We start from the raw sequence: 554,361 nt of genomic DNA on the forward strand, positions 1-554,361 counted from the left end.
AGATGTGGTGCTAAAGGAGAAGTGATATGATGAGAGCCTAAGTGAGAGCTTTAGCTGTTTGGTTCAATAGAAAATATTTTCTTTAGAAAGACATCACACACAGAACCTGCAAGATTTAGACACAGCCTGGATGTGAGGCTCTAGACTGAGCTGAAAGAAAAGCAAGAGCTACATGTGGGGCAGACAGGATGGGGATGGTGACAGATGGGAAAGGAAAAACATACTGAGCCCAAGAGCACTCACTCTGGAGACTAGCGGCAGGGCTTTTCTTTGGCATGTCCATGGACACATCCCTACTCCCGAACAGACAAGGTGGCCTTCTGAAAATCTCTCTTACCTCTCCTGCCAGTTCTCCAGCTAAAGTGCAAAGTGCCTGTCTCTTCTTTTGTAAGAAAAGGCTAGTCCTGCTTATAGTCATGTCTCTGAGGCCATAATCCTTTAAAGGAAGGCTGATTACAGGGAAATTGAACTCTCTTTGAAGGCATGGCACAGGTCCCACTCCCCTTCTCAGCCCCTAGGTTATTTTGCTGGCTCCTCTGAACACCCAGCTTCTAGGGCATCTTAACAGAGCTGGGGCACTACTCCAGCTAGAGGTTAGACATCATGCAGCTTCCCACTGTGGATTTAGCCTTAGCTTTTAATCAGTTTCATCAAAATGTAAAATAATGGAATAAAAGTCTCATTTGAGTCAGCTGGACCAAAAGGTTGATCTGTTTTCTTTTTCCTCTCCTCAATTTTATTTTTACTGGTCTATTTCTTAAATTCATTCCTAAAACAAGCAGACCTTTTTTGTTTCCATTTGCAAAGGATGAAAAAAAAAAAAAAAAAAGAGAGAGACACACACAAAGCCAAAAAGAAACAGAGAATCCAAGTGGAGAGGTATGTGTTATTGGACAAGTGTTTAATTTATGGAACTTGGCCCGCAGAACAAGAGTTTGAATTGTACTTCAATAAGTGAAGCTCTTAGAATAAATGTGGCTTGTAAAGTTGTTTTACAGTCTGCTTTGCAGAGCAGCCAACACCTCATGGAAACCTTTGAAAAACATTCTGTTTAGAAGCGATGGTGTTTATATTTCATATTTTCTCTATTTGTTTTCCCCTCTGGTTTTATAAGTGAAACCATATGCAGAAAAACAGGATTTTTGAGTCTTAAAATATCTACCTGGGCTGACTACTTTTATTATTAAAAAAACAGTTCACATTTTGAAAATTCTTTATATATTAGGCACTTGGTTCAAACACTAACTTGCCCTTGTTTGATTCCCCAGCCACCTACAGATATCCTGAATGATCTTTGGATAGTCACTTAGCTGGGATTCATCTCCCCTCTCCCTAGGTATATGCAGTGCAGCTGTCTACATCTAAGCTAGCTGATTATTTTTCCCACACTATAGACAACAAATGCAACAGAGTTTAGGACATGATTCCTCTGCGCAGGATGAGATGGGATGAATCATGCTCTAGACCTGTCTATTGACCAGCTCTCCATTGACTATGGTGGGAGTCTGGATAAGTTGCTCAGATACAGACACCCAGACTGGAGATACCCTTGTTGTGTCAGATAGATCCCATCCGAGTCTCTCTGCGTAGCCAAAGGAACGGGACAGACACTTCTGGAAGGAAATTTATCCCACCTTGAGAACGACGACGGACATACCTGGGTGAACTGCCCCAGAGACAATACCCATCTCTCTACGCTGACCGTAGAGAGAGCCAAAACTGTAAGCCTTTAGATGGCTAATGAGAATTGAGAGGAAGCCCGCTCTACCAAGATCATTTAGGAGACCTGCGGTAAAGCAGGAAGTCAAACCCTCCTTCTCCACGGTCACACACACATATACATTTACGTACAATCCATACATAAACTCACCATCTCACCAAGAGGCTAGGACAATCCAGCCAATAGACTTTGTGCCTCCCTTTGTCAGACTGGGAGATACTGCTGCAACGGAGGGGACAGAAGAAGCAGTACAGAAAAGTATCTCCTTGGAGCTAAGCACAGTATTGCATTACATAGAATACAGATTGAAAAGGAAGATACGGAAAGGCTCCAAGACCACATCATAAAAGCCAAGTATCTAAATTAGGATGTAAGAGTCATATTTAGCCACGTAAGTTAAATTGCCCCGATTGCTAACTCTGTTGTGTGGTAGTTGTGTTTATACAGATATGACAGAACTGCCTTGGAACGTGGGTTCATTTAATGCCTGTGATAGGAAATAAGTTTATTTGGGTATTTTGTTTCTTTTGGGTGGATTTGGTTTTTTTTTTTAAAGTCTGTGGCTAAGCATTTATTTATTTTTTTTACCTGCTTTCTGCAACTGTATTACATTCAGCTTCGGTGACTATTTCGAAATGCCCTACTTCGTTCATTTATTTTCAGTGTCACGGGCTGATCCCTGGTAGAACCTTGCTCAGTAAAATCATTACGACTCAGCCAAGCATTCTATCACCATCCCAAAGTTTTGCCCTCTAGCTGTACACTATATTTCTTTACAGATTTCTTTTCTATTTCTTTATGGTCTGCTCTGAGAGCAACGTGCTTTTACAAAATGTTTCTTTTCAAGTCCCTATGAGGCCACATCCCTTGAAGTCAAAACTTTTTCTGATCACCTCTATGCTTTCAGCCTTCCCAGCTCCCCTGCTGATTTCTTTTAATCTCCATGTCCTGGAGTCAGGTGATACCATGGGACTCACATTAAAAAATAAGAACTGAAGTTTCTAGCCTGGGTGATTGCATGGGAAAGCTACCAAACACGACGACAAAAGACTCATATCCTGAAAATGAACATAGAAACCCAGGACTTGTTTAAATATCTTGTAATTTTAAAGCCAGGATTTTCACTCTGAGGAGGGAGGTTAATGCACAGGCTTGCAATACTGGGAAAGGAGTAAAGAACGATTGCCCAGGCTTGGCTTCAGATACCTTAGTTTAAGGCTAAGCTGCCTATACAAACAGTAGAGAGAGTATGAGTTTAGAGCCATAGCTCCAGGCACATTTTCTCTGGTGGAAAAGCTGGTTTAAGTTTCACACATCACCCACCTCCCTGGTCACACATCATCCCGCTGTCCATGGCCCACTCAGCTGTATTGTTATTTTTTGTGGGGCCGTACAATAAGCCAGATCGCTGCAGGAAGACAGGTGAAAGCTGTCCTCCAGCCTCCCTCCACAAAATTTAAAATAGAGTCATGGCCCAGCACTGCATTGGTCAACTGATGGAGGGTACAAACTGCAGGTCAGGGGAAGTGGGAACTGCAGAGTTTTCTACCATACAACGTTAACACAAGAGCTCCTCGGTCTCCCTAGGCTTCAAGCACTTCTTTAGGGTGTGTTACAAGGTTACCCAATGAACATTTTCTCTAGGAACACAAGCCAGAGTTAAGACCTCTAGGAGGCCTAAATTCAAATCTCTGTGCTATCATTATCCCGCATACTAGAGTGCTATACCAGTAGTCTATTTGGAAATGCATGGGCACAGGTGGGTCTACAGACGGGCCCAAACCACCAGGTATTACACTGCAGCCTGAGAAATGTTCATACGAAGCAGGATAGCTCATTACCACACTCATGAATCAGTGTTTGCTGACAAAACACCCTTTTCTCAAGAAATTCCCCATCAGTCCTAGGTGTGCCATAAGTGATTCAGGCTCTCATTAGCCCTAATTAGCTAATTGTTCCAATGATTTCTCTATTATTCGCAGCATATGAAGTCTGCGCCACAGAGCACAAGCCTATCAACTGGCAGGTGCTCACTGCAAAGAAACAGTGTCTTTCCAGGGTGACGTTCCTGCAGAGATCACTGTGCCCCTCAGAGCCCTGCTCCTCTGGCTGTTTGACCCCTTGAGCCTCTCTGCTGCAGGGCCCTATGATTCACCACCATGGTAGCACTGAGCATTTCAGCATCCCCATATCTCTTTTGCACGTTTTCTCTCTGTAAAAAGTTGGCAATTCTTCAGCCATCTCCTCTAGTTCCACCCCAGGTTGCTTTCCTGTCTGGGGTGGGTTAGCTTGCTCTCTTCTACACAGAGATTTTGTTCCCTTCTCATCTGTAGGGAGATAGCAAACAGGAATCATAGGAGAAGAGTATATTTTTTCTTAGCCCTAGAGCTTTGGTGCCCTTCTTGATGCAGATTACAGGCCTGTTACAGATGGCTCAATGATTTAAAGCACTAGCCTGGGACTCCAGATCCCTCTTCCATAAACTTCAAGGTTGACCTTGGCAAAATCTTTTAGGCTGGACTGTCTCTCACCTAAAAATAGCTATCTAAAAGCTCAGCAACCAGGCTCCCTCTATAGGCAGTGGAAAGAGAGAGGCACCCCCTCATTCATACCCAAGATAGGTGTATAAGAAAAAAAGAAAAAAAAAAAAAAAAAAAGACATGACTCACTCTCCAGAGGCGCTAACCTTTCTCTATACTGACTGTGAAGGGCTCTCATGCGACTACTTTGCACTGCACACCTAAAAGTTAAATTATGTGAGAAAGGGCCAGAATTTTAAAATTATATAGGTCCCACATCTCAGTTTCAGTGGGAATTAGGCAGTCTTGTAAATCTGGGCTTTAGAAGCTTTGCAGTGATGTTTCTGCTTTGACAGAACAGTAATTTTTCCTAGTGAGGATTAGAAGGACTGCAAGATGTTCAGATGCTATGAAGACACAGACACAACCATTCAGTATTTATTCTCCCTGTTGATTACAGCTGCACTGTGCTGCTGGTGGTGAATATTGTTCACAACAAAGGGGCCACTACCTTTCGTTGTGAATGTGTCCCCATGACTGGCAATCCCATGAGATGTCCCAGCCTCCTTTGTGTGGATCCCACAGCAGCTGTCCAAGCCCACCCTGCGTTATACCCTTAAACTCTTTGGAGAAGTGTCCTGGAAGAAGCATAAGCAAACAAACAAAACAGGCAATACTGAAGAAATATCTCTGATAACAGCAACATCAGTGAAACGTTACGTAGAGTAAGGGTTTTGGAGAGGAAACGACCCCTGTGACACCCTCTCCATGTGCTTGCCTGAGCCTTACTCTGGAGTCTCTTCCCTGCTCGTGCTGCTGACCTCCCATGCCTGTGTCCCTCCCAACAAACATGAGGTGTTTGCCTGATGCACCCAGGTTGAGTTTTTGCCCATTTTCCTCTACAGTCATCGGAAAGGATGGGAACTTCCAGAAGCAATTTGGGGCTGAGGTCGGTTGAATACCACCTGAAGGTGCCTAAATTCACACTGACTACCAGGAAGCCCAGGGCAATGGCACATCTTACACAGCCAAGTGTTTACAAGATGAATCCAGGCACAAATGCTCGATTCCCCAGTGGGACCTGGTCTCTTCCTATCTCACAGGGATGTAGACTCAGAATATTTGACCATGAGCAAATTCCCTCAGCCTAAAAGAGGCAGAGGAGGAGAAAGGAGACTCCTGCTCAGTATTCCCTACACTGATATCCTCCTGGCTGCAAAAGCAGCCTTTCAGAGCCACAAGCAGCTAGCCAGAAATGACAGTCACCAAGGCTGCTCTAAACTGACCAGTGATTTGACTCAGCCGCTGGCCAGAACCAGATTACAGATAGCAAAAAGAAGAAAAAGCCACCACCTTCCTCTTTTGCTCTTCTCTTGCTCCTGCACTAAGTGCAGCTGGGCAGAACCTGGGAACCTGCCTTGCTCAGGACCACACAAGACATCAGTAGCAGAAGAGGAGCTAAGTTTGGTGGTGTCTACTCCTTGTCTAACCACATTCATTATTTATTACAAATACAGAAGACTCATTGCCTTCTATAATCTGCCACCCCCTTAGGATCAAGTGAACTGAGCACAGGTTTGGTTGACTTTTTACAGGTACACCTAATTCCCTTGCTTGCCAGTACATCCAGCCCAAGGCTGATGCTTGTGCACAAGGTCATTACAAAGACTCTTGCTGCGGTAGGGACAAGCTGCCGGCAGAGAGAGCCAAAGCACTAGAGAACAAGAGCTGCGCGATGCATTTCCAGGGCTGCACTGAACACTGTGCTTCCAGCAGTGAACGGAAAACCTCTGGTGATGTTCAAGAGCCCTCTTATTTGGGCATCCAGAACCACAGATATTTTTACTACCTGTCTGCCAGTGTTCCTCCTCACAAAATATCCTTCCCTCCCGCCAGGCATCCCTCCTCACACTGCCCACCTGCTGCTACAGGCTTTACACTGACAGCCAGCCTGTCCGAGCTACCAGAAACCAGGCTCCCACCAGAAGGTGGTGCCCATATTACACGAAACACAGAGCAAGCTCTCTGCAACACAGTCCACTTTTGTTCAACACCTGGAAAGGGAGCCACACAGCTCTAAAACAATCAAAGTAAAACCACAAAGCAGCTGATGCCAGACTCCCCTGGCAAGTGCAATAGCCTTTTTGCAAAAAATAACCTGCAGCGTAGCTCATCGGGGTGCAGCGCAGTGTATTTCATCTTAAGGGTTTATGCCTTAATGAGCTTTTTAGTGAATAGAGCTCTGCAATTGCAATTAGGAATTTAATAATCCTGTGATGCTGCCTGGACATTCACCTGCTAATTAAAGAGCATACAGCCATGAATCCATTTGGATCATCTTTGTCCAGAGCCACATTTGGATGTGGATTTCAGCATAATACTTTGCTGCTACCACAGTTTGCTCTTGATGGTCAAAAGCAGATGCGAAACACGGAGCCAGGGGAGGCCATAGATTTGCTGTGATACACAAGAGCACTGACTCAGAATTAAGAGGAATGCAGGCTCTGGCCTCTCCTCTGGTATTTTCTCATCTCCTGCTGTCCGCTGCTGTACTGGCAACTTGTGTCATATCCCTCAGGCTCTCTCCTAGCTGAATCGCAGCAAGCCCCCTCCTCAGCATCGGCGATAGCAGCCGTACCTGGCCAAGCAGCACTGGTCAGCATGCAGGTACCAGTCAGCTGTGTGGCAGATATACATCTGGGTCATGTCCAGACCCTAATCTCCAAAAGCAGACACAATAGAAGCAGGCACACTGCTGCCATGGGCCGTAGCACACACGGCTCCTGGCAGTGGTTCAGGCAGGGTCATGGCCATGTGCACATCCCTTCTCTAGTGAATCGTCCCTTCCTTGACTAAGGACATCATCATGGGGCTCTAAACTACAGCAGAAACTAGTCAGGCATAACCAAAAAGGTTTTCTAATGCACAGGCTTCATGATTTACAGTTCCTGCTTCAGCCTGAAGAGATGGAGCTTGGAGAAATTGTTGTTGCTGAATGTCCTAGTGAGAGAAAGCTGTATGCGGAGAAGAAGCCAAGAGCCCAGGACCTGCTGCAGAGAAGTGGAAAGCAAATCCATCAACTTTTTGGATATCTCACAGGAGAAATGAAAGAGTGTGGAGACTGGATGAAAGGTAAGCACAGGGCTTGTGTTTGGGGCTCTCCAGGTAGGAACAGCCAGCAGGGATCATCTGTCAGCACTTTCTAACACAGCGAGCGGTACAGTCAGAGCTCACTGGGAACTTCTGCCTTCTCAGCCCAAATCATTTTATTCTCAGAAAGGGAATCCTACTGCATCCTCTTGCCCTTACCATGACCGCTCACATAGTTCAGCGGAGAGAAAAGAAATTTTTTACACTTAATCAATCATGTGTCATTAGCATCATGTTTCTTATAGCCGTGTCCTGCATTACACACCAGGGCTGGGGAATTGGTTTCATTTGTAAATGCTTTGGATCAATGAGTGTCCTCTCATCCATGTGTGGGCTGACAGCGGGGACTTGACTCCCGATTGTGCAGGGAAATGCTCTTGTATTACCAGCCTTGGGGGAACAATAAGCACTGTGGGTGTTATGTAGCTAAAAAATTCAAAGCAAGTACTGATCTCCAAGCTTTACTGTCCAGACAGGAACAATACATGACCAGATGGCCTGTGTTACCCAGCATTATTAGGGATATGGAGCTTTGAGAGGCTGTTTAAGACTGTGGGTCCTCTATCAAGACTGGGTGCATTAACAGTACAACTCCAACAACAGAAGAGAAATAAGAGACGGTTGCATACCACCTGCCTACGCAGTGGCTATCCCTGGCGAGGAGGCAGCCAAGATGTCCCCAGACAGGGAGCTTGGCCAGCCCGCAATGCAATCCCCAGCCACTGGAGGATTTCTCCTCCTGCTTTCTCTTTACTCCAGGTGTCCACAGTTGGTAGACAGCTTTTGCTACTCAATGTTCTGAGAAGTCTCCTGCCCCCCCCTACTAGTTATATTTGAATACTTATAGTTAATACTTGTGTCTGAAACCAATAGCGCTGCTGATACATTTCATAGCTCAACACCATACATCAGTAAAAATTACTTCAAATGAGCCCAGTCCTTTTTCCCCTTCTGAGGAACACATTCCTCCCTCATTGTACCCGTCCAGTTCCCCAACAACGCAGCACCTGGGGGAAGCTTGCTAAGCAGTCCCTTAGCTAGCACCCAGCCCTGGGTGATGCTGAGGAGGCCAGCTACCAGAATGGCACCCACCTCTTCAAACCTCCTCTATCCAGGCTAATTGTCCTCAGAAAACAAGACTGGAGACTCCAGTGCAAATACAACATAGAAAGGAAGTGGAAGAGAAGGGAGGGTTGTTATTAGAAATAAGAGGTTGCACAGATTAAGAAGTAGTCTGACACTTTGTGCCATGCCCAATTAATAATTTAGTCAACAATACATTATTAATGTAGCTGAGTAATTCAATTAATTTTAATATTTAAGAACATGAATGAAAGATGCACATATTGCATGAACAGGTGCTATATTACGTGCAAACAGAGCTTCTTTCTCATTCAAATATTCTTAGTGTGCATAATAACACACAGCGATACAAAAATGGTTACACGCTTCCCAGAAGCGTGGTGCTAAGAGACCTCAAGTCAATTTGCAATAGAAGAAACAGCAGTAAGGAGTTATTGCAGTGCTGCTGAGACCCTTCTCTGCACACTGAAATCATGAGGAACACCACAGCTAGATAACGTCCAACAGGCAGCCCCCAGCCCTGCATACTTCCCACCGCCCTTATGCACTCACCCGAGTACTCGAGTTCAGCACCCATTTGCCTCTGCTCTGTCCGGATTCAATGGTCTTCTCTGGAGAGCAATTCCCATCTCGTATAGGCCAAGCTGCCTCTTTCCATTGAGTACAGTCAGAACTGTAACTATTCTCTTAATTTAGGTTCTTCAGTTCCTGAAGTCCGTTTTTAGGGAAGGAAACACCTTTACCAGTCTGACCCCATCTCCTATACATGATGTGCCTCAATGTTCTGAGTCTCTAGCTTTCTCCCTAACAGTAGAAGTGTCTTCTTTTCATATTTCCCTATACATACACAAACTAGTTTCAGTCTTTGCCTAAGTCCCTCTCTGCAGCTGAATTATACACAGAAGTGGGTCTGCTTCCTCATTAAATTTATAGCAGAATCTTATGCAATCTACCAAGCAAGAAAGACTATTTTTGACCACCATAAATAAACCAATTTTTTTAATCCCTCCACAAACTTCAGAGCGGTGCCCCATCCATCCCTGTTAGCCTTTCAAGTGCCAGATGCAAAATATGTTCAGACAGTAATAAATCAGAGACCGGTTTTACAGTCCTGTTGATACACTGCCTCTATTCTGCAGCCAGCAAGTGACTGTAAAGCCGAGTGTGCTTTGAGTGCTGCAACGATGTCTTATCTCTAGGCTTTTTATTTGATCTCCTTCAGACAAACCCCTAATGGTTCAGCTCGTGGACTGGATCTTGCGAGGGACCTCTCAAGTGATGTTTGTTAACAACCCTCTCAGTGGGATCATCATTTTAGTGGGGCTTTTCATCCAGAATCCCTGGTGGACGATCACAGGCTGTACTGGGACGGCCGTTTCGACATTAACAGCCCTGACCCTCAGTCAGGACAGGTAGGTGGTACTTGGAACAGGGTGCTTAATAAAAATTGGTCATTACATTATCACAGACATATCAATGGGTTGCAGCCCCGTGTTTGTGTAGCTTTGCTCTCCAGGGGTCGGTGGGCAGATAGGCCAGGGTGGCTTGGCTGTGCACACAACAGCACCATGCAGCTCCCTTCCCGCCCCGCGGGTCTCTGACACGCGCAGGTCAGCTCTGTTTCTGAGTCCTTCCACAGCTGCACCTGGGGCATCCTCATCCAAGAGGAGACCTCACACAGGTTTGGGCAAACCCCCAAGTTAGCTGTGTTCCCACCCATCATGTCCACCCACTCACATGGTGAGTTAGGTAGGAGACTCCGCTTTGGGGGAAATGGTGGCGGTTTTAGTCATGAGCTAGGCACCCAGTGACCAAACACTGTCAGGGCCTAGGCTAGGGAACAGCCAGCTCAGATAAACAGGGGAAGCACTGAACTCAACACGTCTCCAGCACTGGGTCACACATCTCGCTCTGCCTCAACATGTCCTCTACTACCCCACTGCAGTACCTCAGGCCCCCACAGCATCCCTACTGCCCACCACACAATGCTTTCAGCACCCTACAATGTCCCTTACAGACTTCTAAATGTCCCCACATGCCCCACAGCATCTCCCCTATCCTTCACAACACCTCCAGCTCCTCAGATGTCCCCCACAACCCCATGCACATACAGGCACACACTCTGCTCCATGTTGCTCCAGCGAAGCCAACTGTGACTTCTTGGTTCCTCTTCTCTCTCAGTCATTGACTCTTGAAAGAGTTTTTGTTCCTAAAGAAGGGAGATTTGCAGGTGCAGACTTGAGAGGTTTTTTTTGATTTCTCTTTTCCTGCTTGTCTCCTGTTTTAAGACTCCATGGGTTATTCCAACTAATCCAAGCTAAGGAGGTCTTGCAATCCCCTCTGTTTAGTGTCCCTTCCCTTGGGCTGGAAGAGGCAGACAGTGGCACCTTCACAGTGTCAGGCACAGAAGTCCCCAAGTGCCATGTTCACAGCTAAAAGCCATCAGACCAGCTTATGGATGGCACGGAGGTAGTTAGGTGAGGACAGCACTGTGATTCCAGTCCTAGGGTCCCTGAGGAACTGGCATGTCACGATAGCTGACTGTAGCTGTGAGAGTAGACCGTTATACCTCTCTGGTTACCATTAGGATATGTTATCATTTCAATCCCACAGGTTCTCCGGGTCACTCCAGATACCCCATCACCATTCAACAGGCTCCAAATTATGCCTTTCACTCCCCAGTGTGGGTTGAGCATACAGCAGCTACCTCGCTGCTTTTCCACCCTTTCCCTATGGTCCCTTTACCAGGAGCAGGGCACTTGGAAATTGCATTTCAGCAAGTCCCTGGGACAGGTCACCTTCAGCAAAGCTTACTTCCTTGCACATATTCCTTTCAATCGCAGGTCAGCCATTGCAGCAGGGCTGTACGGCTATAACGGGCTCTTGGTGGGACTGCTCATGGCCGTCTACTCTGACAAAGGGAATTACTACTGGTGGCTTCTACCTCCTGTGGGGGTTATATCCATGGCCTGGTAAGTGTCACTTCTCTTTGCCCTGAGCACCAGTCACTGCTCCTCTAGTGACAATTTCTCAGAGAATGAGGAATCCCAATATACTCAGCTTACACATATTGCAGGTCCTCTCTGCCCAGTCCCCTACAACAGCACCACTGAAATGATCCCCTTCTGTGGGCTGCGGCACAGCTTCTGCTGCTCCACTGTGGAGCTGGAAAGAGCATTGGTCAATGCACAGAGCTTGAAGGGCTTCAGCACGAGGCTGAGCGAACACACAACACCGATTACAGCACATGGACAAAGCTGCCCTACTTCACTCTGCAGATGCCCCTCGTCAGTAGGCCATGTTCAGGGTGGCTGAAATTGTGCCCAACACAAATGGTTCTTACATATCCAGGTGCTGAACTGACCTGGTGCTTTCCCTCCAGCTGAACTGTATCTTCCCCATCTTAGATACGCAACTAGTCATGAGCCGAATGAATTCCTCCAACTAACCGAGTGCCAGACAAGGTCCTTTTAAGATCAAGTTGACCATTTACAAATACAGACCTTAACAGCACTGCAGAATCCACCTAACAGCCTTAATTGAAATTAATTCAAGGTTTACATTTTAACCATTGTTAGTGATAAGAAAAATCATTATTGCATTTCACCACTTCTAAAATAAGATTTCTTCGTATTTTATTTCTTCAGTCACTCTGAATGAAGGTCATTTTGCAACAGCCTCTCAAAACCCAGAACATGTTGCAAGAATGTTTAGTCTGTCTTGTCTGCCAAAATTCCTTGAGGCTTTTTTATTCAGACTTTTTTTTTAAGTTCGTAAAACTCAGGGGGAGAGCTGAAAGATTTTAAAATTAGACATTTCAGTGATTTTTTTTTCCAAATGATACTTTGAATTTCAAGTTTAAAAGCCAGCATTTTTGAAATTTTTTCTTTTTTTTTTTTCTCCTGACAAGATGTATAGCTGGCAGAAATTATGTATTTCAACAGAGAAAATAGGACACCACTTTCACAGAAGTGTTGACTTTTTTCTACAGCTAAAAGCAAGGAAATCTGTAAACTGATCTGGAAACTGAACTTGTCATAAAAGAATAGGCTTCATCTGAGATTATACAGGGAGAACAAAGCATTTTCTCACTGATAGTATCAACACAACAGGACACAAGATGTTGCTTTTGAAATGCCAAATAGTTTGTTTTTTTAATCAGAAACAGCTTACGACCTTCTAGGACTCAAACTCAGCTTCTTGAAAAATGTATTCAAGTCTAATTTTAAGTGTGCAATGTCCACTCCTACTTGGAGGTTGACCGTAAGAGCTGCACATCAGGGAAGCTCAGCTGAAATCAACAGAACATGGTCCACTTCCATCAAGGACAGGACCTGGCTTTTCATCCCGTCCCACATGCTTTCTGAGCCCCACAAGAACCAGATAATACCTTGTCAATATGCTCCCAGAAAGGCCATTCATGCAGGACACCCACTTCAACCAGAAACAGGGCAGTCTGGAAGTCTCCTGAGGAAAGCAGATCTTGTGAAATGTATATCCCAGTTTCTACAGCCGGGACCTTTGGGCAAAGCCATATACAGCATTTCAAATGCTTCTGAGCATTTCTTTGATCTCTAAATCATTTGAGGGTCACCCCAAGTACTTTACATACTAAATAGACTCGGTCATGTTTCTTAAGAAGGAAGCTCAGTTTACAGAAAATTCCATATTAATTTAGAAGTACTGTGCAGTGTACAGTAACATCATGAGCTTATGACCAATATCGTAGGATGCTTTGCCCCTGTAACCACTACAAACAACTCTTTTTCTTTTCAGTCCAGTCCTGTCCAGTGCTTTGGCATCAGTCTTCAGTAAATGGGACCTTCCTGTTTTCACTCTGCCTTTCAATATTGCAGTAACTTTGTATTTGGCAGCCACAGGACACTACAACCCCTTCTTTCCTACAACCCTCATCCAGCCTGTAACATCAGCACCCAACATCACCTGGTCTGCAATCAACGTGCCCCTGGTAAGCTTCCCTGCAACACCAAATTTACCTTATTTCATTAAAAAGGTGAGCGTGAAGGCATTCAGCTCTGGATATCAACTTTGCATGGGTCAGAGTGAGCATACGATATGCACAACCAGTAACAACTCACAGAAACAAACCAGGTCAGTCCTTAACAAATAACACTGCTGTAACAGACCCAGTGGCAGCCTTGGCCGATGCCCCAGAAAGGCTGATAGAGCCTGGCAGAGCAGAGATCTTGGACCTCTCACTCTACCTAGAGTTGGACTGTCCCAAAATAAGTCTCAAGTGATGTTGATACAGAAACACAGTACAAAAGCACATCTGGATACACGCTCCAGCTGTCCAGATGTGGTTAAAGGGACATCAGCAATACAGTCAGTGACAAAAAGAGGAAAGAAACACCATGGTCCCAGAGGGACTCATTTACACCCAGTCGCCTCAGTCCAGCTCTGGCACTGGAAGGGGCCTTGTTACAGAAGTAAAATACACACTCCCAAAGTAAATTCACACTCCCAAAGCAGCCTCAGGGGAACTTTAGTGAAGAAGAAAAACTATAACTTTTCTAGGCAGGAATTCTATGGTGGGGCTGGCTGATTTGAGTTAATTCGTACCACCATGACCTCCTTATGCTCTAGCCTTTAGCCAAAAGGGTTTGCAGCACCTCCTGTTTACATACTTCCTATATAGTAGTTTTTTCTTCCTATCCTTTATTTCTTGGCTGAACACACACTAGAATCACAAGCAAGGCTGCTCTCCAGCTTCATATTCAAAAGAACCATCTGTTAGCCCAGAAGTTATTCAGGTATGTTAGGAGCTATACTGGGGTTACCCACTTATCTCCTATGTCATTGTTAGATGATCACATACTTCACGTACTCAGCTGCACCTCCTCTCTGATAAAGCCATCTTGTTCAATAGCAACACAATAAAGCTTTTTTTTTTTTCCCCCTCCTGAGTCTTTTCAAGTCAGCCTGATCAGCTGCATTTATTTGAAACTTTGAGGAATCACTGTAATATATGCCAAATTCTAGGAGTATTGGACTAAAGTCCCTTCTAGAGCAAAACTATTCAGTCCCAGAAAGAGCTGAGACTGGAAAAATAGCGTACCACAATTCTGGTATCTTCTTCATACCATAACACACTCAGGACCAAGAGCCAGGAGAGACCATTAGAATCCCTAAGACGGACTTAATGAATAGTTTTTGCAGGCCTTCATTTTTACAGAGATATTTTCCTGAGCTGATCCCTTTCCTGCTTTCACTTTCTCAAAAAAAAACCATATTACCACATTCCAGAAGAAAGGTCAGTCTGTCTTGGACTGATGAAGTTCAGACCAAACAGTGCACTAACTCCGCTTTGAAGAACATGTGTGCCCACATTCACCTGACAGTCCCAGGTTTACTTCCTTCCTAACCGATAGCTTTGACAAAATAACGGCTGCGTCCTCTTGAGTACAGTGATACCCTAACGTGCCCTTTTCCACTGGATGCTGCAGCTCTTGCAATCCATTCCGGTCGGTGTTGGTCAAGTATACGGTTGTGAAAACCCTTGGACTGGAGGCATCTTCCTCGTTGCTTTACTTATCTCCTCTCCACTGATTTGCTTACATGCTGCAATTGGATCAACAGTAGGGATGCTGGCAGGTAAGAAAGAGTATTTACTAAAGGCATTTTTGTATCTAGAATATCTTCAGTCAAGTCATTATATAACTCTGTCCAGACTTCACACTTCCATAGCTTTCATACTTGGGTCTCCACTCCATCTTTGAAACTGCCTGTAAATTGGAAGCCTTAGTGAAGGTTACCCAACATGGTGAAGGCAAGAATCAAAGAAGTTTTTTTTTTTTAAGTTCCGAATTTGTTACTAGGCTTTGCAACTCATGCAGGTGGTTTCTTCCACCCTGCTTACTCCTACTATTAGGGGTGATGAATCCCACAGAGATAAAGAAACCTAGAAAAATAACTCCACTGATCTCTTGCCACCACAAGCATGCAGATGTCTGCCTCAGAGCTGATCAGTCAGATCAGCTTCTTCCAGGATGCATTTTGTCCTCTCCTGCTGTAGACATTAAAAAAAAAAAAAGTTAAATGAATACTATCCAAAAAGGTCTGTCTCTCCACTAATCAGAGAAACAACCTTAAGTTGAGAGAATCTGACCCTTGAAGTTAGGCAAGATTACTGCTATCTATTTGATCAATTATAATAAAAAATGTGATTGAATAAGCGTGGTCTTAGAACTTACTTAAAAAAAAAAAAAAAAAAGCACAGCCATCCACTAATAAGTTCTGATCTGGGTTCTGAAATGCTTTGTACAAGATGTGAGCTGCCTCGTGTCTGGGTTTTAAAACAAAACTATACACATTTTGTATGGCTAAGAGCATTTGGCAGGTTTTGCACAGGTCTGACATTTAATCTTGAAAAGAAAGATCAAAAGAAAGTATTTGGGGACAGGCATGGTGATGAGGAACAGAAAAGAAATGAGAACATCACAGTGGGAAATATATTAATCTTAAAGGTGACATGAACAGCTACACCCAGTTGAGAAAAGCTGGGAACACCTTACAGTGGCCTGTTCACTGTGTATTGTGCTATCATTTTTACCAGCGCTCATGAAGCCTGTGAGAAATCCTGTAGAAGCACTTATGAGGTCAGGTTTGGAGCAGACCCTCAGCTCCTATCCCACTGGAGAACTTCCACAGCAGTGATGGAGTGACCACATCCGAACATCTGGGGGACTAACTACAAAACACTTAAGGCATAGCCAGAAAGTCTTGCCTGAAAGAGTCCTTGAGACTGGGCCAAACTCCAGCTCCAGGGACACCATCACAGCTCCAAAATAACAAGCCCCATCTGACTTCATCCTTCCCCTGCATGTGGCAGTTACGCGAGTGTGAGCACAGTTAAATTTGCACAGGTGTCACAGGGAAGACACAACAGACTCCCAGCAAACGACAACTCCTGCAGATACATTTCGTACCTAACCTCACAGCCCTGTTTTTTTGTCTTGCAGCGCTGACCATTGCAACACCATTTGGCAGCATCTACCTCGGCTTACACAATTATAACTGTGCACTTGCTTGCATCGCGATTGGAGGCATGTTCTATGCCCTGACCTGGCAGGCTCATCTGCTGGCCCTTGCCTGTGGTACGTGTCTTATATGAAAAGGGATGCCAAAAAGATCTATGTAGCCAGGCAGTCTATGAACTGTGTAGGCTCAGAGCGAGGGCGACAGCTCTGCTGCAAAGCTAGGTACTACACAGGAGTTATTTCTGCGACGGCATTGGAGTTGAGCTTTGGACATCCAAGCAGCAAATGCAAGAAGAGAGGCTTTTAGGCACTCTTAACATAGAAATATCTAGAAAGGGCAGAAATGCAGTTTCTGTGAGAAGGCAGCTATGCCACAAGCAGGCCTTCAACAGATTAGCAACCCAGATTCACAGAAGCAGCCATTTCGTAACTATATATATCCTTAGAGGAAGCGTGTCAGAAGAACATCAGAGCTGTTGCACGTGGTCAGTTTAAGATCCATCTAGCCAAATACCTCGTGAGCAGCCAAAGACGGACACTATGGGAAGAGTTTAAGAACAGTGTAAGCATACATAATATCCCCATGAGGAGTCACCGAGCCTCCAATCATTTGCAATTTAGTAGCTTTCCTGAACCGAGTGTAGTTCCTGTGTACTCAGTATCACTCAGTAGCTTTCTCTTCCATGACTCTGTCCTTGGGTCCCCGACCTCAGCTCCTGCTTTTCCATCTATGAAATCCTGTGACTAGGAGTCCTACAACTAACTACTTGTGGTCTGAAGCCACAGGACAGACTGGTGGAGAGTGACCGTGATCCCCCACCGCACACAAGTCAAGTTGTGTCAATGGATAAAAGATATACCACTGTCATCTATTCTTGATGAAACAGAGTGCTTTGCATTCACCACCCATCTAAACAAAGCAAATTTGGGCCAAATTTAGTTCAGACAGGCAGATGTAGCACTTTAAAATTCAACAATTAGTGAAAATGCCAATGTTAATCTCACGACAGGCAGCTGGGAAGATACTTTACAGGGCATTTGGAAAGAATTACTATTTCTAGTAATTTCTTTGGAGGGATGAGCAAGATCTTCTCCATCTTGAGCTGTCTTTTGTCTTCTTTTCTCAGCATTATTTTGTGCCTACTCTGGAGCAGCTCTTACTAATATGCTATCTGTGGTAAGTTTGTTTTTTTTGGGAGGTTTTTATAACAACAAAAAAAAAGTATTCTGGCTTTGTTATGATATCAGGACATGGAGAATTTTGTGGCATTTCCTTGACAGTTTTGACAGTACTGAAGTGCGAATTCTGCAGCCAGTGGCAGGTTTTGTACAGAGTCTGTGTCAGTTGAATTGTGCACTTACAGACTCTGCAACCGATAATAAGATTTCAAAGACCTTCAAAGCGTCTTATCCACAGTAGGAGTATGCACGTACAGGTGAATTCCAGCAACAACTCAGTTTGAGATATAATATTCAGTTGCATGCAATGTTTTTGAGCAAATTCCAGTGGTATAAAGTTTTCCTTGTTTCTTCTGAGGTCTTTTTCTCCCCCACTCCCATTATTATTCAAGTTTGGTCTGAATATGAGAACCAGTTTAATGAGGAGGAAAATCATTTTTTCTGTCTTTTGAGCTGTCCAAGTGCACTGGTCTCAGAGAAAGCTGAAGCTAGTACTGTCAAGCTTTGTTTCTCTTTAAGGTCTCTGAGAGACCAAAGCAAAACCATATTTTAAGGAAATTGATTTGGCAACTTAAAAGAAAAAAAAAACATATTTAAAACAAGCAGCTTCACACATTAAATGCATTCACCTGGCATCCTCTCAATACAGTGTAGGTCCATGCAAAGGGTGGCTTTGTTAAGCACACCTGCTTTTAGGATGCCTTTGGGGGTTTTGTTTTGTGTTTTTTTTCCTAAAGATGAACGACCTGGAAAAAATCAGAGACCCAAAAGTTAAATTTTTGTAATCAACTTAATTTGCCCAACTGAACCTAACTAAACCTGCTGCTTTTTCCCACACACACCCCCCCTTAGGATCTTGGTTTTGGTAGATCCCTAGTCAACCCTAGAGGTGGGGTCACAGAGCAAGAGAGAGGGTTGGACTCAACACCAGTAATGCGTGGGTGTTGAGGACAGCGAGACAGTGAATCTGCGTGAATGGTACCTGCAGTACAGGGTATTTTGCAGGGCTGTGCAAGTGGGATTTGGTTTGTGGATCAGAGCACTTAAATGTCTGCCTGTGAGCTGGGTGTCTTGGCTGTCAGCAGAGCCAGCAGAGCTCTGGAGCTTGGTTCAATTGCTTGAATATTGGTGTCAAGTGCCATCCTGACCTACACTTGGACCCAGGTCTCCAATGTAGGATGCCTTACATTGCCCAACACATTTCGGATATCACTGGATACCGATGCTTGAGAAGCTGAATCAACATTTGGTCAGCAGAGTAACTTCCCAGACTGCATTGACTAGCTCTCCTCTGACTGTAGCAGGACCTTAGCCCACAGGTAGCCACCTCCACGTAGCTACCTGCTTCTGGGTATCCTCCTCTGGATCTGAACAGGGATCTGGTATGGGGGATTTGAGGAAGGCATGTCCTGTGTCAGAACTGTCCTCGGGGAAGCACAGACTCTCCCAGCTCCTCAGCTGCAAGAATTTAGGAACAGGCAGAAGTGAGCAAAGGGAACATGCAAAGAGAGATGCCAAAATGCACCTGTCTGTCCTTTCCTCTCCCAGCTGGGATTACCACTCTGCACCTGGCCTTTTTGCTTCTCCGCACTTCTCTTTTTGCTGCTCACTTCAGAGAACCCAGCCATCTACAAACTCCCGCTCTGCAAAGTCACCTACCCAGAGGCCAACCGGATCTATTACCTGAGGATGACGAGAAGAGCATCGGAGAGCAGAAGAGAGGAGCAGAAAGGAAAGCAGCCAAAACCCTCCGGCGATTCAAAAGCCCAAACTGGAGGCACCCCACTGTGCAGTCCCAAAACCAGCCATGCTTACTGATTTCCAGTGCCCACGAGTCAGCAGTTTCAGCAGTTTTTCAGATACTAGCAGAGCAGCAATACTTTGCAGTTACAAATACCACCTTCAGCAGCGTTCTGCAGGCTGGGGAACCTGCATAGCGCGCTTTAGAAGAAACACGATTTGCCCTTGAGCTAAGCTTTCTAAAAAGCACTCAGGTAACACAGTAATAGCTGTCTTATCAATCCACATGCTGTTAGCTTGAAAGCCAACTCTTATCAACAATAATTATAAGAATGGGCAGAAGAACATAAACGCTGACAAGAGGCTGTATTTAATTTTAGATGGGTAATTTAACAAAATAAATACTCTGGGGGGACTTTGTATGTAATAATAATAAATAAGAACTGCATCAAATGCTGCACTTTGAATTAAGAGCATGTACATCTGAAAGTGGAATAAACACACTGATCTCTTCCTTTCTTGTTTCCCATCGATGTCTAACCCTCTTTATCCCACTTCAACAGCTATAGTAAACACAGGTAATGGTTTTTCAGAGTTTATACTATTTTTAGTGTTGCCTCTTGACTCATCATTAAGCTCCAAGACAATGAACATATGAATATATGTGCTTTAATCAGACTGGAAAAGTGACTAGGTAGTAACAATTGCAAACATTTTTTTCCTTGCATCGTTTTCCCTGTCTTGCAAATAGAAGATCTGTCTCCTGCTGAATGCACAGGAGCAAGTCTGAATCCCTGCACACATCCAGTGGGAAACAGGGAGACTTCACATGAAGACTGAGACAAATGTTTGCAGATGGTAGCAATTACTGCAGTTCTTTCTCTCCCCTTCCTGCAAGAGGATTTCCTTTACATTACGTGATAAGTAATGAACTAGCAAAAAGCTCTTCTTGATGTTTGAGCGTTGGATTGGGATCCTCTCACCTGTCCTCGGTGTCTGGCCCGGCCCACCATATGCTCCCCAAGGCACCATCAGAGATGGTCATGGGAAACCATGTGGACCTTCTTACTGCTCTGCTCCCCATGAGTAGCTGTTTGTAACAGGCCCAAGGTGGGAGGAGAACGCTGCTGCTTTATGCTCCCTCCAAATCCTTACAACAGGGAAGGGCCAATTGCCCTAACAGGGACTTTTCTTAGGGACCTTTTCTAAAACCACCACAAAACAAGCCTAATAGAAAGGCTTCCTTGTTCTGAAGTCACTTAATTAGCGAGTAAACTCCTGGTTTCCTTCAACAGCAAAGATCCAAATCTATGCTGGCCTTCAACAGGCCCTTTTGCCAAAGGTGACTGATGGAAAAGGGCTTTCCCGCCCAAGAAAACATGGAACCAAAGGACTTGAAGGTTTAAAGTAAAAATTCAGAGAGACTACACAGCCACGCAATGCTCAGATTAGATGTTGTCCTTCCCTCCTCTTGATGTGGTTAAGAACAACCACGTGAGGAAGCTTGTTCCCCTTGGGCAGCTCAGTCCCACCCCTCCAGGTTCCTCACCTGGACCACACAGCAAATCCAGTGTTTGTGCGGCCCTATCTGAACTGAAGCAGCAGAAATCCGGAGAGAGGGCTCACAGGAGCACCTTGCCCAGGCATCAGTGCTGCACCCCACAGCAAGAATTGCCTGCAAAGACTCCCGTGCAAATCCCAGCAACCTCCTGGAGATGCCGAGCTCTGACGAGCAGCAGGAGGCTGAAGGCAGAGGCGTATTTCTTTAAAACAGGAGCAAGAGAGAGGAACGACTAATTTAGGCAAAACAGATTGTTTGCACAAGCAATTTATTATCAAGGCATTGGACAAAAGCAATTAAGCCTTTAAGCTATCACAGAGGGCAGCTGGAAATGGAGCAAGAACCTTGCCCAGTGTTAAAGAGCATTTGTAGGCTGCACATGCAGCTGCCTGTTTCTGCATGGTGACTCCAGAAAAAGCAACAGAGGTCAAAGACATCATCAGAAAAGATGTTAGCAGGCAGGGAAGAAAGCACAGGGCCATAGGAAAACAGTGAGGAAGCCCAAGCTGCCCTTTGAGCCATGATGCAAGCAAATCAACACTGGTAAAAAGCAGTCTCCTACGGTCACTGCAGACTGCAAGAGCAGGGATAAAGACACCCCAGTGTGACTTTTACTGCAGAAAAACAAAGAAAGGTGGAATAATACATGAAGTGATACACAGCTGTCTGAACACCTTCCCTTTATAACTGCCAATGAAATATTGGGCCCACCCAAAACAGCCAGACTTGTTCATCTGCCCTACACAATTTAGTTTAGCTCCTACATGCATCCAGCGTCAGAGAAACATTTGATTAGTAACAATGTTAAAAAAAAAAAACACTCTAATGAAGTCAGCTAGAATATTAGAATGAATACTACTGAAGAAAAACTCAACTGGGATTAATTACAGCATGCATATTATTTAGCTTTAAAAAAAGTCCAAGCACAATATGGATATTGGAATTTATGTCATGTAAAAGACACTACAAAAGCAATTCCTCAGTCACAAACAAATCCTGAAGTCAATTAGCAAAGCAATTGCTAGAGTTAAAGCCATCCATAAACAGCAGGGCACAAACAGAGCTGTTAAGTCTCCAGCTAATCAAAAGATTTGAATAACTACAGTCAGTACCTCTAATTCTTGAAAACAGAGCAAATATGAGGCATCTCCTAGAAGTGAGCAGTAGATGAGAGAAGTACTAACTACAGTTATCAGTGGTAGCCCCAGCAGTCTGCTGCCTATCAAATTCCGTAGGAAATACTCACTAAAAGAAAGAAAGAGTTTTCAGTTTTTAATGTGACTAATAAGTTTTAGCCAATTCCAATAGCCCCAGAGTTCTAATGTAAGTGTGTCAATTAAAAAGAGTAAAACTGTTCAGGAGAATAAAGCAAAAAACATCTTCCATAGCTACAGCTGCCACTCCAAGCAGCTAAACTCAACAGTGAATAAAATATTCTTGTACAAATACCTGCCCTAGTCATAGCATATATAAAAGCAACCCCCTGAAAATTTACCTTTAAAACTGAGCATCAGTGGCAAACAGAAGCAGACTGCAAGCAACATAGAGGAAACTGCAGCAGATGGGCATGGACATGACCATCTATGCTGTAATAACTGGAGCCCAAGGTAGAAACACTACATATATTGTACGGCTCTAAGAAAAATCCTTACTTTATTGTTCCAAAAGTCTCTTTTCTCACTCTTCTAACTGATCCTTAACACCTCCTCCCTAATCCTTTCCTTTTCAAGGCAATGTTCCCAGCTCTTCTCACATAGACACAAGTGTTCCTGTTATTAAAATCAGTGGCAGACCCTCTTACAGGAATAAGTGAGGAAAGGCCAGGCAACCTCTCAGCTCCAGATATTGATGACTCCCAAATGATCTCTCTGTTAATCACTCTTCATAACCAATTAGCACAGCTGCACTGATAAGAAAATGTGGAGGGAAGGGATTTGCCTTCTCATTGGCCTCTAGTTCTAACAGAGATTAGTACCATGGTGCCGTCCACCCCAGATGGGATATTTCCTAGCTGCTGGTGCAACATGTTTCCTATCTGGTTCCTTCCCTTTTCTTCTGATGGCCCTTTCCAAAGGGAGTTTGGGCTGCAAAACATTTGGGCCTCGGGGCAAGGCCCAGGCAATTAGATCTGCAATTTGATCTGCTATCACAGGTTAAGTGCACAAGCCCCAGCACTCCAGCCCTTCCTCAACACCCTGCAAAGCCCATATTCCAGCTGAGAATACCTATTTTTTGCTTTCTACTCATTTTCCTTTCCAACTTGCAGCAAGATGTAAGCTAAACATGAGCTCTTAAAACAGGGTGGCGCTCTGTGAAGCAGTTTATAGCTTGCAAGGGCTCAGGTTGGAAATGTTCGCTTCCTTTTTGTTTTCATCAGGAAGCTCAGCTGAAGCCAAGTCTCAGAGGTTCGTTAAGACTGAAATTGTTAACTAGCCTTAGGAAGAGTTTGACAAGTTAGAGGTGCTGGAGGTTTGCAAAGAGCTGACAGGGGAAAAAAAAATTCTAGACAAAGGCTATTAGAAAAGGTATGTTTAAAGATATATTTGCATCCTTCTGGATGCTGTAGGAAGTTCCTCTGAAGTTTGGGCAGCATCTTTTCCCTAGCTCACAGTGGCTGCAGCCCATGGTCAGCACCATCTCAGGTCCCTGTAGGGAAGGAAATTACCAACCAGCAGGGATTTTGACAGGAGTGAACAGCAGAAAGAGTAAAACAAACCACCTAAAATCTGCCAAAAGCCCGACTGGGGTGTGTTTCAGCTGTCTAACCCTCAGAAAGAAATTCTAGTAATGGAAGTTGTAACCCTTGGACAGGCCTAAAACTCACTCGGAGCTTGATCTGGAGCCGCAGAGTCCTTTAGATGCCCAAGCATAGAGACCTATGCATGCTCAAATCCACCCTGCTGACGTATAATAAAATGCATTTTATAAATCACTTCCTTCTTTGTGAATCTTGACACCAACAGCCTGAATATGGCTGAACCTCAGTCCAAGGCCAGAATTATTTCGGTCAAAGCCTAGCCTATCGTGGAGACATATCTACTGAGCACAGAGCAGCCTGACCTCAGCATTAGCTGAGAAATGGAGTGCTCTCTGCTGGGGTGTGAGGGCTTTAAAGGCCAAAAATAGCACTTTAAAACTTGAAAAATGCTCAGCTGGTGCTGGCCTGAGTAACTGAGGTTTGATTTGGGCCAGTGGCCAACACTGCAGCCATGTTTTCGCACCCAGACACAGAAGTTTTGAGTTCTACAAAGCTCCTCTAATAGCTGAGGGAAATCAGCACTTTTAAGGCAGTTTGCCAGACTTGCTTGAGGGTGCCATGAATAAAGGGAGCCAAATGTAGATATCTACATTTAGTCAGCCAAACGCCACCCAAACACGCAGCCTACTGCATTCAGAAGTGACTGAGAGGCACTCAGGAGAGAACAGCAGCACTTAAACATGGTTTCTATCCCAGGCTGCTCAAAACCATTCATTACAAGCTGGCAAGAACAGAGAATAATACAGCAACCTGCTGTGAATAGGAGTATGGAGACAGCAAATTAGTTTTCCAAGAGGAGAATCCCAGATAATTGCTTAATGGTGAAATGTAACAGCAGATGCACTCAGAGGAATTATCTGAAGAGAAGCAGAAAGATTTAACTGACCCTTGTTCAGCTAGGAAAATATGAAGGCTACAAAAGTAGGACTTACAATCTTCTGTCTCATCAAGAGACCAGCTCTAGACCGGGATGGGCTTTTTCTGCTTCAGAGGGGTTCAGCCCCAGAGTGCTTTTTCTGGGTACCCCAGTCATACAGGGGCTCAACACACTCTGAAAAAAAATCCCAAACTTTATATTTTGTCCAAGTAAGATAAGCTCCTAAAATTTCCACTTGCTGGAAAGTTGCTCTGTGCTTTCTCAAGGCCAGCTATCTCCAATCTGCAATGATATTCCCTAACACCTGAGGCTCACTTAGCCTTTTATAGATCGCATTTGCCGGGGTAAGAGAAATGTCACCATTTTAAGGGTGAGATTTGTGTGCTAAATACTGTACTCTCCCTCCCCTGTAAACAGAAGGGTGTATTTTACTTTGGAAGATGGAAAAAAGAGCTCAAACAGGAAACAAACACTTGGTTGCAGTTGATTCTGCAGTTCTCAGGGGGTCTTTTACAAACTCCTGCAGCTGTTGCCACAGCTGGAATTCACACATCCCAGCAGCCGGCTGAGAAAACCAGGAATAGCTCTGTGGGAAGCAAAGGTTTCTTCCACCACAGTGTGTCCCTAGGAATGAGCAGAGAGTTTGCATCTGGGCACCTCTGACCGCAGCTCAGCAGCTCCCGAGCGCCCCCGAGTCCATCAGTACGTTTAGCTGCTTACACTGCCATGGAGCCGCATCCTCACGTCCTTCTCCGGGGACAGTCTTTTCCCTAAAGAGCTGAGGCAGGCCAAAATCCGCGCTCCTGAAATCACAGCATAGGTGGGGGCTTGGAAGGGACCTGGTGCAGCTTCACATGGTGCAGCAGGGGGTGAAGCACCAAATACAAATGGGAGCCCTTATGAACACAACTATCTCAACCGCCCAAAACGCAGAGGCACAGGTGTGCGGGCTGCTCAGCACATTGCAGCAGCTGCAAATCAAATTATGCTGTGCACCGACTTGCAGAAGGCAGGGAGAGAGACACAGAGACACCCTTGAACTTTGCAACTAGAATAATCCGGAGTCTTTTTTCCCTCAGTTCAGGGCTCCCTAGTCCGCACCTGACCTTGCTTTTCTGCACTTCCCTCCTTTCAGGTAATTGCTGACAGCTTTGTTGCTCTGTCATCCACAAATTTCCGCTCTGCAAAACCACTTAGGCAGAAGCCAAGCAGCCTGCCTCCTGGCTGTGGAGAAACCCAGAAAGGCAAATATGAGGACAGACTATCAGCCCACTATAGTTTCTTACTGTAGCTGAGCGAGTGTATTTCACTTGTGTGAATTAAATCCCATTCAGGGCATTTTCCATTCCCAGGAAAAAAAATGAGCTATCCAGCAGACATGACTTTTTTTCTTTTCTCTATTACAAAATGTGAATCCTTCTTGCAAATGGATTTGCGGGTGCTTGCGTGCATGCATGAAAATGCTGCTCTGCAGTACTGCTCACAAAAATCCTTCAAGCATCTACAGCCAGCGTAACAACACCGCTACCCACTGCACTGATTATTATTTTCTATTGTTTCCACTGTCTGCTGGTTCATCTCTGGAAGCTACCGGTTGTCTTTGTCTTGTTTAGAGCTGCAACCCATGCTATGTACATCACCTTGCACTTCCACTAAGACCAACTTGGAAAGGCAATAGCAATCACTGGGATTTACATGCTGAAACAGTTTCTTTTAGGGATTATTGCAGTGTTCTCTTCTTTGCTGAAGCCTAACACATTTGTTTCCTACAACGTGCAGGTTTGTGAGAACGGTTTATTTCCTTGGAAGCTGTCACGTTCTGGGTGAGACTCAAGTCCCAACCATCAGGGCAGAGGAAGGGGGAAGAAAATAAAACTTTACTAAACTGAAATTAGATGGAGGGATAGTGCTGGCTGGAAAGAGGGAAAACAAATCCAAACAAGGGGACCCAGCCAGATGATTACACTCCGCTTTTCTTTGACCTGTATTTCACGACTCCCTGGTTTTTCTTCAGGCCTCAGAGACATCTGTGCTGGACACCACAGCTACATCCATACCAGTAAATGGGACAGTGCACATCATCTCCTAGGCTTGTGAGTCCCTAGCACCATCCTTGGCATGTGTTGGCCTTGGCCAACTAGCACACTCCCGAGCAATGCCCAGCTAGTGTCGCAGCGTTAGCCTGGGCCAAGAACCAGCCACACTAAGCAGTCTGGATGTGGCTGCCCTAGTTTCAAGGGCGAGAGAGTTTAATGCTAAACCTGGACACAGGCTCTTCCTTGCCAGTCGGCCTCAGGGCTAGAGACTGGTCCCAATGGCAAAGTAATTCCTGAGTACAGCCGTTGCCTAGATGCACTGAGGCGCAGCTCCCTGGAAAGCTGCCACCCACAAGCCATGGCTGGGACAGGGAGCAGGTTCAGGCCCTGGGTGCTGTCCCTGATGAGATTTAAAGATGCATCCCATCTGGCATATTGACTCCAGCAGGCATCCAACCAGTAGCCCTCAGGAGATCCAGTCTGTCCAAAGGCATATTACTCTTAAGAAGGTAACATATTCATGTTCTTCATTCTTGCTAGCAGCAATTTTAAATAAAAACCTTGAAAAATCTGCAACTAAGAGATGAGCTCTTTGCTAACCTGGTGCTCTAGCATTCAGAGCATCAACCTGCAAGAAAAGTGTTTGAATCTCTAGGTAATGTTGGCACCTAACTTCCGTGATGGCTTAAAGCTTATCTACACACTGCCTTGTGCCATAAACCATTTACATCCCCCTCTTCACACACGCCTGTCCCACTCCCACCCCAGGAGACAGAGACTATGGCTCTTACTCAAAAACTGGATTTCCAGATAGCAGCCGCAAGCTTTTGCGGCTGCACAGACTGAGAAGGTGTAGCCTGGAGCCCTCAGGCTGGTGAGAAGGGACAGTGGGTCTCCAGAGCCGGCGGGCAGGGGAGAGAAGTGACATGAGCACATTATGAGAATTAACTATTTGGGGAGTTTATGTCAGCAGCTGTATGCAGAACCTTACAAATGCCCAGAGCACAGGGAGATTTGACTGAGCCAGAACCAGGGAACTGGTGTTTGATGATACTGATAGTTGAATATTTGCTCTGATTTTCATACGTGGCTGTGCTGGAGATACACCACGAGAGGGAGACGGACACCAGAGAGGGCCGGCCAGCTCTCCTCTGCAGCCTTCCCAACAGCTGCTCGCTGGAGAAAATGTCACACGGTTGCTGTGCAGAGGAATGTCAAACAGCAGCTTTCTCTAGAGAATTTTTACAGGCCAAAATGAAGGGATAGAAGCACCCGCTCTCTTAAGTTTGGCTTTTGTTCCACTCTATATAAACCCAAAACTATTTCCCTCAACAAACAAGTGCGAGGTTGTGACAGACCTCTCGCATGCTCTGTGCTGAAACAGATTTTTCCACTCTGCTTTTGCTCATAAAAATGAGATGATGCAAAGCAACAAGATGCCGACAGACACAGCCTTGCTGATGTTGCTCTTCTAGGCACCCTGCATCTGGGACCATCCAGCCCTTATCCAAGCAGAGGAACTGCCTTGCCAGCTCCCGCAGGATCACTCACAGGCTGGGCACTAAGCTCAAGCTATTAAAAACATTTTATAATGATGACCTTTTGAAGCGAAAAAGAGTCTGTAAGAGTGCTGGTGAACAGGGATACGATAGGAGTGAAACTGTGTCTGAAGGAGTTTTCAGTCCCTCTTGTTCCAGACTTGGGCTGCAGGGCTGAAAGGAAAGGCTGGATGGGGCTATCTGAAAGCATATTAACTTTTCAATCCTTTGAGGAACAGAAAAGTGGTAACCGATTGCCACCACCTGGGAGACCGAGTGCTGCGGACAGATTTTGCCCACCAAGGAGCTCCTCGGAGCCGCTCACGGAGCTGCGGAGCTGTGATCCAACATACCTCGATTGCCATTGCAACCTCTCCACCCTCCTCCAGGAAACCGCAGCTTGGGAAAACTTCTGAAAGGGAAGCTGGACATTTAAGTTGACCCTGTGTGGAGCAGGAAGCTGCACAAGATGACTTCCAGGGTCCCTTCCAACCTGAATTATCCTGTGATCCTAAGTCACTGAAGCAATTTGGTTGGAGAAGTGAACAGTATCATTTGGTATGTAAATTCAGCTTCTGGGACTGAATTGCCCATGAACAAGGCATGATGAGGAACCCATTAATACTGGCTACATTTCACACATCCATGGCCCAGTCTAGCACAGACAGGCCAGGATCTGAGTTTTAGCAAGCTGCAGCACTCCATACGTGGATTTACGTCATTTTAAAGCACCTGTTGGAGTCCACGAGCTGGTGCAGCTCTCTGTGCAGACCTAATCCCTGCAGCGTAACCTGAGCCGAGGAACACAGCCAAATCCAGCAGTATAATGGCAACCTGCTGCTGAGTGATTTCCAATGCATCTCTTGAAGGCAACCGAGCCTGGAAAGAGGTGTGGAGAAAGAGCATGTGAGGCTGGATTAGGGCCATAAGAGTCCTTCCTGGAAGAGCTGACAAATTTGAGTGCTGTACCTGATTAACGCAGCTAGACAGCTTCTGCCTGGCAGGCTGACGTGCTCAGGGATTGTTCAGGCATTTCTCTGGGATAGTCCAGATGCTATGCTGCGTGGCTCAACAGTCCCTAACTATCTGCTACTCAGGCTGTTTGGACACTTAAATGCTTCCCTCTGTATGCCCAGAGCCACTAAAATATTGGCAAAACTGAGCCTCTCCAGATCTTCCTTGAGTCCAGTCGGAATCCACCCATCAACTCCTCTTGTGACCATGTCAACCACTAGGCTCAATCCAAGAGTCATTCTCAGAGCCACCTTCCTGCCGAGCACGGGAAGAGAGAGAAACGCATCACCAGCTTCACTGGCTGAGAGGTGATGAGTTAAGTCACAGATTCAGCCCTCCTAAATCACGCAGGATTTAGGTTCCAGACACCAACCCCAGTTGCCTTGTCCTCAGCAACAGGTGGTCTTCACAGGTGCCTAAAATCAATAGAGAACTCACCAGTCACTCATACATGTTACCTGTAGGCTCAATTCTCATCATTACATGATTTCCAGGCCTGGCACAGAGCTGGGGGACTGGGAGCCCAAACTAGTGGTACTCCAGCTGTCAGGCTATCAAGTAGTCAGCACATGAGCATGGTCCGCCTCGTCTGTTAAAACAGGAGCCAAACTGTGCAGGCAGAAATGCAATACTTGGGCAGAAAAGGAAAATGTAATAAAAAGCCTGTCTTTGGCCAGGGATGGGCCTTTTAAGCAGAAGTGAGGTGCTGTGGGTTCTGCTCTTTCCTCCACTGTTTAATCTGCAGTGCAAAACTCATCAGCTGGAAAGCTAGGACCCTGTAGGGATGTGGCAATGGAAGTTCAGTCCCTTCCGGATACAGGCAGACCTGGAGCTGAGGTGTCCCACTCCCCAGGGAGAAGGTAAACAACAGGCACATGACACCTCTTCCTCCTTTTTAAGAAGAGTGATCTCTGTCATTTTAGTCTTTCCACCTTGAATCCCAAACCCCAAAAGACAGGAATAGACACCTCAGCACTTGAGTCCTTCATACTTGTCCTGCATACAGCTGAAGGTTAGTGGTGGGCACCTAACTTGGACCGGACTGAATTATGCTAGGGAGGTTTTCCACGGCTCCCACCTTTCTACGTTGGTTGTATAGCAAATTTCAGTCCTTAACTTACGCAATCAGGATTATTTTGGCTGGGTAACGCACACAGCCATGGGCAGGCGTTCCAGCACCTGACTCCAGCACCCAAACTGGGATGCGGCCCAGACCTTTTGGGAAGATAGCAATCTTGTTTGAACCTCAGGGAATCCCTAAGGCAGTCGCTGCAGTAGTTAACTGTGCCAGGAGTTGGCTGCGTCTACAGTCGAGTGAATCCGTCACGTGGCAATGGATCTCATCACTCCTCTGCCTCTAGTTCGCACAGTAGCTGCTATCAGAGATCTCATTCCCACATAGGGATCAGCAGACTGTGATCCCGTTACTTATTAACCAGCTCTTTGATAAGCTAAACAAAGAGTCATTACAAGACATCCCACCCAGATGTCAAATCCCGTGGCTTTTTTGTGAATCCCCTCCAATATGTCAGCAACCTCTTTAAGGTGCCAGAATTGGACAGGGCAGTCCTGAACCCGGTTCCCTTAGGACAACTTTGACTGCTGGACACTCAGAGTCACCGCAGGCGCACTACAGTGGGAAGCAGAGAAGTCCAAGAGCTGTCTCTGCCTGTCTGCCGCTCCCTGAATCCCAGCCCTTTCCCAGACTGCAGAAAAGACGCTGTTTTAAATGACACCGAGGCCGGGCAGCCCCCTGAACATCCCTGAAACGTAGGAGACATAAAGTCTAAACCTTGATCCAAGCTCTCTCCCAGAGGCCCAAATTCTCCATGAGGATCTCCCATCTAAATTACCCACTGCGTTTCCCTTCTTTTGAGATGCAAGGATTCATTTTACCAGGAGGAAAGCAAAGGCAATCCAAGGAGAAATGAACAGTAAAGAAAAGGAATTGTACTGAATAGGAACGAAGCCGCTTCCCCTGCAACGTCTCCTTATCTCATGTAACATGTACTACTGGGCACAGAGTCAGTGGACGGCAGCATCTGGCTCACTCGCAAAGACTGCTGCCCGTGAGATTAGAGACGGACTTGCTCACGCAGCAATACTAAGCTGACAAGTGCTATCGGAAACCCTGCGCTGAGAAAAAATGAATGCAGTCTCCTGTTAAAAACATCTCCATCAAAAGCAAGGCACCCTGGGAATGAACAAAATGAGAATAACATCATTTCAGTTAACACAGACGCTGAGCTTGTATTTCCACGGAGCTGGAAGCAAAGCCATAAAGCTAGATGGGTTCTGGTTCAACAACAAACTATTCACTTCGGCACTTGGGTGAAATTTCAGGGTCGCTTCTCTAAGCGATCGCTCTTCTACAGTGGTTTAAATTAGCATAACAGATTCCTTAAATTCACAAGCTTTTTCTCTGCCCTTTCCCATATAGTTCGCTCTCTCAAGACTTCCCTCTCCAGGCTCATCTTTGCCTTTCATAGCTATTTCACAGCCTTATAAACCTCTCAGATATGCCACAGTTCTAATATTCCAGATTCCTCCAGCAAGCCAGGGAGGTCAGGTTAAAAAAAAAAGGAAAAAAAAAAAGAATTTCTCAAATTACTGGTAAAAAACAATTAAACAATGAAAGGTCACCAGGTACTCGCTGGCAGGTCACCACTCCGGTGTGTTAACATGATTGTACCTCCGAAAGCTACCCAGAAACAGAGCCAAATGGACACACTGCTACACGCACTCCCAGTTCAGGGGTGGGCTCAGGGCAAAGTTTCCATGTCCGGCTCCAAATTATTATCGTGGCTCTGAAGTCTCCACATTGGGGACACCTCAACCAATGCTTTTGCTCTTGGTTTCCCCCTCCGCTATAGAGCCAACAACAACATCCATGTGGGGACAGAAGGATGCTGAGTTGCCTTGGATAAGGAGATTAACACTGGTGAGGTCTAGCTCAGGTCCACTGCGAGTCTGCTTTGAAGCCTTAGAGGCAGAGTCCTTTTAAGCGGAAGAAGGAGGAGAAAAGACTGGGTTAAAAGAGACTTAGTCAAAAAAAAAAAAAAAAGGCAGCAGGAAAGAGGACATTTGGAGAGGCTGTTGGCAAGAGACCAAGGACAAAACAGAGGAAAGGTGGAGAATTCAAGCGGGAACCTTCTTGACACGTGTTTGGAGCTCGCAAAGTGGGAGGAGAAACAAGCTAATTAGTAATATCAGGACAGGAGCCATGCTAGCCTATATAAGCTGGTGGGGCATTTTCTTTTTCTATCGTAGCCCTTCTGCACTGCCCAGTGAAGCAACAGCTCTTCCTGAACTCATCGAGAAGGTAAGCATACTTTGTTTGTTTCTTTTAATGCACAGCAATAAACACGTACCACGTTACTGACTGACTGACTTATCTCTGAGTCTTTCTCCTCCACCAAGACACAAAAGAAACAGCCTTTGGACCATCCTCCTGAATGAAAGCAGTTAAGGCAGGCTCAGGAGGAACGTTGAGGTTCGGGAAAGTCGCAGGGATCTTAATTATCAAGAATTTTCTAGCAGGCTGAGGACTTACTAGTATTTCTTAGCCCAGTTGGCTGAAACTTTGAGAAAAACACTGGAAGTCTCTACCATCTCCTTTCATTGCCTTTCTATTTTGCACAATGAAAAATGCCCAGATAGTAATAATATGCAGTTAATGTGATAGTATCTCTGGATTTCTCTGTCACAGAGACGAATCTCTGAAAATCGAAATGGGAATGGGTGTAATGAATATTTGAATCTGAGATGAGCTTCCTTTTTGAACTAATGCCTTGAAATGTATCTTCTGTGGGAAACCCTGACCTTCTCTTTAGCAAGAGTCAAGTGCATTATAATGCTCTGCTTTGGGGAATGTGCTTGAGCATGCATGTGGTCGTATACCCGACACAACACTTTATACCTGTCCAGCTTTACTCATCCTCTAGTAATTGCACAGGCTGTGCTGAAATCAGAGTGGGAGAGAATCTGGCCCTTTCCTCCTATTGTACTTGGATGCAGGAATTCCTCTAAAAACACACTGCGCCCAGCGCCGGCTGGCTGCACGCTGCACAGGAACAATTCCGAGAATGCAAGGTACAATGCCTGCAATTGTGTGGCAGCAGCCACTCGGGCAAGCAAATACCACACGTTAATTCAAATCCTCTTGATTTACCGAGAATTACTTGAATTTTGTCAAAGAGGGAGGAAAATTCCAGCCAAGAGCAGAGAGCACCAGATAACTTTGCTGTATTTTCAGGGACAAAAGACCAATACTCAGTGACACCGGCACCAAGCTAGAAATAAGAATTACCCCTGAGAGTTAAAATAATAAGCCAGATAAAAGCCTCTCTTCCTATACCAGCCACAAGCAGACAATGAACGTGTCTGGGGCTTGTCCCAATTTCAACAAGTGGATAAAAAAGTATTTGCAGGCCAGATGCTGCAGGACTGCGGCACCAGCATGGAGTTTGCTAGGCTGCAGCTTTAATGAGGCATTACTGAGATGCCGGTTGGTATGGCGTGACATGGAAGAAATGTAGACAAGTGGAAGAGAAATTGATTTAGGGAGACACAAAGTTGCATAACATCAGTTCTTTGCTACGAGACATTTATTAACTCTGAAAAGACGAGAAAAAAATCAATAGATTGGCTTCTTGGCCCTGCAATGACTTCTTTTTCATTCATGAGAAACTTTTTTTTTCCTGTTCCATGTTCAGTGGTTCCATTACATAGCCAATACAAAAGTATTTAGATGCTTTTAGCTGAAAAACTTTCGGTCTTCCTTATGTGAGCATCCTTACTGAGGAAGGCAGTGAGATACTTATCCAGTGGCACAAAGTTTTCTAGGTAAGAGGGGCCGCAAACTTCTGGAATCACTGGGGAACAGCAGCAGTACCTCAAATCTAGCTCTCACTTACATGATACACCACCCTAAAATAGTTTGAAACGGTTACCTTGCATTTACCCCGCAGCACAAATCAGTACTTGAACCCCAGAGACCGGAATCACATCCTGACTGCTGTCCGCCTGGGTCATGCTGCTGCTCCTCAATCACGCTAAACTTCAACACCAGCACCAGGAATCCACGCTGGATCTCCTACCAACCGCACATCTGGAGCCTCTCTCCAGAGCTTATTCAAGATCATGTAGGGCACTTAAAGCAGCATATCTGAGCACAGAACTTACAGTCTTTAGTTAAGCAACTGAGATCAAAAAACACTTTTATAGAATGATGGAAATAAAAATATCCCTCCTCCCCTCCCCGCCCCCTGGAAATCAAACACTCTGTTCCAGCAGAATAGTTCTTTCACAGTTATTTCCATTTTCCTCTTCCCTGCATCAAGAAAAAAAGCCTACTTCTGGACACTGAAAACCAATGTTAATTTAGCTTTAATGGCAAGTCTTTAAAAGATCTGCTGTAGACTGCCTTCACGCAATGCCCATCAGAATACACACTTTTCAGCTTATCTTTAAATTCAGACACCACTGTCTTAAACTTCTCTGAGCATCTCCATTGTTCTGGAGTCAACAGCTGGGATGAGACACCATTTGAAGGACTAACTCCCTGTTTCTTACATTCTTTTTTAAATAGCTGCTATTGGCCACTCCATGAAACAAGATAATGTGTTAATGGACCTTTGGTCTGAGCATTTGTGTCAGTTACTGCTTCTTATAATGTCACAAGTCAATAAAAATGCCCCCCAAATCCTTTTCTACCTCTCCTGATGTTGGTTTCCAAATGACTCACTGCTCCTTTCTGCTTTCTTTTGTTCACTAAGTAGAGCTAGCTTAAGTCCTCCATGGTCTGTGTTTTCAGACAAATAGGAGCTTCTGGGGAAAAGGTAGATACACATTTTGATACTTTCTAATGTAGATGCTTGCAATTATCTAGGGCATTAAACCCATGAAGGGAAAATGCAAATCATCCAGGAATCTTGGGCAAAATGAGCTGATCCTGCTCACCCCTAGCCATGGCGAGAAAGTCCCCACTGCTGTGGTGGTAGCCGAACCACCCCACGCAGGAAGACAGCCCTCACTCAGAGCCTGGGATGCGATTCGGGGCGGCAGTGAAGCCAGCGGACTAGATCTGGCTCTTTACAGTGCCATGAAGACCCCACCTGAAACAAGCATGCTCTTAGCCTGACTGTTACATACCAGGCTGCTCTGCAGATGATGGGTATGTTTCACACTGATTTCCTTCCCCTTTAGCACATATAAACTAATAGGAATGGCGACCCGAAGTTCTCTGAGAAATATATGCGATCCCTCCAATAGCCCACTCTTGAAAGACACATCACTTGACGGACAGAGACATAACGAATGTGAGTTTAAGCTGCACTGCTGGCCAGAACGTGCCCATGATCTCCCACCAAGCACTTCACTATTGAATACTCTGGAAGAACAGGTACGCAGAGCTTTGACGCAGCCTTCATTGGGGGTGAAGTTCAGGCCAGGATGGTGGCAGTGACTCACTTGGTCACCTGGTCTTCCTGCGATACCAAGTGCATTGAGCTGATGCCCGTGAAAATCCAGAGCAAAGGAGTTCTCCAGACACAGACTTGCGCTGTGCAGTACTGACATTGGCTCTACACAATTTCCATCTTGGCAGCAAAGCCCAGGTCACTGCCAAATAGCATCTCAAACAGCAGATGAAAGGCTTCACATCTCACGGGAGCTTTTGTGCAATTACTATATATTCCAGGAAAAAAATTTGCATGAACAAGAAAGAAAAGAATCTCCACTCAGATGTTCACCACAGGAGAAGTCCTTTCCAGTTCATTTTGGCCCTGATTCAGTAAAGCCATGATTTCACATTGCTTCACTAGGAATTTAATTATGCACTAAGTGCCTTCCTGTGGCAAAGCAACAAGTATGTGTTTTGATGAATTAGGGCCTCTAACATGACCCATTTTCTTCTCCACTGTGCAAGTTGACCAGACAATGGCTCTGACATTTCTTTGCGTGCACATTATGTTCCAAGCTGCAGAACATCTCCAAATTCCCGCAGTGCAAACAGCTCCCACTCAGCATGCAGGGAAGCATACGAGGTATGCTAGCACTGGACACACAACTTTTCTTTGCAATTGCAAATGCAAATGCAGCATCCCTTGCTTTTATGAATTAGCAACACAAAAAGCATAAGTTAGGTAAAAGAGAGAGATTCTTTAAATTGAAAATGTAAATGTACTTTCACCAATGAACAGCATTTATCTTGGCTGGAAATTTTTGCTACTTGATTTAACTGAAAGTGCATCCAATTCACTTATTCCATTATTTCAGAATAAAATATGAGAAAAGCAAAGGTTAATGAATCAAGGTAATGAATTATAACTGAGCCAGAAAAAAGCCTTCCAGCACTGAGAAACTATCCCTAGCAACACTCTCATCTTTTCTTCTCTTCCTTCTCTATTTAAGCTCCTTATCTATTGTTTCCTATCCACAGCTAAATTCCACACCCTTCTACCTAGTGGTGCTGTCTTCAGGCATTTCCTTGTGGAACCTACGCTTGCAGTAACTGGGCTCTTCCAGAAACAACAAAATCTTTATTTATTATCTGTGCAAACATTTTCTACTTCATGAACTGTCACTATCAGCCCTCCAATAATATACAATAAGAAATTGGCCAGGAGGTACATTAACCAGCCATTCCCTCAACCAGACTCAAAACCGCTTAACCATGTGTCTTAGATCTGCATGACTAACACCCAAGGGTGAGGCTGCTTTAGCTTAAGTAATCAGTCCCTATATTTTTGAAGTATGAATTCTCCTCCCCAGCTGCCAAGAAGGCTTATACTGAAGTCGCAAGAGAATCAAAATCTAATTCCAACAGTTATGTGCTTATATCATCTGATTTAGACTATCATCTCACAACCTAAATTCTTTATTTCTCACATAAGCTGTTATTCACCAGTCAAAACTGATGCAGCTCTAGTTTTGTACTCATTCAACAATGCACTTTGTCTCATGTTTTCTTTGCCCTGCCAACTACCAAAAATCAATCTGATTCTGCAGGAAACAGAATATACTCCAGGGAAAGGTTTGGCCATTTTTAATTTGCTGGCTCAATATTGAGAATTGGTTCTTAAACATATGAGGAATTGGCTATGAGACATGTTTAAAAATCCAGTATTTAAAGTTGGATGTAAGGGTCCAATCCAGTGGTCTGAATGTAGTTGTCTAGAGCCGTATGAAATACCCAAGGGTATTCCAGCAGCTGTTAGTCCAAAGAGCACAGGTCTCCGAAAGGGACAACATCTCTGTCACCCTTGTGTGGATGCCTCAGATACCCTCAAGCACCCTAAATTAATGCTAAACACCTCTGTTCAGCCTACAGTGCTCCCCTACCTTACTTAAGGCTTAATATAGTGTCTGCTAAACTTAGTAAGACTTTTCATTAGTCCCTGAGGGTTACTTATTACAACTGCATAAATGTGGTCACCTATCTTGTCTTATGCTGAAGAAAAATAGGCAGCATAGGCCACCTAACATGCAAGTCTACTGGGCGACTGACAGAGAGAAGGCATCATGACTAAAGCAGAATGGAAAATAAGCACTCTAAATATGGCCTATAATCTCTTAAATCAGTGCCCGGCACTTCTGAAGACAAGGCAGCTAAAATATAATTAAAGGGAGCAAAAAAATGTATGTAAGTATGTAAGTAACAGAGTGAGGCACTGCAAACAAGCTTCAAGCTAAGCCCATGTTCATGAGAAAGGCTGAACTGACCTCAGTAGGTGACCATGTAGAGACCTATGAACACAATTTTAAGTATCTATTATTGATGGCTGCAAGAAGCACCTACATAAATTCAGACTGGAAATACGGCTTAAGCAGCAGGGGAAACTTAATCATTGAAATAACTTCCTAGATGTGGTGGAATCTCCATCACGATAAGTCTTGAGATTCCACTTCCAGGGAGGCAGTGTCTCCTAACGTAATCCTGCCCTTCTTGAAAACACCTTTTCACCAGGTGGCCCTAGTTTCCAGTATGCAGCAATAATGAGCGGTGGGGAGAATAAATAGAGGCATTGTAATGTAATGTCTTTTTTTTCCCATGAATTCTACCAAAGGCTCAGAACATCACCATGGAAAACAGCGTTGATGTTAAGATAGAAACCAAGGGGGAGAGAAAGCCAAGAAAGCAGAATCCATTGAGCAAAGGTGGAAAGAGAGTCTGCAAAGCTGTTGGCTACATCACTGGGGACATGAAGGAATTTGGAGGCTGGCTAAAAGGTAAACCTACTTCATTTTAACTAATTAGGGGATTCCAAAGAACTATATCAAAGGAATAATAAGTAACTTCTCAACCGTGTGATTCAAGTTGGAGTGGAACAGAAACGACTGCCTGGATCTATTTCATTTTTGTAGGAGAAACTCAGCTTTGTGCAGAGAGCCACATACTGCTTAAACCTTGAGGATGACTGAGATGACATTTACCTCCCAAGATGCTATGTATAACATGAATTTTGTCTGAGGGAACACAGCCCAGAATGCTTATTCTGTGTTCTGTCATTCCTTATAACATTCCCTCTCCTTTCAGCCGAGTAGTTTCTGTCAAGCCTAATGCCACTGTGAAGTTAAATTACACATAGGTAGGTGTGTTTGGTCCCCATAAAAAATCAGCAATGGGATACTCGCACAATTTGCCATCTGAGACACAGATGTCATAAATTAGCCAGTACATATGAAGCTGGTCCAGTGTACTTTATAACAGGGGACTCTGGCAACCACACTGTTCATCTCAGCTTTCCAGCTGCAAGACTTAATACAGACCATAATAAATCCTGGTCAGCTTTTACAGCCTTGTTGATCCATCGCTTCAGTCTTGCTGCCAAGTTCCACTGCCAAAACTCTTCTTGAGTTTCAAAAAAAACCATCCCAAATCAGTCTCATCTGTGCTTTTTTGTTTTTTTATTTAATTTGCTCTCTTCCAGATAAACCTCTCATGATCCAGTTTATTGACTGGGTGCTGCGCGGGATATCCCAGGTGATGTTTGTCAATAATCCCCTTAGTGGGCTTATCATAGTTGCTGGCTTCCTGGTGCAGAATCCTTGGTGGACACTCACAGGCTGTTTGGGAACAGTTGTCTCAACTTTAACAGCACTTATTCTGGGCCAGGACAGGTAAGTTCATCCTTTGCTCCTTGAAAACCAAACTGTCACTTCAATGCTGACATAGGTGTTAAACAAGCGACATGGATGAAAAGCATGTGTTTAGCCTTAGCTAAAACTGTTAGGAACAGACAGATCTTCCAACCAGCTTCATCTGGCATGTAGGGACACAGGGCACACAGCTGCAGGGCTATGCTAGGCTGCACAGATGCGTAAGGAGTAGTTGGGGCTGAGAGGACATGTAACTCAAGCATGTAAGATTGAAGGTCAGTGTATGAGATGTGGCAGGTCGTCATCATCGCACACAATCATGACTGCGCACGTGGAAGAATAGTGTGATGCGAGGGCAGCACTTGCAGGAGAGAAGAGTTCAAGATGGTTGGTTTTTGTTCCACACAGATCGGCCATAGCAGCAGGCCTGCATGGCTACAACGGGGTCTTGGTGGGATTGCTCATGGCTGTCTTCTCTGCTAAGGGAGACTACCACTGGTGGCTTCTACTTCCAGTGGCACTGGTGTCCATGACATGGTAAGTCACACATCTCTTTGGCTTCTTATTCCAGTCCCTGTGTCTCTGCACTGAGACTGAGCCATCGTATATTTATGTGCTGTGCTTTACAGGATCCAAATGAAAAAGAAACATAACTGGCATGCTTGTGCTTCTAAAACTATACCATTATCTGTACTTTTAAACTTGAATGTAAGCCCAAAACAAATGAAATACACACATAATCACAAATAAATCCAAAGTCCATGTGGAAAATTGATGGTTAACCATAGTTAATTCAATGCCTTAAATGTTAGCCATATTGCTGTGATGCATCAACTCATTTTTGTCTCAAGAGAAACATTATTTTCACCATTCTCTGCCACCATCAACCACAAGTGTTTCATCTATTTAAGCCACCATATAAAAATGTCATGAAAATTTACCACTCTGGGTACAGAGATACAAAAGCTGTTCAGTAGTTCTAAGATGATGACTGATGCTCATGAAAACGAACAACTAATAATACTTTACTCACATATGTGACACCATACTCTGTTGGGTAGTTGGACAGCAAAAATTTTGAAAATTGGTCTTTGAGCCCCAAATGTCTGGCTGGAGATTACTAAACCATCCATGCAGATCATTGGTCTGACTGAAGTTCATGTGGTTTTATACTCACTTTAACAAGCACACTTTCGATGCCAGTATTTACTTCTGATGACTCCAAACCATAAGCTTAAACGAGGATACTTCTTTGCAGTTCACTCAGACCTGATGTCTGAGTGTCCTAAATTCAATCCATTTCAAGTACTAAAAGAAAAATTAAGCACTGAGACTGAGCTGGGGAATAACTCCTCTGAATCACTGGAGCTTCACCAGTTCACACCAGTAGGATCTTGGCCCCTTCATGGTCACCAAATTAAACACAGTATCATATTGCAAAACACAACAGGAACTCACACACTGCTAACTGAAATGCCCGGGGAAGGGTATGAAATTTGCAGAGTGACCCTAACATATCTCTCACTGTCAGAAAGACTGACGAAATCAAACAGCTTCTAAGAAAAAAAAATGGACAAAATGAATTTCCCGCAGTTGTCCAAATACTTTTTTTTTTTTTTTTGCCTAGCAGAGTTACTGAGTCATTTGTGATCACAAGCTCCTAGTGAGATCATTATGTTCTTCTTTCAGCCCCATTTTCACCAGTGCTTTAGGCTCAGTCTTCAGTAAGTGGGATCTGCCTGTTTTCACCTTGCCTTTCAACTTGGCCTTGACTCTCTATCTGGCTGCCTCAGGACCCCATAACCTCTTCTTCCCTACAACTCACATTCAGCCTGCAACAACAACTCCCAACATCACCTGGACTGATGCTGAAGTGCCAATGGTAGGATTCCCTAAAAATACAGCCTTCTCCATTTACAAAGAAATCCACTAGAGAGCCATATTACCTTCCTTTACATTACTGCAATAGGGCCTGGCAATACAAGGTTGCATTTATAAAACAGCTATTATCCAATACATAAGGGTTGACTCTAGGAATTGACATTTTTGATAGCTTCAAAATGGGAATCTTTTTCGTATCTGGTATCTTTTGTTTACAATTGGACCTAAATGTATATATTATAATCTTCAAAGAGCCTCTAAAATCTAATTATCCATTACTATGGGTATACTGGTCACGGCTCCATAGCTCAGGTTACGCCGAGACTCCAGTTAACTCACAGGTTAATTTTAGCGTTCTATACATAAAGTGTTGTGTTTTCAAAAATGCATCAAAGTGCAATCCTTCTGTTAAGAAATGAGCAAGCAGATATTACTATGACAGAATTATTACAAACTTGGGTGCAGGCACATATCCGTATATTTTTAGCTAATATTCAAGTGGGACCTATCCAAAGCATTATTTTATTCTCCTGCATAACGCAGTAAACAACATGGATACTAGAGTAATAGCTTTACCCTAAGGCTCGGTGGACTATTTTAAGCAGTTTCCAGGGAGTGATTAAGAAAAGGAAGTTAATTGATGCTAAACAGCAATCCACATAGGTGACATTTCTAAAGGGATCTTTATCTATGATGGATAATTTTATGGGGACAATAAACGGACTATTCCACCTGGGTGGAACAGAACATTTTGAGGAAGAGTGTCTCAGAATCACCTCTGCGCTGTAACCAAGTAGGACTCTGTCCCACCAACTCTGTAGCTCTCACGCATTCATATTCCTAGTGAATCCCAAGGGCGTTTGAGGTATACAAACAGATATACCCTAACCTGGAAAAAGTCTTGTAATTCTGGCCAAGCCATACTGGTGTTCTCGTCCTCTGGTCTGACCACCCAGAGGTGAACGCCTTTTCGAAGATATCATCTACCCAAGCACTTCCGTCTCCTACATTCATTCTCATGTTCCATAACAACCTGTAGAAATGACCAAGACAAAGTCAACAGCACATGTAAAGTCAATAAAAAAACCCTTCTGAGCCCTTTAATGGAAGATATTTACCTTTGACATTATCAGAGACCAAAAATCTGGCTGAGAAACTCCCGATACCAGTTTAAGGAACAAGGCATTATTTATTTTCATTAAAGCCCTGTGGAAATGCCGTGCTGTCTCCCTAGAACTGTACAAACTTTCCACTTATAATCCGGAAAGCGAGACTGCATCCAGCAAATGCTGGATAAGAACCAGGCCTGTATTCTGTAGGCTGTCACAGTCTGTCCCAGTTTATTTTTTTCTTACTATCTTAGAGATAAAATAATTAGAGAGATCTACCTAATTAGAGAGGTGTGATGCAGTGGGCAATACTTGATACATAGGGTGAATTTCTATACTGACGCAGAAGGTAAATGTTCTCATTTCTTGTGACTGACAGCACACCAAGATCCCCATTACCTAGCTTGCTTTTGGGTTACCTATTAACACATCCTATTGCTAGGTTTACAGAGGAAAACAAAGAAGCAGCTCTGGGGGATAAGAAATGCATGAATACATGAGAGAGAGAGTCGCAATAACTACCAGCTTCATCACACCCTGAGTCAACTGCCCAGAATAACTGCTCTGTTGCTAAGTGAAAGGAGAGTCATCAGTGAATTTGACAGGACATCAGAAATTTCCCTTCTCATCTGTCCAAAGTAGGGGCAAATCCATTTTTCTGGCAGGGGTTTCTAGGCCATGAATCATTATAACAAGGAGTCCCCTCAAGAGCGCATTTGAAGCCAGATTTCCCTTGGTTTCAAGGCTGACGTACTGAGTTGGATTTTTTGATGCGTGGTAGCACAGGCTGCTGCTGTGGGCACTAAAAGTCTGTCTTTTTCTTCCATCCAGCCAGCTGCTTTTACAAAACCTCCAGAACTTAACAGAACTTCTATCATTCAGTCAAATTAGGTTGAAAGTGGCCAAGAAAACTAGGTTTTTCAAAAAAACAAATCAACAAAGCAGATAACAAATTGTCCTTTTTTTCATTCTTGCAGCTGCTCCAATCCATTCCGGTCGGAGTTAGTCAGGTATATGGCTGCGATAACCCCTGGACTGGGGGAATTTTCCTGGTTGCTCTATTTATCTCTTCTCCACTCATTTGTCTGCATGCGGCAATTGGATCAGCAGTGGGGATGCTGGCAGGTAAAGATTTGATTTCTGTCACAGATTTATACAGAAGCACAGCAAATAAAAGAGCTAAAGTGACTGGAACATTTACAGTCACAAATGTTTTTTCCATTGGAAAATGACGGCTTGAAAAACCATACAAACTTCTGTCTTAAAAATTCTTTTGATTGACTTCCCCATGTTCTTAACTCATTTAAGGCAGTGGAAATGTTGGGAAGAAAGAAATGCATTTTTGGTTGAAATGAATTTTTATCATGAAATACTTAATTTCTGGACACATTCTGATGCTTTTAGTTTAATAAAACTAAATTTAGTTTAATAAAAACCACAGCCATGAGTCTGAATGTGCAGGCCTCAGGGATGCATTTACAGTCCAAATGTATCCTCGTTCACCCATATATCTTCCACTGAAATCATAGGGCCAAATTCAGCTCAGCCTCACCAGGGAAGTCCAGAGTGGTTGCATTAGATTAAAGTGGCTTTAGTCTTAGATCGTAACAACGTGACTACAAATAGGAACTTGGTGTACATACACAAGCTTGAGCCCTGGAAAGCTTGGATTCACTCCATTTCTCAGCTGCTTTTATCTCTTTGGCCAAGGAATGACACATCTTTGACTTATTTTACAGCACTGAGCTTAGCAACACCTTTTAGCAAAATCTACTCTGGCTTGTGGAACTACAACAGTTCCCTCTCTTGCATCGCAATCGGAGGCATGTTCTACGCTTTCACCTGGCAGACACATTTGCTGGCAATTGCCTGTGGTACGTATCCTATGGATTTTCACTACTGCTGTATTTCCTTTTGAAGTGATACAAGATGCATTTATACTAAGGGTGGGCTGAAACCAGATGGTCACATCTAGACAGGCAGATGGACTTAGGCGAGATGGACAAGTGACTGAGCTGGATGTTAGAGCCATTGCTATAACATACCCTCACAAAATAAAAACAGCGCAATTGCCTTCAGCCAAGAATTACATTCAAAACAAAAGAAATGATCAATGGAAACTGATTAACTAAGGTCTTTGAAATCAGATGCTTTTCGAGGTATTAAATATGTTCATTTGGTGTTGCTGGATGCATCATGTTGGTCTTTCTCAATGAAAATACATTCTCAGATTCCTTCTTTGGAGATGGTCATATCACCCTTGAGAAAACTGGAGCTCAAGATCAGCCTGCACCTGAAATTAGACAGTACAGTTTCCTAACTCTATTGAAATGGATACCAGAGGCATGAGCTAGGCACCACAGAATGATTGAAGAATTATTTATAAGGCAATTCCATATGAAATTTCAATATCACGGAGAGCTGGGACTGAAACTATTGCTCATTCAGCGCGCATATAAAAAAGATTTAGCTTTGTATCTCATTGACCCACCTTCTAGCCCTGGAGGCAGGATAAATGTGGGTGGAAGGGTTATTTCCTTATTTAACTCCATCCATCAAGCTTACATACTTTCCACATCAGCACACGTTTCGAAAGCCTCTGTTTCCATAGTCACATTTTTCATTATTCTACCTCTTTTTCTGCTTTGCCCTTTCCGCGGGCTCCAGGTTGAAGGGGACACTCTGTGCAAAGGCAGGTTTTAAGAGGGGGCTACCCAGAGAGTTTTGTAAATACTTATTAAGCAGGAGGAGGGAGTTACCCGAGGCAGTGTGAGAGCTTGCTCAAGATGTTTGTCCTTTCCAGTCTCCTCAGTGCTATAAGCAACTGAACTCACCAGGAATTATCTTTCTTTTTACAGCGCTCTTTAGTGCCTATCTGGGAGCAACACTGGCTAATATGTTGGCTGCGGTAAGTAGTTTGTTAGCTTAGTACAACACAGTAGGAAGGTCTTGTTTCCGAGTACAGATTTGAACACTTTGTATGTTTTCCTAGCTCGTGAGGCAAAAGACTGAGACTCGGAGAACAATTTGGCCAAAGGCAGAACGGAGTTGGGAGAGGGGACACAGTCTGCCCAGGGGGTTGTTGTGGTCCCCACTGAAACAGGTCACTTTTACAATAATTATTTACCACTTTTCATCCTCGGAGCTTACATGAACTTCCACAGATCAGCCCTCAACACCCCCAAAATAATTACATGGCCATACTTTGTGCCTGAAGTAACTGAGAAAGGGACCCACCACATGTGTGAACAAACCCTGAGTTTGTTTCTAATTGCTTTGCCCAGGTGCCAAAAGGCAGTCAGTACAACAGCCCGGGGTAAAGCTGAGTGTTTCTGGTATCTACTCCTACTTCAGCTCCATCCAAAATCACAGAAGATACATAAAGAGAAGGCAGCCCTCTCACCAGAGCTGATAGATGCTATAGGTTAACACACAATGTCAAGGTCTCATTAAGAAATCCTGCCTCCCTGGGAAGATGCTCCACACAAAACCAATTCAAGGTTTCCTTGAGAAAGCTTATTCCAAGCTGCCTGGCTCTGAGTTTTGTTCAAGAGCTGAGGGATCAAATGAAAGAAAGTCTCATATTAAATAGGGCTTCTTTATTTTTTTCCAGTTTGGGTTGCCATCAGGAACCTGGTCTTTTTGTTTGTCTGCACTGACATTTCTGTTAATAACCACAAACAACTCTGCCATCTACAAGCTACCCCTCTCCAAGGTCACCTATCCAGAAGCCAACCGAGCGTATTATCTGAAGGTGAAGAGACATCAAAAGTCTTGCTGTGAGGTATAAAGGCCCAGGAAGAGAGATACTTTGCAGAGTGTAAGGCAAAAGCAGAAGGTATTTCCCCCCAAAAGTGATTTGTGTGCTACAAAGTCAAAAGACAAAAAAATCGCTGCCTTCTGAGTGAAAAGACTTTTTCCTCCACATTTGTTTGTTCCATCCTGTTTAGATAGATAGAATTGTGCTGTGTTGGAAGAACCCCTCCCAAGAGCAATCTGTAACGATTTAAGAGCATATATGCTTAAAAAGACACTTGAATTTTAAACAGCAGGGAAATGACTTAGAAGTTGAAAAGAAAACTTTGTTCACGAAATCCAGGTCACACCAATCAGATGTAAAGCAATGAAGAATAGAACATCTCTTGACATCTGATGGGACTCCTAACTTATGGCTAAAACCAGCTTACCACAGCAACAGGATATGTCTTAGAGAGCTTCATAGTAGCAGAGAACTGGAAAAAGAGTGTCTTTTGCTAAGTAGAAAATAGGTGATGGAGAATTCTACCTGGAGGCTCTCTCAAGCCTAGCAGAGAGGGCAGCTCATTAATAATCACTGCGCACAGGATGGACACAGATAAATTATGGGCAGTGTTGCTAACACATACAAGACTTGTGGTAAAAATCACAATAATTGGGGGGTTTGTAAAGCCCTAGCTTTTGGATGTTTTAGTTTGCACCACTCCCTAACATTTTGTAAAAAAATTTCAGGCCCACCCAGCTGCAGAAAAAAGTCTGTAAATCTGAGGCCAAGAAAGTAAATGTCAGTGAAAAGAATCTTTTTCTTAAAACAAAAACAAAAACATGATTTTATGTTAATCTCATGTTGCTGTTTAACAGATTTGGTCATAGGTTGCAAAAGGAGGGGACAGCAGCAAAGTCGTTGTTGTCCCAGCCCTATATAATGAAATGGCTCCTTTCAGTCTGTGCCATAAGTAGAATTAATTTGAACTGATCTTCTTGACCTCCCTTCCTAAGCTTTTCCCCAAGGACCTACAAATATCAAGCAGGAAAACAGTGTATGTCCCAGCCTGTTGCTGAAGTCACTGAAGGGGACAGGCGGTGGCATGGCGGATAGTAGCATAGATAACCAGCATCTCTTGCCAACTCCAGTCCTGGAGAATGTCATGGCAGGAGATGAGTGTAGGTGAGCTCTGCAGCAGACAAGTGGTGTGCTACCCTTGCATGGACTTCTAGGGTCTGGAGATAGTGAAGGAGGAAGTTGACTTTGCACCCACAAACAGACTCTGGTGACTACTTCAATGGGTGTTATCTCAGCCACCTTTCTGCTTGACTCATCAAGATGAGTCAAGCCCATGAGCCTGCTTTTCCTGGCCCATGAGGCTGCTTGGTCACCATCCTCCCTTCCCTAAATCACAAATAAATTTAAGATCGGCAATAAGGAAGCTGACCACTCCAGGTAATAAACTACCATAGCGCATGCAGTGGACTTCATGGAATAATTGTCAGTGAGCGTTCAGCTTCTAATCTGGGTTTCTATGAGATGCATAGTTGGTGTTGAAACTAAATACGCAGCAGAAACATAGAGGGGTCACCAACCAGAGAATACAAGACAGATGCTGACATCTTCACCACAAATACTTTCCTCCGTGCTCAGGTCCTTCAGTTGGCATTAGTCTACATGCAGTAATGTTGCTCATGGGAAAGTGGATCAAAATCTGTTCCTCTTGTGGCAGAGTAAATAAAAAGTAGATTGTGAATATGGCAGCTGATTTATGAGGCTGGGAAAGGAAAATGTCTTTTATAAACACCAAAAAGATCTGAGTGAAAAATACTTGGGATGAACTGCTGGCAATATCTTCTGGTGAAGTGTTAGGTTTTCAGATGTTTGACAGTATTTCTTTATGAATGCCACTTCAGAGATCGTTTGTAAGACGTACCATTTGCTATGTTTTCCTTGGTAAATATCTACATAATATTTTGTGGTGTTAAAAAAAATACTCATAGATCTTTGAGTTTGATATAAGTTTTCCTCTATTTTTCATCACTGAGCTCTTTCAAAGACAGTTCTGAAATTACATCAAATGGTCTAGAAGATATTGGAAAATAAAATTATGAAATTAGTGGTGCGAGGGAGAGGTTCCAGATATTTGGGAAACTTCCATGCGTTACATTTAAGGCATTTGACTGCATCAATAACTTCTTAAATATACAAGTGCAAAGTCTGTTTCTGTAACAGGAGGTAGAGTTAGCTGAAGGCATAGAGTTGTGCCTCTAGAAGTACAGTCAAGGCTGAAAAACTCATTGCAAGCAGGACATAAGGACTTGATCCAGTTCCTAGGGAAGTCCCTGGACCCCTAGATTGGGGTTAGATTAGGTCAGGGGATGCATCTATATTTCTGTCAAATTCTCACGGAAAGGGAGAGCTGTCGGTGTCCAAACCAAAATCTCCCTTGTCAGGGATACATGCCCCAGAGAGAGGGGCTGAGGTTAATGCAAGAGGCTAAAGGCAAAGGCTAGGTTTCATTCATAAGTCAAAATCTGCACTCTAGTATAGAGTGCACACTTTACGACCAGTGTAAATCAGCACAGTTTCTTTGACTGGTGCTATTTCAGGTTGCTGTTGCTGAGCAACAGGACCATTGCAGCAGTACTGTAGAGGAGCCACACGTACAGAAGAGAAAAACAACAAAAGAGCAAGGCCATGTCTCAGCCATTAGCACGACTTTGCACATCATTCAGAATTAATTCTTCATTCAAAGCTATCCAGAGAATTCAGAGTCTTCCCATAAACCTACACAGAGTAACATTTATTTGGTAACTTGTCACACGTATCACTCGGTCAGAATATGCATATCGTGCTTTTTCCCAATATCACTCCTAACAGTCTTTTCTTACATACTAATTTATCTTGTTATTGAAACTGTTCTGTAAGTTTTTTTCTTTATATCAAATAAATACTATTCAGAGTTCACAAACCACTGGTGTTTTCAAGCACTCTTTTTGCATCCTTGGTTTTGACACATAAATATAAGCAATATCAGAAATGTAAGAAACATTTCTGCAGGACAGGAGTTCTTTGGGCTCCTTTCTGGACTACTTCTTTCCCCATGCAAACATCACATCGTGAAAAAGATCTCACAGTATTAAACATCTTTTAAAAAGGAGCCACTTAAAACACTGACACCTGCTTGGAAAACAGCTTTCATCCAAAAGTCAAATTCAAATGAACTCTCTCACTGTAATTTCCCAAGCCAGTCTCATTGCTTCTACATCTAATGTATATTAGACTCCCAGCTCCACGTAAAACAACTCTGCCCCAACCTCCACTGTCAGACACTTGTGTGTCTCCTGCCACTCAACACTCACTGCTCTAGCTCAGTTGCCCACTAGCCCCAGCTGCAGCCAAACACCCTTGCATTGCAGGTCTGCATGGGGTCCTCTCCCCTCCACCCTAGTAGACCACGGGAAGTGGTGGCTTTTGAACCCCAGAGCCGTCCACTAAAGATTCGGCCTGCTTCTCCTGGTTGTGAAGGTTTCATGTCTTGGAGGGGTGTAGGGGGATCAGAGATGGAGGCGAGGGGAGGGGAGTTGCAAATGAAAGAAATTCAGACAAACATCAACAGGGTGCTGAGCAAGGATCAGCAGCTTGCTGTTGGCAGAACTGGTTCTTCTGCTCCTGCCAGAACAGTGTCACTTCCTCAGGGAGCCCAGCACACCCCAGCAGTGGCACCAAGAAGTGGGCTATAGCCTTCATTTCCTCACACCCTGGCAAACCAGTAGCTGGGCAAGTGCAGGAGAGGCAAAGATTTAGCAGTGCAGCAAACATGTTCATCTCCTTGGTGAGGCTGAACTGGAAGGAAAAGTTCAGCCTCCATGACCTGAAGACCAAACCCAAGAGTCAGTTGCCGAGGCAGGCCCAGAACCCAGGAGTTACAAGCGCCTGCTGCAGCACAACGCTATTTTAGATGCCCAAATCTGGGGACATGTAACAATACAATCTCCTCCATCTGATTCTCCTGGATTGAAGGTTTTGTTGTTTTGTGAGCTTTTTTACCATCCTGTACATGAAATACAACCCATATAAAGAACACTTGTGTTGATAATTATCTAGTCTTTTGAATCTTGACAGTCAGTATAAAGGATAAATTGATACAGAATTTGGCCATAACTAGGAATAATTCACTTACTAAGAAAGAGCCCAACAATGAGAAAGAGGACCTATGTATTCAGAGCAAATACTTGAATACTACCCCTTCCCTTAGAGTCCAAGCACAGTGAAGGCTAGTATGGCAAGAGAATTATTAGTCACAAATGAACATCTTTCTGATGCTTTCTTTTCGTAATTCTCAAATCCTTACCACGGAAATGTATCCTCAGTTGGTAAAGCCCTCTTTTCGTTACCAGTAGTTCAGTTTCCCTTGAGATTTTATACAAGATGGGGAAAGAGTATAACTTGCAAAGTGAAAACACCCCAAAGATTTAAGAACCTCACTCTTTGTTTATTCTCAAAGGCATAGATAGAACAAGGTAATTAGACTCCCATACAACAAATGGGAAGTGTTTAAGCAGCAGTTAGAAGCCTTAATAATTCATGGATCTGGGCCAAAAGACTTGGGTTAGGTCCCCAAAGACTAGTAAATATACCAGTAAATGGAAAAGATCAGGTGCTGGCACACACGCATCATCACTGCTTAACTGCTAACACAAGCCCTGGCACAGCCTCAGCTTTTGTCAACCAGCATCTCCCAGGCAATGCCTAGACATGGCTCAGCGGACAGCATGGACCTCTCTTATCTCCTCAGCACATCCTAAACCACCTAACATCCAAAACATTGCAAACGGGCCCTCGAGGTTAAATCTCTGAATGGGCTCTGGAGGTCAAATCTCTGGTTGAGACCTCCTGACTGACCATGAGGGCTTGCTATCCCATTTTAAGGAAGAGTAAAACAATTTTGCTTCATAGCATTCCTGCAGTTTTCATCAGCAAGAGCCCCTTCGTGCCTCTGTCAGCCATACAAGTCCTCATGGTGCCGTACAGGCTGAGGTTTAGATCCTGAGCTACCCGCGTTGCTGCCTACCCTGCCTCCAGCATCGGAGCCGAAAGATATCCTTGGCATACACCAGCTGATGGTGCCGTACACGCTGCACAGCCAGGAGAAGACCACAGGGGATGGCGGTGTTTGCCCATCACCTGGTACAGCATTCCTCACTTCGGGGTAGAAAGAGGAGCAGAACTAAGGAGGGAAAGGGAATATGAGTAACCAAAACCTGGTGGTTCTGGGTATCACCCAAAGACACTGCTGAAGAATGACACCAGCAAGAACCAGTGCCTACTTTTCACTTGCTGGGGGGAGCCTAAAAGGGCAAACATGTGACAGAGGCACTTGTTTTGCTTAACGTGCCACAGGAAGAGCATCCGATCCTGGGGCAATAAGATCCCATCTGAGACTGGATGAAATCCTGCACACAATCCCCGTATTTCAAACTACCCTAGGGAGAGATGCAGCTTGAAAGCTCTGCCTAAATGCAGAGCATATTTAACCACCATGAGGAGAAGTCCTTACAAGAAATTCAAAGGCTTACAAGTGAGCAATGAAATCAGTCCTGCAATCAAACAAAAGTACTTATGTAGGAAAAGATGACTCGGTTGTACTTGCAGCATCAGAGCAATTGTTTCTGCTTTTAGGTCCAGTGAAGTCACTGGGATTAATTTTGTGAGTAAAATAAAACCACATGTGCACATGATAGCAACAGTGGGACTTTAAATGCAAACACTTTCTATGAAAATCTGTATTTTCCTTTCTTTTGCCTCCAGTAAAAAATATATAGATTAGAAAAAGGATGTGAACCATGAGCTTGGAAAACTGGCAAACTACTACAAACCCTCTCACTTCAGATTAAGCATTCTTGGATCAGTCATCAGTTTAATCGGGTAAGTCCGAGATCAGCAGGAGTTTGAGGATCAGATTTGTTAATTAGTATAATTAAAGAAATAATACTAGAAAAAGTGTGCTCCTGGCATTGGTACTGGAAAAAAAAAAAGGAATTTTCTGGAGTGGAATTTTCCAGCAGACACTGCAAACAGTCCCAGTGTCTCAGCCATAAATGAAGCTGACAACTTGCTATAAAACACATTATAACGTATAGTTTTGGTGGAGGAGGATGTGATACTCCATAAAAAAATCAGCCACTCCGGACTCCATTGCTGCACAAAGGATTTGCTAGAGATGAAGGCACTATTCATATCGTTATACTGCACTGACAGCATAGCACATACCACAGTGTAGGACAACCCAGCATTGTGGTTTTCCTACTTTATAGAAAATCTTTTGATGGTCTCCTAACAAGATTTTTTTTTTTTTTAAAACAAATTAAATGAAAGTAAGTAAAGACACCTTCTCTTTATCTTTGGGCTTTCCTTCCTGGTAAAGGGGTGACTCTAAGAACCTTACGCTACCTTCTCTTTTCATATTAGCTGCTTATGAGACACACACAGAGTAGGATATTTGAAAAGATAACAAAACCTTAATACAGCTCCTAAGAAACAGAAAGGAAAATTACAAACTGATGCGAAAAAAATAACCTCATGGGCCCCTCCAGCACTAGCATTGCAAATTGTGCTGGAATTCACTCTCGTGCATTGGATGAGACCTTCTGCCACACTGACACAGTAACATTCTGCATTTTTATTGCAGAGACGGCAGTGTCTGTGAAAGACACTACACATGGCAATCAAATTTATATGGCAAGACAGTTATACACATCCACAAAAAAAAAAAAATGCAGAGGAGCAGATATAGCCCTAGACTCCAGAAAAAATGAGAAAATAGCTCAGAACACCAGTGAGCTACGAATTTAACAGCCTGACTGCTATTGAAGATCTGCACATAAATCTCTAGGGCTTATTCCTGAAAAAAATCAGGGCAGGACAGAAGCATGACTTGGTGTTGAATGTCCAGCACAAGAATCCAATATATGTGCCTCTGACTACACACTTCCTGGGCAAACTCTATGTGTTTGTCTTTCTTATGCCTAAAAAGAAGATATATCAATCTCTTTTTCAACATGCCTTGTTTATCTTTACCTTTTTGATTCTTCTGTGGTCCAGGCAATGTCTGTCTCCTACTGTGCTCTCTATCGCAACAGCACCTGGTACTCACCGAATGCTGCCCCACTAAGGCCTAGATAAACCCCATTTAACTTCAGAACCCCACACTGAAACGCCAAAGTTTGAAGTCTGGTTGCCCCAACCACTCCATATAATTTATGGAGAGTCAGTGGAGAGGGATAAGCACTTGAGTAAAACAATTTAATCCTTCCTAAAATAGATAGCTAAGAAAAGTAGGAGCAGCTTAACTCTCTCTACTGACTACAGAGGGGGCTGAGGGCAACTAGAAACAATTTTACTTACAACCAAGTTAGATGGGACAAATCTGGGCTTTAAGAGTAGATCCACAAATGGGCTACATCCACAGTGAGCTAGTTCCTAAGATGTACCACATGACTACAAGTTGGCTAACTACCAACTTAAGCCCTAATTCAAGGCTAGATTCTCAAAATTGCTGCCTAACTGTGCCTTGTACCCTAGATGCACACTGAGCCTTCACCCATAACATGTCCAAAGGTAGGAATAGGTCCACAGACTAAGAAAACTAAATTTAGATGTCTACATGTTGGTATCTGCATGCTTATTAAGTGTCTAAGTCCTTCTATAGGCAATGGAAATCCAAACAATGCAGCCTTTGGAGTCCAGGCAGCAATTCAGCTGGTCAAATGTAGGGGTCAATTTTAGGGTGAGCTGAATCACTCTCTAGACTGCATGGACAATATTCACTAGAACTGCACTGACCATAACAAGAGCATGGATACCTACTCACACGTAGACACCAGCAAGTAGGTTTATCAACCTGGGAGTGACCCCACCCCAGATGCACAACTCCTTGCTCTTGGACACCTCCAGACCCATCTGCATCTTGAGCCACTCGTGCCTAGCCCATAACCCTCAGGAACCATGTGATCCCCCATCTAGCTTGCCTGGAGGATCTAATCCAGCAGGAAGCCTGAGCATTTCAGAGCATGCTCACAGACCCCATGCACCCATATACACCAAGAGGAGGAGGAAGTGGTGTTCCTTTCTCTGTCTTGAACTGGTACCTGTATTCAGCGCTATACCATGTAGAAATATACTATCCTTACCTACATCGCTATATGCTCTAATTATCTCACATTATGTATTAATTTGAACAGAGACGGGAATCTCTACCCTACTGAGTCATGAATGTTGATAGTTTAATGAGAAAACACAAAACAGCTTAGTGGCCTAATTCTAGACTGTAGCCCAAGGAATGGACACAGACTCTGATGGACTTAACAGAAGTGACACTTACATCACAACTTCTCCAAAAGCCTTCCTAGTGGGTAGTCTAGGCAGCTCCCTGCCCACCACACTGGCTTTGGTGAATCTCACTGATATCTCACGATATTCTCCAAGCTTGGACATCTGCCTCTGGCTATGAACGTCACAGACAACATTACAACTCTGTAAACTTAATCCATTTACTTGACCTTAATATGCATTCATTAGCAAAAGATAACATTAGAAGTAGGTTAAATCAATATAGATAAAAGCTTAGTAAAAATTGAAAAGGCAGCATAAGTCTGATTTTAATGTTAGTTATATGAAGTTAAGCTAACAGGATAACAGGAGAGCATAAAAAGCAAGAGGCAACACATGATTTTTCACAAGCGAGGCTAACAAAATACAAGCTCAGCCCTCCAGAGTAGAACAGGTACATTTGTTTGTCTTATATAGCAAGAGTGTCACGGTAGATAATAGAAGAGCTGCTCTAAGACAGTGTCCTTTTCTACCCTTTGAGATGCAATTTAGACTCCCTAAGTATAAGAAACCTTTTCTCTCATCTTTGTTATCTGCAGCTTCATAGGCTTTGTACTGCAATCTTCCACTTCACCATGGATAATCTGTATTGCATAGTTCTTATTCACTGTGTTACATTTACATTTTTAGTAAAGTACTTAAAATATCCCGGGCATTTCTCTAGAGTGGTTCCTTGAACTCCCTTGTAAGTGCTTTGCTTATGAATCCCTGATGCAACCAGGGAACCGTAAGCAAAGCACTTACAGGCTAAGAGGTGGACCAGGGAACCACCCAGCATTTCTGTCCTTGCGTAGACTGAGCCTTCATGTGATAAATGCCACCACAATCTAGGAGGTTAGACGCTACAGAGAAGGAGAGCAGTATCCACCTAGCTTTGTTTCAGGTTGTGATTCTGAATTTGGGTTTCTTGTACAAGGAAAGAGAGATGGAGGTGGAAAGTTATATTTCTTTGGAGAAAGCAAAGAACACCATTTACAGGTGGAAAAGGCTTGTTCTCTAAATAAAATTGGGTGTGAAAATGAGCGGGTTGCTCTTCAAACAAGCAGAATGGAATTACACACTCATAAAATACAAGTGTGGGTTTAACTGGAGTTTAACTATTCATGGAGGAAACAAATACCACATCGATTTCTTTGTATTCAGATGCTAAAACACAAATGGGACTTTCAGGAGTCAAGAGGCATCTAAGGACTCTTCACTGCTAGTCTGTGAAAATGCCATCACCTCATTTGTCAGCCCTCGTGAACTGGCCATTCATCTCATTAGCCATCCTAACGCTGACGACCTTTTGTGTGGGTAAAATAGGTAGATGAGATCCTTCCAGTGCCTTCAAAGCCTCCTACCTAACTTTTGCAAAACTGCTGTATAACAAATAACCAGAGTCAAATGTTCTGGTAAGACATTTCATAATGATGAGTTTATTATTGTGTGCTGTAAAAAACCACATAACTGATTCTTCTTGCACTCCAGTCGTATTATGTGACTCCATGAGATCAAACCATTGCATATGGCCTCCCTTCCAGGTATCGCTCAAACAGTACAACATGCATCTTTCTTGTATGCATCAATTATTATTCTTCATTGTAGAAAGTAGGCAGGTTATTGCTTCTACTTTACCACTACTGATTTTGCTTCTGCTTTACTGCTACTGATTTTGAAGACACAGTTGCAATTCAATGTCTTACGCTTTCTTCTTTCTATGGAGCATGAAAGCCTGGCTCTAGAAGCATTTTGCACCCATTATGGAAGGTGACAGCTAAGATCTGGTAAGACTTAAAAAGCAGTATGAAACATTTTGCCACAGATACTTTAGAATCAAAAACTGGGGTTTGTCTAAGCATAAAATTAACTTGGTTTGTGACACTCAAACACTGAAGAATTCTACTGAAAATCAGAAGTCAAAAGAATTCAGAGCTGAAAGATCAGAGCTGAAGAACAGAAATAAGTTAGTTTCAGAACTTGAAATATTTACCATATTCTGGTTTTTGGTTATAATCTCCTGAAATCAATACCCAGTACAAGAGGTTGAGCATGGAAAAGTGAACTGTTTAATTTAGTCCCATCTCATCTTCCCAGCCCCAAGTTCTCATCATGGTTTCACTATTCATTTTTTGTGTATTTTCATTTAATTTTTTTCTGAGTACGTTTCCCTATGGAACGTCTTTTGTGGCTCTTTTTTTGTTAGCGGTGACAAACAGGCTACACAAGAAATAGCTTGTGTTACCTCTGTCTCCCCTGCCTCAAATCTTCTCTTGTCTGCAGGACAAGACAATAAGAAAACCTCCTGTATCTGGAATAACTTTTTTCACTATAAAGCCTTCATTATATGTTTTTCTTTATACATTCCCAGCTCCTCACCATCTTCCCTTTGCTCTCTTTTGTTTCTGTGAGCTCCCTCTTCTCCTAACTTCTGCTGTTTCCACACAGCTTCCTCTCAAGTCCATTTTCTACCCTTGCTCCGTAACCTTAAACTTCTTTTTTCTTTTTCCTTCCCTTTTTACCTCCTTTGGCTCCTCTCCCTCTAAACATCCTATCTTTGCTATCTGACTGTCCCTTGGGACACCTCTTCTATCCCTAGCAAAACTTTTTACTTCTTCACCCCCTTCATCACTTGACCATCGCTCCTCACCAAGACCTGCTCGTCCCAGCCCTGCTCCCACAGCCCTCTACCTGCTCTACCACAGGCACTGAGGTGAGCTGGAGGATGACTCCTGCATGCCTTCATTGGGGTCACACAGGTACTTGCAGGACAGCATCAGTAGCGATGTGCAGCACAGTCATAATTTTTGAATGCTGACCGCAGGGTACATTTATGCTTCCAAGTCCTGGGGTTGGAAATGTTACCATTCGTTCTTTTCCGTTTGCAATGATCACTGTGCTAAAACACACTTCCAACATGCTGGAGGTTTTCAGAGGAAGAGCAAAGGCAAGTCAGATTTGGTGTGTTTACATGAGAGGAAACAACACATTAAGCATGAGACTTAACTGTCCTGTCCAGCACAACCTCTGTGCGGACCACCCTGAGCAGAATAGAGCAAGAGGAAAATATAAGGAAAGAGTTTCAGCACCAAAAAGGAGGCAGAAATTTACAGTGGCACTTTAGCTATTTTCAGAACAGCTGATACTGTTTTTACTGTTAACAATACAGTACAGCAGTAAGGAGAGTATTAGTGTTACTACGCTGTGGGGCCAGGACTCCACTGTGCAAGCGACTGTGCAAGCACAGAATAAGATGGGAGACCTGTGCCTGCAAAAGTGCCCAGACAGGTCATACGGGACATCTTGTCACACAATGTATTTGATGTCTCACATGAAATAGACCCACACAGGCAAACATTCATTTTAGGTAATATATCATGCTTGCTATATATGTGCTTGAGCTTTTAAAAAATGTTTATGACTTTATGTTTGGTTTACAATTTTAATTGCAACAATACTGGATGCTAGCTTTGCAAAAGTTAACTGAAGTTTGGAAAGTGCTTGAAGTGTCTACAGACTGGAAATGCCAAAAGACAGAAGCACCAGATTAAAAATAGACGGATACACAATTGCATAAAAGATATATGCATAAGCACATACACTATACGTGAGTGTATTTGCATTATAGTTCTTCTTTACATGCTATACGAATTCTGTGCATTCTGGATTCTTTGGCAGAACTGGCAACTTGGGGAAAATCATGCCACTCCTGCATATGGCTATTTCTACCCTGAACAGTTGTGTGTGATGCTTTCCTCTACTCACAAAGCAGAACATCAACAGCAAGTGGCAGCATCCGACAGCAAATGCAGGATCTTCAGCCATCTCCTGCTCCCTGAAGTATTCTGCCTTCACTCTCAGGCAGAGGAAGATACAACCCTTCCTTACGGGAGGTTCACGCACTCCCTACATACAAAGCAGCATTTTTCATCTGAACAGGAGGATCCAGAACGATAATCCCCTAGACTCATCTCTCCAATTCACATAAGTATAACCCAACAGATCTCTTATCTTCTTCAACTTACCTATACAATTTAGATAAGGATGACTCAACCCTACCTACGCACAGAATATCTTTAAAATATACACCCGCCTCCCCTGGAGAGAGAAATCCCACTTATAGCAAGTGTTGTGCAGTGGTGGGGGGCTTAGCAACAAGTCACACTTCTGTAGGTAACCTTTTTGCCAGGCACTGTTGGCTGCACAGCAGCTAGCAAGCTTTCTGCATGCAATAAACACAAGTTTCATCCTAGGCAGAAGGAACACAGCAGTAATTTGGAAAAACTATGCAACAGTGAATCAGCAGCATGCAAACGGCAAGTCAAAAAAACCTATAAGGGGATATTGGGCTGCTGTCCTTTGCCCCAAACACCCCTTTCCTGTTTTGTGGATATTGCAGTGAAGGGCTCGTTGAGCCCTCACTCCCTCTTCCATTTCCCCATTCCTGGGGGTACTCTCAGCGTGTTGTTAGTGATATGCTTCGTCACCAATCCATCTGAGGAGGCTTCTCCAGCACCACTGACCACTTGGACTTCACTAATCCTTGAATCTCCTTAGCCACAACGTGTCTCTGAATGCCACTGTCACAGCGACACCGTTGCAGCTTCTCCGAAACAATGGTTGGGTCTGAAAGCACCTCCACGCAACATAGCCATTTTTATATCCATCAGATAAGAGGTCCCCAGCAGGAGTGTACGTAGCGCTGCTGCAGCGCTCAGCGCTTTCCACGGACAGGGTGTGCAAACCCCCCCGGTGCAGGACCAGACTTTGCTCTGTGGCTCACACATGCTCCAGCCACAACAGCATCCACCTGTAGGCACAAGCTGAAGCAGGACCCTCACTTGAGTTCACTCAGGCCTTGCTGCCCTCTGCAGCTCCGTGGAAAGTACATACTTTTCATTTCTCTCCTAAAACACCTGAAGGTATAGTTTCATCTCTACAGTGTGAACTCAGGTGAGCTCACAGCACCTTTGCCCAGGGACAAGAGCAGCATTCCCATAGGACTCGGAGAGCAACAAAACTCTTACTGAGGTATTCAATTAAGGTTTCATGAACTCCTCCCTCAAGGCAAATTACATACCATTTGGTTGCTCTTTATTCACACAATAAGTAAGACAAGGTCTGATTACCTTACCTGAACCAGAAAAGACAAAAAACAGATTCTGGAAAGAGAGGTTCCACACAGCATCCCACCTAAAACATAGCAAGGATTTCATGTAAGGAAGAATGGGATTACATTCAGTCAAACATGACTGATACAACTTTGGGATGAACTTGCTGTGTTATAATTTTTTTCCCCAGCCAAAGACGAAAGCTGATAAGATGCAGACTCAGAACTGGATTAGTTTCAGAAGGGCAAATGCTCACTAACATAGCAAATGATAGATGCTGTGAACTGAAAATCATGCTGGGAATTAAGAGGAGAAGAGACCAAAACAGAAATGGAGATCTATTCTTATCCCCAAGAACTTTGCACGTGTGCTGAAACAGGGGGTCACAGAAATAAGCTATATCAAATGTGCTTGGGAAAAGGGCTCAGTTAGATTGAGACATCCAGACTTTCTCCACTGACTATCAAAAGTGTATTTTTTTCAATAAAAATGTTTATCGCTTTATATTTTGCCTGAAAGTAAAATCCCCCCCAAAACCTTTCCCCTGACCGATATTTCTTGGAATCTGAAGTTCTTTCGCATCATCAGCAAACTGTTGTCAAGCACAAACAAGATTCAGGAGCAATAGGTGCCAAAGAAGAAATGACATTTTCAGGGGATTGCAATCTTCATAGCTCCAACTTAAATCCCTCTGAGATCTTGGGGAATGGTCCCTCACAGCAAGTCAAACCACCCATCAGCCGCTTTCCAGTATAGCTTTAAATCATAGCTGCAAGCATTTTGCTCCTTCCCAGGGTGGCAATTCTGCAAACAAGCAGGAATCCAAAAGACTCCCGTGGACCAACCAGGCAGAACCAGTGTCATCCTTCAGGCCACAGCACATGGCAGGCCAAAGACTTTGGAAGTCTATGATAACAGAGGAGGAATGTCAGCATGAAAGTCATGCAGGAAAGGCACATTGTCATTGTAACAATTCTCCCAGAGGAGGTCGCTAACATGTGTGTTGCAGATTTACGTAATAAAGCTAAGGAGGTAACAGAAGGCCTATTTGCGATGTAACCGATAATCACATTGGCAAGTTTTGCAAGTTCATTTGTTCCATTGTGCCTTCAAAGAATGATGGCTATTCATAAGACTTGCAAAAGCCTGTGCTTTTGGATGAAGCTGTGAACAAGCAATGAAAGAAATGCATCTAAACATCTCTGACTTCAGACATGTGGGACTGTCCATGTGCTCTTCAAATATACATAGCCAGATTTCTCCTGATCACGGGAGGGGGAACCAGCCACCAGTGATGGAGAAGACAGCTGGTTTCAGGCATGTGACAAAGCCATCCATGATGTAAATTCTTCTGGGAATCCATCCAAAAGCATTCAAAGGATAACTGAAAGGCATTTATACATTCAAAGAGAAAAAGGGCCAAAGGCTGGGAAACTAATATTTATTCAAAACAGTCAAGCCTGACAGGCAAGTAAGTGATTATACTACAGAGAATGCACATTTCTGTTCTGACTTCCCTTGCTATATCATGGGCTAATTTTTCTACAATATGATTACCTGCTACAGGGGGTAAGTAATGCCTTCTGCCTACAAGAACTTGGCTCTATTTCACCAATGTGGGCTAGACCAAAATCCCTCTGTATGACACAGTCACCTGCAGTCCACTCCTTCAAAGCCTGTCTGTGGATGGTGTTAGCCAGCTCCCCATCAGAAGTGGAAGCACTCCTTTCCCCTCTTACTGCCAGAAACTACAACATGGGGAATCTAGGGCCAGATACATATCACTATTTAGGTACTTAAGGACATGCTGTGACAAAGCACGGTGATTTTCAAACATATGCAGATAAGCTCACACCCAACCAATGGATTGTGGAAATCCCAGAAAGGGTTTACTTCTGCCTTTTTGGACTGCAGATCATTGCCACATCTTTGCCCAACCCCAAGTTCCACCTCTTTTTCATCCCACTTTCTAACTGCGCTTCCTCAGCTTCCCTCACTTCACCTCCTCTGGGGCAAGCAGCTTCCCTCCTCTGGTGCAATTTGACTTTCTAATCTTGCCTCAACAGGAACACGAAGCTTTCATCAAGGTCCCAGTGGTGATTCAACGGCCACTTGCACAGATGGTTGCGAGCAGGATGTACTAAGTGATGCAAATTGATGTATTGTTTGCTTCAGCCCCGTGTGTGGTGAGAACTGATATGAACAATGCACTCCCCCAAACACTTCTCCTCCACATTATCAGCCTCTGATCTTAATCCCAGGAGTCATTGGCATAAGTCACCACTCTAAATGAGTGCGAGCTCCCCTAGGCAGGGATCTTATCTCACTTTGTATCTAAAGAGCCATGCAAGTTTATGGCAATAGTGCAATTAAGTAAAGGTTACAGAGGCCTGAAAGTGTTAGCATGAGCTGTTTGGGAACACTTCTATTTTATTGGGGACCAGAAGAAGCAAAAGTAAGTGCTTTTATACGCTATAACTTACATGACTCTTCCCGGCATTTTCACCACTGGGACCTCCCAACCCAGAAGATTCTAGCACCAACACAGAAAGAGAAACTGCCAGCTTTGGGCACCTACCAACACACACGTGAGCAAGCGCAGTGATTTGAAAGCAGCGTTCAGCGCTCTGCAGAACAGTGACTCAATAACCTTGAAAGGAGTTTGCCATTTATTGCTACTAAAATCTTCCATTGGCTATCAGAAAGCTCTTGTGAGGCAATGGTAGATAAGAAATGAACACATGGGCAATAATATTTTAGCAACATGTTCTATTTAGCCCTGTAGTCTGCACCTATCAAAATATCACACCCTCTCTCAGCAAACAGAACTCCAAAATAACAACCCCAAATGAGATAAAAAGCAATACAATCCCATCTTAAAACCACCTCTTAGGAAACCCCTGCTACAGAAAGCAAAAACGATTCCTTCTCCTGGCTCCTCCAGGGGCAAATCACTCCATCAGGGCAAGCAAAGTTGCCACTGCACCACCTTCATCTAAGCTAATTCTTCTCCCAGCTAGAAAAGGAGCTGAGCTTGCAACCCCAGGCTTTCCTGAGAATTCAGCCAAAGGCCTCCTCTTTCGGCAGCACCTACACCGCCTGCCCTTCATGTAGGTCACGAACTACCTAAACAAACTATTGGCAGTAGTACCCTTTAAGGCAAAAATGTCTATAATACTCTAATAAGGGCACATCCTTAAAATATAATTGCTTCTGCCTATGACTCAATTGCAGATTTAACTGCAATGCAGACAATCCTAGGACAATCAGATCAAGGTTGTCAAAGAACATTGCTTCTGGATGCAGTTCACAGGAAAGAGTCATCACTCAATCTTGCCTCATTTATCACCTCAACAGCTTGGCTTCAAGAAGCCCATCTGCAACTCACCTTTCCTCCCACATTTTCCCTCTGTGGTGGGGAAGGGCCTGAGTGCATTGCCTCACTCCTTCCTCCCACATGTGGTAACTTGATACCTAGGTCAAATTCAAGCTTTGTAACTCAGTTCAGGAGCAAATGGATGAAAGCCATCTGTGTTATAATGGAAGTTATATACTAGGTCAGATTAGATGGTACAGTGGTCTTCTCTGCCCTTTCAACCTACCCTTGAAAGTCATCACTTTCAAACACATGTTGGGCTATATTTAAGTGTGAGCTCAATGGCTAGATGCCTACACAGAATGGAGAACCTCTTGCTGACACTAACAGGTGCATGAGCTGAGGAGTAGTCAAAGCACCTTTGGAGCAGTAAAGTGGCAGATTATGCCAAGAGAAGAATTTCAGCCAACAGCTGTAGATGAGCAATGGAAAAAAGCTGAATAGTCCAGGCCTTAATCACATTTCAGATATGTGCCAGCTTAGAGCAGTATGGTTAAAAACAAAAAAAAAAGTTACATTTTGCATTTGGGTTAATGAAATGCTATGAACTATTAGACACTACAAAAGACAAAGAACAAGAGAATAGTATATTTTCTTGCAGAAGATGCCACACTAAACATAACTTCAGTCTAGAGGGGTTGGGTAAGGGATCTCAGGCAAGGCAGAGTGCAAGTGAAAACAAGAGGTAGAGAGGTACTTTCCAGAGGTACTTCCTTGAGAGTGGGCTTTCCATCCAGTGCTGCAAATCTGCCTCTAAGGACTCAGATCATCAGGTGCTTCTGAATCTGCTCCGAGTCTACCCGTATGAAGGAGGTACCCGTACAAATGCTGTATCTTATGCAAAGTGCTCATCATTCAGCATTATTGTTTGCAACATAGCACTTCCACGGTAGGGAGGAAGGACAGTCAGTGGTTAACTAGACCCAAGCTCACTTGGATCTGAGGAGCACTGTTTTCAATCTTAAAACTCTCCATTGGTGTCCTTAAGCAGCAGTCCAGTCAAAGGTCTCTTTTAGGTTGTCAGTCTGGTAACCTGATGGTGACATCAGGCATTTCAAGTCAAAGCAGTGATTAAGGCAGGTGTATCTACATTGTTGGTTAAGCTTATGACCAAGCCCAATGCTGAGATTAGGTGACCCCACTAAACTCTGCAAGCCCATAATAAAAGGTTGCCTTATCCTGAGCCCTAGTGCTGCCTGGAGAAGGTGGACACAAGTGTTATCATGGCCCCAAGTTCATTCTCTCCTATGGTTCTGACCTGTCTTGGTACAGCCAAAGTTGAACATATCATGTCCCCATCTATCAGCAAGTGTCTCAAGATGCTTTGAACAGCCAGGCTAAACAGCCAGCAGTGGGGACAGAAAGTCTCATTTTAAAGAAAGCAGGCCCATTCTTCATTTCAGCATTTGGACATGACTGCAGAAGTCAAGAGATATGCAGACATCTTACTAGAGAGATGCTTCCTTATGCATTTGTTCTTTCATCCATGATCCTCTGACAGCAATCAGACACAAGCCTCCTTTTTCCTACAACAGTTGCGTGCTAGAGGAAAAACACCCAAATATGGGTTTAACTCCTTTTAGCTTACTTTCACTAAAGGCAACAAGGGCTCACCAGCATCTTTGTTGATGCCCCATCAATTCACCACTGCACCTTTGATGATGGAACAGCCCAAGGCACTGCAGGAACAACACGGCAGGCAGGAGAGTTTCCCAGGGCAGAAGCATTGGTAAGGGGCTAAAAAGAAACACAGGCCATAGGCGAACAACCGAGCCTGTTTTCACACTGGATCAGCAGGAGCTCGACACAGGGGTGACCATGTCCCGTAGCGGTGCTGAGTGCCAGTAAGCAGGCTCAACGTCACCTGGAGGAATGCTGCCTGGCTTAGGCACCCTCCATCCCTTATTCACCCCCCAACCCAATGTACTTTCCTTGCACTGTAGATACTTTTGTTTTTTCCTCCAGCTCTGTGAGGATCAAGTGGACACACAGGGGAATGTGGCAGTCCGTCCTGAGAACCGCAGCAGCTCCCTGAGAAGCTCAGCATGGCTCAGCTGGCAGAAAACAGTCGGAGGGAAAATTCCACTGGCCTCTTGGATTCACCTCCCAGCTACTTTGCAGGCCCAATCTCTTCAGGGAAGAGTGCCAGATTTGACAAAACATAAGGCTTTTGCATCAAACATGTGCAGACTGGCACTCTCAAAGGAATTGGAATTAAGACTCGGAGGGAGGGAGGGAGGGAACAAATAGCTGCAGTCTGGTCCTTGAATAAGGGGGTGCATTGTCAGCAAAGGCACAGATACACCTGCACGGAGGAAAATCTCGTTGTGTAGGTCCTGACATGAGTTCTAACATGCCCTTCTCCAGCGACACGTTGGAACTTGAGTGCACTTTGCTACCCTCTGGGACTGGACGGACGCTCAGATTGCAGCAGTTTAATACGGTGTTCAGCACAAAACAAATCCAGAGGGTTTACCTAACAAGCTGCTGTCTGCCAGCAGATGTGGTCCACGGGATATCACTGAATGGAAGGGCCCATCTGCTAAGAAGTCATTTTTGAGTGCTTTCTGGTCTCCCTGCAAAGACTGTCAACCGTCCCTTACAAAACGCTGCTGGAATCTCCCAGGAAGCTAGGAGACCTTACATGGAGCCAGTTCATCCTCACAGACAGCAGCAACACAGGCGGATACAGGAGACTCAACTTGTAGCACTGGTTAATACCAGCAGTAGGAGAATGACACTCAGTATCAGCCACATTTCCACATCTCCTCTCAAAGGCTAACCTCTACAAGAAATCAGCCAACTAGGAAAGGTTAGAAGAAATTAGGAAAAGCTGCAGGCCCAGTAAAATATTTGTATTAGCAAGATAAAGCCACAGACCACTTCATCAGCTTATTTGTACGTTATTCTCCTTTTCTTCTATGATTTCTCTATTGGATTGTCCTTTTAAATTGCAAGCTATGTGCAAGCAGGTAACTCCTTACAGCGCTACCAGCAGATAGTTACTACAGCCATAGCAACACCCAGACACAGACCTCCTGATGCCACACATCTCCCACCTTTCTCAGTGCCACCAGGACTAAGGGCAGACAGATGAGGCAAAGTCCAGGGAAGCAAAGGCTGATGATGGCACTTGCTAAAGGCAAGCTGACACCAAGTCTGAAGCATATCAATCAATGGAAGAAGACTAGGACCACCGTTCATCACTGCAGTTCAAGAAGTTGCATTAGCAAGATGCTGCTCTGAAAGAAAGCCTTGTAGTCAAGCTGGTCTCCATGAATTTGCACACATGCAATTGTCTGGAACATGGTAAATGAGCCTGCTGATACAGTGCAAGAAAAATGAAGTCAAGCTCCCTTGCTCCCAGCAAAACTGCCAGAACTAGTGTTTTACAGGACTGAAGAACAAGACACTAGCTTGCATTTTACCTCAGACTGGCACCTTTGCTGTGATTCAATGCCTCTGAGAAGTATAAATCACAGCCTGAGAGCAGAGACTATTGTTTGAAGAATTTTATTTGCAAAAAACATCTTTCTTCCACTTGTCTGGGTTGTCTAGCTAAGCTGTACACCCCTCAGCTAGGAGGAAGCAAAACGCTGGTTAGCGGAGGAGGTTTCTTGTTTGTATATACTGTGTTGTCAGGGCTTTTAATAAGCCTAAGAACACTGGTATGGCAAAAGGCAAATGCAATTTGTCTGCTGGAAAGGGGGGGTGAAAAGATCAAAGATTAACATACTTTTGGTATTTCCATTAGTGGCTAAAAACAGAGATACAGCAAGGCACTTAGATATACAAGACGTAACTCTTCAGAGTGCACGGCGCTCTGGAATGCACACCGAGCAAGGACGAGCAACGTATCGGTGCCTGAGCATCGGACAAATGCCTAGTAAAACCCATCCCAAATATCTTAAACTGGGCTACAAGTCTTCATTTACATCACAGGACGCAACACTTGCCTGCTAGAGACGTTGCACGATTCCAGCTGCCCAAAGCATTAACTCTTCCTAACCACCAGACATATTCCAAGACATGGTTTTAAACACACTGAATGAATGTGTAAGTCACAGTATGTTGTCAGCAAGCAGAGTATACAATTTTAGAACAAAACAGCCCTTTTTAAAGCAACTGCATGTGTGATGTGGGGGAAATCATTTTTCAAAAAGAGGTTTAAGCAAAAAGAGCTCTCTTCCCCCAAAATTTCTCTGGCTTTGTCACTGACACTTTTTTAAAAATGAAGTTTGTGGCTGTTTCAAGTATTTTGCAAACATTTTCAGTTAAAGATTTTCACCTCTATTTTCAAGTATGGGAAATATTTCACTACTAATAGCTATCTCCTGGTCCAAAAAGCAAATCAGTCTAAAAATCAGCAAAACTCAAAAGATTGATACTTCTGTACTACACTGGTGACCCCTGCTAGCAGGATGTGATAATTTTTACACCCAAGAGCTGAGAAACTTCTTGTCCACCATATCCTCCAGGCATCCTCCGTACCCCCAGCCTGACACCTGCTCAGCAAGGTGCTTCTTTGCCTTGGTCCAAGTATTTGTAAGCACTGGTGCAATCATTATGGGCTGTAATCCAAATGCTTTAGAAAGCAACAAGATTTTTTCCCGACCATTTCAGTAAGTACTGGATCAGGCCCTAAATTACTATAGTCACACCACTGTAAGGAAAATTCAGCTTGCAGTATACAATGGGCAAGATTTATTAGATATTAGTCTAGAAGATGCCAGAGTAAAACATTAGAGAGGGAAAGTTTCATATTAACTGTAAACTGCAGCTATTCTTTCCACTGATCATTTATGCCTCACCGTAGCAACACGCTTTACGCATAGACTTCACTTTAATCTTAAACCTGGTGAGACCCACGGTGCTAAGAATGGTGAAATGCTTTAGAGATGATCACGACCCCCAAAGGTTTGCAGCACAAATAGATAAAAATCAAACACAGCACACAAGGGAAAAGGGGGAAGCTAGACAGAAAAGGTGTATAACAGATGGGATAAGAGCACAGATCTCTTATCCATTGTTTCTACCACTCGGATGCCCAGATTACTCTGCTGACTGTGGCATGTGTTACTTCTCACAGATCTCCCAAAAGTTAGGGCACAAAGGGCAGCCCTGGCATCAGCGTTGGGGGAAGAAGCTGGCTCTCGGGCACAGAGAAAGCGGCACTCGTCACTAAGCAGCTTTTTCTTACATCGGCCATGGGAGCCCTCCAGTGGCTGTACACCTGCTGCTGTCCAGAAGAGGAATCACAGAGGTGCAGCTGCCCTGGTCTCCAGACTGGAGAGAGGCAGCACGAGCTCCTACAGTGGACTAGCTGCAAGGAGGAGAGGAAGGAATCACTCTTGCCTCAGGCCTGAAACGAAAGCAGCAAACTTCAAGCTAAGCCCAGACAGGGAATACAAGCTCCAAGACTAAACTTCATGTCACTGGATCACTAAATGGGAGAGGAGAGTGAGGGGGAGCATGGGCGGCATTTCATAAGCCCTGATCCCTGCAGGTTAGCAAACTGCGCAGCAAGTTTGCTGTGGCTAAACCCAAAGGAAAATACTGAGCATTTGCACATGGATTCTGAGCAAAAGCTGGAGCTCAGCTTATTTCAAATGCAGGGCAACAACAAGGAGGGAAATGATTCATCATCTGTCAGAGTCATGGGGATCTGGACAGAACACGGACCACGGGGCACTACCAAAGAGAGATCACAAATGAGGCTCTGTGCCTGCTCTGCATCCACAATATTCAAGATATTCATGATGCTGAATATATTCAAAACACATGCAATTCCTGCCATCAGCAAAAAGCCATCAGAGTTGGGGAAGACTGGTCAGTGATCTGTTCTACTTCGTGCCTCGTCGCAAGTGGGATTGCTGCCTTTCTACCAAAGTCTCTAGTGCTAATTTTCAGATTGTAAGCCAGAGAGGTCTTGTGTGTGATGCCCTGAGTGACATCCACCATCAAATTCATCTGGTGAGCCCTGTGGATGGTCAGAAACAGGTATTTTAGAAAGCGGTGGTAGACTGTACAGCCATTCTCACCCAGCCTTGCAGGCAGTAGATGATATCTTCTAGACAAGTGGCTGGAAGACTTGTTTGGAAATAGAAAATCCAAGGGCCAAAACCACTAGAATAAACACAGGAGAGTACAAAGCCTATGCACAGAGATATAGCCCAGCAGGGTTTATTCCTCCAAGTCAAAAATTATGTTGTGCTTTACAAGCCATCTTTCTCACTGATAGCAGGGAGAGATGCTCATGATGAGAAGTGGCCACATCATTTCCAAAACAATCTCAAACAACAACAGCTTGGGGCACAGTGGTCACCAAAGGCCACTGGAGGAGGTGGTGGTTTACACCGAGGGATGACAGCAACCAGGAAGCACAAGGGGTAGAGTACAGCCGACTTGCAGAGTCCAGATTCAAGACGACAAATTGCCTCAAGCAAGGAGAGTGAGGGTCTCACTCACTGAGCTCCTTTGGCAGGATTTCCTCCCGATCAGCAATTTCGTAGCACCTGAAAGCTGGTTCCTTTTGTCCCTTCACACACATGGAGTGGGAGTTCACAGCCCCAGTTTGCAGCTCCCCTCCCACTCTTCCCCTTCAGCTGGGAAGTGGTAACACTTTGATTCCCTCCCTTCTATTTTGCACATGACTGACCACGAAACTATTAATATCTGAATCCAGTCTCAGTTCAGCCAGACAACTCATTCCCTCCAAGGAGACAAAAACCACAGCTTCTTCCATTCCGGGAAAAACCTTTTGGGACTGTGAGACCAGTAGCTCAGACATAGCAGAGACAGCTCTGGTTTGCTGATACATCTCAGTGGGGCACGTCAAGCAGCATGAAAAGGTTTGGTTTGTTTCTTCTGTGCCTCCTTTGTATCTTCAAGAAGGGTGAGTTCTGAACTTGCTACAATTCCCTGTCTGATAAAGGCTTTTCTTCTCGCTCTAGTCAAAGTGCCAGTGGAATTGCCTGGTACAACTAGTTCTCTAAGAATTGTCCAATCCATCATGCTGCTTAAAAGGATCCTGACTCCAGTTGCTTGTGACAATACTGGAAAACCTGAAGTTTGACTCTTCAATTGTCAGAGATGTCTTTGGTTTGCTTCCTTTCTTTCTTACCTTGTGGAGGGAATTCATCTTCATCTAACTTTCCCCTACTCTGTCAGTTGAATGCAGTATTTTCACCATCATCCAGGAACACTGTTTGACCTTCCTAGGAGTTATTTTGCAATGCATGCAAATTTGCCCCAATTCAACTGAGCACTTAAGCTCATGTTTAAGTATGTGCTTAAGTTCCATTGAAATCAATGGGATTTGCTTAAGGGTACTGTCAAACAGTGTTTGCTAGAGTAGGGCTAGTTCTTAACAGTGTCTGTGGCAGCCTCCAGCTCTTGATCTTGTCATCATGGTTTGTGACCTCAAATCCTTTCTATCAACAACTAGCAGATGCACTTACCTGACAGCTCATTTCAGGAGTTACCTTGTGTGAACAACTATTTTCTGCTATTTGCCTGTGACCTTCTGTTTCTTATGAGGCCTTCAATCCCAGGAACAAATGGAGGCTGGATAAATAGCATGAGGAAGCCATGGAAGACCCACCATGTCAAAGCTTTAAGGATGTAACAAAAGCTTGACAAGGAAATTATACACCAGATGCTGACAATTCCCTCCACTCATAATCTGAGGTCTTCAGGCAGACATGTTTCTATAGAAATGGATGAAGCTGAAGACATCAGAAGCACTTATTTTTAACATTATTTCCCATGTGGCAGGCAAGGGGATGTTTATGTGCTAATAGAATGCTCTTTGCTTAAAATTAAAAAAAAAAATGCAGACCAGAAAGGTGACAGAGGAAAGCATATCACATACTGAAAGGTATGTGATTTGCAGTCCTCCAAAACTAATGGGTTACACTGACACACTCGAGAACTCAAATGAACCATTCAAGCCATGGTCAATCAGCCACTGTTAACCACATTTCACTGCCAAGAGTGGCAGGAATGGAAACAGCAAGACGTCAGCCCTGCATTCTCTGTACTCAGACAACTACTGTACTTTCAGAGTACTACAGTACTACTGTACTTTCTAATCAGAGAAACGGTCAGAGCAATGGTAGGATTTGGAAGATCCGAAAGAATCAGACAGCTGACCAATAGGGAAAAGGGCTAATTTTGTAGTGTCAAAATAAAGAACATGAAAGAAACTGGAAAGCAACAGCATTCTGTGTATTTACTGCCAGTTCCTAATGTTCAGAGTCCATGAGCTTCATGGAGTTTCCATGGCCATGTAGCCTGCTATATTAGACTGTCCAGGCTGCAAAAGGTAATTGTACTGTTATAGCAAATGACAAGGCAGCCCAACTCCAGATTTCAGTGATTAAAATACTGGCTCAGCACCAATTCCAGATAAATAACTTAGAGAATCAGTCCTATACTGGCCTTTGTCCATTGTGAAGCACACAGAAGATTAATACTGGCTGCAGAGTCATGGAGGAATTTGCCAAATACTATGGAAAATAGATATAAGAATGAGGAATAGCCCTTATCTTCAAATTTACTTGTACTGATTAACCTGACAGCTGAATGCCCACAAATCACAGTGAAGTCAGCTAGACCAGGGATCTGCAGCAATTATTTAGTGGAGGCCACTTCATTTTTCCCAAGTATTCTCATCTCAGCTAGGAGAACACTACCAATTTAATGAAGCCATCAAGGAAGCTTTATAAAACATAAATGTAGCCAAAGACATTCCTGATGCCACAGTCTGGGGTAATAGCTGTTGTAACTACCAGCACAGTCAGTAGATAGGCATATCTATGTAGAAAGGTGAGGGCTTCCTACAATTCCTGTTTGTTGATGCTTGTGGTTACTGGTGGATGGAAGTGGGATGAGACATCGAGTCTTCCCTAAATATGAATCAAAGATGGGGTGCGCTGATTCAGGTGAAGACTACTTTTATCATCAGGCAGAAATGACGAAATTGAGTCTGGTGGCAATAAGGTTCAACTCCTCCAACTGTGCTAGGATGCACTGTGGCCAGATTTGGCCAAGAGAGCAAAATTCCAACTCTTTACAACATCTCAGCTGGAAAACTCAAAGTTTCCCCTGTTGTGACAAAAGGGTAAGACCTGTCTGGGAAGTTACTGGCAGCTCAAGTCCATATGATGATAACCTGTTCTGGTAACAGAGGGCGTCCTTCCTCCTACAAATCACATGTGAGGAGATATAGGGAACTTGTGTATTCACACCAGCCTTCATAAGATGAGTATCTCTGAGTCGGTATTTAGATCTTCTCACATCTTACTCATGAATAAGATGTCACTGTGTGATGACAGCAGCATTAGCTGTTAGAAATATCAGACATTATAACCTTCTCCAGAAATACTGTAACAACCAACTGATTTGCGTAACAAATACTACAACACAGGAGTGGGGGGAAGGGGGGCACATTCAAATACAGGGCTGCTAACTTGCTGTATTTCAGTGTTGACAACCACTAAATTTCTGGATACGCTCAAAATTTTTTTTTGCTTTTCTCAAATTCCTTGCCTCCAAGCGCACAAAAGAAATGACTGATAACTGCAAAAGACTTAAGGTGCCATTGTTCACTTGAAAAGCAAGATGCCTGCTCAGACAGCAAACTACTTCCAACACGAGCTAGACAGACAGTCCCCTCAGTCCAGCTGAAGACCGGTAACTAAGTACATCACACTAACTGGGCTGCTCAATCATCTGCAAGCCCTCAGCAAGAACATCAGTGAGCACAGGGCCCACCAAGGGAACAGAGCACCCACTTTCTGACTAAAAACAGAGTAGACACAGAAGGGATTCCCAAATTCCCTCTCCCACAGGTGCAATGCTCCAGGTAAATCAGTCTCAGTTGTCTCTTTTTGCTTCTAGGTCTGCAGACCAGTGGCTGGTCCGTTCAGGTCCCATCCGATGTTACTGGTGAATTAGGGAAGATGGTTGCTCTGCCCTGTACTTTCACGCACCCCTACAAAACATTTGACCGGACCCTCACTGCCATTTGGAGGATCAGGGAACCTTACAATGGTACAGTCGTTTTCAAGTGTATTACTCAAGGTTCCAGTGAACTCTGCAAGACTATTGTCAGCCACAAAAACAAATACAAACTGCTTGGCAACCCACGGCACAAGGATCTTACCATTAGGATCGACAATCTGACCTGGAGTGACAGCGAGAGATATTTCTGCCGAGTGGAGTTCTCCGGAGATATTCATGACAAGTATGAAAGCAGGAATGGGATAAAGCTCCATTTGATCGGTAAGAGAACACGAGAGCCAAAAGAGGCAAAATCACCCCACGGCGAAGTGCGAAAGCCAAAAAGATGAGGAAATTGATGAGACCCACCATACCAGTGACAACAGATGTTCACCTGAGATGTTCTTCCAAAGGGCTGGCTTTTCTAACCCTGGTCAGCCCTGGGGAGAATTTATAGCAATTGGGCTAGGTATATTCTTTGCCTTCTAAAGTCTTCCAGTATGAGGCAATGTGAACAACGCAAGGAATGGAATAGGAACAAAACAGAGCAGAAACCGTGGCAAGGAAATAGCCAGCCTCTGGCTGCCAGGGGTAAGGGTCAGCCAAGTCCCGGGCATCCCACTTCTTCCCTGCAGCAGCAGATCTGTGCAGCCAACAGTCAGCAGCTCGTGGGGTAGGGTTAAAGATATCCTTTTTGTCAGGACTTAAATTGGAGAGCTCAGCTGGTGAGTATGCGTGAGGAAACAGGCCTGGATGATAACAGGGCCTCAGGAAGACAAGATATCTGGCACCCCTGTGCCAGGATTTGTAGGTCTAAACACCTTTGGAGCAGGAAAGGGTAAGTACCAACAGCTCTGACTGACAAATGGCAGATCCTAGGAGGTGGCATAACCTCTTCATAGCTATAGACACCTCTCTATCTTCCCCTCTCACAGCCACACTATATTCCCATCAAGCTCCCTCCTTACAGCGCCTTGTCCTCACCACACAGGAACACAACCAAGCCACAAGCTCCTTGGTCTCACTAGAGCATGGAGCTGCATCTGGATTAGAGGAAGCAAGGAGGAGCTTCACCTTCTCTTGAAGGTGTTTATGGTCTCCAGCTTGGATTGGGAATCCTGAGCAGAAAAACCCTAAGCTCATACTGATGCCTGTTACCCCTACCTGTCTGTGAAAGCAGCATCTCAAGCTACGTTAGCCGCATGTAGCTAAATGCACCTAATATTGTCCTGCTGGAGACAGCATGGTCCCAGGTCTCTCCAGACTGGGCCAGAGAGCCTTTAGAAACCACAGATGCAACAGGGATAAGGCAAAGCATCTTTGAGGGACTGCTAAACAACAGTCCCACATGGTGAAATACCTATCCACCCACTATCAGTGACAGAAAAAAGAGAAGAGGGACATCTGAATCCCTAAGTGAGTTCAGGACCCACTGCAATAGTTGTTAGATGGACATAATGGACGTGCGCAAGGAGTCACTCCTTCCTGAGGCATCTATAGTCTAAACAGACACAGGGCAGGAGGGAAATACAGACACAGAGGTGAATCACACAGCAGCTCAATGCCAAAACCTCCGTCTCAAAGTTTCACCCTACCCCTGCTAGGATCACGCTGCTCCTACTGAAATCCATAAGGTGTTCACAGTACAGAAATCCAGCATAAGAGCTCACTGCTGCAGCAGGATTTCTTGTTCTTTTTCAGCTGATAATCTGGCTGAAAAAATACCTTCTTTCAGGGCTGCTTAGCACGGCAGAAACACAGCAGAGTGAGCAGGAGGTGAATTTCCAGCACAGATCACACAACTCCATCTGCACTCCTCTGCTGTGTTCCCTCGCGGGCACGTCCAGGGCTAGCACGCCACATGTGGCAAACTCACCCCCAGGCTGCTCTGTGCTCAATTCACACCAAGCATTCAAATTTAAGGAGACTCAGTTCAGAAGAACTCTAATCCTATATCTGAGGATGTGCTTACAGATGTAGAGAGCACTAATAGACACATGTGGCCTCAGGAAGAGACTCAGACCTTAATCAAGAGCGCAGAGATACTGTGCGTTGCATGATTTTGCTTGTGAAGTGAAACTACCTTATGCCTGCTGTGCACTGCAGGTGTCCAGACAAGGTACAAGAACAAGTTAAGTTACTTCTTGGGAACTTCTAGGTATTCGAGGCTCTCATTTAAAGCAGCTCCTTGGCTTTCCTAAGTACCACTAACACAGAGCATGACCAGCGCAAAACGGCAGCAGGATTTGTGTCCCAGGGGCTGCCTGAATTTAAACACTAGAGGCATGATAATCAGCCTTACTCCTCTCCATGTCTCCAGCTCCCTGCACAGCTCCCTCTGCACCTTACCATGCTCAAGAGGGAACGTGGGCTCTAGCTGGTTGCAAGCTTTGTACATGCCTGACTGGCCAACCACACACACACACACACACATATTGTCTGACTAACTGGCCAGGAAAAACAGAAGAGAAATACTGAACTCCTACGGCAGCCTTTTCCTCCATGAGGACGCTCACTTAGTTCTGTTAGTCACTAGTTTTCACAACGCCTTTAGGAACCAAGTGTCTCTCAAGTATGCGCAAAATTGGCCAACATATCCAGCAGGAGAGGACCAATGGGCAAGACAAGCTTGGTCACATCAGCCACACTTCCTTGGGCTTCCTTTGGTCGAGTCCATGAGACTAGAGCAAGTATGACACGTTCAACAGTACCTCTCAACATTTTGCTTCCCTCGAGTGCTCTTTACCACTTTCATTCAGTCACACAATCCCATACCCTGCAAGTACAGGAGACACAATCAACAGCCCTGTCTTGGTATCAACATGCTACCCCAAAGCAACCAGGGAGCTAAACCAGCTGTTCAGTGCTCACTACAGGGCTGGAGTAAAACACCAAATATTGACTGTACCAGAGGGTGGAAGGAAGTTAAGTGTCCTGACAATAATTTGTCAAACCTGGCAAGCGTCAGGCACTGAGCAGAGGACTCGCACAAATGGATCCCTCCTTGTGGGCTCTGCAGGTCACAAACCAAGCAAACAGTCATGAGATACTTAGAGGAGAGTACCAGGGTCATCTGCTCTGTGACCCACTGCCATATGCAGCCGGCCTGTCTGAAAAGCTGACCAGCTGCACCTACTGCCTAAGTCACAGACAGCACTGGGCTGTAATTTATGGTAAAACCACAGAAAACTGCCAGTCTTCAAGGATGGCTGCCCTGCTGTAGCACAGTGACTCTGCCTTGTCCTATCACACCAGGGTGACATGGGCTGAAGTCAACCACAGCTTAGTAATCTGCATAAGAAATGACAAGGATAAAACACAGTTCACATCTCCACACTCAGTGAAAAAAGTGGGGGAAAAAGTGAAAGTGAAAAGTGAAAGAAAGTGAAATGCGATCCCAGTGTTACCCTCTTATAACACACAGGGTCCACTGCGACCAAACATTTTGTACGAGACCTAGCTTTGAAACTTAATGCACTTTCTCTCTTTTGCTGTGATTTCTGCAGCCGCCCCCAGGATCATCAACATCACCGTTAGCTCAAATAGAGATCACACCTTCAAAGCACGCTGTACAGCCGAAGGGGAGCCAGCACCTTCGCTAACGTGGACCGGCCCTCACTACAGCAACCTCACCTCCGTCACGAACATGAATCACCAGGTCACCAAAGAGCTCCAGTACCTGACACACGATGGAAAATACACATGTACAGCTGTCAACAGCCACGGGAGAGCAGAAGGGGCTGTGTACTTCTATAAATTCAAAGCGTCCAACAGCTCCCTTTTCCTGATCCTGATTTTTGTACCGTTGGGAATTAAAGTACTTGTTCTGCTGGCGATAGTGGGCTTTACTGTTTTCTGGAGAGGAGGTATGTATCACTCACTATTTCCTTTGGCAGTCTTCCTCCATCAGACCTGTAACAAGCAAAGTGACGCAGCAGATAAAATCAGGCAGGAGAGTTTTTTTACAATTATTTTCCACCTTAGGAAAATGACATTTATAATGGGAAACCCAAGAACCAGTAAAAGGAAACTCCTGGCTGGCTGGTCACAGCCTACAGAAGTGAGGTCTTATTCTGGAAGGAATCTTTAAAAAGACAGGGTGAACAGGAGTTTCCCTAGGCCTGAGGAGAAAGGTTAATAAACTAACAGATGTGCAATTAGTTGTGAAGCCGCTGACTACACAACCACTTTTTTTGTTTTCTTTCTTTTTTTTTTTTTTTTGAAGTAGACTAATTACTAACTCTTTCCATCTAGCCCTTGGGCTGGATTTACCTTCACTGCATCCCACAAAATAGTTTCATCTCCCCGGCTCAGCATCCTCATTTTACAGACTGCCCGTCTCAGTCCCCAGGGCCTCAATATCCGAGTGCTTCATGATCATTAGTGAAATCTCAACTTCCCAGTGTGCCAAGGCCAGGAGAGCAGGGAAACATCTAATTGTTAGAGATGAGAAACAGCTCACAGAGCGAACTAAGAGACTTCCCAAAGGTTATAACGGAAACCTACAGCCAAGAAACCCAAAAGCCCCTGGTTCCCACACCCAGCCTAGCACATCATCGCTGTTGTCACAGAGAGGATCAGGCTAGAAGGAGTTTCTGGGTCCGAGTCTCTGGCCAGAAGAAATATGATGCTAGCAGGTATAACAGTTTGATAGCAACAACTCGCAGAGATCCACTACTTGCCTTGAACTGTAGGTGGTGTAAGAACAGCCAGAAATACTTTGCTCCTTATATTCAGGTGCCTAATTCCTACCTTCCTGAAGGCCAACCACAGAACTAATAATATTTTTTCCTCCATTCACTGGCATTTTATAATCACCCTGTAGTGCAGTTTTCCCTAAAACTCTAAGTCAGTCATGGCTTCCCAGCTCACTCTGACCCCACCGCTAACTCACATCTTCCTTCTCGATTAACAGGTCCCTTCACTACCCCAACCAGCCTGGCCCGGTAAGAACATCCTGCCTTCTATTCATGTCACCCAGTAGGAAGTTGGAGATGACTAAGGACAGAAATGCAGCTTGGCCTTAGTCTTGGCAACAACCTTCTGGCCTGAGAGCAGGCTCCTGGGACAAGGACAAGGTTGGGCTGATGGCCAAGTGACCCCACGTGAGGGACCATGGCCTTGGCACTGCAGGGAGCAGGCTCTGGCTTGGGTATAGGTGAGAACAGACCCTACTGATTTGAAGACAAGCTGCTCTGAGAATGAGCAACTTGGGCAGCAGCTTGGAGAGACTGGATGCAGCAGCAGCAAGGGACTAGCAGAAGTTCAGGTGGGCCATGGGCCCAAAGTGTGGTAACTGCAATGAACTAGTGAAAGAACCATCCACCCCCAGGATGGGTGCAGGAACTGGTGGGATGGGGTCACATCCCACCTGCGTTACCCTGTGACCATTACTTGATGTCTCCCTCCCCCACACACATCCAAGAAATATGGCCTTTTGAGCAGGACGTGTGGGCATGCAGCATCAGGTCATACTAGCAGAGGGGACCTTAAGTTTACAGGTAATTAGTAAAAGTATTTAATTGTAGAAGCATAGCTTTGTTGATTTAACAATCTAAACAATACTGCAACCTTGACTACATGTATCATGTATTTCTATCATGACAAGAGATGAAAGCTTAAAAGCCAAGATGCTCCATGCTCTGCATATGTATTTGATGTTCTTTAACACTACTTCTAAAATGGGAGAGATGTGTCAACCATCCTCAGCCTCTGAAACAGCAGGACAGTCGCAGTAGCTAATGCTAATAGTGTTGGAGGTCATTCTGGATCCTTTAAGATGCAAAACATTAGATGCAAATCAGATACTGAAAAACTGTCTGCTATAGAATGGAGGATCCGTATCCGAGAGTATTAGGGTCACACATACTCTGGTGCTCCTTAACTATTAGCTGAAGCCACATACAAAGACTAGCGCAGCCAGAAATGTGCCTTTACTTTATTCACTTCTCTCATTGTCAGGCCCCAGCCGCAGGACTCCACCTATGAGAACCTGGACCGCAGGCACCGCGGCAGCCCCACTTTGCCAACAGAACAAACTTCAGTGCCACGCAGCTAAGGACCTGGTCTCTGACACTTGCACCTGCTTGCACGGTTTGATTTCCTGCTTGTCAGCTGCAAAACCAGGTTGTATTAGGGTGCTTATCTCCCCAAATATAAGACTGCTATTGACTGACACATGGAAGGTCAAACAGGCCTTTCAGGTGCACGTTCTCCCTCCTGGCTGTGACTTACAAGCAAGAGCAGTCGTCAAAGGGAAGATGGATAAAGAGAAAGATGCAAAAAGAAGATAAAGAGAAGGATGGAGCTGGAAGAGCAGAAGAGGATCTATCCAAGATGTCTAGTCAATCTGTAGTTTTCAGGCTACATCAGATAGTGTTTAGCAAGCAGATGGGAGTCTGCCATTTCCTCACGTCTTTTTGCTACAGACTTTTTTCAAAAGTTACTTCAAAACTAGTTTTTCCCCACTCCACTTTTCAAAATACATGCAGCGTATTAGCCAGCAACTGGACTATTCTGCTCTTTGAAACATCAGGTGGGAAGAAAAACGCTTGCAATTTCTGTAGGTTTTTCTTAAAGTCTTCTGGAAGCTAAGGAATTAATCTGAAACTTTAAAAGAAATCTTAACTTTCAAGAGCAGCCCAAGCAAAATGAAAACAGGAAAAAAGTTTTCAGAAAGCTGGGAGAGTTGAAAACAAGAAATTCAAAGGTGGTCTGCACTGCAAGTTTACTTGCAACTCTTGCTAGTAGTACCACAACTGGTACATAAGCACACGTGCACAGACAAGCATAATTTCAGGGCTTTGAGATAAATGTCATGACAATGTTGTAATAAAGCAAACTATATGGGATGGCTGTGTTACAAAATATAACCAGTCTTCCCCCAGGAAAACTCAAAATACTTTTCAACTAAATTCAACAATTTTTTTTTTTAATTAAAAGAAATTTATTTCTAAGTGGTTCATCTGTTACATGAAGAAATTCCTTTAAGCCCTGACTACATATCCCTTAAATTCTTCTGAGCTGAAGTCACTGACTAACACTTTCCACTAGCACACCACAGTGGTTACAGATGTGTTTGTGTGTGACCCTAGCAACAATTTGGGATGCAGGTGGTCTTTACAGCATAAATCACACAGGTGTTTGGTCAGTCCTCTCCCATCCACAAAAAAGTCTCTAGCTGAATCCCAACCGTGCTCCAAGATGAAGCAAGCCAACCTAAGACTCCGTCAGGGACCTGTGATCCAAGAGTCACAAACCAAGACAGGCTGTGGACACCAAAGGGTTGGTATGGAGGAGGAGAAAGAACAAAGTGGGGAAACCTCATCAAGCCTGTGATCCTGCTTGGAAAAATCATTCCCTCGCTTGAGGGCTCTTATTTTAACATTTACTTCTTCATAACATCTGTGCTGGGAAACCAGAGCACAAAGCTGTAAATGGGTAACAGGATAACAGTCCAGGATAACAAGGAAAATCAATGCAAGGAGATATTTTAACCTCAGCTTTTAAATCCTAGTTTGTAATCCTGGCAGTGGGGGAACCAGATTTAATGAAAATAGGAAGAGATGGAAAGAGGAAGAGTCACAAAACAGTCTGAGATGCACAAAACATGCCCTGAATATCTGCATGTTGTCAACGTCTTAATCACTCAGAAGCGCTGCCAGTGTGTCACATAACAGCTGCAGTAATTTAGATCGCTGAGGAAACTCATGGATCAACATTGTTCAACTTCTAGTTATATGGCTTCAAGTGCAGCCCACAATAGTGCAGCAAATGGAAAGAACTGGGATGCCCAAGAACAGGAGCCCACACCATCATCCACAGTGAGCTGGGGGGACAAGCAAGCCAACCTCAAGCGGGAAACAAGTGAGCTTGTCTGAATCCTGCCCTTTCCTTGTGAAGAAACCTACTTAATCCATACCCAGTCCCTGGGAGATTGCTCCTCAGTGGGATGAGCCTGTCCTCAGCATTTCTCTCAGCTGCCTCCTCATCCCTCAGCAGCGCCCCAAGCCTTTCCGCGGCTCTCGCACATAAAGGGTGACTCCTCTGCTCACCTTCCCAGCCTGGAAGCAGCTTCACATTCACAGGCCCTGGTCCTCATGGGGGATCTCAGCCACCCCAGTGTCTGCTGGAGGGACAACACAGCAGGAGACAAGCAATTCAGGAGGTTTCTACAGAAGAGGAGACTATTTCAGAAGAACAAGAAGGGAAAGAAGCTGACCTTCTAGTACTGACCTTGCTTTGCCTAACAGTTAAGTGTCCCAATTTCTCTTCCCCGCCCCCCCCCCCCAGTTTATCCATATATGTATGCGTATAAGCCATAGGCAGGGTTTGGGAGGATTTGGCTATTGCTCCATTGATCAGCATAGCTTCCAGAAAGGAGTACTATCTGGTCTCAGATGATACAAATTCCCATCACCACCACGCCGTGGTCCCTGTGGGATACTCTAGAGTATGCGTGCATATGAAGGACTAATGTATGTATTTCACGCTTCTTGATGTTCAGACGTCAGTTTTTCCACTCCACTGCATTATTTCAAGTTAATGCCACTTTCAATTGTTATGTCCATTGCCCTATTTGCCCTATTTTCCTAATAAAAATTTAAGCCGCACTCCTCAGGTAACAGTTCATTCCATTGCAGTTAGTACTGGCAGAGTCAAACATTGCAAAAACTGCATATATTCACTCTCTAAATTACACAAATTATTCAAAAGGTGTATCTGTTATTAAGTAGTTAACATTCAGATTTCATCCTTCTACTGTGAGCTACAATGATAAAAAAAACAACACGAAACTTAGCTTTCCTTCTGGGATTACCTGTTTACACTTAAGACATCAAAAAAGCAATGCTGCAGGTTGGAGGGGGTGAGGGGGGAGCAGCTGCAAGGACACTGTAGCACCAGAACTGAAAGCATAATTTTTTCCTTACTTCCCTCCATACTATCATCCTTCTCCTTATTCAGGCTAAATACAAAAGCCCCTGGTCTGGGTCGCCTGTGAAGGGTGAAAGAACAGAACCAATGTGTCGCCAGTCCCAGCAATGCCAGAAAACAGTGCTGGACCGGAACGCAGGGCCACGTCCATTTACTGCAAAGCCCTTTCATCATGCACGAGTAGACAGACCAAGATCTTAGCTTTAAGGGGCAGCAGCTGTATTTTGTCCAGCTTTTATGAAGTATTTAACATAATAGGGCCTAACCAAAGAGCAGCCCTAGACACCCTATTGAAACATGTATAGCAAGACCAAGTGTTATTAAAAAAAAGGGGGGGGGGGGAGAGGGACTTTCCATGCTTTTTTCCCCTCTCTGTTTAGAAATGCTGCTTTAAGATTTGATTTGGGGATGGAAACAAATGTATGGTGTAGTAAGCGGATTTGCATTCTTCCTTCCTACCAATGCTAAATGAGATCAGTTTAAGAGAAATGGAGACAGCACATGCAAGCTCTTTACTGCCATCAGGTATAACAGAGTAGCTTGAATGCAAACCACCTTCAGCCAGGGCTTCTGGCAAATCATTTCATTTGCAGCCCATAATGAACAGTTCTCTGAGGAAAAATTGCAACTGGCTGAGCTTCACCAGCAAGAGCAGCCTGAAAACGGGATCCCATCAATACCACGTCCTTTGAAAGGCTTTACACATCAGCCTCTGCAACAATTATGGAAAGGCAAGAATCACCGTGCTGTATAGAGGGCCATACAATAAACAGGTTTGCTTAGACTTGAAAACACTGTAGACGGACAAAGAGCAAGACTGCACCTAACATTAATGACCCAAAAGTCAGCATCTGGGTTTCGCTGTAGGCAGAGCGAGAAACAGGTACCGCCAGATGGTAATTCATTGCATCTTTTTCAGACAGCTTTCTTGGGATGGGATGCACGTGCACCTTCAGAGCTGTAACTACAGGAAACAGGAGGAAAGGAAAAGGTGACACTAAAAAGGCCCAAGAGGTTTGTGGAGTTTTGCTAGGACAGAGAAGCATCTTTTCTGCCATTTCATAGCTGAGCTTTCTCCTGGGCTCTGGGAACAAGCACACTGCTGTGTTACGTACGGGTTAGGATGTACAAAAGCAGAGTATGGATTTAATTCCTGCATTTCAAAGAGAAGACTCCCTAAACCTCCACCAACTGAGTAACTGAGTGGCATTCCCATGCACTTTCACCTCCAAGAACAAAGATGTATTACCTGGTTTGGACTCTTCCGTCAAGTTGAAAATATCGTGGTGTTGGTCAGGAATTACTTGATTTTTCATGTTTATTTTGCATGGTCTTTGCAGACAGAGCATGTTATAAATACATCATTTGTAAAAACTCAAAAGCTGAAACAATATCATTTTAAAAGTGCACGTCATACATATATTTCTGGCTTTTTCACATTTCTTACGCAACCGATCGATAACATCAAATCTAATAAAACCAGTGCTTTTCAGTCTTTGGGAAAAGAAAAAAGCAGCAAAACGTATTCTTCCAGTTGTGAATTTTCCAAAAGAGTCTGTTAAAAACCATGCTGCATTGATGTCTGGTTAATATACAGAGGGATGTACATAAATGTGTAGGCTCGCAGATAGAGCAAAGAACCGTAAGACCACGTGAAGGTGAAGGTGATCGAATGACCCAGCTGGCACAGTTAGCAGGATCTGTCGAGAAGACAGAGGTGGTTTGTTCTCCAGCACTGAAATCACAGGTAAGTGCAATCCTTCAAAGCGATGCGGTATGGAACGGACAGTAGGTAGCACATTTCCTTTCCTTAGCGACCAAAACTAAAGTTTAATGTGTAACCACGTTCTAAACATAAAGGCACAATGCAGAAAAGAAGCTGTCGCTGTTCCTTCGTAGAGGTGTACGGATTGGGACCTTGGGCCCCCTGGAATAGATCAAAGCTAAAATGGCCAAAGTTAGGCAAGCAACTTGGGGAACTCACCTTCTGCTTGCCCTAAAGAAAGGGGCAGCTTGCAATCAGACAAGGCAACAAAACCAGTGATCTTTCAGCCGAAATAACAGATTTGCAGGCTCATTGTTCATGCTTTGGTAATAGAATTTTAACGAGCGATCACCAAATTCAACACAAGATAAATAGCTTTTCACAGTGTCATGTAAAAACCTGTCACATCACGCCCAGCTAAGAATAAAAAAAATAAACTTCAAGCAATGTCCATTGGATAAATCACTATCTCCTAAACAATGAGACTTCCAGAATTAAGGACTCACTTATTTAACGTGAACACAAGTCACCTGTTCCCCTCCCAGACACTGAGGAATCTTGAAAATGAGCTTCTAGACTTTATCTGACTTAAAAGCAACATGGCCAGAAATTACTTGCGTTTAATTAAGCAATATGGAGGCGGACTCACTAGGTTTTAGAAAATAGGAAAAAAAAAAAACCATAGTTCTTTAGTTCAAATTTTAGCTTGTATTTAGAGAAGCGGGAGAAGACTGTAAACATGCCTTTCAACTACAGAGTTCTGTGGGAGAGCAAAATAATAATAATAATAATAATTTTTAATACTATCTTCCCAAATACAAGTTTGCAAGTCTCCAAACACACAATCACTTAAGATTTAGAGGCATCCTGGGTAAGACGGTCAAAACCTCTTTTAGACACAACCCTCCATCCAGTTTGCACTGGCTCAAGCGATGACACATTGGAAAAATGGAAAGGCACAAAGCAAAAACTTAAGACGCTACAGGAAACAAGGATGAGCTTTGCTGTCTAATGATTTGCGCATCTATTCTCAGGTACCCTCCTCGCAGATGTGCACCTCGCACAGGGGGATACTCAAGTCTTTTCAGCAGACAAAAACCTGAGCAATTCCACAGGCCTACGTATCATAAGGGCTTTAAAGAAAAGAAAGAAAAGGATAAAACTTGCCAGCGTGCAGTTCTCACTCGCACCTCTGACTTATTTAAAGTGGAACTCTGCAGGCAAAAATTACTTGTGCAACAGCTTCAAATGTAAACCAGAGCAATCCAACGTTGCGTGATGGTTTTGGAGCTCAGTGCTGCTACCGTATGCTGTCCAAATAATGCACTTCTGGGTACAGAGTGTTAACAAGGAGAGCCAAGAGATTATTGCCATCTCGAAGACAATGTTCTGGATGCTTGATGAACTGAGAAGCCTGGGAGAGCTGCTCTTGATAATCCATGTACTGTTTGTTTGATGCCATAGATTCAAGAGCATTCAGTGCCTATAGACACAAGGGAAAACGCTGTTAGCTACGTATACTTCGGTCCACATCTTTCGCAGGTGTAATAAACCAGCCGCTGAGCCACCATAAGCACGATTCCACTGGAAGATCCTTATCTGCTAGAGATCACGGACTATTCCGAATAAAGCATTTGTACAAATATGATCCCATGATACTGTTTCAAGTCACCTCATATCTTCCAAGTTGTTCCTTCCCCGAGATCAACACAACGGATATTCTATTTTAAGGCTTGCTGTGACTCCACAATATAAATATTGACATATATTTACATCATGCACTAAAGACATTGTCTTAGGGGAAATCAAAATACACATCAAAATATAAACTGCAACAACAACATCTTACGGACATCTTTGACTTTCATAAATATATTATTTTGCTCCCAGTAATAATATTACAGGGACAGCATCAGGTTAGAAATTGTATGTAAAAAAAAATCCTCACCTATGTTAGTGGTACCGCCTAGAATGAATGTTGGAATAATGTCTGAATAAATTTAATTTATTTCTCAGAACAGAAACAAGCTATACCAAATAAATTACTGCGCTTTCATTTCTAGTCATTTCCAGTCTATAGTTCTTCCTATTCTTATGCACCTACTTACTGAAATAACATGGATGGCGCACACACTGGAAAAGGAATATTCATTTATCATAGGGCTTTTAAGTCCAGTTTTCACATAAGCAAATGTTAGTACGAATATCGCCTTAGTGTGACTACAGCCTACACATTGTCCTGAAAAGTAGGACAATCATGACATTGTTTTTATTATTTTTTTTATTCCTTCTACCAGTTATGTTCCAAAGTTTCAGAACTCAAGGTTTATGGACATAAATTGATCTATACCTTTTATTTTTTAGTCTACATTTAGAAACCAGTACCTTCATATTCATATAGAAGACTGTGTGAACAGGTTTACTTGGAGTCAACTTACGGTCACTTTAGTTTAGTGCTCAGACACACAATCCTCCAACCACAGTCCAACAAGTTACCATCCATCAGCCGAAAACCAGTGTGCCAGCCCTCAAGTCCATGACAACGGCCATGTAAAGCACAGTAGTCCAGACTCCACTTAAAGATGTTTCATGCCATTACATTTTATCTTGCACGTGAGATGAACTGGTATGTACACACCATCGCTCACAGCAGCTCAGCTGGACCCCAGAACATGCCCAGGGGAGGTCCAAAAGCAAAGTCTACTAAAAACTCACACCATCACCAGGCCTACGCTGCACCTGCTCTCATGTCTGGCAAATTCCAAGACGGTGTTTTGAAGTATAGCAAATGTTGCATGAATTTGCGATACACCCTTTTCCCCTGAGGACACAAGTGACAGCAACAAACTATTTCTGAAATTCAGAGTTTGATGTAAAGCAGTAGCAAAAAAATAAAAACATACCCCCCCCAAAAAAAAAAAACAGAGGGTATTCAGCACTGAATAAAAATCAAGAAGTTCATATGAGGACTTAGCCTGAAGCTTCAATGCTTGCAGTGACCGTTATGAGCCTCACCTCACAACCCGAGATAGCACACAGACAGAGCACTCCAAGAAGCCGATGACCGGCACACAATACCTGCTGGGCCTTCTGCGACAGCTTCGGCTCTGAACCCGCTTTCAGGCGGACTTGGGTCTCTGCAGGAATCTGCACCAAGAGGAAGGCGGACAAACTGCGGGCGACCACCCGGAACCTTACACAGGGAAAAGGAGAGAGAAGGGGACATCAGATTTGAAAGTCCTCAACAGCACAAACTAAAAGTCCTATCCTGCGAGACATCTCTTAGAGATAGAAATTGAGCCAGAATCACACTCACTACAGTTACTACAACTCACTACAGCTTGGGTCCAAGTAACTTCATAGATTTGGGGACAGCCTTGATTCAGAACATCTTTCGGCATTGCTCTGTACAGTCTGGATCCAGGCTGCAGCTTTTTCAACGTGACAACTCACACTGACTCAACGAAATTCACTGCGCCTCCAATCCTTACCTGGGTGACAACGGAGACCTCCTGCCTAGCCCAATAGCACCAAGTATGCCAGAAGTCAGTCTCTCTTCAGCCAGCTGACACTGCCTGCCCTGTATCGAGAGCAGCGTCCGAATGACAGATTCGATCAGAATGGCATCATCTTGCTCCATCTGGATTAGGGATAACTGCATGGCTTTGTGCCACCAAAGAAACAGCTTTGCCTCTTCCTTTGCTGAGCTTTGGATAGATTAAAAAAAAGTCAGAAGTGTAGGTTAAGAATATTGCACGTCTCCTCAGTGGCCCTGTGAAGAGTTCAGGTGGAAAGTTAACGACAGCTAATCTTAGTTTATCAGGCCCAGTGTAACTGTATTACCCCACAAACTACTGTGCGGCTGAAGCTCTTATTGTTATGGACTTGATGCAGAAAACGGTCAGCAGGTTTTAACAGCCTGTAAGAGGACAAAGAACAACACTTCCTTTCAAGTTTTAAATCTAAGAATTAATGATATTGCAGCCATAAGTGCATTTAAGCCTGTCTAGAACTTGGTCTAAAAGGGATGAAGCTGGATCTCTACTATTTCCTTTACTTACCATTAAAACACCTTAGGAAGCACTAGCTGTTGTTTCCACAATAACTTAGGCTTTTGATATGATCTTTAGAAGAGGAAACACCGAAGGCTTTTGCTGAGCAAAGCACAACATGAAGTTCCCCCGTGATATTTTTAATTCTTCCCCAAACAGTTGCAGTTGAAGTTAATGAGCTCAGGTTTTCCACATACAGCACCACCACGAGCTTTCTGCATCAGACCATCCTCAGGCTGCTCTACCCAGTTGTTTCTCTCAGGCCAGGCACCCACAGTTTTGAGGGTTTAACTGGCTGTGTAAGGTGGCTTTGCTGTCTTCTCCCCACTTTGGCACTGAAATTACTACAACTATAAGCTACCTGCATCAGTCAAGGTACTCTTTGAATTCCAAAAACACAGTGTGAATGCACATTTTCCTAAAATGTTTTCTCTCAGCAAATATGAACATTACCAACATCAAAATACAAAGACATTCACCAAGTTTACTAAATTCAAGCAGCCTGTAAATACAGTTGTTACATATTGTAAATACAAAGTATTACCACTTTAACGTCAAAGCTATCTACAGCCATCCACCACGTTGTCCCACCAGAACCTTGTTATTTGATAAGATGTTTTACAGCAATACAGACCTCTAACTGTAGGCACCCGACCACATGCACTGGATTCAGATTTTGTTCAGAACTGCTGACATTCTGCCTTGCACAGCTATGAACACCAGACCTTTAAAGTATCACAGAGTATTTAGCATATAACCCATCCCACCTAGTGGACAATCTGGAAAGTGAATCCCACAGTGACTTAGAATTTGTTTATAGTAATTTTAATTGAGCATAAATCCAGGCTGCCATTGAAATCAAGTTCCTCTGATTGAAAACTGACCAAAAGAAAGTAAGAGAAGTGTTCAACCAGAAAAAATTCCCCCTTGTGTTTCATCACGTGGCTGTCAGTGTTGGCACTGGGGCACGGGCAGGAAGATGACATTTGTGATACTATGGAAGGATTGACTATTACATCCAGCAGCCAGATTATAGTGACTATACAACCACAGCCTTACTTAAAAGTCAGGGCACATTCAGAAGACTGGAGGTCTGTACCTTGGATATACTTGCTCCAGCCATTTGCTAATGGTTTGCAGGATTTTCATTTCATTGGTAAGAGTCTGGTCAGTGTTTAGACATTGCAGCAGGTAGACGTATAGGGTCAAGTAGCTTCCCAAAGACAGACACTCCTGCAGAAACTCCTCCATGGTTAGCTCAGGAACTTGGAGGGAGGCAAGTACAGGGCCCCAGCCTAAATCCTGGTGGTGAGGACTATCTAAAAAGAAAGCAAAAGGACAGCAGAAACAGAGTAAGCAAGCAGTGCTTGGTAAAACCCCAAGAACTAGAACTACCTTGCTGTGTTCCTTTAAATTGCAGAATTCAAACCGTTTTAGCTGTGTTCCAAATAATCAGTTTGTGACGCCACTGTGATGGCTAGAGATAAAAAAAAATCCACTATTGTAATGCATCTCCTTGAAGTCAAAGCGAGACGTTTTCCCAGGATTAACTCAGTATTAAAATTCCATTGCTAAAAATTTGAAATTTAACCATTTCTTTCAGGTGAACTTATAAGTCATCAAATAGAACGTGGGAGAAATCATTATGTAGATCTACACGGTTTATGTGGGAGGAAAAAAAAGGCCACAGAATTTGAGAGATTTCACAATAGTACTCCCCCCGCTCACCCAACCCAGTCCACAGAACCCTACAGGAGGGGACACAAATCTGTTTTGTCCTCTTGGATAATTTAAGAGCTATCCCACCTCTTTAGCAACAAAAAGGGCAACCATTACACAGAGCAAGTCAGTCTTAACAGAGACTAGACAGTTCCCAAGAAAACAATTTTAACAGTTAAAAACAAACCCCAGCCACATGACATAACTTCCCTTTAGCTACTTCTTACGGCACATACACATGTGAAAGTTGGGAGCCATCAAATACAGAGAAAGGAGCTCTGATTAGGAAAGTCAGACTAAAACCCAGTTCAAGCTACCATGCAGCATGAAGTTAAAAGGAGTCCCAGGTGATACATATTTAATGGACACCAAAAGACTGATCAACGCTCTTGACACAGTGGCAGAACATGACACTCTCCTACCTTCATTGAAGTAAGCTGTGATACAAGCTTCTGTTGTCTCGGCCATGTGTCGGACGGAGGCCAGACTCTGGCACGCCGCCGTGAGAAGGGGCATCGCCAGTAATCCATGCACTTTCCTGTCAACCCACGTCCGTAGGCTTCCCCGCAACGACTCAGCTGTCGTAACGCTAGAGTTGTTCATCATCATCAGGGTTTCTGTAAAGAGACTGCTGAGGGCCATGTGACGTGTTTGCAGATCCATATCTGAAAGTCAGGAATAAGGGAAATACAAACCATTTTAGTAAACAGAGGCTAGATCCTAGATGACCTAAATTCAGCTTCATCACTGAACATTTCTTTAGGTCCTGGGAAAAGTCACTTTCTCATTACATACCTGCAATAAGACACTCGCTCCTAACAGCCTACTTCCTTGATGACTTAATTCATAATTTACAAAACAGCCAGAGACAGCTGATAAGACTGTACAGCACCCAGTATATCTAAGCCTATTTTTCAGTTAGGGACTTTCAGCACTACTGCAGTGCAAATAAGTTGAATAGTAAAGCATGTTTACGGTCTCCATGAAAATGTAGGTATAAAACTACAACTTAAAGCACAGCTCAGAGCTAAATCACCAAGTTTTTAAAGATTCTGTTTGAAATATGCTCAGGTTGAGCCCTGAGATTTTGTAATCCTGTCCCGCATTTTAGACTACCTGCCAATCCCAGTGTTCAAACCCAGCATCTTTTTTTGAAGCCATCTCTTGCTATTGTCTAAACACATTAACATGGGCCACGTATAAGTGTCCTTGAAGCACACACATTTCCTGCGCTTAGCTCTTAAGTCTAATCACAGAGTAGAACTTGCCATGCACTAATGAAAAAGCAGCATTGCTATAAAAGAAAGCTTTCAAGCAATGTCAGATGGTAGCAAGGGAAAATTTCAACTACATATAAGGTGGGAGGGGGAGGAATGCACAAAGAGGGGCTAATTATTGGAAAAAAGTTGCCCAAAGTGGCTATGAAGTCTCCAAAGTGTCTCCAGCCCCTGTTGGGTCAAGCACAGAAGCTAAATCTGATGCACACCAGCACTCTCCTGCCACAACGCAGCAGGGCTCCTACTCCACTCCACAGCCTGGTCGCACTGGGTGAACAGCACGGAGCTTTCATCCATCCCTTTCAGCCCCTTAACACTTGCACGTACACGCACAGGCTCAGGAGACGGAGAGGTTCCTCTTATAATCGGAGCTCCTTTCTCCTCCAAATTCTCCCTGAACTTTCTCGGCTGTCAGGAGTGTCAGCAGCAATAGGCAAGCTCTCATTTCTATTTCAGCCACAAAGAATTCTTCCGAACAATTTTACGGCTGTCCTATAGAGCTATTTGTACAGCTGTTGCAATACAAATACTGAGAGACATTTAACAGTGTCACAAATTTGCAAACTGAAAATGACGGGAAGTCATCTCTATTCTGCTAGGGCTTGGGGAGAAATGGTAAGAGCGAGCTGTCTGCAGGCTCAGGAAGGTAAGTTGCTAGAATCACGGCAGGAATGTTATCTTGACAACACTAAAGCAAAAAAATAAAATAAAGTAAAATAAAAATCACATTCTAGTCCCAAAAGCTATAGTTTTCTAATATAGGGAACACCTCTGCTCACTTTTGCTAGTACACTTGTGCGGGTCATGGACAGGAAGAGATATGACTCCTAACAAGCACTTTGCTGTAATACAGCAAAATGACTGTTTTGACCCACACACTTATTCTGCTTGGAGGAAGGTCGGGGGGGGCACTAGTACCAAAAAACTAGGTCAATATAAAACCTGCGGGTACGGACACACCATACTACTAATGTACATCAATATAATTTCCCTACTTCAGTATTGTAAGTTTTCCTGATTACACAGTGTTTCAGAGTCCCTGTTTTAGAATCACTTGGGACTGAGAGTGTGTATTTGAAAGTGTCTTTCGGAGGAGAAAAAATAAATAAATAAAATAAAATAAATAAAAAGGCACTGACAGCAAAGAAACACCCCCCCCCCAAAAAAAAACTTTGTATTTTAAAGGTTCTTCATGTTCAAACCAATAATTTGGGGGAAAATCTGTCTCTAACAGATCTAACACTCTTGGACTAGGAACACTGTATGCTGGCCAGTTTTACTTGTAACATAAAAACATTTTGTTTCTGTTGGTCCTAGCCCCCTTAACAGCTCTCTGGAGGATCATATTTTTGTTTTGTGCTCATATATTACCTAAAGCAACATGCCCTACCCATAAGGGAGACATTATGGTAATGCAACTGCATAGTCAACAAAAGTTCAAAAAATCCATGTGCTAGAAAGAAGGATCTTGACAGCTTTAAAACAATTTGTCACCTCATTAATACAAACCTGGAGGATTAAAGATGATTATATCATCTAGCAGCTTGGACATTTCTTGCTCCAAAACCGCAAGAGTAATCTTTCCGCTTTGTTCTAAGGTGCTAAGAAATTGAACCACTTGGTGAATGTATGCTCGGCATTTCAGCGTTGCATCCTGTTAATTAAAATTAAAATTAATTTTAAAAAATCACGCCTAGTAATATTTTCATGGTCTATGTATGACACACAAAGGGCAGACCTTGCAAACGACCAAAACAGCTTAGAGACACTGCAAAAGCAATTCAACTTACAAGGTGGATGTGACTGTCTGAAGATGCGCCAAAGCCTGCTGAGATTTTTAGGAGCTTCACTATCAGTTCAGCTGCAGCATCCCTGGCAAGAATAACAGAAGGAGGATAGTGGCTGTTGCAGTAGCTGATGATGCTTTGGTAAGATGAGATGCCCACAAGTTGCCAAGGAAGGGAGCTTGTCTGTCCAAGGAGATTAATTACTGGTGATTCCTGAAGATTTAAAGACATGATTCTAAGTTCCACCTTCTTTGCTGTTTTAAATTAACATTTACAATACTTAATATTAGAAGCAAGTTCAGACTCCAAAATTTAAAGCAGGCAGAGCAGAAACCCCACAGAAATAGATGATTGCTGGGAGTCCAGCTGAAAAGCAACTCCTCATTTAAGCAGCAAGCCAACACATGTATTTCACCTCCAGTAGTCACATAACAGTATTCAGACTGCTGCAACAGACTTAACCAAGCACTGCAGCCAAAGTAAGAGACATTAATGTTTGACATCTAAATATATAAAGAAAGTTCAAAAGAAATGGAGAGCCTAAGAGGTAAAGCAGCTTGAGTAGAGGTTAAAAAAGAAAAGTAAAAAACAAAGTTCACAGCGGATCCAGGGACAGAAGCTAGGTCCCACAGTTTTTATGAATTATCTACCAACCTGGGGAACTCCTCAATTATACTTTCTCATAAATAACATCCTGAACAGTACCAATAGTAGCCTACAGCATCCACAACTCACACAGGCAGTGCAAGTATGCAGATGAAAGTTTCTCTGTCAAAAAGAAGCAGAGAGTCCAGCTTCAGCTACCACCATCCTCCTCTTGAGGGTTCTTCCAGAGACTTCCATACAGAAGGGCATCACCCGGATGCTGAGAAGTATCAAATTACTTCAAATTATAGAATGAACAAATACTGAAACTGTGTTGACAGCCAACAGAACCTAAATTCTTTAAGAATCCAGAATTAACCCAAATGAAATTATATCAGCAAGAACATTACACTGGTTACATCAAGTATTTCTTAAGTCGTGCGTGCACTGGAATACAGGGCTCAGAAATAAGAGACTGACATTTAGGTCAAGCTGCCACAGAAGCATCCTGGGAGGTAAAAGCAGAATAACAACATGCCAGTTGAAACACATTCCTGGAGGCTAGAAAGAAATTCCTAAGACTGACTCATACAATATACATATAGGCACCTTCTGAAGCTCAAGAAGCTTCTTATAAGCAAAAATATTCAAGGCAAAAACAGCCTGCTACCCACAAACTTCAGTAATTTTCCTAAGCTGGAATACAATGTTGACCAAAGGCTGCAGGTGACATCTTGACATAGTATCATGCAGTGCCTCACAGGAAATGGAAGACAGAAGACACTGCATATGGAAGAAAGCAGACGTGAAATAGGACTTCTTGGAGATTTCCCAGCCCCTCTGGAAGCAGTGCACTGAACCGGACTGTATCATGCAAGATTTACCTACATAGAGCTCTTAAGAAAAGCAGGGTTTGGAAAGCTCATCATAACACTCAGTGTTTCTCTTTCCTATTCCAACACGTCTTTTCTTTCTCAGGCAAATACTGAAATGCAACCATAAATGGGACAAGTGCTGAGGAATCATCAGAGATAATGAAATCTGTCTTCAGAACAAGGGAAGCAGAAAACTCAACCAGTTTCAAGAGATGCAGTAAACTTTCCCCAATAACTTGTCACAAGCAGACATCGACAGGCTTCTTAAAGATGTATTTGGTCTTCAAGACATTATATCACTGTGACATGTCATCACAATCTATATGTCACATTGAGTTAGAAGGGGTGCATTTTATGGTAAGAAATAAATGTTTGCAGAAGCAGTTCTGAGGCCTGAATGACAGTTATAAATAACTTCCCAGAAAACATGTTAAAGCAGATGAATGGATATTTTCCTCTTAGACAGCTATAAAAGTATAAAGCCTGTTTTCAACTATATCAAACCAGAGGAAAGACATTTCCAAGTTTATTGTTTTATAGTTCTGGGTGATTAGAGCTGGAAGCCTGCACCATATGGAGCCTGGCTTAGCTTTAGGTCCTGAACGAAAGGAACAGCTATCCTGACGCTGTAGGGGAAACAGATAAGGGCGGCATCAGACTAGTCGCCCCTAAAAACGTGGAGACAGAAATAATAAGAGATGCATGTTCCTGCAGAGAGGAAAAGGCTACCGCAGAACCTGGAACAACTCAGTTGATGAGTGGACACAAGACTCATTTGTGGAGCCTGGTAATATGTCTATGAAGGGTCCCATATTTAACTATAAAAGGAAAAGCAATTGCACAATAGCTTTACTTAATAACTATAATTTTTAAACACTAATGAAAGTAACCCTACGTATTTGTTCCTCTCCATACCCCGAGAGTCACTTTAACTCCTGGAAACTGTCAGTACTTATTTGCTTACTCTTTAGACACAGCTGGATCACAGCTCTTACAGAAACTTCTTAAAATGAATAGCATCTCTTCCTTTCTCACCCAGCTGATACAAAAAGGCCCACGTAAGGATTTAAGTCTTAACCATCTCAGGAACACTACTGTGCTCTACACTTACAGATAAAATACTTCTGTGTTAATCATCCTACAAGTGAGGAAGAAGTCAACAGCCTGTCTCCTTGCCAGCAAAGTCGTCGTCTTCTTCAAAGACAGACGGGTACGAAGCTTGGCAAAACTTACCTCTTTGCCTGTAAGCTGCTCCTCCTTTGCCAACAGGACCATCATATACAGCAAGCAGACGATCATGTTGTGAGTCTCAGGGTGGGGGTTGGGATTCCAGGCATCAGAGAGGACACTGACCCAGTTTATTTCACATAAAACATAACCCAAGAATAAGAAACAACTCTTGGGGCTGCCTCTTTCAACCTAGCAAGGAAAAAGAAAGAAAAAAAAAAGCATATAAAACAGTGTGAAATAAAAATAAATCCATACTTTTCAGCTCCTTAACCAAACATAAATCCGCAGCAGCATTCTAGGTCAACAGAGGAGTAGGCATACACCATCTCTCCATCACTTTTGCCCCGTCACCCATATAACCTTCTATCCCTCCCAAACAACTGGTACTACACGCCAAGCTACTGTAAACCAGAAAGAAATAATCTATTAAGTTTAGTTGCATGATTGCAAACCTTTTTTTTTTTTTTTTTAAAGGAAGACTAAGAAACTCTAAAACCTGCTTAGAACTGCATGAAGAATTCAATCCATCATGCCAGCATGATGGATACGATGATCACAGCAGGACCAAGCTGATAACAAGCGTAATTATTTCCAAGAGGTGTAAACACCCAATGACAACAGGCTGGAAGCAAGTATGTTGTGACCCGCTGCCCGCTATCCCCGACTCCTAGTATTATCTGTTGTTTTATCTCCCTCACTAATTAGCGCTGATCAAACTCTAGGCCTTTTATGGCAAGTTTACTGGGGGGTTGTTCTGGTTTTTCCCTCCCAAAGTCAAACACTGTGCAGAGACTGCAGTGTGAACGGTCAAGAACACCGAAGGAGCTTGTAGGGTTTAAACCAACAGCCCGGCCCCAGGGTAAAGGAGGTTTGTTTCTTCCTGCCACAGAAGCCATATGAGCCTGTACAAGTCTTTATGGGACCAAGGCCTCAATAATTAGTGTCAAATCTATGCACCAGCAGTACCAATTTACAGGCACGCAATTATCTGCCAAATTAGCCAGAGTACAAAATATGGAGCTAATGCTGCTTTTGAACTTACAAGTCAAATCTCTTCCAGTTGTGAGAAGATGGGTAGTATCTGATGCAGCATAATAGTCTGCTCATACAAAGTCAACTTACCAACGTTTTGTGAACAAATTTGAATCAGCCCCAAAAGGTGCCAAAGATAGATACGTTGCGTCACGCTATGAGAAACTTTTAATATAAAAGTCAGCAGCCTAAAATTTGATTCACTTCATCAGTTGAGACTTCTCGGCCTCAGTTCTCAAACTGTTACAGCATTTCCCTACCTTGTAGGGTGTTACGAGAATAACATGGTAATAATGAAATATGAACTCTAACTACGCACATATTAAATACATGTAATAAATGAGACATTCAGATACAGCAGTGACAGACTACGAAGTCTGCCTTACAGCTCCCCATAACTTTGTACAAGACCCAATAACATTCCTTCACAAATATAATGAATCACAAAAATGAGCAGCTTGAATTCTGCAATAAACTTTAAAAGCTTACTGGTTAAAGAACTGTCTCCAGCCCTCCATTACTTCCAAGGACAACAAAGATTACGAGCTTAATTCAACACATACTAGGTACTCACTTTAAAGAACTCTTCCATAAGCATCCGGTCTGGATGCATTTCTTTCCATGGAAGCCTTCTGAATTCGGTATGGAAAGTATAGAGAATAAACTCTGGCATTTTGGGGGCTGTGCAACATTCGCAGTAATGCATTAGATGTAACCAGAGAGCCCCATGGTGGCCTGGCAACAGCTTATCTAGATCAAAAGGAAATAGTCCAATTAACACCAGAAAAAAATCCAGGGAAGCTTGGTTACAGGAGGAAAAAACAGTTTTCAAGACAACAAATGATAATTGCAAGTTACAAAGTACATGAGCCAAGGGGAGATGGGGATGGGGGGCAAAAAAAACAAACAAAACCAAAGAAACACATCTTTAGGCTTTTAGATTTTTCTCCCTAAATCCACAAGCGTGGAAATTGTACAGCTTTCATGCCCTTCCTGATTCTTTCAGGAGAGTTGCTGGACAATAATCTGAAATTACAAAGCACTCCTTTCCAGTAGAACTTCACTGCTTTTACAGATTCTTTAAAAAGAATTAGTGAATCTTGAATCTTAGATGATAATGACATGTTGCATGGGGATATGTTATTTTTATTTATTTCTACAACATTAGTTTGAATCCTGTTCATCCCTAGAAGTTGTTGGCTGTTAAGCAGTATCCGCGAAATGAATTGGTGGGTATTTTCCATTCCTGTGTCTAGCTATGCATTAGACACAATAAGCAATGTTAAACACCAGGTCAAAATGACTGAACCTAGAGATTAAACTACACCTCCAGACCAGCTGCTGAGACGCATGCATCGGTCGCTGCTACATACCACTGCATATGTTTTATGGGCACTAACATGTGGAATGGAGTCATGTGCTTCTCATTAGAGCTGTGTTTTGCATTCCTTCATGTTAACTTTACCATCTGATATCCATCTATCAATCACCTTCTCTGCCCATACCACAAAAACAGTTGTCTTTTAAGGCTGAGATAAAGAAACATGCTGTTGGCACCACTGCAGTCATCATCCTAGCTAAAAGTTCATAACAAACAGAAGAATCCCCTCTTTTCCCAAATCTCAAAAAACATGTTTAGATGTGATAGAACAGAAAGTGCCACTAAACTGAAACAGTGTGGACTTCGCTCACCTTTAAAGCTCTCGTGCAAAAGCTCGATGCAGCCTGTAAACAAACAGACCACGCTGGATGCTACGGCAGTGTCACTCTCTAACCAAGGGTAGCAGGGCTGGTTGCTTGAGAAAACAGAGGAAGTGAAGCAATATAAATTTCAGTGCTGACTTACCAGCATAAACGCTTAGATAATTTAAATAGTGTAAATCATAGTAGACAAATATAGTACAGGGTATCAGCAGTCTTCAAACTCAACTCTTCAGGACCATCTTTTTCTTCCTTAAAATAGGAAGGTACTTTAATGTCACAGTGAAGGACCTCAGTACCATCGAGTAAGCAGAGATTGCTTGTTTGATATTTCATAATTGAATCACAGTTCAAAATGCAAGAATTTCTGAATGTCAGCACATATCACCAGTAGTAGTCAACCTTCTAATTAAATGCTGGAGATGCACTCACAGCTCAAAAGGCATTTGCCTTTGAAAGAAGGTTGAATTTAAATGTGTAACGTGAGAAATAACTCTTCTTGTGAAAACAGAGACAGGGAAGACGACCGCCAGTAGATCATCATAGGACTGATTTGGCCAGATGTCTCTTTACACACTACTGGCATTTGAGGCTGTACTTGTGTGGGTATTTGGGGAGGGTGTTTGGGGTTTTTTGTTTGTTTGTTTTTTAACTAGAGTTATCTGTATTGTGGAGGCTTAAAAAACAAACAAAAAAACCCCCCACTAAACTGTATTTTAATGAATTTCCAGAACTAATTGCAATCCATGTTTTTCTCACCTCCGCTTCTCAAGCAGTAATTGGTTATATTTCTTGTACCAGAAGCAATTATTCTACAACAAGTCATGAAAAGTTGACTTAAGCAACACATGATTTAGTTTCATAACCATTGAGGATATGACACAAGTAACAGCTATTTAAATGAAGGGTTACAATACAATCATGAGTTGGGGGGGGGGGGGGAGAACAGGTGACAAAAAGCCATTACTACAGGGCTAAAGTCCTTACTTTATCAAAAATTGATTTAATTTTTAAATGCATCAGTATATACCTTGCATCTTCCTTATCTAAGACCAGTATCCACGGTTTAAAGAGTCCAGCAATGACTGAATACAAGGACTGCAATGCTAGAAGAAAACAAAGCATAAAAGTTTGTCTGCAGTTAGCAACAGTATCCAAATCACACTTTTCCAAACTCAGATAAAATGACCTTTGCTTATTCCAACATTAAATCAGTTCTGCAGGACCAAATAAAAAAATGAAAGTGCAATATGATTGTTATTAACTTTAGTTAACAATTGTTTTAACTTTAGATAACAAAAATAAAGAGCATTTTGCATTGTTCACTTCAACACATCTTTCAGGTTGTAGAGGTTATCATTCACATTTTAAAGCTGCCTATACTAAAAGAAAGGGTGTTTAGGCTATTTTCTCCAAACCAAAATCAAACCCCAATAAAATTCAGTAGGCCCTTGTTCCCCAACTTATGCTCAGTGCAAAAGATCATATTTTTCTCGGAAGAAATTTGAAAGCATGTTCTGGATCAGAAAGTAAAAACAAGCATCCTCCAAGAAACAAAGATTAAAAAAAGGGAGGAAGTGTCACACAGCCATAAGGTAGCACCAACATATCCAGTCCGTATTTTAACGGATTCATCACTGTACAAATCCAGAGCAAGCAGAACTTTCTGCAGGCTGGCTAAGTACAGCAACTGCCCTTCCTAGCACTGCAGCTCCCAGGGTCTCCCAGTGCTGAGACGTTAGCAAACTCTTTAGGATGGCACTGACATCTTTGTAGAAACCCTCACAGTTAGGATTTTATTGTATATTTAAATGAAACTATCTTCAACAGAAGAAATTAAGAACAGGATGAGCTTCTCTAAGTCATTAGGTTTTAAGACACGTTACCTGCTAGAATTCTGTTACTGCCAACAGGCTCCTGGGCTAAACTGACAACTTCAGTGTCAATAAGCCGTTTAGTAAGATACTCCAAAAACGTATTCACTTCAGCCACGTAAGGACTCCACTTTGAGAACAGGCCAAAGGTCCTGAAATCCACTGAAGCCAGCCGGAGTTTGCAGAAAGAGGTAGAAAGCCATTCTATCGTCTCTCTAATCTGTGAAAAGCGGAAAGTTATTAATCAGCTAATGAAAGCCTGCACAGCAGTGTTATTTGTCCCTGGCGGGCATCTGTTTCAGCTGCAAAATGTAGTTAATCAACCAGAGAGGTGCCCACCTGTTCTTCAGAGAGCAGAGCTTCTGCAGCATCCTGCAATACAGGGCTTCTGGTAGAATCGCTCTTCTTGAAGCGTCCCTGTTCAGTCACCGAGGAGCCACAGCCCAAAGCTTTCAGCGATGCCTTCCAGCAGTCAGGACTCAGAAGCTGCTCCGAAGAGCCTTAGGAGAAAGAGAAAGCAATGTATTTATGAAAGTCATGATAAGGATATTAATTCTTTTCTCAGTATAAGTTAGAGAAGCCTGAAATAGGAGCTACCTGCTGCAAAAAAAAAATTAGGTATGGCAATAGTTTGAAAATCCCAAGTTTAACAGCAAGAGACATCTAATTCCCAAACACATGTAATGTAGATGCCAAAAAGAAGCATTAAATACTTTTTTCATTAAGAGTTTCCCAAGCACTTAATACATCCCTGGCTACAAAAGCATATTAAGAGATAGTTGCTGCTCATCATATAGTTTGACAGAAAGGAAGCATTGCTGTTCCCATTTTAGAGGCACAGAAGATTATAGGTAGAATCTAATGTCAAACAGAACGTGTACAGCAGGCTTCAGTATCAGTCCCAGGTCTTCATAATTCTTGGTTTGACAGTGAAGACTGCTCAAGAATAGGGGTGTTGTATTCAGATGGTGGCATAATTATCAAGTGCTTCCATTAATAGAAAGCTCTTCTTTGCCCTTCTCCTGTAACATGGGCTGAAAAAATCTGTCATCACCAAGGTGTGTACTTTGGTCTGCAGAAGAATGTTTCCTTCAAGTAAAGCTAAATTATGTCTAATAAAAAGGTATCACATAGCATGCACACAAAAGTGCATAAAGAAACCTAAGAAAAAAAAGGTAAATCATTCTGCGTTTGTTGCCATCTAACTTTTCTGGCCTAAAAATATGGACGGCATGCAATAACATTCTGTATGAAAGAGCTGGAACGCACTGATTCAGATACTCACTTTGCATGAACAGTCTTAAAAAGTCACTATAGTGATCAGGGAACTGATACTGGAGAAGCTTAGTCCAATGCTTGCAGAAGATATTAAATGGCATTAAAATATCTTCTTCAGGTTCCAGGCCACATGCATTGAGAGCCAAATGAATAGATTCCAGGAGCCTGGTACGTTCAGATAAAGGCGGCTTAGTAATGTTCAACCATTGCGTAAGGTCAAACTAAAACACAGAACAGGAAGCATCTGTAAGTAGAAGCTTTAGCATTTAAAATAACAGTCACAACATCTTTGGGAAGACAAAGAGGAAGAAATTGTTAGGGGAAAAATTCTTTTTTTTTTAATGTATATTCGAGACAGATCTGATATATTTGCATTTCATCATCTCTAGCTCAAAACCAAGGTAACCCTCTCTAAAGGGACATTTAGCATATATTTTCAGCCTATTACAGATGTTCCCGGCTTCATGAAACAACCCTTTATCTGTTCTCCAATTCAGAAAATGCATGCAAATTTGCACACTTTAGCACCACTGCCAAACCTTAACACTTGCAAGCCGGGCTAATCTGCATAGTCCATAAATTTAAGCAGCAAGGCAAGGCCTTTGGAGGCTCTAGGCTGCCTCTTCAGACCTAGGTCGGCAGTGACAATGTTGATTTTTGACACTAAGGACAGCTCAAAGGCATGAGCAAAGGGGATCACCTGCTACTCACAGCTGTCAAACCCTATCTGTATATAACCAAGGAAGAGAATCCGCACGGTATCAAAGTATATACTAACTTCACTGATAATACAGGGAGCCAGTATCATGCAGCCCTGAAACAAGAGACGCACAAATTACTTGCTCTTCTCTAACACTGGTATTTTTCAAAGATTGCATATGTGGCACCAACGTCCTTCCCACATAACAGAGGTGAGAGATTCAGCCATCATCCCCATTTATTTTTAACACAACTGGGATTGACTGGCTTTTGTGACGATTGCCTAGAAGAAGCCATCAAGAGCCTCCATACTCTCATATCAAGAGTAAGGGCACCCTGAAGAGGCAGCCCAAGGAAGCTCACCCTGCTGTTATCTGGGCTAGGAAAGGGTAGTTGAAGCTTCCTATTCGGCCTTGGCCCCAGCCCCTCTTCAGCTTAAACACAACAAGCACCATTCAGACGAGCAACACAGATACAAATCTGGTACTTTCAAAGGTTCTGTAGATCTTTCTTCCTCAGCATAAAGTCATAGTCTTTAGGCATACAACACCCACATAAGCAACCCACAGACCAGCAAAGCAGACTGCATTCATGAGTATTTTACCTTTGTCAGCAGCATGAAGACAACGTCACTGTTATCCTCGCTCAGAAAAGCCACCACTTTCTCATACAAAGTCACAAACTCACTGGGAGAGGCAACAGGAGTGAAGTATGGAGAGAGGAGAGTACAGAGCCTTCGATTCTGGAGGATCGTCTGGAGGAGACGCTTGCACTCTGATTTGGTCCCACTGATAAACACCTGAGAAATCAGGAACAGAGAGAAAAACGGCCCGGCATGAATCTACTGGAAAAACACCTCTTAAAGCTTTTTGTCAGGACAAACAATTTTTTCCCCCCAAAACAGCTTTCTCAAAAACAAAGACAAACCACATGTGATCAGCTTCAATTAAATACTTCTACTCCACAAAATCTAATTGTAAAAGAAATGTGTTTACCTAGCACACTTAAGAACAGCACTTGTGGCCACAGAAGCTGTATAAAAACACCTAGAGAGCCAAATTTTCTCATAGGTTAACAAAAGAAAATGAATCCATATTTCAGCAGCACTGGCTGACTTTAGTAAAAATTTAAACACAGCTATGACTACGGAGAGTTCTTCTGCACCTCAGCCGTCAGAGGCACATAAGGACAGTTGTACATGGAAACAAATAGCATCTAAGAAATCAAAACAACTATTTAGGCACAACGTAGAGGTTAATGTTTTGGGCTGTGGGGTTTTTTTTCCCCCCCAGAGCACTCATGCAACAAGTGCAAACGCAGCAACCACCAGGCACTTATGCTGTCTACCAGCCAGCTTCTGGCTAGCTCAGGACACAGAGAACATTGCAAGGCTTTAGAACGGAGGTGACTAAATCACACAGAGGCTGACAACACATACACCAGCTAGGAAATAATCAGTAACAGTAAACTACACGCCATAACTCTCTTTTAAGCACTGCAACTACCCAAAATTTAGGTACCACGCAGAGGATCCAGCCTGCTTCGGCATTAAATAACATACTGAGTATTTCATTGGCGCTAAGCAGGCATCTCAGAGCAACAGGTTTTATTTTGCTCATATGCAAGTTTAAACTCTTCTATCAGCTATGTATGTTATACAGTTAGCTGAGATAATGGAGGAGAAGCTCAAAAGTGAATTTTCAAGCTTCTGAAGGTTTTAGACCTTCAATATCAGCAGGTTATTGGTGTACACGTTAGGCATGCGAAACTAGAGAGAGAATAAACTCACCTGGCCTAGAATCTCGATGCAGGAAGAGAAGAACTGCCTCGTGGGAGGGTTGCGCTGGGTTTCATCACACACATACTCCACTAATGTAAAAAACAAACTAATTCCAACTTTCTGAATTGCAGGCAGGGGCTGCACCTTGTAGATATTTATTAAGGCCCTGTTTAAAAAAAAAAAAAAAAGCAGATTAAACTTAAGTATGGAAATCAATCTGTGATAAGAAAGAAAAGGTGTCTTATCAGTGTATAGCTATTAAGATGGTTACTTCTGCCTTACATGATAATCCAGTGGGGTTTATCTTAAGTAATTTCACTACCTTAAGTGGTACCTTCAAACCTCACAGAGTCTCCATAATCAGAGTCAGAAAGTGATCATTAAGACATTTAATACTATAGTTCAAAAAAAAAAAAAAGTACTCCCTCAAATAACATGTTCCTCATGTGCTTACGCTACATTTGTACTGCAAGAATGTTTACCTCATTTTACTTGCTAACTTAAAAGACTCAGTAATAAAAGAATATAAACAGAATCAATCTTTACTATCACATTGCCAATTGAATGTTTTATTGAGCTCAAATCAAGCCCGCTACGGTCTGAATCAGAGTAAGTTACATTAGAACAACATCAGAAGAACATGGAATTCCACAGTTGTGGATCCCAAAGACTAGACCGCATACAGAATTTTTCAGATTAATGATAAAGAAGAATAAGCAGAAATAGTTATTGTTTTACTTGTAGAGCGAGTACACCTTGTAGGAAATCAACCACTAAAAAATAATTTTCCAACACCTTTCTTCTTGATCTTCTAGACTTCAACTAGGATCTGGGATGAAGTCTTCAAGAGGCCTTCAAGAAGAGGAGGCCCTTAGGCTAATCTATTGAGTCACCCAAAAAGTCAGATTATATAGTCCTCTTCCACTGCAATATTTTGTTTCACATTTTACAAAGTTGCTATGATTGCTTCAGTTCATAACTCTCATCATCACAGAACTACCTTCTCCACTATTAAAGGGAATAGCCTACAGACACAGGTATTAAAAATGACTAGTTACAGTTCATGGCTGAGCTGTGGTACAAGTTTACTATTTCTTATAGTTTCACACAGCATCCCTGGCATTACAAACTTGCTTTTGCAAGGTTATAATGGCTATTCTAAGGCAGAGTACAATAAATTGAAGTATAATCCAGTATTATATGCCCTGTTGAGGCTGAATGACTAGGAGTTACCTCTTCTGATAATACGTGGAGTTGCTCCTTTAGAGGATTTTGCTACAAAAATACAGATTCAGACTCTGTTGTCCAGGCGGGCTGATATGCATTACCAGAAGCACACAAGCAAGTTCCACATTTTAACTCCAATACACAGAAAACCAAGTATAAAACAACACTGCCTAAAACAGTGTCTGAAGAACCTACGTTATAAAGTTTTCCACATGTACTGCTGCTTCCACAACACCCAGAGAAGGTGGCTTTGTAGCTTCTGCTTGCAGTTGTCTCACTTCTTTACGCAAAGCATGAAGCTGCTGGCTCACTGCTTCGTTTTTGTGCTTCCCTTCAAACTAAATGAGAAAAGGTATTCATTTCAAAATAATATCTTCTCCTAAAATTCTTCCAATGCTGCAACTAATTGCGAAAATGAGGCAGAGCCTGGCAAGCAGCTCAGAGTATAGACTGTTTTCCCCAAGAATTTTGATCAGATTTAGTACATGCTGCCCAAGCACACATTCTTGGTCACGTTCCTATTTAATTATCACATGATAATATGTTCCATGTCTTTTAAGTAATACTTTTAATTCGCAAGCACCGAAACTTAGAGAGGATCAAGAAATTCACATACCAAGCAACAGGCAAACACTTCTATAAACACTTTCATACTTTTGTTCCTATCAGTGAGCATATTCCTACATTCACACATCAGGAAGCAATTTAGACTGAAAGCTGAGAAATACAAACCTTATGCAAGGACTAATTCTTCAGCAGTTGATCTGCAACTCCTTTTGAGCAATACATATTAGGTATGCAAGGGTATAGGGCAGCACTACACCAAATAAATCGATTCTTGTAACCATCCAATCATTTCATTTTCATTATTTAAGTCCAATAGCCCAAAACCAGAAACAAAGCCATGTCTCTCACCTGGACCGTTAGAAGAGCTGCTCCCTGGCAGCCTTTATTTGAGCTTCCCCGGCACTCCAAATGGAGGGTGATCTGTTCTTCCCGGTTCACATACAGCTTGGGTACTGTGTCCAACATTTCACTGTTGAGAGCAACATGCTGGGATTCCCAAATGGCTGCAGTTCTGAAAACCATTTATTGCTAAAGTTACCAAAATCTTTAGTGAAAACAGGAATGCTAAGAATTTAAAAGCAAGAGATGGGACTTCAGCATCATGTGCTGTACAAAGACATGTGACACTTTTCTAGAAAATATAACAGGTTATTAAATGAAATTGAGTTAAGCTTCAAAGTAATAAATAGCTTTGTAGGAAAAACAAAGCTACTGAAGTCTGCATGAGATTTTTGCTTTAATTGTTCTACTACAAACTGGCAGAAAATTAAACAGATTGCCTACTGTAGAAGATATAATATTTTTCATCAGACAAAGCCAGACTGTGGGATGATTCAGTCAAAAGAAAAAAGCCCACTTAAAATTGCTGCTGGAAGCATTTAGATACAAACCCTTTTAGCCTTAACAAGCTTTTTTTTAAAAAAAAATATTGTTACTAACCAATTATATTGGGTGAGACTAGCTATACATTCATTAGCTCTGTTTGAAACTTTGAAAGAACGTTAAAAATGAAGTCTCCGCTCTTTCATACACAAAGCGAACAGCACCAGAAATCAGGTTTCTCTCTGGAGGGTTCCACTGCCTCAAACCACCATCACTGAGTTTGTTTAAAAAGAGTCAACTAAATGCATTGTCAAGAAAAATCTAGGCTAAGGGGAGGCTTTGTTTTATGAAGTGTTCCAAATAAGAAAAGAAACTGCAGATGTTAGATGTGAGCTGGTGTAATCTCAGTCATTAGATACAACTTGTGGAGTCGATTAGAGCAGTGGAATAATGATATGATAGCCAAGGAAGAAACACTGGGCCAAGAAGCAGAAATCAAGTACAGCTAGTCTTATGTTAACAGCACAAATAAGGCTGCTGTAAATGGCAACTGAAGACACAGCTAGATACACTAGCAAGGCAGGGAAAAAAATAAATAAAACAGCTAAGTCTTACTTGGCATGTTGCTGCAAGATGTTAAGGTCCATGCGCATAAGCTGAATTGCTTCTTTCTGACTTACTAGACTGGCAGAGGAAATAACTGGCACAGGAGTTTTCACTGGCTGGAGTGGAAGAGGGGGCTTGGGAGTATCAAACTTCTTCAAATTACTCATGATTCTCTCTTTGGCTAAAAAAGGAAATCAGAAGAACATTTTGTCAATGAAAAAAATTTAGGAAAAAATGGAACTAAAACATTACTTACAAGAATTATGATTTTTTTTTTTTGGAAAGAAGCATGTTTTTAAACAATGGACAAATATTTATACCCCCAGGATTCCTCACTTTTTATAATCAGTTAACTGATCTTTCTGTTTGCGTTTACCAAGCTCATTTTCATTCACTAGCTGCATTACACACCATAAGATCCCAGGCCCCCCTGCTTTTCTCAGTTTCCCCCAACTATTCCTACTTTCTGCTCTTCCAATTTTCTACTTCTTACCCCATTATTTTTTCCTCATCTGACAGAGGCTCCTGCGATGCCAAACACATCTTCCTTCCTCCGCAATTCGTCCTGGTCTCCAGTGCAGCCAGCTCCAGTTCTTTCTCAAAGCACAGCCTCTCTCCAGGTCAGTTCTCTCCTCCTGCTGGTTCCCATCCAGTTTCCTTGCCCAAACCATGCCAATTCGCCTATGATCCTGTTCCAGTATCCTTCTCTTCCCTCTCTCCCCTTCTTTAATCAGCCCCTCCCCCCCAAATCCAATCTTGCCTTATCCTTAATAACCTACCATGACTCTAATCCCCTTTGATGCTAGAACAACCCTTTCACTGTGCCATAATTCCAGGGAGCAGCAAGTAAAGGCACCGTGAGCAAAAACAAACAGAAAAAAGCTAACAAAAAAAAACCACAAAACAAAACAGAGACAATCTTTCTCTTTTCAGCGAGCGTTCTTCACCTTTGCTTGCAAGCTCCCTTTACCCAAATTGCAAGGAAAATTCAGCCAGTCTGGAGCGTATTCTGTATGGAGTAATCTTGGGGGAGTTCACCCTTAAGCTCTAGCCACTGCATTACCTACTATTTTGTGGTGTGGCTAATTTTGCACCAAAAAAATGCAGCCTCTTACATGGGCGTCTTAGCAAGAACACCACAAAAAACTTCATGTGAAATACTGTACCAACAGAAAGCAAACTGTATTAACAGCTTTATTCACAGCATCACTGTGTTCCTAAAGGAACCAGGACCTCCACACGTTAATAACTCTTTCCGCCCCAGTTTCATTAATGCTATACTTATCTCCTACCTGATAAAGGGTTGGTGAAATCCGTTTGCCCTGCAGAAGTAGTAGAGGCTGTATGCGATTCAAGCTGAACCTGGAGCCAAAGGTTTAGAGCTTCCTGAAACTCATGGTGTATGAGCTCAACGTTGACATATTCCATCCACAAATCCTACGGCACAAAAGAATCAAGTTATCATGACCATTTTGTTCATTATCACATATTGCAAACCCATCCCAGTAGCTGGGGCACTAAAATAATTAATAAAACTAGAGCCTGTGGTTTTAAGTCACAGCAATATATTGCTAGGGAAAAACAAAACCTAAAATACAGAGAAAAGCAGCAGAAGTCTTATCATATATACAGATAAGCCATGAAAAGCATTCATGACCCTTAGAGAAGTCTGACAAATGCACATGGTGTAAATTCTAACAGACTAGAAGAGAGAGGAAGGGTAGAGACAATTAAAACTTGGTTCTTTTTAAAAGGAACAGAGAAAACCAAATTGCCTGAGTAACTAAAAAAAAAAAAAAAAAAAAAAAATCAGACTAAAGCAGGCTGTATTTTCAATACTCACATATGCTGCAGGAACAAGAGCAAAGCAGAAATACACTAGGAGGCACAAGATGAGGCTCTTCCAAAGCCTCCCTCTCAAAGCCCTTTTAACTATTAATATCTCTTTAGGCTTAACAGACAGAATAATATACACTTCCCACTCGCTAACTTAAATTTGATCCAGACTTCTTACAAACTAGCAATGTGAGGAGATTTGTCCTTCCAGTCTTTTGTTATTTAAAGATCCAGTTTAGATAATTCTCTAAAGCTCTCTGAGAAAGCAAAAAATAAATAAATAAAATTATAGAACCATACAGAATAAGGACTGCGTTCTCATTAAGACATGCAAGAAGCCTGCACATGAATTCTGACTTAAATATAAAGTAAGCCAGTTTGGGATAGCATAGGATTTTTAGCAAAAAAAAGTTAGAGCTGTAAAGCTACCGTACTTGCCATATGCCACTTGGCATAACTGAAGACCAGTGACACCAAGTCTCTCATACTGCTTAAGAGCATCCTCTTTACCAAAAGAGGCGAATTTTGGGTTTCAGATTGCCAATGTTATAAGCACCTCACCTGTTGATTCTGCATGATTTTAGCAAGTCTGTAAGCATCATACTGCTTCGGTAAAGATGGAATGTACGTGTCTCCTTTCTGAAAACTCTCTTCTTCTAACCACAACACAAAAACATTACAGAGCCTGAGAAGAAAAAACAAAAAAAAGGAAAAAATAGATCAACATGAACTTTAACTGCATGCATGTGCAGAGCATATATTACACAGTAGTGTGATTCTGGGAGTTAAAGCTAAGGCAACCAATCATGCTATAAGGCGACATGGTTAAAACTTTAGATGTTTCAGATGCTCTGAGATTAGCTCACTAAGTGTCAGTTCAAAGACCAGCAGTGGAAAGATGCTATTTAGAAAACACAAAGGGCAATAACCAAGAGTAACACAATGATTTTTAAAAAAGAAAAATATTTATTCTAAATAGCACATGGGACCCAGAACAGGAAACGTCTCTTATGTCAGGGAACCACATCTATAATCCTATTCAAAAGGTCAATGAAGAAAAAACAATGTTTGAGCAAGTTTGGCTTCTTGCCCCACTGCTTCTCTAGAGAGCCTGCTCCAAAAGCTCACACCTGAAATGAGTTGCTACACCTTCTAACTGCTTTTCAGACTCGAATTCATGTCCAGTTTATTCCCATTTCTTCCTCTGCTAACACTGTACTTCAACATACACACACACACACACACACACACACTTTCTTCACTGGCAACACTGCATTTAGCACAAACAAATACATCCCTACTTTTGCGCAGCTGGCTAACAAGCCAAGTTTTTGGTCACGTTCCTCAACCGAAATAAGCTTTTTCCATTCCTTAAAACATTCTAGTAGCTTCTCTTTGCAGCTATTCTAGTTGGAATTTATCATTCCCTCACGCTGCTGTGCACCTTCATACACAGTATTGCAAACAGTATTTTGCCAGTGTCTAACTGATGAATACTATGCATTAATTAATTATATATGTAAGTTTTTACAGCAACTGGAACAACTTTGCCCAATACATACTAGAATCATATTTGTCTTTTCCACAAACGTCATCCTCAGTCATCCACACGAGTTCTTTCCCTGTCATTCCAACACGTGTTCCCAAATAGGCTGTAAGGTCTTGAACTTCATACTACTGATTAAATACAGAACTAGAACATTCTTAAATCTTCACATTGTGCTATTAAATATCACTAGCAAACTCATGTTTTCTATTCTCATCGATTGCATTCGTAAACAAAACTAGACTGGTCCCAAGATTCAGCCCTGACGAACTCTACCAAGATTTCCCCTTCTGTCCAGCTGGCCATGAAACTTCCTGAGCATAAGGTTTACTTGGCTGTGGAGCAGTCCAATTTGATGGAGTGGAGAAATCCTTTGAAATGAAAGGCTGACAAAATATTAAACAAGTTATAGCCAGTGAGCATGTCTGGATTATTTTTCACATAGGACTGAGAAGGATTTACAACTTCCCTTGTTTGTTTGTACAGTACTTATTGATTGCTGGGGAGGAAGCACTTAAAAGCTTAAATTCTGTACGCCCAAACCCCCAGAACAAGGGACTCCTTCCAAATAACCCTTTCAACTATAGTTTCTTGAAAAATCCAGATACCGTAATACTGCAAATATTTCTAAGGTAGGCTTCTCATTCCAGAAGTCTCCATGTAACAGAAACAAGAAACACGGACGCCAGAACAGCGTAGTTAAGGCTGCAGCGTGCACGAAGCACAAGGCACTGAGAAACAGTTACAACCACCCACAAAAATGAGCGTTCATCAGCTGAGCTGCAGTGGTCGACCACGCACATCCTCCTGGCCTCCTCCAGCGCCAGGAGACTCTCTCACAAAGCTCTTGGTTAAGCAAAGACGTTTCACTTTCCAGCTGGCATCTAATGCACCGACTGCTACCGCAGCTCAACTTCAGCGCAGCAGCTGGGTAAACTGCACTAACTGGATCATGCATTGAAGTCCCAAATTTACACCCTGCTGAAGCAATCTTGCTCGGACGTAAATTTGGGCCCTGGATTGTGACAAACAGACATACACCAAGTAGCACATTTACGGCGAGTGATGTACATACAGGTAGTGGCTATGTCTAAGCAAATATTTCACCAGTATGGGGATGACATTAATTAAAAAGCAAAGCTCTCCCAACAGGAGAGTGTCAACCGTATCAACGTCTTATTCCTAGTAGTAAAATCAACCCCTTGAAACAAAACAAGCTGCGGCAACAGAAGGGCAGACTTGACCATGACTCCACGTGTACAAGGACTGTCTGCAGTAAGCCTGGCTCAGGCAAGGGTCACATCCCTTCACACCTCCCACCGCTAAGACTATGCTTGAGTAATTGCCCAGGACGTTGTGCTGAATGAGACCGAACGGGAAAGGTTTTCTCTACCTGACAAGTTCCTTATGCAGTTCTGGGGACGTCAGGTAATCTGGTGAGCAGCTCCTCCCCTTCTCCGGTGATCTGTCACTGCCATCTGCAGGACTGTCCACTCTAAGTGCTTTGCTAGCAGCATGGTGGAAGTCTGCTACCTCTATTAAGCGCTGCTTCATTTCATTTAATAAGTTAAGATGAGCTGCACTCTGGAAAAACCTTCTTCCAATGCAGCCGTCTACAGGTAACCTAAAAAATGAACAAAAAAGGCATAGCAAAAGTGTCAAATCAGCATCTCTGCAAATAAATTGATCTTTGCTTTAAAGAAATTGCAGGCACCCACTGCTTTCAGACAAGCTCTTAGCACAAAGCATTTACTAATCTCACTTAAAATACAACATATATTAGTGCTTGCTATTCTGCTAGAGCCTTTACGATCAATGGACTCACCCATACTGTGGTCCTGGTCGGTGAAGGTAAAGGAGGAAGAATTTCTGCCAGATTAGTGGCATGAGAGGGTGATCGGCAGGAGTAGCAAGGGCTTGGTGAGCCCAGCGGTAAATCATTAGCCTCTGAAGGGAAGGCACAATGGGCAGCTTCAGCTGGGTCTGGGCTTTCTGCAAAAAGAACATTTTCAAACAAGTGTCCCACCGCAGTTCCCCGTAAGAGGCCGTTTTCCATGGAAATACGGATACACAAACCAAGGGACAAGTGTTCTCCAGACTAGTTCCCAAGGGCCTGATACATGTACCAGCCAGCCTAAACGTAAGCCCAAGAAAATCTATTTTCATAGAGTTCCCAGTTTAACTTCTTCATCAAAAGATGCTGAAACAGCTGAGATGAAGGACAGCCCAAAAGTTACACTTCCAGACTGGAGAGCTTTGGTTTCAACTTGCTTCACTCCAAACTTTCTAACTGAGTTTGGGCAGGAACATCGCAAACATGGCTTAAACACACCTGACTCTGTTGCCTTGTTAAGGGAGAGACCTAAACTGTTCTGAAAGTTTGTGAAAATAATTCAGACACACCTGCAAGCAACCAAATACAAAACACTAAAAGCCCAGACTTAGCTGAAATTCAGATAATCTGAAAAACGTTCTTTGACATATAAGACATCTTCCAACCTGTAAGATAAAGTATCTGCACTTCCCATCTCAGTGGTATAAAAATAAATCCACTGTAGATTGTAAGGTGTTCAGATGACCCCCAAAAAAAAAAATCATATAAAAGCACTAATTACTGAATTAAGTTTTCAGTAAACAATGATATATTAAGACCAGACATTTACATAGGAGTTTTTAAATGCGCCATTCAAAAATATAAAGGAAACCTTGCTCGAAGTATATATTCTCCTGGAAAGCTAAGCAGGAAAGGCCTTAAATAGTTATACTTTTGCTCTGGTAAGAAAAAGTGCATGAGGTAAAACTAAACAATCCAAGAGAATACTTTCCTACAGCAGTTTTCTATAAGAGAAGAAGGTAAACAGTTCTCTCACCTTCAAAGCTTGATCAGGAGTTAAAGCATTAATAACCAATTCCCCCTCCACAACTCTGCGAAGCTGTGAGTCTTCTTCAAATATTGACTCCATATTTAACACTACCCATGAAAACCAGACCTGTACAACACAGCAGTAAAGAAAATATTGATCACAAAACAGGGCAGAGGGAAGGGATTTTTGCTGTTTTCTTAACCGGAATGTCTTTTCCGGATCCTCATTACAAAGTTGCAAAAGCAGTATCACATGAAGACATGAAAACTGAGTAGTTTCCTCCCTGTCTACATTCTTCTACTCCCTTTTCTATTCTGTTCCAACTCGTGCAAAGAAGAGGAAAGCAGGTTTATGGAACCATATATAGAATTATCCAGAGAGTTCTAGATTAATTAACCTGCTCAAACATTGTAATAAGGTCTCCTCTTTCCCACCTGCACTACACATCTCCAGTTGGGATACTGCAGGGTTTTTTGGGGTCATTTGGTTGGGTTTTTTTGCTTTTTTTTTTTTTTTTTTTTGCTTGAAGAGGTACAGAGAAGGGAGAGAAAGTGCCTAACATTCAACATACTCATCATAAAAGAACTGATTTAATAGAAGAGTAAGTCTCTGCTTATTTTCCCCTCATTAAATGCGTCAGGAAGAAATGAAGAAGATTTAGTATTAATTTTTACTAATAAATCCGATTATATGAATTCTCAGACACGGATCAGGCTAAAGCTTGCTCAGTGCAAAATGTCCATCTTCCCTTTAGTGTAATAAAGTTGCAGAATTAGGCTAATGAGGATTTTATCACAAGAAAACATAAACACAGAGAGAGGGAGAAAGAAAGAACAAGCAAATATCTGCAAATAGTTGTGACAGCAGGAAAAAATATAACATCCATATATTGCTTATGCCGGGAGTGTTCCTACACCACCACCATACCACTTACCTGAGAGGAATTTGCATTGCCCTCGATGAAGGAAGGTGTCACATTGCCTGCCACAATCCAGCTAACAAGCGAGGACAGCAGACCTTTGTCACAGTGATAGCCTAAAGCATTCTGCAAGGAAACACAAAACACTGTTTTTTGTGAGGACCCAACAGATGATCTGCAACCTACAAAAATGTCACGCGCCTCAATCCAGGTTCCTTCCTACATTGTGTAGCTACTTCACAACCTTCATTTAGAAAATCATCACTGAAATGCCTGCTTATACTTCCTTTCCTGTTGGTGAAAAGATTCCATTTTATAGTTTGTCACTGTTTGCTTATGAAATCCAAAGACTGCAGAATAAATACTACGATAGAACACCTTCAAATGAAATCTGTGTTAAAAATAGGTTTCAGTTATTCAAATATCAGCTATGCCATTAATTTTGACCTGTTCCAAACCAGATCGGATAGCATAACCTCATTATCACTCATCATCATGACTGTTCTTGTAACGCTTTATGAAAATATATGCACATCAAAAATTAGAATGAGCAACATGTGAATTGACCACTGACTCAACAGCCACACCGACACACCACACCCACTTACCTTGTGTTGTTGGTAGAGCAGCTTTTGCACGCAGTCTTCTTGACTATATTGAAAAGCAGCTTTACATAAGTGATCCAGCAAGAAGAGTGTTGCCCTGTCCCTGTGCCACAGCTGCTGGCTGGTGAGGACCTGAACCCAGAACTCCAGTACTGCTGCTGACCCCACGCCATTCGGCTGGCTGCTTAGAAAAATGTGAGTCTGCCAAATTAAAGGGTAGAATTATCCAAGAGCTTGCAGCATGAGGAAAAGAATTTAATGAAGAACTGTTTAATTCACATGAAGCTGTGGGCCTATCCTTAAAAAAATATGTATTATTTTTACATGGGCATAAAGAGCATTGCTGTAAATTATTTGCCATTTCCAGCCTTCAAGAGAGTTGCTGCAGCCTAGAGATCTGTGAAGTTCATGCAATCAGCAAAAATAGACACAGAGGCCATACACAGGACCCTCTGCAACCTGCAGGTATAAACAGCACCTATTTCTGAAGTGTTGCCTGCTGTTCCTGCAAAGAGGACTTCCCAGAGCACGTGTGTTCCTCTTTAGCCCTCACTTCTCTACAGTGTTAGTAGGTCTTAGTTCATGACCTGTTTGCGCTAAGAAAATAATAGTATTTTATTCTTCAAGCCAATAATATTTTTCATACCTTCGCCATAAATCAAGGGTCAAAGGCAAGAATTTCAAATACTAGTAATCTGCTGCATTCCTCAAACACAAGCAAGAAAGTAGTGTTATATAACACATTCCTTTTTTAACAGAGCTTTGATCTGGCATTTGAAAATCTGTTTTCCAAGAAATCTGGATGGCACATCTTGTTGACATGCTCAGAGTCACAGAGATTGCCAGATTTAGGGTAAGGATAGAATTCCTTCCCTATCCCCCTCCCAGTATCAGACTGGTACAGATCTTAAGGGTTTTCCACTTCCCTCTGAAACATGGAAAGCGTTCTTCTGCTGAAATTATCTCAGACACTTAAGTAATCCCAGAAACTCAAGACATCACTTTTCCTGTTCTCAAGAACACAGTTTAAGCCAAAGCATTTCAGGAAAAACAAACCCAACTCTTTGAGCCTGATGCAGGATATTCCATGGCAGATTCAGTATCCATTCTGACCTTAAACTCTAACCCAGCCAAAAAACCCTACTGTTGGGGTGCACCCCAATTTCTTTCCAACCCTCACAGGTGCACATAGGCCACAGAGCTTTAAAAAGGGGAAAAAATAAATAAAAATAAAAATCTTACCTGCATCATACTACTGAGCAGCTTAACATTTTCTCCATAGCTCGCTCCTGTCAAGTGTTGTGTTACCTTATGGGTAACCTGCTGGGTCATGCCTTGAGGAACTCCACTATCCAGGTGAAGGAACAGCTGGACGTAAGATAAAAACCTGGGGATGTGAACAAATCCAATTCAATTAATTCCAAAATTTCTCCTACAACATAATATTCAGAAGAGCTGCTTCTAAGTAATTCAAAACTTATATAATATGCAGCACAGCTCAGCACTGCTGGCTGACCCCAATATACAGGATTTTGCTTCACAATCATGCTGCAGAGTATTAATTGCTCCACTAAACCGTATCATAGGCATAGTATGCGCAATTCAAGGCAGCTTGTAATTCAAGACAGCTTATCAAGACTTACAACATGCACACTTGCCCAAAAGTTAGGAAGAATTTACATGAGAAAGGAGTCTATGCATTGAAGATTATCTACACTGAAGTTACCTTGCATAGGAAATTATAGCTGCAGCACTGCCTGCTTTGGAAAAAAAGGGAAAAAAAGGAAAAAAAAAGGGGGGGAGAAGAGGAATGGGCAAATTCAAAACTACTCTGACATTAATGAAATAACTCAAAACTATCCCATAAGTATTTGAAAACATAGGGCATTCCCAAAACCCACAAGAACTGAACAGTGGCTGACACTGCAAAATAAACCTTGTTGCCTGGCCTAACTGCACAGCAATATATCTTGAGTTTTCAGACAGCAAACAGCAGTGCATATGTTTGACATCCCAGAAACTCACTTTCCAGCTTTCTGGAGAAGACAATGTTATCAGAAACATCTGGCAGGCTCTAACAGATGTTCCAGCAGTAAGTCGCAAGGCATATCCTTGTCAGTATTTCAAGGCTGCAGCATGCTCAACAGAACTGCAGTAACTAATTGACAGGGACTCTGTCAAGCTAGAAAGTTAAGCGTGCCACAGACCATTTTCCGGCACTGAACCCAAGTGGCATAGAGCAGCCCATGTATCTACTATTAACTCTCCTACTCTCCAAAAGAGGATGGCCCCATCAAGGCTGCCACTTGGGAATGGTTCTTGACCCACTTTAACACCCAGATCTAGCTCAGAAATTGTTTGGGAGTCTGCTAGATAGACCAAGCCAAAAAGCACACCATAGGACCGTATCGCTAATTTACCAGGACAGACAGTTGAGGTCCAGCCCTTGGGAAAGCTCCCAGCTGTTGCTCCACTTACCAGTATGGACACAGTTAAACAGTGTTGCCTGTTTATCTATCTAGCTTATCTAAAGACAACTGCTCTTGCCAACACAGCCATCCAGAGACCAGCTGTGCGGCACGGCGGCAGTGTCACGAGAGATGTCTGTACACCTGATGTCAGCAGCCCAGGTTTCCATAACTGTGTCATCAACCACAGCCAATGACAAAAAGAAACTTGGCAAACCAGAAGTTTTTCCAGTCGTGTCACATTCATACTAGATGCAAAACCCAGAATGAAACACAATATGTTTAACTGTTAAGATTAACTTTCACTGTTCTTTAGCAATAAACATATTAGGAACATATCATGCTTACTGTTCATTCTTCAGGAGGTAATACTGACAAGAGTAAAACAGGGGTAAAATTTTATCCATCACATGGACTACTGTTCTCAGGTATCTGGACTGGACGAGTACACCCAAGAGAGAGATCCCTTCGGCACAGAACTTCTCAATACTGTCAAAACAGAAACAAAATAAATAAGCAAAAGCACAGGAACTGTCAGCAGCAAGAAACAGCTTTCTTTGTGAACTGAGATATAAAGACATTCGTATCTTTACATATAACCTTTGAAGTCCTAGAGAGTTAAATCCACAGAATTTTTTCTTCAGCTGGAGGAGTCATACAACAGCTGACAGATCTGATGAGTAGTTTCTGCTCTTTTGGGGATTTGTGTCCTCTCTTCTAAAAAAAGACTGGAGATGGGGGTAATGACCATATGTGGGTCTTCATCCAAGGTTTCAATCATTTAAAGGTCAAGGTTCTGGCCTAACTAGTCAGCTAGCATCCCGCTCCAGGCAATGGAAACACCTACACACGGAGTTTACCTTTGATAGCAAATTAGGATGGACGATCCTCTGGACGTGAGCTTTCTTTCTCCACCACGTACAGACGGAGCTCAAAGGACTACCTTACACTAAGTATTTAGGTGGCTACAGTTAGTGGAGATGAATCCTACCCCAACTGTCCAGAAAATGGGCAACTAGTCTAGGGGAAGGAAAAGAACTCTAAGACAGTTTCTCTTTGAAGAGTAAAGCAACACTGTAGGCAAAAAACAAAAGTAGCCAAAACTTTGAATAAGAAGATGACATAACTAAAGTGATCACAGATTCAGAGAAAACAGTCCTGGGAGAGACTTTGACAGAAGTCTGCCCCTGTATCTGTACATTACTCAAATAGCACATTTGATTCCATCAGAGGAGAGCGTTATCTACAAACCAGCTGAGAAAACTGGAAAAGGCTGTGTTGGAACGCTTCCAGGGCTAGGAACTTCAGTATTAAGATTATAAAGCTCTCAATTTATTATATCAGCATGAGAGTTTTCCCCCTCCCCCCAATCTATTTTCTGACTCTTCTGCTAAAAAACCTGAACTGCAGGACAACCCTTTTGGTAGACACAGTTAAAAGTTATTCCTGTCCTCAACGGTCACGCTAACCCCAGTAGTTTCCCTATTATTTCTAATCGCTATTTTACCCAAACATGCAAAAGACCAAAATTAGTACTAGCAAAATAAAGGAAACAGCACATCTTTCAAAACTACTGTCCTTGATGACAGCTCAACCCCTTGCATCAGGAGCTCTTTATCATCTTTACATTTGCACAGAGATGTTAACAGCCCTCAGCTCATCATTAGGTAGGATGCTCAGCAACGGGGGCCATCTGCTCAAGGCGGACACGAGAAGGCACACTTACTTGTGACCGAGGGTGGTCATTGCCAGCGCCAGGTAACAGCCGATAGGGATGCCTGCTTTAACAGCCTTCAGGAGCGGGTGAAACGTGACTGACTCCGTCATGTCGGGCACGCTGTCAGGCACAGGGACCGCAGGCCAGCCCTGCTGCACGCCACGGTCATTTCTGTGAAGCTTCAACCTCAAAATCAACCCCCATGCCCACTGATTAAAGGAAGTCTCTGGTGTTTCTCCATAACGAACAATGCTGGCTAAGTAGGAGACCTGAAACAGAGAAGCAGCAACGGGAATGAGAGGAAGCACAGCCATATTACAGCAAGTAGAGCACTCGTCTAGGGCTTGGGTCAGCTCAGACGACTTTCCTCTAACATGACCCTAGAGTCAGAGACCAGGGCAACAGTGGTTATTTTTCTGACAGACCATGCAGCACCACCAGTTAAGCTTAGCTCAAATCCCTGTTTCTATGTTCTTGCTCACCCCAGCCCTTTTGGTAAACTCTATCAACCTCTGCTGCTTGGCCAAAGTTTTCCAAACTAGGTATCAGTCTTGGATTCTTTTTTTTTTCCCCATATGTAGCATTAAGCCAGTAATACATATATATATATATAAAAATATTATTATATAATATATTATATATATATATTTCAGTAATGTGTTTATTTATATAAATATATATATATATTTAAATATACATATATATATAAAAGTTATTTTCACCAGCAGTCTTAAGCATTACTAAAAAATACACAAAAATACCATCTGTCAACAAAAAGCCTAAAACATGGCAGTTCTTCTTGGAAAGGAAGTCTGTAATGTAGATAGGGAGAGTCTCTGTATCGGCCAGGTATGTGTGTCTTATCATGAAAAGTCTGTCTGGACTCAAATGAATTATAAGTCTTTGGGGGGGGGGGGGGGGGAAGTGTCGTATATGCTCTTACAGACCAGTGTGAGGTTCAGATTTGGAAAACAATGTAGAGATTTCATCCTCCCTGAGTAGGGGGTACAAGAACCAGAGCAAAATTTTTACTCAAATTCCAGCTATGGGCTCATGCACGTCAGGACAGACCCAGCAATACACGGGGCAACCACAGTAGAAATGAGGCGAAAAAGAGAACTCATCTAGCTGGCACAAGGCAGCAAATCATGATTAAACAGCACAGAGAAACAAAACAGGACAGAGAAGAGACAATAAGGAACAAAGTGTGGGAAGAAGAGACTGGGAAAAATACACAGGAGGAGAGGAGAAAACGCCGTACAAGAAATACTGAGAAGACAAAGCACAACACAATGCTAAGAGCTCTGAATACATACAAACATTTTGGATTGAACATCCAAAATAAAAGGGATTTTTAACCTTGACCTTTCTATCCTTCCATTCTCCTTCTGTAACTTGGGGCCATACCTTCCTCAGTCATCCATGTGCTGTAAAAAATGTTCATAGGCTGTTCACCAGTAATATTAAACAGCCTTTCATTAAGCAAATATTGTCCAACTGTGAATGGGTAAAGGATCCTTTGGAAAAAACAGTTTGTGACCATGTAGCTACAGGCTGGGCAACAATGCAAACCAGAAAGGGGGACAAATTTAAGTTTTGGTTCTTGTATAGACGCTCAACTTTCAAGACTAATAGTATTATTTTAAGATAGCACTGTGGGTGCAAAAATCCCCAAGGAGTTGGTATTTTATGACATTCTAATACTAAAAGGAAAAAAAACAAAAAAAACCAGCAGGGGTCTTGTCCTGAAGCTTTTCTGCCATTGGCAATAAATTATTCCTTGTAATTCCGAAGAAGAAATACCTGTTTTATGCTTTCAGAAAGCAGTCCAGCATATGGTTTCTGGGGCAGATATTTCTGATATGCTTCCAGGACCATCAAGGCAACTTCAGAATGGACAGCTGGATCCAGATGAAGAGCATCCTGCTAAAAGAGTATCACATCAAACCTTGCTTCATTTAAAAAGGTCTCTAAAACCATACTGTTCAGTTGGACTAACAAAAACCAGCAGTAACCAACAAAAAAACACACCCATCAAAAAAATAACCTTACTACAAATTGCATCAAAACACTAATTCCTCTTATCAACTGCCACCTTAAAGAACTATTTTTCCCTATATCAATGGGCTCCAGCATGACTCTTATCTCACAGCAAAGGCCTCAAAAGTTTTCCCAGGACCTACCATTCCTCCATTTTCACACGTGTTACCAAGAAATGGGGGGCAAAAGTAAGGCAAGCTTCATGTCGGAGTATCAGCACAGCAAAGGAAAGAGTTTAGTACAATCAAATGCACATATTAGAATACTGAAATGCCTCACTGTAGTCATAAATCTAGTCTTTTAACACAGGCAACAGGACTGCCCCAAATTAATTTCTGCATCTCTGAAAAAACAATTGACCTGGGTTGCGTCCTGAACAGATGGAGCTCCTGGAGTAACCCATTTTATGGACTATTTTCCAGTCTTTTAAATCACACTCAGGGCTCTGAAGCCTCTTTATTTTAATCTTAAGTTTTCTTGAATTGTACAAAACATACCTGGATATAATCCTGAAAACTACAGTCACACCAATGTCACACACACCTCTTGGAGGATTCCTCTGTTTCTGCAGCCACAGATCACCTTAGTCAAGTGACTCACAAAAATTGTCCCCTTGGCCGTTTCCTCTGGTTTAGAAAGGGGAAATTCCTGCTTAAATATCTCTTAATCTCAGCTGCATCACTACTGAAAAGCGACACAAACAAATCCTCAGGCAGAACGCTAGAAAATCATAGCAAAGTTTGCAGTGCCGTGCCCTCAAACGCACACAAAGCAGTTTACCATATCAAAAGCATGTAATTTTAACTGTTTCCACAAATTCATAACTATAGTCTCAGACTGAATAATACTTTTTCCTCTCAAAAACTGACCAGGTGTCCGGCCTCCTGTTTTTTTTAAATACTTACACGTTCACCAAATCCCCAGTTTAACCCTTCCAAGATAATGCAGGCGAGCTTATTCTCCACTGTGGTCAGACTGTTATTTAATAACCAGTCACGAATCAGTGCTATCTCAGATGAAGAAGGCTTCCACAGGTGCAACGGCAGTTCTTTAAACAGATATAAAGAAACCTTTGAGGACACAAAACAGAACAAAAGGCTAATCAATACATAGTATGAAACAATAATCAGCACTATGCCTTTCTACCACAGACTTAAACAGTGATATGATCAAAAAAACACCAACTGCTCTTTAAAATGATCCAGGCATACCAAGCTGTATCTTATAACACTGTCTGGTATGGTCTCTTCCTAGTTTTAACTGGGTGCCAGAGGTTAGCACTTACCATCCCAACTTTTTCAATGGTGTCTCTAACTCGATCCAGCAGGACAGAAATAATCTGTGTATGGGTGCTGGCAATGGTTCCCAGGAGTTCTCGACCAACTTTTGAAAATGTCTCTCTTGTGGAAAGACTAACGTAGGACACCTGAGAAGATGAGCATAGAGAAGTTACTCCTTATGGTTGGCCTTCACTGATACTGCAATAAATAGTGCACCGATACCACAATGAAACATCTTTTGGAGAACACAGAACCAAATTGCTCTTGCTGATCCTGGACAACAAGGCTGATAAATGCAAATGCCAATATTAAAACTGATTATCCTAACATCTACTCCATCTAATGAAATTGTTACAACACAAGGCCAAAAACAAAGATCAAAACTGAACATACAAACAACAGAAAGGAGAGAATATGCACAAGGAATTTCAGAGCTACAAGTTAAACCTGAGAGGGAAGAACCAAGCAAAGGAAAGGTTTGTTTGTTTTCTCCATTCTGGCTTGGTCTATAGAAAAGCTATTTTCTCTCCCAAAAGAAAACAAGCACTTTAGGATATTCTAATTCAGTCTTAGATTGTTCGGCCATGAGACTAAGAGAGCTACTTGCAAGGTTTATAAGCTATGGAAGGGAGGAATGCTTCACACTTTTCACCGTCAGAAAGAGCAAGAGCATATTCATCCTTTTGCTGAACAGACCAGTAACACTCTTCACCTCGTATATCTCCAGAACAATCATTTTGATAAAATCCTCATCCGCATCAGCCCGTTTGGTTTGTGCCATCTGAGCAAACGTAGTGAGCAGACAAATCTCTTCCGAGCAGTTCATTGATTGGAGATACTTTTCAAAACTTTCAAGGTGCTCTGGATCTAGGGGGGAAAAAAAAAAAAAAAAAAAAAACACGAAACAAACATAGTAAGTGAAGTGTTACAGGAAGTACATCATCAATACTTATATATTTATTCACAGTCCAATCCCAGAGAAGGAATCAGAGACAAAGGAATTATCATCCCTGGCGGTCTGCAAATTAGTATCCTCTCTTCAGAAGTGATTGGTACCAGCTGTTTTGAAATAAGGTGCAAAAAAATACCATAGTGGGTAGTGATAGAACAATGTGCCCACATGCTTTGGCAAATACAGCAGTAACTCATGATGAAAGCTAATACTGTTTTAAGAAAGGCTAGAATTTAATTGTTAATATTAATTTTTAATGAGGCAGTATTGATTATTCATAGGAGGACCTGCTTGGATCTTTTTGCTTTTTAAAAATATTACTATGGTTTTAGCTTCCAGTATATATTGTAGCAATTAATTCCATAGATTAAAAACAGAATTTTCATATAACTTAGAGTTAATTAGCACTGCAGTCAAAAGAAGATTAAAACTGAGCACACATCCAAGCAGAGCAGTGGGGTTTTTGATCAAGAGACTTTGCCCATTCCCCATACCATGATTTCAAGCAGCAACTAAACTAGGGAAACCAGCACTGAAAGCATCTAGCCGTTGGCCTCAGTTATGTCCCAGAGTTGCATGGAAAGCTCACTTTCATTTCTCAGACTCAGTAAAACAAAAGTATTGAACACACGCTTGGAAAATACCTCTGCAAAACAGAGAACTGAAGCAGCACAGAAGCACACGAAGGGTAAGAGATGCTCTCGCGTGGATTCAAGACAGGACTCTCCTCACAACCAGTACAGACATGCTGAAGGCAAGTTTTAAAATAGGAATAGAAAGTAGCCAAATGTAAATAAATATTTCTCTCCATTCCTCCCTTCAGGAGCTACCACAAAACTTGAACAGCATTTTAAAAAAAAAAATTGTCTTCAATTTATTCTAAGCAAACTAAGTAACGGGGTCTGTGCTGAAAAGCAAAGGAAGTGTTGAAAACTGCATCTGGGCTGTAAAACGGTTTGGCTAGTGGTCTGCTTCCTCTGTAGTATAATATACCAGCAGAAATGGTTTACAGCAATCTTATCACAGCAGTTGAATACACTGAAAAAGCACTCACCGAGGTACTCAACTACTCAATCCGCACAGCCATGTGCGCTTAGCATGCTTGGGATTAAACACTTCCACCTCGATTATGTTCTATTTCAAGTGCTTTCAACAATCTTGCAACCGTACCTCAACCTGAGAAGATCGACTTAACAACCAATACATCTCATGAAGAACGTGCCAGAGAATTGTGCAATCTGAGTAAGGCGCTTCTCCATATAGTAAGATAAACTAGATTCTTGACACATACACGTAAGAAGTCACAAAGCTGCAGCAATCTCTGTCCCATCCACTCATCTCCCTTTTCTTCTCAAGTTACCTTTTGCCTTAACAGCAGAAGTTTGGAAGTATATTTTTAAGGTAGTGGATAAGGACCAAAAAAGATTGGGTCACCCTTGTATAAAATGGCATAGCAGAGTGAGCCACAGAGCAGGGAAGGGGTAGAACACACAAGTCACGAACAACCCAGTGACAACAAACGTCATATAAGCACTGGGATTTGTCCGTGTGTTTAATTAGGCATAGATTAGCTAAGCAGAAGAAAAGGGGTTTGGAAGGGGACAGGGCAAAAGAGAGAAGAAGCGTCTGGCAAAGTCAAGGGTGAAGACCACAAACTGAAGGGAGTGAGTCGGAGCCAGCTGCCAAGCAGATGTGCACAAGACCTTCTCTGCTGCAAATCACAACTCTGCAACGGGCTGTCACTGTAATCGGGGTCTCCCATGGGCTCCACTCTGCAGGCCCCAGTGCTGTCCCCACGAACTCCCACCGAGCCACATCTTGGGACTGAAGGATGGGGAGAAGGAGAGAGGGAAGAAGACAGGCTCCATCTAAATCCCATTGCCTTGGAGCACAGCGATGATGTCTTCTCCAAGCAGTTGCTACTTGACCCAATTCCCTTTCTTCTCTGCCCATCTGATTACACTGCAGCCCACTATTCTAGTTTAGAGATCCTAAAAATCACTCACCCCTCAAATCTTGGTAGTTTCCCTTAGACATGACAGTAATGAAGCTGAACAACAACTCTGGTTACAGTAAGTTCTCACTGCCCAGTGCAATGGAAGCAAAATGACAAAACTGTCAATCCTCATTTATGAAATTTAGGGAGAACAGAAATTTGTGCCCACACAGATATCAAAGATCAAGAAAAAAACCTATTAGGTCATCGCTTACCAGTGAAAACTTGTGTTCCACAGTAAATTTAACACTTGGCCCTCTCAAGAATACTTGAAGTAACCAGACTTCCACGATTTCCCCCAGGGGTTTATTCTACATCTGGCAGCTCTCACAATCCAGAGGTTGTCCTAATAACTATGTTCCATGGCTTTACTCCATTTTACCATGCTGATTCTGCCTATCCCTAAAAAGCAGTTATTCTCCTGCCTTTATATGTGCAAGCCTAAAGCTCCAACCAACGACCAAGCCTTGCTAGCATCTGTAGATGCACCACTGTTAACATTTCTCAAAATTAATTTGGGAGATGAAATGAATAAAAACAGTCTCTCCCCACCCCAGAAGAATGTTAATGCCAAGGACTATTAGGGTATGATTTATGGGAAACTAAGTCAGCATTATATCATTAAGCGTCAGTCAAAAGACACTATTTCAGAAGATTAGATGGATTTCACTGAAAGAATTGTTGATTTTCCCTGTCTAGACATTTGTGAAAAACACCAACACGCTGACATAACCCAGCAAGGAGAATTAAAAGGATAAAAATATCCTGCATCAGCATACCAGGGACTTCAAAACATAAAAGTTAGCTAGACGCAAAACAAAGCTCCAACAAAAAAAAAGCGCTTGTTCCTGCCAGAGCTGCAACCCACTGCACTGTATTATGCTCTTTGTTTGAGATGCAAATATGAGACCCTATAGTAAAAATTTGGGGGAGGGAAATCCGTATTGCCACTGAAACTGTTTCCGAGTAGCACTGGCCAGCCAAAACATATCAGCACTTCATAAAAAGTACACAGCTATAGTCTTGATATCACAGAATCACTAAGGTTGGAAGGGACCTCTGGAGATCATCTAGTCCAACCCCCTGCTCAAGCAGGGTCACCTAGAGCATGTTGCACAGGATTGCATCCAGGCGTGTTTTGAATATCTCCAGAGAAGGAGACTCCACAACCTCTCTGGGCAAGAGAGGGCAATATCCCTGTCCTAATCTGTATAAACTGCCTTACATGTTTGCTGACCTTGTACAAATGCAAGAAATATGCTCAATAAGCTCTCAAGATCTCTATTTTCATCCATTTCTCCATCAAAAGACTTTTTTTGTGTGGCAACAGCTATTTGGGCTAGCAGCTAGCTGAAGAGTAAAAGCGATTGGGAGTAAGATTTTTTTCCTCCATCTGATGGTCCCAAGAGGGAAAGAGCTTGTGAAATGGGGAGTTACTGCTTTGTGTACCTGTCTCCCTGTCAAACAAGTCCTGAGATGTTTTCCATGTAGAAGGCAGCAAAAGGAAAGTAGCATTCAACTAGCTCCAAAATAATCCTGCTATAGCTAAAATTACATTAACTAAATTATTAAATTACATAGCTAAATTACCACAATTACTGCAGAGATCAACACAGGACAGAATTGAAGGGGAAGAAGAAAGAATAGATGGCACAGAGCAAGAAAAGCATCAAAAGAAGGCATGAGATAAGGGCAACATATGTAGCTGTGAAAAACAACAAGCAGAACTCCAACATAATAAGCTCCTGAAGACAAAACTAATAAGTTTAGGGAAAAAAAAGAGGAAGACTGTTGAATTTATATAACCAGGAACAGTCAACAGCTCACAACCGAAAAAGAGCTAGAAGCACTACAAAATTCTGTATGTCTGGATTTAAAAACTCAATCTCCAAATACTGCTAGAGACCAAGATGGGACCTGACACGAGAATACACAACATATACCTACTGCTCGGCATTCTTACAGCTCTCTGAAGCAGCCAGTAGCAGTCACTGTCACAGAGAGAAAAAAAATCAAAAGGACAGTAGATTTAAGCCTATATGACAATTCCTGATAAAATGAGAATTCAGTCAAACCGGTGCTACAGTCCCACAAACTGCCCGAGATACTATTGAGGCCTCTTGACCAGTCATGCAGTTGAGCGTTTATTTAACGATGGATCCCAACCAGAATTAAAACTGTTGCTGATGTAGCAGTAGCTGAATCAGTCAGAATTGGTTCTGAGCAAAGGGATTCTACCTTTGAGCCTCTGCTTGCAGTCAGCAGGTTGTAGAGTAGAGCAGAGCTTTTCCAGGTGCTCGCTCTCTGCACAGTGCATGACGAAGAAGAGCTTCCAAAGCATATTGCTGGACAAAGTTCCATAAGGCATCCCAGACATGAACAACCAGACTCCCAACCTGTTGGATTTGAAAAGACAGACAGTGTTTCGCCCTGATAAATCCCAAACACTTGAAAAGATGACACGTGCCCAAATTCCTAATTCTATAGTACGGCAGAGAATGTGAGAATGTGTCTTAGCACCTCTCATTCTGAGCTGAGCAAGTTCCCCTAGTCAGATCCTAGAAATCAAGGCTTAAAATTCCTGCCCGTCTTGATACTACCAGTGAGCAGAAAAATCCTGCATATTACAGACTTGTCTAAATCATTAAGAGTAAATATTAAAGCTATTGCAATTCACAGTTTCAAATATCTAACTCCCTCGAGCCAAAGCCAGTTTCCACTGAAAGGGGACATCAGGGTGAAGGAACCGATTCAGCGTGACCTTTTCTCACGACCCTCATTCCAGGATATTGGCTTTTTAATGCAGTATTTTGGTATCAATCACTGGACAACCTACCTTTTGGCCTTCAGAACATGCAGAACAGCTCTAAAAAACAGCTCATCAAACTCTAGTTGCAATTTCTCCACGGAGTAGGGATGCGCTATTGATCCATATTGTTTATTGCAGCTAACATATTGGGCCCAGTGGTCACTCACGTGACAAAGCGTCATCCTACACGGCAGAAACAGAAGAAACAAGTTGCAGAAAGATCATTAAGTATGTCATCACAGTATAAAAACAAAGAGACATGCAATTAGACCAGAGTCTAGTTACGAGATAAACAAGTTTAACCCTCTACCCTCTGGTTTCTAAGAGACTTCTGTATAAACACTATGTACTTTCCCCACCTCTTCGGAGAAGTTGTCTATGAACTCCAGTGCTACCCCTTCTTGGTTTTGCAAGCAAAGGGTGCATACTGTTAGACCAAATTAGTTTTTTTTAATGAACTTCTAAGCCTTAAAGCAATCTTATCTTATGAACTTGCAATACACGCAAAAAGCCCAGACAGGAATAATTACCGCAGCACTAACTTACTCAGTATAGCACAAAGAAAAATATGGATTTTGTTTCAAGGAGGATACTATTAAGTCAGAAAACATAATTTAACAATAAAAATTTAACAATAAAGAGCAACTTTTCCAATTGCATTTCCTTACTGCCACAGCATTTAGACCCTGCAACTCCCCACTACATGCGCAGTTTTGGAGTCAAGGACTCCAGGGCTTCAGATTCCCAGATCAGCCAACCCTACTCTCAGTTCGAAGGCTACCCAGGAACTGACTTTTCTGTTTTATTAGCAGCTCTGAATTTTAAAACAGAAAGAGAAAGCATGAAGACAACATCTTACAAGAAATACATTTTCTTCTGCAATGGAAGACTCCACAGGAGCAGGGCAAAATTGGCACATACACACATCAAATTGCTACCTACTCTTTATAAGCTGCTGCAGAAGGCAGTGCTACGCAAATAGTCCACTCTGCCTTAAAACTTCAGCACTTCAAAAGACTTCATCATGCTGGCAAGCACCCGCTTGAACAGCGAAGTCACAGTAAGGATGACAGCACCACAATAATCCAAGTAACAGATTTTTGCAGCAGAAGCACAAGCTCATACACACGTCTTTAAATGTACTATATCACTTGTTACTAAGAATTCCCCACTTAACACAAAAGTAACAGAGTCTGTGCAGATCCAATCATAACATAGAGAAGATACGCTCTTACTTGATCAGCTGACCAATTCGTTTCACAAACTGCCTGTAGCGGGCTCTGTTAAACGTTTCCAACCCCACAGACAGAAGTTCTACTAAGGAGTTTGCAAAAGCAAAAATCTTCATCATCTCGTGGGGAGTTGTTTTCTCAGGAAAATAAGAACCTAAAAAAAAAAAAAAAGGAAAGGAAAAAAAAAAGCAAGTATTCATTGTCAAGTGAAATATTTAAATATGAAAGTACAAATAATCTATGCAGATTATAAAGTCTCCATCAAGCAATATCTTCATGTACTTGTCCAGAGATCAGGGGGAGGAAAAAGGGGGGGGGGGGGGGAAATCAAGTAATTGGAGAAAAATCACAGTAACATTACAGCTAACAGGCAAGGGGGAAAAGATTAGCTCTGAAAGCACATCTGTGAACACATCTCCTGAGCAGATCAAAACTAAAGGGAAGGACTCCAATATTTTGCCTGCTGGCATTGCTATGAACTTGCTAGTCCCCAAAATGTTCAACTTTAAGTTAAGTTATCTCATACACACAGCATGAACTGCCATCTCATCTATTTAGCCTGTGACCTGTTTGTGCAGGTTCATTAATTACTCGTTTTGAAGAGCATCTCTCACAACGCAGCAGCACTTTTAGCTGGTTTAGTCATTAATACATTTAGCATAACCAAAACAAAGAATACTTCTTCAGCAGCTGATTTACCTCCAGACTTAATTCCAAGGAACTGTTGAAACAGTTCATGAAAGGGGAACTGTGACAACAGGACAATCAAGTCATCTTCCAAAAGCAGGATCCAGCTTGTTTCAGGATCTTCATCCTGCAGACAAATTTAGCTTTTAATATCTTTCCCAATAAAAATCATGGTAGAAGGACTTAGCTATTATACCAATTCCAGTTTCCTTGTAAGGGGAAACAAAGAAAGCATGTAAGAAGGGACAACTGAACTCCCCTTCCCACACACACAGGCCCCTAAATTTGGGCCTGTTTGTGTTTTTACATAACGGCACTCATCAGCTAGGAAACAGAACTAAACATAATGTAGCCTGTGGTAGTCCAACATAACCCCTAAAGGGAAGCACATACTCAAATGCATGTCTATTTTCATATTGTATAAACATTTTGAAAGCCATTACGTTGCCTTAAATAAGCTGTATTTTTCCCCTCCTTTTGCATGCAATAGTTCCAATAAAGTTTAATTTATACCTGTTAATATTCATTACTGGAAACCTCCAGTTTCCAGTACTCCATAACTACCTACAGTCACACCACAGAGATACAAGGAGACAAAAATAGGTCAAAATTTAAAATGATGCTTTATAACTGAGTAAGAGTCAGCTTTACTTCCTCTAATTCACAAGATCAGTACAATAATCTTAAGCAAAAGCATTAAGGAAAAAAAATGTTGTTTGTTGTACCTCTTCTCCTCCTTCATCTACTAATGTCCAGTTTCCAGATTCTTTTCCAGATGAAGAGGAAGTTTTTCTTTCACTTGGTTTCATATGACACATAAAGTCCACCCGATTTCTGAGGACATAAATCCATTTAATGTGAAAACCAATTTTTGAAAAATTAAAAAAATAAAATTAAGAACTCTGAATTTAGTCAATTCTCAGTTAAAAGAAGATATTTTAAAACAGATAAAGGAAATTAGTAAGCACGTCAAATACCCTGACATCGTACAAAACTCGCACCAATCTGATGTCTGAATTCAGTTTTTGATCTTCCAAGCGATATTCTGAACAACGTAAGCGGCTAGCATCCCTGTACAGCATGTCACATTAACCATGCAAGAGATAATAACACTATTCTTTGTCCGTCTACACTAAAAATCCAGAAGTCAAATTAAAGGAAGTTATATTTCAAAGAAGAGGTACTTTACCGCAACCATTTAAGGCTATCATCTGGTGAATCAAAGATTAACAGGGTGAGTGCAGGCCAGCTCCACTCCACAACTTGTACAGCCACATTAGCTAGGCGTCATATCAAAATTAGTAAGGCTCGTCTTAGGCACTCTGAGCTACCACAACTAAACAACTTCCAGAACAGAGCTGCCTCGTGTCAAGCCAGCTCCAAGAGCGGCACAGAGATTCAAGTTTGTCTGTCTGAATCCATTCTGGCACATGTTAAGAGCTGCCCTGTTCTAACACTCACTCATTTATTCTAGCATTCTTCAAATGGGAAAGCATATTTGTTTTAACTTTCAGTACTGCTAACTTGACAAAATGCAGAGAAAAAATTCCATATATCAGACCATCTTAAAGCTGGGATGCTAGTTTTAAGGCTGTACACCGTACAAATTCTTAGTTGTATAGACATACACCAGGAAATCAAATGAACATGCAAAAAAACTATATAAAAAAAGTTAAAATCATAACGTTTAACTTCCTATTATCTAGGAATTCCTATTATCTAGAAATATACTGCACATATTGCCACAAGACACTGGCAGAATGTCACCTCAGTGGTCACAGAGCGGAGGGGGAAAATAAATAAATAAATAAGGTCTCCCAGAACTCATACTCTGATAATATGGACATTTTACAAATGCAACACAAGTTCTAAGATACCAGTTTCGCAAACCAAATTTAAAATTAAAACTTGTTCTTGACATGCAGCAACTGCATCAGACAAGAGTCCGAGACATGGGGAGAAGAGCCACAGTGGAAGCTCTGCATTCTTGTATCACCAGAGCTGGGAGAGCCACTCCAGACACCCCAGAAGAGTCTGTGTTCAAAGTGCAAGCACCAAAACATACCGGCAAGGTGCACATCCTCAACACACACTTGTTTCCCAAAAAGCTCTAGAGAGGAACTGGAAAACAAAACCCTTCAGGAACTAAAATAATAACCTGCAGTAAACAGAAATCAGACATAATTTAGGGTCAAACTATCAAGATCTGACCGACAACCCTAAGGATCAGCAGTTTGATTCTTTGAAAGTAACATTTCTACAAAAAATATCCGTCCACCAGTCTCAACAGGTACAACCTCAATGTGTCCAGGCCATGGACTTGCGACTTTCCTATTGCAGGGAGCATACACCAGTGAGCAATTATCTCCACGCACTAGTCTCTAGCGAGCAAATCAAAGAGAAAGGCTAACAACTAAAGAAGAACTCAAAGGGGGAACAGATTATGGTTTGGGGCAAGTTTTATGTTTTATCTGAAGCACATAACAGCAGTTTTCACTAATAAATGATTTCAATAACTAGCTTTTCCAAGCATCGCATCTTCCTTCCAGCTAAGAGGAAAAAAAAAAAAAAAGTACGGAGAAAAAAAAAAATTAAAGCACACAACCAATGTATACTCCAACTTTGCAAAACCCTTTACTCTGGCACTTTTGTTGCAGAAACACTATTCCCAGCAGGTAACTGTGGAAGCACGGTCTAGAATTTTATTGCAGAGTTCACAACAACAAACACGCAGCAATGTCAGCTATCACTAGCTATTTGACAGGTGAAAGCAAGTTCTATCATACTGTGTGCAGTAGGGTAACGTACTGTCAAGGCTGTAACCTGAGGTGAATAAAAAAAGATATGAAACTCTCAGTTGTGTCTGCTTTTACGACTTTGCCTGCAGTACGCTTTCAGGGTTGGATAAGTAGACCCTGTGTCATTACGTTTTCTACTATTAAATAATCAGAGTATGTTTATAAAATCACATTTTTCACACTTACTTGACAGGAGACATAAGCAAGGCAAGAGATTGCATGAAATGAAAGACACCTGATGGGTTATCCAAGACTTTGATCTGAAATAAAACACAAAATCTAGTCTAAGTTAAAACTAACTTGCCTTTTGTTTACCAGAGAAATTCATATTCCAAGTTTCATATCCCTCGTTACCAGCTTTTCATTCAGATGAAAAAGTACACATAAAAGACAACTTCGACCCTTTGGAGGAAACAGTGCTATGGCCCAAGATTGGGAGATTTGCTTGACAGAAGTAGGTAAAAAGGAATTTAAAGGAGAAAAAACTAAACCCCTTAAAAGCTCCACAAAAAGAAAACTTCTCTCTTCCCTTCGTGTCCATATGAGAACCAGGGGGGAAGTGAGGAGTTGAGTAAAAGGGAAATTAAAATGCTGCATTCAGTCTCCCTTTTATTCTATTGCTTGCCATTTCCCTGTTACTGTAATTGCAATCCTTTTCCTATAATTAGAGTTCCAACATAGTCCCCTCTTGAAGGGGCAAAAATGCTGCTTTGAAAAACGCTCTGCTGCCTATGGACATCTTCACTCCCTCCGATCTCTACAAAGTGAACACTTTCTGTCGCATCCCTAATTAGCCAGCTAATGAACTTTCCAAGGAAACAAGCCAACCCATTTCAATGTGCGACGTTTAGAAACTGCTCTCGCTCATCCCTTACATCTCACAGAGCTGCCTCCAGTCTCACTTGTCTCACATACAGTAACTGTTTCAAATCTAAATAGTCTCTTCCCTTTTCCTTAAGAGTTCTCCCAAAACCTGCTGCTGCATGAGGCCTTCTGAGTCGCACCTTAAATCCTCAATTCCCTTTTGAGTCTCTCTAGCCAAGAAGAAGCGAGAAGAGGTATTGCGTTTCCTATCGCGGCTGAGATAACACGTGTACATGCACGCCTTGACAGCCTCCTCACTGCTTTCTTGGCTCCACACACCCGGAAATGCGCAGCGGTCACAGGGGATTGATTAGGTACCTGACATCCTCTTCTCCTACCCACCCCACTCCCACTCCAACTTTCCAAAAATAAAGAATTAAACATTCACACCTGAATGAACGGAACAGCCCATTCACTGATCCCAGCTGGGCACCGGAGAATGTGGTTCAAGAGGAAGAGATGGTCACCTGGACAGCCAATTCTTTGCAACACTGACACCTAAAAGGAAAGTATACAGGAATCTTGTAAATAATTTCAAGGTTCATTCTTTTACAGTCTTGCCAAGCAGAATAATAACGCTTTTTCATTTCTCACACTTTCCAACGAGCCTTAGTTTTCAGAGCAAGCAATAGGAGAACAATATTGAAAAGCTGCTGTTTGGCTTATGAGCTACAGCACAAACCATTTTCTTCAGTGTAGAAAAAAATAAATGTAGTAAAATTTTGAAGTAATTAAAACTAATTTATTTCAAAGTCAGCAAGAAGTTTCCCAAAACTGATGGGTCTGAATACTCTTACTTCCGAAACAAGAACAGTAATGCTCAGCATCCATTAAAACACTCAAGTCCACCTTGAGCCGTGTTGGCAGCTCACGTGACAGACCTCATTAAGACTGTTCATCTCCACCGACTTTATCAGACAAGGAAATTCGTTTTAAAGATTCAGCAACAGATTCTGTTCCCCAATTAGAAAAAAACCCAGGGACTGACTGCACATGGGACAAACAGTAACACTTTCAGAAAAGACTTCTGAATTGATCTCAGGTGCTCGATCACACAGCTATATCCATGCTCACTCCCTCACCAGTCTCCGCAACCAGGTGAGAAGGTCACTTTGAAACTGAGGGTCTTCGATAACTCTACGAGTGAAACCGAAAAGAACGCTGATACATTCTTTCAAGTGGCTCAAGTCTGAAGAAAGATTTTCTGATTGCTTTGAAACTGTAAATTAAAAACAGAATTAAGGAGCTTTGATGAGCGACTCTCACAGTAGTAGCACAAGCAATGGTTTGGAGATTATATAGAAAACTTCTTCTCTCTGTATCTATAGATATCAAGATATTTCAACACAGAAGCTCTCTAGAACTGAGAGAGAAGGTGACAAAGTATTTTATTTAATCCTAAGTACTGGACACCAATTACAAAAAGAATATACCATGGCTATTCTCATAAAAGGCCTCCCTTCAACATGAACTTTGTAAGAACCAGCACATGCATATAAACAACTGGGGCTGGCAGAGGACTAGGAAGAATAAAGATACAGTGGGAGGAATATTTTAGCTAAAAGATGATATTGCCACAAGCCCAAATTGGTGACACGCTTCAGATGAAAACTGAAAAGATATCTAAGTATTAAAGCTGCAAGATTTCAAACAGTCTTCCAAGAGGCGTAAAGCAGCAAGACGACCCAACTGGTTTTAAAACTGTCTATAATCAATCCGGAAAAGGGATTGTATTGCATGTTGCCTTTGACAACAAGAGATTGGATTCAGGGTGTCCCATCCCACCCAGTATTCCTCCAGGCTGATCAGCGGCAGTAGACGGCCTAGACAGAAGGGGGCACTCCTGCATTCAGCTTCCACTCTACAGGAGACTAAGGTTAGAGAATTAGAGCTTTTCTGCAAGAGAAGAGTTTCCCTGATCACTATGTAAAAATCAACAGGTTTTAGCATCAGAGGAGAAACACTCAATATACAAATCCCACCACAAGAACTCCAAAACTCCAGGCAAACAAGGCGTTCAGCACCCTGCCAGCACAGGCAGCTGTCCAGACAAGCAACGCACCTTGTTCTTGCTGCTGAAGAGCCACCGATCTCAGCAGGGATGAGCTGTTGAGCAACCTGTAGATATAAGACTCCACTTGCAACCGGGACAACACTGAAGTGTACAGGTGTAGCGCCAGTGTCTGATGCACATGCTCTGCTTTGGCTTCAAACAGCTTTTTCAGTTCCCCCAACACACTTTCATTCATCTCTACCGTCTGATAGCGATGGTGACCTGACACTTTGCACTGATCTGCACAGACACCCTGAAAAGAAAGCAATTATTTTACGTAAGCGGTTTTTGTAATTTTGTTTGGTTAAGGGTGCTCACAGAAATTAACCCTGACATAACCCCCCACTCAACAGATTTCAAAGCTTTCATGAGAGTGGCCACTTTACAGATGGCAAAGACAAAAATCTGGGAGCATCCTACTTATTTTTCAGAGCTGCTGGCTGCTGCTGATGCAGCAGATCTCCGACTTCTAAAAAAAAACTAGATTCTATAAACCCTCAATAAACCAGAATTAGCAGTTGACATCAAATGAAGTGACCTGTCTTTATCAGCAACAGATGTGAACAAAATCAGATCATTCTACTTCCAGCTGAGTTCAACTGCTTCTTAGTTTTTAGATTTTCATAAATATTCAGATCTGCTGTTTTAAAGCCAAAACATACACTGACACAAGCTAAAAGCTTTTACAGGCTCCTAGAACTCAATATTTATTAGTAATTCCCCAAAATACATTTAAAATTTCTTAAATTAATTGTACTCTAACTTTTTCCAAACTGGAATTCAAGCCTGAGAACAATCTTCCTCTGCCCCAGCTCTAATTCCTTAGCACAAGGAAACCACAACACATAGCATCCCTGTTATTCTTTTATGCAGCCACAAAATGTGCTTTGCAGGATGTATTTAGGAAGCTTGGCTTGCAAGTATTCTTGTTTTACATAAGTTATTAGAATAAAAGAGTTTTGAATTGGGAATAAAAGGACAATTATTTGCACGCACACACAATAAACAGTAAATTGGGAGGGAATAAAGCAAGCAGCACGCCAGCAAGCTTTGCTAACTGTACGTTGACCAGTGGAGATGTAAGAGTGAAGACAAAATTGTAGAACACAGATAAAGCAAAACTGGAAGTCTAATAATGTTCAGTGGTACAGATTCATCGCATTTTTATTCCCTAGTGAAAAAAGACTCAAATCTGTTCAGTGGATGTCTCTACATCTTGTCAGCTCTAAGGAAATGCACTTGTAGGAACAACAGTGAAAGCCACTACCAACAACAACGGTCTTTAGCACTCTTCGCCATCATGTCATCAGAACTGGTTACAAACAGCATCAGAGGAACAGCTCCATCGCTCCTACAATCGCCAGTTCCAAAAACAAGTTACACAGAACAAGTTCTGGGGAAGACTTCTCTGGCGCACGTACCAGAAACCTCCCCAGGGCGCTCTGGTTTGCAGACAGCAACGCTACAGAGCACTACGGCCACCCTGGAGGTAGCTATAACCACAGTTATGGGAAGCGGATGCGTCTCATGCTCCCTGTGCTCCGAGTAACAGGGTCACCGGGAGCAGGACTCTAGCTCCACCGCACCCGCAGCCTCTGCCAGCAGGACAGGCAGGAATGACGTCAACGAAAATTATCACTATAGGCAGCAGTCCAGATGCAACATGCAGAAGCACCACTATGGTCATTTTGAAATCCTGGCTATCGTCCTATTCCACCACAGACCCCTTGTGCCTAGCCGAAGCACTGGGTGGCACAAATTTGACCCAACACAACAAGCAGAATTGGCTATACACATCTCATTCTGACTGACTACAGACAGGAGCTTGCCTCCAGAAGAGATCATTAACAGAGACTGCAATATCCTACGTTTGTCAAAGTCTAAATCAAGGAACAAACTGCCTTAAACATCAACAGGATGATATTCTTAAGTACTGGAGGGTGGGAGGGGGTCACTGGGACAGTGGAGAGAAGGAAAAGCAAAGGTAACCATCTCTTTCACAGCAAACCAGCCTAAATACAGCGAGCTCGACAGCAAGCAAGATTGATGTCCGGAATCATGTCCAAATAGTTTTGGTTCAAAAGTAGTTTCAGTAACAGCACCTGCACAGTTTTCTGTTCTTCTTTAAAAGTCCATAATCTCCCCTTTGCATTTTGGCAGTCTGTCGTCATGGCCTGCAGCTCAGCCTCAGCCAGCAACAGCTGCTTCCTACAGCGCATGTAGTTCAGGAGCAGTTCGTGAAACTCATGCCTGTCCTGATGAGCAACACTTTCAAATTCTTCTGCATAGGAGTCAACATTCTCCAGCCATGAACACGGCTCAAAAATTTTCAGCTGCTCTCTGGTAAATGGCACCAGTTCTGGTTCGGTTGGGATTTCTGGATACAGCCTTTCGTTGTGTAATAGCGGTTTGACCGCTACTATGGTTGGTCTCTCAAATGCCAATTCAGCTGACAAGTCTGGATAAACAGGTTTCAATCTCGAATGTTGAACATGCACTTTGGATTTCTCGCAGAGCTGTGACACAGTAACAGGAAGCTTCTCTAAAGAACGGACAAGAGGATTTTTAACATCTTGAACGCTTTCTGTTCCTTTTTCCTGTACAAAGTCCGCTCGTGTACGAGAGCCAGCAGCACTGGAATGAAAGGTACTACCTGATACGTCACAGCTTCCTGACTTACTGCCAAGAGCCTCCCCAGGGCTCTGGGTTCTGTCCAGCTTGCTTTTCCCACTCTTCTCAACATTCCCCCTATATTCCTCACTTAAGGGATGGGCTTTGCGCTCTTCTCCAGCAGCTGGAGGCCCTAAAGTCACTGCTGAAGATCCTTCATTTGCTAAGGTTAAAGTACTCGAGGGGATGTCACACACATCATTTACGGTTCTTCCATCCTCTGCTTCATCATTGAGCTGGATTTCTGCAAATCCTTCAGGATGTTCCACTTGCACTTTACTGGCTTGAGAAGACACTTCTGCCACAGGAGGGAGGAAGACATCATCAGACTCTTGGATCTGAGACTCTTCATTAGTTATTTTCTTTTTTTCCTAGAAATAAATTAACAGAGAGTCATTAACAAACGAATCGCTCTCCCATGCATCCCAAATCCAACTATCACCAAAAGCAGTGCTTGTCAACAGCACAACTCCAAAAGCCCCTCTTACCAGGTTAATTTTCATAATATTAAAGGTAAAAAGAAATGCACCAAACACAGATCCTTGTTCCTTAGTTCCTCTTTGAAGACTATCAATGTCTATCTTCTTGGTCAGTTCTGGAATGATGCTTCAGTGTTTCTCCATAAAAAGCTATAAACATCCCAGAACAGTCTGTCTTATTAACATGCAAAATAATCAAAGTACTAGGACCCTGACCTCTACAGAGAGTCACTAGATTTTACCACAGTAAATTACTTAGAAATTCCTCTTCAGTTTTATCAAAATATTTTAATGAACTGAAAAGAAAACAGTTTTCAAAAGTACTAATTTTGGAACAAAGAGAGGTCTCGAAAGCATCTGCAAATTATATACAAGACCATCACAAAATTTGTAAAATTACCAAAATACCTGTTTTCAATAGGTATTACAGGCTAGAGACATGGAAAAACTTAAAAATGACAGACATTTAAATTGTAAAGAGATTATTTACTTTTAAACCAGGATCAGTTTTGCGTAAAGTGTCTCCATAACCCTGAAGCGTACATTTGTAGTCTCCTTCCAAAAGCACAGTTTGTGAAATAAAGTTACACAGAAAAATCAATAAAGACGTGATAAAGATGCACTTGTAAACAGCGCATACTTATCTGTTTCTAAAAAGCAAAACTGGGAAGAGTTGGGTTACGCCCCTCCAGTTTTGAACTGCCCACAAAATATAACAAAGAACAGAACCGAAACTTTAAAAAGCTTCAATATTCCTCCAGAATTAGGGAAAAATTTTGGATACTTGCTGGCAATTTCACGCACACTTTCACTAAGCAGCTGACGTGATTTTGCCTTATGAGCGGGCATATACAAAACCAACTCTAAACATCAAGGCCTCAGCTAACCTTGATCTCAGCTGCCTACTTTTAATTAAAGCACATGCTCACAGCTCCCTTACAAAATGGCAATACACTGGCTTTCGCTTTCAGACTGCTTTCTACAGTGTATTAAAATGTGCAAATACTTTTGATCACAAAATGCAGCTGACACACTCCAGTTAGAGCTATAAGGGAAAAGTTAAAAATAGATCAGAACAATTCCTTGAACTAGAACTCGTAGTTATAATAAACATCTCCTGACAATTCGCTCAGAAAGTCAGCGTTTTTCACAGGGTACTGTATCACAGGGTTGTTGACAGTACCGTGATGTGCAGGCTTCACAACCATGCAACACTGCCGGTCCTTTCTTCTGCACAATCTCAAAGTTCCCTGTTGTAGCCCTCATCCAGATGAAATTCCCTTCATCTCCGAGTAGCATTCTCCCGTCACTAGGGTATCCAAATGCTACTCTTAGACAAAAATAGTTTCTTGTAAAATTGATGACGCGTTTGTCAGTTCTCACTTTCTGAGGCAAAAAAAAGGTGTCATCTTAACAGGTATTTCATCTGAGAAGGGATGAGAGAAATCAGGCCCTGAATTAGCCTAAAAGCATAACTTGTCGTTCTCTCATCTGAGGGCTTAGCCGTTAAGTCAACGATGACATCTGCTCATTAGGCTTGTCCAGGGCCTAACCACCCTCCTGTCCTAGCATTTAAGTGAACTAGTTCCAGTGAAAGACATGTATATAAGGATAACTATCACTTTCAGGAAATGTATCTGTAGTAACTGCTACTCGCTTGAGACGCGCGCGCAGCCTAGCCTTCACCAGCGCCGGCTTCACTGGTTTTGCCACCTCACTGCGTTTGAATCGCTGTTGTTACCGGTGTCGCAGAGGCTCAACTTTGGGCCCGCTGCTTTCAGAAAGTCCTGGGCTTCATTCCTCTGGGCAGCAGCTTCACAGCTGAGCCCGTCTGGGGCAAGTCAGCCCCTCTCCCAGCACTCAGGAATTTCACCTTTTCCAAAGACCTTTTCCAAACTGCTGCTTTGGGACATGGGAATGAAAAAGTCCTTACTGTGGTTGGGCCCCAAACTTCACCCTCAAACACTCCTGCACATAAAGGCAGAATAAGGGTACAGAGCACAACGACGACAACATCATCACCCAGAAAGGGAGCGGGTCGCATGCAGCACTGAGGCGCTTCTGGATTCTCACACGCGCCAATCTCCCAGGAATGCCCCCCAAATTGTTTCACAGTGAATTACACCCAGCAAGGACAGCCAAGGACCACAGCCGCCAGAGTCACCATGCACACGTAGTTAATGAACCAGCACAGTCACCTGTGAGTCACTGCCTTCCTGCAGGGAACTGATTCTCTTAAACAGCAGCCTTAAACGTCGACTGCCCTCACGCATACCGTGGGGCTGAATCAAAACAAAACCATGACACGCTTACTCTTCCGGCATGGGATTTTTTTCCCCGCCAATCCTTACTTGCCTTGAATTCAGGAATCGCAGCTGTAGTTAGCATTTAGGTCTAACCCTTGTTTTACTAAACAGCGGTCAATTAATGCATTCATTTCTCTTCAGAGAGCTTTGACAGCCTTTGCTCTATGTGGTACAATTTATAACACGCAAGACAGAAAGACCTAAGCAACAAGGTAGATGCGTTTCCATTTAGACTCAACTCTGAGGCGAGATATTTGGGTTCCTCAGGTCATCTTCACGCATCGCCGAAGAGCTATACAGCGCAGCTGCAGGAAAAGCAAAGCCTTCGGGAAGCTGGTGGTATCGGCGCCCTGAACGGGGAACACACTCGCATCAAATCAAACCCTAGCAAGAGTTACACGTAGCACCTGAGGTACCAGCTACCGAAGAAGATGCGCTGCCCGGCGCCACGCACGGCCTCGCTGCTGAACGATGCGCAGCCAGAGGCGCACGCACGAGGAGCATCGAGGCTGCAGCCCCGCGCTGGACCAACGCGCGGCTAAGAGCCCACGGGCACCTGCGCGGCCTCGCCTCAGCGGCGGCTCCGGGGCTCTCGCTGCGCAGAGCTACGCGAGAAGGGCGCGCACCATAAGCACAAAAGTTTTGTTTGCAGTAACGCAGAAGAAAGCCGCTCTACAACGCGAAAGCCGCCGCAGCTTTCCCTTAGCTGCCAGTTATTCTCAGCCTCCTCGCACCGCCTCAGAAAAGGCCCCACGCGCTCAAGGCCCCAGCACGAAAGTGCTGTTAAAACGCACCACCGCGGGGCCGCTGCCAGCGCACGGAGAACGATAAACAAGGAAACAAACACCGCCGCCCGCCCGCCCCGCCGCCGAGGCCCCGGAGCCCGCCCGCCCCCCGCAGGGCCCCCGGGCTCCCCCCCCGATCCCGACCCCGATCCCGGACCCCCGCGCCGCGTCCTACCTTGGCTCTGCCCTTGCTCCGGGCCTTGCGGGGGGGCCGCACGGCCGCGGCCTCCGCCATGGCCCCGCCGCGCCCCCTCCCGCCTACCCTGCTACCCGGGCGGCGGCGGCGGCGGCGGCGGAAGGGGCGGGGGGAGGCCCCGCGCGCGGCCAATCAGCAGCGCGGCGCCTACGGCGGGGGCGGAGGGACAAACCGCGGCGCGGCGGCGGCGGGCGCTCCGCAGCGCCCCCCCCCCTCCATTCGAGTCGCGCACGGGTTTCACCGCACCAACGCCGCCGCCGCTATTGAGCCAACATGGAAAAGTGCCCGGGAAGCCCCAATAGGGACAAGCTGCGATGTGTTTCGGGGCAGAGGCCCTGCCCATCGCCGTGCCGAACTCCTCGCGGCGGCAGCCTGTAGGAGGCAGTGCTGAGCGGAGCCAGAGCTCGGTTTTCCACCTCCGTCTCCTGCTCCGATGATACCCGCGTCCGGCGCCTGCTCTCCCGAGCTGAACTCAGCCACCTACGAGCCGCCAGCGGTACCGGCGGATGCTGAGTATATATTAACGTGTCTGATGAGTTGCAGATCCCACCAACCCTCAAAAAAAAAAAAGGCCAAACACCAGGCAATTTGGGGCAAACTGCCTTACACGTCCCAGGCCTGGCGGGTGAGATTACCTTTGGCAAAGAATTCCGCACCAAACCACAGGGTTTGTTCTCCTTTTAAAGGCCACTGAGATCGCAATAGGATATGAATTGGGAATGCAGTAGTGATTCCTGAAGGACTCCATGCTTAGGCAAGGTATAATTTGGGCGCTGTGGCATTGCGGTCTAAGGGACGTAACAGTTCATGGCTAATCACGTTTATTTGTTGTCATGCTAACCTTCCCTGGTGCGCTCTCTCCCACAGCTCTCTCGGTACTTATAAAGAACAACTTCTGACCCAAGGGCTCAGAGAGGACATGCCCCTGGAGGCTTCCTTACAAGAGACGCTCACCCCACCTGATCACCCGAGGATGCTTTGAAGGTGCATCAGACCCAGCCCTGATGGGAAATGAACAGCACAGAAAGCAACGCATCCAGCACACAAGTCTTAAAACTGTTATTTTAAAATTATATATTTAAAGAACTAAAACTACAGTAGACTCCTTCAGAAGAATATTAGGAGATTTGGTCTTCTAGAGAAAAATAGGACAAATTATTCCTTTACATGTGCACTCTGTACATTTCATTACAATGCAGCCAGACAGAATTTAAAGCTCACTGTGGCCTTTTCCACACAAGGAAATACAGCAAAGCTCCACAGACCGGCAGGCTTGGGTACACACTGAAGTCATGCAGATTCAACCTGATGAACATCATACAACTGGATGAAGAATCATTTTTGTCGCTCCAAAGCGAGCAACGTGACACCAGATTTAGACAAATAAAATGCTGTCTTGATCCCTATGTCTAATCGACGTAAGGCACTGAAGGAGCTGTTAAGTCACACTGCACGTAGAGACTTCAGTGAGACTAACAGCCCTGAAAAATGTGTGCTTCTGAATCAAAGCAATCACCAGGCACGAGGTAACAAAAGGGGCACAAACTTTGAGGGGATCTGATTAGGAAAGAGTGTCATGGCTCTAAGCCAACATTAGTAGCCAAGTTTGTTTCTAATGGTGCATAGCCAGTCCCCAGTTGTAAATGGAAATCCTGTTATGGGCTTCAGAGGGAAACAGAACCAGATCCCAGCAGGATTAGTGCTGAATATGCCCCTGGGAGACAGGGAAAGGTGGTCAGAAAAAATATTTCATTGTCAAGCTTATTAGAGTAGAGGAGGAAGGGATTAGGGTAGACAACTGACAATTTCCCTTTCATTTATGCCATCACTCCCCAAAAAACTGGGTTATGAGTATGGATCTATCACCAATATTTGTCCAAAGTATAGGGACTCCTAGAAGTTAGCCGAAGTGGGGTCTGCAGAGCTTGTCAGGGACAAGCTATCCCGTGAGCCTGAAAAAATGCAAGCCTTTCTACAGAGAGGGGTGGCTGGAAGAGCTGACCGACTTCCTTCAGATCCTCAACAGATCCTCACTTGTAGGGTGAGTGACCTCCCAGCAGCTCTGTAGCAGCACAGCCTTTCCCTAGGTAGCTGTGGTGAGGGCTGCTACACCAGGCAAGATATAAATCAACTTTCAGTATCAGTGCCTAAGCCCACAGCACCTGTACAGCGAAGCCAGACCCGTGTTTAGAGTTGTAACCTTTAGCGCTGCTCTAAATAAACTCCCTGAGAGACATCACTAAAATAAGTGCAGACTACAAACTTAATCACCATTAATGACAAACTTTAGAAATGGGCCAAAGTGCAACCTCAGCTTTGAATAATCTTAGATCTGAGTGGGATAAGTATGCTCTGAACACAAACCAGCGTGCCCAAAGTATCGCACAGAGCTCCTCTTGGCACATGTGACTTCTCGGTTATCTAGAGAGTAAAAGGCTCCAGACTCTTCCAGATCAGTGCACATTAAAAGAACTCCAAATAAAAACTTCTGCTGACACAGTAGATCCCCTTGCATCCAGGTCCAGTGCTTATATTCTTTTTCTTTCCCTGAGTGTGAAGATGAGATGTCTGTCGACAGAATTTGCTGATGAACAGATTTTTAGTAGCCACTTTCTGAATGTACAAATAATTATCAGAGTCCTCAATTACTTTCTTAAAATGGAGAAGCACTTCAGTTCTGTGTTGCTGGGAGTAACTAAAAACACCACCTCTGCCATGCTGATCAGACAGACAATGTCTTCTGCTCGGAAGTACTGCCCGGAGAACCTGCAGAACAGGATTGACGGTGTCAGCTCTGGACAAGTGTTGGGAGGGCTGACATGATTGTCACTCACAGCCGGTCACCTCAAAATGTCATCCCCTTTCTTTCTCAATGACCCTCCCTCTGTAGCTGCATCTCGCATTAAATCCTTTCTTCACTGAATTCCAGTACTTACTGTGGCTATTAATGATGTATCAAGCTGTAGCCATCGACTGTAACGTAATCAGGATCATCTAAAACACAGCAAAAAAATATTAGGTCTGCTCATGAGAAATGCTTGTAAGAGCTCAAGGGACTTTACAAAAGGACAAAAACATGATGTACTGCCCACTCACGTTAAAGGGATGGGAGGCACGGATGAATGGAGGCTCAAAGAGTAGACTTGCCTAAGACCCAGAACAGAGTCCCACTACAGTATCCCATCACTAAAGCAGCACTGAAAATGATCTAGCTAGTGCTGTTTAAGCAGAGAAAGGCCCAACCTGCAGAGGCAGGCTGGATCAAAAGCCTAGACATCCTTAAGCTTCAGAAATGCTTATATACAAAGCTTTGATTAGAACATGTTCTTGGGTGAAATCTAGGCTCCAAAGTCAGTGGCAAACTTTGCAGCAATTTCTTTGGGGACTGGATTTCTTACAGGAGCTGGGCCTAAAGCAATCCTTTTAGAGAGCTAATGGTCATGATCCTATGGGGAACAGAGAGCAGAGAGATCTTCTGTGGTGGCAGAAGCCACATAAAACAAGGACTGACACCCACAAGTAACTCACCTGGCCCGCTTGTCGGGGTGGGTAAAGGTGCCCTCCTGCACAGAAAGAAGCACAAAGCTGAAGGTCTGCTACAGTATTCTCCCCCTTCCTAAAACATCTGTTCAGGCTGTTGCTGTGACTGTGTGACGCCCCACACTGCACTACCCAGAGCTTGTGAGAGGGCAAGAGGTTTGGCTGGCCTGGGTTTTACAGAGATCTGTTTCCAAGTCATTTCATGGTTCGTTAACCATCAATAGCCTGCTTGGCAAACACAGGAATCAAAGCTGATACAGCATGGGAGAGGAAAAAATAACCAAAAAGCAATGAGTTGGCAAAATATTCACATGGAAGCCTTGGGGTACAACATGTGCACTTGGCAACATTTTTACATGCAGACTGAGACACCAGAAAGTCATAACTGGGCATGACTCACATAGTGATTCAACAACCAAAGTGGGACACTCACCTTTAGCAACAATCTTTAGCCCTGAATCCTCCTCTTCCCTGTGGCAGAAGCATCCTTCACTTCACCCTCCCTGCCCAGCTTCTGCCCTGGAATAGTGTATCTTCTTGTCCTCTCCTCTCTCACTGCAGCTGATGCTGTTCTTCCCTCTACCCACACACGCTTTTAACTGATTCAGCCCTCCTCAGATAGACAGACAACAAGGCGGAGAGAGGAGAACCGTGCAAGGAAGCCCAGAAGGTTTCGATCATTCTTGGTAGATTAGGAGTCAAAGGCTCGTTAAGGGATCTCTGATTGTTTCCAGAGACAGCAAGACACAATACTGAAAATTGCCCGGGCTGCCCTGCTTCTCTGCTGTCCAAGTACCGCAGCCTTTCACCTCAATCCAAAGGACCGCCAAAGAGGCTCATCACAAGAACAAATGAGCATGCACCGTCCAAAAGCACTTTTAGAGTAATGTTCCCAGCCATGAAAAGGGAGAAATGACCCCAAAAGAGAAGTGGGAGCAAAAAACTCTACTCTGAGTGGACTTGAGGGAATCATAAAGCAGTTTACGATAGGTAGTACATTGGTATAAATCCTGCCGTAGAGAGCAATGGACTACATAACATGGCAAGTATTTCCTGCAACACTCCCAAATCAGGATTCCAACAGACTGAAAGCAAGAAAATACATTTTTTTGGAGAGCTTCATTTGCAATAGCTAGTTCATCATTTGAAATTGCACATTATGTCCCTTACCTTGATATAGGTACAGGAGCCTGACTTCTCGCAGGTGTTGCATTCCTCTGTGTGTTATAGTAGTTTTCATAAACAACAGGAGCTAGGAAAAATTCACAGTAGTAAAGTACAGACCTTTTGTAAGTATGAACTAATTGCCCATACCAACATTCAGCTGCTAAGTCTTTCCCCCTTCCCTGGGAAGATGTCTGATCAGCTTAAAAACTTTAAAAGTGCAGAAAGGGGAGATCTCTTCAGGGACTGGTGATAAGTGAGTGGCAGAGGCACTAGTGCTGCATGCCAGAGAATGAATGGAGGGACATTAAAAATGTTTTTTCACCCAAACTGATGCTGATCAGAGCAACAACACCATGAGGAGGACAAGCAAGTCAGTACTAATTTGGGAGTCTACACTGAGCTCTTACCTGGGGCCAAACTTCCAGTTTTGCGTAAATTTACAAAAAATTCAATATCCTTCTCAATGCTGCACATTTCTAAACTCTTGCGGATGTCCTCATATTTCTGCAAAGGGGAATTAAAAAGCATTGCTATACATCATGTTGAAAACCAAGCGTTGGGTTTTTTTAATCATTTATCATACCTAGGGGGAAAGCACAGTGCTCACCCCCAGACACAAGTTTCAATGGTAGAGGAGGCGAGGGGGGGAATTCCTGGAGGAATTCTCATCTGTAAAAGCTCTGGCCAAAATCCTCCTGCCTGGATGCTGCTGTTGCTGTCTGGTGGCTGATCAAAGGCCACAGGCCAACCTGGACGTAACACAGTCCAGCGCACAGGAAAGCAAATGAGGCTCTGCTTTCCCATTCCCAGCCTCACCAAGGAGCTCCTGCATAATCTTTGGCAAAGTCACTTCCTGCTACACTTCCGTTGCCTCATCTTTTTCAGCCACAAGTTTCTTAAGCCAAGGAGAACAGTAATTGGGCTGAGGACACAGATCACAGCAATGAAGGTTGTTGTCTATGAAGTTCTAACTGTTATGCCAAGACGCTTGACCGAACTCTTGGAAAACCCCCTGGCTGTGCTGAGGTTAAAGCAGGTAGCCACGGCGAAAGCGGTGGAGGAGACCGTGCAGCAGCAGGTACAAAGAGCTGATGTGGGTGTCTGCACCATGCTGCCCAGCACTTAAGGAGAGTTTATTAGCCCACATATAGAGCAGCATAGAGCCAGCCCACTGCTGGTGCCTGTCCTGAGTTGATTAATCTTCCCAGGTCTTGGAACCTGGGATACATGGTACAGAGAGAGCCAGGGTCTCTGCAGTGCTGATTCCTTACAAGTGGGTTCATTGCAGTGTGCTCCTTCAACACATCCAGCTCTACCTGTTTCTTCCTCACTATTCCGAGTGCTCCAGCCCATTTTGCATATCCCTGTATATGGAATAATGAAGAATTGGCTCTGTGTGCATGGATGTGCTCATAACCAACCTGCAAAACTTTTGAAAGTGAAACAATCACAGCTACATGCAGGAACACACATCAGCTCCTGGGAGACTTGATTTTATAGGAGCAATGCCTTCCTTCTGATTCATTTTCATTCATTTACTGCTATCTGTTTTCTCACTATTACTCCAACCACCAATACTCACAATAGCTTAGATTTAGAGGGTCACGATTGCTACTAGAGCCTGTCAAAAAGCTGGGTAAAAAGAACCCAGATGGGTCAGCAGGAATTCAAAAGAAGACTTCTCCAGTCCAAAGCAGAAAAATGAAGGTTTGGAGAGCACTTGATTTGACTTACCTCGTCATTCTGGACACAGTCCTGAGAGAGCTGGTTGGCATGAAGCCACAGGGCATTGCGGAAGTAATTGATCCGTTCGCACTCCTGAGTCTCAAAGAACTGAAAGAACAAAGACAAAAAAGGACATAAGGGTCCTCTGTCAGCACGGTGAAAGGCCATGACTGCAGTGGGGACTGGTCCTCTGAGTCCAGCTGCTCACACATGTTCTAAGCAGCAGGGTGATTTGAGTTCACATTTCACCTCTTGATCACAAGTATCATTACAAAGAAATCTGTCCTCAGCAAGGAGCAGGTCAGGAGACATAGTCCTCCAGAGGAGAAACCATGCCCTCTATGCAATGAGGTATTTATATCAGTTAAATATATTTTATATATATATATATAAATAAAATCAGTTATGACCTTTGCATTGTCACAGTGAAGTGACTATTCTAACCAGATGATGGCAGCACCAAACATGCAGGTAAGTAACACACAGAAAGGTCACTACTTAGTGCATTGACTCTCAATTTTAAAAGGTAGGGGAAGAAAAAAAAAAAAGCGGAAACCCTGAAGCAGTGGGACCTTAAATCCAGAAGACAAGCATTAGAAACACGCAGGGTTAGCTGCAACAAGTCCTGCTGTATTACTGTGGAGGGAATACAAAGCAGAGGGCAAGTCTGCTCTAGCCCTAGCCCTAGCAGTGAAGGGAAGGAAATCGGAGGACCACACTGCAGCAGGAAGGCTTTTCACAGCATTTACCTCACAAGCTTTGATGTGTTCTTTCTGCCACTCTTCCCGGATCTTCTCCAGTGCAGCAATATTCTGCTGATAACCCCTGTCTGTGATGGAAAGCAAATTGTCAATTCATTTTAAATCAATTAATTAAAAAAAAAAAAACCTTACAGCTTTGCATGTGGAACATCCAAGCGAACAGTTCTTAGCAATGCAATGCAAACATGTGGAGAGCTGTTGGTCATCTGCAGTACACAGTGTGAAGGGGACATAGTTTGGCAAATGCATTCCCATTCATTCTGCTTCTCTGCAGCGTGCAAGAGAACTTGCTTGCATTCCTTCGAAGGCATAAAAGTGTCAACACTAGCTGAGCAAAGCCTGGATCTTCTCCCTCCCATGTGCAGCCTTATGGCCTTGATGTGCTCTTATGGTGGGGCCCCCCACAGCCTGCCCCACGGCTCACCAGAAAGCTAGGGAGACGTGACTCTTCATTGCAGTGCTTTGGCAGTGTTAAACCGTGTGACGCCAGGCCTTGAGCTACACATCTCCTGAGTTCACCCTCTGGACAGGGAGATCCAGGGCACAGGCACACAGCCAGAGCAGACGCAAGAGCTCCTACCCTCCCCTCCTGCCCCAGGCACTGGGCCCGGGTGCTGGCCTAGCACCGTTAGCACCCCCAGCCTCGGTGCCTTGCCCGCTTGCCCATACTGCCCAGGGGAAACGGAGAGAGCAGTCATGGTGGGGCCATGCAGGCAGGGTGGCAGAGGCCCCTCCAGGGCAAGCTCCTGCCTCATGTTATCTCTGGACCCGTGTTTCTGAGGAGCTGCAGCTAAACCAAGAGCCGGAGCTCACCCCAGCGTCCAAGTGCCTTATCACAGCTTCACGCCTCGCAGGGCGACCCTCTACGCCGCCTCCTGGCCCAGAAAACGCTCCACTCGCCCTCCAAACATAACCGATGCACTTCATTTTCACACTCACCAGAGTCTTCCAGAGCCGACTTTGTCTGAGCCAATTTCAGGAATAGCTGCCAAAAATAGGAGAGAGAAGAAAGGTATAAGACAGCCCTGGCGCATTGCCTATAGCAGTGCAGTTCAACTGGGGAACACTACCAGCCTTCCCATCTCACCGCAAACCCCAAAGCTGAGAGAAGAAACATGAGGCAAATTCTGACCATAAAGAGGTACCAGCTTGGCCAGCAGTGAGTCTCTCACGCAGCATAACACTGCATAGAGGTGTAGGTGCTTCCCAGTTTGGAGCAGGACCTTGAAATGGTGCAGCCTGCTGCTCTGCTTACTTCCCCTTCTGCCCCTTCCCCATGGCCACCTGACTCCCTTTACCTTCTCCTGCTGCTTCTGCGTGACCAGATTTGCATTGCGGTGCACAGCCTGCTCTGCCTCGTCTTTATCCCTGCAGCGTTGTTCGTAGAGCCGCTTCGCCTAGGAGAGCCACCAAATGGAGCAGGAATGTGTCAGCAAGCAAAGAGATGGAAATACAGCTAATAAACTCTGGCATACAGGATACTTTAGAGGAAAGCACAGACTACAAATGAAAAGGCTGGTGCAGGCAGAGCAAGGGACAGCAATCAAGGTCCCAGATGTCCCAGCCCTACTGCCTGGGCAAAATGACAACACAAGCTACTCTTTGCTCAGGAAGAAAAGCTCACGTACTTGAGTCCCTGACATTTAAATCACCCTTATCTGAGCCTGAAAAACTGCCACCAGCTATTTCCCTTGCATACCCTTCAGTTCTGTTAAGTATGCTCTGCACACCATTTATGCAGACACAACACAGAGTTGAGACACAGAGGAAAGCTCTTGTGGTTAGCTCTGCCCCAGCTCCGTGTGCATGCATTTTAGCTGTGTTAACTCATATGGCAAGAAACAACTGTACACAACACAGGTACAGCGCGTGCGCCTGCGAGTTCCAGGTGTGCAGCCGCAGGAAGCAGAGCAGCACATCTGCTTTACCTCCATGGTCTTCTTGTACTGCAAATTCCTGTTTTTGTGAATCGCCTCCATTATGAGCTCTATCTGTGAAGAGAACAGATCCTGTGTCAGCATGTCACTGACTGGAAAGCCCAAGGGTGGACTATGAAGAGGCAGGGACCAGATTATGAGATGGGTTTAGGCACCTTTCTCTACCTGGAGTTAGGCACTCCAATATTCAAAACCAGTCCAAAACACTCACCTTTCTTTGCTTCTATGTAAGCCTCCATTTGTTTGGAGCTTGCAAAGGAGCTCTACAAATGAAATACTAACAATATATAGTACTGTATGACCTCCATAGGGCCTGGCAAAATTGGCAAGCCCACATTCCCCTCTGCTGGGCCAAACCAGCCTCTGGTTCCGATAGTTTTCCCTCATTTTCAAGCCAAAAGAAGTTAAAAAGGTAGGCCCAAGTGCCCTCAAAATCACAGCTGGAGTCATGTTCCTGGCCCTCAGCCCGTAATGCAAACCAGCAGACACCAGCGCTCCCAGCCGTATTTCAGGAGCTCCCGTGGCCACGCTGAAGTCTCCATCACCCTGACAGCCTCTCACACCACTCCTGACATGCAAACCCCAGGCGTCAGCTCACACCACAGAGAGAAGGCACAAGCTCCATGAAAGGGAAGGCACCACATCACTAGGCTGCTACTAAGGAAAGTGTTTCCTGTTCTGGGAGAACGGAAGGGGGTCACATCCAATGCTCCTGACACGTCCCCAGCTGTCCTGAGCAAGGCACCTTCACATGAAAAACCTTCCTTATGGGGGCTGGAGTCCCTGGAGCTAAGCTCCTGCTAGCTATCATTGGCCCTGGCAAAATGACAGCACGCAGCCACAAGGAGGAGGAAGTCGGAGGTTGCTGCACCAATGCGGTTGCAACATTTAGGAACAAACTCTGGACTTCCCAGAAGCCACAAGCCCCTGAGAGCAGGGAGGGGGCTGGGGGACAGCAGCAAACACGAGCCAGGGCAGGAGCTCAGCATTCCTGCAAACCCTGGTACACCCTGCGGCAAAGGTGCTGGTTCCCGCATCTCCCTCAACTCCTGACCTTTTTCCGATGCAGTTTTTGCTTTTCCCTGAAGTCCTCCATTTTCTTTGCTTCCTCACGAAGGGTTTGTGCCAGCTGGATGTGACTTTGCCCAACATTGTCTACCTCTGCAAAGAAAAAGAAAAACCAAATATATGCCTAAAAAGACTGTGTTGCTCAAGTCAACTGCTTTAGCTGACATCAAACTGACCCAGGAGACCCCTTCCATCCAGGGTCCCTTATCATCATAGGCCTCACCTCACACATCCCCTTGCAGAAACATATAAAAGCAGTGTCACTTTTAAAACATCTTTCAAACAGAGCCTGTCTATGTAAAGAGCTATTCAGGATCAGTGATGCCAGGGCCTGCACTCCCATTTAGTAAAATTCATATTCAAGGAAAGTTATTCAAAAGAGCACACTCACATTTCCCCCTCATCCAGATTAATTCAGGCATGTTTCAACACATCGCACCCTAAAGCACTTGTCTGGAATAGGCATTGCCCTTGGCTAGCAGAGCAGCAACCTGGGGCACTGAAAAACTGATGCTAAAAGCTTCAGGCACATCTTCACTGCTGCACTGAGCTGACCTGGCCGAAGGAAGGCAGCCATACCACGAAACAGTAGCCCGTTTGCAGCTCATGAAGCTAAGCTCATTCAGAGCTAAACCAAACTGCAGCATGCCGCTAAGCCCTTTTTGCACTACTAGCTCACGATCCGCAGCTATTAATGTGTCAGCTACTGCAAGGACAGAGCATGCTACAGACATCAGCCAAGGTACGAGGCAGCAGCCAAATCCGGCTAGGGTGGGCAGCAGCAGAGCTCTAGCTGCACACATGAGTAGAGCACTGGCCCTCTGTGTGCAGATGTGGCTGCTTGCTTACATACTTCCACTGCTCTTATCCAGGCTAGCTAAATTAAAGCCAGCACATGTGCATTTACCCAGGCAGGCCATCTGGCTGATGCCGGCTCACAGCCAGGGCAGGAGGTGCCTTCACGAATGGGCATCTGCCAGGTTTGAGTGCCCAGCTGGAGATTCTTCGGGGAGAGCTTTTTAGACGCAGCAAGAGTTCACAGGACCCCAATTTCTGCTCAAAAGACAAGCTAGAGCAGAAGAGCAGGAAAGAGACAGGGCATCACCAAGGAGCCCTGGCAGGGTTTTGCAGGTCAAGCTAGAGCATTGCACGTAGACAAGCAAAACTGCTGAGGGCAAAAGGATGTATTTTGCCTTTGAGATGAAGTGCTTGTCCCTTCACTTACTGCAGTTCAGCAATAAGGCACTGACAAAAGACCTCGTGAACCCATGGAAATGAATGGACTACATAACGTGGCCAAAGCACCATCTTTTAGATGCTCTGATTACTGAGTATCTGTGTGAAGAAGCCAGTAAGAGCTGGTCTGAGAAATTCCAGCTGAGCTTTCGATGTACAGCTTCTGATGTATAACCTAAGCACACTTCTGAGCTCCAGCCAGCCTCAAAATCCCAAGAGAGCCCAGGAGGGACTCCCCACAGGTGGGCTTTCCTTCTCCCACCTTTGCCTGGAGCCCTCCATCCCCAACTCAATCTGCTGGGCTGCGGGTCTCCGAGGGGCTGAGCTAGGCCTGTAGGATACCCGTATGTAGTCCTAGGATGACCACTGACCTTTGGAGATTGTTTTACCACTTTCCCTTCTCCATGCATTTCTATGCACCTGACTGAGCAGACAGGTGAATTATCTACCCTGCTTCTGGTACCCAAACTACCTCTGTCCAAGCTCATTCAGGTATCTCAGCACTGCACTGTACACTGGAAAGCTGTGGTGGAAAGACGGACATCTCAAAAGCAGGGATAAATACTGGAGGTATTTGTGAGGATTATGAGCCTGCAGCTTCTAACACACCCGGATAGCTCTGCTGTGACACACTCTTCATACACTGAAGTTGTTAAACTCGCCTAGAAACCACGCAGCTGGAGGAAGCGCTGGGGAAACCTAAGGAGAGGAGAGGAGCAGCAGGTTGCCTCCTTTGCCCTACAGTCTGATTTTACAGCCTATGACTGATCCAAGTATAATACAGTTTTGGAGACTTCTCTAGTATTTTCTTCCCAAACAGCTGCCTGTAGGCTTCAGTGCTGCCAAGTGTCTTGACAAACATGAAGAAGTTACTTACGTTGCTTAAAAACATCAAGAGATCTCTTCAGGGTGCTGAAAAACACAGGCACAATATTAAAAGAATAGGAAAGCACTGCCAGGCCCACTGTGCAGGCTTTACCAACAGTAACAGCAAAGCACTTCTCCTAAACTGGCGAGTGAGTCCCTGACTGCACACTGGCCAAAGCAGCCTGAAGCAGGTTTATTTACCTTCTTTACACTTTCAGCTTTTTCCCTCTGAACGGGTATAATACAGCTCACTTGCTTAGATATCTACTCTTTATCTTTTTCCAAACACTGAATATTATTAAATATTCTGAGTTTCAAGACAAATGTTTCAAGCAGCCTCCCATAAGTATCTCTTGGACATATGAACATTTTTCTACATGTTTTATTGGCCAGTGGTTGGAAATGTAGGGAACTTTTCTTCCTGTTAATATACCATGATGGAGATTTCAGAAACATATTAAAAAATAGTCCAAAATAAAACTGTAAACAAATAATCAGAGGATATCAAACTGACCATGTGTGATGTACAGAAACAAAGCAGGCAACAGAAGCTGCCAAGGGTCATTGGGGAAATGGAGTTGGAGGACTGGGAACACCTTCATTTTCTTCCATCTCCTCGTGGGGTATTTAGAGGTGAGATGCTCTAAGCTGTCCTCTTTCTTCCAAGGGCTTACTCAGGGAAAGCTGGCAACACCACGTGCTTCAGAGCTAAGTTCTGCTTACAGTTTGCCAGATCCACTCTCAGAGCCAACCACAGTGGCAGCACTGCCCGCGGAGGATGGCAACGCAGTGCCTTTGAAGATCTGCACAGTTTGACTCAAGGAAGTAAAGGTACTTCCCTCTGGCTACAAAAAGTCAGGAGCAAAACCTAGGTCTCACGAGCTTCACCCCTCTGCCTAACCTCCAGGCCACATCTCGTCTGAGTGTTCACGAAGCAGTGCACTTTGGTTAGTCTATGACTGAAGGGAAGCTGGTGGAGTCCAGCTCGATTACTGGCAAAGGCCAACCTAACTGTGCCCCTCTTCATTCACAAGACCAATTTCAGAACACCTTTGGTAACATTGCTATTGCATTTCCAGATTGTTTTGTCTCTCACCAGCCTCCTTCATTCTCCTCCTCCTTCATTGTTCCAACTAAGGACACCCATAAAAGTAAAACACACAAGTGACTGAACTTACTTCAGCTCTGTCTGCCCACAGGGCTTCTTCTTTGACAAGTTAATGAGCTCTTTGCCATATTTTTCTTCTATGATTGCCCTGTTGAGGAAAGAGGGAAGTTAGAGGCAATTCACATTTCAGAAACTGACTCTCATTTTCAGCAGAAATCAAGAACGGCAGGAGTTTCCCAAGAGATGTCCCCTGAGTACAGACAAGGGAATAGCGGATGAGCAGAACAACATCCCACGACTGCAGCCAGGGTTCTAGCACGGCCATTTCCCTCTCAGACCACCACAAACAGCCAGTGCTATATTCAGAATCCTGCCAACTTCCGACCTGGTAGAGGTTACACAGGAAGGGAACACAGTCACACTGCTTGGTCAGCCCACAAGGAGCTAAGATCCGCTCTTATTAGGTACCTCATCCAATCTCCTGTCCTGCTACAAACAAACTGTGCACAGCTGGTTCAGGTAAGGCTGTTACTGGTAACTACCCAGCAGTCATTCTAATGAAAACACACTTTGCTTTGCTGCAGCTCTGGTAGCGATGTGTAGCCCTCCCCATCTCCCAGTAGCTGATGGTTGTAACAACCACCTCCACAGGTGATGGAGGATTAAGCAGGCTGTGCACTTGCTGGCTAAGTGCAGTCAGGCAAGTCATCCGAGTAGTTTTTAGCTCGGTTTCCTAAGGGAACAAGGTTTGTGTGATCACACATTTTCTGCACCTTGGTCATCAGTGTCTGTCTGCACCTTCACAAAGATTGTTTTTCAATCCACTGGCTGATTTCAGCCCAATGTGATGGAAAGGATTAGGGGGTCTCAAAGACAATTCAATTGCCCTACACTCATCCCAAAACTCAGCTGGGCCATTTCAGTTGTTCAAGAATTGTACAGGACTTTTTAAAATGAGGCAATAGTTACCCTCTCCTCCCCTCTTCTCACCCTTACAGACAACTTATGAGGAAAAGCCTACTGTCCTCTCTTCTTTGAAGAGAGAGTTCAAACACAATACACAAAAAGATCACAAAAGAAAACATGTGGGTGTTGTTTTTGAACACCAACCAGCCTTTTGCAATTGGTTTGAAATCTGTATGGACAATCAGGGCTGGACTTGCGTGATCAAATGTGGATATCTAAGTCTGAGCTAGCTGCCCTAGCTGGCAACAGACAGTCAGGGGAGAGAAGCAAGTACTGCTACAGGCTTGCCCCAGAAGCTCTACTGGATAAAATAAATTGTTTCCTAAAATGCCTTTATCTCTAACTCAGAGGCAGATGGTTATATTGTTATTTCTACAGTTTGGGGGTGACGTTCACTTCATTTACCTTTTTAAAAGCTACAAAAGCTTGTAGAGGAATGGAAAAAATAAAGATTATAAATTGACTTTTTCCTCTATCTAACCATATTCTCATGAACTTCCATCTGAGACAAGGCATCAGCTCCAACAGGCATGTCCTCCATGGCTAGGACTGTGTAACAGCTGTGCTATACATGGAGAACTGTGCCATGTACAGAGAGGGATACCAGTAGCAAGCCCAGATTCAGGAGGAGAGCACTCTTGAGACAGCCTGAACTTCTGCAATCTTCTCCTGGCGAGACACATTGGTGAGGACCTACAGCACCTTCAACAGCAAACCTGAAAGGGGCACAAGGCGCAGAGCATGCATTTTGCACTCTCTCAGTTGTCACTGATGAGTGGGCTGTGGTTCTCATGGTTCAAGTACTCGGTGGAGGGTTCCTTTGGCAGCTAGAAAGCCCACATTTTGCTGGGACATGGGGCTACAGACTATACAGATGTAGGTGCATTAGACAGGTTTTAATTGCAAGTCCTCCTGCTCTGCATCCCCGTTACATTTGTTTCAGGCTATTTTATCCCAAGTCTTGTATTCACAGTTTGTTTCCTTCAGTTCTGAACACCAAAATTACATTAATTCGGGGTTGTTCTGCAACAGTCTTCATATTTAGCCATTGCCAGCCAAGTGAACCATAAAGCCAAAATACTTTACTAGACCAACTCAGAGATGCCTTTTTAGACACAGAACCTCCACTTAGGTCAAATCCTTTGATTAATAAATGTGCTATCTAATGCTACTATTTCTTTTTAACATAAAGGCTGTACGCTGTCCACAATGCACAAAGACAGGAATAAGAAGTTCAGAACTTCTTGCAGATTTCCAGTTCTGTCTGCAACGTCATGCGTCTCCCATGCCAAAGTATTCAGCTGATCTTCTGCAGGCTGAACGGTGATTCTGTGGGGACACTCAGCACAGTGAACTTCATGGGAGAGCATGTGACCCGGGCAGGTTACCGACAGCTGCAAACACATCCCCTTCAGTAGGGATGCCTGGCAGCATGTAAGGCTGAAGTATTCAACTGCTCCTGATTCCTCTTTCTTTTTAACACAGATCATTCAAAACGTGAGCATCAGTGGAGCCCTGGGCTTTGTAACTAGCAGCATCAGTTGCTTAACAACTGAGGACTGCTGGGTACGGGACTTCATACCACATGCCAGCCTTGTAAGGAAAGGACAGTGTAAAAAGACAAGTTCCTCATCAGTCAAAAATCAAAGATGTTTTGCATAGTGAATAGTTAAACACAACAGAAAACAAACTGGGAATACAAGAAATAGAAGTGCGTGCAACTGCTTCACTTCCCAGGTTCAACCAAATCCATTTTCAGAGGCAACTCTGTACCTTTCCTTCAAAAAGTCTTCAAACTCTTTGCAGTTCTTCCTGCCGTCATTCAAATGTTGAACGATGTTGTCATAGCCAACTGTGCTCGTCAAATCCGTACTCTGAAAACACAAGAACAGGAGTCACATCCCTATCAGTGCAATCCATGGCCATTGTCACTCTGGCAGGTTTTACACAAGAAATGGCTCAATTGGGAGCCAACGTGCCAGTGCCTGTTTCTGTTTCACCTACAAACTACATAAAAGCACATAAACTTTTTGTTTTGGGCTACGAGACTGTTCCAGAATGACAAAGTCATGGCAATTCAGGACAAGGCTCTTTTATGGCTTTCAGAAAACAGAAGAACTCAGCTTCAGTCCTACAACATCCCAGAAACATGCTCTCCCCTGGCCTGAGCACGGCTGGCCCCAAGGCACACCAAAGCTGCTCCTTTAGCACTGTCTCCCCTCCAAAGCTGGCATAGCCCTTTCCATCCCGCCCCTTCACAATGCCCATCCCTGTTCTGCAGAGGAGGGACCGAGGCATAGCCCAACAGATTTAGATCTTGAAAAATATATTTGAGAACTTGTGTAGCTTTCAAAAGAAAATGGACCTACATGACTCACTTGGGTTTATACCACAAAATCACAAGGATTAAATCTAGATCTCCCATGGCCCACACAGCACGATGAGACATCTCCTCCTACGAGTTTCACTGTCCGCTATAGCTTAGTGAAATAAAATGCTGAAAAAGCTCCACATCTCAAGATAAAGCCCATGTTACTACTGCTTCTCCCAGTTTCTGCAGACACCGAGACTGATCTTGATTATCATTCACTTGCACTACTCTGGGCATCACACCCACCTCTGGCCTCACTGTAGGACGCCCACATCCAGGCTGGAGGTGATCTTGCAGATCTTTCTGCCTGGGATGTCTATGCTGCAGGCTGTCCTCACCACCCAAGCAGCAGTGTATGGAGGCATCCAATGACTGCTGCTGCAACAGCCTTTTCTTTGGCCTTGTGAAAAGTAATCCTGTTCCATTCACATCAGTTCAAAACACTACTGCAAAGACCATTTCCCCAAGTACCAGGTCCTCCCCTGCCACTGCTGTATGCTCTCCATGAACCCCCAACACCTCACACAGGGCCAGCGTCTTCAGTTCTCACGAAATATCAGAGCTACTGAAAGGTCCTGCATCCCACCACCTGTGGGGCCAACCCCCATCTTCCAACTAACAGGTCCCAGCTTTGCAGTGCCACTCACACCGGGGGAAGCTTCCCATAGACTTCTGAAGCATCACTGCTTTCCTTCAAATTATTTCTTAAAAACACATATTTTGCTGTGATGCTTACCAAAAAAAAAAAGATACATGTGACAATGATGTTGATGGGCTAGGATGAAGGTTGAATAACACAACCCCATTCTTTCCTCATAACTCTACCATCAGCTGTCTGAGGCCATATGCTCCATAGGACAAAAAGTGGATTTTTGTCCTACAATTGGTCAGGATTTACCACCCTGGGGGCCTGGGCCAAGAGCAGGACTCCTAAGTGCTATGATAATATAAAGAGGGATGCTCTGACCATGATCCCTCCTTCTCCAGAAAAAGCCCAAAGCAGATGCAGGGAGCTCAACAAAAGGTGCTACCCGTCATCTTCTGCAAAAAGGAGTGGTTAGTGTTGTACGTATAGGAGCAGAACACATAAGGAAACAGGCTGCAGAAAGGAAGCAATGGCAAAAGCAGATAGGAAGCTCAGAGAAAGGAAGCAAAAGCCACAAATAGTTATTAAGAAGCTTAAAAAGGAATAATGGCAGGATGGAGAGATTCAGGAAATGGTTCAAAGCCAAGATGACAGCATGCAGATAACTGGAGAGAAAGCGTGGGAGGCAGAGGGAAGGATTTCTCAGGAGTTTGTACCCAGTGTGAGAAGCAGGACTGGTATCTAGCAAATCAAACATTTCATCATTGTGGACTTCCCTAAGGGGTCAAGGATTTGAAAGTCAGTGGCCAGAAAGCAAGAGATGAAGCAGAGATCTGGTGAAGTAGGACCAGTTGGAAAGCCCCAGGTATATCACAGGTCAGCTTTGCTCTCTCTGTACCATGGACGGGCAAGAGGGGACTATGGAGCAGGATCTAAGGGACAAGCTGATCCCCAAACAGCTTCTGTTTGTCTAGTGAGCTCACACCTCCCCAAAGTGAGCTTATTACTGAAAACACGCAACTGGTTCACAGCTTGTGTTGCGTCTTTGCTAATCAGCTATGTGAAAAAGGAAGCACGCTTACGCTGAAATCAATTCTCATGACCGTTGCGAAATTCAAGAACATCCTAACTTGACTTCCTATCCCCCATTTAAAAGGAAATAAGACAGATGCAGAGAGCGACTGCATACATGCTGCTTCGTCAGTCTCAGCCTGGGCGCAGCACAGCAATCAGACGGGCAGCCCTCTGCGTGCGTGGAGCATGGGGGTACTGGTGTTAGTAGCAGAGAGAGCGCTAGTAAATGAAATAAACAGGGAAAGAGCTCTCAGGATCTGCACATACCACTCCGGAGGTGGTCAGGGACCCCCCTCCCAAAAAATCCCAAGACTTTCCCAATAAAATAGCAACACTGATCCAAAAAAGGCCCAAATTAACCCATCAGAAAAACCTCAGCTACAGTTCCCCAACTGCCCACCTCTCAACTTCTTTTTCAATCTGCAGATGCTCTGGACAAGTCAGAAGAGGCTGAGTGCAGGGTCTCTTCCTCCTGCCCAGGCCACCGTGTGGACAGACAAGCTGCCTGGCCTCCATCCCCCGAACCCCGGCGTCTGCCTCCTGCCCCAGAGAGCGGAAAAGGAAACCAACCTTCCAGCCTTGCAACCGGAAAGCTTAAAACCCACCACTTCAATTGTCTTAAGATGTGGGGGGGGGGGGTTACCCCCACCCTAAGAAAAATGGCCATTTGCCTTTCCAACCGATTCAGATACATTTTTGCCTTCTATTTTGGGGAATGAGCCATTTTTTCCCTCCTTCCTCCACGGACAAGATGCAGAAGATGATCTCCAATCTCCCACACAAGTTGGGGCTGACTGGCTTGTTTGGAGAACAGGAACAAGCCAGAATAACCCTGCCCTTATCAACTGCTCTTTTTGGAGAGAAATGTTCACAAAAATGTGTTTTGTATTTTCACAATCTCCTTAGCTCACAGAAGGATGGAGATAGAGAAATAGTTACCCTCAGCTCTACATCCAAACAGCTCCTACGCAGTGCTTTGCTGCCTGGGACTGGCAGCTCACTATGCCGGACAGAAGTGCTCAAGGATGATATGACATGTCAGCACAAGTGGGAACATCTGGTTCACCTGGCCCCAGTACTCAGAAAAATTGTGAGGGCATCCATCACCAAATGGATGCCCTCACAATTTTGTTTTATAGTCCTTCCTCCTCCGTGAGAAGGATTTAACTTCAGCATGCATGTATTTCCTAAGCGCCTTCAAGCCCAAGCCTGGACACTGTGCAACGTGTTATACAAAACACAGGACATAACCAACCCCAGCACCAGCAGTAGTATAAAACCAGCATAAAACAGGTGGATGCTGGCCCGTGGGAAGAGGCTCCTTGCCCAGCAGGAACTGAGCGAGGCAGAGTAATAAGCCAGGAAAACAACCTTCACAGCACTGTTCTGGGCAGAGGTCAGAATGAAAGAATAAAAAGGAATAATGTGACAGCTCACGGGATCTCCCAAAGGCAGGGCTGGGAGGTAGCAATGGAAGAGGAAGGGGAATAGGGAGAATACAGAGCCATGGATGCTGAGGGAAGGCATGAAGAGTAGGATGGAGTCCTCAGTCAGGGATTTAGCTGAAGGAAGGACACTGCAGATTTTAGGAACTGCTGCTAAAGGATTTTGTGTATTTTAAGTCAATTCTCCATTCTCCACTAACACAACAGCTGAGCAGGAAGAAAACTCGCTGGTAAAGAGAGACCCGGCCACGCATCAGGCGTATGGCTGCTTTCTGACAAGCACCAAGCCGGCAATCCGAGCCGCGCAGCACCTGGTCCTCCTGGTCATCCTGTGGGCTGGTAAACCCGCTGCACCACAAACACGGCACAGTCCCGCTGTCGCGGCGCACAGCGAGCAGAACAACTTCAAGGCCATGCTGGTGTGCTACGAGCCCCGGGCTGGTGGCACAGCAGCCATCCCAGGTTGCACCAAGCTCTCCCCCTGCAAACAATGCTTAAATGTCCCCTCACTCCCTGGTGATTTCTTTTCTTTTGAGTATTTAGCAGGAATAACACAGAAGGTTATATGAGAGCAGAGGTTCTCCTTGGAAAAGGGAAAAAAGAAACGGCTGCTCTGCTGTTGCACCTTAAGAGAATAAAAGTTATCCAAAAATTGCTGCCAACCTCAACTTCGCTCTGCCAAAACCGACAGCTTTCTTCCCTTACAGATTAGAGACTCATTTGCAGCAGGGCTCTAGGTTTCACAAAACCAGTTCTCCTCTGTCCCCTGCTGCCATGAACACAGCACGATTGCCAGGCTTTTCATTGGAAACCACTACGCTGGCACGCGTTTAAAACGCCTGCTGTTGGAAAGGTGAACTGAAAGGATCTGATGCCTCATTTCCTGAACTCATGCTAGGTTTATCAAAGCACATTTGGCCCAAAAGGGGGTAAATGACCTCGGTGAATTACATCAGTAGGGAAGTTTCTACCTAAAAGCACCAAATCAGATCCCACCTCCGATACAGGTCATCAGGGAGACACACAGCAATGGCGGTGATCTGAAAAGCACAGATGTGAACTCTTCTCCAGTCTCAAATAGTCTCTGGCACCTCAAACATCTGCTAAAATTGCCATGTTTTCCCCCATGAGGAGCCTATGGCATGGCTGAGCTGGACTGATCTGCACCAAGGAGATGCAACAGTCCTGTCCCCTACGTGCAGCACTGCCCTGCCCGCGGCAAGACCCTCGGGTGACAGGGAGCATGCTGTTGGCATCCACCAGCCCTGCGCAGCTGCCCGAGGCACCCAAACCAAGCTCAGGGCAGAGCTCGAGACAAGCATGGCACACGCAGGACGTCCCCGCAGGTTCGGCTGCAGGAAAAGACCCATCAGCGCCCAGGGAAGGGGGAAGCAGCTGGAATAAAATCAGATTGGCTCCTTCAATCTGCTCCTCCCCATCAACAGCAGGGCTGGGTGTCATCAATAAAGTACCCGATAAGAGAGGGATTTAAAAAAATCATCCCAGGCCCATTTCACAGCTGGGAAACTGAAGCACAGCGAAACGATTCATCGCCAGCGTGCAGTGATTCAGTGCAGAGCCAGTGAGGGAAGCTAGGTCTCCGGCTCCCAGAACAGTGCCCTGCAAGCCGCTTCCCTTATCCGGGACAAAGTGTCCTCAAACTCCTTTTTTTATGAGCTGGACATAAAGTTTTGCAGAAGCGGAGAAGATGAGCAATGACAAACTGACATAGTTTCACAGCAGACTTGACGCAAAGGCCAGAAGGATTTTCCTCCTCTTTCGAGGGGCTCCTTCTGAATAACGTCTCTTTAGCACTGAGCTCAGCCCATTGCCACCAGCCTGAATTTGGCTTTGGGTGCTGAAGAATTGGCAGAGCCCTTACTGGAAAGGCTGACGCATGTTGGATATGCAAACCGGAGGGAAGCAGGGAGGGTATCGTGACTGGCACGAATCAAGCTGTGGTTTCGGACACAGTCCAGCGCAGGCTGGAGCACTGGCAAGCGATGGCCCCGTTTCCTCTCTCGCAGGCTATTTTGGCTGGGTCTGAACTAAATGGTGCTGGGGGAGGAGTAAAGAAGCCAAAACTCATTTAAAAAAAAACAAAGGAAAAGGCAGGATCTAGGAGCCTCCAGGAGGGTTTGGACCCAGCACATGCAAGCTGGAACGCAACGCATGGAAAACCAGAGGGACATCAAAGAAAGAGTGAGCCACGACTGCGCTGCTGCAGCAAGGTCAGCACTCAGGGCTGTCTTTGCTCCTTCGGCCCCTTCCTCCTCGCCAGCCAGCCTCTCACCCCCTGCTTGTGCAGCACGAGACCGTCACGGTCCTCACCACTTCTCGGGCTCCCTTGGTGGAGCTATTAACGGACATGCTATTTAGGGTATTGTCCACGGAAACTGTAAATAGATGATTTTAGGTGACAAAGCAGCAGCTGATGTTTCCAGAGAACGCAGAACGGATGTAAAACTCCAAATGAATGGAAACTCCCATTTCAAGCTTTTCAAAAGCGCTCCAGGGCTCAGCACGGCACGGCACCACTTACCAATAGAAGCAGATACTGCCTGCTGCCCCGGTTTGCTCTATTTCACCCTTATAGACTCCTATAGACTCCCTATAGGAGAAGGAATTTATCTGCTAATGAATAACTCTGGCAAGATGAAATAATTTGAAGTTTCACAGAACAAAAAAGTAAATAAGGGATTCAAATCCACACCACAGGCGAAAAAGTGCCATTTCTGTTCTGAAGTTCGGTACTTCAAATTGGCATAAAATTACTGTCTGGGATTTTGCTTGCATTTTTAGCAAGAGGGGCTAAAACGCTGTAACATGGCATCTGAAGCCATGTTACGACCTTGTGTGAGTCACAGTTGAAAGGAAAACTGTTTGATTTGACCTTCCAATTTTCTGCCCTGCTTTTTAGTGAAGTCTCCCTGCAGATCCATACCGTACAAAGACAACAGTGTGGGATAACAAGATGTTTGTCCTAACCTCCCCAGAAATAAAAGGGTTTGGGCACAAAAAGATTTGGTGAGTACTGCAGTTTACTATTTGGTCCTGGCATTTTTTAACCATGCCTGTATATACACCCATGCTCGATACTTAGCTCTTCAGCTTGAGCTGCCAAGTAAAATCTGAGCTGGGCAGCTGGGGCCAACAAGCCAAAACACTCAGCAAGGGGCACTGCGCTGCTCACTGAGTCCTGCCTATTACTTGAAAGATCTTTATTTATGCACAGCTTTTAGTATCTCTTCTCAGCCTTACGTGCTTAGAAAAACACAGCAGCAGAGGGATGTCTATTTTAGTATTCAGAAACACTGCACAGAGATAAATGGCTGTGCTATTCTGGCTCACAAGCAACCCGGTCTAGTCTCAAAGTTTCTCAAGGTCCTGCAGAGGTTACTGGGACCAGAAAAAAATCTTTACACAGATTTCTCCAGGGCACAGAAGTAGCCCCAACACTTTTTAAGGTATCCCTTTCCCACAGGAGAATAAAAAAAAAAACAGATAGCAAAGCCCAAACCAAGAGGACGGACCCAGTTAACTGCAGGTTGAAGCTGCTCTTTGCTCTCGTTCAGTGCAGATGCCATAACAGAAGAAATGAGTGTGATTCCCAGGGCAGTGAAGGACCCCAGAGCAACATCCTGCAGCCACGCACAATGCGATACCTGCCCCGGAGCAGCACTGACTGCACGGCAAAGTCTGCCAAATTTGCTGTGACGGGAGAAAGGGGAGCAGTTTGTATCATCCAGTTGTGCATTTTCTCCCGCAGATCGACAGCCCGCTCGGACACGTGTCTAAATTCAAGGGCTTGCTGAATTGTGGCCACTTGGCTCTATAGGGATAAGAGTGCAGGAGATGGTGCAAGAAGCTGCAGTTCCTCCCCATGACGTAACCAGGTGGGTACAACATACCAGACAAAACTAACTGGGAGGGAGGAACAGGACTCTTTGTATATCCGGCCACCTTAGAACAGCATCCTATGAAAACCAACATTTCAATTAATAATTTTCCATGCAAACTTGTAAGAACTGTCCTCGCCCTATGTCAACAAACATGCATCCTGACATGCATGTCCCAAATCCCAAATATGTATGTTAAAAAAAGAATAACAGGCCATCAAACTCTGTGCAATTAGATCTGCCCATAAATCCCACCTTGTTCCTTTTAAATGACAACCGGAGGATTTAATAACACTGCTGATAAACTCTACAGTACAAAGCCAGTCCTATTTTAGAGAAAGACAAGCGGAGGTAGAGGGAAGTGAAATGGCACACCCAATGTCACGCTGTGAGTCAGCAAGCAGGGAAAGAATGCAGGAGTCTGGGCTCCCAGCTCCCCCGCAACCACCCACCACGCTCTCCTCTCATCCTACCCCAGGGCAGCGTGCAAATAGGAGCCGCTGAGAAAGGAGACAGACTTTACCCCAGACCAGCCTCACGAGGCCCTGTGGGTGCTGCACAGCTAGAAAAAGCACAGCAATGAAGAGGAAATAAAGTCCAGGTCACTGTTTCAACGTGAACGACCTGAGCTGCTGGAGCACTGGGTTCACCTCCCTGGCGGTGCGACCCAATCAACCAGGCTGAATTTCCCAGGGTGCAAACAAAACATGCTGTGCTAGCCACCCGCTACACCTTCCCCCTTGCAAAATATCAGATACAGCTAGTGATAACAGGGGCCCACAGCGAGGAACCACTGGTTCCTTTTCAGACTCTGCATCTCCCTTGCTCTGCCTTTTGGGGCAAACCATTTCTTTTCCTCTGCACTTCATTTTTGCTGAAAGAAATGCAAGAACTCTTTGCTATGTACTGGGGGGATAAGCAAGTGTCTTGCAGAAACTTTGCCATGTACTTTGTTAGAAAATGAAATACATAAGAGCATCTTTTACTCCAGACAACTTGACTGAGCCATGGACTGTTTTACTAGGATCACTTTTTCTGGATGCGAAAAGTAAGTATTTGTGAGTGCCTAAAAGACTTACACACCTAAATCTCATTTTCAGAAGTCATTTCAACTGACCAACCTCAGTGAAAGTTAGCAAGTCTCAGTCTTCAACATCATTTGGGCATCTTTCTAATGTTTTACCAAATACTTCTTTTTAATGAATCCTGCCACACAATCTGCAGATAGCAGGGCGTTGTTTCTTACACGATTCTAAGCACGATGACAAAGAACCTGCTCTCCAGGCTGTGAGTTGTTAGCCAGCAGATCAGACTTAAAGTCCATTTTAGCATTACCATCATCTCTATTTTTCCACTTAGTTTTACAGGTAACTACAACGACCACTATATTCTGATCAGACCAAATGCCTTGCTGGTGAGTTACCTGAAATACTCTGCAAGAACAGGTTTGGGGAGAACCAGGCGGAGATATCCGGGAAAAGAACTAAATGAAAGAAGAGACCCCATATAATGAAAGAAGAACAACAGGTTGCAAAAACAGATGGAAAAAACACCCCATGCTTGCTCAACTCACAGCAATTGCTGCAGGCTGGGCAAGAGGAAACAAACAAGATCTTAGGCATATTTTTATTTTTGGTGCAGCTGTCAAGCTATCTGCAAAAGAGCTCTGTTAGCGCAGGCTGCGGAAGGCAGCGTCGCTCAAGCTGGGGCTGTTTGGGGGCAACACCGGCCTACGGCACTGCTGCTCCCCACTGCTGCCAGAGCCCCCCTACATACAGCTTTGGGCGTCTTCCAACCTCAACTCCCAAGTGAGCCAGAGCTTTAGTTGGATGCAAAAGAGCAAGACTTCTTCACTCAAGGTGGTTTATGAGCTTATGCTGAGACCTAATAGGATAAGCAAAAAAAAACAAGCAAGGGAACGGAGGTTACAGCAGCAAGACCCCATGGTTTTCAAACAATTCCCATGCAACATGTCGAGCAGCAGAGAGCGAACTCAAAGCATGCTTTCTCAAAGCTATGCTTCTGCTCGCTCAATGGCAAGGCCACGCCATGAACCAGGTCAGGGAACAGGTTCCAGTACAGGAAAAAATAGACACATGCAAACCACCAAAGAAACGAGAACAGCCAGGGTTTAATGCTACCTCTGCCCTCAGAGGAGGTTCACAGCACAGCCCCACTGCCTGCTGCTCCAGCAAAGCAGAGGGGCTGCAGTCCACAATGGGGGGCTCGAAACGAGCCAGGGAGATGGGGCTACTGTTGCTTTTTAAGTCCCCAGAATGTGAAACCACAGCCTACGGTCCGTTCATACTTGTGATGGGACCAAGGTCCCAGCAGCCAAACAAAACAGGTCACTTCTGCTCTCGCAGAAAAACTCAGACATTTATCTTCATTCAGCAAAGTCTGAACTTGTCCCCACAAATAAACTTGGTAGTCATGATTCACGATTCGCAGCATTTCAAAGCCGCAAGCCGCAATGATGAAAACTGCTCTGTGTTTGGGGGGTTTTGTTATATTTAGACTTTATCCTATCAATTGCAGGGTTGAAATCCTCTCCCTGTGCCCCCAGCCCATGCCTAGCTCACAGGGGAGGAGAAACACAGTGTAAGGCTTCCTGGAACAGACGTGGCCCTCCAGAAATCCTCCCTTTCCCATGGAGAAGTCCTGGCCACTGCAAAGTCATTTGGTTCAAAAAGTAGAGTTCTCCTTCTCCTTCTTCTTCCCTTTTTGGTTTAGATGAAGTGAATAAAGGGGAAAAATTGCAGCAGGAAGTCAGCACTCTTTCACTGTACATACAGCATGCTAAAGCCGTAAAAGCCATAATAAAACTCAGATGTTTCTGTTCATCTCTCATTCCCCTTCCCTCCCAAGCACCTGCAGCTGATACACTGTCCCTTGTAATTTGTCTGTAGACAATTTGGGATAGTATCTGCCTTTTCCATATATGAAACTAACACAGCAGGGCCTTGAGCTCTCCACTGAGTCAATATTTGTCACACTCTCATCCACCCTCAGCCCCGCTGGCCTGACCTAGTCATGTTTCGTCAGGCAAGATGGCAGAGCGCAGGGGACGTTCGGAAGGCAAAATCCATGGCAGCATCGACAGTTTTGCCTAAATAGGAACTGCAGAGCATTTAGCGAAGAGCTGAGAAACAGCCGCTAGATACAAAGCCAGCTTTATTCTCCCAACCTTGTTTGAACCATATCTGTGATTTACGCACTGACGGCGCTGCACTAGATAATAAGCTAACGGTGTTGGAGATGGCATGACCACAGCGCTATGCACTTAGACCTCATGTTCCAGGAGTACGCGGCAAGGATCGATCCAGCCCACACTTCTCAGAGCACTGGAACAGGTTGCCCAGAGAAGTTGTGGAGTCTCCTTCTCCGGAGATATTCAAAACCCACCTGGACACAATCCTATGCAACGTGCTCTAGGTGACCCTGCTTGAGCAGGGGGGTGGACTAGATCTCCAGAGGTCCCTGCCAACCTCAACCATTCTGCGATTCGGTGATTCTCCCGGGTCGATTGCCCATCGCACCTTCCCCCTCCTGGCTCAAGCACCCCAAACCTTTAACCTGCCTCCCAATTTCAGGTACCTTGAGGAGAAGGCATGCGCACCGAGAGGAACCGAATAACCGCAGCTCCCATGCCCTGCAGCAGACGGGCGGCTATTCGGCACTTCTGCGTCCCAAGAAGCAGGGTTCAAACTCAAAAGAGCGAACAGCAACTTTCCCTGAACCTTGACTTTTCCTTCACAGCCAGTCGAACAGGAGCAAACCGAGGAGAGACGAGCTCCCACCCCGAGGATTCGCTCGCCATCAAAGCAGCCTTTCCGGCCACGGTAACCCCGAGTAGTTCACAAGGAACCGGTTTTTCACATCGAAGCCTCAGCCCAGCGCCGACTTGGGGGGCAGGTGGCAAAGCCGAGGGGCTCACCGTGTCCCAGGGGAAACCCTCCCTCGGTGCCCGGCCCGCTCACCCAGAAGTTGTCCCTGAACCGAGCCTCCCTCATGCTGCTGCTGCTGCTGCCGCCGTCGCTGCCGCCGCTGCTGCTGCCGCCGCCGCCGCCGCCGCCGCCACGCTCTGGGCGCGCCCCGCCCCGCCCCGCCCCCAACGGCCCTAACGGCCCCCAACGGTCCCCAGCGGCTCCGCGCAGCCCCCAGCGCCCCATCGCGGCTCCGTGGCCGGCCCGCCGCGTCCCCGCCGGGGGCGAATTCACGCAATATTCTGTGGCAAACTTAAGGGGGGTTTTTTTGTTTGTTTGTTTTGTTTCTGGGTCTGTGAGGGTTCGGAGGAGCGGGGCGCGCTGCTGAAGGCGGGCGGCGTTTCCCCTTCGCCTGTCGGACGGACGGAGAGCTGCGGGCGTGGGAGACACGTCGAATCACCACGAGAAGAAATATTTTAGCAACAGCCCAAACTCAAGTTTGCTGCACACCGTTTACTCATCCGGAGGAGAAGGACACCCACCTCCGTCCCATCAGACTTCAGCTACGGCGTTGCGAGCGGTGACGCCGTCTGCGCCCCGCAGCACGTGGGTCCCCAGAGGAGCCCGGGCTGGGCTCGCGAAGGAAACGCTGCCCGCCCCAGGCCAAGGGGAACCAAACAGAGCCAGTCTGCTGGGATGGAAAGCCTCCAACTGTGGTAGGATGGAGCTTAGCTCGGCTCTTACCGCTTACAGACCATGCCGTGCATGGGCCTGTCTCTGCTCTGGGGCTGGTTGGCCCCTTGCACTGAGTATTAAAGAACTGAGCTCCCCCAGCATGAGGAAAACGGGCGGTTGGACAGAGGAGACATCCTCCGGCTGAGATATGGGCAGCGGTGTGAACTCGCATGTTGTTAGACACCAAAACATCCTCACAGGATGAGGCCCTTACAAATGCCTCGACCTTCGGTAAAGTCCTGAACTTGCTGCGTCACAGACGCCAAATTCAGCACACCGAGAAACGTGTCCGCAGGGAGCCAAGCATCACTCGTGCCAGCGCTTTTGCAACAAGCTCCACAAATGACATGTTTTTCTGAGAACGCATTAATTATCATAAACACAGAGCGCGTCACTGGGTGCTCGGAGGCATCACCTTGCACAGCAGCACACGATGCAGCCAGCACTGCGCAGAACAGCAGCTTGTAGGAGCACCCTGCAGCGCTTAGCCCCCAAGGAGAGCAGGCAGCAAGGGCAGCTGGATACTAGAGGGGGATTTCAGCAGGACAAATGAATCACTTGCACTGAGGAGGTTTGCAGAGAGGTGCTTTCTTTGCTCTGTGTTCCCCAGCCTCACCACAGGAAGGTACGGGCTCAGTGAGATAAATTCACCGGGGGGGGGGTGGAAACAGGCAGCACCTCTGGCTTAGGAGCTGCACTACAACTCAACGGAGTTTGGAGGAATGGTTTGGGAAAGTTTCACAATGCATGCATCCCATTCTTATCTCTGCCTTAGGAGTTCGTGGTATGTTTGTTGTATGTTGTTTGTTTTTGTATCTGCGTGTGGTTTCACTCAAGGCTTTGAAGAGGTTATAGCAATTTCATCTAAAAATATATCGGTTGTAGTGCAATCTGATCAGCTGCAAATATACAAAAACCTCTGAAGTGTGAATTCTGAATAAATTTTCAGTCACATTCACTAGCACATCAGGGCTGGGTTTGTATTTGATGCGTTATCAGGGACGGACAAGACCACAGGAACTTCTCATGAGATTAATGACATTTCTTGCTGATATCAGTTTCTTGCTAAGAACTGTTAGCCCATTTTGGACAAGGGCTCCATGAAGTTTCATGTGTGAAAGCTCTGTATGAGCAGAGTCTCTCATTATTTCTCCTACATACACTCTCCCTCTGATCTGATCTCACGGGAAGGGCACACTATAAGAGAGGCAAATAAGACCAAACAGGGTTGAGAAAGAAATAAAGCAGGACAAAATAGCGTGGCTCAAGGCGCAGCAGCTTAGAGCAGCATACGCAGCTGTTGTCATAAATATCACAACGCAACCACACATCACAGCTTTGGTAGTGATCACACATAGATTGGGCATTCTTGCAGCGTTATGTGTCACCGTACAAACAGAGCATGCAAAAACAGACACCGCAAGCCCAGAGGAAAAAAATGTAACAGACACAAAGCAAATGGTGCTGGAGCAGCACAGCAGGTTGATTCAGGAGTATGGGGCTCATCTGAAACCTCACAAGTGTTTCCTTGTTTTAGAAATTTTCCTCCATTCTGGGTGTTTCTGTGATCTCCTCCCTTGCTATCTGTTCTTAAGATGATTTATTTCGACCTAGCCCATACATACACCCAACAGAAGAGGACACAAAGCCCCCCAGTGGTTACCAAGAAGCAAAAGTATAACACCCCCCCCCACACACACACATCCCTTTCTCTGCTTTTCAGCACCACCCCGCGACCAGAACATCCCACAGCACCTCACAGGACTTCCCAACTCATCTCACTTGGTTGGACTTACCAACCTTGAGCTTGCTGCTTTCTAACTACAGCAGCACAGAAGTAAAATGTGACACAGCTTCGCGCTAACCAACAAGTAATTTGGGTTCAGTCACTGTGCAAAAAGAACGAAGAGAGCAACAAGCTATAAAGGCCATCTTGAAAGCAGTTTGGAGGGCAGGTATGTTCCAAATTTTTATTGTCATACAGCAATGAACCATGAGGTCAGGTCAGCGCTCTTCAAATGGGAACATATGTAGCAGCCTTAGAGTCATACAGCAAGAGTTAATGCATGAGGTACTTCAAAGACAGTGTCTGATAATAACAACTATTGCCACCTTCAGCATCCCCGTTACATTTAAGTACCACTTTCCTGACACAGAGAACTCTTAGACTATACAAGTAATTTAGGGCAGTCTAAGCAAAAAGGCTCAACCACAATATTCTCATGCTTATGAAGCTTCCCAGCCACGTTCTAGTCACGTGTACAGAGATGGGATTGTGAAAGAGAAAAGCAATTCAGTCGGAAGCCCGCCCCCAGAAACACAGTGCTATTTTAACTTGCCAGCTCTTCCTAGAAAGATGTGACACTACCGGACTAAAAATAAGTCAGCTTTCCTCAGAATTTCTTAAACATTTTAGTGATATATTCCATAGCTTACATAATTTGCTTCTGAAAAATGCAACATTAAAAGATAACAGCTTCACCTTAGCATGTCTATGCTGTGTAAACATAGGTGTTATCTGTAGTAGAGCAGCGTTTGCTCCTGAAAAATTTTTTCCTTTCCTACAAGGGCAAAAGGAAAGGATGCTGACTGAGGTGATCCCAAGACAGGAACCTGGGTTGCCCCATGCAAAGCAGTTATGCTCTGCTTTGGCAGTATTTATAGCACTTTCACTTAATCAGATCTTGCAGAAGGCCCCTAACTGTGCTTAGTGTCCCATATAGCCTGATGGCAATGAGACACTGCATGGGACCTACACAATAGTGTTGAGGGATAAGTGGGATTTGGTAACTGCCAAAGGGGGGAGAGGGTGGGGTGACTGTCTAGAGCGCTGTTGCAGAGGCAAGTGCTCACAGCCTCAAAGCACTCAAGCTAATACTACAGAAGCTTGTTAGCCTGTAACTGTGTAAAAGACTGAGATGAATTGCTTTCTGCTACTTGTAATAGCAACACAGGTTTGAACCCTCAGGGGCAGGAGGCTTCTATGAAGGGAATAAACTGGGGTTAGGATAAAATAGCCCCACCAGAGGCCCTGAATAGTCACAGATGCTACACAGTATAATGTTCACCTAGGGTGAAGGGCAGGGTTCCAGCGTACCAGATGAAGTGTGAATACACCACAAGAACTGGGATGACAACCTGAATTAACTGGCAAGTACTCTGCTTAGTGTCAGAGTCAAGGCAGAACTACAACATTTTAATTTAAGGACAGAACTGAACATTTTTTCCACACACACACACACACCCCAGATACATGCTCCAACACCATAAGGCCACCAAGTGTAGCATACAGAAAGTCAGGCATAAAATAGATGCTCAGGTATGTAACTCCCCCTGCCAAGCCATTAGGGATTGCAAGGAGTTTACTGACAGGACCGGAGTGTTACTGACAGAAAATGATGGCATTTAAATCTGTAGCAGTTCCTGAAACAGCTAAATGTGCAGCTGTCCTAAGATACCAGGAGAGACAGTTCTGAAAGAACCAGTTCTCCGAAAGCAAGTACAGTAATAGTTTCAAGATTGGCTTATACTAACAGCTTACTATTCAACTGGCCAGGGTTTCCCCCTCCCCCTTTCACCTACTACAGCTTCTCAAACGCCATGCTCCAGCTGCATGTTTTATGTTTAACACAAATCTAACCTTACCTGTGCCTTACTTTGTAGCAGGAGACAACTTCAGAAGCAGCTTAATTTCTGCCAGGCACACTTCTATTGAGCTTCCTTTGACAGGCATAACTTCAGGAAACTCAAGGCACCCAGAAAACTAATTACACAGCAACTTTGAGAAATAGTTTGTTACAGTATCAGACTTGTGGCTGCTAGAAGATAAAGAATACTATGAGGTCCAGATCAGTTGTCTAGCAAAAAGAATAAAAGCTGCAAGAATGACCCTTAGTTCTGTCACTATAGAAACTGCCTAAAACACAAAATCCAACTGCTCCCCCTACAATAAGTACTGGTATGGTTAAGTTTGATCCACTCAACAGTAAACATGCCCTGACTTTTCTGAGTTCCTTTAGCAAGCCTGTGTCCAAGTTTGCTTAATTCCTTGTTCTCCTAGGCATGTGTTGCTAAAGTAGCCAATGGGAAAGCCAATAATTAGAAGAGTCAGAATAACCAAGCCTTTTTACATGGAAACTTTTATTCTCAGTGAGATCTGTACATTCAAGTCGCACGTACTTTTATGTCTTTGATGGAGCCGGAGCACGGGATCATGACAAGAGCCTGGTCTGTGTGAACGGTTAAGAGTTTATGCCTCAAAAGTAGACAGGAAACTTGTGACTATTTCCTTCAACTTAGCTTCTGTCTGGTCAGAGATCTTCCCTTCAGTCCTGTTGAGACAATTTAGTTAAAACTTCTGACCCAGGAGTATGATCAATCTCTCACTAAGGCAAGAAAACTTTACAATGAACCTTCCAATTTCTAATAAAATTAAAAAGTGAATTAACACACTTCTGCTTGATGCATGAAGCTTTACCACTGAAACTAGTATTAAAGCTCCCTTCTCCCCAAGAAGGGTTAGCACTGTAAAGGAACTAATGTTTGTCAACAAATACTTTGAAAATAGCTGTACTAGTGTTCAACAAGGTTCTGTCTTCCAGAGAGGACTCAATTTTAGACACAGATGAAAGGTGCATGATCTGACTCAGGGGAACACAAGCTAAAACCATTTGACAGGATAGGACTGTGGAAATACTCAAGCTTCCAATAGCCAACTCAGTGGCAAGGAAGACAGCGAGCAGCACTCAATCCACAGAACTGCAATAGTTTACAGCTATCAAAAATATGGGAACTGACTAGGCAAAGTGATTTCAACACCAAATTACAGGAGAGGCATGCAAGCAGGTTTATTTTAAGCATCAGGTGGATTTCTTAATTAAAAACTGCAGATGAGAAACTGAACTCTGAAATGCAATTAAAGAGCAGTAGGCAGGTTCATTTAACTTCTGTAGTTCTAGAGATCGGCATAAGGCCTGATGTTTTAGGATACATTACATTAACAGTTCAGTGATCAGTATTTAGGCTCTAGTTTTCAGGTCACTACCCTCAGAATGAAGTAAGATAACAAATTAACATACCTGATAGTAGAGAGGAGTGCCTGGTGCTGGCTCAGAACATGAGCTAGGAAAGCACTCTCAAATTTAGTGATTTTGCTGGGCTCCAGCTTGTCCAAGTGACCTCTTACTCCAGCATAGATGACTGCAACTTGTTCCTCAATAGCCATGGGAACTGCATAAAAGAAAGCACTGATACCATTGGTACGTCTTATATCAGGATACGCCAGTACTACACATACTCCTTTCTTTGAAGACTGACTGCATATATAGAAAATATGGTTCAAATAAGCCTTCATTTAGCATGTCCACAGAACTCTGCTCTTAGTGCAGGCACAGAAACCCACCTAATTAGCGCACAAGATTCGTAGGAAATGCAGACTCGACTCGTTACAGCCAAGACACCCACCGTACTGTCCCTGCTTGAGGAGCTCCGTCAGGCGCACACCACGATTCAGCAGCTGTTGTGTGGCAGCATCCAGATCAGAACCAAACTGAGCAAAGGCAGCTACTTCACGATACTGAGCTAATTCCAGCTTCATGGTACCTGCCACCTACAATACAAGACACAGGTCAGACTGAGTTTGACCAGCTTTGAAATTAATCCCCTAGTTAGCAGATTATCTTCAGCTGACAGTTGTCACAAATCAGATTTGCCTTGCATACCAATCAAGTGAATTTTGAACATATCATTATGTGATTATGTGAATCTTGAACAGATCATTATTTCCCAAAAAATCACAGTCTGTTTAGCTTTGTAACTTGTGCTACAATTCATGCTTCAGACCTTTCCCTTGACATCTGATCATTTCCACTTCAGAGCAATCATCTGAAACACTTCCCAGGCTTACTAAAAAGACAAGGAGGATCTCAGAGTAGGTAAGGAAAAAAATCAGTAAGCTGGATACCAAGAGCAGAGTCTGTAGAAGGCATGCTATTCCAGTTGATATTAAACCTCTGCAGTTTCATATGTAGATTAAAAGTAGCATGGGGTTAAGCAAGCATTCTCCGTATCTAGGTAGATCAGTACCCAGTGAAGCATAATGAAAAACTTACTAGTCCTGCATCTTTAAGCAGATGATCATTCCCTTCCCACCTCTCAGCAGGAGAGGGAAATACCAAAAGAGATCACACAGATTTGTTCTTATAGAGCTTCAGAAATTATTTCAGAATGCTAAGGAATTCGTGCTGTTTCCTCTGTATTCACTACATGTTAGAGTGAAATGGGTTAGACAGACTCATTTCTAATGAGAGAGTGAGTAGCAGTTTCATGCTTACCTGCTTCATAGCCCTGGTCTGAGCAGCAGAGCCTACACGGGATACAGACAGACCAACGTTGATGGCTGGACGGATACCTTTGTAGAACAGCTCAGTTTCCAAGAAGATCTAGAGGAGAAAATTGCTTTATTATCTTGGTCAGAAGCCTGAAAACTTACTTTAGAGACCTGCCACTAAGTTACACAGAAATACAGACATGTAGAGCAAATCCTACCTGCCCATCAGTGATGGAGATGACATTAGTTGGAATGTAAGCAGACACATCACCAGCCTGAGTTTCAATGACAGGCAAGGCAGTCAGAGAGCCACCTCCAAAGGAATCGTTCATTTTGGCTGCTCTCTCCAGCAGACGAGAGTGCAAGTAGAACACATCACCCGGGTAGGCCTCACGACCGGGTGGACGACGCAGCAGCAGAGACATCTGACGATAGGCAACAGCCTGCACAGCATAAAGGCAGCTCTCAGACTTCAATACTTCACTTGACAGCTTGCCTACCTACACCTGAGGTGATCTTACAGCTACAGACACCAACACTAGAATATGAAGTCTACAAGCGATGTTTCCTGACCTGCTTGGATAAGTCATCATAGATGATAAGAGCATGTTTTCCATTGTCTCTGAAGTATTCCCCCATGGAGCAGCCCGAGTAGGGAGCCAGATACTGAAGGGGCGCAGCATCAGATGCTGTGGCAGAAACCACAATAGTATACTTCATGGCATCTGGAAAGAATTGTAGACACACGACACCATAAGTATATTACATTATCATGCCAATAATTAGCAAATGCAACATGCATGTGAAGTACTAGTTACAAGGCAGACAAAACTATCTGCTGAAGTGAGAGCAGGCAGCATCACTATACAGTTCCAGAAAGAATGTTTTGACACGCCAAGGTAGCATTTCTATCTGATTAACTCCAGGAGTTTTAAGAACAAAGTTATGGCAGCTAATTTTTAATACTTAAAGACTTCTTTCCCATTTAAAATGAATTTTAGACTTTGATTAAACACACTTAAGCTCTAGAAGTCAGAGGCCCAAAAGTCCATGACTTCCTGGAAACCACGGTTTCCTGGCTTCTGCAAGGAACTACCTTACTTAAGTACCTTTTGTTTCACAGTTCCAAGCAAATTAGTGTCATTAAAACATGTTTCTTCTGCTAAGTATGACTACTTGACCAGTAGGCAAGAGGTAAGGTGCCTGATCTCTTGCAAGTTTTGTTACATATGCAGCCTTGGTCAACAAGATCAGTGTTTCTGGAAAGATGCCATCACTTAATCCCTTACACATGGGGTAACGAAGTCTCTCCACTTAAATTCCAACTGTCATTCACACCAATTTACCTACATTTGAAACAAATGCTACATCAATACTTATAGATTATAACTGTAACCAGGCTTGCCTGACTGCCGGGAGGAAGCTCTCTTAACTCCACTGAAAAAAATGGAGACTTCAAGAAGCAATTCAGTAGTTTTGGAAGGCTTATGTTAGAATTCTAATGTTCTGTGGTGAAAGCATTCCCCCCCGCCCCAGATACCTAGAAGGATTTCTTGTCCAGAGAAACAAGTGGTTCTCACAGAATTCTGTCTACACTTGCAACTAGGAGAGTTCATAGTAGTGTTCAGCATTTCAGTCGATTAGCCAGTACTTCCAATTTAGTACACGTTATAATAATAATGAGAACAGGGTACCACTAGCTCCCACCATGATCAGCCTTCTTCAAGCCCGTACCTGCATCAGTGAGCCTCTTCACCAGCTGAGCAACAGTAGATCTCTTCTGCCCAATTGCAACATAGATACAGTACAGCTTCTTTTTCTCATCTGTTCCATCATTAAACCGCTTCTGGTTGATTATTGTGTCAATTGCAATTGAAGTTTTCCTGTGTAACACAAATAGAGATTACTGAGTTAAGCTGCCTATGGTTCTCCCAACCTCCACCTAGTTTTGTGTTTAGCTTTGTACATTCAAACACACTGTACAGTACTGAAGTTTCTGTATATGGAAACAATTTTAGCTTAGACATTTAACTTACCCAGTCTGCCTGTCACCAATGATCAGCTCACGCTGGCCACGGCCAATGGGCACCAAGCTATCCACAGCTTTAATACCAGTCTGCATAGGTTCACGCACAGAGATCCTGGGAATGATCCCAGGAGCCTTTAAGCCAACTCTCCTACGTGTCTTAGAAGTAATAGGACCCTTAAAAAGGGAAAAGAAAAAAACCTGTTGCAGTCTATATCACATAGAAGCAAAGAGAGGCAGTAGACACCTAGTTACACTTACCTTCCCATCAATGGGATTGCCCAGGGCATCTACAACACGGCCCAGCAGCTCTTCCCCAACTGGAACATCCACAATGGCACCAGTCCTCTTCACAACATCCCCTTCTTTGATCAGTCTGTCATTACCAAACACGACAACACCAACATTGTCGGGCTCCAAGTTCAAGGACATACCCTAGGACAAAGATCATGCCATCCTGAGAAAACCCATACCAACGTTTCCAGTGAATTCTTGCCAGTTTACCACTTATGCGATTATTCTACAATGTGCAATAATGGACAGAGGCTACCTCAATCTTATTTGTAACAACACAATATTCAGTATTCTGCTTTTATGTCCAATGCATCTATCTTTTCCCATACTGATGAGAGAATCTGCCTAATTCTTCAGCTTATTAAATAATTTATTACATTTGCAACAGTCTAGCATGAAGTCACTTCTCTCCCTAAAGAAAACAGAAATAAGCAGGGCTCAAATAGGAATTGGACAAGGGAAAAAAGATCTGGTTTCTTATCTGCTTCACTTAATTAAAAAGCAAGTTAGCTCATTAAAAATGCTGGAAGATGTCTGACTTTTAGGGAACAGTCTAAGCCTTTTTAACTCTGGCCTGTTCTTTAGACTGTAAGAAGTCATACTGTATTGGAGCTTAGAGGCCATTCAGCAGCAGTAAACAGAAAAGCCAGCCTGAAACTAAAGAAAGTAAAATCCTACAGCAGATTAGCTCTTAATACTTCCCAGGTAGAGGCAAATAAAGCTCAAATGTTGGCCAAGAACCAGATACTGATATTGAAAGCAACGCATTATAAATAAAAAGAACATTTCTTTTTTTGCAGTGTTATTTCAACTAGTTACTCCATATTTAAGTTATAATGAAGTCAGTAAGAGTCCCATGTGGGTAATTCCAAGCATCATCTCAGACTCCTTAGAAAAGTCTTCTTTATATTTGCAAGCTAAACAAGGGGATTTAGTGAAAGCTTACCTTCAGTCCAGAAGAGAATTCAACCATTTCTTCTGCTTGGACATTTCTTAGGCCGTACACACGGGCAATACCATCACCAATCGAGAGCACACGGCCAGTCTCCTCAAGTTCAGCAGAGGTATCAGCTCCCAAAATGCGTTCCTCAAGAATAGAGGATACCTCAGCAGTGCCTGGAAAGAAACATTTCAAATAAGATCCAGCATATTAAGGTGTAGTATGAAATCAGCAAGCTCATCTTGAGCTGACTGTTTCAGGTATTCCACAAGACCCAGCAAGCATCACTCTTCCTTAGACATAACGCACAAGTGACATTCTTCATGCTCACAGTCAATAAAAGCAGTTTCATCTTATCATTATGAACCATCGTTAATGACTATATTAAACAGACACCTAAGTCCTTCAATACGTTCTACGCTATTAGCAACCTCTCTCCCTGGAAAGCCATTAGACTAGATAGGTTAGACCTAGATCAGAAAGTACAGAACCGCAGGCAGAGCACATACTTTGACTGTAGGCATCAAAATACATTCTCAACCCATTTTTAATCCAAGATCCAAATACATTTAAATATTTAATACATTTAAGGAATGAGTTGTTCAATATAACCTATAAGAAATATTCCTCATCTTCTTCCAATTTCTATTTGGCAGCATGTCTCCAACAAGTTGTGATTCCCTCAGTTGGGAAGCAGTAACCAAGGAACACTGAAACTCCCATTTCCTAATAATACCTTTAGTGACCTAAACCCTTTCAAAAATTGTACATGAACAACTACCAAAAACACAGCTATTTGGTGCCAACACCTTCTTTAAACACCAAGATGCTGGCAGTGGAAAAGTTATACTCAAGGACACAAGGTCAAACCCAAGCACACTTGGGAAAGTCATCCACTCCCTTCTACTATTATAAAGCAGATACAAAACTGGAACTTGAGGCTTTTTCAGACAATTCTGCAGGAGTTAAAGACAGAACTGAACCACTGTGAAGCAGTTAAACTGAGTAAGCCAGGTTTGACATGGGACCACTCCCTTGAACAGCCAGTTCACTATCAATCGCTGCCCTTAAGGGTTTTGTCAACTGATGTGCACACCTCATGTTCTAAATTCAAATTCTTATTTGCTGTTAACTATTTCACTAAGTTAACAAGTTTGAAAAAGCAAATTCTTAAAGAGTACTCTTATGTGCATACATTTTTAGACTCACCAGTTTTCTGGAAACATGTTTTGGAGGCATGGATGTTTCTTGTAGCAACAAATGCTGCACCCAGGGTGTTTCTGGAAATCTAACATAAGCAATTGTTTCAGCAAGAGTAAAGTTTCCTTGATTAATCAAAAAAAGCACTATTTTAAGAGATATCACAGTGAAACTTCTTATCATGCTTAAAATGTCTCAGTTTTGAATTATGCACCACAGAGCTCCATTCACAAGGTGTAGCTCTGGAAGCAGGTCTAACATTATTAAAGTAGGACAAATAATATAGGAAACTGTTCTAAATTATTTGCTGCATTTTTTGCATGGCCTTCATACCGCACTAGTGTCACCACTGCAGCACTGCGGCAGCTTCCACAGCAACACCTCCTCTAATCAGCCCCTTTTGCTCAAAACATCAAAAGCTTGAGGCACAGAGAAATCAGTGCCTCCCTTACAGTTCTGCACAAAGGAAAATAAGATTTAGCCTTCTAAGGGCTGGCTTCTCTCAGAAAAAAAAAAAATCTAACTGCAGAACTGCTGAAAAACAGCTAGAATATAGAGAGTTTTAGGGAAAAAAAATGATGATTAATGATCTAAATGGTTATGGCAATCTCACGTCTCAGAGAGAGCTCCCAGTGCAGTCCTGCAGGAGCGCTAATGACGCTTCCCTGAAAGGCCGGGAAGGCCTCTCCGTTCACCTTCACGGGGACGGTGACAGGGAGCGGATCGTGACAGATCTCTGCACCCCACCAACACCGAAACACACCCGCAACGAGGCCAGGCTTTGCAGCTCGGATGCCCAGGCCACGCCAAGGCCTCGCAGCTTCGGGGCCACTGAACGGGACCCGGCAACACCGCCTCCAACCTTGAGGGAAAGGCGCCCCCCGCACCCCCTCCCCGGGGGGCGCCCGCTCCCCCGCGGCTCCTGCCGGCCGGGCGCCGCCGGTAGCAGCGCTGCCGAGACGAGGGTCCCGGCACAGCCGCGCTGCGGGGCCGCGGCCCGCCCCCGCCGGAGCGCCCCCCTCCCTCCCGCCGCCCGCCACAGGCCGCGGCCCCTCAATGTCACCGCGGCCCCCAAGATGGCGGCGGCGGCCTCCCCCCGCCCGCCGCTCGGAGGCGAGGACGCGCTCACCAGTCCGGCCTGCCGCGGCAGGGAGCGGGCGAGGGCGGCGGCCACGCGGGCGGAGAGCATGGCGGCGGCGGCGGGCGGTGGCTCCTCCGGACAGGACTCGACGGGACGCGGCTGCCGGCCCCGCGCTCTCTCCACAAAATGGCCGCCGCGCGCTCCGCCCCTTTTGGCGCCGGCGCCCCGCCCCGTGGCGGCGGGGCAGAGGGGGTCATGACCCGGAAGCGGTTCCCAAAAGTCTCCTTTCCCTCAGCCCGTCGCGGTTGTTTTATTCTTTTTCCTCCCATCCCTGCAGCCGGCGGCGACTCACAGCTCCGGAAAAATATACAAAAGAGGAAACGGCGCTTTTAAAAAAACAGCCCCTTGCGGCAGGTGTACTTGAAACGGCAATCAGCGGGCGGAGGGGCGCGCGAGCCCCGCCCACGGGGCGGGGGCGTGGTGCGGGGGGCGTGCTCACGCCCCTCTCCTCCGCTTGGCCCCGCCCCGCCCTGACGTGCTGCCTCGCTCCCTCGCTGCCGTGGACTACAAGTCCCAGGAGGCACTGCGGCGAAGGAGGGGCGGCGCGGGGGAAGCCGGGAAGGAGGCGGGAGGCTCAAGGCGGCGGAGGAGGCCGCTGCCATGGAGGGGAAGCTCCAGCGGGTATTAGTGGGCCCCGGAGCGGGCGGGCGGGCGAGCGAGCGGGCCTCTCCCTGTGAGGGACGGGGGGCTGCAGGGTGCCCCGTGCCGTGGCCGTGGGCTGCCCCAAGGTGCCCGGGGAGAGGAGATCGCCGGCCTCGGCCACCTCCTTCACCCTGCGCCTGTAGCTCTAGCGGGAGGTTGATGGCGCCTGCCTCGCTGGTTAACGGCCCGGGCTCGCTGGCCTTTAAGTACAGGCAAGCTCGCAGCAAGTTTAAGGTGCTGCGTGATAAAAATCCCGCGTGCCTGGGATTAGGGCGCCTTCAAATCGTTGTGGCTGGAGAGAGTAGCAGAGAGGAGCGGTTCACCCTCTAATCATCAGCTTGGCGCTTCTGTGGCATCCCAGGGTTTTCCTCTACGTCTGGTTCCTGCTGCGTGCGCCTAAGGGCCTGAGGGGTTTCGTTCCTGCTGCGTGCGCCTAAGGGCCTGAGGGGTTTCTTCCTGGCGTGGCTCGGGGTGGTGGTCGCTGCGGGCAGCGGGTGTGCGGGGTGTATGGCTGAGCTGCTGGTGTGGGCAAAGCCGAAAGAAGGACTTGCAATAATGCAATGTCTCCTGAAGTTAGGAGACGGAGACCATTTCCATCAGCGAGTTGCCAAGATGACCTTAGGCAGGAATTTGTGTTACCTTAAACTCCCACGTGTTCGGTTAGTATCAGCCATCACCTAATTTTTCCATGGCATCTGAGAGCACTGCCTTGAAGTCTCCTATTGCTGACCTTCTCTTCTACGGCAGAGGTGGTGTCTGCAAGGCTCACGCCTGCAGGTCCTGGTGACCTTTTCTCCCCTGCTAGCCAGCAGAGACTGTTCTAGCAATAACGGTTTGGGCAATTTCATCTTATCCTGCTTGAATGCTGTTTTCACCACCTGCCCAAATACCCATTTAACACCTCCTAGATCATTAGTGTGTCTGTAGCAAACAACTCGGGGGAATAGAAAGATAAGTTTTTGTCATCTGGAGATAAGCAAGTACTTGGAGAAATGAGGGAGATTAAAAAGAATTAAAAATGAAGGGAAATAGTTTTCTAGACTGCAGAGGGTGCCTGAAGAAGAGGCAAAAGAATGTCTCCCATTTTTCCTCTTGTCCTTTGAGGTAGTAGGAGTTTTTCTTCAGGAATTTAGAGCTTGCAGCACTTTCTGTTTCTCGCATCTGTCAGCTATTTTCTGTCCATTCAGTGACTGTTTACTGTCTTTTTTTTTTTTTTTCCCCCAACTTTTCTGGTAGGTTACTTTATGGCTAAAGAAAGTATTTGGGGATCAGCCCATTCCACAATATGAAGTGAATGCAAAGACCATTGATATCTTGTATGAGCTTGCTGAACACAATGAAGCCAGGGATAGGGATATTTCTTTGCTGATAGATGACATGAAGCAGAAGGCAGCAGAATATGAAGCAGAAGGTGAGTTTGAAGCTCCAGTTCTCAGTTCCATCAATGTTAGAGTTTTTCTTAGTGACCATATAGATTGTCTCTGTTAAAACCTTAGGAGAAGTTATGAAAGACTATCAATAAGCTAACCATTTGTTCTGGTTCAGCTTTTACTACCATACACTTCATGCTTTCCTTTCACCAAAATTCAGTGGCATAAGGTTGGTCGAGAACGATTTCTTAAGCCAGCTTGAGCAGGCTGTAAGTATGGGCAAGCAGATTAATTGCTGAAGTCTCCTTACTTGCTGGGCTGGATAGCACAGCACTGAAATATTGGCCGGATAGGCAGGTGAGCAACACTGCTGCTGATTTAAGAGTCTAAACTGGTGCTTATCTCCTGTTGAGGAAAGCACTTCAGGAACCTGAAACAGCAATGAGGTGATTAAGTTATGCTGTAGCTATCTGGAGTGAGTGTTGATAATGTGTTTTTCTGGAGCAAGTGCGTGGTTCAGAGGGCCATAATAAGTTTTTAACATATCATATACTGAAGGATTGTGCCTTTAATGGCTTTTTTTTTTCCAAGAAGGAATTTTACTTTTCTGTGAAAAGACTGATTTTGTACACATGAAGACATTGTTTCCCCTAAAAACCCCACTTGTTTTTTTTCCCTTCAAGTCTTCTAGTGACTTGCCATCAAATAAATCATGATGGAGACTAGATGGTTGCATTAGGCTGTCAGAGAACGTGGGCATTGCCAGTCAGGCGTGGGTATGAGCTCTGCTGCAAATTCGGACTCCTTCAGAAGGATGGCTTGTCTTTCCTAATACGGGTCTGTCGTGACAAGCATGTGCATGCCAGGAATGGGTTTAGGCTGAGCTCCGCAGTTCTCTGCAGAGGGAAGACCTGAGCGTGCTCATCACCATAGCACAAGGATAAACTCTTGTGTGTATGAGTTTAGACACGCCAGTCAGGGAAGGAGTGGAGCAGCTCTCTTCCTCAACACAGTGAATTTGCTTGACAAGCAGGAGTGTGACAGCAGTTTGGCATGTTTAAGTCTTCTTTTAAGATTACTCTTCCCCTAACAGTGGAAATGTAACCAAAATTTCTAGAGTGGGATTGAATTCTAGCTTCAGAGAGTGCTCTCTAGGCCTCAGAAGAACAGTGGTATAAAAATTACTAATTTGGCTTGTTTTTGTTTTTCAGCTAACTATCTACAGGACCTTCTCACAGAAAGCCTGGATTTTTCCTTAACTAGTCTGTCCAGTGAGGGCACCGGCTACCTAAATGAGCTGGTGAACAGCGCGATGACACTTGAAACAAAGGACACTTCTCTTGCCAGGTAGTTCTTCCCACTCTGCACCAGGGATGATGGTCTGTGCTGCTTCCTTCTGGCTTTTCAATTCGATGGTTTCAAACTGTACTTTCACACAGGACTTTTACTTGTCCAGCTTTTTTTTGCACAGCTTGGGCAACTTTAAAGGATGTGGGAACTGTGCACAAAGCTGCAACTCCTGATTCTCCTAGCAAGGGAAGTCTCTGAGGTTTGAAAGGTTAAATCCCTCTTTTTCCCCTCCTGCTTTTGTGGTTAGCGGCTGCAGGATGCTGCCACCAGGACTGCTGTGGCAGGTAGCACAAGCTAGAGCGGCTTTCACACAGCTTAGGCAAGGACTGAGGAGCTGTAACTGATGGCTCAATCTCAGCTCTTCTCCTTTCCCTCCCTTACCCAGCTTCACTTAATGTCAGGAGTTTTCCTTAGCTCAGCCACAGAGAAGCAGTAGCTGTTAGTCTGCTCTTCCTGGGCCCCTCTTCCTTGCCTAGCCTCACCCCCAATGCAGTGTGCTGAGCACTGGCAGTAAGGAAAGACCAAGATCTACCTTGGAATCCTTTTTTTTTTTTTTAATGGTCTTCAGGAGCTTTGCTCTTCTAGCTCTTCTCCTGAGCCAGAGAGCAGGCAGCTATGAACCATTTGGGAGGAGGAGGAGGTGACTGAAGTACTGCTGGGCATGTCTCAAGGATACGTGTTTTCCGTGACTGAATACAGTTTCTCCCACAGGTGGCTTGGCAAGCCAGGAGTGGAGCTCTTGAATATGTCAAGTTTGGGGGTTATATCCGCTAGAATGCTAGGTCTTGCCTGGCCCTGCCACTACTCGGATTGCTGGGCCATTTCCCCTTCCAGATGAAATTGTTGTTAGTTAAGGGAAGAAGATATCCACAGCAACTTCTTTACTTTCCTCTTCTAAGCTAGCTGGCATTTGTCAGATGTGTCATAACATGAGAACAAAAACACAAGTCATTTGTGGAAAGTATGGAAAAAATAATAATAATCCTGAGTTTCAGAAGAGCTGACTCCTGAATGTTCCTGCTGAATCTCTCATTTCATTAGTTTCATCTCTGCCATCAACGACCTGACTTGGGATCTGTATGACACGGAATCAAAAAACAGAGAAATGGAACTGGAATTGATCAGCATTAAGAAAAAACTGACTGCCGCGCTGGTGCTGGAAAAGCGGTTACAAGAGTGAGTAATGAATGAAAAAAGGGAAAGACGTGAGCAGTATTGCTGATCTCTGCGGTGTGGTACATCAGCTGTGATCACTAGCAAGGATCACTGAATTTTCAGGTTTATGGTGCATCTCTAATTCACAGTATTTGACATCATCTATCAAAAGTCATGTGCTATAGGCACATCCAGTAATCAAAAGAGATTTGGAGTACCATCAAACACATTATTTTAACCCCCAAATGGGCTAAAAGCAGTTGTCACATACGGGCTGGTGTCTTCCACTGGTTGCTTTCAGCTGAGGTTGAAGGTAAACCTGTTTTGCCTGCCACAGTTAGTGTGGGTTTTGTTTTGCCTGCCTCCATCATTTTGACAACAAAAAAGACTTCTAGAAGAGAATCTCCTTTAACTAGTGCATGGGAGACTTAAAAACAAAAATTCAAATCCTTTCCCTAAAGGATGTAATCCGTTTTAAATGTTTGGTGAAGCATAGCGGCATCAACCTCTGCTTTGAGGGGACATTGGTCCAGATGATATCCGCAGGTCCCTTCCAGCCTAATTATTTTCTGATTTTGTCATTTAAAGCTGCAACTGTCGTGCTACTTGTAGCAAAGATACTGTAGCTGTGAGCTTATCCCAGGTTTGCCATGGCCCTTTTCTGATTTTAAGTTTAGATAGCTTAGCAGATCTCTAACTAATTAGTAAAGTACACAGTGCGTTACACCAAGTGTTACTCTGCTGTTAGGCAAATGGCCTTTGGTGGTCTGGAGATAACAGCTGTGGATGGTTCCACTGGAGAATCTTGCAGGGAAATTCAAGTGCTTTCTCTGTTCTCTCCCTTCTGGTGTTGGTTGTATTGCAGGGTTTAGCTTGACTATAGATGATTAAGAAGTATGTATATAGTGGTATCTCTTTGAATGTAAAGGTTTGCTTGCTTTTGTATTTTTTTTTTTTAAGGGACCTTAAAAAAACAGAGGAACATTTGGAGGTAGAAAAAGCAAAAGCTGAGAGCCGATCCCAGAACTTGAAGTTCCTGAAAGACAAATCTGAGGATTTCAAAATCAGGATCAAGGCTGCTGAGGTAGATGGAAGGAATTTTCTAATGAGACCTTGTGAAGTGGTAGCGCAGCCATGGCTGGTTGGGCCCAAAATTGTACTAAGAGACATCCCTGGAGTTTCCTAGACTTCAGGACATAAGACTCTGGTCCTCTTAGGACTCTGGCTACCATGCTTTGGTTGTTCCTACTATGCTTTTTCGCCGTGACATCCTATAGTAGATGCAAGGACATATTTTCTTTCACAGAGAACTGTATTAGCTCAGATTACCTTGTATTTACTCTGAGGTACTCTAATATAAGAGTGTACAGTCAGTTAGCAGCAGAGCAGCTGACTCACTGTGGTAGCTTGTGGGTCAAAATTCTGAATATAGCCCTTTTTGAGATTAATGAATGGTTAAACATTGAAGACACAAGTTGTACTGTCTTTCCGTTCACCTTTCTTGCATCATGAAGGATGTGTGAATGTTTTATGTAATTCTTGGGTGCTGTCCAATATTTTGACAAATCGGAGGTGGAAAACATTGTATTAGACTAATGACACTTTATTGGGAAACCTCTTCCCAGCCTTTGCAAATGCTCTTCTCCCACTAGTTTTCTGGAAAGATCTGTTATTATTAGTATAAATTTTAGTAGTAGCTGATTTCATATAGCAGCTAGATCTACGGTTCAAATAGCACACGTTTCTGTTGTTGTTAGCAAACTGCGTTCCTGTTCTGATCAAAACGCAAGTTAGCGGCAACATCTTTCTCCTCTCTGTTACATTTTGCTGTCAGTTGTGTCTGCGTGGTGGGAAAGTACATCCTGTACAAACTGTCTTCTCATTTGTAGGAGCAGCTTTCTGCCACAGGGTTGGACCAGTCTTTGACGCATCAGTCACTAGTGAACCTGTCTGAGGTAGGTCTTTTGGTACAAGATGGATGTTTCTGCAGTGGTACGGGCCCGTCTTGTTTGTTGTGTGGTTTCGGGAAATGCACTTTGTCATTTGACTACTTGAACAGAAAAAGAGGTCCCAAGAAAAATCCCATAGGCAGATACCTCTGAACTGAGGAATGTCAGATGGGTCTGTCTCTCCTGGAAGCATCTATGGGTGCTGAAGTTGTGCCTCTTCTTCAGGGTTAAATGAGCACTTGTTTTAGACTTGGGAAGAAGCTTTCCCTCTGGAGTGATTGAGCGGAACAACTGGAATCTTTATTTTGTTGTATTTTGTTTTTTTCCCCCTTTTCCACTTTCTGCCTTTGTCCGTAATTGGGCAGGTAGTCTACTAGAGAATTTTGTATAATAAATAAAAAGCTACTGAAGGAATATTTTCAGGGAATTGGCAGTCCCTCATCTGTCTGCTGACTCCGTGATCTCTGCTGTAAATGGTGTGGACAGTCTGGGGAATATATCCTGTGACAGGGTTGCCTGTGTTTTGGAAGTTACTAGATAAAATGACCCAGGTGGTTCCTTCTAGTATGTATGAAATAAACCCGCTCTCAAACACTTCTAAGCAGGGGGAAGAGGCAGTGTGAAGTCCAGGTTCTGAACTACTGTGTGCCTTCTTCTTGTGTCTCTAAAAATAACATTTTTGGATGTATTGTAAGCCCAGCAGGGTAATAAGTTAAAGGAAAAAGCATGTTTCTTGTATTACTAACCATTTCTTTTTTTTTTGGCTTTTCCTGCATGTTAGTTACTTTGAACAATGAAAGTAGCTATCCTGATTTTACTTTGCGGTTCTCATGAACCGGCGCTGGGTGGCAATGTTTACATTGCACAGTGTTTCAGAAGAGCACTAACCAAAACCCATTTGCTGTGGAATTTGACATGTTAAAAATTATAGGCAATTTTCTGTAGGTCTTAAGTTTTATCTGACCTTTGCCTTCTAAAACCTGAATATAAGGGCAGGTTTGACTCACTACCGTTCCTACATCTGCTTTGCTGAGAGCTCAGTTAATTGGGCGGCGTGGATGACTTCATCCTCATAGCGCATTTTTTCCTTTAGGTTGATTATTTATAGAGGGTTGAGAGCTGTGGAAGGTGCTCGGTTTTCAGCCCCAGAGAGAAATTATCTCCCCACGTTCATCGCGTGAGCAAAGCAGTGCAAGTGGCAGGGGAATCTTTCTTTGCTGCCACATGTGCAAAGCCCTGTTTTTACAGAGAAGCCACAGGCATGAGAACCTCGCTCCTTCCTTCCTCACTTCTCTCTCCTGGCCTACAGCGAAGTTGCCACCAGAAGGCCACTGTCTGGTGGATTTTAAGTTAAAAACCTCTCTCCTTTCAGGGAGGTAAGATCAAGTGGTTATAGTGTAGGAAAAAAAACTGTATATTTTCAAAAAGGAAGAAAAATTAATTTATACCTCAGGGTTAAATCTGGGCTGGGTTTGACTGACTGGTAACTGTGATAACTGAAAGAATGGTAGATCTTTATTTTTCCGTAGCTTTTGAGAAAGATCATCAGAGCTCTAACCAACGTGTGGATTCTGAAATGCTGTAGATAATTGTAGATCTATTTCATTGATTTGCATCACTTACACAAGTAAGACGGTAGAATAAAATCTGCTGCTTTGCTCTGTTCACAGAAACTGGCTGAATTAGAGCAAGAAATTGTGCCTTTGAAGACGAAACTGGAGTCCTACCTCGATTTAACTCCTGTAATTATTTTTTCTCTAGTCTATTGTATTGCCATCAGATTAGTTTTAATGGAGTTCAAAAGGTAAAGGTTATTGTTGCAGTGGTTTCAGTGGACAAATATTTGCCGTTTTAAATCTCTACAGGTCTGTTAATGAACTGTCTAAACAGAAGATTATACTTAAACGAAAGGCTATTTATTTCTTGATGAAAAACAAGAAATTAAGTGTGTCTACCAAGTAAGCTGTTTTCTTCTAACAAAATGCATAGGAATGTGACAGGAACAGAATGGCTGGGTGAGCTCAGTATCAAGGTGAATTAAACAGAAATTAGACAGAAGTTTGGAGGAGGAAAATAAAATTCCGTAGTATAAAAATATGTGTAAAATTTACCAATAATTTTAAGTATACCGACTAGGCTGTCAGTATGGTGGACACAGCCCACATGCAGAGGTTGAAGCTCTGAGCAAGATTTAAAAGATTATGAAAAAATACCCAAATGTAGGCTCTGATTCCTAAACAAGAACTCTGTCTTTTGAGTACTGGCCGCTCCATCATTTCCTTTGATCTCTGTAGAGGGTGCTGGATGCTCAGCTCTTCAAAAAAGCAGGTCTCATTTAGGTAACCGAACTGCTGTTTTGAGAGCCCTTGTCTGTGTATCTCTTCCTCATTTTTAAATTTTGGCTATTGTCATTACTGGTCACTGTGTTAGCAGTTACTCTCAGGCTGGCTCATGAAGCACTGTTTATTTAAAGGACTTCAGTCATTTCAAATTAGGAGAACCCTTGCTGCAAAAGGTTTTCAGTTAAGGGGACTTCTGTAAACAACTTTACAGAGACTTAAAGAAATTGTGGGTAAACAGGAATTGTTTAGTCCATAAAACAGAAGGCCTTGGCTTTGCATCAAGTCTGCACATTTTCCACTTGTAATGCTTGGGACTACTGAACACCAGTCTTTCTCATTTCCTTTGAAAATTGCCCTTACTTTTACAGATGAGTATTAAGGACTTCCCTCTTTGGTGTTCAGAGGAGATGTGGCAATAATTGGGGAGGACTGTGGAATGGATTTTGGTTTTATTAAATAAACCTGTAATCTAGACGGTCACAGTTGCATTTAAGTTACCGGATACGGCCCCTGTTATCTCCATATCTGAGCATCCAGCAACCTGTAGTATAGCTAACCTCTTAATTCTTCTGTGTGAGAAGAGAAAAAGACTTAATGTTTTTATGAATGGGGCAGAGAAACCAAGAGACTTGTCCAAAATTACATAGAAAGTCTATGATGAATTAAGTCTCTTTTATTATAGATTAGGGACCTGCCTGTTGACCACCCTTTTCTCTTCGCTTTCTCAGTCCCTGCGTTGAGTTCCTGCCTCTAAACACATTTTGCTGCAACCTAGCTTCTCCTTCATACGGCTACTGCTTTCCTTCTCCTACAAGAAAAGGATGAAGGGAGAGGGTGGGATTGCTAGTCATTTAATCCATCTTACTCTGAGAGGCAGCTGCCACGACTTTCCTCAAGCAAAACAGGCCATTCAAATTGGATTAGGTTCTTCAGTTCCCTGCTGCCCCTCCATCTTGCTGTCAGTGGAGACAGGGAGGGCCCTGGGGCCTCCCTTCTGGTGCAGGCAGAGTGAGGGAGAAAGGCTTATCCTTGCACGCTGCTAGAAGCTTTTTGTGCTTTGGAAGATTCATGCCTGAATATGTTTAAAATCCAGTTCCTTGGCTGGCAGTTTTGAGAAATTCGTAAGTGTTTTCCTAGATACTAGGTCTTACTAAACTTTAAAAATGTATGTGACCACCCCAACCAAAATGATGTTAGTCTCTTGATGTCAGTACCTTTTGCACGTGAACAGTGTATGGAAAACTGACTTCATTGTTCCCAAATTCCCCTACGGCATGTCATTAAAGTCTTGCGGTGATACAGGGACTCTGTGTTCAAGCTGAAATACTGCTTTTTATGCCCTTTTCTCTCTTTAGAATCCTTCCCTTGCACAAGTGAAGATTGAAGAAGCAAAACGAGAACTGGTAAGAGTTTTTATTTCTCATAGAGACTTAAATGGGTGCTGTCATTCCAAAACAAGCTATATGCATTAATTGGTTGTGAATTTATCTACCTTAGACTGTAGTCTTAATGATCTCCAGAGGGAAATTTTACTTTGGTAAGGTAGAAGCCGTGCATATTGGTAGGAGGAACTGTTGGAGGGATGAAGCCTAAAGCTACAAAGGCAGTCAGGCATAATGATACCAGTGGGGATTAAGCAGCTATATCCCTCTGGATTTTGTCTGCCTCACCTGCCAGAGTGTGTTTTCACTCGTGTTGCAGCTTCTTGGTCCCATGACCTTCATGAATCCTCAAAGGTCAATAAGTCCTATGTTTTATTTAATAACTACCTTGTGGCCTGCAATATAGACCTTCCCCTGTAAAACATCATGCCCGATTCATCTGTGCTTGTGTAATCTGCAAGCGTGATTGCTGGGAAACGTTTCATCTAAAGCTGTTTTGGAAGTTCATGTGTAGCTTTTCAAGGTGAACTGGGCCCAGTTCAAGCTCAAAACCTGTCTTTATGCCTTTGGGCTACGTCCTGCTTGCTTGTAGACACAGTGCAGGGTATTCGGTGATAAACTCTAAAGCTGTGATCAGAATCATGGTTACCTGGGAGTATTTGGTACATTTTTGGCTGGGGTTGCTTGGGTTGGTGAGGCACCTGTTTTTGTTTCAGAAATATAAATCCGCCTTAGCAGCATGAGGCTTTTATCAGGTCAGACTGCTCACCGCTGGACCGAATACCTGTTCAGCTTGAAAGTCCCACTGGGGCACAGTATAAAGGCCATTCAGCTTGTTTAGCCCTTCATTTCGTGATTTCTTTGTAGTTCTTAGTAAAAAAATTTTTCCTTTGCATTGTAAGCTTAGTAATAAAAAAAAAAAAAGCCTCTGATTTACCAGCATTCCTTGCCTGTGTCATGTTGCAAGAACTTGAGAGATCGGGGCATGGAGTTGCATTTCTGCTCAGCCTGGTAGTTGTTTCTAAAAACATCAGCTCCAAGGAACGCAGGGCAGGGCTTCATGGACTGCTGGTGTCTGAAATGCCCTGCTTGGTCAGTCAGTGCAACTGGAATGAAACTCTTTACTGCTATTGCAAAAGGTCTGATGACCATTGAGGCTAACAAACCTGTTTGGCTTGTTGTGTTTGTGTACGTTTGATGCGTAAAATGCCTCATTTAATCATTTAGTTTACTTTTGGAAATTGTACTGAGAGCAGTGCAGTACTGAAAAGCACCAGATAGCGTTGGGCCATTTTGTCCCTGGTCTTTGGTGCATTGCTAACCAAAATCACTTATATTGTCAAATTGCCATTTGCAGTAGTAGTGAGAACTTCCAGTTCAATACTGGGGTTAATGAGTGCTAATAGTATTCACGAGATCTGATCATTGTGGAAGTACTTGTCTAACAAGAATATTAGGAAACTGCTTTGCAGTCGCTAAGTCCTCTTGGTTCTCTCTCTTGCTAGGATGCCTTGGAGGCAGAGTTCTCGTCGCAGCTTGACATGCTGACTCTTTCGATGCCAGAGCCCAGCAAACTCCGATTCACCTGAAGTGGCCTGCGTGGAAGAAGATGTCCTTTCTAATTGTCTATTTGCACTAGTAAAACCTATTGGACTTCTAAATGTACTTTTGCAGCTTTCTGCCTTTCTCTTCTTGCTGTTGGATGGCACACTTGTGACCTTTCAGCAAGCATGCTCGTTTTTTACGGTTCGTGTAGCCTTGCATTTGTAATCACCTATTTTTCCATAAAATAAACCCCAAACGCTCTTGTTTCCTTAAACAGTTTTTCCATAGGTGATACAGCTCTGTAAGTGGCCTCCAGATGGCATCCTCATCAGGAAATGTCCCTGTCAGGATTTGGTTGACCTTTTTGCCTCCGGCAGTCTAACTGATCTGGGAGTCTGGCTTCCCTCAGTCTCCCTGTCCAGGCTCTGGAATGCATTTTTTTTTTTTTTTCCCCCCCAGGGTCCCCTCTTTGGTGGTGCAAATATAATATGACAGACTCTTTACACCTACTAGATCATTGGGGTTTTTGCTTCTTTATTTTATTCTGCCTTGTCAGCTCAGAACTGAGGACACATCAAGTTTTTCCACCCATAGCATGTCTAACATTTACTGAGTTTGTGAAGACAAATTCTAGACTTAGGTCTAGAGCACATGTAAGTTTGGGCATTTTGGGCATCAAGAAATTTAACTGCTCCTTCCCATTAAATGTCTTCAGCACGGATTTGATATATTAATCAAAATGACTGATATGGAAAATTGATCTAGGGCTCAGAATAGTAGTTCCCAGTGCCTGAGTCCTGCAGTCTGAGACAGCCAACAAAGGGCAATTTCTTTTTTTCCTGTGAGATGGTTGTCTGCTTTCTTGGGAACAAGCTGAGCTCTGACTTATTTCACATGGGTCATAGTGCAGGCTTCACGTGGTAACAAATCTTACCTCTTGTGCAGGTGGGTAAAAGCTGAGATGAAATGTGCCAGCATCAACCTCCTAAATATCCACAGTGTCTTTGCAGTCTGAGAAAGTGGAAACCCATTGTACCAGCCTGTAAGGTTTGCCCTTGTTCAAGACTAAGTCTACTGTTGACAACTTTTTTATTTAAACATTATAAATAGCACTAAGAAAGTGGTAGTAGGAAAATAGCTTTATGGATAGTGAAGTAATAACTTTAGAAACAAAAAATGGGCTTTACAGTAAGACCTTTCTAGGTCTGAAAATATATGGGTATTTTTGCAGATCTACTGTGGGATGTGATCATTTTTAACATAGGCTGTCCCTTCCCACTCTCTCTCTTCAAATAGGTCCCTAGAAGCCACTTCTTTCCTCCACACTAGCCATAAACACCCCCAGCATTTAAAAGCTGTTTTGTACTAAAAAGCAAGAGTCCTGTGGGAAGAAGTAAGATCTATAAATAGTGGCAATACTTAAGGATCAAGCACAGACTGGGCCTCTTTTGTAGTGGGCAGTGTTCAAACAACAGTGATGCTCTCTTGGTGACAACTCGTAGCTTCGTTTGCAATTAGAGTCGCAGAAGATTATGGTAACGGTATGCTGTGTTGTGCCTGTCCCCAGTAGCTGTTAGTTACTTCACTGCAGGAGTTAGTTTCACTGATTTGTAGCAAGGGATATTCTTTCAATTGCTTGATCTCTTTCCTTGAAGCAGTAGGACTGTGGGATCTGTATCGATGATAATGCTTAGCTTGGGGTGCATCCCTGTGATGATTTCTAAGAACCTGCAAACTCAGAACAACGCCAGGCTGAGTAAACTGCCACGGTCTCATCACGCTGTGGCCTTCCTCAGGTATTTCTTTCACCTTGCCAGGGAAAAAATTGAAAGATGCTCTGAAAGCCCATACTTCTGTAGGAATCTTCTGCTTCTTCCATATCCCAAAGGAACTTGCTGTTTAGTTTCAGGGTTTTTCTCATTAAAAAGTTAGGAAAGGATTATTTGCCTTCGTTTAATGACTATTTGTCCTCAATTCTTTGTAGCCTAGAAGTCAAGGTAGCAAGAGCAAGTGGAAGAACTACCTTTGTACAGGTGGGCTAAACAGGCTAAGGGGAAACTACCTCAAGGAGGTAACAGATGTGGGGTGCAGAACAGTCATAGCAGTGTGGGACCTAGAACAGATACCGCCATAGCTTACCAAAGACCAGGCTGAAAAAGGCAAGATAGTGGTCTTTGAATCTGGAAAGAGCACAAACTGATCTCCTCTTCCATTGCGGAAAGGAAAAGAAGGCATAGACTTCAAAGGCATCAAACGATATTTAGGTAGACATTGGGGAGCAGTATAACAGGAAAGCCCTTGTAAGGCCCTGGAGTTCATGGCCAACGGTGGTTAAGGTAACTTAATTACTGGAGGTTTTTAAGAACAGATCAGAAATGCTTTGCTTAAACATTTATAATGCTAGGGGAAGTCGATCATGCTTTGGCATAGGAAGATAGATTAGATGACTGCTTGAGGACGCTACTGGCCCTGTTTTTCAATGAGAGCCTCAAGATTTATTCAGCTTAGCATTAGACAAAGACCTTTTATTGCGATGTGTGTTATCAGGACTCCAGGCGTGGGCAGATGTCCCAAGGCTGTGGCACCTCCCTTAAGCACCACCTAATCACACAATACAGCCCCAGGTGGGGACTTTGGGTTTTTTCCTCCTGCTGTGCCCCTAAGGCTCCCCCTTGCTTCCCAGCTTTGCAGAGCTGACCACAACATGCAGGTTATTTCACAGTATGTGCCAGGGACCATATGCTGGCAAATAGCCTGACTACGGCCGTCAGTAGGGCTGGGCTCGGACCGAAGAACTGTCCAAAGATAGCTGCATTTTGCTTGCTCGCACGGGAAACGTCAGGAGAAAAAATATCCAGCAGCTGCATCCTAGCCACGGGCCACAGCTGAGCCGCCTGCAGCACATGCAGCATAAATCAGCTGCCAGTTGTCAGCTTATACAGTGCCGCTTTTGATAGATAAGGGGAAAGTTGAATAAACTAGATTTATGCAGCCAGTGGACTTCAAGTAAGATTTCTCAGCTCTTCAATTACACATTTGCATGGACAGAGCTCCTTGCAGAAGGGTCAGAGGCGCCTCACGGCACCGGGGTTACTTTAGGGCGATCCAGCTTTTTCGGCACGGGGATTGGACGCCGGTGCGGGAACCCCTGGCAGAAGCAGTGGCTCACGAGTCTGAGCAGAAAACATGTGATTTTGGGCTTCGCCCTCTGCCCTGGCAGCTGCTCTGCATTTGCACGGGGGTCACGGCGAGCAGCGAGGAGCTGCCGCACGCGGATGGGGCTGCCGGCTGGACCACTTGCCCGTTGCATATTCAGAAATAACTGCCCAACTGAGAGCGACACGGATGCTTGGAGAGCGTTTCCCTTCCTCCTTCAGCCCAAGTTTGGGACTAAATCAGGGGCTCCCGCGACTTGGGGGCAGCTCTCCGCTCTGCGGGAGGTTTAACGGCCGTAGCAGATCGCCGCGGGACGGCGGCTGAGGTCAGACCGAGCTGCAGACTGCGCCGCTTCGCTTGCAAAGCGTGGAGGATGTGCACGCTTTATCGCAGCGCCTCCAGCTCCTCCGCCTAGAAAACACTAGCATCCAAATTCCACCCCCCCAAAAAGTAATTAGTTAAAATTAAACACTTAGGCATGTAAACATATTGGCCAACCTCAAGTGAAAACATGTATAAATGTATCAGTTTTACCGCAAAGTGACATACTTTTCTTATCAACTTAACATTTAACTTAATAACTGCTTTAGAAAAAAAAAAATAGAATTACCCTCAAATAAACTAAGCGATATGGATTTATTTAAAGAAAACATTTGGGTACTAAAACAAGAATAACAACAATTAAAATGCTAGAGAAATATAAAATATATGGGGCAAACTTAAAGCTATCAAGTTGAAATATATACTTATTTGACAACTCAAAATTCATTGAATCAAACAACGTGGGTGGAAAGTGTTTTGGCTGTATGTTTTGGCTATATTTTAGCTGGTCTGTATTACAGAAATTTTCTTTTTGTTGCAAATGTTCCACTGCAATTTTTTTCAAGCTTCTGTTGACTGAAGTGTTGACAATTTTTTCATTTGCATCAATTCTTATTTTAGTCGATATAGAATAATAATCCGGAATCTTTGCCATTAAGTAAATTTAAGATATATTAAAGTCATTTCATATTAAAAGAAGTTGATTCCATTTGGTAATGTCTCCAGTAAAACACTCCAAACAGTCTTCCATTTGGGGAACTTTTAAACAAATACGAATTCGATATGGCAAAATTCCTGTAAAAGTACTTCAGATTTTTGTAGTACTGAACAGAAGTGTGACTTTGGTCCTTATAGGTCTGGGAAAGGTTTTGTATTTCTGAATTATTCGTTGAGTTTTTAAATTACTGCGGAAAACCCGAAGAAGCACTAGTAATCCTGGCCTGCTCGGCTTTGCGCGCTGCAGGAAATCCTCCAGCGTTGTATCTGAGCGCACGGTTGCCATTAGTAACTGAAAGTGGCTTTAGAAACGTTTTATGTTTTCCTATATGCCGACGTCAGGAAAACAGCTCCACGCCGGAGCCGGCTGGGAGGATTTCTGCTCCTCCGCGGCAAACTCTGCTCGGGTCCTGCAAGAACCAGCTCCCGCTTCGACACGGGCCTGCTTGCTCCTTCCCCTCCTAGTCCTCCGGCCCGTCTCCCCGGGAACTCAGAACCATTTCCCTGCTGTTTCTCCTAATCTGGCATTTAAAGTCTCAGACGATCCAGGTTTGACCCAGCGTCGGGAGCCCGAGCGCGCCCTGGCCCTCGAACACCGATTTGGGGCTGTTTTCGTCGAAAAGGCCCGTACCCGCCCGCAGGGCCTGCGCCGGGGGAGCCCGCGCGGGGGCGCTGCATAGCGCGGCGGGCGGCGGCCACTCTGGCCGGCGCTCGCCTGCTCGGCGGCCGCGGCTCGCCGGAAGTGACGCCGGGCAGCGGAGCCCCGCGGCCTCCGGTGACATTTTCTCTGGCGTCGGGGGCGAGGAGCGGCGGCGGCGGCGGCGGCGAGACGCGGCTCCTCCCGGCCGCCCATGCCCCAGCTGCTCCCTCGCGGGGGGGAGGCCAGGAGGGGCCCGCGTTGTCCAGGTGAGCGGCGCCCGGGCCCCGCCGCGGGGCGCGGGGCGGCGGCGGCGGCGGCGGCACCGTTAGGCGGGAGGGAGGGAGGCGGGTCCGGCCCTGCCGCCTGCGCCGCGCTGCGGGCCCGGCCGCGCTGCCCCGCGGTGCTGCCTCGCCCCCCGCCGGCGCTTCCCGAGTCGGGGCGGCCGCAGGGGCCCTGCGCGGTGCCCGGGCCCCCGCGGGGAGCTTCGGCCTCCGCCGCGGCGCCGCGCGGGACGGACGGCGGAGCCCGGGCTCGCCGCCGTTTTCGTGCCGTAACCTTGCCCGCGGTCCCCGAAACGCCGCGCAGCCCCGGCTCTCGGGAGCAACTTCTCGTCCCTCACGCTTCTTGATACTTGTGTCGCGCGTTATGCGGTCGTTTTATATGTTTTTTTTTTTTGGGGGGGGGGAGAACCTCACAACCCTTTGAAGAGCAAGGCGTGTGGCCTCTAGTTTTATCCCCCTTTCGTTTACCTGGAATGATGGGGGCTTATGTATTTATTTTTTTTTAATGGAAAAGTTCACGTCGTTCGTGCCTTATCTAGCCCGAGTTCCCCTGAGCGCCTAACGCCTAATGGGTTGCAGATGTGGCTCTGAGCGACGCGGCAGCCTGAGGAGAATGTAACGTTTAACCGTGCTACTGTGCTCTTGTTTTTTTAAAAAAGAAAAACTAGTCGGAGCGGACTTGTCACGTTTGAACTCGCCCCCCAGTTTCAGTACTGCAGTGTCCTTTGCGTTAGGATTATCAGGCCGCTTTTTGAAAGACTCCGTGTCTTTTGTAGGGTCATTTCTATAGCGGGTAGGAAGAGCTTTCAGCTCTGTTAGGTAACGTGTCTAGTTATGCTCGTGTATTGGTTCCTTAACAGTGAAAGTAAACTACTTGTGTTAAAGTTCGTGTGTCTTATTGTCTGTGATTTGATAAGTGCAGTAACTTAGTTGTACAAGGTCTCAGTTATGACTAGTTATGTATCTAAAACTAGTACCAAGTACCTAGCTGCAGTTCAAAGGCTGTAAGAACTTTACGGAGATGCTATGGTATGAAGTGTAAATCCTGTTGGGTTTTTCTTGTTGTTGTTTTTTGTTTAGCTGACCTCTAATTCTACATTTTAAAATCAGGGAGTAATAAATCTTGAAACTTTTAGGTGTCTCTTTAAAAATGTAAACTTTCTCTTAAATCCCATAAAAGAGCTTTTATTTAGATTTGTCTTGTACTTGTGAAACATAATAAGGCTAAATAGTAGCTTCACTTACAGGCAAGAGCTAGCATGTTTCTGGTGTTCAAGCTAAAATTTTAAATGCAGGCAGTGTAACAGGTCTCCCCTTATATTTAAAGTTTGTTTAGCGTTCTAAAATATTTGTTTTAAGGTATTTTATGTTGAAAAAATCTATTTAAAAACTTATGTTTGACCTCAGTGGTGTACCATGTACTCAAAATAGGTGAAAACTGGATGTAGCACACTCTTCTTTTAAGGCATTCATCTTGTGGTTCTCCTGGCCTAATTAACACCCGTAATTGCTGTTTCTGTGATATGAGTGCTAAAAAGCAGGCAGGCAGAACGGTACAGCTTCCCCTGTTGCCCCGGACAAGGGAAACATTGCCTCATGGAATGAATTCTAGGTTTATAACAAACTTTAAGTAGAACAGTAAATTATTTGGGATGTATTTGGTGGTCCCAAACGTTTTCCTTCCCCCACCTCATTGAATTCAGATCACATATGAATACATGATGCAAAAGCAGTGAGAGGATAGTGAACTCGGCTACTCAAATGGCAGTCTTTTGAGTGTCATTTTCTGAGTTCTTCACACAGTGAGCAAGCTAGAGAGATCAAGTCCTGGCAAAAAAATAAAAAATAAATAAAAATAAATACTCCAGAGAGGATGGTTATGTGCCACTAAAGACTAATAAGCTGTTGCTTTCTGTGATTCTGGCATACCAGTAATGCTGGTTCTGTGTCTAGATGATTAAGAAGAGGGACGGGGGGGATGATGGAAGGTAGTACGTGAGTATAGGCAGCTGGTATACGTTAAAGTATGAGAATAACAGTTCTGACTCATTTTGCAATAGTCGCTTTTTTAATTATAATGCGTCAACTATTTCTGTTTGCTCTTCAAGCTAATTACTGGTTGGCTAGTGTATAGCCATCGCAGAAGAGGTGCGATGAGAAATTTGTGAGAAATCAGGAAGAGGAAAGGACTGCGGTCTTACACGTTCAAGCGTATGATGTGTATTGCAGTGCAGCCTGGCCACCTATGCTCGCGCTTGATAAGCGTACAGAGGCTGCCTGCTTGGTAGAAATTACAGGACGCAACCAAGCTGGGAAACGAGTGGATGCCTCGAACGAGTGGAGGGAGGGAAAAGGGGAAGTAAGGCGAAGCCAGCAGCAAGGCAGTTAAGAACAGTAGAGAGGCAGTGGTCACAACACGTGCAAAACAAGCACTGCTCCGACTGATAAAAAAAAGAGGTAGGAAGGATGTTTGTGTGCGTTTGACAAATGGGCAGATCACAATGGCAGCTGACTGTGGAGGAGGTCGGGATTAATGAGATGAGGTAAGATAAGACTGGATGAACAAAGAGCAAATATAGAGAATCATGAGGGGCTTTGAACACTAAGCATTAGGGAGATAAAGTTGGTGTAACTTGATCCGGAACGACGAAAAATTACTATCCTGGTTGTCCTGATCCCTATCTCCTTGCTGTTTATTTACCATTAAAGCGCAGGCTTCTTTGCCTTGCCTTTAAAGCCATAGCTGATTTTGTTCACTTTCTTTCCTGTTTATATATAATCACGTTGACTCCCTGCTCACCAAAGATGCATGTGCCATCTATGACCCACCTGTATATCAACATCTCGCATAAAAAGCTGTTACTTAGACAGTAGTCCCTACGTACCACGCTGCAGACTATATTAGCAATGCAGAACTATCTGTTAATCCCCTCTGGCTAAAATATTGCAGTTAAAAACTTTGAAAATTTGAAAGCTTTTCAAGTAAGTAATTTGTAATTGTTTCAAGCAACCTGTATTTCATTTTCTGTAACCTTTCAATGTTAGTATTTTGACAGTCCTTGACAGAATTGGGTCTATGGTCATTCTCAGCTTATATGTTTTTATCTGCAGTTGACTAAATGACTTATAAAGCTGTAAACGTTGACAGAAACTGAGCAGCAGATTTAATAGCACATTTACTAGATCAAAGTGAAAGATTTAAATACCATAGTTGCAAGAATATAACCCACACCTCAAAACAAGGTCTCTTTTTTCTTTTTTTTAAAAAAGTACTAAAACTTGAAAATCCTTGCTGACTTGAACATGATCAGTAGCAATGGGAACTGAAGATGAAGCAGTAGTGGGAGAAAGGGACAGGCTCGGTATTGGGAAAGAGTTCTGGGATAAAGTTGTGTTGTACACTGCGTGTTGCTGCACAGTTGCAACTTGAGGACAGCCTAAAGCTTGCGTGCAAGGAAGTAAATCAACTTACCATTTTTGTCTCATTTCTTCGGAATCCAAGTTAAGCAGGGAACCATCACTCTTGCTTTTAACTTTAAAAATCTAACTTGAAAGCTGCTGAACTGTTATGGCACTGGAATCAGCTGCGACAAAAATTATTGCATGGAACTTTAAGTCTTATTTTCATTGTAATTTGTGTTGTCATTCTGTTGCATCTTTGTTCCAGGTTTTTCATGCATAATACAATTTGGAGTCTGTGAGTTGAGAGGTAGAAAGTAATTCCTACAAATGTACAATTCTGAGCAAAAGGAAAACATGAATAAAGAGATTTTGTAAATGAAAATGTGGATATAGCATGAGTACTAACCTCTGCAGTTGTTTCATCATAACAGTACACCTCTGAGCTAGACTGGTGTGACTGATACCCTCTGCCACTTATTCAGTGTTATTGCTGAGGGTTAAAATTTAAATTTGTGGTTCCCTGTTCAGGAGTCAAACTTGTTAGTGTTACCTCTTTACTTGTCTGGTTAGTGTTAACAGAGATTGTATGGTATAGTGATTTCTTCATGGATGTGACTTTGTTTCTACAGTTCAGGTACATACTGTTTACTCATTCAGACCCGAAAATGAGATGCAGCTCTGTCACTGAGGCGTTGCCACTACACAATTACAGATGCATTACTGAATGCCCAGGGAGGTCAAGTAACATGCTCTGGTTGTGTGGTGAGTTTGCTTTAGATCCGGGATGGTCCAACATCATACCCTTTCTGTGTAAGAGGGTGTTTAGGGTTTTATATCAGTTTGACCATGTAGTCTGTCTCTTGAATGCTCAGTAATTTATTCAAGTAGCAGAATAGTACGCAGGCTTTAGCCGTATCGCAGCTTGTGATATTCATTTGCCAAGAAGAAAGCTTGAGAGCTGCTGTGACTTAATCTGACAGCTTTTTAATCGGAAGCAGAACAAGTGGTCACCTAATTAACTGGAGGTATTTAAGACACTTTCAAGCTGGCGTATTGGTTTCAGTATAATTGAGTCATAGCTTTGGATTTATAGTGAAACTTCTCCAGTGTCCAGTAGAATCTTGTTCTGCTTTCACACCTTAAAACTCCCTGAAAGTGGGCAGACAGAGCCTGTCCATGGTTGGATAACGCTGTTATTGCTACATTTCTGCTGTAATGTCTTATTTCACAGTGCTTGATCATTAGTCTTGCAAGATTGTTTTAGAGAAGGCAGACTTCATTTCCATTCATCTGTAATGGGTAGAGACCAAGTGACTCACTCGCAGTAGCAGAGCTGGGAATAACAGCGAGCCAGACTTCATAATACCAATTGTCTGTGAGATGATGTAGTTTCTACCATTTCAGTAATTTGTTTTTCATTGCGAGTAATACATTTCCATGATACCTGTTTAGGATTGCCACTGTATGATCCAGTAATACTGTAAAACTTTCTTCTGGAAAAAGCCAGCAGCGCATGATAGTCGTGTTCAAGTCAAGACAGTACTATTCTGTTGTACTGTGGCTTTGTAACCAGATATTGACTGCCTGTTTCTCGAGTCTGCTCTCCCTCTTTTTGCTCTCTGAGAATGGCAACTGTTGCTCTAGAGAGAGCCCCAAGTATCTTGGCAAAAGCAAAATTTTAGGGAAAAGTTGAGTGATAAGAGGTGGGTTGGGAAACTGTCTACTAATTCCGTGTACTTGCTACTATGGTTGGGATTACAGTGTAAGATAAGGTTTTGTTAGACACTGTCTCCTAATAAAGTAAGTTGAATACAAATACCGATATCCTGAGGCCTCATTGTATTCAATAAAATGTCTTTTGGAGATGAAGTTGTCGTTTTGGGGAAGACTGGACTTGTAGGTAGCAGTGCCCATGAGCTAAGCTACTGGTTAATACAACCAGAGTTGTTGTCGATAGTTGTAGTCCCTCCAGAACTAGTAATACCTTTTGATCAGCACTAGGCAGAATATGTGAGGAGTTAGAAAAAACATTCCTTCATTTTCAAAGGCCTGTAAGGTGAAGTTTTATTTTTCCATGATTTCAATTAATAAGTCATCTTAAAGGCTATTCACAGGCTTTGGATCCCAGGCCATGCTTCATCTACAGCCTTTATCAGCTCACTGTAGTAAAATCCAGAAATTGTTGAATATTGCAAAACTGTGCTGGGGAAATTTAGTGAGTAGCTTGTCACAGTTAGCTGATTTGTAAGGGTTTATGAGGCTATAGACCTCATTTACCTCAAATTTAAAAAAGCTGGTTTTATAACAGACACTTGATTGTGTGTGCATATGTGTGTTGTACAAGGTCAAAATGTTTTTCCTCCTGTTTAACATCTGTAGTGAATTTCGCTGTTTGTCTGTATGGTTCTCATCAAGCTACAGCAGAGGGGTGGTGGAATAATAAGACTGTGTTGAATGAGCAGAACGGGGTTGAAAAAATACTCCAAACTCAATGCTTTCACCTCCCATCTCTCCTTTTGCTGAGAAAGCTGTATGTGTTGCTAACTAGTAGTTTTATTCTTCGGAAAGCTCTGACAGTTGATCCTTTTTTTTCCCTTAAAGAATAATAATGCAGCAAATCATTATGGGGTAGATAGTGTTTTTATTTGAGGGTACCTAAGGTTTTTTCATCAGCATGGCTACCTCCTAGTTTTATTTTGCCCTATTTATAGCTGATAACTTGTTATTCTCTTAGGTATGCTCATATTTGACTACAGCAATTAAATAAATGCAAAATCCTGTGTATGTTGAGGAAGGGAAATGTGTGTTTCCTTCTCTGCCTGTTGTCCTCTCAAAGTGGAGGTCAGACTTCTTCACCTGTAAATACTATAGGAAGCATCTGTTAGTAAACATGGTGTTGGCAGCATTATTCGTAATGCACATGTAACTGGCTTTTGACCCTGTCAGTTCTGGTTTTGAAATACCTAAAGTAGATTATGCACATTTGTAGAACCAGCCTGTATGTACATCATACTAATTTTTTCATGTGCCAAAAATTTATTATAAATGATCCCTCTCCTGCACTATACTTTTTCCTTGTCATGCTTTGCTCTACTTCCGTAACAGGTCATGTCGCAGTCTCACTAATTCTCCTTGTGTCCACAGACATCTATCTACACCTGACATGTCCTACAGGAATTTCACATTTTTGGTTGCGTTAGCTTCTTGGGGAGTCTCAGTGAGGAGCCATGTATTATAGGCTAAAGGCATAGACTAAAAGGTTAGATGTCTAGATCAGGAGTTAGCTGTGGTCTTGAGTATAATTCAGTAGTGCAGGTGCACTTTCTTAGCGAGAAGGTAGTGGGTTATATCCAGTGGAGTTATCCCTGTTGCTTACTGAGTCCTTAGGCCATGGTAGACCAATATCATGAATGCTTCCTTCGTCAAGAGCACTGTAAACACATAGCGACTATGGTATAAATTGTTAGCAAACTGTTGTACTCTGAAGTCCATTGGAAGATCTTATTACTGGTCTTAAAATGATTGAGAAGTTGGTATCAAGAACAGCCAAAGAGTAGTTAGTTTCTTACTGCCACTGGAACTGTCATAATTTGACTGAATGCAAATGAATTTACCTTTACTGATACCATTTATTTGTAAGTGCTATGCCTACTGCGGATTCATTTTACAATAATTAAATTTTACACTACTGACACAATTAAAATAGCAAATGAGTAAGATTAATAGCTTGTAGATGAGAAAGTGCCTAGAGGTCTGGGTTTAGGTTACAGGTAGAATCTGAACATGTCAACTAACTTCTCTTCTTCAGTTGACCAGACCATAAAATGGGTATGTCACTTCCCTATGGGACAGAAAGGTACTGGCTTTAGAGAAAGATATAGTACTGGTATTGAATTAAAATGTGTAGAACTTTAAAATACCTGCAGGTATATCTCTCATTTTCTGTGATTAGCATGGAGTAAAGATCCATAAATAGGGCTGATCATAAAATACTTTGTAGCCTCGCTTGGTTATCTCTGTGTTAGATCATCTTTGCTGGAGACAAATGGATGTCGTAAATTCATACCACTGCCAGTTCGGTGACGTTTGCCCTCGGGTAACTTTAGGAGAACGGGAGATGCTGATGACTCCCTTTGTCTGCTGCATTGGCTACAGAAGGAGCTGCAAAACGGCAGATTCGGGTTCGGTTAGGTAGACAGTACTGTTACTGAAAAGAAACGTTAGGGAGGACTTGACGGAAACAACGCTTATCTATTGAGTGTATCTACCCTCTTAATCTCAAGGATGCTGTAATTCTGGAGTGATGTTTTGCAAGATGAAGTGAATCGGTCCAGTGCTCTCCCTCACCTCAGGCCTGTTGCTGCTCTGCGGTGTGTGTTGGACCACTCGCCTTCCTCTCTTTCCGGCCCTCCTCATTCCCTGAACTCATTCAGCCAACTAACCCAGCAGGAAACTCCCCCCGTGATAAGGGGGAGAGCTTTCTTCTAGCAAGTTGAATTACAAAAGGACTTGATGGGTGCTAGGCGGCCCAGCGAGCAGGCAGGACCATCTCTTTACAGCGGCAGTGAACTGTTAGATTGGCTCAAGGCAGCTGGAATCTGTGTGCTGCAGCACTCATCGCTGCTTTGAAAAATAGCAGAAATAGCAAGGTACGGAGTATTCATCTGTGCCTGTCCGTGCTGGGCCTGCTTTGATTTTGCAGGAGACGGCACGTGTTTTTCCTGTCAAAGTTACCCTGCTGCTGTAATGATCTGCGGTTTGGACCTATTGGCAGGCAATACAATCTGTGATTACTTTCAGGATATTACAGATAAATGTTCTTAATAGCAAACACTCACTCTGAAGATCAGGATTAACTTGTTATTGGTACTCCCAAACAGTTTAAAATCTGGCTTTTCTGTGAGCTTTATTTTGTTGCCAATGGTAGAACAGTAGACAAACATTTCTTGAGAAGAAAAGCTCTGTTTATATAGAATGGCGTGAACTAAAGGAGGAAGCACAAAATACTTTATTTTGAATCATAAAAATGAGAAAGTGATAGAAAATTTTGTTAAAATCTTAGAAAAAGATGGTAAATCTGTGTGCATGTCCTCAACAGATGATCTGTGCAAACTAATACATGGCAGAGAGGAAAAAGAAATTAAACTTACGGCTTTCCCAGTGTTGATTTCTACCACTAGTTTTGCTGAAAGAACAGTGAAGACCTAGCAGTGGGTCTGTTAATTTTTTTTAGGGACAGAGTTATAAAAAGCTGCCCCTCTTCTAATTTAGAAGGAAGAGAGTGCTTTAGACTTAAATCATTGCCCACTTGAGAAAAGGGTCTCAGTGTGAGAAAGAAATTAGATTTGAGAAGGGTAAATACAGCCAACTTTATTCCTTTTTCTATATGCTAATGAATTTATTTTAACAAGGACTGTGATTCTGTGGGATTCCAGCACAGCTGGTGAATGTTTCTGGAACCCTGTGTACAGACTTGTAATCTAACCCATAGTTGGTAGCTCTATTTTATTTGAAAGAAGCAGAATGCGAATGTTTGTGTGCACTAAGCATTGCAACATGAAAACATGTATTTAAATGTAAATTGTTTTGTACTGACAAAAAATGTTGTTCTTCGAGGTTGCAAGCGACACTTCACAAACCTTTGTTTTAATTTCTATTCTTGTACTTTTTATTCCGTCTTGGATAACTTGTATACACAGCCTGTTGAACACGCAGTAGGAGCAGCAGAACCAGTTGAAACAGAGCATGAGTTTGATCCTTTCTTCTCTTTTTTCACACCTTGATTCTTTTACCATGTTGGTTGAGAAAGAGTTCTGTTTTTTAGGATTGCTACCAGGCCTGATTTATGAATCATCTGATAAAGAGCCAACTCCACTCCCAGAAATGTGCCTTAGGTAGAATTGTATGCTAGTGAGTCAGCTTCAGGGCAGCGTTTTCAAAGGAACGCTAAATAAATTACACAGTATCCATGTGGGGGTGGCTCAGTGTTATGAAAAATCTGCTCTAGAGCATCGCACATGCACATCCACACAAATTTGAGAGAAACATCTTGAGTTAAATTGAGTCCTGGTTACACTTCTGTTGTTTTAAGCACTTAGGTATGTGTTACACTTTTGTAAGAAAATAAAGGGCACGTTCTAAAAATGTACAGTGTCATTGGAAAGGAGATTTAAAAAAAGTGCAAAAGAGTTGTTGGGAAGTGTAGAAAGCACTGATACTTTCACATTTGTCTTGATGCAAATCAGCTTCTTCTGATAGAGAGCTGATTATCTAGACTGATTAGTTTTTAATACTTTCGATTGCTTAGATATTTTGTTCTTGGACCTATCTGTATGTGTTGTTAGTACTAGAATATTACAGGTGAGTTTGAATTAGAAGTGCATTGACTCTTAAAGGAGAGAAAGGCATTTCAAGCAGATAAAAGGTATGACAAACATTTCTGAACCTTCATCCAAAACCTCTGTAGGTGGTTCTTCATGTCTGGAGTTATTAGCACTTCACATCTTCAGAGTCGTGTGGTTTTCTGACGGGGTGAACTTTATTTTGGTGTTTGCCAAAATTTTCCCTTCTTGTACTCTGAAGTGGTGGACTTCCATGGTGTGGTCGATTCTTTAGCATACGGGTCGTGCACTGCTACTGTCCTTCCCTTTCTCTTTGTCATTACATAGTCTGTGAAATCTGTGATTCAGAACTCATGCTGTTCTTGTCTGTCTCTTTACACTTTTAAAAGACAACTATTTAATGTAATTTTATTGGCCTAAGTTGTTGTTACCTCTCTTTCTGATTTTTTTTTTCCCCATCCAACTCTAGTTACACCAGTTAAATGTGAGATGATACAATCCACTGGTGATGGAAATAATTGCTTATGTAGATATGAGCCACTGTGCTCTTTAACATGCTGTATAAATGTGTAATGCTGTGTAAATTATATATATATTTAGAATTAGATTAGAATATCAACTTTTATGACATGAGCTGTGAAGTAGAATATCTTCTAGAAGGTTGCTGTTCACTGCAATTTTTTTTTCCTGATCCTCAGTGCTAAAATGGTATTAAAAATTTCAAGTATTTGGAATGTTTTGCTTGACTATTCTTTCCATTTAAACAATTGCTAGAACTGGCACAAGAAAGTTATATGGTCATAAACGGGAAAGAAGTGGTCCGATGGATTTGAATAACAGGAAAGGTGTCTGTCATAAACTAAAGTTACTCTTAAGGGCAAACTGCTATGGAAAACTGTTAGTACTTCTTAACTAAGAATCTCCCCTGTCCACAGCTGGTGAGAAAAAGGACTAGCTCACACTTCATTTAAGCTAAGCATTCCTTACAGTGAATCAGTTCAATAGCATGTAAGATGATAATGTACAATTAAGGTTAGGATATCAGAGTCTCTAGTGTTTCAGGCCTTATTTGTTCATCATGGGTAGAAATTCATTTCCTCCTGAAATGCCAGGATTTACAATTAGAAAGAAGAATATTGACTTTAAGGAGCATGTATACGTGGCCAGCTGTTGATTGGTAAAGAGCGCATGTGCCATATTTGACACTGTTCTTTGTGCAGTAGAACAAGTGACTTAATAGCAAAAACTCCACAACAGTTGTCCTTGAGGAAGCTGCTAATAGCAGCTTTTGTTTGAATTTGACTTTTTTACTTTTTAATCTGTTTGTATCTTCAAAAATCTCTTCTGGCAGCAAAGCTGTGAAGGAAACATTCAGTAGCCTCTAGTGACTTTAGTGAGAACCCATGAGTTTTACCCATCAGGTAGTTTGTCACCAGATTTCTTTTTATGTAAAGAGATGGCCTGGTTCTTGCCCTCCCGTGCCTATCCTCTTTGCCAGCTCTGGCAGAAAATTTCCCTTGTGTTCTGGTTTCGTTTTCTGCTGGCTTAGTGAGTTGAGCCTAACCAAGAAGGGCTGAGCCAGTTTTGGTGCACAGGAGGGAATACGACTGCACGGTTATGAGTAGGCAGTAAAAGAGGGAGACTGTCCCTCTTCGTGGCAGCGAGCTTCAGACTAGCTCAGCTGCCTCTGCTAATGTCACCTTTAGAATCCGTCTGGATTTATTCACACACGTGCAGTTTTCATAATGCACCAATTAATATTTTATGCCTTTAGAAATAAGTCTGTGATTTTGCTCTTTGAAAATATTTCCTTTGAAAAGGTACAGTTAGATATTTCTTCTACATATTGGTATTTTTCTATGCGTGGTTAGAAAATAAAATCATTTCTACCAGAAAAATCGAGTACTGAAGTTTTTATAGGAATTCTTTTTTTAAATCTTCAGTGCAATATCTGTGCATCAGAAAAAGGAGAATGACATTTCTGAGCAGTGTCTAATTAAGTATCCACTTGCGTCTGTAAGCGTCACAGATCATCTTTCCATGCTGTGTTGTTCTCATTTAAGTAAGAAACTGGTTGTTCTCTTAAGATTACCCTGAGATTACCTTTTCTAGTACTATTACCAGAAAAGCGAATGGCAAGGAAGGATGGGAGCATTTCAGTACAGTCTCTTTCTCCCTCTCTGGTTAATGCATTTCTCAAGCAGAATGAAGCAATACGTTCTTTTTCTTTGAGACCTGGCTTTCCTTGGCATGGATTCTTCTTTCCCAAGTCTATCTACATTCTTCCCTACAGCAAAATCTGCTTGAGTCATGACAGATGTTTTTCCCCAAAATAAGTAAAGTTCCTTTTTTATATACTTACTAATACTAGAATTATTGGTTTGGTTTTTATTTTTTTTATGTGCCAGTTCAAGAGATCTGGAGAGTACAGGCCTCATCAGAACAAGTGTTTTCTCCACATGTGCAGGAATAAACATCATTGTTGACCAGTGTCTGTGCCGCCTTCTCACTAAAAATATCATTCGCTTATCCCTGTGTGAGGGGAGGAAGACATAAATTCCTTAAAGTAGTACAGATGTGCACACCTCAGACTTCTGTACTTTAAGAGTATGGGAAAGATGCTGTCTGCCTCTGCTGTTGGTGTAAGTAGATGTGCTGTTGGACTGTAAATCAGCTTGGACAGAGAAAAATGTGAGCCTGCTGTTCAGTGAGATGGGGACCTGCTGACCAAGAGCAGGGAAGAGGCTGAGGGACTTGGTACCCTTTTTGCATTGGTTTTCACTGGTGAGGTCTGCCCTCAGACCTCGCAGGTCCCTGAGCCTCCTAGCAGAGGCTATGGGAATGAAGCAGTACGCACACTAGAGGAGACAGGGTGTACTCGGGTCCATGAGACCAGAAGAGCATCTGGAAGCGCTGGTTGATGTCAACCTGGACAAGGGGATGGGGTGCGCTCTCAGCAAGTTTGTGGACCGTGCCAGGTTTGGGGGAGAGGCTGATGTGCTGGAGGGCAGGGCTGCAAATCAGAGGGACTTCAGCAGGCTGGAGAAGTGGGCTGACAGAAACCTCCTGAAGTTCAACTAGGCAAGTGCCAAGTCCTGCGTCTGGCGTGGGCTAACCCCATGCAGCAGGACAGGCTGGGGCTGGCTGCAGAGAAAGCAGCTCTGCAGAAAAGGTCCTGGGGGGAGGCTGAACGGGGTCGGCAGTGCTTGCAGCAAAGGCGGCCAGCTGCACACCGAGCCGTGCTAGCAACGGCATTGTCAGCAGGGTGAGGGAAGCCGTTCGTCCCCTCTATTTGGCTCTTGCGAGACTGCATCCAGAGGGTGGTGTCCTGTTTTGGGCTCCCCCATACGTGAAAAGCATTGGCAGAGCACAGTGATATATGAGGAGAGGCTGAGAGAGCTTGGTTTGTTCACAGCGCCTTTCTGAAGCGGGGAAGTAGCCTTACTCTGTGCTACAAATGGGGTAAAAAAGCAGCACCTGGTGACACACAAAGCTTGCAACGGATCAGGAAGCTGAAGAAGGATTTTTCTGGATACAGAGAAGTGTCTCTAAACCATCCGTGCTCTCTCAGGCTATTCAAGTATTAATCGCCCTTGTCTGTAGAAATGTGTTTTTTAAAAACAGCAGATTACAACTTAGCATTGCTTTTTAAGTGTCTAAATTTTCTCTGAAGTGTCATAAATTTACCGTTTACTACACTTTTAAACCCATAAACAATTAGTTTCATACAGTTTATCTGTAAGCGGATGTGGTAATGAAAAGACTTTCCTTAACTTTATTTTGGGTTGAATTCCAAATTAAAATTTTGGTGGAAGGCAGAGCATGAAGAATGAAGATTAAATTGATGAATACTGTATCTCTAGTTAGGTAGTTAGGTACCTTTTTGGTTGTTAATGTGCAAGTTATCAATCAGCTAGATAGCTTGTTCTTAATATTTGCACTGAAGCAATGCAATTTTAATAAATTACAACTTGAAGTAAAATGTAGGATACTGGTGTGGGTGGATACTGTTTCTTGCTGGCAACCTGTATATTTGCTGCTGTTTTCCTGACAGGTTTTGAGAGAGAAACCAGGTCAGTATGTAGGTTCTCATACAACTAGTACCTGTATGAGAAACTCAAAGAGCACCTGAATGATGTATTTGATAGTGCTGATAATTTTTTTTTTTTACATGTGACTCACATGATCGTTCTCTGTTGAGAGCAAACTGGTGTTAAAGCAGAGCTAATGTTTATAAAGGCGTTGTGTGTAGATGTGGGAAAGCCTGTGTTCCTGATGGTTTGGTGTCATTTCATGGCGCTCTATAAATGGCTTTGCTACATGCAGTCTGCCGTGATCAACTGGAAGAGCAATTCCACTGGGAAGGTTGGTTGTGGTGTTGCTCTGTAATGTTCAACAGCTGCTGTTTCAGCTCGAAATGACTGGATTTCTTCTATGTCATATTGATACTGTAAGTTTGTAAATTGCCTTAAAAACATTGCAAGTTTGAGGCCTTGTCCGACTGAAAGTTCATTTCTCATAGATCTGGAAACTGAACTATATTCTGGTCTGTCCAGGTAGATGACTCCCAAGTCTGGAAACTTTCAGTCTGGCATTGTTCAGGAGGACTAAAATTCTCCGTAAAATAAATTTGAAGTTCTGTCTAAATAAAAATTCAGCATATGTTGCTAATGATATTTCTTAACTCTTACTTTATAAAATTTAAATCAATATGTTTCTATCATTTTTTTTCTCTGATCTGTTGTGATTGTTTTATTGAGATGAACTGCATTTTATGCAGTCACAGTACTATCTTTCATGGGTGCCCTGAAGGAAGAATAGTTTGGTGTAACAGGATGGGTTCACTTGGAAGAAGTAAATGAAGAGAACCAAAGTTATACTGAACCGTACTGTCTGTAATTGAAAACAGTGGTTTCAGTTGATGAATTAGGTAATATTGTGAGGACTAGGAGTGATTTATTTGTGTCAATTATTCTTACTGTCCTGTTCTTGTGCAGGTTGCTGTGTCGCTGAAATCCATATCTAGTTCACCCACTCTCCCAGACGACGTGCTCCATGCTCTGAGGCCCGGAGGAGCTTGGCGTTCTGAAATGAAGATGGAGGCGGTGGGAAAAGCAGAAGAACTCGTTGATTCAGAAGTTCCACCAAAGACTTCTGAAAAGCAAGAGACAGCTCCTGATGAAGATGGACCTATAGAACTGGAGACACAAACTCAGAAAGATAATGTGCCCGCTGTAGCAGACTCTACAGTGCTCTCCTCGATGCCTTGCTTACTGATGGAACTGAGGCGAGACTCCTCGGAGTCTCAGCTGGCGTCTACGGAAAGTGATAAGCCAGCGGGTGGTCGAGTTTATGAGAGTGACTCTTCTAATCATTGCATGCTTTCCCCTTCTTCCAGCGGGCATTTGGCTGACTCAGACACGTTGTCTTCCACAGAAGAGAATGAGCCCTGTCAAGCTGAAGCTGCTGTAGAGGGAGACCCTTCTGGGGTGTCTGGGGCCGCAGTCGGGAGGAAATCCAGGCGATCCAGGTCCGAAAGTGAAACTTCAACAATGGCTGCCAAGAAAAACCGACAGTCTAGTGATAAGCAGAATGGCCGAGTTACCAAGGTAAAAGGTCATCGAAGCCAAAAGCACAAAGAAAGAATCCGGCTGTTAAGGCAGAAACGGGAGGCAGCTGCTCGCAAGAAGTACAACCTGCTGCAGGACAGCAGTACCAGTGATAGTGACCTGACGTGTGACTCGAGCACGAGTTCATCAGATGATGATGAAGAGGTTTCAGGGAGCAGCAAGACAATCACTGCAGAGATACCAGGTAGAGGATGTTTTTTAAACTGAACTGTAACGCATCTGACATCGTTTCTCAGCTGTCATGCTAAATTAGATGAGTGACACTTGAGAAAAACCAGGAGAACTGCAGCTCTGTGTAAATTTGAAGACTGCAGTATATTAACAAGACATGGCAAATTTTAAAATCTGTTCTGAGGTTTCAGTGCACTTTTGCACGCCAGCAAAACATAGAAATGATAGATTGGAGGAAGGACTACCTTTGAAGTTTGGAATTTTCAGATTTTTTCCTTTGTAAGCCTATATGAACTCCTGTCAGTGCTGTCAAATCCCATTAGATGGTGATAATCTAATAAATACATTCTTAAGATAAGTGGCCAGCTTTGCTATAATATATTAAGACCACAGCTCTGCAGCTGTGTTTGGCATAACATGGCATCTCTCTTGCCTGTGTTACAGTAAGGCCCTGTTCACTATTGCACTTGTGCTGTGCTTTCAGCTCTGTGTTTCAGTGCATGACAAATCTGCGTAGCCTTATTGTAATTTACATTCTTGCAGACTGCAGCTGGTCACCTATTTTAGGACATAAATATGAATTTGTTTACACAGGTGCCCAAGCTATTTCCAATCCTAAATTTTTAACATTTTAGACAAAGGTATTACCATTTTCTGTGTCATAAGGATCTCTAATTTCTATAGTTTTAATTTTCTGGCACGTCCATGTTAAAAGATGGGGGCAGCAAATTATAGGGGCCTTCTCATGATTTTATTAGCAAAAGAAAGATGATTTCTTCAAGTTTCTTGTCTGCTGAGTCTTTGTTATTTAATTAGCCCAAATGCCGTGGACAGGATTTTGTGTGACTTACTCTTGCAGCATATTATACCATAGCACCGTCATCATATGGTAATCCTCATATGGCAATCAAAAATAAAATCACATAAAAATAAACTTTTTGGCTTGCCAATTTTTACTGGGTGACATGCCTTTTTTCCCTTTTGTGCTAGAAGATTTTTAGAGATAAGTATCAGCTTCATAGGGCAAGAAAATTTAAAGGAAAACTGCAATAATTAGTCTTAACTTACTAAACCAATATTTGCTAGCTGAATTAAAATATTAATTTACATCAGATTTTACAAATAACTGTCACTGTTTTAACTGACTTCGTTACAGTGAACGATTCTGGGTGTCACCATGAGAACTGGCATTTTCCCACATATTGCTAGGAAGCAGGTTTCACAAAGGAAGTTAATGTTTATTATTGGAAAGTCTGGGAAAGGCTTATTTCTCCTATAATTATTGTGTACTAAAATTTTAATAGCGATTCTAAAGTTATTTTTACCAACTTAGTAGTTAAAGTCTAGCTTCTGACTTTCGTAGTTAAAGTGCCTTGTTATTGACTATATTTACACTTGTTGGGCAATTAAGACCTGAGTTAAAGCCCATTGAAGAAAACTTTCTTTCATTGAATTTGGGGCAGTTCTCTCAATCCCTTCACCTTGAGAAACAATGTGGTTTTTATTTTTTTATTTTTTATTTTTATTTTTTAAGTCATGAAGTGCCTTGTGACCCAGAAATGTCTCACATGGTATTTTCGGCTCTGCCTAGGTTTCTGACTTCCATTGCCTAGATACTTCTGAACTTACTCTAGGGTACTTCTCTGCATCATTAGGCTCTTTGGTACTTGAGCCCTAGGTGTTGCCGTGGGAGGCTTGCAGTGAAAAGGTCCCCTTGTAACAGATGGAAGAACCTGCTGATTTCGTGATTATTACACCAAGGCCTACTTCTGCATGGGATGCAAGATGTGGGAGTGCAAAAACCATCTTGGGGAACAGTGACCTGTATTTCTTACTTCATAGCTCATATCATCTGTCTGATACTAAATTCCACTGATGACATAAAAACTTTTGAACTGTCCTTTTGGTATTAGGTGCAATGTGTATCTGTCAGATTGCAGTTTTCCTTTAAATACGAACTAGTCTGGTTTGTGGGAAACAATCTCCAAGTACAAGAGAGAAATATTCTCTGTAGAGATAAGGGCAAGGTTGACCAAAAATGCATCCTCTGCTATTTGTGGGTTAATGAAACTTCGTGATCGCACTAGGTGCAGTGGAGCTACGAGCCTCGCTAGCATCCCTAGCTCTCCGTTGCAAGTGACTAATGGACAGATTCGCATGCCATCTGTGATCCCTCTTCTTGGAGCTGGCAAACTGCTTAAGTTATTAAATACTTTTTTCTGAATAGAAAGCCATTGCAGAGCACTTAGCATTACACTGTGCAATCCTCAAGGTTTAGGAAACGAACAACTAGTCAGAATCTAATACAGGGTAGCCAAAAGCATTATCTGAAATTCAGGCCCCAGGTGTCCTCTGAAAACAATCAAAAGATGAGAGTAAACTTCAGATTTAACTTAATACTTGAACTTCAGTATCAAGAAACTGCAGTGCATCTGTCAGAAGGACATAAGCATGAACGAACATTTGCTTTCACTTTTGAAAATCCGTGCATGTTGATGCAGAAGAGTAATACAGGTGGCCTGTGTTCCCCTTAGTCTAATCATATTTGGGCACTTTAGCAGTAATGTTAGTTAAAGTCTCAATGTAGCTTACTATGTGGACTGACTTTTTTTTTTCAAATGTGTCAATTGTCTGAAAATAGCTTTGCCAACAGAGATGCTCTAAAATTTTTAGCAACAGTATATTGTGGCCATCATCATATACGAAGACTATACAAATATTCCAGCTCTTAGCTTCTATCAAAACACATAATGTTACAGAAGACAGTTTGCTACCTGTGCGTAGTCTGAAAATTTAGAGTGACTCATTTGAGAATGCAGATGTCATGGCACTTAGCCTCTTCCATTGCAAGAGTGTAGTTATTGTTTCAAACCATCTATGTGACCGGTTCGGAAATATGTTTGGATTGATTAGTAAGGTAAGGAAAATGTTCAGTGAAATGCAGAAGGATGCCATGAACGTCAGTAGTGCTCCTGGCTTCCTTTCATGCAAATCATGAACCAAGCAGTTGTGCAACAGTGTCAGTTCTCGCTGCTGTACTCGAATGTAATAACGCACATCAAAATCCCAACAGTCTTATTTTTCTTGACAATGGCTAAAGAGTTGTGGTGAGATCTTATTGGTGATACTTCAATACACATATTGCAAGATCAGTAGGAACTAAGCACAATGTAATATGGTATTCTGAACATCTGACATGCTGTCACTTTTTTATCTGAAAATACAGGTTCGATGTAAACTTCATGGACACTACTAAGAATCATTTCACTGACCTGAGCAATCACAAGCTTGGGCTCTTTAGTTCAGTAAATGCCATGATTTTTGAATTATTGAAAATTAGGAATAATCTCTTATATTTTGAAGATTGAGCCTCTCTGTTGGCATTTAGGATTTTCCTACTCTTTAACAAATACTAGATAGCATCCGCTTTGGGCAAAAGAGGATGATTAGTAATTCTTGAAATAGATTTCGCCAGAACTGTTGTTAAAAGTTTTTCCTTTTAAATGATTTCAAATTTGACCATGCAGATTAACTCTGAATAAAATTTGCATGAAAACAAGTCTGGATACCAGTATTTAGTTCTATGTAAACTCTTTGGTGGACGGCAGGGATTTTTAAAAATTCAAATACAACATGAAAAACACGTCATTTCACCACCACTGTGCTTTCTACAACTGAAAAAAAAAAATTGGAACTGAAATAAGCTTGGTTCATGTTTTAGGCTTTCAAAAGTCTGATAAAGTTTGCAGTTTTATGTTGAAAAAGGTGTTACGGCTCATTTGTTTAAAAAAGGAAGAAAGCACTTTTAATATGCAAGAATCCAGAGAGAGGACATAATACACGAAGTGGATGCTGTGAGCCGGTTTACCACCTCCTAAGATTTGTGCATAGACCTTGAATGAAGCATAAGGGATGAGTTTCATTAAAGTACCTTGGAATGAGTTATCCAAGAACAGGGAAGAACCTGTTAAGAGCAATTTGTAGTAAGATACTCATTTTAAAAATGTAGGGTAGCATAACAACATGGGGTCCACCATTCCTGGTTAGAATGAAAGTGCAGTGTATTTTCTTAAACTGTTGCAGTGTTGGTTTTCCTAAATTAAGTTTGGATTTAGTCATTACTTGGGTAGTACGTAATAGATTCCATAAAGAGATAACATGGGGAATTTTTATAGGTGTTACTCTGCAAGAGATACTGTCCCGAAATTAAGATACGATCGTTATCGTACCTCTGCGCTTGTTAACTTCTTAACTTCTAAAACTATAGAGTTGTAAGTTTACAGATAGCAAAGGGACCAATGTGATAAATGCTAGCGTTTTAGTATTGTCTAAATGCGTTTTAAGACTTAATTGTATAACACTGAAGGCTACCAGTAAAGAAAAGGTCGACTGAAGCGTGTGACGAACTAATATTCTGTAGTGTTTTAATTAGAGCCACAAAAGAAGTATTTGAAACAGATTGATTTGCTGCTACTAGTGTAGGTATCTGCTGTGTAGATATGATGCCTTTTTAAAAATGGTATTGCAGGGTAATATATATTTCAACATATAGTCTCTTCAGTTTACAAAAGAGTTTGTCAGAATGACTCCCACTTAAGTCTCTGATCTTGGGAGGAGATCCCTCATTAAGGGAGTATAAATAGAATAATCATAGTGGATGTTCAACACTGGGGGTGTTGCTGGTTGGTTGGTTTTTGGTTGTTTTTTTAAGCTAAAATGTAGTCAACAGGATCGAAGTTAATTGCTATAAAGTAACTTATTTCTGAGCAGAAGACCTGAATGCTGAGTTTTCAGCCCGATAGGTAAACAGATGAGAGAGAAGCCTTAAAAAGTAGGGTTTCTAATAGGTCTTTGGCCCCTAAAGTGTAGCATTGCTAGCTAGGCACCACTTGGAAATAAAAAGAATAATCCTAGGCTTTGTTTAGGTGTTACTGAAGAACTTATGTATACCTCATTTAAAAACTCCTATAAAGAATGTATTGTTTAAATAATACTGTAATTTCATATATACAGTAAAGTCCCAATAAAGAATTAGTGCCTTATGCTTTTATTAGTAAATATTTGCTTAGGTTGTGCAATGATTTCTCTCGTTCTTAAGATATTTTCTATTATTCTTAAACTAGGGGATCCCACAAATTTCAAGTTTACGTATTAAATCGTCAGGTTATATAGCTGCTTTGTGTAGTTTAATGTGATGCTTTTCTTGTTTTGAAATTACCTTAAGTAGTGTTCATGTATTAGGACAGCATGCACATTATTTATTATTCCTCAAAGAAGGTATAGAGCCTTGTATTCTTTTTATCTTTTTTCTTAAAAGACTCTCGAGTGAACTCTAAACTTAATATAGATACCGTTGCCTTTTCTTGTTGACACATACAGCGAAGCAATTAGGATGGCCTTGTTTCCTTGTCTGCTAAAATTGTTCATGATAATCCCAACACCAATCACTTAATCATCTTTTTGATGGATGCAAGGAGAACAATTTCCTTCTAACTAGACCCAGTCCACTTTCTGCACTTGCTACATGAAATAACGCTAGAAATAACGCACTTCCAGATGGTTCATTTTGAGATTAGGGGGGAAAATCTAGTGCTTGAGAGCTTTGCTGTTGATCACCCTTAAGTGTTACGTGGGTTACTCCTGTGATATAGCCGTGTCCTTCTCTCAGCATGAACAGAAGCTGGTTTCCCCCTCATGTATCCGCCTAGTGCTCCGCATATCTCTTTGTGTTTGTGTGTATATGTTTGTGCTGTATATTCTCTTTGTTGGTGTCTAGTATGTTCTTCCAAAATTAAACCAAGAGTGGTAAGGTTTGGGCTTGGCTACTTTAAACCCTGCAATTGCTATATCAGTCTTTATCTCTGTTACCTTGTGTACAATTTGTGTATGTTTATCAGTCCATCAGAAAAGAGTTCAAATATCTAAGTAAAGTGTATAATTATTTAGGTTTAGCAATTAAATGATAGTAGTTTGGACTGCAACTTAACAGAAATAAGCTTCTTGTCATTGTATGATGTTTTGGGTTTGAATTCAAGTAAAGATATCTAAAATTTCAAGGGAATTGGACTAACTAGATTTATAAAACAAATGAGACCTTTGTGACAGAATTGTCTGATAATTCTAGAATAAAAAACAATTTTGAAGCCAAAATTTCTAGTATAACCTCACTGGCTGTTAAATTATTACTAATTTTTTTCCTGGAAGTTAATGCTGTTGGTTAATTTGGTGTTTGCTAATCCCTCCCCCAGTGTCATATCCGAGGGACGCAATTAGAAAAATTTGTTTTCCTGAGTTAACATGCCTTAATAAACAGTATTATGTTCTTACTTAATGATGTCTTATCAAATGGCCTCAATGTCTTTAAAGCTGGCTTCAGTCGTGCTGGGGGATCTGGAGGAGCGACCAGGGAAATTCCAGGATTGCTTGACAGGGGCACCGTGTGGGATAGGAACTGCATAGGCAATGTCCTGGAAGAGGCCATGAACTGCTTTGCCGAGATGCAGAGGCAGACAGAGGAGAAATTTCGCATGTGGATAGAAAAGCTAACCCGTCTTGACACGGATGAAGAAAGCAAGCAACAACTGGAGCCCAGGGAGCCTAAAATGCAACTAGTTGGCCAAAGAATCCCCCCTACCACGCAGTCAGGGGCATTCATGCAGATGCCTGATAGCCAAGTACTTCCGCAGCAGTCGTTTAATTCTTACGTGGGCTATCAAAATGTTGATGCTACGCTAGAGTTTCCAGCGACTTTTAATAACAATTTTCCACCTATCTTTCCAGAAAATGGGAATATTGCAGAGTCTGATCTGAATCAATCACAAACTTAAAACAAATTATCTTTACAAACTCGATGTTACTTTGGATTATGCTATAAACAAGGTTTGCTTCTCGCTTCATATATGTTTGTTTTGTTTTTCTCTTTTGGGTTTTATTACCATGGTATCTTTTTTTTATTTATAGAGAATGTATATGTAGTTTTAAAAAAAAAAAAGTACACCCATGTGCATGTGCCAGCACACACATACAGATACTCTTAACAAAAAAAACACCCTATGCTTTCTTCACCAAACTTGGGAAAATATAACTTAGAATCCTTGTTTAGATACCCCAGATCAATAGAGCTATGTTTGTTGCAATAGGAACATTCAGAATGTTCATCCAAATGCTCTTTTTGCATGTTAAAGCATTTATATAATGAAATAAGCTTTATATTTAAAGATGTAAAGTACCCTAGAGAACGAGATTAGATACAGACCCATAACATTTCCTTAGCTATCTGTTCATTCCCAAGTTTTACAACTTGAACATCACACATTCGTTTTTCTTCCTTTTAAGGCAGAAATCATAAATAAGCTTATGACAATATAATATAACAAATGTGCACAATTATTTTTCATCTCCCATTTAGTAGTTCATTTTCTGTCCAGAGCTTTTATTAGTGTCACTGCTGTGTTGCGTATGGCGTATTTAGGGGAAGCGGCTGTATTACATTGCGTGCACAGACACCCAAATACATGCGTACGTATGCATTCACCTTGGGTGAAAATCACATCCTCTAATTTTAGGTGCCGAGTTTGCTCTTCTGCTGAGCTCCTGAGTCAATGGAAAGAGATAAGCACCTACAAAGATACCTCCTGGCAAGGTCTTTCTCTCCCGTTAGTTGTCTAAACTCCATGTACAAACAATTTAGAGTAGATAACTCTCAGCTCAAGTTGGGCGAGATGAATCTCGCCCAAAGTACGCGTGTGTGCATGCATGACCTGTGCACCCAAGACGCTGCTGCTTTCTGATGTATATACGGTCAAACTGTATCTTTCACGCTGGAATAAAAATAGTAGCCTCAGTCCTGAGGTAAGCGGCTACTGGTGGATGAATTGAGTCTTGGCATGGGAATTTAAAATACAAGGCTTAACAGGTTAGTAAAGCCTGCGGTGGTCTGAAGGTATGGTTTGCTGGTCTGGATCAGACAGCAAGAGCTTCTGCACCACCTCGGAGTGCCACTGAAATCATTATTTACTTGTGATTGGGAATGCCGGAACATGAGTTTCATTTAAATAATACAATAACTGCTATTGTGTGGAATTTTTTTATCCTGATAGTTATCTTCAATAGGCAGGCTTGAAACTGTGATGTTTAAAGTAGGATTAATTTAAACTATATATTAGAAATACCTATTTAATTCTTCTATTATCAATACGCACAGGGATTTTTGGTCACCTCTCTAGTAAGGCCTTTCTTCATGTGAAGTAACTTCTCCATAGCTACCAAAAATGTATATTTATCATCAGTTAGAATTTGTTAAAAGTTTCTAATGCAAATAAAATCAAAATATAATAACGGAAACTAAGTTTTTGCATAGACATAATTTAAGTAAAGAGAACATTGTAGGTCTCTCTTGGCTCTGAAACTTTGTTTTTTAAACCACAGTCACTTCTGAATTTATTTTCAAATTATTTTAGTGTAAAATAAATTTAGTGGAAATACCACTGTATTTTCTGTAAGCCTTTCCACCCCCACCTTCCCAAGTCAGTGGGAGTTTTTCCATCAGTATACGTGGATTTTGGATCAAACCTGTAATGGGAACTCGAGAAATGCTTTTTATTCTTAGTTTAACACTAACATTGGTGTGTTAATATTCTTGGCCCAGATTCTTTTTTTTGTATATGATGCCTTCATTAAAAAAAAAAAAAAGGGAGCTAGAGAGCTGTATTATTTTCAGAGTAACTGTTTGAAAGACTATGCAGGGGGTAATTTTTAAGTACTCAAATTCTTTACAGATCACCTTCATGCATAATTTTGATACAAAGATTTTGATATGAACTTGTAAGAAACTCCCTCGTCTGAAATTACGTGTGCGTTTTTAACTATAGGCAAACTTTAAAGGAGTTATTTTGTTTTTGATTGCAATTTAATAAACTCGTCCTTGCCTGTTTAAAAGCTAAGATCCTTCAGGGAAGATTAATTGCTGATGTAAAAGATACCGAATCCTTCTGGTGTTCATAGATTTGATATGTATACCTTTATGACGATAATAAGAGCAGCATATTTTAAAGCATGGCAGCTTTACATGTCTTCCCGTGCATGCAGAAGCAGCTTTTTGCAGTGACTTTTTTTTAATGTATAGGAGTCACTTAACTCAATCTGTCTGTAAGCATGCCCTTAACGATTTTTATGAACTAGTGTCTATGGAGCCATTAGGTATTTTAAACCGAATTGTGTTAGGAGATCAGCTGAATTTATTTTTCTCTCCGACTTATAAAGACTTTTAGGTACCGATCTCATAAATGGATAAAAGTGGATAATAATGGATAATGTTGTGAGAGATGTAGCCAGGGAAATTTCTGCCGGCCTTCAGTATCTTGGTTAGGTAACTTTTTAAAAAAAATTGAAGCTCATCCTAAAGCATATTATTAGATACAAATTTGGATTTGATTACTCTAGGCAACAATAAAAACCCAGCCATTACCACTAATTGGTTTTTTTTTCCATGCAAACAACAGTGGATGAGAAAGAACAAGCAGCAAATTATAGCAGTCGAACACACCAAATTTTAAACTGTACTCTTCCTAGGGTAAAATAAATCCAAGGCATCCAGAAGCCTGATGAGGATATGGTTCGTATTAGATCTAATTTTAACTTAACTTCCCCGTGAACGCTAGCTAGTGTTAAGAATACCTGTGCAAGAGCAGTGGTTGTAAATGGTTTTGTAAGTGGTAAATACTGTTTTGTTTGGTCACTCTCTTCATTTGCTTCAAACGTGGAGCAAGATCGTCAGCTGTCGTAAATCGGCTCCTTCAAAGCGAAAGCGGAGGTTGGTTTAGGCAGCTGAGTGTCTGCTCCGTTAGCTTGTTGTCTGCGTGAAGAAGCTTCTCCTCCGAGGAGGCGAGAGGGAAACCCTTCCCTGGCGTCGTCTCGGTGTGCCATGGCGCGCTCGATGGAGACGATGGCAGAACTGGCAGGTCGCGCGGTCAAACAGAAGCGTCTGCCCTCTTGCTTTTTGTTATGCGTTTAAAAGACGCGGCCTGGTGCGGGAAGCTGACCTTCGTGTGCCGAGACTAGTGACGAGTCTGTATTTAAACGTGTGCGCAGCGGCATTTGGCATCTCTTCGACAAAACAGACTTCTGGATTCCTGATACGTAATCCAGTTTCAGATTTATTATTTTTTTCCCCTTGGAAAACTGGAAATATTTTTGCTATACTATATGACTGTAGTTCAGTTTGTCGTGATTTCCTTTATAAGCTCTTATTTTTGAAAGGCTTTGACTAGAAACTTTCAGGGAGTTAAAATTTCTTGTGCTGAGATTTTAACATAAATTTTAATCTCATCCATTCACTACTACATTAAAATAGTTTGGCCTTGTTTAAGGGTGTCAGAGGGAAACTCTTCTACTCTCCAACATGGAGCTATAATTTTGAATGTATGTATGTATTTTGTTCAGATGTCAACGTGTTACTTCAAAAACACCAAATTTAAGCTGACGAGAAGCCAATAGGAGTTTTAAACAGATGTGTAGGATCATAGGTGATAATTTAGAGTTTCTCTAATTACCCTGTGTTTTATATTTCAGAACAGAGTAAAGAAACATTCTAGTTTCTTAAAAAATAATAATAATAAAATTGTATTTGTGATCTTATGGTTTTCCATGAAAGAATAAATATATGTCAGATATTCGGCTGGTGTAAATTGGCATAATTCCAGCGTTGGTGGTGCCAGTTGAAAACCAACTGATGGTCTGGCCTATTTGATTTTAATACGTCGGCATTTTTAATAGCAAATTCGGTGTTTTTAAGTACGGCGGGCGTTCACGCATGGGAGTAACAGAACACTCGTGACTACAGATTCAGGATTTAGTTGCAGGTGAAGCATAGCTACTTCATTAATATTTTTTTACTAGTGCAAATGAAACAGAGATCTTTTATATAAAAAGCTAAATTTAAATGTCGCTAAGGATCCGTGTTACACTGACAGCTCAGTAAGTGAAAATTTAAAGGATCTGCTCTAGAAGTCTCCAGGGGTTGCGGGTGCAGCGTGATCGCAGGCTCGGAGGCGGCTGCGTTTGGGCCACTTCCCTCCCTTTGTGGGGTGTGATGACAAATGTCTATACGAAATTTCACCCTTCCCCCAAGCGAGCTGCACATCGTTTTATCCGAAGGCTTGGGGTTTTACTTTGCACGCCTCTGTACTTTCAGGTTTTATTACAAAAAAAAAAGATTTTTTTTTGTTTCAAATATACAACAAAAATTCTCTCAAGCAAAGGTAGTGAAACTATTCAGTGTTTCTACTGCAAAAAAAAATAAATCCACTGAGAGAACAAAAAGGAGAAAAGTTCTCAGACCTTTCAGTTAATCTGATCTTCAAGTGTTACCTGTAGCAGTATTAGGACAGAATAATTCAGGCAGAAATCTACATCTTGAATGTTTTAAGTTCGCAGTGTCCTTTAGTGTCTTTGCAGGATCGATAGGTAATTTTGTCAGAGCTGCTGAGGTTGAGACTGGAGGGCCAGTCTTAACTTAAATAGGCTGGGATTATATTTGGCAGTAACTTCACAAATTAAACCATATTTATTATCAGTGATTTTTCTTGTTAATATATTTTTTCTCTTCCTGTATCCCATGCTGTAATTTTTTTTTTTTTAATAATATTTCAAGGGCATTAGAAGTTAAACCTTAGCCCCATTAAAACCAGTAGGAAATTTCTCCCCGTTTCCATGGGGCTAGCGTTTCGCCTCCTCTTAAAAACGGAGCCGAGGCTGCGGTTCGGGGGAGATGTCGGCCGACTGTAGCGGGAGTCTCCGCCTGATTGACGGGTGTAGGTCGGGCTCACCGAGTAGACGTTCGGTTTATTTTGAATCAAAATAATCGAGCTCTGCGCTGTGACCACCGCGGTTGCCTTCGAACGATTGCGCTGTGTAACTTGTACTGTGGAAGCTAAATTTTCAGGCTGCTCGATAACGATGGACGGTACCTTGCGAAAAGCGAAGCTGGAAACCTGCCTTTCTCGCTGACGTTATCTGCGAAACGAAGGCACGTGGAAAGGGGAAAAAAAAATGCATTAAGTTAAAAAAGCCGATTTTGGGTGCTGGGTTCAGGTGTGGTTTTTTGTTTTTTGGTTTTGGGGTTTTTTTGGCTAGCAGAGATTTTTAAGAGTAGGGTGCGACTGTTTGCAAAATTCTCCTGCTGCTCTTCTGCAAGCAAAACTCTGGGGTAGACCTGGCTTATATGGCTGTTTCTACCCTTAATCAGGCGCCAGGCGGCAAAATAAATGATGAGATAAACGTCAAATACGAAGCACACGCCGTTTCCTGGAGCTTTTCGTACCCGGCCACGTTCCATGTGCCTTTGCTTAACGCGCAATGAAAGTCACTTGATTGGGTGTTTGTATACAATTCGGTGAAACAAATCCAAGGTATTCTCCATCTAGTCATCAAAAAGCCTGAAAGAATGAATGTTGAGCAGCAAGACTTGAATTTTTGGAGATCTCTTTTGGTGTGATATATTAAAAATGATCTGGTCTGAGAACAGATACTCATTTAATCATGTCGGTTTGATTTTATTATTACCATTAAAGGAAAAAAAAAAAACTTTACTGTGTGAAATGAAGGAAAATGAGGAACATGAATTTCATCAATTTTTTTTTGTTCACTTTATGATTTTAGGGAGAATATTGTTACACTACTATGGTTTTTATTGTATTTACAGTGTATCCTTTGCCTAACCCTGTAAATTCTGAAATGTAACTACTGTAACCTGGAATAAATAAATAAATATAAATAGTAATAAAGCGTTTCATGTTACTAAACAATATATAAAAGCAAAGATTTTCCCCACCCTCCTTTTGGGAATTGTTTTAGAGTTTAGCTAGTTTATGCCATTTGGACTGCACGTGCTTTATAAAACTGTAGCTCTGGACGTTGTCTTAATAATACCAGGTTTGTATTGCTTATCTAAGACATAAGCTGTCGTGTCAGCTTGTAGTCTTAAATGTGAAGCTGTTCTGTTTGGATCAAAGTTACTGATACGTCTACTGTAAAATTATTTTGGCAATCACTGAGGATGAAATCCCCTAGGTCTCAGGCTTTGGCGTGCAGTATGCTTTCTTTGGTTACTGTAATGATCATCTGATCTTAAAATTTATGTAATTATAAAAGTCCGTCCCGTGGTTTGCCTGATCTTAAAGTAAATGAAATTATCTCCTAAATTTAAGTGTCAAGTTTAAATGAGGGAATTGTAGGATCTCTTATTCTTTTAAAATATCTCAGTATTGTCTTTTAACAAATGCAGCTTAATTTAGAGTATTGAGGTTCAGATAAAACAAAGCAATACACATATTCATAAAGAAGGTCCAGAAGTGGTATCTGGGGGTGAGACCAGAAGACCCTGTGTCTGTTTAAGCTTATGAGTATGTGGATGCCTCTGTGTTTTGCCATTTTTGCTTTTGCATGGCTCAAAAAAACATTCCTAAACCCCATTTAAAAAAAAATAAATCCTCAAAAATGTATCAGTTAAAAATAGCTCAGTAATTTGAGGGTAGCGTTGTTCTCTGTTAGGTCGAACTCCTTTGCTTGTTGGCCTTTGGCAAGCCACAGTTTGCCTCAATTTCCCCCGTAGGCAAAACGAGGATAATAACCACTTCAGAGCTCTTGGAGAGCCACTAATGGGAAACTTTTTATAAGCGTGAAGTGCTGTAATTATTATTGTACCCGTTCTGTATGTTTTGAAGCTTAGGGTGATATTCACACCCAGGTAAGGCTCCACGTCTCGTGGTTGGAAAGGCAGTGACGACTCCAGAGGGCAATTCAGACCGCCAAAATTAGGATTTTAATTCTGGATCGATCCAGGCAGGATTGTCCCTTGGAGACGTCCGTCCTTTTCTACTTCTCGTAGAGGAAAATCTAGCGAAGCGCACAAAGCAGTCAGTGTAAATCCCGTCGCTAAGGCTGGAATCCAGCTTGCTGCACTTAAACTTTCTAAAAATGAGGTGCCTGGTCCGAGGTGGTCGTCTGAGCTGTCTCTCTACAGGGAGTAGTGAAATGACTCAAACTGATGATAAACTGCCGTTTAGACCCCCAGTTTTCCTCCTCTCTTCCAGGATGAGGTTACTTGCCCCCCAAAATTCCTCCATCTGTCGATTATAGAGGGCGTTGAGATGCCTGGCAGAGACTAGACGCCCGATTTTAAGACATCTAAAGAGAGATGGTGACGGTTTAATGACCAAATTCCCCTTCAGCTTCTGCTAGCTAATGTTTTTTGGTTCGTGTGATAAAGGGACCCAATATTGTGGTGCACTGATAAACAGCCGCGTCAGCGCAACGGCCGCGGTGCTTTGTAGAGGGTGACATTTTTAACCTACAACTGAAATTTTAAGGTTGATTTGCAGCAGCACCACCGCCCCTCGCTTGTGGCATTAGAGTGACTTAGCGGGCAGTAGGAGAATATACGTTATAACGCAATTTAGGTCCCTGAATTTTGGGATGTGGCTCTCTGAAAAGCATATGAGGGGCTAGCAAATGCAAAATTATTGCATTTGCTACCTTGCAAACTCAGAAATTCCTACGTATAGACATGGATTTTTGTGCATGTGGCTTTTACTTACAGTTGTCTCGAGTGGAATTAGTTTGGATGAGCTCTGTAAATTAAGGGACAACTGGACTCTTGGAAACTTTCTCCCTCTATTGACCTTTGCCTCTCAATTCTCAAAAAAATCCTCCCAGTCTTTCCCTTCGCCCCATTAACTTTGAATGTCAACAGCTATATTTTGCTGCTGGTGCTTATTAACTTTCAGCTTTGTCTTTTTTTTAAGCATTCATTGCTTTAATAATGAATTAAAGGCTATCACCAGTGTAACATAAGTCTTTTGGCTACCTCAGGTTCTTAGAGGATTTGATTTTTCTTAACTATGTTGTTTAAATTACTGACCAAAGAACCTCCCACTTCTGCTAAATTGAATTTTGATTCTGTCGTGGTTTTGTTTTGGTGTCTGTTTTTTCTGTCTTTTGAAACCCTGTTACTGTCAATTGCTACAAAAAGCTGATAAAAGTTAGAACTGTGTTTTTAGCTAATCCTTTACCTTTGCAACCTGAAAGTGGTTTTTTTTTTTTTTTCATTTCTTATCTCCTGGCTGAAGTGAGTTGTCCTTATTTCTTGGTACCATGCGTTCACTTTGCATCGCTTCATCAGCCGATCGCATAGCTGGCTGGGGAAGTATGATTTCCAAATTTAACCCCTCCTTCCCCTTCCTTGCGGTACTGAAAAGGGCACTGGAATGGGAATTTTTGGAGGATTTTTTTGCTAAGCCTCAGCTGCAGCTTTCATCTTGTTACAGTTGTTTACAGCCAAACTGTATGTCTCAGCTGGCATAAGCATACCCTGGACAGCTAATCTGGATAAAATGAGTATTTTTTTGTTGGAGGATCCACAAACTCTTTGCTGTGCCTTTGGGCAGAGTGTCCTGGTTACTTTTTCTTCTTCTATTTTTTTTAAGAGGGCATTACAGCTTTCACTTATGTAGGCATTTATTGCTTATTCCTCCTTTTATGCATGCCAAGAATCAAAGGATTTCGCATGAATTTTGTGGCCGTTATCTTGGCCTAGTTGGTCATTTACTGGTGATAGGGATGGGTAGCCTTGATATCAGGGAGCCTTTTGTTTCCATATAAGATTTTTGAAAGACAAGGCTGATAAAAGCAAAAAATATACCTCTGCTGTGAATATTCTGTAAGTAGTCAGCTTGTTTTTTTCCAGATCCTTAAACTGGTGGCTGTTACACTGACAAATATAATTACAGTATGTAAATTATATTGAAAATATTTTTGTCTGTTTGATGTATACTAAATTTAAGCTAAGTTATAAGGTGTGCTGTTTGGAAGTGTGGAAGATACAAGAGTGGAGCTACAGATAACAAGTTTATGCTTGTATTTCCTACTGATGAAGACTTTCACACAAGTTATTTCTATGGGTAGGTGATGAGAATATCACTCTGCATGTATATACATTTATTATACATTTTTGCATGATTATACATGTAGGAGTGGTACAATTTTGACTTGAGACTATTGGTGCCTTTTGTCCAAATATAATTTTACTTGTGTAGACACGTCTATCAAAACTAATTTTTGCTTCTGCTTTTGGAGATCTTAGTAAGAAGTGAGAGAAAGAAAAATCTGAAGGAATCGTATAGAGCTCCTGAAATTTTAGATAACCTGCTGTAAAAATGGTCAAATAGTCAATATTGTACTTGACCCTCGTATCTTCTGCACTCAACTGTTTATTTTTATAGATCACATAATATATGTTCACGCTGAACTCTGATGATAAGACTGCAAACATTCGCCTCCATGTTTCAGTCCCGTTGTAACTTCTGCATGTAATTTAATCACAGGCGTGCCCAAATAATTAACCGAATATCAGCCAGCTTAATTTTAAACGTGGTTTTCCATTATTTTGTAATTGTCTTTATTAAAGCAAACGATTGTCTTTCCGTTAATTATCCGGATTTCTTTTCCAGTCATAATCATCAGTGTTTCATGTTGCGAACAGTTTGGTCTTTAATACATTGACATTTAACTACTCATTTATTTTTGTCGGGTCTGTTTTAAGTTTGTAATATAACATTGTTTTATGAAATTGTTAATTTGGAGGCAGGTCGGATCTGAAATATTTTGTGAATTTCTTCATTCCTGGTTGCAAAACTGATCTTTAGTACAACTTAAGCACTATGGTCACTCTTTAATGAAGTGTGTTGCTAACTACAAAATAGGAATTTCTTAAAACATTGTGCTGAATTAAGTTTCAGAGACCAACTTAAAACCAAAACAAGCACCTTAATGGAAACAGCTTTTTCAGATAACTAAATTTTAAGCTTCTAGTTCATACTATTCTTTTCATCTTCAGCAATGGACATTTAACACTTCTAAAAGAAACCAGTCTTGCCTTAAACTTTTGTTTTTTGCGAATCTTTTTTTTCTTTACTCCTTTTGTAACTCTGAAGGTCCCATCTTTCTAAAGACATTATTAGTGTGCTGTATTAATGATAACCTTCTTTATATATCATACCTTATAATGAAAGAGCCCTTCAGACATTCAGTTGTCAGAACTGCTTTAGATTTATGACATTATACTACCAAAGCAGCTGGGCTTTGGCCCAAACTATTTTTCCATTTGATGCTCATTTCTGTGGGTGAAGTCTCAGCCCGAATGAAGTTTCGGTTCTGCCATTTGGGGAATGAGAACTCCAGCCTTCTTCACCCGCTCTGGAGTCCATAAACGGTAGTTACTAAGTGAGGCATTATATTTGAGTTAAAATGTGCTTCCTTTTGAAATTAAGATATTTATCCATTCTCTCTTTGCTTCCACATTAATTCTTGTCTCGAATTTGACTTTATTCTGAGCCTCTTTTGTTTCTAGCATGCTGTCTAATTATAAGTTATTTTCATTCCTCATAAAGAAAATATTCCATCCTAACAAAACAGACCAAAAATTATCATTCTGTTGTTCCTCGATAATAGCTATCCAAATCATGTAAGACAAAATCTCTCCCTCTTCGCCCATCAGTTTGGTGGCCGAAGATATATAGGGTGAACATACAGAATTAAAAGTATATTTATCACTTCTCATTATAGTTTTGTTTTGTGTTATTCTTTATTCTAAAAAAGCAAAATTGAAAAACACTGCAGTTATGAAAAATTCTCCTGTCCTTGACGGGAAAATGTTATGTAAGGAAACTTGTCTAATGTTAAATTTATTGTAAGTGGATCAGTTATATCAGAAAGTTAGTTTTATCAAATCAACCCTAAAGTAATGTAAGCTGTCACTTGAGTTTTGTAAAATTCTCTAGTTAAGTATCTTGTCTTGCCAAATTTAATGTCCTGTAGTTCAGAAAACTACTTCTTATTTCAAACTGAAGTTCTTTATCCTTTTCGGATTGTACATGTGATGTTGTCAGATGTGGAGACGTTTATGTGTTAATGTAAAGGATAATATCCAAATAACCGATACGATGACAAGACAAGCTTAAACATCTGTTTTTCTTACGTCTGTTTTCTGTGTATGCAAACATTAAAATGTCTCTGTGATCTCAGACTGTGTTCATTAACTAAAGTTTAATAATCGATAGTTCCTTAAGAACCTCCTATAGGAGAATGCATTGATCCTAAGACAAGTTATTTGTACTTTTAAAAGTGTCTTTCACAATATGCGGATTTCTAATACCCGTTGCTTTTCTTTCTTTCTGCAGATGGACCTCCAGTTGTAGCTCATTATGATATATCAGACACAAATTCAGACCCAGAAGTGGTAAATGTGGACAATCTGTTGGCAGCTGCGGTAGTTCAAGAGCACAATAATTCTTTAGGAAATCAAGACTCGGGATCTACCTGGAGGACCAGAGGGCTGCTAGATGAACTGAGTGCTGATACAGGTTTGTTTAAATTCTCCTCCTCCGATGTTTGTTCCAGCATCTCAGCCAGTGTCCCGCCTTCCTTCCTTTCAGTACTTTCGTAATTTATATAGCTTTAAAAGCACCTCGTATGGATTATGCAGTAAAACAATACAGATGTTTATTAAAAACTCCTGACGCTTATCCCATCATATAGCTGATAAGAATTGACAAAAATTCTTGCAATGTATTTTTTTCCATCCCAGTTTTCTTATTTTTCTGCTCCTTCTCTCTGTAGTTACTATCTAGAATTTAAATCTGTGGAGTTTTTTGTTATTTATTTTATACAAGGGTGAGCAAAGTGTTACTAAAGGGTTGATTATGGTCACCCCTGCCCTCAGCTAGCAAACCGATCGAAATACCAGTAAATAATGCAGTCATAACCTCACTTTAATTATTTCAGTTGTCTGTGTATTTGTCTTTTTTGTCTCTCTTGTTTGTCTTTTTATTTCCTTAAAATGCAAACATCAATTATCGTCTCATGCCATCTGCATTTCTAACATACTGTAGAAGACTGGGCATACCAGCATCAGATATGAAGGGCGAAAAGGTGCTGGTCAGAGGGCTTAGCATCAAGAGACAGCAAAGTTGTTTAGTTTTAAAAAAGCAAGAGCAGGATCATTGTGGAAGGATTCAAAGTGCATATACCTCAAAAATTTTTCAGCTCCATCTAATACTTGCAACTCTTCACTAACAAACGAGTTAACAACATGAAATGCTACTGTGTTTTGGATACAGAGAGTTAGGGGGGAATATTTCCTATCGACTGGTATCAGCGAGTATGAATATTATTTGGGATTTTGGATTAACTAGCCTCGATAAAGCCTTTAAAAATGAGAAGATATGTTGTTTGTGCTGTGGTGAAAATATCCTCCTGAGGGCATATTATTTTTTTTACTTTTAAGAAGCTAAAAGTTAAAGATTTCTTGTTATGACCTGGGCTAATTGGTAGAGGCTTTCTGTGCTCAAAGAATATTAAAAAAAAAAAAAAAAGAGGAGGGGGGACTATAATAATTCTTAAGAGGTATTCCACCGTTATATGGTGGAACGTCCATTATATGACTGTAAGAGTCTCTGTGATACTGTTTTCACTATGATCTTTGGCTGGATACAATCTTCCAGTCTTTCCTAAACTGTCCTATGTTTTCTAAGCTCACTGGTATCGTTAGCTGGATAGCAGCTAATTAATAGTCAGTTAGCCGTTTGACCCCTAACAAGCCCACTGCTTTATTAAATGCTTTATTAAATTATTAAAACAGCTGAAATTGACTTTATTATATAGCATTAATGGTCTGATACTTTAGTAGAAAGAAAGGAATGTAAAGAAATAAAAAGTGACAGGCTTCCTTCTGCTTTCCTCTTATGACTACAATGACGTGTTGGAAATTTATTTTTCCTTCCTCCAGCCATATCCAAGCAGCCTACCTGTTGCAAGGGAGGGCTTGCCAGGTAAAAGAAACCTAGAAAACTTCATGACACTTCTTTATCCCTGAACCTATGGGGGCTTGTCCCAATGAACTCCTTCCTGGTGTTGGGGCTGTCTCATCTTCTAAAAGGATGAATCTCGTTTTCCTCCTGTCAACATCTGGCCCTGGAGCTTCATACGTTCAGTACACTTCTGACTCTGTAACATATGTCAGTGCTGACCTTTCCTTACCATGACTAGGAAAGCATAGTTTTCAAATCTTGCATCTTGTTCCCCCTTAATCATAAACCAGCATCTAGTTTAGCAGACTTTCAGTGATGTATTCACATGGGAAAAAAAATAAAATAACGTAAGCATTATCTAAGTGAAAAATCTTACTAGGGCACACTATCAAATCTTTGTGGATGGGCAAATGTTTTGGGCTTTTTTGCAAGTTCTGATGTTAGAGGATAAACAAAACGTCATCTTTGGGTGTCATCTAGTCCAAAGATAGTAGTGCAAAGAAAATAACAGCCTAGGCAGGTTACTAGGCATGAAATTTGTATGGGCAGAGGCTGCATATCAATCTGTATGCTATAATCCGGATTTACGCTGAACTACCGGTTGTAATATTTACTTTGCTAATCATGGTTTCTCTACTGCTGACTTCCTTTTTGTTGTCTGACCTTTAACGGTAATAAAACTGTGGTAACATACTGCTCTCTCTGGGCTCTCGCTTGCAGCACTGGGGATTCAGCCTGGGGCTGTTTAAGAGCCTCTTAGCTTTGCCCTTCTGCTCTACATCACCACGTGTCTAGCGGAGGTGGTACATCTGCTAGTATCTGCATCTAGCATGGTGGTACATCTGCTCTGTGGTCACAACAGCCAGCGTATGAAGGCAGACCGATACCAGTATCGGCTTGTGTGAATCAGTGAGCAGTAAATGGGAAGCAGCCAAGGACTGTTACTGTTTTGCTGCCGGTGCTGTAGCAGCAGGAAGATTCGGGAGTGGGGCGATGTGGATCGCTGGGGGTAGTAATCACATAAATTGCCCACTTTGCATCACCAGCACTTGAATCAAAGCCTTTGAGCACTTCCATTTCATGCTTCACAAGTGTGCCCGACTGCTTCTATTTAAGAAATATATGTAGCCCATTTGGGGACTTTCTAACAGTCACAAAATGTTCAGCTGAACTGTGATGTTAGGAAAAGTCCATCTTGGCTATTATTCATTTTAAGTTCAGCTAACAGATTTTTTTGTCTGGGGAGGTGGCAAGCCCTCCTTCTTGTGCATCACAGCACACAACTTTCCTTCCCTTTCTAGCCCTGCTGAGATACTGTGGCAAGGGCCTTCGCTTTCCAAAACTAGTGAGTGTACAGTATGGTCTCTATCCCTTTTTTTTGCCTTCATTTTTTCTGAATACTTTAAGCAGTCATTAGAATGTTTTCCTGGCACTTTTCCTAAATTAATTTCTTCTTTCTGTGTCCTCTTGTCCTCTACCCTGGGGTATAATCAGTTCTGCATGTTTTCACAGTTTTGAAATGCTATAGATCATTACTGCATCTTCCTCCTCTTATCTTTGAGGAGGTGTCCAATCAAACTAGATATGTATAATATGTCCACTTAATTTTTCATGCTCTAAAAATGATTCTTCCCCTGTGTAATGCAGCTGTGCTAGTTGTTTCCAAAGGTAGTCTCATCTTCTTCAAGGCTTCCCAGCTTCTCCATTACTACTAAAGAGAGACAACAGGTCAAAGCGTTGAAATAGTTTATTTTGTGTAAAATAAATAATCATTCTGTGTGTTTTGTGGGTTTTGTGCAAGTATTATTTAATATTTCACAATGTGTCTTCACTAATTGCAATTAAGTACTTTCTTAGCAGTACTAGCAGTAAAACCTGCAGCACTCCCTCAGAGTTTTTAGAAAGGAGTTTTTGCTGGACAAACCGATTAATTGGATAGTCATTGAGTAACTGTAAGAAAAGAACAACTCTGCTGTATATAGAGCTTATGAAAAATAGATATTTCAAGAAGAATTCCTAAATGGGCTATTTCTGTACGTGGCATGTATAATTCAAAACAGTCCTTTGTCATGCCTGTATTATTTAAATTCTCTAGGGGTACTTGTAATAATATTAGAGCAGTGTGACATGAATATGATGCTACTGCCTCTTATTTAACATCGTATTTCACCTTAAGGAAATGTAAATCAATTTAGTGCTAATTGCAAGTATCCCCTTAACCAAAATCCTCCTCAGCATCTTGGAAAAAAACAGACTTACCAGCTTCCTAAGTTTGTCTGTATATCCTACTTATTTCCATTAGAAAGAGAACCTTTTTGAATAAGGTAAGTCTAGTTTTTGGACCTGTTCTCCCTGCTAAGACTAGTTTCCAGTTAGGCTGCTGATTTTCATGATGAGGACAGCACTGAGATTGGTGCTCATTCTCTAGATTCATCGGTTCATTCCCTAGATCTCCACGTAGCCTTACTTGTCATCTGCGCTGGATGGGGCTGAGGTTGCACTGGTGGTCTTGATATGGCGGATTGTATCATACTGTTCAGTCTTTGTAGTCACTCGAAGACAGTTTTTATTCAGAAACTGTCTTTTTGTGTGACAGACCATTCAACTCATTAGTATGGCCTAATGGGCACGTTACCGCGATATTCCCTGTGCCACCCTCCTCTGGTGCCTGGGAGACACCTGCCAACTAAGTAATGAACTGAAGGCCTAGGGTAAATTCCTGGTGAGGGAATTCAGGGTTGCACTAAAGATCTTGAAACATTGCAGTCAGCTCGTAAACCTACAGGGTTTTTGTCATCTAAGACTTCTTCCTGGAAGATGGTACCAGCAATTCTGCAGGCAGAAAAGTTTGGTTGGCAGAAGAGTCTTAGTCTGGTTGCAGGAGACATGGCTGGCTTTGGACTGTCAGATGTGTGGAACAGTGTGACGGAAACTCATAGTTTTGTTGTTTTTTTCATTGACTTGCTTCTTCTGGTTTAGAAAAATAATGATGCTGAGACAACAGGACTTTCTTTTCCCTTAGTTTGTGTGATGTTTCCATCCATTCTGTAGACTTTGTTTGTCACAATATCATTGGGTTTGATTTATTGACAGTAGTTTGTCACATTGCTCTATTTCAAAGATGTTTAGGAACAGTTTAAGTCTTAGCATTATTGTAAAACAACAGCTCGAAGACTAATTACAGCTAAAGCAGAGTTGTTCTTGACACAGTAGTTGGGCTGTTGAGATCTAGACCATCACTAGAGCTATTGAGATTGGATAAATGCAGTGATTATCATGTATCAGGCTGTCTTATGCACACTGAGGGTTGGATAGGATGATCTAATAAGATTTTCCGATCTTAGTTTTTTATTTTTTTGGTTAGTTTGAGAAATGCCTTTCACAGCTGATTTCTGAGTCATTTAAGCTGGTATACCTGGTCTGTATTTGCATTTTCCCGATCTATAGGTCATTTGGATCCAGGATTCCTCGCAAGTGACAAAACCTCTTCTGGTAATGCCCAGATCAATGAAGAAATTAATATCGCCTCTTCTGATAGCGAAGTAGAGATTGTTGGAGTTCAGGAACATGCCAGGTATGAATTCGTTTTTCTTCCTTTTTCAATTTAAATATATTTTTTAATTTTATCAGAATACATATATTGCTAAAATTAACAAAAAAAAAACCTGCTGGCTTTCAGTAGTACTGTTATTCCTTCATGGCTGATGTGCAAAAGGTAGCAAATGTTGCACTTCTCTTCCTATTCTGCTGGTCATGGTAATGTCAAAAAGTGTTTTTCTTTAGAATTATTATCATCTTTGTATGTATTTAGATTCAGCTTGTGGTTTAATATCAAAAAGTAAAAGGCTAAATATATACAATATTGAAATCAGATACCAAATTTATATATAAACACATAAATGAAAATATTTGCATTGGTTCTTGTTTCTTTTCAAAATATTCACCTACTTTAAGTATTTAAATACTTTCCAATTCATTTAATTAATCAGTTGCCCTAGGAGTAAAAATACTATGAATTTTGCAGTGGCTAATATGATAAGATAGCACCTTTAGCCTAAAAATACATCCTTATGAATCTTAGTTTTATCTCAAGATACAAGATGGTTCAAATCCCCGAACTAGATCAGGGATAAGGAAGAGAAGGCAGATCAGGAAGAGGAGGTAGATAAGGAAGCTGGAGGTTTCTCAAATTCCGATAGCTGCCCAGCTCTGCTTCAGCGCTTATTCTAGATAGGCATGTTTTGATGTCTCTTTTCATCGTTAGTCTATGGTCTTTCCTTGGTATAAGGTATGATGAAACAGTTGAACAAGACTAGCATTTTCATATAGTGTGGAGAGTTGAATTCATAAAGTAAAAACAGTTGTTACTGTAAACACACAAACTATCTAAAACTAGTCCGCTGCCTGATGGGTGTTCGGAGGAGGAAAAGGGGCTTGAGGGGCAAGGAGCAGAGCTTTCTCTCGCTGTTCCTTCATCATGTCTGTCTTGAGGAAAGGAAAAAAGGCGTGCAGGACCTAAGCCCAGTCCCGTTGGATGTGAAAAAAGACATTTTAAGGTGCTGAAGGAAGAGAGACTTGGTCTTAACTTTTAGAATACTGAAAGTCATTCCATGACTGACTCTTTTGGAAGAATATTAACTTCTTAGGAAAGAGCCCTCCTGGCTGTTTATCCAGCAGACCCGGTGCTTACACAGTCTTTGTCCTAATGATAAGTACGGTTGACTTGTCCTCCATTACTAGTTTGCGTGTGTCCAGCACTATACACACACATCCCTTCTGCTTGAGGTCCCCCTTACAAAAAACTTTCCATGCTGATTGCCTCAATAATATTTAACATGTACAACAATGGGAATGTTAAATAAATGTACAGTTGCTGTTTAAAATTAGTTGTAGTGGATACGGAGCTATTTGCATGGCAATGATAATTCATGCTTTTCGGCAAAGACAGGCATGTAACGCTTTGTTCTTGCAGCACACTTTCCTTGTTGTGCTCACCTTGGCTCGTGTAACCACTCTGCCACCTATCAAAGACCAATTCTTGTTGGTTCCGATGAATACTTGCACGTTTTGGTTGCTTGAATCCTATTTAGAATTTTATTTCTCTTGCAGGTCTAGGCTTGCAGTTATGAAGTATTGATGGGCTTCTGACAGGGTTGTCGTTTGGACAAGGTTTAGGTTTTTGATCAGTATTTTTGCATGCTTAGTTAGTATGATGTTTGGATTCAGTTTTTTTGCTCACACTATTTTTTTTTTTTTTTACCGTGCTCCATATTTCATATCGTTGTTGGATTGGTGTGAGTTGTGAAGCTCGAGTTTGTCTATGATTTGTAGTTTTTCAGATTGCTAGTGAATTGGTGGTGTTTCTCATCATTAGAATCTTATTTGGCATTTACTTAGGACACCAAATCATATTTTGCAGTTTGTTTTAATTTTTGTCCTGTAGACTTTTTTTATCATGCATGTGTATAAAACAGTCCTCCTCTGTTTCTCCTGTTTTTCCTTTTGTTTTATTATTGCCTTTACTTGATATCTTCCCCTTAGTTACAGGTTGGAAAGCATGTTCCCTAAGCTAATGTTTGATTGAACGTTTTGCTCTTGGCTGCTTGTGTGACTTGTTTGAGGATATACACTTTTATTTTTGCGAGGTATCATTTCTATGAGGAAATTTGTAGACTACTTTTTGTCATCTTCAGGGAGAAAAGTTAGTATTAGCTTTGCATAAGCATTGAGAGGACTGTTCTCTATCAGAATAACGGACCATATATAACCTAAGTGTCATATATAGTTTACTTTGGTTACAATCTTTTCTTGTCAGTTATGCTTACAGGTATTTCTTCTTAAAGTTTTAAAAGAAATCCCTACATTTGTTAGAGTTCCAGTCTCTTATTATGCATTTTTTGTAGGTAGCTGTTTTCAGTATGTATTTTAAGACTGAAGGAGTAATAGAAAAGTCGTTCTGAAGAGCACATTCAAAATGAAATAGCATATCTGAGAAGGAAATGTGACAGTTTTATCCCAATACGTTAGAGCTTGGAGAATGAGATTTTTCATTCTGTTTCATGAAACCATCTCCAACAAGAGACGAGAGATGACCATAACCTAAATAGGTCTGGAGCAACTAAATTATACCACCTAGAATTAAAAAAAAAAAAAAAAAAGTAATGTAAATGTCAGGAACACTTGACCAGTGTAGAAAGCTCTGGTTTGTGAAATGCAGTTACACGTGCCGTCACAAGGAGGTGGGAAAGGTTACCAGCAGCCAAACGTCTCCTGCTCGCGTATGCAGCCAGGAGCAGCTGCAGGTGCCACCAGTGCTTACAAGAGCAAAACCATTTTTGGAGCACTGGGTGTAAAGCTTTACTAGCACTTGTTTAAGATTTCCAGCTGTGAAGGGAGTGACAGTCTTAAAGACTCCACTAAATTCCTGTCATCAGTCCATCGTATAACAAAATTAATCTTTCTTTCATTTTGTTTTTTTCTAATTACTATTATTTTGTACTCGCTTGTCACATATCCGTTATCAATGTAACAAGTAAAAATGCTGTGCAAATAAGTAGACGTGTACCTCAGTTCAGCAAGGCACTTGAGTGTATGCTTATCTTTAAATACATGATTTAGTCTCATTGACTATAATTACCGAAAGCTTAAATGTTCTGCTGAAGTGGGGCTGTACTGATATACGGTGAGCATTTCCCAATGTTTGTAATTTTTGAGTTAAGATGACCAAGGAAAAATCAAGTGTAATAGCTGTAATAATGTAGGTACAAGATGGCTCTTGTAATTACTGTACTGAAAGTAGCATTATGTCCTTATTTTAACATGGTTTTAATTCCATATAAAAATATATCTTTTCTCTTTATCTCCTCAAGATTTTGTCACTTCATTTTTTTCTGTTTTTTAAAGTCCAGTGGGTAAAATTACTAGCGGAAAACCTTCTGAATAGTGCATGGCACTGCACATGATGGGGCAGACTTCTTCAAGATCCTTGGGAGCCATGCACACATTTCATAAGGAGCATTACTTTACACCCACTGGCAAAATTAAGTTCTTAAAAAAAAAAAAAAAAAGGCAAAACACACACACACAAAAAAAACAATATAAACTTAAGTTTAGCCTCAGCTTTCTTACTGGTGAACGTGCAGATCACTAGGTGTTTAAATTGTCATCGACTCTACAAATGGAAAAGCCCCGAGGAAATTTTGGAGAGGGACATGTTAACAAGATGCAAGAGTGGTTTTAAAAAAATAATAATAATAAGTGGTTTAAAAAAAAAAAAAAGAATCTTGTGCCCGAAGTGAATAGTAGCTTTAATCCGTTTTGCTTTTTGCCTTGCTACAGGTGTGTGCATCCTCGGGGAGGTGTGATTCAGAGTGTGTCTTCCTGGAAGCATGGCTCAGGCTCACAGTACATTAACGCTCAGCAAACGCAATCATGGACAGCTGTGACTCCCCAGCAGAATTGGTCTTCGCCCCCAGAAGTAGTAGACCTCACTCTGGACGAGGATACCAGGCGCAAATATCTACTGTAATGCGGTGTCACTGTGTTCTTGCCCCCGTCCCTTCTCCCCTTCGTGGCACACAAGTCCATTGGTATAGCTTCAGCTTCAGAAGCCCTATTCCTGGCATTATGAAATTCAAACTCATGAAGATTTTTGTTTCCCTAAGAATGTAGTGTAATTTCAACATAATTTTAAACATTTTTTTTTTTTACCTCCTCGAAGGAGGATTCTTCCCAGAATTAAAACCCAATAGCTCCAAATTTAAAACACATCTACAGCTACTAATTTTTTGTGTGTGTTAATCTGAAGAAATAATCGTGCATAAAGTTCTGCTCTCCCACCCTTTTCTCACCTCCAACTTCAAAACATTTTTTTAATTTACCAGTATATTGGGTTTGTTTGTAGAAGTTAGTGTTTTGCTGTGTGCGCATCAGTGATTTTGAGAAATGCTGTGTCCTCACTGATTTCAGTGGAGCTGGGGGTATTCAACACTTCCGAAAACTGGGCCGAGAGTATTTATACCCAAGTTGATTTGGTTACGTTACCAGCAGGAGGGACTGTCTGTAATACAAAAGGCCCATAACATATGCACTGAACAGCTTTTAATTAAAGGATTTTTATTTTCAATATAATTTATAGTTTACACTCTTTTCAGTGCTGAGTCTTCTGTCTGCTTGACTACTGTGTTTCACTGATCATTTCCCACAGCTTGTTACAGGTTCATAATAGTAGTGACTTACTAGCAGCTGGTGATTGCAAAAGCACAAGAAAATGGGAAGTAATACAAAGGCCCAGCATCCCTCTCCCGTCTTAAATATAGCTGAATTTTACGTATATCTCAATCTTGCCTGGGGCAGGGGAGGGAGAGAAACAAAACATGTTGCTCAAAGTCCTCATTTCTACTGTTTGCTTATTTGCTTCACTGACCGTCTCAAAAAACTTGTAAAGCCCCCGTCTGGCAAAGCACTTTAGCAGACGAGTAGCGTTAAGCTCTGGCAGTTCCCTGAAACTGGTGGGGCCATTCAGATGCTTAAAACTCTGCCCTAAAGGACGTTGCAGGATCAGGGCCTAAGTTTGTAATCTTTTTTTTTCTTTTTTTCTTTTTTTTAACTAGATCTGCACCATCTTCCTGGCTTTAGGTCATGTCTCTTATCCTAGTTTTGGAATTGCTTTTTAGGTTATGATCCAGGAAACGCTTTCTACCGGAATATTTACAACACTGAAATCAGTGGAACTACTTACCTGAGTGGTCATGAGTTTCTGTAGTGTATATTGAATTTCCTGGCCCTTAATCTGTCATTTTGAGGCTTTCTCAAGGCAAAAACCAAAGACTAAAAAGCGAGATGATGTTCACTTTAAATGTCTATTGTGCAATTAAATTAGTCCTTTGTATTCAGATGTTTTTAATGGAAATTTTATACAGCTCTGTCATCAGATTTTTGCCATTTAAGGCTGGACAGGGGGTAGACAGGACATGAGAAGTCCTGTTTTGCTTTAGTGCTGGCTGGTTTCTAGATTTATTTGGTTTCCAAAATTTTTCTCTGTTGGCAAAAAAAAAAAATAATAATTTTGTTATCGTGTAACTTGAATAAAACAAAAACCAAACCACTAACTGTGGTGGTATAGGTAGTAACAAACAGCTTTTTCCTTAATAAGCAGAGAGGTTATGCCTGCACTTTAAAGAACAATTAGTTAAGGGTTTTATATTCCACTTTAAAGCTTTCTAAAACATCAAACTGTGATAAGTGTATTGCATGACCGGAAAATGTACGTGGTGCTTCTAGCGACCGATTTCTTCTCTTTTTGGGGGCGAGAGGGAGCGGAGCGAACGGAATCCGTGCTCCCGGCAGTAGGGAAGAGCCTGGAGTAGCGGGACGCCGTGTCAGTAGTGGCTGTTGATCTTTTCTCCTCGTTTGCTAATCACGCAGGTCAGCCGTCGTCTCAGTGGACTAGCGCGCGCGCGCGCGCTCTAAGTTAACTTCGGAGCAGTGATTTCGTGTGGCTGCTTTTTGCTGTTTCATGAAGCCTTTCGAAAAGATCAGTTCTGAAGAAAGCTGCAGGGACCCATTTGTAGTCCTTCCGTTCAGAATGCAAACTAACTATCTGGGGTGGGGGGGGGGTTTTTTGTTTGTTTTTTGGAGGTTTTTTTGTTTTTCCAGTTTGTATATGATGTGACTTCCATGTATATATATATATAAAAAATGACTGCGTCCTAACCAAACTTCCTCCAATTGTGCACTGTGTTTGTTTAAACGATTCATGTATTGTAGTCTGAGGCAGGTTTTCTTTTATTTAAAACACTACATATTTTCTTTTATCCCTAACAAATTTTGAAAGGGTAGTGATCCGAAAACCACAATCACTGGATAGCTAAGAAATATTTCTGTGTTTTTGTTTTACTTTTTTTTTGTTTTGTTTGTTGGTTGGTTTTTTGTTTTTTTTTTTTAAGAGAGCAAAAGGTGCCTGGACAGTTTTGCTCTCCTCAGCAGGAAAGTGAAATGTTAGCCGTTGTATGGCTACGAACCAATGCACTTGGGGCCTGATCCAAAATCCATTGGAGTTGATGCAGGGCTTTCCATTGACTTCGGTGTGCATTGGCTCAAGCTCTTCATGGTCGAGCAGTTCCTGTGTTGCTGGAGTTTTGAACTTGGACTCTTCGGTAGTGAAGACGAATCATCGCTTAGACCGTAAATGTTTAAAATGTGCGGCTCTAGTTATGAAATTTGATTCTTGACACTCATTATTTAGTTCTCATTTTCCAGCTAGTATTTAATGGTCTTTGGAGAAAAAAATAATAATAAAACAGAGTGTTATATATATATATAAATATATATATTTTTGGTGCAAGATGAGACCTTCTGTTTTTTGAAACAAGTCTGTAGCATAAAGGTTAAACTATTTTAAGACAAAATAAAATAGAGTGTATTATTTAAACAATATCATCTTGTTTGGGATTTTTTATTCCATTTTCCTTCACTATGCTGCTGTTGGTCATGTTTCTAAAATAAACCATTTAAGCTCCACGATGGGGTTAAAACTATCCAAATTCAGCGTTACTCCCCTCTGAAATGTGTTTATTTTGAACGTCTAGAATGTAAACGTGATTTCCAGAGCACAAAAGCTTTCTTTTATCTCCCAGACCAGGGCAAGGACAATATTTCTGATTATAGTGCTGGTGGGGGGTGCCAGCGGATACGCAGGTGGCAGTGATGCGAGGCCACCGTCCATCGCACCCTGCAGAGAGCACTTCTAGCGAGACGGTTTCTCTGCAGTCGCTGTCTTCACACGGAAAACATCCCTTCGGGCGCCCACGCGGCCTCCTCACCGCTGTTTCTGCATTTAAAATGGATGGGTAGACCAGGTATGGAGCGCTTGCCAGGTCCTCGCAGGCCACAAGAGGTGGTGCCGCACTGAACAGGGTTTGGGGAACCACCAAACTATGCCAGGGGATTTATTGCTTCAGATGAAGAGAGTGACGGTAAGCATACTTGCGTCATGCTAAACTTAGTGCCCCGTTGCCTTCCAGTCTTCTTGTAGCTAATATGGCAGTAGGAAGAAAAACAAACCAAAAAAAAAATTACTTTTTCAGCTTGTCCTGTGGAGAGGGGAGCTTGATTTAGTTCCGGTATTTTTATCGGATGAGAAGGCTCTCAGTAGTGTGAAAAAGGAGAGACATTTATCCATTTATTTTAAATATCAAGATGGAAAATGGGAGGGAAGTTGGTTGAATTTTCAGCCCCATTGAGTTCTTGGCTTTTGCGAATCTTGAAAATACAAATTAGGGGCCTGGTTGTTGTTCTGGACACGGATGCAGGACTCAAAAATTCATTTCATGAATATCACCAGCTGAGGGAGAACAGCTGTTTGCAGATGTGGAAAAAAGAGAGCTGACATATCCCCAAAATCTTTTTTCTCCACCACCAAGAGGTACTCTGAGCGTTTGGACTTCAACATACAGGTATTGAATGCTTAAAATTTCTCCTTAGTCGCCTAACGCATCCCTCGTGGCTCAGACTAGTTTGTTTTATGTCGCCACTTAGCTTGGTGGGAACCGTCATTTCTGGGGTTGGATGAGAACTGCCAAAAGCTTGCCAAGCAGCTTTGATTTATGTTGCTTTTCTCAGTGAAATCGTTGGAAAGCAGATTAATTTCTTGGCTGAAAATATAGTTCGTCTGTCTTGAAATGGGAACTGAAAGGGTTTTAGTAAGTGGAGTAGTTGTCCAGTTCCCTGGAGGATCTGTAAATTCAGCATCTTTTGAATGCACCACCTCCACTTTCTGCAATATTACTTCTTTTTCCCCCTCCTTTTTAGGGCCATAGTTTGTGAATGTCACCTTGCTGGAGCTTTCTCTCCAGGGCATCACAGGGCTGGAGCTGAAATTTCCCCTCTCTCTGCGAAGGCAAGGAGCAGCACTCCTGCAAAATGCAAACTTGTGAGGGACAAGTCCTGCATCTAACTTGATCTTCGGTGGGCATAAGGTGAGCGGCCTCCTTTTACTGGAGCTAAGCAGTGGCCGAGGAGTCCGAAGCCCCAGGTCTATATCCTGATCCCGGTGAGCTTATCAAGGTGTAAATGCACTTCTGCAACAGATGCCCGTGAACAGCAGGGGTGCGTCTTTGGCCTTCATTTCATCCGAAAGGAAGCTGGGTTGCGCTCCCCGCAGCGTGAGCCCGTGGATGGGGAACACCTTTCGGATCAGAGCTGTGGGTCGGCAGCTTGTTGGCACCCAGGCTTGCTTTTGCCATGAGCCCGCTATTTCCCTAGAAACCCGGGCGGATGCAGCTGGTCTCATGCTGTAAAAATGCTGCTATGGTGAGCTACAACACAGCTCTCGTGGGGAAAAAATACCCCACAAGGTCACAGGGCCACCACACGGGGTCCACCTGGCTAAACGCCATGCAGTGGGGTATGAAAGCCCGTTAGCGAGCTCCCAGCAGCCCGGCTATGGGCCGCGCCTGGGGGAAGGTGAGTTAGGGCAGATTAATTATCAGCAATCGTATCTTCTCTCATTCCTCCTTTTGCTAAGCCTAAACAGATGGAAGCCTTTCAGTCTTCTCTTCAAAGAAGGGGTGCTCCACTCCCCCGAAGGCTGTAGCCACTTCTCTCTCTGCCCGTTCTTGGTCAAATTCATTTTTAGTGGCTGTAGATGATGCAAATTGAAAGCAGAACCGCTGGAGTCTGACCAGCACCTTCTACAGTGGGTGTCCTCTACACTGGCTCTAACAAAATGCCTCGTCTGATAGAGCAGAGGATCTCACTTGCCTTGTCCATGGCTTTGTGGCGCTGATAGCTTTTGGCTGGCCCAATAAGGGCCCCCAAACCTTTCCTCTGTGTCTCTTTTGCCAGGTTGCTGTGTGCATCTCCAACTTGATGTTATCAAACTCCGTGTCATGTCTATCGCTCCAGTTCCTCCAGGCTCATCCAGTTCTTCCCGTATTGACAGGGCTGCACAAGTCTGGGTGATCAGCAATTTTTAGTAGAAAACACCAACTTTACGTGCCAAGGTCACTCATGAAAATGTTAAATTCACTTAGTTTCAAAGCTGATCTCTCTATAGGAACTCCAACATCTAGCGCAGTCCCCCCGGGTGCATTTAATTGCCTGCATCCTGAAATACCCCAGTTTCCCCCATGGTTACAGTTACAGCCCTTTGGATCACCCCAGTCTGGACCTCGAGGTGAAGCTGCCGTTTGGAAACGGGAAGGCGCGGGAATTCCCAGCCTGCAGTTCTGGGTACGCAGGAAGTTTTTAACCCGCTGCGTTACGTTCTGGCAGTGCTCCCGTTAGTCTATAAACCCAAAGAGGACCTTTCCTGCCAGGGGAGGCAGGGCTGGACGGATGCTTTTAAGACCCTAATAGGAACTGTGTTGCTCTCATACATACCGTGTGCTGTGTTCTTACTCATAGCTCATCTTACGTGGTGCAGGATATGACAGAGGTTCCTGAAAGTGTAATTTTACTGCTTTTCCACATGATTACACTACCCATTTGAGTCCATTTATTCATGCTTTCCCTGGGCCGCGCACAAAACCACCGAGTAAAAATACCCCTCGCAGGACCTGCGCCGGTTACAAATCAGCCGCTGAACACCCCAGATCGGTTTTCTGACGTCTCGCTAATGCCTCAGTTCTGCCAGCGTTTTGCAGCTCTAATGGTTTCTGTCATCTGCACGACGATGCTCTGCAGGATGCGGTGACAGGCTGGAAGCTGCCTCCTTTGCCAGGCTTTCGTTCTCCTTCTCCCTGTTAGCAACATCTCCCGGAGAAGATGCCTCATCCTCATTTCCGTATTGCTCAGAGTTGCAACAGTCCATCCGAGACCTCTGCTAGCAGGGAAGGGCACCGTGAGAAAGTCTGTAATGAAACAGCGGTGGGGGCTGATGAATAGATTTGGGCAAATGGATGGTTCTGCTGAGCATTTGGGGTTGGCTCTTGCTCCCCAGCAAAGGAGCCTGCGGGTCCCATGGACAGGTGTCTAGGGGGAGCTGTAATTCATTGGTAGGTGACTTCTTGACTGCTCCTGCAACTTTGCATCTTCTGGAGGAGGTCCCCGACCCCCTGAGCAGAAAGGTTGCCTCTCGCACTGCTGGAGTGAACGTGGACATCGCTGAATATCAGATAAGAGGCAACGGTCGGAAATCACTTGCAGTTTGTGGGAGAGCAGAAGTCTTCAGAGAACTGTTTTGGTCTTAAAGCACCTGGTGCGTCTTAAAGCACCTGGTGGGTCTTGAAATGTAAGAGCAAGAAATTATCTGGACAAAGTTCTGGCAGCTGAGCAGACATAGGAGAAACAGTTTGGAGAAACACCTGCGTTTCTGTGCTTTTCCAAGCCAGCCTCACAAACTGCTGGAGGTTTGTTCTTGCAGGTCCAATTCTCCTTGAAATGAAGTAAAAAACAAGCACTGAGAGTCACCGAATGCTTAGAAATCAGGTCGGGCTTGGGAAAAGCCAGAGCAGCTGGTGGCCAGGGGCTGGGAGCACTGTGGGAAGTGCTGTATATGCTTACCGTGTTTGTCCATGTTTTGACATGTTTATTTTTGGATGTTTTGTCCAGCAACCCCAGAAGATAGTAAATAACCAGCCACTTCACCGCTCCCTGAGAGAGCAACAGCCCTTTATCTGAACACCTAAATCACCTAAAGCTTTTTGGTGTCTGTAGGCTTCAGAGAAGGTGTGAAGGTGCTCAAATTATCATGCATTACTTAGACTGGAGAGAGTAAGCAGATGCCTTCCCTTAAATAATTGAAGACGCTGTGTCTTTTTCCTACGGTGTGTCCTTCCATGGGCAAGCCAAAGGTCTTGCAAGGTGCTTCCTTGTGGAGCTGCTCACAATTATGTGAATCAGCGGTGTCAGACATAGTGTTGACAACATGACCATCACCAGGCCAGCGAAGCAGAGTTTTTGTACCAATGCTGATGTATTATTTTGCCTTGGAGGTTTCTCAGGGCCATATTCGCAAGCAAAGCTTTAGCAAGCGTACAGGTAAACTGGCACGGCACGATTCATTTAACTCCCTCCAGCATGTCTCCTTAAAACCTGCTGGCCACACAGGCTGTTGAAATCGCAAACCAACACCACTGCCACCAACCTTAAGCCCCAGTTTACCTACACGGGCTGCCCGATATAACCTCGGTGAAGAGCATCAGATAGCCCTAGTGCAGCTCTTGGACTCCCGTTCTGGACTCACGCCCATGTCACCACCTTGGGCCCTGAGCTGTCACGCCTGGGACATGATTAAGTGATGAGGAACAGCATGCTGCCCTACTAATGCCGTAGGAAGTCACAAACCCCTCAATATTGCTCTAAATTCACTTTTTTCCATCGTTATGCCCACTGCATGCTATTCCTAGGTCAGGAACTGGGAATTAAGGCTGGCCTTGGCTCATGTGGAGCTGAAAGTCCAGACTCAGGCTCTGGGTTCCCCCTGGGCTTTGAAGTCTGCTGTCCACCTGCAGTGACCAGGGTGCAGGTGCTGCAATTTGTGGGACCACGGCAGGTCACCCTTGGGGTGAATATCCTGCTTCTCTGCTCCACAGATTTCTCATTTGGTAATACTGGGGCTCAGCCTCTCAATTTATGTCGCTTCATAAGTTGTCAAGTGCTCACTCAGGCACATTGGAGTGGAGATGTGTGGTCCCAGGTGACGGCAGGCCACATCCATGGTGGAAGCAGGAGGAGGAAGGACAGACAAAGGGATACAAGAAGGGCAAGTGTTGATGGCACCCAAGTGAGCAGGTCACGAAGTCACAGCACATCTGCCTGCAGCTTTGTGGGACAACTTAAAGCAAGGGACTGCCTACACCCAGGTGGAAACAAAAGCAACCAAAACACAAGGCAGATGCAAGCCATTAAGAGACAGTGGTGGGAGGGTAACGGGAGATTTCAGACACCCAGATGAGGAGACAAAACACTGAGTAAACCTTAATGACCCGCAGAGGTGGGACAGGATGGGGAGATAAAGGCCACAGTCACTGTCAGCTCCTGAAGGACACAAAAGACACCTGGAAGCAGCACCTGGTCACCAACCCCAGAAGAACCCAGGAGCGGTGCCTGGTGGCTGAATATTGGGGCTGGTGGCTGCTTTTTAAGGTAGAAATCAAGAGATGGCTGCTTCCCGGTCTGATGACGGGTAGTCAAGTGATGGAGAGCAGTATGTTACTGTGCTTCGTAGCAGGACGTGACTCATTTCTCAGCTCCTGGAAACGATCAGCGCCACGAACAACGGTTTTGCCCTTAGTTTCTCATTTCCCTACCCGAGCGCAGACAAGCTCGACCCACTCCTGCCACCTGGGACGTGAAGAGTGGGGCTCGTATTTGCGGAGCTCAGCTGTCCGAGCTGCTTTTCCCCACTGCCTCGATGGAAAAGAGGGATATCTTCAAAAGGCAGCTCACGGCAGGTGTCTTGCATAGACTCGCACGGCTGGAAGCGAGTTGAAGATGTCCCAGCGGTCCAGCCCGGCGCTTTTTTGTCACCGTTACTAGGATCTTAAGGGATCCCAGGCCGGAAAGGGAGGCAACCCCCCCCCCCTTCCATGGACACTGGGATTTAACATGCGGCGCTCGCAGCACCTCCGGCCACCGACGTTTCCAGCTCCCAAAGTCCGGGAGCGGCGCCGGGAAAGGCGCTAGATGGCACCAGAGGCGGACGCACGGGCTCCGGGCCGCCGCCGCCGCCGCCGCCCCCCGAGGTGCGGGGAAGCCGCCGGCAAACGGCGGGCAGCGGGGATGCTTTCCTAAAAATAATAATAATAATAATAAAACAAGGAAAAAAGGCAAAAGCGGCGCCCGCCGGCCCTGCAGAGCCGTTACCGCCCCGAAACACTTCTCGCCGCCGGATCTTTGCCGGATTAAATCCACTTCTTGGTACTTCCCACGGCGACGTGCAGCCCGGGGGGGGGGGGGGGACAGGGGCCGGACAGCCCTCTGCAGGGCGCTTTGGCCGCCGAAATTAAATTAAATTAAATTGAAAACGCCGTGGGACTTCATCCCCCACAGGTCCGACCGGGCAGAGCGACGGGCGGCTCTAACAAATACAAGCGCGGCAATAGCTTTGACTGCGGGCAGAAATCCCGGGGGGGGGGGGGGGTTAAAGTTGCAATAAGGAGGGTCGCCAGGAGAGGGCTGGCTTTTCGTTTCCAGCGGAGGATTTCGCTGGAAACCTCGCGCTCGCCTCCCCGAGCCATCGCGGGGGAGAAGCCGCAAGGAGCCTGCGGGAAGACGCGGGACGGACGGACGGACAGACGTGTGCAGCGGCTCCGGCGCCCAAGGAAACGCTGCCGGCGTTTATTTTGCAGCCGCCGCGACGCGTGAAAAATAAATTTTGCATTAGGTTGCGGAACGCTGTATGAAATTCAAACGGGGGATAAAGTTAGTTGCAACAAAACAGCTCCGTTTCTAGCAAAACGGTCCAAAACGAGCGGCTTGAAGTGATCCCTTTCATGGGGAGTTTCGATATGTTCGTGTTTGAGTCCGGTCTGGGAGCGTGGCGGGGGGTCAGACGTCGGGGTTTGGGGGGAGTGGAGATTTCTTGGTCCGGGCTGTTGCGCAGGTGCTGTGAATTAACTGTAAGGAAATCATTGCAAACGCGCAGCCGGGCCCTTAAACGCCAGCTGTGTGCCGGCTCGGAGGAAGTAGAGGGCTAATTTTAAGGGAAATGGGGGCTTTGGGGGCGTTTCGAAGTGTGCTGGGCATCCGAGGCTTTTGAGCAAACGGCTTTTGCGTGAAACGAGCCCGGTTTGGCGGCAGGTGCTTCCGCAGCCGGGCCGGGTCCCGGCGTCGGCAGCGCCCGCAGGGAAAGGGTTAAGCAGCTCCAGGTGGCAAACTGCCCCCTTTTAATCCCGATCGGGGCAAAAAATAAAATAAAAATAAAATAAAAATAATCCAGAGGAGCAAATCCGCAGCGCATCTCGGTTACGAGCCTGCCGCCCGCCTAAATCTCCCAGCTGGGCGCCGCGGATAGAGTTAAGCGCGGATTAAAGCGGTTCCCAACTGCTGCAGGGCAGCGGCGCCGGCTGGGGCAAAAGCAGGTGGCAAAAACCATAGAGAAAATAAGGGAAAAGCACCGGCAATGGTGTAAAGGGCCGTGAGAAGCCTTCCCTTGGCATCACGCTGGAAAGGCTTTCCAGGCCCAAGAAGCGGCACGTCACGGTGGTTTCATCCTTTAGCCAATTAACAAAAAAAAACCCTGAATTTGGGGACTCAGGCAAAGCATTCTCACCCAGCTCTTGCCCATGAAATTTTGCAGATCGCTGAATAAACGTGAATGGCCAGAACTTCATTATTATTGTTTTTCGGTTGTGTCCTCAGCTGCTGCTCCAAAGAAACCCGCGGGGTTATTTGGCCCCAGGATCACGCGTCCCCTCCGGGGTTGCCCGGAGCCACTTCAGGGCCACCCCGATGCACCAGCTCATCCGGCCTCCATGCACCAATTAATCAGTTCTCAATTAATCAGTTCCCGGCCTAACTGGGGCGGTGGGACAATAGGCTATTGTGTGTCCCACGGCCCCTTCCCGCGATCCTCGCGGGCCTGTTCGCTGCCGGCGCCCACGGGGCTTCGTCAAAGCGGCAAATTCGAAATTGCGAAAAAACCATCCCTCTGCGCGTCCCTCTGTGTGTGTGTGTGCATGTGTGCATAGGCTCATCTGTGTGTAGCCACGGCTGCGTGCATGCATGTGTGTGTGCATGTGGCTGTGTGCACACGTGTGTGGGTGTGTGCATTTGTGTGCACACGCTTGTGCCTGTGTGAGTGCATGTGTGTGCACGGGTACACATACATGTGCCTCTAGTGCATGCATGCATGTGTGCCAACGCACTTCATATGTGTGCCTGTGTGCATGCCTGTGTGCTTGTTCGTGTGCAGGCACAGGTGTGCAGGTATGTGGGCCTCTGTGTGTGCATGTGCAGGTGTGTGTGCAGGTGTGCCGGTGTGTGTGTACAGGTGTACACGTGTGTGCATGTGGCTATGTGCATGCAAGTGTACATGTGTGCAGATGTGCATAAGTGCACATCCATGTGCAGATGTACATATGTGCAGGTGTACATGTCTGCAGATGTACATGTGTGTGTCAGTGCACATGTGAGTTCAGATGTACATGCTTGTGCAGGTGTACATGCATGCAGGTGTATGTGTGTGCAGGTATACACATGTGCAGGCATACTAGTGTGCAGGTGTATGTGGGTACAGGTGCACACATGTACATACACCGATGTACATGTGTGTGCAGGTGTACATGTCTGCAGGTGTACATGTGTGCACACAGGTATATGTGTGCAGGTACAAGTGTGTGTGCAGGTACACACTTGTGCACCTGTGTACCTGTGTGCAGGCCTACATGTGTGCAGGTGTACATGTGTGCTGGTGCGCATGTATGTGCATGTGTGCAGGTGCATATGTGCAGGTGTACATTCATGTACAGTGTACATGTGTGCAGGAACACATGTGCAGGCATTCATGTATGCAGGTGTATGTATGTGCAGGTGCACATGCATGTGCAGGTGTACGTGTGTGCAGGTGCACATGCATGTGCAGGTGTGCACATGTGTGAAGGTGCACATGCGTGTGCAGGTGTGCACAGGCATGTGTAGGTGTGCACATGTGCAGGTGCACATGCATGTGCAGGTGTGTGCATGTGCAGGTGCACATGCGTGTGCAGGTGTGCACAGGCATGTGCAGTTGTGCACGTGTGCAGGTGCACATGCATGTGCAGGTGTACATTTGCGCAGGTGTACGTGTGTGCAGGTGTGTGCATGTGCAGGTGCACATGCGTGTGCAGGTGTGCAGAGGCATGTGCAGTTGTGCACGTGTGCAGGTGCACATGCGTGTGCAGGTGTACATTTGCGCAGGTGCACGTGTGTGCAGGTGCGTGCGTGTGCATGTGCACATGCGTGTGCAGGTGTGCAGAGGCATGTGCAGTTGTGCACGTGTGCAGGTGCACATGCGTGTGCAGGTGTACATTTGCGCAGGTGCACGTGTGTGCAGGTGCGTGCGTGTGCATGTGCACATGCGTGTGCAGGTGTGCACAGGCATGTGCAGTTGTGCACGTGTGCAGGTGCACATGCGTGTGCAGGTGTACATTTGCGCAGGTGCACGTGTGTGCAGGTGTGCGCGTGTGCAGGTGCACACGCGTGTGCAGGTGCAGACACACGCACGCGCACTCGTGCCCGCGCGCCCGGTCCCGCGCCCGCGCGTGCGCCCGCGCGTGCGCCCCTGCGGCCGGGCTCCCCGCACGGCGGCGCCACAGCGCGCCCACCCCCCCTCCCTCCCTCCCCGCTCTCTGCGCGCCGCCCATTGGCCGGGGCTCGGCGGCGGGGCGGGGCTCGGCGGCCGCGGCGCGCGCCCATTGGCCGCGGTCGCCTTTGTGTGCGCGGCGGCTGCGCCCGGCTCCCATTCGAGCGTCGGAGGGGCCGGCGGGACCGAGCCGGGCCGCCGCCCGCGCGCGCCACAAAGGCCGCAGCATGGTCCTGGTGCACGTCGGCTACCTGGTGCTGCCCGTCTTCGGCTCCGTGCGCAACAGAGGTACCGCGGCGTGCGCGGGGGCCGCGGGTTCGCGTCCCGGGGCCGCTGCTCGCGGTGCGGTGCGGTGCGGTGGGGGGGGGCCCGGCCGCCGCTCGCATCGCCGCCCCGCCCGGCCGCGGGGTCCGCGTCCCCCCCCCCACCACCACCACGGAGAGAGAACAGAGAAATAAAATCGAAAAAAAAAAAATTTAATTTTTTATGCCGCTCCCCTCGCCCCCAAGCGATTAATCCCTTTTTTAATTATTTTCAATTTTTTTAATTTTTGTGGTTTTTTTGGCTTCCCTCCTCGTTTTTTGCCCGCCCCGGCGCAGCCCCGCGCCCGCCCCGCTTGCGAAGCCCCCAGCCGCGCTCCGCGCCCGACCCCGCTTTTAGCCCCGTCTTATTTTTAACTCTTTCCCCCCCCCCCGCCCGCCGCCCCCTTTCCCCCCCGCCGTAGCGTAGCCGCCAGCCCCTTCCAGCGTAGCCCTAGCCGATAACAGCCATTTTTGTATCCTCATCTTGTGTAGCCGAGTACATTGCACTGTAAATTCCTGTTAAGTGGATTCATTTTGCTTTAGTCGCCGGGGTGCAGCATCCGCCGGGGGGGGGGGGGGGTTTGCAATGGAGGGGGGGGCGGGCCCCGGCGGCCAAATTGGGGTCAATCCTGGCCAAAAAAATAATAAATTTAAAAAGTGGGGAGGGGTGTGGAGGGGAAATCCGTAATTAAGGGCGATTTGGCATGTTTCGTTTAAAAAAAAAAAAAAAAAGGGGGGGGGGCAAAATTCTTCAACGAAGTGCAAATTGGCATAATTCACCAAAGGGGGGCAAAAATTCGGTAGCGAAGTGCAATTTGTCATAATTAATTAAAAAAAAAATAAAGGGGGGGAAGAATTCTGCAATTAAGTGCAATTTGCCTTAATTCAATTACATTAAAAAAAAAGTGTGTGTGTGGGGAAACGCTGCAATTAAGTGCAATATGCCTTATTGCAAAAAAAAATTAAAAATAAAATAAAAAATAATACTGAAGAGTTGGAGAAGGGGCTCTGTGGCCGAAGGGAAGGGGCAGCGAGCACCGGCGCAAAGCCGGGGTACCGCAGCCGGCCCCCGCCTGCGTCGCCCCGCTGCCCAAATCCGCCCCCTTCCCCCCCCCAAAAAAAATAAATAAAAAAAATCAATCTGCTCTCAACAAGAGAGCCAGACTACTGGCAAAATGAGTTTCCATTAAACAGGGATAACATTTTTTTTTTCTCTGCTGTGCCAAATTACTTCCTGGTCTTATTCCATGGGTTAAAAAAATATATTTTTTTTGTTTGTTTTTTTGTTTTGTTTTTTTTCCCCCCCTGTATCAGATTTATCCTTTGGTTGTGTACCTCCACCTTTTTTTCTTGTACTAAAACTAAAGCATGGTCTGTATTTAAAAAAAAAAAAAAAAAAAGAGAGTTTTTTTACATTACCTAGTTGCCGATGTAAAGCTCTTCCGTAGAGACATTACCCTGCTGAAATGTAATGTGCTGTAGCCTGTACATCTGCTCCGTGTACGCCGCTTTTGTTCTGTTGCCCTTCCATGGCATGGTGGGCCTTGCCTTCTTGTATTGTGTGCATGACGACATTGTTACACACGACTCCACTAATACTAATATACGATCTTCTCAATAAAGAAACTAGTTTTTCCTCTATTAACCTAGTGTGCTTTTTCTATTGCTGTTCTCCCATTTATTGTCGTATCCTGCTGTTTTAGATTTTTCCCCCCCCCTTCCACCTCCCCCCACCCCACCCCCTTCCCCACCTCGCTTTCCCCATCGTGAGGTTTTGAGCGAATGGATTTTTTTCCCGCCCCCCCCCCCCCATATCCTCCAGCATCGCAGGTATGGGGGCTTTTAATATTTCTTTGCGGTCCCATATCCACCACCAGCGTTAGTCTGTGTATACATACTCTGTAGATGCGCATCCTGTATTGCCATCGTGCCTATGTACAATGCTGTTTTGCGAGAGAAGAGCAAAAAAAAAAAAAAAAAAAAGTGTATAACACCCCCCCCCCCCCGATTAATCGGCCGGGATAAGTAGGTATTTTAGCGGGGGGCTGGTGCTCATTTCATCCCCGTTGCACCATCGCACATCCGTTCTGCTGCCGGGCTGCTCAGGAGAGGCGCATCCTCCGGGTGCATGGGTTGGGGCGGTGGGGGGGGGGGGGGGGAATTATTTTTAACTGGCCCATTTGCTTAGCAAGATGTAAATGAACCCAAAGGGAGAGAGAAGAGAAAAAAGAAAACCCAGAAAACTCTCTTTTATTAGCTGGGTATTTAAACGTGTGTATATATATATACGAGCGCCCTGCCCACCATCTGCTAGGCGAGAAGTTGCGGTGCCCCGGTGCCGCGGCGGCCGGCGCGCTATAAATATCGCCGCTGGGGCCCCCCCCTCCTCCACCCCCCCCGTGGGTCCAGCGTGGTGAAAACGCCCCAGATGCCCCAAACCGAGCGCGGGCGGGGGGGGGGGGGGGGCCGCGGCGCCCCCTCTTCCCACCGCCCCCGCCGCTCGGGGGGCTCGGTCGGCCGGCTTGCAAAAAGTTCCCGCGCACCTTAAAATATTGCAAGGGGGAAAAAAAAAAAGAATTAAAAATAAAAAAAGAAATAATGAAAAAAGGAAGGGGGCGGCGGGGAGCCTGCGGTGGGTGAGAGCCGTCTCGCTGCGGCGCCCCAGCGGCCCCCGGCACCCTTTTCCCACGCGCGCGCGGGGGGCTGCGGGCGGGCAGGGCCGGGGCCGGGGGGGGGGGACACGCGGGGGGGGGGGGGGGGGTTGGACGGGTTCAGAAAGGCCTCGGCTGCGCCCGCTAAAACCTCCGGCCGAGGCGTTTCCTCGCGGCCCCTTGCGCGGAGCCGCCCCGGACCCCGACGCGCGGCGTGGCGAGGCCCTGCCCCCCCCCCCCACCCTCAGCTGGTCATTTTATTGTTTTTCCCTTTTTTTTTTAATTTCTTCCCCCCCTCCCCTTTCTTCATATTTCCTCCTCCACGTCTCCGGGTGACTCTCGGGCCGCCCCGTCCCCCCGCGCCGCCGCCGCCGCCCTTTGTCCCTGCGCCGGCGGCACACGCGTCCCCCCCGCGCGTGTCCCCGCGCAGGGAAGGGGGGAGGCTCGGCTGCTCGCTTGCATGACGGCAGACGTGCATGCCTGCCGGGGCTGATCGTTTCCCATTTGATTATTATTATTTTCTATTTCCCTCCCCCCCTGCAACATGATTTTGTTCACGGAAAAAAAAAAAAAAAAAAAATCCCCCCCCCGACTCCCCACCGACCCAGATAAATGGTCTATATACACCCAAATCCACCAGCAGCTGCCCCTCGCTTACTGGGGGGGAGGGTGAGGGGGGGAACTTGCCGCGCGGCCGGCGCAATAAGCCCCTGAGCTCTTTATTCTGCAAATTAGTGCCAAATCGGAGCGAAACGGTGCGGGTCAATATACTCGGAGCATACCGGAGCAATCTAATAATGCGCAAAGCCGCCGGGTTGGTGGCAACGCGGACCGAGCGATTTATCAGCTGCAACGCAGTCTGCCCTGCCCCGTTGGAAACACGTTTCTTCCGGGAGGAAACATTTCTCCCCCCTGCTCCCACCTGCCTTATTAGTGTCCGACACCCTTCCATAGCTCATAACTGCACCCGCGACTTATTGCCTTAATTCCTCCGACACCCTCGTCCTGAAAAGCCACCTGCACCAAGAAAATAATCGCTTTTATTTTCGCTTCACGGGCTGGGGAAATGCAAGACGAGGCGCGTGCCGGCACGGAAGCGGGCGCCGCCGTTTCTGCTTTTCCCGGGCTGCTTTAAATCACTTTATTATTACAGGGAGCGGGATAACGCCCGGCGCGGCCGAAACGGGCGCCGAGCGGGGTTTGCTTAAGGGTCGGGGAAAGGGCGTAAACGCCCCTGGGCGAATGCAGAAATGACGCCGCCACGGAGGACTCGGACCCCGCTGACGCCATCCCTGGGTCTCGCACGGGGGGGGGAGGTTGGGGCGATGTCGCCGGTCGGGTTGCTTTTGAGGAACAGGTGAACCAACGGCGGGCGAATCCCGCTCCGCCTTATTCTGCTTCATCTCGGGGATAACCGGCAAAGTCCAACGCAAGTTGGTCCCGATTTACCGTGCTGGGGGCCCGGGGAAATGGGGTATTTAAACACCGCGGGGTCCAAGGGGGGAAGTGGAAGATGCTGCGAGGAGTCGGGGGGGGGGATCGGGAGGTGCTGGCAAGAGGCTGGGAGGTGGGAGTGGGACCCGGCCCTGCCGGCGCTCCCTGCTTCCCCGTCTCGCCCTTTAGCCAAACCCTTCGGCGTCGCCGTCTCCTCCGAGGCTGCGGGAACGGCCGGCTCCAGCCCGGAGCCCCAAATCCTGCCTGTTTCTGCTAGGCTTGATCCTCCCCTCAGAGAAACCGGACAGAGCAGGAGAGAAAACAGGGGTGGAGGGGGGGGAAACGGCTTTATTCGGGGTCCCGCAGGCCGCAGGCACTGGGGACCGAGAGCCTCCTCTCCAGCCGAGCAGCCCCTCGGCCGAAAATCGGACTTTCCGTGCCGATTTTAGTCCCGACCCTGCAGCTGCCTCGTGTCGGGACGGGTTTCGCGCAGGTGGCCGGGCTGAGCCCCCGCAAACTCATTGCACGCGCAGTGCTCCCGAGGCATGCTGCTGCTCCCTGGGGCCCTGGGCTTTATTTCCAAAACCCACCAAAAAGCCATGGCAGAAGCTCTTTTCCTGTATCTCGATCGCCTGAAATATCTGTCGGCGCCAGTACTGGCGTCGCTTTTGCACCCGGGAGTCCCTGAAGTGACGCCAAGCGTTGCAACTTGCTCGGGAACCTCGCGGGATTTGGTGTTTTTTCCGTAAACCTGCAGCTCCCAGAGGCGGGTGATAGCCTAAGACTTTGTTTTTTTGATTCAACGGAAGCGCAAAACTTAGTGAAACTGAGTGCTGAAATTGGCTATAAGGCGAGTTTTTGAAGGCAACGCAGTGATTTGGGAGACCTTTGCACGGCCGCGGGGCTCCGAGCGGCAGCCGCAGCTGGGCAGCAAGAGCGTGGCTAGGACCCAAAGCTTAAAAAGTTTGGTAATCTGGGGAATGGCCAAATTCTCCGTCTTAAAAAGCCCCGAGGCGTTTCTCAGCCTGAGGTACGGATGGGGCTCGTGTGCCGGGGCGACCCAGGCTACTGCGGTCAACAGCGCACTTGAGCCACCAGGGCTTTCCCTGATGGAAAACAGGAGAACGAGACTCATTTCGGCATTGTTCCTTTGCGCGGCTTCCCGTCGTGCCAAGGGCTCCGCGCCGAGCACGGCCCCCAAAGTCGAGGAGACGCTCATGACCTTATTGCCCCGCCACTCAGTGCCGATTACGTGGCGGCTTCCCGGCGCGAGCGGGAAGGGGAAGCCAAGGGAAGAGCATCTTCGCCGGGAAGGGCCGGCAGCCCTGCAGGGATCGGCTTCCTTAGGTCTCCGTGCGGGAAGGGCTCTTCTGCGTCTTCGCTCTCCCGCGCTGCTGGTTTGATGAACTCAGGCATCTGTTTGGACTGTTTGAGAGGGATTTTTGGCAAACGGCTTCCTCGCGTACCTCTCCATCCGCTACCTAAACGAAGCCTTGGATTTTCTTCTCTCCGCAGCAACACTTTTAAAGAAGAGGCATAACGCCTGCCGTGTGCATGCTAACGCGCCTGGAAAGCAGGCAATGATTTTTTTGCTCTTTCTCCTTCAACCCCAATATATGTTGCTGCCTTTGACAGAGCTACGGGCGCCCGGTCCCTCAGGCACCCATTGCGCCTGGGCGCTGGGAAGCACCCCTGTGCCCCCAAACGGACCGCTTCCCACGGGGCTCTCGCGGTGCGTGTCTGGGCTTTCTCGTTTGCTTTTTGGTGGTACCCACCTCCCTGCCTCCGGCTGCGCAGGTTGCTCCCCGTGCTGACGTCTCTAAACAAGTCTTTGTTCCCCTGAAGCTATGGACGTTTTAGGAGGAACCGCCCTGGGGCAGTGGAGGATTCATTGCCGGTTTCTCAAATAAATTGAGACCTGCCCCGTCTTGTTTCCATGATGTGACTGCTTGGAAACATCTATACAAGGGAGCTTTTCTTCTTCTTTTGATAGCAGAGAAGTTACTTGCTCTTGTGCCCCCCAACCAGCGTTGGGTTGGGCCTTACTTGGCATGTCCACATCTCCGCTGTGGTGTTACCTGGGTTTTCCCAAAACCTTGCTTTTCGGCAGTGAGGAGGAGCTGGCGTGAGGAAGGAGTCTCAGATGCGCGGTGAAGCTGCCAGGATGCAAGATCAGACCCCAAATCCTACAGGTCTACTCTTGCTCACACCTGCATGAGCCCCAAATTAATCCACCGGCTTTGAGCGAGTTGCTTGGGATTTATCCTGGGGTTTATACCGTACGCTGAGGTATTGACACCTGAGGTGTTTAAAAAAGGGAATTGGTAGCAAAATGGCCATAGTCCAAAAGTGTCTTTGTTTTTATTAGAGTTTGGTGCTGCCGTTACCATCTTTATGAGCCCATCAGCCTCTCTCCAGCCCTCGTGCGACGTTTGCTGGCAGATTTGTGCAGAGGCGCCCGAGCGGCGGCTTTCTAAATCTCAGCCGGCGTCTGGAGGTAATCGGGGTGCCAACGCTGCCGAAGAGGTGTCCGTCAAGCCCGGCAATTTCCTCAGCCTCCGGGTGGCAAATATCACACCTCTTATTTGCCTGGCGGGAAAGGAGCTGTAAATCTCGTGCAGATTACTGCACTTGTTGTTGTTGTCGCTAAATCCACATTCCTCTTTCTTGTGGCCTGGCCTTTAATATTAATATCTTAATTTCATTTATAAATTCACTTATCAGCTTTCATTAGTCATCCCGTTAATGATCCTAGGCAAGAAAATTTTTCATTTGACGTCAAAAGGCAGATTAAGGGACTTCTAGAGCCTTGGGAAATGGCTTCGTTCTGTACCAGAATTATACTGCTTGGCATATGAGGCTAATACTATGTATAATTTGCATCTGCTGCTCGGGGAAATGAGTGATTATTTTATATATTTAGCAGAAAATAAGAGTATTTCTTAATCATGAATGGTGTTGCATTGCCTGCACGCTCTGCAGCATTATGAATCACTGGTCTATGAACATCTTGTTTCCTGGATTAGCTTTACCACGCTGGTAAGCCCTGAAGGGCCAGATCCTGCCCGCTCATCTCCTCGGAGATTGTGTTTGACAGCACAAGTAGCTAATTGAAATTAGGAGGCTCCCTCAAAGCTCAGCGCGAGGAGAAACCGAGAGCGGATGAAGCTTTGCTTGGCCAAAATCGAGTGTCCTCGGTCTCCGTGTGGTGGGACATGAGGGTGTTGGTGGCTTTTGGAGGTGGGTGTCCAGGGCACGATGGTGGGAAAAACTCAACGTTTGCTCAGAAGAAAGCAAAGAGCAGGGCTGGACTCAAACGGAGGAGATGTAGCATCCCCCGGTACCGACCCTTTCAGGCCCACGGCTCAAGGCAGGCAGCGCTACGCGCTAGGGCACGTTGGAAAAAGCCTTATCTTGTCCAGGCGCTATCTGTGATATCCCACAAATCTCCCGGGGCCGAGATAAGGAAGGAGGCTGCTTTCTGCACAGCAATAGTGAGGAAGTGTGTGCAGTTGCCAAATGCAAGGGGGAGGAAAAAAAAAGAAAGGCTCAGAGCAAGCGGCTTTTATTGCTGGCGTAATTGCAGCAGGAGTGCCGTGGCGTGTTTTCGGAGGGGTGGAGAAAGGTGCCAAAACTTGTGAACTTTCTTTCTGTCTAACAGTGCCTACTGCAGGTGTGGATGCTGCTGTGCCTTGGCGTGAACGGGCTTCGCGGTACTTGCTGGAGAACGTGGGTTCTTGTCAGCGTTTAATATCTCAGGGTGGTGTGATCCAATAAATCCTGCGGGTTGCTCTTTGCAGCTGGAGTGGCTGGGACTTCATCCCTAATGTACCCAAAGTTCTTCTTTGGTGGCTTCCGTTTGGCCCTCGCCGACCTAAATGGGAACTTCAGTATTAATCGGAAATAAGAGTGTATTGCGTTTCAAATGCCACCCTGGGGAAGGTCTGGAGATGATAACGAACGTGGTTTGGGCTGCAAAGGCTGAGGGATGACCGGCAGCCCCGGAAGCGCGATGCCCCATTTGCAGAGGGTGCCTTTGCGCGTGGACGGCTTCTGCGTACACAAGGTTGGGTGCCAGCAACGCAGGCAGCCCCAAAACCCATCGTCCATCCTTCTTCGCTCTGCCGCTTGGCTCCATCTTCCACTTCTTCATTTATTGCATTAACTTGTGGCGGCTGAACTTTGGTCTTTGAGGTGGCTTCTTGAACCTACGAGCTGAAAAATGGCAGCTCATTGGCAGCGCGCGGGAAAGTTGCGTGGGAATCGAGCCCCGCAGCGAGGGATGTGGTGTCCAAAGCGGTAGCCAGGGGATGCGCGGGTTAGTGGTGGCTGTCGGATTAGCAGCTCAGCTGATGGCACTTGTCTTGCCCTGAATTGCTTGAGACTGGAGCTATGTGAAAACAAATATATCTGTTTTTGATCGTGATTATTATTTTCCAGTTCCCTGGCTGAAAATTTACTTTCCTGGCTTTATATTGTTTTGGGGTTTCTCAGCAAAATGGGGGGGAAAAAAGAGCTTTTAAATGGTTCATTTGAACTGAGATGAAACAGGCCACAACCCCAGAAGTGAAACATGATCTTATGGCAAAGTCTAAAACAGCATCAGCTGGAGGTAAAGAATAAAAACTTTGTCGTTATCTCTCAGGCAGGTTATTCATACCGAAACACTTCAGCTGGCTGTGATTTTTTTCTTGTTGTAGAGATGGAGTAAGTATTTCGTACTCACCGGGGCAGCATGACGTGGTCGGGCAAAGAGACTGCCCTGGGGCCCTGTCTTGGACCATGCCCAGGAGCCAATGCTGGGGAAGAGGTTTGCAAGGCAAGATGCAATAGCAGATGCTTTCCTGGGTATTTCTGCAGTGAGCTGGTGACACCGGGGTCTGTGAGCCTGGGGTGGCATCTGGCTGGTCACACTGAATGGCTACAAGGGTCCTTTGGCCCCTCTCTGCGTCCTTCATTCTCCATCCGCACGTCCTTCATCCTCCGTCCGCACATCCTTCAGTAACGGTGGGCTCACTCATGTAAGTTGCTTTGGCGTGAAGGGACAAGTGACATGTTCTCTGTGGCCTTGTTTGATTTGCACAGGAAAACAGCTGTGCCACACGTGATTAAAAGCTTGCCTGTGGAAACCCTGAGTGTTTTGCCAAAGGACGTAATGCAGGCGCCCTGGAGAGGAGATCGTTTCATCTTGTTATGAGTCATCAGCAAGGAAACCCTCTATTGCCAGATCTCTATGGCCTGGTCAGCTATCCAGGTGCTTCTCCTCTAAAACTCTTAGAAAAAGCAACCAGGCAAGCCTGGAAGGGTTACACCAGGGACCCGAGAGGAAAAATTTATCCATGGGCAATTACAAGCATGGAAGAATGGGACGTAGGCCAAGGGGATGGGAGATGAACCCAATTCCTCCTCCCTTGGCCAGTGGCAGGGTCCTCCTGTCAGGAGTTGGGGTGGAGAAGGGCGAGGTGACACGAGGGAAGCCAACGTGCACTTGTTAAGAGCCAGATTTGATACTTTCTTCTCCCATAACAAATGGTTTTGAGCACCGTTAATAAAATCAAGGGCCAGACCTCAATAATATCCAGAAAGTGGTTTTTGGGATGTGTTATGCTGGCTCATGCATTCATCTGGACCATGTGGGCTCAGGGTTCGGTCTGAGCTGTGCTGAACCCCCTACCCTGTCCTGAAAGCTCCTTATCCACGGCACTTAACCTGGGCTGACCTCTATGCTGGGGGACACGGGCACAACCCCCTCATCTTCCATCCGCAGAGAAGCAACATCTGCTGTTCTTCAGCAAACACACTATGAGGCCGATCCCAGATCTTAAGGCCAGAAGAGATCATTACCATCAATTAGTGCAGGGAATCAGACTAAATAGGCTGTAAACCAAACCTGGTCATTCCCCCATCAAAGCCCATCATTTCTGCATCAAGCCTGTTACATGCAAGACCCAGAAGTGCTCCTGGCCAGCACTGCTGTTTGCACCGTATTCATTTGACTTCTCTACCTTTACCGTGTTCCTTTCCCACCATGTGCTTTCTCTCGTCGTTTTAGACATCTGCCATGCTTTTCCCCTTGTGTGTGGTGGTTTGTTTGAATTGCTCCTTCCTCACATTCATTCTCCAGGCACCAAAGCCACAGAATCACACAACGGTTGAGGTTTGGAGGGACCTCTGGAGACCATCTAGTCTTTATCAGGGCTGGAGCTGGCTCCGGGGCCCAACTTGTTGGGAATGCTGGAGGTGCTCAGGCATGCTGGTTGGGTGCTTGTGGGGGTTTAGCGGGGAGAAAGGCGCTGCTCTCCGTGGGATAGCACGCCCAGAAGATGAAGGACCTCCTTAGGTGCTCTGCATTCGCTGCCAGGACCAGGAGGCTGTGCTGGTGGAAGCTGAAGAACGAGCTCTGTCCTCTCCTCGCCGCCCCGGGAGGGCAGCTGTGATTTATACCATAATAACAGCTGGTGCTGGGAGCGCAGTGATGAGGAGCATTAGCTTTGAAGCAGCACTTCTCATGCAGAGAGCACTTGGCCAGGAGAAGGGAGCGCGGGGAGGTGACACCGCAGCGGGGCGCGTGAGTGGGGCTGTCTGCCCCAGCGCCCCTCCGTCCACGCTGCGGTGCCGACGGGACGGGGTGCAGGTCCGTTGTCCGGCCTCGATCCTTCCGGAAATTACTGTGTTTAGGGGGGGGTTGTTTGACAGATGCTTTCCAAAATTAATGCCAGCACCTGGCCTGCCTGAGGGGGCTGCGGAGGCAGCAAGGGCTCATCCCGTAGAAGCTCACGGAGGCCTCACAGCTCAAACAGAACAACAGGGGGATGAAAATGCTTTACGGAAACCCAGTCCTTGAAAACATCCCTGGGGGAGAGCTGCCGTCCAGGCCAGCTCTGGAGCTGGACGCCCTCGCGGTGGCACTGGGCGCCTCCTGCAAGGCAGGGCTGGGCGAGCGGGTGCCGACGGGGAGGAGGGACGTGCCGGGGCTTCAACCCCTCCATCTGGAGCTGCCTCCTCCGCAGAGGACCTTGGGCGAGTCCTCTCCGAACCCAGCCCTTCAGAGGTAAGTTGGATGGAGCGGGTGGGTGTGCGGAGCTGGCATCCTGCCCCAGGAGCTGAAACGCTTCTTTCCAGCCCCTGAATAGACCCAGCTCCTGGTCGCTTTTCTTTCTCCGTGTTTCGGCATAAAGAACAAGTCCGTTCCTAGCGCTGCCGTGACGCACGCCCATTCGCGTCGCTCCAGGAAGCTGGAGCTTTTAGAAAGCCAGCAAGTATAATGAGACTTTGTGATTTAAACAACAGCCACACAAAAAGCCCCCAACACAACAGTGACATGAAAATGCAAAGCGTTTGCCAAGGTCCAGACACCAAAAGGCTAAAGAAAAGGTGCTTTGTTCTTATTCAGGCCTCCCACGGAGGGTCTTCTCCCCACATCGCCCCACAGTTTGAGGCTGGCTGTGGCACAGCCTTTAAGCTGATGTCTCCTCCCTCTTTTTTATCCTTGCAGGTTAGCAGAGGCTTGTGTCGGACATTTGCTCCCGAAGCATAGATTTTGGTGGAGCTCAGGTGTGGAAGTGCTGGGTGATGGCAGAGGAGAGGCACGCACAGCACATCTGTAAGCCCAGGTGGCTTTCAGGGTAGCTGGCTATGGACCAAGACGCTTATCTCCATGGTGGACCGTGGGTGCTTGAATGTTTACGATCAAATTAGGAAAAGGCAGGGGGCAGAAATCACTTAAGTGGCCAAAATGGGTGGAATCCTCTCAGCTAAATCCAAATGAGGAGTATCAATGCCTGCTGTCCGAGCAGCGCTCTCCTGCATGGCAGCCCTTGCTGGTGGGTCTCACCAATGTCCCATGGGTGTACCTGGGCTGAGTGTCTGGTCATTGGCTCCTTCCGGAGGCCAAATTTGCCTGACAGGTTAAGGATCTGTGCACCTATCTGGTAGGGCTTGGTCAGCCAGTTCAGGCTATGTCTAAGACAACCGGTTTAGAAATTATCAGGATTGCTTAAGAAATACAAGACAAGGGGTTTAGGCCTCCTAAGTATCCTCTTGCCTGGGGACTGAGGAGCACTGGGAAGGGGGGAAATGCATGCAGAGGGGAGAGGAGAGCCCAATTTTTGTCCACCTCTTGAAGCCCTGCAGCCTGGGAAACACATGTCCGAGAGGAGCTCTTCCTCGGTGGCTGGGGCTCGCGGCAGGAAGCGTGGCTGGTGGACTGCTCTCCGCGGCTCTGAGCATTGCCTAGCGCCTCTTAGAGCAAGCTGCCTTGCATCGGCTTGTTCATGCATCAGGGTGACGGGAAATGGGTTACTAAGCAAGAAAAATCCTGAAGAGGCAAAGGAACAGGGTGCATATGATTTGGCCCTGGCCAAAGCTGCGCGTCGAGTGTAGGCTGAAACATCTGTTTTTGGTGAACGTCTATCCGCGCTTGAGTCCCTAAGAGAGTGAGATTGTTTTATGATATTGTACAGTTGCCTGCAGCCCCAAAGAGCGCTTGGCAATGAAAGATAAAGCTCCCTGTGCAATACACATGCCGGCACCAGTAACGACAGTGATGCATCCTCTCCATTAGCTCCCATCCACTGATTGATGGGCCTGTCTACACGAGATGAACTGTAATCCAGCTCTAGCCCCTTTCTGGCTTCTTGGCCTGCCCTCTTTATTAACTCTTGCATGATAAACTCCCTCGTGGTTTCGGACCACTCGGTAATTGCTTCAGACTAAGTGACACCTCGTAGGGAGGATGAGAACAAAACCACCTCTTTGTGAAGGCCAGCTGGCTCCCGGGAGCATCTTTTCTGGGTTGGTGGTGATGCAAAGGTGAAAGGCGCTGTCAGCTTCACGCTTGGCACCGCAGGGTTGGCAAAAGCAAGAGGATTGCTAAAAAGAACACATTTGGGAGATTTTAGAAACTTCTTTTTGTGAGGGGGGAGGGGAGCTTTTTGCAGCTCGTTTTCAAGCTTTCTTTTCAACCTTGCTGATAAAAATGATACTTATTCTTGTCTTTGAATGAAAGCTGAGATTCCCCTGTGGCTTGGCGGCTGGGGGCCCAGCTGCAAGAGCCTCCTGACCACCCTCTCTCTCCTGTGCTGATGCACAAAGCACACAGGGACACATCACCGGTGGGAATACCTGTGCTAGGGTGTGATTTCCTTGAAGCTTGGGTCAGGGGGAAGGAAGCAGTGGGTGATCCCCTTTGCCAGCCTTCCCCAAGAGAGGTGGGCCACGGTGCCATGGGCCAGACCCGGAAGGTGTCAGAAAGCGGAGGGGAAAACCAGCAATGAGGAGAGGAGGGCCGTGCCGCGGGTTGGGGAGGCTCATCAGCGTGAAGAGAGGTCCTAGCAATATTTGTGGTCTCCTGCTGAAGGCCACAGCCCTCCGCAACCGTTTGCAGTGCTGTGGGAACCCAGCCGCGTCTGAGCTGGGCGGGGAGAGGTGGCCCTGGGTGGGCTTTTGCAAAATGCAGGGAAAAGAAGACTTTTGTCAAGCAAGTTTAGCTGAACCTCAGTTCTGCCAGACTGCTCTGAAGTTCTGGGCAATTTGGTTGAACACGACACCTCTTTTCAGAGGGAAAATCAGGGATTTAGGAGTGCGTCAACTCTGCCCAAGCTGTATCTGTAATACGAGGGCTCCTATGCCTTTAAAGCTATATTGAGGTTAATGCTAGTAGGGTGTTACACTGCTGTGCTACTAGCTAGAAACACAGATAGCCGAAATCCATATGCTCCATCGAGCAGAAGAGTAAATCACCTGAACCTGGGGTCCTCAGGAGGAAGTTTTCCATCTGTACAGCTGCTGTTGTTTCTCTAAAAAATAAGAACAGTTCCTGTTGTGAAATGTCAAAAATCAAAATTCACCCATCCAGCTAACTCGGGGTGGGGGGAGGTATTCAGGGCTTGGGGGGTGCCTGCAAACTCCTCTCTGGGTCTAGATGGGGTATGGTTTTGTAGTATCTCTCTCTTAAAACCACAAGGGAAATTTCAGAAGTGCCACATGCATCTCAGCTTGTATTCTGGAGATGCCAGGCTTAGACAAACATAAACTTAAAAGCTTGGATCCTCACTTTAATTCCTTTTTGTTTGTCACCAAGAGCTCTGTGGAGTCAACAGAGTTTGTGGCTTGGGAGCAGATTTTATTTTTCCCTAGTGCTGGGGTGAATCTGAAATATACCTTTATAATTACTACTTTTCCTCTCTTATATTTGATATCTGCCAGAACCACTGATCGATGAGCATTATGTAGGTTAGTACTATTCATGCAGTATTATTTCATGCTGCTGAATCCTCTTCCACGTGATGTCCACCAGGACCCCCAGGTGCTTTTCTGCAAAGTTGCTTTCTCGTGCTGTTGCATGGGGCTATTTCAGCCCCGATGCCAGACTTTGCGTTTGCCTTTGCTGAACCTTATTGCACCCCGGGGCAGCTTCCCAAAACCAGGAGCACAAAGGAAAAACAATGATATTCCCCCTACCCACTGCCAAAACAGAGCTCTCCCTTCTCCCATACCCTTCCACAACATTCAGCTCTAGACACTTTCCTTCTGCTCTCCAGTGGAGTCTCCCCCACCAAAAAAGGGGACTTTCTGTGGGAAGGGAGCGCCGCTTTCCTGGCCACATCTCCCAGGCATCTGCGTGGGGAAGGTCCACAACCACCATGGGTCTGCCTGTGGTCACGCAGCCAGTCTGCGTCCATGGCCAGGAGTAGAAACCCACTGTCCCCAAAATGCTGGACACGCTCCCACTTCCCTTGGCCAAGCTGCCCCTGAAGCATTTGCCAATTTCAGGTCTGAGCAGGAGGGAAAATGAGTCACGGAAGAGCAGTGAGCTGTTGCCTTCTGGGCCTTTTTCTTCTGGTTGAGCTGTTTTTCGAGGTGTCTCCATGGGTGGCATGGCATGGCTGGCCATGCGGCCAACTGCCTGGCCGACACTTTTCTCTTGGGTGCTCGTAGGCGAAGAAGTGTTGAAAAGGCACATGTGGGTCTGGGTGGGCAGTGAACGTGCTCACACAACATGATGATCCCATCTCGGACCCTGTGGCCTCCCCTAACATTGAGCAAGTGCCTTTGGTCTCCTGCCTTCGTTTCTCTGTCTGTGCAAGCAGCGATACCCGTCCCGCAGGCAGGCGGAAGAAGGAGCTGCCACCAGGTGTAAAGTTCTGGGAATAGTACATACGTGTATCATTCCGCTCCTTTGTCGGTAAAATTACTGCAAAAAATGTAAATGTAGATAGAGAAAAGTGGATTGCTGGTTTTCATTCTCTTTTCTGTGGTTCCTATTAAGGAAACGTGTTCCAGGAGATGTCTTTAGAACTGCAAAAGCATGTTCAAATATCTCTGCTTTCTTTAGGAAATTGTCATATCTAGAAACAAAACAAAAAGCTGACAGAGTTGAGACTTTTGACCAAAAATAAAAAACTCAATTCTTTTTTTAGTGTCATGGACATACATACATATCTTTTTTTTTTTTTTTAAGAATGGTTTTAATGTTCTTCTGCTTTAATCCGGGGTCAGGTATTCTCCCAAGGCTACATACTACAATAGTGAGAACAGTGACTCAGATCTCATCTTTTTTATGAGCTCTGCTTAAAAAACTTAAGCTGTGATTTGTAGAAGATGAATGGACTTTTAAAATCAATTTTGTGGTCCCCTGTGTCTGCGGGGTGCCAATCACTGTGTGCTGGCGTTGACCGTGCTGCCCGGTTCCTCTTGCAGGATCATTAAGATGCTAGGGCTGCTTTCATTATGTGGAGGCTGAATCGAGCCACCCGTTAATGGAATTGAGCTACCTGACCTTAATGTGTGACTGATATTTAATTTGAAGTTTCTCCGAATGCTGGCAGGCTGCAACAGAAACAATATTGGCCCCGCAACGCACAGCCTCAACCCCAAGAAGACATCAAAATAAATTAAATTTAATAATTAGCAGAAATCCTTGGGGCTTCGAGGTCACATCTGGAGCTAAACAAGGTGGATTTTTTTCTTCTTTGAAACCGCACAGATTCCTGGCAGGCTCTTGGGTACCATGGGGAGGAGGCAGCACAGTCTGTTCACCTTGGACTGGGGGAAAATTCTGTGGTGGTCCCATGGGTGCGTGTCCCCGTACTGTAGCCGTCACCATTGCCCTCTCAGCCACCTTCGGTTCACCAGGCTGATGTGCCCTGGGACCCAGATCCATGGGGACTCTCTGGGTGCAGATATACCCAGCGTCAGGAGCAAGAGAAGGAAAAGCAGGAGAGGGGCACCCCAGAGCTGGGGCACCTCATCGAGGGGACGCCGTGGGTCTCTGTCCCAATTTCGGACAGATCCTGCCCCATGAGTGCTGAAGACAGAAGGTAGGAGGAGGTGTCACAGCTGGGACCCCAAACTGGCCTTTTGTCATGCGAGTTCCCTCCCCACTGGATTCAGGAGCTGGTCCTCCCCTCTCTAATTATAGTCTCCTAAATGCCTCCTGAAGGTCCAGGGCCATCGCTTAGTAAAAAGCATTTTGAGATCCTTTGGGAAGGTCTCCAGGCTCAGATGCAAGAGTGACCTCCACACATGCAGCTTAGCCCTGAGCTGTCTGATGGTCTGTGAGGCTGTAGCTCCTGGTAGAAACTCAGCCCTGCGGGTCATCTTTGGCAATGCACTAATCAGCCTGGGATCCCTGCTGAGGCTGTAACTGTAAATACCTTGCAAGCATCAGGTGGCACGGGAGACCTTGCTGGTCATATGAGAAACGATGGTATGGTCCCTAACGGCTCACCAAGAGCCAGCAAGGATGCAGGCTCCTGGTGAGGAACATGCAGGTGTGCAAAACACCTTTCTGCGGGAGGCAGGTAGAGGAGAGGATCTGGTCCCGGTTCTGCCATCCAAAGCCAAGTTTGTTCTCTTTCCCCTTCCAATTTCTTCCTTTGTAAAATGGGGTGTGTCAACCAGCTCAGTTCTCACCACGCTGGGCGAGTGCTTTGCGGTCCTCGCATGCTGTTTAACTACAGAGTTCGCTACCTCGGGAGCGCTGTGATTCACCATGACACGAAAAGTCTGCTTGAAGGCTCTGCCGAGGAACCGAAATCAAACAAATTCCAAATGGTCTCACAAATGAAGCTGAAAGGTCACAACGATATCAAGCGAGGGGTCATGTGTTGTACGACAAGCCTCTGCTAAATATCAACCAAAGATTAGTCCATCCTCTCTGAAAGGCCAAGAGCTATAAAGACTCTGAATTCCTGCTGCATGTGTTCAGACCCATGGTGTCTAAAAACGGCACAAACCACCTATCAAAGGGAGATACAACTTCAGGAACAGCAAATTCAAGGGAAAATGTCAGGCTGGTGAGGTATGTGAAAATGAATTTGGAAGATTCGTAGGTTTTTAAGGCCAAAAGGGACCTGGAGATCATGTGGCTAGTGCTAATTAATTTGGCATTTTGCCAAGGGCCGTCATCCCTGTTTAATCAGCAGCTGTGAAGTGGAACGTTGTCCGTCTGCCAGTCTTATGTCCCAGCTCCTGGGGACAGGTGCAACACACCTCATACAGCTTGAATGGAGGGACAACCACTTTGAAGGATGAATTTCATGGGATGGAGGGTGGAGGAAACCTTGAGCCAGTTTGGGATTTATTAACTGCTTATGTAGGCCTGCACTGAGGTGGGAAAAGCAGTCCTTAGTTGGGCTGTGCTGTATAGTTGGATCTGCTTGGCCATTTCTGAATATCCATTAGATACATCACCAGATCCTGTATTTGCTTGAAAAAGCTGGCTTTTTAAAGGCTTCATCTGACATCACTGCTGTCTGTCAGTGCAGGAACTGTGCCAAACCCAAATTTTATCTGGGAAAGAGGAACAGCAGAGTCAAGGAATCAGTTTAGCTAGGAGTTAAACTCTTACGGAAAAAGTTCAATGAGACTGCAGATTTCTTACCAAGGTCACCAGCCTTCTTCTGACAATACCATGCTAATTTATCTGGCAAATTCCTTGGCTCTTGTGATGACGTGGGTTGCTGGTCTAACTGGGTTCAGTAATTCTCCCCTAGTCCAGTTGCTGGTATCCAGCACTGGATCTCCTAAGACCTCCAGAGGTCCATGACCAGGAGGTCAGGGAGCAGCTGAGTCTCACACCCAGGAAAGCTGGTGCACAGCTGTGCGTGTGGGTGCGCAGTTGCCATCGGCTGGGTGTTTCGCTGCTTTTGGGGGGCTGCTAAGGTGCCAGTGCCGTCAGGGCACCCTGGTGCCCAGATCTCCAGGGAGAGCAGGAGCAGTGCCAAAAATGCTGGAAAAACACATTTTCCCGGCTGTGGCATCCTTCCTTTCCTTGCCTCTGCCTGACAGCTCACCCTACTGCAGGCATTGCCACTAGCTGTGTTTACAGGGCACTTAACCAGCTGTATAAATGGTTTATAGGTTACTCCGTAACCTGAGCGAGCTACTCAAAAGGGATGAGAACGAAAACCTTCTTTATTTCTTTGTTTCTGTGCGCGTGGCCCTGAGCACTGAATTCCTCCTGAATTCCAATTTTGTTTCTCAACAGCAAGGCCGGCTTTGGAAAACAAGGTAATGGAGGTGACCCGGTGCCGTTAACAGGCTTCTCCAAGGGAGTTTGCTGGTCGAAGAATTAGTCCAGCAGCACTGAGGGCTGCATAACCTCTGTGCACCCGCTGCGCCTGCTGGTTATGTTAAATGGCAGCGTGCAGGTTTCCAAGGTAGATGTAATAAAACAGCATCCACTTGAGAGAGGGGAATGTTTCGGTCTGAACAGGCTCTGCAAAGCCACTGTCAGGAATGGTAAAAATCATAACAGGAGGTCAGTTCGGGTCCCATCCAGGCTATTTGTTCCTGCACACAATAAGAGAAGACAGTACTTTAAAAAAAAAAATGTTAAAGGGAGATAAACCGTCCTGCCGTTAGCTTGGCAAGCCTACCTTCAGCTGTGTTAGGGCCACCTGGTTTAACATGTCCCCTCTCCTGCGCTGTGTCCCCCACGATGGGGCCCCTTCTTTTCCCAGCTGCTCTTCTGGGTCCCTGGTGCTCCCCGTACTGCGAGGTCCCCACCACGCATGACCACATACCCTGTGGTTGATTTAAGGCAAGAGCTCCACGTTCAGGCTGGTTTCTCACCCTGTGCCACCCAGTTTAGCTCTTGAACTAGGCTGGCAGGGAGCAAGCTTCTGGTGGTCTCGTCTTGCTTGAGGAAGAGAGAGGATTTTGCAGCCAAGTTCCCGCTCCTCCTTCCTCCTGCAATTTCCTCATCTTGCTGAGCTCCTTATTCCTCGTGCAGTGGTTGGCCATACCCGAAAAAGAAACAAAATAAAAAATTGTAGGTCCACTTTGGACTACAGCTTAAATATGGGTCTCCCTTGTCACCGGCTAGTTTCGTTCTGGGTTTGCCAGTAGTCTCTCAGTCTTTGATGTTCACGGGCGGCTCTGCAGCACTTCTTTTGGTCAAGGTGGTGTCATTTGCTTCTTTATGCTATTTTAATTACTGGTGCCCTATTGCCTTTAGGTCTAAAAGGAAAAAACAGGCCCTCCAGTGAAGACAAGCCCATGGGGTGCAGATGGACTGTCTTCTCTCTTTCAGACAGATTGAAGCTAGTACGGGTAGTTTTGCAGTGTGGACACACCTGGTGTATTGAGCTGCTGGTAAGCAAATGTTTCCCAGCCTTGGACCATGATGGGCGCTTTCTCCAGGAACCAAAGAGCGGGAGCTGGGTTATTTCCCCTCCAAATAAGAGGTGTGGACACCTTTCGGTTGAACGTAGCTTGGACGTAGCGTTGCAATTTGCTCATCTAAAAATCCTCGCAAGGGCATCATTGCCACCAAGCGGGTCTTCCTGTCTTGGGTGGCTGCATGCAGTTGCTATGCCACGCTGGGGTAGTTTCACATCAGAGCCTTCTTGCTGTGACATCTCCTCGCTTTAGTGTCACTCGTGGCTAGCGTTATCCGAGGGCAGACATCCAAAAGCATACCTGTGTCTTCGGGCCGTTTGCTTCTGGTTGCCCGCTACCTGGTTGGGTGAGTCACCTGGACCTGCTGCCGGTGCACATCTACACCATCTGCGGGCAGCGCGGTGGGTCCCAGGGTTGCTTAGACAGCGCCGGGATGCACTAACTGTGTGAACATCTGAAAAACAGGATGTCACAGGGGCACAATTAAAACAGCAATCCGTCCTCGAAACGCTGCTGACGTTGATTAAAGGGCTTGGGGAATTTTCCGGTGGTTCAGCCCTTGCTGGACGTCAGGCCTTTGCTTAATGTGCCAAAGACCGAATAATCTGGCATTGCAAGTCACCTCTGGAAATCCCAGCTGGGTGAACAGAGCTGACTGCAATGCCAGTCCTGCACAAAAGGCGTTGATCCTTTTAAAAAGCTGAGATTAAAAAGGCAAGATATTTGAGAAACAGCACTGTGGATTGTGTGTATCCGGGAAAAAAAGAAAAAAGCCGCCATTCCTTCAGTATAAGCTGCTTTTTCAGAATTATCTGAAGGTAGGAAAACAAATCCCAAACATTTTTCTTTTCTCATTTTACATTCTTAAGCTGGAAAAAAAAAAAAAAAGCTTATGAGATTTAAGCTATTTATTACCAAATAAAACTGCATCTGGTCTGTGTGCTTCTATGCCAAGTTTTGGCCTCGTGAGAGCACAAATGTCGAGAGTTATGAGCCCCTCAAAAGTGAGGTTTATGATGGAAATGTTGACTTAGGCTTAACTCTGTAGGGGCTGCCGGATGTTGTTAGAACATTTCAGAAGCTGGGAAATAAGGGAAATAAGACGCTGCCCGTGACACGGAGCCATACCTGCAGCATCCCACTCGGTTTTCACTGAGCCACCTCCGGTCCTACTGCTTCTGCCTATGACATTATCACTTATTCCCTGATGGCCGCTTCTCGGTATCGTATTTACCGATAAAATTATGCATTTATTTCTAAAGCATTATGCATGCAGCAATACAGAAATTGGATACTCTTGATGGCATAAGCAGGAATCTGATTTCTATTCCCCTGGCGGTGGCAAAGCAAGCCCCTTGCCGTTAGCCTCCTTGGACTGCAACGGGAGGGTAAATCATTCGTAAACGGGTGGATTTTCAGGCCAGAAGGGACAGATGCTGTCATCCACTCTGTCCTCCTCCATGGGACTCCCCTAAACTAATTCCTGCCAAAGCCGGGGGATGTCCGTCAGGAGAACATCCAGCCTTAGCTTTAAGGGTCTGGGAGTAGGACACGCTCACAGCTGCTGGGACACAGCCTGGACATGCTGGTCCTGGCTTTTGCAGTGTCTTTGGGGCCCTCTCCACATTTTCTGCCTCCTTCCCGGCTCCGGCCCAAGGCGACATCCCACCAGGATAAGCCCTGGCTTCCAGGTGACACAGCAGAAGGCTTGGGCTGGTGCTCGGGGAGCTCTGGTTTCGCTGACTATCGACCTTTCTCCCAGCACTTTCCCCAGATCGCTTTCCCTTGGATAGCCTGCCACCTGCAAATGGGACCTGTAGGGATGACTTTACATTTGACCCTATAAAATCCCTATTTCTTGCTGTCTGCATAGAGCTTTTCTTTATGTATTATTACAGCAAGGCTTAGTGGCGCTAACTAATGCCAGGACAGCATGCAGAAATGTACAGCAAGAGCTATTTCTGCATCGAGAAACTCATGTGTGTACTTGAAACACAGCTCCCTCTCTCTCCTGGAATGACACACGCCTATAAACTTCAGGATATTGGGCTTAACAGGGAATAGGCTTCCAGCAGGCTCTTTGGTTTCAGCTACAGAAACTGCTTATTCTCGGAGGGTAAAAGAGGAATTGCCGGGACGCGGAGTGGCAGGGCTCATGCTAGCCGGGGTTTTCCCGGGCTCCAGTTCAAGTCAGGTGAGCAGCTGCGGGGCTGCTCCGTACGACGGCTTTAATTCCGATTATTTTATATTTTATCCATTCCGATGGATAAAAATCAATTACAATATCCCTGGGAAAAGTTATGCCCCACAGCTGGCATGTCTCAGCAGGGTTTCAGAGGAAATCTAGAGGGTGGCACAACCGGTCCCTTTGCAAGAGGGTATCCTGGATCCTGACTTCTGTCCTTCCCTCTCACTGCTATGGAACTCGTTAGCCCTCAGCATTAATAGTGGCAATAATTACACAGCAGGCACTTGCCACAGCCCTTTCTTTAATTGCCTGCCTGGCTTCTTGCTTGTCCTAGGACTGCTCTCTCCGCGAGATCCGACAGATGTTTTCAGTGGCGCATTTCTGCAGGGGAAAAGGCTTGGAGCTGTGCACTACTGTCAAAAATTTGGGGCTTTGGGGTTGATTTGCCAGAGAGCCATGGGAAGCTAGCAAAGGAGAAAGGCTGGGCTGCAAAAGCGTCCCCTGTCCAACCTAACGGGCAGTTCCCAGAAAAGCTGAGATGCACCACCAGCTTCCTGACCCCCCACCCAAATCACTGCCAGTCACTCTGGAGCTGTGCTGACGTGCTGGGTGGGACCTACCACTCTGGCCTTCAGCTGCAAATAAATAAATAAAGCAGGAGAAGCCAGCTGGGAGTTACAGCTGCCTCTGAAGCACAGGGTGAAAAAATGGAGACAGACGAGATCAGTGCAGGATAACCCCCTGCAAAATGGTGTCCTCTGGGTTTTTAGGAGCTCTTTGAAGTGCTGCTCCAACCTCTTCCTGGCAGGGAGATCTAAACCAGGTGAGACAATTCATGCCCCAGAGCACCTCTCTCCCCTTGATGGGGAAAGAGCGATGCCCTGGGGAGAAGGAGGCTCTTCAGATGATGGTGGGTCAGACCAGGCTGGGCTTGTGTCCCCATAAAGGTCAGGTTTTCCTCCCTCTCCTTGATGTCTGGTTTGTGCCAACACTGGACAAGGTTGGTAGGTCACCGGGGGTCTGGTGGCCCTGGGGGGAGCTGGATGAGGGAGCCTGACCTGCTCCGATGATGACAGCTCATATATAAGGAGGACTATAAGGCTGATCCCAAATTCCAGCATTGGCTAAATCAGATCCCTGGATTCACCCCTCTGAGAGCTGATGGAGACTGCAATGGGAGCCACCTATTTAAATTCAGTCAAATGCCCCATCCTACAGGGAAACTGAGGCACGGAGTGAGGGCATGACTCTGGCATTGTCTTGGGGGTGTTCCTGGGGTCCCATCTCCAGGACTTCCGTTAAACGCTGGTTACCAACTGTCCACGGCGGGTGGTTAGAAGCAGTTAAGGATGTTTTAAGTCAGGTCCTCAGCAACTCCAAGTGGCTGGCGAGCGTTTCAGACGCTGCAGGAGCGAGGCAGCCTTGGAAGCCCACGTATTGAATTTCCCTTTCCAGACAACTGGTTGCGGCTTCTTGTTGCCTGTCAAAGCCGAGGGCTCCTGCGTGCACAAGTCAGCACGTTTGCACATTCCCGAGGCCCCGGCAGGGAGAGGACTCGCTCCGAGTGCCTCCCCCCGGGATGCAGGCGGCTTCGTCTTACCCGGCTGCTCTCTGCAGGCAGGTCCCGTTGAAAGCCGTCTGGCACGCCAGGATTTTGTTTTTTCTGAGTTAAGGAATGAATCCCTTTCCCCCAGCTGATTTTTCCCATTTCCAGGTTGGGGAAAGGCAAGGAGCACTTACTCTCCGTGCTCGAAAGCTGCTCCAGGCGTCCCCAGCACAGGCTGGTGGCTCCGGAGCTGCTCTTAACACAGCGGCGTTTAAAGACAGATCCCTGCCCCTAGTCCGTGGGGACACACGGCCCCGCGAGCAATATGCAGGCGCAAAGAGGAATTAAGAGGGGGCCTGGGGTCCTCTTGGCCAGAAGATGCAAGAGTCCTTTGGCCAGGCCAGCGTCATCTGATGGGACTCTTGCATCTTCTGGCCAAGGGGACCCCAGGCCCCCTCTAATTCCTTCTTTTTTTTTTGCATTTTGCTTGCAAATCGGGCTGACAGGCCAAAGCCCAGGGAAGAGTCTTGGAGCCCGGGAGCCGGCTGAAAAGCCCGGCTGCTGGCGTGCATCTGCCGGCGCGACACGTGCAAAACGGGCTCGCGTTACGGCCGCGCGCCGGCTGCGACGAAGGCACAGGTGAGGTAACCCGAGCGGGCGGGTGGCCGGCGGCCAGACCCCCCCCCCTCACCCCGAAACGCCTCTGTGTTTCGCTGCCCGTCCCGTGCGCGTCCGTCCGGCAGAGCCGGGAGCCCACACGCGCGTGTCCGTGTGCCCGCGCGCCCGGGGACTCGGGGCAAAGCGGCGGCCGGAGGAAAGCTCCCGCAAGCCGGCGCTTCCTGGGGCAACGCCGGGCACGGACGAGCCCCCGGGGATTGGGGAAAAGTGCCAGGATTTCACGAAACTGTGAGAAACGCGGCCGTTTGGGGAGGACGAGCTGGGCTGGGTGGGAACGAGCACCACCCGTCCCTCCGGACACGTTGAAACAGAGATGAAAGCCTGGGAAAGGAGGAATGAAATTGGGACCATTAAATCTTTTCTTCCAGCGCATTTTGACTTTTTGCGCAATGAGCCGAAAATCACAAATATGCCGTCGAATACCATACTTTAGAATAAAGCTCTAATTAAAACAGAGGGTGCAGCACAAAAGCAAAAACCCCAACGAATTAAAACACGTCGGCGCTGCTGAAGTGTTTCTCCTTTCCCCACTGAAAATATTGCTGAATTCAACCCATTCCTGTGAAATATCATCCTTCAACAAAACTGTATTTATTTATTTATTTTTTTTTGGTCCCTCAAAGCTAGCGGAAAATGGTTCCTTGAAAAAACCATGTCCGTATAAGCAGACATCGCTGTCGCAGGCTCCCGCGACGGCTGCCAGGCCCTATCTCATCACCATCCCTCCCTGCTCCCAATTCCCACCGCTCGGCGTTCGCCTCGGCCTTTTCGCTCCTCTCAGGTGGAAACGTGCTGATAAATGTTACTTGCTGCCAATTTTAAGTATTGCTCGTTGAACGCGCGGTTTGGGCTCTGGAAGGAATCGAACCTCAGCCCTTTTTTTGGTTATGTTGGGGTCCTGCGCGGACCCCGGAGGCTCGCGTGCCCCCTCCATTTAGAGATGTGCCTCGTAAATGCTGGCTTGGTATATATATATATATTTTTTTTCTGGCTTTTAGCCAGAAGCAGAAACTTTTTGCTTGTAACTGCAAGCAAAATAAGGGGTAAAACACGCGGTTCACCTCTCGCTGGCGTGCGCCGGGGCTGCGGCTCGGGTTTGCTCGCCGCAGCGCAGCACTAGACGTGTAGGGCAGCAGGCTTCGCCCCGGGCTGGAGTTGAGCTGGATTGCGTATTATTTTTGGCACGTTTCTCCCAATTTCCTAAACGGAATGACAAAGCTGTTGGGGAAGGTGCTGAAATCGAGTCGGATTCCTTCCCATCTGATCTCTTCCTCCCAAGTTCTTTCCTCCTCCTCTCCTTTTCCTCCCCTCCCTGTTCTCCTTGCCTTGCAGCTTGCTATCCTCTAGCCTGAGGCAGATGGCTGTATTAAACGTGTAAGATCTATGTCTGTGCAAGACAGCTGGATTTTTATGTGTCTGTGGGTTTGGCTGGGTTTGGTCTGGGGATTTCTATTTTTTCTCTCCTCCCATACACATCATCGTCGCCCGCTCCCTCTTAGCAAGTTGATTTAACCCATTTAATAAGGGTATATTTATAAATAATTTGCAAAGGGTTGATACATGACCGGTGGCCCTAACGCACGGCGCCGGGGGATTAGTAGCGTGCTTGCAAACACGGCACGCGTCCCCCGTGGCAGCGGCTCTTTGTGGGCTTACGGCCCCCCGAAAACCAAGGTCGTTCCCACAATTTTTGCCTTCCGGTGTCGTAGGACCTTGGAACCGATGTTATCTTCCGAACGTCTCCAAGGGGGATTTGCACGGAAAGCCGTGCACCCATCCCGGGATGCAACCCGGGGCCGCTCTCGCGGCGGTGCTATTAAAATAGCTCGGGTGCACGCTCGCGCGCAGGCTGCTCATGCCTCGGCAAGCAGACCAGGTTGCCTTACCCCGGGGAAAAATTCGCACGCGTCGCAGGCGGCTTAATGATATGAGACAGATTTTGTTTTCCTTTCCCCCGCGCCGGCGCTCCCCGGGCGGCAGCTGTCTGCTCGAGATACCCATCTCCGGCGCGAGCGCGGGGCCTGATCCTGCGTCCCCCTCCTTTGCACGCGCGGCCCCCTTTCTCCAAAAATACTGCTCCCGGGAGGAAAGGCAGCGGAAAGAAATTATTCCCATTTCAGCGTTTTTTTTTTCTTTTTCTAGTATCCCCGTCTCTTTGAGAGGATTACCCGTGAGCTTTACATCTCCACGATGGATCAGGTTTTAATGAGCACATAAATCCCAGTATCCTTTGAGCCTTACTGGGGAAAATATTGGCAAATGGGTGAATTTGCATGTGCATATACGTCGCCTAATCTTGATGGATGCTAAAGGACCAGCCATTCTCTCAGTGCCGGAGAATTCCCAATGACAGAATTCCCCAGCACGTTTCTGTGATTAGATGTCACCTAGAAACCTGTAAAAATATATGAACGTGTCACTTCTAATGGTCCACTGGGAGCGCTAAGGAATCCTGAGCATTCCTTTTAATGAAAAAACGTCCAAGCTGCTTCAAATAATGTATAGAAACAACAAATATAACTGTAGAGCTGTGGGGAAAAAACTGTGGAAAGGAGAAAGCAACAGAGAGGAGGAAGTGATGAATTTCCACGCAGTTTTCCACCAAATTTGAGTGCGGCGTGAGTGGCAGGGCGGAAACTCTGCTGCGCTGCTCCCCCCTCCGCGATGGCAAGCGGCCGAACAAGTGCAACCATCCAAGCTTTGGCATCGTCTGTTAAACTTTCTAAAAACAAATTGGTAGCTCCAAAATTTGAGACTGCAGACTATAATGCCATCTTCCAGCTAAATATCGGGTGCTTTGTAAATAGCTGTTAAACTGTCTTCCCAGCAGGCTTTTCCATTTAGGCACAGGTAGGGAAACCGGGCTGTGGAGTAGCTGAGGTTCACACCCGCAGAAAATACAGAGCAACCTCTAGATCAAACCAGGATCACGAAAAAAGGCCCACATTGCTTATTTCTTTTTTACCCGTCTGAAACCACCCAACTGTTTTGCACTACCATATTCTCCAGAGAAAGCAGCTGTGTGAAATCAGGTATTTCCAGTTACACTGGGAGGAAAAGACAAACAAAGAGGGAAATAGCCCCCCTAGTTTTCTGAAAATAATTCACAGTTAAGATGCTTGCGTTGAGACGGGCATCTCTGATCCCCATGACGTTTGGCCTCTACCAGTTAATGGGAGACTCCAGAATTTGGAGTAAGTTATTTCCTTTGCTGACATAGATGTGACATGTGGCTCATCTCGGAGCTGCTGATCTGATGTTGCTTTGAGCTGCCATCATCTGCCACAGAAATAGCATGTAAATAAAAGGAAGAAGCAACAAGGCAAGGAAAAAAGGATTTCTGGCTGGTAGGCAGCCAGACAGAGAGCACAAAGAAACCGGTTCTCCAGAGCCCTGGACACATGAGAGCAGAGCTAGTGGTTCCAGGCGAGAGGAGCACCTCAACAAGCCTTACGCAGCAAGAAGGCTCCTCTCCTTCTGGTGCTTTGATCCGCCCAGCTGGCTGGACACAGGAGCATAAGCTCCAGACTGGCCTCAGGTCAAAAGCCTCCTCCTGCTGCAGAGGCACGGTGCTGCCTGCAGCCTTGGAGCCATGAGGACCACACTGCCCCTGCAGCAAGGGCACTGGGCTTTCCTCCTACTTGCACAGCTGAAGAAGATAAGTACTTGCAGCTAATAAGCCCGTTAGCTGACTTTGGAGGTAGGCCATAAAAAGCCATCCAAGAGCTGGCCAGTATCATTTCCTGTGAGATCAAAGTATCCCAGTGGAGAAAGACAACCTTCTGTAGCATGAGGACCAAAACTTTGGAGCCTGCTCTGATGGATGCAGAGGTCTCTGCCTCACTGATCCCAGAGTGGTTCTGCCTTCCTGCAGCCTCTGGTGGGAAACGTGGCTTGTGGAAGATGCGCTTAGCAGCTCCGAAGCTTGATGTGCATAGTTTTCAACCTTGTTGCCTCTGCTGTAGAAATGTTCTCTGGGCTTAGTGAAAGTGTCAGCCCTGCTTTTACAGGGAGTAAAAACAGAAGCTGGGCTGATGTATTTGGACTGATGTTCAATTACAGATTGCTCTGTGCTGTGCCAGACATTAGTATCCACACAAAAGGCTGATTAAATACATGAATCAAATTTTCTTGAAGCATTTTATGGGCAGTGATTTTTCTGTTCCAATGCAAATATGATCTAGGATCAAGCTGTGGCTCAGGGAAGAGAAGGAAGATGTGCTAGTGGATTAATCATTAACAGGCCCTACTAATGTGAGATCTTCAGCTGTGTTGAGCAAAGGTCAGCTGCCTGCGAGGCAAATTCGGGGCTTGGTCGTAGTGAGTTATCTGGAGTAACATTGCTTAGCTGGCGTCAGCAGAGTGACACTGAATTTGCTTTGTGTGTGAGATCAGCGTGTGCCCTTGTAAAGGAGTCTCCACCAAGACCTCTTGTGGTTAGACACAATGAATGGAATTGGGTAAACTTAGTGATAGATAACACAGGGATGAAATGTTCTGTGTTTTGTACTGTTATTTGTTTGCTGGGGCTTTCTGGGGTCTACCACTCCCATGTCTGGCAAGTATTTGCTCTTTGTTGTGCATGCTGGTTCAGCTATGCCAGCTGGTTTTATTCTACTCTGGGATTGGATCACTGCTAATAAGTGTAGATTTGCTCAAGTGTTCCCCAAAGTCTCTGTTTTTCCTTCAACATCCTCATCAACAAATGGATTAGTCATGGGGAAATAAACAGCTTTAACACAGGATGGTGAATTATGTTAAGATGAGATGCTGGTTTTTATTTAATCATATGGTCCCAGTTGCATCTTGATAGTACCTTTCCTACAGAGGGAAAGATATTGGTGAACTAGTGGGTATCAGAAAAAAGCTGGTAAAAACTACTTGCCTCCCTGAAAACTCTAAATTTGTCCATTCGGCTGCTTTAGACAGAGAGATTCATTGGAATGTGGGTAAAATCAGGTTGCAAACAGGCCCATGAACACGAGCACAGCAGTGCACCAACAGTCTTCAAAACAGGCATTTCTCTCACCTTCAGCAGTCTAAATGTTGCGTTCCCTTTAGATTGCCTCCACTTTCTGGACCACAGGGAACTGTATGATCAAGTCCCTTGCCAGGACTATCTTGGTGCGGGAGGAAAAATTCAGGTTCAAAGGCTCTTATGACGTGATCTGCCCACCCTGCATCCCTTGGCTCATCACGGCTCCTGGCCTGGGAAAGGGACCAGTCCATTAGCCTTCCATTAGGAGCAATCAGGAACTTAATCTTGGAAGAAGTGATCTGGCAGGATTTCCCCCAGTTAAAATGGTTGATCTTCTTGTCCCTTTCCTGCCTGGTGTCCTCTGTTCTCACATTTCTCTTAGGATACTAAGTGCAGCTGGCTCCTGTGTTGCACTGGGCAGCTGTGTCTCGTTTAACCACTCAAGGGGATGAGCTTCACACAGCGTTGCTTACTCTAGACACTTAAAAATCATGAATTGGCCACCTAAAAGGTAATAAAAAAAATCCAAACTGTGAAAATCCTTTTTCTTCTTTGTCTTCTAGTTTCTGAGAGCTGAGTCCATCTCACCAACTGTAGGTGCCTGAGAAACATGTGCCTCCAAAGGGGGATTCACCTATTGGTCTTAGATCGTGCTTCATATCTATGTAAGCACAGCCACCACTCACTTAGATGTCATTTTTAGGATGAGATGAATCACGCACTGGAGGTTCTTCTCTCCACACTCTCTCTTGAGGAAGAGTAGACTGACCATCTTTGGCTTGGATGTCTAAATTTTAGCTAGAAAGCAGGTGTCTCTTGTTCAGTCATTTCAATCAATAGAGGATTAAGGATTAGTAGAGGGCTTTAGGTCATTCAGTCTGCAGAGAGAAGAAAACCAAATCCCAGCCCCCATCCTTGCTCTAGGAACCAAATCCCATCACTCTGCATTTGCCCTCACTGATGGGAGGGCTACAGTTCCCTCACAGACTTTCAGGTTTGCTGGAAGCTCAGAAAGGGTCCTGCAGGCATTTTACTAAATCATCTTAAAGCCTTCCAAAACAACCAAAAGGCAGGAGGTGACAGAGCACTGAAACAGGTTGCCCAGAGAGGTTGTGAAGTTTCCTTCTCTGGAGATATTCAAAACCCGCCTGGACGCGATCCTGTGCAATGTGCCCTAGGTGACCCTGCTTGAGCAGGAGGGGTGGACTAGATGATCTCCTGAGGTCCCTTCCAACCTCAACCATTCTGTGAAATCCTCGGGCAATGTTCCACTTTGTTTCAAGAGAAGAAATAGCTGCAGAGAATGAGATGTTACCTTTTTTCTGCTTTTCTTATGGGCTGCAAGATTTCTCCCATGAAATGTAGGGGGATATCACTAAGCTTTGTTAGCCTGTGTTGTGCTAAGCCAGTCTTGTCCGAAATACAACCAAACTGCTGTCCGATGGCAAAGGTTTGTGTGTTTGGGTGCATACCAGGATTAGCACTTTAAACTACTCTCACACCTGTCCTTCAGACCTCAGGGAGGGTTAATGGCTCACCTGGGAGAATCGTCTTGCCAAAGCTGTTCTCCTTTTGGACACTTTGTGGCTGTTAGAGGTTAAGTAAATCACTGGAGTCACTCTGCAAGTGCCCAGCAAATACATCAGCTAAGGGGCATCTCCCCACCATCGCGTGGCACTGCCTGGCGTGGCTCAGAATCCCAATTTCATTTTTTCCCTTGGAGACTCGGCCTTTACCACCCAGCAGGGCGCAGTGAACTGGGTCTAAGCAAATATAATCTATGATACCGGGGGGAGAAGTATGCGGATGGTTCGCGGATCTGGGTTTGTAGCTCTGTCATGGTAGAACAGTGGGTCTGATTCCAGCTCCTCCAGTTTTAATTAACAGGGTAGTCGAATCGTGCCGTTAGCTGACAGCGCGAGAGATTATCACCTTCAGAAGTTCTGCTGTTGGTGGCACGTGCGTTTGTTACACGCTGGCTCTCTCAGAGGGGCATTACGGAGGATTAGTTTGTATTTAAGAGCTGCTGCGTATAATTACTTATGCACTGTTTTGCAAACCATTTCTTTCTGCTAGCTCCTCTCCCATTATTTCTCTTGCTGGCATCTGGCTTTGTTTGTGCATCTTCGGTTTCCACAAGGATGCAAACAGAAAGTGCTGAGGGCTCCGAGGGCTACCGTGCTTGGCTGGCCCTGTCTGCGGGCAGGCAGGAGATGCAGGCAGAAGGGTTTTGGGGATCTGGGTCAAGACGCTGTGTGCAAGCAGGGACGACACTCAATGTCTCATGGTGCTGTTGCTCCTGGATGTTTTGTGCCAGTCCCAAAGATTAAAAAAGAAAAAAAAAAAGCACCTTATAAGAGTTTTTGAGAAGTTTAGGTATTCAAAAGACTGCATAAATTGCAGGTCTCCTGTTCTGGGGCTGATCATCGGTAGAGATGCATCTCTAGTAGCTCGCTTGAGTAGTCTCATCCTTTAGCTCTGAACTGCCTTTCTAGTTTAAGAGCCCAAAAGTTTTGCCATGACGCCTGTAAATGCTCCAGAAATGTAGGAATTAATGCACTGGATTGAGCCAAGGGCCCGTTTAAGCAAGGATCTCAAGGGAGATGAAAGTCAGTGCCAGATGTTTTGAAAAAAGCCTCTGCTATGGATATCTTTCACACCTCATTTCTTCCTCATTCCCATCACTTTAGTGACTGATCTCATAGCAGTTTGTGCTGGGTTTTCTGTAGCCAGTTTCTCTGTGCACGCAGATTATGAGGCTCGGCTATTGAAAAGGGGTCTCTGCAAATACCCATGATCTTAATCCCTGCTCTCAGAGGTGGAAGGTGTCAAATTCATGCCCTGCAGTCAGTGAAAGACAGTTTCTTAAAGCAGAGATTATTTTCTTGCCTATGAGACATTTTTAGATGGACAAAGAAACACCTTGCATTGTACAAAAAGTCAACAACCTTTGAAAAAATTCTGTAAGCCAATAACCTGCAAGAGCATAGTTTAGACAACTGACTTTTTTCCTTCTCTAAAATGCTGAGACTTTTTTTTCCTTCTTCTATTTAAGAAAGACAAACCAAACCAAGCCGAAGCAAAGTTTTAATTAATATGCATTTCAATTTTGTGCCAAAAAGTCACTTTGAATCAAAAAGCCAACGATTTTCCCCACAATGCTTTTTGGAGGAGGAAAACTATTAATCAAAATTGACATTTCCCTGTGAGTTGCTCTGATTTCGGCTAACTGACCTGTCCTTTTTTTTTCCCTTTCCGGTGGAAGAGAGCAACAACCATCCGCCTAACTCTTGCCCCGGCTTGGCAGCTGGATGACCTGCCATGACGGCCACGCTCTTCTCTTCCAGGTGCTCCTTTTCAAAGGTCTCAGCATCCCCATGCTACCTCCTGCCGGCACTTCCACCTGGGTCCCCAAGCTCAGCTCTCGGCCGACTTCGCCCTGCCTCCCGCAGTGCAGCCCCAGCCGGGGCTGACGCCCCACATGGCCCCCACGCACCAGCACAGCGGCCCCCTGCACCAGCCCTTGGCACCGGTGCCAGCCCTGCCCTTCCAGGATGTGGCGGGACCCTCCTTCCTACCTCAGGCGCTACACCAGCAATACCTCCTCCAGCAGCAGCTCCTCGAGGCCCAGCACCGCCGGCTCATGCCCCATCCCAGGTAAGGGCGTTTTGCACTCGGACAGCTGGAAAACTGGTTTTCCGGGGGATCTCTGGCAGGCTTGTGGTCCTCGCTCCTGCGAAGCGTCTTTGGCCAAGGGTGCAACGTTGGCGCGGTGCTTGCTGAGTGTGCTGGGACTTTGGCAAGTTGGGCTGTGGCCCTCCAGAGGACTTTTGCCAACAGCTGCAGGCCAGCTGCTACCTCTAGCTATGCCTTTCCCATGGGGATATATGCTATGCACATCTGATTTCTCCCAAGGTCAACTGCCATTGTCACTCATAGGAGAATGGCAACCATCACGCCTTGGTTTTTTAGTGAACCTGCCCTGGATCACAGAGAAAGCAGTAGACTGCATGCACAAGCTACGCTTTTGTAGCTCTTGTTTCAAAACCACATAAGAGATTTTATCCGCATGTCCCATAAGTGTTTGGTTTTCTACATGAAGAGCTCTCTACTCTGTTCTAGGCTTCCTGGCTGTGCTCTGGCTGCTTGAGGAGAGAAGGATGCTGTTGATCTTCTGAAGCATGTTCAGTCAAAAAAGCAGCCTAAATTCACACTGGGCTGATGACTGCAAAGAGATTTACTGTTTCTCCACAGAGGTGGAAATGGATGTCTGGCCGTGTTCTGAGTCTGCCTCTTGAGCAAGAGATTTAGATAATAAGTAGGACAGGAAGACGTTTTTGGAAACGTGGAAGCGGCTTGTGGGTTGTGCCCATCGGTCAAGGGCCGGTGAATGAGTCTCTGCTGTAATGCTGCGTTTGGGAAGGCTGCTGCAGATGAAAAAGTCTTTCCTCCCCTATGCTTTCTGTCTGCAAATTGTGCATTCTTCTCATCCTTGTTTTGTTTTGCATAAGCTGGATTTTAGGTGGATTTAATGATTAGTTAATAATTGGGTAGCAAATATATGCAAGGCTGAGGCGCTGATGATACAAGTGTTTACCTCTTAGTCATAAGCCAAATTCAAATAAAACCACAGAGTACAATTCCATGCAGAAACTGCTTCTGTAAGTGCTGTCAGTGTTTTATCTGCAAGCAGGTTCTCAGAGAAAAGAGATCCTGCTGTAGAAAAGGTCTTGCCCAGTCCCAAGGCCCATTTCTGCAAGCAGCCAGCACCAGCTGCATTGGAGAGAGGTGTCTGGAACCTTACAGTGGTGGGGGACACGGTCCTGGTAACAGGAACCTGGGTCGTGCCTTCAAGAGAGGAGCCTCTGTGCTGTGGCTGCCTGAGAAATTTTTTTATCTAGCAGTTTGCTGCTCCATTTGCTCCAGCGTTTTCCTGGAGATTTACTTTGTGACAGCTCCATCCCCATCAGTAAGCAGGGACTCGGTAGGGAGCTCAGGGTATGACTCCACAATGCAAATCCTGCTTGTGCATCCAGCTTGCATTTCTCTAAATATAGAGATTTTGGTATCTGATGTTGATCAAGTAGCACACGTTCTTCCCCTGAGTGAAGGTAGTCCTAAAGGACAAAATCATGAGGCGGGACTGGAGCCCCTAGAAAAACCTTGCAATATTTTCTACCGCTTTCCTCCCAAAGGCAGCAGAGGCAGGGGAGGAGGAGCTGGAGCCTGGTCTGTTGTCCAGAGAAAGGCTGGATGGAGAAAGGAGGACACCCGCCGCGTCCTCCGTGCCTCTAACACTTGCTCATCTCCTCCTCCTGCAGGCGGGCTCAAGAGCGCATCTCTGTCCAGCCTCACCGCTTGCACCCCAGCTTCGACTTCAGCCACCAACTGCAAACTCCACAACCCATGGGGCCCCAGCCCAGGTACTTAGCCGAAGGCACGGACTGGTAAGTCTTCCACCTTTCCTTCCACCTAGTCTTTTGAATGATGTTTTTTGAAAAAATCCTAAGCGGGCTGGTGGAGTTAACCAATGTCATTTTGTCTCAAAGCTTTTGTAAAAAGCTAATGCTTGTATTCATTAGATATAACGCCGGTAGCATGCAAAGAGGGAAAACTCATCACTGGGAGGGCCATGAGTACATGCTAAGGTCCTGTGCAGACCGAGCAAGTGCATAGTTTCAGCATAGTCGTTTTTTGCAAATGTTCTGCTAGACTTGTGTGATAACGTCAAGGCATCAGCATTCCCAGGCTCTCTCCACCCACGGATGCAGGGTGCACCTTAAATAGCAACCTTCCCCAGGGGATTTTCCATCTGTAGAGCATCACCTCCGGCAAAGCATCATCCAGGCTCTTTTTCCTGCAGACCGACATCTCTGGCTGAGCAAGATCTTCTGCGGTCCAACAGCGCTCAAAAAGAGCAGCCACAACCCTCCCCAAGGTCTAAATTAGGGAGGGCAATGCTGCACTAACCCATAGGGGTAAATGAATTAATATTTGTTAGTTGTTTTCACACCATAGTGTTTGAAATCCTGGAAAAGCCAAAACGGGGAATTGGTTGTTCTGTTTTCAGAGCAGGTTTTGAGCTCTTGCACGATTACAAAGGTATGAGACCCTACTTTGCAAATGAGAAAATAAAAACAAATTTTTGAGTAGCTGCTTGTTAGCTGAGCAAAGTCTGTTCTGTGCACTGAATGGAAAAAATAGCATGTGAACACGTAATTAGAGACAATCATAATGCGTATGCACAAGGGGGCCAAAATAAAACGGCACAGGAAATCTCAGTTATGGCATTTCTGAACATCTGAGTGCTTCACTCTGCAAATAGAGAGTTCTTTGAACACAGGGTTTTTTCCCCTCCAGGGATAATAATACGCAGCCTAAAATTTGACCAGATCCTTCTGACATTTTTTTCTCAGGTGTTCCCATTACTTGCACCACTGTGATCTGAATTAGGCCAATACGGCGTTGTTCAGATCAGTTTGCAAAGCGGTTGATGTTCAATTTGGATGGAGTTTGTCTTTCTGTCTCTCTTGGTGTGTCTTGTGTTTAATTATAATCATTAGAAGAATCTGATAAAGCATCATTTAATGTTTCCCTCCTCCTCCCTCCTTCCTGCCCACCCATGTTGCTCCATAGCCTTGTAAAACCTAAGGAGTGGGGATGGCAGGAAAGCATATACTATAAATATGCATATTTGGGCAACTCACTTCTCCTCGGGGCACTTGTACAATTTCGCCCAGTGACCGACATGAAAACACTCGTCTAATGTATCACCACGTCAGTGGTGCTGGCGCTGGCTCAAAGGTGGTAGCGTGCACCCTCACGTGAAGTGGGGACGGCAGGAAGAGCTGGAGGTGATCAGTCATCTCAGACAGCCAAACCTTGATTAAAACTTTCTGGCAAAGAAGCAATAAACTCCTGGTTGGCTCCTTAAATGATCTTCTGAATAGACATTTAGTGACTACTATCCAATCTTTTATCTTGGGCCTTATCTGTCAGTTATTAGTTGTTGGCAGCCTGTGCAGCACAGGCATTGCAGCTCTTGGATCTCACAACTGAGCATCAAGGTGCTGTGCGTGGAGCACAGGCTGGGAAATGATGGTTGGTTTTGGTTTTCTTTGGCTAATGCACTCTGCTTATCCATGGCAAAACACTGGGAAAACAGCGTTCCATGCAGTGTTCTGCTGCGGACCTTTCTGCAAACGTATGGTGTCACTTTAAGATCCTAAATATCAGATTTTAAGAACTGCATGCACAACTGCATGAACGGTTCAGCCGTGCTGTTGCTGCAATGGCTTGCACAAGTTAGTAATTGCCATTAGTCTTTGAGAGACCTCTTCACCCCTTGATCTCAAAGCACTTTGTGGACGGAGGTATTATCACGGCTATTTTGCAGGCAGGGAATTGAGAAGGCAGAGAGGAGACAGCCAAGGTCATGCACTGGGTCAGCAGCAAGGCTGGGAACAGACCCAAGGTCTCCTGATTTCCAGCTGAGCCCTCCGTCCATCTGGGAACAGTCTTGAATGATGGGATAAATCTCTGAAAATGTGACATGGGAGATGGAAAATGCCCCGTCCTGTGGATTTGCACCCCAGTTGTGCTCCTGTTGGTTGTCTCCTGAGTTTTATCATGGCCAGGGTTTGTCTGTCTAGCTGGCTAGCTTGCTCCAGCTAGCACAGGGCAAGCAATGAGAGTCTCTCTCTTTGCTTGAACTTGCTGCAGGGGGACTTACTCGGGGGCACCAAAATACTGGATTTGTTGCCTACCGCACAGGCAGTTCTGGGTAGAAGATTTCCGCATTTACTGTCCCTTCACGTCCATTATCTGCTGCTGAGCAGAAGCAGTTTCACAGCTGCTTGAGGACCCATCTGCATGGCTCCCGACAAGCCACGGCACTTGCTGCCGCTGTTCTCCATGGAGGGGAAAAGAAGTTTGACGCTGAAATGGGAAACAAACCCTGCGCTCTAATTAGCTTTGCTTTGGCAAACGTGAAGACAATGGCTATTAGAGCGCCGGCTTTTGTAATTACGATAAAGCGAATGACATTCACAGCACTTGTTTGCTGAGAGATTCTTCGGCTGGCGCGACAAGGGATCGACTAATTGGATTAGAGATGGAGATGCTGTGTTGGGTCTCCACTCCCGGCAGCGAGGGGAAAGAGTTTGCATGGAGTCTTTGCCTGCTGGATGGCACCTGCGCAGAGCTGAGGTGTTTGCAGGCTCGTCGGGGATTCCTGTCTGATGGAGGGGTCTGAAGTTCAGTACCACAAGCTGGGAGCTCTCCCTCGGGTGGCAGCACGGTTGTCGGTCATTTGAAGTCTCGCCATTGAGACAGGTTGTTTTTTCTGGGAGGGCTGAAGTGCCCAAACCCACCAACCCAAGTCCTGGCCCAGGTGCCTGGGCAAAGCTCCTCTTCTGCTTGCCCAGAACAGGATGCAGGAGGGGGACCAACAGGAGCACGGGGCTCATCCAGAAATATCTTAAACCCATTACGTTTTCTGGACAGACAGTGGTCCGTGGGCTCCAGGACCACTGCTTTTGTCTTCCTGAGTCCTCCTTTGACCTTGCCTGGGAGATCTCCAAGGAAAGCACAAGCTTGTCAAAAAACACCCAGCCAAATCCCAGTAACTGTCCAGAAAAGTTCATTGCTGCTCTGCCCCAACACGCTTAGGCATATTCCTACAAAACCTTGGAGGCAAAATGTAATTGTTTGCAGTGATGTCAGCACGAGCCGGACCTGGTCTGGCTGGGTGCCGTTACTGAACCTGAGGGATCAATCAGAGCCACCAAAATGGTATTCCTCTTGCTCTGAAGTTAGACTGTGTCCGTAAAGCTCTCAACCCCAGCTAACACATATGCTAACTGGCACTACCCTTGCTCTTTTGTGCTAGCTGGGGAAAGGTGACCATATAAATCCAAGGAAACTCACTTTAAAGCAGTAGCATCACCCTGGATTGGGGCATTGAGATGGAGGCACCCATGGCAGCCAAGATCCCACTGGGGGGATGTTGCTCTCTTCTGCTGCGAGCATGATCTAACTTGTCAAAGGCAACAGCTGGGGGAACTGGGAATAAAAAACACACTATCAAAATTGCGTATTTTTTGGTCTTGCGCCCGCAGGGACCTCAGCGTCGACGCGGGCCTGACTCACGCCCAGTTCCAGGTTCGGCCGGTCCCGCAGCCCTATCAGCATTACTTGGCTACGCCGAGGATGCACCACTTCCCCAGGAGCACGTCCTCGACGCAGATGGTAAGCGAAACGCTTTTCACCGAGAAATGTTTTATGCATTGTCTGCCAGCAGGCAGTCAAAATAAAGGCTGCTATCTCTCTATCACCTGTCTGCTGAGGATCCCACTTATCTCTGGCCGTGGGAGGGAGCGTCTGAAAGGATCGTGTTGCATCAGCGTGCTCTGGATTAGAGAAAGGGAGGGGAAAAAATTGCAAGGGAGGATGTTTGGCTGCTCTGGAAAGATGTGGTCGGTGCTGTTACTGCAGACAGGTGCTTGTTGTAACTGAGGGTAAATCTGGCCCTGATCCTTGGGAAAAGGCTCCCGCATGCAGATGGCTTCATGGGAGGTGTCTCATTTGGGTCTGTCCCCGTCATGCAACTGCTGGCTGCATTGGCCTCAGCGTTGTCTGTAAAGTTTTTGCATGATCTGTTGCACGGGCAGAGACCAGGGTTATTTAGGGGCCCATCTCCTAGCAGGGTGTTGTATTTTGAGTCAAGCCACGCAGGTCTCTGCTAGTTCTTACGGCATCCTTGGAAACCCCACAGTGGTGTTATTTCCTCATGCCTGCAGCTCTCAGAGTCAGATCTTGACACCTGAGCCCCACAGCAGGGCTAAAAAATCAGAGCTCAGTTGAAGAGGAATCTGCCCTTTTAAAAAATTTCTCTTTTTAAGCTAACCTGTGTTGAGGACTTGGAACCACAGTGTTATAAATGCAGCAGAAATTATTACAAGTAGTTTGTTCAGACGACATGTATGTTCTTAATTATCAGTTCATAAGAGATCTATTTAATAAACCTCATTTTTTCTTGTTTATTAAAAGGCTTCCACTGGTGAAGGTGTCTGTCTGCTCTTTAATTTTGAATGTTTAAAGTGCTTATTTTAAATCAGGATACATGAGGGATTTTTGCTGTACTAATACAGGCGGCTTTATCTTTCTTCCTTGCTTCTTGCAGGTTGTTCACGAAATCAGAAATTACCCATATCCTCAGCTTCAGCTACTTGCTCTTCAGGGCCTGAACCCAAACAGGCACACATCCGCTGTGCGGGAAAGCTATGAAGTACGTATCTCACGGACTGGAATTATTATTAAATTTCTAAACCCTGGGAAAGCATGCAAGCTTTGACGTAAATTTGTACAGCTCCACTTTGCGGCACAGCAATTGCAGAGGTGATGCGGGAAGGACAGGGATGGAGATACGGGCTCTGCTCAGGTCCCTTGGGTCAGCCAAAGAGAGGGGATGAGACAGGGCCAGCTTGGAAATATCATCCCCGTTCCTGCATCGACTGGGAAACGCTGGGGAGGTAGCACTGATTCAATGAAATGCTCACGAGCAGATTGAGGCCTCCAGCAGTTTTAATGTTAACCGAGAGGCAAAGGAGTTGAACGGTTTTGGTAAAAGATGGTCTAGTCTGGGTCTACCCAAGGTTGACTCCGGCTTGGTTTACGTCTATAAATGAAGTGCTGAACTTTTTCTGGGCCTTTGTTTCCCTGCCTGTCAAACAGAGATCAAATTCCTAATTTCTGCAGTATTTGACACCCAGCTCTCAGCTCTGTGCCTTGAGCCCCTAGCTCAAGACTTGAGCTTATCAGCTCAGGCTCCAGGGCTCAAATCCATCATTAAAGCCCAACCAAATTGCTTTCCATGGAAATTTCCCTGGACGAAACGGTGGGGAAGGAGCCTCACAGGCCAAGACCTAGTGCCTGGTGGCTCCTGCTGGTGGCTCCCACTTGCCCCTGGGGTCCATGTCCCGGGCACTCTCCTGATAGCTTTTTGCTGCTATTTCTCTGCTGAAGGAGCTGCTGCAGCTGGAGGACAGGCTGGGCAGCGTGAGCCGGGGCGCCGTGCAGAACACCATCGAGAGGTTCACCTTCCCACACAAGTACAAGAAGGTGAGCTGAGAAGTCACAGTGCTCGCGGCCAAGAGTTGTAGGCAGGGAGGGGACAGAGGAAGGACGTCAGTGGGTCGCCAACCTCGGGGTCGGCAAACAAATGCTGTAAATCAAGATACATTCCTGCCCAGTTTTGGGAATAAAATACAGGCCTGTCAGGGCCTGTCTCTCATTGGGTATTGGATATATTGTGGGGGTCCCAGGCTGACGTGTTGGTGGAGCTCAGCTGGCTGTTTCTTGCTTCTAGGTTAGGAAGCTGTGGGCCAAATTTTCAAAAGGGTCTCAGCTTTCTCCCACCCAGTGCATGCACTTTCCCCCCTCTATGACTTATCTGCCCATGGTAAGAAAGTGCACGCACCGAGGGGGCTCCCCGCATGCCAACCCACGCCTGTCTGCATGCAGGTGCTGCTGTCCACATGCGAGGGAGCCCTTCCACTGCGCCAGCGCTTGCTTGATGCCCTTGCTTCACCAGGGCGTCCCCTCCCCTGAACTGAAGGAACTTGGGGCTGAAAGTCTTCTCCAGCCTGGGCTTGGATTGAGTTGGCTAGAGCTAAATAGAAAAGGGGAGAAACGCTTTTTTGTGTAGTAACCTCACCTGCTTGCTGAAGGTACCTTGCATTGCCCAGGTTGGAAGCGAGTCAATCCCTCTGTGTCTGTCTTGGAGTGCTCCTCCCTTGGATGAAAAAAAATGATGTTAATAAGACTGGATGTGTGTACAGGGGAAAAAAGCGGGGAGCTCGCAGGTGAAGTCCTGCCTCATGGGACTGAGCCTGCAGACAAGCAGCAGCGCTCCCCTGGGGCTTCCTGGCTCCTGGGGGTGCTGCCACCATCCCTGGGGCCAGTGGGATGTTCCTAAGAGCTGGCATCCTTTCCACTCTGGATATTTTGCCTGGCCAGACTTCCCTAGCCTGGCGAATCCAGCCAACAGATGAAGTCCACCTCATTCGCCTTCCTCCGACTCCACATTCTGGGCAAGCACTAGAAAGTCCAGTCCTAACCAAAATATTTCTTTCACCTTGCCACAGAGAAGACCGCAGGAGGGCAAAGCTGAGCAAGAGGATGGCGAGGAGTCGGACACCGATGAGAAATGCACAATCTGTCTGTCCATGCTTGAAGATGGAGAAGACGTGAGGTATGATCCTCCCCCCGCTTCCCTTTTCCCCCCTCTCCACCACCTCTCCACACGATCCCAGCTGTGGTTTTTGGGGGTAACTTGCTGCGGTGAGTTGTGGAGGGTGGTACCTGCTCTTGTCCTGCTGAACCCCACTGGAGCTCTGCAGGGTCCGGGCGAACAAATGTTATTGCATGGATGTTGGTATGGACCATGCGTAGAAAGAGCTCTGCAACAGCAGGAGGGCTGTTTTAAATAGTATTATCCATGTTTGGATCGCCTGCATGGAGGTCACGTAATTGGGTGGTGATGGGCCACATTACAAGTGGCAGAGGAGGACAGGTCTGAGGACCCTGAGACAGCTGTGAGGAGCTGAGGGACGTTAGCATCCGGGCTTCAAGGATGACCAAATTATGGTAAAAGCCCATGACCCTGGGCCACGGTCTCCAGCTTCCATCCACTGGGAAGGATGCAGGCATCCCCCCTCTTCACGGCTGTCTGCCTGCAGCAGTCGGTGTCATTAATCATGGGAACAACCTGCTTCAGGAGCACGTTGTTTTTTCCGAGTGGTTTTTAGCCTAGAAGGACACTGCCATCTCCAACCTGCCACCCCCGCGGTGGCTCTTTCCTGCTCTCCTGCGGCCCGAGGCTGATCCCATGGACCTCCTCCGGCCATGTGACCCTAACAGCAAGGCACTCTTCCTTCCACAGGCGTTTACCGTGTATGCATCTCTTCCACCAAGTGTGCGTGGATCAGTGGCTGGCCACCAGCAAGAAGTGCCCGATCTGCAGGGTGGACATTGAAACACAGCTCGGCTCGGACAGCTGAAAGAACTGGCTGGACGCACCATTTTTCCTTATCAGGTCGTATGGCCATCAACCCTTGCAGCAAAATTTTGCCTTCTGAGCCATTTGATTGAGAGGAAAAGTCTGCAGGCACGTTAGCAAGAAGGAGGAATTGGCGGTACGATATCTAGCGGTAGGAGATATTGCACGTGCAGGATACTGGCCCAGTGAAAGGGAGCTGGCGTTCCCAGAGCTCAGAGACCCCGTGCTGCAGAAGATTTAGTCTTGAACATGAAGGAACTAGTTGTGGTAGTCTGGCCTGTCAATCCTGCATTTCATGAGGATTGTATATATACCTCTCGAATAAGTAGAAACACGTTAGGGGTTCTTTAGCTATTTCTATGGATGGCAGCTGGAGCATGTTAGCTTAAGAAATGTTGTGTTTGATGCCCTACTCATCTTGTGGTGGACATGTTGCTGTTACCTAATTTGCACCAAATATTTTTTCATAGATTCCTTATTTTGGTGCCTGATTAATACATTGCAGAGGGGGAATAGAGAGGTCGAACTTTCCCACCCTCAGGGGGGAAGAGGCGAAAAAGCAAAATCCTGTTTACAGTCAGAAGGGTTGCGCTCTTTGCCTCAGTCGCATGTACTTCCTTTCCTTGTGTTTACAGTGTGTTGCAAATTTAGAGACGCCTAAAAAAAAAAAAAGAAAAAAAAAAGAAAAAAATTGGGAATGAAACGAATGAAGCAATAGGGAGACGCTTCGTTCTTGCTTATCTGCTGGTGCTGGACACTTTCTGTAGGGGCACAATATTGACATGCGTTCTGTTTCTTTTATTTCTATATCTTAATGAAGTAGCTTGACATACCAAATCCGAGGAAGGCCACGGGCTGTCTTTACGATTGTAATTTTCCATACCACTTTCTCCTGTGCGCTCTAAGGCCTGTTGGCTTTGATGGCTCTTGCTGGTGCTCCGCGTTTCGCCCGCCGTGGCGTGGACCCCCTGCGCGAACGCGGGACGCTGTATTGACCCATTACCGCGCTTGCCGTAACGGATGCACCATGGTGCGGGTCCACCCGTGGGTTCGAGAGCTCCTAGACTCTTTGCCGGTCACAAAAGATGATTATAGGGGTCCGCTCCCGTAGCTGTGCTTTGGAGCATAGCTGCTCGGAAATCACGTTAGGAAGGCGATGGGGCCCCCTCCTCTGCAACGCAAAAGCACAAGCCGATGCGCTAACTGAAGGTGGTGTTCAAAATGGAGAAAACCCAACCCGGCAGACTTTGTGCGAAATTCCCAGTGCCGCGGTCCTTTCCGCGCGTCCCTCTTTTCTGGCTCCCGGAGGGATGGGCAAGCGGAGAGCTCGCGTCTTCTGCACTCTGCATCCTCCCTGCTGAAAAATTGCAGCGTTTGAGGGCTTAGAAAGAATAAGAGAAGGAGGGTGCAGCTCAGGTGGAATTCAGAAGTCTATTATTATTATTATTATTTTAATCCACTCTGGCTCATGGGCTGCTGTGGAAAATCTCTCAGAGCAGTTCTGATAACAGGATGGGAAAAAAAAAGGGAGAATTCGCATCGTTGGTAGAAAAATGCTGACGACGGGAGCATTTCTGCACAGGAAGGGAACGCAGTTTCAAGGGAGGATTTGCTGCTTTCTGCAGGGGCTGGATTTTAAAACCGTGTCAGAGTACGCTATCAGTACACACACACACACACACACACACACACACACACACACACACACGCTTTTTTATATATATATACACGTATTTCACTCTGTATCCATACGGAACATAGAGTGAGTATTAAAAAGGAACCAGTGCTAATTTGTCAGTCTCATTATAATCATGCACAAAATAGAGTTAGGAATCAATCCCTGAAGTGCCAAGGGAGTGGGTCTGTGACACGCAGACTAGCAGACCCGAGGACTGAGCGGCAGCCCGGGTTAGAGCTGGCCTCTCCCTCCTCTCTCTGAAAACCCTCCGGAGAATCAATATTGGCAACTGAAAAGCCTGTTTCTTTTGTTTTTTTTATAATGCATCTTTTTTTTTTAATGTAGTAAGGGAGCAAAAGAGAGATGCGGAGAAACAAGGGGAATTAATCAGAAATCAGAAACTTTAAATATTTAAACACTTATGCGGAGGGGATGATTTCTAGTTCCCGCGAGCATCTGCTTCGCTCTCGGAGCAGAACCGCGCATAAACCACCGTCGGGGAGATCGCAGGAGTCGCGCGAGCTGCAAGGGGGAAGCGCCGAGCTCCGCAGCCCCTGCGCCGGGCGGCCCGAGCCCGGGGCGGTCGGGAGCCGCGGGGCGAGACGCGGCTCCGTAGGCAACGGCGGCTCTCGCTCCAGCAGCAGCAGATGCAAACGGCGTTAAAACCGCCACCGATACGGCTGCTCGTATTGAAGCAGAACAAGACGTTGCTCTTAATATACACTGTAAGCCGGGCTGTCCCGGGGGCGAAGCAGGGGAAGGAGCAGAGCGAATCCAAGCCCTCGCTTGGGGCGAGCCGCGCGGTGGGGAGGAGGCGAGCGGCTCCGACCCACGCGGGCTTTTCTTCTTTTCCTTTTTCCTTTCTTCTTTCCTCTTTTTTTTTTTTTTTTTTTTTAAAGCCTATGCGAAAGTATTACTCTTTGCCTAACGAACAAGCACAGTTTTTAAAATTGGTGAAGAAAAGCACCAAACTCCCATGGTCTCGTGTGAATGGCGGATGCCGCAGTGCGTGAGAACTTGCAGCGTCTGAAGTTGCGTCGGTGTGTCAGGTTCCTTTGCGTTTAAATAATTTGTACGAGTAGATTGCGGTAATAGAATGAGTTCAAAACAGAAACAAAAAAAAATTCTCTAGAAACAAAACGTTGATAGTTTACAGGGTTTTGTGAGTTTAAATGCCTTATATTTAACAATCATAATTTATGACTAACTTGTAGATATTGTGGGTTCTTATTTAATTATTTTTATAGTTGTTTTTTGCATTTTTAATTATAATTTATTTATTTAGAAATTAATACTAATTTTTTTTATTACTCCTATTACCTCATTTTTGCATTGTTTCTGGGAATGGAATGCTTTGCATGCGTCGGTACTTTAAAAAAAAAAATTAAACATGGGATGTGTGTGGGGGGTAATGCTTCTCTTGTCAAAAAAGAAAAAAAAAAAATCAGGGTGTGTGATTACAAACTGTATTACTGTGGTGCTGTTACCTTGGATACATTCCATAAAAATGCAAACCTTTGATTCTGTATGCTGTGACATAGTGGAAAACTGCAATATAGTGACGGTGTTTAGCACATATATATGAATATTATTTGCACTCATAATCAAACTCCGGTGATCCTTCCATTCGCGTCCTTGCGCACTGAGGGCGAGGAACGGCGCCGCGCAGAACCAAAACGCTTCGGTCGCTTCTTTAAAGCCCGGACGTCGCGTCGCGGGGGAGCCCGGCGCCCTGGGCTGGCCGCGCCGGAGATGCCCGAAGGCAGCGGGGCTGCGCAGCGCCCGCCGTGCCGCTCGTCCCGGCGGCGGCGGCGGCCTCGGAAAAGGCTCCTACAAAACCGGCGCGAGACCCTCGACGATATTTTAACCTTTAAGCCATAGCTGCCCGCTCGGTCAGCACAGCTGCACGAGAAGGCAGGAGAGGGAACGGGGTGGGACGCGCGTCTTAACCAACCCCGCCAGGGCTTGGATGCAATTTTTGGGGGGGGGGGGGTAGGAGGGCACCGACGTGCCTGTACCTTAATTTTTCCTCTTTGTCCCTTCAGGGTGCTGCTCCGCTTTGTCGCCTTTGTCTTACCCCGCGGTTAAAAACCCCTCCGTGTTTTCCCTTGCTGCTTTATAACGCTCCTCCCCCTGCAGCCTGGAGCGACGGTTTGAGTCGTGCGGGGACCCGGGTCGGTTGTTCCCCCCCGCAAAGACACCGTGAAAGGGATGTGTGAAGCGAGGAGCGAGCGAGCAAAAATCCTCTCCTTTAATGGCACGGGCTAGTGAAAGGATCACCCACATTTTTGTACTCCTACTGCTGTTCTGTTGTGCTGTGCAACATTTTGCTACATAGACTATTTTATAGAAGAAAGCTAGAAAAATATTTATTATTAATATTAAAGCAATAGTGCATTGAAGAAATGAAAAAGACATTAGAAATTGTGTAAATGCTTAGATTCACTTTTGGTGGATTTTTTGTACTTTATTTATAACTAATAAAATGAATTGCATTGCTAACTATACACCTGTGCCACGCAGAAGTGACTCGGTAGGGCGCTCGCCGTGTCTTCATTTACCTCGTCCCCCTGTCGTTCCTCAGCTTTCCGTCCCCAGCGGAGGTTTGCTGAAGCCCTGCGAGGCAACAGCCACGTTTTAACCCCACCAAAGTCGGTGCCTAAAGCCTTCCTGGCAAAACCAGGCAGTTGAGGATGAAGCCCTTCGCTTTTGGTAAAGCATTTGTGCCTCCTCCTGAACGGGAGCGGCACGTTGGTGCGCGAGGACACGTTTCTCCTTGTCCATCACCCAGTGAAAAGCAGTGATTTGTGACCGTATCCTTGTTTCTTTGGATCGAAGTAAATTCTTCTTTCACAGCTTATGTGCTTGGACTCAGAAATGTAGATGAGGCGCTGTCGAGGTTAAAAAAAACCCAACAAAATACTCTCCCTTAGCTGGTTTGCACAGGCTGTGGTGATGGCCCACGACGCGTGGTGGGGGCACATGGGTTCCCCGGGGCAGCCACCACCTGGGTGCTCACGGCACTGTGGGGTCAAGCCTTTAAATAGCTCTGGGATGTTATCGGCTGGACCTGAGGTCCTCGTGGACTCCAGATACATCCCAGGTCGGTGCCTCAATTTGGTGACTTGCCACCAAAATTATTTTCTAGAGCCAGCCTGGAAACTGCCTGTTAAAGACAGATTTGTCCTCTAACTGCAGCCCACGTTGCCTCTAGGCTATCCTAGGGGGTCCTGCAGAGATCCTGAGGGATCTGGCATCCTCCCAATGGAGGACCATGTACTTCCGTGTTGTGTTTTTTGTTTTTTGTTTTAATAACTAAGGCAAGCAAAACTTACTGTAAAAACCAAAATAAGGGTCTTCCAAACCAAAAGCATTTGAAGGTGTTTCCAATCCTTTGTCACCTGCTGGAGGATCCAAGGGGACCTACACCCAACCTTGCATCCTCTGCAACCCTGTTTAGAGGTGCCCAGTGCCTGGCTTGGACTCTGTGATTAGGCTAAATACACCTTGCAGCGAGGCAGCTGCTCTCGTAGGGAGTTGGGTTGCTGCAGCAGGGGATTGCTGGCTGCTCCAGGGACTAGGGATGCACCATGTTCAGGCAATACGAAGCTCCGGTTAGAGGAAACTTTAAAAACTAAATGGGTTAAAGATGATCACCTGGTCCAGCTGGGGAATTCCTCGCAGAGATCTTGCTGATGTCCTTCGAAGGGGTAACAGAGCTGAGAGCTATCGCTGGAGATCACAGTTGTTTTTGCCTTCAAGCTGCTGCCGCAAACCACGAACACGCCACGGGGACCTGGTAACGGCAGTGCTGAGAACAGCGAAGAGGAGCGAGGGGACGGGTTGGGGAGGGGGGACTGCGCCCACTGCCTTGTGACAGCAAGGGCCAAGAGGCACCGTCTGTCTTCCCTGCTAGCGTGTGCTCTCACAGCGGCCTCCCGGGGCTGGGAAGGTTGGCCTTGACTCGTGTCTTGTGGTGTCTAGGTCGCCGGCCGGCCCACTGGCTCCAGCTCGCAGCTGTACGGTCCTAGTGGTAGGTATCAAATTTGCTCTTGGTTTTTATGGGGCATCTTTTGCTTGTTAAAATGGGTCTCTATGCATAAAGTCAGGGCGGGGGGAGATCACAGCCTGGATCCTTCTCAGCCTTGGGTTATTCCATCTTCACCCATATTGCAGAGGACTCCTTGGCTAGACTCATTTTCACCGACAGCACCAAAGCGCCTTCATCAACACAGCGCTCCACCAGGCTCCCAAAGCGAGACTCCCACCGGGCACCACCACCTTTGTCTTTAGCTCTTTCCTGTCATCCCCACTTACAATTTTTGGCTGAAGGCACGCGCATTAAGACTGTACCCATTAAGAAGTAAAGATCAGAAAAAGCTAGAGGGTCGGGACCATGAGCAGGAGGTGTACATTTGCCCAGTGTGCAACTTCGGGGCACTATATGCCTGCAGGTAGAAATTGCCTGGGCCCTGCAAAAGGCACAGCGCAAGGACAATTTTGACTTCTTTTTCACAAGTTCTCCTCTTGGCCAAGGCCGTGTTGCTTTTAGCAGCTTAATGCAAATCCGGCCCTTGGAAAAATTCCACTCAGCCTTATTACTTTTATAGCATTAGTTGTTGTAGCAACAGAAGGACTCCCCAGAGCCAGGGTGGAGTTGTGCTTTGCACAAACAAGGGGCATTTTTTAAGTCTTTAGGAGAAAAAAAGCATGTTTTTTTCATGCCTTGCCAAGGCTGTCTTCCTGGGAGACAGTGGGGTTGCTGACCCCATATTAGCAAAGTCCCCTTTGGCCCTTTTTCAGGAAGCTTTGCCTGGAGTTCAGCACAGCTCTCAGGCTGCCTTAGCAGGGGCACAACAGGCACGTGACTGTTTTTGTCCAGGGATGGTAATGTTTTTGATGTGAAGCCTGGGATTTTCAATCCCATCGCTCACCAATGCAGCAAATTGCAAAATTGCAGTGCAGCAATGCACTAAAAAAAATTTGGTGACCCCAAAATCGCACACTCCTGCTTCAAAGCGACCTTGATCCGTGGCTGTAGGTAATCCTGTATCAAAAAATCTGTGATTCCTCCCAGCTATGAATTTGTACTGAGGCCATGTGGTCCCACAAGCACATTTCATATGCAACTAAGGGATTTTTAGCAGTCTGCTTGCCTCGTGCGGAGGGAGCGTGGATGCATGGGGAAGTGCACCCATTGCCCCAAGGGCTGGGAGCAGGTAGCAGTGCTGTCTCCAGCCCCTTGCTGCCCGTTATTTTGCAGGGCAATAGTCGGTAGGAGTTGAAGTGTTGCAGTGCGGCTACATTGTGCTGTCAAACTGGCATCTCAGCACCAAGCGGGTGCTTAGTGGAGCCGACTGGCAAAGCTGGGACCACAGCACTTTAATGGAAGAGCTCCTATTTCCCTGCAGCACAAGCATTTTGCTAAAATCTGACAAATCTATGGACAGGAAGGTTTCTCACAGCCCTGGTCCCCTGGGACGGGAGAGACGGCAGAGATCTCCAAAGCCTGACCTTCTTGTTTCAAAACGCCCACCAGGGAATCGCCGCTTTGCAGTGATGCTGCACAAGCGTGGCGAAAGCAAAGGCGCTGGGCTGTGCGCGTGCCCCCCAACCGGCTGGGGAACGTGCAGCCAGCCCAGCATGGCCCCAGGAACGTGCCTGCTAACACCAGCACCTGCCTGCAATCCTCCTGGAGCCGGAGCTGCTCCTGCGAGCTCCCAGGTCCGGCTCGGTCCTCCCTCCATGCGTGGCAGCGGCAGCCTGCGGTGGGGGACGCAGCAGAGGGACAACACAGATACTGAAGGCGACTATCATTATTCCCATCAGTGGGTTTTTCTGATCACTGACGAGGTTGGTTCATTTAAGCAGCTTGCTTTTCAAGACCATGACCTTTTCCCACAACCAGGTAGGGACGGAGGAGTGGGGCCAGCTGGCTCATGTCCCCAACTGCAGCAGCATCGCAAGCCTGCTGCCTACGGTGGTGGGACACCAGGGTGATGGGGCCTGATGGGGTGGTGGGCTCAGTGTGTTTAACTCCTTTTCATACAAAATGCTTGTTTACAAACTGCCTTGTTAGCCTGCAGCAGCCAGCGCCGTCTTGTTAGTGCAGCCTCCTCTTCCTCCTCCTCCTTGCTCAAACCAGACTCCCCGGGAGAACCTCGTCCCGCTGGAGGTGATGGGAATTTTTCCAACTGGTGAGTGAAGCCTGGAGCACACTGGAGCCATTCCTTTGCTCTCCGGGGTGGGAGATGGGGCTCCAGAATTAATGACGTTTAAAGAGCTGTTCTTGTTGGTACCTGTAGGGAGAGGTGAGCACCTGGGAAGAGCTCGCATACGGGAGCACTGGCTCTTATTGCGGCTGAGAAATTTCTCCCACCATGAAAAATCAAATAAGGATATTTCACACACACACAAAAAAAGTAAAATGAACGGCAGCTGCTCTGAAAAGGGATTGGTATTCAGGCCATATAGGGTAAAAGTATTCCAAGACAGCTTAGAGTATAGCCAGACAGCTTCCCTGAAGGAGAATTGATTAGCTCTTAGGTCCTTTGCTTAACGTATTCCTAGGAATCGCACCGGCTGCCGCAGCCCTCAGATCGTGGTGTCTCTGCGCTAGAGCCAGCCGAGTACAGCCCTCGTCCTGGAGCCGGGTCCGGTGCAGAGGGAAAGCCCAGGGGAGGCCTTGGCACCTCTCAGGTCCCATCGCCCAAGATCAGCCCTCCCCTTTCCCAAACCTCCCTGCAGAAAATCCTGCTGCTTTCAGTGCGTTACCGCATCAGCTCCGTTTTCTGATTCTTTTTGTTCATCTGAAAGGGGAGCCGGTCAATGGTGGAGGCCACCTGGCCCCTCCAGCCCTGGCAGCGCAAGGTGGTGAAAGCAGGAGGCAGTTTTTGAGCTGCTACCGAGATAGTTTATGGATCTACTGTTTATGGCGCCTAATCATAAATAAGAAAGAGATGTATTTCATTCACAATTTTATAGACAATTTAAAAAAAGCAGCATGACTTTTACAAAATGTTGACCCAGGAACCACATCTTACTACTAAAAATCCTTCAGTATAAAAGGCAACGTTTTAAAAAGTAAAATGTGCTATAAAACCATATAACAAGAAAAATGCACGTGCAGAAGGGCCGAAAACCCTCCTGTGGTTATGTGTCGCGAGTCCATCCTGCTCAGTAGCTAGGAAAGAGCTCTCTCCAGATTAAGCCATCCCCCCGGTTCTCATCCAGCCACTTCCCGCAGGGAAATATGGTGGTCACCCCGGTAGCCGAGTTGGTGATCTCCACCCGCTCTACCAGCCAGCCGGGCGCCAGCCCGCTGTTGTCGTGTTCAATCCGGACTTTCTTCAGCTCCCCCATGTCCAGCGTTTCCAGGTAGAAGCGGTTGGTTTTGCCCCGCTCGAAGAGGTTCCTGAACTTCTGCTTCAGCGCACGCTTTCCCGAGTCCCCATTCAACCCGAAGATGGTGATGAACACGTTGGCGTCGGTACCGGCTCCCTTCTCGAAGCCCGTGACCACAATGGTCTCGTATCGGACCGGCACCAAGCTCCGGGCTTTGCTGGCGAAGCTCTCGGTGACCTTGGCACACTCGAAGACTTTGTAGTCCCGTCTCTTGTAACGCAGAGGGATTTTCGCGTTGCACCTGAAGAAGTACCTGCCGAAGGAAAGTTAACGGCGGGTTAAAGGTGTGGACGGGCTCTCCGTTGTGCGTTATGGGCCGGGTGTGCTACTCAACCACGCAGTAACGACGCCGTTTCAGTGCTTTTCCACATATGCGCTAACACTAGAGTTTCTGTTTAGGAAGACAGCCTTGATTGAACGCTGCAACTGCTGGAAAATCCGATATATCCCCAGACGGATACAGACACCCTGCACATGCTCGGGTTGAATTCGGGCACCTGTCACCTCTTCTGCCCATGAAATGGCATGTCCATTTACAGAAGCACTGAGGCAAGACAAGCAGGCAGCCCAGCACATAACACCACCCGTCATGACCGAATTTAAACTGATTTCAGAACAGGGTTTCACCTATGCAACTGCGCTTGGAGGGGAGACGTGCAACGATCCTCACCAGCGGTACAGTACAGGATGAGCTAAGAGTTAGGGAGAACAAGCAAAAAGGCACCGTGACAAATTGGAGGTTTATATATCCCCCGCTTTTCCTCATCGCGATCTGTCAGCCCATCCCGAGCAGGCAAGAAAAGCATCAAGCACACAAATGATAGGTACCAGATGCCGAAAACCCGTCGCGCTGCAGTGCTGCCTCCGGTGATGTGCAGGGAGCACATAACACATTCATAAATTACTGCACACCTGGCACCCAGCCAGGGGTTGGAGCACTGTGCTTTTAATGATGTATTTCATTTCCAACGATGCAGATCATTTCCAAATGAGTTTTTTTTTCCCCCCACCCCCCCCTCATCAAACTGCAGCAGATCCTCCCGGAAGGAGTGTAGCTCAATTGCGTGTGTGTAAAATAAACACCTGAAGGAAGGGTTACTGCAATTTGAGTAGTACTGCATTTCTTAAGGTCTCACAATGCTTTTGGCATTTTCTGCAGCCAGAGAAAAGCTCTCCTTGCTCTGGAAAGAAGCTTTGTAAATGAGAAATGCTGGCGAGGGCAAAATTTTAGGGCCAGGAAAACAACTACGTGAAAATGGGGGAGATTGTCTGATGCTGCAGTTTTATTTCCTGGGTGACATAATATCTGGTGTTTTGGCATTGTGATGGAGCATGACAATCTTCACAAGGTGGGGGAAAGAAAACCTTGTGAAGGACGACCTTTCTAGTCCTGGGATTTGCAATAAAAGGCATTTAAACACAGCTGTTTTGCATGCTATCAGATCTAGAAGCCAAAGGCAAAAAAAAAAAATATCATGAGAACTACTGTTAAACCAATCTCATAATTCTTTTAATTTGGCTTAACCCAAGATTTTTTTTGACATTTGGGATTGGCAATACCCAAAGTGAGAGCTCGATCTCATGGTAAGATCTGGTCCAGTTGATTATTCAGAGAGCAAACACCGCTGTGATGAAGCACCGTGTCCGCAGAGCCAAAGCCCCACTTCAGAGGGCAGAGCAGGTTGCAGGCTTCCCTGGCATCTCCTGGTTACCCTCTTTAATTTAAAACAACATAACTGAGACTTTATGAGAGGATCTTTGTCCCCTTCAAAATGTACTGTCTCAGCAGAGATCTCCATGCTCCCAATGAGCTTGATGCATGGATTTGATTGCACAGTTGGGCATTAAGGATCCTAGATTTTTTCCCCACCAGGAGAAAAGAACATGTTTTAATATATAATTGACTGAGTTTTCATTCAGCAAATAGTATTGTGGCTCTTCTGTTGGCTGATTAATTTTCTAGGAGAGACTCTTAACATTAAAAAAAAAAAAAAAACACTTCAAGGATTTCTTCTCAAACACTCAATTGTCTCAGCTGGAACAAAGCCCTTAAAGTTAAATTCTTTAGCAGCAATGGAAATATCTTGGAGAAGAAAAGAAATCCATTGATGGTATGGTTATTTCCTCTGAAGAGGAGTTTGTTCTCCAGATGGCTGCTCTTCTCTAGTTTCTGCATATTCCCTGTGCTAACTGAACCCATGGACGTCACCCCTTGCAAAGGCAGGGCTCAGACCACTGCTTGTAGGAGCTGAAGTGCTCAGAGATTTCCTGAGATCTTCAGACATTTTCATTCTTCGGGTATAGAAGATTTCAGTCATATTCACGCTGGAGCAACTGAATACTTCTGATTTGGTAGCTAACTGCAACCTTTACAGTAGACCTTTCAGACCATCCTATACGTCTCTCTCATCCAAAGTGATTTGAACTGGAGGTTCAAGCTTTGACTTGTACTCAACTTTTTTCTAGGAGCTGTTTTTACAAGTTACCTAGAGGCCAGTCTGTGCAGAGCATCCTACAACCCCCTTTAAATTCCAGTCAGTATCAATATTTTCTGCAAGCTGAGGTGTTAGTTTGTAGTTGGTGCAAAATTCACCCAAAACAGACCTGTTTGTGAACGCAGCTGTGCAAGAACCTTCTCTAACAGCTCAGAAATTGCACAGCCAAATCAGGCATCTATACATCTGACACCAAACAACTCGCCCTTAGCTTTCAGAAAGGGATTAAGAATTGGTGAGACTTTCCAGCACTGTGTAAGTAAGTTTGAAATACTGCAGGAAGACGCATGCAGAGCCACTTAGCTTCCCCATGCCCTCCTGGAGTTGCTCCTTGCAGATAAGAAGACACTTACTTGTTGCAAAGCTCCATCTCTGTTATGATAATCTCTTGGACATGCCAGTACACATCAGCTTTTGCGGACGACTTCTTTCCATCTTTTGGACAGTGACCGACACAGATGGCTGCAACATCACCAACGTTCTTTGAAGAAAACTGAAATGTGTCTGTTGCCCCCCTACAGGAAACAGGGAACCATTTCAATTAATATCTTGAGGGCTGGCAGTGACTTGTCTCATATGGACATTAAGTAATTTGCACATGGCTACGGAAGATAGAAGATAATCATCCATTTAAAGCCATTTGATTTAACCCACAATCATTCAACACAAAGTATAATTTCCATATTTAAATTCAGTTTTTCCTCTGATTAGGGGTGACACTTTAAATTACTGCCACTAGGACTCTCCAGGATAAACTTGAGCTGTTCCACATACAAAATCAATTTGCCTCATTATAGATAAAGCTAAAGAATGACTAATTTCCTCTCCAGCATTCATTCATTCATTCTTGACAGATACTGTATCTGTTACACATCTACCCACCATAGCTGTTTTAAATTTGCTAGTTCAGCCACCCTTCCCGCTTTAGAAGCCCAGCTTGAAAATAGCTTAGTTAAACAATAAGTCTCTGTCAAACACTTGGCTGGCTCCCCCGTCGTGTCCCCTACATATCTTTTAGGCCTGCCTCCTTGGCCTGGGTCATTACTCCAACCTGCCTCCAAGGAGGGACTGTGACTAATGCTTCAGAGGACGGTGCCTCTAACTCTATTTTACTCTCCGTCAGTTGAGTGTCAGGTGGAAGTGCCTCCCAATCTGTCATGTTTCACATGAAATCTCAGTCATTCAGCATCCAAATCAGTTATAATTTTTCCTTCCTTTATACAGCCTTAAGAAAGACATTTCTTCCCTGCAAAGCAACCAAACATCAGCAGCATCCATGGCTTTGGATAGGTTCCTCTCTCCTAATGGCGTGCTGTCTCCGTAAGCAACATGAAAACCCCAGCTCACATCTGGAGCACTTTGGCCCCGCATGGGAAGAGGAATTTGCCCCACGTTGCATAGATGTGCCTCCAGCTCATCTGCGCGCAAGGCTGGCATTTGGCTTTCCTCACGCGACAGTGATCTTTCAGCCCTACCCCCAGATTCAGCTGGAAAGTCAAATCTCAGCAGCTCTGACAACATTTAGCCTCCAACTATTTTTACTCTTTCTCTGACTCCCACTGCCAGCGAGATGCTGTAAAAGGAACTAAAACCACCTCCAGCTTCCTTCTGCTCCTCCCAGCTCAAAAAATCACAGGCTCCCCTTAGGCTCACCAGAAGCCCTTTTATTTGTACTAATGCAAAAGGACACACATATCATCTACGTCTCCTTTACCAAATGCCTTTTTCCCATCACTTTTAAGCCTGCTCTGTGTTTGCATATCAGAAGCTAATTTTACATGTTCCTTTTACTCCAGGTGAGGACCCATTAGGCCTTTTGGAAGGGGGATGGGAAACAGCATGACACAAATGCAACTCTAATAGACCGTCTGGTGAAGAGATGGCATTTGTGGAAGAGGCACAGCTGGTGAGGAAGTCTTCTAGCCCATCATCCAGTCCCACTACCTTTCAAATCTCCTTTTCTTGGAGGAGTTTTCCATAAGGAATTCTTTCGAGCGACCCAGCTTTCCTTCTAAGATGATCCAGATGTTTTCCTTGGTCTCTGCATCCTCTCTGTCGCTTGTTACTGTGACAATCTCATAGGCTTTAAAGTATAATTAACACACATGTTAAACAGCAGAGGAAGAGCAGATGGTCAGAGACATCTCTTTATTTAACTGTCATTTTGGCTAAAAACCCTTTTCCCAATATTTATCACAGCACACAAGAAAGCATTTACAAAATAAGGATGGAACCACACTGGAATCTGTGAGACTTCAGACTTCTGCCTGCCTAGGATAGAGTACATGGAAAATATGAGTACTGCTTGATCAACTAGCATGAGTGGATGGAGCTGCTCTCGAACAAGCTGTGTCCAGCTCCCTGCTGTGCTAAGGTCTGCCTATTTAAGATGGCCCAATTTCCTTCTGGTTTTTGTGCCACTGCTCCTAACAGTAAGGTTGCCCAGCCTTAAAGGGATAGCAAGGGCACCTATACACCCAACAGAATGTGCTCAGATGCTATGGTGATACCAAGTATGTGTGTTTAAGTATCCAAGACAAGCAAGATGGCAATCACAAGGTTGTCTTTTGGCAGTGGCAGTGTGAAATCACACTGAAGGAACGTGATTCTTGACTCTCCAAGACTCTCCTGAAGCAGAGTGCTGCTTTTATGGGAGTGCTGAGATGCGCTTAACATACTTGTCAGTGTGGTTAAATAACACTGGTCTTTCTCCCCCTCACTACATTAGACTCCAGCATAATTACCTTGGACTCGGTGGAATTACCCAGTGCAGAACCAGGGCTATGGAGTGTTAAACTCAGCCATCATGTTCAGCTGGGATACGTGAGCCTGTAGCCCAGAGCGTATTAAGAAGGAAGCTGGAGCAATGTTGCTTACAAAGCTTTAAGGACTGAACTTATTTTCCACCTCAAAGGTTTAAGCCCATTATTTCTAATGAGAACATAACCATGTATCCTTATGGCTCACTGCTGGATTGAACTGCTGCAGATGGGTCCCTCTTACATTTCAACCTAGAATGAGACATTTTTCTTCCTCATAAATCCTGATTTGTTTCTTTCTTATCACAGTACTGCACTTCTGAAGTAAACAGTACTTTCAGTAATTCAACCTTGAGAGCCTGTGAACGCAAAGCCTGGCTGTATGGGAAACCTCTGCAGAGCAGCTTGCAGATGTGGTCTTATGGCCTCGGAGACCCCTTAGGAAATGGCACAAGTCAGCTCTGAACTTACCAGTCCGTTCCTTCAGTTCCAGGATGTTATTATTGGCACAAGCCAGTTCTCTTATGAGCTGCCCATCATCTTCACCTTTAGCCAGCCAGCGATCACACTGGAAGCGAAAAGTCTTGTCCGTGGTGGAGTCCGTCACATCAATATATTCCAGGTGCCAGCCTGGTGCAATTCCTTAAAAAAAAATAATAATAAAAAAGTGGATATTTTCACATCTCTTGGGTAAGTAGGTGATATACTCCTTCCCAGAAGCACCCTGCTGGTGCTGGAAATGCTTGGTATTTATTTCAGATAATGTCACCAATGAACATGATGCTCTTCTGATACCAAAAGCAATGCTAACCAGCTCAAGACCACAATCTGATCCCCCTTCTAGACTCAGGCAGGACCATGCTTTTGAGGGACTCACTGGCTTTTGACCAGATGTAGGGGTGCTGAAGTGTCATCTCGGACAAGCTAGATTGCAGGCTCGATGGGCAGTGGGCCATCTTTTGTCCCGGCCCAGCTCTTTGCACGAGAGGGGCTCTGAAGTGCGTAGCGGCTTCTGCGATATGAGCAGCCTCAGCACCGAGCAGGGAGAGCCAGGGCCAGCACGTGCCTTGTTGACACACCAAGCCTGGAAAACCATCCCAGGAAGAAGCACTATTGCAACTTAGGGATGGTATCGCATGGCAAAGCCCCAGGGTAATCAGGGCCTGGCAGAGCTGTTTGCCAGAGCCAGAAGAACAAAATCTCCTGGAAATTAGAGAGGTTTGGGGCAAAAGTTAATTGAACAGCTCTGTTATAGAAACAGCTGTGGATTCTTCCTTCCATTTTAAGGGAAACATTAAAGCCAAAAAGAAGGATATGAGTCTTTTCAGTGTCTTATAACATCAATCCTTTCCTCCTAATGGGCCCAACTCTGCCCTTTCACAGAGGTCAGATAAAATCCTTTATTGGAAAATGCTGAGTTTTGAGAGATTGCACAAATAAATGTCCTTTGACCCTATCAGACAGCACACACAGGGAAATTACCCATGCTGTCCTCCTCTCTCCAAGCACCCATGGTGAATTCACTAATGCTGTGACCGGACATGAATGTGGCACTGAGTGATGATTGCTCAAGGAGATACCACCAGCTCACCTAGCTTTTGCCTTGGTTCCTTCTGAGGATTTGTAGCGCCTCTTAGTTTTCTATTTATTTTTTTTTGCAGAGGAAAAGCAACTGGAAAAATCAAGAAAAGGGCATTTGGGAACAATTTCCTGATTTATTTCTTGGAATAGAAGGAGCCCTTGCTGAGCTGGGCGGACAGCAGGTTCTGACAGTTCTACTTACAAGTCCTGTTGTTAGCCACACAAAGAAAGGTTGTGTTCACAAAGGGAGATCTCTGCTGTCTTATTATTTACACCCCAGAGGCATTAGATAGCTCTTGCTCTTCCAAGAACTCGCTGCTATGTGCTTACCTCCTTTGCAAGAAATAACATTGAGCACTGAAAAAAAAAATGATGGCACCTTTCTGAGTTATGCCAACAGGTCACCCTGTTCCTGTGGACAATCCACAGTGTGCATGTCAGCTATTCCTTACTGGCTACAGGCATTCTTGCTGGGTACCTCGGCTTCCTGAACCTTCTCCAAGATAGGAAATCACCTGCTACAAAGCACAGTCCTCAACCAAATACACCGCTTGCCCCTTAAATTCCAATTTAAGTGATTCCTTAAATCCTTGGGGTTGGAAGGCACCTCTGGACATCGTCTATTACAACCCCTGGGCACCACTGAGAAGTGTCTGGCTCTGTTTTCTTTACACCCTGCCCCCATCAGATATTTATACACATTGATAAGATCCCCCTGAGTCCTCTCTTCTCCTGGCTAAACAGCCCCAGCCCCCTAAGCACCTCCCCATACGGGAGATGCTCCAGTCCCTCAATCGTCTTCCTGACCCTATGCTGTACTTGCTCCAATAAGTCCATGTATCTCTGTACTGGGAGGACAGTGCCACGTGTCAGTGACAAGACCTTTGCAAACACCAAGGATGGGGCACCCAGGCACGGGCGCTGGATGCACTGCTCAGACACTCGTGTCCCTGTCCCAGCTTCAGCAGCAGGACAAAGGCATGCAGGGGGTTTCGGGTGGACTGGCACATGGTACCCTTGCAAATCCTCACCAGTTAATGCCTCTGGGGCAGAGCTGATCAAGGTCCCCAAGGCTCCCACCATGCTCTAGCAAGAGCAACTTTTACCCTTTGGAACTGTCTGGAAATTTATTCTAAACATGTTGGTGGGGTTAGCTGTTAATCTTGCTGGCAGGCTCATTTCCATTTAAGCTCAATGAATGCCTCTGCGGGATATTCAGGAGACTGGTTTGCTTCCATCAAACCTTCAGTTAAAACAGTACAGGATGAAAAAAGAAAATATGCCTTCCCTCTCCAGCAAGAGAGATCGATGACTGCAGACTGGGATCGAATAAATTAGTGGTCTCAGTCCTGAGCGCAGCAGAGAGCAGCCTGCTCAGGATGGGTCAGGGCTAAGCAGCGGTACCAGGAGCAAGATGCACATACCCTACGCCCTCTTCTCCAGTCTGGTCTCAGCAACCCTTCACCATGAGAGCTGCCACAGAAACCTGCACTTTTGTCACAGGGAGAGATGGACCAGAGCCGAATTTCCAGCACCTATTGAAGCTGAAGGCAAAGCAAGTGCAAAGTGCAGCTTTTCCTGGTGTTCCCTGCAAAAGATGCCTCTGTCAGCTATGGGCTATTTAAAGAACGAGCTCTGGGCTCTGTCAGGGTGTCAGCACTGAAAAGCAAAACCCAGCAGGATGTCCCTTACTGCCAGGGGTACTGCAAGTTAAGGAGCTGGCTGGACACTCTCAGAAAAATGGTGCTACTGCTTCAAAGCCTCCTCCTGTCTGCTTTAAAGAAATTTCTTTTCCTTCTCGCTAGAATCAGTCTTTTCTTTTTTTTTCCTTCCTTGTGTTCAGCAATTTAAATTACACTGAGAGACCTGGAAGCTGTAGAAGTATCTTATATTGCTTTCCATTTCTGGAGAGAAATGAATTCATCCCAGGTGAATGCTGTACCGGCTATGTCCAGGGCAGCACATCTTCCTGCCCCATCCCTCTTCCCCGGCTCCAGGAGCGGTTCTCACATCCAGCCCTTCACTGCCACAGCATTAAACTCTGTTCAAAAGCTGATATGGAAATGGAAGGATTTTTTTCAGGACTACAGAAATTATTCTGTTTGATCACACTGAAAATATTGGTCTTTTGTATTAGACTAGAAAAAAACGCAAAACCCAGTTATTCACAGAGTCTGACTTTGTTTCACTCAGACGGTCTGGCTCTGTGTGCTCATGAGCACACCAACGGAAGGAGATAAAACCAAGTTTGCAGAAACACTTTTCAGGTCATAAAAACCTGTTTTCAGGATTTTACCTTATTTCAACTTTCTGCTCCTACATGGCCTTTGCAGAGTAATGGGCTCAGGCATGTTACAGCACTTGAGAATTGACAGGACTGGGAACTACATCCTGTTCGGAGGTATCTCAGGAGGCTTCAGATCCTCAGCACAAACTGGTTTATGGACTGGGTGTCAGTGAAGGAGAGGGAGAGAGATAGGAACCAGCGAGGTGGTGTGGGCATAGTGGGGTGAAACGAATTTCCTAGTGCCTGGCCACTGCTAGCACAGCCTGGCCATGCAGGAGAAACTGGAGGATCTGAGCAGTGATGGGTCATCAAGGTCCCAGGATTTCCCCCCGGGAGCTGGGATCCTGCTGGATGGGGGATCCTGAGCCCCTGTAAAAGGCCGGGGCTGCTCTGTCACTCAACTTCCAGTGTTTGCATAGCGGCCAGAGCTGGTCTGCTCTGCAGCCCTTAGGCACTTCGACTGACAGCACCCAGAGCACAAGGGCTCAAACCCAAATCAGCTGCACAAATGCCTCAGAAAATACAGTGACTCCAGGGACAAACTGGGCCTCCATTTATCTCCATTACCGCTTTGGAGCAGGAGGGAAGAAATAGCAAAAATCTGCAAGTCCCTGCTTGATTGTACAAGGTCTTGGTCTTTAAAATAGTCTGTCCACTGCTGTGCTTTTGTGGATGATCCCCTATCACTATAACTAGTGTTCAGTGTTCGTAACAAAAGGTACTTCATTCCCGGCCTGTTCCGCTGCCATCAAAATCCCCAGCAGCAAACCTGCCCTAATAAAACCCGTGGCTATGCCACGTAGGCTCCTTAATGGTCCCACAGTTGGAAGTGACATTTTCAATAGCATGCAAAACATTTCAAATGTAATTAGAGGAAGAGAAGAGCTTTGGGGAAAACAGAATCACTTTGCTTGCTTGATTCTGGCAGTTGTGTAATTTAGTGTCATGTAGCGAAATGCATTCTCTTCCCAAGCGTCTTCATCAAAAAGAGCAGTTAGTTGTCCATTTATCCTCCTTTCCAAAAGGACCCAAGCAGACAACTGAGCAATGTTGGGCAAGGGTCCTCTGTGTATGTCTGCAAGGTCTTCACAGGACCATCTTGACTTTTTCCCAAGTGATGCTGAAAAGCCCGTGCTTTACTGATGTTAGACAGATGCGCAAGCATTTACTGAGGCTTGGAGAAAGAGAGTGAGAATGAATCTAGTCTGGTGGGTTCATTCTTCACCAGGCATTTGGTCCCCATCTTTGCTTTAGTGAATATTAACTATTCCTTGCAAAGTGAGAGCTGGTGGATGCAAATCCCTGCTGGCAGACCAGGGAGATGAACCACATCCAGGCTTGGAGACACACATCCCTGTGGAAGTGAAACTGTCTCCTCTCTTTGCAGCCACATGCCTCTATTTTCCTCTCTTTAGTTTGAGGCAGGAAGCATTCACCAAATTTCATGCAAATTATTGTTTGGCAAATCGTCAGAAATGTCTGTCTGTTTTGTGAGCTGTGTAGCAAATGCAAACAAGTGTTATTTCACATGCTGGGCAACCTAGCTGGTGTTCTCTGCAGCCAACCTGTCTCTAGCACGTCTGCTTCGGTTTGGTTTTGAAAGCACTTGATGTCTGATCAAGGATAATAGTTGTCATTACTGGTGCTTATGTTCACATAGGAGGAAAAGAAAACTCATGCTCAGGACATTGACTGCTCAGGCACCAGTAAAGACTTTCTGCTGCCCAACCATTCACAGCTAGCTCAGGTACTGCTCAACTCCCTAACTGCATTTTTTTTTCCTTTTCTTCTCATGTGTTCCTCTGAAATATAAAGTAATGACCATTGCAAAGACAATTCATCAGCCTCACATCCTCTGATGTTATTTATCTCTAGCCTGGTTAGGTGACCATCCATCCTTATACCCCATCACACGAGACATCACCCAGAAAGTGGTGGGAGTTTCGATAGAAGTGTCAGATTGCTAGAAATGGTGTGTTAATTGTGAGGTGTTAAAATAATAGCATCTAGCTCTGCATCAGTACATCTCAAAACACTTTAAGAAGGTGAATATATTTTTATCCCTAATTTACATAAATGAAAATGAGGTACGGGGATGTGATTTACGCAAGGTCATCCAGCAAGCCAGTGGCAGAGTAAAAATAGATGCATTTGTATCTCTCTCCTTTAGGATCATGTTAGTTCACACAACAAGGTTTCTCATCAGAGCTGACAGGCAATGAAATGCCTCTCACAACCTTTGACAAAGAAAAAGCTTAGCACTTGGGACAGTTTCAGAAAAAATGTCCCTCCTGCATTGTCTATGCAACTTGTTCACTTCAGGATTTGACTTGGGTCAAAACCACCAATAAATTACTCTCAGACAAAAAAACCCCCACATCTTACTGATAAACTACTACTAAGTGCAAAAACACTTAACGGCTCAGAGTGAAGATATAACAGTTGCTCAAAGGATATTCTTGTGATTGAAGCATATTTCGTGTTTTATTGAGGCATGCTTGATTCAAAAGCATTTAGCGAGGGTGCAGGATAATTTGTTGCCAAGAGGAGCAAAGGAGGCTCGGAGCAAAGGAGGCTCATAGCAAAGAGAAGCTTTTACAGAATTGATAATTTTGCAGCTACTAGCTGGCCTAGTGGGCTTCTCTACTCTGTGGTGAAGGATTCTGCAATTACAGAAGATGATAGGGAAGAAATGAATAACTGTGCAAGGTTAGTGCTGGGGCCTTTGTCTTCTCTCCAAGTCTCCCGTTTTCTTTGCTTACATCTTCTTTTTTTTTTTTCTACTTCATCTCAGCTCCAGACCGAGATCTCTGCTGTGTCTTCTGCTTGTGCTGCAATGCCGGTAGCACACTTCTGTGACAGACAGACAGATGAGCGTAAGAAATCTGCCGCCGAAGAGAGAGGAAGGCGCGTGGTGCGTTCGCCCAGTTCTACAGGGGGGACCATCGGGTCTGTGCTGGGGTCTCCCGAGGGGCTGAGGATGGATTTGGCAAAGCTGAAGGACTGAGAGGCCATGGCAGGGGTGCTGGTGTGCGACACGAAGGTCTGCAGCTTGCATTGGCGCCTCTGCCTTGTCCACAGCACCAAATGCAATCCGTGCAGGACGATGCAGGAGTCAAAGCCATGTTCCTCTCCACCGAGCCACCGAACCAGAGAGGGGGGAAGATGCCAGCTCCTCTTCTCGGGGAGGTTTATGCAGCTATTTGTCCTTCCCACACTTTTTATTTAAAGCAGAAGCTATTCAGCCAGTGTGTCCCATGGATCTACAGGGTTTATGAAGCTCTGAGAAATGGGCTTAAAGAAGACCTGTTTTGGAGTCTGATAGCCAAACAAATCCCTACAAAGAGCAGAGAAAGCAGATCTTTTTGTTTCTTTTAATAATTTATGCTCTGCTAGCATCCAAAAGGCTTGGAATCATGTCTCTGAGTTGCAGAAACATATCTCTGGAAATGCAAAATGCTGTGAGTTGAAGGCCTGGGCAATCTGAGCTCTGATCCAAGATGCTGCTCCTTCAAAAGGCAGCTCCTTCAGAGAAAGGGAAGCAAAAACAAGGACATACTCTTCTTCTTGAGTTGCGTCCAGCTCAAGAAAGGGGAATAAGATACTTTGGAAGAGCCACTCAAAAGGATTCATTGGGGCGGTTAGGCTATTTAAGACTCAATTAGACAACGCACTAGCAGTTGGTGTAATTGAGAGAAGGGCCCTGTTCAGGCAGAGAAGCAGTTGGACTGCATAACCTGGTTATTTACTTCTAACTTTTGCTTCGATAATAACACAGAGAAGTCTGTTTTATGGGTAATTAGGCTCTTCCTGGCTCCCCTTGGCTGATGGCAACTGAGATAATCAAGAATCTGAAATTAATGACTTTAGAAAGACTGTTTATCGTGTGGGTTCAAATCTACTCAGGCAGATGAAGAGCTAAACCCAGATTTCCCACATCTCCTTGTAGTGAGAGGAAAAAGGCCAAAAAAAAAAAAAAAAAAGAGTCTTTTATAGGTAAATAATTCCATTACTGAGATACTGAGAAACTTTTAACCATTCTTCCAGAATGGTGATTTAGTCCCTAAACCAGAGAAAAAATTGAGGCCTATATTTAGAAAGCCAGCATTTGTACAGACCTGCAGACACTGATCTTGCATAAATGTAGAAGTAAATGAACAAAGATATGAGAAAAATACACAGTGTCTATCTGAGATCAGGAGATGGGGAGTCTAAAAATGATTAAACTTGCTCCAGGAGTCTAAATATATTAGGCCAAACATCAGTATCTCAAAGTAAGCAGGTTCAGGATAAAAAGACATGTAGCAAAACTTAAACCTAAATTTCATTCACATCAATTCATTGTTACCAGAGTTTGCTGGTGAGCTCTAAATATTTAAAAATCAGGAACAAGTTACTTGAAACTACAGTCGTGGAGTCTGTAAACTGCCTGTTTTCAAATGAATGCTGACTTCCTCCCTAATCAATTTTACTGAAGTCAGAGGAATTAGATGGGGGCTAAATTCCTCCTTTATATCAAATACAGAGGTGCCACTCAGCAGTTTTTATGGGGAGAATGACACCTCAAGACATTAAAGTAAGACCATAAAACTGACACTCTGACGTGCTTCTCCAGAAGAGACAAATGCAATGCTTATGGCTTAGACTATTTGACAGTCTTTCCCACTGCAATTGCTGTCTCTTCCACTCTGCATACCCCAGCACAGTCAAATTTCAGTGAAAGGATAAACAAAAGTGGGATGTGACCTGGAGGCAAATCCTCTGCAGTAAAACTTCGCTGAGGGGGGGGTGGTCAGCTGGAGCATTGCTGGAGCCCATGGGCCAGATGTTGAGCTGGATTTCATGGCAAACTAGCCACCTTGGGCAAGTCATTTAAATGCATTTCATTCGGAAATGGAGACAGGCTGGCTGACTTATTGCTGGGACCAGGTCATGTTTGAAAGGAAAAGGAGACATGTAAGGGTTAGCTATTTCCTTAACTAGCCTTTGTGCTATGCTAGAAGCACCTAATGTGAGTCAAAGCAGGGTGATGCTGCTATTATGGCTATTAAGAAATTCTGGAAAAGAACATCATCCACATTCCAAATATTCATCACGGGAAGGGCAATGGGGTAGTAAAGTGAGAGGCTGGGTCTTCCACAGCATCGACAGAGAATCATTAATAGCTCCAAAAAAGAAAAAAGTGAAGAAAGAATGATCAAGAGCTGCTGCCTCAAAGTAATGGTAAAAATAAGTGAATTTTTGTTTAAAACTCAAAGTCCCCCAAGTGTCTGATAAAAACCATACATGACCCTCAACCCCTGACCCTACTACTCCTTTCCAAAAATCAGAGCCAGGAATTTCTAACCAGTGGCACAGCCAATTTATATAAATTATATAGAGATAGCAGGCATATACACGAAGGACAGCTATAGCTTGGGATCCCAGCAGCAATAAATACTTTACCCACCCAAAAAACTGTCATGCTTCATTGCGTGAAGTTTTACATAGGATATGCCTTTCACATGACTAATGCAAGAACAATGAAGACAACATATGCTATGATTTAAACCACAGTTGTCCTTCTTACAGGGGGAAAAACAAGTACATTTATGCTGAACAAAACCTGAGCATGTTGCTTGTCCAAGGCTTAACCCTACAGTCAGCTAAGGCTGGTAAAGTCCCTATTAATTATTATCTATAAATGAAAAAGGGTGATGTGAGGGAAATAAGGAAGAAAAACCTGAAGTTGCAATGTGTACTGTTATTCATAAATATGAACAATTTTCTCAGGGTCTGAACACAGGAACTGCTATTTTAGCTGACCTGTGCTGACTGTCTGGGCACCTACTCTTAGCCCACGGCAAATTTAAACTAATTGAGCCCATTTACTGCTTAGCCTAAGGCTAAGCTCTGTTACCTCCCTTTGCCACTAACCAAGAGCATTCAGCTAGCAATCACCACGGCTCAGCTGCAATGTGCTATCTCCCTAACCTGTGGCGACAACATCATCAATAGCATGGAAAAAGTGAATCACGATTACTTGTGCAAGAAGGAAAGGGCACCAAAACGGCACGCAGGAGCCCGGTGCAAGATGAACCATTGCCGTGGGACGCTGCGGATGCCAAATGTCTACCTGAGAGTCTGGGCAAGCACTTGGATGAAAAAAATGCATGGAAAGTTACTTAACAGCCAAAAATGACATCCTGCTCAGGAAATCCCCTGAGCTACAAATAGTGAGATGCTGAGGACTGGGGAAAGAATATATCTGCTTGCTCAGTTCTTTCTCTTCCTCAGGCATCCGGTTATGGCTGCTGGTGGAAACAGCCACCAGCCTCGACAGACCCTTGGTCTAACCCTGGTCTTATATTCCTATTTTCCAACCCTTTCCCTTGCCTGAGCCCTAAGCGTTAGCTCTGAATCTGATGGGTATGTTTCATTCTCTTAGTGTGATCCAGCACTGGGGAGCTGCAAGGTCTCCTAAGGCAAATGTTCTCTTCATAGTACTTTTAGTTGGTAATATATTTGAAAACGAATGTGCAAGTCTGTGTTGACCACTTGCTGATCTTGGAATGACGTCCAAACCTCACTTGCAGCTGCAGAGATGCCTTTTTGTTGAGCTAAAACTCTAGTGGATATTTGGTGGACTTTTCATTTCAGCATCCTCAATCCAGATTTAAAGAAAAGGGGCTTAGGCAACTAAAATCAAAACTAGGTAAAATCAGCTCCCTTACTGCATTCAGTACCAGCTATGTATAACCACAGAGGTTAATTGACTAAATTGTCCTATGTTGTAGGAGTGAAAAAAATGTGGGCCCAAAGCCTGCAGTGACTTGGAATAAACAATAACAAAGCCAGGTTAGATGGATGGTCGTATTTCCATCATTTCACAACAGACAGAGACTGCAGTGAGGTTTCTTTTCATCTTTTTTTTCTGGATAACAGTAAGGAAACAAAATTCCAGCGGGAGAGTCTGATACAGAGATAGCATCTTACATGAATACTGTGTGAGCTGCAGCCTTCCCCACCTGCCACAACGTGGAGAAGTCAAAAAGAGGATTGCCGGGGAATGTCTACACCGCAGTATAGCCTCAACGCAGCCATAAGCCAGCTGCCTCAGCACGGACAGCAGTCCAGTCAGAGAAGGACCGGGCAGTCCTGCTGCAAATCCTCCCAGGACTTTACATAAACACTGCTGCCCAAACCACGTAGCTAATACCAACCCAGGTGGGTCTACGGGAGCCCTCAAGCTTCACCTTTGGGCTGCAGCAAGGGCCTGCCATCACCCACAACTGGTGCATTGTTAATGCAAGATCATCTCTTTTAGATCTCTAAGTCTGAAAGAGAGAGGCCGGGGGTGAGAAGAGATATCATGACAGCAGTGCAGGTGAGGCATTTGTCACAAGACGCTGCTTGGTACCTGACTAACAGCACAAATGACTGCTACCATTTATGAAACCAGTAACAGTGTCCAGCAGCAGGGAAATGCCAGAATCTCTCTTGGCAGGGCACTGCGCGCTTGCCGTATGATGGAGGGATTGTAATAAAGACAGACACAGATCTTGATTTCTATCTTCTACAGCTCGCTACGTGATGCCAGGCTGCATTACCCCGTGTGTCGGTGTCAGGCTGATCGTGTTAAATTGCTCAGAGAGTGCAATACTGGCCTGTGACAAACGTATTGCATTAACAGAGCTGCTGTGTTGGGATAATGGGCTGGATGCCTCTGCTTAGGAGGAGTTACCATTATCTGTCCTGCAGTGGTGGCTATAAGCTCTGACCAAAGCTAGGGACCTGTTATAGCAGCTCCTATACCAGCAGGCAGGGAGAGAGTCTCCTGCCTGAAGAGAGACACAGGAGGCCAAGCAAAATGCTTGAGGTTGCCCTGTCCACAGCAGAGCTGGGAACAGTGTCCTCAGCCTGCACCATGTCCATGGATGCGTCTTGCTTTGCTCGAGTGCAAACACTGTCCCAACTTCTCCCACCCCACCTGTATCACCGCACTGACCTTTGTTGTCATGCCAGATCCGCACTTTGCAGAGTTCTCCCAGGCTCAGCATGTCAGAAAAGGTAAATTCATCCATCTGGTTCCTCTCAAACTTGTTAGACTTGTTGGACTCCTTCAGAGCGAGGGTCCCGCTGTCCCCGTTCTCCCCAAACAGAATCAAGCACACGTTGGCATCGGTACCTGCTCCTGGAAGGAGAGAGCAGGGCACACTGTCGTGAGCTACCCTGCCTTATAGGACTGTCACCCAGCCACCAAATGCATGGAAATGGAGGCAGCAGAGGCAGGCTGGAGATGGCTGCAGTAATGTCCAGGTTCCTCTGGGTACTGCCAACAGGTTACAGTGAATTAGTGCAGGAGCCTGCAAGGAGGACTCCTCGTGGTAGCTAACAAGCCAGCCCTTTCCTGTAAACACAGCTGGAACGCTTTGCCCTGGCATTTAAGGGATGGTGACCGTGATGATAACAATACTCATAGAAAGCAGAAGTATCTACTCCTGACATTGCACTGTGCATCACACTGCTTTACAGAGGATGTCAGTGTCGTGATGCCCATTTTCCCAGGATGGCTTGGGAAGCAAAGTGATTTATACAGCATCATCCAGCAATCTATGGAAGAACATTAAAGAACGTATTTTAACTTTTCTAGCTACAGTCAAAGTATTAGTACCCACTGTCCTAGGCTTCCCACTGGGTCACAGGCGATTCAAGCACTGCCACAGTCCCTTTTCTAGACTGCGGTCTCCTGCAGACTTGTCATGGTACCACAAGCTCCCCCAAGCTGTCCTGTTGCACCCAGGACACTTCAGCCGTGGTCCTCCTCGTGCTGCTCTCCCTTCCTCTGTGAGGCGCAGGGGTTCGAAGGCAGAGTAAAGTGCAGACCATGAGCCAAACCAGTGCAGCATCGTGTGAGCCCCTCTCCCCAGCCCCTTCCCATGAGTCGTCTTTCTATATTCCTGCTTCTCACAATATTGCTCATGTTACATTTATGCAAAAAATCCCAAATTCTCATACAGTAGCTTGCCCCACCAGCTCCCACCCTGCCTCATGTTTGTGCTTGGAAAAGAAGCATTTCTAAGGTGATCTTTGTTACCTGACACTGAATTGCACGTGCCCATGACTGCTCATGTGTTGTGGAAGAAAACAGCCATGTTGTCTTTTTTCCATACTTTTGGAGAGTTCAAGGCTGTACCATCACCTGTGATGACCTTATGAACATTTTAGCTAAAGGTGTCTCAACGATTTTGCTTGCAATATTTATAATTTGACCAGATTTATGAACTCTCTCCTTATTGCTTTTTATTTTTGATGGCATAATAAAAGAGCATATTTGTAGAAGGAAATTTGATTCCACGTGGGCAGACATTTATTGCTGTGTCAGAAGTGAGGTCCTTAAATTCTGGCAAATGAAAACGAGATCATCAAACCCAAATCTGGATTACAAAGCAACTCAGTGTCTGCTGCCCTTGGTTAGATATCCCGGCTTTGAAAATGCTAGCTGCCTGCCAAGCCATTTCTTATACAAGAGTATCGTAAATCTATTTTGGACCACATGGACAGTATTTCCCGCAGCTCCATTCACAACACAATGCGGAGACAAAGAAAGGACTAAAAACTTTGTGAGAAAACCACCACTTCTTCAGGATAATTATTTGAATACAGAAATTAGGAAGAAATCACATCCCTCCTTAAAGAAGGACTGAAAGAACATGAAAGAGGAAAAAAAGAGCTATACAGAGGAACGGCAAAGCAACATTTGATGTCCATGTGAAAAATTGCCTGTGTTAAACTGGGGCTAATTTTCAGCAGTTCCCTGGGAAGAACTTAAGAAGGAAGAGAAAGCATCAGGGATGCAGGCAGTTCATCTGGCAGTACCTTTTATGACCCTAAAGCTTGCTGAGGTGAGGAACAAAGCAGACCAAAGTCCATTTTCTTACAAGGAGCAGGCTCCCAATTAATGCAAGGTCTCAAAAAGCAAAGAACCAACTGTTTCTGAGCAAAACCTTCCCGTCAGGAAGAAGCTTATGAAGGCCTCATGCCGTGACATTTCCCTCACAAGCAATTAGCAGGAGATGGGAAAGAAAAGAACAGAAATTGCTGAATCAATGTACAGTTCACCTATCTGGGTCCTTTTTTTTTTTTTTTTTTTTTTTTTTTTTTTTTAATTCCAGGAAACTGTCAAGCACATTTAGGAACTATAACAAATTTGACAAATGAAGGGCTGAAGGCACTGTTATTGCACAAGATCTGGCTAGCAATGAGGGCAATCTCAGTGGGGTCAGTTCAGCGGTCTATACCGTTGGATGTCTTCATTGACACCCTAAACGATGACAGAGAGTGCATGCTAAGCAAATTTGCAGATGGCACTAAATTTGGGGCAGTGACAGACACAATGAAGAGCAGAGTTTCAACCCAGCTGGTCCCTGAGAAATTTGAGGACTGGGCAACCAGAAACCTCATGAAGTTCAATGAGGAGAAGTGCAAAGCTCTGCACCTGCGGTGGAACCTCTGCACCTGGGCAAGACCCAGAAATTATAGCAGTAAAATTCACGTTTAGGTTGAATCTGAGCTAACAGTGAGCTCTCACTGTGACCAGTGCAGACCATGTACTGGGCTACATTAGGAGGAGCACTGCCAGCAGAGGGAAGATGTTATTCCCTTTGCTAAGCACTGGGGAGGCCACACTTAGACCATTGCACCAGTCTGGGGCCCTGGGTCAAGGGCGATGTGGAGACACTGTGAAGGGCCCAGCAGACACCTGCTAAGATGGGCAGGGGCTGGGGCACGCAGCCACAAGAAGAAGTTGAGGGAGCTGGGCTGGGGCAGGCAGGCAAGGGGGAGGCCTGTGGTCAAGCGGTGGGAGCGATAACTATGGCAAAGCCACACATGGCAGAGGTGCCGGACCATAAACTAAGAGCCACGGATACAAATTGCAGCTGGGGATGCTCAGTTTGGGTATCAGGAAAAAAAAAAATCTTTCCTAAGAAAATGGTGCGGCCATGGAACAGGTACCCAGAGAAGAGGTGGCACCATTGTTCCTGAAGGTGTCCAAGACTTGGCTGGGCAAAACCATGCCTGATCTGACCTAGTGCTAGCAATTGCCCTTTGAGCAGCAAGCTGGATGAAATAACTTCCAGAGGCCCCTTCCAACTAAAGTGTCTAAGATTTTACAATTCCTACTGAGCAGCTGCATCATTTTTAGCCAAACTGTGGGTTTGAATCACAGCCCTCTGAGGCCAAAGAACATCCTTCTTTTGACTTAACAGAGACTTGGATAGGCCATTAGGCACTGACACCGGTTGTCTTAAATTATGTAATTTGTAGACTGTAGCTGAGCTGACAACATACTAATTAATCTTATAACCAGAGAGATAAAAACCTCCTGCTTCGTTAATGCTTGGAAAATGAGAAAGCAGTATTTATTCTTTCTCAATCTTTATTGCATTGTCATGTATATGATGCCTGCATGTAGAATACAAAGAGGCTGTGTGAATCAAAATTAAAAGATGTTTTTGTGCCACAGAAAGAGCCATCATGTACTCTGGTTCCGTTGTAGCTCTATCTGTGAGTCATACTTCGAGGAAAGTAAGTTTATGCTTTAATTTTCTTTTAAGGGCTAAAATAAATCAAAATCTTGGTTTTAACCAAAGAGTACCCATCTGTCCTGTGACACTCTCTTCTCCCCTTATCTAGTGTACTCTGAGAGCTGACATCTGAGGTACTTCTGGTGGCCTCTAGATTTGATCTTTGAAAGAGTGGAATCAGTCTGTTTGCAGGAGAATATACTTTCTCTGATACAATCTGTACACTATGTGATCATCTAGGTTGGATGACTTCTGGAAAGCTAAACTGTAACTCAAAGCTTTTTTGAGGAAAAGTAAAATAAAACTATTCTTAAGTGTGTGGGGAGGAAGGGGGCGGAATAACTGCTGCTTTCTGATTTACTGTAGAACAGTTTTGTTGGGATTCATTTTCCCTAACTTTAATCATCTAGTTTAAGTTAACTGTCCCGGCTCTGCCTGTCTTGGATGGAGGGAAGAGCAAGGGGAGACCCTCCAGAGGATGATCCAGTCCGGATTAACGACTCCTTTCTTGGATGAATTGATTAGAGAGAGCCTGGACTAGAAAGAGTTTAGACCAGAAGTACAATTTTTTTGGAGAGTGACAAACAGATGAGATGAATCCTACTCTACGTTTTCTTTTTTTTCAATGCCTCTGATGCACTGGAAAGTTCAAAGCTATTGCAGAGAAAAACCTTATACATAGAAATAAACACGTCTGACTCTATTCACAGTGGAATATTGCTATCCCTAGACAGTATCAGTGTGACAGGAGATGATATAACACGTTTAAAATAACTGTCAAGGATAAAAGGTCTTTTTTTCCTGAAGTGGTCCAACCAGGAGTAATCATGGAATGTGTAGTGATCAAAGAGGGGAGATGGTTCATGACCTGTACCGTCTTTTAGATAAACTGGATGAAGTTCAGCATTATGTCAGGGTGCCATATGATCTAATCATAACCAGACTCTCTGAAATCTCTCTGTAATCCATTCTTTCCTACTGGTTGTCGTGGCTCATAATGAAATAAAATGTTTCATCATTAATACCCGTCATCCTTCATTCGATGGGAAGGGCATATCTGTCTGCTGTTGCTGTCATCTTCTATTCTCCTCTCATGTCTATTTCCATCGCCTTTGAGCTAGGGCTGAATTTCACAAAAAGGTCACCGAAAGATCTACCATTATACTAGATGGATTGTCAAATACATAAACAAATCTTCCTTTCTCTCTTTTGTTTTTAGTATTTCACAACATGTTTTTTCAGACAAGCAGCAGACAGAGCAGATAAAAAAATAGTGAGGTGGTCCTAAGATACTTTGCCAGGGAAATTTGACATTCTCAGCTCAAACCTCACAAGCTGCAAAAATTACCACTGGTAAATTTAAGAAGGAGAGGTAAAGATCAGAAGGTGATATGCACCCTGGCATGGCAGAACTCCCTCTGAGGGTCAAGCTTTCGAACAAGGTATCTTCATGATAATGGGCAGCTTGCACCCATTTGGCATGTGGCAGTTGTGCATAACGGTTGTAGCTTTCATTCAGCAGCCTGACAGAAGTTCTTATGCAAAGAGGCAGTGATCCCAGGAAATAACATAGAAATCCCATTTCTTGGCTCTTGAAGCTCTGTAGGTTTCTTTTAACTCTGTTTTATCTCTTCTGACTGGTGTGTACTTATGGGATGCTTTTTCACGAGACAAATGGCCTCAAAACACTTTAAAAAGGAGGGTGAAAAGCTGCTGTCCTCTTTGGCCAAGGCAGACACTGCAGACCTAAAATCTAGAACCCACCAGCTTTGACCATAGCCTAATTTTTCACCCTATGTGGTCACAGACCTGACCAGAAAGAAAAAGGGGGCTCCTGACAGTAGCAACATATTCTGGTGATAGCTTCTGATTAGGGTTTCTCCGAGGAAGCAGTTAGCAGTCAAATCTAGGCCAGGTGTCTAAATATTTCATGTCCACTGATCAGATGAGAATGGATCCCACAGAGTAACACTCTCACGACAAACAGCCAAAATGGCAGTGTTCCAACATAGTAGGGCTAAATTATGCTTTTTTGCATAATTTCAAATTACGCATGAGATGTTTTTCATTGCTAAAAAAATGAACTTCATGCTAGAAAAGATTTAAAATATCGACCATACACCTACCTCCAATATCACTGGTTTTAACCTGAATAGTGTATGTTGTGTCCTCCATCATCTGCTCATCATTTATCATGGCTGGCATTTCACACACAAGACTTCCCGTGGCATTTTTCAGCTTTGACAGCCATTCACCATATGTAAATGTAGCCACTTCTTTATTAGTCAGGTTCTTCAAGACAATCTGTGGAGAGTCAAAACAAGGGGAAAAAAATCAGCTACCATTTGAATGAGGGCACGTACGAAGCACATGGTCTGGTTAGACATGGGCAGCATGTCATTCTCAGCAAAGTCTTGTCATAGTCTGAAAAACTATACCGAGCTCTTCTAGGGTAATCTGAGCACTTTCGAATGGACAATACTTTGCTTGTCCTGAGAAATGGTCTTCATAATACTGGACCTTTTCCTGCATGGGGTAAAGCACAGGAAGAACTTTGCTCCTCTGAAATATGGTATGCACAAAGTTCACCTCTATGAGGGTCAGACCTTTCCTGGAAGCTGGTCTGGAATTAACTTCAAAGAAGAAGGAACAGACAGTTATTAAAAACCTCATTGCCTCTCCTTGAAGTACACAGTACCTTTCTTTCATCTGCCTCTTTTGTGCAAACACACAGCAATCATTATATAGATATCCTAAACAACCCCAAACAAGTTTAAAAAAAAATGCACAGGCAAAAATTAGGCCAGCAAAACTTCACACACTTTTCCCTCTGGGAAAGGGTGATAGAACAAACAACATGCAACAGATATTAGTCACACTGCCTAATGTGTTACTGGAAGGAGCTCAGATGCTGTGGTGATAGGTGGTAAGAACAGAATAGAAGCCTGTTTAGAACAAACCAGAGAGCTGCTCCAGTGAACACCTAATAAAATATCCTCCTTTTTGTGTCCTGATCAAAGTGGCCTTGATGGAACCTCAGTCTACTGGGAGGAAAGCATTCCACTAGCCTGAAGCAAAAATCTGGCAGTAAATTGTCATTAAACTGGGGGAAATGGGGAGAAGGGAGGAGACAGAGCTGCAAATTACCATTTCTGTTACCATCTAACAGAAACAGAGACCGAACCTGAGTGAAGCAGTGTATCAAGAAACAATGACTTGCTACACACATTTCTGCAAAGGCCATGTGGACATGAGCCCAGACATATGTCAGAGAAGCATACATGATGTTGGGAAGAAAAGAATCATGGAATCATAGAAAACGTTAGGTTGAAAGGGACTTTAGCCCAACCTCCTGCTCCAAGCAGGGCTAACCGCAGGGTCTTGTGCAGCTGAGTTTTGAAAAGGTTCAAGGATGGATATCCCCCCAGCACTCTGGGCCTCTGACCATTCTCTTCACAATGAGTTTTCTCCTTACGTCCCATCAGGATTTTCCTTGTTGCAAATTTTGTCCGTTGTTCTTGCCCTTTCACTGTTCACCTCTGAGAAGAGGCTTGCTCAGTCTTCTCTGTAACCTCCCTTTAGGTAGAAGACGACATTCGATTCCCCCTTAACCTTGTCTTCTCAAGGCTTAAAACCGCCAATTACCTTAGCCTTTCCTAGTAAGTCACATGCTCCACCACTTGACTACCTTAGTGACCTTCAACTGCACCAGCATGTGTCAGCCTAAGAAATTCAGGAAACTTATCTTGAGAGAAAATATGCTCAAATTCTGTCCTCAAACTGCATGTCTCCCGGTCTATGGCCTTCTGTTGACCTCAGTCAAACTTCACTGGAACCTTTAAGAGTTCAAAAGAAGAACATTGCTCAAGGTTTTAAAAAAATGACTTAAAAGAGGGCAATAGCTACACCACTGCTGAAGCAGCAGCAGTACTATTTGTGCATTGTACAGTTTTGTGGGTAGGACACTCATCCGAGATTTTTCTCTCTGACTGATGCCAAGCAGGGATCTGTAACGCAGCATCTTCCTCCCAGAGGTACAGGACATTATGGATTGTTAAAGCTGTCCCACTTTTCTATAAAACTGCCTATTCTCAGCCAGTGACACTACTATTTTGTGCTTAGAGAACAGCTTTGTGATTCAGGGAGGCTGAATTGAATCCCTACTTTAAACCAAGCAGAGCTCAGGTCTTCACCACCCCTGGCTGGTGCCCTCTCTGCCAGGGTATACAACAGAAGGAAGTCTTTTCATTCTCAGGGCTGTGTGAAAGATGTCTACATCCTCTTCGCTAAGAGTCCAATATAGAAACATTTTTTTGGCTAAAATTTGCAAATCATTAATAATCCCAGGTTAATGGAAAATGCCTTTTTTTTCCATTGATACATAAACTCTTTGCTGGAGAAGCCTCAATCAGCTCTACCTTTTCTGTCCTGCTCAGGCACAACAGCAATATTGTTAGTAGCAAAATGTCCTGAGAAAAGCTTACAGGGAAATGACAAGAAAATGGCAGGGGATAGAAGCAGATTAGAGTTGCCAGCTGGAGTGCACTTGCAGCCAGCGAGATCAGACCTCACACAAATAACCAGCCATGTCCAATGCTCCAGATGCTGTCTGGGAAAAACTGTCAGGCTACTAAAACCACAAGAGTAAAATACCGTCTATTTCCATCTTCAGTCCCTCACCTAGAATGAATGGTTTCATCCATATGTAGCTTCATGTAAGCAGTTAGCATAGGCAGTAACAACAGCCTCCACTATCTCACTCTTGAACACTGCTCCAGAGAGTAGAAGAGAACTAGAGGTAACAGGAAACCTTTGGCCAGCTGACTGCTAAGTCAGACTATGGCTCTGAGGAGTGGGATTTGCCTTACCTAGTATGGGCCACCTAAACACTGGGCATCTAGCCCAAGTGCACCGTGGTGGCTCTCCTTAGGGTCAATGGACAGAGATGGGTACCAACAGGAAAGCAACTGCCCCCATCCTGGTGCAGTTACCTAAGCTGGGGACAGGTACATAGTCGCTGAAGGCACCTCACAGATGGTGTCTCTCCACTGACTATAGAACAAGCCTAATAATTTGGTAGAAGAGGCAAAAGCTGAATGCAGCTTTTCAGTGACTAAAATTGCATGAGATGAATCCCATCCTAGAAGGAGAAGTTTCTGGGTGCTGTACACACATTAGGATGATGTGGGATTTTGGCTGGGATCAGGAGAGTGAAAAAAGTGATCTCAGGACCTGGGCTGGGACTATTTTTATTTTCTGTCTGTTGTTCCTCTTGAAAGATTTAGCTTCTGCTTGGCAATAAGGATGCTGTTTTACATTGCATCTAAACTATTATTTAGGACACTTAAAACTTGCTGCGGACATCCTGCATACTTTTAAGTCTAAGCATTATCACTAATTATGCACAGATTTTAATTGGGCTGTAGAATGCTTTTAAAAATAAAAAGAAAGTTGGAGCAGTGTATATGAATAAAATGTTGATGACTTGCTTTGTAGCTGAGCAAAAATGGTAGCTGACAGGAACCTTCAACCAGCAACTTGCAATTAATTGTGCACTGCGTGCTGTAACAGAAAGGTTTGACATGTCAGTTCATTTTGGTTTATGTCTGCCCACCTTTCTCTGAGCCACAGTGTAAAACATCCTCCCCATGGGCAAGCATGCACCCCACCAGCACTGGAATAAATGGGTCCTGGATTTCATCTTTAAAAGCTTAACCACAGTTTTCTATGGTTCTGTTGCATGTCATTAGTCTTCACTTAAAAACAGGGTCACCTGATTGTAAAACAAAAAGACTCTGCTGCCAAGAACAACAATCAGCTCCTGCTAAAATGAATTGTCTCAAACTCTCTTAATCTCCTTTATATAAAGGAAAAAGAACTGAATAAAGACAAACTCCCGTATTCAGGATTATTTGTGATGTCTGAATGCAATGCAATTAGTACTTCATTAAGACAGCTTCTTATCTGCCTGGTCTTGACAGCACAAAGTAATATTAAAATTCTGAGAACCAACTCAGCAGAATTCAACAGTCTTACAGTTCCCTGTTGTTTCACTCAGTGAGCTCTCATCCCTTCTTATTTCCAGCTTTTCTATCTTATATCTAAAGCACTGGACAGCAGGTGAAATCATCATGTGGTCTGAGGAGCAGGCTACCCCAAAAGGAGGTTTCTAAAGCATGCATTTTAATAAGTCTCCTAATTAGAAGTCACCTATTCTGTTCTTTCAAACACCGAGCACCCAGAGCCTGATGGTAGCTTGACATGGTGGAACAGGAGATTTAGCATTAGGTCAGAAGAAAAAAACCAAAGTCCATGTCTCTCCCAACAGTGGTGAGATCAGAAACTTCTCCTCAGCTTTTCAGAGCTTCCAATATGTCTTTTTGTGCATGCTCCAGCCCTTCGAAATGCCTTGTGTGGGCAAAGGGATATTCTGTTTGCAGAACTGGGCACCATGTCTATAAAATGCCACACATGGGCACACAGACATAGACAGTAGTAGTAAAAATAAGAATACTCAACAATATTCATTCTGGCCTGACACATCACAAATCAAATTTTGGTCCCTCTAGTAGATTAAGTATCAGCATTTAAAACTTATTCCCCCTGTTGATGCAGTTTGAATCTTTAGTACCAAGTCATTACTTCACTGAGATTCTGAATGAAATTTCAATGTATTTTATCTAGACAAAGAAAAAATATGACTACCTCCCTGCCTGTAAATTGAATCTTTTGGCTGTGTACAACATCATTGATAATTCATGCATTTTAATTGGTATTTAGGCACTTCTATTTCTGGTAAACTAAAAACAGTATAAATTATGGCCAGCAAACTGTTTGCAAAAAGACCAAAGAGAATTAGAAAGATCATTTATTGTTATTTTAACAGAACAAGAAAACTGAGAATATCCTGTAGATAAATGGAGCAACAAATGGTTAATTACGGGGTTGATGGCTTAATCTAGCTTCTCATTTCACTGTGCTAGTTAGCACTAACTGTGAACCATCTGTCTGAGAGTTTAGCACTACCCCCACAAGTATTTCATTATGCAGTTTTAATATGCACTTTTGACAGAAATGGAAATGGGCTCAGATCAGTTTTCATGTCACACCAAGCTACATAAGTTTTCAAGGCTGGAATACAAATCAGAGAACACAATGGCTCCTTCCTCCCCTTTTCCAGAGCACTCCTGTCCTGACTCACTGCCTGGCAATGCAAATATTATTTTTACCATCTCAGGGAAGGTGGGAAAGGAAACTAATAAATAAAGTTCTGTGCATACCACTGGAGCTAGAAGGGCGTCTGTCCTCTGTCCTGGAAACTACAGGCACAATTTTCAAAAGCAGCTAAAATCCCATTTTCAATATGTTGTGTGCATGGTCTGTTGCTTCTGCCCATCTAGAGGAGAGCTTTAAACCCATCAGCTGTCCAGATCAGAGACTCCTCTTTGCCCAAATCTCTGTGAGGGGCTTGCTGGGAGGGACGATCCACCAGACTCAGGTGCTGGAATGGCCAGGAAGAGCAGGGAACGGGACCATGGGGAAGTGGCACTCGCCACCAAAGGTGCAGCCCCTTGACTTCGAGCTATTGCTAATTCATGACCACAAGATCTGGAATGTCTCTGGGTGAATACGCTTTATATGATTTCATTTTGTATGAATATGATTTATAAAACTCAGGGGAAGGTATAGGGGAACTGGCCAGGGGAGTTTGACCAAGATGACTGAATTGAATCAGAGAACAGGCTGAGTTATTCCTTAGGCACAGAGAGAAAAATTGTGTCTGTGGCATCTATTTGGCAGATATACACTGGAGGTCTAATGCTTTCTAAAGAGGCCCAAGAGTTGTTAAGAAAAAAAGTTCAAAGTGCTAATGTCCAAGTACAAAAAGGAACTGCAGCTGGCTCACTGTAACTTTTTGGACTATACTATGGCAGGTGAAGAACAGTTCATCACTGGCCTGGAAGCTGGTGGCCACCTAGAACCGGTGATTAGAAGTGCATTACTTCTGGAAAAATGAAAGACAGCTTCAGACTAGTCAAAAAGGGTAGGGGACAATAAAAAATAGTGCATTATTCCTTCTGACTATAGGTTAAGCCACTGACTCTTTACCTATTTTTATCTAAAAGTTAAGCTACAAAAATCCAACAGTATATCTACTGAAATAGCATGCTAAATAAACATGGCAGAGATGTGCTCCTCCCTTAATGACATCTGACGGTGTGGAATCAGCATGTCGCTCCACCTCTATCTTAGAAATAAAATTATAGGACCCATAACAAGGAAATTACATCTCAGTGCCCAAACATAAGTGCAGTTTACATAGAGCTGATGGTTCTGTAGAGAAGATAAAGGCAAGCGCGGTGCTTTTTTGCAAGATAGGACACTGGGGAAAAATACAATCGACAGGAATAGTTGGAGCCATTTTGCATGCTGTATTCAAAATACAAGAAAAGAAGGGCACCCTGCTTGTACGAACAGGTAAAGAAAGAAATCTGCCTGCATGCTAGAGGGAGACGGGAAGGGGAGAGATTGACAGTTTTGCCTGAAAGGATGGATTCCTTTGGAAATTTCCCACCCAGCCGAGGCCCACATTAGCTGTCCCTGCCTGGCAGAGAGAAATCCGTTCTCTCGTGGAGTCAGAGCCGGGCAGGGGATTGCAGGAGCTGAGGGTACAATCTGGGGACCAGAAGATATCGCAGGTGCCCTGGTGGCAAGCCAAGGCTCTTCCGCAGGGAAGGAGAGCGAGGTCTAACAGCAGGGACTGCAGTAAAGTCACACAGCACAGCTTTTGCCCTTGCTCCCTCCTTCTTGGACTCAAGTCCTGCAGGAGAAAAGCATGAGACACCAAACGGAAAGAAGCAGGAAAGGAACAAAAGCGAGGCACTTGCTGCATTTCTCCTCTTTCCTGAGTGCTGGCAGGCCTCAACGCAAGCAGGTTACAATGAGACACATGATGTGAAGCACATTACCCTTTCCAGGAACCAGTGAGGGCGAGTCCCCTTTCCATCCGTCCGGATCCTCATCTTCCTCAGGGGCGCAATGTCAGCAATCTCCATGATGAAACTGTCCTCTTGGCCTCGCTCAAATCTGGAGGGATTGAAAGACCAGGGAGGTTTCCCACTGCTTCACGGAGCCATTGCATGTCGATCTCCTGTCCATGCTGCAACTCAGACCCTGCCAACAGCCTCATTTAAAGTTTATGAGTGCATTTTATTGGACTTGAGCTTTTCTATCCTGCAGTCAACAGCTACTGTGTTTTTGGCAAGACACCTCTGTCCAGATTTGACAGGGATTCCGCCTCCCCTGGAAAATCAAGCCCATACGAAGTTTCTGGAGCTGTTCCAGGCAGTCTGTAGCATGTATTATCATTCTGATTGAAACCAGAACAACAGGCAGAGACTCACGGTCAGGTTACTGCACATCCCCTTCCTCCTGGCATCTACCCATGTGCTTGCCTGCAGCCCACCCCAGCTAGAAGGCAAAGCAATTTTGCTTAATCTTCTTTCACTGTGATGCATCACATAACTTTGCATTTGCTGTGGTGACAGACAGTTCCTGCAGCTCAGCTAAATATGGCAACCTGATCGCGAGTCAGAGCCCAAAGCCTAAGTAAGTTTAGCAAGCAGAGGCAAACTGTGCTAGAGAGGGGCCCAAACCAACGATTCCTCACTCCCCTCCTGAATTTGGGGAGTTTGGATCTTCAGCCTAGCTCCATCTTTGATAAGAACCAGGGCAGGTTCGTGTAACATTGCTTGAAGCATCTTGCCCTACGTTTGGCTGCTGTATACAGGCACAAGGAGGTGTAGGAACTGCTAGTCCATAGCAATGAGCAGAAAAGAAACAAACAGGAAAAAGACAGCTAGCATGTACTTCTTGAAGAACACATTACGCTGGCCAGGAATGCAGTTAGCTTCCCTCCTTACTAATATCAATGATGCTAGAAAGAAACCCTGGCTCCAGTGAACCACACCTACAGAATATGACATTACTCTGTTTAGAGCAAATGCATCTTCCAGGACAGAAGCTTTGGAGCTTGCCCCAAAATACGCTGGCTGGCAGACGTGCTGCAGGCTTGGAAGATGGAAATCCAACATTTGCTGGGTAGAAGGGCACCCAAATGCAGTGGATCTACTGGACCACACCCTGACCACTCTGCTGTTGGTGTTTCTCCTTCGTGCAAACATCTCTCTGTGAGTGAGCCACAAAGCAGGGCCTGTGTCCTCGGAGAACTTTGGAAGGAGCTCTGCAAACTGCGGGCACTACCATCATGTAGATAATACATAATGATGATATCTCGTTCCTGGCAAAGTTCTCGGCCTCCTACCAGCTGTGCAGTGCCAGGGTATGAAGAAAAAGCCATTTCTTTGTCAACCTCTGCTCAGATTACACCCTGTAGCCTGAATGTGATTATCCTCACACCATTATCCGAGCCTGCATAGCTGCAGATGTTAGCAATAGGGATTGGCACCAGGCTCTGAGTTTTCATCCAGGCATTCACTTCCCCACGTTCCCAGAGGCATTTGGGTAGGGCGTTTTGGTCCAGGTCCATTTCCAGTTATTAATGGTTATGTTTGCTCTTCAGAAAAACTCCTCTCTGTTATTTGTCTTTCTGCGGTACTCGATAGTGAGACAGCCTGTTTTACTGCGAGAAAGTGTGCGTTTGTGCCATAAGTGGATGGATTTTCATTTCTACTTAAGAAAAAGGTGTGACCCTTCCAACGTGAATTATCCTAAGATCCTCTGATCGGTTTTCATTACAACCACTATTACCTACAAAGCTGCACAGAGGTCTCTCACTCAGTTCCTTTCCAGGCTGAGCAACTCTAGGCTAAACAGTCTATCAACAAAATAAACCATTATTTTTCTTCAGTAAATATCCTGTTTACAGTTTGCAAGGCTGTTATTCACCTGTAACTCCCAAGAAGGCTTCATATTACAGGGAAACAACTGCTAAAGTGACAAACAGGGTGACCCAAGATCTCTTTTCCAACCCTAATTTATATGAACAGGAACGTAAAACCTATAAGCCTGAAAAAAAACTGAGAAGGGAAGAAGTATTCAGAGGAGCTGTCTGGCACTATGCCATTTCCAGGACACTGAAACATTTATCTGAGGGATTTCATTAAGCTTTCTTACCCATGCCTGCACTTATAAATATTTCTATTGCCCAGAGGTCTTGGCAATAACAGTAATGTAGCTAAAATTGCCTTAAATCTGTGGCAGGTTAGAGAGTCAGTTCTCCGTAATGCACTAAGCTGCTGTGAGTGAATTGGCACTGGATGGCCCCAATAAAGATGAAGTGCCGTCTACCCGCTTGGTTGCGGCGGCTCTTCCCTGTCCCTTGCTGTGGGTGTGAAGGCTGGTGAGATTTCCATGCAAAGCAGGAGCCGGGGAAGCCTGTGCTGCTGACAGCTGGATCGAGACAGGCTGCAGCAGTGTGCAAACAGGCAATACATATATTTAGGGGCATGCACGTCCTCTGCGGAGGGTGCTAACAGGACTATGCGAGCTCTGTGTTGCTGGTGGATGAGGTGGGATACAGAGCTCCTCCAGCTAGTGGAGGTGTGCCAGGATGTCCCCAAAGAATAGCACAGCATCCTGGGGTTATTAACATATTAATGGCTGGGTTTTATATGTCCTTCTTGATACAACCCCGATGAGTTTTCACCTTCTTTTGCAGGTCCTATGCTGATAGAAGACATCTCAAGCAACTAATACCACATAAACTGTGTGGCCCTCCTTTGCCATGTCTTCGTATCATTATAGTATAGATTATTCACCCCATCTGCAGAGACAAATCTGACCATTTTTTTGTAGGCCACACGGTTTAGGGGTGTCACTTGCTCCACTACATGGAGCAAAATTGCAATCCCTCTCTTGAGGGGCTGGAGCTGTCTCAGTCCCCTTTGGAGACTTTTGGTTGCCTGACCCTGATGTGAATTCTGCTTTACTTTTAAATGAGATCAGTGACAGTCCATTTTCCCATCTATAGAATTAAATGTTGGACTTCAAATAGTGGAAGACAGACCAGTTCAGGATTGTCCTGGAAAGGGGGTGCCACTAATGCCCAGACACACCAGTAACCTAGGTGCATTTGTCTCTCCATGGTGGGAACGGGGCCAAGAGCTAAGGCTTTCTGTGGCCTGCACGATTCAGCCGCGTTCATCACGGAAATAGCCCGGAGATTTTAGTTAGCACCTCTGCTACGTTTTTCTCAGAGCAAGCAGCACTCACGCTTGTTATGTAACTAAACACAGAAAAGATTCAAGCCTAGCTGATCATGCTGGCCCAAACACCCACTCTGCTGTGATAGCTGCAAGTAAAACATCCCCTGAGCAAACACCTCTACGCTGAGAGCCTTATCTGCAATTACCCAGCCCACACGCGATACCCAAAGCTGCGGCGGAGGAAGTGCATTGCCGGGAGGCTGAGGTGAAAGTCCAGCCTCACCTCAGCAAGCCGGACTCAAATTGCACGGCCAGATGCTCTCCTGTTATTCTGTAGATGCTTTGCTGGGAATATCAAGATCAGAGATCATCAGTTAATTGAGTTTAAGCTTGATGAAGCCTGTTTCTAAAAGATGTTTTGTGCTATGTTCATTCTGGAGCATGCCAAAGCTTACTGAGGGAGGTGTTGGAGAGGAAAAGGAAAGCTTTAGGAAACGGATAGATGGCATGTGGGGTTTTTTTGGCTTACAGAAGTGCTGGCATAAGACTAGGATTGCAGTCTTTGTTGGCTGTTTCTGCTGAAGAAAATGAGAGATTTCACCTTTTAGTATAATCTTCAGGTTCCACAGCACACAGTACAGCACTCCACACAGTTCATTGACTGTTTGGGGCTTTCTGCAAGCTAAGGCCACATCTGCAAAGACAGATGTCATGGCATGTCCTCTTTGTGCCAGCTGCATACAAGCCAGCTCCAGCTCCCAAACCACATGGTTACATTAGCATGGCACAGAGCCCAAGCTAAGAAGTCCCGGTTCTGAGCAGGGCTTACCATCTCTGGGAACCCTCACGTGGCTTCTGGACCAAAGCTGGCTCACATCTGGCCAGCTCAGTGAAAGAGGGGAGCCAAATCAGGATGGGCAGCACCTCCCTATCGTAGGCACTTCCCGAGGCAGGTATGCGCATGTTGGTTTGTATGCCATTCATTATGCAGTCACTAATGTATATATACATTTATTCCCATCACAGCTGTTAAATAATGTCTAAATTAAGTTATTTATTTTCCACAAATGATGCATTCTGCAGAAATCCTGCAGCTGTGGTTTTCATGCAATGCCCACAGTTCCTCGCGGAGTTGATGCAGGACTTCACAGTTCATATTTTTGCTCACAATACTTAGCTCCAAAGCCACAGGAGAAGAGGTTAAACAAAACTTCTATAAATGACACAGGATTATTTCACTAGCTACATAATATGCTCCTTCTGCTCTGCTAAAAGCCTTACAATAACACTTCCAATGGCACCCAGTTCTGAATCTATAAAATCAGTGAGAGTTTATCTATTTATTTCAGTGGGAGCATGATCAAAGCCCTAAGCGCTTCCAGACTTGACACCAGAATCTGGTATGACTCTGCTTCTAAGCAACAACAATGACATAGTTACTGTACCTGTCTCCATTCTTTTCCAGCTGCAACTCCTCGGTCTTCCCATTGGATCCAAAGACAGTCATGTAAATATTGGCATCAGTACCACCGCTTTCAGTGTCTCCAGTCACAACCGTAACTTCGTACAGGACCTGTGAGGATTTCAAACAGTCAGAATGTCTCATTCAAAATAGCTATGTGGGTCCTTACCCCACACGAAAGCCTCGGCGAAAGGGTGGACAGGCTCTGCCAAAGATCAGCTTCTCATTACAACCCAGCTTCTTGGGTTCTCCCCGCACTGAAGTTTTATGAGGCAAAGTTAGAGGATGAACCTTGCTGCAGGACCTTCCCCTTCGCATCCCCTAGGTTTCTTTTGGTAGATTTTCAGCCTGCGCACACTCTGAAAGCAAGGGATGTTCATTACGATGAACGCATGCTTGAGGAGCAATGAACACCTAATAAACTGCTGGGCCACGGGAGTCAACCATCGTGTAGCTCCGATGGTCAGAGGTCTCCATCGTCCATCTACCATCTCTCTGCTACAAGGGTCTGTCCTTGCAGTCACCTTCCGACACTCCAGACCTCTGAACAGCAGCCAACTCAATTGTTTCTCTCCCTGGATTGCAAAACATTTCCCCCAAGTGTGCAATGTCCATATGGGCAACATTTAATCCAATATCACTAACGGCTTTTAAGTCTATACATCTAAATGCTTTATATGGTAGGAAAATGCAGATATCCAGTTTCCCAATGGGATGCACAGTGCTGCATCTCGCCCAGAATGTCCCAAGATCTCATACTTTAAAGGTATGCCAGTTTGGGGAAAACTATTTTGTAACAGTTCCACCTTATTAGCCTAACTTTGTTCTTTTCTTCTGACATGTGAGTAATAAGATTCAGAAAAAAATATTTCAAAAGCATGCAAGCCCCAGTGGCTGTCAGTGGCATTAAGACTTCTGGGCCACTTGGATGCTTTCAAGATTGTACCTATGGTAACAAGACCTCAGATTTAAGAGGTAGAAGAACATCAAAAACAGCCCCAACAAAACATATTTCAAATAGTGAGCTGTTATGCAGGTTTTATTGGATTGAATTGTAGATGCCACATAAATCAGCAGTGCAAAGGAATAATATCATGGAAAAACTATTTTTCATGTTTGTTCATCCTTGACTAACTTGTTCATCCCACATTCATCCGCATACATTTTAAACTATGGCACAGCATCATGTTTGCCACAGGTGGGAGAAGAAAAACTGTTTTACAAGTGCATTAAAGTTTTTAATTACTGTGGTAGACATATTAACTGTATTCTCTATTTCTGGGAAGTTAGATGCTCAGTTTAAAACACAAATATGACAAATCAAGCCAAGAAAAAGTTAAATTGAAAAGGATATGAAATGGGTACATATGGCTGTGCAAGAGTAAAAAAAAAAAAGCAGAATAAAAAAGCATGACATTTCCTCAAGCCATTAAAGGTATTAGCCTTCTTTGAACTCTAAAAGAAATTAAAACAAACTCCGTTTCCTAACAACAGTTATTTACGAGGAAAGAGCCCCAAATTTACTAGGAAACTGATCAGAAAGTGAAATACACACCTCTGATTTCATGTCTCAAACATCTCCCCTGATTTTCCTCAGACCTTTCGAGAAGTTTCTGGCACAACACCACAAAAAATTTTTAGTTGGATGTGTTTATTTTTGGCATACTTATGAAAGTAAATTTTCAGAATTGGGCTTTTAAAGGAACACTGAACAGAAGTCTTTGTTAGCATCCGTCTCAATCTATGGGCAAGCCATGAGATCACTGGTAGGAGTTTTCAGACGTTACCTAGGAGGTTAAACAATTGATGGGAAGTTTCAAAGAGATTAGGTTTTAACTTTGGTATTCAGCCTGAGGGAGTTTATTTTCCCTCTTAGGTAAATTCTTCTGCTGAAACTTGTGTTGAGTTGTTGAATATTTCACAGATGCTAAAAATGTTATCACTCTTCTGTAGGTCTGGAGAATAAAAAAGATTTCAGGAGAATATCTTTGACTTGGGAATCAATCGATAACATAAAGAAAAATTCATGTACTATGGAAGTGTAACCTCACTGTAAATAGAAATACAACTGAAGAGATTTTAAATTGCCATATAGACATTAAACACAACATTGCCCCATTCATCCAGACTGTTATTTCTATTATAAATCTTACACCCAAAATCAGCATAGCTCAGCTTTCCAATTTGTACTTGTCTGAAATACGGCATAGAGCGCATTACAACACTTTCATACATACTGAAGAAAAGACTGTATATTTTTCTGTTGTATATTCAGCTTTAGTCATTTATTCATTTCAAAGATCAAACTTACAAATTTCTGCATGTTTTGGCAACTTACTATTATTATTATTTTATACCTGAATTAAGATTTCCCTATCCCAAACTAGAAAAGCTGATGTATAGCCACACTCTGCAGAAATTAAACTATATCTCCACTGTACTAACTTGATCAGTATGAAATATCCCTCTCTGAACAAATCACGATGGAGGTGGATTGCACCAAGGCGTTTACCTTGTGGCTGCCCCCCTCCAGGGGTGCCAGGTGATGCAGAGGGTGCTCCGAGTCCAGTGATGAAGATGTGGATGTGCTGCTGAACTGTTTCCTACCCACTCCACCCTACCCTGTCCTTCTGCCCATGCTACGGCTGCATTCAACCCTCGTTATTACCCAGTGTTCTTGGTGCTAACGATGCTAAGCCAACCCTAAAGAAATAATAAATCAACCTTCAGAAAATAAAAGACTCAAGCCACATGAAGAGGTCAATGCATGAGGATTTTCTGTGCCTTTTTTGGTACTGCTGATGCACAAACTATATCAACATAGGTCCATGCAACTGCTAAAGGTACAAGATGAGCTTAGAGCCTACCTTGATTCCAATGTTAACACAGTCTGCATCTAAGATATTGAGGATTCGTGAGGTGAGACCATCACCTTTGTCTCTGGCCAGCCAGCATTTACAGACAAAGTTATACATGACGCCTTTGGTGGGTACCACGATGTTGAGCTCTTCCACCAGCCAGCAGCTCTCAGGGGTAGCACCATCATGCCCCACCTGCGAGAGTCCAAAAACATTCCCTGGTTAAAGGGGATTTTTTTTCAGAGGAGAGGCCCTGACAGGGTGTTTTAACTGGTTATGGGGGACTAAGACTGTTGACTACACACACCATCACGCAAACCACTTCCACAGTGGAACAGAGTGAGCTGTAAAACAGTGCATGCCATTGCTGCCCCAAAGGAGGGATGTTTTAGCATCTGTGGTGGCTGATGGGGGCAAGGAAGCTCAGGCATCTGCTGCTGAGCATGAGGGAAGGGAGGACACTACCAGCCCCACATGTAAGCAAGGGAAGCGTGAAACAGGCAGACAGCAACAGCCTACATGAAAACACGTCCACCGTCTTACTGCTCTACCTCTACTCCATTGAGGAGAGCTAGTTAGCTCTCCAAGCTGATCTCTGCAGAGCCATTTTCCCCTCCTTCCACCCCCTTCCAGCACTGTAGCAGCACTTAGAAGTAACTATCCAAAGCTTCACAGCCAAGATGAAATATGCAGCCAAGGGAACACCCACATGTGTTATTCAAGCACTCTTCCCTCACAGATGCGTATCTATATAAGCAAACTGTATGTATTGGGCTGCTTCTCTGCTCCCCAGCTCCTTAAACTGTAAAAGCTCCTTGTCTGTATAGGACCCAACAGGTGGAGCTTATACCTATAGCTGGTCGATTTTCAAGGACCACCTCCACCAAGCTCAAGAATGGTCCATCCCAATGAGCAGGAAGTCAAGCAAGAGTGGCAAGATGCCTGCATGAATGAACAAGGAGCTGCTCGGAAAACTTGAGTAAAAAGGAAGCATACAAGGGATGGCAGAAGGGACAGGTGACCTGGGAAGAACATAGAGCCACTGTCCAAGTGCACAGGGATGGGGCTAGGAAAGTCAAAGCCCATCTGGAGTTGAATCTGGCTAGGGATGCGAAGAGCAACAAGAAAGGCTTTCACAGGTACATCAGCAGCAAAAGGAAGAGCAGGAAAAACACAGGCCCACTGCTGAAAGGGGCAGGAGACTCAGTGACAAAGGAGTGCTCAGTCAGGCAGCTGAAAACGGCATCTGAATAACACCGTATCCTGCAGCTCGGCGCCGGGCATCGCTCCAATGCCGTTTGGCGTGAAGCACAGCCCAAGTGCTGCTGATGGCCTTTCTTTCCATGGCACCATGAGTTTCCCTCAGAGGTCTCCCAACAAAGTCTTGACTCAGCTGGACCCCGCTTACTCTGCAAGACTGAGCCAGGACCCAATGTGAGAGGCCATTTCAGGTAAACACCGATGGTGCAAACTTCTCCAAGAACCCAAATAGTGCCATTCTTCTTAAAGAACTTGAGAGCAGTCTTATCAGCATAATTACATATTCCAGCTACTGTAAGCAACTCTCTCAGTCAGCCAGTTATTGCAATGAATTATCTGCACATAAAAGGTTGGGTGTAAGAACTACCTACAGTTCATTATTTTCAGAGCAAGTGTTGTTTGTGTCAGTACAGGGAAAAAAAGGTCCTTAGCTCTCCGTTTTTTAAAATATTACCAGGATATATAGGGTTGCTCAGGAAATATTTTTTTAATAACAACTTCACCTAACGTGATAGATCTGTTGTATCTTTTCTGCCCCAAAACTTGTTCTTTTCTGTCTGACTGTCTCAGCCATCACTGCTATTAGGAGCATTATTACTATACTAATGTCTGTGCAGCTGCAGAAAATTAGAGTTAACCACTGGGGAAATTCAAATCCGCAACTGATGCATTAATCCTCCGATTCCAGGGGTGTGAGGTGAATGGGAATATAACACTTGCTTCTCCGTCCCCCCCTCTGCTGGCCTGGCTGCCCTTCTCCGCACCCGAAGCCCCTCTGAGAAGCCATGCACGGCCTCTCTGAACCGGTCGCAGGATGACACAGCGAAGAAAGTTCGGGGCAACGGCTCGGCAGAGAAGCAGGGACAGAGCAGCTGGAGGGAGAATCCTGTTGGGGCCCATCAAAGCCCGCTGCTCCTCTGGGTTCATTACCGCCACCTCCTAAAGCATCATTCCAAGACATCGCCAGACACCAGATTTGTCACAGCAACCGTCACCTCCTTCGGTATCGGCGACGTGCCAGGAGAAAGCATCCTGCACCGCAGGCTGCCCTTGAGAACCTGCATTCGAGCAGACTCCCAAGGGCCCCCAGGACAACGTTATAAAGCCGTAGAAATTTCATTCAGTAGAATTTTGTTCGGTGTTGAATCATCCTTACGGCTGGACTTTTAGAGCAGAGCGCCAGGATTCATTTAATTAGTGAGCTCGTTTCTGAGTTTATTTTTAAGCCCAATAAGAGCAAACGGCTGAGACGACTGTCTTTCAATGCAAAGCAAAGCGTTAGGCCATGCCAATACAGTGAATAATCTGAAGCTATGGTCACGCCAGCAGTGTAGACTTGGCCATGCATACCAATATCAAGATGAGTTTTTTGGGTTGAGGTGTTTGAACCCAGTTAAAATGGTGGAATTTCAAAGGCAGACAGATCCTCGGGCTATTCTGAAAGATTCTGCAAATCTTTCTAGCTCATTCCCACTGTCCTTGGGGGACCATTGGGTGCTGCACATCACAAGGAATAAGACACAGTTTGCACTGAACAGCTCACAATCACATTTAAACTGAACACAGTAGCAGAAAAAATGGAATAGAGTTAGAAAAGTAGAAAAAGATGCAAAAACATGGGACTTCCTGCATATTCTGGAAGGTGCTGAGAATATTAACAGACCAGAGGGTTTTCCAGGATCAGGGCCCTACTCAGTGAGGGACAGGACCTGCAGTAGTTGCATGTCCTTGGCTCTACTCTGTGCTGGTGAACAAGAAAGACTCTGGACCTGAAGTGGTTTAAAGATACACAGATGGATGCAGGACTCTTTTGAATGCATCTCTCTGCAGCAGCAGCAGTCTAAGAATAGAGATATTTTTGTTCATTAGGAGAAGAAATATTAAACTGATGTTAAGACCACACTATAAAGTGCCTATGCCTGATAACTTGGGTTATTTATTTTCATGCCAGCGTGTCTCTTAAAGTACACAAATAGTAAATTTTATAGCTGTAAGCTTACAAGACAAGTATAAATGGGCCCCTTTTAAATTACTTCATGTTCCACTGTTTCTGCTTTCACTATAGCATATTTGCAACAGGAGAATAATACCAAACTAAAAGTGGCATCATGCTGCAAATCTTACGATCCTACTAAATCCTGCAACCCACTGCCTGAGTTGCTCTAAAATACGGAGGGCTTCTGGAAACTTAATCCCCATGTATGCTATTTCCACATAGGAGCTCACATTCAGAACCTCTCTCCTTCTTCTAGAAGCAGCCAAATGCCAAATCCGAGAACGAACTGTTCCTCATTTTTCCCAAGCACATAACTAGCAATTTACTGCGATGTCCCTGAACACTGCAATTTTCTGCAAGGAAAATATGGACTGCTTCCATGGCAACCAAGGCAGACTGGCACATAGATATCATCGCTGGGACGTGGATTAACAAGAAGAGACCTTCCAAGCACGGGGCGCTGCGTGAAAGAAGGCAGAAAGCCAGGAGCAGATGGCTCCTCCAGCCACGAGCCGTGGGACTGCAAACTAAAAGGGAAAAACGAACGAGAGGTGAGCAGCCCAGTGGCAGGATCACTGAGGCTAGGGGTGAAAGAGTGCCGAAGAACATTATTCAGCTTGAAATCTCTGTTATCTTTTTTCCCTAACTCTCCCAATTTCATTTGCAACCTTTTTCTTGTCTCCCATTCATACTGTTTTTCTCTCTATTATATCTTTTCCCTGGCCACCTCCATTTCCAAGTGTCTGCCCCTATTTTCCCCTATTCTCTGTCCTTTCCTCCCCTTGCTCACTCTCTCCTTTCCAGCATCCCGGCCCATTTTCTTCTCCAGCCAGCTCTCCCTCCCTCTCCGACACTGAGGGGTTATGCTGGCTTTTTCCACCCTCTCTGTCCTGGCATGACCAGGCTGTTTCCACGTGTACACAGGATGGAAGGGAAGGATTTATGTCCTTGCTTCACTTTCAAAATTTGACTCTGAGATGGCTAGACAGAAAGCGCTACTAACACTCATAATAACTAGGCACTTGGAGTGCATTAAGAAAATGGCTTGGTAATAAACTCAAATCTGTTCTGGAGACTTCTCAAGGTGTCAGAATCTGTCACTTGAATGAAAGCTAATGGGAGCATTTCAGCTTAACCATCACCTGCTGCAACAGGATGTACAACTGCAAAGATTTTTTTAATTAGTTAATATTTCTCTCTTTATATTTCTTCCAGTTCTCTCCCACTGAATACACAAGCGCACGCACAAATAGTTAGGTTTACTGCAACAAAGGGCATGGCGTGAAAATAAAATAAAATTGGCTCTCCAAGTCATCAGGCCCTGGGGGTTTCAGCACTTGGGGGCTGGAACAGGCTTTCAGGAGAGAGAACTGCCATGTGAAACAAGAATGATGTTCACAGAAGGTCTGGAAGATTCATGCTAAGTTTAAGCTCAGTGATAGAAAGTCTATGCAAATTCTGTCTCCCTGAGCCACAGTGGAAAAAATGGTTCCTATACTGAAATCTGTTTGTGCACGTTACTTATGAACGATGATTAATTTTGTTCTCTAAGCCTGGGTCCTCCAAGCTGTGAAAACAATTTTCATGTTTAGCTAGAAAATTATACAAGATGTGTTTCTCACTGCAGGCAATTTATGAAACCCAACTGGAAGTACTGTAAAAATCAACTAGGAAAAAGACTGATGGAAGACTGCATCCTGGGAATGTTCATGGTGTCTGTCAGTAACAAGGCTGGGCTAAGAAAAAACAATGTTAAGAGATGGGACAAAAGTGAGACATGTTACAACTTTCTGGTATTTCAGAATTATCTTCTGCCTCCCAAGGTTGTTGGTTTTGCCGGCCATTAGGGGTACTTATTTTCAGGTTTGGATGCATGTGAAATCTCATTAACACATCCCTGTTTACATTCATTTTAAACCCAAGTGCCTTTTATTCACTGCTAAGTATAACAGAAACATGTGCCCTCCTTGGCCACGTGCTTCATCCATGTCTCCAGTGATCACGCTGCATTCGTAAAGTACCTCCACTTTTTTGATCTCCCCAACATCTAGGCCCCAAACGGAGAATTTCTCCACGGAACCATCCGCAAATTCGTCTTTTCCTTCTGGGAGATCCAGCCACAGCCTCTCCGTCTGCACATTCTGAGGACCCATGATGATGATGTACACCCGGCTGTCAGTGCTGGAGTCGAACTCCGTGCCCGTCGTGACAGTGATGTGATACGGGATCACTGCAAGAGACAGAGGTTTAGTCATCAGCAAACCTGCCTGCGTTCACCAGCCTTCAGAAGATGAAAGTCTCGTCCCGAGAGAGGAAGCACTATTGCATGCTAAACAGTTTCACATCCCGTCGAATTCAGTCGGAGAAGGGATAACACCGTGCTGGATTGGGCTATAAAGGTGTATGGGAAATTACTTCTGGAAGTCTGCAAGGGTTAATTTCCCCAGACAACCTTCCTGGCTGCAATGAGGCTATGGGGGTACAACACAGGCCTGATTTCCCCCACTAGATAACAGAACAACAAAGGGCTTGAATCTTTATTTACACTAAGAGACCTTCCTGATGATGAGACGGAGTGTCCTAATCTTAAATAGGCGATTGGACCAAAATGATCTTACACTCACAGTTCAGTGAAGGCAAATAAATCTATGCTGACTTCAAGGTAAACCGTCAGCACCTGAGCGTCCCCGTACAGCTACAAATGTTCTCTCTCGCGCTTTATTCAAGGCTCGCACTGATCTGTGGGGTAGCTCAGGGTTTCAGCATCCCTTTGTAGGATGCAGGCCAACCGTGAAGCCCCTCTGTATTAAAGGGAGGACACTCAGCAATTTTATACATCACATGATGATATTTATTGGGGAAAAACCTTCAGGCCAAGGTTTGGGAATTAGCTAACTGGGTTTTATGTGGTTTTCAGAAATCTCAGTTCAGCTGTTAAAAAGGAGGAAGTGCCAGACTGCTTTTCAAGTGCTTTCCAAAAGCTCATTTGGGTAGGCCGAGCGGATGGTGCAGAATTAGATGATGAATACTCGTCTGATTTCTCAGAACATTTGTGCAGGGCTGTTCAAAACGTTCTGACAAAACTCAAAGCTCTGAAACTTGCCACGTCACAAGCTCCAGACTCAGCCTGAGATTTCATTATCGCCTTTTCACTTTCAAAAAGGTTCACAAACCTTGACTAAAACTTGGTTAAGTTTCAGATCATTTGGGACTGATATCTAATTTTCATTCATGGAGACGGAGACGATTTTGAGGAGCGGGGAGCTGCACTAGAAACTTGCAGCAAGATCAGAATATGTATACACGTCAGGGAAGGCATAAATTCATGGAGACCAAATCTGTTCTTACCTCTGGACTGACCAGAACCCAAAGAGTTTCATTCAACCCAAACTTTCAGCATCTGTGTACCAGCACAGAAGTGAACTAAAGATTAGGCAAGAATTATTCTCCCCTATAGGGCAGCATTCGCATTTAACTGTGCACATCAACAAAATACTATGCAATGCATTCTTCATGAAGTAACCACTGGAGCTGCTGCCACTAGCAGCAAATAAAGAGCCCAAGTAAAGGTTTGTAGGAAGGACACATTTTATAAGAATATGTCAAGGGGGGGTCACATTCAAAACAACTCCACATTCCTCCTTTAAATAAAGCATATTTGAAATTAGGAGAAAATGGTGTTTCTTTTACACACTTCTTATCCTGTTCTGCTGGCACAGACTAAGTTCACAGGTCTACCAGCATTTCCAGCTCATGTTGCATCCCTGAGCGAAAGTGCTTGAAGCACCTATATTAAATATGAGAGAACTATGTGAAATTGTTAGCATTTTCCACTCTAAATAATGGATGCAGACACATGGAGTGACTTGCTGTTGGGTAGGGAGAAACAGTTTGCTGTTCTTTCCTATAAAAAGTAGAAAAATGACCCTTCTGCCCAGGGCATATTGCAGATCCCCCAGCCCTTCTCCCTGGTTCCTTGAATACCTGTGGCAGAGCTCAGGCTGTTAAAAGGCACACGTGCCCGTCGCAGAGGTCTGAGTTTCATAAGGGATGTATGAACACGGCACCGCCTCCCACGCCACCTTCCAGTACGGAGCAAGGTCCCCAGGCCAGGCCCCACGGAGCTTCCTAGTTGACAGGACTTTTCTCTGTGCTCCATCCTCACATCACCTCCTGCCCCTCAGAAGTATTGACCCGCCTTGGGCACAGGAAACTCAGGATGGGGATGCTCAAACTGCCCCTCCCTTTCCCAGAAAAGTCCCAATGCCACGTCCTAGTGGAGCCTTCCCTAATCAACTAGCTAACAGCTGCCTTTTTATCTAGCTGGGGAGGCAGCTGTCTGGCTCTCACAATCCATCTTATCTGAAGTTCCTTTGAGATGCAATTCTCCTTAATGAGGCCGTGTCACGGCAACAGGGACGGAGGTGATGACAAGCTCCAGGACTCAGAGAAGAAAGACCACCCTGGCACAATGGGGATGACGGGAACTATCCCTGCTCTGTTGGAGACGGGTTCACGCGGGAGATGCTGATGGTTTACCCATTATTTGTGAAATTACATGGAATGCAAGCATGGCAGATGGTATCCATTGTCTCGCCGCAGAAGTAATATCAGAAAGAACATGGGAATCACTTATTTTTCATTTGAGCACAATACGGGATTACAAAAGAAGGATGGCCCCGAGACACATGAGTTACAGAGCAGGTCAAACAATGCACAGCATTACATGTTGTTCAGAACTTAAAGGCCTGGGACATGCGACCCAGACATCACATCACAACAAGCTACTGGGCATCAGCAGAGCTGCAGTGATTGTATATGTGAGTCCCCTTGGCCCATGTCAGCGCAAGCTGTCTTAAACTCCTAAGCTAAATTCCACCATTCTGCAACTGGCCCACTGTAGAAGTTTAAGATAACATTCATTGTTTTGCACTCACTGTGGGTTATGAGAGCATTCACAGACAGTACTTGTGACTTGGCTGATGCCGAGTTACTTGTTAAAACATAGTATCTTAACCGTACCTCTAAACCCTTAAACTAAAACTAGAAGACCCAATGAAGGATAACAAGGAACAATAGCTGCAATTTAAATGGTAAGTCAAGGTATCAGAGATAGCTGATCAAAAGCTATATAAATACATAAATCAATGAATTCAGAAGTTTTCCTCAAAGTTTCCAATTCAGCTGACTGACACTGATCTTCTGGGCTTCCATCACAGTCAGGACAGAAACACGGACTGCACAAGAGGGTGGTACAGCAGGGCCCCAGCTCTATCTCCTCTGGATTGTCCTCTGAAGACACCAACTTCTTTCCCACTTCCTACCAGCAGCAATCTACCAAGATTAGCTTCCCTGCACTAATGCTGGCTTTTGTAAACACAGTCCAGAACATTTCAATTTTTAAAAGTTGTAATCCAGAAACTGACTTTTATCTTTAGCTTTGCTTTATTTGTCTCAAGAGACAGAGCCTAGTGATGAAACTCCACATGCTAGAGCCATCAACTGTTTCTGTCAGTCATTTCAGATGAAACCTCAATCCAGGGTTCCCAGGCTTTGAGTGTCTAAAAGCCTCTGCAGACTCATCTTCCCTCTGCACATCTAAGACCATCCACGTTCTAGAAAAGAACAAATCCTCCTGAGTGCTCCAAATCAAAGCTTGTTTTCTGAGAGCCAAGAGACTTACGCTTAGTTCTTGCTCAGCTCCCAGTGTCCCAGTCCCCTCCCAACTTCACAGCAGCTGTGATGCAGCTATGTGCTGTAAGAAAAAAACTGCAGAACTGTAAAATAAATCACATTTAAATTCATATCAAACAGACATCCCTGATGATGAGGCACTACCAGCATGATCCCGAAAAGGGGAGGCGGTTCAGGCATGTCAAATAAGGTCTCAAGAAATTCAAAGTCTCCTTTGTAAATTTAGGTCTAATATGCTACATATTGAGTAGGCTAAAGAAAACATGTAGGAGGAAAAAGACAGCTGGTGTCAGCAGCAAGAGCTACATTAAGGAATCATGGGGAAAAGAGCTCCCAACAGTCCAGGGGAGGCTGGTATTGGTGATAACATGTCTGCCTTGCCCACGGTCCCTTTCACTGCAAAAAGTGTTGCATACTTTAAGGGATACTTCAGACAAAATTATACAAAGCTTGCATAAATTCTTCCCTTAATTCTGCCAGTCTCTTGTTCAGAGAGCTGTCACTTCTCCTCACCTTTTAAGTGCTGTATGTGATGAAGTCAGTGGTGGAGGAGGAAAAACAAAAGCGAGTATGATTCTTTAGGACAGTGTATTTCTTTCCAAAGAGGCCCTAGGGAGGTTGTTGACTAGTTCCTTTTCCCAGTTCAATGGTCTGGATGCACTCACCTATCTTTGGACATCTGAGGGATGAGATTTGGGGTTGTAGTTGCCTGTAGAAGTCTCCTATACATTTATATTGCTGTGACAGCAAACAGCATATCCTTGAATAACCATCTACCTATTTTCATACTGTTCAAAGCACCACAGTGTTTGTAGGACTCACATCTGTTGGCAGTAGGGAAGTTAACTCTGACACTCTAGTGTGTTATAGATTTCCACAGAAGAGCAAGAAGAGGTTTAGAAACGCTCAAATTGCTGTTAACTTCATGGCTTATTCCACTGTTAAGGCCTGAGAGCTACAGGAAAAGCAACAAATGCACAAGCACCTGATACAGCCTTTCCCAAAGTCGTCACAACCCAAGGTGAAAAGCAGCAATTTGCTTTTCTACTTCTCCGTGCTCTTCACCAGGACGAATGCATCTTTTTGAGACCTGAAAGCCAAGAACACACGCATGCATGCACCAAACATGCTGCTCTCTCACATGATCCTTCTTCTGCCATCTTGACCAAGCTGGATTTCTTCATCTCCTTCAAGTTTGCGTTGCTATCCTGGCTCGACAGGCTGACAGATGAGTTGTCCAGGCTGTTCCGTTCACCGTCATAGCTCTAATTACATGTACAGGAGGGTAATGAGGTTCAGTGCTCACAACGTTGTCAGCTGTTCCTATGTGCCTCAAAGAACAACTTTACAAGAAATCCCTGCAGTTTTCCAGGTAGCATTTTGCTCAGTGAAGCTCAAATAAACATGACTTCTTATAATTTATTGCAGGTCATTCATTTACCTCATCATAGTAACCTTGACAGGCCATTTTGGATGTTTGTTACAATGCAGTGGACCTAACAGACATTAACGGTGTGTTGCGACTTTTCTCTGCTATTTGTATGAGCCATAATCACAGAAAATTCAGGCAGATGGAACAGGAGATTTGCTTATCAGGGCATATATAGTGCTGTTAGACTAATCCACCTAGTATAGGTCAGACTGTAAAGAGAGTGCTGCAAAGTTGAATGATACTAAACATCTATTACATTAGAGGAATTACTGCAGATGCGTTTGGTGTCATTGTCCAATTAATGTGAGGCTCTTACCACACAGTCACTTAATTAAAAGAAAAAGATTAGTTTTCCCTCATTATGAGGGAATTAATATGAGCAACTGGGTAGGCACGACTGCAAAAATTCATAGCATTGTCTGCTGCAGTTTTATGAGGGGGCATATGGCAATACTCCTCCATGGTGTAACTCTTCTTACAACCATTCTGTTATACCCAGGATGAGTTTGGCCCAGTTTCATTAATGATAATTTCAGCAGTAACTTTCAATTAAAATGTCACTGTATTTTGTAAAGTGGACTTCTTAAATACAATGGACTTATAATCAGCTTTTGTATTATGCCTCACTGTATAGAAGCAGGAGAGGTCTATTAATCTTGTTTGCTAATTTTAATTACTGCATGTACCTTGAATTCCAATTAGCTATACCAGCCTGATAAAGCAATAGAGAATGTGCAAGTACAAAGGGCATTTCATTAAAAAACATTTTGCGCTTTGAGTGTTGACAGAGAAACTAGACTTTTGATGTTGGGCATGGGTGGAAAAAGGAGCTGAGAAGAGGAAGCCCACCCAGTCCAGTGAGGATGAGGTCAAAGGACCAATATTTTGGCTTGAGAACTTTGCATAGTGGAACCTGTTACCAATGCACGTTGCGGGCACAGTGAGGATGGCATCAGGGCAAAATTCTCTACTGTGCATCAGCAAGGCTTTGCTTTGGCTCTCAAATGAAGAGTTTCATTTGCAGTCTTTGATTTTTCTACTGAGACTTCAAAATGCAGACCTAGTGATGCTGGGCTGAGATGGGCCATACTTTGGGTACTTGTCTGAAAGTCACAAATTGATTTCAGACAAGTTAAGTCTCTAAAGAGCTGTCTTGGGCTTCAATCACATGAAAGGTCTGTTTTATATTTTTATTAGTAGTCATTAGTTGGGATCACTGTACCTGTTCATAAAACGTACGATCTATCTTTTTGTCCTCCTTCTTTTTAGAGAGCCAGCGTTCACACAGGAACACGAATGATTCTTCCGTGTCCTCGTCCAGGATTTCTACTTTTTCCAGGAACCAGTCAGGACTGAACATAGTATTGTCATGGCGAATCTTGATCTTGTATATAATGCCAAGGTCCACAGCCTGCATTGTAAATGTATCCTCCTGCAGGGTGTTCAATGGCAATCGGTTCAGTTAATGAGCTCTCAACAGATCATCTACCGGACAAAAGCAAATGATAACTATAGAGCACAACATGTGTTTAAATCCAGTCTCACTGGACAGTGCTTGATTAAAAGCTTTACAACAGGCTATGCAGGCATCTCTGTGCATTAAAACCATTCTGCAGGGGAGCACTCTGAGGTGTGCTTCTGCTATGAAAGGGGCTGTGCAAAATGCTGCTTTTACAAACAATTAGAGTGTTGAATTCCTGTCATTTTACCTCCTGATTTTTAAGTCAAAAAGTTCCCTTTTTAATCCAGTTAGGTTTGTACAGACAATCTGGATAAGACAATCTTTGCCATCATTATATCTGAGGAGCACCATAAGAGACTATGAATATGATTCATGGATTGACCACAGGGTGCCACTTTTGGAGTCATTTTGTAAAACACAGTCACAGCTTAAGACGTGTTCATTTATCATGCTCTGAGATGAATTATAGTATATACTATGTATGTGAAAATCAATTGCACAGAGTCTATGGGAAGGAAAGACTTCATGTTTTTTGTGCTCTCAAACCTGCAACTAACAAATTCAAGCAGGTTTGTATGGAAAAAATTTGTCTATGTATGCTCAAAATTCGCCTCTGTATCAGTAACTTCACAGAAAGAAAGATCTACTCATTTGCTGCAGTGCCTGTCTGTCATAATACACAGGTGACAAACCATAGATAGCATTTTAAGAGGTAATGAACATCATAAATGGAATCAATCAATTCATCCCTCACAGGAAAACTCAGCCTGTAAAGGCAGTCATGCACTTGTCAGGTTAAGGACTGCAAAATGGAAAGTGTTATCAACCCGTTGCATTTGTACCTGTCCTCTTTCAAACTTGTTGAAGTTTGTTTCAGATTTGCTGAGTTTTCTCTCTCCTGTGTCCCCCAGATCTCCATAGATATTTAGGAAAACATTAGCGTCTGTCCCAGCACCATAGATATCTCCAGTGAACACACTTATCTTGTATGTGTGAACTGCAGAAAGAAATAAAGACATGCAATTTCTGGACAGGTGGATTATCAAGTTCTATATTAGACACTGAATTTACCAAAGAAAATGGTCCCCAACTGTTCTACTCATCAGTCAGTTATTGGGGGTTAAAATGCTGATTCCTTTATCCTTCCAGGCTTCTGATGACAACCCCAAGGTTAGGGAACCACTGGACTGAAATTTGCTGACTTTCCTTTTCTATATCTAATCAATGCCTATGTATTGCTTTGATCACATAGCGTATAATTAAAAATGCAAAGAATCATTAGAGTTATTACTAGATGTGAAGTCAATGAGAGGTGAGGGAACTCAGCACCTTTTCATACTGAGGCTCAAGGGACCTACATCTGGGAACAAGTGATTCAGTGTTGTGAATTCTTAGTACTCCATCTTCCATAAACAAACTCCAGGGATTCAGATGTGCAATTACTACCGGAGTTAATGGCATGTATCTGTATAGATTCCTAAAACAGAACGAGAACAGGTTGCTGAATCCTTTTGCTCAGACGGTATTTAATTAAGGAAGTATTGGAGCTGTACTGTTTAAGTACCCTTTCTGTTTAGCTTGCTCAATGATGATTCAATAAAATCCCATCAAATCTTTAGTAATGTGCTTTACTAAACCTGCTAAATACTCCTATTTTTATATTGCTGCTCTTGTCCCAATTACACAGGGAAAACAAACAGTAACTGAAAGCATCCTTCCCAGGAAAACAATTAGGAACCGTGCAAGGCTCTGATTACCCTGGTGGCATACGAGCCTTAGAGAACGTCTCCTTGCAAATCCCAGGGCATTACAAATGAGGAAGAGGCACAAAGCCTTAGTTATGGAGGTGTACTACAGATGTTGTTAATATTATTCTCTGTACATTAATAGTATCAAAGAAAATGTTTGTATTGTCCCTTCCATACCTAGCGCTCTCAATAAAATGGGGCCTAATCTGCTTGGTAATCCATGAAGGACTTTCACTGATTTCTCTGAGAAATGGATCAGGATCGTCATTTGACGCTATTCATCAAGTTAGGTGCAATTCTGGGTTTTCTACTTTGCCTCTTCTCATTATGTCGTTAACTGCTGTACAGAGTTATGGCTTTGCACTTGAGAGACAACTGCTACATTAGTAATGAAGGAATCAATGTGTATATTCCGGTTAATCAGTTCATTCCTCTTTCGTCTTTGCTTGCCAGTTCTGGAGACCTTCAGGACTGAAATAAAGTCTACTGTGTAAAAGATTATCATTATAATAACATGAGTTGGAGTTTCTGTTGCTGTCATTTACACTGTGTTAGTGCCCAAAATGTACGAGGACTCATAGAGATATAGAACACTTCTGTCCCAAATTATTTATATCTAAAAGAGGACTTCCCAAACTTAGCCCTAGCTCTTAGCCAAAAGAAGCCTTCAGTTATCCAGAAATCCTACTCCACAACTTGAAAAACTTGTTTTAAGGCTTTGTCTTTAGAAGGAAAAAATAAGATGGGGATGCTGGTTAACGCCCAGTAACTAATGCAAGGTAAAGTGACATGAGTTAGGAGATCAAAGAAAATATTACATAGGCATCTAGCAGTTTTGCCACTTACTGTTATTAAAACTGCTTCTCTCTCCCTGGGAAAAGGTCTCACATGAGCTACTACGTGGTTCCTAATAGAGGAAAGAGCATACCTTCCTCTGCTAGAGGCACAGCATAAAGGCTCAGTTCTCCTTTACAGCAAAGCCCCTTTTCACTTCCCTGGCAATGAAAAGCACTTAAAATTCATATAAATTCCACCCTGACAATGGTGTACTGTAAATGCAAATCAGATTCTGAGAGAAAAGAAACATAGAAATGAATGATTTTCTCTGTTGAATCATCTTGTTACCAGATGCAAGGACCATGAATGAAGATGGCAGCTGAATTCAATTTGCTCTACCCAGGATGTAAGAAGTTTCACAATTTCTTGCAAGGGCAGAAGGAGCTCAGGGTGGAGAAAGGAGGTCCTGGAGGAAAAAGTTAGAAACAGCCAGGCTTATAGGGAAACAAGGATCTTAGGATGAAGCTTCATGGAAGTGCTTCAGGTATCAGAGAGGTCAGAAAATGGAAAGTGAAATAAATGTGAACAGGTGGTACTAACTTTGCATCTGCTTGAACCGTGCTTTGCTCTAAAAGATTGGGTAAATAGGTCTCTACATACTCCTAGGATTATATTACCTTCTAATGGGTCTTCAACTTCTTCTTCTATCTGCTTTAGAGTTCCATCCTTCATGAGTTTTTCAGTAAAAATATCAGACGGTACCAGCTCTCTGATGATCTCGCCATCATCTTCAGACTTTGCAAGCCATCTTTCACATGGAAATGTGACAGTTTCCGAACCCTGAAGTAAACACAACAGAGAGAAACTCTTCAAAGCAAGCTGATCGCACCTCAGAATTTCTACTTTGAGCACCCTCTGATATGCAAACGAGGAATTTCAGTTCATGTACGTATGCATGTGTATGCATATGCAGACTTGAAACAGTATGCGCTGCAACAACCAAGCCACACAGGCATGGGACAGAGCAGAACAGAATATATCTTTATGTAACAGAATATTTCAGTCACTCAAAGTACAAGAAAAAGACATTCAGAGAGAGAGAAAAAAAGCACCGAACAGAGAAAAACATTCTCAACGGGTAAGTGAGACTGGCTATACGATCCAATAGACTTTGCCCTTTCTCATTTCAGTGGGCTCCAGTTTTAGATGCTGCAAATTCCTAATCAGGACTGCACTGTTCCTGCTGAAGCCATGGTTTATTGAGACTCCGTGACCCCTCTTCAGTCTTTACTCAGGCAACATTCCCTTTGAAGTCAGTAGGTGTTTTTCTTCTGAGTCCATGCTTCAAGATTTTGTCCTATAATTCTGTGACTCAAGCTGGTTTCCAGGCAATTCCCATAGGTGCATTAAGAGGAGAAGAATACTGATTTAACTTTTGATCCTTTGTTTTGACTTTACTTTGGCAGAAACAAACATGATTTCTATCATCAAAGGAGCAAAAACAATAGAACATGTGTTTTCTGCTTAGTAAATAAAATCAATCCCAGACTACTCATTAAGAATAGACTACTTTAAGACCTCCAAAATGGTAAGAGGCAGGAGGCTCTCTGTGTGCTGGCCACCCCAGGCTATGTCTCCATAAAGAAATGGGCATGAGCCATCATGGAACTCGCAGAGCCCACAAGTCTGAACAGAAAAAAGTTAATTTTAAGCTCACAGTAACTAGGCAAAGGAAGAAAAAATGGCCTTTCCCCTACTGACAACTTCAGCATTTCTCTCCTTAAGTAACACGGAGGCTTTCTGTTACCTCCAGAACTCCACATGCCACTGCCTTTATGTAAACATATATAAGAATACCATCCACCTTAATTACTTGCACATAATTACTTATCAAACGAATGCAGGGCCCCCTTCTTTTTGCTATTTAAGTATTAAAAAGTTGATATATAATAAAAGAAGGGAATAGGTCTCCCTGTAGCAATACTGAATACTGTTATCACTGTATAGCACCGCACGGTACTATCATGAGTTGCTGGATCTTGCCCTCCCTGCCGCAGTCGCTGGGGAGAAGTTGGTTGTGCACCTAAGACCAGCAGCCCATTGCAGTCACTGCTAACATGGTATGAACCAGACATCATACCACAGAGCCATACCACTTACCATCATACCATATCCCAGAAAAGGTGATCTGCTGGAGTTATGGGCCTTTTCAGATACAGGCTTTGGGTGACTTGCTCGTGTTTGCAGCAGAACCATCCTTTGAACCCAAGTAGCCCAACTCTTTTGCTGTCAAACACACACAATTTTCTTCTTTGATGCTCTCTGTACTGCTGTTATTTAACCCCAGACTTGCAATATATGAGACTTGCAATTAACCCCAGAGTTGCAAGTATTTTGCCTTCAGGGGTTATTTGTACTATGTTCCTCATTTCTGTGCTGGTGTCTGACCACGTAACCTATATTATCTTCCTGTATGCCAGGCTGATGAACAGCAATTGCAGTGGTTATCTTCCCCACTACAGCCTGGCAAGCGAGGGGCTCTCCAGAGCAATACATTTCAGTGCTGAAACTCACTCCTCCCATTAGAGACTCCTCTTCAGTCTCATCTCTCACTGAAGCTTTTAACTGCTCCTTAGTGTTGGTAATGTTGGTTGTACGTGCCATTGATAGGAACACTGTTTATTTGGTAATGGGATATCTAGGGACTCAAGTGCCTGCACAATGGTGAATAATGTACAGCTGCTGCAAGAGTTGTGTCATTATTGTTAATCACCACGTCATTGCCACAGTTTTTATTGGAGTTTCCTTGTTAGTGATTGCATTAATATTTAAGTGACATAAAGTGCACTATTTTGTGTTACCCACGGTAAAATCCTCTTGTAGCTAGGAACAGAATTTGCTTCATTAAAGTTTGACTCTGGCCTTAAGCTCTAGGCAGGGTACGATAGTGTGCTAAAAGTCAGTGCTTTGCCCTCTCCAAGTTGTGACAAATGAAATACAATTATCAGATATAATTGGCATGCCTAGACAGAGCTTTATTGGCATGCAACAATTCAAGTTTGCTATCCAAGTGCTTTCAATTTAATCTGAAAAGTTACTGACCTCATTTTCTTTTGCAGCATTACAGATACACCTAGACACATCTTAACAGTCTAATCAGGTAGCACAGCTTTTAGAAGCGTTGGCAGCATATTGCTGTCCTGTAGCAGGTCATAATATCCTGCGGCTGATCAGCAGCATCATGCAGTGCTCTGCTTTCTTCTTTTTTTCCCATGCCATAATCAAAAGATCAGCAGAATTGTAAATCTTTCCATTTCAAGGTGTTCATCGTTTTCCTCCCTTCCTCTAGCCTCCCAGATTTCTCACTATCTGTCTTTCAAAAATTGCTGTAATGACTGTGCAGCCACGCAGCCCCAAGCCCATTTCTGGGCTGATTGCAGAGGACCCAACACTGAACTCTGGGAGCTGCTCAAAGTGCTCAGTCAAATGTGGCTGTAGAAAAGAGGCCAGGCAGCCCAGGAATCTCTTTTCCCTTGGTTTCCATGCCTTTGCAGATCCTCCTCTTCATCCTTCCTAGCCCATGACCAATAGCAATATCACCAATAACAGTATCATCTTGTTCCTTAACCTAATCAAGCCGTACAAGATAAGGGTGCACCAATAGGCAGATAACAGGTCTGACAATAGTGGACTGGCAAAAATGTGATCATCAGAAGCAAGCAAAAGATATTTACTAGTGTAGAAACTTGTACAGGAAGATACAGCCTTGAATGTGATGAGGAAGGTCCAAAGCAGACCTTTAAGTCATTCAGTGAGGCAAAGAGAGTAAAGCATATCCCTGAAATTTTGAGGGAAGAAGCAAGATGAGAAATAGGTTCACCACACCTGAGCAAGCTGTGGGTTCACCAACATTAGATATCAGAAGCCACTTGAGGAAGCAGTAGATCTGAGCAATGAGGGTGGAGAAGTTGTCTCCTGTCAGCATGGGTGAAAGATGAAATCATCTCAGAAAAAGAGGAGAAAAGACAAATCAGAGGAGAGAGCCCAGCTGTTCCCAAATACAGCTACTCCTCCAATCCTAAACTGATTCTGAAGAGGTGATTTTCTTCTCAGCTTTCACTCACCTGCAGCCAGACTCATTCCTATCACTACAGCCAACACCCTAAAGCAGGGCCAAGGAAGAGCTTTTTATGTGGGTAGGATAAAGATAACCAGTTTGGCTACTTTGCCTTAATCCTGTTGACATGTGCAACCAAAAGTCCTAGGACCTGACTTGATGGGTTTTCTATGACCGATTCAGGGACTTGCACTGATGGGCATTTTGCTTGCCCTAATTGTACTGACTGCCTGTATTTATCCTTCCAGAACTAAGGGACTGATTTCTGGACTCCCAGTCCACCAAGCCAGCTGTGACAACACTGCCCTCAAATCCAGCATGCAGATCACTGCTCCCCACCAAAGATGAACAGTAGCAAAGACACCAAAAAGGCTGAGTAATAGCATCAGTGCCTTGCCACCATCCACTGCCAGGAGGAAATACATTTATTCTAGTCAACAGGTACAATGAGAAAAGCACTTTTTAGAAATAACAATTGCATAGTCTTATAATGAACATTTGAAGAATAAAACACGATAATAAATGCTTGTCCCCAGATCTCTAAGCTCTAGCAAGTTCATTAGTGTGCATTGTTCTTTAGGGATTCATTTTTCACTGTTAATCAAGTTTTGTATACTGAAGATCTACTTTGGGAAATGGAAGCAGCTGCCAATGGAAATATATTGCAGAGTGCCATGATTCACAGCCTACCTTTCCGTTTGGTAACAGTCTCCGAATCGTCACACGATCCAAATGCCATCCGGAATTCAGCCCTCCACCATTGTGTCCTATGCGAATCTTTTCAATAATGTCACCAACATCCTCCAGCTACAGAAAAAAAAAAAGGAAAAACTACGGCATGAACAATAGGTGACTTTCAAGACATTATTTTTTTAGCTTATTTCCTATTTCCAGTCTATATGAAGTCCCAGAAGGAGTAAACATTAAAAACAGCACTACTTATGCCCTAACTTGCATTTAGCTAATGGGTCCTCCTGAACGTTTATCTGAAAAACAAAGTTTTGTGTTGCACTACACAGCTTACCCACTGTAGGAGATGGATTCGGTTGCATGGCAGCAATCCTGCATCTCAAGCTCCTTTGTAGCAGTGGGAGAGGAGGTAATTTTTAGAAACTGCAATGTTATTGCATCTTGAATTTTCTTTTTATATATCCCTCCTTTTTAAACAATTATATGATTAGACGGTTGTGCACAGTTATAACATTGGAAGAATAGCTTTGAGACCAAAGCACAGTATTCACAGCCTGGCATTTTATAGTCTTGCTCTTGTTCTGCCACAGAATCCAAGTGCCGTCTGAGCAAGCCAATAAGATCAGTATCTTAGGAAGTGGCTATTATTTTTTATGCCTCACCTTATTACTTAAGTAACTTGTCACTATTTCATTACTTTTAAGCCACCTCCCTTCCAAAGGCTTCAATAGGAAAAATAGCATTTGCTCCTATGCAGCATCTTTTGATTATTTTTGTGCAAGCTTTTGTACACTTGGGCTTTAAAAATCCAAAGCTGGCTGCAAAACTCCTTTGCACGTAGGAGAAGCATGCTCAGCTGTCTTTCTGTCTGTAAGGGCTTGAAATCTTTTGTTCTTGCAAACTTTTAAAAAAAATGAACTTCTCAATTTATACCACTGGACACTACTCCCTGCTTCACTTCCCAGCTGACAAAATTGCCACATCCTGAAGCAAAGACATCAGTGATTTTAGGAGACTCCTGGACTCATTAGGGCTGACCGTAGTACTCAAGGAGTTCCCACTCCAACAGATCTGATTTGGTTTCACAGATCTTGCCCTGGCTTTAGACAGCATCAACACCAACTGCAAAATAATTAAATGTTCCAAATTCATTTCTAAAATTCATGCATGTACACACGTATACACTTGGGGAAATGATGTTATTCCTCCTCTGTCCTGTCCAAATATTCATCTTTCAATGAGGCTTTCAATCAACACATAGCAATAATATTCTTGTTAAAAAATGAGTGTTTTTCACTCTGCTATAGGCATCTTCTGCAAATCATCACTTGGGAGCATAGCTGAGACCCATCTCTGACTTTTTGTGCCTCTTTTGCAAATACAAAATGCAGGGTAATAAAAGCACTAAGACAAACAGGCAATTCTCAGCCTGGATTTCCTGAGATCCCTAAATTGTTTTCAAGGTCTACCGAGCTCCAAATTATGGCTCTACACATTTAGGTGAGAGAAGAATATATTTTGCTTTATCCCCCTTCCTGCAGCAAGAGGAATTGGTGAAGAAAAAATGAAGTTTGGGGACAGGTTAATATGATGTTATAAATCTAGAGAGCAAACTGCATTTCCACTTGCTACATCTAAGAAAAGTACTGATGTTTCAGAATCTATCAAAACCAAAATAAATCTTATGAAATAAAGAAATAACAATAACAGTTTAAGATTTATACCTACGGATAACTGCAACTTCTGTCATGAAAGTCTCTGTGGAAACCCCACCAAATTAAGTCTTATTCTCTGTTTTTATGGAATCACGCTGGGGCTTCATTTTATGATTCATGCCCTTGTGGGCTGGAAGTATTTTAATTTGTTAAAAAGTTTGTTTTAATATTTCCCTTCAATTATTTTACAAAAACAAACCAAACTTAAAACATAGGCAGGCTCTAAGGTGCTCGGTGAAGTCAGTGTCAGTGTTGCACCCAGGGAGGGAAGGGGAGGACATTAAGCAGTGCCAAAAGAGTAGGCCAGAGCAGGACTGCTGTATTTTCACTTCTCACAAATTCTCAACAATAGAAACTTATTATGAAAAGGAATTGTTGAGTATCGTAGGTGTAGATGAGCACCCTGACCTATATGCACAGGTTCACTACCTGCATATGCATGTGCAAATGCTTCAGGAAACACTTGATAGGGTCTTTCAAAAATTTAACCCCAGGTAGCCAAAAATCATGGTGTCTACAGCACAGTAACAGTCTCTGTCCAAGAAGACTGAGGTTGCCACAGAGTTGGAACAAATGAACAAACCATCCACCTCAGATGAAGTACTCCATAAGTAGAAAGCACTACGAACCAGGCCCTTCAACAAGATCTTCTGAAACTATAACATGAAATGACACTTGGAGACCTTAAATGAAGGCATGTAGTTTCAGCAATATCACAAACATTTGGTTCATGCCTCCTTTAAAAATATTGTGAACTGTGAAGGAAGCAAATGTGCAAGCACCTAAGGGTGTGAAGGACAGAGAGACATATTACATCCAGTAGCCACAGAGACTAAGACCTTCTCTTTATCTAAAGATCATGTATGGTCTAGGAAATGGAAGAGGTAAACTCTCCTACGTGTGGACCTTCCAAAGTGCCTCTCAGCTCTGTATGGAAGGGCAAGTCTCCATATCCATGTATTAGGACATCTCAGTTCCATGATAAGATTGCACCAGTCCTTGCAATGCTTAGCACAATGTTAGGCCACAGGGACACTGTATGACGATAATTTGGAGTTGCTGCTAACTGGAGCCCAGTGAGAAAAGATTTGCTCCAGAAGCCACTAAGAGCAGAGAATTGAACCCAAGTTCCACAAGCAGACAACCCCTTCCAGTTCCCTTTTGCTTTCCCTAAAAGAGGGAAATTTTCCACTTCACTCCATTTTGTCTTCCTAAACCCCTTAGGGAAACCTCTGCTCTAAGATAAGTGCAAGGAAGCAACTTTGATTTTACCTCCACAATGAACTGATTCACCGAGTTCCTTTCAAAATACATCCTTTGCTCTCTCTTGTTGAGGCACAGGGATTTCTGTTGAGTGCAGATCCCATCACTTCCATAGAGAACGATGAAGACATCTGCATCTGTGCCAGCTCCAAAGATATCGCTGGTGTACACCGTGATCTCGTAAGGGACAACTGATTCAGGAAGTGCCAGAAAATAAAAACAAAACGAACAAAAGTCTGTAAGCAGCAGACCAACGCTCCTAAGAACATTTTAATGAAACAAAATCTGGGTTAGAAAACTCAACAGTTAAAGAGGATGGGGTAGGAATCACACCTGTGGTTATAAGGGTTATCATGCTGCAAGTCAGATTCTGACTTTGGTCACTCCTATAAAATTTCAGAGAAATTTCATTTAACCCTATATAGCCAACTGACCTCCATCCATGTTCATTTACTGAGATTTTGGGTTCAATCACTGGATCAGAAAATGCTCAGTATATTTATACCTGTCATCTAAAGTTATTGAAACATGATTTATTTCAACAGCTCAAGTCTTAGAGCAAATCATGAATTCACAAGTTTTTGAGCAACAAGGCTGACAGATGAAGCTAAGCCAACTGGAGGCAGTATATAAATATTCAAGATAGCCTTGTTGGTAAAAATTCCACTATTACTTTCATCACTGAACAAGTGACAAAAATCAATCCAAGGAAAAGAAATAAAAGCCTCTGCTGGCCACTCTTTGATCTAGTGTTCTCATAGTACCACATTCTGCTCTGACAGCATATAGTCCTTAAGACCAAGGTGTACTAGGTAAAATACTGCCAGATCAGCTCTGAATGCAGGACAATAAGGATCAAGCCCTTATGTACTTCCTTACTCAGTTCATTTGGTTCCTCCAGAATGTCCCACTGCCCAAAAATCTGATGCCTCCTCTTGTCTTTTTCTATTTTCATAGCTTCTCAATCCAGTGTCCCATTGGAGCATGACTGAGGAATAACAAGCCTCACCCAGGAATTAGATCAAGGCTCTGCTCTGGGCTCTGCTACCAATTTGCAGAGTATCCTTAGTCAAGTCATTTCCCACCTCAGTCTCCAAAGTGAGACAGCATTCAGCTCACAGAGTAGGAAACCTATGTTCAGATGCCTGCACATCTGATAAATATATAAAGCTCCATTATACTCAAATGAGATCTAACCACTAAAGTCAATGTAGTTTGGAGAATGAGTCAGATGAGCAAATGGGGGTATCTTCCTCAGGGTTGGCTGAAACATTCTCCAGATTCTGGAACGTTCTGTGAATGACCAAATATCAATTGATAATAGTGGGAGATTAAACACTTTGCTGACATGAAGACACATAAATTCAGGTGTGTCGGTCGGTAAACTGAATCTTACCCCTATCTCTCCTAATTCCTGTCTGAAATCCATAGAAGAAAAATGCTAGGTGAGACTTGGGCACCACTCATTTATGGCAGGGACTTCTCTTTACCTCATCCGGACAAAAATCTCTGTGCTCCACATGGCTACCCATGAGCACAGCATTTGACACCCAGCACCACCATCAGGATCCATCCCCTGCCACCCCTCTCCCATACACCGCCTACCCAGTTTCCACCGTTTCCTGTCCCTCGATCCAATCCTTTTCAGCTGCTTGTCATCCTGCACCCTCCTACGCTGCAGTCGCTTTAGTCATCTTTGCTATTCTTTACACTACAGTACTTTGAGCTTTATTTCAGATTCAGCATCTCCGTTAGGGTGGAGGGACTGTTTCTGGCACCATATCTGTTGCTGCTGGAGTAACTCCGATTATGCATATCAGAGGCTAATCATTCATTAAAATCCAGACTCTTTAGACACAGCTCTCAGGAAAAGAGTGATGAAGAAATTTTCTTCTACAGAGAGTAAGCCTGAAGGTATTCAATATTCTTTCTGCCCAGCCCCAATGTAATCCACTCTGCTGTGCTGCAGGTAAACTGGAATAGTTTCTCCAGTATGCAAGGAAAAAAAAAATCCTGGAGACCAAAATCACATGCTATGCACTTTGAATTAAAAATGATCTCCTCCACTGAAGTCTGTGGTGCTTGCTCTTGTTGCTTGAATTTTAACATCAGCTTAGAACTGAATCAGCAAAGCAGCACCATAACAAGGTCTCTAGCAGCACAACTTTCAGCTGTCAGACTCCCATTTCATTTACATGGCACTTTTAAGATTGTATCTCCACAGGCATGATTTTAATTGGGATGCCGATGACATGTTTTCATCATCTGTTCCTAGCAAAACAATTCTGGTGCAAGTCATCATAAAAAAAGTCAGACCATCTTAGTTACCTCTGGCAAACTGAAACCATCAGGCCAATAATTAGGAAACTAGAGTATAGTAAATAGCATGATGGGAACAGTTTAATTGGAGAAACAACCTAGGCTGACACAGAGGCTGGGGCAACCTGTTTGCCAGAGAGGCCTGACTATTTTCTGCTGGAAAAAAACAGGTTTCCACACACTGTGTACTCAAAGGCATGGCATTCCAGAAACTCTTACGTCCTGTGATATACTGAGGCATTAATAAATGATATAGCCAACATATGCATCAAAATATATATTGACTGGGATGACACATAGGGAAAAGCCTAGTGAGAAGTACATGCAAGTTCTGTGAGTAACATTGACTCCTGTGAATATATTCACTTCATAGCAATTTCTTCTTTCAACCATAAAGACTGTTGTGTCTTCCAGCAGACTGACGAAAGTGCAGAAGGCAGCAAAGAGCACCCATTCTTCTGCTCCAGAGATTTTAGGGAAAGAAATCAAGACCTACTGAGAAATAAATAATCCCTTGGTCAAAGCATAGGGGAGGCACAAAGAGAGATCAACGGCAGATCGTCAGAAAAGAGAGATGATTTTAGTTTAGACTGCTGGGTGTGAGGATCTGGAGACTGGAGGGTAGGCCATCCAGTGTGTAAGAGAACCTTCAGCATTAACCAGGGTGTTTGCAGCTAAAAAAAAAAAAAAAGAAGAAGAAGAAGAAGAAGGATCCAAAGCAGCTGACAGTCTTCTACACAGTTATTTTTGCAATTACTTATAAAGCAGGAAACAGAGGCAGAAGAAGAGAGATTGGGCAGCAGAGGGAGGCATATGCTCTAACTTTTGATATCTAAACAGGGGATGGGGGGTAAGACTCTTGATAGAGTCCATACATACTCTGAGGAATATGATGAAAATAGGAGACTTTTCCTAGCAACTATTTGGGGATTTCAGGCTCTAGGCCCTTAAGTATGATGGTGCAAATGACTTATCACTTGCCTACAGCGAGCCAGGAAGCATCTGGCAGGGCTTGAGGTGGAAATCAACTCCTGAGTCCTTGGCCTGGGCCCTCGCCATCATGATGTCTTGCTTAATGAAGGGAAGAGCCAACTTTGATAGTCGCCTGAAGGTGGGCTAGGAAGAATTTGCCAACAACTTGAAATAGGGCAGGTCAGGGAGGCAGGAGCCAAATATAGTCCCAGAGCTGTGAGTTCCCTACACACATTCATGGATGCACACATAAACAAGGGAAAGGGAGGGCTTAAGAATAAGAAAACCAGTGTTTCAAGTAATTTATTTAAAGAAAGCTGTTTTATCTGATTCTTGATGTCCTGGAGACAGCACAAGAATTTGCCTGAACAGAGAAGTTTGGGGTGTTGTGGTATACTTGAAAATTATCAGCTTAGCACTCACAAAGAGCCATCAAAAGACACTGGGTTTACACCAAATATTAATTTAGAAGGAAGTGAAGTGAAGATAAAGGAAAAATCGGAGAATGCCAAAACAGAGAGACTAGTGCAACACTCTATCAGAAAAGCACAACATTGAAGAAATTCTGCAAGAGGATCTTTCAGCAAGAGAGGGATGCACAGTGCCAACAGCACTGGGCAACCAAGGAGAATTAGCTTGGAAGAGAGACCACAAGTGTCTGCTTTAACAACAGAAACATAAATATTAGAATGGAGCAGGATCAAAGGGAAAACTGGAGACAAGGAAGCCAGCTCGGGAACGGACTAAGGACTTGGAGAAGATAGTGCAAAAGGGAGCAAAAGGACAATCATAGATAGCCACATGGCTTCTAACTCCTCTCTGATTTGGCAAATACAACACATGGAGGCAGGAAATGTTAGTCTAGAGCACCCAGAGGAACTTTCTTGTAGTAACAGGAGTAATTGGCATGTGATGTATTTATAAATTTCTCAGAGCAAATTCCAGGGAGAGGCCAAGTCTATAAAACCTCACTAGCTCATGGAGTTTTATCTTCTGTAGTGACGGGTGTACCCTGGGAAAATGGCATTCTGCTCACATGGGACATATTCCGTTGTCTGCAGTTCTGCAGGGAAGATAACTCTCTCAATGGCTCCATCATCCTCTGATTTATCCAGCCAACGGCCACAAGGGAACTTGAGGCACAGTCCCAGGGATGGGGCATCGATTTCCACCCACTCCAGGAACCAGCCGGTTGAACTACCTGTGGCAGGAGGGATACAGGGATTAACTCACAAGGCCTTTACAGACAACAGCAAATGAATCTTTGCACTCCAGGCCGCTGAGAAATAAATCTTACTCTCTTTTGCCAATGGAAGAATAGAATAGAAATCATAAAGATGATAGTGACTCTCCAAGTCTGAACTAATGTGCTTTACATTTGTATTTGCAACAGGCTAAAGATGTGTATGTGGAAGGGATAATTACTCCATCACTTGGATTAATTTGCCCTTGTAATAAGACAGAGAAGTTACCAACAAAGATGTCCCTTCATGCCCCATAGGGAAGGAATCCATATGTCCTATCACTGCTTCCCTTGTCTGTAGAAGAGCCGTACCTATGTCTAAAAAGCAGCTAACGCTTGATGATGGAAACAACAAAACTGTTAACAAACAAATGAGACAGTAATTTCAAGTCTACAGATCCTACGTGGAACACAAAAAGCCACCAGGTTTTGATACATATGAGAATTCTCTCCAGAAAAGCGCTTGCAAAATTAAAGAGTCTCTTGTAGAGAGATAAAGCTACCTGCAGCTGCCACCACTGTGCTCTTACTGCCACAGTCATGGCAATGGCATTAATGGCAGTGATAGTGACTGCAACAGCTGAGGGGACAGCAAGGATCTGTCACCAAAAGGTTAAGTTACCTTTAGGGTTTGGAGGAACACTATCTTATACAGCCATGTGCCTAACGCACTAGGAAAACCACATAACAAAGCAGGTCATCTTACCTTTGTTGTCATGGCCTATCTTGATTTTTTTCAGGTCTCCAATGTCCACAGACTCTACTGTAAACTCATCTACCTTCCCACGCTCAAATTTGTTCTTGTTAATCTTTGAGGCCTTTAGGCTGATGGTCCCTGTTGTAGAGATGCAAACAGACATTGTTTAGTGTATGAAACAAATCCTTTGGGAATGTCACCAGTGGAATGAGGGAAGCGGCTAAAATGTAAAGAAATGGCTTTTCACCACAAGATCTTAGCTTTGTTCCTCCCTCACTCTGAACCCTAGATCTATAGCTGTAGCAGCATCCCTGGCCCAAAATACGCACATCCCTTTCTTGAGTGATGCACTGGCAGGGCCACAGAGCCAGCACTGTTGCGGTTGCTGTTACAGGTAAGCAAACCCATTAATTCACTGCCACTCTCACAGTCACCACAGTCACTGCACACACAGCTTGGCTGCTTCCAAGAGGATTTGCTCTTCAGCTGATTAAATACTTCTGGGCCACTCAGAGAGGCAGAGGAGGGCTGGATTGCAGGAGCACGCTGATTCACTGCTGAGGAAAGCAAATCATTCACCACATTCACCACTCAGGGATGCAGTCCCAGTCAACTGTGCTGTTTCTGTAATTGAAATTAAAGCCTTTAGATCACCAGCTGGTGCAAATCAGCATCTCAAAGTTTGACAGCAATTTACAGCAGCTGATGGTATGTTCCCAGCTATCATAATGTATGTGGAGACAGCAAGAACATGTGGTTGTCCTAAAAAGGAAGGAGGAGCAGGTATTGAGGGAACAGAAGAAAACTGCCCAGCCTTTTCAGGCAGTTATATCTGGCAGTGAGGTCCCATCCCTTTCCATCACATAGTAGTCATACCTGTATCATCTTTACTTCCATAGAGAATGATGAAGACATTGGCATCTGTCCCACCGTGCTTCTTGTCCCCAGTTTTCACTTTCACAGTGTACGTTGTTGATTTGGCTGTCAAATAAAATATCAGTTTAAGAATGTGAAGTCTGAGCAGGAATTAATTCTACTTTTCTTTGCATATGTGTGTTCCGTTCGGGTTTTATTTTGACAGATAAAACAGCCATATTGTAATCTCTGATTCTTGTCACATGCTGTGATGGTTACTGGGGTGAGCTGGGCTATCTGGTTGCACAGTCCTCTCCTGCTCCTGTCATGCAGTACATAGTCTGCATCTCTACAGATAAGAAATGTGCTCAGACTTCCCATTTGCTTCCTGGGAATCTTGAAGACTCCTCAAAGCTGCCTCTGCCTTCAATACTATTTAACTTAAAAAAGAAAACTCTTTATTCTAGTAGCACCAAATAATACAAGTGCATATACCACATATCAGAAAGCATGTGCACTTTGACATACATAGCTCATGTTCACAAACACACCCTTCACAATAGCATCATTAGGGAGGTTCCTGTCACTCCATCATCTAGGAAGTGCAGCACACATAAAAATTATGGAAAATTCGAGTATAGTCTTTACTGCACAACAAAAGCCTGCTCAAGATTTCCAGAATAGTATCCTGCTGCCATATTTAGGCACATGCATGGCTTTCGAAGACACTGTTCATCCAGCAGGTCCTCCTGAAATGAACTGCTGACTATCCAGCATTTATGGAAGTTATTCATGTATTCAAAAGCCCATGGTGGGAGGTGTTAAGGGAGAGTTTAAGACCTTTCACTGCCACTGAAGCCAGTGGAAGTGCTGGGCACTCGGCACCTTGCAGCATCAGACCCAGGAGCAAGAGGCACAAAGTTGTTTCAGAGAATGACAGACATAAGCAGCAAGATGGAAAGCAAGACGGATTTAGGTTCCTTCCCTTTCTCTGATAATGTTTGCTCTCTGCTCAGTTTCATGTCCAAATGTTTAACGACATGAAATGGCTGGGATTTATGGCTTGGACTTTAATGACAAATATGCATTTCATTTGAGGTTTATTCCATGAGCTGCTTTGCAAAAGATGATGACCAAATGTGTTAGTCATCTTCTTAGCTTTTGCACTTTGGGTCCAATCTTGCAAGATGATTAAATCACCTAAAAATGAGGAGTGTCCACTCCTCGCTGGCTGACACCGCACTTCACATTTCATTCACAGCTGAGATCTTTGTGATCTGGGGCAGAATTATAGCCCAGTGAAAACTAACAGCTAATGCCCTTAGCACTACTAATAACTTGGTTTCTCTTCAACCCCATACTGGAAGAAATACAAGGCTAACATAAACCTTTCTGTTCCAGGCCCAGCGTTGCAAGAGACTGGCCATCATTTTCCATATCTTTCTTTACAAATGCTTCATCCACTGGGACCAGCTCCCTGACAATCTGACCGTCATCTTCCTCAACTGCTAACCACCGTTGGCATGGAAAATAATACCTACAAGAATGACAGCAGCACCCAGCACTTACACAGGACTTCACAGCTTTAATGACATAAATAAGCACAAACCAGAGGATACTTAAAAAAACCAACAAAATTACTCAAAGCTGAACAATACATTTGCTCTCCTCCTTGAGTTTTGGTATTGTTTGTGTGAACTTTACCCTGAAATACTTTAGCGAGCACTTACTGACAAGTGCTCCTAGTGACCTGCGAGCCCCATATACCCAACTCCCTTTAGTTTTCGGTCCCGGGAGAAGTTAAATAATTCAAAGGAAACTCCAGTCTCCCAGGCAGTGTATGTTTACGAACAGCCGACCCCTCTTGAGAACCTTACCAACAGTCCCACCCACCAAAGCATTGTGCAACTTTAAGCATGTGACTTCAAGCATGTTGCAGCTCAAAGGCAAGCTTGTATTTAAGGTTTGTAACAGCCCAGGCTTGCTCCCCTGGCTGCCTGTGAAGTTCATGGGAGTTTGCTTGGATCAGGACTTGGCTTTGGTGCAGCTCTTTGTATAGAGACAAAACACAAGGTGGGAGGTCGGGTGCCTCCAGAGGGGAGCCTCGAAGGAGGCTTGTGGGTGCAGATTCTGCAAGGGGAGCTCTCCAGGATGGAGAGTCCCTCCCAGGAAAAACAGAGGAAAAGCTGAGTTTTCCTTCCAAACACTGCTGGTTCCTAAACTTCAGGGAAGCTGGAACAGCAAAACCCCACATAGAGGTGCCCAGGAGTGATCCTACACTCAACCTAACAGCCCAAGTATCACAAGACTCCCAAAGGATGCACACTCCCTTTGAGTTAGTGAGGAGGTACAACTATGCCCTTCTGCATCTCCTCTGCCTTCCTGTGGTTCTGCAGGCTCCTTAGGAGAACGAACCCCCGTTTCTGACCACATGAAAGGGGTGCGACAGGCTGCTCACGTGGTGCTCTCCTTGAGATCAACAATCTCTACTCTCTCCAGGAACCAGCTTGGGCTACCACCAGAGTTATCGTGGCGGATCCGCAGCTTCTTCAGCTCACCCAGGTCAATGGCCTTGATGGTGAACACGTCCTCCTGCACAGGAGACAAGAGGCAAATGACTGTGTTTCCCAGAAAGGGGGGAAAAAAGGCAGTAGCTGGGCCACGGTAATTTATTTCCCATTAAAACAAAGGGTATCTGTAAGTGTCTCTTGTTTTCCTAAGGCTGGATGTACTAATAGAGTTACAGAGCTGTGAGCTCTCCCATTAGCACTTGCGCTTCGCTCCTGCAAGGCAGTAACAGCCACACAGCCCTTCTCTTCTTTCTTTACCTCATCCACACATCAGCTTCCTCTAGGTTTAACTCACCTCTCCTAAATCTTCGTCCTTCCAGGGTTAGCATTCTCCCTCCTAGTTTGAATCTGGGACTGACTACAAATGTACTAACTCTATAGAAACTCTCCTGTGTGCCTCCATGTGCTTTATTTCAAATCACAGAAATTTTTCCTTTTGTCATTTACCACAACCATGAGGTTCATTCATTAGCAGTATTAACATGACAGGATGGGCCTTGTTATCATAATACCCTAAACACCTTAATGTGATTAACTTGTTGGTAGACTTTGGGTTTCTACTCCCAAGAGCAGAGGGCGTTATCTTTGCAGCTTGGAATTCTTCCCACTGAATGAAGAACCATGTGCAGGTTGCAGTTTCTTCAGTGCCAAACTCATAAATCACAACTAATAGCTTAGTTAACAGCCTTAGGGTCTTTCTACTGATTGCAAGTTTTCCACAGCTGCTTATTGTTTCTGTAATTTTTCGTTACTCAAAATTATTCCTTGAATAATTTCTGCCAGTAATAGTTGCTTGTTAATTGTTCATAAGCATTTTTATGGCAAATATTAAATCTACAAGAGATGTTGTTTAATTGGATTGGATTATAATGTAATTATAGCACACCATGTGATATTGCTTTTTTTCCCTGACTGGTTGAGTAGAACATTTAGAACCATATTTGCAATCTAAATACTGACGTACTTGAACTGCCTAACAAACGCTCTCCAATATTAATTTAAAGTTTGTGGTTTTCAAGTATTCCTGGCAGGAAATGTTATTACCAGAATGCTTACAGGAAGCAGGCGCAAAAGGTGGCTCCAGTGCAGAAGAGTGTTGAGCTTATTATTCAAATGAATTTCCTCTGGAAAATGTTTTGAGGCATTTTGCTTTAGATAATATATTTAAGAAATAAAACACATTTGAGCTTCAAACTCAGAAGAAGAAGCCAAGCCTTACTGAGAAGAAGCTGTAATGAATGACCAGCTTGATAACTGAGAGAGAGCTCTGCCAGCTTTCTCTTTGCTTGAGTGAGGTGTGCTCATGCATTACCTGGCCCTTTTCAAACTTGTCGAGGCAACTGGACCTTTTTAGCTGGCGTTCACCCGTGTCTCCTCTTCCTACACCATAGATGTTCAAGAAGACATTAGCGTCAGTCCCAGCCCCCCACACACTCCCAGTAAGAACATGGACTTCGTACGTGTTCTCTGCAAGTGAAAGTGCAAAGATAATAAGATAATAAGAAATGTGAAGATGTATATGGAGAAATATGGAGATGATAAGAAACAGCCATATTGCACTAGATCTGTGGTTCTCCAAGGTTTTGTTTGGAGTTTGTTAAAAAAAATCTGTATCTTCTTTCAGCCTTCTCATTAGCCATATAAATAGCTAAAGCCTACTAAACTCAGCCACAGTGGTAACTTGGGGAACTCATTACCCAAGTTCATTACACATGGCACAAGATCTTTTGTGAAACATCCATTCCTCTTGTTTTGCAGGGAAGGGTGTTGGGGGCCAATGGTCCTGCAGGCAGGGGGCAGGGAAACAGTGAAGCAGGCAGTCACAGCTATAGCCTTTAATATCACAAGTGCAGGAAAAGGGCAGAGGCAAATTTTGAACATTTCAGCTTCTGAGAGCTTACTGTGTACTTTCTGGTCTTCCCCAGACCAGTCCTGGCGAAAGATACAGCAGTGTTCTAGGACATTCCCATTTCAGGCTGTTTCTTCCATCCTCTGCCTGAGGTTAACCACCGTCCTCTTCCTCAGCAGAGTTGACAGACCAATCCATAATTTAAGCTACACTGCAGGCCTGGGGCAGTGGGATGGCTGAGGGGCCACACACACTCACACGAAGCACATGAGGTGGTTATCATCCTTCATGCGACCATTATATCCACACACACATGCACATTCACTCTGATGTTTACCCTCTAGGGCAGATTCTCCATCAGGTACCAGCTCCACCACAAGCTCCTTGTCCCCTTCATCTCTAGCCAACCAGCGGTGTGCCACAAACGTATAGACATCTGTTACTTCTTCTGCCTTGGCCTCCTCCTCTTCCTCCTCATCAGACTTTTTCTTTTTCTTCTTCTTCTCAGGCTCCTTCACCTTCATGGAGAGCCGCTTCAGTGTGACGCTTTCCAGAAACCAGCCATCCCCGATGCCTTTCCCATCATGGCCTATCCGAATCTTATAGATCTTGCCAACATCTGCAGCCTCTATCTGCCACCAAGAAAAAGTCAACACCCAACGGAATATAAGACATCTTCACTTCAGAAAGAACTGTCACCAGTGCTGTCTTAAAAATGAGGAGCATCGCCTCTATCACCCAAAACATCTGACTGGAGAAGCAAGGATAAGGTCATTTTTTAAACAAGTTTACCTTTACTTTTTCCTTCCTATTTTACTCTTTCGTACTTCCCATCACCAAATCTCATCTGAACAGACTGAACTGAAGACATACAGAACAACTATGGCAGAGATAGGAGTTGAATTCATATTTACTGGGCTCCCCACTTTTCTGTCGCTCTCGTCACCAGTATTATTGTCTCCATGTTGGCATTAAGAGTGAATACCAAATATTGAACTAGCTTATGAGATTTTCAGTGCATTAATTCTTTTCTGAATGAATAATAAAATATGTTCAATATATAGTATGAGACACAAACCAGGCAAAAAGCAATAACTGTATAGGGATAAGGCGCTAGACTAGGACTCAGAAAACCTAATCTCTGACACAGATTTCCTGTGTGACCTTGGGCTTGGTCTGCCCTTCTCCTTACTTGTCATCTAGAAAATGAGAAGAGTATCTTCTCACTTCACTAGGGTGTAGAGAGGATAAAATCCATTAGTCACTATGATGCATCAGTGGCAGAAGGCTATATAAGTAGGAAGATTTCCATCTCTCTAGTAAATACAGGAGATAGATTGTTTTAGATTATTCGTCCAGATTGTTGTTTTAGATTATTTGTCCAGATTACTACTAATGAAGTTGAATAGAAGGTTTTACTGCACGCAGCCGCTCAACAACCAATGACTTGTTTCTGATGATTGCCTATGCCGATAGGCAGTGTTTATGTTATAAAACTTGGAAACATTTGCTTCAGGCTGAGATTTGACAACTTGGCATGGAAGGTTTCAGTCTAGAAGCATTTTTTTTCCTGAGTAGATTAAAACAAAATCAATTGCACACAGGATGCTTATCAGAAAACTAAAATTGATCCAGCTGTCCAGGCCTAAAGAATGTGTCTTCCTCTATACTGCTTCACCCTTAAACTTGCTATAATCATCTAGCATGCTCTGTCTATAACTGATGGTATTTCCTATTAACATGTAGCTCACACAATCTCATTCCTGCCCATATCTTCCTGTAAATATTCATATCATGAGAGAGACAGAGGATCTGTCTATAAATGCTTTACAGCTTCTGCCTTGTACTCTCAGAAAAAAATCACAGAAAATGAGCAGAACTTTAAAGTCCAGCAATAAACATCCAGGAGAGGACATAAACATGGCTATGTAAACAGAACATTGTACATATGGCTTTATTATAAATCTGATATTGGTTAATAGCTTTTGCTTATAAATTTTGGAAAGTTTATTTCCTTTAAAATGAGAGAAATCTAATCTTAAAATTATAAATAGTCTTTAAAAAGTAAGCATTTATAAAGCGCTAGCAATCTTAAATCACAAAGAACTCAATAAAAATGGATAAACTTCACTAACACCACTTTATAAAGCAAGAAACTAAGGCAGGAGGAGATGAATTGATCTAAAAAATATATAGTTCAAAACTGTGGCAAAGCTCTGGTAGAAGACACCTCCATTTGACAAGTGGCAATGGAAAAGATCTCCCAGTCTTGATGGTGGGGGGAAGCGTACAAGACTAGCTCCAAGTAGATGCTTGACTGTGAGATGAGACAGATTTCACTTCTGTGGGACTACAAATCCACGAAGAGAGCTCAAGGCACTTCAGTGCTGAGCCTTGTGCTGTTAGCACATATGACAGATGTGTCTTAAATCCTGCTTCCATCTGGATTCTGCACTTTACTGTCCAGACGTTGGCATCTGCTGAGTTTTCTTCCATACAAAAGGATGTGGCTGTGACACGTCCTGACAGCATGTCCTCTCCCCGTTCTGACCCCACATCAGGGCAATAACCAAATACACTCCTGCCTTCCAGTTCTTGGTTTCTCTGGACAGAAACCCAAGCAAGCAGGGCAGAAGTGGACCACAGCACAGAGTAGCCAAGCCCCACGCAGGAGACGATGTTAGACCCCGCTGTGGTGCCCACCCACTACTCAGCCTTGTGAGCCCAGGAGCTCTTGCTGGATAGCCAGGTCCAGGCTCACATGCTCATGTTAGACTCAAAGCTTTTCAGCCCTGCTCATTGTGGGGTTGCTTAGAAAGAAGTGTGACCTCTACGGTATAAAGGTAGTATCCTCCATAGGGAAGTCGCACCTTTGCAAAAATCAAAACAGCAAATGTTTGCAGGATTGGGCTGATGACAAGTACCTCTGGCAATGGCATGTGTGACTAGAGGCAAAGTCAGAAGTGAGCAGTTCCTTATATTCTGTATGGGGTTCCTTTTTGCCCAACTAGATTAAGAAAAAGGACAATATCATATGGTCAGGCGCAAAATATAAGCTTAAAGTCTTTTGAAACCTAGAATGAGTATCTCCTTTAGAAAGGAAAGGTGAATGAAAGCAGTTGCTGGACTATCCTCTTGTATGACACCTTTGCTATGAGTTGCTGTGATTATGAAAATCGCTCCATGAAGTGCAAAAAGCAAAAAAAGCTGGATAAAGGACAGAGGATACAAAATAGACTTGGCAATTTTGTTGAAGTCAATTATTTTGATAACCGGCCCAGTTATTTTGTTGATGTCTAAATTTTGGCTGGTCATTTTTTTCCTCTCATAGAAGCATCAAAGGCTGCCTTCATCATACCTTGAAGGTATCCGTTGCTCCCCGTTCAAAGTTGTTCGATCTGTTTTCCAGCGTGAGCAATTCAGTTTTGCCAGTCTCACCATAAATCTGCATGAAGACTTTGGCATTGGTGCCTGCGGCCCGCACGTCTCCGGTAACTACAGACACCTCGTAGTTTATCACTATTCCAAAAATAAATCAATTAAATCAGCAGAGAAGTTCAGATACAACATTCCTGAGGGCTCAGACTCAAAATGAAATTACCCTGTCTTAACAAATGACTGTGTAGCTGAGGAGACTGTGTGTTTGCTCTTATCCAAATGGTGTGTGAGATAACATGACTATTCATTGAGGACTAACCTGATAGTTTTCCCTTCTACAAGAATTAAAGCAGTATCAGAGAGGAGCAAAATAGAGCCTTAAAAGGGACTTTCAGTTCACTATTAGCTATAGAGTGGTTAAATGATCTCCATAATATTGGAGATCATTTAGGGATGATCTAGGGAGGGAGTTAAGCAGAGCAAAGGGAACAAAAGAACATCTTTCTTCCTCAGGACCCCAAGGCAAGTTTTAACCATAAACTTAAAGAACGTGAATCCACCGACATAAGTCAAATGGACGGGCACATGAAGGTGAAAAGGCCAAACCCACTGATATAGTAATGAAGAAGTGCAGTGCCTCACACTGGGTTAGACTGCCAGAATGCAAATTCCTCCTCCAGGCATAGAAACCGGAGATGGAGAACTCAGTAATGTTTCTCCAAGTGCTGTTTTCCTAAAACCAAAACAGCAGAATAATTTCCTTTCTTCATCAATGTAAGCGGGTTGGGACAGGCACTTTTTGTTTACTGTGGTGGGCTGGTCCTTAAGAGAGCCAATAATACAAACATAGTCATATATATAAAAACCACACGTTTCTCAATGTGTCTTTCCTCACATTTCTCAATGGGAACAATCTCACTTGGGTAGACCTCCACCTCTACCCTGCCGTCAGCCTCATCTTTGTCCAGCCACCGGTTGCAGGGGAACATGTACTGCTTTCCCTGGACTGGAACTGTGATCTGGACACTGGCCAGGAACCAACCGGATCGGAGACCCACGTTGTCATGCCCAATCAGTATTCGGTTGATCTTTAAAAAAAACACCACAAACAAAACCAGGAGGGCAGAAAAAACAAACAAAACAAAGACATTTACTCAATACATTAAAATCTACTTCCCCTGGCAGTCTGTTCTTCCACTGTGTACACATAAGTAATTTCTATAAATTTGACAATAAACTTAAAGCAGGCACTTCACATGCCAGCAGATACTATAGATTGCGAATGTAATAGCCTGTACAAAATGTGTTTCTTAATCTCCTACGCAAAGGTCAGTCTTGTACATCACATACGTTCCTTAGCAATATATTGATTCTGATGCAACCACTGGCATGAAGCACAGAGCCACCTGCAACTAATTCTTACCTTTCCAATATCCATCATATCTAGGGTAAATTCATCCACTCGCCCACGTTCAAAATAGTTGCCTAGATCATTATCGGAGACTAACAGAGGCTGTTTGCTGGTGTCGGCTTTTTCCCCATAGAGTTTGATGAAAACTTTGGAGTCTGAGCTGGCACCTGGAATATCTCCCGTCTTCACACTGATGTGATAACTGACATCTGAAGTGAGATCAACGTACAAAATTCACACACGTGACTGGTATTTCAAATACTCAGCAAGGTAACCAGCTTCAAACATATATATATATAGAGAGAGAGAGAGGGGAGGGGGACACTAGCTATAGCCACAGCTATGGCTTTGGTCCTCCATTCATGCATCCAGCATCTCTGTGCCACGCTGAAGAAGCTGCCATTCCTTGGAGTTATTCACCAAAATATGAGAGATGCAACAGATGCACTAATTTAACAGAAGATATCTTATGTTCCTCCCCCTCGCCATTAGATGTGTACCAAGCCATACAAATGAGCTTAGGCAACTGAGGTGATTTCACCTATTTTTATACTTGCAATTTAATTAAATAATTTGACCTTTTTATCTGTAACAAGAAAATCGACAAAAAAGTATCTCAACCTGAGTTCAGTAAGCACCGTTTTCTAAGGAAAATTGTAGTATTGGAGCCCCAGTTCTCCAGAAAAGGAGGGTCTAATCCTTTTAGCAATTCTTTTCCAGGAAAACAATATTATTCGATAGACTTTACTCTATCGAGGCAGTGGCAATTCAAGATCCTTCAGAGACAGCTATAAAAAAAGCAATTTTTAAACAAATCACAGCATTATAAAGCAAAGTTTCTTTTTACATATACAATTTTGCAAATATTCTCTTCTATGCAGATTAATCCTGCTCATAAACTAGGATTTAAGGGTCAGAGGCATTTCCCCCCAAATGACCCCCTGCGTTTTCCTAGATAAGCATGTAAAAAAAAAGTATATTTACTGTGAACTGTCAGGAATTAATAAGTAGAACAAAACAAGTAAATACATGCATACAAAGTTCAAACCCAGACCTTCTTCTTCCCAAGATAAACTCACTTTTTAGCATCGGTGACTCCCCAGCAGGCACTAATTCTCGGACAATCTGACCATCATCCTCATTTTTGTCAAGCCATCTGGTTTACAAACAGAAGCAAGTTATCTTTGAATAATTAGGACCTATTAGGCCTTTTAAAGTCTAGGCTGGTCTGGACCTAATAAAAATCCACACCATAGTCAGAATGATATTTTTAGGTGGCTCTATCTCTATTAAGGTTGCAGGAATGTGACCCGACCCTACAGCAGGCGCACTTTAAACCTGCAGTTTTCCCAGAATAAAGATTACCAAAGCCCTGCTTGCAGCTCTGTAGATAAGCGTCTCCGGTGATTTCCATTTGTCTGGAAACTGCAAATGCAATCTCAATAGGTGTGAGTTACTCCTGTAAACTCTGAATCTCTTGAAACTACTGACCTTTCTTGACCTAAATACTTACTGCCTTTATAATTACTAACTTTATTACTTACTGCCTTGATTACAATCTTTATGACAGCAAACTTACTGAAATCTCTCTTTTTTTATTTAATATTTGTTTTCTCTAGCTCCCAATCTCTCTTCTCTCCCCTACGGATAACCAGATAACCCTTTCTCCTCCACCAGGGAGGAGCTGAATAATATTGTTCCCAGCTGCAGGGCTGGACATGTGGAAACAGCTGACGCTAGTGGAAGGAAGAATTTCCTTTGTTTCTCGGCATTAATGTAATGATCCAACTAGACTAATTAATGAGAAGAGCTCCGGCACAAAGCTAAGTGTGGTCATAATCTCAAATGAAGGAATTTGAAAGGAAAATGGAGAGGAACCAATTGCTGCTCTGGTAACCATCAGAGCTACTCCTTGAGCCTTGGGGAGGGAAGAATTACAGCCCAGAACACATCGTGTGGCACACAGCAATTGGCGTACGGCATACAGCAAAGGCCCTGGTACAAGTTTCTCACTATTTACTTCCAACCCTTTTTCCCAGCTTACTGCAGCAGCACGCAAGATATTCCTGCAAGTATGCATTTAAGGTGAGGTTTCCTGCAGCAGTGCAGGGGGACTATTTCAGTGTTTGAGCGGCACATCATCAGGGCAGAGGCAGTTCGCGGAAAGCCTGTTGTTCTCAGGTATACAGCTATCTGCAGCACCGTCTTTTGCCATTAAAAATACTGCTTAGCATCAGTGCAGGGTGAAAAAAGGACAAGGGATCAGGCTCTGGCAGGTCCTGCAGAGTATTTAAATTGCTGTAATAATTCCCACAACTAGAAAGGGAAAAACAAAGCCCCAGAAGATGTTTCTTTTTAAAAAAGGCCACACAGCTATGTGAACAACAGCAGGCTGAAGACCTGCCCATGCACAAACACAAGCAACACACGCACTGCCAGCCACCTGCAATGTTGCCTTGCCACGCACTTTCTCCTTGACAGACCCTCACACCAAAAAAGAGGGGATTCCCAGTTAATTTTCCACCTTTGATTTTGCTGATGAGCCACTGCACAAGGACACCAGCGAACAACCCTCATAACAATGTTTTGGGGATGGAAACAAATGCCTGCTAACAGCTGCATCTAACCCCTCTTTGGTATCTCACTGGCAATGAGCCACCACAGCTTATAGTCATGATCACTTGGACTTGGCAATGGTGACCAAGAGGTAGCCCGATATATTGGAAGACAGAGGATGACACATCTCCATTTCCTCCATCTGAAGAAATGCCATCTTTTCAGATTCCTCCTCTTCCTTCCCACACACAGGAAAACAGTATGCACAAAGAAACCATGCAGAAAAAAATAGCACTGGGAAAGGATGCCAAACATGAGCTAGAGCAGGCCGATCCCCAAAACTCCAGCAACAAAGTCACCATGCAAAAGAGAGGTGCATAAACCACCCATCACACAGACACAGACACAGACATGGTTCCCATTTCCCCTATAGGCTTTCGCTGGTTGTCGGGTACGCAGTCTACCCCGTATTCTTCCCTTTCACTCTCTAAAGCAGGCTGCTTGGAAAGGGTTAAAAGCTAAGGGGATCAGCATGAGGTTTAACACCACATGAAGTCATCAGATGCGATGCTGTGCCTCAGCAGAGGCTGAGGGATGTAGCAGGGACAGAGGAGCAGAAAAATCAGTGGGGAAGCCTGTGAAACTGATGTCAGGAATTGAGCAAGGGTGGAGCGTAAGGGCAGAAGAGGAGCATGCCAAGATGTCATGTCGTCTTAGGAAAGGAAGGCTTTATAAGAACTGATGTTTTGGGGTTGGGGGGGGGGACTGTTTACCTGTTAGAACTGTTCCTTAATACCTTTGTATCATGTGGTTCTTGATGCTGGCTCAGGGTTCACATCCTTGGACAGGTATCCGATGACCAGGGGTTAAGTCATTACAAAAGTCAAGGTGCTTCTGCATACATGGAAGTTAACTGGGAGGACCCACAAAATCAGAGGCTAAACTCCACCACCCCAGGACACACCAAATTCAGCATGACCTTCAGGAAGGCAGAAGTCCACAAGGTGCTACTTCTGCTCTCCTGCTGCTGGTTTTTGTGTCCTGCAAGCTGCTGATTCTGCTCCCGGTGCACATTTTGTTGTTTCTGTCACCTTCACCATTGCTGATGCCTTAGGGAAATGTGGGATATTCACATGTGAAGGTGGCAGGATCAAAATACATTCCACCAGAAACAGATCTCTGTGTGCAGGAGGGCAATTTCTACCTGCTTCATCTCTGAAGATGGATGAGAAAAATGAATCCAAAAAGGAGATCGCATCCCTAGATAAATAACTTCCCTCTACCAGTGTTGGCAGCTGCTGATGGCAAGGGAAGGAGTTTTTCTTGGACTGGAAGAGGAAGATAGGGGATCATCAACAGAAGTGACTTAAGGCAGCTGCTCTTGAAAAGGCTGCTTCCTTCATTTGAGCCAAAAGAATAGCCAGATGTGGCAGGAGCATTATTCTCTCAAGAAGATGGCTTCAGTGACAAAGGAAGCATTTGGATGAGCAATGCAATTGTGTTCCTTTTCTCCAGCACATATGCTGCAACGTCCTAATTTTGCTCAAATGTAATTCCAATAGCATATCATTGAGCAGCAGATTGCAACCAAGGGTTTTGCAGTCTTATGCTGAACACAAATGGATTGACATATTATGAACACATCACTCGACAGCAAATAGAATTTTTCAGTAGAGCCATCATATTCCTAGTACAAAAGACCCATAGAAATCTTCTTTCATTTTACCAGATCCTTAGTTATCTTTGATTAGCTTCCATACAATTTTGATGCGTGTAACACATGTCACTATACCTTTTACAAGGTGTTCGTGCATCCTGTATCACCCACTTGGTTCTAGAAAGATGCTGCACACCCAATAACCCCCAGCTGATGCAATGACCACATGAAAGTTATTTCAGAGAGAATGTCTAAACAGGGGTTCAAAGAGTCAAGGAAACACTGCAAAAAATCTAGTATGATTTGGTTATGGTCTGGTATGGATCTGGTATGTGGTTATATGACCACATATAATATTTTTTTAATAAGTAGATGATAGTCTGTGTGCAACTAGAATGAATAGCACATCTAGACAGACTCAGACATCCATTTGTATTTATGTATGTGTGCCTGTATGTATAGCATATATATAAGTATATACAAAATGTCTAGACATTAGAGGGGATTCTATAAAACAGAAGAAGGTTTCTCTGGATCCTTTGTATGAGGAGCACTTTTGGCATTTGACTGAATAAATGTTCTTCCACAGGGGCCTGAGGAATTCGTAGTGCATCATTCCATTCACGGCTTGTCTGTTGTTCTTTAGAGAATTAACGACGTTCCCATATGCTTGTGCTGGAGAAAAATTAGGATGTTGCAGTCCATATGCTTAGAAATATGTAACAAAGCATCATTGAAGATTTCAGCAGAGCTGTAATGATTTATAGCATATAAAATTCTATCCTATCATGAACTCACGACTTTGCCTGATTGAAAATTCTTTTCTGTCTGGGATATAAATGTTATGAAAAATAGGCTATTTTAGAGAATGTCAGCTCGTCCATTCCCAGACTTCCACAGAGCCTTGAGGAGAAAATGAAAACTGAGGAACTCAGTTCTAAGTTTCAGAAAGGTTTGGCTCCAATTCTGGGGTGAAAGGTGAACTTCCTCATTTTGAACTTTACAGTGGTGTTCATAAATACAATACTTAAACCACCTCAGGCATTATAAGGTATAAATGGTTCAGCTGTATCACTGAGTGATTCAGTGTTCAGTCTGAAAAAAGCCTGACGATTATAATGTCATGTGGTCATCAGGCAGGAATAATACTGCAATGCACCCGTGTGATGAACTCCTAATTCTGCCAAGAACACGTGGGGAGGTTACTTACATTTCTTTTGGAAGCACAGTTCAGATGACCGCTTTAAAAATCACTTACTCCAAGAAGAGTTACAAGCCATTCTCTTTACAGCCAGCTACTTTAGGAGTTGCAAGCACAGGCCTGGGAATCATTGCTCCTGGCTTCTCTTCCTGAATCTGACACCAAATCACAATTAATCCACTTAGTTTCTCTTTATCTCTGCTGGCTCCCTTGTAAAACAAAGATAGTTTGTCTCAGAGCACCGTTGTGACTATTAGGTAAAAGATGCCCTTATAGAGTCATAGAAAAGCCTTTAAATTAAAAGAAAAAACAGAGCCATGTTTATGAGTACGTAAATAATAACAACAGAGACTTCAAAGAGTTATATGCAGTGGAGACCTATACTGGTATCCTTGGGAAGTTTGATGCTATGGGAGCTGTTTAGCCAGCTCTCCACTGTAGTATTCACTCTCCACAGCCCAGTTCTTACGGAGGTAAGGACCCTCTGGAGATTTCTGCACAGGTTAGATGTGTTGCTGTTGGAAGGCATTTTGTCCTCCAGCTCATTCACAGCAGTGGCTAAGTGACAGCAAATCAATGAAGTAGTTTTCAATAAGGACACGGCAGCAGAAGTTATTTTCTCCAGACCATGTGACTGTGCTGCGTAGAAGAGTAGAAGTTGATCAGGTCTCGGAGATGAAGGCAATGAGAACATCAGCATATCCACTGGCTGGTCACAGACTGACCGAGCAGAAATGGAAGCTTCCCCGGTGTCCCCAGGATGGAGTCTCTAACTAACCTTGCTTGCACCGGCTCACTAAGAGAGGGCTGCTCTTCTTGGCCAAGTCTTTATCAATGTCTCGATTCTGAAGAAGCAGGCAAAGCAAGCCCCTCTGAGCACTTGCCAATGCAGCAAGGATTAAAAGCTGTCCTTGGCCCACAGGACTGGAGGGAAACATCCAAACGCTGCAGGTCATGGAGATGTATATGGAGGATGCAGTGGGTGAGCACCTTTGCCCTCAGATATCTCCAGACTCCATGACGACACCTGTAGACTGCGATGATGCCCCAGTCTCTCAGGAGACACGGGCACCAAAGATGGTGGTAGGGAGCAGCTTTCCCCTTGTGTGGAGGTGATCAGTCATGTTACCTTCTCAATCTGAGAGGAAGGGATAATGCCGGTACAAGGACAGCAAATGCAGCTACACGAATGACACTGTTGTCACTTGAGAAAGGTAAGAAGAGTGGAATCCCATCACTTGTGACTTGAACGTACCCCATGGATACTTTGGGGCTAAGGTCTTGGTGGGGGGGTTCTCCCTCCTTTCAGCCCCTGGGCTCAGGGGAACACTTCCACATATGTCACCCTTAGGGGAATGGGTTCATCCCTTGGAGCTGAGGGAAGGCAGCTAGTTAAACGGCCAAGTAAGGAGACAATTCAGAAAAATCTTTAACATGAACCAGCTGCACAGTGCAGTTAAGACACAGAAATATCTCTGAAGAGCCTCAGCAAAACAGCTCTTCACGTGGACACTTCATGCCCAAGTAAAAACCTAGCTTGGTTGCTTAACTCAGTAAAACATATGGTTGTTAAATATGTATCAAAAGACAGCAAAGACAGCAATGACATAACGTGGTGGTTTGTTCTCAAAAAAGGGAGAGACTTGCCTGCTTTTCACAATCAAGATGGCATTGCATCTGCTGCTCAGTGCTGTCTCCCCAGTGAGTTTGCCTGCTCTCTGATGTGCTTTAGCAATGCAGAGGGTGTGGGTCTGGCTCCACGCTGTTTTATATTAGGCTGACTCTCCTGATCATAGTGGAATTCTTCCTGATTTATAGTGACAAGCGACAAGTAACCAACTTAGCAGTTTTACCCTTGTTGGCAATTTAAGAATAATTGTGTTTGCATTTTACGATTCTGCTTGTCTCCCAGGAGATGGCTTTTTAGAACAGGAACTCAATGTTGTTCAGCGGAGCTCAATGGGCTTCCAACCTACAGGGCTGCACGTCCTGCAAGGGTGGCTGGACTCTACAGGACACTGAACTACATTAAGTTGGTCTCTTGTGTTTTCACCCGGTTCTCACTGGTTTGTGCTAAGATGTTGAGGCAGACCCTGGTTAGCGCCGGGACAGATGGTGCCTCCGGCTTCCCCATGGGTAGCCTCACTACAGCACATTCCTTCTGGCCACTTGATTGTCTAGGAAAGAGAAGAATACATTTGTAACTCGCCCATGAGGGTGAGTTACAGCCCTGTGCCCTGCAGCTCTCTCTCTCTCTGCATGAGATGCATTTCCCTTCATGCAAGGAGCTCTCGAGATGACAGCATAACAATCTTGCACTCTCCCAACATGAAAATAGCATCCCATTGCTCTTGGGAAGATGGGACGTGCATGTGGGGGACCAGGACCTTGTCCCACACATGCAATAAAACTAGGAGATTGCAATAGATCTCAGAGTGTGTTTCTGCAGCAGGCAATTGCAGTGACACTTGATGTGGTACTGGAAGGTTGCATTTAATCTTCAGGAAATTCTCTATATTACTAATTGTTGCAAAGTTCACAATTCAGACTGCTGTTCATTTGGTAAGGGGAGTTAACATTATCTCAAACCTCCCAATCCACACATTTTGCTTTCAGGCTTAGCAAAAATAAATGAATGAATAGCTAAAAAGGATTAAGCTGTGCTCAGAAAATCACAGTCTTGGAATAATAGCTAGGATCTTCGAAGTGTGACAAATGACTAGATGGAGGCATAATTTGCAAGCATTATTTCCAGTACCTGTAGCAGGGGAATTCCAGAGCCTCACTTTCTGGCTGTCCTTCTTCCCTCACTATCACTTTGTCAAGGTACCAGCCACTGCTTCCTCCTTTGCCATCATGCCCTATCCTCACCCTCCTCACCTGCTTCAGCGTCACTGCTTCCACGAAGAATTCGTCAGCCTTTGGCAAGGAGAAAAAAAAAATGATAAGGCAGTATTTCTCTTTAAAAACGAACAAACCAACCAAATTTATTGTCACAATCAAACCAACCTCATCAGCATGCTGCAAGATAATTCTTCACAAGATGAAGGAGTAAGTACAAATTAATTTACCAAAGAATGAAAGTTTGAATATTTGTGCTAGAAGTATAACATTAGATTTACAAATATATGATCTGCCAGCATTTTAAATCTCCCACGTCATTGCCTGCCCTCCACAACTGCAAAGAAGAAAAGTAATTTGGTTATTAAGAAGTTCACACAGGGAGGCAGAAAATCCAAGTTCAAACCCCTGCTCTAATATAAGCTTTCTGAGTGACCTTGGGCACTCATAAGTTCAGACCAAAGCCACAGAAGTGTTTAGAGATACAATTTGAAGACATTACACCACATTCAATTCAGACAGCACGGACTCCCAAGCACGACTTGAATTCCAGCCGCTCCCTGGCATGCAGGCATCTGGGCATGGCTGCACTGAGGTATCTCCAGCCGCTCAGGAGCCTGGTCCGTCAGTTGTATTCAGAGGCTGGTGTGAACCTAACCAAGGATGTAATGGTAGCAGTGGTGCCTTCTTTCTGTTAATACCCCACAAAAGACCTTAATTTTAGGTCTTTCTCTCCTGGAAAAGGACTCAAACCAGCAACCTGCAGAGTAATCTAAGTGATGGCCCCTCAGGACCACAGCTTATTCTCTTACCCAAAAGCAAACTGGGAGAAGCAGTTCCTTCCACTGAAGGAAGAGAGATGTATTAAGAGTGAGTTACCCCTACAGGAATCAAGGCCAGATAAATATCTATGGTACATGTACAGATACAAACATATGCATGGGAACTGCCTGTATGAACACTCAGTGTATCTGAAGCATACAGACCAACATACAGACACGACTGCTATGGTTACCATCAGGTAAGAGAAAGCCAGCAGAATGCTGTGATTCATTCATTCATTCTTCGTCACCTCCCAAAAGTCTGTGCAGCACATATGTGGGTAGCATATACCAAGTTAGCTCCCAGGAAACACGGCAGGAAGGTAATGGGGTTGAATTGGGGAAGAATATTTATAAAAATACATTTTATAATTTTCAAATATGGATAAAAGTATTCCTGAATTTTTCTGTCGTTGAGGGAAGAATACTTAAGCAACCTCAAAACTGGCCTTTAAAATAAGGACAACTAAAAAATACTGCCACTTTTTTAAGTGCTAAGGGTGGGCTTACATGCATGAACTGGCATTACTTACAAACTCAAGACTGCTGAATCAGGGCCTTAAGTTATCAAAACCTCACTGAGTCAGACTAAGTCAATGAAGTCTGTTTCACTAGGCCTGATGCTCATTTTACTTATTAACGGCTGGTATAAATTAATGAGTAAGTAAATGAATGGGATTGTCGCAAAGTAAACACCTAATTTAGAGGCATCTTTAAATTTTACCTTCTGGATAGACAGTTAATTTGAATCTGTAAGCCAGCTTTTCAAGTTAAATTGGTAATCAAGGTGCTATTGGTTTAAGTGGCTGTAGATTAGAGACCTTGCTGACTTAGCTGCCTTTCTTTTTAACAGTATATCTGAGTTAATCACTATAGATATACTCATTCAGTCTTTTAAATATACAAGCTCTAAGTTTGTCAGAATCAATCCTTTGACTGCTTCCAATTCACTCACCAGCTTTCAGCTCTTCATGCCAAAAGAACAGTTATTCATTAACAGATCCCATTTTGGTTTCCATCGTCTGGATGCAATTACTCACATGAATTGATTTCCAAAATTATTTTTCCTATTTTCCTTTGTTTACTTCATGCAAGTTACCCTATAACTCATTTTCAAAAGTGAAAATAAAATAGTGATCATCTGTGTTTAAAATACTTCTGTTTCCTGTGAACCAAACATCTTTTTTTGGAACTTCACAGAAACAGTCTTCAACATGACTCGCTTTGCTACCATCCTGACAAAACAAGAATTCCCCAAACGACAAATGTGATCCTTTAGAGTTTGGACCTACTTTTTAGATCCAGGTTTATCAAAATCTATAGTGTAAATGCAACGGGCAAAAATTTCAGGCTTGCACTGTCCCCGCCTGCAAACCTTTACATCATTTCCAATCAGAATGAACTTCTCACTGTGTAAATGCCATGCGTTTCCATAGACACACGTCTTACGAGCAAAAGAAAAACTTAATGAAAGTTCTTCTAAAGACTAAAAAATCTCAGTGATTTCAGTGTAGAACTGGAACTTCTAGACACTCAAAGGAAAATCCAAAGTGTTAATGCATATTTCACAAGCCTAAATTCAATGGTCAGTGTTGAAAACGTGGCCTCCTCTTATCCTCATTTTCTTTCCATTCAAAATTTTCAATCAAATCATAACACAAAAGATAGACAATTTGCAGAGCTCTATGATCAGATTCTCAAACTCTCCTTTAGGAGATACTGACTAGACTTTATTAGTTTAAGTTGGACCCTAGAGATCCAAAATGTGCATCATAATTGAATATATATAAAGTAGGCTGACCCCATGGATCAGATCAGCACACGATTTGCTTGTTAATGCAGCAAGGGCGTTAGCTACAGTTTGACCTCTTCATTATCTCCTGCTTTCCATGAAGAGACTCAGCCTCCATTTCAGGCCTTTTCCATCCCACTCATTTGGGACACAAGCATACAAAAACATGTTGAAAAACAGATTGCGAACAAGACATGAAAATTGAGTGCGGCACTGTGGAGGGGAGAGCGAAGGAAATTTAAAAAGGAAACATGTTGAGCTTCTGCTTTGTGCATTAAATACGACAACTTTTCCCTCCTTTGCCATAAAAACCAAAATTTTCCACTGTCAGATGGAGGAGGAAAGGCTCCCACTTGTTCTTGGAAGATGGACGGATTTCCTGGAATCCTTCCCCAATCTGAAGTCACAATTTCAGCAGTTGATACTTAGCTGGGGAGGAAACCAGCGGACTCTTTTACGAATCTACTATGGCCAAGCAAGGGCACGCTGTGCCTGGCCTCCAGCTGCAACCAGCTAAGACACCTTACGTGTACAATTTACGTCTCCCTGTTCCCCGAGGCCAAACCAGCAGACAAATCAGCCAAGCTTGCAAACGCGTATTTCAGAAAAATCTGCAAACCGTCGCACGCTTTAATTGGTACGTTCCAGCCCGTTCGGCGCGTGAACTTACGTTGCCTTTTTCGAATTTATTAACGGTGTTGATGCAGTTGTACAGCACCCGCTCACCGGTGTCTCCCTGGTCGCCAATGAGGCAGATGAAGACGTTGGCGTCCGTGCCGCTCCCGCTCACCGTCCCAGTGCAGACTGTCACTCGGTATTTTATCACTGTGAAGACAGAAATTTATTAATTTTGGCAACACAATTAATTGTCGTTTACATTTACTGCATTTTCCACCGACTCGCAATTAATTTCAGGTTCACTTTCTGTTGGCAATTCTGCCAATGTATTGACTTCTGTATTTCACATTATCACTAGTAAAAGGAAAAACAAAATTGCAAGGCCTGAAATGTTAATAATAAGATAAAATCCCTCCAAGCAACCACACAGAAACACCCTCCCCTTTGTGTAAAACCCGCAGAGTCATCTTTCCACCACATTTCCAAGGAAGGAGTGGCTGATGTCCACAAAGCGTGCAGGAAGGAGGCCTGGCACAAACCATGACTCGGGGCGTTCTGCAGGTTAAACCACAACTGCATTTGCCTCTCCTCAAGGCAAGGCGAGAAGCTAGGATCCAGCCTCCCCAACCCTCTTGCAAGCCCGACACTTGGGTGCTGCTTCTTGCCTCCACTCAGCACAATTGCTCCTTATGGGGAAGTGCCTGCATTCGAACTCGAGCAACCCTCTCCACAACTGATTAAAAATACATTTCAAAAACAAGTTTATTTACATTTTAATAAGATCTGCAATTACAATTACTCTTCCTCTTCTGCAGAACAGCTCAGCTGCATGCAGATCACTGAGTTTATAGGAAATTTCAGAAAACAGGAGACTCGTGGTCTGCAGAGCGTGGAGCCCCATCTCTGAAAGCAGTCAGCATTGGACACATCCGTGGAAGTAAAAGAAACCCCAATGGCTGTCTTGGGCTATTCTGCTCTCCAAAATTCTCCCTCCAAGTATGTTTAATTCTTGTGGTACAAGGTCAAGATGGAAAGACGGACTTCAGAAAGCCAATGGGAAGCTCTGTGGCTTTCCTTAATTAACCCTCCAGTTTGGGTTTAGTTAACGGAAAAATGTGTCTGATTGCTTACAGGTAATGAAAGGTCTCTATGCCCTTGCACACATTGCTCTGTGCAACCATATATATCTTTATACATATAGCTGCGTAAAGGCACATGTAATTAAACAAAACTTCTAAGTGCAAAAATTGTTAAATTTTAAGCTGCATTTCAGCTAAGCATGCTTTTCATGAGCATTCATTCGAGCCTGGCATTCCACTTTTTAAGGGAGACGAGAAAAAATACAAGTTGGAAAAAAGCCCACGAGTTGAAAAAAAAAAAAAGAAGTTGAAAAAAAGTATGCCACTGAAAACAATTGTGCTACGGCCAGATCTCTCCCATCTCCCGCCACAAAGAAATCTGCACAGAATACGCGTCTGGGATTTCTGATGCTTCCTGCAGCTAATGATGCACACAGAAAATACTGCAGAGAGAAGGTGCCAGAAAGGGAAGCTAATTGAATTGCAGGGGTCTTGCCCGTGCATCACTGGCACAAAGAAGATTTCTTCCCGCTCCAGGCCTTAGCGAGCCCCCGTACGGAGCCCGCGGCTCTCACCTGGCATGACTTCAGTCACTAGAGACCCCTCCGCAGGGAGCTCCCGCACGATCTCGTTGTCGTCTTCATTTATATCCAGCCAGCGGCCGCAGTTGAAGGAGTATTTTTCTTTTGTCACCGTTTTCAGCAGAGTTACCTTTGTTAAACCAAAACACCGCGTGAGTTCAGAGGCTTAGAGACGAAAAGCAACAAGTTCCTGACACCTTTTTGTTTTTTTTTTTGGCCCGGGAAGCCAGAGTAGGTCACAGCAAAGAAATAGCGCACATGAATAAGGAGGAGGTCTTTGAGACTCGCACGCCGCGGCGCGCCTGAACGCCTTGCAGAGCGAGGCCGCCGGGTACCGACGAAAGGCTGTCATATCTGACGCCTTTTCCTTCCTTCTTTCTCCGCAGGCGGATCTCGTGGGCCGACCGCTCCCGCATGTTGTGAAAGTTTTGATCGATACCGTGGCTCTCAGTAACTGCTCACCACGTGCCACACTGTTCCCAGACAAAACACAGATAATCTGCGTCCTCAGGTGAAGATGGGACGCCACAGAGCAGGCAGGGCACGCTGGGAAGCGCAGAGGAGCAAGCGCATTTCTTTTTAAAGCATAGTTGTCATGATAACTTGGTTTATCACAGAAGAGAATGAACTTTGCAGAGAGGAACCTTCTACCTTTCAAGCAGGCCACGATGACCGATGCATTTACCACTGCCACGCAGGGTCACTAACATTTACCCTATCCAAAGTGAAAGACAAAAACAATACAAAAATCTTATGTAAAATGCAGTTTTCTGGCTTCTTTGCAACATTATGGTCCTGTCCCTCTAGCACTGCTTGTTTCCACCGACAAGTCAGGACCTTGGTTCTAGTCTTCAGCCATCAGGCTGAGCAGCAGGATGGAAACATCAGCTCAGTATTGAGTGGAGGTAAAAAAAGAAAAAAAATAGGGAGATTATTAGGAAAGAAACAGACATCAGGACAGAAACCATCATTATTCTACTGTATAAAGCTACAGTTAGAGCACATCTTGGATAGCAAGTGCAATTTGGGTGCCCTCTTCTCAAAAAAGTGCATAGCAAATTTAGGAAAACACTCTGAAAATGGCAACAAGGGTGATCAAAGATCTGGAGTAGCTTCTGTATGAGTAATAAGTTGGGACTCTGCAGATGGCTGGAGGAGCAGGGGAAGGGAGGATATGATGAAGGTCTACAAAATCACAGTTGGTATGGAGAAGGCGGAGGAGGTCAACCATTCACTCCCTCTTCTGGTACAACGCTCTCTCTTCTGGTACAAGAAATAGAGGGCATCAAACGATGCTTGTAGAGCAAAAGTTCAAAACAAACAAAAGGAGATAATCAGACTGTGAACTCCTTGCCAAAAGCTGTTATGGTTGCTAAAAGTTTTAAAATTCAAAGGAAGACTGGAACTTTTGAGCAAGTAAATCGAAAATAAATAAACCTACTAAATTCATGTTATTTAGTAGGTCTGATAGGAATTAAGTGCCTGAGCTGGAAATAATTTCATGCTGGAACAATATTAGGGGGAAGTATCAAAAATGCTTGTCCTTTTCTTATTGTTCTCTAATCACCCACTTTTAGGTCTCATAGGAGAGAAGACGTTGAGCTAGGCAGCCCTTCGGTCTGACAAGTAATGGCTGTTCTTACATTCTTGTAGTAGAAAATGGACCCTTATCCAGATATGAAGTAAGCTCAGCATGAAATGTGTAAGGAATGGAACAAAGCGTTCTTAAGGCTTCATCCGGAGTTCCTGGATGCTAAAACAGATGCATGAGTGATGGATTAATGTGCATGTGAGCCTGATGCACCTAAAAAGTGTCGGACTTGCTGTACACAGGCAGGTTGCCTTCATGCATCATGGCCACGTTCAGTCAGGCAGTTTGGTCCAAACTGAATCCCTGTGGGCAGATCACTCCTGTCTGAACCCAGTTTCCATGAGGGAAAAGAAGATAACCCCAGGGAAATGTATTGAAGGACAAGGAATTCTTGGTCACCGTTTGTGAACAAACTAATAAAGATGACTGTGGTGGTCCAAAGTCTGACCGGCACTTTCTCTTTGCTAACGACCACAGCCAAAAAAGTCTTTAAACCCTCTCCTGCAGTGTGGTGAATGCAGCAATACTTGATGCCCTCTCCCCACTGGAGAGGTGTTGAGTTGCATTTGCCTTCGCAGCTCCGTGACAATGCAGGAGAACAGAGTCTGTCAAAGCACATTAGAGACACAGGAGAAAAATCTCTAAGTGGTAAATTGTGATTTATCATCACAGTTATTTATGGCTGCAGAAAAAAGTGAATGTTTTCTTAAGTGCCGAGAAAGTCCTCAAGACTGGCAGAAGGAATACGGGTGAAGCTCGGAGATGAACTACCTGCCTTCCAGACCCAGGCAAGGGCTGACAGCATAGTAATCATTGCAGGTGGAACAAAGGAAATATGAATGAAGATTAAGAAGATCACCTTATATATCTCCCAGGCAGCACATTGGGGCTCCCTCCTGCACAGCCTCCGCTGGTTCCTCCAGTCTGCACGAGTCCAACTCCAGCAACGGAGCTGTCAGCCCGTCAGGACAGGCTACACTGCACTGTATCATAGGTGCCCTCCTTCAGCAGTTTTTCTTCTCATTATTTATGACCAGCCTAAATAGGCCAGGACAGGACTTGTTTGCCTCTCTTGCTCTGTACAGTAGTGGTCTCTGAGAGCAAGAAGGTTTCTGAGGGGCAGAGAGAAGTGTGTGTGTGGTGGGGGGAGGGGGATGAGAGCAGCGGGACATCAAGAGGATAAGGGAATGTGCTTTTTAGCACCAATCCGGGCTGCAGGAAGCTGCCATTTCACATTGCTCTCCTTTCCCACATGTTCCAACACAAACGCGAGCATCACATTTGCCACTAATTACAGCCTTATTCTTGGCAACCCCAAGTGCTACAGGACGGGGTGACTTGTTGCTACCCCTCTCCTCGTGCCTGCCACCTCCTCCCTGCCTAGCTGAACCTAAAACCTAGGTCTCACATCACAAAGACCAGTTCAGCTCCTAGCTTGCCTAGTACAGCAAGAACTGCGTGTGAAGCCCCAGGTTTCTGGGGCTGGTGAAAGCAAGAAAAGGAGCTAGGATCTGCTGTTGCTAGTTGGGAGGATTTACATCCTGTACACCCACCTGCCTGCAGCAGCCTTCACTGCTTTCACACATTTTTCCAAAGTCCTAGCACAAGGGCTAAGACCCTGGTGGAAGAGAACTGCTAGGGCTCAGCATAGGGACAGCCCTCTAAGCCAAGAGCTTTGTTGGAAGAGTGTCAGTCAGTGCTGGGAAATGCTCTCTACCTCCCTTCATCAGGGCCTGAAACTACAGGTGTGGCTCCATAAAGGAGACAACCTCCACTTCTGCACAGCATGCATAAGAGGTGCTGTCCACCAGACTGAACTGGCAGGGATGGGTAGGAGAAGGAATTTCCTCCAAAAAGCATGCAATGAATTCTTCTCTCTCCACACCTTTTTGCAGAGGCTACAGTGTCTCCTCCTTCATGCCCCATGCTCACATGGGATCTCCACTTCCGCTCTTCACTCAGCACAGTCTGTGAATGGAGGCACCTTTGACCACTGCATGTCAAACTCAGCTGCCAGCTGGCAAAGGCAGTGATGCATGACTGACAATGTACGCTTTTGTGATCGGTGTGACTTTTCAGGCTTAGCTTTCCTTGACGTCCTCTCACCTTATTCAGATGCCAGCCTGCAAAGGGGTTCCTCTTCTCATGCCATATCCGAAGCTTATAAAACGTGCCGAGATCAGGGAGTTCGATCTACAGAGGAAAAAAAAGAGCATTACCCATTTCTGTAGATCAGCAAAGCATGTACACAAAGCATGCCACAAAACTTCTTTTAAGAGCCAAGTCAGAGAGGAGTAAAAAACTAAAGTTCTTAAAAAGTACTAAACCCTAGTCTGCAAAGATAGCTTGATGCCTCTCTTTTCATGAGAGGACAACATATGGGCTGAATCCAGACACCCTTGATCATGAGAGCTCCTTGAAACTGTTCTTCCAAATAACAACTAAAGGCTCATGTCAAGCTCCAGCTTTTTCTCAGACAGGACCTGCAAAACACAGCCACACTTTTTCCAGAAAATGGTTATGGATTCTGATGCAAAAGGGGTGAATGTTTTAACTACAGCCATGAATTAAAATCCTTTGCTTCTCAACTTTTCTCTGACCAGTCCCTAGTTAACTTTTAGGAACATACTTGAGAATGGGGAAAGGGAAGTTGAGAACACAAGATGACCCTCCCCAGCCTTCAAACACAGCATGCTGCTTAAGCTCAGAGGCTCATGTCCAGGGAGGGTGAAGACCTGATCACTCAGGACAGGAAACACCTCTGTAAATAGCTAATGCTCACTGAGACACTGGGGTTGGGGTGGGGGTGGGAGGGGAAGAGGTAAAGTATTACCTTACTCCAAAATTCCCAAAGACCATGACATCTAAGAAGCAGTCCCACAGGGAATGCGGCTGCCTGCTTCTTTCCAAGGTTGCAGTGTTGCTCCTTGTGGTCTCAGAAAACACTCTTGGCAGGCAGTATTAAGCCCATTTCTCCTTTAAAATGGTCTAAGTGGGTGCAGCAGGTCTCTGATGGGGATGGAGCTGTGCCTGAGGGTAAAGGCTATCTACTTCAGGAGGAGATGAAGTACTTAATGCCACCCTGACTTGAGGTCATTGCCACCTGAGCACCCTGGAATATCAGCCTAAGCCCTGTTTGGAGAAGGCAGGACAGACCTTCAGGTTGGGAAATCATTTGCATCACCACCAAACTGAATGACTTCTCCTCTACTTAAGAAGGCTCTATTGAGATCTCATGCTGATATAAAGATCTCATGCTGTTGGCTTTCCATACAGGGCTAAAGCTCATGTCTTGAAAAACCATACTATGCCAAATTGACCACTCACACAAGATCCATACCATGAACTTGTCAGTCTGTCCAGTTTCAAAGTTGTCTGAATTGTTGTCCAGCTTCATTTCATCTGACTTTCCCTTGTCTCCATAAACCTGGAAAAAGATGGTGGCATCTGTCCCTGCATTCTTAATGTCACTTGTCCAGATCCACAGTGACCAAGGATTTTCTACAAAAAAAGGTTCAAGGCATTTTGTTTAAAAGTTAATTTTTAAACATAATTAAAAACATTAAAAGCATTAAAAACATAATTCTCATCATTTCCCTTGGATGGTAGAGAGGGCTGGATGAAAGAAAATGCGGACATTTTATCCTTTTCTGCACAAACATCATCAGCTGCTACATGACGTACTGGAATGAGGGTGCCTGAAAATATAATAATAATGTGTCTCTCTTTAAAATAAAATGAGAAAACACATAAATCATCACTTCTTAGGTGAATCACATTATTATATGTCATACATTAGTAACAGGGTAATCTAGGGAATTGCTCCATCTCTATAGTTTCAGTATACTTCTCCAACACCCATAATTCTAGCTTCAAAGACCATTTTTAATGCAGGGAAATAGTGTAATCTTTCTTTTTGTCAATGGGAAAGACACTCCAAGTACCTGATACTGTGCAATACAGCTCCAGGTAGCTCCCAAAACTTGCTCTAGATGAGCTGCTTCTACAACAAGCAGCAATATGGATGCAAGCACATATCACTTCACCCTGAGCTAACGAGCCTTCCTGATCTATCAGGCCAATTAGTCCAAATATGCTTCTTGCAGGACAGGTACTATGCTCAGGTAACCCTTGCTTGGATCCAGTTCAGGTATCTCTCCCCATGTTGCATTATGTGGGACAAACACGCTCAGAGGGAGGTGAAGGTGTTTTTCAAAAGTGTTTATATGATTTAAATGCCTAAATCCCACCCAATTTCAATTAGCGCTTGTGTTACTCCAAGTGAAGTGCTCAAAGTCTGCAGCAAAGCTACAAGCTGAATTTGCCTTTAAGTCCTCACCCAGCATTTTAACTATAAGAGGAGCCCGCATGAAGCAAATTCACATTGGTTTACATATAAGGGAATGGTTGCATATGTAAAGGTGACATTATTTCCTTTACAGAGCCCCTCATCTGCATTCTCACTTTATTTATAATAATCTGTTTCACTTCTGCAGGCCTTGCAGCACCTACAGGAGAGGAAACAAGTTTCTTTCCTGATTCAGACATCGGCTGAATTATTAACAAATTCTAATGAAAGAATTGCTAACCCTTTTGGTATGCCTGAGCCCACATGAGCGCAGCTTGACCTTCAGAGCCCAGAATGGAATATAAAAATACGATGACGTGCATATAAATTAGCTTTTTACTGATTTGCTCAGTATGTAATTATAAAAGGGAGGGGACTGAGCTACCCAAAAAGTGAGGGGGGAAAGGAAACTCTTCTTCAGAAAAAGTTTCTCCCCTATTTATATAGTATTCAAAATGTTCATGAACACTGTCTTCTGAAAAGCACCAAGGAGCTTCATTCGAGCAGAAATGGAGCTGAGGCAAATTTGCTCCTGGCATGTGATATAGTGGCCAGGGAAAAGAGCAAAGCCAAACTGGACACCAGAGACTTCTTTCATCTTTCCTGCTTGGCCTCCCTGACCTCTGCTGCTGAAGGGAAGGAGAAGAGGAACGATGCATGTATAGGGAGGAGGAGAGGGAACCTTATATCAGGAGTATATGCCGACAGAGGGCTGGCAGGGAGAAACCACACCAGGAGAAACCTGGGTGAGCTAGGTCTGCAGCTGCTAGGGGAGACCAGGCATTCCCCAAGCACCCATCATCATCCTCACAGGGCTGGGTGGACAAATCCCCCCGTGTCTCACCCAAACTCCCCTTCACATCAAGCGATCTGGGCAGTTCGGAAATTCTCCGAGCCAAAGCAATTCTCCCCCAGGGTACAAACGCCAAGGAGAGTGAGACCTGACACAAGGGTTCCTAGGATAACATGCAAGATAAGGAGAGGGGGGGGAAAACGAGGCTGAGAATAAAAACAAGCTACATGTCGAGCTACAGCTCGCTGGGGGAACAGCTTGCAAACGCTGTGCAGGGAGCTGTTTCACCATGGATACCCAAAGTGAGGTTGAACCGAGCTTTGATCGACTCACAGAAAAGGACGGTCCTGCATGCACAGAGCGATAGGCGAGATGACATAATAGGTCCTTTCTAACTCCAAGTCTTACGCTTCTCTAAACTGGCAGCTAAAGGTCACAGATTTCTCAAGGCTAATGCTCTCCGTCTATCTCCTGCACTGCGGCAGCAGGGGAATTAGCCTGTCAATAACAATCAGAGCTGATAATAGAGGGTTAAAGGTTGCAGATGCTTTAGTTAAATGGACCGAGGCAGAGACGTAATGTGGTTATAACACTGACTAACATTTAGATAAAGCTTATTTAAATGAACTGCTGCTTAAGCAGGAGCCCACCCGAAGCATTCTGATTAAACTGCATCTATTATCCTAATTAAAACATTCTGCTTACACACACACACTAACACGGACAAGACAGCAGCGATCCATCGCTTGGTGCAAATGCTGCCAGCAAGGCTCGTGTGAATGAACCGTGCTGATGCACTGCCCTGCACGGCACCGAGCAGCACCTCCGAACGAATGCATGCGCTTCCCTCTAAAGAAAAGGCTTCAAATGCAGTGCTCGCTCACCTTGGGAGGCACGTTTGGCAGCTGGACAGGACTAATACCTTGTTTTCTCTCTAAGGCCCAGAGTAAAAAAAATTAAAGTTAGTGGGAAGAGTTTGTTTTTTCTTCCTGTTTTCCCCCAGATCTGTCTTTTTAATATATTTAGGTTTAGTTTCCCTTGGGACCAAGCAGGTTTTAATGCTATAGTGAGAAGAAACCTCCTGGCTTGTCTGCAAAGGTGAGGACGTAGCAGTCGTAAGCCTAGCAAACCTCAGAAGGCTGCTAGACCCCATTTCCTTCCCATTAGGAAATGGGCGCAGTTCTTCAAAATACTTTAAAGGTTTCATTTTTTATTCAACTTTCCAAACCAGGACGTTCAAAGATGAAACTCAAGCAGGACCTGATTCTCTTCAGCGAATTCGCTTCATCTACCCATGTTACGTTGTGTGGGTGGCACGCAGGGCACTGCCATGGAGTGGGGTCACAGGAGGCTATTGCATGCTTGTACGTACTTTTTAGTCTTTTCTGGCGTAGGGAGACCATTTCATAGAGCTCCCGCTCTATGAGGCCATCTCCTTCATCTTCATCCAGCCATTTCCCACACGGGAAGGTTTGCTCAATACCAGTAAACGGGCAGTAAACCACCACCTAGAGAAAGAAACCAGAGAGGTGAATTTGAATATTCTGTCACTGGCAGCCCACAGGACCCTGATCCTGACATCTTAAGCAACTGAAGCAATGACAGAGTGGGGGATATTGGTCCTGCTCTCAGAGCCAGGTTCCCTGAACAAGTCTGCATGAACAAGCCCAGGTTGTCGCATGGTTCCCCATTAGGAGTATGTTCAGGACCCTCCTGTCTTGTTATTCCCACTCCTCCAGAGCACACCAAAACAGGTCTACCAAGAAGTGGCAAAACACCACCAGGGGAAGGCAACGAGAACAGGCAGTGCGGTCGCAGGAGTTCACGTTGTGCCAGTGCACAACACACGCCCTGCGCCACACTGCAGTGTTTTGTGGGGAACACAAGGTACAGAAAACCTCCAGATGCATCCTAAGCCAGCTTTGCTTTCCAAGAAAACTGCATGCCCTCCCAACTTCAGAGTGTAATAGCAGGCATGAGTCTGCCAGAGGGGTAGGCAGCTGCCGCACTTTCCTCCCTCCTCTTGGCCCTGCTGGCGCTGCACACAACCCCACGCTGCTCCACCGCCTCCCAGGGACAGCTGTGGTCAGCCACTTTTTTCCTGGCAGCATCTAAAAAACTTCAGGAACATCTGAGTATAGACGATAACTTTGAAATGCTCAGTGCGATCCAAGCCCATGTTTCTGTCTGGCCCTCTGGGCAAACATCTGAAGGTGCTTTTGGCGCTGAGCAGAAAATAATACCTATCTTTGTGACTGCAAAGGGCAATCAACTCAATTAGTGAGTGATTGATTTACGTGTTTAATGTGCCTTCGAGGCAATCACTACTACCATGCATTATGTATAACACTGACTTGCTAAACTGGGGATATTGTCATCCAAATAAAGGCAGAATTTTTAAACTTATTTGGTTGCTGGGGTCAGGTTGTGAATAGGAAACAACCTGACAGCTGCCTACAGACCAACAACCTAGTCTCACCTTTTCACAATACCAGCCAGAACTGACACCGCAGTTATCATGCCCAATGGTGACTCTGCTGAGAGGGCTGAGAAGAGCTGCTATCTCCACGTTAAAGAGATCTGTCCTGGCGCGCTCAAATTCACCTCCTTCCAAGAAAATCTTCCCACTGTTCTTTGAACCTTTGGAGCCGTGAAGGATTACGTGGATCTTGGAGTTTGTGCCAGCCCCTCTGATATCTCCTGTCACTACAGCAACGTTGTACACAATACCTGAAGGAATCAGGAGTTCAGTCAGGAGGAAAAAAGTCTGAAAGTCACAATTCTTGATTGGTTTTACATTGGGTTGTACTGATTTCCCACGGGTCTTTTTTAGTTTTCAACTTGGACACAGTGCAAAACTTTTTGTTTTCATTCCACACATACATCTGAGAAACACATAGCTGATTTCATACTGTCCAAGAGAAACAGGTTCATGGTCACAAACTTGCTATCGCATGGCTCACTGGAAGAAAGCCTGAGACTGTAGCTGTGGTGTTTTGACGTCCTTACTGTAGTGATAATTTGCTGAAAGCATGCAAAAAGTTGAACTGGCAGCTAAGTTGCTTGATTTTCAGAGGTACCAGAAGTGTCAAAGGATGCTGAGAGGACAGGGGTGTTGCTCTCAGCAGCTGGGGCAAGATGTGTAACACCACCACGCTCTGGGAACGCAGGGTTGGCAGCCTCTAACGCTGCAGAAGCCAGCAGGACCCGCACTGCCACTGTGCAACTTTAAAGATCTCAGCAAAGCAAGCTCTGGGAGAGGCAATGTCCTTTTTTAGCCCCAAATGGAAGAGAAATGTTTTCTGAAACAGAATTTATATGTACAAAAAACCCTCTGTTTTTTCCAGCTCTATCTGTTGGTCTAAGAAAGGTATGACCTCTTCCTACATGCCTTGCTTCCCAGAGGGCTCACTGACAGGCAAATCTTAGGCCTGTGTTATGGTATTGAATAAGGAGACACTTCTGTAACCATAACAGTGTTTTAGGGAGCATGTCTATACCGTGAAGGCCCAAGCTAAGTCCTGCTGTAGCCTAAACCACTCATAACTCTCATAGGGACCTTGGAAAAAGTAGGAATATCAGAACTCACTGTCTTATAAACAATCCTGTCTTTCTTTAAAGTTTTCATCAAAAACTGCATTCAGGCACATTTTACTGTGCAGATGGAATATCTTCAACAGAACTTAGGAGAGCAGAAAAAATGCACATTGACAAATGCAAAACAACAAGGAAAGTTTTTAGTAAGGGAGCTGCAATCTTTTAGTTAGAAGATTTCTTTCCCCTATCTTTCTGTTTTTCACAACATGCATCATGTAATCAGGTTTCCACACCCAGGCCACTTTCCAGTGCACACGCAGGCAGGCATATGAAGACTGCAGATGTTATAGACCTTGAAATGAAGTAAAGAGCACCTGTTAAATGCATAGTCACAGTGTTTACCTTTCTGTTAATGAATAAATACAGGCAAAACACTATCCAAATCATCTTCTGCCTAGTGGTAATTTGTTTTACTGACTTTATATCCAGGTTTCCCTTAACAGAGACATAACATTTGTCTGCCTCTGCTCTAATCAGGTTGGATAATCAAAAAGCCGGTTTTAGGGCTTGGCACTGCCTCTCTTGTTTTGTAAAAGGATCCATCATTCCCCAGCCCATAACCTGAAGCCTAATATGGATTATTGTGTGGCACCTTTGAGACTTTGGGAATGGCAATCCACTTTCTGAAGGCTGGCGAGTGACCTGCTGAAGTACGTGCTGGATCTTTCACCCTTTGCCCATGAGCCCCTTATCCAGGTGCATCAGGTCACAAATCAGCAGGAATGCTCTGCACAGCTTTGCCAGTGAGATGTGGAAGTGGGAAATGCAGTGACAGTTGAGGGACCCTTGCATGAAACTGCCTGTCACCAACAGCTGGTCCACTCTAGGTCTCCCTGAGGCCAGGACATTTAACCTTCTAAGGAAGACATGGCTAGAAACATCAATTAGGCCTTTGCACCTTTGCATTTCCCACCATGGATTCAGCCCATGACTTTACCTGTGGCTTCAGTGCCTCCTACAAGAATATCCCTCTGGATTTTTCCGTCATCCTCATCTAAAGCAAACCAGCGTCCAACTGGGAACTGGTACACACATTTGTTGCCGATATCTTCAATGATCACCTAAGAGAAAAGAAACAGCTCTTTGCAAAATATGTGCAGAAAAAGCAAAGGTGTTGCAGGAGGAGGTGAGAGAAGAGCAGAAGCTTATGTATATTGACCATTTCACCTGATATTTAATATTCAAGCACATCCCTCTCCGCTCCCTAATTAGAACTGATAGAATTTCAGACAATCAGCTAGTAAAAAATGGTGGGTTTTTTCTTTTCTTTTCTTTTCTTTTTTTTCTCTAGTGAACTCAATCTGCATCTCTCACAGTGTACGAGACCAAATGTTTCTGCTACCAAGACCAGCTGGCTGGCCTGTCTTCGTTCTCTCTCGAGCCAGTTTGCTGGCTACTCCTCTCCGTTCAACTGAACGGCAGCTCTTCGTTCTGCTCTGGGAACAGCCTGTCTTCATTCTCACTCGGTTTTAGGGCCATGTTATGAAACAGTATCAATGAATTTTAGGACAAATCAAGACCACTGGATCAGCTTGTGTGAGCTAGTAATATCTGCTAATTCCACTCAGTTCCCAGTCTGGAATCACATGCAAAGACAGCCATGAAACCTTGTGTAGGGATAGTTTCTAATTTAGAAGGACTAGGCTCTTGGCCCTACTCTAGAGAGATGTTCTACTGAAAAAAGCCAGGGAACATCTTCTCTTGTAACACCAGATTAGGCTAGTGTTACCCACTTGGATTTCCTTCCACCTCCTGTTGAAGCATTTGTTACCACCATACATCTGTGTTCCTGAAGCTTTCTGTAGAATGACTGCAGTATTTTAGACAAGCAGTGCAGAGTCCCAGAGATCTTCAGCCAGAAATGAAGAACTTGAAACCTCTGCTTGCCTCTATGGCTCAGAGAATGAAAATTCACTATTGGGGTAGAATGTCATTGCCACATTTCTCTACCTTCAGAGCTAACAGGTAGAATCTGAAACCTATCCTTCGTGAAATATTTGTGAAACCATTCTTTGGGAACCTGAAGTTCCCAACCTGCCACTCATCTCACACTGTACTATCACCTGTAGCATTACAGAGTCTCATTGCACCTCTGCGGACACGGACCACGGTGTCTGCCAGGGTCGGGACTGTCAGCATGAGAGGGCAGTGCTGTGCTGGAGTGTTAAAGACTAAACTAAATGAGGTTTAGGAGCAATATCAACACTCAGATTCCCCTCTACCAGCTGATCCACTTTGCATTCGTGTTATTGTCTTTATTCATATATTTAGGGGTAGAAAACCAGCTCTGAGTATAAGCTACACTGAAGGCACAAGAAACATGAGAAGAACCTCTAGTGATGCTTAGCAAGTTCCTCCAGGAGTAACAACGCTGGAGTCCCCAGGTCCTGGAGCAAGTTAGAGAAAAACATCTGCCAATTGTTCAAAATAACTGGGCTATGGTTTAGCTGGTTCCTCCAAACTTTCAGCTGTACTTACAAGGCAAGAGTTGCCTTTTACTTAATCACAAACTTCTCTGGTTACTGTGGCAGAGCATAGGATTAATATTTTGGCTGCAACTAGTCACTGCTTTGGACTTTGGGACTAAAGTGACCTAATTAGCATCAAAATCATGTCGTTCAGACTTCATTTGTACTGTGAGAACAGGGTTCTTTTTCTGTGGGTTTTTTTTTCCCCCCTGCTTCCTACGGGAAGCCCAGCGGCTCTGTTCTTCATCTTTTGCATTTTTCATGGACAGTCAACATAATAACTTTTAGTGCAGCGCATGGGGTTGGTAGAAAAGCATGTGCTAATATTTGCATCTGTAATACATCAAACCATCCTGTTATCGAGGTTTTACAAATCTGGGGTCAGATCTTCAATGGATTACAACCAACTGTGTTAAATGACACCGACACAGGAAAGAAAATGAGATTAGAGGAAAGACTCATTGATTGCTCCTTTTACAATATTTTTCCAGCCATTTCACTAAAAGCTGCAATGCCTTCATGCCTTAAAGCAGGAGATTAAAATGTGGAGGAAAGTGGGCATGGAAGACAGGCGTCCCTGTGGCAGGGATATTTCTTTTGCTGTGCCAATGATAAATCACTTAAATTTGGCCAAGCTATAAGACTTTGCAAATTTCCAATGTGAACAAACTCGGTAGGTATTTCTTAGAGTCTGGTATCTTTGCTCTGTTGGTAGTGAGTTAAGCTGATAAAGTCACAAAGGCTTGGAGACCCCAGCTTTGAGAGTGACCCCTCATCTGTTACAGAAGCTGTGCAGCAACTGATGCAGGAGAAACAAGATTAAAGCAGATAAATTCAAGTCCTAAGAACTGGATTTTCTCGCTGCTGTAACATACCCTGAGATGATGGGCAATTTACTTAAGCCCGAATGTCCCTTATTTTCTAGCTACCCCATTTTAAACCAGTGCACAGAAGCAGTGGGCACACACTGGTAAAGGAAAGCTGCACTCCGGATACACAGAGCACGCTGTAGACCCAGCCATCCCCCTCTGTCAGCAGCCTTCTGGCAAACATCCCTACGTTTCTTGGCATCAGTCCACTGAGAGGGTAAAAAGTGAGACACTTTGATCCCAGAACACCCTTATTTCCTAAGGAATAACTAACCTTTGCAAGGAACCAGCCGGCAGAGCCACCCTTGTTATTATGACCTATGTTAATTTTCCTTAACCTTCCCAAATTCGGAGCATCAAGCGTGAACTTGTCCTCTGCTCCTTTCTCGAAGTTGTCTTTGTCATTGTCCAGTTTCCTCACACCTAAAAAGTAATAAAAGTAAAATAGCCAAGGAGGAAAGAAAAAGTCATTGGCGCGTGAATGTTTGTAAATAAAGAAATATTTATGAATGCCACCACTATGACTGGACCAAACACCTTCCAGGTACTGACTTTCTCCAACCAAGCTTCAAGGTAAATGCACAGGACTTTATATTCTAATAAAAAGGCACCTTTTCTCAAGCGCACAAAAGACCAGAATTTTCACGCTAATATCACAATTACTTACAGCCCTCAGAGTTTTCAAAAATATATATCCAGATGGCTCTTACATTTTTTCCTACCATCACATACTCCTTTTATTTTTAATGTCTTCAAAAATTTCTCAACTGTTTAAAAAGGGTTTGGCCACAAGCTGAAGATTTTGACATTTGAGGACACAGGATATTTTTATTTGGCTGTGTTATATGGGAAGAATTTATTGAAAAATTAGGATCCAGCCTGGGATATTGGCTTTTCCTGACCTCACAGGAGCTTGCCTTTATGAAAAGTATTAAAGTGCTGACCTCGATGCAACCAACACGGTTACAGTACGAGTGGGATCGAATCTGCCCAAGGCACCCTGCAGACTCGGTGCAGGGAAAGGCGGCAGAGGGCAATTCATCCCACCTCCCTCTGAAGGGGATGAATCATTTTTTAGAAATGTCGCTTCTCTATATTAATCTGACAAGGGACCTGGACAACCAGCATGGATTTAGACACCCACCTTCAGATGTCTCAAGTGAGATCAGATAAATCCCCTTGTAAAAGACTGTCGACTTAATTAAGGGTGAAACCCATCCACTAGGTTTTATAATCTGCTCAAGGACACTTGGCAGACATAATATCATTATTCCTTGAATTTGACATGAGAGAGTATTTGCTAGTTGGATCTCCAGGACTTTCCACCTGCTTCTTTCCATGGCAGAACCCAGAGATTTTGGTCTGGGCACATCTTTTACTACTATTCAATTAAAAAACGTCATTTAAAAAGATTAAATTCAAGTGCCTGGATCCCTGTTTTAATGTAATGTACACAAAAACAAAAAAAGCAGTAACTACCACTATTAAATTAAAGCCAGATGACATGAATGTTGGTTAGATTATCCTTCAAAATGGCCAGGCAGGCTCCGCCATAACCTGTGCCACACTGAAAGGACATCATCCCTCCTGCTTCGCAGAAAGGGTCTGACACTCAGCTCTCACTGCGTGCGCTATAAACAACACATCTGTATCAGATCCCTTAGTGGACTGGCACCTATCGCACCGGCTTATGCTTTTTCCTAGGATTTGTTTCCTGATGATGGGTGATCACAGACACGCTCACAGTCCAGCTACGACTGCTCCTCTGCAGACGCAGCTTGGGGGAACCGCGGATGTGAGAAACGCTAGAGCCGACACCACCATTTGTTGTGCCTTTCGCTCAGCCAAATTATTCTGCATTTGCCAGATTGCTGCTGTGTGTTGTTCAGATCACAGGCCTGCAGAGCAGGAAGAAATATTTTAGGAAACGATTTGCATTTGAATACCTGTGTCTCCTTTCTCACCGAAGATATTAATGAAGACATCTGCATCTGTTCCGCTGCCGCTAACATCACCAGTAAAAACTCGGACCACATATTTGTTTACTGCAAGGAGAGAGGCAGAAATCCCAGTACATTAATAACGCAAACTATGATTTGATACAAAACATAACAGTACAAATCAATTCGTGTTGTGCTCTACTGTCTTGGAAGCATGTCTGAACCACGTCTCCCGGATCGTGTACGCTGACCCCCATTCTCCTCAAGATGAATAAAATCCATAGACAGCTCTGACACTTTGGGTATTCACTGCCCAGAGCAAGGGGAACAGATCACTCAGCTCCTGGCCTTGATGCTGAAAGTTCAAATAGATGAGAGAAAGGTGCAAATTTTGATGTTGATACATAGCCATTGAATGAACCCAGACCTACACACCGGCCTTGCTTTTTTCAAAACATCTTTGAGTCACGCAGCCAGACATCTGCCCAGGTTCAGGCCTGGCCTCTCCAGGCTGAATGTTGTCCTAGAGGTATTTTTTGCATCTTAGGTGACGTTAAGTCTGGCTGGTGACAGCAAATGTTTTGAGGAAAGGTCAGCCACACTGCACAATCACAAAAATTTGAAGGGGCCAACCCTGTTACTCAGTCTAGTTAAAAATAATTAAATAAAAATCCAGTACTTTGCATTTTATGAAAAAGCAGGAATAAAGCCCACGTGCTGTGACGTTACAAGGCTACATGATGCGTGGCACTAAGGAATGCAAAAATCCCCCCGGTGGGCCGTACACACAACCATTTCACCTGCTCCACATCAGTGAGTTTGAGAGGTGGGTTCTTGGAGGAATCAGGACAGGACTAAGCTGGCTCCAAAGGACGGCAAGGGTGACCTCAGCTTCTTTTGAAATCTGAGTGGACAGTGAGGTGGATTGAGAACTGGCTGAATGGCAGAGCTCAGAGAGTTGTGATCAGTGGTACAGAGTCTAGTTGGAGGCCTGTAGCTAGCGGTGTCCCCCAGGGGTCAGTACTGGGTCCAGTCTTGTTCAACTTCTTCATCAATGACCTGGATGAAGGCACAGAGTGCACACTCAGCAAGTTTGCTGACGATACAAAACTGGGAGGAGTGGCCGATACGCCAGAGGGCTGTGCTGCCATTCAGAGAGACTTGGACAGGCTGGAGAGCTGGGCGGAGAGGAACCTCATGAAGTTCAACAAAGGCAAGTGCAGGGTCCTGCACCTGGGGAGGAATAACCCCATGCAGCAGTACAGGTTGGGGGTTGACCTGCTGGAAAGCAGCTCTGCTGAGAAGGACCTGGGAGTGCTGGTGGACACCAAGTTAAGTATGAGGCAGCAATGTGCCCTTGTGGCCAAGAAGGCCAATGGTATCCTGGGCTGCATCAGAAAGAGTGTTGCCAGCAGGTCGAGGGAAGTGATTCTCCCCCTCTACTCAGCCCTGGTGAGGCCACATCTGGAGTACTGCGTCCAGTTCTGGGCTCCCCAGTACAAGAGGGATGTGGCACTACTGGAGCAAGTCCAGCGAAGGGCCACAAAGATGATTAGGGGACTGGAGCATCTCTCTTATGAGGAAAGGCTGAGAGAGCTTGGCCTGTTTAGCTTGGAGAAGAGAAGGCTGAGAGGAGATCTTATCAATGTGTACAAGTATCTGAAGGGAGGGTGTCGAGAGGATGGGACCAGACTCTTTTCAGTGGTGCCGAGCGACAGGACGCGAGGCAATGGGCACAAACTGAAACACAAGAAGTTCCATCTGAACATGAGGAAAAACTTTTTCACTGTGAGGGTGACAGAGCACTGGAACAGGTTGCCCCGAGAGGTGGTGGAGTCTCCTTCTCTGGAGATATTCAAAAGCCGCCTGGATGCAATCCTGTGCAATGTGCTCTAGGTGACCCTGCTTGAGCAGGGGGGTTGGACTAGATGATCTCCAGAGGTCCCTTCCAACCTCAGTGATTCTGTGATTCTGTGATTCTGTGATTCAGTGAGAAATCTCCCATGGCCTTCAGCATGACTACATTTAGGGCAAACATGAACGACTTTCAAAGTCTACCCCTGAAGTCTATGTGCCTGGCTGTCTGACTACCTTGTTCCTTCAAGCAGACTCAACCCTGCACAGAGCCAGTCACAATGCTGGAGACGGACAGCTAAACACAAACCAAAAGCAGTAAAGAGAAATGCAAGATCTACCAATGAACCATACATGACTCCGCATATGCCCTCAATGAAGAATCTGCTATACCCTGTGTTACTGAGGCCTGGTTAGACGATGCAGCAAGCTCTGGGATACGTCACCTCTTCCCTTCTGACTCTTGGGCACACTGCGTGTGCAGAAAGGACAAGTGCACAGGCCACATCTCACTTATCTCCCCTGCAAAAATAAAATTCAAAGCATCTGCCGTAAGTAAGGCAATTTCATTGCAATGTTCATCTGATTGTAGAGACCAAATCCAGAGCTAATCAAAATTTTTAACCTCATTTACTGATCATACCAACTGAAGTATGAACTGTCTCAGCTAACTTTACTGGCTCATTTTCCTTGGAGATTTCAATAAACACAGCTACAAATGCTAAAGCTTCAAAAATCACTTCCTGCCTTAGGGCAATTCAATTCAGGAAACCAGTTACTCACTGGACCTGTTCTTTAGCCTAGATAGATGACAGAGGACATTAAAATTCAGCCCAAGTCTTGGCTAGATCATCATCTTCTTACAATAATGATAAGAGAGATTCTACCTTCCAGGGAAGCAGAAATTTCCAACTGTTCACCTAAGAGCACCAGCAAACTGCAAAGTTTATTCAAGTCCTATAGAAACACAGCCCCTGGCAAATAATATGTTCTTTGCATCCTATCTTCAGCAAGCAACGCTCACTCTCAAATGAACTGTTTTGTCCCATCATCCCCACAAAGTTCTGTGGCCTTCTGAGCCTCTTAAAGAGAAGGGGTGGAAAATGAAGCATGAATATAAATACATATATATATATATATATATCTCCCAGAGGATGTGTACAGAGCAGCATTTTGAAAAGCCAACATCTGATGGCATGGTCTTCTCTGAAGATACCAGCATACACCAGGTCTGTTTTCGCTAGGCACATTCTTGGGAAGAAGCTTTCCCTGGCTGCCTCAGCCACCCATCCCATTTCCCACATGTCGTGCCCAGTCATGGCTCAGGCTGGAAACTCCTTTGCCAGGTGCATCCATCCACAGTTAGGGGAGAAGTATGTCTGAGCTTCCTGGCCAGCACTGGGAATAAGTTTTCTCAGGAGCTATGGACCATCACAAACCCCTGGGTTACCACTCGCAGAGCGAGGCACCTGCCTCCTCCACCATAAACGAACCCTAGCGTACGTTAAAAAATCATGCTAAAAAGCAGCAGACCCTTTGGTGCACATGATCACCCTGAAGCAAAGGTTGCAAGAACAAATGTATGAGAAGCAGCTGTTGGACCATTCCCTGAATTACAGCATGCACTCAGCTCCTGGGGTGAGGGCTACAAGGACAGACCCCAAACAGAAGAGAAAATCACCTGTCATGGCTTAATGAACGTGCTCTGAAAAGGCTAAAAATCGATCTGACCTTCTTGGCACCCTGGCACAAAACCAGCCAACACAGATAAAATAAAAATGATAAAAATGCAATAAATACTGAATAACAAGAAGAAGGGTAGAGTTGGGCTCAGAAAATACCTTAACATTTCTCTTTTCCTTCACTCCGTGGAGCTCTAACAACCTTCTAGAGACGTGCCAACCTCAAAGGATCTTATTTGCATTAGCCAAGGATGGAGATAGTACAATTTACAACTCCCATTTGACTACTAAACCGCTCTAACTAAAAGTGACTCTTTGTACTGTGGGATCTTCAATCACAGACCACATTTTTTAAAACACTTTGCTCCATGCACCTCCTCTGCAATATTTATTCTGCTGTCAGCGATTAATCTTCTACTCTTCTTTTCAGGGGCCAGAAGAGCCTGATGGGATAAAAAGATCCACAAAAGGAAAAGCATCAGTTGGTGAAGTTAGATTGCCACTGTAGGATCAGGCTTTATGTCTCTAAAATATAGACCAGAAGGATACCTGAACACATGCAGAGCATCAAGGAGGACATGCAGAGAACAGAGAAACACTGGTATAATTCTGTGCCAGGTCCAAAGCTTGAAAGGTTTTGCCAACAGCTCTATAGTTCAAATCTAAGGTGTACAGTGTCATGAATTGACAACCTGCTTGGAAAACCAAGTATTATTGTGCTACAAGGGCTTCACTCTGTCCCCTAAAACATGAGTGGGGCTGGAGTGCACAGCACTAAGCTTGGATGCCTCTTCTCCTTGCAGATGTTTTGCAAAGCTACTGCAGGAGCATTTGCAGTACAAGGGAAATATTTTTACTAAGAAGTTGTCCCCTTTTTCATGTTCCCAACTCTGAAACAATATCCACACAAACCAGTCCCCATACCTGCCCCGCACAGCTCTGAGCAATTCAAGACTTAGCCACGGCAGATAGAGTAGCACTTCACTCTGCCCAGGGGTCCTTTTGGACTTCGCATATCAGCACATCTTCCGGAATTAAATGGTGGAGGTGCAAATTTAAATAGAAAGGGATGCTACATCTTGAAAAGGCGGTGAGGATTCAGCTGCTAGAAGCATGCAGGAAAAGGCTCTCATCACAGCCGGGCAGCGATCTGGCTGAAGTCAAGTACTCTTCATTTTAAGCATGGGTGGATGTTGTTCCTTATTCTGCAAGCTCTTAATCTTGCATTATTTAAAACAGTAACATCATCTTTTTCAAAAATATCCACTTGGCTTTTTTTAATCTCAGTGCACGGCTCAGAGTTCATCCGTAAAACAGAGATCGAGATGTTGCCTGGAGATTTTCTCTGGATGCTTCTCCTAGCACCGGGAACATGCAAAATGCTAATGAGCGGCTGATAAAAGCTGTGACTCCATCTAGCTGTGCAGGCTCACTGCGGCACGGGCGCGGGGAAGGGAGCTTTTCTCGAACTGAAATTAGCAGCATCAGAGGCAAGAACTGCAAGATGCTGCAAGCCCGACAGCTCGCAAAAATGTAGTAGCAAGAGCCGTAACTGTTTTCTCCTGTCCATCCTCTCTCCTCCAGCCCGGCCGTCCCAGGAGGGCACTGGCGGTCGGTGCCAAGACGCCGTCCCCGGGAAGCAGCGGGGCGGCACTAACTGATATGACCCCGCTGCACTAATTTAGCAGAGGTGTGACAGGCAAGCGGCTTGTCTGTCACTAATCAACTCAGCCACAGCTTTCAGCAGCTGAAAGGGAAGATTAATATTCCACCGTGAGCCAGATTCAGTTCCTTTCCACCGAGAGCTGAGGGGTTTATTTTCGTGGAGGAGAACAGTGGAGGGTTGAGACGCTGCAGGGACACACGGCGTGGCACTGCACCCGGGAGGAAGACCATGGGGCTGCAGCACCCCCTCCTACGCCTGCCCCCCTGATGTCTCCATCCCGAGGACGTGGGGTGCAGCACCAACAGAACACCCTGCCCAGGTTCTTCTCATCCAGCCCACACCACCCCCGGGTGCTCTCATCCACCTTCCCTCCTGCCCACGACCATGGAAAACGCATGGACACCTCCCAGCCAAATCTGAGGGCCAATTTGTTGTTTCCCCCTTTGGTTAAACTCAGGCCTTCCTTCCACCTTCAAACTTCAGCTGACTGCTCAGCTGTGCAATATTCATCTGTTAATGCAATTTATTTAGCAATATGATATCATTGTCGCTTGAAATACTGCAGGATGGAGTTGCCTGAGGAAATCTTGTGGCGAGTATTATTTGGGGCACTAGACGGGGCCTTCATGGACAAGCTGATGAATTCATAGCAGCAGGAGCAACAGATCCAGGCAGGGAAACAAAGCCGGTCATGCTCCATTACAGAGAGCTACTACCTCCCGCAGGGCACAGCGAGTTCTCTGTAGGCATCTCTGCCCGTCTCCCTCATGCACGACCTGCGGTGAAGCAGGTTGGCAGCACAGCATCCAACAGCTAAGAAACATCACAGCCATCAGAGGTAACATGCACTGGGTTAAAAGCAGGAGACTAAATTGTAGGCAGCCCCGAATTCTCCTTGTAAGGCAACTTTTAGCAATTATCTTTCTGTTTGCAAAGTGCTCCCAAGGGTAGCAATGTTTAAGATCCACCCTGTGCTACTCAGCACTGAACAGGCGGATTTTGGACCAGAGAGGGTGGAATGGGCAGGGAGGAGGCATTGCTACTGTCTCTGAATTGTTACAGCTGCCAAAGGAATAAATCTGTGGTTAGTATGAAAAGCAGAAGAACTGGTGCTAGAGGAGGAGGCAAGACACAGTTTCAATGCCTGGCTCCACCGCAGTCTTTTTGCATGACCCTGGGAATGTGGTTTAACTTCCCTGTGCCTCAATTCCTCGCTGTCAGATCAAGCCAGTAATTCCCGCCCACTAGAAACCCTCTGATGAAATATCTCCTTGATGGAAAGCATTGCTTCATCAAAATAGAAGCTCTTTTATACCACTTCAGACAACATTTTTCTCAGCGACAGCTGGACTTATTGGTTAGTGCAACCATTAAAAAGGTTGGACAGCCCATGGTTAGGGCAGACAGCTGGGACCCGGAGTCCTCTATCCAACATGCCTGATTCAGGCTAAGAATTGCAATTTAATTCTCTTCCTTCCTAGGAGAGAGCCCACACCCACCAGGCTAACACCTACACGAGCTTCTCCTGGCCTGCTGGTGGAAACGTCTTATATCATTTTCATACAACACCGCGCTATCTCTGGAGTCTCTACGAATGCTGCAAAGAGAATAAAACCCACCTAGCCCTAATCATTACACCTCTCTCTTCTGCAGCAGCGGTGACCCTAGAGATAACAAGGCAGAGGAAAACGTAACGGGAAACTGAAGCTACCCCTATTAAAGCAAACCGAGGAATCCTGTTGAGCTCAACAAGAGTCAGCTCTGCCTCTAAAACGCGGCTCGTTGTTGCATAAAACAATTGCACACGGTTAGGGAAGATCTTTCTGCCCCTCAAGGAAAGAGTGGAATTGAAAAGATCGGTCGGGAGGTCTAGTGCTCAAGAGTAATTAATCTCTGTCAAGAGTAATCGACAGCTATCTTTCCTAACGAGCTGCACTTTCAGAGGCAAAGAACAGCTTCTTAAATGGAGGGTTCAGATTGGAAATTCAGATTACAAGCACCCTTGGAGCGCAGGGGATGCTGATGAAGGAAGAGCTCCACATTGCTTTCGGCCACGAGCGCGCTGCCCAAAGCGTGGTGCGAGTGGGGGAAACGCCAGGCGCGTCTGCGTGGCGGTGGTGCGCGTTGTCCCGGGCAGCGCTGAGCCTGCGAGCCACCACCGCCACCCCGGGCAGCAGCTCTCTCCGCGAGCCTGCTCTTAAGAGGGATTATTGCTACTGCCAAGGAAGCGTAACGCATGGGAAAGGGAGATGATTAGGTTTGCTCTCCTGAATATTACATTATTCTCAACCGTTGTCTCCTGCTTTTCCTGCCATCAGCTCAGCTGCTGAGTCTCCCTGTCCAGCCCGGAGACCGCAAGATTCAGCCCCATTAAGAGCAATTTTTATACAAAATCAAAGCGTGCATCAAGACGGTTAATATATTAGGATTCAGCCTGGATCATCCCTCCGCAGAGCCTGTGAGAGGCAATCTACCCCATGCAGGAGTCTTTGCTTGTAGGATATGCTAAACTGATGTTCCTACTGCGCCTTCAAAGCGATGATGACATATTGAAGTGAGCTTTAAACGACCTTGCTCAGGGGACAATTGCGGTTTAGTTGCAGAGGCATGGAGCTTGGCACGGGGCAACCCACCTCGTGACAGCGCCGTGGAAATCCCTGTTCACTTAATTCTCCAAGATTTCTCATTGTTTTTGATTAGCTCAGCCCCAGGATGGGAGCCCATGGAAAAAAAAAAAGAACAAAACCCCCCCCCAAAACCCAGACATTTCACAAAAGAAATATCCATTTCCCTTCCCTCCTGCTTCCCTGAGCCTGGTATATTCGAAATTGGGGAAATCATTGAAAAGAAGCTCTTGGGTAAAATATTTTTGCTCAAAATGAAGAGTAAAATAATTTTACAGTGTTGTTCAAAATTATATTAGCACTGTACTTCAGTCTCACTTTTTATATGTAATACTTTTTAAATAAAGTTACTTTATTTCAAAACTGACAGTGTAAAATAATTACAATATCTGGATATAATTGGTCAAATTTATGCCCATCTTCAGAGCCATTCGTTATCTGTTTTATACTGGATACACGTAGATCTGTATACCAGCTGCACACAAGAGATGGCTCATTCATTTCCAAACTTTTTTCTCTTGAAACAAGAGGTCCTTATTTATGTGAATTACAGGTCCCTGTTTACATCCCATTTCTGAGCTCTGTGCATCTTTTCTTCCTTCTGGTTTACAAGTCATCAGCGTTTCTTTTCATTTCTAGCTTTTCAGTTCCTCCTTGCTCTTGCCCAGTTTTAGAGATAAAACATCAGGCAAAAAGTACACTACAAAACCCTCCATAGCTGAATTGTTTTAGGCATCATGGCCTGAGGGTACAGACAGGGTAAAGTTTGTAGGGAGAGTAAAATCCTTATAAGACCAACTGATCTAGTCAGAAAAAAAAAAAAAGACATTTTTGGGTGCATGATGTGCCTGATAACATCACAGCTTTCTTCCAACAGTATTAGTTGTGTAGAAGAAGATATTCCTCCATCTAAAAACCTTATTTATTGAATATCAGTGCGCAGCAAAGCTTCATCCTTAATATGGGCATTTGTCATTATTCAAAAATAAAGAATTTATATTTATTACATAATATATTTAGCTGCATTTGCCTGTGCTAGTTATACACTTCCTGTTCTCAACATAAATAAAGTTGAGTTTTGATGAGCAGGTTACATCAGTTAATATTTTGTTCCCCCTACCCCAGATCTTCTCCTTTTTTCCTGACCCTCCAAATCCTCAGAAACAACTTTTTGGTTTTTTGCTCATTAAAGTTTCCAGAACATGACAGCACATTTTGAATCATGACCCAAGGGCGGCAGAAAAAGTCCCACTCCAAGTACACAAGACTCTTCAGATCTGAGGCTTTGTGAAACAAGGCTACAAAGCCCATCAGATGTCATCTGCTGGTGTCTCACATCCAAAATGCTGGTTTTTATCATAGCTTCCAACACCAGTACATTACTGAGAAATATTGGCTGCAGCTTCAGCTCAGATCCAGTCCAGCCCTTAGGCACATGCATCTCCCATTGGGACAGGATGGACTTAGCTACTGACTCAAAGTCAAGCGTGTGCATCAATACCTGGTGCCCCAAGTGTTTTCTCAAACCCGAGCCAGGTCAGTCGCTCATAAGTCTTCAACTCAGCCAACATCAAAACTTTGGACAATGAACTGTGAAGTCTTAACACATGCTTCCTTCCCAGAAGAAAGAAATAAAACAACTCATATTCCCAGCTCAAAGATATGAGTTTTAGGTCCTAGTGGACCTAAAAAAACTTAGAGAATATCTATGGCTTGTTAACTCTATGTGCACTCACATAGATGCTCTCAAAAGCACACCAGGCAGAGAAGTCAGTGTAGCCTGCTCCTTTGTATGGACAAACTGCCTTCATAACAGCATTTTAAGGAAACTGTTCTCCGGTTCTCTTTGCCTGTGGTGTTCTCCTCTGACCCACCATGAACACAGACCATCCCCATCTCCTTGGGTGATCTCATTACCCCTCTCCTACATGAGGACAGACCAATTATTCAAGGAAACTCATGAAAGACTAATGGATTGGGGCTGACCTGCAACTTGATGAACTGAACTTCTCTCTTTTGTAATTGTAATAAATATTGGTTTTTTTAAAGACCAGACTACCCTCTCCATGCATAAGCACACAGGCACATCTCATCTCTAATCTGCCTTTAGAAGTATTCAGCTCCCAGTTGCTCGGTGTGACCTTCTAGGCATATATTCATAGTCATAACAGTGCAGGGTGCAACCTCTCCAAAAGAGAGTGAGTCTCAGCTCTGGATCAGGCCAGAATTAATGCAACCACCAATCTTCCCATTCAAAGCTGGTTCTTGTCACAGTGAGGCAGAAAGCCCATGTCTGCCCGCTAAAAGACCATGCACACTTACCCCGGGACACAGCACAGCTACACCTAACCTGGACTTGGGATCCATTTTTGCCATATGACTACTAAAAATTAAAAATAACCAGTGACCAATGCCTGGCACTTCTAAGTTGTGGAATAATAAATGCAGTGCAACTGAGTTGAGTGCTCCCATTCTCAAGGTCCGGGTGCGCAATGTGTTGTGTCTGCCCTGCTCTTCAGAACTGTGCTGGATAACACATCCACTGTAAACACCGTCATTATTAATAGGCCAGATAAGATTAAACTTTACCCAGAAAAGATGTTATTACCATTGAAGTGAATGGAGTAGTTACACAGTCTGAGGTCAGACACACGCAGTTCTGTCTTATTGTGAATACACAGCCTTGAAAGAGTTGGATATGGACTGCTGTCTGATGCACATTTATGGCCTATTGTGTCCAGTCTTGAACAATTTAGGAGTGCCGATGGCCAAGGAGCCAGCTGGAAATCAGTCCTTGGCTCTGAACTTTGTTTGCAACAGCCAGGTTGGCAAGACTTGATGAAAATTTGACAGGTCAACATTCATTTCAGTCACACAAAAGTCTAAATTCCTTTTCAGGTATTTGAGCCCTTGCAAATAGTTTTAAGCACCAGGCGAGTAAAATCCCCCTTTGGAAATGAATGTTGCTGCTTTCTCTCTGTCAGAGAGTGCATGCAGAGAATTGTTTCGGTAAGGGAGAGATTTCAATCTTTCAATCTGTGCTCATGACTAACAAACATATCATCTGGTCCTAGCTAACCTCAGCCTCTTTTGCAAATGCAGACAAAATATAGCCTTGAAGAATAGATTCCAGCACTAGATCCTGAGACCCTTCAGCCCAGCTCAACCCCAAATCTCAGGACTCCCTGCTTTCCAGCTGGGAGTTAAAGCTGTATACATCACATGCAGGGGTGGAGAAATATCCCCTTAGCAGTTCCTGCAGGCAGTGTCAAGCCCGGCTCTGAGGGACATCTTTTGCCACAGTGCGGGAACCACCATGGCGTGGACCATGAGTGTGGGAGACACGAGAGTCCTCCTGCGGGATGACCTGAAGGCTTTTAACCCAGAGCCTGCAGAGCACATAGTGACAGGAATGTCCTGTTTCTCTTCCTTCATCCTTATTTCTCAGCCACGATTTTAGAAGACCGTGCCAAAATGGGAGAGGCAGATTAACATCTTTGCCAGTTCCATCATCAGCTCTCTCCTGAGCCTGGTTAACTGCCAACTTATTCTAAATTTGGTCGTGTTTTTGGTGGCATGCCTACACTAATAATCACACGGACTATCACTTAATTTTTCCCATAGGCTGATAAAACTTCCCACCACAAGCAAACTGGGCTGAGAACAGAGCAGGCTGCAGGTATCAGGCCACAGACGGGGAACGAGCTCCCACATTTTATCGGGTTTTGCACGTCCTCAGGTCTGTAGGTCTTATTAGTGCAACTAAAAGTTATTGCAAGCACTGTCCTCCCCCAGCCACCGTTCACTTTGGCAGGACCTCAGACACCCTCAGAGGTCCTGATCCCAAACCCGCAGCCCTCCAAGGAAAGCCTTCAGCTTCCAGCAGGTCCCCAGCATAAGGATTCGGCCACAGTCAGGCAAACCGAAGGCTTCGGAAGCTCAAGGCAAGCAGTGTAAGGCCCCACAACAGCCCTTCCTTGTAATTAATACCTGTAATGTAAGTTAATCCTGGCTGCCAATAGCAGCTGCTGGGTAAATAAGTCTGCGGCACTATCGCCGTCGAAGGGCCGCGGGCATACGATGCCGCGCATACGAATGCGGGGAATAGAAGAGCATTCAAGCAGGAGCGCTTAAAATGTAACCTGCTCTCCTTGAGAAATGCGTGGCGTTCAACAGGGAAAAGGCAGGAGCTGTATTATTCAAATAAGTAAATGCAGTCACTCAGCTGTCTGCAATCATTAAGTCTTCCTGCCATCCCCAGTAGATCCGTCTGGCTCATGAAAAGCACTCCACCTTTTCTTTTTTTTTTTTTTTTTCTCTTTTTTGTCCAATTTTTCAATTGTATGCTGGCTATTGCTGGGGAACGTATTGTTTTCTGCCTTTTTTATAACATTTCTATTTTCTCCCTTAAATGAACTTCTTCAAAGCTCATAGCCCTATGGGGATCCACTGGCTCACCTGTTCTCCTCACCAAGAAAGGGGCCGAGTCTCCCCATGATTTGGGCAGGTTTTGGTCCACACACCAACGAACCCCTTCAAATACAAAGCTTCTACAGAGTTTCGGCAAAGCAAACACTTAACAAAACAAAATCAGTGTATTTTTCTCCAGTCCACCTCCGAAACGTATCACAGAAAACATGCACATCCCAACAGTGACCTCCGGTTCAAGGTAGGAAGATAAATCCTCAGGACAAAGATGACAGAGCTCTCTGGGAGATCAAAAGCTGAAGAGGTTGTAGGTGAGGGAACATGGAAAAAAAGTTTTTTGGTTACCTCCAAAGATGTACCAGACTGCGGCAGGAAATGGAGCATGAAAGCAAAGCACAAGGCTAAAGTCTGTAACATCAGTGCCCGGATGGTTCACAGAGAAGAACTAAAGAAAAAAGGGAAACAATGACTCAAGAAACACGAGCGAAAAGGAGACGAGAGGGGCACTGAACCCTGCTAATCAGAACACAGCCTTAAGGGGGAGCAAGGCACATAGCTACAGGCACATAAAAATCACCAAACCACAAAATTATGCATTTGTCTAGCAGCCTGGAAAATATGAGTACTCTCAAAGTAAACACCTCTGTTTAATCCATCTGAAAGAAAGAAATAAATTTAGGGCAAACAGCTTGCACGTACAAAGGAAATCATCTCACCATCTCATTTCAGACTTTTACAGATTCAGAAGGAGCCAAAAGGGGTTCAGACAAATTTACATTTGCAGTTGACAGTTCACCTCAGCCCGGGAATGTTTATCTTTCATTAATTATGGTTCAAGGGGAACGGCAACCCGAGAGAGCTGAGCGAACCCTCTCCTCTTACAGATTCGTACCTGCCACCTGGAAGGCATCCAACCCTTCGCCCGTGCCTCTGGCCTCAGCCCAACTCCCCATGTTTCCCCGGAAGGGCTGCAAAACTGTGGTGCTTCAAAGCAGGATTTTCAACCCAGTCAGGGTGATGCGAACACACACGTTTCTGACAAATATCTGGTTGCATCTCTTCTTTTGTACTCTTAAGGCGGGGGACAATCTTATCTGTATTTGTCCTGGATATACAGCACCAAGCGTAGTCATCAGCGGTTGGTATATAACATCAAACCACTTCTCCAGAAGAACGAGCGCTTGGGACTAGGTTCGCAGCTGGCAAAATACAAAGTTGCTCCAGCAATTTCATTGGAGCTACACTGATTTTTACCAGCTGAAGGTTTAGCCCACAGTTTTTTTCCTGCCGAGAGACAGGTGTTGAACAGGATGGAGGAAACCACTTGCATTCATTTGAATCAGCTCTCCCAGGCAGAAACAATAATAAATTCAAATAAATTGTTGTGTCATTTAAAGATCTATTGAGTAGCTGACTTCCTCCTCAAGGGACCTCTCTTTAATTGTATATTGCTTTGACTCATACACAGCCTCCTCCTGACCCCTCCCGCCCCTCAAGTATCTTTAACTCTTCCATTTCGCAGGCTGAATGGGTAAAAGAGCAGTAAAGCACTCAGCCCCAGCATTCACTGGGTGGGTTTTTGGCAGAGCATCTCCAGACGTTATCTCATTCCCCTATGGCAACCACCCTGGAGAGTTCTGTGCCTATAAAATGCTTCCACATACATTTTTTTGTCAATGGATATTATTAGCGCATGCCAGCTCATGCAATATCCTTTAATAGCTCCATCTTCAACATATTAAAACTGCCTTAGGAGGTTGCATCTTACTAGTTGGGGGGGGGGAGGGGGAATTGTCTAACAATCCATGGACAAACAGCATCACGGCATATTGTTTCAATGTTAACTTTAAACAGAATCTTAATAAAAACAGCAATTCTTTGCCTTTCCAGAGCATCTATCAGTGCCCAAAGCACTGTACTGCAGTTGGCATGAAACTATTTTTACAAAAAAAAAAAAAAGGCCTGAAGCGTTCATGCTGACAGCACTAGCGCAAAAAATTTACTACAAATTCTCAGAAAGATGTGATACTATCAAAAGCACGAGCTTCCCCTCTTTTCCACCAAACTGTGCCTTTCCTTTCCCTCGGATTTGTGGCTAACGATGGGAACGCTTTGCTTTCCATGCCCATAATTAGACTTCCAGAAAGGAGTGGTGCATTGGTGAGGTCATGAGGAAAATACAACTTGGTTTCCTCATTAACAGTTGGAGCTAAACTGCCAGCATATCACCTGAGGTTGATTTGCTGGCTCAACTTTCACATCTCGATCATCTTCCCACTCACGTTACACACACCATACATCACCACATGGTCTACACGCTGATATCAATTTGGGAGTGTATGTCTGGTTTGCAAGCTGTCCTGGCTTCGTTTCAACATCATTAGCTTAAAACCACTCTGAAAAATAGGCACCAGTTCAATATGGATATCATACACATTCAGTAAACTGGTGTAGAGTTATAGAGAGGGGGTTGGCTTGTTTATGGAAATTTCCTGTGGGTCGTCACCAGAGCCTGGAAACACTTAACGTCATGCGTGGGATTGCAACTGCGCTGTCTCTTCCAACAGCACACAGTGATACCGGCTACATCTTCTGGGGTGGGGTGCATCTCATGCATCTTTAGTCATTTAATCTAATTTAAGGTAGTCATCTTGGTGCATTCTGCACTCAACAAATAAGAGAAGCATCTCCATGTGGTGATTCATCTTACCTAAAGATGTCAGGTCTAATGCCAAAAGAAAGACTTACCCTTTGGAGGCATCTTCCTGTATCTCTCTCCACTCCTCTTTCTCCATAGGGAAAACTCAAATAAATCAGCTTAGGCTAAATGGTTAATTCTGATGTGGCTGAGGTCATCTGAAAGCAACCCTGCCCTTCCTGACAAGGAACCAGAAAGCGGAGCTTTTGGGGAAACCCTTACTTTTGGGCACGTCCATGGGGTCCAGGCTGCCGATGAGATCCCTGACATACAGCCCATCTCCATCCTCCTTGCTCAGCCAGTTGTTGCACGGGAAGTAGAAACGGAGGTGAGGTCTGTTCATGTCCGTCACTATCACGCGGTCGAGGAACCAGCCTGCGTTCAGTCCGGTGTTGTCATGCTCGATCCTAGAGGAAGAACAAACTGCGTGTGAGGGCCTGGATTTGGTATTTTGATTAAGACTGGCTACCAGCGCAGTAATTTAGTGCAATATTTTATTTAGGCAAAATTAGAGTAAGTATACCCCCAACTGGCACCTCCACGGGGTATTTTGTAAAAGAATGACCTTCCGTATGTGTTTGTGGGCAGATGTCATACGTGTGTATTTGTGCCATCACCTGCAAGGGGATGCACATATACACACACATGCGTGTTCATTCAACATTTGCATTCGTTCACCTTATATTACATGTCTAAAACATATGTGACAATCTCCCCCCACCCCATATCCCATGTGCTCCCTTCTCTTCTTACTCCGTTTTATCCACCTCTTCCCATTTTCCCAACTTCCTCTGTATCACTTACTAATTTTTATTTTATATAGGTCAATCAGGAGGCAACTAAACATAACGATTATTATTTATATTACCCTAATTCAGCAAAAGGGAACGGCAAACCCCATTTCCCTCAACAAGACATAAAAACAGTCCTAACTGCTTTTCTGTGTGACTGCGTATGACAGAAATACAATTCTTGGTGGGGAACGCGGATGGTTATAAGCAATACCGCAGGTGATTTCACGCTCCGGTTCAAATCTTAGACAGTAAATAAGCTTTTACCACCCCTTAACTTCACCTTGATAGGAGCACGCTCGCGAATAATGAATAAAACATGGCAATGCTGAAACCACCTTTGCCTGTCATCCGATTAGCACCTCGCGGAGCAGGTCTTGCGGTAGCAATGTTATGCAGGTACCTTATTTTCTTTATTTGTCCGACGTTGTTGGTTTTTACCCGGAACACATCTGTGTTGTTCCTCTCGAAGGCCGTGCAGCTCCTGTAATACACACGCACCAAAAGCTGGGTTAAGAAAAGAGCAACCTCGCCAGCAAACGCGCGCCGCGGCTTGCCTGAGCGCTAGCGTTCGAGGATGAAGAACTGCCATCTCTAGTACTGGCCAAACCTACTTTCCAACGTCCTCTTTCTCGTGACAGGCCTCGGGTGGCTTTAAGTACTGACGTTTAACAAGGGAGCAGACCTTTTCCCTTCTCAAACCTAAGAGCCTCTGCAGAAGCCGAGATCAAAACTTTGGGGGAAATGCAATGCTGGCCCAAGTAGATGCAAACCTTGGATCACATTCCATATCTCCTCCAAGAAGAAAGCAGGACAAAGACTTTCAAAGTCCTCGGCTAAATCACCGGGTGACGTAAGAGCTGTGGGAGCACGCTAGGTTCTCCCCTTAGCAAGGGGCTTTCAGAGGTCTCTGAGATAAATTGGCAGTAAGGTCATTTCAAGGCAGCACCAATCAGGCAAAAATTAAGAACCTCAACTCTTTTTGATGGCACCTCGCCCACGGCTCCTCGCCTCTGCTAACCCACCCGTGGGCTACTGAAACACAGAGCCTCCAGCACGAACGCTCAGCCCTTGCCGGCGGAGCGGCGCGGGAGACGCCTTCCTCGCTCGTTCCGCGGGGGCTCGGCGTGTCTTCCGCCTCCGTTCCCCGCTCCCAGCGGCGTCCTCTCCTCGCAGAGTGGAGCGGCCGAGGGGCTCGCGGCTGCCTTGCCCGCGGCACCGCCTCGAGCTCAGCCGGAGATAAAAGCAGGCCACGGCAGCGCAGGCTCCGCTCTTCCAACTTGTTTTGAAACAGCCGTCAAAACTTCCTTTGCAGCCTTCTCATGTGTTTTCTATCTGATTCAAAGCAAAACGCCTGAAGGACAGGGACCGCTTTCATTTTCTTTTTTTGGTAAAGCGTGCAGTTTGCATTTCGCAGGTGCGAGCGGAAGGCAATATAAAGTATATTGGCCTGGGAGAGGGCAGCGAGGATTTAATTCCCAGCGCTGCCTCCCGCCCCGCGGTGCGGTCTTCGGCAAGCTTCATCCTTTCTGAGATCCCGTTCCCCCCAAAACTGCTACGAGTAACATCAGGGCAAAACCCGTCCTTGCTCTGAGGGCACAGCCTCTCCCACCTGCCTTCCCCGGTGGGACCGAGTCCCACCGGGGCTGCTGAGCGTTATCGCAGGTAATCAATGCAGCGAAAAGCAGAAGCCGCATTAAAACGGACGAGAAACTACAGCAGCATAAAGCCGCCGTGACAAGCGGCTTGCGCTCGGAAAGTTAATGAGTATTAACCACCCGAGCACCGGCGTTCAGCTTTGCTCGGCTGAGGACCACCAGGACCGTCGCCGCTACGCGGAAGGGCCGGGACGGTTAACCTTGCCGTGAGGACGGGAGACAACCGAATCCAGCCCAGCCGAACCGAAACGGCAGCGGTTTCTCCCCACGCTCGCTCGCTCGGGAGGTTCGATGCGACGCCGCCGACTGCTCGGAGCGCTGCGGAGACGGCATCAAAACGTTAAGCGGGACCGACTAGCCAAAAGCTTTCCCGGCGCCGGCCCCGGCGGCTGCTGGTTTACTGCGTCCGTGCGCCGAGCCGGTTTCCTGCTCGGGGCGCGGGAACGGGGCTCCGAGAGGCAGAGGGGAAATTTGGTGCTCGAGCAGCGCCGAGCGGACGGCCACGATCGCTGCCCCGACGCGTCTGCGGAGCCGGTGCTCCGTGCATCGAGGAGCAGCTTGGGAAAGGATTGGGAAACGGGACTGCCATCCTGGGAAGCGTCACTGTCGAAAGGCGGGAAGAATTCAACCGTCATCTATACGTCTCCCTTCGCTCGAGCTGGATATGTAGCATCGAGGAGGAAAAAAAAAAAAAAGAAAAAGAACATTTTAAGGAAAAATTAAAAAGCAAACCCTTATTGCTTTAGTCTTGCCAAGTAAATGGGAACAGGGAGAGGGAGAGACTGTCCCATGGTGAATAGAGATACTGAGGTTTATCCAAAAAAAAAAAATAAGAGAGAGAGAGAAAGAGAGAGAGAGGAGAAGAAATTACAGCTGGGCTAAGTCAGAGCGTGGTCCAGGCTAAGGCTGCGGTAAGAAATTCATAGTCCGATTAGCAGAAGGAGCTCGTTACACCGAACAACGCAGCACGCTGGATCGCACAGCTCCAGCGACAAATAAAGCAGAGAAAAATCTGACTTGGAAATTGCAGCACTAAATTTCCCAAGCTCAAGCTCGACTGGGTTCAGACCCGGGGCTTGGACGCAGCCAGCCACGAGCGAACGCGTAGCCCGAAGACTGGCAGAGTTTCTCCTGGAGCCCTGTCATTTGGCTGGGATATCAGGCTAGGGCAATTTCAGAACTATGTTTCAATCATGTTTTTATTGCACATATTTAACCGATTTTAACAGCACTTGGGCAAAACACTGCGACAGACTATAAAAAAAAAAATAGAGCTAAGGAAGAGACACCCAAGGAATCCGAGAGTCAGCGAACTTCGTTAAAGACGAAGATATGAGATTTTCAGTTATATTTGGTATCTGAAATTGCTCTCAGACCTCTCTGGTTGAACAACTCCCCGCCGGCAGGCTGCACCGCTCGCAGCTCTGCAAACGTACAAGTCATCACCTGTCTGCTTTGGTGCTCTGTGCCCCGGCTGGAAAAGTCACGTTGCTAAAAAGCACCGCAAGACTCGGTGCGTGTTCCCATGCAATATTTACAGATCTCCGCGCGGACCTCTGCCGTAGGCCGCCGGAGCAGAGAGCAGAGCCAACGCCACGAGCGTTTCATGACGACGCGAGACGTCGAGAGTGAGAAACGTTCCTATCGACACCACAGTTGGAAATGCCTTAAAATGAGCAGCTGCGCTAGTAAATCACCTTTTTTTTTTTCTAAATAAGGGAGAGGGATTAACAAGATATTTAATCCCAGAGCCTAAAGAAAAGTCTCGCTTAAAACTGAAATCTTTAGTATTTGCAGAAAAGAGTCTGCACTTCCAATCGGCCAGCAAAACCCTTTCCAAGGCTGAGCCCTTAGCTCAGAGGGAAAACTTGGGTGCTGATCACAGCAGAGGCATAAAAATAATAACCCCGATCGTTAGCATTAATGCAGTGACCTGAATGAACTTAGCTTTGGTGGACGGACTTTTGGTTTTTGGCTGTTAGGCTGGTCGTGTGGCCAAACCATATTTGCTCTTGACGCAGAGCTGCACCAGCAGCATCGCTCACCTCCTTCTTGGAGGGACGAAGGCTCCAGAGGGTTTGGCCTGCAAATACGTTGCCACCAAAATATCACACCGAAAATTGACGCTCAGGATGACTGGCATAAAGAAAATAAAATTGCACTTCACGATGGCAACCTTAAAGCGCTGCATATCTTTCCGTTATCTACAGCTCGGCTGTTATTTTTCGGAGAAACAATAGGTAAAGTGGATAGCGCCATCGATAACTTTGCAAAGGTTGCTCAACGTTTCCCAATTTCAAATTACATTGTTGCTTGCATCTACTTTGCCAAATTTGGGGCTAAATTTTTCTTTGCTGAAAATTGCCATCACATTCCTGCGGGGAAATATATTGGAAAATGTTAATAAAAATGAGCTCAGGCATTTTTTTAGACTGAGATTAAAGAGTGCCAGGTAAGCGTTACAGATTTGCACCGCCATAAATTAGGGTACAAGTATCTACATAAGCTGCTTTAAAAGAGTAAACGCACTGCGTCTTTTGAGTATTGCAACCTTTTTCTGAAGAAGTGCTTTGGTCTGCAGGTATGACGTGGGAAGGCTTTCGTTGCCTTTATAGTTCATATAAAACTGGTTCATTTTAATTAGTAGCCTGGACAGCCTTCTCTATACCAGCTTTCTAACACTTCCTGACTTTTTATACTAACTATTGAGCTTAAATAAGCTTGTGGCCCTGTATTTGGTTATTTATTCTAGAGCTGTCAGACAACAAAATCAGATCTTCTGCAACCTGGTCTGGCTCTGCTGTAGCAGAGCTACAAAGATTAACTTGCACTAACGACCGCTGCACAGACACTCTGCAACTCCTCTTTACTGGCTGGCATTAGGAGCAAGAAAAGCTCTGTATAACAACTCAAAACCAGGTGGAAGGAGCTGCCAATCAGAAGCATTCAGATATGATATTAAAAAATGTTGCATGCTTCTCAAATTCAGTGGCAGCATAAGCAGCTAGCTGTCACTCACCAATTATTTCTTCTCTCTTTCAGATTGTCATTGCTGCTACATCTTTTCTCTCTCTCTCTTTTTTTTTTTTTAAGGAAAAAAAACCATGAATATTTATCATGCTTGTCACAAGCAGGGTGGCATAAGCCTGACATTGAAAAGTGGATGTTTACACTAACAACAGATAAATAATTTTGCTATTAAACCCTGAAGGGGGGCAGGGAGGGGGGCAGCAGTGTTCCCAGCTGAGTTTTACGATCTGTCCTACCCTACCTCAGCCCGAGACCAAGGAATCATGAGCAAGGAGGAAAAAAAAAATAATTTTTGCTAGGGAGGATCAACACCGTTGGGTCTGCGTTGGACCAGGGAGAAGCAGCTCATGCCTGCAGGAACGGTCCCAGCGGCTGCCAAAATGCCACCAGGCGACAGAGCAAGAGCAGCTTCTGCCTCCACCAGTGCCACAACGGAGCCCGGGAAAAAAACAAAACTGATTTTCAGGATCGCTTTTATTCTCTGGCTGAGCTACTCGGCTAAGCCTGCCCTAAATAAATACCTCTTTCGGTACTGAATTTGGGTGCTGCCACTTCCAGAATTCACGTTCAAGCCGCCGTGAAGATGTGTGTCCGTTTTTCACAGCTACCTTATTGTCGGCAAATGTTAAAAACACATGATATTTCATCAGCTTGCCATGTCGTCCCCGTTGCTGCACATGACAAACGGATCCGAAATGTCATGTATTTCACCACCAGCACACAATCACAAAAGAAATGAAAGGCCTATTCTAACCAGAAGCTGAAATGGTAGTACCATCTTTAGGCAACGCATGGTATTTTATCTTTTCATCATACACTGGGAAATAGGAACACCTATAAAATGTCATGCATTTGCAGTCATGTCATAAGTAAACTCATGTAAACGTTAAGTTGAAAGATGCATGAGATTCCATCCTTTTGCCATATTCACAAAGCTGCATAGCAAATTTAGGGGGCAAACTGGCTGGCTCACTGTTTGCTTCCTGATTAGAAGATGAGACTATCAATTAAGCAGGAGACTGCAGAAATTCCCGTGCTCCCAGGGAGACTAGCTTTTATCTCGCTGCAGTTTGCTGGAGCGCTGTAACGCGCCAGACTTTGCTCCGAGATGCAGAAATTTCGCTGAGGTTTGGGAAACCCCCGGTGGAAAATTGTAGTTGCGATTCCAGCAGTCGCCTCCCACGGGACCAATTTTTAAGAGCCCTGAATTGCAGGAGGTTGGCTTCCTATGCCTTTTGTCTTTGCTTGCAAACACCTTAGCCATCTGCTCTCTGCAGCGAAGAGGACCAAGCCCAAAACGTTAACCCAGGTCTGAACAGGCTCCGACTCGACACAAAATGCAAAAATAAAAGGCCAGCGCAGGAGGAAGGAGCAGGCATTAACTGAAGCACCAGCAAAGCTGACTTAGGCAGCTGGTAACACATTTAAGGTCACAGCTGACTAAGAAATAGTAATTCTTCTATTGAGATCTCCTGACTTCCTCTCCAAAGGCCACATTTTTAAGGTGATATTTGGATTATTTCCATAGTCACGTGCAGAAGAGCTCTCTCCCAATTAAGTGGCTCCTTACAGAAATGCTGACTGCAAGAAAACTCCCTGGAAGCAGATACCTCCTCGATGGCTTTGCCAAGTGCTACTAGGCAGGTTTGAGAGCAGCTCTGGGAAAGCAGCTCTTTCCCCAGCAGAGATGTTGCCATTGACCTGCTATGGGGCCACGTCATCTTTTACCTCCTTGCTTCACTTTCCTTCTGTATAAAATCAAGGGAAACGGCACTCGGCATGTTAAGTCCTTCGGGATGCCTGGATTAAGTTCACAGAATAGAGATAAAGCGTTGTGATTAGATACGTGATATACAGTCAGCGAGTTCTCACTGCTGTTTCTAAGGATGCTGGGTTAACAAAACTCCTTTTGCTAGCTCTGATTTCAGAATTTCAAATATGGCAAACAGGGCTGAAATTTCATGTATTTTCTTTACCATTCCCATATCATTTTCTTTACAGACTCTCATGTTTGAGTTGCTTCACTGGGAAGAGAAGCTCTTTTGAGGGTAAAATTTAAAATAGTTGCAGGTACCTCTTGTCGGTGCTGTAGAAATGGAGAAAATGGGATGTTACCGTGTGACATTAGCAGCGGGTTAATATTTTCTGAAGCACATTTTCAAGAAAACCAAAACAGTAAGAACCCCCAAACCCAGAGACGCACAGCTCCTCCTAGACCCCGCGGAGAAGGGATTTCTGCTCTCTGCTAGCGTGATCGTCTGCCTAAGGGGCAACGAGATCGCACAGAGCTGGGGCTTCGCTGGCGGACTGTCGCGGCTCAGCTGAAATGGGCAGCAATCGGCTCAAAGCAGCCACCCTGCCTCTTCTCCGTATCCACCAGCTCTCCTACTCCACTGCTGCCTGACTTCTGCAGACCATCGTCCTGCACACCTTGGCCAAAGCTGCCCTCCACATCTGTTCAGGACCAGTTTTTAAAAGAATAGGTCCACATTTGCTAGTTTTGGTGCTTAAGTGGAGGGTTTTGCTTCCACAGTTTGGCACTTCATTAAAAGTCATATCATTTCCCCAGGAGCTGGGTACCTGCTGACTCTGATGCTCACCTTTTTGGGGGGAGGAAGCTACTGAGACAGTCAGAAGCCTCATCTTAGGTCATTAAATCATAAAATACTGCTTTCATTGAGTTCAACACAGTGGTAAGGACTGAGAAGCCACATCCAGAGGATGCCATTAGAATCACTGGAGGGAGGCTCAGAACGGGGCATGAAAATGCTGTCTTCGTGCAGCACATAGGATGGCAACAGCCTAAATCGTGTAGGTGGCTACCCGTTAACAACATTACTTTAGACCCACTGAATTACTCTTCAGAAAGCTTCAAGGACACCTATCTAATTGGCTTAGCATTTTAGACTTTGGTGGGATTTTATGCAGCTTAATATGGCCCATCGTGCCCACTCCAACAGCGCTGAACGTTCTCAGCTCCTAAATCAAGAGCTCCTAATTTAAGCTTTAAGAAAAGCAAGTCAACCCCCACTTCCCACAAGTGTGAGCCTTATATAATCTGGATCTGAATATACGTTTCTGCCTACAGAAGGGAATGCAGGTTTGCAAGGTGTCGGGTAAGAAACATGCAACAGCAGAAATCCTGATTTCCCCAACAATTTTGAAATACCTGTTAGATGTATTCCCTCCACATCCATCAGCACAATATTATGTTTCATCAAAATGCAATAAAAAGTTACTGAAAAACAGGCCTCAGGAATACAGATGTCATTCCAGATACTCACTTGCTCGTGAGATGAGTCTTAGGAGTAATCCCGAACTCTCCAAAGAGAGTAACGAAGACGTTGGCATCAGTTCCTGCTCCCCGGACATCGCCCGTCACCGTCACCACCTCGTAAACTGCGAGGGGAGAAAAGAAAGATCAGGACAAGAGGAGAAATCCCTCATCCTACACTTCAAAGATCCAGATCGCTCCCCAACCTGAGCCGAAATACAGACCCCGGGGTGGATCTCTGCTCCCACCACCGAAAAAGCCCATCTCCCAGGCAGACGTAACCACTGCTAGAGATCGGGACAGCTAGCAAAAATGACTGTGTTGAGCTAAAACTGCTGAAGGCACACAATGGAAAGAGATCAAGTTAGGACAGGCTTTACCGAAAATAAAACAACACTTCTCTGTGAACACTCGTCTCCCCCACCACAAAGTATGTGCATGTATTATATCTAACAGATGAATTTACGTGACGTGTTAGATTAAAGCTGCCGAGCCATTATTCATCTGTGCACATGTCAATGCAACGCGCTCGTCCCCGTTTGCACTGCTAATATATTTGTATAAAGCTTAGAAATCACTACAGCCAGAAAGTATGCACTTCACTTGTTCTGCAGACTTCACCAAAGAATGAATGGCAAATCACAATGAGAATATGGTAGGAAAATGCTTAAATTAGAGTCTTAAAGCTCGATCTATTTATCTTTCCAAGCAGTAGATTGAGTGGTGACTTTATTACCACACATCAGTATCTTCTTGGGAGAAATTCAGGTAAAAAGAGCCTTTCTACTACAGCGGAGGAAAGCATGACAAAATCCAATGACCAAAATAAACTGAAGTTATGATCAGACACGCATTTCTTAAGGACGATGATGAGTTAAGTTGGAAGAAGACTCAAGGCTTGACAACGGGTTACTTTTCTGAAGGACGTGCCGTGGTTGGCTCAGAATAGAAGGAATTGGGTGAAATTATAGAACTGCGCCAACGGCCAGACCAGGTATCCTGATGGCCCTTCTTGGCTTTAGACCACATGGTGGTCATTAGCTAATAACTGTATTTCAGGCTTAGACCTAGAAGTTGGAGTAATGGCTAAACTTTTAACGTTTCATCTTGCACAACCAGATTGCTATGTATGTGATTTCTAGGACCTAACACCGTAAAAACGTCCTTCGTGGAAGCAGCAGCACTATTACACATTGTGCTGTTGCCCATTTTTTCCTCACTGCATTACACATATATTCAAAAGAGACAAAAAAAAGTATTGGGACTATCCGCTTTAAGCATCAGAATTTTTGCCCACTAGCACTCTACACTTCAAAATATCACAGAGAAGAAATCAAACCACTATTTTAGCTGAAAGACATGGAGACAGCATGCTGGAGTGAAACCCTGGCTGGTCATGTAAAGTTGATCAGAAACAACTCATTTCCAGCAGCTCTATTGCACCAAGACAGAAAGAAAAAATACTGTAATATTTTCCTAACCTCGCCTAGCTGTGAATGTTAATGGGACAGAAAATGGACAGTATTATAATATGAGTAGTAAGATATAATCCATGCTCAGCTAAATTTTAAGAAACCCTTGGCTTGGCATATTTCACTTATGAGCTCAAAGAAAAAGGATATTTCTTTGCAGCAGTGTAAAAAAAAAAAAAAATCCGCGGCAGGCACATGAGTAATATATACGAACAATATTTTCTTTTCACCTTCCTCTTATTAGCATTCACACGTGCCAACAGGAGATGTTTGGCACAAGGCAAAGAGCCAAATGATATAGTTGCATTAGAGACTAACAGGAGAATGACTTGCAATTCACCTTGCCCCTAGTGATTCACTACGGATTACTTCATGGTTTTCGGTGCTGCAACAACCCCATTTGGGATACAGCAAACTTAGGTCATAAATTAAGTCATAATTTTGCAATAAAAGCAAAAATTAAATTAAATTAAATAACTTTGCAAAATTATTGCATAAATTAAGTCATAATTTTGGGCAATAGTGCTGCACTCATTTGTAGCATCACAGAGGCCAAGCAAAATCTGGCCCCGTTCCTGCTTTCGGGGGAGGCGATGCCTGTTTCAGGGGATGACAGGATAGCAAAGAAATTAAGTGTTTGAAACACCACTGTCAACAAACCCCAATCCACCCCCCTTGCAAACCAAAACCCTTCTCCAGTTCCCACGATGGGAGTCACACAGCTGTGAGAAAACACAGACACATGAGAGGTGACCTGGGTCTGAGCCTGGAAGCTCAGTGCTCTGGGCCCGGGTCCATTTCCTTTCTTTGGATTTCTCTTATTTTTGATCAAATGCCATGAGCTGAAGGCTGTGATCTTTGCCAGGAATATCTCTGCAGCTCGAGGACCCAGCAGGTAGAAAAGGCCACAGTGCTGTCAAGGCAGCATTTTATACACCAAGGCACTGTTGCATGGGATCTAAGGAGGCGAGAACCGTAGATGAGTGACATGTCTTAGCCGCCCCAGGAGTTTACTCCTGAATAATTGGATATTTTGGCTTTGAGAGAACACGTCCAACCTTAGCAAATTCCAAGCATAAACTTCTTGTACCTTGCTGTTTGGGACAATAAAGCTGAATTGGACAAAAAGCTTGAAATTGGATATTTGTGAAAGTCACACTTCTAAACAAGGGTGGAATCGGGGCCAGAAAGATCAATTTTGCAACTTTAGTGCCTCAGCTGTGAAGGGGAAGATTAAGTACCAGAAAAGACAGAAGTTAAATATCTCAAATTTAATACCCACTTCACTGTGCAAGTGAGGTCTTCCCTTCCCATCGAGTTCCTTACTTTCTTCTCGGGTGTCCTTACAGGATTTCCAAGCTCCTCCATATTTTCAGGCCCCATTTTCCAAATTGCTCCCCCCCCCCCAAATAGGTTTGAATTACCTACCAAGAATGGTATTACCTACCATCACTGGTATGAATATCCTTAGGGGCATGGGCTGTTTTCTCTTGTCCAGGTGGCATTAGTAGACTAATGCTCACCTAAGATTTGCCTCTATGGTGCAAAAATGTCAGCCTTTAAAACCCCTTTTTTTTGATGGAAAATAGGCACCTGAATTCTCCAGAATCTGCCAATTTGTTTTGAGCAGGGGCACTGTGTAAATAAGTCTGACCACCTGTTCATCTATTCACTTTTCTTATCCTCCACCTGTATCAGTTTCACATGTAATAAATGCTTATTACCAGGCAAAAGAAGAATAAAGAAGAACAAACCATCCAGTTTATTTTGTCAAAAGGAAGGGTAAACAAAGACTGCGGTACTTCTCTGCAAAGTAATAACTTGCAAAGGTTGATATTTACTCATCCTTGACACTGGTGCTCATAGATCAGGATGTCTCTTGGGTTTGTTGCTTGGTCCAACAGCTGAAGACAAACCATAGCAAAGTTTTTTGCAAGAGAATGAGGGTTTGGTAAATCATGCCAGGTTTGGCTATATCCTACTATTTAGACTCTGGCTCAATGGGAACAGTCACAGAAGGCAAGTAAAGAGAGCATCAGTAGGGCTCCTGCGGTTACCCTGAAAGCTTCCAAGTGTATCCACAAAATCTCCCTCTCCCCTTAATAATTGATGGGACATCTGTATGTAATAGCATTGCTTTTAGCTGTCTGACATCTGTAAGAGTTATAATGGGAAACCATTAAGCTCCTCAAAGAGATCTGCAGGTCTGTGTAGAAAGACACCTGCGTTTAGGTGCTTTTAATCAGGAAACTGAATATGACCCCTGAGGTCAATGTAAGTCTATTTTGGGTGCCCAGAACTTGGCCAAGTTATGCTAATCTACAGCATTACGTATGGGAATGCTTGACTTCCAGGCTAGTCTCCAAATTTTGCTTTTCTCCCAGTGGGCTAGGCAAAGTCAATATAACAGTTTTTAATATAGACGCTGATACAGACTCTCCTGTTCCAAATATTATCTCAATCAAGTGGAATTTAGTTCATTTATCTCATCTGGTAGACACTGAATCCCCAGCCGACTCCATTGTTCAGCTATTTGGCATTAAGACTCCAGAAATCGGTGAAAATTTCAGCAGGCTAAACAGAACTGACTTGTTATGGACTGCAAACCCATTGTTGCTTTTCCTGGGCATACACAAGCTCAAAAGGAAAAAAAAAAAGACAAAATAGACAGTACAGTAGCTCAGTAGCTTCTTTGCTGAAAATAAGTATTCAAACACGGTCGTTTCAAGAGCAAGATATAGACGGCGTAAAATCAATATTAAGTTACATTGGAACACCACGTGAAGAAGTTACATCTGCTCCCCTGTCTTGCAGAAAGAGTTGACAGCACTAACCTGGCCATTCAGCGGCTAGAGCAGAGAAACATTCGCTTCAGAACTGTTCCCGAAATTATTGTCATGCCGTACAGACTGACAAGCGGAGACTGAAATCCTCTAGGCAAGAGCACGCAAAACTTCCTTAGCTCTGCAAGGAGGGAACGTCTTCCGAGAGGATAAGTGCTTTGGCTGATATAGTCAGGTTTTTCTGACTCTGACAACATGCTTAGCACCAATTACAACAGGGATTCCTTCAGGTCACGTACTTAGATGGTGAGTATCAAGAGCTGAGCTGGAGCTTATGACTCTGCCTAGCTTTTGTCTACCTAGAGGTAAACCGAAGAAAGCTGAAGGAATAATAATAATAAAAATAAAAAGGTTCAAACAGGATTGTTTCAAGCCTATTTGATCCCCTGCTTCAATCTCCTCATCACATGCTTCCTCCAAGAGATCTGCAAACTCTAGCCTGTGCTTCTATGCTGCCTGTGCAAGGTAAGCAAAAACTAAGCCCTCAAACACCAAAAAATGGCAGGATGCTGCCTTCATCTTGAGTATAAATCCAAAAAAATACGAACGACTTTGAGATTATGGCTATCGGAGTTACCCTCAGAGACACATCTGTTTAGCAGGATGCGTTTACCTTGGTAGCTGTAATAGCTGTTTGCACTTCACAGTATTTCCAGTTGGGAATTCACTCATTATTCTAAATATTCACTTAATGTTGATTCATGCAAAGCACCAATCACTCTGGCTCCTCCTGAAGCACTTCAGCATACGTTTATCTTTGAGCACCTCAAGTATACCTTGACATTTCTGTAAAGCACTTGCAAGTTTTTACGGGTCTGTGCTGGCCATCAAAGGTTACCGTTGCCTAGATGATGCTCTGTGCAGGCACACTACTTAAAACACTAACCATAGTAAATATTTATCAAAGGGATCATCATTTACCCACTGTGACGATGGACCTTTGAAATCAGCACTTGTTTGTTTTCATCAGGCCACAATTTGAGCAATAATCTCTTGTCGTATACAAAATTAGTCCAATTCTTCTCTCATTCACTCTGGGGCAAATCCCAACCAACTGCATTGACTTGAGCACAATGACTTTGTATTCACACTGGCATAACTGCAAACAGACTTGGGACGCACATGCTACGAGAGTTTGCTCGTTCTTTATATGCTCTAGCAAAAGCAGTTTTTGAATCTGGCATGGATGCCAAATTAATTATTCAAAGCAAAGGAGAAGGATTTTTCTCCATGAATCTTTGGACCAGTAACGCACTGTTATCCATTTTTTTCCTATTCATAGATTATAAAAAGAATTGCAGAATTAAGAATATCTTGGATTTTAAGACTTCCTAGACATTAATTAGGGAGGTTTCTTGCGAACTTACTGCTGGTACACAGAGATAGCATTATCTTGCATTCTGAAACATCATTTATCTCTTAAAATACAAATCTGAAGCTGAGTTTGGTCCCACCTGCTCCCACAGGCAGAATAGTTGCAGTCTGGAGTCTGTTATGCTTCATCAGCTATTGCAAAATCAGCGTTTCATTCTGATGCACTGTAGGAAGCCAAACTCAATTCATCTGGCGCTCCAGCTATTAGATAAAAGTGCTTTTGCCTTAGTACCACCAGAAAAAAACATCTCAGTTCTTTGCTGGAACAACAAAGAAGAATTAGCTTAGTGATCGACGTCTTTGTTATTTGCGTTGAAATTGCTCTGGAGGAAAACACCGGGCCTCAGGGGAGAAAGACGTTTGCAGGAAAAACCTGCTCCATTTCTTTCATTACCTTTTGGAGACAGCATAGGGGCTGCCAGGACATGGGGTGTCTCTGTATCATGGCTCTGGATAACGACATTAGACATTACTGCCCAACGGAAAGTGTGTAATGCAGTCTGGATAAAATATGATATTGATTTTTATCTGCAACACTGAGCAAACAAAGTCTGTGCCAGAGCAATACATCTGCAAAATGCAACTGGGAGCAATTGCCTTGGTCTTGGAGCAAAGCAATAGACCCAATTCACACAACAGCCCCACTTTCTCCTAGTGGTCTAGGATCTGGCAGCAGAATAACTGAGACCAAGGAGAGAGGCTCTCCTTGTGTCAGCTCTGATACCCAATATTCAGAAGGCTCCAAGTATCAGGAAAAGCAATTTCAACAAAAAACCTCCCGCAGTCCCCAGCCAGTCTGGGCTTGGAGACACCACAAGGTGGGACATCCTTCATGTTCTCCAACAGGGGCAGAGAGACATACTTCCTCCCAGTTTGGTCTGGAGTTATTTTTGCTGACAAAAACATGCCAAAAAATACACGTTTCAAAAACATTCAGCCTGAAGCCAGGAATGCAGCCAGATCAGCGTCAGCGCAATGAGTTAACAGCTGGCAAAGTCACGGGCACCCGTGGAGTGGGTCACCCCACACACAGTGACAGCCAGCCCACCCGCAGGTACGCCGTCTGTGGATCCGGGGAGGGCAACACGATGCCCTTTGCACCTCTCTGCTGAGCAACCAGCGCCTTTTGCCCAGGAGACCCGATTTCCAGCCACGTTGATGCTTTGCACGGGGAAGGACTGACACCCGTCAGAAGCTTGTTATAAATACAAGTGGCACGCTTTACGTATGTTTAAACGCACTTTGTTACCTGTCTTTATAAATGAATCACAACAGCAAATATCCTAACTTAACCATTTATGAAAAATGGTCACTATTCAAACAGCACCTTAAAAAATCCTTTAAAAAAAAAAAAACAAATATGAATGGATGTAAAGCATGACCATCCCACTTCCTACTTCTTCCTTCTTTACAAATAGCTTCCGATTAACACTGAGAGCTCACAGAGAGGTCTGATGGGTGGAGATATCGCACACACGTATAAAGCAAAGTGACTGCACCAAACTGATGCTGAAAAATATGCCGGATTTGAACACTGGGGGTGAAGCATGCGAAACACTGACAGCACCCAGTAAGCACAGCAGGTGACAGAAATGACGAACTGCCACCCCAATATCTGTCCAATGAGTCCCGCAATACGTGTGGGTTATTATTATAATTATTATAAGGCAGGCTGTTTTTAAAGTAAGCATCGCCTTGCAGGCTCTGGCGACATTGGCACTGCTCAGCGATGCGTCCTCAGGAAGCTCTCTGGACCACGGTGGCCCAGGGACCCGCGAGGAAGGACGAATCACCAACGTGTCCCACCAGCACTGGCAGGAATGGATCAGAGTGGGGCATTGAACTGAGCCAGAATTAAAACAAAAACAAAAACAAACAAACACACCCACAGTTTGTCCCAGTTCCCCCTCTCTGTTTTGTCCATTGGAGCTCAGTAAAATCCTCTCTCCAGGCTTTCCATCCAGCTGGAAGCAATTCCCTCTTTTTCACAGTATTTGGATGCTAGTCCAAGCGCCCAGGGACAGGATGATAAACAGCTCCATGGAAAGCCAGGAAGACATATATCTGGCAAAGTATAAGTGGGAACAGAGCTAACGATCCTAAAAAAAAACCCACCAAACAACCAAACAAAAAACCCTGCAATCCAGAAATCAGGAGTTTGAACCCACAAGGGATCTGCCATACCTCTGAGCAAAAGCAGTTGCTCAGTTTTCTTCTCTCCAACCAGAGAATGAAAAATTACCTGAGCAAAGCTTGGACTTCCTAAAAATGCGGTAATCGGAATTAGTTTCTTAAAAGGAAAGAAAAAAAAACCCAGACGTAGAATTATTCCAGTGTGATCTAGTTCTAGCCCTGTATCCTTTAAAGGTCACCTTCCCCAGGGAAGGCTCCTTGCCCTGCAACGTGGATGCTACAGATAATTAAATCCAGGGAAATGCTTCTAGAACAAGATATATAAATCTCTACTTAACAGCTGCTTCTCAGTGAAGTCTTGTTCTGTTTCTCTTTAGGCACTTTCAGATATTTTCTGGTGAAGGCCACGAAGCAGAGAAGCCACAGACAATTAAGGATATGAAACAGAACTTGCAATTCCGTTCAGATTTACATATTTCAGGTGTGAGGAAGGCAGCAATGCTTGGAGGGAGGGGGGAAAAAAAAAAGAAGAATCTGGCCCTTATTCACTTAGGTTTTCCAGGCCTCGGACATCATATCAGCTGCACAACGTGTTTGGCAGCCTCGCGCGTACAGCTGTTCCTCGCTGCTGCTTTTGGTGCTGCCAGCTGGGCTAAGCCGCCCCAGATGGTTCGTATGTGTGTAACAAGGACGCCTCCTACATATGTTCAGGACCGCTGGGTCCTGCCCGCGGAGAGGATGGAGAGGGAAAGGCGAGAGCGCGCGCAAGCGCCGGGAGGCCGGCTCCAGCCGGCAAGCTCAGCTCCCACCCGGGAATGGGCTGCAAGGGCCCAAACTCACAGGCTGGAAAGTCTCAGCAAGGGCTTGCTCGGAAGTGTTTCGTGATTGCGCTTGCCTGCACGACCGTGCTGGTTTTCTACTAGCAGCAGCCCTAGGCGATGGCTGGTTGTAGAGGACAGCAGTGAAGAGCCGCTGTGGTTGCTTGCAAAGCACCATCCACAGAGTTTCCTCCGCTAATTTCTAATTAGTAACGCCTCGTTTCAACACAACACTTCCAGGCCAGCTTAACTCTTCACCAAGTATCTAAAAACTGGGCCCAAAGATTTTTAGGTGCCTACGTAAAATGCTAGCAAATGCTCTTGCAGCTTCATCTGCATTTCACTATCACAGCTAGTTTAATATTGGCTAGTTTTGCCGCACAAGCCGATAGCTCCTAGACAGACTCATCTAACACACTCCAGAAGTGACCTATACTTTTTAAAAATTATGTTTAATAAGGTCATTTGCATCTCAGCACTTTCCGCAGTTTGAAACATGCAGTTCACTACAACTTCACAGCGGGTACGACACCACCTTCCCTCGGTAGCAGGGATGTCCCACTGGATCACAAGACAAAATTGCCACCGGTACAAAACTCTTCACTGAATGTTTTATGCCTAAAACCAAAGCTCATTTTAGTGGGGAGGAGGAAAATAATAATAATAATAATAATAATAATAAAATCTGTCTTCCAAGGCGGATTCCTTTCTCATTCCAGTTTGGAATATTAATCAAAGCCTCAGTTTAGAAGGATCACTGGGCCCAGGGCCCAGATGAGGTATTTTTGCAACTAAGGATCATCTATCATGAAAGCGTGATATGTTCCTCCAGTTTTGGGCAAGGCACAGGGAGAGCTTACGATTGCACATCGCTCGCTTTCCTTCTCAATTCCACTGCTAAACTGCATTAAAAGAGAACTTAGAAATAAACTCAGTGTGTCCTGAATGTTCTTTCTAGCATTCAGGACACACTGAGTTTATTTCTAAGTCCTAAACCTTTGCTGCAGTTGCCAAAGGAGTATTATGCACCCAATGTAACACAATAAAATTGATGGCACACATTGAAGGAAAGGATGAGTGGCTTATACCTCTATCTACAAATCAACACAGGCCATTCCCCCCCTAAATATCACCATTTAAGACATCAATACATCAACAAAAATATGCATTTCTAACATATCTTCTTTCAGTCACAAAGTACTCAGAATTTGTCCCTGCAAAAGACCACTGCAGCCCCAAAGTACTAAATTCCTGGGAGCTAATCAGGGCTTTGCTTCTTGGCATGGAAGTATACATTTTACATGGACATCTTCAGTGTCTTTATTATTACGAGCCACCTAAGATTTTCTAGCCCTTTACTGTCACATGAACCAGTCATTTAGGAGACTACATGTATGGAAGTGCCTTATCTTTCATCCTCAATAAAACAGTGGTGGGAACTGTGTCCCTGGAGCTGTTGACAAAGCGAGCATTGCGCAGCAGGTCTGGAAGAAAAAGAAAAACCTACAGCTACGCAAAAAGAAAAGTCCTGGGAGCTCTTGAGCAGCAGCACCTTAACGCCACAGTCACCTGGCCAGCAGCTACCAGCTCAGCCAGAGAGAAGACTCAGTTAATAGCATAAAAGCAGGTTTGGGGCAGGAAACCTTTTGTTTCTTCCTGCCAAACCAGAGACATTCATGGCTTTGGGGAAAGCGACCCAGAAAGCAGGTGGTGATACCTAGCCATTTCCTTCAGGTTCCTCTGGGCCCCGAACCTGAGTGGGTAGATAAGCAATCATGCCAATCTCTCTCTTCCCTACTGCAGACAAGACTGGGATATCAGGAGAAAGTCACGGAGAAAAAGGAGGGATTTCTGCAAAGGGTTGGGTTGCAGGCCCTCAGATATCCCCGCTGAACGTAGGCAGCTGGTACATATAGATAGAGTCTTTAAAGTCTCATGGATAGGCAGCTAGGCTGTAGTATCAATAGTTTATGGCTGCCAGCTTCTCTTGAAGGCTACTGATTGCCCTGATTAACCTTAAACTACGCAGCGTGCCCTGTTTGCAGTATTATTGTCAATTGAAGACATACGGTATTAAGTAACTTTGCAAATACCTATTAATAAATAACTAACCTAGTTAACACCAGGATCACCGGAATGGACAATAGCTGCAATTTAGTTAAAAATGCCCGTTACCCCTGCTATAATTTCCTCAGGTACACTATCACCCAGTCACTTTATATCTTTTGTTTTCCTGTCCCCAGGAATTGGATTCACCTTGTTCTTCAGTCATCAGTCGAAGGCGACAAAGGGGCGGGGGGATCCCTTCTCCTGTTTGCCAATACAATAAGATAAAGAGGACTTTGGATGACACTGACACCGTCAACTGCCTGCTTATAAAACATTTACAACACCCCTCTTTTCTTTTTACAGCAGAAGGAATCACTGATTGTGGACTGAGAGACATCTCTGCTGAATATTCGCTGGTACCAAAGGTAGCTGACATCCCTAAAACTCCTGGAAGGTTTGTTTTGTTCTGTTTTTGGGTTTTTTGTGTTTTTTTTTGCAGAAGTTACACATTTCTCTGATGTCTGACTGACACCGGTCCCTTCAGTCAATAGTCCTATGGATGAAAAGCAGCAATAATCTCCAGAACCAGATCACACAAAATAGGAATTTGCCGCTTTGAACGAAAATACGAAGAGAAGCAACGTGGCGCGTGGTACAGGGAATAGCTGCAACTCAAGCAAAGAGAAAAGGTAGGTAGTGTGCTCCTAAGTTTTTGCTTTTTTGGTGCCAAGTGCCCCAGCAGCAGAAGACCAGTCTTTCCGTGGTGGAAAGCCACAGTTACTCATCAATTGCATATCTCCTACACAGCACCCTTCCCCTCTTCCCAGTTTCCCTTCTCACAGGGAGCGTGACAGGTTTTGGTCCAAGTTTTTAAATTTCTGATAGAGGCTATGAGAGTCAAGTCCCTGCTTAGTGATTTCCCAGTGTGTTTGAACCACAAGGTACCACCGCCACTGCAGAAATTGTTGACAAGGTGAGCGGAAGACCATGGAGAGGTTATTACAGGCATTTGTTGGAACTTCTCCCTTTGAAAAGTGCAGCTGTTACTGCTCCTCTGCCACGAAAAAAATTGTAGTATGAGGGGAGATGTCTCACCAAGAGCCATCAGAATTGAGGTCAGATTACGCTCATGGCCTAAAGAGCATATTTAGGAGAGCCTCGTTTCTCCTGAATCAGAATGGTTAAATCATTTTTCTTTTCCCAGTACAGCCATACACCGTTACAGAAGTCATCAATTACAGTTAACCCATAACCATGCTGCAGGGGTGAGATGCTTTGCAAGACTCGTTAGGCGCACTCGGTTCTCAGCATTGCCACGCACAAGACGCAAGTGCTATTACCCTAATTAACCGATGGGGAAACCACAGCGCAGAGAGGTTAAGTGATTTGCCCCAGTCTCGCCAAGATCCAGTTGCGCAGGTAGTGAACAATGCCACCCCTTAGCAGGCCATTACTTTTTCCTCGCCCACCTCTTTGATACGGAGACAACCTTGCTGCACCTGGGAGCACCCTCCCATCTCCTGAGGGCTGCTTGTTCAAACATGGAGCTACACCACGGGTTGTTACTACTTGCCTCGTGGTCTTCTTGCCTCTTGGCTACGTCACTGTAGGTTTGCTGAGCTGGGCAGCACCAAAACTCAGCCCAGTGCAAGAGGGATTACTAACTGCCACCCAGCAGAGCCCTTTTTTTTTTTAAATCTGGGAGATATTAGATGTAGCCAGTTTGATAGCTACATTCCTTCTGCAGGCCATGCTCTTCAGATGAGTGGATCATCTAAAAACGGATTTCATGGGGTGAATATTCTAAAATGCTTCAAATGGACTGTTTATAATATGGCAGTATTAAGGTTTAGAGGACTAGCTATATATCTCCAGCTTCTTTGGTTACTTACAACAGCCAGAGAGATGGTGGGCTGGACCTCACAGAACCACAGAATGGTTGAGGTTGGAAGGGACCTCTGGAGATCATCTAGTCCAACCGCCCTGCTCAAGCAGGGTCACTTAGAGCACGTTGCACAGGATCGCGTCCAGGCGGGTTCTGAATATCTCCAGAGAAGGAGACTCCACAACCTCTCTGGGCAACCTGTTCCGGTGCTCTGTCACCTCCTGCTTCTACATCAATCCTAACCGGCCCACTGCCTGCTCATCTGGCTGCAGCCGTCACCAGCACATTCCTGCTGCACATGCTTGAGCAAGGATGTGCACCTTTGCCTTGTCTCCTGCTTACACAAGGGGTGTCTAACTGCTGCTTGTAGCTTCTGGACCTCACCACAATGCAAATAATATTAATTAGGAGAATGTAGTTACGGCAGCACCATGCATGTGGCAAAGTGACTTCACAAACTGAAGAGCTCATGCAGGCACAATCCATCAGTGCAGTGACACTTATATAGTAAAAATTCTTATTTAAAGATATTCTCCGCATAGGAAAGACAAGTGCCTGCACCTCCAGGAAGGGTCCTGAGATGGGCGTTCACAGAGCTCGCAACAGCCCAGCACCGTAACTGCCTGCCCAAAAGGAGAGATAAGAAATGATGGAGCTGACCTTTTTTTTTGTTGTACTCATCTTCTGTCACATTGGAGGAGTCCGAATGATAGTCCCGAAGCTCCTGTTCATACATCTCCACAAAATTGTCATCCTTTACTTTCTTGGATTTGTCACCTTTCTTCTTCTTCTTTTCTTTGCCTTTTTTGCCTTTTTTCTTCTTTTTCTTTCTGTGCCCATAGTCATCCTCATCCTCACTGCTATACTCTCTTCGCTTGGCTTTTTTCTTCTTCTTCTTTTTCTTCTTCACTTCCCCATCATCCTCAGAGTTCTCAGACTTTGATTTATTTTCAGTCTTTTTCTCTAGGCTTTCATCTTTCTCTTTTTCCTCTTTTACGTCCTCCTCTTTTTCCTCTTTTACGTCCTCCTCTTTCTCCTCTTCTACCTCCTCCACCACCTCCTCTTCCTCCTCCTCCACCACCTCCTCTTCCTCCTCCTCCTCCTCTTCTGCTTTGTTCTTTTTGGCCTTTTCTTTCATGTCATTATTGTTTTTTCTCCCCAAGCTTTTAACAACACACACTACTGTTGCCTCAACTTGATTTCTGCCACCTGCCTCTGGCTCCTTCACCTGTCAGTAGAGTCCTTCTGTCCTTTTTCTTCTGCCTAGGCTCTCGTTTCTCACTGCCCTTCCTCCTCCCCAGCGCAGTCTAAGTATGTCCTAGACTCCCTTTTTCTTCCTGACCCACAAGCGCTGTCAGCTCACCTCCTTCTTCTGACTTGTCCTGCCTTCCTTCCCCCTCTTTAACTGAAGCACCTTCCTCTTCGTGTCCTTCTGTCTCTTCTTGTCTTTGGGTTCTTTTTTTTTTTTTGTACTATTATTTATTCATCACTCTGTGCTGACAACTTTCTTCTTTTTTCAGTACTGCCTCGGACCCCGCTCGGGGTCAGTTAACAATCTGGGTCTACGGTATCAGGACACGCCAATCAAGGTTGTAGCTTTCTGGAAAATCGGTCAGAGGAGGGCACATGGTCAAGTCGCTACTTGTCCTTCACACGCCAGCTCCGGAGGGGGGGAAACAAAGGCATTTCTCCTCCTCGCAACCTGTAGCAGCTTCAGAAGCCTCATGAAAAATTAGTGTTATTGAGTCATGTGATTACAAAACAGATGGGCAGGTGAAAAAGGAGACCTGCCAAGCAACCATATCGTACTGGTCTGCATTTCCTCTCCATTATTCATGGTGTTGGGATCACCTTACTGATAACAAAGGTCTCAACTTTACATGGATTTTTTTTTTTTTTTTTTTTTTTTGCCAGCCCAGTCAGCAACCAGAGAAAACAAGCATCTCCAGGATCTCTGCATGGAGACCTCCACGGTGCCAGCAATGCACTCCAGGTCCAGCTCCTCTGTCCCCTAGAAACTGTGCCATACTTCCAACCGAATCAATGTCCCCATTCAATAAAGGCAAAAGAGAAACTCTGCACTGGCTTTACCCAAGATACCCTGGTAACGGCCCCTCTTCCCCATCCGGACCGTCAGCGCAGCCGTGCTCCGAGCTGCACGATGGCACGGACGTACAGCTCCGAGCACTTGCACTGGGTTGCACCCAGCCCCACCACGGAGGATGCTTTCTCTCTCCTGGCAGGGGAGGGGAGGACAAATAACATGAGACTAGGTCAATCTCCGCTGCAGTCAGGAGTGGATGATTTAAAATCTAGCTGCAAATGGGACGAGGAAAAGAAGAAAAATCATCCCTCTTCTTATTTAAAGGTGCTCTGATGGGTTTTGTCATAGAAAATGGAATTTAATTAAAAAATTGCGATATGGAAAACTATATTGAATTTCTCCAGCGTAGCCCAAGTGTATGTAAACCAAGCAGGGCAGCTGCCCTGGCACTAAATCACGCTAATGGAAGAACTGAGAGCTGAATTTATGGCAGGGCTGCTGGATCACAATACGCAGCCTCCTGCTACCAACCGCTACCATTAAGGGCATAGCGCTGCCCACCAGCTCCTCAAATGATGAATGAGGTGCAGCGTGCTTGGCGATACGCTGCCCAAATTAATGCTGCGGTAAGTATTGCGGCGTATGCTACGGGGTTAAAAGTATAATAGAAAAAGAAACACCCAACATCTCCAAGAGCAGCCAGTCGCGCTAACTCGGCAGTGGTACCCAAGGGCAACTTCGATCCTTAACATCCCATTGGGTGGAATAGCAGCGTTTTATATTTCCGTTCCCATCCGGCAGGCGCCCTCCTTACCGGGTGTTCAGCCAGCACCAGTCTCCAGCAATTTGTTTTAAATTAAAAAAAAAAAAAAAAAAAATTACAAAAACAAATGCACCAGACTCTTCGCTGCTTCTATCACTGAAAGGAAATTGTACTTTTAAACATCACCGCATGAATTATTCAGGGAGAGCTTTCAAGAAGAATGGCTTTTCTAAGCTCTCTCTTAAAAAAAAAAATCATATACATATTAAAAAAAAACCACTGTCCTTCCTAATGACACCGCTTTCACTTGCCAGACGCCTGGGATGTCACCACTGTAGGGCCTGCACTGCAGACTTTCAGGTCTCCGTTTGCTGTAAAACAGCAGAAAGGCACACAGCAGCTTTTCCCCCTCTGCAGGTTTTTCCCCCACAAAAGCTTTGCATAAGAGGTCAGCACGTTATATTAATAATCGCTACTTTACCCCCCCTCTCTGGGAAAACCATCAGCCCACAGCAGAAACCACAGGCACAAGATTTCCGGCTTAAAACTGGGAGCTGGGTTTAAGTCACGGTGGCAGAAAAGCCACCAAAAAAGAAAAACAGAAGAAGAATCTGCCTTCAAACAAACAAACAAACAAACAAAAAGTCACAGGATATCTGCGAAAGCCAAAAGTCATCTCTTTCTGCTGTGCTTTTACGATGAAAACACTTCATCAAAACCGAATCCCTGAACGCTGCTGCTCCCAACAGCTCCAAATCCGGCTTTATGCAGTGAAACGCAGACGGCCGCAGACGCCTAAGGCCAAAAGGGAGCATTACGGTTACTCAGAGCGAGGAACCCAACTCAAAAGTTGGTGCCTTCGAGCCCAAAACAGCTTTCGTGCAGCCCCAGCGAGCGCCGCAGCTGCGGTCCCCATCGGCGCTTGCAGCGATGCGCCGCGTCCTGGAGCCACGTTTTGGGGAGAAACATCTGGGGCGCTAAAACCACCAGTCGGACACCGCGGAGCGGGAAGGAATTTACCGTGTCTTGTTCAAACTTTGTTCCGTGTGTTTCCTTTTTTTTGGTCCTTTAATTAAAGAAACACGCCGAGAAGGTTCCAGCTCGCTTTTGTTCTTTTGGTGAATAACAGCTGGGCGCAGAACAATGGGGTTTATTGGTGCATAAAGAACGACTGGGAAAGCAACCAAGCCATCGGTGAGAACCATTAGTTAAAGCTGTCAACAGTATTTATACGGGTTTATAGGCTATATACTCTTGCTGCGCGTGCGGCAAGAGATTCCCTAAAAAAGAAAAAAAAGGGGGAAAAAAAAGGAGGAAAAAATAAAGGACTAGAGCCAGAACCCACCAGAGCGCGGTTGACTTGTTGAATTACAAAAGACTTGCTGCAATACCAGAGAACAAAATTTGGCTCCTTTAGGTCCTGACTCACCCGTAGCCTTTTGCCTGGGCTGCTAAAACTTGCACAGCGCTGCAATAGTCACGTTACTTAAGGCAAGGGAAGAACATACCTTTTCTTTAGTTCGCTCTTTTCTATGCAGTACTTATTATAGCTGTAAAATCCAGCCACCCTGGACCCAGGCATCATGCGATGGGGCTGAAAGTACTCAGCCCAGCATGCCATACACATGCAGGACGTCTCCTTTGGAAAAAAAGTGTATTTAGCAGTAAACACTAAAGGTTTCCTTTAGTGGAGTCGCTTCGTTTCCCTCCCATGTGCATGAGCAACGTGCAGGACTGGGAGAGGAGGTGCTGTGGGAGCCACTGGCCCGTGTTGCAGCACCGGTCCTTACAGGTAGGAATGGGACCTAACAGTGCTGACCAAGAGCTTTGCTTTTTCTTCCAGCCCCAGTCGGTACTCACTTTAATTTTTTTCCAAATAATAATAATAATAAAAAATACACAAAAGAAAAACCAAAAAAAAAACTACCTGTGCATCTGCATCGCAATCCCATCGGCCCACGAGCTCACCCAACGGCGGTTTGGGATATTGGGGTAAGATCCCGACCCGTCTCCAAACGGTTTCACGTGCCCGCAGGCTTCGGTGGGAGCGCGCTGCCTCCAAGCGCATGGGCATAACGGCCTCTGCTGGCAAAAACGGGGTTTAGCCGAGGGAAATGTTTTCCTAGCAAAACCCAGGAGGAGCTGCTAGAGGTGCTGCCGGAGAGGAGCCACCATCCCCGGTGCCAGGGCCCTCCGGCACCTCCGGCACGGGGACCCGCTTGCAAACCCGGAGCCCTGGCTTCTTTTATAGCATCTCCGTCTCCAGAGCGGAGAACCTGCCTTAGCCAAGGTCATAAGCAAAAGCCTTAAAAGCGGTGATAAAGCTTGAGGGCTCTGACCCTTGCACCGGTAGGGATCGCGCCATCCTTTTGCGCCAACGCCGTTAGGAGTCAAACTTCAGAAAAAGCCAAACCGAGACATTTATACCAAGTCTCTCGAGAACAGGTGGAAAACTGCAATGCCCTCCTCTACTACGCTGCTTTTCCGGGGGACAGCGCTTTCCTCCGATTTTGAGGGCACCTACCAAACTCCAGGATCTACTCCAGATATCTGCAGCTGGCAAGGTTCATTAGTAGTTATGCGTGCACTAACCCATCAAAGCTTATTCACAGACATGAGCTATTTTGAAAGCTACAAGCCAAGGCAGGAACAGTGTTCTTCATGCTGCCGATATAAAACAGCTCCCTTGCAAGAACAAATGTGTAATGCTGGCGAAAGACATGCCTTTTTTTTTTTTTTTTTAATCAATTTAATTCACAAGGTTTGAGCTGGGCTAAGAATTAATTAGCGACAATTAAAAATAGATTGAACTGTGATTATGGCTTATCATGTGTCCTTAAGAAGTCATGCTGAGCCCACGCATACTCAGCAAATACAAGATGCTCAAAATCTCTATCTGCCGCTTTTTGCATGAACAGAGGCGTCTCAAAGCTTACAGAGAGCATCACACTCAATTACCAGAGGAGCTGTGCAGCATGGATTTGGGAAGAATATAATCCAAGTCATCGTCTTCAAGGGAGTTTTGCAACGTGAGAAAACGTGAAAGGCTCTGACTGCATTTTTCACTTGCTTCTCCGACTGCCTTTTCGGAGAGCAACGGAAAATTAGCGCTGCAGAGACCATCTATGTCAAGTGGACATAGATGCACTCCAACACGTAAGGGACCAGATTGCCAGCTGCTCTAAATAACTTAAGTTACTTCTGTTTATTCCAGCTGTGCAGCCAGCCCTAATTAACATGTGAGCTACAGTTAATAATAAGGCACGTGGTTCCCCCATTAGAGGGACTTTTCCCTTCCAGACTCGCCGTTCGAGCCCTGCTGATTCCAAAAGAATGAGAGATTCGGCCCCAAGACTAATTCATCTATTCCTTTTGAGCAGATGAATTCCTTGTGCAGGACTTCATTTAAGTTGCCCCCAGGAAGGAGCGACCTACCTCCTTGAATCCCAGACTATTCCGACATATCTATTCTGCCAGAAGGCTATAAAATCCGCTGTTTTTAAAAAGACTGTGACTCACATTAGCTTTAAGGATTTCAAAGGATACTTTTTCCCCCCCTTGAAGGACACCACAGAGAAGAGATCAAAGCAGAAGCACCCAGATGACGGGGGCACCAGGAGAGAAGCATCTGGCTTTGAGCACCACGGCGAGCCCAAAGCAGGCAGCTTCGCAAGGCATTGAGCGCAGTGAGATTTATAGCACAAGCAGAAACATCAGCACTTGGGTTTACAACTCCTCTGCACCCTGGGCTGCCGCAGGGGGAGGACATTAAGAGCTCAGACAGATGCTCTCCACCTAGCACCCAATGCAGGGCTGCAAGGGCATGTTTAGAGAGCACCAGGGTGGGCAGATCGTTCCACCTGAACTTACCTTCTCACTTAAAAGCTGGTGGAAGATCACACAGCAAAGGGACCATGCAGCAGCATTAGGCTAGAATGCGTAAAATAGGGTTTCCATGTCAAAGGCTATGAGAAACGATGTCAAGAGGCCAGAAACGTCAATCACCTGCAGCCCTAGCTAGTGCAGGGGTTGGCCACAGAGGCCTGGAGACATGCAGAAAGGCGGGGAGGAAGAAGAGAGGGGAAATGGGCCGGTGCTTGCCACTTGCGTTTCACCCAGCATCCCTCGGCTCTTCCCACATCCCCCAGCGACACTTCCCAGGAGAGCACGGCGTGGCGGACCCCACCAGGAACGCCGAGCGGAGCAACCACCCGTTCCCTGTGCACGCCAACAACAGCACTTCTCCCCCGGATTAAGAATAAAAACACCTCTTCTTTTAGGAAAGCACCTTAATTAATGGCTTTCATTAGGTAGCGAGCCAGGGAACTAGGTGATTGAATTGCTGGAGGACACAACGGCAGGAGAGGTAACGGGCTGAAAGCCAGCGTGGCCAACAAGGCGAAACCTCTTTCCTTTATTATATGAGAGGTGAGGAAGTCAAGCGTGAACGAAGCGCCGCTAGAGAAACCAGAGACGCCAGGCAAGTACTAATTATCCAGATGAGTCCATTATACCTATCGCTGCCACGCACTGCCCAAGGGATATGGGACAGCTCTCCCAGCAGCGCCTTGGGACCAAGCGGTCCAGGAGATTTAAAGGTTTCCCCGGGCCAAGGGCCACCTAGAACAAGTTCATAATTTTAGGAAGAGCACAAAAAGGAAAACCCACCAGCTAGCAATTTGCTGCGGGAAATCACGAGCAAATAAAATCCAAATGACATCCCACTAGAAGATGCTGCAGCCCATGAAAGGCTGGTTTAACTAAGAGCTACGAAAATTATTTAAAAACCTCAGACTATTCTGTAGCATTAAATGCCCAGGGAGGGTTAGTTATCCTGGCCAAGAGAGAGCCTGTCCAGACTGCATTCAGGGAAACAAGCGGAGATCAGGCGGGGCAACTGTTTTACGAAATATCCCGTTGACATCATCTCCATAAAAAAAATAAATAAATAAATAAATAATAAAACACAAAGAATCGTGATGGAGACAGATGGCCTTAGTCATTTTTGCTGTGCATCTCTGGGATGTTACACGGTCTCAGCACCAGAAGTACTTTATGGAATCAGTTTTTTTTTCTTTTTTTAAATATAAGCTTAGAAATAGAAAGGGGCTAGAAGCACAATCAGTCTAGGACACCGACTCTTTAAAAGAGACTTCATTTAATCCAAATTGAGGCTTTGGAAAAAAAAATTATATATATAGATATATATACACACACACACACGTAAGTGTAAGAATGGTATTGCATATTCCCGTCTATTATCTCTCCCCCCATCCAAGGAGCCCTGGCAGCCCACGCCGTAGCAGTCAGTGGAAGCGAGACTGCTCAGAGACAAGCAAGTCCAACAAGACAATTCCCTTTCATTTGCCAGCCCTGGAGAAATGCAAATATGTTTTCATTTTTTAAAAGTTCAGCTGTGTCAGTACATTATTTTTTTAATTGTCAGGTTTAATAACCATTGGTTTTTATCTGTGATGTGGATCTTGGTGCTGGGATTTAGTTTTAGAACAATGAGTAGCATGACAGCATATGATTTAAATTCTCCTAATTCACAAAAAAGACTGCACTAGAACAATATATCCAACACGGGAAATATACTCTTTCATTTAGGACAGATTTGAAATTACTTTTGGATACATCTAACCCCTTTGAAATTGGAATTCAAGCAATCGCACTGAAGCCTTGTTTGGTTTTCATATTTGGGAACAGAAACCCTATTTCATGCATACCTCCAAGGGCAAATGTTACCGCTATCCAAAACAACATTAAGATTTAATGCTAACAACACAGTAATTCAGCCTTTTAAAATTCAATAATGGCTCCTCTGATTTGACATATAGCGAAGCTGATTGCAGAACTACCATTAACTTCAGTGATCTGGCTGCAAGCTTCCTGACAAATTCAAAATTACATCCAGATCACACATCATTTATTATGATGTAAGCTATTATACAGTAAATTAAAATCAAAACTAGCAGATGTTTCTACCGCTCTGTTTACTTAACATTATACAACTGAAGAACATTATTTTTAATTTTTTATTTAAACCTATGCACACAGGCTGCTAAATCTAAATACATTTAATACAAACTATATGATCCCTAAGAGGATTTACCGCTGCCGGTGAATCCAATACCACTGTTGACATTAGCAAGCAGGAGTAAATGTTTGCAGAGTTCAGACCCATAATCGATATAATGACTGTTAAATGGACAGACCCTGATGCGTCTCCTCCAGCTTTAACTGAGTTATACCTCCGCGGGAAAAAAGCCAGGACCTGCATATCAGACTTGGGTATGAGAGACCAGAATAGCAGCAATAATTAAGGCCCTGATCGATGATTAAGGCGCAGATCAACTCGGGTTTTATCGCTATATAGCGGCCAAAGTCCTGACTGTGCTATAAATAATGATTTACTTTAAGACAGTTGTTTGGCAACATAGTCAGCATCAGAGAAACCTCTGCACACAACCACATCGAAAGGGACGCTCCTTTCCCCAAAGACCCTGTTTAGACGAGTGAGATGCTGGGCCACTAGGACAAGGGTAGGAGCGTGGCGAAGATCCTGAGCAGGTCCCAGCAGCCGAGCCGGGAACAGACCCAGCTCCAGCCCTGCTACCTGCTCTTCTCCAGTAGCCCTCAGTTGCCAGCAAAAAATAGGCACCCCCCAAAAATAATAATAAAAAATGAAGTTTCCTGCCTTCAGGCATCTTTTGTTGCATTCAGCTTCCTGGGCCTAGGGGAACAGGCTCAGAGGGAATACAGTTGCTATCTAAGGAGATAAGTGCCACCAAAATAAAGCAGGATTCAAGCAGTGGTGGCACGTGAACAGAGTGGTCATGAGCCAATTTAAGGTGCATACAAGATGAAGGCTTTCAGCCATCAGGGCAGGGAGGTTCTCAAACAGTCTCCCCAAAGCAGAAGTAGGCACAGTCCCACATCTGGATTACGCAGGGGCTTGGGACCTCCATGGACCAAGTACTTTATTGTGCCACAGCTGGGACTAGATGCACACGGTCCCTTCCAGCCCTTCCAAAAATAATCCCTTTGTGAGCAGGTGACATTATCGTGGTATTTCGCAAAATAAATACGCCATAGGAGGCTTGAGGGCTGCTTTTCCCCAGCTCCAGCATTACTGATTTCTCAGCCACCATCTGTCTTGGCAGCACTGAGCCTTCCCTCAGGCCTGCTTCAGCAGTCACTTCTGCAAAGGTCAAAAATCCTACAAATACTTTACACATCTGCTGGCACCCAGTAGTGGGCCAAGAGTTGCACAGCTACTGTCATCTTTAAATCCTAGAGATATGAAAACATTAATAATGACACTGCTGCCCAGACAGGGGACTCAGAGAAGCAAGGCCAAATGTCTTGCCTAAAGCCCGGGGCAGAGCTAGCATCCTCTTCCAGGGCATCCTCTTGTCAGCTGCTTCTGCTGTTAAAACTACTATTTCTTTGCAGAGCACCTTGGAAATGAGGTGCACTGAGCATTTGGCATCCTTTCTTGAAGATCTGGGTGTCAGCATAACGCATCAGCCATTGATCACACTGCAGCTGAAAATCTTGTCTGTTAACTCTGCTCTAACCGCAGAAAGGAGTCGAGAACAGCTGCAGATCTGCTGATTTTTTCCCCCCTTTTTTAAATAAAGTTAAAGCTGTGTTTTGGGGGTTCTGCATAAGTGCCTGCTTTCTCTTCATCTTGTCACCCTTTCAAACACTAATCATCCCCAGCTTACGATTCTGGGATATTCCCCAGGTAAGAGCTGACTCTCCAAAGACCTGTTGTTAGGAAGGACCTGAAGGAAGCCTTCTGCAGGGCTTCCACAGACTAGAAACACTATCAGCCTGCAAAACCCACCCAGACTGTGGTACTCCACTTCAAGTGCCACCTCCTGGCATTGTATTTATGAGGTCTGCTTGCACACCTGCAGATGAAGAGGTTGGTGATTCCCTCCAGGAACCACAGGAGGATCCCTCTGGAAGAAGACAAGCTGCTCCTGGTCTTCAGGGCCTTTGAAAGCAGCCCAAAGTCACCAAGATTTATGAGCCGTTTCCTTGCCTCATCCTTCTGTCCTTGGCAGGCAGCGCAATGGTGGCTGGAGGCTGTTCTGGAGAGCTGTCATCCAGCAAGTTCATTCCTCTTTTCTGGGGCTCTTATTCACACTGAATATCAGAGTCGCCCTGTAGTGTTGCTGATCTGGCACAATTTCCCCTTCCTCCTCCCAAGGACCCTTATCTCGAAGAAGAATTAAGGCTTTGCAGCAAACTAGCATAGACAGGGACTGAAAGAAAGTCAACTTTTAGTCTGAGTGAAGAAATGTAGGCTATCTTATTGTTGATGCAAGGATGGAAGGGAAACAAAAAAATCACCAACAAAAATTTTTGCTAAGAGAATTATTTTGTTTAGAAAGCTTCTGCCAAAGAGGCTTAGAGACATTGTTACAGGCTGTCAAGAAACAAGATGGTGAGGATGTACACATCTCCCTGGGAAAGGATGAAAGCAAAATAATTGCAGCTGAATTTGCCCAGATAACACAAAATAAATACAAAACTTCCTATTAAGCTGACATAAAAACAGAAAAGCTCTTCAAGTTTCAGGGATCCAGACCTAACCCAAGAAATATTAATACCCCTTATCCCTCTGGGCCACAGATTTACTTTCATGCTGTCATAGTTGATCTAGTTATTTCCTGCAGGAGATGCCACTTGCTATACCTTATGTGTATATGCTGCAAGTGGCTGTAAGCATGCAAATAATCTTCCCCAGGACCCACCACATCACTGGAAATTCCTCCCCAGTATCCTCTATGCTATTTGTCCACAGGTTCCTCTGTCCCCAGCCACACAAGAGCTCCCCATCCTGTTTCAGTGAAGGGTGTCAGTGCTGAGTTCTGCCTGTAAAATTAGTGAACCAGAAAAGCAGCCCATTTCCATCTTTATTTCTGAGCTCTGTTGATTTCCCTGCCCCCTCTGATAACAAATCATCCTCTACTGTTATATATTGAATGGGCCATCCAGACATAAAGCATCTTCTCTGTGTCAAGAGCACACATGCTTGCCTATCTTCTGCTAGCAGAACTACTTTAATAACTGTTGCGTTATGGTGCTGGTGAATGGCAACCCAGCTATACCACTTATCTGCACTGACACTTCTATCTACAGTGGCAAACAGCTAGATTTTGATCTGGTGATCCCAGGTCCTGCTGCCCATATAGCATGGAGACATGTTAGATTGGATGGCAACGCGCATTGTAGCTAAATGGTTGTTTTAAAACAAAACTTCCAGTGTTGGAGAAGTCATTACAGTCACAATAATAATTTACCAGTTCCAGTGATCAAAATCTCCCCTTCATTCTTCCTGGAGTTTGCCTAACTTTGACTTCCAGCTATAACTTTACAACTTGCTGGATGCCTGCTAGACGGAGGCATTACTGAGTTTGGTTCCCCACGAAGGCACTGGCACACAGCAACCACAATGAGTCGAACTCAGGTTCTTGATTTCTTAGCTCTCAAGCATATTTTTCAAGCTTTTAATCCTTCTCCTTTGAACTCTAACATTTTGCATGTCTGACGTCGAGACTGTGCCAGGGGCATTACATCAGAGCCACGCAGGGCTGTTCCCACTCTGGCTCCCCTTAGTTAGACACGTTGCACCAACGCTTCAGCAGGAACTCACTGTCAGCAGGTTACCTACGATAGTCCTCCAATTTCCCACCGGTCGCTTCTTCCCATGAGAGCGCTTCGTTCTCTAAGCGCACCCTGCTTCTATACAGCCAGATGTTTGTTCCTATTAAAATGAAGAGCAGATGCTTATGACAGCTTGTAACATGGAGATAGATTGTCCCATCATCCTTCCCGGTGTTTGCCCTCTTTTATTCTCTAGTCTCTGATTCTGTTTTTCTACTACACTTTCTTCTGCAAGTCACTATTTCATGTTTTCTTCCAGGCAATGGACAGGAATATTAAACACCACATGTGTCAGAACCAGGGACCAGAAAGCATTACCAGTCAGGGATAACTCCCAGGTCACCAGGGCACTTGGCCCATTTTTAACCTGCTTATACATCTGTGAAGTTGTTTTGTGTCACTGCATGTATTCAGCAAAGAGAGAGATTTTTCAGCCCATGAACTGTAGATCGAGAGCCAAAAGCCCCTAACTGAAAACATCTCTCGAAGCTTGGACTCTCCTGGCCAGGTTTGCTTCCAGTCCTGGCCTACTTTGCACGCAGGAGTAACTGGGGAGAAATCCCTACTGCTCCATGCATTTGAGAAGCACCGTGTTACCATGTAGCTCAACTTCAAAAACAAGAGCAGAGTGACACGGTTACTCGTATTTGCTACCGGCTAAAAGAAAGGGGCAACGTGACAGGACCAAAGATAGCTTCCAGCATACTTCAGGAAGCAAGGATCAACAGCAACTGAAGCACACACACAAACATGAAGGAAAAATCAGGAGTGACTCAGCCCTGCTGGCGCTGTCTTTGCAAGGGGCTATATCACCCCAAGGATGAGCAGGAAAGAACCAGACAAAAGCACAATATCAAGCAGCTAAAATAACTTGCTACAGAAAATTTAGAGGGCACCTTTATGAGAAGGGATGAAGAGGGAAACGTTATGACCCCGTTATCATTCTGGGAGCACTAAGTCAGTCATAATCCATGCCAAGGCTGGCTCTGCCAACTAACTGAACTGAAAAGCAAACGGAAAGCAATCTAATTCCCAGCATTTTCTAGGAGAAAAAGGCTCAGTTCAGAAAGCACTTTAACAGCTGATCAATTCTACGTGTGTAATTAGACCCACAGGGTAAAATCCTGGCTTTAACAGCCATCTCTCACTGATCCAGATCAAGGCAGGGTTTCACCTGTTGGACATCATGAGTGCTTAGGGGCTTCCTTGAAGCCAGACAGACACTTCAGCTCTAATGAGAAAGGAACAGAGAAAGCGTTCATGCAATTTTTTCCTACTCCCATCTCAAAGAAGTCACACAAGGCCAAAGTTTCCAAAGGCGAGTGTCCCAAACCGAGGCATGTTTTGTGCTCATTTTCACCAGAGCTGGACACCTGCAGCTCCCACCACTCCGAACACGTACTGCAATAAGCCAGCAGCTCTCGGACAGCGTGGTCGCTAACCTTAGCCTCTCAGGTGTGGCTTCCTGTGACCTGGGGCTTAATTTGCTCAACCCACCAAAACGCTTGAGTGTCTCCCTCACCATAAGCCTGCCAGCAGTCTCGCTGGAGCAGGGGCACGCTGAGTTAAGCTGTTTAAGCATCATGGTGGATCAAGCGGATCCCACCCAGCAGGGGCAGTAATTGGTTAGGAACATACAACCCCCTGCTTCTGCCCCCAGCACCGTTTCCAGCCCACACTGGATCTGTGCTTAATTTCAAGCCTGCAGCCAGAGCCGCAGGGGCTGGAGGTGGCTCCCGGGCTCTCCGGGAGAAGTTTCCTGCTCTATCAGGATGACAACAGCATTGATCACCTGAACCAGGGCATCATGTCTCTCTCTCATAGCAAGACCTTGGATCTGCCGGGTCTTTCCTTCCCAGCTAACCCAGGAGCCAGGCTTGGCAGTGCTGTTCCCAGGGAAGTCCGTGCTTCTGGAGCCCACTAGTGCATCAGACCTCAGGGTCTAAACCTATATTAGGGATTTCAGCAGTGACATTAGAGCTGTTTAAATAAATAAATAAATAAATAAATAAAGCATTGTCCCAAAATTCAACAGTTTGTCTCCAGCACACAAGGGACTAATCATGCTGCTATTTAAACGGCATATATCTTTTCACGAGAAGCTACAAAGCAGAACAATTCAAACATACAGTTAATAAAGGGCTTGTGAAAGCATAAATCTTCTTGGTCATTTGTCAGAGGCTTGTAAGATTTACTAACTCACCACTCCATGTGCAAATAAATAAAGAGAAATAAAGCAATAAAAGCACAAAAGGCTCCTCACTCCATTTCAGTTTTACTGCCAGGATTTTCAGCACGGTTCTGCCCTCATCACCAGGGCCAGGTCTTCAAAGCTGTCATGCTCTGCACTATTTCATTTAGATTATTAAACAATAAACCTCTTATTTCACACTGCAGCAACAGCCGATGCCCCCAACACCCATACGGACTTAGGGAAGTTTATTACAAACACAAGCTACCAAAACATGACCTAGCTTTTAAGCTCCTGTTTATTAACTTAGGTAAATTCAGTTCTTCTGTGGGTGAAGCTGTAGTAGGGGAATGAACAGGGCACTTTGCCCATCTTTGTGCCAATTTATGCATATTAGTACAGATATCCTGCACCTGCATTACAGAACAGCACTCATTTTTAATCTCATGTGTTTTCTCCCGCAGAGGGTAACAGGGTGAGACTGTGAAGAGCAAGCAGAACTGCTCAGCCAATGTGGTGCTAGTTTAGGTTTTCTACCTGGCTATAAAATGTTGGCTTCAGGCTCAAGATAAATGGAAACTGTTTACAGCATTTCTTTGCATGCCTCCAACCTCAATGTCAGGACATTTTATCTGCATATTATACCTACTTTTTCTTTATGGAGATAAAAGGAGCTTCAGATGAGATTTGGTTTTCAGCTCTGCAATTTTGGGGACAAAAAAAAAAATCATGTTATAGCTTCTAGATAAACCTCAAACTGATCCCATTGGATCTTGTTTGCACAGTTTCTGAGGGAGGGGAAAAGAGGGTCATATGCATCCACAGTTTGGAGCATAAAAGACAAAAGATGAAAATCTGTATCCTACCAGCACACCCACCAGCAGACCGAAGCTCTTTTTTCCCCCTGCATTGCAACTTATCTCACTCAGGTGCTGATTGCAGATTGCTTAATCAACCCTGTTGGGAAAGAAAACTTTCTTCCTGAGGTCACAGGTGTGCCACCTTGGGCAGCCAGGAGGGAAGCCAGGGTGCACCAGCCGGCACTTGGGCATTTAAGTCAGCTGAGACCCATTTCAGACTTAATGAGGGCTTTGAAGAAATATGAAGCCAGCAAGGACCTATCAGCCTCAGAAACACAGAGGGAAGATGATAACAGGAAAAAAAAAAAAAGAGAGAGAGAGAGAGACTAATTGCACTTTGAGCAGATCTGCCATCACAGGGTTTATCCATAGTTGTACAAGGGAAGAAAAGAAAAAATATTTTGTTTAAGTTAACATCAGTATGGAGAATGGTAAAAGCATCTTCTCAAGGCATAGATCAGATTTATTTGATGGATTCCATCCTATATAACTAAGAATATCTTGGGTCTTAAAGTTAAATGGACCATGAGGTCCATTTAACTATTATTTTGCTTTTCAGTATCCAGACTTACTGGATTTGCTCAGCATTCCCTACCTGAGCACTGAGCCACCATCTCTGCTTCCAGCTGTAATTCCTCTTGCCTGGCACAGCGGCTCTTCACACCTCTCTGAACTACATATTTCCTCCCTCTTTCCCGAGCATTTTCTGCTTGGGCAAAGGGATAAATGGATGACTGGAAAGAACTGCCCATGATGGCCAGCTTCACCTGCACCAGACCAAAGGGCAGTTCATCATTGCTTTGCAATTGGAACAACTTGGGCCAGTGGAGAAGTCTTAGGAAAAGTTCATCCAGAAACTTGGGTCTGAGGACACCTCCTGCAGTTCTTCCTCAGCTCACCAGATGCACTTTCTTTTTAGAAAGGAAAAGTTTCCACTGAAATTAAAATTTCAGTGGGAAAGTCCAAAGTGTATTATTTCAGATATGAATCCCAAGCAAAGGGGAGGATGGGAGAGATATTCCAAAAGCCAAGCTGAGTTGGACTGTGGAGGTTAATAAAGAATAAGATAAATTGCAATGTGGATTTCCTAAACACAGAGGGTGCCCAACTAACTTGAATTCTCTCTCTGATTATTGGCTATTTTTAAAAAATGAAAATGCGGCAGCTCTCATATTTTGCATGTCAGTATGTTACAGGATAGGTTGCTGTGTGGAAAATCATTTAATTCAGCTGTACAAGGTGTGGACTGATTATTCAAGCATTGTGAGGCAGGGAAGAGGAGACAGCAAGGGGTTCTGCTGAAAGGAAAATAAATAAGCCAGAGCTTATGGAAGCCAGGGGGAAAATAAAAGATATGGGTCTAATTAAGAAAATTACAGGAATCATCAATATGAAGAAAAAAGTCTTTTCATTCCTTTGAATGAAAACATGCTCCCAGACATATTAGACAAGGTATTTTCAGATGAGAAAGGCAAGTATTAATTCCACTATTGACAATGACAATAGCAAGAAATACTACGTACAGTTCTGATCACAGAAAAGTAATACGATTAATTCACACTGAGACAGACACCAAAAAGCACTAAGTGGGTGATCAGAGGAAGGGAGAGCTCATCTTATGAGAGGAACTGAGTAATTCCTGCCTGGAGATATGATTATTTTTGCTAAGTAGAGCAAGGAGAGAAGAGTAATTTAAGACAGAAGGCAAATTTTAGCATCGGCTCCCCACAAATAGATTCACACTGGAAATTAGAGGGAAGGTTTGAGACAAAAAGAATCAATTTTTTGAGCAATCTTTTAGAAATGGGACATGACATCCAACTGGCTTCAGGGTGGAGCTGAAGATGTTTACAAAGGAGGTTACAGCAGAGCTAGTAAGGGAACAGGCACAGTGACCTTCTGACTAGGTCCTCTCCATGATGGTCTCTACCAGGTAGCCACAGCAATGAGAACTACTATTACTGCTGGAGCACGTAATAGGACATCTCTCTTTGGTTACCTGGTAAAGACCTGTTGAACCTGAGCTAAGAGTCAAGATTTCTGATCTGACTTCCCACCTAAGATTTATATCCAGTGAATGCACATCAGTTAGTTTAAGCCATGATCAAACGCTTCAAACGATGACAGCAGTGATTGCCACTGTGTGATTTAAGGCTCTCTAGGTAGCACAGAAAGCTGAAGGAAGTGTTCTTGGAAAGTCAGAGGCAGGAAAGATGCGCTTAAAGCAAGGAAAGCAGCTTATGGGTGGGTAAGCAGAGACACTACCTGTCTCAAATGTGGACAGGGCAAATTACAAGTGATGGCCACAACACAGATCTTGTGAACCCGCAAACACTTCAGACCTGTGAGCACTTACAACAAAAGAGTGAGGTTGTGTGAATCCCTGAAGTCCACCATCTCTGAGCTCTGGAGACTCCCTGAACATCTGGACAACAGTTTGGCAAGAGCTGAATGCAGATTGCGGCTTTGTTTTGCAATTAAAATGCATCTGTTAGAGGACAGACTGTCTTTATAGTGGTAGCAAACTGCTCTGCTGTCCACTAGCCAGATGTGACGCTTTGGCAACAGCGCTCAGAGCCTTGCAAAACCATCTCTGCATATTGGCCCTCTCTGCTACCATCTTCCCTGTGCTTCTCACTGCCTGAGCCAGCCCTGCCACCTCCTACCACAGCTAACAGAGAGGTGGCCATTGCTATATTTTGCCTTAGATTTCAAGCAGGTGAAGTTTGATGCTGCAATTACTCACTTAATTCGCTCACACTGTAGAGGCAAATTTAGCTGAGCACGCAGGCAGGTGCGAAGGACACGAGGGCACCTGTGTTTTCCAGTTCAGAGTGTTATAAATGGAGACCGCCTCACAATTTTTATCCAGGAGCACATTCATAACTGCTCTGAAGCAGCTCCTAGACCTCAGATCATCAGCGACCTCGCTGAACACAGTGGGTCCAGCCGTGCTAAAGGGAAGGAGCAATGAAGCTTCTATGGCCTGACACAGCTGGAGATGGCAAGGGCGACTACTGAGGGCGAGTAGCCTCTCGGCAGAGCTGGAGCAAAGTTAAACAATGTAACCCTGTTCCAGGGACCGATCCTAGCTACCACAGCAAAAGCAGTCCTGGTAGCAAAGGAAGAAAGCATGGGGAAAAAGCTAGCAGAGAAATTTGTGCGTAGCAGGGCCCAGACTACATTTAAAAAGAATAGCGTGGCGTTACCCTTTTCCTAGCGCTGACACTCAGTTTTTAAGAAATTCCAACAAAATAAAAAAGCCAGGCAGGAGGAGAAGACAGTCCAGTAAAACAAACCACAGGGGGTGCCTCGGCTCAGTGAATCGGGAAGAGAAAAATGGGAACGGACGTTTAAAGGTGGAAGGGTCAAAGGCCATCAGCTAGGGCAGCTTCGCTCCGACCTGCGTGGGAAGTGGGACCCTCTCTCACAAGTCCCGCAGCCCATCACAGTCTGTAATTTCACTGCCTTTGGGGCAAAATCAGAGTAGTCTCCCACGCAGTTTTCCACAGGGACATATTTTTATATAAGCAATTTCTGGAGCATGGGTTGCAAAGGTCTTAAGTGACCCCAGCGAGAGCTTGAAGACTAATGTCTGCTCAGCCATGGTTATCTTTGGTAAGTGCGCCTTGCTCAGTTTTCCCTTCAAGCCCTTCATCTAAAGAAACACCTAAGAAACATGTAAGACATATCTCTATTATAAATAAAACAGTAGCATTAATACTTAATGTACTTAATAATCATCTATCAAGATACGGTAATAAAGTAAATTAAGACTTTAGAGTCCTGATTTGGATCTCGCTTACATTGGTTTTACAGCACAAAAACTATTGGTTTCAGTAGGGTCATTTGCAGTAGAGTAACTGAGGTCGGCCTGACCTTGCGTCGCTTTAATAAACACATTACCGTAACAGCGCATCCGGAGTCAAAAGGAGTTTGCCACCGGTTGCAACAGTAGCATAGTGTGAATAATACATGGATATAAGAAAAGCAATTATGTCCCAATATCGGAGCCCATATCATGAGCGCACACTGCCCTGCAACACAAGCCGGCTCTACTGGGATGAATGTCTTTTTAAAATTATAGTGTTACAGGGCAGCGAGATGTTTAGTTTGCTCCTGTAGTTATGCAAAATAGGAAACTCTTCTCCAGGTTTAATATCAGTCTGATTTTTTTTTTTTTTTAGTAGATCTCTCTAAGGACATGAGCTCGGCTTTCAGGGGAAACAAAACCTAACGTTGGCCTTAGACAGGCTCACTCCAGGCTGGTCCAAATTTCTCTGAGCAGGAGCACCAGACTTGCATCCAAGAGCTTTGGAAATAAGCTTTTTTGGGGGGAAATACAAAAGTACAGCAAAGACAGGAGACCAGAAAGTGCTCAGCCATCCCAGCTCATATTCACAAAGATAATATAGCTGTTAAAAACCCCAGTGTCACAGAAAAGGGATCTGAAAGGAAAGGTGGGAGGTTTCTGAAGCCCCTTTTGGAGGAGGGATGCAAAGTTGCTCCCGCTGCAGCCTCCTGGGTCTCCTCTCTCGTTGCCGCCAGCAGCTCTGGGGTGGCTCCAGCTGCTCCATTCGGTGATAGGGCTGAAGGCCCCACTTGCTACCTTAACTAGGAGGTAAAATCCAGCAGCTTAAACCACGATGACAAAAATCCCAAAGGACAGGTAGTCATGTCAACAGTCACCAGGTCCTAAACACAGCTGATATCCTTGATATACAGACAGAACCTCCCCCAAGTCTCCTGCCTTCTTGGAAAGCTCCACCGTTCAGTTCCGTCATACGAACTATCTCGCAAGAGGCCGACGTTGGCCAAGTCTAGTGTGCCGTGAACTCTACTTGGCTACAAGCTTCCCACAGCAAAAGCTGCAAGGTTGAGTCTTAGTGTCAAATACAAGCAAAAGGAACGTTTGCAAGAAAGAACATTAAGACAACATCATCGCTAAGATATAGGCTAAAGATATGTTCCCATATCTGCAGGGTTTGCTGTATGATCCAACAGTTAGGCCAAAATTTAGAAAAAGCATGAGCCTATAAATAGGTTTCTCCAGCATTTAAGTGAGTGGCCTGATTTTTTTGTAGGGATTTATACCTGCCATGGACTCCAGTGATAGGTTCACCTGGCTAAATGTAGTTACCAGCATTCATGTGTGCCAGTCATTTGAGAAAACTGGTAAACTGGGGCCTTTTTCTCCCTACCAACTATAAACAGAGCCCAGGCATGGAGCTCACCTGCAGGCTCTACAGTGGAGATGCCTAAAACTGGGAGAGATTAATTTCATGCAAGTATTACTGTAAGAGGTTCATAATTGCAGGAGAAAAAAAAGTGCAGACTCAACACTTTTCTCTTCCTGTGTTTTTCCATCTATGAGCCGAGAATATGAATACAACGCGCAGCTAATTTCATTAACGCTGTTCCAGCTGTTTGAGGCCGCCGGCCAAAAAGACGACACAAGTTCTTGCTCATCGTTTCTCAGAGCCTTTCCACGCTGGGGCTGTTTTTCATGCAGTCAATGAGCGAGGTCTTGGCCTCAGCTTTGGCCCAAGCCTTTTGCCACTTGGCAGAGATCTCAACTGGCCCTCAAAAGTGATGAAACCTTACAGTCAGAGATGAGCCTTGTTCAGTCTTCTTGTGTGAAGATCATGACTGAGCTTAAAAAGAGGCACCCAAGGCTGACAACCCGACTGGGCCAGTCTTGGTCCAAGTGAATTATGGATGGATCGCTGGGAGCCTGTATCAAATACCTGTCCTTTGCAGCAAGCAAAGCCTATAATCCTCCTGCCGTTTTAATTAGCCATAAGCATGGTACAAAATTATGCAGCAGAAAGCAATAAACACAAATTAGAAAGCCCCTCAGTGAGAGATATAGAAATAATATTGGCTTGGACAAGGGAGTAGTGCCAAGCTATTTTAATGGCTTCTGAAGCATCCATTCTAAATAAGTATGTGTATTCACAGACACATTAATATTAATGGAGAACTCTATTAAGTGCATGTTTGTGTTTAAGAAATACCCAACCGTATATTTGAAAAAATTGAGTTTGATAGCCAAAGTGGAAAGTATATTCATAGACTGCAAAGGAGAAGAAAACTATTGATTTAGAGACTCTGACATTAAAAATAATCTGCTTATTTCTCTCTCCATCAGATAATTAATGCAATACCCTGCTTTGAAAGCATGAGTTCTGATGTTAAGTATTTGGCACCTACACGTACCAACAGAAAAAGAGTAATTCTGAGGTCCAAACGAGATGCATTCAGTGCTTGTGATTTGTTAAGACCTTGCAATGCAATAGTGTGGCATTAATGACTTTCCTCATCAACTTCCAGTTACTGTTCTGCTTGACAAAGTCTTCCTACAGTTCAGGCGTTATGCCATTTTACTGGGCATCTTCCAGTGTTGCAGCATGTTGCTGCCTACTGTTAAAGACATGAGTGTTTCACCCCAAAGTGGCCACTTTGCTGTAATACATGCAGTAAATGTCATCTTCTGTTTTGCTAATGTAAATAACATTAACACAAAGATTAACAAAAATAGTAGTAACTATTTTGGAATTCCTTAGCTTAAAAGCTAATAAAAATTTTTACGTAATATTTCTAGTGTTCTTTAGCACAAAATTAAAGTAATTCATAGAGCTGGAAGATGCCTCTTGTAGAGGAGCAATCCAGGTTTCCTAGCAAAGTACTCTGAGAAGTGGGGATCCTTCGCTCGGCTGAGCACCCTTAATTCAGGCTGCAGAAAGAGGATGGAAAAAAGCATTTTGTAGCAAATGCAGGAGCACATCAACATGCTTTTGCATAAACAACTCAATACGGTACATCAAAATCTCTTCTCTTCTGCCAAATGTGTTTCTCCTATTTTTCCCGCAGTGCTGTGCAGAGACAGCCAAGCTGTCAGTAGATGTTCTGGTCCAGGGCACAGAAGAGAGATGGACACATTAGCACAAAGTGCTGCTTAAGGTATTTTACTCTAGATCTACTGCTACGTTTGACATTATTTTTTCAGCTATTCATGCTTCTGTTTCATTTAAAGAAAATAAAACTCTCCTGAAAATTAGGAATGCTTGAAGCCTCCCCATTAGCTACTGCTGTACTGTCTTTTCTCTGGAAGAAGCTGATTTACGTGGCCACCACTTTCGACCGCTCTATGAAATTACGATGTTTGCTAATCACAAAAATACATATTTTTAAGCTGAAGTTCAGCAACGCTCACTAAAACTTTGCACCGTGGGTGGTCAGAGGAGCGCTCAGCACGCAAGATGGGAACCACCCGTGCCGCAAAGAGGGTCCCCGCACGGGAGCCGGGCGCACGCGGCACCTGGCAGAAGACATTCGGCCTCTGATCAGCTGCTCTCCACCTCACCTGGCACCTTTAAAGATCAGAGCTGCCAAGATGCAAAGTGCCTGCTACTTCACGAGCTGAAATCACAGAAAACAGGGGTTGCGACTAAGCCACGGAGTTATATTTGTATGCGTGTTATCAGCCTGGTCTGCATGACAAATTGTTTGGCATCCGCTTAGCAAAGTGTCTGTGAATTCACTGGGAAAAAGAATGTTAAAATAGCAGAGAAGTTATTAGGTGGGCGTGCTTAATGTTTAGGGTCGCGAGCGTTCCTTGGCAGGATCCCTTATGGGAAGGAGGCTGGCGTCAGGCCCTGCCTGCATCTGTCAGGTCTGTCAGTCCTTCCCCAGCACCATCCGGCTCCGATGCTGAATTCCAATGAATGCTGACAGCCAGTTAGCGCCCTCAGAGACAGCCTTCTCCTATACCATTTATGAAAAGTTATAGGGAACGTGACAAAGTCCAAAACGAAGAGCTGTTCTGGCTGCTGCTTACTTTACCACATACTGGAGAGCTCGCAGAGGGAAGAAATCTCAGCTGGGGAGTGGGTTCTCTAGTGTCTAATATGGCAGAAAATCTGATTTAAGCTCTTCTGTTTGGGCATTCATAACATCTCTCTGCGGAGTCAGTCCTCCAAGGTCTAATATGGGATAAGCCCATTGCTGTGCTTGCTGCATATTAAAAAAACAAAAAATAAAGTCTGCCCACCACGATCCAGAGAAAGACAATTTTCCTCAGCTCCACTGCTCACAAGACTATTTTGGATGCACTTCAGATTTTTTTAGCTCATAGACAAGCATGATTCCTGCTGAAGCCTGGTGTGACCGCTTCACTCTGCTACCAGCAAGCCTTTCACAGGAGGCTCCGTGTTAAAGCTGGATAAAGCAAATCCCAGGCAGCTCAGCCGGCAGCACCGCGGGCGTCAGGGAGACTTGCCGCTTGCTCCGTCACCATCTCCTGTGGCAGCAGTGCCAAAAAAAGTGGCCCAAAGGCATCTGGGGGAGGTACCAGAGACAAGGCATTAATGATGCATTTGCAAATAGATGGTGATAATTTTGGAAGATTTGTGATCTGCAGAGCAGCAAAACTCAGTTTGTGGGTGCAAAAGCTATCGGATCCCTTTGTACGTGCTTTATGGGCAGGCGCTATCTAAATACAGTGGTGCCAGCAGGGTTTACTTTATATAACAATAGGCCTACGCGGACACAGTCTAGACCTGCTTTCTGTAAAATATTGCATAAATTAATTTTTACTAATTATGCTTTATTCAGACCGGTCAGTAAGGGTGTGCACTGATCAGATGTAATCATACAAGCAAAACCATATCCCTCTTGGGAGAGCAGCCTTCCTTAGCATTCCCTCTCCGCCGCGGGTAGCAGCACATGGTGCCCACCCTAAATCTCAGCACGAGAGAAACCACACGCACCTGGAGCCGCCTCAGCACCCGGCTACAGGGGCTCAACACACAGGAGTGACAAGCCACTGACACCCATGGGGCACCTCTACCCGCAGGGTGCAAAGTTGGGTCCCACCATCTGGGGGACCTTCAGTGGAGGCAACCCAGATGAGAAAAAGGGCACAGCAGAGAAGGATATTCAAGCAAATTCACTCGTTGCTCCAGAGACGTGTTTATCCTTTCTCCAAAGTATGTTGAATTTAACCAGTTTTATCTATGGGCTACTTCAATCATCAGAAGCTGAAGGGAGGAGATCATCTCTGGTTGCAGGGATAGCAACAGCTCTGCATAAGGGCTGATACTCCATAAGGGCGAAAGAAAAATACCTGATTGTGGTTAAGCTTCATTCTCAGCATCGTTCAAAGAGCCTATTCGATCAGCCTTCCAAACAGTAGGATATTGAAATCCATTGCTGTTGCATAATCTTTCCAATACGTTGCCAGGTGAAGCAAAGTTTCGGAGCGAATTATTAAAGACATTTTATTTTATCACATGATGACATTTGCATCAGGCAGCAAAGATGGCAAATTATTTGCAGCATTATCAGACAGACTCTCTCAGTGCCTCAGCTTTTCTCAAGGGAAATAACGTGCTCAGAAACATGGATGTTGCCGAGATTAGCTTCCGCTGCCTGAAAGGCATTTGACTGCCTGACCCAACTACAGCCCAGAGTTTAATCAAGTTCAGCTAAGCAAACAGGCAGTGAAATGAAAAACACCCATGTGAAGCTGCAGGCATCAGCTCAGACATTTTAAGAACAGTTTATTTACCTCATCTGGGGAAAGAATGACTTCATTTTCCAGAAATGTACTGTAAGTCCAGCAAGGCAGCAAGACTGCTAAAACCAACAGTGTATCAGTTGAGGCAGTGAGTGCATTTCACAAGAAGGAAGACAGATCTATTCTATGTCCTCCACTCCTTGCAAAAAATAAACAAAAAATGCCCCGTGAAAGGAAAACAATGAATTTGAGCCCTTTTTCCTTTCTGAAGATCCAAAGAAGACCTGAGAAAGCTTATGTTGAACTGACTAATTCCAATGCCTTCCCAGAAACCTTTCCCAATGCTGAATTCTCCTCATCTTCCCGAGTTTTCCTTTTTTTTTTTTTAATTGTTGAACACAGATCTCCTTGTAGCCTGTGAGGGCTATCTCGTAGCCTTGCAGTCCTCCACGTCTCCCCTTGGCGTCATCTGCACATGTACTTCCACTATCCCAGCTGCTAATGCAAATATTGGTGAACACTAGCCTGCATAAATCTGCCCAGTCATTGATGACCACGCTTGGAGAAGTGGTTTCCAACTTATCCAACTCCCACCGATTTATCTAGCTACCCAGCTCGTTGAGGAGAAACTCATGTGAAACCATGCTGAATGCCTTACAAAACTCAAAATCTGTGACGTCCCATGGAAGAGGATAGCAGAGTTCTGGTTTGCATCTCTGCTTTTATACCTACAGATGTCTATTTAGGGCCTGTGACAGTTACTAGAAGGTATCTAGTGAGATGTCCTCACGTAGCATTTATATTGTTTCAGTGGAATGATTTGAGGTCTGTGCTTTTGTATGTGAGGTCTGTATGGTCATCTGTTTTCTACACCCCAGCCTCAACAACATACTTATGCTCCCAACTCCTGTTTAAGGCCTGAACTTGTTAACTTAATAGTTTCTAGGTGTGGAAGAAGATTAGTTGGATCTGTTTCTACGTCTAGGCAGCTTTGGCACTGATGTCCTCGTAACCAGAGTGTGTCTTCTGCACCTGAAAAGGTGCACATGGCAGCAGCAATAGGCGTTTGAAGTAAGATTCCCTCTCTGTGATGAACTATAGCTCCATTATGGATTTAAATGATTTATTCTTTTGCCCAGACTCACTGGGAGGGCTTAGAGATGCGTGAAGCCCTGGAGCTGTAAAACAGCTAAATGACAGAAATTATCTGACTGCCAGCACTTCGCTATCTAGGAATAGGTTCTGGTTAATACTGCTTATCACAGCTCTGGAGCTGGCTGGGAAAAAAACAGAAAAGGGAAACATATATTCATAAAAAGATCTTTTCTAAGAGCCGATGCCCGCAATGGAAGGAGGGAGGCCAGGCTCTACGCTGGCTCCATCTAGCAGCTCCCACAATCCAGAGGCATCTTCCTGGGGGCCCTCGGGAGTGAGAAAGCAGCAGTCCAAGAAAGCAAAAGGAATCACTTTGTCACCCAAACGCAGGGTTAAAATATGAAATGTGTTGCTACAGAACACTGCTGAGATCAAAAATATAACCCAGCAATCGGGAGGCTGTGGGGGAATACCAGCGGAAGGACCATTCATTATTTTCCCTGATTCTTATACTCTTACCTTAAGTATCCACTCCTGGGCACTGTCAGAGACAGAGCAAAACACTGATTTAAGTCCCCGGGTCCCGTTATTTATACTTTCTCAGAGCAAGGGCTGCAAACGCCACTAAGGAAAATGACGGATGCTGCAATCTTAAGGAAATGAACCATTTCTTGATTGCTTGCTTAGCTGAGCAATTTGCAATGTGATAGACAGCAATTATATCATACGGTGTAAATTTGTCTATTCATTTCTCCCTCTCCACATGTTTCCTCTTCTTGATTGAATAATCACTAACAATAATCACAAGCAGCTGTAGGAAGGAAGCACATCCATCAGTTTTAATGTCAGCAAGAATGAGAGCTGATTCCTCCAGCATTCACCACAGTTCTGCATCTTCAAAGCAATTTACATGTTCCTTATAGCAGTGCAGCCTGTTAATAGCAAGATCATATTATTTCTATCATCACCTCTATCTGTTTTGGTTTATAATCTGGAACAATAGAAATCCACAAGAAAATATCCAATTTCAATAAAATATATGCTTGTTCCAGCTACTATTCTGTATTCCCACAAATGCTTTAAAATTATGTTTTAATTCCCCTGATGCTGAGAACACTGATGGAAGTGTAAGCTTCTAACACGGTGGCTAGATAAAATAAATCAGAAACAAGGAAGATGGATTTACTCTGCATTATTCCTCTCTCTAAGGTGCCAAACCTGTAAACCAACCTGTGCATTAACCAGTTATTTGCTTATCACTGTATTAGAAATTGCTCATATGTTTGCCACGCAGTGCTGAGTTCGAGTCACCGTAAAGACGTGCTGTAAGGAAACAGTACTTGTCAGGCATGTCAAGGTAATCTTGCAGGCTATTCAGTGTTATTTTAATTCATAGCATTACGTGGCTTTGAGGCCCTTTAATGCAGACAGCTGAACTGCAGATTTCCAGAACTGATTTAACCTAAGGAGTCTGGCTCGAGCCAGGCGATATCTAGAAACAGGGACAGGTGTATTGTCCATGCAAAGAGAGGCAGTCAGGCAAAGTTTATTCTGCGGGGTTGAAAGTCTCTGTGATCTGTGAAGTGGGTGCCCTCAGGAAAAAGTTTGAAGCTAAGTGAATCCCTGGTCCAGGACCAGGATGAGATCAAGCCTGCCAGGACAGCAATATAAAGGACATCGTTCAGGTGTGCACACGTCCAGCTTGTGCTAATTTTGAAGGATAATCCAAAATTCCTCCCTTCTTCACGCAACTGCCCTAACAGCAGCTGCAGCAGCCTGAAGAAAGTTTCCTTTCTACAAGGACAACCGCCAGGAGTTAATCCCATGCGGGAAAATGAGCCGGAACAAGAGAGAGGTGAGGAAAATGGTACTTTTGCACACAGCAGTGATGTTAGTTGTTACTTTACATAAAGCACCTAGACAGTAAAGGGCAGAGCTGTTAGGAATGCATAGTTAGGCAAAAAAATGTGGATCGCACAGGTTGTCTGTGTACAGGTTGCTAGTTCTCACAATAAATTACCTTATTTTGTCCATACGTACTGTAGACTACAACCTGGAATCTAACATGCAAGGTCCGGCGATCAAAATATCGAATTCTCAGCTGATGATATAACTCCACAGTGGTAGTCTCTACTTATACGGACCAATTTCGATCAGCCGAGCTTCGAGCTCTCTCTGTGCAGAGATGCAGAACAGCAGGAGATACAAAATAAGTCTGGAGGCACAAGAAGTGGCTCAGAGCTTGCCTTTCAAATAAAACTGTTTGAGTGGTTTATTCAATAGAATTAAATCATCTTTCAAACACAGTGACACAGACAAAAAAAATACCCTGATTACTGTTTTAGTTATGGCTTACATCAATTGTTAGGCTTTCTATTACAACCATAATACAGCTACAGAAACAATAAGCAAAAATCACAGAGTGGAAGATTTAAAAAAGAAAGGTGAACTAATGGACAAGATGGCATTAACAGCAGCATGAAACTAGAGTGACTCTCCTTGGATTTCTCCACCACCACCATCACCACCATACAGAAATAACGAAAATGAAACAACCTTTATTTTTGCAATAACCCAGGCTCCATTAGCACGAAGACCCATAGGTTTGCTCCAGCATTTGCAAACCGAAAATTTGTTTTCTTCCAGGTGAAAATGAGGGACGTATTCAACAGAAGGTCTCTGCTGAACATAGTAAAATTTACACGGGCTGAATATGGATGTCTCATCAGAGACCTCATGGTTTACAATAAGGAGGACCCAGAAATGAAGCAAAAATCACCATGTCCTGTCCTAGATAGAGCAGGTACAAGCAGTTTTCCTCATCTGTAAAGAGACAAGCTCTAGTGTCACACGTGAATAAGTGGGTATCACTTTGGCAACACCAGGTGGTACAACAGATAGGGATTAATTTAATCCTGTTTGCTCCTAACCACTGAAACGGGTAATAATCATAGCCTTCATAAGCTGTATGGAGCAATGGAGATACTTAAGTGTCTTGGTCCATCTCAATGCAGATAGTTTCTGCTAGAACAGACAATTTAAGATCTAGCCAGCACAGTATCTGATTTTGCTGGGTTAATTTGTTACCGTTCTACATGCTAACACATTTTACAGTGATTGGTACAGTTAAAAATGTACAACTTATCCAAAGATCAAACACCAAGAACATTTATGGCTTCTATAGGGAAAGTCAGACATGTCGTTAGCATATTTACAACTTTCAACCCTTGTACAGTTGAGGCAGTTTTGTCTTTTTTTAAGTTTCCCACTAAGGCCCCGTCCTTCGTTTCTGACGCTCCTCAAATACTCAGGGCTGCGGGATGCATTCGAGGCTCTCGAGGCCTGGGACACAGGCTCCCTCACTCTAACGCTTCCCGTATGTTTGGATTTCCCTTAAGGTTATTAAAAAAGCACTTAAGAACAATTGCTTGTAGATTTTGAATACCATGCAGACAACACAGCGACGCCCAGCAGCCTCACCCACGTTAGACAAGACATAAAATGATAATATTCCGGGAGGGTCTTTTCAGAGATACGGGTTATTGGCTTGACTTACAAGCGTTGAGCCCAATATTTTTTCTATCAAAGCCGACTGCAAACTTTGAGCTGGCTTCCAAGGGAACAGGGCTGAATCCTGCCTTGATAACATTCACATCACTGATGAATTCCACACCGATGTTTTAAAGCAAGCAGGAAAACACCTCTTTTCTCGAGGCATGTGATTCAGATACACACACAGTTAGGTACAGAGGGTTCATTAGGGTTCATAGCGCCTGTGATTTGAAACGGCAATTTACACTGCCACGGTGAAATGCTTTGCATAGATGATTTGTTGAAAAGATGAAAGTGCAGAAATCTGGAAGGGAGCGTGACAGTCACAACATTTCTGCTTCCAGATAAGTTTGTTCTTTACACACACCATTAAAAACACAGTATTGCTACTGCACCATATCTACAATGTATTAAAAATATATTTGAAAACAAGTAAATAAGAAACAAGAGGCTGCTCTTCCTGCCCAAGATCAGGGCCCAGCTGTGGAGGCTTGCTCTGAAGTACACCAAACTTTCCATGGACGTCACTGGATTTTGGAAAAAACTTTAAGCGTAAATACTGACTCCAGCTGAGCGCTGGACCTTCGTTCCTAAAACATCAGCTCTCTCCAGTATTTCCCAGGGAGTTCTGCCCCTAAGGATTGCTGGATTTTGCAATGTTTCCTTCTTAAATTATGTGTAAAAGCTCCAAGGTTCTCTGCATACTCGGATGCAAACCAGATAGGGTGAAAGGATCATTTCAGAGCTCTCCATTTTCATTAGCTGAGCTTGTGCTCTGTAAAATCAGAGCCTCGATGACAAGCCTCCAGGTCTCAGAAGATTAAAAGGAGAAATTCCCTCCCACTCCACATCTCAACGTGTCCACCCGAGTTTTCCTTACACACAAACCAGAGATTGCTTCCTCCTGCCATCTGCAATCTAGCATGGGCAGCCTACCTCCTGCCATGTTATTAAAACCTGGGGAGCAGCATCACGGCTGCAATCATCTCCTCTATTCTCCTTACATGACTTTTTCAGGAGCTTGCAGACCAACTGGCCATGGTATGTCTCCTCCCAGAGATCCCAATGAGAGGAGCTGCCACAGCATGGCTCCCCACTTCGCAGTTCATGAGCTGACTTTCCAAACTCTTGTGCGACCACAGAAATATGCTAAAATACTATAATGGACCCATCACTGTTTAATCCATTCTGGCCAACAGCGGAGTTGGATTCCACAGATCAAAAGCAAGACGCTATACTATTTCAGCTAAATACTTCCCTCCCTTTGATAACAGCCCTGGCGGATCCATAAGCCTCCTCTGTTGACCTGACAATAAAGCAGAAGCAGTCCTAGCTGTGTTTTTCTGACTCAGTTTGCATTGCCAGTGTACGCAGATCTCAGGAACTTCCTAAGAGAGTCTCCTCAGTAATACCAGGAGTGTGTGATTAACCCACAATAATACCAGGAGTGAGTGATTAACACATTATATTACAATTTTCTCTCTCCCTGTCTCAGATTTCATATTCTCAGCAGTAGAGCCAGTATCACAGTCTGAGCTCAGGAAGCGATATCAGAGAGCTGACAGCCTTTCTTCTCGGACAGATTTTTGCACCAGGGGTATTTCTCTGGGGCCTGCAGCCTCTCCTGTGGGAAATCATGACATATTAAGCATGCCTTTTAGGTGCCAGAAAAGCGTGCCGCAAACACTTGGCTTCCTGCCTGTGGTTTCTTATCACTCAGGCATCCCACATTTAAAAAGAAGGTTCTTTAAGACTGGACCTTTGGAGCTTTGACTATGTGGGAGAAGGGAAAACAAAATAGCCTCAAGCTCAGATAACATCCTGATTTCAAGGGAACATTTTCTTAAGCTCAGTACTCAATGGTGACAAACAAGGAGGGTCCTTCTCTCTGCAACAGCCCTTCTTTTCCTCCTTTTAAACAGGACAGCCAGAAACTTGAGCTAGTCGATGCTGGCTCACCCACCCTGCGGTGACGCTGTGCAGGTAGCGAACACTGCGTAGCTGAAATTTCCCCAGCAGTATTTGTTTGCTGTTCCTAGAGAACAGAACGGCTGGTGGGGTCCATCCTGGGACCTTGCTCCTGCGAGCTGCAACCATGCCATTTCCACGGTGCTTCACAGAAGGTGCAGCACGGCAGCAGGAATCTGATTTTACAGAGCCCAGTGCAAAGTACGGAGGCCAAGAAGAATATGAAAGCTTATACTTATGGCATTTCTGACAAAAATGCCATAGTTTTTCTTCAATCATTTTTTGAGCAATGTCTGCAAAATGAACAAGAAAGTAAACATGTCGCAATATGCATGCCTTTTAAAGGACTATTTTATATATATTTCTTTGAAGATCTTTCTGGCTTGCAAATCGCTCCCTATATCTAACTATACACCTATATACATCTTCACAGACATGTCTGGGCCTGTTTCTGCAGTTCCTACGCAAATAAAACACCCATCTCCTTGAATGGGAGTTCTTTTCAAATAAACGGTGCAGGATTGGGCCTTTGGTGTGTATGTGTGAGTATCCTGCACACACATTTTTAAATCATTAAAAAAATATAGTAGCTATAGACTTATAACCAATCAAAATCTAAACACAGTAAAACCGCACTTATTACAGTATAGCCTAGGAGAAGTTACATTACTCGTTTGTATGAAGCAAACAAAGGAAAGGAAATGTCTGTGACTCTGTTACAGTTTTGCTTATCCTTTTTCCTGTCCAAAGAGTCCAAAAGGATTTTTGCAATTAAAAGAGGGATCTGCACCATTTCTTTCCGATATGTGGATGCTTCTCACGTGCTTTCCCATCTTTTTTAAGTATCTCTTGCAACACATCAGAGGATCCTTTCCGTTACTTTTGTCCACCTCAATCAACATAGTGAAGAAAAAACCTTACCAAAGAAAGTATCCTTAGCAAAGCAGCAGCAACAAAGCAATGCTGAAGTCACTGCCAGATCCTTACTCAGGCAGAATAAGAAGTAAGGGCTCTAGGTACAGGCTTCAGCGTCATTCCCATTATTATAAAGCTTAATGCACAGCAAGATGGCCAACCCAGTGGGTCGCATTGCTCTCTATATAGCACTTTCGTTACAGCACTTCATTATCAAAGCCCTTTGCACATTAACTTACAAAACACAGCAAAGACAAAGATCTCTTTTGCATATTAAATCAAGGAAACCACATTTCATCTACAAGTTCATTCTTAGTGTGCTGCGTTATCTTACAGCTAGCCAATACGGAGTGGTGTTTACTAACACACGGTACAGCTCTAGGACTAAAAGCACGACGACACAAATATAAAAAGCTTAAGCGCAGATCCCTCTCTCACTTCTGGCTGGTATTTTCCAAGTAAGCTCTGACACTTTTATCAAGGACATGGGCTGCTTTTAAAGTAATCTGGAGTCCAGTGTAAAGCTAAAGAAATACACACTCTCATGCCATCCAGGCCACTACTGGTCAGTAGGGACTCTGAAATGGTGACCACAGTGCTTCGCTTCCTTTCTGATCACTTTATACATAGTGTGAGCAACTTTCACAGCTGTCAACATAGCACAGAGGCTTTTAAAGAAGCCTTGTGCATTCATGCATTATAAAATGAAAATCCAAGTCCTGACTTGGATTTAAACCCTCTCCTGAGACGGAAAAGTATCCTTCATACAGGACCAGCACTTGAAACTCCAAATCCTTGATCGAAGATCTCATAATCTAAGAAAGACAAGACGAGGCACTGGACAACAGCCCAAGTGCTTTAGTCTAAGACCTTATACTAAAAAACTCCACTCATTTATCTATGTCAGCGCAGCTCAAACAGCAAACCTCACCCTCGTGCATGCAGTCATACCAGTACAAAAGGGCATATACCAGCAGCCTACCACACTGTGGTTCAGCAGCCAAAACAAACTGCAACCATATGTGGTATCTTTTCTCCATCAGGATTTTGCCAGTTTAACTATATCAGGTGAAAAATGAAGCTTGGCCTAACTGATGGAGTCATGCTGGTAACTTTTTAAAGAATATACCAGCCCTTTTATTGTCCTACCATAATAACATTCTCAACACAAATAAATGCCACATTAAGACATCTGAGGTCTTGAGATGCATGCTTTTAAAACAAGCATCATAATCCAAACCACAAAATATATTCACTATCTTTTAACTTCATTTCCTGCAAGTACTTATCACAGATGCCTAAAAATATTTAACTTGACCTGCACAACAGTCGATCAGCATTCAGATACTCTTACAAAGACTTCTATAAAAAACAAAGAGGAAAAGCTTTTACTGTGTTATGTTGTGACACTTGAACACAAAAATCAACTCAGGAAATATAACTAGAGCAGTCTCCTTGCTTTTCAGCCTGAGCAAAGCTTGCTGAAGTAGGAAGGAGCACAGCTCTTCAGCAGGGACTCCTGTCTGAAGCTGAGACGGTCACTGCAGGAGAAAGCACACACATTGCTCGTGTGTTAGCTAGAAGAAAAGTATTACAGACTATAAGAAAGAAAACAGCATCAGCAGAGGAGACCAGAACTATGAGACACAGGAAGAAATAAAAAAGAAGAAGCTCTAAAACAATTACACACCATGATCAACACAGTCACCTTTTGCTGGGAATGGGAGTATAACATTCTCTCCTACCTCTGCTGAAAAATTTCATAAAGTGATCTAGTTTATTCCTATCACATCTAAGTGCAATTTTTCACCAATACTTTGTGAAATTACAGAATACAGACCTCAAGTTATACACTTGCCATTAGAACTATAATGCTAAAGAATATTTTCAAAAAACCCAAATGCCAGAGAACAGTACTTTCAATAAAATCTAGCAGTGCCCCAAGGTATTCAATTCAGAAACCTTTGTAAAGTCAAATAGTCTACGCTAACATTCTCCACCACTGATTCTTCTCAAAAGTTTGGTGCTTTTCCTCAAAGTGAAAGGATAGCTATATTAATGTGCTCTGTATATCGCTAAACCTATTGGAAATGTGCTTCTTATCTGACTTGCTTTCCAGGGCAATGCATATCCTGGGACAGAGGAGTTATGCTTTACCCACACTGTTACGGACCCTTACTCTGCTAGCAGGAAAGATGCTGGTATCCTAGATCCTATGGGATGCAATGCCTTGAGGAAATTTATATCAAACAATTATTGCATAATTTCAGGGTGTAATAAAACCTCTTACACCGTACACAGGCATTGAGTTCCCTTTGCACTTCTGTGTCAGAGGAAGAACTGTCCTTGTCAACAGCAACTACAGGTCCCCGTATGAACCCGCAGGATCCCCTTGCTGTGCATGTGGAGAAAGTTGAAGATTTCTGAGGGCATCGCATGAAAACCAGGGCGAGGTTTGACATTGTCATAGTAGTGGTGAGTTATAAAAATCCCTGAGGGGTTCATAGGGAAGGCCCAAAAACCAAAAAGGTGGACCTCTTCACAGAGCTCCAGAGCAGCAGTCACCAGGATCAGTCCCGTGCTAATCCGCTTGGCCCGCACCCCTAGACCGAGCCAGTAGCGCGAGACATTGATGAGATACTGGGGATGAAAGTAGTAAACAGCTTGCTGAGATTCAAAATCATCCAGGACGTATTTGACCCGGATCGAGACATCTGTGTTGCGAGTGTTGTAGAAAGCTGGCAGCAACACAGAAGCATTTTCATAGACCTGGAGCACGTCATAGAAAGGTTTCCTCCACTTCTCCAGCTTATGGAATCTAAAAGGAAAAGGATGCAAGGAAGGATCAGACCAGCATGAACTTCACTTTTGACCCAACAGACAAGAAACTTCCATTGGATTTGTACCGAAACATTTCTGATGCGGAGGTAATTGAAATGATGTTTCAGTTAAGAACAGGAATATACTTAGATCTGTAGTTAAAAGAAAGCATCAGCATGAAATGTAGGGCAAAAATGCAGGGGGAGAAAAAACACATTCTCCCCTCTTTTTGCAGTACACTCATTGAACACTGGACAAACTTTGTAGACATTTCTGGCCCTTTTTCATCTCTCATTTAATTATCAAAAGTATGTAAATTTTCCAAGGTTTGATCAGCTTTATTGTGCACTTCACAGTGCAGGACTATATAAAAATGTAGCCGAAGCAAAACCATCTGTAACATGTCCAACTGTAGAATTTAAAACAAAACTGTCACGCAAGCAAATCACTTCCCTTTGCTCAAGAAAACACACTCCCCTGGCAAGAAAGGTCAGCAGAAATTAGTTAGCCCCAGGACCCCAAATGCTCACTGGTTAGCTTTAGGCACACAGGAAGGCACAAGGATCCATCTAGTTTTAGTATCTGGTTTTGCCTGCTCTGGGACATAGCCATCAGCTTAGCCCGTCTGGTGCCTTGGGGCCACAATGCTCAACCTGCAACAGCCTGGAGCCTCCAGGTCTTGTACCCACCCAGAAAATAAAATGGTATTAAACATTTTTAAATGAAAATCACTCTGTCAATCCTAGCTACAAAGGTTAACTGATATTTTTTAAAAACATACAACCACGTGTGTTACTTTATTCAAGCATTTAGGGTGGCATCCAGTTGCTTTCAAGCTAACACATGCGAGATATTTGCATGCGGCTTGCAGGCATGACAACACAGGACTTCCAGGGGAAGGATGGCTCTGCTAGTATGACTTCAGCTCATCAGCTTCCCACTTTCCATTATCGATGTACAGGTCTAAGTGATTAAGGCATTTCTATAGGTTGTTACTGATTCCTTATACCGAATAACTTCAATTCAGAAAGAAACATATGATTAACAGTTTCAGTTTTAAGTAATATTGAAAAAACCTTCTCTGTAAGAGTTAGAATTTAGTGAAAGGTAGATTTGGAAAAGCAGTAAGAGATGAAAACACAAGAAACAGAGAGAAATGACCTTTCAGTAATTATACTGGGATTGACAGTCACCACATCCGTCTTTACCCCCACGTCCGTAATGTATTTCTCAGATATAGGAGGCAAATTGCACCTATAAAGGAAAGAAATTATTGAGAAAGTTAAACAAATCCTTGCACCTTTTCAGGACTGGAAAGTAGATTTGATTTAAGCATTTCTTTCAAGCTAGAAACAGTTTGCAGATTTATAATTGTAGCAAAACACATTGCTGCCCAAACTGTGTATTAAAGTAACACGTTCTTAGGGGCTGTAAGAAGACCACCGTTCTTCCCTGAGCCTGTCAAAGCTGACCCCTTTTGCAGATATAGCCAATACTCACTCATTTTGCTTCCCTAAGAGCAATTCAACTATTTAGTTTGGCAATTTACTACCAGTAAAGTTTGGAAGAAACCGCAAGGACAATCAACCTCTGAAATCAAAGACTTCCTCAACCTAGTGAATTGATGGGAAATGCTCCACAAGAACTAAACCAGTCCAATTCCCTAATTAAACTAAAACAATCTGCTTCCCTCCTTTTCCCCTTATAAGTATCTCCCAGCACAGTATGAAAGCTGCAATTCTGACTGTACAGCTTCGCCAAAGGATGTCAATGTTGTTAGGAGCAAACTTGTGAACGTTTGCAAACCCTGACCTTGCCCAGCCTCCGCTCACCCACTGGCCCAGATGCATCATCTTACAAAATTTAGAGCATCCCTAAAGAGATGCTGAAGCAATCGAAACACACAAACACACACACAAGCTATCACACAAGCTCCACTTCCATAGGAAACACGGATTAGAAAAAAATCTTCAGCATGCACAATCAGTGGAAGAACAAGGAGCAGCAACACAAGTGGCCTTGCTGCTGGTCTTCCACTCAGTTCAAACTGGTGTTAGATTTCAGCTGAAATTTTCAAAACCTTTTGAAGTGCTCCTACAAGCCACAATAAAAGCCATCATTGCTTAGACACCCGCATCATCCATCTCAAAAATACTACCATGCCTAACTCCCAAACACCTCAATACTTTTCATCAGGGACGGACACTAGAGAACTATGAAGACACTTAGAGTAAGCGATGCTCAGTGTTTTCAAAATATTACAGTTTGGCTCCCAGCCCTTAAAATACAATTCTTCCATCACTAGGAGGAGGGGAGTGGGGGAGCAGAGGAAGGCAAAAAATCCTTCAACATCCTTCTCAGACTCAGGAGATTCACATCTACCTCCCAGAGAGTCCCTCTTTATTAGGTCAGAGAATTTTTTTTAAATCACCTTGTCCTTCTCAAGGGCAAAGTTATTTCCAGCACTTTTCTCTGCTAGTTCATGCAATGTCCTTTCAAGGTCCTCAGTTACACCTAGCACCAGGCATTGCATTCATAAGATTACATTCAAAAAAGGTTTTCAAATATTCAGCATCAATATTGGTTAAACACTCAACTCATGACAGGATTAAGAAACGGTAAATTCATTGAAAGTGATAATTTATTATAAAAATTATACAATCTGCATAAACTGTATTTTTGTCTTAGAACTTAAAAAAATTCATCCATGCAAAGGGAGCAGTTGTGCCTCCAAATGTACCCAATGTTTCATCATAAATCTCCACTCTGGCCAGTAGATGGAGATAGACAATAACAACTAGTAAATGTTATTTATGTGTATGCATTTTATATATTCTATTGTAATATAATTAATTGCTATCCGAATTTGTTTTACAGAAAAATCTTGGTTGCATCCTACTAACCACCAGCCTCCTGCCAATATTAAAAGGCTTACACAAGCATCCTGAAAGTAGCAATGAATTTAGCTGTGCTCCATAGACTGTTTTTGAAGTATGATAAAGAGTCATTTTGTTGGCAACTAAGATGGTGCTTCCCAACAGTTTGTCACCTCCATGTGTGACAAAACATACCTTTCATTTCAACCACACCGATAGTTATGATCCAGCATAGTAGAAGGGAATCTACTGTAATTATTTAATGTATATAGTTTATACTAGGCTTTTAAACTGAAGTAAATTATGTCAAGCCTGGACTGCGCTACAGATTAAAATTAGGACGCTAGCTTTCTATAAAGAGGGCCCCAGAGGCAAACACAAAGGCTCTGAAAATATTAATAGTGAAGGTAGGACCTATAAAATATTCTTATTTCTCATCTGATGCCAAATTAAATTAAGAAAGCAATGAGCCAAAATCTGACCTAATTTTTCTAGTATGAAACCAGAGAAATTCATTGATCTATGCACAGTTACTCTAGACTTACAGCAGTGTACCTAAGGTCAGAAAATGGGCCAGCAGAAGTAAAAGGTTTTTCATTTTTTACAAAATACATCCTGAACCTGTGAGCTAGCTGTCATATGCCATGACCCAGGCAAAGAGCTTAACAGGTTTCAGAGAGGGATTAGACATGCATATGAATTATAATAACATCCTTCCTATATATATTAAGGATGATAAAACTCCATAATCTGGCGACACAAGTGGGACATCCCAGACAACACAAAACCTGGATAATACCAGATATGGTGGGAAGAGCTGCAGAAAGACACCCAATCTTCGAAGTCACTTGGGTGTCTCTGAACACCCTGGAGTCTACCGGACTGATTAGTGTAACCCGCAATGGCAGTACTGAGCTGGCCCTCTGCAGCCACTTTTTTTCTTATCTGAGCTAATCAACCTTACTGGACTTGGAAAGTGTAACATAGAGACACCTTCTTCGACCTTCCAGCTTTTTCCATGGAGCTACTGTTCTCCTGACCCTGGGTTTATGCTGCCAGATACAGAAAGGGACAGTGCTGAGTCTGATTTAATAAATAATCTGGGATTTGTGCTATGCAACCAAAGTGACAGCACCATTTCAGAAATACAGGTCCAAGGCATGTGTGCTGCGCCAGAACCAAGTTATTAAGCTCTGGCCAAGCTGCATACCACACAAAAGAGGAGAAAAGAGCCCTGGGAAAATATAGCCATGTTCACATGGTGCTGCTCCCGTGGCTAATGTCCACAACCTGAATAACAGGACAGGCTGAATAAGGGCATTAAATTTTGCGACATAAGTCAATGATTAACCAGGCAGAGTTAGGGACAAATAAGCCCCCAAAGTGTCATTTTTGAATACATATTATACAGTGGGGTGATTTTTTTTTGAAACGTGTCATTTTGCTCAAGAAGCAGACTATTGATTTGGCCAGTTTGGCAAATCCCATGTTTCAGTGTGAGAGAGAATAGCTTTGCAATCCTTTATTTGTTATTAAAATAGGTGAAAGAAATGGTGCTGTGGTGATTACCGAAACACGAAGTCTGCACTGTCAATCTCCCGGCCACATCTGCTGTTCTTCAAAATTCCTCCGTTCCCCACCACTGCACATTTCTTAAACTGGGAGCGGTGGTACGGCATATCCTGCAACATGACAGCAAGGAAACAGTCAGTCTCCTGAAACATGGAGGCAAGAAGTCTTTGTTTTTTTCCTTTTTTTTTTTTTTTTTTTGGTGCTGCTGCATTTTGGATAAAAAGCCTGCAGATGCAATAATCATAGGAAGCTGACACTGGTTCTGGCATGTAGTACTCCCACAGTGCACATGAACTGATGGGATTATTTTCTTTGCAATCAGAGATGCTATGGGCAACTAATTCAGAAAGAAAAAGACAATGACCTGTTTTTGTCTGACTTAATAACAGAAGAAGCAATTTTAGAGGCTTGCCTTTCCTTCTGATTTCCACATGGGGGCATAAACCATAAAATTAGTGTACCCCAGCTGCAGCCTTCTGAGCTGCCTGCAAGCTGCTCACTCCTCAGGCTGATGTCCTGCTTTTGAGAAGTCTGCACACTGTCCCCGAGCAGCTTCCAGAACCCAAGGGATCTCTCTAAACCAGACAGAATATTACAGATATTTATCAGAACCTAGCTCAAGTTCTAGTGCTTGCTACACATTCCTCACAAATTGTGCTACCAGCATTAATGATTATTAATTAGCACTTGTACTACTAGCAGAGCCTAGAGCCTTTGGTCAGGCACCTTTTCAGGCTCAGAGAGGATGAATCCTTCCGTAATCTGTGGGGCAAAATTCTGTCTTCAAATGCACGTGTGCAGTTGCTGATGAAGCCAGACAGAGCTATAATCACATCTTTGAGAACAGAACTGGGCCATTACAGTGAGAGGGTTATGACGCAAAACTGAGCAGAGCTACATCTTATGAATATGTAGAGATGTGCTTATATAAGCATGAGAGCACTCCTTTCGGTACATACATATTTTATCAGTAATTTCATACTGCAGACTACAGGGAGATGCAATCGTGGCATGACTTTTCTAGGTGATTTTTCCCAGAATCCTTCCATAGCATTCAGAAGACTTTAGGCAAGAGGGCATGCAATTATGCCTATCTGAGAAAAGCAGCAGCTCTCCAACAGAGAGGCATTATAGCCTTGTCTGTGCTTTATCCAGTGGTTCCTTAGTACGAAATGCCTAGGCACCCCTGACAGGGGGATCAGAAACCAGGTCCCCACGCTCAGCACAAGGCTCTTGCCCTTACAGTCTTGCTCGCTCGCTCTCAGCCCCGTGTCTCCAATGTCTGCTGTGCAGCAGCCCAGCTCCGGCTAGGCAGAAGGTGGCTTTGGCCACATAACTGCTGCCCAGTGAATCCCAAAGGCGCTTAGGCTTGGATAGATGCTGCAAAGCATCCTCAAGGCATATCTGGTTAAGCACAACAGCACTTCTGTGACACTCCCAGCAAAAGCATAGGCACCCTTAGTCTTTCATGCGCCTGTGCAATTAGGCAGGGTTTTGAGAACTCTCTTGGGCTTAGATGTATTCATTCTTTGCATGTCTCCAGGCGCCAAAGTGCTTTTCTGGATCTGAGCCTTTCCCTTGCTCTGCTCCAGTTGCTCATGTGCACATTTAGATAACAGCACTGCCCTACCTCTCAGTCGTGCTCAGAAGACAAATGCATTAAAAGATGGAAGACTCTGAAGGGCAATGTTAATGACAGAAATCTAAGTACCTAACCTGGATATTTTCCTGGCTTTCGGAAAGGGATGAATTTCAGTTATCCCCCCAAATATTCCATTTTAAATTCACGAAGTGTGGCTCATGATAAATCAGTAGCCATATAAGCCCATTTCTGCACATAAATCAGAGAGTGTAATGGGAATTGCCCACTGCCTGCAACATTTACCCTTTGAATGTCCATCAGGTCAAGGATTATTTGCTGAAAATGTTTTGAATAACCTTTATGATGAATATATTTAAGATTTCTGCAGCCTGTTCACAGAGAAGCTGCAAATGGAAATAAGGATAAAAATAGTCAGTCACGGTGAATATGAATTATAAAATGGTCATGCCAAAAAAGGACAGTCCTAAATGTTGAACTTAATGTATGTAGATGAGACCTGAACAAGCTCTGGTCAGTAAGTGCCTTTTTATCCATATTTCTTCAGTTATTTCATTAGCCACTTTGCTGTTTGGTCAATAATATTCTCCAGAGAAATGCATACAAGATCATATTAGAGCAGATGACCGCTAGAAAGTAGGATAATCAGTTGGAATATCACATGGGAAATAAACATATTCACAGGATAAGCAATAATGCTTGCAGAAATGTGAAACAGTGAATTGCTAAATGCTTGGCTATAGGACTTTATCTAATGCAGCAAGTAGAGTGAAGCTGATTCTGCAAATAGATACAGGCATGAAGCACCTTTGGAAACATTTTGAAGATTTCTTGGTTGATATGGAAGATTCCACTAGTGTCCACTTCATACTTCAGTTTAGTCCCCAAGGGAGTATTTTTCTGGGTGGTGAACAGAAAGGCAGGGGCATTGCAACATCTTGACAAAGTAGACCTGTAAAATGAAAAAGAGATGAATAAAAGGAGCTGATAACATGTTTTAGGAGTTGCAATTAGTACTGAAAATACCTCTGAACTGCAGCTGACAAGGTATTTTTTGTCAAAACTTCTTTTTAATTGTGCAAGAGGTAAAATGGTGGTAAGCCAGAAGAGATGAGACCTCTGTAACTGGCACTGCTCTAGGCTGCAGGAAATGCATGTGCAAACTCTGCTCTGCTCCAGTCCCCAAAGTTGAGCTTCTTCCATATCCTGCGGAAACCATCCTAATGAATTAGGTCCTCTCTGCTTTAGAGGTCTTGCACTTTCTATACATCATTCACTAGACACTGGGCAGGAAACCTGTGGTTAAAGTATTCATTTGGGGATCTAGAAGCCTGGTAGGGCAGGGACTTAAGCACAGCAATACCTAAAGACACTACCCACTTACCAGACTAAGTGCAGCATGGCACACCTTGATTACAAAAGACTTTTAAAGACCTTGGTTTTGCCCTTGAGCTTGCATATCCCCATCAGGGAGATGATACAGCCCAGCCAGACTGGTGTCAAAGAGACTGGACAGGGCTACAACTCCAAAATCTCAGACAAATAGTCCAGATTTTCATTTTCAATAAGACAAAATGGCAGGTATTTCAATGGAAACACAAACAGTTTTGAAATCTCAAAAATGGGGTTCATGGGATGAGAGAAAACCCATTCAGCTCCGATCTCTTCACCATAAGATTTATATGAAACTTAAACAGGAAGAACAGCTTGCCAATTAGGGGTCCATTTTTTGGCTCCCATCTTTCCATGAATGCCTTTCTACTATTATTGCTGGAACTGAAAGCCCTAACTTAATCCCAGTCTTACTCCATTGCCAGTTTGTTTCTGAGTCAATGCATTTTATATCTTTAATGAAAAATACATGTTGTAGCATGAACATGAAGACAAAGCCAAATGGCTCTCAAATATCCTAGATTAAATACCTTGCCTCTAGAGTATGTAGCCTTGTTACGAGTTGGAAAAATAAGCCAGTGCTTTTTATGGATTTTATTACAAGCATCAGAAAGGAAACACAGAATTATACAAACATTTCAGTGATGCCCAACTACCATTATATACTTGACTCATGGAGAATGACACAATATGATGATAAGATCAAGGCAGCAACTGATATTGAATGAACTGATGAATAATTTCAACTAACTAACTAAATAAATAACTACGAGCAAATAATGGAATTGCACTGTGAAGTCTGAGATATGAAAACACTCTTCTTCATTAGTTCTGCGCTAAGGAATTGCAAGAGGTGCTGTGCTTTAATCTAACATCCAACTAATTTTCCAGAGGCACATTCCTTAATGTGAATGTCTGATCTCTCATGAAAGAAGATTGTGCAAGAAATTGTTTTCTTTTCTCTAAAGTTACAAAAGCTAGTGTGATTTTCATGCTTCATCCCCCCCTGCTGCTCTACGTAGCTGCCTTTTAACTTTCCTGGCTTCCCCCCATCTCACATGAGGCCCAGAGCTGGCCTTTTAACTTTCCAGCACCTACTAGTCTAACTCCAAACTTGGAGACTTCTGTCTGCTTTTAAGGGAGTACAGTTTCCCCAAACATCATTTACACACTGATGTTTCTGTCCCATAAGACAAAAATGAAACAGACTCTGAACTTCCTTGTTTTCTTGATTCATGTGATTATTTTTCATAGAACCAGCTAATGAAGGATTGGTTATATCTAGATGCTGGTGGGAGCTTCTTAGGCAGTGACAGATCAGTCAGGCTGGTATAGCCAGTGACAGGGGTATTTCATCTCTTCTTTCTCTCATTACCCTCAGTAGGATGGAGTGGGGTGCTTTGCTTAAAGGGCTGGTGTTGGTGGTCAGTGTTGGTGGCCTAAGAGAGAGCAGTAGTCCTCCAGGTGGTCTAAGATAATCATTTCTTATCACTCCTACCTCCAGGCTGACCTCCATACTTCAGCGTGCTCATTGCACTCTGTACACAGTCATTAAGACCCAGTCCTCTCGCTCCAAGCAGTCTTTAAGCCTTGGCCATGATAGCAAGCTCTAATTCTGATCAGCTCTTGTCTTGCAGAATGGACTCTGGTAGTTTCCCATCAAATATTTTTCAGAAAAAATATACCAAAGAAATCCCACATGTGGAGTTCATGCTATGAAACCTGGTATGAGACTTCTACCTGGGACTAACAGTTACTTCTAAAGATGCTAAGGACTAAATCAGCACATCCATTCTCACATTCTCTCATTAACTCATGATATCTAGTTTCTGGAATCATACAAGAGAATAAGGGAGAAAGTTGTAGGGTCTTATTCTAAACAGCAGCTCTGAATCATGCCAGTGACTTAGAGACTTGCCAGTCCATATTCCAATTACTCTGAAATAATCTGTTTTCACTGTACGTACTCAAATAAGGCCCCTGAATATACTAACATACAACACTGAAATATTGTTTTGGCTTCATTCTACTATTGCCTCACAAGACTAATTTTATTAGCTGCACCTTAAAGTGACCATAGAAGACCTTCAGCAAAGAGCAGGTCATACAAAGGAAGATAAAGTATTACAGAAACAAACTGCAAAGGTGTCTGAAGACTAGAAGAAGCATCTGAAGATAGTCAAGGAGTAATCACTGAGAAGCCATTAAAAAAAAGGAAGAACTGAAAAACAAGGTCTGTCAGTACGCTGTGCAGAAACTTATACAGTACAGAAAAAATCCAGTTTGAGGATTTTGTAGGCCAAATTTTCAGTGTCACCAATGATATTACCATTTTACACCACCAGAGTTAGGGCCGTGGGTAAATGCATGAGGTGTAAACATTAACTTTTGGCTCCAGCCTCACTTCTGTGTGAATCATACCCAGAAAAGCCTTTCCCATACCAAATTCTTTGCCTTTGCTGGGACGACTGTCCCACATGCTCCAAAAATTCTCTTTCACCCTTGCTGTTGAAAGGAAGAAAAGTTGATATTTATTCAAATGGACAGTTCTCCTTCAGTCGCAGTGTTATAATGCTTACTCTTGCTATCCATGTGAAGGTTTCATCTCTCTATAATGAGCTAAAGTCAGACTAAAGTAATTCTTACTCAGTCTCATTAATGTGGACCATTCTTACTTGAATAAGTTAGCTTCTGTGACATTCATCTCCCATTTGCACATCTGTAGGCTCTTCCACCTGTCAAACAATTCAGTTTGTTTCACCCTAAAAGATAAAAAGAAAGAAAATCAAAATTTACCCTATTACAAGGCATTCAACTCCTTCACCAGCTGCAACCAGAGGACCATGCATGGGGGAAACTAGTCTGTCCACCCAGTGCAAACAACATCATTCTTTTTATTTCTTCTCTTCAGAGATGTCAACTCTGAGCCAAGTATACACCGGTACTGATGGAGCTCTTCAGTTGTTTGGAACAGTTTTCTCTTCCTTGATAGCCATACTCCATTTCTTCAGGAGAAAAGATGACATATTGAGCAAGAAGCATCTACCACACCAAATTTTGCCAGAAGCCTGCAGGGAAGCTAACAAGTCTGCCAACTATTGTGCCTTTGGGGGGAAAAGTTGCACTTGGCAGGAAGGCCCAGCAGAGGAGGTACTGGTAGAGAAGATGCTTTAGATGGTTTGCCATCTACTGTTATTGGAGGCTTTCCTCATATTTTGATGGGAGTATATTAATCCATGAGATCCTACAAAACAGAGGTGTCGGTAAATCCATTTTACAAACTGCGATAGCACATGTAGTGACAGTCGTGTGAGGGTAAGAGGACATGGAAAGCTCTTTACGTAAGGATTTCTCCCTCCTCCTCTGTTCAATAAATATACCTTTAGATATATCAAGCAGTGACACACCTACTTCCTCTAGTTTGACATGGGGCAACACATTTTTTCTGGTATCATCAATTACAACCCATTACTTTTTTTATTTCACTTTCTTCCTCACAGACTTTTCTGATGTATTGCAGTCAAAGACCTGTACTCAGTTTATTAAATTGCATTGTAGGCCATGGGTTTAACATTACAGCCAATTGCAGGCTTCATTCTGGGTGAAGGACTGGGGAGAGCCTTCAAGTGGAGGAACTTGCAGAAAATGTACTTAAGGCAATGAAAAGTTCTTTACTAGTTAGTTACCTCACGGAAATATGCCCCAGAAAAACATGTCGGAAGATGTGGCAAGTAAAGGACAGTGTCTTAATCTCCTGGACAAAAGAAGTGGAGAAAGCTCAAGAAACCGCTTCTACTTTAGAGTTCATACTCTTCCATATGTGGACAACAGAAATAACTAAGGCTGTGCAAACGTCTAGAGCTACAGAGCAATGCCATATCCTGTCTGGGATATTTTGAAATCTGAGATTTCTTCAAGACTGACAGATCTTAATGTATTCTTTTCAGGTTTGAGGGCTCTGAGTGTCTAAATAAAGCAAAGATTTTAAAGATAATTATATATTTAGAGTGCATAGACTTTAGGATTTCCCAAGCTGTGGAAGTCACAGGAAGGAATTAGGTCATATTGTACTTTCTGTGGCCCATTACCGCAAGGGCTGACTTAGGAAATGTAGATATTTTGCAAGCACATTAGAAGAATCCAGCATAGTAAAAAGAGCTCATTATCAAATGGTGTCAACTGCACAAGTAAGGCTGACTCTATCCAACTGAGTGGGAGTCCACTAACATCTATGTGCCATTGGATAAGATGAAGAGAGATGAATAATCCTCTGTACCATCTGATAAGTATGCAGAAATGCAATACAAAACTCAGTATCTTCAGCAGAACATTGGCAGAAGTGTCAAATTCTCACCCCTTCTATTTATTTTTAAGCAATGCAAGTCAGCAAGCAGTGCGAAGTTGTTACTTGTGTATCCTTCATCCAGTACCAAAAACAGAAGACAAGGACATAACCTACATTTTTCTGTGCACAAAGTCAGTGAGGGAGACATGCTAAAAATTCATGCAGACCTGGAGCAACAAATTGTATTTGTCTTGATTGCTCTTTTCATTAAGACTATGCACTTGTATAGCACCTTTCAGCTGAGATTCTCAATGCACTTTACAGGCATTAGTAAATCTTGTGGATTGTAGGTAAGATTACTAAGTATGAAAGCCACTGGTTTTAGACATAGTAAGGGATTAAGCATACTGTAAGCACCTAAATTCAGAAAATGCAAAAGGATAACATGAAAATATCCTGCTTTGTTCTGTCTAAACCCTGGAATGCCTGAACTCCATGGGCAACCTTATTTTTCTGTCTCATTCCATCTCTGTGGTTTCATGGTTATATCTCAGGCAATGCATTTGTTTCCTGATGTGCGTATAGGACCACAGAAGACAAAATAAAGATATTGTATTATTTGTCAGAATCACAGTTTCCTACTTTTTCACTGGATGTGTTGTTAACTTCTGCAACTCATTGGCACGGGAAATTGTGGACATCAAAAGTATAAATGTGCTCAGAAAAGACTTAAACAAATTCATAGAAAATAGGTCCATTCTTGAGTCTGACTACAGTGGTCTGGACACCACCTATAGCTCAGAGAGTCCCCATGCCAATATTTGTTATAAGGATTCAACCTCATTTTGCTGCATTTCTTAGCCTTCACTATTGGCCACTGTCAATGACAGAGTATTAGGCTAGATGGACATCTACTGTGAGCCAGTCTGGCTGTTCTTACCATTGAATTACCCTCACTAGAGGGCCTGGAATATACTATAACAGGCAATATTACAAACACAGTATTTAATTCCAGGTAGTGACACTGGGCCTGATGGAAATTCCTCAATATATGTGAAAAGCCTCCAACTATTTCCAACAGACCTCAGATCACATTCAAATGTCACTACTTTCACATATAACAGAACCTCAGAAATCCTTGATGAGATCCCTTTTCATGGGATCTCTTGAGCCTTGCATCTTTGACAACCTTGTAAATGATCATTTTCATCCTACCTGAAAGGTGGCAAGCATTCATTCATACTTACATAGACAAAACCTTCACTGCAATGATATCTTGCCGTAATTCCAGGCATTTTGTGGAGTTGTATTCCAAAGGCCCTTCATAAAACTCAAAATACCTGAAGGAGAATAAGAACAAAGGTTATAAATAAGCCCTGGACTTGAAAACATATCTTATGCATCAAGGGAAATGTGCTTAAAATTGTCATCTGTGATCTGCCTAACCTGAGACTACGCTGTCTGACCCAAAGGCAGGTTATTATTTCACAGGAAAGCATGGGCATCATTGTTGATAACAGAACAACCACCCATGTTCAGTTTGTCCATCCCTTTAGAAATTCAAACACTAATTGTAAGATGTTCAAGAGAGAGCACTCAGCAGTTTCCATTTAGCTAATTTAAACAAAATGGACAAGTTATTAGAAAGCATTCAACTCAATTCCCATTTGTTTAGGCTGTAAGTGGCTATGCTTTCAGAAGAGTTCATGTCCCTTGTAGGCACCAACAAGGACTAGCTACATTTCCCAGCAGTCAGCACACAGCAGCTGCCACTGAAAGCAGGGAAAAGCACTGATCATTTAAGGAATACCATTCCCGTCCTCTGGGTGTCTCAGTGTACACTGAAAGTTTAATAAAAATTCCCTTAAATTTTGCTCTTAGGATAAAAGCAAAATGCTGGAGGTTGTATCTTGTCTGTGGAGCCTGTTGCATAGCTCTACTTTGAATTTTCTCTGGGCTTATTTTCCACGTACATTTTGAGGGGAAGGGGAACAGGAGTTTGCCTGTTAAAAATCTGAGATGGTTTTGAGAAAGAAAGGATTTGAATGCTCATGCATATCGCAAATGACAATGCAACTCTTAATTAAAACAGACACAGATGTTTATTTTTCTGGTTAAACTGCTCCACCTTAGCCATCAGACTAGGGTATAAAACACAACTGTAGCAATTCATGCTATGGATCAAAGGAAGCCCAGGCTGTCCGGTGAATGCAATGAGATTATGTTGAAATGACGAAGAAGATTAAGGGTTTAAACCAGGCTCTGTATCAGCTTCACCGTTCATCATTAGAAGTCTGATTTAAACTCAGTACCTAAGAACTGCACATAACCACACAGTAGTTATGGACCTAATGAAGAAATACGAGGTGAGGACCTAGGGGAAGGGGTATTAATGACAGAGGCTAGACCAAATTATCATAATGGATCCTTTAAAATATCAAAATTCATGACCCTGTATCTACAAACTATCCTTTGACTTTTCAATAAGAAAGAAAAGTACAAGGTTCCCATATGGGTTTTATTCAAATCATCATTGGAAATTTAATATTTTGATGTCATATTATTTTAAAATAGCATTTAAAACCATGTTTGACCTCTATTTCTGTTCAGTTCCCAATATATAATCCTTAAGTAGGCAAAAATTGTTATTTGCCTTAGTGGTTCATGTTTATAGTTAATAACAAAAATTGTGGGGGATTCTGACTTCAATCCATTCTGAAGAACTGCTAGTCTTTATAGACAAGCCACTAAAGGAGTAGCAGGAGCCATGTCCATAAGAATTTGTATGTAGCCTGCACACTATTTTCTCTTTCCACAATACTCATTTTTCTTACTCTGTTTTGTGGTATCCATTCTTTACTTTGCTTTGAGCAAGACAAAACTGGGACCCTGAACACGCATGTTATACGCAATGATTAGAAGCAGGAATACATCCCTGTACAACACTCGGCATGTTACACACCACTCTTACCTCTTGGGGTAAAGGGGGACAGCAATGGTATATTAGCCTCATCCTGGCCTCCCACGTAACACTGAATTTCAGTACCCTATATGTCCCTGAGTACAGATGAATGAATGAAATATCTAGATTAATATTTATTTTTATCTTTCCTGTGGACTTCTGGGTCTGCTGCTAAATTAGAGAACTGCAGCTCAGATGTCAAGCTGCACATGTTATCATGCAGGAATGCTGTAATACGGGAAAGCTGGCCTCAGCAGTGGCACTAGAGAGAAAGATGTCATTTTATGAAACACATATGAAGTTTCCCAAGTCCCAAAGTTCCCTTTGATCATTGCCTGTTTACCCAATCCACAAACCAAAAATAGAGAAGAAGAGCAGAAGGGTAACGAGGAGAACTGCATTTGAAACGGAGTTATTCCATTAGCCTACGGTTTAGAAAAGCACTGTCCTGCAAGTCATTAACTCTCACGAGAAGTACCTCATCTCCTAAATAGCTTCAAAGTTTCCAGCAGACTCACTGGGAGTGTTGAGTTCACAGTTTGGCTCCTTGTGGAGCCACAGTCACTGCCTGACACCAGGGGACTCTCAGGGTGGGTGTTCTACTTGGTCTTCATGTCCATGCAGTCATTTTGTCTGCACAGAGTGGGAAGAAGAAGCTACTTGTCACAGAGTGAACTTGACTGAAGCTAACTCATCCTGAGCCACTGAATCACCATCATCTGGACTGTCATTCACAAGCCCTGGACCAGGTCTGAAGCATCCAGCCAGACACTAAGCCTCCTTAGCACTGATGGTGCAGCAGTTAGATTGCAAGCATTAATGATACGACAATAACATTAATCCATGAGACAGCATCTAATTAACAGATTTTTAAAAATCCATTTTTCCTCTCTTTCTCCCTGAAGTATTCCTATCATTTATTTGCTTCACAACATTTCCCCCCTGCTTCAGACACTGAGGTGGATTAGCAGAGGCAGATCCCTGAAGCACTGGCCAACCTCTTCCCTCAGAAGTGTTTCGCATTGTGTTTTTCCAGGATGCAGGTTTCGCACAGCACAAGGCTCTGACGCAAGGAATATGGGCCTCCCTCAGCCACTTCAGATGTCCTTTAAATCCAGCTCCTCCGCTCAGCAGGGCCCAGATCCTTGCTGCACTTGGAAACTAGCCCACCATGCTCTCTCAGAAGCTCAGTCTCACCCACTCCCTGGGTTTTGAGTGCTGGTTCTGCCTTTAACTCCCACTCTAAACCATGTAGTTCCTGGTGAATGAAGATACATTAGCGTGTCAGAAAGCCTAATTAGCACAAATGGAAGCTGTCCTCCCCATAGTCTTCCTCAGTCTGTTTGATACCCAGCTAGGAAGTAAGGGCATAGTGCAGTTTATTTTGATTTATGCTATTGATTAATGACAACTGACACTTCTGACTATGCTACTCCTTTTGCTATGGAAAAGGTCTGCATTTCAGCTTTACAAGAATGACAGCCATGTTTTACATCCATAATACAAAGAGTTTACACGGTAGCCCCAAAATTTCCTGTCCCTGCCTTGCCTTCCCTTCCCTTGCTGAAATCTAAATAACTTTTATTCGTCAAAGATCACAAGTCTACAGGAAAACCTATCAGCACAGAAATCCATGATTCTTTATAATAGGGAACACAACTACAACTGAATCAGGACATACCACACATTTACACACAGAAGGCAGGGGTTGTGTTTTCCAACAGAACTGGACACTACACACAACTCACTGCTCCATGTCCATTCAGGTCAGTTCTAATTTTCTAATCTAAAGCATTTTTCCATGATCAAATCCTGTATCTTAACATCACACAAGCTGCAAGTGCTGGGAGAGGATTCTTTCTTTATGACCCTCAGTACTGAATGCCCAGAAATGAAACACTATTCACTTTGTAATTTTCCAGCTCTGACTGAGACTTTCTTCTTGTCTAACCTTCATGTCTCCCATTGCAATCTCACTTATAGCTGAGCAGCTTACTGAGTTCACGAGTGAAAGGCAGAGTTGGCTCCCCAGTACACTAGCTACTGTAACTCTCAGGTCTTTGATCATCTGCAGTCAGGTTTGTCCTGCTTTGATCAAAAGTAAGATTTTCTTGATCATGCTGCATGAATTAAAAGGTCGGAGACTTCACTCCTGCCTTCAAGAGACACTTGGACTGGGGCACTGATTCGTCTGATATATTGCAAAAAGTGTTAAAATATAATTGAGGGTAATTGTCAGGCATCTTTTAAAAGAGATCATTTTCTCCTGCACAAGCCTCCTTCCTGTTTTGCTAGTTCCTGCAGCGACAATTCTGCACTGCTCATGGTGAGGCTGCAGCACTTAGGTTGCAAGAGAACTGAGTACTGCAGGAAGGATTCTGCCTCTCCTGCAGGAAAAACAAAGATCTTTCCAAAAAGACACATTATCCAGTGACTAAAAATGAGAATAAATGAACCAAGCCCTGCAGGCTTCTACTAAATACTTATTAAGAGAAAAGTTCAATTAGCAGAGCCTGCATACATCAGAAAAGGCAGATCCATGGCCAGCCCCAAGTCTAGGTTCACCTTCCCTACTCAGGAACCTTACAAGTGTACAATCTTCAAAGCTTGTGGGGATTCACACTCACCCAGCAGGGTCAGCCCATGATCTAAAATTTATATAGCCACATAGCAAGAAGGTGGCTGAGGAGGAGCGCATTGTGGCTATAGGGATTCTGGAAAACTCACTCAGAGCAGTGCAAATTAGGTGTTGACATCATCAAAGAGCACATTGTGAGTGAGAGGCTTTTGCCTCCATTAGTATTTCCATACGACATTAAGATCTACAAGATTTGGCCAAAAGGTTGAGGGAGTTGGTCTCAGCGATTCTTTTTTTCCCTCAGATTGTGTTTCATACCACTTAGCATGGCATATACTCCTAAGATTGTGTACATACGCATTGATCTTGGTTGGAAGGCACTTAGGTACACTTCCCTGTTTGACAGATAAAGATGATGTAGAAGCTAATTGACAGGTAAGTCTGTGGTGGGCAGGAACTGGGACCCTGGGCTTCTGTTCTCATTGACATTGCCCAGACTACAGGATTACCACTGAGAACAGGAGCAGCCTCTGAAGTTAATGAAAATCAGATGACCTTTCATACCATACCTTGCAAAAGAAAACACCTGTGGATGTAACTGTTGTTAAACGAGATCCCCCTACTCCCAGAACTGGCAGATGAAGCAGAAATGTTTCATGGATTAATTTACACTTCTCTAGGGCTGTGACAGAAAAAAAATCACATTGCTGCATGTGCTGTTTCTGCAGCTTGAGAGTCTGTATTGACTCGTCTACAGTAGGCTGGTGCCTGAAAGACTGAAGAGAGAGACTAGCTGCTGTGGGCACGGAGTGGGAGGCTGAAGAAGCTATAGTCTTCTTCCATAGGAGTTGGTAAAACTATTTGACCAGTTCCTCCTAAAAGACAACAAATTTAAAATGAGATGGTTCATATTCCTCCTGGCTACCACACTGCTGATGCCAATATCACTGGCATTAACTGGTTTTAATATTTTACCAAGAACAGCTCTAATGCTACTAGGTTTCCACAATAAATTTGAATTAAAAATTTGGTGTTTAGGAAATACTAACGATTGTTGTACAGCTACACATATAGTTGTGAATCCTTATCAAAGATAAGTGGTAACATTAATAATAATCAAGAACAATTGTAACAGAGTGGGAGGTGAATAAATTTGTTTGGAAACAGGCAGAATTTGCAGAAATTGGAGGTAACTGTAGAGGTCCAACTGATCACAGACTTTCAGTATGTGGTTGTAGCTAAGAACGAAATGTGGCACTGAAAGCATAAGAATGAAAATATTAAGCAGGAGAAAATGGTGATACATTTTCCAATATATTACATGGTGAAGCACTTCTGGACTACTGCATCCACTTCTGGTATTCCAACTTTGAAAAGGGTTTGAAATACTGGGGAGAATTAGGAAAGGACCTATAAAATTATTTGGATGACAAAAAGTATGAGGCATATGAAGCTTAATCTAAAAATATGGTGACTGAGTAGGGATATACTACACCAGAAAGCAATTCCTAGTAGCAGGAAGCTTTTCAATAAAGCAGAGCAAGGAAAAACAGTATCCAGTGCCTGGAAGCTGAAGATAGAAATAACATCTTTAGTTCCAGCCTGGTTTTCTTTCTAGAAGAACCACAGTAATCAAACAGAAGTCAGGAGCTTGAACATGGGCTCACGGTTCCCAGGAGATTTGCCTAGATGAGGTTAAAATTTATTAATTCATGAACCTCCTGATTTTCCACCTAGGATATTCTGAAATGTTTGGCTAGATTCATTTCTTTACATTGTCAAGAGTTTTTCTGCTTTTTGATAAGAGATGGCATCAGATATGCCTGGACACCAAAGCAAAGTGGTTTCCCAAGATTCCCTGCAATTTTCCAAATTAAAGATTTTTATGTAAAACAACAAAAAATGCTTCCACAGACTAGACCTAAATTCATGTTTGATCATCCACAGAAGAGGAGTGGCTTTTATATTTCTGTCCTTTAAAAGTGGTTCATTGATAGCTCTACATCCCTCCCAAGTAACTTGAGAAAAATTCATGAATCCATCTGTTAAATCTCAGAGATGTCCCTATTCTTGAGTTCTTATTTTGATCTAGTTGCATGACTTCACAGACAATTTACGCATCCATACAGTTAAGATGATAGCTGTGATGCCCTGAGGATATTTTTTCACCAGTACTATGAAAGCTCCTGGCAAATTGGCACTTGCTGCTCGCTGCCATTCTGATTTTGATCTCCTGTCCTCACATCTCAATACATGAATCATTTGGGACTGCTTGGCTCAGCTGCCCAGTAAGCTCACTACAATCATTAGCAATGAGAACTGACCAAACATACACTCCTGCCAGTGCAGAATTGTTCCTGCCTCGTCTGTCAGCTTATTTGGGACCAAAGTCCCTCCAAAATTTCAGTCCAATATACTATCCAATACACCTCTACTCCAGCAGCTGTGGGTGTAACAGCAGGAGCTAAAGCAGAAACAGCTCTAGTGACAGAGCAAAGATCAGGCCACCTCCTGCAGTTTGTTCGCTTGCCTGGGACAGGCCCATCTTGCAGACCATATTCCCGAACCAAACAAATGTAACACCACAGCCCCCTGTGCTTTCTGGGTCATCTCGCACACACACATTGCCATGCATCTTCCTTTAGAGGTTTTCCCACTGCACAGTGCGTCACCCTCAGAACGACTATTGGACAGTATACTAAATCAAAATTTTGGAGATACTTTGGTCTTTCTTTTCTTTCATGTTCACTGTATCAAAACAACATCAGCTCCTGGCACACAGCAGTGGGGTATGCTGCAGGAAGTCCTATTTTACTAATGTCATTTCAGAATTCCCCTGTTTTAAATATACTGCTGTTTGGCTGTTTTAATCAAGTCCATTCCCGTCACTCTGATTGAAATAAGCCTCTGATCTTGTTAACCATATGACCACCTGGGAGGCATAACAAAACACATGACAACACTTATACATCAATAACATCTGAACAACACATTTTATTTTTTCATTGCAAGCAATGGCTTTTTTTTTTTTCATGGTTCTCAAGATCTTAGCAGCTTTGTATTAGGAGTTCAGCACCACGAGATAAGGAACATCCTCAGCTACCATCCTGGCCATGAGGTTTGAAGGCTCAAACCCTTATGCACAGTCTTGGAAAAAGTATATAACATGAATCCAGTTGATTAGATATTCTGTTTTGTTGCCACTGGGGACAGAGCTCCAGTTTTGTAATATTGAAGAACTGAATGTACAAATTAACAGGCCCGAAAGTATAAAGCTCACTTCTTTGCTCACCCATCTAAGGCTCTTGTGGTCTCACAAGATCTTCACCTCAGGTGAACTGAAGATGGTTGAGAACATGAAAACCCAACCAATATGCTGGATAGGTCATCAAATCATTAAGACAGCTTCTTCACATATAATCCCAGTAAGTTGCAAAACATATTAAAAGGACAACAGAGAATAAGAAAGCAGGGGTCTAGGAAACAGCCTCATATTTTACTTCGGATAACCAGCACCACACAGAACTTTTTAACTTAACTCCCTGCAAGGATGTTCTAAGATTTCTAAGGCTTTGCACAAGATACAGAGCAAAAGGTAGAAAGCTGAGCAATAGCCATGGAAAGCAACGGCTGATACACAACCAGCAAAAATAACCCAATATTAGATGAAGAACAACTGGTTGAAACTGCATCTGAGCAAGATTATTGTTTCTGATGGAGGACAGCCATATTTCAAAGTGCCTGCAGCCACCATCTAGTCCTTCTTGGGCTGAAAGTACACATCCACAGTCAGCCAGGTCACCTGATAGCTTTGGGGTGTGGTTGAATGTTTCATTAAGTATATTTTTACTGACTGCAAGTACTCACAACTTCATCACTTCTTATAAGACCTGCATTAATGCAATATAAATGGAAATGAAGCTTTTGGTGCCCCAAAAGCTTCAGCAAATACAGAGCACTGTGGGACATCTCCCCACATTAGCTACCGCAAACAACCTACACATACCATCCATGCTCTCAATTCTACCAAATACTGAGCCAAGCTTATGATACCAGTTTTTATCTCTATGGACTGGTCATAGGAATCTAAAGAATTGGCTAATGCACTGGGATGAAATCCCCTGGTTAGCTTGGTTTCTCTGGCACAGGGGAGTTGTCTGCTATCAGAGTAAGACTCATTGTCTGAAGCTGTGTAATGAGCTCCCCTGGACAGTAAAAGACTCTCCAACTGCAAGCCATGCTTCAACTTTGTACTTTAGTTAAGTTCCTACTGAAATCAATGAGAAAGTCTTCACTCACTTTAACAGATGTTGAATTATGCATAGGTGTTAGTGTAACCATCTCTTGAGTCTTCAGCTGCAGAAGACTTCTGTATTAGTACTCAGATAACATGAAGTTCTTCACTTAATGTGCTATTTGATCCTCTCTGTGCAAAGTTTAATCTTCACTGTTCATTGGTTTGATATGGCCACTGTTCTTGTGAAGTCTGACTGTCTTACAATTTCTAATGCATTTATTCATGCAGTATGCCTTTTACTTAGAAGTGCGACATTTTCATCTAATAAATCACTCTGATCTTACAGAATGAGATGTCAGGGTCTCAACAGCATATATTAAGTTATCTAGTTAAAAGAGAAATAGTTGTTATAGAATATACATAGGCAAATAGTATATATGTATGACTAAACATGTTCCTGTACACCTGTAAACATGTAAATGATACAAACTAATGAAATGCTTACCAGTTCAGTGCTAAATTATATATCTAAAAAGCCTAAAAGTATCTATTTCAATTAATATCTTTAAACACCAAACCTTTTACAAGAAGGTAATAACACATGATAAACTGCAGAGCCATGCAGTGAAAGGTATTTACTGTGCACATGCTGACATATAGTTAGTTTTGTGCTCTTTAGACACGTCGCTGGAGACTTGTAAATATATACAAATAAATTAGGTCAGTAAAATTTAGTCTGCAAGTTTTTCATTTGGTGGAAAGAATTATTTATTAGGGGAAGGCTTGTTTTCAATTGGTATCAACAGTTTGGAGTTGGATGTTAGATTAAGACTCTTGGGAGATGTCTAGTGATAGCACAGTAAGAAAGGTGATTAAAGATGAACAGTAAACACAGTTTATGACCTAATTTTGCAGTTATTCACTGCACAGTCTCAGCACCACATTGATATAGTTCTTTCTTATTTTCCTGTATTCTCAGCTTACAGACATTATACAGTATGCAAATAATATATGTAACACACTTATGTGCAATATGTTCCAGCCAGAATTATCCCTAACACCAAATCCCTTTCTGCCCCCAAATACCTTTCAGCTCCACAGTCATTAACATGACACTAACTTTGAAATTTCCATCTTTATATTTATATTTGAAATTTATACCTGAATTGTGTAGTTAGAGCCCATTTGTACAAAAAGCCCCTGTACCTTGAACCTCTTACTCTTTGAAGGGGTTAAACAGATTGAGACAGTATTGCAGTTCAGTGCCTCATAAATGTACCTTGCAGTCAAGGGTTTTGTCTCCCCCCTGCACTGAATGACAGTTCAATTGTCTCTATCAAGGGTGCCTAGAGGGAGGAATCTATATTTATTAATTCTCTTACCTCAGCAAGACAATATCTCTTTTTTTTGGTCACGTTCAGTTTTCTGATATGCCAAGTGCCCAGACTGAAGACTTTGAATATACAGACTATAAACGCATACACAAATGAAGCAACAAAAGTAGCAATAGATAAATAGATAAAATCATTTTTCCTTCGCTCTGGGCTAAAACAGCAGCTAAGCCGGTTCTTTTCATAAAGCTTTCTTGACTAGTTAAACCAATTGAGCAGCGGGTAGCAGTGATACAGGATCGCATTACAGCAAAGAGCTGCAACAGGAATTGCAGTACTGCTGCGGTTCAGTGAGACTGTATGATTTTTGGCAGGTCAGATTCTGTACTTCCGCTTGCCTTTGAAATGCTATCAGCACCACAGCTGTAGTGGCGTATGGTTACCAAAATATACTGTGATAGTATCGCTAATAAAAAACATAATTTATCCACAGAGAGCTGTACTTATAAATAGGTAATAAATGTCAGTTTCTTTTCTTATAATTATTTTATTTTTTCTTTGACTAATTTCTAAGATTTCCATGGTATTTATTGAGCTCGACTACACATGACTCAGGATCTCTACATTCAAGTCAATAGGGACTGTAAGTATTACACATTGAAAGGTACTTTTTAACCGTCCACAGCTAGATTTCACCTGAAGTTGTTCTGCACTAAGCAAACCTTTGCTCTTCAAGATAAACATGCTGGAGTGTACCCTGTGCCAAAGCTGCTAATTAGACAGACTTCCTGGCAGGGAAGTTTTCTAAGACTGAGGTTCCAGGAAGACACCCCAAATATGAGCCCCATGAACCAGATTCGTGTCGATGGCCTGTGACATCCACGGAGCTCTTTGGGGATACCACAGCTTACCTAGGTGACCATAGCCACAGCCAGTTTCTTGACTATACACATGGAGTTTCCCAAGCCTTCAGATACTCGACAGTCTGAGGAGTCTTACCACAAGTAAGTACAAAACATTCAACAGCACATCAGTGCTTCTTATAACAGTTTCAGAATAATATAAATAAGGGAAGTACTCTGGTCTTATCTCGCTAGAACATTTTTCCCCGACTAGGCACTGGAAGGATTTCAAGTGAAACTATGTCTTTTTTAGAACACATATTCTCTTGTAAAGAAAGCCTAGGGCCAGATTTTCTGTAGTCATTCCCTCAGGGGTTGGTACCTGGTGCCTGTGCCACTGCCACTCTTCACTGCTCCGTCATCGGTGAAATTAATGGTGCCGGTCCAATTTGCCAATTCCTCTCCATTCTGCCAGCTAAACTGCAGCCCTCTAGCAAGAAAACGAGGCAGTTGATATTTGATATCATTCATTAGGTTAACTCTTTCAGCATGAGATCTTATGTCCTTTTTCTTAACACAGTGGATAAGACAGATTCATCAAACACAATAAAAAGATATCAAGAACCACAGGTCTTACTACTGCAAATGATTAACTTTCATTCCTCATAACCAAATTCTGCAAGTCCTTGGCTGCAAACAGCATCAGCCTCCCCATCCAAATTAGAAGGCCAGAAATCATATGTGCTCATTAGCAACACACATGTGCATGGCACAAGGTGGAAATTTCCTTCCCAGAAACACAAGCAGAAAAAGCTGGACACAGTATGGAAAACTGCTGTGGATCCACAGGGCCAAAGAGGCAAACCCCAAACTTCAATTTTACAACTACAGTTGTTATTAAAGGTGGTGGGGACTGGGTCTTTCCTCTGATTTGTTGGCCATGATAGCAAAAGACTTATCATTATTTACGATATTTGATAACTTATCCAAGTCACATGATACTAATTCTTCTTCGTCTTTGGGAAGATGATATTTTTTTAAGCAAATGCATACCACAATCATCACTGCTCCCTGTTTCCCAAACTTTCACAAATCAATTGAAAGTTCTGTGAGGCCTGCAGTCTTCTGGAAACTACCAACAATAGTTTGGTAGGAATCTCACGTATATTTTAAAAAGCTGGGTCTGAAATGTTTGATAGTAAGAGCCAAATCCTTCCTTTAGCTCAGAAGTCAAAGAAAAAGAATCTTGCAGATTGTTATTTTTAATCTTCTCCAGTTTAACCCAATTTCATGATTTTAGAAGCCTGGCAGCTGAGTCGTGAACATTTGGTGCTGCCAAAGCTGAAAGTTAACTCCCTGGCTGGGCTGTGCGGGGACAGCCAGGAAGCGATCTGCCAGCAACCACTCTGCCCGCAACGAAGGGCATCCAGGTCCTGGCTAGGTTTCTTGGTCAACAGACTGATTAGAAGGACTGGAACATCTCTCAGACCATTTCCTACCTCTAGTTGAATTGGCAGCAGTTATCTGCACAGGAAATTAAGCAGGAAAGGCCTGCGGCATTGAAATAGGGCCTCTTTGCTTGCTGCAGCAAAAAAGGGGAATAGCTCTAAATGGCTCCAAAAACATATGGTAGGAGCTTATTTGTACTGTATCGCAGAAATGTGTGCGCACAGTATTTCCTTGTTGCCACAGTCATTTTAACACATTTATAAATCCCAGTTGGCCTGGGGATTTACATCACCTTGTCTAACTTTAGGTATCTGCAATGCAGGCATGTCCACCCGAGCTAATCGTCTTGGTTCTTAAAAATCAGTAGAGAGTGGCTCGATGCAGTCAGTGCAGCCTAGGGACAGATACATCTGATCGAAGGCTGGCCTCTACCCTAGGATGAACTCATCCACCCCCTAAATTCTCCTGACCATACTGACTAGGCCTCCATTAGCAGTACAGGGAGTCCGGGGTGGCTTGTAGTGTGGGCACACACACTAGACAGAAGCATCCCACCGTCTAGGTGAAGTGCAATGCATGTCACAACAAATGTCCTTTTCCTTCCTGAAAACTAGGTATTGTGAAAGAATTTCTGAAGCTTGCTCTTCTATGTTTTGTGCCTTTTAATCTTTTTGTTTGGTTGTTTTTTATTGAAAACAGACTTTTGGGGGAAAGTATTTTGTGGGGAGAAGGAATTCTGAAAGCGGAAGGGAGTCTTTTAAATACTCAGAATTGAAGACCATAATGAACTACTCTCTGAAACTCCTCCCGTGCCTGATAAGCTGCTACCCACCTCAAAAGCTGGGAGAAAAGCACTATAAAAGGTTTAAAAAGCTTCCTCTGAACCTTTTAAATGCATTTTCATTTCTTGCATTTTCCCCAATTTTCAAATTTTGTGTTTTCAAAAAAATGTTTTAAGTATAAAAATGTGAATATTTCAAATACAGAAGCTAATTTTTTGCTCATAGAAGGCCCATTCTGACTCCCTCTTAGTTAAATATATGAATGCAATTCCCCTGCTTTCCAAAAGATCAGGAGAGATATAGAACAAGTGGAAGAGACTATACTGATTACTATAAGCAAAATGAGATGATACCGCACACTTATAGCTTGCCATCAGCTTGGAAAGAGCTACTTTGGTGATCAACGTAGAGGATCAGATCAAACACAAAAAATATAACAAGCAAAGACTTCTCTTCAGCCTCTCCTGAGATTTAAATTATCATCTGGAAGGATCTTTCTCCTTCCACTGACTATAAGGGTTATGAGTTATGGCCTTACCTTCCACTGACCTCTGACTATTTTTATCAGCTGAGGTTGCCCAGGGTGACTACTTCTGAGTAGAACATTGGTGTGAAGAAATAAGAGACAATTCTCACTTTAATGAAGACACCTTCACTTTTAGCCTTGTTGAAATAAACACTCATGATTCTCTCCTATGTACCACACAGTCTTAACACATTTTTCTGCTGCTCTTTATGACCCTGATGGAAAAGCATTTCATTTCAATGTATATGTCCTTCTAAAAGGTATCTAAAGGTATGCCCTTAAAAATAGGTTTTAACTGCTAAGGGCAGCAGTGAATGATACATGAGAAGAAATAGTAGAATTGTGGGAAAAACAAGTTTGATTTGAACTTTTTAATTGGATTTAAGTTAGTTAGCAATTTGGGGTTTGGATACTTGTCTGCAAACTGAAACAGACAGCAGCAATCTAGCTATATAGCTGATATTGGTGTGTCCTTCAGAGTTGAACTCTCCTAAAACACAGCCATTATTCTGGCAGATGAAAAGAAGACTAAAACATGCAGCAAGGTTCCTTCCCCTTGTACATCTCTGCTCCACAAGTAACAGCTGGAAGTAAAGCTAAGCAAATGCTCAAAGGCAGAGGGGAGAATCTGCTCATAAAGCAAAAGAAATGAGACAATCACTCTTTAATGCCCTCCTCTCGTCAAGCCTTTTTTGGGAACACTGTGTACTGCAGCTGAGGAACCCAGTTGAAAGGAGGACATGTGAATTTTGGGTAAGATCCAAGAGGAGATCAGGAAGACTAACGCTGAGGAATGGTAGATATGTCTTACGAGGAACAGCTTAAAATACTTAGCTTTGAAATGGCAGAATGGGGGATCTAATTAAGGTACAAAAATATCTAATGAGGGCAAGCAGGGGTCTGGGTATGAACCTTCTCCTCCTACATGGTAAGGACAAATCACAAGGTTGCTGGCTGAGCTCAGGATCAGTAGCAAGCGTCTGATCCTGTACCGCAGGAGCAGAGAAAGGTGGCTATGTGGTGTTCTCCTTCTGACAAACAGGAACTCATGAGTTTAACACCACATGGACTTAGAGCACAAAATACATCTCAGAAGAAACGTTATGCTGCTCATAAGACTGTGTGTCTCACTGAGAGTCTGCTGTACAAGGTTTCTGTACTGCGTTTTCTGGAGTAATGGTACAATAAACCTATTCCTCCTGTTAAGAACAACTCCCATAAATATAGGTTTGTAGCATTAGGACTGAGCAGAAATTGAGAATGAGTCATTTGAAAACACTGACCTAAATTAATTCTGTCCCTAACAGGATTATCGAGAGTTTTACCATTGATTTCAGTCAGCCTAGAATTAGGAGATTTCAAGTTAAAAAATATGGAATTTGCTTATCATCACAGTTGTGAGGGAAACCTTGCAACTCTAAGTATTCATAAATCCTGTCTGCCTGAATCTGTAAACAGCCTGAGAAAATAGATCAGAGATGCGAACTGCTCCACCAGTATATTTCTTTGGGATATTATGGTAGTGAAAATCTAGCACATTCACTCTCAGCACTAACTATCTTACATTTTAATAGGCAGACAAAGAAGGGGTAAATTAAGCTTCTGTGAATAAGAACTGCAATAGGAAAGCATATGCAGAATGGAAATATGGAAAAGGAAGAGAGAAAGAAGCAGGACAAAGAAGAGGGTGAAAAAAATTAAAAGAAGGGGAGAAAAACAGGAACTGGAGGTAGACATATTGGTCCTCTACGTAATTAGAACAGTTTATGTCAAATAATCAAAAAAAAAAAAAAAAAGCTTGGGATCATTACCGATGTCTCCTGATGGTGGAACTGGGCCACTTGCTCAATATGTCCTAATGTTATTTCCTTCTAAAATTAGCATGGTTCCCCAATGCATGATGCTGATGATGACAAGGGAAGTCTTTACAAAAGATGTAATAACCAGAAACACTCTTATTTCAGAGATGTTTCATTTTGCGCATCGACTTTGAGCAAATTTCTCATCAGAAGAGTTCTGCTGTGGGCGAAAGGAGTATTTATATACTGGTTTATAGACATCAGTAATCACAGGACTTATCTCTAACAAATATGAGTACAAACACCCTTGTATGAGCAAACTCGCTAAGTTGGATGTCTTAGCAATAAAGACACACAGTTTCAAGTAAATGTCAAAGCAGTATTTTGATCCTAATCGGTAGCTCTAAATGTTGAATCAGTGTGTGGTCAAATAAACACTGGCATAACGTGAGGAGAGCGGGAGGGGGTGAAAAAGAACCAGAAAATTAACGAAGCAGCCATAATTCTGAAGGGCTTGTCAAGACCGGCTGTCAAGAAGTAGCAGGATGCAAAGCAAAAAGCCTGTTGCTGTAATCCAAACAAGAAACAGCTCCTGCGCAAGCGGGGGTTTTAATGGCAGCGAATGTCAAACAATTATGGGGGTTTTGAACTATTAAACAGACAAGCATGAACAAGTGGATAGACTGCAGCAAGAAGCTCAGGAGCCATGCTGCCGCCTCATCACAGAGATCCCACCTCAGGAGTGTCTCACTGCCTTTCCGAAAATCCAGCTCAAACAAGAGGGCAAGGCTCTTATACAGGAGGTATTCTACAGCTAGTAAACGGAGAAGACCCAGAAGACTTTATGTACTTGCTGGCACCCTGCCTGGGCTCTAACCAGACAGCAGGCCATGATCATGCATGCTGCAGATTTTTTCAGGGAAGACCTTCATGCTTTCGAGGCATAACAGCAGACTGGGGCAAGCGGCTGAATAACACAGCGATCAGCACCTATGTGTAACGAGGACTGAACGGCCACCAGGGCATCACACGGACGGCATGAGAAGGCATGGAAGAGCACGTTCTCCTCCAATGCCAACCTGTTCCCCAAAACAGCCAGCTCACCTTATTTTATCCCACTCAGCGGGTTATTTCCACTCGTCTTTCAAGGTGACAGCCACTACTACCCCATCCTGCATCTATCAGAGGCAGGCTGAATAAATCCAAAAGCAAGCAAAAGCAGACACAAAACACTGTCACGTTGTATCTATCTGTGAAGCAAAGCCAAAATCTAACTCTGTTTGCTGGTCCCACAGATGGTCAGGCAAGGTGGAAGCAGGGGGTAAAAAGAGGACAAGAATGCCTCCAAGAGCAAGACAAATTGCTACATTTTCCTTCTGAACTCCATCTCCTATTTGTCTTCACTTTCTCTGCTCTTTCTTTTTCTAATTCTCACATTTCTTCCCTATGTGACTAGCTAGGCCCCTCGCAGAGAGCCCAGCAGGGAAAGATGTCAGCAAGCCCAGCTTTTCTGAATCTGGCTCCTGTTTCAATTGTAAGTTAATAGCATCTACATTAATTATATACACTGTTAATAATTTTAAAATCACATTTCTACAGACCCAGTCATGGTACTGTGTGCTGTTACACGCTGCCCAAACACAGAAGCCATACGCAGCCCTTGCAGCAGACAGCCTAGGCCATGCATCGGCTTCCTGAACTCAGTGGAAAATTACTTACTTCCACTGTACCTGTTTCCCTCTTTCCTAATTCTTGTGCCCTTGAGAGGAAGAACTAAAGACTTGCATGTTAATGCTCATGAAATGGAAAGTCCCTAGACTTGTAACAGTCCCTAGACTATAGTCCCTAGACTATAACAGGGATGTCACAGAGGTATAGGAAAGTCATATGGTTAACCTTGCTGAAGATTCAGTTCCTTCTTTCTGCAAAATAAGGAGAACATGACTCATTGTGTCCACAGGGTGCATGGAAAATAAAACAATGGTATGCATGAATGACCTGCACTGAAAACACTTACTAAAATGGACCAGAGACAATGAGGAGATTGGATAAGAAAGGGGAATAATAACAGGAATCTGCAGTGTGACAGGCTGATGCACGAGCGAAGACAAGGATAGGAGCTGATGGAGATAACAGCAAGTGGAGTTTGAGAGAAAACTGGGGATCCTGCTGTGTTTGCTGAAGAAACAGCAAGCTTATTCACATTGCACTTGAAAAGATTTCAGAGGGGCTTGAAAATGTTTTAATTCCTAGATGCTATGGGGTAAAGCATTCATTAAGGAGCACTGAGATCTTGGCATCAAACCAGAACCAGCAGAGAGTCAAGGCAGACTAGCCTCTGTGTCCAAAACCTCCCCTTTGCTGACAAAAGGGCTGGACTCAGTAACCCAAGACAGTCAAGTTAGATGACGAGTGAGAGGCACATGCTTACTTTAAAAATTTATTATCACTTTGAAAGCTCCAATCCATTTTTAAATAAATATTCAAGGCACAGCAATCTAGAAAGACACAATATGGATGAAAGAAATGCATATCTGTCTGTAACGAGTCCAGGTCCAGATCCACCTGGGCTGTAATGGCAGTAGAAAAGTGTGTGAATTGGCCTCTTTCAGTGGAGAATCCGTGGGCATAATCCTGCCACACACAGCATGAAGAAAGAGATCAAACATTTCTGGGACCAGCTCACATACTTGAGCAGGATGCTCCCATACGTGACCACGTATGCCCACACGTGCTCTTATGTGAGTCGATTGTAAAACTCACATTTGCATTCAGCGGAAGCAGATTTGAGTCTGACCTGTCCGGTTTTGAAATATCCTTATTTCTCGAGTAAAATGAGCAAAATGCCAGTTTTAGTCTGGATACATACACATGAATATTTCTGCTCACTGCATTAATAGAGACCAATCAGATATGAAATCTTCGTCTCAGTGATCTACGGCTGTGATGTCTGTAGCTGCACAGGCGGCCTAATGACCTTGCAAGTTGGGGAATTGATGAGCTGATTCCTTGTTATCTTACTGGGAGAAGACCATTAAAAAAGGCTTTGAAAATGTATGAAATCATGAAGGAGAGCAAAACTGATATATTCACAATGAAAGGAAGAAATCAAACAGCATGGGTCTCATGAGAAGCAAAATATGGATGGAGAATGCTGGAAATGGGCACATCTGGTTCATCACACATTGGGTTAAACAGTATTACACCAGGGACAAGCTTGGCCCGACATGTTAGAGGGAAATAGTAGTAATAAAGTGGTGGAGGAGTCTGTTTTGACTAGCACATAGAGCAAAATTGGAAACATAGGTGGGAAGCTTCTGGATTATAACCACTATTATACAGAAAAAAAGGTTTTCTTTCATGTAGCACATTTCACATTTGGGATCCACCTTGTATCAGATATTCATATACATCTTCTGAAAAAAAACTTATCTAAAATCACTTCCCAAGAAAGATAAAATAGACCCAACACTAACATTCAGCTAGTCTGCTTACAATGGAAGAAGTGTTGACCAGGATACCAAGGACATCAAAGGCTACCTTTCAAAACAATACAGACTTTCCATTTCTGGTCTGTGGCTGGAAGATAAACATGTGAGGAGGAGTAGCTACTTAGCTTGGATTTATTTTGTAATAATTATTAATAATTAAAATATTATTTGTAATAAGTAGGGGAAACATAAAATCCACAACAGCATGAGCTGACAGTGAGGAAGGTTGTGAACTTTTCTAGAAGAAAGGCCAACCAAGCCCCAAGCACACTGAGAGTCACAGGAAATCCCAAATATTTTAATAGATCAGCAAATTCTGCCAGCATTTGAGACGACAGCTCGGTGCAAAGATACCTGACCCAGCTTGGGTACCACAAGCAATCTCACCACACCATTAGAGATCTGACTGAACCAATTGTTTTGCATCTCGTGTTTCCAAAGCTAATATATTTAGAAGCAGATCAAGCATCCCTACACTGCACTATATTCTGCAGTGTAAACATACCCAATTGCACAGAGGATCTGTGCTGATGAGGGTGAGCAAAATGCCATTTAGAGTCAATGTGTCTGTACTCAATATTAGCCGCAGGAGTGGGCAATAGTCCCTCTCTCCACACATAGAAGCAGAAGGCATGATCTCATGCTACCATGTGTGCATGCCCTCCAAGCAGCTGACTGCACAAGCTTTTCAACTGGGACTGTGAAAATTGTAGCCTTGACTGTATTTGTTCTTACGGAAAGTGCCGTGAAACTACTAGTGACGGAGATTGCTTTTTAAGGTTTTCACCATGAGAACTAAAGCATAAAACTAAATAAATAAAGAGGGGATGGAAGGACCGTGACTCTCTGCAGGGCCAATGAAGAAGCAGAATGGATGCAAGTAACTGAGGGCAAGGACACCTCAAAGAAATGGGAGGTTGACTCCACAATTTGCCTGAGGGAGACATGGACTGCTGAGCAATGAATACACTTGAATTAAAAAATAAGAAAGGAAATGAAAAAGCAATCAAGGGTAAGAATGAGGCACAGTGAAAGGAGGAAAATGCAAAGCTTTGCACAGTGATTAGGTCTGAACAGAACTCAGAGAGTGTAAGAACGATCAGGAAACTCAGGTCAAGAAAAAAAGACTGAATTACCAGGACATCTGCAAGAGTAGCCATGGAGGCGAGCGCTCACAGCTAGAGCCGTGGGGGATACAGGTGTAGCAGAACTCAAAATCCCAGGGTCCAGACAGCAGAGAAACAAGAGGAACGGAGCTGCATACCAAGGCATCCCACCCAACCCTTCGGAGGGGGTTAGATCCCCAAGAAAAGCATACCCAAAAACCAGTGCGCCGAACAAGAAGCCAGCTGAGATAGTCAGTGGAAAATGATGAGAAAGGTGACTTAATTCCCATTCCTCTCACAGAATTAGGGTTCTTCCTTACTGAGATACATATTTACGCTTATCTATGAGCCTTCCCCTCCTGCACTTGAATTCATAAAATACCATGTTTATGGGAGGGCCCTGGGAGGAACAGAACAGCAGCAGGCGAGCACCATGGATTAGACAGGATTTATGGATTTGACTTTCCACAAATGTAGGTAATGCTGAATTTCATACTTGCTCACATACACGGAGGGCAAGCATCTACATTTTTCAAAACAAGATAAAAAAACAGACAGCAGGGTTATAACAGATATGCTTTTGAAAGAAATGTCACAGGTTTTAAACCAGTTTGGATGGAAGGGATTTGTTTTACCGGTTTTGAATGATGGATGTTGGCAGAACTTGACCATTACTTTCTCATACAGAAGCAACGTATCTGCGTAAATTACAGAAAGCAGAGTTATCCCAGTTATTAAGCAAAATGTTCAAAAAGATCTATTTGAATGGATAAAAGTAGGCCTAGATCCCCACGCAACAGAGGGACAGAAGCAAGCTGCTGCTGGCTATTCTGTGGATCAGAATTAGGATTTAACTGACCCCGTATTAATCAGTAAGGGTGATGAACACCTTTTTGGTGGTTAACAGGACCCAAACAACCCGCCACTCAGGGGCAAGAAGCTTCTGCAGAGCTACTGCAGCTCAACACAATTCAAATCCTATGCGAACTAATATTTCCATGCTGGATGTGCTTATGGGGAACCCGACTAGGGACTGCCCGGTAACCACAACCTGCAAAAGGGGCAAGCGTCCGTAGGTCACCCTGTACCAACTCACATCCCCTGTGGTTTGAGGTCAGGAAGAGCCTGTAACACACCAGGCAATCGCACAGACCTCAGGCTAACGCAATTTGCACGCATTTAAAAAATGGAATAAATGAAAAAGGAAAAATTCGTTATCTTAGATTACTGTACACTAGGGAATGGACAAGGACTGGCAATTCACAGAGAAGATCTGCAAGGGTTTTTGCCATTTTAGCAGTAGAGGTGCAAGATAATAATGTTAGGAATAAAGTAAGTCTACAGGGAGCAGGGATTCAAACACTGCCTGCCTTCTCCATCTCAGCCACAGAGAGCACTGATGCTAAAACTTTTGCCACTTGATGTTTTTCTTTAAAAGCCAATGAAAGTGATGAGTCAGAAAAAACTCCCGGTGACAGAAGATAAGATATCGGTTTCGGGACCCTTTTCACAACAAAAGCCTCTATTGCGACCTGTGATAGAGCTGTCAATGTTTGCACGTTTTTTGCAGAGCTTTAATTCACAGCTCATGTACTTGTGAGCTCTCTCCTTTTATTTAATCTGGGAAGTCAGGAACATTATGTAAAGCAACCAACAGCAGAAATGAGAAAGGGAATGGGACCAGGAGCCGGGAATGACTTTGGAGGCAGCTGAGTGCCCTTCTCCATCCCATTGCCACCTCTCTCCTGAGCTCTCCCCCAGCGCTGGCTCTGGTGCTCCTCCAACCTCTCAGGGCATGTGGCTGGAGAGAAGTTCAACGTACTAAATGAACTACCCAGAGCAATGCCAGCAGCATCTATTATGGACCAGTCATAGGAAGATGTAGGAAATCAGTGGGATAGACATGCTGAATAGAGGGGAAAATCAGGGAAGTCAGGGCTTTGCTGTCTCCTGAAGTTCCCAGTTCCCTTCTTCTCTGAAGAAAACAGATGAAAAACAAGACCTGCTTTGCACAAAACCCGGTCAGGGATTCAGCGAGGTGACTCATGGGTCGCATGTCATTTCCCTGGGATAATATTTCACTTTGGTTAGAAACGGAGGGGGCACAGGACTGTGTGTTAGAGAGATGACTCATTAGGTGACCTTCAGCTCATGTCTCTTGGGGAAAGATATTTAAATGGAAAGAGAGTTTAAACCCTGGAATAGATGGTTTTAGGAAGGCTAACATCTTTGGAGGGTGTTAAGAACAGGGCAGAGGGACGCCTGCCAGGCAGGGACCTCTCGGTGGACTTGAGTTGGCTGCAGTTCCCCAGTACAGTTTAGGAGAACATGCAACTCAGGCCATATGCAGCCCCTGCATCCAGATTGCAACTGCTGCTCTCCCTGATATAAGTAAGATTTGATCTTGTTTGACAGCATGGTATATAAGCGACCCCTCAAGGTCTAGACCAGCTTTATTTTCTGTGCTTTATTTGTTCCTCATTTGCCCATACTGTGCAAAAGTTGATCATAATATATCTTTCTTATGAGGGTAAGGAAAGGGGTAAAAGCTGTCTTGGAACTGATTTGCAATTGTTGTATAAAAACAGCTTCAGAAATACCAAAATGGTGGTATAAACTCAAGCTGTAAGAGTCTGAGAGTAATTATAGGGTGCACACACATACATAGGAGTGATGTTTTATTCTCATTTAAAAGACATAAAGCTTTCAAATAATGCAGACTGCCTGCATATGAAGGCTTACCGTTTCTTGCTGCGTGACTGAATTACTGTATGTGCCCCCTCTGACAGACTCCAGTGTAATCTTTGTTTAAAGTCTTTAATAGCTTTTAAAATAAGTTCTTCTCACTTGTGGCCTGAAAAAAAAAATGTTTTTAAAGCAACAGATTCACTTCTGCAGCTGACACTCTGTGCAGAAATCAGGCTGCTAGAAAACCAGTATTTAGCAGAGTTCCTGCCAACAGAATATAGGTATATAATAAATTATTCTGATAGCTTTCCCTTGCCAAAGCAGGCAAGGACTCTCCTATTGATCTCCCCTATGCCACAGGTTGGGCGATGAGAACAGTGACCATTTCAACATTTTTTATGGTAGTGGCAGTTTCCTGATGTAATCCAGCATTATTCCCTGCTGGCCACGCAAAAGCTCACAAAAAAGGCCAGACCTCAGCCGAGCATCTGACTCAAAGGAAAATTCAGCGGAGAGCCAAGCACTGGGAAGATGAATCAATACACAAGCAAGCTGCAGCTCTGGATTTAAGCAGAAGTCCACCGCATTTAACCTACTTTAGCAGATCAATGCGGCAGATTTTTAATCAACATATTAATCCTAAAATAAAAATAATTACCCCAGAGATCCATATTAAAGTCCCTTAGTTATATCTCATTTCATCATTCTTTTCACTCGGGATCAAGAGCTACAAAGCCCAGAGTTTCCCAGTGCCATTTTCCCACTTAGAGTTTCCCTGCTCACTGGGACTTGAGCTGATGCTGGGAGCACGAGCCATTTGCCTGGCCGAGAGCACCCACATCCATCCCTCTTGGATGAAACTCTGGTGAAAAAAATGGGTGGGCAGGATTCGGCCTTTTAGGTGCAGATGGCACAAGACAAAACAGCAGGGGAAGGAGTGAAGAATGTTGTACGGTGTTTGAAAAATGCGGGAATGCCTATAAATCTGATAGCTACGTCCTCTCCCTTTGCCAGGAGAAAGAGAAGGCCCTAACTGGAGTCTGGATCCTTTCCTGAATTTCCCTGAGTGGTTGGGACTTACCACAGTATTTCCTTCCCGGAGCAGCCTCTCCTGCCTGCAGTCCCGCTATCCTCGTGAGCAGGTTTTCGGGCAGCCGCAGGACGGCCAGGCTCCACGACACCGTCCGCAGGGAGGTTCGGGTGGGAAATCTGCTTGTAAGGGCAGCTGGCACAGCACGACTCACCGCCATACAGCTAACTTTTCCACCTTCTCCTCTTTCCCCAGAAAAGGGTGACTTTGTCCAGACTGCTTACTGGGAACAGTTCCTGGGCTATGCTGTCCCCTGAGTTGTGTCCATGCTGCTTGTTTTAGGTCAGCTTTATAGATTCCTCTTCCCTCGCTGGCCTTTACCCATTTCAACCATCTTCTTGCAGAAAAGCAAACTAGGCCTTGGGCTATATTTAGGCTTAAAAGCACCGTACATTTACTGGACTAGTACTTCAGGGCAATTTTCAGGTTTTTCTAAGTACACTAGGGAATTTTTTCCCGCCGCCCCAGGAAAAGGCCCGGAGGCCTGCCAGTGTTGCGAATGTAGGGATGCGAGCACAGGCTATCACCAAACAAGCAGCATATCGAATATTAGCGAGTAACTAGCCTTCAGTTTAGCCAGTGTCCTCAAGTTCCAGCTTGGCAAACGGCACCGACACTATAAATATCCCACTTCCTCTCTGTGAAGAGGCTCTCCAAAACCACCAGCTCAACTGTGTTCCCTGGAGGTGCAAGCTATAACGTGTCCGAGAAGCTCGTAGCCGGTGTCAGCTTGTAACAGGGGACTTAATACAGGAGGTTTATGAAAGAAGAGACTAAGGGAAGATTACATGCACCTCTGCACGGAGCGGCACCAGCGAGCAAACGGCCTGCGAATGGTCCTTTTGCTTTCTCCCCGCCAGCTGAGTGCAAATGGCAGATTGAAACCATAACATAATGCAGAACGAGAGAGCAAGAGCAGGAAAGAAAAACCAAAAAGTACCTTCATGATAATATTAGGGTAACTATGTAGGCAGCTGGGTAAATCACCTTTCTATTGCTAATAACCGACGGGCTGAGGCTGCCACATCCTGCACTTCTATTTCCGTGAAAGGTGGGAACTAGCGGTAACCAAGAAAGGGGTCTAAGTGCTTTTTGTCTGTACTGGGGATGGTGGGGAGAAACCCTCTTTGAGATCTTCGATGTGACAAATAAAAGCCAAAGAAACAAATTATTAAAATCTGGAACTAAAAACTTAAATAAACAGTGTTTGCTAGTCACAGTGACAAAACGTACAGTCAGCCCCTGCTTTGGCCCCTTTGATGGCAGAGCACTCAAGACTAGAGGGGTTTTTTGCAAGGTTGGAAGTCAGACATGATCCTTTTTTGCAGTCTCTGAAGGCCACTGATGGCAGAAGAGGCTCCCAGGGTATGAGGCAGGATAGAAACTCAGGAGAAGAGTTTTACTGGTATCTTCTCACTGTTTTTCTTTTACTTTACCATTTTTTATTTCAATTTATACTTGGGATTTATTTTCCACTTACTCTATCCTGCTGCAGTTATTTGTGCTTAGGAAAACAACTAGGGTTGCAATGCCTTTAGGACAAATGGGAAAAACTGAAAAAATAAGGCGAGACCTCAACTGGCCATCAAGTCATCCCTCTCAGCACCAAGGCAGCTCGGTACTACACCACCTAACATACTCCTGAAGCCCCCAAAGATGGAGATTTTAAACCTCCTTAGGTGGTCTTACCCTTAAAAAGTTTCCCCGTATGTCTGGATCTAAATCTTTCCTGCTGTAACTTAAGCCCATGACTTCTTGTCATCACGGGAGTTGTCAGAGCAATTTGTTTATGACATTCCTCGTTGCAGCAACTGTTTGGGTATTTCAAGACAGTTATCACCTCTCCCCCTGATTTACTCTAAGCTAAACAAAAACAGCTTTTTCAGACTTCTCTCATTTATCATGTTTTCTACACCTCTGCTCATTCCCAATGCTTTCCTTTGGCTCCTTCCAACTGGATCACATCTTTCTGGAAGTGAGGTGTCCCAAACTGGACTGAGTCCCCCAACCAAGGCCTCACTGCTGAGCAGGGTGCACAAATTGCTCCGTCTCTTAACTACAGTGCTCCCATTTATACATATTATTATTATCCTTGCTATTCCCCCCAGTGAGAAACATTTTCCGATTGTCAGCATTTTGCTTGCTCTTGGCACTAGATGAGTTGCCAGCTAGGCAGGAACCGAACCATTGAACTCTTTTGGCAAATCACTCCTAAATTACAGTAGAAACTTCCATAGTAGCTACCTACACTATTGAAACCCACTTACCTCAAAGCATGTAAGAGAAATGTTCCCCTTTAAAAATCACACAAACCACAACACTTCAGACCAGATTTAAGTAAAATAAACCCTGCGTGGGTCAAGGTTAAACACTTGAAGATCCCCACTGGTGTTTGCTGTAACAAGAGCAGTGCCATTTTCAGATCAAAGACTGATGTGATCTACAACAAATCAGCCTCAGCAGTAAATTCATGAGAAGACAGCAGTGAAAATATAAAGCAATCCCTTTGCTATTTGGAACACTAACATTGCTACTTTGATTTTAGGAAAAGCATCTGCATTTTTGTTTCTAACAACGTTAAAGTTTCGACAAGTGCATACTGCCATAATTTGACCTCTCAAGCCATTTCAGCTTGAATTTACATACGGTGAAAAGCCTATATCGCACGGTCTGATCAGAGGCAGACACCCCGCTGGTAGAAGTCAGTCTAGCTTAAGTAAGACCTAGATTTGTACAGCAGCTGAAGATTAAAACACAATCCAACAAATAAACAAATCCTATCCTACCTAACATTGTCCTTTACTAATAGTCTAAGAGACATTACAGATGCCAGAGGCATCTTCCCAAGAGAGATTAACCTTGTCAGCACAACACTGAGGAGTGGTTTGAGCCTGTGTAATGGTACAGCTGGGTCTCAGATTCAATTCAGGTTTACCAGACAACTTTTTCCATTCCCTCACGTCCCCCCTTACCTTTTGAGATAGTTTCTCCCATAGAGGATCTGCTGCAGCAAGGTGACCACGGCAAAAGCGCAGATGAATATGAAGAACAAAGTTCTGTTTCCCAGCAAATCTCTGCTCGATGAAGGGTCAGTGTATCCCATCCTTAAAAGCCGCTGGAGCTCCGCCGGGTGAAATTCAGTCCATTGTCGCGTTCATGCCCTTTTCGCGGGGAAGCAGAGGGGAACGCTTGCCGGCTTTTCTATGAGAAATCCAAGGACAAGGTATCCCATTGTTCAGCCCTGCTGCCCCTTCCTTGCCCCTTTTGGATGTTAGCTCCAGGATTGTGCGCAATGGCTTGCTTCCAGCGTAAAGTTTCCGGGAGATTCAGACGTGGGTAACATCTAAAATCATCTCTTCAGAGCTCTTTCGGCGCAGGCAGTCTGTGCTGTGCGAGAGGCATTCTGTTCCCTCTAAGCCTCTCTCGAAAACCCGCTGCTAGCAATTATCTACTTCAATCCCATTTTCATATTCCAGATGGGGGAAGCTGCAAATAAACCAGCAAACTGCAGCCAATGGCAAACACAGGGCTCCGGCAACCCGCTTTGGAAACACATAGCCGTCAGCTCGTCTTCGCTTCTGCTCAGCGATTGCAACGAAATGCACTTGCGAGGCGACGTGACTGGGGTGTGCTATTATTGAACAAGTATGTAATGATCATGAGGATTTCATTCAGTCCCCTGCAAAAACAACAGCAGCAATCTGGTGAGGCTAGCAGGGAAGCTGCAATTTGTGTAGCAGCGTGCCATCCGTCCCCTGCCTTCGGTACCGGAACATTTGCATGCAGAACACGGTGCCTTTAGTCACACACCGCTCGCTATTTGGGCTTCTACGTTTCCCCTGGTTATTCCTCCAGAGTAAGCATAAGCAAGGTCACTGTGCATCTCTTCAAGGACAGAGCTCTCCGTTCCTGCATGCTGATTTATCGGAGGCTCTGAGTAGCCTCACAGCCGCAGAGAGGGAGACTGCCTCTCAGTGCAGGCTCGAAAAACTATTCATTTAAAGAGACAAATATTCTGCTTGCTCCTGTGCCGTGAACAGTTCTGTTTTGAAAGCGTGAAGCACCAAGACTTTATCTAGGGCCAGCGTAACTTTTAGGAAAGCTGCCCGTTGTCAGGAGGGGCGCGATTCTGCTCCCAGGGCAATCAGCGGGAGTCCTGCTGTTGAGTTCGGTGGGAGCAAAATCTGCCCCCAGCCTTTCGCTTCTTAAAACAAATGCCTATGAAAGCTTTCTCCGTAAATGAAGTGTCTTGGCTAGGGGGTTGTTTAACCCCAATAACTGAGTGGGATAAGTATTTTGAAAGCAAAGCGAGGAAAAAATCCTTCATCTAAGAGAAGGGTAAGATTTTTACGTGAATAAATTTTCCAACAGTTAAATCAGCATATGCAAAATGCTGCCGTGTGCCAGCAGCCCAGCTGTGTGAAGCAGCAAGCGGGGACTGTTTCTCGACTCTGCCTGAGCTGTAATCGGTGCCGCATGGGAAGAAGGGCCAAAGGTAACTTTGTGTGACCTGTTCAACCCTGTTCCTGAAGCTAGGGCTAGTCCTCCGCATCAACTAAGGCAATTTAGGCAAGAGAAACAAAAGGCTAAAGCAGGCCTTACCTATCTTTAAGCGCGTAACAGAGGTGTCTCAGGTAGGAACCTGGTCACCCTGAGCTCCTTTTGCAGACACAAACCTCCAAGGGGAGATCCAACCCTTTGGAATCCCTTGGCTGTAGTCAAGGTGCAGAATCCAGGCCTCTGGTGTGTTCTCCTTCAACCCCTTTCAAAGCTCCCCCATACTCATTTGTGAATCCTACTAAAGGCTTCATTTATCAGCTGAGCATAAACAAAGAGTGGTTATCCCAGATTAGCGCAAAGATTATCCAGCTTAATGTCTTGCCGAAGTGGGGAAGAGTGGAAGAACAGGGCAAGGATGGAGTGATACCTCCTTGGAGACGCTCTCCCAGCATTTTGGGGTTCAGGGTCTTCCTGAACCAGGGGAAGCAAAACAGTATTTTGGTTAGAAGACTAAATGATTTGGCTGCCCTCACGTGCGTTGTACAAGGAATAACACACATAACGGGGGACATGCAAACTCAATAGCAGAACCAGCATGATTCCCTCTTATAGGGCCAAATGTGTTGCTTTTAATGATCAGTTCATGTAACTCCATACAACATGAGAGTGGTTCCACAGAGAAACCATGGCATTTAGCTGCATCTAACCAAGTGCTCTCTTCCTTTTCAGTAACAGGAAAAGCAACAAGGCCATCAGAAGCCCCAGGCTGAGACCCCATGAGATACTATACAGGCAAATTTGCATGGCAAAGTTGAAAGATAGGACCCTTAAGGGCAGAGGGGAAGCAGAAGGTTTGGAGTTGTTGGGCTTTTATTGATAGCTTTGAAAATCCCCTCTGAGAAACTTGTCTCAGGTGCTCCAGGAGTTTTTTTAGAATTACACCAAAGCACCAGAGAGCAGAGTTTGACTGTTTATTTCCTTCCATGGGTGTGATGCCAGTTTTGCAGATCTTAATATCACCTAGGTTTTGGTGAAAACCCTTCCTGCCTTTCTTCCTCTATTCCCCTCTATTACAAGTGAGTTGTTATTGCGATATCTGTGCTGTAGTGTACCAAACGCATGAGTCTTTTAGCTATTCCTCCTCCCGGTCTAATGGCCAGCATGAGCTGTCAGTCACGCTTTGGTTCTCTGTGTCCGCTCATGCTCCTCTGCTATATCAGAGCTGGCCAGAAGATATGGCACCTGAGAGGACTACGTGCAGGCAAGCTGCATCCCTAAAGCAAGAAGCACAGTACAAAGATAGATATTATAAAAACAGAGGGTTTTCTATGCCAGATCTTGCACAGATACTGTTCCTGATGTCATGTGTAAAAGAAATCTATGTTCACTGCCTTCAAACCAGTACTACAATAACGCTGCAGAACGTGAAACAGAGCAGCTCTGTGCAAGCATAAAGAAATAGGATGTCTATGGACAATTTTCAAAGGATGCTCAAGGTTGCCTGCAAGATTTGTTGTAAGCAAAAAAAGTCACATGGTGCAGGCAGAAGGGCTGAATGAGCAGTTGGGCCAGGGCTTGTTCCCAGAGGCCTTTCGAGAATTTGACTTGTCAACGATAGCCTCCTTCAAAGCATCAGTCCTCTGTAGTGAGTTAAAGAGAACAGATTTATTTTAAAATGATTTTACACCCTGTGCTTAAGCAAACAACTGGCAACAACAGATCCCCTCCTGAACTTGAGAGGGGCTTGGGGGAACAGACAGTAATAGTCATGCTGCAAATGCAGATTTGCTGGGCTCTAGCGGAGCAGGTATTGCCTATGCAATGGGCAACGCAGCTACAATGATACTGGTAACATACAGGGAGACAAGGCAACATCTCATTACGCTCTAGTCAGCACCCTGCTGGAGCACAGGAACCTGGTAAATAAGATCTTTTCCATCACCAGAGAATCAAGTATCACTTCACTAATAGCAGTTACTCAAAACACCTCTTATGAGATGGTGAGAGAGACAGATAAGCTGCACAATATGCACAAGCTCACAAAAGATATTCCTGTACAACCTGTTGGCTAAAGGACTGCCCAGATACCTTGCATGTAGTTCGGACTCTTGCTCTGCAGCTAGGGTGTCCCACAGCACCCACAGCCGTGTCCAAGGCAAAAAGATACCTGCTACGCATCAACCACATAATGCCCTGTGGATAGGGACACGCTGTGGTTTGCTGCAAAGTGTGGACCTTTCTCCTGCACCAAGACTCAGCGCTCCCCTTAAAGCATGTGCCAGGCCATGGACTGGCATTCAGACAGTTTAGACTTGCAATGCGTTGGGTTTGAGAGGTGTTGGGTTTGCGCTTAGGTTCGGTCCTGTGCTTAGGGTACAAGAGATAGCAATGAGGCTTGAAGGAAGGCTGGAAGGCTTGAAGAAAACCAGGAGTCCTCCTGCCCATCCCCGTAATCCAGCCCTGAGGAACAGCGCTGCCTCCCATGGAGGCTCTGGGCTGTGTAATTCTGCAAAGCACCCTAGTTAGCTGATGTAAAAATTAATGAGCGTTGTGGCAAAGCGGAACAGCTTGCAACCCTAGTTATATTCTCTGTGTCTATTATAATATTAGGTTGCGGAAAGCAGTCTTTCTTAGGTGTTGCTTTCTTAGTTGTTGTTTATTTATTGTATCTGACCTGCAGAGATAATCCTTCATGAAAAACTACTCCAGCCTGAGCAGTGAGATCTGAGCCCTCTAATACAAACATGAACATGCTCCAGACAGTGATGTTCTCTAGTGGGAGCTCATCATTGGCTCTGAAGTCAAAATGAAGCAAAACTGAATTTAAAAAAAGAGTCAAAATTGAATCCCAAACAGAAAGAAATCCTGGTTAATCACGGAGACAAGGTCCCTGAAGCTCCACACAGGGAAAAACGCATTAGCAAAAGGTCAGAATCAGGTGGGAATCATATTGTCCTCCTTCTGTGCAGAGAACAGGCCCATCTTTCTCTGCCAAATGGACATCACGCAGTCCTTATTTCTGAACTGCAGTTTATTTTTTAATGCAAATGAAACAGAGAAATTAACTTCTGATGTGCATGTCCGACTGGGAATTTCCTTGCATATCTTGCCCTACAGGTGTCATTTAAACCGGCGTTTGACAGATTATTTCAGTTGAAAGCAAGGGCTTTTAGTGTCTTGGATAGAAGGATTGGTCTGCTGGCTGTTTAAATCACAGCGTACATAACTGAGCATGTACCATACAGGTCCAGAGTAAAGCAAAACAAGCTTCACAATCCTCTTTGGGATTTGTTCCTTCTGTGACTGTTCAGTCCTTTCGTGACTGTTATGCACATTAAAGAATTTTCACATGCAACACAGCAGAATATTAAGGGTTGGAAAAGGTTTAGCAGAACACCTTTTACAGCTCACTCTTTTGCCTTTTCTTTTCCAAGATGATCAAACGAAATCGGGTCTATTTACAGTTTCTACTAAGCTTCTGTCAACTGCTAGATCCCCAAAGCACTAGCACATAGGTATATGCCTGGAAGACTTTGCTGAATATGAAACTCATAAACATATGCTTATCAATATTAATACTTTTGCAGATATAAAACATGAATTTATTAGCATAATCTAGTGCTTAACACAATGTCTAGTCCCCCATCACTGCCGTAAAGCCTTATATCTAAAACTCAGATATTAAAGGAAATTAAAAGGATTCAGCTAAGCTGTAAACATTAATTTCCTCGTGAGCTGGGCTAAGCCATGAGGAGATGACAAGGGGGCATGCTGGCACCAGGCCTCCTACCTGTGGAGCTGCCTGGATGGGAGGAAGTCTCCTGAAAGTAGCATATGGTTTGTGCGCTGGGTATCCATTACATCATCTATTGAATCATGACCAGTTTCCTTCCGATTACAGTCACATTGCAATGGGGGAGAAATGTTCTTGGCACATAAAACACCCCACTTTTTACACTGTGGACAATGTCTCTGCCAGGAAAGGGATGAGGTCTTTCTCTTGCTGGTGGGAAGCTCTAACGTAGAGACTGTCCTGGCTCCCAGGCTATAGTGCTGCACATGTACTGTGAGCTGTTTCTTAGAGCAGGGCTTGTGCAATGCTTGCTAAAACGTACAGCACACATTCAGGGTTTGAAACGAATGCAAGAACGTCGCATTCCTGGTGTACTCAAGAAACCCTGCCGGCGGATTAGCAGCCCCTGCCTGCCTGCCTCTGCACAGCAGGGCTCGAGGCTGGGGGCAGCCTCACTTTCCTGGCAGTGTTTCCGACCTCGAGGCTAGGCCAGCAACCCTCGGCTAAAACACTCCTCTACACCCGCTCTTTCCTTCCGGCATTTCCCCACCGGGCAGCAACACCCTGCACAGCCCCAAACCAAGCAGACCAAAGGCACAACCTCAGCCAGGCAGATCTCCCTCTCCTGCGTCCCAGGGACTTCTTTTAAATCTCATTCGCTTCCCAAAGAAGGGTCACCACCAGTTTTCAGACAAAACCAGAGAATCTGGGGCCCAGCCGACACTTAAAACTCATTTTTATATATCTCTGGTTTTGAGAACCCATCTCGAAAAGCCATAGAAGAGACATGGATTTTCTCAAAACTATCTCCGTTTAGGAACCTCTAGCGAGACCCTTCCAGATTCTTTGAAAATACAGGAATTACAGCCTGATTTCTACAATCCTGTACATGCTCACGGCAACCCTGCAAGCCATGAGAATGGTGGAAGTTCAGTTTCTCTGCAGGGAAACAGAAATAGGACTAAATTGCTTTTACAGGCCTGGTGTCTGTTAGAAACATTAGTTCCGTTTTGGAGCGCTGTATGGGAGCCCTGGATTTAACACCAGATCAACAAGACTGAATTTCTGCTAGAACCATGGACTGCAGCGACGTAGAAATCCTGCACAGGCCGAGTGACAACAGCTCTCAGAATAGGAACATGATCCTGCCTCTATCCCATGCAAGTCATAACTCCCACTTAGGTTGACAAAAACAAACTTAAAACCTTCCAGTGAAAGCCTGGAAAGGGCTGAAGTCAGTGGCATTAACTTTACAAGTTTAATTGCAGTTGAAGGTTTTGATATCTCTTTTTCCACAAGATAGACGAAGGTTAGCAGCGCAATGAACAAATATTTCCTATGATCAGAATAAGGAATCTAGTTGAATCACACATTATTTAATGGTGACAAACCCAATTTATATTTATTTCACTGTTTTAAGAATATATTTTTACAGCAACAATAAAAATGGGATATTTAGTCTGAGATATTAAAAACCCTGAAATAAGGCATAGGAATTTAGATTTAGTCCACAGAAACAATGGATCTGATCTTGGAATATGTTTTGCAGAGTCAATGAATAGCACTAATCAATATGGAGGGAACCATGAAGCAGAAAAAATTCCTCTGCATAATAAGGTAATTAAGTACTTCAAAAATTTTACATTGTATTCTTACAATCGGGGTGTAGAAAAGAGAACTAACACAGGAAATGATTTAGGCTATGGAAAAGTCACCTTTGTCTTTTTAGCACAGTACTGCATTGATTTTGCATTCAAAGGAATGAAGTATATTCCTCTTGATTTAACCCTCAGCTCAATTCACATGAACTTCCAAGTGGTCCAAACATTCATCTTTTACACCTTTCTTCATGATACCCTTCTACAGCACTGATTTCATTACTAATCACATACTGTAAGCAACAAGTGTTGTCTTGTATGGTCTACCTGTTCACCTGAGCCATTAGGTTTTCAGATGTATAATGATTTTTTTAATCAATCTTGCATCTTAATTAGTTCAGTTCATGACAAAAATTCAAAAAAAAAAAAATCCATCTGGTTTCTGTGGTCTTCAAAAATCCCCACTCTTCCTGAAATACATTTTATTTTGCTCTTCTAGCATTGTGGAGGTGCTCACTGGAAATTTGGACAACTGACCTTAAAGAAAGAAATTTCTCCTCCTGCAGTACCATGACTAGCTGTGTCTTTCTGTCCCTCCTGTGATAGTGTGGATCCAGCTTTTAAGCTCTGCACAGTGTCCACGCTGACTTGCACGCAGTTACGGAGACAGCTATTAATAAAACTGGTGATCCTTTCAAATTCCTTCCTTTGGGTCTGTGAGCTGTAATGAATTCCTATGTCATGCTTATTTGTATTAAGGTAGCAAATATAGACACCACTCCTGAAACAGCTTTGTGTTAGACGCTGTAGCTGGGCATTATCAGAGCCAAACCTTGCCATGAAGAATTTATGGTTCAAGCAAGCAACAAAGGAAAGGTGAGAGAAGGATTTATTAGCTCCATTTAAAGAGAGCAGGAATTGAGATTTAGAGGCTATATTTGATTGGACGCGAGCGGCTCAGCTTCTGAAGACTAGGACCCAAAACCGGACAACACGATGGTGCATTTTGCCCATGTGGTGGCCTGGGAGTCCAGAGGGGACAGTTCACCTTCCAGACCAAGAAATTCAGGCATAGACAGGGCCTGGCTCACCCCTAATCTCTGCCAGCAATTTGAGCTCTGCTGAATCTATGAACCTAAACTGCATCTGCAACACCACTGGCAGAGGTAGCGTTGAGGTGGCAGGGAGGCAGATTGAGGGCCTCTGCTAAAAGGGGATTTAAGCACCATTTTCCTCTTGAAATTTTGGGAGTTAAATGAAAACCTTTTATGGGTCTTGGCTGAAGCAACTTGTCCCAGGCTATAATTCAGATATGGATCTGTCATGAGATTTTAAGCTCAACCAAAGCTTGGGGCTAGGGGTTTGTTTCCAGCTGACTTGAACATGGCATAACCCTCATGGAAATTGCAGCTACCCATTACCCATGAGCCCCATTACCCCGGCATGGGTATAAAAACATTTCCCAGGCTTAAGCTAGTGATCCTTACCTTTCCTATCCACACGTGTAACAGGCCATGAGCATGGCTGACACACTGTTAAAAATATCGCTATCACTAGTTATCACTAACAAATGTCTGATCAGGCTTGAATCATCCAGGACATGCTGCCAAGAAGAAACCCCATAACCGACCCCACTGACATTTGCTATATTCCACCTATTTCCAGCGTTTAGGCCGCTCCAGTGTTGGACAGCCAATACAGCATCCTTTCCATACGCCAGAAAGCTTTGTGCATTTATCAGCATAGATACAACCCTGCAATATTTGTTGTTGTTGTTGTTATCCTTTGGCTAGAGAGACTGCAACATGCCATTTATTTAAATAACTGAGAGCAGAGTCCCTTACTTGTGGTTTTTCCTCTAAAAAAAAATGAAAAAGGGGAAGACAGAGTAGTAGTTTATCCGCAATTCTTTATTCATCTCCAACGCATGGGAGCTGCGACAGCGTCTGGCCTAAGGGATCCAGCGCTCTACCAGCAGGCATTGCAGAAACGCCTTTGACAAGGAGAGACATCCCCAGGAGAGCTCTCCTTTGAGCAGAGGGAAGCACAGCATGGCATTTAGCCAGGAGAGGTTTTCTGCAGAACATTCCCATCATCATCAACATCTTTATTTAAACTTCACTTTCAATCAGCTTTTCTTATTTTCTTCCAGGTGCATCCAGCAGCTCCTCTGTGGAGCTAAGAGGTCTGTGGGTGGGTTTTTTTTTCCTGCAGTGTGGGTAGGAAGGTATGTGGGAACTGTAATTCAGTCACTTTAAATCACATGAGTCTGAAGCTTGAAAGGAAAAATAATAATAAATGGTACAGATTGTCAGGCTCAGTACAATTCTCAATCAATTAAAGCTTATTTTAGCATCAGGGCAGTTATTTTTAAAAAGTTCTCTTGGCACTTTGATGCTTTCATGCTATTGGGTAGCTGAAAAGGTCTTGCTGGGAACAAATTACTCTTGGTACAGCATTTTCTGAACTGCATTTTTATTTTCTGTCAAATGACAATAAATAAGATCCACATGAACAAACAGCAGCAATAAAATAGCTAGCAGGCTATCTTAAGCCTTAGCGGCAGTGAAGGAGTAAAGCTTTGGCCCTGGGTAAAGGGGGAAGATAAAGTTCAGACTCAAGCATGGTCGAAACATGCTTGTTTGGGCCTTTTTGTTTGTTTGTTTGAGTCTACCAAGATGTTCCTCAATGTGTCTAACTTTAAATTGTGATTCGGCATGTTGTGACATTAAACAGAGAAGAGCAAGCGCTGAAGGCATTTACATCAGACTGTTGCTTTTGTTTGGTTTGTTTTCAATCAGTGTAAAATTAAATGTTGTACCTGCATTTTGCATCCATAGTTTTGTGATATTATCTTGGTTCCCATTTCACAGATGTGGCTGACACACATGAATAGCCAAATCAGTATTCCTCTTTTCCAATCCGCGTAGCATTTAAGGAAATGAACCACAGTGCCAGATTCACACTGAAATGTTTATAAGTCCAAAAGTTGCTAGATGATGTGAAAAGCCCTTCCCTGATGAGATAATAAAAATCATAGCTAGTACTACTTTTAGGTCACCTCAATCTATGAGAGTAGCTGGCAAACAAGACCAATGAGGTGAGTTCACCCTTTGGAATAACAGGCAAAATATTTGCCTAACAAAATGGGCAATAATAACATGAGATTACAGCAGTTATATGCTATATAGTTTCATGCTGTCATTATAAACTGACTAAACTTTCGCTCTAAGGTTTAACAGAAAAAGAAATTAAAAGGAAGGCGGAAAGGGTGTGTGAAAACTATCCTCCACCCTTTTTAATTTACAGCTTTATAGCCTTCCTTTGCGTGTAAGTTCCTTGCTTTTTCCACTTCAGGCCTGGAGCCATCCCAGCCATTCCATACACTGCACTGAGTAGCAGTTTTCCATGCAGTTTTCCCAGCTGGAAAAGTTTTACAGGTCCAAAACTGGAAGAGTACACTTGGCCATACTAACTACAAAGCAATAGGGAACTAAGGCTCTTCAGATCAACAAGGAATTATGGCGTGACCATCAACTTCCTTGTAACACGTTACCTTCAGTTATTCTCCCCTCGCCTTGGATACCGCTACAGGTTTGGCTTAGAAATCAAAGGAAGCTGTAGTTCAGATCTGAATCTATAATGTCTGTCCGCTCTGGGCAAAGGAAGGACATGCCTTTTTCCTCAGTATAGCTCCCTCCAGTTGATGAAGCAAAGGAGTCGAATGGCCCTGAGAAAAATCAGTGCTTTCACTATAAGCACAGTACTGTGGCACAGGAGCTTAGTTTAGATGGTCACCAAGTTCACAGAAATACATGTCTTGCTCTGGGCAACACACCCCGTAAATCCCTGCAAGCTCTGAGCGGCACTACCGAGAGCGGAGCTTGACTTTGAATGTTGAATACCTGCCTGAACTCACTAGCTGCTGCTGCCTTGAACCAGCACATCACCCTTCCCTAAAACATGCAGGATCACCACCAGCTCTGCATTTCAGGTGTTTGTAGCCTTTCCTTGTCCTCCCCACTCTCCCATCACTGCAGGTCTGCGCTTCAGAATTTACATTTTCATGTTAAAATTATTATATTTCTCAGCTGCTAGTGAAAAGTTACAGAGCTCATTCTCCAGTTCAGTAATATCCATCCATGTTGACCTCAAACATCAGCTCTAAGTGTTTCATGCCCCATTCGTTTAAACAGGTTATTAATATCAGAAGTAAAAGATGCAATTAAAAAAATCATTAACTACTCCCTAGTTCATTATTTTTGCAGAACTATCCTTTTTTTTTTTTTTAAACATAAAACCCTAAACTGCCTCCCAGCAACCCAAAAGCCAGGTCATCCCTATTCTCAATTCTGTATCATCCCAAAGGGGCAACATCCTGAATTATGATTTACTCCTTAGGAGGAGGCTTGGGCTCAGCTCCATGCTTCACCAGGCTTCCTTCATGACTTCAGGCAGATCTGCACTGCAGTGCTGAGCTCTCCAAGCAAGCTTGGGAAAGCGAAACAGAGTAAGTTAGGACAGTTTCAGTTAGGACATGAGGCAAATAAAAATTCTGGCTTTTATCATACAGCTTTGTCAGTATGAGGACAGCAAGAGCATGATGTGCCTGACGAGGCACAGGATTCAGTTCCCTAATTCCACCATCCTGAACTACTTGACATGTCCCAGGATCATCTGGTTAAGACAGGCAAGTATCACACATAACTCGTGCCTAGCCTGCACCCTGCTATAGCGGCAACCAAAAAATCCTAGTTATTAACAGCATTAAACACAGGCACACCTGACTCCTTCCATGAATGTGTGTGCCTACAGCCTACCTAAACCCTCCGGGCAGTCAGTAGATATTTAGTCAGTTCACTCAGTGGAGTCTAGCAGTTCATGTCATCCTAAAGGAAATTTCTAAGCTATGTCAAATGAATCACATCCTAAAAATGCCTTTTTCTGTCTTGACTATTAGGGGAGACTGGGATGACCAGCTCAGCTGTAGGCATGGTGGATGCCTAAAGGTTGGTGAGAGGGCGAAGTGTGAAGACAGCATGAAAATAAACTGAATTTAATGCCAAAATAAATAACATTAGGAAGTGATTTAGGAATGTTTAACCCCTTTATAATTAATTTGCTGAAAGGGTCTATATTAATTTCAGTGAAACTGCCACAGAGACTCACAGTAGCTGCACCTCACTGCCATTGAACGGGGATGGCGGCACAGAATTTCACCTAGATTTCCAGTAGTATTTTGATCTTCTTTTTTCTCTCTCCTAGCTACTGAAGATGATCATCAGCAAGTTAAAAAAACAACGTATTTTCATGCAAACGAAACATGTGCCAGCTTTGCTGCTAGCATTCTGTCCACGAGACTAGTGCTCCCCTTCGTTAACCCTTCTTCCCACTTTTACTGTTAACTTTCCTCCTCTCACAGTTAAAGGGAAGACAAGACAAATCTGGGAGTTGATATTTCTTCCCCAGCAATATTCAAAAATGTTCTGAGGGAGAGGGGAGGAATGGAGTTACACTCCAGTCAGCACAATAATGAAAAGCAAATCGGATATTTTAAAACACCATCTCGCACAGAACTGAAAGAATTCAGAAAGCAACAGGGATGCAATGGCAGTAATCCGAAACTATTAAAAGGAAATGCCCAGTTACACAACACACGGCCTCTGGAAGTCCTCGCCGCAAGGCAAAGCGCTTACTGAAAGTCAAAACCTCCTCTGATGGCCCACGCAAAGGCTAAGAGCATCGCACGGCTTCACGGATTGAATACAGACTCCCCAGAATCACTGCATAAGCCACGCCGAACTGCTTCAGTCAGGTTATTCCGTAATCATCCATTAGGAGGGTGGGAGATAGGAGCTGTTTACATGACCCGAAGCATTTATTCAACATCCTCGTATTTTCCTGCCCTTCGCTGAGGCACCCAACCTCCAGGTTCACCCAGAGGGATGGCAGGGACTGGTGACAGGAATATAAAACGAAAAAAACTCTCATGTTTGCATAATTTGGCATCTGGACCTTCAATCTGAGGGTGAAGGCAAGGAAGCTAAGAACTGTTAAGAGAATCTGCCCTGGGTTTTTAGGTCGTATCTAACCCTTTGGTCGTCACATTCTGCCGCAGATTAAATACCACCCTGCTGTGCCAGTAACAAATAGAGCTTAAGGGGGCTATAGCTTCTGGTACACTGCTTTATTTGCTACGAACGCTTCAGGAGAAGGAATTAAAATGCCTGCAAATGAAATCTTCGCTTGCTTCACATCTGAAGGCTAGCACAGAGCCCCTGGAACAACAAGCAGCTAATGACTGGGCAGATGCCAGATTTCACTGAGCTGTGCCAGGGATGTATTTGGCCTAGTGTTTTTCATTCGTGCATCCCCCATAAAGTTGAATCATTGGGCAGATTCTGCGTTACCACTTAATCAGAACCTAAGCCAATATCCACTTAAATCAATGGGAGTCAGTCTTGATTTCCAAGGGAGGAAGCAGAATCTAGATCATTGTATTGTATCAGTTCAGCCCCGCTTTCTTTTTCTTTCTTTTTTTTTTTTCCTCCTCTCTCCCTCTCACAGCAAAATTTAACCTGCAGTGTGGCTTTAACCTACTTCCATCACCATCAGTGCTACAGAGACAGGCACGCAGACCCTTAATCCTGCAACCAGTCAAGCACCCACAAGCTCTTTGGAAGCTGCAGAGAAAGCTCGGAGCAGTTCTGGGAAGCATCCAATATCTTATTGGACTGATCTGCGGAACAGTTATTTCAAGCGTTTTCTTCTGTTTGTTCCAATGTCTGATAAAAAAGCATTAACTAATTATTTTAATTGCATTTTTTGTAGTATTTCTCATGGGACCTGGGCTGCAGCTGCCTCAGCTTGATCCCATCTGGCTGGGGGAGGGGAAGCTGTTATAGAATGTATTTTTCCCAGTGCAAATAGGACTTTCTGCTGCAGCTGTCTCTACGGAGGTGGGGGAGCTATTGGAAACAGGTGTATTACACAGAAATTGTCCCTGGTTTGAAACGATCTGATGGACTCCAGCAGGAAAACTTCAGTCAATTCTACTGGAGCAAAATCAGCCTAATCCCCCCCCCCCTTTTTTTTCCTGGGAACACACATATTGATTACTTTTAACGTATACAAAGATCTTGGGGGGGGGGGGGGAATGTCTTGAAAAGGTATTTATGGCTTTCCAACAAGAATTTCACTAGTTATTGAAACTAAAATTTTGCAACTTTTTGGAGCCGTTATCATCTTGCAGGCAACAAATTATCTGCAACACGATGAAGATCACTTATGGAAAAATATGCTGTTAGGAATGGAGGGGAGGCGAACACCCCCATACGAACCTGATTAATCAAGCATAATTGGCAGCAAGCATAGAAGAGAGATTTTGTTCTTTAGTTAAGCAGCAGATGAGTTTTTGCCCAATTCCAAGTGACACTGTCACGTTTTCTCTGCTCCCATCCTTCTTTCAGCCCTTGTCAACCCCACATCTCCTGACTCCTTTTGCTTGGGCTCCAGGCCTGTACAGATGCTTGGTGACGAGTAAGGAGGAAGGTAATTGGGACCTTCATTAGTCCCACCCAGGCTACTGCTCCTAAAAAGCCGCATCTCCCCATGAAAATCCTACTCGCGTGAAAGACGAGCTACACTCCAGATCATGCAGCTATAGTTTATCATCAGTGGGATGGCCTGGATCGCAACCACATCCATATGAAGGGCACCGAGCTGTGCGTAAGGCATTCCCACCAGCTAGCCAGACCCTGTTCTCCAGAGCACCCGTGATCATCTCTTGAACGTGCTACTGGGAGCTGCTTTTTGCCCAACCCTTTTGGGGTGTGCTGGAGGGTCAAATTTTCCCCTTCACACTTAGGAATCAATGGCCAAAGGTGGATATTGCTCCTTCTCCATGTCTGAATTTGGGGAGTTAACTTTTTTCCCCTGTGTTATTTTAACTTTGTTTCTGAAAACATACAACAGACGTGCCCAGAGCCCAGAAAAGGAGCTTTGGGAAATGTTTTCTCCTTTTTCGCTAAACAAGTTCTGACAAGTCGACCATCCGAAGCACAATAGCTCCCTTCCCCTCTCAGACCTTTGGCTCTCAGCTTGAGGAGGCTGTCAAAGATCTTTCCTCCCCGCCTGACATTTTCCGTGTCTGCAGCCTGGTCTCTGCGCTGCGTTGCTGTTTGCATGCTAACCCGGGGGGACACAGCATTCCCTGACTCTGGAAGACTCTAAGATATGTCTTTTTTGGTACAGAAAGATTTTTATGACTCTCTTACAACTGCACAGCTGCCTTGTGAAGGTACAGTATCTGGTCTAACAAGTCCTATCCCCCCCAAAATACCATCTTAAACATTTCCAACTAGTTGTTCCAGACTATAAATTATTTTATGGAAATGCTCATGGTGTGCCAGAACAGAATGGTTTTATTGGCTCAAGGTAGCATGAAGCTGTAATATCACAAGCACTCTAATTTGGCCTAAGTTGATATCACCATGGAAAGAAGCAAACCTGTCCTGCTCCTGCTCTCAGCTACCCGTCTTTGGTGTTGCACTGCCCCTTCCCTTGTACGAACATTAGTGTTTGCGTGGGTGGTGACTATCAGGGAGGTAATCCAGATTAGAATAAACCCAGCAGAAAAAAAAACACCCAAAGTTAGTTTTCATGTGGATCAGCTTCCTAGTCCAGATTCATTGCATAACCACACCAACTTCCAGAAAACAGGAGAGGGAATGCTACGAGGGCGGCATGAGTGGCAGAAGTGGGAGGTGAAGGGGTGAGGACCGACTCTTTCAGCAGTGGTGCTGGCTTCTGTCAGCTGAAATTGCTTGTGAAATGACAGCCCGAATAAGTGACTTGTGGCATTCCCACACAAGCCCTGCTGAAATCTTTGGACAATATTTTATCACGTCTCTCTCTGGTTTTGCACAGCCCAGGCTGGTTTTCCAGTAGAACCAGTCTGGTTCAGCTAAGCGGGAGGATAAAGACATGTCGCACAGCGGTGAGGACAAAAAGCCCACAAGACCCTGTAAAGACATCGGGTTTTAACCGCAGGAGACCTACTGCCTCCCTGTGTAACCTTGGGTGAGGTGCTTGACTTCAAATTTGCTGCAAGGGTGCACAGGGCTGACAGTGTGATGCTGCGTCTGAGCTAGGCTTTGCTGGATGTTGTGCAGCTGCCGATGGGCAATTATGTACAAAATAACAACAGGGATGCTAGAAAGCTGCAGGCATCTTCACCAGATTTTGCTGGCCATTATTCCAACACAAGGCTGCTAATGGCATCCGATTACTTTCTTTGTGCTACTGCCGTTTAAGGTCACTTTGAAGGACACAATCTTTTGTATTTTACTGTGCGAGATTCAGGCAAAATGGTTACCATGAGTTCAGAGAATGGGTTCTTAAAGGACAATAAATCAATGAGATATGAGCTTTATTTTTTGTTAAGTCTGGAGTTGATATGGCCATGATTTAAAAAAGAATAAATGATTTAAAGGCAAGGATCTTTGCTGATAAATGAAACACCACCTAGCGAGAGCAGAAGAGTTCAGCCCTGCTAAGGGGCACATAAATCAAAAAAAGCAAACCATTGATCCTGGATCCACCCACTGCAAAGCTCAGCTGCACTGCAGCTCTCTCATGTCCACGTGGCATCACTGCCCATGGAGAGCCGCCATCCTCTGGGGAGTTCACAACAAGCCTGGTGTGCAGCAGAGATTTTTTGCGGGGGTCAGAGGGGGACCTACCAGCACAGGAGAAAGGGCAGCCAGCAGTGAGCTTCACATCATCTATGCAGAGAGAAGACCAGACCTGCCAGCTCCAGGTGGGAAAACTTTCAATGGCAGGAGTCAGCAGCAAGCAAGAGTACAGAATACTTTCAGTACAGCCTTTGGATGAAGACTTTTACCCATGTGGCCAAACTGGACACTGTCTATGAGCTTACTTTTCCTGTAACTACCATTTTGGGTCACTGTAGTGATGCTGTAGCCAACGCTGGCCACGGCACATTATTATGATGTCTCCCTCCCCAGGAAAGATACCAAACACTTCATTCATTGATTGACTTGAAAAGACCTCATAGGGCCACTGACTTTGACTATTGCTCAAGTGCTGCCCTAACATCAGAGGATAACAGCTTTTCTCCAGGGTAAGGAGCATCAGCTGTCACATGGAAAAAAAAGAAGAAAAAAAAAGAGCCAGGCTAGAGAAAGAAAAGACAGGAAGGACTCTGCCTGTCTTGACATTATGGCATCTCCTCACAGACACATGGAGTTAGAGCTGACTCAGAAAGGATGGTGAGCACCAAGGTGTCAGTTATTCTGCAAAGATCTGTAGTTTCTCAGCGCTAATGATAGTGATAATGAAATTGTTGCTCAGCGTGCGTCCCACAGCCCGCCTTCCTGCGTCTCCCCAGGAGGGCTTAAACTAGAAGCCCAGATTGATCGCCCCCCCCGCCCAGCTTGAGGGAGACTCTGAGGGAGTAGGTGTAAGAAGCTAGGAGGGCATCTGGAAGTCAGAAGCGCCAGTTAAAGGGAATGAGACAGCCAGACAGCAAAATCCCACATCCTATGGAACAGCTCAGATACGGAACTGGGCTAGGAACAATGACACAGCTCTGTCCAGACCTCTCAAAAATACATTATAAAACACATCAAAACACTTAAAAAATGATGCTCTTACTACAGACTAGTGAATGTCCAGGGGAAAAGTAACCAGCTTAGAGCAAATGAGTCTCAGAATCTAAGTGAAAGACAAATTTAGATAAGGCCTGCAGTCAAAGGAGGATCCAAGTTACCTACTGAATCCTACATTCAAAGGTAAATAGGTTGGCAGTGTAGCTGGGAGCAAAATTTAATTGGAAAAAAAGGAGGGAACCAGCCGTTTCAATCTACGCTGTAAGAATTCCTGATTAACCCATATGATTAACCACAGCTGATGGTTTTAGAACAGTAGGTCTGAGGATTAAAGTATTATGTAGGCTGAAAACACCACATGTCACATCCCTAAATCACTTTGCTTTGTAACATTTAATTCTCTGCATACTCTTAGGATCAATTCTTAGGTCCTTATTCACTAACAGGAACCTCCATGTCAAATCTACTTAATGGTTAGGGTTATTCACTCACTCTCAGAGGCTTTAATAAGAGATTCTGCCTACAACTCTGCTTTATCATATTTTCTCACACATAATCTTCAAATGCTGCCTTAATGGTTTCCCTGGGAACCATTTTGGGAAATGTCCCAAATGCAGAATAATGGGAACTACAAGCCTCTGTTTTTCCTTCAGACAGATAATTCTTAGCACAAAATGTCCATTCACTCAAATATTATCTTAATTGTAAATGATACACCAGAGTGCATCAGATGGCCTTCCTCCAAAAATTTGCATAAAAACACAGCCAGCTCTTAAAGGTCATGGTCCAATTGCACTCTTTCTCCATGCCCAGCTTCCAGAGTGCAGGCACTACTCTGCTTTATCTCTGGGACTTTGTTCTGTTTACTGCAACTAAGAGAAAATACAGTTTTTAGGTGTCACGTTATACAGAAAACTACTGCACATCGTATTAATAGTGGCAGAGGTAAAACCCAATTAATGTTCAGTTCTCGCAGCATTAATTATATATATATCTAATTAATGATAGTTATTGTGCTATTTCTGAATTGAAATTAAAAAAAAAAAAAAAGATTAAATCTGTCATTCCTTCCAGAGGAAACATGCACTGGCTCTCGCTATGAGTATGCTCAAGACAAGATGTGCTTAAACGATTAGTATAGACTAGATATCCAGCTTCTTTACAACTAAAACTAAGTGAGATTAATCCCAGTCTCAAGACTTGATCCAAAGTTCACCAAAGACAACGCGGAAACTCCTAAGAACATGCCATCAGATTACTGAGAGGTGAATAAGGCCTGATTCACTTCTTTTTGAGACATCTGTAGCTACTCTGACTCCTACTCTACGCCAAAATGGGGCACCATGAGTATACAAAATGATGCAGAAGAGCAGGTATGTGCCTAGAAAATACCCTGCAGCCACCTACGTCGCTATTTGCCAGCGTTCACCTCCACCTTTGTAGCTTGGCGCCTGGGCTGGGCTCAGTCCTCCGGTAAGTGAACTCCCATGTCCCTAACCTCCACGCTGGCTGGATGCCTACGGCACTGACTCGTCTGTGGAAAGCTTCGTCCCCAAGCCACAGGCAGGTTAAGGAACCCAGAGATGAGGTGGCTTGGTCAGGACCACATAATGTGGAAGTGGCAGAGCCAAGACTACAACACGTAACGCAGATGAAACCCAATGTGCAGAAGATGGTGGTGCCTATCCAAGCTGTCTTCCTGCCTTCTTATATCTCCATTTTCCTTTCTTTCCTCTTTTAAAAAGCATTCTAGTTATTACTGGTAGGCAGAGAAACCAAAAAAACAGGATCTTTTCATCTAAATATCAACATTTAAAACGTTGTCACCACTCAGCAAAGCCTGGAGGAGAAATGAGAGGTATCAAGCTGAAGCTTTATGGAATGAATGGCAGGTAACATATCTACTCAACTAAAAACTATGAGATTCTTTGTCTGAACTGGGATTTAAACTCTAATTTATAGAGTCAAAAACTCATAGAATCACAGATTAATTTAGGATGGAAGGAACGTGTGGAGGTCGTCTAGCCCAACCTGTCACCCAAAGCAAGGCCTACTCTGAAATTAAATCAGGGCTTGTCCAGGCGAGTTTTGAGTACCTCCAAGGATGGAGATTACAGAATCTCTCTTAGCAGCCTGTTCCAGAGTTTGAATGAAGTCCACTTAATAAAATTGCATTGAAATTCCACAAAACTTTAGTAATTTGCCTCAAGACAGATTTTCTTTCTATCTAGCTATGTAGTGACCTCAGAAACTAATCAACTATGAAAAATATCATTAAAAGAATAATTTTTAAGTGACCCAAAAAATCTAATGAGTCCAGAGGTCTAGAAACACAAGCGATTTGCTTGCAACCCAAATTCAAAACTTTATTTCTGTCCACATTATGCAAAGCACTGCTGTTCATTCATTTACCTAACTAATAATACCTCCCATCATGTTCTAAGCCTTAAGAGATGTCAAAACCTTAGATGGAGAGCAGGTAGGAGCCACGCCAACTTTGATGGGCCCAAATTTTTTTGCAAGAAGAAAATTCCTGCTTTTCAGGTGATTTTAAAGTCAGCATAGGACACTAAAAGCTGCAGGTCACTGCCACACATAACATAGCAATATTCGGAGGGGCTCATCATAAAGAATACAGACTTCTTGCAGAAAAAAAAAAAGATTCATTGAGGAGTGAAGGGGATAGGTGCCTAGAATAATTTGAATCTGCTCTTTGAAACTGGTATTTTTATTATTAGCTGGGAAATGGGAAAGTATATTGATTTCAGCTGCAGGCCTAGGGAGCTGCACATGCTAAAAAATTTTGCTGGCTCTAATCAAATTTCCAAAAATGTGATACTCCTGAACTGGAGGAGTTATCTTTATGTCATTTCTACCTACGTACAAACAACAACATCCACTAAAACTGAATAATATTTGCTGCTTTTTTTTTGTTTTGTTCTGAACAGATTGTTGTGCTCTAGAAATGTCATACATTGTACGGCACGAGAAAGAAAAGAATTGATAGACACAAGCCCCTTACTTGGACTCTGGAAAATATATTTGAATGGAAGTATTAAAAGTAATGGAAATTTAAAATTAGCTATAAAATAAATAAGACTGATATATAAGAAACTGCTTTAAAAGAGAAGGTATCAGTTAATAGTTTAGTAACCACAAAATATTGAGATGCATTCCTGGATCACATGGAACACAATGTCCTGCCAACAAAGACAATTATCGCACTAATTTTACACAGGAAATCACCAAAGAATATTAGCAGAAGCAGCAGCAAAACAGAACTGGTAACTGAGCACATAGTTCCTATACTCTGAGTAAAAACAGGCCAACAGCTATTTCTTTCTCAAGTCTTGAAGCAGGATATATATAACAGTTCACAAATTGGGACTGATCTGCCCAGCTGTACAGGACGAAGCGGAATTTTGCTCAAACCACAAAAGCAGCAGAAGAATGCAGAAACACTGTCAGGATTTGAACTTGCCACACAAAAAGATGCTCTTCTAACCTAGCCTTAAAGGGCAAAGGTGGTAGCATGAGATTTCACTTCAGAGGTTGTATTTCTCTTTCTGTTCTTTGAAAGGAGAACTAAAAGCTCCTTGGTGGGTCTACATTCTCTCTGGTAAGATCCCCATGAGGTTTTTAGTAAGCCATTTTTGTTGTATAAATTAAAGCCAATTTTCCTAACAGAGACTTAAATGATAGCTATAAGCAATAACTTTGAACATTTTACAACAATCCCTTTCACATTTAAGTGTCCAAATTGTAAGAATCGCACTCCTGAGAGTTTTGTAAGGCAAATACATCCTAATTCTTTGGGAAATCATTGGAAGGTTGATAAATGGACACTAAGGGCTGTAAGTGATGATGATGAGCAAACGCAATAAAATGTCATTTTCTTGGTCTGTGATTCTCTGTCCCATTAGAACAACTCACCTGGCCTGCAACACCTCCTGTCATCCTCTTTCCTAAATCTCTCTCACACGGATTTGACCATGGTACCCATATGTGAGTTTTCCGGACACACACACTGTCATATGACATGGGCGCACGCACATGGGCTGCACAACAGGGAAGATGCTGGCTCACACGGCAGGAATTGCAGCATTAAGCCCTCTAACAGATCATGTGGCTTATTGCCAAAGGATGGGGTATTTGTGTTCAGTGGTACAAGTTCTTGGTTTCAGCAGCGCTTGGACAGCCACTTATATGTGATTTCATACTCAGTTCATGCCTAGGCCATTTGCTGCATCTAAGCCGGACTGAAGAACTACTGATTACATCTCTGTTCTGTGACTTACAGTGACCTAATATACTCCCAGAGTCCCAATTTGAAAAACATTTCATAAGTAATAGCTGTCCTGAAAAGGAGCTAGCAGTAAAATTAGCAAGCTGACGTTCCCTGAACTTAATAAAAAGGGGTTATTCTAATTAAACTGTATTCCAGTACTGTCTCCCACACTGATCCAATTGGCAAAGCTAGATGGTTAGACTTTAGCTCTAAAAGCTATCTGGCAACTTTGCAATTACTTAAGGTTGTCCCTTCCTTTATGCACAGCTCCCTGAGTATCATCCAGAGTAAACCATGCCTATAGGTCAGAAAATTAACAACTGCTTAATTAACAATTGTTTAATGAGATCAGCTGACAGATCCTTTTCCATTTTCCAAGTTTCCTTTCCCATGTAAATCCTAAGGCTCAGAGACTCCTAGCTGCATCTACTGCATCACATTCAGTCAAGTGGGTGACAGATCTGCAAATATCACACAGACTTTTACTGAATCTTCCCTGGATCCTGGGTAGCTTAGTATTTGCAAAGTGCTTCTCTATCCTGTGAGACAAGATGCTACACAAATGCAAATGCCGACTCCTCACATTTTCTCACTTCCTCTCAAAGGAAAACTTTCCACCGAAAGGAAAACTGTTTTTCAATACGTCAGAAATACACAGTAGTGTCTAACATACAAACTGGACTTCTGAAAATAAGTTAATATTATAGTATATACAAAATAGCAACCAAAAATAAAATCGCTGATGTTTTCTTTGCGTAATCTATAAGAAATTAGATCCGGAGGAAACCAACATTGATGATCAAAACCACCTGCAGTCTTGATGCACTAATTCATGTGCTTTAGAAATTTCCTTAGAAGTATTCTAGAAACAGGTAGGTGTTTGTTATTATTCATAACACTTCTGTATACTGATCTGAAACCAAGCGTATTTTGGCCCTGCTCATTCCAACGTTTGGATCATCTCTGAGCACAAATCAAGCTGTTAAGTTCCTGGTAATTTAAAATACTACACCTAATCACTCTAATCAAATATCTCATTCTGATAGCTGTGGAAAAAAAGCCTAGTTTGTCTTTCAAAAAGGTGGTTATATACCTAAATGTGCTGGCCTTTAGTTTGGGATCAGTACGTCTCCCCAGAAACAGGGTGCAAACCAGTGCTGAGCACAACGCCGACGGGTGGCTGGAGGGTCACCGAGTTCCTCCAAGCAAGGCTGCAGTGGGACATGGGTGATGCACCATTCCTCTACAGAGCCCGTGCTTGTGGCTTCTGCACTCTTGCAGGAAGACCTAAGCAGTTTTTATGGCACACAAGACAAGTGTAAAAAGGAACAAGCCGCATTTTCTCTATCAGAGTTTATCTGGGAAATCCTGGGTCATTCGTGGAAAACCTGGAATTTATCTTGCCCTCTTTTCTGTGATGTTGCAGCACTCATAAAAACCTTGCATGTAATTAGAGCATGTAATGTCAAAGAGGTGCAATGCTGCTAGCAGCCTCCCCTGGATGCGAGAAAGATTCATTACTGTAATCTCGCAACAAACTGGTGGATAATTCCAGATCAGAGATTTACATGGAAACAGAAAATAAGATCTTAAATGTCTCTCTCCAAGGGCAGTGAGTGAGACTCGTAGGGTCAGATGCTAAGATCTGAGTTCCTCTCTCCTCTCATTCTCAGCCACACACTGGATGATTTGCACTGCCATTTAATTTAGTTTAATGGGGTCCCACATGACCTGCAGCCTCAGCAAATGCCCTGATCACTCATCCCTAAAACTCATGCTCAAAGGAGTATTCATTTGAATAACTTGGCAGCATTGCACAATGTTCAAATGCTATTTAGATATCACAGGAAAAAAAACACCCTGCAATCCCAGAGAAGTCGAGTTCAGGCAAGTCTGTATCAGAGTCAGATTTGATAGGGCTAAATTTGACTTCTCATTTGTTTATACTTCATTACACAGTCATTTTACATTATCATCCCTCTTTATTTCCTACTTCTGTAATTCTACACCATTCTCTTACATACTAACCTATTATAAGAGTTAGTTAAATACGCTAAGATTTTCAGATACTATGTTCAGTGCAAGTGTTAACACCTTACCAACACACCTAAAGGAAAGAATCTAAAGCATACATGAAGTTCAGCAGCTAATTCCAAGTGATTTTTTGCTTGTGATCCCCCCTCCCATAACATGCATGCATCTTACAGATGTGCCGTGGCTTTCTCTGAACTCTTTCCTGTTTTCATGCAAACAAATGTATTTTACTTTAAAAATAATAATTTGAAAACTAATTCTTTTGTGGTTGGAGTTGATTCACATTTTTTAACAAAGCCATTAGATTAATACAGATTGCCACAGATCTAGCTTTCTTGTAAAGCTTTGCACGAATGGATCAGAAGCGTGCTGTAGAGAGCACAGCGCATACCAGCTGCAAGAAATCCAGCCAGAGCAGGAGAGCAGCAGCAACCAGACGCTTTCCAATCAAATTGCAAAAATGCCCCTTATTTTACTGTGATTACTTATTTACCTTCTACAAGTGCTGTGGCTGCACTCCTATTTTGCCAGATTCCCCCTCTCTCTCTCTCTCTCTGTTTCTCCTCCACTGCCACTCATGGACTCCTGCTTCTTTGGCTCTTTGAATCACTGGCTGCCTCCCCCTTTCACCTCCCCTAAGCGTCAAGCCAGATCCAGCCTTCACCTCTGCATCACAGACAGCTTCCACCAATGCTCGGTTTCAGTCTCCTCCTGATGTCAAATTTGAGCCCAGCCCACGAAACCCACCCCCTGCCTCGGCTATTGCATCATGAGCTGGAAAACCCTCCGGTGCTTAAGCGAAGTACTTGTAAGGGATGTTTGCAGGGAAGAAGCAGCGCAGGGGTGGCCCGGCAGGGCAGCTTCACCTCTGACTTTAGAAGACACAAGGTAGATCGCTGCCTCCGCTCTCTTATTGGGACTTCCATTTTATTCCGCTTGCCCCTTTATTCACTTGCTAACCTATTTCTCTAGCAGCTTTTCTTCCATGCAACAAAAACAGCTGTTTGTGTTGGTGGAAGCCTCTTTCTTGAGCTAAATCTTTGCCTTTGCTGGAAACAGCTCTTTCAGTTGCTCCAGGGCCGCTGAAATCCCCTGTAGTCAATAAAACGTCTCTCATCTGCATTTCTAATATCAAGCCTTATTTTCATATCTAAAGGCTTTTAGCTCATCTTTAATAGATTTACTTTTCAAAAAATGCGAACAAAGTTCTAAATCAATTCAATCTTTTATAGGTATGAATGCTGAAAGGCAAAAAAAAAAAAAAAAAAAAAAAAAGATTTCTTTCCTGCATAAATTTGGGTTAAACCCTGAATCTACACGTTGATCCTGCAATCTCTTTGTCTCATGAATAATCTCACTCAGACACTGACTTGTTTGGGGCCATTCACATGAGTTCAGTAACATTTTAACCTAAAAAAATAGGTAAAATTTTGCAAAAACTGGGCTATTAGATTAATAACTAATTGAGGCCAGGACTGCCCGCCCCAGTTTGTTTAAAATAGAGCACAAAGTAGCTTTCTGCTCCTGCTAAAAGCCTCCAGGTAGGTCTGCAATATGACTGAATAGTAACACCAGATTGCTGATGACACCTGGAGCAACGTCCCTGCCTTATCAACTCTCCATCACATTTTACACCTCAAATTCAAGGCTAAAATAGAGCCTTGAAATATGCAAACGTGGTTAGCAAACACTCATACACATAAGATGATGGCCAAGAAGTTACACTGCAGGACTTCTCCGTTTCTGGTACAATTTGCAGTCTCTATAATTCTGTCATAACTTATCTCTCAATTTATTTGATATTCTCACTTAGGAAGTGCCTTTCCCAAGCTCTGGGCAACTCATTCTATTTAAAACACACTGCCACTAAATTTGGACTCTCTAATCTAGTAAAAATCAATCAACCTATCAACTTTGTCATTGGTATTGAAACTCCCAGGCCAGATATATTTGCAGGAATTCTGGGGGAAAATATGAGTGAAAATGATACATCTGATTCTCTGCCACCCAACCCGTAGTATACACTTGACTGAGTACAGCCAGTGGTTGCAAGGAGCTCGCAGTTTCCTCAGCCCCACAATAAACCCACCTCTGAGCCCTACAGCTTAGCAGCATGTTTCTCATTGAATAAGAGCTGGGTTTTTTGTGAGAACTCTGCAGGTTTGCTATGTATACTTCTCCCTTTACTTTTACTCCTTGCTGGGCTTAGGCTTACTAGAAACATGACTTCATCCTTTAATTTCCCCCCCACACCAGATAACAGTGGGTCAGCAGAAGGAGGACAGAAGGGATTATAAATTCCTTACGGTGATACCTCTCAGTTTTTCAGAATTTTGTTTCTTCTTATACAAAAGACAGTAAAAAGGAAAGGGAGAGGACTCTGTTTTCATCAGACGTGGAAAATGCTGTAAAGGTGTACGCACAAGGTACTGAAGAGCTCTGATCCTTAAGCACATAGACAAGATGAGGTCCTGCTGCTTCCTAGGTATTCTGTTATCAACACAGTGGTGCCCACCATCACTGTTAGAAACCCTTGCTACCTTTTCTTGCTCTGACCACAGAGAAAATCATTAAAATGCGCAACAAAACAGAATTATAAACTCAGCAGACGTAGCATGCTAACAGAGCACACACTTGATGGGAAAGCAAGACAGCCATTTTGCTATTAATGTCACAAATGACATTCCCATAAATGTGGCCAGCTGTGCCTTGCTCAACATTTGTGAATCTTAGAGAAAGTATTTTGTCTAGAATAGGAACAGAACAGTGATGATGATGCCCAGGTCATTCAACCAGTATATACAAGTATCAACAACAGCACGGGACCGGGGTGGACAAACGATCTGACGACTGCTACATCCAAGTCACACCCAGCGATGCTTACGAGTCACTGCCTAGAAGCGCAGCTCAGACTCCACTTTATGACAGAATCTGCAATCTTCTATTTTGCATTTACATTGCATGAGTTTGCATTAGTTTGACTTTTCAGCTTCTGGGAGCAACAGGCAAAGAGGAGATAAGGTAAGGTAAAGAAGAAGAGAGACAGAGGTACAGTTAGTTCTAGAAACGTAGTGAACAACTCTGTATTTCAGCTCTGCTACCTAAAGCCATAGTACAACCACACTGCAAAGCAGGCAGATTACAGCCTCACCCAAGTATGTGTCCACAACTTCCTTTCGGCCACGCTGGCAAGCTTAGTTTCAGACTGTGTACACAGGCTAACCATTTGGACACCAAAACACAGAAAGCCTGCAGCTTAGGAATACCCTCAGTACAGTCCTCGGTGAGGAAGGCCCTCACCAGCACGCACACAGAGAACTTTGCGGGGATTAATTTTGTTCTAAGGGATTTTGTGCAGATAGAAATCATAGAGGTCAAAAGCCTAACAGGATTTTTAAAGAGGACTGGACAATGCAAAAACCTCAGTTACATTAGAGATAATAGCTCTAGAGATAATAATGATATGTTTTAGGAGACATAAACCCCCCTCCAGCTTCAGAATTGAAGCCAGCCATTACACTGCTTACAGTTACAAACTTCCCGGGATGGGCTTGTTATTTCAAAATTGCCCAGTGCCAAAATTTCAACAGAATCATGTCCTGCAGACTGCACTGCAAAAGTTCAACAAAAAAATAATAAACTCTGAAATATAACACTTTCCATGCAGTCCCCTCCAAGGCTATGAAGAAAGCCCTGACACCAAACCAAAAGCATCTCAGCATTACTGCAAAGGCATAAAAAACAGCTGCAGACCAGTGCTGATTTTCTTTGGAGTAGCTACTGCTTCAAGGTGGGGAGAGACTCCTCTTCCTGGAATTCCAGCATGCTAAAATCTCCAGTATGGCCATTGAAATCCAAGCCTCTGTAACCTCTTCTATATATAAAGGTTGTTCAGGCAATTTGGGGGGAAATTTTTCATAACTCTTCTCTGTTTCTTCTGGGGTTCTCTCTGAGGTGGGACCTGATCTGATAGGTAGTTTTGATGATGGAGAAGCACTCTATTCCTAGGCACAAATGGAATAACTGCATATATATTAAAACTATCTCATTTGCCAGAGAAGGCAAGAAGAGGAAAATTCACAGTCAGAGCTGGAATATTATTGCACCATATGCTTTTCAGCAGCCAAGCATGACAAGGTCCCTCCACAATCCTTGCCTTATTGCACCCTGTTGTATTTCAGCCTGGAAAGACATATGGCACTGATTTCTCCTAGTTCCTAACAGAGAAGTTGCTCCTTTTTCTTTTTATTCCTTTTTTTTTTTTTTTTAAACATAATGTCCATGTCTTAAAGGATTTTGTTATAAAACACACTCAGGCCAAGGATAACAAAAGTGCCTATCTGCTCCCACTAATGACAAAAACAAGTCCATAGGCCTGCTGGCATTACAACTAAATACAAACTTCAAAGAGTCGGTTGGATTCTACTCTGCCTTACCCATAACTGACAAAATCGTCTGCTCTGCTACGATTGTGGAAACCTGATGGCTCGGTATGGGGCACTAGGGAGTACAAATTTTATTTTTCAGATCTTGTGGAGCACTAGGGGAGAGGGGGTTGTAAAAATCATCCTTCTGTTTATAAAATGAAAAATACTGGTTTGTAAACAGCTGACCACGAACAATTGCTCAGCATCGCAACCAGTGCCTCCCCCCACCCCCCCATCTTTTTTTAATGCTATTTTTTACTGTGATCACACTCATCATTATAACGAACTGGTTATGACTGCTGCTAGGTGCAGCAAGAAAAAGTTATGTGAGATGATGGGACTCATTGGAAGAATGAGAGACTAGACAGAGAGCCCTCATAATTATCTTATCTGCACCCAGATACACAGAGATATTTAATACTGGTGTTATTAAAGCTGTAATGTTTTTAACTTTCCCATAGTAGCTCTAAGAGATTTATTTTGGATCACTACTGCTAAAAGAGAGTTATATTGAGCCACCTTTTCCGGAAGAAGCACTAAAAGTTGATTGTTACCTGTGTCACCGCAGTCATGATGTGAGAGGAAGATGGTGAAGCTCTGGATTTGCTTCATCAGTCTGGATTAACATGACCATTCTGGAAGCTTGTTCCGCAGCCAAACCCCTCTTTAGCGAGAGTGCCCTTTCTCCAGTCTTCTTGTACTGTTTTTTAGCTCTGTGATATCCACTGACTTAAGGGGCACATCTGCCTTGATAGTTTGCAGCTGGAGCTAAAGTTTTAATGCCCCAAGGAACTGATCCAGCTGGGCTTTCAAGTGTCAGGTCCTTGATCACAGGCTTGAAAGGGCTCACAGTGGCTTCACCAACAAAGAAAACAGGCAGCTGTATCTGGCACGAGCTGGAAGGCTTCAGTCTTCTGTTCTCTCCTTGAGTAATAAAGATCCAGAACATCAAACCCTGAACGCCTGGGTTCACTGAGACTGCTCTTTCCTCACAGAGCTTCTTGCAACTGTGTTTACTTCCGCATTAGCTTTGCTCAGGGTAACCTTATTCCATAGTTATTTGGCCTATGCCATGGTCTTTCTTTTCAATCAATTCTAAAACATATCCTGCTCACAGATAAACAGATGTGATCTCTTCAGTGGTATTTGGCAGTAGGTCCTCATTGTAGCAAAGTTACCAGAAAGCTGAGTGGTGGCCTTTATTTAATTCATTGTAGAAAGTCCGCCTGCGTTCTTCCTGAAGCAGAAAAATATTTCATTCCTTGTTCTTCCCTTTCCTTTTCATTCTATTCTGCAACTAGAATTGTACAAACACTAGAACTAAACTTTCTTGAATATTTGATAAAACATATCTACTCCTACAGCCGTATCACCACATTTAATTATATGATGACAGTATAATAAAACATTTAACTATATCAAGTGTTGTGATGATAAATTATTACAAAGTAGGGAAGCGCTATTAGCTTCTTTCACAAGCACGGACCTTGTGGCAAAGAGAGATTAGGTAACTTTCCAGCAAAGTCTTTCATTCATTTGCCAAACCAAGTCAGGCGCCTTATTTTATGAGACTAAGTTTCAACTCTAATGAACTTGGTTCCGTGATGTTCTTGTCCACTTGGTATGTGTAGTCAAGCATGTTTCACCAGCACAAATAATCACACAAGATCCATTTCAAATTTACACACAGCAGTGTTTGCAAAATGTTCATTTTTACAGCTCGGATTTTCAAAACACAGTCATTTTGAGCCAAACCATTTCAAGCCAATGACAATAGCAATCTCACTGATTTAAAGGGAAAGGAATAAAGACAACGCAGAGGTAGCACTTTTGAAAATCATACGTACCGCTTGTACGTGTTAGTATCAATACTGGGTATTCTTGCACATCACCCGGTCACGGAGCAGAAACAATATCATGTGGCATACTCTCCTAGTCATTCAGTCACAACAAATCACAGCCTACCAAAAAGCTGAACTGCCTTCTTGAAGTGCCTGTCTCTCTTCATTGCTAACTAAGGCCTCCAATGTGGATTTCTCAGTTAAATGTCTAACGGCATCTGAGACGGGCTCAGATGTTTCCAAGGTGCAGGCAAGTTCAGCAGTGAAATCTGAAGAGGTTGCTTGACTATAGCCAATGCATAATTTAAAAGAAAATAGCAGAAGAGACTGATCGGCATTCGGATTGATAGCTGTAAAGGAGTTGCATTCTGTTAAGTAAAACCCTGCAAAGAAAAGAAAAGTTAGTCACACATTTAATATATAACTATATACCTTTTTATCTGAATGTCAAGAGGAAATTAAGTTTAGTGGGATAGTCAAGGGTTCAAAAACACAGGCTCCTTAAGATGAGAGGTTACGAAGTTTATAGAATCCACGGTAACAAATGAACCTTACAATTTCAAGAGCAATTCTACCCTGGAAAATCCCTGAAGTTGGTAGGGATGATTTTTTATCCATTGTCTTTCAAAGATTATTGTATCATACAGCTTCAACTTACAGCTAATAGGATTTTGTTTTTATAGCCCTGAAAATCAACAGAAATCTTAGGCTTTTTCTACTCTTCACAAGGTTTACTGGCATCACTTACACAAATTTTCTAAGAAATGCTGTATTGGTCAGGTAACTTTTTGCTGTCATAACTGCATCTGTCGCAGGTTTTTATTGATATAGTAATAGTGTAAAACAGAAGTTTCAAAGTGGCATTCTGAGGCCATGGTAAATGGTCTACTGCTTGCTTGATGAAAATTTTGGAGGACTGACCCCTGTTAGTGGTCCAAAAAGTATGTGAATCATCAGTTGTGAAGAAGAGCTGCTCCATCAGGAGTATTGTATCAGCAAAAGCTTTTGTTGTCGAATGGCTTAGTAATAAAGTTGCATTTTTTTCCTCATGTATCATTAGCAGAAACCAGATCCAATCATCCAAATAATACAGTTACTCTGGTGAAACATGCATAAACCTCCTGTCTTCAGAGGATCTCCTCAGAAACGTTTATGGTAGATTTTGAGAGGTTCGATTAATAAATAACATGTAATAGGCTACAGATCTATTTTGTTCAACTGTGGTGTCTTTACACTGCTAATAAGAATACAAAGGAGTAAATATTTATCTTAGTCAATGCATTTGAACAAGACACAAATAGGAGCACGAAAATAATATATCGCTTCACTTGTGCCCTCAAAATGTGTGCTGAACGGCTTGTAGCCCTTGTGCTGAGCTATTTATGTAGGCCTGATTTTTATTCCTCAAACATAGTTTCGTTGACTGTATTGACTGGATTTACCGCAGTTACAGCCAGAAGGGATCCAGTACAGCATTCTCCGTATCCACAGCTGAAGGTGATGCTGTGGAGGCAGAATGAAAACAGTAATAGCTTCAGCAATATAAAAAATGCTGTGCTAGTACTAAAAGGATGGAGGAAAAGAAATGATTAGCACCTGTAAGAAGATTTTTGTTGATACTATACAGGATAAAAAGACACTTTGTCTAAGAGTTGTCACTTATAAATGGAGAGGTGGTCTTGTAAAGAATAAAAAGCTCATAGAGATGGTAAACCAGAAAACACTGAAGGCTTTTTCAGGAAGCCTGTTAATTGGGAAACTATTCAACAGTTTTATAAGGTTTGTTTTCCTGCACAGTTTGGCATAAATTGGAATGCAATAAAAGACCGAGGAAAATAAAGCTAATTTCAATGATATTTATAGGATCACGGCTGAGCACCAGCTGTGCAAAATAGTCCTAAAATTGGGTGCGTACACGCACATAGGCACAAGGAAAAGCTGGTTTTGTAATCAGCCATCAGTTCCTAAGAAAAAGCTCTCAATTTTGACAAAGAACTCTGCACAGAGCTGAATTTCAGTCTGCATAAGGAAGCCCATATGAATGCTGCCAATTCATCAGAACAAAATAGAACAAAACTTGGTTTGGCCAACCAAAGGACTTAATTAGTCAAAATGATTATTTGTTGCAACCATAGCTTATGTCAAGGCAGCAAAGGCATTGGGCTTACAGCCCCATTCAGCAGAAAGTGAACTTGGTAAGCATTTGTCCTGAGAAGGTCTAGAGATCTCAGATCTAGTTCTTCCTCTATTATATTATTGCTTTGAGTAGTATGGTGCAAGTAATACCTCTTTTTTGATTAAATGGGTAACGCCTTTGAAGCGACCTGTAATTCTGAACTCCTGCTGACCGTTTATAACCATTAAAATTGTTGCTTTAAAAAAAAAACAGATAAAAAGGTGCAGAGATTCCTAATCACGTTCCCACTTTCTGTTCCTTCCTGAGTGCTCTCTGTTGCTATTTTGACATTTGAAATGTATTAGCTTTTATTAAACTTATCTAATTGAGTAAAATCCTGCAAGTCCTCCCTGGGCAGAAGTCCGCTTAAAATCAACATGACATCGCTTTCCCCTGCCTAAGGCTGGAAGCTATTTCTCACATGGACCACTCATTCTGTACGGTTGACAGTGCCATTACATCCACAGTGCTGTATATATAACAATATGGTTACATAATACTTTGATTTGATATTCTTTTCTGATCTTCAATTTTTAGGAAGTATTACTGTATAAATTTTCATTTAATTTGATCCCAGAAGTTGCTGCTTTCAGTTAAGACATTCATGCGCTCTATGCTTGACAATTTAATTACCTAACATTTCTAAAAGACATTTTTGGATGAAAGTCTGTATTAAAAATGTGAAGCACTGTTATTACTTTAGTGTCTTTAATGACAGCCAAGTTATTTTTAAAGGGCCACGATGTTGTCTTCGCATTTTAGCGTGGAACTGATAAGTCATGTAACCTATTTTTAAAAGTAACTAATCAGGGGTTATGGCATCAAGTCTAACTATCTGTTCAAAGCAAGCCATCAAACCTACCCCTCTGGAACTAAACATTTTAGAGACAAACCCGAGTGCCGCGGTGTTTGCCGTACGGCAGCCATAAAATACCAACGTCGTGTTTGCATCTCCCCCTGCAGGCTGCGCAGCGGGAAAGGGAGAAGGCTCCATGCAGCGCCTCCCAGAGAGCCGGGAGGGCTCCAAAGGGTACAAAATAATTAAAAAACGCTGTCTTCGGAGCAGGGGGTTTCTTTTCCCCGTCCCTACAGTACTTAGCGCCCTGGGGTTCACAGCCGAGGCGCTGTCGCAGGAGAATTAACTCCCGGCTGAGCCCGCGGACCCCACAAACGCCTGTGGCGGCCGAGGAGGCCAGTGCCCGGCTTGTCACTGCCGCCCCGTGCCCGTCGGCGGCTCCCTTCCCCT

The 554,361-nt window shown here is 44.1% G+C and overlaps 10 protein-coding genes across 12 annotated transcripts; 5 read left to right on the forward strand and 5 right to left on the reverse strand.

Annotated features, from left to right (window-relative positions):
- Positions 1-7,331: 7,331 nt before the first annotated feature.
- On the forward strand, positions 7,332-46,056 carry LOC106489351 (urea transporter 2-like). Its single transcript, XM_013948534.2, has 17 exons — positions 7,332-7,371; positions 9,695-9,884; positions 11,316-11,444; positions 13,249-13,441; positions 14,940-15,087; positions 16,455-16,589; positions 17,600-17,649; positions 19,200-19,438; positions 32,446-32,497; positions 38,244-38,406; positions 39,108-39,297; positions 39,685-39,813; positions 40,966-41,158; positions 43,244-43,391; positions 44,006-44,140; positions 45,125-45,174; positions 45,880-46,056. Exons 1-17 carry the CDS (start codon positions 7,344-7,346, stop codon positions 46,054-46,056), a joined length of 2,349 nt encoding a protein of 782 aa, XP_013803988.2. The 5' UTR covers positions 7,332-7,343.
- A 23,655-nt stretch (positions 46,057-69,711) lies between these two features.
- SIGLEC15 (sialic acid binding Ig like lectin 15) lies at positions 69,712-78,931 on the forward strand. Its single transcript, XM_067316342.1, has 5 exons — positions 69,712-69,763; positions 72,772-73,155; positions 76,380-76,739; positions 77,789-77,819; positions 78,835-78,931. The coding sequence occupies exons 1-5, from the start codon at positions 69,712-69,714 to the stop codon at positions 78,929-78,931; spliced, it is 924 nt and encodes a 307-aa protein (XP_067172443.1).
- A 4,180-nt stretch (positions 78,932-83,111) lies between these two features.
- Positions 83,112-141,835, reverse strand: EPG5 (ectopic P-granules 5 autophagy tethering factor). The gene is made up of 44 exons (XM_067316659.1): positions 141,765-141,835; positions 137,452-138,390; positions 135,359-135,602; positions 134,379-134,515; positions 133,687-133,794; positions 132,619-132,692; positions 130,360-130,468; positions 129,647-129,761; positions 128,951-129,101; positions 127,743-127,898; positions 127,145-127,302; positions 122,671-122,825; positions 121,964-122,104; positions 121,584-121,748; positions 120,442-120,561; positions 118,648-118,907; positions 117,270-117,410; positions 115,696-115,840; positions 114,457-114,654; positions 113,864-113,974; positions 112,936-113,055; positions 111,891-112,057; positions 111,459-111,689; positions 109,081-109,204; positions 107,976-108,120; positions 106,693-106,864; positions 105,604-105,766; positions 104,884-105,026; positions 103,471-103,627; positions 102,286-102,480; positions 100,990-101,203; positions 100,044-100,204; positions 99,717-99,924; positions 98,861-98,936; positions 97,822-97,925; positions 96,704-96,879; positions 95,101-95,286; positions 92,411-92,620; positions 92,130-92,274; positions 89,766-90,008; positions 88,724-88,943; positions 87,064-87,279; positions 86,651-86,765; positions 83,112-85,055 (listed from the first exon to the last, which is right to left on the reverse strand). Exons 1-44 carry the CDS (start codon positions 141,822-141,824, stop codon positions 84,873-84,875), a joined length of 7,761 nt encoding a protein of 2,586 aa, XP_067172760.1. The 5' UTR covers positions 141,825-141,835; the 3' UTR covers positions 83,112-84,872.
- Positions 141,836-142,886: 1,051 nt separating this feature from the next.
- On the reverse strand, positions 142,887-169,552 carry PSTPIP2 (proline-serine-threonine phosphatase interacting protein 2). The gene is made up of 15 exons (XM_067315462.1): positions 169,516-169,552; positions 157,934-158,034; positions 155,265-155,342; positions 154,097-154,131; positions 151,970-152,076; positions 150,907-150,969; positions 150,277-150,375; positions 149,918-149,963; positions 148,967-149,046; positions 148,227-148,325; positions 146,900-146,996; positions 146,496-146,577; positions 145,314-145,348; positions 144,722-144,779; positions 142,887-144,551 (listed from the first exon to the last, which is right to left on the reverse strand). Exons 1-14 carry the CDS (start codon positions 169,546-169,548, stop codon positions 144,730-144,732), a joined length of 1,005 nt encoding a protein of 334 aa, XP_067171563.1. The 5' UTR covers positions 169,549-169,552; the 3' UTR covers positions 142,887-144,551; positions 144,722-144,729.
- Positions 169,553-174,317: 4,765 nt separating this feature from the next.
- ATP5F1A (ATP synthase F1 subunit alpha) lies at positions 174,318-182,259 on the reverse strand. Its single transcript, XM_067315267.1, has 12 exons — positions 182,114-182,259; positions 180,994-181,072; positions 179,791-179,960; positions 178,812-178,985; positions 178,561-178,727; positions 178,259-178,407; positions 177,098-177,249; positions 176,743-176,967; positions 176,529-176,636; positions 175,660-175,804; positions 175,275-175,425; positions 174,318-174,527 (listed from the first exon to the last, which is right to left on the reverse strand). The coding sequence occupies exons 1-12, from the start codon at positions 182,171-182,173 to the stop codon at positions 174,446-174,448; spliced, it is 1,662 nt and encodes a 553-aa protein (XP_067171368.1). The 5' UTR covers positions 182,174-182,259; the 3' UTR covers positions 174,318-174,445.
- Positions 182,260-182,414: 155 nt separating this feature from the next.
- On the forward strand, positions 182,415-194,134 carry HAUS1 (HAUS augmin like complex subunit 1). 2 transcript variants are annotated; one of them, XM_067316079.1, is made up of 9 exons: positions 182,415-182,479; positions 184,004-184,178; positions 185,349-185,484; positions 186,529-186,663; positions 187,603-187,726; positions 188,532-188,597; positions 190,262-190,333; positions 192,289-192,336; positions 193,821-194,134. In XM_067316079.1, the coding sequence occupies exons 2-9, from the start codon at positions 184,145-184,147 to the stop codon at positions 193,902-193,904; spliced, it is 699 nt and encodes a 232-aa protein (XP_067172180.1). In that variant the 5' UTR covers positions 182,415-182,479; positions 184,004-184,144; the 3' UTR covers positions 193,905-194,134. The 2 variants fall into 2 exon arrangements, with proteins under 2 accessions (XP_067172180.1, XP_067172179.1); XM_067316078.1 differs by lacking the exon at positions 182,415-182,479 and adding an exon at positions 182,687-182,746.
- A 4,682-nt stretch (positions 194,135-198,816) lies between these two features.
- Positions 198,817-244,816, forward strand: ARK2N (arkadia (RNF111) N-terminal like PKA signaling regulator 2N). Of its 2 annotated transcripts, XM_067316466.1 has the most exons (5): positions 198,817-198,960; positions 213,716-214,532; positions 232,753-232,935; positions 237,829-237,955; positions 241,720-244,816. In XM_067316466.1, the coding sequence occupies exons 2-5, from the start codon at positions 213,809-213,811 to the stop codon at positions 241,907-241,909; spliced, it is 1,224 nt and encodes a 407-aa protein (XP_067172567.1). In that variant the 5' UTR covers positions 198,817-198,960; positions 213,716-213,808; the 3' UTR covers positions 241,910-244,816. The 2 variants fall into 2 exon arrangements, with proteins under 2 accessions (XP_067172567.1, XP_013803998.2); XM_013948544.2 differs by lacking the exons at positions 198,817-198,960; positions 232,753-232,935; positions 237,829-237,955; positions 241,720-244,816 and adding an exon at positions 220,886-221,415 and having other exon boundaries at positions 213,723-214,532.
- Positions 244,817-254,785: 9,969 nt separating this feature from the next.
- Positions 254,786-301,257, forward strand: ARK2C (arkadia (RNF111) C-terminal like ring finger ubiquitin ligase 2C). The gene is made up of 8 exons (XM_067315505.1): positions 254,786-254,896; positions 287,360-287,669; positions 289,334-289,459; positions 293,132-293,261; positions 294,196-294,300; positions 295,038-295,133; positions 296,159-296,265; positions 296,956-301,257. The coding sequence occupies exons 1-8, from the start codon at positions 254,836-254,838 to the stop codon at positions 297,071-297,073; spliced, it is 1,053 nt and encodes a 350-aa protein (XP_067171606.1). The 5' UTR covers positions 254,786-254,835; the 3' UTR covers positions 297,074-301,257.
- Positions 301,258-305,725: 4,468 nt separating this feature from the next.
- LOXHD1 (lipoxygenase homology PLAT domains 1) lies at positions 305,726-446,947 on the reverse strand. Its single transcript, XM_067316464.1, has 41 exons — positions 446,867-446,947; positions 446,470-446,746; positions 433,246-433,360; positions 425,677-425,757; positions 424,705-424,889; positions 409,537-409,635; positions 407,865-408,013; positions 405,191-405,314; positions 403,136-403,386; positions 402,029-402,164; positions 398,856-399,016; positions 397,622-397,708; positions 393,919-394,054; positions 392,317-392,471; positions 388,951-389,111; positions 381,858-381,934; positions 380,791-380,987; positions 380,263-380,455; positions 379,348-379,508; positions 376,327-376,621; positions 375,453-375,607; positions 374,029-374,162; positions 372,959-373,107; positions 371,592-371,696; positions 370,725-370,853; positions 365,494-365,675; positions 362,507-362,623; positions 358,377-358,539; positions 356,017-356,171; positions 354,935-355,144; positions 353,422-353,545; positions 348,608-348,816; positions 343,340-343,525; positions 340,456-340,583; positions 335,813-335,930; positions 328,970-329,147; positions 323,264-323,449; positions 311,880-312,050; positions 310,594-310,732; positions 309,003-309,164; positions 305,726-306,407 (listed from the first exon to the last, which is right to left on the reverse strand). The coding sequence occupies exons 1-41, from the start codon at positions 446,945-446,947 to the stop codon at positions 305,927-305,929; spliced, it is 6,702 nt and encodes a 2,233-aa protein (XP_067172565.1). The 3' UTR covers positions 305,726-305,926.
- Positions 446,948-480,676: 33,729 nt separating this feature from the next.
- On the reverse strand, positions 480,677-520,930 carry ST8SIA5 (ST8 alpha-N-acetyl-neuraminide alpha-2,8-sialyltransferase 5). The gene is made up of 8 exons (XM_013955543.2): positions 520,800-520,930; positions 505,279-505,386; positions 494,194-494,286; positions 491,337-491,423; positions 488,077-488,221; positions 485,667-485,779; positions 482,383-482,475; positions 480,677-481,219 (listed from the first exon to the last, which is right to left on the reverse strand). Exons 1-8 carry the CDS (start codon positions 520,928-520,930, stop codon positions 480,751-480,753), a joined length of 1,239 nt encoding a protein of 412 aa, XP_013810997.1. The 3' UTR covers positions 480,677-480,750.
- Between the last annotated feature and the right edge of the window lie 33,431 nt (positions 520,931-554,361).

Source organism: Apteryx mantelli, chromosome Z (assembly GCF_036417845.1).
Source record: "Apteryx mantelli isolate bAptMan1 chromosome Z, bAptMan1.hap1, whole genome shotgun sequence".
Lineage (NCBI taxonomy): Eukaryota > Metazoa > Chordata > Aves > Apterygiformes > Apterygidae > Apteryx > Apteryx mantelli.

Bases quoted from the DNA above. Each gene is read 5' to 3' on its own strand.
- LOC106489351 (XM_013948534.2), top strand. From the start codon at position 7,344: ATGAAAGAGTGTGGAGACTGGATGAAAG. The intron at 41,159-43,243 runs GTAGGATTCCCT...TCATTCTTGCAG, and splicing joins CTGATGCTGAAGTGCCAATG to CTGCTCCAATCCATTCCGGT. The intron at 45,175-45,879 runs GTAAGTAGTTTG...ATTTTTTTCCAG, and splicing joins TGGCTAATATGTTGGCTGCG to TTTGGGTTGCCATCAGGAAC.
- SIGLEC15 (XM_067316342.1), top strand. From the start codon at position 69,712: ATGAAAAGGTTTGGTTTGTTTCTTCTGTGCCTCCTTTGTATCTTCAAG. The intron at 73,156-76,379 runs GTAAGAGAACAC...TGATTTCTGCAG, and splicing joins GATAAAGCTCCATTTGATCG to CCGCCCCCAGGATCATCAAC. The intron at 76,740-77,788 runs GTATGTATCACT...CTCGATTAACAG, and splicing joins TACTGTTTTCTGGAGAGGAG to GTCCCTTCACTACCCCAACC.
- EPG5 (XM_067316659.1), bottom strand. From the start codon at position 141,824: ATGGCGGAGGCCGCGGCCGTGCGGCCCCCCCGCAAGGCCCGGAGCAAG. The intron at 127,899-128,950 runs GTAAGAGCGTAT...TCTGCCGTGTAG, and splicing joins CGAATTGGTCAGCTGATCAA to GATGACGCTTTGTCACGTGA. The intron at 112,058-112,935 runs GTGAGAGAACTG...TTCTTTTTGCAG, and splicing joins CTCCTGATCAAGCTTTGAAG to AAAGCCCAGACCCAGCTGAA.
- PSTPIP2 (XM_067315462.1), bottom strand. From the start codon at position 169,548: ATGAGGGAGGCTCGGTTCAGGGACAACTTCTGG. The intron at 154,132-155,264 runs GTAAGTTCAGTC...TGTGTTTTTCAG, and splicing joins TGTGGGCAGACAGAGCTGAA to CACCCTGAAGAGATCTCTTG. The intron at 149,047-149,917 runs GTGAGTGTGAAA...TTTCCATCACAG, and splicing joins GTCGGCTCTGGAAGACTCTG to ACAGGGGTTATCAGCAGAAT.
- ATP5F1A (XM_067315267.1), bottom strand. From the start codon at position 182,173: ATGCTCTCCGCCCGCGTGGCCGCCGCCCTCGCCCGCTCCCTGCCGCGG. The intron at 178,986-179,790 runs GTAAGCTTTCAC...TCTTTGTCCTAG, and splicing joins AATTCTCTTCTGGACTGAAG to GGTATGTCCTTGAACTTGGA. The intron at 174,528-175,274 runs GTATGTTAATTT...TTGTCTCAACAG, and splicing joins GCACTCCTCTCTACTATCAG to GACTGAAGGGAAGATCTCTG.
- HAUS1 (XM_067316078.1), top strand. From the start codon at position 182,726: ATGGAGGGGAAGCTCCAGCGG. The intron at 186,664-187,602 runs GTGAGTAATGAA...TTTTTTTTTAAG, and splicing joins CTGGAAAAGCGGTTACAAGA to GGACCTTAAAAAAACAGAGG. The intron at 188,598-190,261 runs GTAGGTCTTTTG...CTCTGTTCACAG, and splicing joins CACTAGTGAACCTGTCTGAG to AAACTGGCTGAATTAGAGCA.
- ARK2N (XM_067316466.1), top strand. From the start codon at position 213,809: ATGAAGATGGAGGCGGTGGGAAAAGCAGAAGAACTCGTTGATTCAGAA. The intron at 214,533-232,752 runs GTAGAGGATGTT...TTCTTTCTGCAG, and splicing joins AATCACTGCAGAGATACCAG to ATGGACCTCCAGTTGTAGCT. The intron at 237,956-241,719 runs GTATGAATTCGT...GCCTTGCTACAG, and splicing joins GGAGTTCAGGAACATGCCAG to GTGTGTGCATCCTCGGGGAG.
- ARK2C (XM_067315505.1), top strand. From the start codon at position 254,836: ATGGTCCTGGTGCACGTCGGCTACCTGGTGCTGCCCGTCTTCGGCTCC. The intron at 289,460-293,131 runs GTAAGTCTTCCA...TTGCGCCCGCAG, and splicing joins TTAGCCGAAGGCACGGACTG to GGACCTCAGCGTCGACGCGG. The intron at 296,266-296,955 runs GTATGATCCTCC...TTCCTTCCACAG, and splicing joins GAAGATGGAGAAGACGTGAG to GCGTTTACCGTGTATGCATC.
- LOXHD1 (XM_067316464.1), bottom strand. From the start codon at position 446,947: ATGAAAGAAAAGGCCAAAAAGAACAAAGCAGAAGAGGAGGAGGAGGAG. The intron at 381,935-388,950 runs GTACTGGAAATA...TTTGTAAACCAG, and splicing joins CTGGAATTCCCCTGCTACAG to ATGGCTTGACAAAAATGAGG. The intron at 310,733-311,879 runs GTAAGTTCAGAG...TATACTTTAAAG, and splicing joins GGAACTGAAGGAACGGACTG to CCTATGAGATTGTCACAGTA.
- ST8SIA5 (XM_013955543.2), bottom strand. From the start codon at position 520,930: ATGGGATACACTGACCCTTCATCGAGCAGAGATTTGCTGGGAAACAGA. The intron at 491,424-494,193 runs GTAAGTATGAAT...TTTATCTTTTAG, and splicing joins GCAGTGAAGGTTTTGTCTAT to GGTGAAACAAACTGAATTGT. The intron at 485,780-488,076 runs GTGCTTCATGCC...GTCATGTTGCAG, and splicing joins TCTTCAAAATGTTTCCAAAG to GATATGCCGTACCACCGCTC.